General features: G+C 38.4%; 2 protein-coding genes and 2 long non-coding RNA genes across 7 annotated transcripts; 3 read left to right on the top strand and 1 right to left on the bottom strand.

The window, feature by feature from the left end:
- Positions 1 to 49052: 49052 nt before the first annotated feature.
- Positions 49053 to 456591, bottom strand: Fas1 (fasciclin 1 Fas1 domain-containing). Of its 3 annotated transcripts, XM_031984244.2 has the most exons (14): positions 455990 to 456591; positions 180472 to 180607; positions 149336 to 149526; positions 130746 to 130873; positions 126994 to 127090; positions 116814 to 116979; positions 115808 to 115971; positions 75639 to 75881; positions 74255 to 74284; positions 65326 to 65540; positions 62047 to 62209; positions 61435 to 61579; positions 61076 to 61117; positions 49053 to 57998 (listed from the first exon to the last, which is right to left on the bottom strand). In XM_031984244.2, exons 1-14 carry the CDS (start codon positions 456098 to 456100, stop codon positions 57805 to 57807), a joined length of 2025 nt encoding a protein of 674 aa, XP_031840104.1. In that variant the 5' UTR covers positions 456101 to 456591; the 3' UTR covers positions 49053 to 57804. The 3 variants fall into 3 exon arrangements, with proteins under 3 accessions (XP_031840104.1, XP_076222482.1, XP_076222483.1); XM_076366367.1 differs by lacking the exon at positions 74255 to 74284; XM_076366368.1 differs by lacking the exon at positions 61076 to 61117.
- On the top strand, positions 155328 to 160260 carry Orc3 (origin recognition complex subunit 3). Of its 2 annotated transcripts, XM_031984250.2 has the most exons (14): positions 155328 to 155511; positions 155814 to 155945; positions 156027 to 156147; positions 156208 to 156365; positions 156442 to 156599; positions 156661 to 156769; positions 156852 to 157016; positions 157116 to 157310; positions 157379 to 157495; positions 157567 to 157854; positions 157933 to 158163; positions 158914 to 159033; positions 159763 to 159830; positions 160067 to 160260. In XM_031984250.2, the coding sequence occupies exons 1-14, from the start codon at positions 155488 to 155490 to the stop codon at positions 160158 to 160160; spliced, it is 1980 nt and encodes a 659-aa protein (XP_031840110.1). In that variant the 5' UTR covers positions 155328 to 155487; the 3' UTR covers positions 160161 to 160260. The 2 variants fall into 2 exon arrangements, with proteins under 2 accessions (XP_031840110.1, XP_076222484.1); XM_076366369.1 differs by lacking the exons at positions 155328 to 155511; positions 156027 to 156147 and having other exon boundaries at positions 155817 to 155945.
- LOC116430303 (uncharacterized) lies at positions 307483 to 380157 on the top strand. The gene is made up of 3 exons (XR_004235685.2): positions 307483 to 307617; positions 323926 to 324055; positions 380009 to 380157. It is a non-coding gene; the product is annotated as an uncharacterized LOC116430303 (long non-coding RNA).
- Positions 456592 to 469061: 12470 nt separating the features above from the next.
- Positions 469062 to 481494, top strand: LOC143174378 (uncharacterized). The gene is made up of 3 exons (XR_012998234.1): positions 469062 to 469210; positions 480955 to 481056; positions 481471 to 481494. It is a non-coding gene; the product is annotated as an uncharacterized LOC143174378 (long non-coding RNA).
- The last annotated feature ends 49681 nt before the right edge of the window (positions 481495 to 531175 follow it).

Genomic DNA, 531175 nt, shown 5'->3' on the forward strand with positions numbered 1-531175 from the left:
AAACTATATACAACTATACAAAACTATATAAAACTATAGAAACGTATATAAAACTATGTACAAGTATATAATACTATATATAACTATGTAAAACTATAAAAATATATATAAAAGTATATAAAACTATAGAAAGCTATATAAAACTATATAAAACTATATAAAACTATATAAAACTATAGAAAGCTATATAAAACTATATACAACTATATAAAACTACACAAAACTATGTAAAACTATATAAAAGAATATAAAACTATAGAAAGCTATATAAACCTATACAAAATTATATAAAAGTGTACAAACCTGTGTAAAACTATATAAAAGATTATAAAATTATATGAAGGCATATAAAACTATATAAAACTATGTAAAACTATATACAACTATATAAAACTATGTAAAACTATATAAAACTATATAAAAAAATATAAAACTATACAAAACTATATAAAACTATATAAAACTATATGAAACTATGTAAAACTATATAAATATATATAAAACTATATAAAACTACATAAAACTATATAAAAATATATAAAACCATGTAAAACTATATAAATATATATAAAACTACATAAAACTACAGAAAACTCAATGAAATTATATAAAACTATATAAAACTACAGAAAACTCAATAAAATTATATAAAACAATATAAAACTATGTGAAACTATATAAAACTATATAAAACTATATAAAACTATATAAAACTATATAAAACAATACAAAACTCTAGAAAATTATACTAAATTATATAAAACTATATAAAACTATATAAAACAATATAAAACTATATAAATCTATACAAAACTATATAAAAGTATATAAAACTTCAGAAAACTATATAACACTATGTAAAACAATATAAAACTAAATAAAACTATGTAAAACTATATAAAACTATATGAAAGTATATAAAACTATATCAATTCATGCAAAACTACGTAAAACTATATAAAACTATATAAAACTATATAAAACAATGTAAAACTATATAAAAATATATAAAACTATATAAAACTATACAAAACTATATAAAACTATACAAAACTATATAAAACTATAGAAAGATATAGAAAACTATATACAACTATATAAAACTATACAAAACTATATAAAACTACAGAAAACCACATGAAACTATATAAAACTACATAAAACTATGTAAAACTATATAAAACTATTTAAACTATATAAATATATATAAAACTATATAAAACTACAGAAAACTATATGAAATTATATAAAACTATGTAAAACTATATAAAACTATATAGAACTAAATAAAACTATGCAACGCTACCTGAAACTATATAAAACTGTAGAAAACAATGTAAAACTATATAAAAGTATTTAAAACCATATAAAACTATATAAAACTATATAAAAGTATATAAAACTATATAAAGCTATACAAAACTATTTAATACTATATAAAACTATATAAAACTGTGTTAAACTATATAAAACTATATCAAACTATACAAAACTATATATAACTACATAAAACGATATAGAACCATAAAAATCTACATAAAACAATATAAAACTATTTAAGCAATATAGATCTATATCAAACTATTTAAAACTATATCAAACTATATAAAACTACGTAAAACTATATAAAACTATATAAAATTATATAAAACTCTATAAAACTATATAAAACCATACAAAACTATGTAAAACTATATAAAACAATATAAAACTATATAAAGCCACATAAAACAATATAAAACTATATAAAACTATACAAAACTATATAAAACTATATAAAACTATATAAAACTATATAAAACTAAATAAAATTATGTAAAACTATAAAAAACTATATAAAACTATATAAAGCAGAATAAAACTATACCAAACTATATCAAACTATATAAAACTATGTAAAACTAAATAAAAGAATATAAAACTATAGAAAACTATATAATACTATATAAAACTATGCAAAACTATATACAACTAAACAAAACTATATAAAACTATAGAAACGTATATAAAACTTTGTACAAGTATATGAAACTATAGAAAGCTATATAAAACTATATAAAACTATATAAAACTATAGGAAGCTATATAAAACTATATACAACTATATAAAACTACACAAAACTATGTAAAACTGTATAAAAGAATATAAAACTATAGAAAGCTATATAAACCTATATAAAATTATATAAAACTGTACAAACCTGTGTAAAACTATATAAAAGATTATAAAATTATATGAAAGTATATAAAACTATAAAAAACTATGTAAAACTATATACAACCATATAAAACTATACAAAACTATATAAAACTATATAAAACTATATAAAACTAAATAAAATTATGTAAAACTATATAAAACTATATAAAACTATATAAAGCAGAATAAAACTATACCAAACTAGATCAAACTATATAAAACTATGTAAAACTAAATAAAAGAATATAAAACTATAGAAAACTATATAATACTATATAAAACTATGCAAAACTATATACAACTATACAAAACTATATAAAACTATAGAAACGTATATAAAACTATGTACAAGTATATAATACTATATATAACTATGTAAAACAATAAAAATATATATAAAAGTATATAAAACTATAGAAAGCTATATAAAACTATATAAAACTATATAAAACTATATAAAACTATAGAAAGCTATATAAAACTATATACAACTATATAAAACTACACAAAACTATGTAAAACTATTTAAAAGAATATAAAACTATAGAAAGCTATATAAACCTATACAAAATTATATAAAAGTGTACAAACCTGTGTAAAACTATATAAAAGATTATAAAATTATATGAAGGTATATAAAACTATATAAAACTATGTAAAACTATATACAACTATATAAAACTATGTAAAACTATATAAAACTATATAAAAAAATATAAAACTATACAAAACTATATAAAACTATATAAAACTATATGAAACTATGTAAAACTATATAAATATATATAAAACTATATAAAACTACATAAAACTATATAAAAATATATAAAACCATGTAAAACTATATAAATATATATAAAACTACATAAAACTACAGAAAACTCAATGAAATTATATAAAACTATATAAAACTACAGAAAACTCAATAAAATTATATAAAACAATATAAAACTATGTGAAACTATATAAAACTATATAAAACTATATAAAACTATATAAAACTATATAAAACAATACAAAACTCTAGAAAATTATACTAAATTATATAAAACTATATAAAACTATATAAAACAATATAAAACTATATAAATCTATACAAAACTATATAAAAGTATATCAAACTTCAGAAAACTATATAACACTATGTAAAACAATATAAAACTAAATAAAACTATGTAAAACTATATAAAACTATATGAAAGTATATAAAACTATATCAATTCATGCAAAACTACGTAAAACTATATAAAACTATATAAAACTATATAAAACAATGTAAAACTATATAAAAATATATAAAACTATATAAAACTATACAAAACTATATAAAACTATACAAAACTATATAAAACTATAGAAAGCTATAGAAAACTATATACAACTATATAAAACTATACAAAACTATATAAAACTACAGAAAACCACATGAAACTATATAAAACTACATAAAACTATGTAAAACTATATAAAACTATTTAAACTATATAAATATATATAAAACTATATAAAACTACAGAAAACTATATGAAATTATATAAAACTATGTAAAACTATATAAAACTATATAGAACTAAATAAAACTATGCAACGCTACCTGAAACTATATAAAACTGTAGAAAACAATGTAAAACTATATAAAAGTATTTAAAACCATATAAAACTATATAAAACTGTATAAAACTATATAAAACTATAAAAAACTATATAATACCATATAAAACTATATAAAACTATATAAACCTACAGAAAACTGTATAAAACTATATAAAACTATATAAAACTATATAAAGCAATATAAATCTATATCAAACCATTTAAAACTATATAAAGCTATATAAAACTATGTTAAACTATATAAAACTGTGTCAAACTATTTAAAAGATTATAAAACTAATGAAAACTATATAATGCTATATAAAACTATATAAAACTACATGGAACCATATAAAACTGTATAAAACAATATCAAACTATATAAAACTATATAAAACAGTATAAAACTATTTAAAACAATATAAAACTATATAAAACTATATAAAACTATGTAAAACTATATAACACTATATAAAACTATATAAAACTATATAAAACTATGTAAAACTATGTAAAACTATATAAAACTAAATAAAACAATATAAAGCAATATAAAACTATAGAAAGCTATATTAAACTATGTAAAACTATATAAAACTATCTAAAACTATATAAAACTATATAAAACTATATAAAACTACATATATCTACATAAAACTATATAAAACCATAAAAATCTACATAAATCAATATAAAACAATATAAAACTATACAAAACCATATAAAACTATATAAAACCACAGAAAACTATATAAAACTATATAAAACTATATAAAACCGTATAAATCGAAATGAAACTATGTAAAACTATATAAAACTATATAAAACTATATAAAACTATATAAAACCACAGAAAACTATATAAAACTATGTAAAACTATATAAAACTATATAAACTTCAGAAAACTATATAAAACTAAGTAAAACTATATAAAACTAAATAAAACTATGTAAAACTATATAAAACTATATAAATCTATATAAAGCAATATAAAACTATACAAAACTATATAAAACAATACAAAACGATATAAAGCTGTATTAAACTATGTAAAACTATATAAAACTATCTAGAATTATATAAAACTATATAAAACTATATCAAACTACATAAAACTATACAATACTATGTAAAACTATATATAACTAAATAAAACAATATAAAACAATATAAAACTATATAAAGCTATATTAAACTATGTAAAACTATATAAAACAATCTAAAACTATATAAAACTATATAAAGCAATATAAATCTATATCAAACTATTTAAAACTATATAAAACTATCACTAACTATATAAAATTGTGTAAAACCATTTAAAAGAATATAAAACTATACAAAACTATATAAGACTATATAAAACTATATAAAACTATATATATCTACATAAAACTATATAAAACCATAAAAATCAACATAAAACAATATAAAACTATATAAAACTATACAAAACCATGTAAAACTATATAAAACCACAGAAAACTATATAAAACTATATAAAACTATATGAAACTACATATATCTACATAAAACTATATAAAACCATAAAAATCTACATAAATCATTATTAAACAATATAAAACTATACAAAACCATATAAAACTATATAAAACCACAGAAAACTATATAAAACTATATAAAAATATATGAAACTATATAAAACTATATAAAACTATATAAAACTATATAAAACTTTATAAAACTATACAAAACTATATAAAACAATACAAAACTATATAAAGCTGTATGAAACTATGTAAAACTATATAAAACTATCTAGAATTATATAAAACTATATAAAACTATATAAAACTATATAAAACTATATAAAACTATATAAATCTATATAAAACTATATAAAACTATATAAAACTATATAAAACTATATAAAACTATATAAGGCAATATAAATCTATATCGAACTATTTAAAACTATATAAAACTATATAAAACTATATAAGGCAATAAAAATCTATATCGAACTATTTAAAACTATATAAAACTATATAAAAGTATATAAAACTATATAAAACTATATAAAACAATATAAAACTATATAAATCTATACAAAACTATATAAAAGTATATAAAACTACATAAAACTATATAAAACTATATAAAACAATGTAAGACAATATAAAAATATATAAAGCTATATTAAACTATGTAAAACTATATAAAACTATATAAAACCACAGAAAACTATATAAAACTATATAAAACTATATAAAACCGTATAAATCGAAATGAAACTATGTAAAACTGTATAAAACTATATAAAACTATATAAAACTATATAAAGCAATATAAATCTATATCAAACTATTTAAAACTATATAAAACCATGACTAACTATATAAAACTGTGTAAAACCATTTAAAACAATATAAAACTATACAAAACTATATAAGACTATATAAAACTATATAAAACTATATATAACTACATAAAACTATGTGAAACCATAAAAATCTACATAAAACAATATAAAACTATATAAAACTATACAAAACCATGTAAAACTATATAAAACCACAGAAAACTATATAAAACTATATAAAACTATATAAAACTACATATATCTACATAAAACTATATAAAACCATAAAAATCTACATAAATCAATATAAAACAATATAAAACTATACAAAACCATATAAAACTATATAAAACCACAGAAAACTATATAAAACTATATAAAACTATATAAAACTATATAAAACTATATAAAACTATATAAAACTATATAAAACTTTATAAAACTATACAAAACTATATAAAACAATACAAAACTATATAAAGCTGTATTAAACTATGTAAAACCATATAAAACTATCTAGAATTATATAAAACTATATAAAACTATATAAAATTATATAAAACTATATAAAACTATATATATCTATATAAAACTATATAAAACTATATAAAACTATATAAAACTATATAAAACTATATAAAACAATATAAGATTATATCAAACTATATAAAACAATATCAAACTATATAAAGCTATATTAAACTATGTAAAACTATATAAAACTATATAAAACTATATAAAACTGTATAAAACAATATAAAACCATACAACACTATGTAAAACTATATAAAACTATATAAAGCTATATAAAACTATATAAAACTATATAAAAGTATATAAAACTGTATAAAACTAAATAAAACTATGGAAAACTTTATAAAACTATATAAAACTATATAAAGCAATATAAATCTATATCAAACTATTTAAAACTATATAAAACTATATAAAAGTATATAAAACTATATAAAACTATATAAAACTATATAAAACTATATAAATCTATATCAAACTATTTAAAACTATATAAAACTATAATTAACTATATAAAACTATATAAAACTATATAAAACTATATAAAACTATATAAAGCTATATAAAACTATATAAAACTATATAAAACTATATAAAATTATATAAAACTATATAAAGCTATATAAAACTATATAAAAGTATATAAAACTATATAAATCTACATAAAACAATATAAAACTGTATAAACAAAATAGAAATATGTAACACTATATAAAAGAATGTAAAACTACATAAAACTATATAAAACTATATAGAAGTATATAAAACTATATAAAACTATACAAAATTATGTAATACTATATAAAACTATATTAAACATTTTAAAACTATATAAAACTATCTAAAACTACATAAAACTATATAAAACTATATAAAACTATATAAAAGTATATAAAACTATATAAAACTGTATAAAACTATATAAAACTATGTAAAACTGTGTAAAACTATATAAAACCATACAAAACTATGTAAAACTATATAAAACTATATAAAACTATATAAAAGTATATAAAACTATATATAACTATATAAAACAATATAAAACTATATAAAACTATACAAAACTATATAAAAGTATATAAAACTACATAAAACTATATAAAACTAAATAAAACTATGTAAAACTATATAAAACTACATAAAACTATACAAAGCAATATAAAATTATACAAAACTATATAAAACTATATAAGACTATACAAAGCAATATAAAACTATACAAAACTATATAAAACAATACAAAACTATGTATAGCTGTATTAAACTATGTAAAACTATATAAAACTATCTAGAATTATATAAAACTATATAAAACTGTATAAAACTGTATAAAACTATATAAATCTATGTAAAGCTGTGTAAAACTATATAAAACCATACAAAAATATGTAAAACTATATAAAACTACATAAAACTGTATTAAACTATGTAAAACTATATAAAACTATCTAAAATTATATAAAAATATATAAAACTATATAAAACTACATAAAACTATATAAAACAATATAAAACTATATAAAACTCTATAAAACCATATAAAACTCTATAAAACTATATAAAACCATGCAAAACTATGTAAAACTATATAAAACAATATAAAATTGTATAAAACTGTATAAAACTATCTAAAACTATATAAAACTATATAAAGCTGCATAAACTATATAAAACTATGTTAAACTATATAAAAGATAATAAAACTATAGAAAACTATACAAAACTATATAAAACTATATAAAACAGTATAAAATTCTATAAAACTATACAAAGCTATATAAAAGTATATAAAACTACATAAAATTATATAAAACTATATAAAACAATATAAAACAATATAAAACAATATAAAACTATGCAAAACCATATAAAACTATATAAAACCACAGAAAACTATATGAAACTATATAAACCTATATAAAACTATATAAAACTATATAAAACTGTATAAAACTTAATAAAGCTATATAAAACTATATAAACCTATATAAAACTATATAAAACTCTATAAAACTACATAAAACAGTACAAAACTATGTAAAACTATATAAAACTATATAAAACTATCTAAAACCACACAAAACTATATAAAACTGTATAAAAGTATATAAAACTTTATAAAACTAAATAAAACTAGGTAAAACTATATAAAACTATATAAAACTATATAAAGCAATATAAATCTACATCAAACTATTTAACACTATACAAAACTATATAAAACCATAGATACCTATATAAAACTATATAAAACTATACAAAACTATATAAAGCTATAGATACATATATAAAACTATATAAAAGTATATAAAACAACACCAAACTGTAGAAAATTATACTAAATTATATAAAACTATATAAAACTATATAAAACTATATAAAACTTTATAAAACTATATAAAACCATGTAAAACTATAAAAATATATATACAACTATATAAAACTACAGAAAACTATATAAATCTATATAAAACTATATAAAACTATATAAAACTATGTAAAACTATATCAAACTATATAAAACTATACAAAACTATACAAAACTATATAAAACTATACAAAACTATATAAAACTATAGAAAGCTATACAAAACTTTATACAACTATATAAAACTATACAAAACTATATAAAACTACAGAAAACTACATGAAAATATATTAAACTATAGAAAGCTATACAAAATTATATGAAAATATATAAAACTATATAAAACTATATAAAAGTATATAAAACAATACAAACTGTAGAATATTATACTGAATTATATAAAACTGTATAAAACTATATACAACTTTATAAAAATATATAAAACTATATAAAACTAAATAAAGCTATACAAAAGTATGCAAAAGTATATAAAAGAATATGAAACAATAGAAAACTACATAATACTATATAAAAGTATATAAAACTATATAAAACTATATAAAACTATATAAAACTATATAAAACTGTATAAAACTATACAAAACTATATAAAACTATAGAAGGCTATACAAAACTATATACAACTATATAAAACTATTCAAACTATATAAAACTACAGAAAACTACATGAAACTATATAAAACTATAGAAATCTATATAAAGCTATATAAAACTATATAATACTACATAAAACTATATAAAAAATATATAAAACCATGTAAAACTACAGAAAACTATATAAAACTATGTAAAACTATATAAAACTATATAAAACTATATAAAACTATATAAAACTATATAAAACTATGTAAAACTATATAAAACTATGTAAAACTATATATAACTCTATAAAACTATATAAATCTACACAAAACTATAGAAAACTATAGAAAACTATAGAAATCTATATAAAACTATACAAAACTGTGTAAAACTATGTAAAACTATATAAAACTATATAAAACTATATAAAACTATATAAAACTATATAAAACTACAGAAAACTATATAAAACTATATAGAACTATGTAAAACTATATAAAATTATATAAAACTGTATAAAACTATGTAAAACTATATATAACCTTATAAAATTTTATAAAACCCATATAATACTATATAAAACTATATAAAACTAGATAAAAGTACAGAAAACTATATAAAACTATGTAAAACTATATATAACTATATAAAATTTTATAAAACCATATAATACTATATAAAACTGTAGAAAGGTATATATAACTATATAAAACTATACAAAACAATGTAAAACTATATAAAAGAATATAAAACTATAGAAAACTATATCAACCTATATCAAACTATATAAAACTATGTAAAAGAATATAAAAGTATATAAAACTATATAACACTATATAAAACTATGTAAAACTATATAAAACTGCAGAAAACTATATAAAACTATATCAAACTATGTAAACATATACAAAACTATATAAAACTATACAAAACTATGTAAAACTATATAAAAGTATATAAAAATATATAAAACAATATAAAACTTTATAAATCTATGTAAAACAATACAAAACTGTAGAAAATTATACTGAATTATATACAATTGTATAAAACTATATACAAGTTTATAAAAATATATAATACTATATAAAACTAAATAAAGCTATACAAAAGTATGCAAAAGTATATAAAAGAATATGAAACAATAGAAAACTACATAATACTATATAAAAGTATATAAAACTAAATAAAACTATACAATGCTATGTAAAACTATATAAATCTGCATAAAACTATATAAAACTACATAAAACTATATAAAAATATATAAAACTATATAAAACTATATAAAACTATGTAAAACTATATATAACTATATAAAACTATATAAATCTACACAAAACTATATAAAACTATATAAAACCATACAAAACTATGTAAAACTATAGAAAGATATATAAAACTATACAAAACTATGTGAAACTACATAAAACTATATAAAACTATATAAAACTATATAAAACTACAGAAACCTATATAAAACTATATAAAACTATGTAAACCTATATAAAAGGATATAAAATTATATAAAACTATATAAAACTATATAAAACTACAGAAAACTATATAAAACTATATAAAACTATGTAAAACTATATAAAACTATGTAAAACTATATAAAACTACAGAAAACTATATAAAACTACATAAAACTATATGAAACTGTATAAAACTATTCAAAACTAGATAAAACTACAGAAAACTATATGAAACTATATAAAAATATATAAAACTATATAAAACTATACAAAACTATATAAAACTATAGAAAGCTATATAAAACTATAGAAAGCTATATAAAACTATATAAAACTATATAAAACTATATAAAACTATGTAAAACTATGCAAATATATATAAAACTATATAAAAGTACACAAAACTATATAAAACTATACAAAACTATATAAAACAATAGAAAGCTATACAAAACTATATACAACTATATGAAACCATACAAAACTATATAAAATTACAGAAAACTACATGAAAGTATATCAAACTATAGAAATCTATATAAAACTATATAAAAACTATATGGAACTGTATAAAACTATTCAAAACTATATAAAACTATAGAAAACTATATAAAACTATACAAAACTATGTAAAACTATATAAAAGTATATAAAACTATATAAAACTATATAAAACTATATAAAACTACAGAAAACTATATAAAACTATATAAAACTATGTGAAACTATATAAAACTATATAAAACAATATAAAACTCTATGAAACTGTATAAAACTATATAAAACTATATAAAACTACATAAAACTGTAGAAAACTATGTAAAACTATATAAAAGTATATAAAACTATATAAAACTATATAAAACTATATAAAACTATATAAAACTATATAAAACTCTATAAAACTGTATAAAACTATATAAAACTATATAAAACTATTTAAAACTATATAAAACTGTAGAAATCTATGTAAAACTATATAAAAGTATATAAAACTATATAAAACTATGGAAAACTATATAAAACTATAGAAAACTATGTAAAACTATATAAAACTCTACGAAACTATGTAAAACTATATAAAACTTTATAAAACTATATAAAACTAAATAAAACTATGTAAAACTATATAAGACTATATAAAACTATATAAAGCAATATAAAACTATATCAAAATATATCAAACTATATAAAACTATGTAAAACTATATAAAAGAGAATAAAATTATATAAAACCATATAATACTATATAAAACTATATAAAACTAGGTAAAGCTACAGAAAACTATATAAAACTACAGAAAACTTTATGAAATTCTATAAAACTATATAAAACTATATAGAACTAAATAAAACTATACAACGCTACCTGAAACTATATAAAACTGTAGAAAACTATGTAAAACTATATAAAAGTAAATAAAACTATATAAAACTATATAAAACTATATAAAACTACAGAAAACTATATAATACTATATAAAACTATATAAAACTACAGAAAACTATATAAAACTATATAAAACTATGTAATACTATATAAAACTATATAAAACTATATAAAACTGCAGAAAACTATATAAAACTATATGAAACTATGTAATACTATATAAAACTATATAAAACTATATAAACCTATACAAAACTATATAAAAGTGTATAAAACTATACAAAACTATATAAAATTATAGAAAGCTATATAAAACTATATAAAAACTATATAAAACTGTACAAAACTATGTAAAACTATATAAAAGAATATAAAACTACATGAAAGTATATAAAATTATATAAAACTATATAAAACTATATAAAACTATATAAAACTATATAAATCTATATAAAACTATGGAAAACTATATAAAACTATAGAAAACTATGTAGAACTATATAAAAGAATATAAAACAACATGAAAGTATATAAAACTATATAAAACTATATAAAACTATATAAAACTATATAAATCTAAACAAAACTATGGAAAACTATATAAAACTATAGAAAACTATGTAAAACTATATAAAACTCTACGAAACTATGTAAAACTATATAAAACTATATAAAAATACATAAAACTACATAAAACTATATAAAAATATATAAAACTATATAAAACTATGTAAAACTATATCAAACTGTATAAAACTATATAAAACTATGTAAAACTATATAAAACTATATCAAACTATATAAAACTATACAAAACTATATAAAACTATATAAAAGAATATAAAACTACATGAAAGTATATAAAACTATATAAAACTATATAAAACTATATAAATCTATACAAATTATGGAAAACTATATAAAACTATAGAAAACTATGTAAAACTATATAAAACTCTACGAAACTATTTAAAACTATATAAAACTATATAAAACTACATAAAACTACATAAATTTATATAAAAATATATAAAACTACAGAAAGTTATATAAAGCTATATAAAACTATATAAAACTATATAAAGCTATATAAAACCATGTAAAACTATAAAAATATATACAAAACTATATAAAACTACAGAAAACTATATAAAACTATATAAAACTATATAAAACTATGTAAAACTATATCAAACTGTATAAAACTATATAAAACTATGTAAAACTATATACAACTATATAAAACTATATAAAACTATATAAACCTATATAAAACTATGTAAAACTATATAAATATATATAAAACTATATATAACTATGTAAAACTATACAGCACTATATAAAACTATATAAAACTATGTATAACTATATAAATCTAAACAAAACTATGGAAAACTATATAAAACTATAGAAAACTATGTAAAACTATATAAAACTCTACGAAACTATTTAAAACTATATAAAACTATATAAAACTACATAAAACTACATAAATTTATATAAAAATATATAAAACTACAGAAAGTTATATAAAGCTATATAAAACTATATAAAACTATATAAAACTATATAAAACCATGTAAAACTATAAAAATATATACAAAACTATATAAAACTACAGAAAACTATATAAAACTATATAAAACTATATAAAACTATGTAAAACTATATCAAACTGTATAAAACTATATAAAACTATGTAAAACTATATACAACTATATAAAACTATATAAAACTATATAAACCTATATAAAACTATGTAAAACTATATAAATATATATGAAACTATATATAACTATGTAAAACTATACAGCACTATATAAAACTATATAAAACTATGTATAACTATATAAATCTAAACAAAACTATGTAAAACTATATAAAACTCTACGAAACTATGTAAAACTATATAAAACTATATAAAACTACATAAAACTACATAAAACTATATAAAAATATATAAAACTACAGAAAGTTATATAAAGCCATATAAAACTACAGAAAACTATATAAAACTATATAAAACTATATAAAACTATGTAAAACTATATAAAACCATGTAAAACTATAAACATATATATAAAACTATATAAAACTACAGAAAACTATATAAGACTATATAAAACTATATAAAACTATGTAAAACTATATAAATATATATAAAACTATATAAAACTACAGAAAGCTATATGAAATTATATAAAACTATGTAAAACTATATAAAACTATATAGAACTAAATAAAACTATACAACGCTACCTGAAACTATATAAAACTGTAGAAAACTATGTAAAACTATATGAAAGTATTTAAAACTATATAAAACCATATAAAACAATATAAAACTGTATAAAACTATATAAAACTATATAAAACTACAGAAAACTACATGAAAATATATAAAACTATAGAAAGCTATACAAAATTATATGAAAATATATAAAACTATATAAAACTATATAAAACTATATAAAAGTATATAAAACAATACAAAACTGTAGAAAATTATACTGAATTATATAAAACTGTATAAAACTATATAAAACTTTATAAAACTATAAAAAACTGCAGAAACTATATAAAACTATATCAGACTATATAAACATATACAAAAACTATATAAAACTATACAAAACTATATAAAACTACAGAAAACTACATGAAACTATATAAAACTATAGAAATCTATATAAAACTATATAAAACTATATAAAACTATATAAAACTATGTAAAACTATATAAAACTATATAAAACTATGTAAAACTATATAAATATATATAAAGCTATATAAAACTACAGAAAACCATATGAAATTATATAAAACTATATAAAACTATATAAAACTATATAGAACTAAATAAAACTATGCAACGCTACCTGAAACTATATAAAACTGTAGAAAACTATGTAAAACTATATAAAACTATATAAAACTAAATAGGGCTATACAAAAGTATGCAAAAGTATATAAAAGAATATGAAACAATAGAAAACTACATAATACTATATAAAACTACAGAAAACTACATGAAACTATATAAAACTGTAGAAGTCTATATAAAGCTATATAAAACTATATAAAACTACATAAAACTATATAAAAATATATAAAACCATGTAAAACTATATAAATATTTATAAAACTAAATAGAAGTACAGAAAAATCAATGAAATTATATAAAACTATATAAAACTACAGAAAACTCAATGAAATTATATAAAACTATATAAAACTACAGAAAACTCAATGAAATTATATAAAACTATATAAAACTGTGTGAAACTATATAAAACTATATAAAACTATACAAAACTAAGTAAAACTATATAAAAGAATATAAAACTGTAGAAAAATATATAAAAAATATATAAAACTATATAAAGCAATACAAAACTATATCAAACTATATCAAACTATATAAAACTATGTAAAACTATGTAAAAGAATATAAAAGTATATAAAACTATATAACACTATATAAAACTGTGTAAAACTATATAAAACTACAGAAAACTATATAAAACTATATCAAACTATATAAACATATACAAAACTATATAATACTATACAAAACTATGTAAAACTATATAAAAGTATATAAAACTATATAAAACTATATAAAACAATACAAAACTGTAGAAAATTATACTAAATTATATAAAACTATATAAAACTATATAAAACTTTATAAAACTATATAAAACCATGGAAAACTATAAAAATATATATAAAACTATATAAAACCATACAAAACTATGTAAAACTATAGAAAGATATATAAAACTATACAAAACTATGTGAAACTATATAAAACTATATATAACTATATAAAACTATATAAGACTATATAAAACTATATAAAACTATATAAAACTATACAAAACTATGTAAAACTGTATAAAAGAATATAAAACTATAGAAAACTATATAATACTATATAAAACTATAGAAAACTATGTAAAACTACAGAAAACTATATAAAACTATATAAAACTATGTAAATCTATATAACACTACAGAAAACTATATAAAACTATATAAAACTACAGAAACCTATATAAAACTATATAAAACTATGTAAACCTATATAAAAGGATATAAAATTATATAAAACTATATAAAACTATATAAAACTACAGAAAACTATATAAAACTATATAAAACTATGTAAAACTATATAAAACTATGTAAAACTATATAAAACTACAGAAAACTATATAAAACTATATAAAACTATATGAAACTGTATAAAACTATTCAAAACTAGATAAAACTACAGAAAACTATATGAAACTATATAAAAATATATAAAACTATATAAAACTATACAAAACTATATAAAACTATAGAAAGCTATATAAAACTATAGAAAGCTATATAAAACTATATAAAACCATATAAAACTATATAAAACTATGTAAAACTATGCAAATATATATAAAACTATATAAAACTACACAAAACTATATAAAACTATACAAAACTATGTAAAACTATGCAAATATATATAAAACTATATAAAACTACACAAAACTATATAAAACTATACAAAACTATATAAAACAATAGAAAGCTATACAAAACTATATACAACTATATGAAACCATACAAAACTATATAAAACTACAGAAAACTACATGAAAGTATATCAAACTATAGAAATCTATATAAAACTATATAAAACTATATGGAACTGTATAAAACTATTCAAAACTATATAAAACTATAGAAAACTATATAAAACTATACAAAACTATGTAAAACTATATAAAACTATATAAAACTATATAAAACTACAGAAAACTATATAAAACTATATAAAACTATGTGAAACTATATAAAACTATATAAAACAATATAAAACTCTATAAAACTGTATAAAACTATATAAAACTATATAAAACTACATAAAACTGTAGCAAACTATGTAAAACTATATAAAAGTATATAAAACTATATAAAACTATATAAAACTATATAAAACTATATAAAACTATACAGAACTCTATAAAATTGTATAAAACTATATAAAACTATATAAAACTATTTAAAACTATATAAAACTGTAGAAAACTATGTAAAACTATATAAAAGTATATAAAACTGTATAAAACTATATAAAACAGTATAAAACTATACGACACTATATAAAACTATAGAAAGCTATATATAACTAAATAAAATTATGTAAAACTATATAAAACTATATAAAACTATATAAAACTATATAAAACCATGTATACCTATAAATATATATATAAAACTATATAAAACTATATAAAACTATATAAAACCATGTATACCTATAAAAATATATATAAAACTATATAAAACTATATAAAACTATATAAAACTATATAAAACGATATAAAACTATATAAAACTATTCAAAACTATATAAAACTATAGAAAGCTATACAAAACTTTATACAACTATATAAAACTATACAAAACTATGTAAAACTACAGAAAACTACATGAAAATATATAAAACTATAGAAAGCTATATAAAACTATACAAAACTAGGTAAAACTATATAAAAGAATATAAAACTACATGAAAGTATATAAAACTATATAAAACTATGGAAAACTATATAAAACTATAGAAAACTATGTAAAACTATATAAAACTCTACGAAACTATGTAAAACTATATAAAACTTTATAAAACTATATAAAACTAAATAAAACTATGTAAAACTATATAAGACTATATAAAACTATATAAAGCAATATAAAACTATATCAAAATATATCAAACTATATAAAACTATGTAAAACTATATAAAAGAGTATAAAATTATATAAAACCATATAATACTATATAAAACTATATAAAACTAGGTAAAGCTACAGAAAACTATATAAAACTACAGAAAACTTTATGAAATTATATAAAACTATATAAAACTATATAAAACTGTATAATACTATATAAAACTATATAAAACTACAGAAAACTACATGAAAATATATAAAACTATAGAAAGCTATACAAATTATATGAAAATATATAAAACTATATAAAACTATATAAAACTATATAAAAGTATATAAAACAATACAAAACTGTAGAAATTATACTGAATTATATAAAACTGTATAAAACTATATAAAACTTTATAAAACTATAAAAAACTGCAGAAACTATATAAAACTATATCAGACTATATAAACATATACAAAACTATATAAAACTATACAAAACTATATAAAACTACAGAAAACTACATGAAACTATATAAAACTATAGAAATCTATATAAAACTATATAAAACTATATAAAACTATATAAAACTATGTAAAACTATATAAAACTATATAAAACTATGTAAAACTATATAAATATATATAAAGCTATATAAAACTACAGAAAACCATATGAAATTATATAAAACTATATAAAACTATATAAAACTATATAGAACTAAATAAAACTATGCAACGCTACCTGAAACTATATAAAACTGTAGAAAACTATGTAAAACTATATAAAACTATATAAAACTAAATAAGGCTATACAAAAGTATGCAAAAGTATATAAAAGAATATGAAACAATAGAAAACTACATAATACTATATAAAACTACAGAAAACTACATGAAACTGTATAAAACTGTAGAAGTCTATATAAAGCTATATAAAACTATATAAAACTACATAAAACTATATATAAAAATATATAAAACCATGTAAAACTATATAAATATTTATAAAACTAAATAGAAGTACAGAAAAATCAATGAAATTGTATAAAACTATATAAAACTACAGAAAACTCAATGAAATTATATAAAACTATATAAAACTACAGAAAACTCAATGAAATTATATAAAACTATATAAAACTGTGTGAAACTATATAAAACTATATAAAACTATACAAAACTAAGTAAAACTATATAAAAGAATATAAAACTGTAGAAAAATATATAAAAATATATAAAACTATATAAAGCAATACAAAACTATATCAAACTATATCAAACTATATAAAACTATATAAAACTATGTAAAACTATGTAAAAGAATATAAAAGTATATAAAACTATATAACACTATATAAAACTGTGTAAAACTATATAAAACTACAGAAAACTATATAAAACTATATCAAACTATATAAACATATACAAAACTATATAATACTATACAAAACTATGTAAAACTATATAAAAGTATATAAAACTATATAAAACTATATAAAACAATACAAAACTGTAGAAAATTATACTAAATTATATAAAACTATATAAAACTATATAAAACTTTATAAAACTATATAAAACCATGGAAAACTATAAAAATGTATATAAAACTATATAAAACCATACAAAACTATGTAAAACTATAGAAAGATATATAAAACTATACAAAACTATGTGAAACTATATAAAACTATATATAACTATATAAAACTATATAAGACTATATAAAACTATATAAAACTATATAAAACTATACAAAACTATGTAAAACTGTATAAAAGAATATAAAACTATAGAAAACTATATAATACTATATAAAACTATAGAAAACTATGTAAAACTACAGAAAACTATATAAAACTATATAAAACTATGTAAATCTATATAACACTACAGAAAACTATATAAAACTATATAAAATTACAGAAACCTATATAAAACTATATAAAACTATGTAAACCTATATAAAAGGATATAAAATTATATAAAACTATATAAAACTATATAAAACTACAGAAAACTATATAAAACTATATAAAACTATGTAAAACTATATAAAACTATGTAAAACTATATAAAACTACAGAAAACTATATAAAACTATATAAAACTATATGAAACTGTATAAAACTATTCAAAACTAGATAAAACTACAGAAAACTATATGAAACTATATAAAAATATATAAAACTATATAAAACTATACAAAACTATATAAAACTATAGAAAGCTATATAAAACTATAGAAAGCTATATAAAACTATATAAAACCATATAAAACTATATAAAACTATGTAAAACTATGCAAATATATATAAAACTATATAAAACTACACAAAACTATATAAAACTATACAAAACTATGTAAAACTATGCAAATATATATAAAACTATATAAAACTACACAAAACTATATAAAACTATACCAAACTATATAAAACAATAGAAAGCTATACAAAACTATATACAACTATATGAAACCATACAAAACTATATAAAACTACAGAAAACTACATGAAAGTATATCAAACTATAGAAATCTATATAAAACTATATAAAACTATATGGAACTGTATAAAACTGTTCAAAACTATATAAAACTATAGAAAACTATATAAAACTATACAAAACTATGTAAAACTATATAAAACTATATAAAACTATATAAAACTACAGAAAACTATATAAAACTATATAAAACTATGTGAAACTATATAAAACTATATAAAACAATATAAAACTCTATAAAACTGTATAAAACTATATAAAACTATATAAAACTACATAAAACTGTAGCAAACTATGTAAAACTATATAAAAGTATATAAAACTATATAAAACTATATAAAACTATATAAAACTATATAAAACTATATAGAACTCTATAAAATTGTATAAAACTATATAAAACTATATAAAACTATTTAAAACTATATAAAACTGTAGAAAACTATGTAAAACTATATAAAAGTATATAAAACTGTATAAAACTATATAAAACAGTATAAAACTATACGACACTATATAAAACTATAGAAAGCTATATATAACTAAATAAAATTATGTAAAACTATATAAAACTATATAAAACTATATAAAACTATATAAAACCATGTATACCTATAAAAATATATATAAAACTATATAAAACTATATAAAACTATATAAAACCATGTATACCTATAAAAATATATATAAAACTATATAAAAATATATAAAACTATATAAAACCATGTAAAACTATAAAATATATACAAAACTATATAAAACTACAGAAAACTATATAAAACTATATAAAACTATATAAAACTTTGTAAAACTATATCAAACTATATAAAACTATATAAAACTATGTAAAACTATATACAACTATATAAAACTATATAAAACTATATAAACCTATATAAAACTATGTAAAACTATATAAATATATATAAAACTATATATAACTATGTAAAACTATACAGCACTATATAAAACTATATAAAACTATGTAAAACTATATACATATATATAAAACTATATAAAACTGCAGAAAACTATATGAAATTATATAAAACTATGTAAAACTATATAACACTATATAGAACTAAATAAAACTATACAACGCTACCTGAAACTATATAAAACTGTAGAAAACTATGTAAAACTATATGAAAGTATTTAAAACTATATAAAACTATAGAAATCTATATAAAACTATGGAAAACTATATAAAACTATAGAAAACTATGTAGAACTATATAAAAGAATATAAACCTACATGAATGTATATAAAAATATATAAAACTACAGAAAGTTATTTAAAGCTATATAAAACTATATAAAACTATATAAAACTATATAAAACTATATAAAACCGTGTAAGACTATAAAAATGTATATAAAACTATATAAAACTACAGAAAACTATATAAAACTATATAAAACTATATAAAACTATGTAAAACTATATAAAACCATGTAAAACTATAAACATATATATAAAACTATATAATACTACAGAAAACTATATAAAACCATATAAAACTATATAAAACTATGTAAAACTATATAAATATATATAAAACTACATAAAACTACAGAAAGCTATATGAAATTATATAAAACTATGTAAAACTATATAAAACTATATAGAGCTAAATAAAACTATACAACGCTACCTGAAACTATATAAAACTGTAGAAAACTATGTAAAACTATATGAAAGTATTTAAAACTATATACAACTATATAAAACTATATAAAACTGTATAAAACTATACAAAACTATATAAAACTATAGAAAGCTATATAAAACTATACAAAACTATGTAAAACTATATAAAAGGAAATAAAACTATAAAAAACTATATAATACTATATAAAACTATATAAAACTATATAAAACTACAGAAAACAATATAAAACTATATAAAACTATATAAAACTATATAAAACTATATAAAACTATATAAAACTATATAAAACTATGTAAAACTATAAAAAACTGCAGAAACTATATAAAACTATATCAAACTATATAAACATATACAAAACTATATAAAACTATACAAAACTATGTAAAACTATATAACACTATATAAAACTATATAAAACTATATAAAACTATATAAAACAATACAAAACTGTAGAAAATTATACTAAATTATATAAAACTATATAAAGCTATATAAAACATTATAAAACTATATAAAACTACATAAAACTGTATAAAACTATATAAAACTATATAAAGGTATATAAAACTATATAAAAATACAGAAAACTATATAAAACTATACGATACTATGTAAAACAATATAAAACTATATAAAACTATATAAAACTAAATAAAACTATATAAAACTACAGAAAACTATGTAAAACTATATATACCTATATAAAACTATGTAAAACTATATAAATATATATAAAACAATATAAAACTATATGAAACTATGTAATACTATATAAAACTATATAAAACTATATAAAATATACAAAACTATATAAAAGTGTATAAAACTATACAAAACTATATAAAATTATAGAAAGCTATATAAAACTATATAAAACTATATAAAACTATACAAAACGATGTAAAACTATATAAAAGTATTTAAAACTATATAAAACTATATAAAACTATATAGAACTAAGTAAAACTATACAACGCTACCTGAAACTATATAAAACTGTAGAAAACTATGTAAAACTATATAAAAGTAAATAAAACTATATAAAACTATATAAAACTATATAAAACTATATAAAACTATACAAAACTATATAAAACTATATAAAACTATATAAAACTGTATAATACTATATAAAACTATATAAAACTACAGAAAACTATACAAAACTATATAAAACTATGTAATACTATATAAAACTATATAAAACTATATAAACCTATACAAAACTATATAAAATTATATAAAGCTATATAAAACTATATAAAACTATGTAAAACTATATAAAACCATGTAAAACTATAAAAATATATACAAAACTATATAAAACTACAGAAAACTATATAAAACTATATAAAACTATATAAAACTATGTAAAACTATATCAAACTGTATAAAACTATATAAAACTATGTAAAACTATATACAACTATATAAAACTATATAAAACTATATAAACCTATATAAAACTATGTAAAACTATATAAATATATATAAAACTATATATAACTATGTAAAACTATACAGCACTATATAAAACTATATAAAACTATGTAAAACTATATACATATATATAAAACTATATAAAACTACAGAAAACTATATGAAATTATATAAAACTATGTAAAACTATATAACACTATATAGAACTAAATAAAACAATACAACGCTACCTGAAACTATATAAAACTGTAGAAAACTATGTAAAACTATATGAAAGTATTTAAAACTATATAAAACTATAGAAATCTATATAAAACTATGGAAAACTATATAAAACTATAGAAAACTATGTAGAACTATATAAAAGAATATAAAACTACATGAAAGTATATAAAAATATATAAAAGTACAGAAAGTTATATAAAGCTATATAAAACTATATAAAACTATATAAAACTATATAAAACTATATAAAACCATGTAAGACTATAAAAATGTATATAAAACTATATAAAACTACAGAAAACTATATAAAACTATATAAAACTATATAAAACTATGTAAAACTATATAAAACCATGTAAAACTATAAACATATATATAAAACTATATAATACTACAGAAAACTATATAAAACCATATAAAACTATATAAAACTATGTAAAACTATATAAATATATATAAAACTATATAAAACTACAGAAAGCTATATGAAATTATATAAAACTATGTAAAGCTATATAAAACTATATAGAACTAAATAAAACTATACAACGCTACCTGAAACTATATAAAACTGTAGAAAACTATGTAAAACTATATGAAAGTATTTAAAACTATATAAAACTATATAAAACTATATAAAACTGTATAAAACTATACAAAACTATATAAAACTATAGAAAGCTATATAAAACTATACAAAACTATGTAAAACTATATAAAAGGAAATAAAACTATAAAAAACTATATAATACTATATAAAACTATATAAAACTATATAAAACTATATAAAACTATATAAAACTATATAAAACTATATAAAACTATATAAAACTATATAAAACTATGTAAAACTATAAAAAACTGCAGAAACTATATAAAACTATATCAAACTATATAAACATATACAAAACTATATAAAACTATACAAAACTATGTAAAACTGTATAAAACTATATAAAACTATATAAAGGTATATAAAACTATATAAAACTACAGAAAACTATATAAAACTATACGAAACTATGTAAAACAATATAAAACTATATAAAACTATATAAAACTAAATAAAACTATATAAAACTACAGAAAACTATGTAAAACTATATATACCTATATAAAACTATGTAAAACAATATAAATATATATAAAACTATATAAAACTATATGAAACTATGTAATACAATATAAAACTATATAAAACTATATAAAACTATACAAAACTATATAAAAGTGTATAAAACTATACAAAACTATATAAAATTATAGAAAGCTATATAAAACTATATAAAACTATATCAAACTATACAAAACGATGTAAAACTATATTAAAGTATTTAAAACTATATAAAACTATATAAAACTGTATTAGAACTAAATAAAACTATACAACGCTACCTGAAACTATATAAAACTATATAAAACTATGTAAAACTATATATAACTATATAAAACTGTATAAAACTATACAAAACTATATAAAACTATAGAAAGCTATATAAAACTATACAAAACTATGTAAAACTATATAAAAGGATATAAAACTGTAAAAAACTATATAATACTATATAAAACTATATAAAACTATATAAAACTACAGAAAACAATATAAAACTATATAAAACTGTATAAAACTATAAAAAACTATATAAAACTATAGAAAGCTATATAAAACTATATAAAACTATATAAAACTGTACAAAACTATGTAAAACTATATAAAACTATATAAAACTATGTAAAACTATATAAAACTATATAAAACAATATAAAATTATGTAAAACTATATAAATATATATAAAATTATGAAAAATTATATAAATCTATATAAAACTATACAAAACTATATAAAACTATAGAAAGCTATACAAAACTATATACAACTATATAAAACTATACAAAACTATATAAAACTACAGAAAACTACATGAAACTATATAAAACTATTGAAATCTATATAAAACTATATATAACTATATAAAACTATATAAAACTATATAAAACTATATGAAACTATATAAAACTGTATAAAACTATACAAAACTATATAAAACTAGAGAAAGCTATATAAAACTATACATAACTATGTAAAACTATATAAAAGGATATAAAACTATAAAAAACTATATAATACTATATAAAACTATATAAAACTATATAAAACTACAGAAAACAATATAAAACTATATAAAACTATATAAAACTATATAAAACTATATAAAACTATATAAAACTATGTAAAACTATAAAAAACTGTAGAAAACTATATAAAACTAGATCAAACTATATAAACATATACAAAAGTATATAAAACTATACAAAACTATGTAAAACTATATAACACCATATAAAACTATATAAAACTATATAAAACTCTATAAAACTGTATAAAACTATATAAAACTATATAAAACTATATAAAACTATATAAAACTGTAGAAAACTATGTAAAACTATATAAAAGTATATAAATATACATAAAACTATATAAAACTACAGAAAACTATATAAAACTATACGAAACTATGTAAAACAATATAAAACTATACGAAACTATGTAAAACAATATAAAACTATATAAAACTATATCAAACTATATAAACATATACAAAACCATATAAAACTATATAAAACTATGTAAAACTATATAGCACTATATAAAACTATATAAAACTATGTAAAACTATATAAATATATATAAAACTATATAAAACTACAGAAAGCTATATGAAATTATATAAAACTATGTAAAACTATATAAAACTATATAGAACTAAATAAAACTATACAACGCTACCTGAAGCTATATAAAACTGTAGAAAACTATGTAAAACTATATGAAAGTATTTAAAACTATATAAAACTATATAAAACTATATAAAACTGTATAAAACTACACAAAACTGTAGAAAACTATAGAAAGCTATATAAAACTATACAAAACTATGTAAAACTATATAAAAGGATATAAAACTATAAAAACTATATAATACTATATAAAACTATATAAAACTATATAAAACTACAGAAAACAATATAAAACTATATAAAACTATATAAAACTATATAAAACTATATAAAACTATATAAAACTATGTAAAACTATAAAAAACTGCAGAAAACTATATCAAACTATATAAACATATACAAAACTATATAAAACTATACAAAACTATGTAAAACTATATAACACTATATAAAACTATATAAAACTATATAAAACTATATAAAACTATATAAAACTATATAAAACTACAGAAAACTACATGAAACTATATAAAACTATTGAAATCTATATAAAACTATATGTAACTATATAAAACTATATAAAACTATATAAAACTATATAAAACTATATAAAACTATATAAAACTATATAAAACTTTATAAAACTATATAAAACTATATAAAACTGTATAAAACTATATAAAACTATATAAAACTCTATAAAACTGTATAAAACTATATAAAACTATATAAAACTATATAAAACTATATAAAACTGTAGAAAACTATGTAAAACTATATAAAAGTATATAAATATACATAAAACTATATAAAACTACAGAAAACTATATGAAATTATATAAAACTATGTAAAACTATATAAAACTGTATAGAACTAAATAAAACTATACAACGCTACCTGAAACTATATAAAACTATATAAAACTATGTAAAACTATATATAACTATATAAAACTATATAAATCTATACAAAACTATATAAAACTATAGAAAACTATAGAAATCTATATAAAAATATATAAAACTATATAAAACTATATAAAACTATGTAAAACTATCTAAAACTATATAAAACTATATAAAACCATATAAAACTATATAAAACTATGTAAAACTATATAGCACTATATAAAACTATGTAAAACTATATAAAACTATATAGAACTAAATAAAACTATACAACGCTACCTGAAGCTATATAAAACTGTAGAAAACTATGTAAAACTATATGAAAGTATTTAAAACTATATAAAACTATATAAAACTATATAAAACTGTATAAAACTACACAAAACTGTATAAAACTATAGAAAGCTATATAAAACTATACAAAACTATGTAAAACTATATAAAAGGATATAAAACTATAAAAAACTATATAATACTATATAAAACTATATAAAACTATATAAAACTACAGAAAACAATATAAAACTATATAAAACTATATAAAACTATATAAAACTATATAAAACTATATAAAACTATGTAAAACTATAAAAAACTGCAGAAAACTATATCAAACTATATAAACATATACAAAACTATATAAAACTATACAAAACTATGTAAAACTATATAACACTATATAAAACTATATAAAACTATATAAAACTATATAAAACTATATAAAACTATATAAAACAATACAAAACTGTAGAAAATTATACTAAATTATATAAAACTATATAAAGCTATATAAAACTTTATAAAACTATATAAAACTATATAAAACTGTATAAAACTATATAAAACTATATAAAGGTATATAAAACTATATAAAACTACAGAAAACTATATAAAACTATACGAAACTATGTAAAACAATATAAAACTATATAAAACTAGATAAAACTATATAAAACTCTATAAAACTGTATAGAAACTATATAAAACTATATAAAACTGTAGAAAACTATGTAAAACTATATAAAACTATACAAAACTATATATACCTATATAAAACTATGTAAAACTATATAAATATATATAAAACTATATAAAACTATATGAAACTATGTAATACTATATAAAACTATATAAAACTATATAAAACTATACAACACTATATAAAAGTGTATAAAACTATACAAAACTATATAAAATTATAGAAAGCTATATAAAACTATATAAAACTATATAAAACTATACAAAACGATGTAAAACTATATAAAAGTATTTAAAACTATATAAAACTATATAAGACTATATAAAACAGTATAAAACTATACAAAACTATATAAAACTATAGAAAGCTATATAAAACTATACAAAACAATGTAAAACTATATAAAAGGATATAAAACTATAAAAAACTATATAATACTATATAAAACTATATAAAACTATATAAAACTATATAAAACTATGGAAAACTATATAAAACGATATAAAACTATATAAAACTATATAAAACTATACAAAACTATATAAAACTATAGAAAACTATAGAAATCTATATAAAAGTATATAAAACTATACAAAACTAAGTAAAACTATATAAAAGAATATAAAACTATAGAAAACTATATAAAAATATATAAAACTATATAAAGCAATACCAAACTATATCAAACTATGCCAAACTATATAAAAGTATGGAAAACTACATAAAAGAATATAAAAATATATAAAACTACATAATACTAAATGAACCTATATAAAAGTATATAAAACTACAGAAAACTATACAAAACTATATAAAACTATACGAAACTATATAAAACTTTAGAAAGCTACATAAAACTATATAAAACTATATAAAACTATACAAAACTATGTAAAACTATATAAAAGAATATAAAACTATAGAAAACTGTATCAAACTGTATCAAACTATATAAAACTATGTAAAACTATGTAAAAGAATATAAAAGTATATAAAACTATATAACACTATATAAAACTAAATCAAACTATATAAACATATACAAAACTATATAATACTATACAAAACTATGTAAAACTATATAAAAGTATATAAAACTGTATAAAACTATGTAAAACTATATAAAACTATATAAAACTATATAAAACTATATAAAACTATTTAAAACTATATAAAACTATGTAAAACTATATAAAACGATATAAAACTATATGAAAATATATAAAACTATACAAAACTATGTAAAACTATATAAAAGAATATAAAACTACATGAAAGTATATAAAACTATATAAAACTATATAGAACTATATAAAACTATGGAAAACTATATAAAACTATAGAAAACTATGTAAAACTATATAAAACTATATAAAACTATGTAAAACTATATAAAACTATATAAAACAATATAAAACTATGTAAAACTATATAAATATATATAAAATTATGAAAAATTATATAAATCTATATAAAACTATACAAAACTATATAAAACTATAGAAAGCTATACAAAACTATATTCAACTATATAAAACTATACAAAACTATATAAAACTACAGAAAACTACATGAAACTATATAAAACTATTGAAATCTATATAAAACTATATGTAACTATATAAAACTATACAAAACTATATAAAACTATATAAAACTATATAAAACTATATAAAACTATATAAAACTTTATAAAACTATATAAAACTATATAAAACTGTATAAAACTATATAAAACTATATAAAACTCTATAAAACTGTATAAAACTATATAAAACTATATAAAACTATATAAAACTATATAAAACTGTAGAAAACTATGTAAAACTATATAAAAGTATATAAATATACATAAAACTATATAAAACTACAGAAAACTATATGAAATTATATAAAACTATGTAAAACTATATAAAACTGTATAGAACTAAATAAAACTATACAACGCTACCTGAAACTATATAAAACTATATAAAACTATGTAAAACTATATATAACTATATAAAACTATATAAATCTATACAAAACTATATAAAACTATAGAAAACTATAGAAATCTATATAAAAATATATAAAACTATATAAAACTATATAAAACTATGTAAAACTATCTAAAACTATATAAAACTATATAAAACCATATAAAACTATATAAAACTATGTAAAACTATATAGCACTATATAAAACTATATAAAACTATGTAAAACTATATAAATATATATAAAACTATATAAAACTACAGAAAGCTATATGAAATTATATAAAACTATGTAAACCTATATAAAACTATATAGAACTAAATAAAACTATACAACGCTACCTGAAGCTATATAAAACTGTAGAAAACTATGTAAAACTATATGAAAGTATTTAAAACGATATAAAACTATATAAAACTATATAAAACTGTATAAAACTATATAAAACTATATAAAACTATATAAAACTATATAAAACTGTATAAAACTATATAAAACTATATAAAACTATAGAAAGCTATATAAAACTATACAAAACTATATAAAACTATGTAAAATTATAAAAAACTGCAGAAAACTATATAAAACTATATCAAACTATATAAGCATATACAAAACAATATAAAAGTATATAAAACTATATAACACTATATAAAACTATATCAAACTATATAAACACATACAAAACTATATTATACTATACAAAACTATGTAAAACTATATAAAAGTATATAAAACTATGTAAAACTATATAAAACTATATAAAACTGTATAAAACTATATAAAACTATATAAAGGTATATAAAACTATATAATACTACAGAAAACTATATAAAACTATACGAAACTATGTAAGACTATATAAAACTATGTAAAACTATATAAAACTATATAAAACTATATAAAACTACAGAAAACTATATAAAACTATATAAAACTGTATAAAACTATATAAAACTATATAAAACTATGTTAAACTATATCAAACTATATAAAACCATATAAAACTATGTAAAACTATATAAAACTATGTTAAACTATATCAAACTATATAAAACCATATAAAACTATGTAAAACTATATAAAACTATATGAAACTATGTAATACTATATAAAACTATATAAGACTATATAAAACTATACAAAACTATATAAAAGTGTATAAAACTATACAAAACTATAAAAAATTATAGAAAGCTATATAAAACTATATAAAACTATATAAAACTATACAAAACTATGTAAAACTATATAAAAGTATTTAAAACTATATAAAACTATATAAGACTATATAAAACTATATAAAACTATGGAAAACTATAGAAATCTATATAAAACTGTATAAAACTATACAAAACTATGTAAAACTATATAAAACTATATAAAACTATATAAAACGATATAAAACTATGTAAAACTATATAAAACTATATAGAACTAAGTAAAACTATACAACGCTACCTGAAACTATATAAAACTGTAGAAAACTATGTAAAACTATATAAAAGTAAATGAAACTATATAAAACTATATAAAACTATATAAAACTGTATAAAACTATATAAAACTATATAAAACTACAGAAAACTATATAAAACTATATAAAACTATATAAAACTTTATAAAACTATATAAAAACATATAAAACTGTATAAAAATATAAAAAACTGTATAAAACTATATAAAACTATATAAAGGTATATAAAACTATATAAAACTACAGAAAACTATATAAAACTATATAAAACTATACAAAACTATGTAAAACTATATAAAAGTATTTAAAACTATACAAAACTATATAAGACTATATAAAACTGTATAAAACTATATAATACTATATAAAACCATAGAAAGCTATATAAAACTATACAAAACAATGTAAAACTATATAAAAGGATATAAAACTATAAAAAACTATATAATACTATATAAAACTATATAAAACTATATAAAACTATACAAAACTATATAAAACTATGTTAAACTATATCAAACTATATAAAACTATATAAAACTATATAAAACTATGTAAAACTATATAAAACTATATAAAACTATACAAAACTATAGAAAACTATAGAAAACTATAGAAATCTATATAAAACTATATAAAACTATACAAAACTATGTAAAACTATATAAAACTATATAAAACTATATAAAACTATATAAAACCATATAAAACTATATAAAACTATATAAAACTATATAAAACTATGTAAAACTATATAAAACTATATAGAACTAAGTAAAACTATACAACGCTACCTGAAACTATATAAAACTATAGAAAACTATAGAAATCTATATAAAACTATATAAAACTATATAAAACTATGTTAAACTATATCAAACTATATAAAACTATATAAAACAATGTAAAACTATATAAAACTATATAAAACTATACAAAACTATATAAAACTATAGAAAACTATGTAAAACTATATAAAACTATATAAAACTATATAGAACTAAGTAAAACTATACAACGCTACCTGAAACTATATAAAACTGTAGAAAACTATGTAAAACTATATGAAAGTATTTAAAACTATATAAAACTATATAAAACTATATAAAACTGTATAAAACTATATAAAACTATATAAAGGTATATAAAAGTATATAAAACTACAGAAAACTATATAAAACTATACGAAACTATGTAAAACTATATAAAACTATGTAAAACTATATAAAACTATATAAAACTCTATAAAACTGTATAGAAACTATATAAAACTATATAAAACTATATAAAACTGTAGAAAACTATGTAAAACTATATAAAACTATATAAACCTATATAAAACTATGTAAAACTATATAAATATATATAAAACTATATAAAACTGTATGAAACTATGTAATACTATATAAAACTATATAAAACTATATAAAACTATACAAAACTATATAAAAGTGTATAAAACTATACAAAACTATATAAAATTATAGAAAGCTATATAAAACTATATAAAACTATATAAAACTATACAAAACTATGTAAAACTATATAAAAGTATTTAAAACTGTATAAAACTATATAAGACTATATAAAACTGTATAAAACTATACAATACTATATAAAACCATAGAAAGCTATATAAAACTATACAAAACAATGTAAAACTATATAAAAGGATATAAAACTATAAAAAACTATATAATACTATATAAAACTATATAAAACTATATAAAACTATATAAAACCATGTAAAACTATATAATACGATATAAAACTATATAAAACTATATAAAACTATACAAAACTATATAAAACTATAGAAAACTATAGAAATCTATATAAAAGTATATAAAACTATACAAAACTAAGTAAAACTATATAAAAGAATATAAAACTATAGAAAACTATATAAAAATATATAAAACTATATAAAACAATACAAAACTATATCAAACTATGCCAAACTATATAAAAGAATGTAAAACTACAGAAAACTATATAAAACTATATAAAACTATACAAAACTATGTAAAACTATATAAATATATATAAAACTATATAAAACTACAGAAAGCTATATGAAATTATATAAAACTATGTAAAACTATATAAAACTATATAGAACTAAATAAAACTATACAACGCTACCTGAAGCTATATAAAACTGTAGAAAACTATGGAAAACTATATGAAAGTATTTAAAACTATATAAAACTATATAAAACTATATAAAACTGTATAAAACTATACAAAACTGTATAAAACTATAGAAAGCTATATAAAACTATACAAAACTATGTAAAACTATATAAAAGGATATAAAACTATAAATAACTATATAATACTATATAAAACTATATAAAACTATATAAAACTACAGAAAACTATATAAAACTATATAAAACTATATAAAACTATATAAAACTATATAAAACTATATAAAACTATATAGAAGTAAATAAAGCTATACAACACTACGTGAAACTACATAAAACTATATAAAACTATATAAAACTATATAAAACTATATAAAACTATACAAAACTATATAAAACAATACAAAACTGTAGAAAATTATACTAAATTTTATAAAACTATATAAAACTATATAAAACTTTATAAAACTATATAAAACTATATAAAACTGTATAAAACTATATAAAACTATATAAAACTATATAAAACTATACAAAACTATGTAAAACTATATAAAAGAATATAAAACTATAGAAAACTATATCAAACTATATCAAACTATATAAAACTATATAACACTATATAAAACTATATCAAACTATATAAACATATACAAAACTATATAATACTATACAAAACTATGTAAAACTATATAAAAGTATATAAAACTATATAAAACTATGTAAAACTATATAAAACTATATAAAACTATATAAAAATATATAAAACTATATAAAACTATATAAAACTACAGAAAACTATATAAAACTATATAAAACTATATAAAACTATATAAAACTGTGTAAAACTATATAAAACTATATAAAACTATATAAAAATATATAAAACTATGTAAAACTATATAAAACTATATAAAACTATATAAAACTACATAAAACTATATAAAACTACAGAAAACTACATGAAAATATATAAAACTATAGAAAGCTATATAAAACTATATAAATCTATATAAAACTATGTAAAACTATGTAAAACTATATAAATATATATAAAACTATATAAAACTACAGAAAACTATATAAAACTATATAAAACTATATAAAACTATATAAAACTATATAAAACTATGTTAAACTATATCAAACTATATAAAACTATATAAAACTATATAAAACTATGTAAAACTATATAAAACTATATAAAACTATACAAAACTATAGAAAACTATAGAAAACTATAGAAATCTATATAAAACTATATAAAACTATACAAAACTATGTAAAACTATATAAAACTATATAAAACTATATAAAACTATATAAAACCATATAAAACTATATAAAACTATATAAAACTATATAAAACTATGTAAAACTATATAAAACTATATAGAACTAAGTAAAACTATACAACGCTACCTGAAACTATATAAAACTATAGAAAACTATAGAAATCTATATAAAACTATATAAAACTGTATAAAACTATGTTAAACTATATCAAACTATATAAAACTATATAAAACAATGTAAAACTATATAAAACTATATAAAACTATACAAAACTATATAAAACTATAGAAAACTATGTAAAACTATATAAAACTATATAAAACTATATAGAACTAAGTAAAACTATACAACGCTACCTGAAACTATATAAAACTGTAGAAAACTATGTAAAACTATATGAAAGTATTTAAAACTATATAAAACTATATAAAACTATATAAAACTGTATAAAACTATATAAAACTATATAAAGGTATATAAAAGTATATAAAACTACAGAAAACTATATAAAACTATACGAAACTATGTAAAACTATATAAAACTATGTAAAACTATATAAAACTATATAAAACTCTATAAAACTGTATAGAAACTATATAAAACTATATAAAACTATATAAAACTGTAGAAAACTATGTAAAACTATATAAAACTATATAAAACTATATAAACCTATATAAAACTATGTAAAACTATATAAATATATATAAAACTATATAAAACTGTATGAAACTATGTAATACTATATAAAACTATATAAAACTATATAAAACTATACAAAACTATATAAAAGTGTATAAAACTATACAAAACTATATAAAATTATAGAAAGCTATATAAAACTATATAAAACTATATAAAACTATATAAAACTATACAAAACTATGTAAAACTATATAAAAGTATTTAAAACTGTATAAAACTATATAAGACTATATAAAACTGTATAAAACTATACAATACTATATAAAACCATAGAAAGCTATATAAAACTATACAAAACAATGTAAAACTATATAAAAGGATATAAAACTATAAAAAACTATATAATACTATATAAAACTATATAAAACTATATAAAACTATATAAAACTATATAAAACTATGTAAAACTATATAAAACGATATAAAACTATATAAAACTATATAAAACTATACAAAACTATATAAAACTATAGAAAACTATAGAAATCTATATAAAAGTATATAAAACTATACAAAACTAAGTAAAACTATATAAAAGAATATAAAACTATAGAAAACTATATAAAAATATATAAAACTATATAAAACAATACAAAACTATATCAAACTATGCCAAACTATATAAAAGAATGTAAAACTACAGAAAACTATATAAAACTATATAAAACTATACAAAACTATGTAAAACTATATAAATATATATAAAACTATATAAAACTACAGAAAGCTATATGAAATTATATAAAACTATGTAAAACTATATAAAACTATATAGAACTAAATAAAACTATACAACGCTACCTGAAGCTATATAAAACTGTAGAAAACTATGTAAAACTATATGAAAGTATTTAAAACTATATAAAACTATATAAAACTATATAAAACTGTATAAAACTATACAAAACTGTATAAAACTATAGAAAGCTATATAAAACTATACAAAACTATGTAAAACTATATAAAAGGATATAAAACTATAAATAACTATATAATACTATATAAAACTATATAAAACTATATAAAACTACAGAAAACTATATAAAACTATATAAAACTATATAAAACTATATAAAACTATATAAAACTATATAAAACTATATAGAAGTAAATAAAGCTATACAACACTACGTGAAACTACATAAAACTATATAAAACTATATAAAACTATATAAAACTATATAAAACTATACAAAACTATATAAAACAATACAAAACTGTAGAAAATTATACTAAATTTTATAAAACTATATAAAACTATATAAAACTTTATAAAACTATATAAAACTATATAAAACTGTATAAAACTATATAAAACTATATAAAACTATATAAAACTGTATAAAACTATATAAAACTATATAAAGGTATATAAAACTATATAAAACTACAGAAAACTATATAAAACTATACGAAACTATGTAAAACTATATAAAACTGTATAAAACTATACAAAACTGTGTAAAACTATAGAAAGCTATATAAAACTATACAAAACTATGTAAAACTATATAAAAGGATATAAAACTATATAAAACTACAGAAAACTATATAAAACTATACAAAACTATATAAAACTATATAAAACTATATAAAACTATATAAAACTATATAGAAGTAAATAAAGCTATACAACACTACGTGAAACTACATAAAACTATAACAAACTATATAAAACTATATAAAACTATATAAAACTATCTAAAACTATATAAAACTATATTAAACCATATAAAACTATATAAAACTATGTAAAACTATATAGCAATATATAAAACTATATAAAACTATGTAAAACTATATAAATATATATAAAACTATATAAAACTACAGAAAGCTACATGAAATTATATAAAACTATGTAAAACTATATAAAACTATATAGAACTAAATAAAACTATACAACGCTACCTGAAACTATATAAAACTGTAGAAAACTATGTAAAACTATATGAAAGTATTTAAAACTATATAAAACTATATTAAACTATATAAAACTGTATAAAACTATACAAAACTATATAAAACTACAGAAAGCTATATAAAACTATACAAAACTATGTAAAACTATATAAAAGGATATAAAACTATAAAAAACTATATAATACTATATAAAGCTATATAAAACTATATAAAACTACGGAAAACTATATAAAACTATATAAAACTACATAAAACTATATAAAACTATATAAAACCATATAAAAATATATAAAACTATATAAAACTATATAAAACTACAGAAAACTATATAAAACTATATAAAACTATGTAAAACTATATAAAACTATATAAAACTATATAAAAATATATAAAACTATGTAAAACTATATAAAACTATATAAAACTATATAAAACTATATAAACCTATATAAAACTATATAAAACTATATAAAACTATATAAAACTACATAAAACTATACAAAACTATATAAAACTATAGAAAGCTATACAAAACTTTATACAACTATATAAAACTATACAAAACTATATAAAACTACAGAAAACTACATGAAAATATATAAAACTATAGAAAGCTATATAAAACTATATAAATCTATATAAAACTATATAAAACTATGTAAAACTATATAAATATATATAAAACTATATAAAACTACAGAAAACTATATAAAACCATATAAAACTATGTAAAACTATATAAAACTATATGAAACTATGTAATACTATATAAAACTATATAAGACTATATAAAACTATACAAAACTATATAAAAGTGTATAAAACTATACAAAACTATATAAAATTATAGAAAGCTATATAAAACTATATAAAACTATATAAAACTATACAAAACTATGTAAAACTATATAAAAGTATTTAAAACTATATAAAACTATATAAAACTATACAAAACTATATAAAACTATAGAAAACTATAGAAATCTATATAAAAGTATATAAAACTATACAAAACTAAGTAAAACTATATAAAAGAATATAAAACTATAGAAAACTATATAAAAATATATAAAACTATATAAAGCAATACAAAACTATATCAAACTATGCCAAACTATATAAAAGAATGTAAAACTACAGAAAACTATATAAAACTATATAAAACTATGTAATACTATATAAAACTATATAAAACTATATAAAACTATATAAAACTGCAGAAAACTATATAAAACTATATGAAACTATGTAATACTATATAAAACTATATAAAACTATACAAAACTATATAAAAGTGTATAAAACTATACAAAACTATATAAAATTATAGAAAACTATATAAAACTATATAAAACTATATAAAACTATACAAAACTATGTAAAACTATATAAAAGAATATAAAACTGTAGAAAATTATACTAAATTTTATAAAACTATATAAAACTATATAAAACTTTATAAAACTATATAAAACTATATAAAACTGTATAAAACTATATAAAACTATATAAAACTGTATAAAACTATATAAAACTATATAAAGGTATATAAAACTATATAAAACTATATAAAGGTATATAAAACTATATAAAACTACAGAAAACTATATAAAACTATACGAAACTATGTAAAACTATATAAAACTGTATAAAACTATACAAAACTGTATAAAACTATAGAAAGCTATATAAAACTATACAAAACTATGTAAAACTATATAAAAGGATATAAAACTATAAAAAACTATATAATACTATATAAAACTATATAAAACTATATAAAACTACAGAAAACTATATAAAACTATATAAAACTATATAAAACTATATAAAACTATATAGAAGTAAATAAAGCTATACAACACTACGTGAAACTACATAAAACTATAACAAACTATATAAAACTATATAAAACTATGTAAAACTATATAAATATATATAAAACTATATAAAACTACAGAAAGCTATATGAAATTATATAAAACTATGTAAAACTATATAAAACTATATAGAACTAAATAAAACTATACAACGCTACCTGAAACTATATAAAACTGTAGAAAACTATGTAAAACTATATGAAAGTATTTAAAACTATATAAAACTATATAAAACTATATAAAACTGTATAAAACTATACAAAACTATATAAAACTACAGAAAGCTATATAAAACTATACAAAACTATGTAAAACTATATAAAAGGATATAAAACTATAAAAAACTATATAATACTATATAAAGCTATATAAAACTATATAAAACTACGGAGAACTATATAAAACTATATAAAACTACATAAAACTATATAAAACTATATAAAACCATATAAAAATATATAAAACTATGTAAAACTATAAAAAACTATATAATACTATATAAAACTATATAAAACTATATAAAACTAAGGAAAACTATATAAAACTATATAAAACTATATAAAACTATATAAAACCATATAAAAATATATAAAACTATGTAAAACTATATAAAACTATATAAAACTATATCAAACTATATAAACATATACAAAACTATACAATACTATACAAAACTATGTAAAACTATATAAAACTATATAAAACTATGTAAAACTATATAAAACTATATAAAACTATATAAAAATATATAAAACTGTATAAAACTATATAAAACTATACAAAACTATATAAAACTATATAAAACTATATAAAACTATGTAAAACTATATAAATATATATAAAACTATATAAAACTACAGAAAGCTATATGAAATTATATAAAATTATGTAAAACTATATAAAACTATATTGAACTAAATAAAACTATACAACGCTACCTGAAACTATATAAAACTGTAGAAAACTATGTAAAACTATACAAAACTATGTAAAACTATATAAAAGGATATAAAACTATAAAAAACTATATAATACTATATAAAACTATACAAAACTAAGTAAAATTATACAAAAGAATATAAAACTATAGAAAACTATATAATACTATATAAAACTAGAGAAAACTATATAATACTATATAAAACTATATAAAACTATATAAAGCAATATAAAACTATATCAAACTATATCAAACTATATAAAACTATATAAAACTATATAAAACTATGTAAAACTATATAAAACTATAGAAAGCTATATAAAACTATATAAAACTACAGAAAACTTTATAAAACAATATAAAACTATTATCTTTGGAAACATAAATTCTATAGTCTAGACTCATTTTCGACCAACGGTATCTCCACTTTCCCATTGGTCGGTTGGATATAGCTTTCGTCCCGATGATACCTAGACGTGGTCCCGGAGTCCCATCAGTGCTAAGACAGATGGCTCCCTCTGGCTTTCCCGGCAATTCTGCTCGCCGGATTCGAGGTTTTCCACTTTGTGACGTCTCGGATACGGTGCGTCGCGTTCTTCTCTCTCCGCAGACCGGTGAGTTTCCTTAGAGCGAACGGCATCGGGAGAGATCGATCGCTCTTTATGTGTTGCATCGTTGGAGCGATCTTCGTGCAGCGTCGCTCGGTCTCCTACTGTGCATCCTGTGACGGGGTTCGATGCGCCGACGGATAAGCAACCAGCGCACCAGCTATAGCTAGCTTCCCTCCGCTAAAAACGGGGAACTAATGTGCAATCGTAATTGAAGATCGGAAACGGGATGGCCAGTTAATTGTGCCCTTAAATCTCTGCATTGTTACCGTTATTGCTTTGATTAGTTTCTTTGACAATCGTGCGGTGCTGGATCATTATTCCTCTAAATGGTAGTCATTTACACGTGTAGCGGTACGTGGCTCGCAGCGTTGGTAGGAAATAGCATTGACCGCTTACAGATGTTCAGGTATAAGCAATTAAGCCTACCCTAAAGTCTGTAAGTCGGCGAAAATAGTTTACACTTTTTACACGTGCGTAGCTGAATAAGCTACCCTACCATAAACGCTGCCAGCCATGTCCCGTTAAGGCTTCTTCGGCCGCACGGTCAGCGCGGCTCGGAAAAAACATTAAAAATTAGAAATACACAATTTTTCCCCTGCCAAAAAATCGAGGCGACGTTGGAGAAGGGAACTTGCTCCACCCTCGAAGTTTCTAAGGGGTAACGCCTTTCCGAAGACGAGGATAAATAAAGCGGAAGGCGCGAGGAAGCACATTACATTACATTACATTACATTACCCGTTCTGCCTCCGAACACTCGCCTACGTAAATAAATAAGTTGTAAACATATTTGTCGCGAGCATTTAATAATAACACACTACATTCCGACAACACGTATCATCGGCGTATTCGTTCGGGAACACTTCCGTTGCTGACGCTGTTATCAGCCATAGACGAAAGTATTTGTGTAGAGGTTTCTCACTAATTGTAATCAGTCAGTTTGCGTCACTTTTTTCTTCGTAGATCTTTGTTCGATCTTTATTTACCTGTGCATACTGTCCCATTTTAGACTGTGAATGCTGTTGGCTGTGTGTTGGGTTATTAGTCAGTAAACTAACTATGAGTGGTGCACTATTTAGTAACACTACCGGATTAGTGATAATGATTTATTAGAGAATAAACATGCTACAATATTCAACTTATATCTTATTGAATACAGAGCACCGGTACGCACGGGACATCGGCATAGAGTCGCGAGAACACTGAACACAAATGACGAAGTAATAATTATACTTTAATTAATGTAAGAGAATGATGTATTATATAGTTCACATTAAACTATAGTACATTGTATAGAAGCGAGCATTACTCAGCTTTCTAAGCGTGTCATTTTCGATTGACGGGATCCAGAACGGCGCATTACACCATCTTAATAGATAATCGTTTACATATCAGACAGTCGTGGCAACACGTTTCACGTGAGACATCACGGAGACGCGATCACTTCCGCGCGGTAATTAGATTTATTAGCGCAACCATGGTTTGCACACAATGCATACTATTACGACAGTGTAAGTCGTCTAGGCGAGTTTATTAAATCGATTGATACAATTTGACTCGATAGTATTCGTTACACATCATATGACTGATCGATCCATTACGAAACATAACTAAGGTAGACGTGAGTGGGCACATTATTTATAAATGATCTATCAACGTGACACAAACGTAAGGATCGTTAAGAAAAACGTATAAGAACTAAATGTATATAAGTAAACAAATATAGCCAGGATACTTTTATCATTTATTAATTACTTAAAAACTTTAATTGAAATTGAATGTCTCAATGATAGTTAGAGTGAAAAATTTAAACAAACTCCAAGATATATAAAATATGAATGTAGTAACACATAATAACACAATTGTTTCTCAAACAATAAACAAAATACACTATATTAAAGAAATCCGTATATTTTGATTTATACACTTAAATATTTTTTAACTTAAATATTAACATTAAATATTAAACTTTAAGTATTACATATCTTCACTAGGTATTGGCTATCTATATCATAAATACATAAAATCTAAAGCGATATAAGTTCATCAAATCGTTATACCATCGTATCATTCATCTATTCCCGCGACAGCTCACTCTGAATCAAGCGCGATTCCGTGTCTAGCAGAAGAATTTCTGAAACAAAACGACGTCCCCAGCGGAAAGAGGATGCCGGCCGGCGCTGTCCCGATCAGAATGCGCGGCGCGCGCGTTTCAAACAAAAAGGCATGCACCGATCGACGTCGGGAGCTCGCGACCACCCCTTTTTTCGCCTGTCCACCGGAGCGCACCAGACGCTGGATCTTGAGATTCATAACGAGAATACCGACACGTTCCGTATAGTCGATCGCGAGCCATGCTTTACGATTTCACGCGCGCCGATACCAGGAATAAGTAATTAATCGGAGATGCCGGAAGGTTCGGTGGCAGCAAAGGAAAGGCGGAGTCAGATCGTTTCTTTTATGTCCATCGAAAAAGTTTACTTTTCTACTTCCACATTTCGTTGGATTGCTGGGAACGTAATGTTTGCTTGTTAACCGCCGCGGTGGGATAAAGTCAATTGTTGGAAGAAAGAGGGTTGTAGAAAACTGAAATAGTTCATATTTTTACTATTTCCACAGTTTGGTGAGTCAGGAACGTAACGTTCGCTTGTTAACCGTGCCGGGATCAAGTAAATTGTTGCAAAGAACAATATTGCATTTAGAAAACTGAAAATGTTCACTTTTCTGTTATTTAGAAAGTTAGACGTGTTAATCACACGCAGTTTTAACGTTAAACAAATATAACATCCGTTGTAAAGAAATATTTTGTTGCCACGAAGTAGTTAAACGCTAATGAAGGTTCATGTTGACAAAAGATGACTAAACATATATATTCATGTACGTATGCAAGTTTCATGTAAAAAACATGCAGAACGGTGTGAAAGGTCATAGAATATAATGCAGAAGAACATCAATTTTTCATTCGCATTACACATGATATTTTAATCATATATCTTATGTTATATTTTTCTTACCCGCTAAATTCGATGTCAACGGAAATCGCAATTAATGTAATATTCAAATGTATGCAGGAAATATTCAAGAATAATCAAAGAACTTTTTGTTTCTTTTGGGGAGAAAAATTAATTTTATATTGAGAACGACTTACGTGGTTATTATACAAAATACTATATATAAATATCATTTAATTAACTACAATTTTAATTTCTTAGTTTTTCGTGAACATTACTCTTTTAAAGGAAAAGAATTTCTAGATGGTTTTCGTTTCATGTTTTTTTCAATGATCATATAATTCTATTATTTCCACATTTATATCGTGGAAATAATGAAATAAAGAAATAATTCACGCTACTGAACAACTATAAATTATTTCTGTTGCACAATAGGGCAAGAAATAATAAAATGAAAAATTGGATATTTTTCTCATTCCACTGACTTTGTATCGAAATATTCATTTCATAAATTATTATTTGTCAGTCGCTTAAATAATTTTGTAAGAATTAAATTATTTCAAAATAAAGAAACTATAAAAACATTATTTGACGAATGTTAAGTTTAAAGATCCTTGTTTTCGTTCCAACCAAAACCATTGAAATTAGTTAAAATTTAATTAATCTTCACGTTAAACAAAATTTTGCTGTTAAAAGCACAGTAGATAAAATTTGTTCTAATACAATAATAAAGTTAGATAATGGTCAGGGGAATTGTACATAATTATATAGAGGTAATTATAACTGCATACACAAAGATTTTGAAGTAACCGCTACTTCTATGTACGTGAGTGTGTATGCTTTCACTTAAGGAAACGACACATTTCACACGTGTCAACGCAATGCAAACTGCAGTGCATTTTAGGGTGTACGAAACCAAATATTTCTCAGCGCTCATAATTACTGTATTCGATCGTAAAAGGATATAAAATAGTGTGGGATCAGGACACCTCTAGACACTTGAAGAAGCGTCGGGAGATTGCGAGGAGTCGCGATACTCCATGCTCCTGGTCGTTAAAGTGACCACCAGACAACGACGACGATTAAGATGCAGAAAAGTAATTTCAGTTGGACTTTCTACATTGTCAACGAGATAAGGATTTATAATTTCAGTGTACTTATAAATATTTTTATTATATAATGTAAATTTACACTCTTAGTAGGGTTACTAATATTTTTGATAATAAATATTCATGAGTTTATCATTTATTTCTCGTTGTATTCACTTTTGGGAAATTGTAAGTTTGACGGTGCAAGTTTTTGCTAATTACGATCGAGCTTTTTTTGAAATTTTTCCTGGAACTTACTTCTAATGTTGATTGATAGCTTTGGAGATATATTTTGCTGGGAATCAAGGGAAAATTAGTTTCTCTTTGGTCTTTAGTAATTTATTTCTTAGGACAGCTATGATTTATGGCAAAGGGAGATTTATAAATTAACTGATAAAAATGTAATTGTTGTAACAAGCAATAATCAACATTTAGAGTGGAAAAAAAGAATTTTGTTTTTAATACAATTGTATTTATATAATAAAATTTTTATAATACACTCAACTCATTTTCTGTTTGGTTCTCTTATGCACATTTTGTAAGATAAATCTAATCTCCCGTATGCATATGTGAAATATAAATTTAATTAAAATGGAACATATCTTCAATCTAATACTTGTATATTTCTATTAATATTTAAACTTTTAACATATACTTATTTTATTAGGAATGTATCTCATCGGTTATTTGTAAAAAGAATCATGTAAGTGGTTTTAATTTTTATATTTTTGTATTTTATAAACCACACCTCTTGTATCTAATGTAATACAAGTCCATTTAACATTTACAAGCGTAGCGTTCGCATGCAAATCAACGGAAAACTAATTGCTAGCTAAACAGCTTCACGTTTTCTCATCTCTGTTTTTTTTGCGGCTATCCAGCTTCGGCGAGAAAATGACTCCAAGTGTCTTCTCAGACTATTTTCATGCCGTTCCTCTTCCTTGTTCTGAGTTATTCCGCACTGGCAACTTGGGATGCAATTTTATATGACGATGGTTAGCTATTTGAATTTCATGGAAACAACCGTGAAAGAAAATGATGAACCTTAATGTTAGAAACTCACTGTTTCATAATATTCATGCATTTAACGTGACTCCTTCAAATGACGTTTTCTCAACTATTCCTTAATTATTCCTTATACTTTCTATTTCAGTGAAAATTTCAAAACGACAGGGCACTTTAAAGATTATTCTAAGCATTTCTGCTATTCGATACACAGTATGTCGTCAGGTTAGTGATTACTAATGTAACTATCATTACATTCAGTGGAATTAACATTAAATATTATATTTCTAATGAGTATTTTTCTAAGGAATAAATGTAGACGCACGTCAGATAAAGGATTCCTTTTCTTCTTCTAATAAATTATATGATAAAATAGTTATAACGAGTGCAACAACTGAATTCTGTTATGGTGCAAAGTAACAAAATGTAACGAAATTTGACACAGAACAAAGTCCTGTGGTGTCAAGTCTAGTGACCCATCGTGTAACAGAAGAGGATACTGAATGTCGCAGTCCTTTACCCTTCCATGAAAACTTCAACAGTAGTTTGCAAACAAACGAATCATTTCTATAATATTGTTATGTTTCTGTACTATTATTCATGAATATTTACCTTCGCAGTAAGTAATACACAATGCAACAATCACAATGTAACACATTGTAATCCTTTTCTTAAAGTCAAATTGAATTTTGCCGCTACTCACATCAATCTCCACAAAAATCAAAGGTGTAAAATCACGATGGTGTCATGACATCTTGCATCCTGTACAGGGTGTTTCAAAAGATCATATCACAAGAATCAACAGTAATTAACAAACAAGCTATTAACTTCTTCTCCACGGTCCCTTTCAAACAATTTATCTATCAGTAACTAGAACAGAACGCAGCAATAACAAATTGTACGCCTTTCTTCAAGATCAAAATGAATTTCGCGATTACGTACACATTAATGTCCATAGAAACCGTATGTCTATACCCAGAATTCAATTACATGGTTTAAGCATCGAAAAGAGACAGGATAGATTGGACATCTTTTAGAATTTCGCGTCCGATGGTCTGAAACACCGATCGCGAAAAAAGGCACTTTTTGTTATGCACTCTACAATTTAAACACACCGCACTGCAAAATGAAATGTATTTAATCCTCGTTTGTGATTTAATGTAAAATTTTCATGGGAACACATTCGTGCTGTAAAAGTTCCTCGATATATCTATTTCTATTAGTTACGTATACTATTATACGTCCTAAACATAGGTAAATTTTAGGAATTTTATTGCTAATAACTATTATCTGATGATTTATAATTTTTCTTGGTGTATATAACTATAACCTTCTGCTTTATATTTATATTTTTTCTAAGCCAAAATATCACAAAATGGTCAAGTTGAACACCCGAAGACAAAAATGTTTGTGGATTCACAAATAATGGACATTACTCTTAATAAAATATTATAACTTTCAAGCCAATGGCTGGGAATTTAAGATTTATTTTCTCCATTATATGGCATACAATGCAAAATGAAATACTTTGAAGAAATATTATCTTACCTCGGCATGGTATAAGACTAAAAATTCTAAAAGTATTAATCACAATTCATTTGTTGGCATCGAAACTGTAAACTGCGCGAAAAAAGTTCGAACAATTGAACATATAAGTATATAAACACATACGACGCTATTCAAAGTTTCATTTTTTCCGGTAACACCTGTGAATTCTATATGAGCCGTTTATTTTGAAAGTGGCTTCAGTCGATTTTTCAAAGAAATCAAGATAACCGTTATAATAGTTATATAATATAATTCTGCATAATCATTTTATTCTTTAACATTAGGACTAGCTCAAAATGACCCATTTTGGGTCTCTTCTTTCGCAATTATGGAAAAGAAACAGACAATTCTCTGAGAAATACAAACTGGAATATAAGGAAATTGAAAGCTCAATAAATATATTTTTATAAGTTATATAAGAAAATGTAGAATAATCAATTTTACTCTCGGTAGTTCTAGTATTAATAGTTCTTTAACCCTTTGCACTCGGAAGGTTTTCACTAGAAACATTCGACACTTTCCGATGAAACATAGACGACATTATTTGAAACGAACTAATGAGAAAACGTACGTAAATTAAGAAACAAAGCTACTTTATATAAATATTTTACGTATTGATGCATTATAGAAAACTTAATATTATATATAACACTTTGTAATTTGTCAACAAATCAAATGGTGACTGAGAGTCACCTCTCGAGTGCAAAGGGTTAATCTTTTTTCAGTGGACTTAAGTCACGTTTGAAATAAACAGTTCGTACGGTTGCCTTCAGAACGGAAGTGGAACGGTGAAATGAACGAACGCCAGTTAAACTGTCTTATAGGTGTTCTTTATTCTTTGTAAAATCATACAGCAAAAGCGACCGGAGTCTACACAGTGTAGTCAAGCGAGATACAAGTGACATGATGGTTCAACGGGCGAACGACGGTCAGGGACACCGTACTTATTTGCACGACGTTTAAAAGCTTCCCTCTTCTTTTTCCGTTTTTCTCGTCAACACGGCACCACTGACGCGTCGTTCGCGCCATGAACACACAGACACGCACACGCACGGACACACACACGCACGCACGCACGCACGCACGCACGCACGCACGCACGCACGCACGTACGCACGCACGCACGCCCTTTTGTAAATTCAGATAGCTCGAAACACGCAAAATCTCTCATAAAAATCTTACACAAAAAGTCTCCCGCCGTCCCCCGCGATGAGCGCGCGATACCGGAAACTTAACGTCGAAAATACAGACGAGTGTAGTACATGTATACCCTAAGCCCTAAGAAGAAACCTGGAATTTTCTGCTGGATTAAATCGTCTATTTTATGTACAGGGTCCCTCAAAACACACGCAAATTCAATGGCGGGCAAACGTTAGAGACCGCAAACGAATCCGTCGATGACTGACAACAATTCCCTTGGCTTCCTCTCTTATCAGTGATCGCCTTTCGAGCCGCTTTGCGTTGAAGGTATTCTGAGACAGCCTGTATGATTCACCTAAAAAACTATGACCGCCTACACCGCTGGCAATAAAATGTCGAGCGACGTCGATTCACGTATCGTTAATGGAAATAAAATGACTTTTTATACAAATAGCTCTGTGGTACGTAAAATTTGATTTCCCTACTACAATATAGGTATATAATATACATATATATATATATTATATATAATATATATAATATAATAGCTAATAAATAATTCTTAATAATTTATTAGTTAAATCTCATTTATTTGACGGTGCCTATTCAACGCTTAAAATTATTAAATCCCTTACACGTTAAGTTTCTCTCGTCCCGTTCGTAGCTTCTTTTTTCCTTTTTCGTTCTTCGCTTTTTTTTAAAAATTCTCATCTGTATTATTTTATTACCTATTATACAGGGTGTCTCGTTTAATAATGAGCATGTAAATCATAGTCGACGGTAATGAAAGTAGGAATAAATTACGAGGTTAAGATACCTAAACGCGTACCTCGTTACAAAGTACCTGCGAAACCTGTCGTTTTCAAAACGAAACTCGTATGACGTTGAGTGATACGGAGCAACACGTGCGTCTTGAAATCACGGTACCGTATTCGTTTCTCTTACCCTCATATCGGCGAGTACCATTTATTTGCTCACTAAAACTCGACACCCTATGTACCCTTAATAAGAATTTATTATTTTATGTAACGGCGTCTTCTACATTACCGTCCAAAAGTTCGATCACTTTTGCCTTTGGTTCCAAAGTAGATGGAGTATTCTTCAAGTAAACAAACGGTCGAACGGCAGAAAGTCCATACCGTTCATAATACAGTTAATAAACGAAACTGCACTTAATTGCAGTAAGAAGCGAATGTATTACAGTCGTGAAGTATTTATTTCCTGGAAATCAAAAGTATCTAATGCAATAGCAACGATTGATCTATATAATAGATAAGGGTTCGCTAAACTTTTGGCCGGCAATGCGCACTATTCGTTATCAGTATTCCGAAGATCGCGAGCGCGAACGTCGAGCCAATGATGGAGGACAGTATCGTCGGCCGACGTTGTCCGCGGCGATAAATGCAAACGACGACGCGTGGCTCATGAAAACGCTTCGTTCGAAAGGATTTACGACTGCGGGGTAGAGGAGACGCGACCGAAAGTTTTCTCACCGCGAGATACGCTCGAATGTCTACGCAAACTGCCTCGGCAACAGGTGGTCAAATCTTGTCGTAGCGTTTCGAGCGTCCGAATGATGGAAGAAAGTTCCATTAGCACTCCGCGTTTTCAGCTTTTCACCACTGAATTTCGCGACACTTCAATTTGTTCAGGCATAAAAATGACACTATGCAGTTACAGACATTGTAGGTCTTTATAACCGAATTCTCATGCATTCAGTGCAATTCTTAAAGGTTTTCACCAAAAAATTGATTCTGTGGGTATTATATTTGCGAGTGTCATCTTGTCGTAATTATACATTAAAATATAAGCAACTTAAGCGTTACTTTCGTACTGCATAGGGTAGAAGTTTCTCAATGTTTAGATACGTATAAAATAAGAATACATTGAACAAAAGTTACGTTTCAAGAATATTCGAATCGAAAGATACCGATTTATGCGCCGGTGTCGTAGAAATTCAGATCGTTGGAACTTTCTCTCCCATTTCGGGCTAGAAGCGTTTATCGTCAAGCTTCAGCGATCTATTCTACGCGTATCCCCTAAATACGCGCGATGCACGGTTTGATCTGTAGGTACCTAAGTACGTAGGAAACATGTATGCAGAGTGAGGATTCGCAAATTGCATTTCACCAGAGTGTTCCTTTCAGTAATGGCTGATCTTTCAAACGACGAAACCATAAAACGGGATAATAGCGACCGAAATGTATAAAACGGTAAATCAATGCACAACGTTTACCTCGAGGTGAACGATCGGTAAGAAGTCTCTGGTACGCGTTCGTTCAGAATGAAAACGATAACAATTGGGATCGCAATTGAATTTCATCGTGCCAATTCGATATTCCTTTACGATATTTCTTCTTCTCTGTTGTGCTCAGTGCAATAAGGAATTAGAAAGTAAACGACATTACAAAGCGTCTCAGCCGCTTGATTTCTCTTCACCGATCCCTGCAAATCGTGGCTTGCGAATCGCTCGTAAACGGAACGCACGCGTGCACAGAACGCGAAGTCGTCTTTTATAATTGAATGACGCTTAAATTACGAGAATGGAAAAGCTACGCGACCATCGCCTATCGACATTAAAAACATATTCTCGATCGGCAACGAATAAAGATATTAATTATTAAAATAAATTAGCCTGATGATAGAGCGATGGGGGAACTACAAGGAAAACGCGCGACGCGTTCGCGAGTATTTTCTGTTTTCAACTCTCTCCGTTGCGAACGCAGAGAATTGACCTAGAATAGACGCTGATTTCATGAAACAAACCAGCCTCGCGAACGAATCTGACGCAAACGAGGGAAAAAGAAAGGAAATCGAGCGAGGAAAGAACAATCAGAGATGCGCCCTCCTCGAAAATCGATGATTGCGATTGGACCATTGATCACGCGCGGTAGGTGTTCTACCTATCGTGCGTGTCCACGTGTATTATGTACAAAATGTACAAATAATCGCGCGCGAATGCGTTTAGCGTTTCAGAGACAAAAAGAGAGAGAGAGAGAGAGAGAGAGACAAAAAGAGAGAGAGAGAGAGAGAGAGAGAGAGAGAGAGAGAGAGAGAGACAAAAAGAGAGAGAGAGAGAGAGAGAGAGAGAGACAAAAAGAGAGAGAGAGAGAGAGAGAGAGAGAGACAAAAAGAGAGAGAGAGAGAGAGAGAGAGAGAGAGAGAGAGAGAGAGAGAGAGAGAGAGAGAGAGAGAGAGAGAGAGAGAGAGAGAGAGAGAGAGAGAGAGAGAGAGAGAGAGAGATCAATCGAACAGATCGTTTCGTAACGCTGACGATTGACTATCATTTAGCGAGGGAACGCGAGATCGGCAACACGTTTCCGGTTTCTTTGGCGAAGGTACTGAAGCATAGGACTGCTTGTGTGATACATGTTTACAAACTATTCGATCCTTTGAAATAGAACGTCAGCGCATACGAAATGTCGGCTTTCGAACGTGTTGGTTTCATAATGGTTTATTTGATTTATTTCGACGAGTAGAAACCCATTGCAGTGCGGGGAAACAGAAGTTACGGTACAGTTGAACGAGAACGGAACGGTTCACGCAGGACGTGGGTGCTTAAAGTTACAAAATTTCTTTCCGGCCATTCTAATCATCGGCGGCAACGCTGCGTACGTGGTTTTTTATAGAAACGAGAATGAAATTCGTGCGTCGTTCCGATCGAATTATCATCACGCCAGCCACTGCAGGAGACGTGTCATTTCGAATGCACTGACCTAATATTTACAATGAACTGCGTTTATCGATTGATCCTTTCGCACGACGGAACGACAAACGATGCCAAAGGTGTCAAATTAGAGAAACGTTGCTTTTTTTCCCTTTTTTTTTGTTTCTTTTCGGCGAACTTAGTTCGAAATCGAGAGCGGAACAATCGAAGCTGATTCGTTTCTCGAAATCCTGACCTACGATTCAGTGATGAGTATTATTCTTCTTTTGATCATGTACGGATTCTCCTATCAACACGAGAAATTTCGGGCGGTTTTGTGATAAGAAAATGGCACTTCCTTGAACACGCAACGGATCAAATTAAACTCGATGATGGTTCACTGTTCTTTCCTTTTCTTTTCGTTCAAGTTCATCGCTGTTGCATTCTCTCTTGTTCGATCCAGCCTCGTTGCCGTAATTACTCGGGATTGTGTCGTTAAAGGGGAAACTGTCTGCGAAGGAACACAAGGGGACCGGGTCTGGTGTCTTTCCTTTTCTTTTTTTCCCTTTCCTTTTCGAACAATCGTTACTTTCGTGGAGTTTTCTCGGGAGAGCACTTCCATCGTAATCCCGTCCGAAATTCTCCATTCGCTTCCATTCACACCTCTCACGGACAGCCACACACACAGCTGTGAATATTTTGCGGTTTCGTTTTCATTTCGGCGTAATGCTTGAACAAGCTGAACATTAAGACGCGTCTACACGAAGAAATAGAGTCTCGCTATTTTTTACTTTTTTTCGACGTTTTATCATTTTTAAGTCAATCCTTATCTAACGAACAAACAGTGTTTAGTTAGAGTTTATGTATATTTATATATGTAATCATTATAATAATTATAATAATAATAATCCGTAATATCAATTCATCCCAACAACAAGTTTCTCCACTTTTTTTTTCTCTTATTCTCATTAAAGGTTTCCTCTATTTAGTATCCTCTGTTTCATTTCTCTCTTCTTTTTCTTCTTTTTTTTGCCGTTTCTTTTTTCTTTTAAACCAGTCCCATCTTCGTCCCACGTATCAATCGTACTTTCTTCCCTCGACAATAAATCTCTTTTTCTTTTCATCTTTCATTAATTATATATCCATTTTATATACTTTATTTACTTCTTTTATAATATATGTATAGACTGATATCAACACGTATAACATCGAATTCCCTATTAATCCTTTAGTTTGCTTTTTTTTCTATTTCACTTGTCTCGCGGAGGAAATTGCGGTAGCTGTATGCGTTCTTAAAACTGTTAACGTCTCGGCTCGCTAATGGACGCGCGAAGCGCGACCGGAAGCGCGATCTAACCCAGCCAGCAATCCGATGGTACGTCATGTTTTCATCATAAAGTTCGGCGTATTCGGTTATCTAAAACACGATCGATCATCCCGATCAACTTTCTTTTCCTTTTTTTTTTCTTTTTACTCCAGAGGAAACGAAATTCCGAGGCGTCATCATTCCTCGCGTTTTTCTCTGTTCCCATTTTTCAACGGCCCGACCTCCTGCGTCTCATTGCGTTTGATTCTCATTGCTTGGCTTATCTTATCTGCTCTGACGGACTCTTTCGCTAACGCTCGTTTTAATTCGTTACTCGCTTGTACAGACACAGCTAAAAGCTCTGACTAACCTCGTCGGGAATGAAACGTTGTTGCTTGCACTGTATCGTTCGCTTGAAAATCGTCAGTTGTCAACCCTTTGCCTGTCTCAGCGAAATTTCATACTTCGAACGAAATGAAATTGTACTGGGATTAACACGTTCACTGTCCAGACACCTAGGCTTCGAAGGAAATGACATTTTTCTCGGAGCATTGGTGAATGCCCTCTCAAGAACGTCCCAATGCCATTCCCCTGGATTCTATATGATTTTTTAGTTGTCATTTTCAACCGTGTGAGTATTGAATTGTTCATTTAAAAACATTCGTGTGTGGGTTGTTATTAAAATCGAACCAATCCGATAAAGTCTAATCGAAAAATTACTTTTGTTCGACTTCCGTCGTTGTAAATCAGTTTCTATAAATGCATAAACGTGCGCAGTCTATTTAGAAAACTGTGAAGGTGTTAATGCATCGATCCTGCGATAATTCAGCTTGTACGTCGTTTAACGTCAAATCACGAAGGGTTGAACTGAACGGCGTCGGAACAACAGAACTCGAACCCGGCAGTAATCTCGATAGCGACTCAATTATGACGCGGTGCATTGGCGTTGATGACCATATATATATGGTACTATACAGTCAATGAGATAAAAGAAATTTTTCAAAGAGTATTCAATGGCGTTACGTGTAGATTGTGCTCGAGCGAATCGTGTCCTTAAAAGAGAGACTATCGTGTTTCAATTCCCGTGCCTCGTGCTCCTTGAGCAACACTCTTCAATGGCGCATTCATATCTGTATATTATTCTCGATAAAAATACTCAATAAACTTTGAATTTCAGCAATAATTATACACAACGATATGTTAGCGACCGTAATAATGTCGTACGAAGTGACACTGTATAAGTACCTCGTAACACATAAATATATAGAATTCTGTTCAATAACTTCAGTTAAATCGCATTAAGTCAAGCGTTTATACAGATCAAGCATATGTCACCGATTGACGCTTCCGCCGCTGCTACAATTCCATTCTCTCTGTTCCGCAGCAGAATACTTGATCGCCTCGCCATTTAAAAACGACAGTTTCGCCGTTGATCATTAATTCGGTGAATCGTTAAAAATGAATGACGAAGAACAATATTTAGTAAGAAGGCAAAATGCAACAGTTGCATCAGCAGTACATCGACACTAGGACTGGCAGTCAAACTGATTATTTCGCATTTCCTTATACACACAAATTTGATCAATTATACGAACTCTAAGATCGCATTTCTTCATATTCAAGTTCACTTTTGTTTCAATTCGCGTGTTATTAGATCGATTGACCTAATCATTTCGAAGAGACGTATCTGTATCTTTTCGAGGAATCACAAAGAAAGAAATTCAAAGAGCATCACTCTCTGTTTCATCAGATAGGTTCAGTGTCAATGTACATTCTAGTGACAGAGTAATTATGATAATAACCGACGCAGCAGCGAAAGCGTCGAGAAGAAGCACAGAGCACCGCGCTTCCGGCCGTCGCTCTCTCGGAAACGATTCTCCCGAGCGAAACGTCGGAATGTGATCAAGTCGCTACTGGATAAAGCTTCCGCTTCCTCTAATTGTACAAAAAACTCGTTCACAAGCTCGTTCGGCCTGCAATGCGACGCGACGTGGCAGTATTATTAGTAAGTAAGATAGTGTAGTACGATATGATACAGAAGAGCAAGTGTAACCGGAAGTCACCTCTGTACTCGCGAATCGTGCGTCGAGGGGTTGTGGGGTTGGGTGTGGGCCCTTGAATCGAACGCGAACGTGCGGCTGAATCGTTCGCAGCGTGACGGGATAAAGAAAACAGCTCGCCGTTCCCGGATCGAAATGCGCGTCGCAAAACGATTCAACGAGTCGATCGGTCGGCCCGGTCTCGATCTTTGCCGTGACCTCGGCGATGCGATTACTCGCTCGGACAGAATAAAACGACACGCTCGCACGCATCATTCACTCGCTCGACACGCATTCACACATACAGAACCGTAGCGCATCCATTGTTAATGAAATCGAAGTACCATAATTAGGCGAGACGCGTTTCCTTTGTTAACGGCGAATTTACGGCCTGAACATCGACGGCACGTTTCAACTAAACGCGGGACACTCGCCTGTCTTTCAAGCAGAACCATCGGCATTCGAATGATAATATCCATGTCCAACAAAACGTGGTCTTTATCTAATTCCGTCGAGCAGAATACCACTATCAATCGGTAAAATTAATGACGGTAATCTTCGTTCTTTTTTCTTTCTGAAACGGAATTCACGATCGCGCGAAAAACAAGAAATCAGAAAAAGAAACGCCATATCCCTCTCGTCATCGCCCTTGTACTCGAAGAAGCCTCCCCGAAATCTCTGTCTTCGCGTTCGTCCCTCGCTTAAGTTTCTACTAAATTACTTGGTACGGTTGATTCAAATTCATTTTTGGTACGATCGACGGCGTCCCGTGGGAACACCCGCGAGACGAGTCCACGCCATGCGCGCGGTCCGCGCTTCAATAATGTCTTTTCCCTTTGCTTCGTCTTTCAACGGACTCACGCGGACGTTCACCAGACAAGAGACAACCTACACGCGTCGACGCGACGAACAAGGGAGTACAATGTCTCCGATCGCGACAGCGACGCTGCGTCGATTGTGTTAATTCGTCACTCTGAGAGCCGCTCGATCGTGCGACTCGCTGCGCCTAGACCGTTCAAAACGTCGGCCGCGTTGACTCTTTGTCCGATCAAGGCAGCCGTTTCGGAGATCTCTGCCCAAGAGCCCTCGACCCGTCTGTCTGTCGCAATCGTTCAGGATCGTCCCCGACCGATGTGACTCGATTTTCTTTCTTTTTCTTTTTCTTCTTCTTTTTTTCGTTATTTTGCATTTTATATTTGAAAGGGAAGGAGGTCGTGGGGTTCGAAACCCTCTCGAACACAGTTTCGCGGTGCTTCGGGACTAGTCGGAGTCACTCGTGGCCGACCCTGAAGAGCCGACCCCGGGTCGAGAGCTTGAATTCGATTCCCCATTCGCGCCCGCGGTCCCCCCAATGGACGAGCACGATCGGAGACGGTCCCGAAATAAATTCCTAGGTGCACCTATGACAGACTCGCGCGGCGATGCGCCCTTAAAGCAGCCACTTGGCCACCAGGACCATGATCAGGTGCGGCGCCAGGCTGATCACAGACGCGTCAGACCCCTTCACTCTCACGTCGCTGTCCTTCAGGAACACCTTGTCGATCACGTGGATGATTCCGTTGGTGCACTCCACGTCCGGGCGGAACACTCGGATCCACTCGCCGTCCCACTCGATCTGGTAATCTGGAAAGAGATACGTGCGCGATTTAGCGGGCTCCATTGGGATTCAAGTGAAATACGATCCTTTCGGCGACCGATGAATGAGAGGGATGCGAGCCGTGTATTTGCCAGCACCGGACCGTTGGTAATGGGGAACAAGAGTATTCGCACGATGGAGAATGTGGAAATTAAATAACAATGTTGCGACTGATGAAATGAAAAGCTAGCTTCCCCTGTCGGTTCCCTCCCGTTTTATAATCGTTCGCGTTGTACGAATGCTTTTGTCCCTGTACAGCTTTCTTTTAGAGAATTGTAAATAGAATGTGATTGGTGTAACGAGAGACTACGTATGTTCGTCTCTTTTAATTGAACGTGAGATACGACAAAGCGCAAGAGAAAGAAGACACGCGTGTGAAATTAATAGATCAACGTGCGAATAAGATTGCCCTAATAAACTTTCTTCACTGCGGTTTCATTCATTTTCGAATGAACTGTCCCGAATGTTCTCGTTATTATTTTCGTTTCAAGTGTGATATTATTTTAATAAAGATTGCCGGCCGAAATTGACGCGAGAAATCTCGTGAGCGGTGTTTTAAGCGTTAACTCGTTTCAGCTCCTGATACCTCGTTTTAATGGCTTAATTACCGGATCTCGGTCTTCCGTCCACCCTTTTGTCACGCCGCGAAACATCTGTTATCATCGTTTCCGCTACGCGCAATTGTTCCAATTTCGTTAGCGCTTCCCGTCGAGTTTTCCCGGTACGGACACCGGTCCGCGCTTCCAGTCCCGGGGTTTCTTTGCTGCTCGTGTTTCCGTAAGATCGAGGCGCGGCGTTTGTAAACGGAAAACGCTTTGGCGATTCGCAATTTGCGGCGGAGCGAATGACTGCATGAGCACGTAGCAATTACCAGGCGAGGGGTAATCAACGAATTTGCATTTAAATGGTGGCCGAAAGGCGCATAATAAATTGTCTTGCGGCACCGACCCATAATTGTGCGCGTTCTTCGCTTGGTCCACTTTGCTAGACCCGGATGCCCGCGAAATTACTTCACGCCAAAGCCTCGCGGCGTTCTGACGAAATTTCTTTCGAAATAATTCGAATATTTAACTTGATAAATATCAAACCGATGTTATTTGATTTCTTCATGCTGAGACAAAAATGTGTGCGTCATTCGTTTAAGCTTGGAATTCTAATTCGGAGGGCAATGCTTTGAACTATTTATGTCGCGGTGATTAGAGTAAGATTTCCCGCGTGGACAGTGTAGAAAGCTTCGTTATGGAGGAACACTCCGTTCGAGTAGTGCGATCAAAGAATTTTTCATCGACAAGCTGAAAGAAAGATTCGACTTCCGTGAACTCAGGCCTTAATTCTATGAAGTTCGAAGAAAAAAAGTGACGATGTTATTGTGCAGTTACGTCTGTAATGAACAGCGTAAAGTTACGGATTATTTACAAATTATACAGCAAGACAATTATTGTAGCACATACACTCAAAAATTTGTATTTACAACTTAAAGGTGTAGACATATGTAGGTACGCACACGGAATACTTTTGTTTACCATGGAATGATGATTTCGAAAAAATCAACGAGACGGCGACGATGAGCACGACTACGCGTTATAGTTGTTTCTCGCTTTTGCAAAAAAAAAGAAACAGCTAATCTTGCGCTCGTTCTATGTATCAAGCGGAATTGATTTCTTTTTTTTTTAAAGCAGCATCAAGCGTTATGAACAGAAAAAAAGTATGTATCGTTCTTTCTTTTACAAAATCGTAAAGATACTCACCGTTTAAAGTATTCAATTATTAAATCTATGATACACGTTGAAATCTGCAAAACTCAGTACGTTCGTTGCCGCTAGTAATCTGGACGTGACAAGTCTGCTCGATTTTTATAGAACATCGTAAGGAGGGTACGCCACGACGAAAAATTGAAACAATCGAGTTACTCGGTGTATTACGAATTATTCGACACATTATACATTAAATTGAATATCAAATCGTCTAGAATACATATGCCATTTGTATCAATAAGAGAAGATACGTCAGACGAAGTTCCACGAAGACAATTACAAGCTTTCACATTGGATATTTATTAACGCAGGTATTTCGTATAATAAAATCAAGCAATGATAAAGTAATGAACAATATAGATTACTTGTATTATTGTATTATCGTGAAAATTTGAAACTGAATGATAAAAAGTGATTGAAATTACGTAACTTGTTTGATTCGTCCTTCTTTCGTCGCAGCGTACACGAAACTGCAATTCATGTAGAATACCTTTGGACGGAAAATCCTTAGCCTTTGCGTTCAGTACTTTAATTGTCGACTCGTCTCGCCAAGACCGATAGAGGCAAAGACGAGAAGCGATCGAGAAATCAAGACGCTAGTCGTAGCTATTTATCCCGATGAATGGTTTTGTCTCGATCGAATGCGGATCGATGGTAGAGTATTGTTGCTTACGTGCGGGCGTACGACCAACAAGCGACAACGTGAACAATCGTGAAGCGAAGCGCGATCTACACTCTCGGAGAACAGAGAGATAGATGGAGGAAAAAACAAAGATAAATAAAAGCATTATTTTCAAGCGGCGAGGCTGCATGAAACACGCGTACTTGAATCGATTTAAACGCAGCTGCAACAAGGAAACCTTCAACGACGCGAACGAGGACACGTGATCAAACGATTCTTCACACAATGGCCGAATAGCAATCGAGTATCTTTTTATCAAAAGACAATGGAATGTTTGGTGAAGTTCGCTTTCAATCATTGTCACCGTGTGCCATTAAAGAATTTGTTCTGTAATTCGACAAATTTCAATAGTTCGACGTACGTACGTCAAGTTTTTTTTTATTTTTTCTTTCATTTCGCACTATCTACCCTTAAAGTTTCGAACCTTCCCCGTTCGGTTCTGTTCAATCGTATTTCAGCGTGTTTTCCGATTGTCCGACGATTCACGCAGTCGTGTGTTATTGCGCGTTACACGGTGCGTGAGAGTGCAAGAAACGTTTCGTAAGAGATTGACATAAGGTGCGTGCTCGTACAGGTGAAAGCACGTGTCGTCGCTCATCGGCGACGTCTAAACACTGAACTCACTCACCGAAAGTTTCTGGGCGGATCGCGTTTTCATCGTGCTTGTCATCTAAATGTAACCAAATAGCACCAGGTTTGAAAATGAACAGAGAGACAGAGTGAAAGAAAGAGAGATAAAGAGACAGATACAGAGACAGTGAAACAGAAAGACAGATCGAGAGAAAGAAACATAGAAAGACAGATAGAAAGAGTGCTCGTATGGAGCTTCAAGTGACACAGTTTCGTTTCTTATACAACAACAATTACTTTCGGACAAATTACGTTCAAACTGAAAGAATTGAAACAAACGTTGAGTGTATCTGACAATATTCGGATATTTTGCAAGGGGGTGCCCTGTTGCAGACAAGTGGCTAATGTCCTACTTACTTTCGTTATTCTCCCGGACACGAAGTTTCAGGGTGTCTCTGACGGATGGGAGGATGATGGTCTCGTTGTGCTTCATCTCCTTCAACTTGGCCATGGTATACGGTTCGTTCCCTACCACGAGATGCCGTTCCAGAATTTGTTTTGTCTGAAATTCGATTTCATTTTCTATATAAGAAAGTTACAACAGACATTTGAATTTGCAGAAAAAATATAATAAAGATAGTAAAATTATTACATCTGAATTAATTATATTCTATAGTGTGACTGATAATTAAAAAATAAAACTGTTATATTTAAAATGATTCGCCAAGAAGATGCTTTCTGAATGCGAATTATGGTAAAACAGCCATCTTGAATATAAGCTAAAGTTCTGTACTGCATAGAATCTTCCAAAGATGATCGTTTGCCAATTAATTCATTGATTTAATCTAAATCCCAAACGTTTCATCAGTAAACACTTATTTTCTAAATAAGAAAGTTTGTTGTTTCACAATTTTCAGATTTCTATCTGTTCAATGAAATACACGTTTGATATCAATTTTGTAAGTAAGAACCTTGTCAATTGTTTCAAGTGAGCCAATGTTTCATTTTCATTTCGTTAATGATACTCACGTGATAACTGAATTCAGGCATAAAGAGCTTCTTCAGGGTGGAGGGGTATGTGACTTCGGCTACGTTCCAGGCATAGTCGCGTGGTGCGAAGTAAGTGAACCACTTCTTTGTTTCATTCAATTGGTTGTTGAAATCGCGTCGTTGACCCAGATAGTAAGTGGTACTGTAAACAGATCGAACAATCAGTATTTTATCAGTAATAAAATGAAATTGTTCACTTAAAACCGTTTCAAAACCATTCAGCTTCTATTTGAAACTTCTTCAATAAATTAAAAGTTTCAAACCTATTCGTGTGCGTTCTTTATACCATTATAAACTATAAATCCGTCTAATTATTATAATATCTCCATTCTAGAATTCATTTTTAATCCTTGCCGCTTTCAAGAATTAAGGTACAACCAAATCCGCATGAATTAATTGCGTAATATTCGAAAATAAGTGTGAACGCATGTTCCACCGGGCACTGAAGTCTCCAGATATTTTTCTTACCGCCGGTAACACAGTGACATATATCAGATTCGGTAAGAATCAATTGTGTTTATAAGTACTACAATCTCCTGCGAGTTGAATCGACCAAGACGGTTTCGCGTATCGTCGTCGGATGGCGTTGCTAGTCATTTTTCGAATTCTGGTGAACTCGCATTTAATCCTACATTAATAAAAAAAAAGCAATCGTTAACACTATTATACATTAAATTTGTATAAACAATTCAACCATATTATTTTTATAAATCCACATGAGATACACAATATACACGAACACACTATCTAATGAAAGAATACCGACATTTTCTGTTTCGCATGAAAAATGTGTTTCAAGCGTTGCCGCAAAGGCTACAAAAATCGGTAAGCATTATTGTGCAGCTCGATAACTAAGAGATTCAGAGCCATGCACGTACGATGACATATCCCAGTATGAAAGAGCCCCTTGTATGAAAGAAACTTCAGAGGAACGCAAGAGTTCTATTATAGGTAACGATCCACTGAAGGATCCAGCCGCTTTCTGATCGCGCATCTAAAGGGCGATTATGAAACGTGCTGTGGGGAAGCCTCGAACTCGCAGGTTCCCCTCTTGCGTCGCTATGTCTTTCATTTCTCCGCACGCACGAAGATCAGGGGATACCCTGCAAAAAGGTATCGATCGCGGAAACAAACAAATCGATGATAGCGGATCCCGGTATATTCGTAAACGCACATTGTGTAACGTATAGGCATCGGCTGTACGGCAGAGAGATAGTGCAATGGATGGGCTCTGATCCGGATGTCATGGTATGGGGTGATGGAATGCTGACATCACCATCCATCCAGTGCATCGAGTAACGATAGCTATCGTATAAAGGGGCTAATAGCATTAAAGCAGACACATAACCGTTTCCTAGCTGCTCGGTCGGTTGTTCGGTGAACACCGATCCGCGACAAGATGGCCGGTACGCCGGCCACCTCTTGTATTTTGCGACATCGCATCGTTCATGATACTGTGTAGTTCAGTAATAAATTATTCGTTTTCTCTTGCGTTGAAATGTTTCATTGGTTAATTTATAATATTGAGTTGGATTTGTAAGAAGGATTCTGCACAGATGAATGCATTTCGAGTTGAAATAGAATATTATTTTTCTAGTATGGATATTCAACTTTTAGAATAACTGAAGGTTTAGTATGAATATAGAATTCTTATTCGTTTGAAAGAATGATTAATAATAAAGTGTGAATGAAATTATATCGCAAAGAGTTAAGGTTCTTTATTGGATCGGCGAAAAAATACTTAAAATACAGAAAGAGTATGAATAATGGAAACCTGTTACGCGTCAACCATTCTGTATGTTTTTTCTGGCTGCGGAAGGGATTTTGCGCCTGCTGCGAGCTTTGTTTCAGCCCGATAATATTTCTACTGAATTTTTGATCGGACGAAAACTGTTTGGATAAGCTGAGCGCGTTAAAACAGGCATCGCATGAACGTTTAGTTACGGAAGCGTTATTTAACGGGGTTTTATCGTCGCAGAAGTTTATTTGCAGGTTATTGGGACATCGTTTAATTGGATTTTCCATTATCGATGCGCCTGTAATTGAAATAACGCGAGGGGAATTAAATCACGATAGATTCACACTGTGCGATACTCGATGCGCCGACTTCAACGTGCGTTGTTATGATTTTGCGAAAACAATCTAGCGAAACGAAAGTAATATACATAAATACATCAGGCGCGGATGATGCATGAAATCATTTACATTTTCGTATTTTCTCAATCGACCGTTATGCGTCTATAATTTAAATAAGAATGATTCAAACCAAAATAATTTAAATAATTTCTTCGCGTGATTTTTAAATTCAAATGTTGGAGCAGCCTTAATCAATTTAACTTTTAATCACTTGAAAATCTACGATAATCGAAATATTACGATAGAATTCAATATGTTTTTAAACAGGTATTATGTATACCAATTTAAATACTTTCATTGCAAAGACAGTAGGAAACATCATCGGTAAAAGGGCAAATTGTTCAAGAGAATATTTTAGTTTCGAGCCTTGTCAAAAAATACTGCTGGATTTTCTCCAATTGTTGAGCGGTCTATTTTCGTTTTGTAAGTCCCTTCAATTGCGGCTGGTTAAGTTGAATTAAAGGACAATATCAATAAGGAATCGAGGGGAATGGTATTCGGTACGAATTTAATAGATCGACGTGTAGCCCTCGGTACCGTCTAATTCACGGAGTAAGATTCCCTGTTTATAGTTCTTCCGCGGAGCGGAGCACGTTCACGGTAATTGGAATGGAGATTTGTTGCGTTATTTTAATTAAATTCGGGACGAAGAAAGGAGTTTGGCCGTGCACCCGAAACAAATTTCTTTCTCATAGAGGCACCGCAATGGACTAAACGAGACCTTAAAACAGTCAATGAATGTTAACGGCATACACGCGTACTGTTTCCTTAAAATTTAATGCTCCTGACGAAATACGGGTACACGGGAAACGCAGTTACTTAAGTACTTATGTCCTAAAGATACTTAAAACATTTTACTTGCATTTACTCTTATTACTTCGATAATTATGTTTGTAACACTGAAATACTTCGAATAAAATGACGCGTTATATATATTTCGAAGAAGAAATCAATATGAATGATTCGTTAAAAGAAATCAGATATTTTGCACAATTCTTATTCTAACAGTATACTTGTCTAGTATTAAAGTTCTTTAGAAGAAAGAATTAAATAACTAAAAGGCAAATAAAAATGATTTTCTCTGATTCTATTAATTACTTGTATGAAACGAAGAGTTCTTACTTGAGCATGGGGTCAGTCCTAAGTTTATTTAGCACGTCTGTGTAAGGAACACCGAGAACCCTGTCGATAATGTGAATGAATCCGTTAGTGGCAGCAATATTTGCGGTGACTACCGTTGCGTTGACGCCACCACCCTCGACGGTTACAGTTTGGTTGCCGCTCGGTCCCTGGACTACGTTGAAGTACAGCTTCTTCCTATCGGCTGCTGTTTGTACCTATAAGAAATCAATGGGAACCTAAAGTCAGTTCGAGAAAGGTCGCTTGACACATTTTTACAGACGTGTCACTTCTGCACACCGAAATAGCGACAGAATATATATATATATATATATATATATATATATATATATATATATATATATATATATATATATGTATACATATAGAGAGAGAGAGAGAGAGAGAGAGAGAGAGAGAGAGAAGACAAGTGATTCGGTTCTTCGAATAATTCGCCATCTAAGTGCCATCGAACTATCTCACTTGAATTCTACAAAATTTAGACGACGAACATTTGATAGAAACGAAACAGATATTCTTCCACAAGATGTTCAAACAGAAGGTAGCAATTCTACGAATGAACCTTCAGATATAAACATCTTATCCTTCGTTCCAACGAAAGCGTGCGCATATAAACATTACCTTAACCATTGAATTTATTACTTTTTCAGTTCTCGCTTTGATCGTTGCGAAAATGAATCTAGTTATAGAAAGGAAACTTACGAAACGCGCGTATCGTCCGTTGCGTTTATTGCAATGAAAATTCGCGCGCAAAGTGAAGCAATGAAAAATATTCATCGCGTATTTTTCATAGCTGGTAAAAATTTCCTAGGTATTTTGTATTCAGAGTTGATCCGCGTTAACAACCTGTCCTTACCTGTACCGATAGCGTTAACAGTTTTGTTTCCGCATCGGTCGAACGTCGATCAAAACTGTGGTTGACAGCCGAAAGGTGCATAACAGCGAAATTTTATATTTTAATTTCGTCATGGAGTATTGAAAAAAACAAGTGGAAACCGTCAGCAACCACGTTCCGTGAATAAGTGAATATTCGATCGGATCGGGAGCGAAGCGTGATTGAACCGTGAATGACCTCGCGTGGCTCAAGCCATGGTGAAAAGCACTCGAAAATTGTAAAAGCAGTAAATGTGTATCGACTATCTCAGAAACGAACAAAGGGAGAGGCGTCGAATAAAAAAGTATCCCAGCCCTTTGTAAAGAAAGAACCGTTAAAAGAAGATTATCTATTAATAACTTGTAAAAAACCGTGCAGACGGTAAGTGTAACATTAATCAAGCTAATAAACACAAGTTTCCTCGGATTTTTCAAATAATTCGCGAATGAAAAGAAGCAACTGCCAATTCCGAGCTATCGTTACATGTTTTACCGACCCGGAGTTTTATGTTAGGCAATTTTTCCATTCGCCCCCGTAAACACGAGAACAGGTAGCAATAAAAACGGATACGCCTTAAATATTTTTCGTTTATCTGTGCGCGAAGTTTCATTACAATCGGCGCGTACGAATTGAACGATGCCCCCTTATTAGCAGACAATCTCCGGTTGAAGAGATATCACTGCCGTTTTATCCTCCGCTTTCTTTTTATTCGAAGAACTGTTGAAAGTCAGCTTCGTGCAAACAAGAAACTCGTACATATCTACCTAACTGCGAAATACGACGACAGGAAGGCGAGATAGGAGAGTTAAAAGTTGTGTGCGGTCCCTGGCTCGAAAGTTTCTGGTAAAGTTGAAAGAACAGAGAGAAAGAGAGAGAGAAAGAGAGATAGAGAAGGGAACGTCGTTAAACAGTTAGCAATAAGTTCTGTTCGTTATGTGTACATCTATGCGTACTTAAGTAAGCGCAGCAAGAAAGGATGTTATAATAAATTTCAGAGGAGGTTCGCGTTTTGCTTTTCTCCCTCTCCGTGCGCCGCCGCTCGTGAATATTTTACAGGAACGAAACTTTGTTTATTAATTAAAACGCACTACGAGCAATTTGACCGAATACGAATTCTACGAATCTGGTCAATTGAAACATACTAAAGTTTTAATAGACATTTGAATTTGCAGAAAGAATATAATAAAGATAGTAACATTATTACATCTGAATTAATTATATTCTATAGTGTGACTGATAATTAAAAAATAAAACTGTTATATTTAAAATGATTTGCCAAGAAGATGCTTTCTAAATGTGAATTATGGTAAAGCCGCTATCTTGAATATAAGCTAACTTCAGTACTGCATAGAATTCAAAGATGATCGATTGCCAATTAATTCTTTGATTCAATATAAATCCCAAGAGTTTCATCTGCAAACACTATTTCCAAAGTGTTCTCCGATTCCACATAAGCTCCACGTAACCTCACTTCTTGCTTCCTAATGTATATTCTATGACCGCGGTAAAAACAAGTAGCAATCGGTAAATATCGTGAAAAGCGTTCACATGGCGATAGGAACATCTGTGGATTCCCGTTCCCTTCTCGCAAATACGGTTCGAAGTCGGAAATTTGTTTTCGCATTGTAACCGAATGCTTTTTGAATAAAGTTTAATGGGAGCGGAAGCGACAAAGAAAAAGGAGAAAAAGCGGGAAGAGAGAAAGAGAGGGAGCTTAAAGGTAGTGATTCCTTTCCGGTTGATCCCCCTCTCATGAATTTCCCGACTTGCACTCCGCACCACTTCCGGCTACTTTTCTGATCTTGAGTTGCTGCTGCATTCGCAGATAGATGCATCCTCCCCGGGACTGCCGGCTTCAAAGAGCAGATCGAATAAATTCCATGAAAATCCACGCCCCTTACAAAGAATTTTCCTATAAGCCTCTTTCTCGCGAAAATCACTACCTTTGCTTTTCATTCTGCCGAACGTCTTGCGCTTTTTGCCCTCCTCATTTTACGATTCATTGGATCTGCAGCCCCGTCGTTTTTTTTTATTCATGCATCTTTATTCGCATTACCTCCTTTTGCTTTTTATAAAGATACGTTTTTGAGCTCGACGATTGGGATCGTTACTAGGGATTAAGACGAGACCGAGGATAATGACATCAGAAAGTTTTTGTTCATCCTCTCGTTGCAGCTTCTTTTCAAGACAGATTCTCCGGCGCCGTCTTGTAAAATGGAATATTTATCCACCGTTCGAAGTTCGTTTATCGTTCGTTTCAAGCAGGTAATCATTTACCGAACATCTATTCGCAATATATTTCAATATCGGAATTATAACTATAACAATACACGAACACCGTTAATCTCTATGAAGTCAATCATTGGTAGTACTACATTAACACTAGATTTACTGACACTCACTATACAGTGTATTCTACTGTTCTTAGAAAAATTGTTATCCGTTCATTTAGATCTTAGAAACTAGAGGTTTAAGAGTAGACAATTAGCATACATATTTGCATAACTGCGTTAATAAAAATCGATACAAAGATTTACCAAACAATGCTTATAAAATTCAATATGAGTCACACTGAGTCGTTCTGTAAATCTAGTGTTAATAAAACATGATTGAAGAATTAACCGTAGGTTTACAAATACTTATTATACAGTTTATCTATCTATAAATTTTAGAATTCACAGAAATAGACAACGAGGATTTGCATCAATAAAATACAATTGCATCACTGAAAATCAAAGACCTTAATCAAAGCCCATAATATCCAACAAACATCGACTTGTTGTTCCGTAATCCCGAGTAATAAACAGAGATAATAAAGAAACAATAGAGAACTAGAATAAATGGAACTAACGCGAAACAATCGAGTGCCGTTAAATGAAATCTGGTTGGCCAAAAATCCAGTTCCAATGAACGGTATACGGAACGCGCCTACGTATTTCTTGCTGTTCGCACGGAAACAGAAACACTGAACTATTCACCGCCATTTTCACCAGGACATAATTCCTGGCGGAAACAATTGTATTCCCGTTCGGGCAGGATCAAGTGCCATTCGTCGGCGACGAATGGCGGCCGTTGCATCAGAATTGCGTTCCGGTGACGCCGAACGAATTAATTACGGCGGCCCGTCGCGTCCGTCTCGCGGCAGGAAAAAAAACACGGAGTCGCGTTATCTCGTATGAAACTGAATGCCGCGTTACGGAACTTCGGTGTTTCTCTTCCGCGGTTGTTTTATCGTCTCATTGGGGTTAGGGAAGGGAGAGCGCGGGAGTGGGCCGCGCGTCATAAAGTACGGGGACGACATAAAACATATCCCCGTGATAAATTTGCGAGAGTGCGCTGTTTAATGCAAATCGGTCGACACTTGGCATAAAAACTGCCGCGTATTTTGGCCGACAAACGAGCGCCGCCGCGCCTCGTAAGTGGAAAACGATTAAAGGGCGGCATAAAGCTGCCCCGAACATACTGTTATCGGTCCGCAGCCCTTGCGATTCGATGATGCGCCGTCCCTTGCCCGTATTTACGTGGAACGACGATGCTTTTTCGATCGGACTCGAAATCTATGAAACAGGATTTGTTATCCAGTAAACATGTTGAACGATGCAAGTTGTTTTTATTCCCGATCGCATCGGTTGTGCTTTTTCTTTATAGATAAATAAATTGTGAATTCGACGGGGATGGTTTGTATTAATCGTTTATGGGTAGCAAGTTATTGCAATGGAATGAACGATTATTAATTGAGTCGCTTAGGAAGCTCCGGTTAAGTCGATTTCTCGATGTTTCCCGATTTTTGTAAATTTAAGTGAATAATATTCTTTTTGGTCATTCGAGGATTTACACGGTTCTTTGTTTCTTCTCTAGATTAGAAAGCCATTCTGTTCATAGCTTCTGAATATGTAGTATAGTAATTTCAGAAGTCATTACATTACTGAAGGTACTAAATGGATCAAAATTACCCATTCCTGATATCTTCTTTTTGTAATTATTAAAAAGATAAAAATGTGTCCCTGAGAAATTATTAAAGAATTGTAAATCAATTAAAGTCTCAATGGACCTCTCTTGGAGTTTCTACAGAGGAATTTCGAACAGTCAATTGAGCTGCTCGGTAGTTTCAGTGTTAATTTTCTGAATTTTTGTTTTCTGCGCTGAACCGTGTTGGCTTCCGGGCGACTCAGTCGAAACTGAGAACTATGTTCAGTGTTTTATTTTCTTTAATATTTCTGACGGAACCGCGTTCCCGATTTTAACTCGAAATCTCATTTGCCGCGATTCAGTTTAGCCAAACACGCACTCCCCGGATTTTACTCGTTGAATAATCAATAGTACTCCATCGCACGAACATTTCACCGCAGCACGGTAACTGCATTACTCGTGATTAGAACAATTTGCTCATTGTTTACAGCAATTAATACACGCATCCTGGCACGGCGAACGAAGGTGTGCAAGTCAATATTGGCGCGACCGTAGCCACGGCCGTGCTGTTAATAAATATTCCGTGCGTTACCGGTCAATGTTGTTTAATAACCGGCAATTAGCGTGCTGATATTAGCGCGGCCGGTCCAGATTTTATCATAATCTGTTCGTAAATTAATTCATGCGTCTGGAGAGGCTTCCATTTCACGGAGCTCTTCTTCTTCGTTTGTTCGCCCGTTAACCGAACCTCTGACTCTAATTCCGTTGAACGCGTTAGAGCTGGGCGAAATTTAATATCACGAAATTTATGTGTGTTTCAGTTCCAACGTTTAAATACCTGGAATTTAATTGGGGAAGGAGAAATTTAATAAATGATACATCGTCGTGTATCTTAATTTAATAACTGTGCCACTAAGTGACGATGTATCTTCAGAATTCCTTACTAAACAATCGACACGCGATGATGCGATGACGATGATCATTAACATTAATTGTACCGGCACTTTTCCTATAGTAACCAGTCAAATAACTAACTACAAAATAAAAATAAACTAGTTAGATGATATATTATTTTAATGGAAACAGAAGCAAAGGGAAACTTGAGAATTAGAAAACTGATTAATTGGCAATATAGGAATTGATACAGAGTTAACTGAACGGAAGGAAACGCAGAATTTTAAATCCGGTTCTCAGTACGGTTAGTGTTAACACGTTGTCTGCCACGAGAATTTCGAGCGTTTTGTTATCAATAGTAAGATTTATTTCTTTATAATAGAGGAAAATAGTATCAAATATAATTATTAATGTTTTGGTATTACAGTATTTATATTACACTATTATCTAACTTCTCGTGTTACTAAATATTTTGATTCAATATCAATTTTCTTACTGTAATTGTTTTCAAGCAATTCGGAAGCTCCGGGTTTTCATATCGTTATAGTTTTCTACCGTGGGAAATTCTACAGAGATATAAAAATGAATCATAATGTATTTAACTATTGTATATCTATTTAAGAAAATGATGAAATATCAGTCTCGCGTGAAAATGAATTGTATCATTACCGTAACCGAAAAGAATCAAATCAATCGTGCCATTTTACATCCACATCGGTCAGTGTTCGTTAACGTTGACGGAATGATTACGATTGTTCTGGTTTCGTCAGCAACTCGGATAAATTGCGCGATATTTTGTCGAGCGTTAATCGGTTGTCCGGCGCCGATCGTACGCATAATGAGGGCGCGTGCCTTTATCAGGCGAGTTTACTATATTTTATTCGTGTTGGTAGAATGTTCATTTATTAACGGACAGGGCATAATTAAAGGCAGCGTTCCGTATCAACGTTCCCAGTGATTGAAGCGTGGCCATGGAAGTAATTAGCTATATCGGTGATTTCGTGTAATTGCATTCACAGGTCAAAATCGATAGTAGTTGGCCAAATCCGAGATACTGGTGTCTGCAGAATGCGCAACTCGTCGCATTGTAGTCACGACTATTACCATCGCAGAGCGATCCAAACACAGCGGAAACTGATAAAATTGATTTTCATGAAATATACGTGGTCAAAGAAGAAGCACAAAAATCCTTAAACAAACTATTAAATCACGTTCCCTTCGTTTCTTCTTAGATCAGAGAGTTTTTCATTTTATGCCATACAAATATGCGAAACAAAGTTACGATTCAGCGACGAGAGATTAAAAGCATCAAACACAGTCACACGCTTCCAGAAAGATTCGAATAAAAGGATTCTGGTTTCCAGAAACTTAACATACCAGAAAATGTAGTCAGTACAATCTGGAAGTTTCACGACATTTAAAATTGGCAAGCTTCCATCCGACTTCAGAAGTTCAGGACGTTAAAGCGCAACACCGTGAACCGTAGATGGAAGCGTGAACGCCGGAAACTTGATTTAACAATGTTCATTGGAAACAAAAATATTTTCCTTTACTACAGAAATCTCGTTCCGCCATAAAGAACGGAGAAAGATATTTTCCGAAAGAGCTCGTTCTTGGTTTACCGTTTCACTCTGTTTCCATTTGTTTTCCATTTCTGTGACCGCGATTAAAGAGTCGCGAGGTATTTCACGCAATGGAACAAAAGGCGGAATTACATTTCGAATTGTATTTTTCGCGGTTGTTCACCGTCGTTTATTATGACCGTGGAAAACCGCGATTTTTCACTCCGGATTTGCAAAACGCTTCTGTATCACCCTATAAATTTGTCGCGTAAACGCACGTGTAAACAAGCTTTCAAATTCCCGAACAATGCCGCGCGGGTGGGGATAAAACCCGTTTCGAAATTTATCCAAAGGACCGGCGGAATTTATAAATTTACACTGATATTATTCTTTCACGCGGCCGAACCGGGAATGGATTGCTTCAATGAAGCGATTTCCATTTCCTTTTTACCCGGCGGCGGAATGTATTTTTCGACGGCCCGCTCATAATTCAACATCGCGGAACTCCGCGAATGCGAATCAACTTATCCGAGGAAAATATTGACCTTCGAGCGAATGCTTCCGCAGTATTTCCATAAACATATAGCCCGAAACAAAAAGCGTCGAATGCATCGATCGTATCGCATCTTCCCTTATATAAGTAAAAAATTCTTAAAAATCGTATGAAAAATACATTCGGCGACGAATGAATCAACAGTAACGAAAAATAATTCAACGAGTTTTTCGATAATCTGCGAAATATTGAAGGTTGATGAATAATTAATAGTAATCGTTCGTTAGAAAGTATACAGATTGTACCTTACATATGAGAGAAATAGGTTATGTGAACGAGTCGCAAGTTCGGGAAGCGGCGTTAAATGAAAATGAAGTTCCCGGCGAAACCCGATAAGGAGAGTGGGTTCCTTAGATTAAGTGGATTGGAAGGTAAAAGTTTTCCGAAAGACGCGTAACGTCATAACAACGCCGGCTACCTCGGCTCCCCTCGAACTTTCCCGAAAGTCGAGCAGGGACGTCGGTTCGTTCGCCATTCCTGCGGAGTTCATTATCATCCAATCAGCATTACAAAATTTCTCCATGGAATAACGGAACGCCTCTTACTACCTTATTGTCATTCGCGCAACGAAAATATTGGACTTCTTTGGTGAAAAAGATCGTTAAGAAAAGAAGATATCTTTTCGCGATTTATTTGCACAATCGCGTTCGTTGTATCTTCGACGAAAGAACTTTCTCAAAGTTCGATTACGTTTCTCCAGGTTACCGTAAAAGAATCACGATACCTATGGTATTTCCACGAACAAAAAGCGAATTCAACGGTACGTCGAATGTTAGCTTAGAAAGTGCAAACGTGTGGTGTTAACAGAGAAGCAAGCATGAGAAACAAAAAGCGTATAAGAGTATTTCGCGCAGGGAAAGTTACATACACACGACTCGGCTGGCGAGTACAAGGGGAAATAAGTTTCCTTCCAGTTTTCTTGTTAACAATACACAGCTTGTTCTAACGTGTTAATGAAAACGATCAATTGAACCGACATGGACACACCGAGTCATTGGGTCAGAATCGAACATCGAGGAACAAATCAGGCAAATGCGAACAGAAAGGAAAATAAAATGCAGAGAAAAGATCACGAACAGTCCAACAGAAACACTGAAAGCTGTATAAATCTGTAATTACCCCAACGTGTGGCTTCCCGTCCAAGGATTTCTTTAAACAAGAAAACAAAACAAAGAGTCATTGGGTTAATCAACTGTGCTAAGTGCTTGGTTCTTGTTCTCGTTAGAGCGTTTCACCGCGGCTGAGCGTAAAGGAAAAGTCGGCCGCGTCGTAGTATGTATGCCTGCATTGCGGGAAACAACGGAGTCTTGGCACGGAAACAATTTCGACCGGCGACGCAAATAAGATGATGGCCTTTTCGTACTCTTTCGGGAGTAATAGAGGCTCGAATCGCTTCAAGTATTTCATTCGCAAAGAGCTCGACTAAATTTTTCCTATCTGCAAACCTGCTAAAATAGGTTTCTGAACTTTTTGATCCTTTAATGGACACGAACTCTCTCGGATATAGAAATCTGTTCCAATTTTAAAGAATACTAATTTTCAAAATGGCGGAGAAGAATTAAAAACTACATTGGTTACTGATTTTCAATATTAACCCTTTGCAGTGTATAGATTTCGCTACCGAACTATTTATAGTGTTAAATATCTTAAACGAAGTTGAAGAAACTACTCTAAGATTGTTGCGTTCGCCATATATGCAAACTTCGTTTTAAAAGGGGAAATGAGTAATTTAAGAAATCTTATAACATTTTCTAATATTTTTTCACTAGGGATATTATCAAAATAATCGTAGTTAATGGTAGACTACAAAATCGACTGCTAAGGGTTAACAATAGAAATTCTCGTCAATGTGATTTCCTAAACAAATCTCTATTCCAACACATTCGATACGAATTACGTCTCTCGTGTGAATGCATTAGGTACATCTTCACTATCTCATTCTGGCCAATATTTTCATTGTTCTTAGAATATCTTTATTCGCAACATGTGAACAAATAATTGTAGCGATTCGAGTTATTGAACGCTAGGTTTACCGGACAAATCATTTTGACCTATCTCGAACTGCTCACTTTTATCCATACATCTCATAGTTTCATTTATAAAATCATCGTGTATAATATCATTTTTGAAGTTGTTTTTTCAAGAACATGTGACATTGTTGGGTGAAATTGAGATAGGTATAAAAAAATGTCGGTAAACCTAACGTTAATTATATACACTAAACCAGTGTTTTCCAATGTCAGACCGTCGCCCCACAGGCAATTGAAATTTGAAATATCACTTCATATATTTCACAAAATAGCAAAAATATTATGATAAATATTATACAAATATTATAATATAATATTAAAAATTGTGTATATGCTACATAGGGGAGCATAAGAATTTTAGAAAGACTTAGATGGGGCACGGCACAAGAAAGATTGGGAAACACTGCATTAAACGATTCCAAGAATCTTGTAACTATGAAAACGGGCAGGTTTGAACGGAGAAATCGACTCACCTGGTTGACGCTCTTGTTCTTGATTTTGTCGAGGGGCAGGCGTTCCTTGACGTAATGGAGGTTCAAGATCTCCTTGACGCGTTCCTTGTCCTGCAGGATCTTCTGCACGCCGGGCTCCTCGAGGGCAGCGTTGCTCGGTGCGAACAGGGTGACGTTGCGCAGCTGACTTATGCTGCCCATGATTTCATCGCCGAAATCTCGGATCGTCTGGTAAAACTTGTACACCGGCCCGTCCTCCTTTTCCTGAATGTACAGAAGAGATTTCTATTTATCGTGCTCGGGGCACCGGCCGACGGATTCTACGGGGGACCGTTAACAAAGAAAATGAAAGAAAGAAATGGAAATGATCGTAGAAACGAAAGAGGAGCGAAAGAGGGCGGATAACCTCGTGCCACGAAATTTGCGAAGCGGCTCTAAGGAATTCCGCGGCCAGACACGCGAGCGCGTAAACCGATTATACGTGTACGCGCGACAAACAAGCTTGTCGCCTGAGTCTTCGCATATTTCGCTTGCGCGCAAAGATGACAAAACAAAATGCTTATAAGGACTTAGAGGATGGGTTATCGAAACGTAAAAGCTTCAAGCTGTTTTGAAACGTTTAATTCCGGGTTCTGGGGGGGGGGGTGGTAACGTAAAAGCTAGAACGTTAAGGGAATTTTGGAGGGTTGTTAAAATCACCGTCGATGATGTTCCGAGATACGAGGCGCTCTTCAGCGTGGAAATTGATAAACATTGTACAGAGCGATTCTTAGAAAACGGGGGTGATATCACGTCTTTCTTTGTAGATGAGAAATTGATAATACCCATCGATCGTTCGGTAATATTTCTTTATTTTCCTCATGCATGTGTGCAATGAATGTCTACCATAAAGGGGATTTATGGATTAGAGCAAGCTTTTTTGCTCATTTTTATATGTACATAAATAATGCGGCTTTGTTCTTGTCGTTCTATTGTAGTTTGCATTGCTTTGCGATGGAATGGCCATTACTATAAAATATACTTCTCTTTTATCAAGTTTTATTACGTTACAACCGTTCGAATCCATGCTCCGTTATCCGATTGAATTTATTTCTGTCAACGGATGTCGGGTTCGTTAGGGATATCGTAACTCTTTGATCACAAATTGCCCTGTTTAGGTAACGTTGTTTATATTTTCACATTGCGACACAGAAGTATATAGACGGAAATTGTTATATAAACAGAACGTGGGGATTAACATTTGTTGAAGTTACTGTGAAATATTGAGAACGTTTCATTGAGTACACACTCGTTTCACAGAACAAGCAATAAATTAACATTGTCCGACACCTTTTACGGTCGCGTTGATACCGAACCAATTCCACTTATTCTCGTTAATAAAATACTAACAACCCCATTCGTGCGAATCACCCTGTACAACGGAGGAAGACACCGTTTATGTCCGCGACACGATCAAACGAACTCAAGAGTCGGCGCACGTGAGTGGTCGCACCGTTGAGACGTTGCTTCGCGTCAAGACACGATAACCGGCTCGTCGACGAGCCCGCGTAGATCAAAGCACCGCTAATTAACACGTTGACTGCTAAATCAACTACCATCAAAATCCTGTGCAGTCGAAACGATTTCCTCGATGAAGCAGATACTTTTACTTTTCATTAGAAAACAGATCTAGATTTTCCATAACGATTGACATTTAACCTTCTCACACTTCGTAGATACAATTGAATTAATCAAATTAGAAAGTATATCAAATATTGGGAACAATGTAACTAATATAATTAGTTAATCAGGAAGTATCAATGAGTCTGCAGTAATCAATCAATGAATTTTGATCTAAGTAAATTACGAATTTCCAACGATTCTCAATTCGATACTTAAGCTTTTTCATTGATGAATTAAATTAATAGAATTAATCAACTTCCAAATTAATTTATAATTCAGTAAATTTCACGTTTTCTGCAATTCTTAATTTCATATTGAAACTGTTGGACGAATGAATGAATTGAATGAACTGAATCAATCAAATGATTCGATTTAGCTTTGAAATGAATTTTTGGAATATAGAATTCTTACAGAATCGCGTCAGTCGAATTCGACACGGCGATCAACGTGTTAACAGTGAATTTAAGTTACTGGATCGAAACGAATGTAGCTTGATCTGGGATGACGTGAAATCGCGTCGCGAATCATCGTGACTCGTATCCTTTTGGACCTTTTAATTGTTAGAGGGACCGCGCGGAGGGAAAACGTGCATTAACCGGACATCGAACCGTTCGATCGGATTAAAGGGCGGAGGGTAATTAACGAGCCGGTGATTAGTTGCTGGTGACACTCGATTTCTCGCTCAGCTCTCGTCCCTCGGCGCTCATCGAACGGATTAATGACTGAGAACAGAAAAAATGAGAAACACTGGACGATAGAAGGGAAAAGGTGCGCGTTCACGACCGTTTGTCGAACGAATGGTTCCACTGTTTCCTTTTTCACCTATCCATAGCCTCGAAACCCTCGAAGTTAAAAAATCCGAAATTTCTAATGGATAGCATAGATCTTTCTCGAAAAATTCATTAAAAAGAATGAACTTGCTTGTTTACCATAGTTCTTTCACTTCTCATATTGATAGAGTAGATAAAATATTAAAATATTTTTCAAAAATGGAAAATATAAAAAATAATAATAAATAATAATAATATATTTTTAATATATTATTAAAATATTAAAAATTTTGTTACAAAATTAGTATGTAGAAAGATCAAAATGTGAAATAAAAATATTCTGCCAACACAATTATTTTGTACAACACGAAAATATTCTGTCAACTTTGCCACAAAATTATTATCCCCTAACGAGAATAGGTAATTACTTAGTTCCGTGACAATGGGGCGCGTTCTACCATGAAAGATGAACATAAAAAACGTTGCCTTTTTCGTTACAGTTTCATAGGAACACTATGAAGACATTGACAGTCGAGAAGTTTTTATTAGTGGATAACTCATTTCAGCAGACAGTCATAAAAATTCCGCGAGGTAAAAGGGAGGCCGATGACCCAGCTGTAAATTCTGTTCGTCGGACTGGATAGTAATAAAATATCGCTACGATTATCTATCCACTCTGTCAATAAGCTTTTACGCTCTAGAAATAATCGAGGTTATATTTGTCGAACTATTTTACAGAAAAAAAAGACTGTTCACACGTACTGTACAAGCATCGATCAATACGAAACCATAGTTTACAACGAAAGGACTTAATCGGTTTAAGAAATAAGGCAGATCAAAGATCTGTTGAAAAAGGATTTCAATAGCAACGTTGCCAGGATTGTATAATACCAATTTTCTCATTTCAACGAATATTCTTTGTCGATTAATACACGCGTCGTACGAAAAATGCTGACAATATCTCCATTAGTTACCCACGTGTCCTTTGTTATTGGTATCTGAATAAACCATTTTATAATTCTGTCTTGCATGGAACGATTCGTTTGCTCGGCGAGTTCCGATTCCGTCTATTTTCGCGTTAATCTGCCTTCCACGAACTTCCTCGGACCGGAAGCTGTAAAAGGGAAGATTAACCGGACGTCAGCGGCGGCGTCACGGTGAAACAATATTGTCACTGGATAAAGGGAATAACAAAAGAGGGACCACCGGCCTGCTCGGCGGCGTGGCGAAAGATCATCGGGGTTAAAATATCATCGAGTCGGCGTGAGCAAGCGGAGAAGTATCCAATGAACGATACTGGCCTACATCTAAAAACTCGTGGGAATAAATGAACGATAAAACCTATTACAAACAACGTTGAGCCTCGATTGGAAATGAAAAAAAGGCGGAAAATAAGAGAATGGACGGTTGACGGGAAGGAGAAAGAGAAAGAGATATTCGGGGAAGGAAATGAAAAAAAAACTTGACTGCTCGAAAATTGAATACGTTTCCAATCACCGGAAGGACCCTCGTTCTGTTGCCACAAGCTGTGTCGCTAATGAAGCCAAGAAGAATTTAATTAGAAACGTCGGCGACGAGTGGAACGTTTATAAACGCAGCCGCCGTCTACGAAAGACAATTTTACGACTTTCTTTAATTACCGATTAATCAGAAGCAAACCTGCGAGTCTGATATTTGCCCTTCGATCGATTGCAGCTCTCCGTAATCTCGATTCATTGCGATACTGTTTGCTTCCATTTCCCGAGAACCGAAGGCAAACGTGTTTCCCATTGAAATTCTACCTCGAGGAATAAATAAATTTGAACGTTTTACAATCGATTCGTAATCGCGATGTTAATTTCGTGTTCGAAGCGAACGTTAGAATCCTTTTTGGCTTGACATCGTGTCTCGAGCTACCCTTACCCTTCGCTCAAACGAACTGCGAGGCACTCGGACCGAGCAGAACGAAACGTCCTCCCTATTCTTTTGGCTCTTGAATGATCACGGTTTCGGCGTTGTTTTAACATCTAAGAAATTAATCTAGAAACTCAGATGCGGTAAGCGCAGTCGGTTCATTGGGAGTACACCGAGGAAAATGAATCTCTCCATTGTCAACGGTTGAAATCAGTATAGAATTTTAATAAGCGTTCAGTCGAATTGCTTCGAAGATAATTCTGATCTTTGGCAAACGTCTGAGAATGTCAGAGTGTCCCGACTGTTCTTACAGACTCACTACCTTCTGCATATTCTCTAGAGAAACCAACAGAAGCTTTGGTACACGACTAATAAAATACGATCGGCCGATCTAGAATCGCCCATTCGACTGTCGCAACGCAGCAAACGCGTTACTTTGTCCGAAGGTATATATACTGTATAAATATATAAATATATAAATATATAAATATATAAATATATATATATATAAATATATAAATATATAAATATATAAATATATAAATATATAAATATATATATATATAAATATATAAATATATATATATATCTTTATCTTTCTTTTCTTTTTTTTTTATTTGCGGAAGTGTCGTGTGTATTCTCTGATGAGTTCATTTAATAAGTACTTACGATGCCCTATACGACATGCAGAGTCCAATAGAGACATGCAAAGCACCACAGAATAACATCATTGAGTCAATATAAGAGTAATAAACACATGTACACAATTGATAGATAATTTCGTTCGGCAATTTTTGGGCTCGAGAGGGAAAGGGATTCGCGCACGATTCCGTTGTTCTACTCTTTCTTGGAGCGAGTTCTGTCTACCTTGTTCTTTCCGCCGCTTTAGAGAATTATCACCGAACAGCCGATATCGTTCTTGGCTTATCCGAAGCAGACACAACCTTTCAACACGGTACTCGCCGCTGTAGCTGAGAAATATCGCGATCTTTATACAGTATTCTTTCTTTATCACTGCGAGCGTTTGTTACTTACAGTGGCATTCAAAAGTTTCTTAGATCGTTTTTGGAGTGTTTCTTCGATGGGATGAGTTGAAAGGAATTTCTGTTAACACGTTTATTGCTACAAAAACAGCATTTTACGTATCACTTACTCCTTTGCAAAGGTAAATAGGGATAATTATTAATTAACGCGTTGAATGCCGCGGGAGTCATTGGTGATCCAATTATTTGAAAACTTTTCTATATTATAAACAATGCTAGCTAATGCGGCGACATTCAACTAGATGAACCTGCAATAATAACAATGCAATTCAATCAAATGATTTAATATTGTATTTTTTCCCATTTCGAGTATTTTACTACAATTCTTACGTTACACTATTATCTAGTTATTCGTGTTATTGAATATTTTTATTAGACATCGGTTGTCTTAAATTACAATTGTTTTCAAGTCATATCGAAGTGATTTCACCAGTGACTACCTTGGTCAATGTGTTAATATAATAAATAAGGATATATTTATATGGATACTGCGAAAGAAACCGTACTATTTCATTTACATAGTTGTGTATTTAAAGAACAGTTAAATTGACGCGTTCCGAAGTTTATTATAATTATGTATTATTTCTTTCTATACAGATATGTGTAAAGAATAGGTAGTCACTTAAGGACAAAAAGTCTTTAAAGTCTTTACTGTACAAGAAGAGCTCGCAAAACGACCTGGCCGAGAACTTTTGAACGCCACTGTACATACAGGTGAGATATTTATGAATAGAAAGTTGAGAATTAATATTTATGATCCACTGAAACGAAATTAAGGCTAGATTAGAGTCAAATATGTTTTGGTCTAATAATATACAATATAAAAATAAGAATACGATTTAAAATTACTTCCTATTACAGAATTCTGCACGGACTCGCGATTTAATCGTAACAAACAACTGAATCAACTCCGCGAGGGCTCTCCGTGATTCAAACTGTTGAAGCACGCCGCGCGGAACTGAAGGCGTGATTATAAAGAGTAATGGATGTGAATGTCTAATGGCTCCATTTATCACGGGCTGGCTTCTGTCTTGGTCCTTCTGATTCGCTCGTCATTTCTTTCTTTGCCAGACGAAAGTGGAATCCCTGGTGGCGATAACAATCTACGTGATGTGGCAGCGACAGGGGTGTACGTACAAGGAAGTTTACCAAGCGTGATTGTAAAGAGGGAATACTGTATGTTACGATAATTGTACACTACGAAAATTAGTGGCACGAGTCTACATCGATGTCGTTATCGATACACGTCGCTGGAAATGTAAATGTTCTCGGTAATTCGGCATTTTTTCTGGAAAGTACTCTGGGAAAATGATGAAGTTAACCCATTTGCGTGACACAAATAAAAACGGGAAACGTATAGAAAATGAAAAATAACGCGGCGTAAACAAAGAATTCATTTAATTTTTTGGTATTACAGTACTCATATTACACTATTATCTAGCTTCTAGTATTACTAAATATTTCGATTCAATATCAATTTTCTTATTGTAATTGTTTTCAAGCAATTTGGAAGCTCCGGCCATCGTTGACCACCGTGGCAGTCAACGCGTTAATGAATATTGGAAAATCTTGACTAGTAAATCTTGACGGTAATGAACACAGTGTAACTCTTCGTGTCCTTGTTCACGTGCGCTCTAATTATAATGGCCAAAAGATGGCACCCGTACAACGGCACCCCTGACACGTACCACGAAGAATCCGCGCATACATGCGCTAATGATGCAAACAGGTTAACTGCTTAACTTCCCAAAAAGAAAGCAAACAAATTTCACACCAATAATCACCGTCAACTGCCACTTCCAAAAGATTCTTGGAAATCCATGAAGACTCGAACCAAACGTCTCGCGAGCAACATTCTTATATCAAAACGTACTCGACCTGTACGAATTTAAAAAGGTAGGTATTTACAACAAAGCCAAACAAGAAACATATACAATGGGTCCAAGGATCGTAAGATCGGCCACGACAGCGATAGAAGCATCTGTCGATACATATCGATTAATAAAAAGTACCGCCGTACTCGTATTACTTCGCGGGTTCGATTACGACCGGTGGTGCTTCGTACAAGACAAATCAAACGAGAAAGGTTGTTGAATTATCGGCGACGGTCGGCGGTAATTGAAATTTTAATCGAATCGTTGGCTTCGGCACAGCGTACGAAAAAAGAACGGGTTCGGGAGAGGGTGGAGGAGGGGGGGGGGGGGGGAGAAGGGGTCGACGCAAAAAAAAAGGAACGAACAGTGGCAGAAAAGGGGGGCGGGAGAGGGCCGCTGGTTACAGTGTAATTGCTTCCGTTCTTTTGTGCCAGTCGGCTACAGGAGGACACCGCGTGTTTTAATATCGGTGTAATGGCGTCGGGCACGTGGCCGATGGTAATTTAATATCGGTATGCAATTAAACGCACGATTGCCGGGTATCGTGCCGACGAGAATCGTTATCGCGGTAACAACCGACGCGACTAAATAGATTACTGCTCGGATGTGCTTAGTCACGGGAACGCCGCGGAGTATAGTCGGAGCGGAATCAATTGGCCGTTCAAGGACGCCACCCCCACTTCGAGGCATTCATCCCCACAATTGAGTAAATGGAGATTGTTCGTTTCGCTCGGAAAACTCTGTCGGGGTTTGTACTGAGAATATATGAGCCGTTTTTTTCAATACCTTGATCTACAATATCGTGTCAGACTCGTGAAAATTGTCAATTGAATTTAAGAAATATAACTGTTATTAATTTGAAATATGAATGAGATATTACTTTTCTATTATCAATTAACCTTTGGAGTAAACGTAGACAGAATAAGCGTGAAAATTTGTTGTGTTCTTAATAAATCTTTAACGATAAAGTAGTTGTATCGATTATAGTTAAGAAATGAAGCATTGGGCAAGGCGTTAAAATGGTATAAGTCCATTTTTTCATATATATTTTGTATATATAAATATATTATATATATTATATTATAATAAAGAGGACATCTATATTTCATTGAAACTACCACCAACTCATTTCTTTCCAAAAATGGAGTTATACCACTTTCAAAAGATGCTGGTATATCTAAGTCATATCTTTGTTGTGTTTTAATTTAGTTGGAAATAATGTGACGTGTAATCACTGATAAACTTTCAAAAGATGCTGGTATATCTAAGTCATATCTTTGTTGTGTTTTAATTTAGTTGGAAATAATGTGACGTGTAATCACTGATAAACGGAGTATTTATTGTTTAAATTTTATCGATGGGGAATAGTAAGTGTAGGAATAAGTTTTAGAGTATAGATTGTTGGAATAGATTATAGAACAGGTTAGGATAAATCTTTGAATAGAATGAATTATTAGAACAACTCTCATCATAACCGAAAAACAATGAATTTGCAGTGTAACGACAATAGATATTAAATCCGATAACAATGGAATATTAAGACACCTATTGTGTACGAATATAAGGAACAAAGGTGAATATTAATCTCGGGTATGCGAAACGAGAAACGAAAACCTGAAGGAGATGAATGCCTCCGAGGAGTCAGAATTCTTGAATAGACAAACGCTTATGCTCCGACTAAAGCACAGCATTTTAATTAATCATCACCGGGAGAATCAGAGGCACGTTCAGTCAACATTTACGCTACCGCTGTACAGATGCTACTCGCGAATCAAATCGAATCGAATAGAAAACGTATGCCTGTATTGGAAGAATTCGAGGAATTAGAACCTAACGTTGGTACACCCTAGTGGCGCAAAGAATATTAAGATAGTTTCAAGGTATCGAGTGTTAGGTATCGCAAAACGTTAATTAATGTAACTCGATATCGGGTTGCTACTATTCGTCTAACGGCTGCAAGACGTCCTCTCTCTGTTCTATCATTTTTACGCTTACTGTTGCGTGTCGGAGGTTTCTCACCCCGACGAAAATCCTGTAAACAGTCTTATATCATATAAAATATGAATACCTCCGTGGATCACGTCGTAACGTTGCGAGCGAGATCGGTCGAGCGACGCGGCGATCAATCACGCCGATAACATCGTTGCGATAATTTTCCGTGTACAATAAACCCCGCGCGCCGACATTCTCGCGGATGAATCGAGATCCACGATCTTACAGCATGCAGGTTTAAGCAGCCGGAAAAGGTTACGTCGCTGCAGATTTTCCTGGTAAATCGCTCGAATTCTGAAGGATCGCGACGAAATTCGTTCTCGATTATCGTGTCGATCGTCCATCGTTCAGTTGAACGTCGACGGAAACGAACGAGCCCGTTTCTAGGAGAACTCGTACATAAACCGAGGAAAAAATGTAATTCGGTTTTTCCTTGATGTCACGTCGATCGACCAACATCGTCGCGATCGTGATCCAGAAAAGGTATACGTTGAACGACAGTCATCGGTGAAGATAGAGTTAAGCTACGAATTAAAACGTACGTTTATGATAATATCTTACGTAGTCTATTTAGCGATAGATCAGGCGTGATGAGATGATTCAAAAAGGGAGATGAGTGGCAACAGCGTTCATGATCGAATGCACTGATTCATGTCACATGAGAGATCGTGGGTATTAATGCCGTATATATATTTTCTTTCTTTTTCGTTTCTTTTTTTCTCTTTTCTTTTCTTTTTTTTGGTGAATGTCACGAGGGCGACTATGCTTTCTCTATTCATGACTGAGATAGTGTCGACGGAGGATCTTCGAAATTTCGTCGACGAAACATCGTGTACCGGTGCTCTCGTCCTTGACAACATGCGACATTCAAGGGAGGCTAACAGTCGGAGGCTAGCAGTGCAACGTGCAGTGCGTACTCTCTCTAGACACTGGCGATTTACAAGGAAGATTTCATTCAGAGTCTGCTATTTACTTTAGCTTGTACATAGATCGGCTAGGATGATTGTTTTTTCTTTTATTCGTGTTTCGATCGTTGTGTCTCTCGGGGCCCGGGACGGTGTGTGGACTGTTCGCCGATCGGAGATTTTGAGTAACACGTGGATCGGTATTGTGAGTTTACGGCTGACCTCGTACAACGTTGATCAATTTGTTTTCGTGGCTTCCTAATAGAAGTACAATTCTATTTGTTTCTTTTTTCTCGTTCTTTCTTTTATTTAACACGTCGAACGCCGATTTTATAGAGCAAAACGCACAAACAAAGGAAATATATTAAATCATTCGATTGAATTACGTTATTATTATTCTACGTTCAACTAACTAAATGTCACTGCATTGGGCAACATTATTTATAATATAGAAATATTTCCAAATAATCGTTTAATTCAGTGAACTATAATAATTTAGTTGGGAGTCACCGGTGACGTGGTATTCAACGTGTTAAAATTCTATATCTTCGTTGTCAGTTTATAATTAAGGAGTATCTAATATATAAAACAAATCATCAGCTAAAGTGGAGCTGGTGTTATTGAAAGTAACGTTAAAATTGGACTTTGAAAGTATTAATAGCTTCAGGTGATATTTTCTGTATAAAATCTTCAAATGTCAGCTATAAATTATTAAAAATACAAAATTCAAAGGCTACGATGAAATGAATGATATAAAGAAATGTAAAAGTCAAAAGCAGATCTTCATGCAATCGCATGGAAGGATTGTACTCCCATTTGTATGGTTCCGATGAAACAAATCGTAACGTTTTACATGGGTCAACTTGTCAGTGGATGTCTGTTTATATCAATCAATGTCGAGCAATGGGCGAATACTTGAAGCGACAACAATGGCTATACATGTAATTAGAAGGCGGCTATTTAGACGACTTACCGTGGTCTCTTACAAAAAGAAAACGTTGTCCGGATTCTACGTCTACGCAAAAATTTCGTTCGAGAATCGCGGCCGAATGCTGATCGCGGGCAATGTACAAAGCATGTGAACAGAAGGGGAGGAGAATATTTGCGAGAAAAATCTCTTTCAACGAAGCGAGATCTTCGTTCGCGAGATCGTCGCTCGTCCGCGCATTTCGGGAATCGTTCGAGATATCGGTACACCTTCACCGCAAATCTTCCTTGCAAGAAACGACGGTGCATTCCTCAGGCAATAGCTAAAGAGTTCATTCGAGCGCTGTTTCGAAATCACCAAAAAAGTTTGTTCAACAAAATCCATCATAATTCTTAACATTCTCATCATCGCTATCTAACACAGTCGATCTAATCTAGAAATCAATCGAAAGCAGTAGACTTTTCTCGTTTCTCTTTCACTAATTTCTTTGTCATTCTTTTCGAGAAGATTCGCTACAATTGTTTTCGCAAGCTTTCAACGTTCTGGTATATTAATACAACAGCAAGATAATCCCACTTTCCAGTTTAATTTCAAAGCACATTACCGTTCAATTCCTATCACTTCGTCGAACATTTAAACTCTTTCCTGTGTTGATGCATAGAACGAGTTTCGCCTCACCCACGAAACCTTTTATTTCATTTACAAATGACCCAACAGAACTTCCAATTTCCCAAAACTCAATTATCGATTTCGCAACATTCAATGTCCTGTCTCTCAAAGATCCAGTTACGGATTTTTCAAAAATTCAATTTTCCACGTTACAAAAACCCGGGGGAAAATGCAGTCGGAACTATTCAATTTTTTCGCATCAAATTTCCTCGCGACCGAGAATATCCCGAGGATAGAGCTCGACCTAATTACACGACCTCCGCATACCGGTTCCTGATAGTCGCGAAGTTAAGCCGTGCTCCTTCCACGGTGCGACTTTTTTTCTCGTTTAAAGCCCGGCGTTCCTTTTATCCTTCCCGATACTTATTAAACAAATATCCCACTTAGCATGATAAAATATCGCCGACGCGCGCGCGCGAGAAAGAGAGGCGTTTCACTCGAAAATTCAGCCGATAAACCGCTTTCGCTCTAACGCGTATACGAAACGCTTTGTCGGGAGAGGAACGGAGGACAGAGGGGCCAAGGATGATAGAGAGGAAGAGGAAAAAAAGGGGAGGACCTGGGCGAAAGAGGACCAGCGCGATTACCAAAGGAACTTTTTTCGGTGTATCGAGAAAGCGGCTAACGGGTGCAGAATGAACGGCTGCATCGAAATGAGATTTTTTCCCCGAGGCTTTTAAGCCATCCTTTCTCATGGCGAGCAATAAGGCCCGGCCGCTTCGTCATGGAGGAAATGTTTCCCCTGTTTTCCCTCACGCACTATTTTTCCCATCGCCCGCCGACCTATCCTAGATTTCCATGGCTCGCGCGCAGCTTTTGTTTAGCTTTACTTCATTCGATATACGCCCGACTATTTTCATCGGGCGACTCTTTTGGCTCGGCTTAATCCCTGTGCTTGACGCGATTTCATATTCGGCGAACTCGAATTTTCGAGGGTTCCCGCCATTCAACGCGGAAACTGCTCGTTGATATTGAATCCGCGGCGCGGAGATCGTGGACGGCTCAACGGTTTAATAACTTGGCGGGAATTTTGAATTTTTCAGTTTGCTCGGTTTCTTGCTCATGTGTGAGTTGAGTGATGGTGTTCGAGGCTTTGGGGAGAATGTTTTTTTTTAAATGATCTTGTTTAACCCTTAACGAACTGGATGTGTTTCAAGTTTACTTACCGAAAAATACTGTAACGTAGATGAGAAGAGAAGAAATTCACAGAAGTGACCTAGTATGATACTTAATTTGTTCATTGTAAATGTTACAGTAATAACAGTGATAAAAATGAGCAAATGATTTTTTCAGTGAGTTAAGGGTTAGTATGTTTAATGCACTTTGTTTTTAACCCTTTGCACTCGAGGTGACTCACTCACCACTTGACTTCATGCAGGAAAACTGAAATTTGATATTTAATATTATACTCTGTATAATGTATCAATTTGAGAAATATTCAAATAAAATAGCTTTCCTCAATGCACGATCGATTACTCCTCGAATTAGTTTCAGAAAATGTTGTCCTTAGCTCATCAGAAAATGTTCAACTATTTCTAGTGAAAAATTTCCGAGTTCAAAGGGTTAATATTCTGTTATAGAAGTTTCCTTAGAGTAATTGATAAGGGAAGTATGATCACTTAAGCGGTTCTTGTCGCATAATTAGCTGATATGCCATTCGGTATTTATCTTTTTTTTGTCGTATTTTATCTCATTCGAATACAGGTTTACTTCAAATATGCCATGTACACGAGTTAGAATTGCATCCTGTTTAGAGTTCAACTGTTTCCTCATTGGATTCGGTTGAACCACGGATTAAGTTCACGTGAAGTTCGGCCCGAGTTCAGTCTGAATTACATCTTCAACAGGTGTGGATCTTTCGTATGATAATTACGTTTGCATTCACTTAGATCCATCAGATTCCCTTCAAACGGTGAATCTACATTCTAAATTACCACGTTCGAAATTCAACGTAACATTAAACAATAACTAAACGTTCCCAATGCAACTTGAAGAATTCCGGAATTCTTCAAGAAAATTTATTCGCAGCTGATCTTCATAACTGAAATTTCACGGAATTTTTTCTACGCGATCACGAATCTTCTCGCAGCGTTTCGCGAAATAGGTTTTTCCATCGTTCGAATCGGCGACGTGCAAACCGAAAAAAAGGCTACGGAGCCGCGATTGTTAATTGTAAAGGAGGGAGGCTTTCGAACAGCGAAATATTTACGCAGATAACGAATGCGCCCGCACGAGAACATGGTCGGTTGTTCGATCGGACTGTTCGTTCCAGAATTAATTTCCATTGCCGCGGGACAACTTTTAAATGAAGCTTTCGCCGTTTTGTAAACTACTGGCTCCGCTCGTATTGATTCGCCGGTGAATGCGCAGCGCGCGGGAACGTAACATTATCACGCGGAAAATATGAACGGAACGGAATACCCGGCCGATTGCTATGGCGAGACCGAAATGACGGGCGCAACAAAAACAGAGGCAAAAACGGGGAATAGGTTTCTATTGTCTCACGTATCCTGCGCTTTCTAAATCGAACGAAAATACTCGGTATTTTTTATAACGTGCGCTGTTGTTTTTATTAACGATCGAAACGAATTAATGATTAGAACGAAAACCAAGAACGAACGGTACGTACGTGTTCCCGTTAGTTTAATCGAGAAATTATTCTAACGGATGTTGTGTTTCTACGGATATAGATTCTATGCATCAAAACAGTAAAAAATGTTCGGTATTATAAACAAGAAATGTTTCTTTAGTTGAATTGTCAGTTGATAAGGAAACTGTCTCGCAGATATTTGATTGGTAGAGGTGTTTTATTAAGAAATTCGTCGCGTCGGGAGTTCATACGGCCGCCATATTGGAAACTTGTCTCGGAACATCGCACGGTCGAGTTGCGGAGCAAGCCGTTTCTCCGTTTGCAGCTAGGAAACCCGGCCACGTAAGATTTTTAAGGAAAGAAATATAGCTGCATTTACACCTGATGAAGCACGGTTCTTCTCGGCGGAGCTGTGGCTCGAAATTTACGAGTCTTGTTTGTAGAGTGTTGTCTCTGCACCGAGAACATTCGTAAAAGATTTCTCGCTCTGTGCGATCTCTTTCTTCAACTCGAATCGGGACGCGTTATACTTCATCTTTACGATCGTCAGTTCTCCGTGAAACAGGAATTTGCCGAGTATCAAAGCGAGACGTGCTCGAATTTTTATTTTGTCCGTCGATAAATTGTTTCACTTGTAAATATCTCGGAAATGTTATCTTTGTATATTGTAACGATCAAATTAGCCATGATCGTACTGCAATGAGATTTATAGGATTTTCTTTTGAACAAAATTGAACACTGGGCCAAGCATTGATTTAAACGTCCGAAATGTTTTATCCGTTTTCGTACGATATTATTTGTTTGGAATATTCTATGCTTCGGGTTCGAAGAAAACGCAGAATGCTCGTTAAGAATTTAGCAGATGCCTATTCGATCAACCGATTTCACTCTATTTTTACTCCCTTGTTTAATGATAGAAGATCAACGTGTAATCGATCATTCAAGTGAACCTCTTTCTTGATGTATTAACTTTAAATTGATATTTCTAGAACGCCAAACACATCAATCGTGTGCATGTATTGTATGTACGTATATACGCACGATCACAGAGCAACAGAGACATGCACTAACACGGACATAAACAACACAGACATAAAACGAAAGTTTCCGTTAAAATTGATATATATATATATTTACTAGTGTTCTTGTTGATTAACTAATCTATGAAATATCACAGAGAAAAACGCAACTCTAGTGTGAACTGTACTTCAACAACAAATTTCGGAAATTTCCCTCTATATTTTCCCAAAGTTAAAAATTCCCGGAAAAAACGTCAGTGCACCAAAGGATCGTTTTCCATGAGAGAAATACTATTTGCGATCTTGACGTTCGAAAAATATATTCGCTTCATTGACAAAAGCGAAATTCATTTTAAATCCTTCCATGAAACAATCAAAATTAAGATATATATATATATATATCACCGTGTATAAGATTTTGTATCAGATCCGGAAGACTTTTCCCGAAAACTTTGCAGCGAAGAAAAAAGTTAGAAATTACCAGAACTCGATCGAGTACGGATCGCTAGGAAGGAAAACAAATTTCTATTCATTAATTCCCGCTTCTTTGCGCGTTTGCATAAAAATCGGCAGCCCGATCACGATGCCGCGACGGCTTTGCGATGAAATCGAGATTATTCCTCACGGAAAACAACCCCTCGCGTTCAGGTACATCAGTTCGGAACGTGTGTGGGATGCATCGATGTAATCTGGTTCGTTTTTCCTTGGTAATCAGCACGTGAAAGGCATACAACGGAATTCAAGTACACTGACCATGCATGCGTGACTAATTTCGGGGTAGGAGCGAACAGAAAACGTCGAGGGGAAAGGGGACGACAACTAATATAGCACAAGTGAGACACTATGGGACGTATTGTAAGCCGACGAGAAGTTGGCCGTCTATTTAGAAAATAGAAAATCAGAGGATCAAGGGAAATCGTCCGCTTGCGCTGCTCTATTAACACGTTGACCGCTAAATCAGCACTCATCGGATTACAGTTAACACTAGAACTACTAGATGGATCAAAATCACTCATTCCTTGATTTTTTCTTTCGCGATTACTGAAGAAGTATGAATATCTCTTGAAAAAATGACTAAAGAAGCTGATTAATATCTAAACTGAAATATAAGCTATTTGAAATTTTAATAAATTCAGGCTTTTAGCTTTTATAAAGACATTTAAAAATGACGGTTTAAGTGCTCGGTAGTTTTAGTGTTAGAGCAATCTTATTGACACATTGCTAACCTAATTTTCAATTGAATTGTGCTGATGGCAATTTTGAGTGCAACTTACATCAATTTTCTCAAACGGATACTGCCTAGAGAGTGACGATTAGATCTTTTCTCTCGAATAGTCACTCTGAATGTAGTGTCCATTTATGTGAAATGGGCGCGCACCTTAACAAAAAACGCAAATCAAACAAAATCTGACAAGGTAAAATATGATTGGTAATCATATATTCGAAAATTTGTAATAATTATTCTAATATTCCATGAATATAGAGGTTCCATTAGGTACTATGTACTTTAGGAGCCATCTTAGAGGGTATTAACCAGAGCAAGCGAACGATGTTCCTTTTTGCTGTTCAATTTCAAGGTCAATTTATAGTATCCCATCAGACACGGAATACCAATCGACGAAAGTCGAAAACGTATCGTGTCTGATCAGACCTGATAAGACTCTTATGCACGATGAGCCTTATCACGTGACAAGCGATGGGTAAAATACTCAAACCCATCAGTAAAATTTAAAAATGTCTATGGACAAATCTCATCGCGAATAGAGGTCTTTACGCTACATACAAGATCAAATGCGGGAAAACCATCCCACCACGATTATTTCGGAAGAATAAAGACGTAAAGTTCCCTTAAACCTTTCGAAACAGAAGAACTACGTTTCTATTCTACTAAAAAAATTGTAGTTGTGACGTTTCTCCACGAGCCATTTATTTGACCTAAACACTGACATCTTATGACAAGTATTCAAAGTTTCCGGGTGTAAGCTGCGTCCATTATCAATGATTTCCCGACATTTCGCCAGCATTGCATCATCGATGCTGCACACAAAAATCTATCTTCGAATGAAACACTATGCTTGTTATAGTACACATCAAGAAATAAGAAACACTCGTGGCCTTTTTAAAAATGGTCCTCCGTTTCCTGGAAAGCAGAGTTTTAAATTCATATGTTACTGTAATAAGACGTCGTGACGTTTCGTGAAACCTACCACAACAAACTCTCGTTTCAAACACCATGCTTGGAACTCCTTCCATCCATCTTCTTCTATTTCCCTTCGAATTATAATCTCTAAACAATTCGTGTTTCATTATTGTAATATTATCGTCTTATTACAGTACCGCAACCTTGAAGCTCATTTCTATCGAAAACTTCTAGATCTAGCTCTAAAACTAGATCGAGGATCACTGTGAAAAAAAGCCATAAAGGTTTCTCATTTCTAGATACATACGCAACATGCACAGTATTTCGAAAGCAGATTTATATATCTGGCCCTCTCCTGACAAACGAGATCGCGTCGTGCTCGATTCGATAGTATAAATTGACCTTCGCCTCGCAGATGGATAGTCGGCCAACTTCTCATCGGTGTATGATAGAAGAGGTGCGCGTGCTCGCGCCCGAAACCGCGTCCTCGGCTTTTCGCGTCGGTCACCTGTCGCGCGGCGACGTCCGCGAACTTCGGTCGAATAATAAACGGCCGCGGGAAGCCGCAAGCGATTTCCGCGAACCGACGGGACGGGTCCTTTGAGTTTGCCGTGGGGTTAACACAGGACGAACGAGTTTCTAGGGGCGAGAAGTTGCAGTTTTGCGGTCAATGCGTGGCGCGGACCGGCTCGGATTGCTTCGATGTTCGCGGAGCAGCCATCCGGGCGCGGGGAATTTCTCTCTGTGCACGCGAGCTTCCGTGCGCCGCGGGATCGCTCATAATACGGTAAACCCCGGTTATTCAAATTCATCGGGGGGAAAAGAAACTTCTAGAGTTGTCTATCTTGTTAAGGGATCTCGTTGCTCGGCTGCGGATTTCGCGCGGCTCCACTTCCCGGAGAAAAGTGTGAAATTCCTGGAGACTTCGAATAACAATCGTGAATTTTATAGGATTAATTTCGGACGATATCGTGCTTCTACAATTTAAGCGGTTAATTATGATAGTGAACTTGTAGACAGAAATATTACAGTACACATTGTACAAGCAACAATCTATAAATATTTCTAACCATTACACGAGAAAAAGCAGAACCGAGATATTCAAAACTCGAACGTTTAGGGAACGAAAGAAGTTAACCCTTAACGGACCAGAAGTATTTCAAGTTGACCAAAGAATACATAGACAAGAAAGAAATTCATAGAATTGAACATAATTAACGCGTTCATTGTAAATATCTTAATAACAACGAGAAAATAAAACGATTCTTACCACCATATATACGACATTGTATACACTGAATAAGTAATAGTATTATACGACATCGCTCCGTTAAGGGTTAATTATTATTAACAAGAACAATGTTGAAATCGAAGAACCCGGTAGTCGATCGGCCAAGCATTGTCTAACGGGTCCCAGGTACGCGGTAAGAAAGAAAAAGGGGCAAGAAAAAAGGAAACGTCGCGTACGTGTCGATTTGCACGGTGAGAACGCGCGGGTAAAAACGGCCGGAAAAATCGCATCAGCATTGGCGACGCGGAAAAAAACGGGTGAAAAAAGCGCGAATCCGGCGGGCGTGGCGAGCAAAAAGAACGGCGCTGCGTGTATTGTGCCGCGTTCGCGGAAGGCCGGGTCGGGGCAGGTTGAAGCCGGGCGCCAGGCAGAAAGGTGTAAAAGGGAGGCAATGGGTCGCATAAAAACGCCAGCTATGAAATGCAAAATCAGCGCGCGCGCGCGGCGCGCCCACGTTTCGCTTCGCTCGCTTGTGTTCGGAGTCGATACACACAGTGTCATTTTCATCCTTTCGGCCTCTGCCCATACGCTTCGCGGCCCGCCGCCCCCGTCCCGCTAGAAACGGACGACACACGCGCGAGCGAGCAAGTGGGGAACCGGTTCGAAAAGAAAGAAATTGCAGGCACACATCAAAAAGCGGTTCCGGTGCGGCTCGTCTAGCTAGCTGGTTCACTCGTGGCAGTTCTCTGCGTGTTCCTGTGTGTCATCCGTGTCGCCTGCGTGCTTTGTCGGGCTGGCGCCACTTCCGGCCAAGTGTTTTTGCGCCGCCCGGAGACTCAGAAATTGTTCCTTCGGAGGCTGGTTTATTGGCCGTCCTTTGTTTACCACGGAAAACGAGCTGTTTCGATCGGCCCGGATAAATATACGGCGCGCGCTAAAAACTAGGGATTCCCCCAGTTTGCAACGGGAATTTTATGCGTTCGACGCCTAGCGGTCGTTTTATGTAAACAGATCAGCTCGGAGGTAGATCGGGACTGGAAAACACGCGTTTTTCACGTGGGAAACGTGAATGTTTTTTCTACTGTCACGATTCGTTCGCGGTCAGTCGCGAAAGTTTACAGCTGTCGGAGTTGAAATATTCGGAGGTTTAGGGTATTGCATGTAGAATTTGGAGACTGTGTGTACTGTTGACGTGGAGGGAGGATATTTGTAAGGTAATCTTATGAACTTCTTAATATATTTTATTTTGAAGCTGACGCTTTAAAGTGTAATGCCTGGATATTGGAAATCAATCATTTCAGAATTTCTCTTGTTAATCATTCAAGTTTATGAATTACTTTGAACGATTAGCTGTTACTTGCGACTTTCTGGAAATAAGGAGTTCATTGGTTATTCAAGGTTCCTTCCTTTTATACTTCCCAGCCATTCACAAAAATAGGAAAAACGTCACGAACCCTTTTACACTAAAATATGAATTCACGTATAATCATTTCATATTACTAATTTCCCATTCTGGACGCGTGTCCGCTAGAATCTCCAGAATAAACCAGCACAGAACGATTCCGTCGAAAGCAGAAATTTCCCGTTGCGAAGATGTACACGCTTACCTTAACTCCTGATTATAACGAATGAAATAACAATAAACCAGCGCAGAGCGAGTTCTTCGTCTCCGACACGATCGGCCGCGTGAACAGCGCAAAGGACGCGTGAACACGTTCGGTATGTGAATGCAAGCGGATGTACTAAACAGGCTACGTTCGAATATGAGCGAAAGAGAATGTTGGCGTCGCTTGTGGAGGAAAGCGCATGATAGAGAAACAGGGCATGAAGAGAGGCAGACAGAGTATGAAGTAGTCATGATGCAGAGACAGATAGACAGAGAAGAGACAGAGAAGAAACAGAAGAGAGACAGTCGTGAATATGACACATGTACAGATATATCGGTATAATATGAATGAATGATAATATTTATATTTAGACATGTACATGTATATATGTATATAGCGAGGTAGACAGAAAGAAATAGTGAGAGAAAGAGACAGGAAGAAAGATAGATAGATAGATAGATAGATAGATAGATAGATAGAGAGAGAGAGAGAGAGAGAGAGAGAGAGAGAGAGAGAGAGAGAGAGAGAGAGAGAGAGAGAGAGAGAGAGAGAGAGAGAGAGAGAGAGAGAGAGAGAGAGAGAGAGAGAGAGAGAGAGAGAGAGAGACAGAGAGTGTGCGAGATAGAGAAAGAGAGAAATGAAAGAGAACTAGAGAAAAAGCTGGCGGCGAATTACCTTGAAGGACTGCACAGAGAAACCAGAAACCAGGGTTGGTCCGTAACATAAGAAGCGAACAGAAAACAGAAAAAAGGTAATCTTGTAATTAGGTCGTTCGCTGTAAGAGACACCGCTGTGGGTATGAGAACAGTTCGGTTTTGGGTTCGTCGCGGCTGGCGATCGATCAGGATCTAAGGAGGTTGTCAGGTCTTATTCCCAATTCGCTTTTATTTAGCACTTGTTTTCGTGTGTTTCTGGCACTCGCGTGTCCTCGATCGAAACGAAGTGTATCTATTTCCATTCGTTTTGTCTTTTTTTTTTTGTTCACCTACGCAAAATGCGGGAAGGAAGCGTTGAGGACACGCGAACGCGTCAGCCGAACGCTCTCTTCGTTTCGGAGGCAAGCGTTCGTGGACGACATTTTTCTCGCGAGGAACGAGGAGAGGATTTGGAAGGTCTCCTCCTGTTGGATCTTTTGTTCTCTGGCGAACGACGGGTCCAATGTGTACTACGGGGTGCTGTAAAAATTCTTGCTAGATCAAAAAGGCTGTGACAGTTGGTCTATATGTTGTGGCGATCGGTCGAGAATTATTTGCCAGGATTCTGGAACGGTTTTATGGAGACTTTAAATCTTTCTTTAATATAATACATGATAAACGTGTATGTTGTTTGGCAAATAATTTCTCTGCCGCGGAATACTCATCGGTACGAACACTTTCGTTGGCCACGTGTTCGTTCGGATGAGGTATTGCGTGACTGTGGTTTCCACAAATATCGCTGTGTTTGTTTCGGTATGTTGTATCCTTGCCTCGCGTGTCATTGCGATATTTGTGGATCGGACGTGAGTTCGAGATTAAGGGGCAGTACAGGTATCCAAAGAATCGTTATAAGCTAGACAACGGAAGTCGAGTGTCAGTCGCAATTAGTTTCGATTGTCTTTGCTCACTTCTTAGAATGTATGATCGTTGTTGTTTCTCTATGTAACGGTCGTTAGCTTTTCGTCTCGGTGGTTCGGTAATTAATTACCGTTTATGATTTCACAGGTGTCAACGGTTTGCTCGTATTTGACGATTCCGGTGACCGGGCACGACCCGCAGATGCATCTGATACGTCAATCGCACGGATGTTGCACGCCATAAACAAATGCGCGTGCACGTGAGTGAACCGCGCCAGTTTATTGGATTTGTGACTAAAATTTCATAATGGTGATTACCACTAAAATTCTGTCATTTGCGGCCAGCGTGAATTACGCGGGGCAAGCTTTCGCAGCAGACAGAACTGCGGAACTGAAATTTATTGCGGAATGATCAAGAGAAAAATTCGGTTTGTTACCGATTTCCGACTATACGACACATACTTATTAATCGCGAATATCTGTGTTCAGTCATTTCGTCACGTTCCATCGGAATTATCGATTACTCGATGCAGGCAGACGGAACGGCAAAAAATTTGAATTATCCGATGAAACGAGGTCGTTGCCGCGTGGGTTGCGGAGGAGCAAGAAATTGTCTCGCATTGAGATCCGTCTATTAATCCTTTGCACTCTAAGAGTATTGTAACAAAAATACTCAACATCTTTTTTAAATGGTTTGGAAAACCAAAAACTGTTGGAAATGCAATATGAAATAATCAAACAATGTAAGTAAAAAGTTCAAATGCAACTCAAAGTCACATCGTGGTCCGATTAGGGTTAACCTAAACTTGTACAACACTAAGTTGCAGACAAATTATTTAATTACTAAAACAACAGAAGATCAGTACGTAGTTTCTCTTTTTCAATTAGATAAGCAATCGATATATAATTTAGCTTCGTCTGCCGAGGGTTTTCTATATTTCAAAGAATCCTTGTCCGCAAAGGGTCAATATTTATGAATTAACCGGTGCGTAATGTATTAAGATTATAAAACCTTTATAAAGAAACTTTATATTAACACGTTTGAAATAGAAAAAGATATAATATTGAATTATTTCATTGAATTATGTTATTGTTATTGCACGTTTACGTTGTTGAATATCACTGCACTGGGTAATATTATTAATAATATAGAAATGTTTTCAAATAGTCACCGTTCAAATGAGTGAATCGTAGTAATTCGATTGGGGTCACCGGCGACTCCTATAGCATTCAACGTATTAAATATTATACTTCACAATTTTGCTGCAGTAAATCGAGTGGAAACTGAGTGGCACCTATAGAGTGCCAAGGGTTAATATTTGTCGACTAACGTGCATCGGTTCATATTCAGGAATTTGGAGTTCGAATAATAATTTTGTTTGTCGCAAAGCAGATATCGCAGCGTGTTGTGTATAAGTACTTCGGGATGTAGGTTTTCTTGGGTTGCATCACGATCCGTTTGGTAATAAGTTCAGCGTTGCTGCTGAAAATGAAGAGGCGCCGGAATGCAATAGCGAACAGGCTGCACGTTTCATTGTGCATGGAGATAATTTGCTTTTGTACGTGATTTCATTAAATAAAACTTCCTTGCGTGTAGACTCGTAGATTACTTCTGCATCCCATGCGAATTTTCTTAGGAATCTTGTATATTCGGTATTAACACATTGCGTACCGGATCATTTTCAGAAAACTGAATTGCGCGAATGGAAATTTTCAGTGAAATCAATTTACATCGCTATACATACAAAAACTCAGATATCATGTTGTTATGTAATATATTTTAAATAGATAATCAATTCGATTCGAATTTAATATTTGTTTAGATTCTGTGGTAATTAGCAAAATTGCATAGCTAAGAGTCTCTATATAAGAACAAAATTTCTCGTTACCAGTACGCAATGTGTTAATAATTAGTCATGCTAATCATCTTTGGTCACGGAATTGTCGAATTAAATATGGAGATTTTATGCCATTTGAATAATTGATGTTTTATCAGCGAATTATTTGCTGGTCGAGTAAAGCGCCAGTAAAGAAGTAGGTGGCTGACCACAGGCTGACCTATTCTACTTTCCGAGTGAGTACGCCCGATTGCAGCTGTACAAGGTTTGAGGGGATCTATCGTACATATTTTTGCTGACTATCAGTGGAAATGAATTACAGTACCAAATAACATTTCTATTTGTTAAATAATCATTCCGAGGTATTTGTAACCGTTAATAAACTCCGACATCGAGTACATAATTATTATAACATGATTGAACGATAATAAACATGATGCGACAAATATTTAGTGAATTACTGCTTTGAAACTGTATCAAATGTAATCATTACACACACTGCGTCAGCGCGTATAACGAAAGCTAATGAGTTAAACAGTCCAATCGCTTTGATTTTTTTTTTTGTTTCAATTACCCATTGAATGTTTGTTTTCGACAAATTACTAGGAATATTCATATTTAACACTAGAACGAGCAATGAGATAGATGTTTATAATTCATTATAAAAAATGCACACAGATGTAGCAGTTTACTTTGAAATTTCTTATGAAAGCATTTTTATCAACTTAACACTGAAACTACCGGATGTCTTAAATTGACTTACTTCAGAATATTTATTTTGCAAGTATGTAAACTATCAAGACGTGTTCGCGAAAGATTGTCGATTCAATTTGTGTATTTGCACAGATACAAGACTACGAGACCCTTCGAATCTAAAGAAACGCAGTGTTCTAATTTTATAAATAATTGAAAATATGTTACTCTAATTGCTCGATAACTTTAGTGTCAATCATGCCGAGATAAGAACCTTGAAATTGGTTATTTTCACCCTTCTGATAGTTCCAGTGTTAAATAATTTCAGATTATCATATTTCCCAGCTGCCAAACTTATAAATAATTGAAAATAAATCACTCTAATTGCTCGCTACCTTCAGTGTTAATCATGCTGAAATATGAATCTTGAAATCGGTTATTTTCACTCTTCTGGTAGTTCTAGTGTTAAACAATTTCAGACTGCCACATTTCTCAGCTCCCAATCTTCAAAATTTTTGAATCTTCTACATGAACACGCTGAATCACCGATCAGCTAATCAATTTATTAGTTTCACTCTTATTTACGCGGAATTTATCTTGTCTGCGGAGGATCCTCCCGCCATTCATTCCAGGCTCCCTTCCCACGGTTTAAAGATGAAATTACATTTCGAGCACGTTCGCGGTCTGGAGTCGAATCGTTATTATTCACGGAGTAAAAGTCGTTCCTCGAGTAATCGTCGGGGAACGGCGTCAGGTGTGTGTTCTAGTTTCTTCGTAATCAAGGACGGTTCAACGAATCGCACGTTATCAGTGCACGCACGATTGCAAATTCATGCACGCGAACTGCCGAAGACAGGAGGACCATACCCGCTCCCGTGCGAATCAAATTTGCTCTCGCGCCATTAAGGAGCCCTGAACTTCAGGAATAATCGGATAACTTTAGTCACGATCGGAAACTTCCGGCGGCCTCGATACCTCGGGATTGTCGTCACTTCACGGATCCATTTATCTATCCTTCCGACAATTTTTCATTGTCACCTTGCAAATTTCCGGGAAACCATTACAGTCTGATAAATACTGTTTCAGTCCTTCCAAAACGGGAAAAATTGCAATTTATAATATTAAGTTATCTCATAAGTAACGTCGTTTCTTTTCACTTTTGCTATAAAGAATTTAATCTCCTTTAATACTCGACGTATTGACCATTGTAGCGATCTTTAATTTCTCGATCAATTTCTCAATGCCACGTTAGAAATCATACTTTTCCAAAGTCAGATAAACTACCTACTAGGACGATCTAATTATTTCGTAAATATAACTAAACAACGATTAAATTAAGCGCAGCTGGAACCCCGTAGAAAGAGCTGTATTCAAGTGAAAACCCATTCTATTCTAACTATTGATTACGGTGAAAAGTTCCTAGCGGTTTTCTCGTTAGCAATGGATTGATATCCGATTTCAATCAGTATTTCGCTAGTTTAATGAATGAAACCGTTATTGGCAGCACGTTATATACGTCTGTGGGATTGGTACCGGGATAAAATAAGATTATTTCGCGAGAAACGTTCTCTCTGTTGAGAATCCTGATCGAAGAACCCGCCGAAATGTTTTCCAGTGCCTGATGCATACTTGTTACGCGTAACTTCCATTTATGATTGCAGTCCGTAGCCGGAATGAACCATTCGAGGAGCCAATTTAGCTGGACGTATAGAAAAACCGGAAGGAAAATAGAAGGGAAACCTACGAGCGGACGCCGGGCGCTGGTAAAAACAATGAGTTGCAAACGGCCGCGGCGTATTAACATTGTAACTCGTAATAACGGAATCGCGTCGTTCCGCGGAATTGTTTTTATTAGATGGCCGAATGCGCGCGCGTTGCAACCGACAGGAATTAATGAACGGGCAGAAGGTTGGCTGGGGTGGCAAAGAAAGCCTCCCGGTGCACGGAGGCAACCAAAGTCGCGGCATAATGCGCGGTTTATGCGATCCTCCTTTAATTATTTTGCCAGATGGTTACGCGGGGATAAGGGAACGGTTTAAGCAGGGCTTTAAATGGCATCGGGAAAATTTAAAAGCCCGTCGGACCGCAAGGTCGGCAATTTGCGTTGGCTCCGTCGTTTAATTGAAAGGTCGAAACGCGTTATTGCTTCCCCGCCGACCGCCGTTTATATCTGGCCATCTATCTTCCCTTTCTTGCGCGGCGAAACGTTCTTCTTTCCTCGTCTCCGCGGACCGCGTGGCCACGGAGTACCATTTAAACGCCAAAAAAATTGATCTGTCGTGTCGTTACTTTTGCCGGAAAGGAATTACTTCAATTGTTATATACGGTCACTCGGCACTAAGTGTGTTCAGGAAAGAAGACGATACTTTTAACACGATACCAGCGCTTATTTCGACGACTGTATTCTCAAGTATATTTCAATCCAATAAATCTAAAGGAAATATTAAAAAAATGAAACTGACACGAGTCATTGAGTTCATAAATATAATGTAGTTTGTAATTTCTAATAATAATATCTGTAGGATTAATTTCATTTTTATTATGTAAAATATAGGATTACAACTGTTACAAATATGTGACGAACGTGTTAACTTTCGTAATATTATTTAGGTTCACACGCTGATTTCACGTATTTTTAATTTTAGAAATATATGAAATGGTACATCCTTACGTCGATCTTTAGTTATTGTATAATTGTCTAGTTTTGAGTCTTTAGCTTCTAAAATCTAAATCAACGAATACGAATTTCCTTAGGAATAATAGACTATATTATATATTGAATGTCTGAATTGAATGTTAATCAGAATTCAGTTAGATCTTTCGGTAAAAATCAATTGCAATTTACAATGGGAGCGGGTTACTGCCGCGGAGGATTCTTACTTTTGATGAACAGATTAAGGAACTGGGAGGGAACTTTAAATAGTTGATGGTTTTCGATTACTACCTTCCTTCAAAAATCCGTTCCGAAGCCTGGGAGACGTGCAAGAAAGGAATTTAAAAGGGGCGGAGGTGGCTTCGGGGAAAACTGCACGAAGAAGGGCGGTAGTCTTTGCACGTTCCGGAATAAGAAACTTTTCATGACCTCGTGAAACTTCGTTCATCCTACCTAACCACGTTTTTTCCTGCCCCCCGCTCGCCTAAGAGGATAGCTTAAAGATTTTATTTCGACGAGGACCTGTCACCGTCTGTCCGGACTGTCCTGGCCCGGTCAAACGAAAACGCGATGGAACCAGGAATTTCTTATTCCCGGTGCATCGGCGTGTTTTACAGTATACATGCAGCTGGTCCACTTAAAGGGCCGTATCGAGGACGTTACCTGGCGGGTCGCATTGAAACGTGTTCGAAATACCGACCACACGAACAGGTAGATAGTTATAAAATCTTCATCTTCGAATTTTACCTTTGACTTTTCATGCGGTGAATATTCGAAAGTTTCTGTAGAATTTTTGAGAAATATATATGTGACAATTTATTGGTATCTTTTAGAATTCTTTGTTGTTTCTTTCTGAAGTTAAATGTTTTGGTGTTATCTTTGGGTTAGTGGAATATAGTAATTATGTTATTAGGTAATTATGTTATATGTTTTTTGGTACTTAGATCTTTGTTTGTTTCTACTAGATAGTCCAGTCAGTTGAGTAATTTCGATAAATATTAGAAAGCTTCAGCAGAATTTTTGAGAAATATATATGTGACAGTTTATTGGTATCTTTGAGAATTTTATGTTGTTTCTTTCTGAAGTGAAATTTTTTAGTGTTACTTTTTGGATTAGTGCGACATAGTAAATGTTATTTGGTACTTAGTTTTGTTTGTGTTTCCACTGGATAGTCTAGTCAGCTTAGTAATTTCCAATGAGAATTTAAATTAGAAAATTAAAGTGCACAGGAATTTCTTCATAGTGTTTTACATATTTAATTAGCGTTTTTGTTTCTCCGTTGCGCGCTGTAGAAGGAACCTACGTCTGAACTTTTATTTTTAATTCCAACGAAGTTCTTTGCCTTAAGGATCACGTGTCGATGGAATCATCGGTGTCCGCTGAATTTTTTAAGCAGCGTGCTCACCATGAAAATAGCCCGGACGTGATACGAAAAGGAAACGAACGGTTTTTAATGTTTTAAATGTTATCGTAAACGCTCGTGTGCTTCAGAAGCTCAAGTTATGCAAATCCATTCCAGAAACGAACGGAATTCTGGACATGGGAGAGATTTACGTTACTCGAAATATCAAACGCAACGTTACAATTTTTACTAAAATGTCGGCTCTCTAATGAAAGACTAATTAACCCAAATGAAAAACACGGAAAACCTTGTTTCTTACAAAAACGTACAGTTCCAGGAAAGAAATCAATGAAAACTGACTTCAATGAGGAACAAAAGTAACATTAAAATTATCTTCGACAAAGGCGTACCTCCGACATTGACGAAAAACAATTTTTTAACTTTAACAATCTAACGGCTGCGTTTCATGGAACATTTCAATGGAATTCTCTAATAAAAATGTATTTTACTCTTGCATCGCAACAGTCCATGCGACGTTACAGCTGCGTTTTACTAAATTCATACAAAAATTTACAAATATAACGGGAACCAACACCGACGAGCGAAATTTGCTTTTATAATTTCGCTGATGCAAAGAAGATTATGCCGATAATTATGCTGGGAGCGGAAAAAACAGTATTGAAGCGTGATTTAAAAATATTCAAGCGAATTTACAGTCCGATGCAGTTCCGACCTAATCTACCGCATCGAGCATCAGGCACTTCCGGAAAATATAACGTCGATCTTTTTTAAAGCCTTTCGCCGCCGTGAATCAGCCGAATTTTCGGCTTTGTACGGATCACAATGCGGCACGAAATCGATCGATAGTTTATCGTCCATTGTAAATTCCGCGCGATTGTGAAATTATTAATGCAGCATTTTATATGAACGGATGAAATCGTACTACTTGGAATTGCTTCTGTGGCTTTTTTCGTCGTGCATCCTTTACCATGGTCGATTGGCGAGATCAAGAAAGAGTATCGTCGTATCGGCGATATCATATCCAGAATACGAAATTACGAACAAATAAGCTAAATAACCGAATAACAAAAGATCCTACAGTTTTTCTTTCTTTTGATACCCAAGAGTTTGATGTATATAACTTAGCTTCCTCCGCTGAAGATTTTTAATACAGCGGAACCTCGATCGTCCAATTCAAACAATCATGTGACAATTTAACACTAATCCTATCGAGCAGTTAAATAAACTTCTCGAAATTTTTCTGTAGAAACTACAAGGATGCATCTATGAAAACTTTAATTGATTTCAAATTCTTCTTTAATTGATTTTGACTCGTCTGGTAGTTCTAGTGTTAATTTCCAATTTAATAAATCACTGCAGAAAAATGAGAGGTTAATTCAATATTTCTATTAACACATTAACCTTAATATTACAATTTCATACTGTCGAAACGAAGAAACCAGGAATAGCTCTTTTCAACCACTACTAAGTTTAGTGTTAATGAGTTGGGACTTCAGAAGAACTGCTTCGAAATATGTTCGCAATATTCCAAGTCGTCGAACTCGCGAGCGATTAACAACTCAGATTTAAATCGCGAAAAACGGTGACCCCGTTAGTCGAGGTCCCACTGTATTTAACAAGAAAGTTGGTTTCAACCTTCGAATACCTTGCGACTCGTTACACTCGGCTTCCGTCAATGAAAATCGATGTATATACAAATACATACGACAGGGGTGGCACACAATGCCTCAACAGCCTCGCGGCGAATGCATAATATAATAAAGGGGTTGGGGAGTCGCTTATGGAACTCGTTAAAGTATTACAAGCGTGACTTCAGAAAATGTCTAGAAGCTGCTGAAAAAAACAGGCCGCTATACGATACAAGTGGTTCTGTTTCGTAAAAGTAGACGACAAGCGAAAAACGGGAAGCAAAGTATCTTCGTTTCATCTTCTTTTTTTTCTCTATTATTTCATCTTTCCTGTTTTTCCGATTCTTATTCTTTTCTTTATTCTTTGTTCTTCTTTGAAAGTCGGGGGTCGGACTCGAACCGGTGAACTCGTGTACGAGGATATCTCGTATGTATCTATATACAAGTGTACTGTAACGTGTTATTATTTCATACATCGTTATCGTTGCGCATGGAAACACGAAGGAGCAACGCCGCTCGTTCGGCAACGAGTTACCCCCGGGTAAATATCGAGGGAGAATTTTCAACCGTGCGCCAGAACCGTGCAGCATAATATTTTTGCCCGCCGCGATTTACACGGTGAATTCCTTTTTCACGTCGGCTTCTCGTTGCTTTCATCTCGTGATCCACGGAACGCGTGTAACCATTTCCTGGAATATTCCTGCACGTTTGTTTCCGTAGAAAAATTCGTACTCCTTAATTGCCACCTCTGTTAAAGGTAGATTGGGATATATTCTTTATGCACGCGTAGATTTGGTAGTTTGAACGCGAATTTTTGTTTGTGAAATGAATATCTCCAGTGAAGTATATCAGGAGAATACTTTTGAAACTGTATGAAGCTACGTACTAATACACGTAATCAATGTGTATTCAACTGAAATTCTTATTTGCATCAAGTATTCTTTTTAAAGTGAACGAATTAAGTGTTTCGCGATATTATCCGAGATATGTCAGTTAAAATACAAAGTACTTTTGAAATATCCTAGAACGAATTATTTGGAATATTTCAGCGAGCGTTGGTGCGTTCAACACTAAAACTACCAAGCGAGTCAAAATCATTCCTGACTTCTTCATGTCGCGATTATTCAAAAGATAGATATTTCTCGAAGAAATGATTCAAGAAATTTCCAGTACGCAAGCTAAATTATAAATCGATTAAAGTCTCGACAGCACTCTTGAACTTTCTATAAACGAATTTCAAAAAGACCATTTAACTGATCGGTAGTTTTAGTGTTAAACATCACGATCTTCCTGTTCCCTCGTCCTTTACAGTTCCGTGGAAGTGCAACGTTGACGATACAGGGTTGAAACAGTATATAGAGGTAGCAATCGTGCCTCGATAAACTGGAATGACCGATTCCAGGCGGCTCCTCTTTGAAAATTCTCGTCGCTGAACCGACCGGCGATTTCCCTTTCGTGTTTCCATGGCCTCGGCAACCGCCGGAAGTCAATGTATGATGGTGTGGGCGCACGTGCGGAACGTGTCCCTCGTTCAAAGATGCATGAACGAGAAGGCAAGAGAGCACAGTCGATGGTGGAGAAAAGGGGGTTTCAAGGGGAGGGGCGAGGGTGAAAAAATCTAACAGAGACAGGGTGAATATTGCGAGCAGAGGCGAGAGATCTGCGGTGAGACAGACGAGGCGGTGCAGTGACGGCAGAACACGGGTTTCTGTGCTCCCCTACACACCAAATCGGTACTGTGTCTTGGCTGTCTTTCATATACACATTCTTTTTTTTCGAGTTTTTTCTGCTTGTCTCGTTCTTTGTGTCGATTCGAGTGAACCTGAAAGTAAGTGGTTAGTATGGCGCCCCCTGAAACGATGTTGATTGGAACAACGTTTGATCAGAAGCTTGAAATACGGCTAAGATCGAGATCCAGACGTGGACATTAACCCTTTGCACTCGAGAGTTTCTCGTTAGAAATATTCTATATTTTCTGACGAGACAGAAACGACATTCCTGAAAACTTACAGAGAAATTATACGTGAATTAACCCTTTGTACTCGAATGGTAACTCTCAGCCATCACTTGATTTGATACAGCAAAACTATAAAGTCGAATATTTACTATTTTAAATTAAACTTTGTATTGCAATGTGAAATATTTAAATAAAATAGCTTTGTTACTTAATTTATCTGTGAATTATCGTTACATTAGTTTCAAACAATGTCGTCTTTATCTCATCAGACAATGTTCAAATATTTCTACTGAAAAACTTTCGAGTGCAAAGGGTTAAAAAGCATATCTGTTTTATTTCAATATTCCATATATTGATGCGTTATGCAAAGATTAATGTTAAATATGAAATTTTTAAATGTTAGTACATAAATCAAGTGGTGAGTGAGAGTCACCTTCCGAGTACAAAGGTTAACACTAACCATACCGATAGTTTTACTATCGCAACTAGTCAAGCAATAGGCTACAAAATAGTTGAAACAGTTTTGTTGAAATTGAATAGCTTTTCAGTTGAAACAGAAACAAAGGGAAGGATGAAAATTGAAGAATTAATTGGACGATATAGAAATTGATATAAAATTAAATTAAGAAAAGAAAGAGCAGAATTTGAAATCCGGTTTAACCGGTTTCCGATATGGTTAGTGTTAATAAGTACAATTTAATTATACCGAATTCATCATTTATTCCTTCATGAAAGCTTTTATCGACCAGTTATTGAGAAATACGTTGAAACTTTACATCAGATGAATATAATCTGAATCCACTAAGATTCGAATTGTAAATATTGCTGCTTCGAATGCTAATTATAATATTAAGTCGAATATGCAGATTACAAATGATAGTAACAATTATTTCTATTAATTGTACAAAGTCTGAAACTGACTCGATCCTCACCGTAGATCTGAAGCTTTTTAAAATCAATGATCATAATTAGAAATGCGACGCCCTAAATGTTAAAAATATGATCATTTCAGGAGGCTTCGTGGAACAGATATACAACACAAAACGGGCCGTGATTGGATCAAAGAACGCGGCGAGATGTCGAACGTATAGGGAAACTGGGATCTCGATGGAAGCTCCTTTGATCCAACGTCCGGCCCGAGAGGATTTGGTGCAGACAATAGGCGAGACGTGCCGAGGATCATTGCTGAAGAACAATCGATATATCGCATGTGACGACAGCTGTCTGGTGAACATTCCATTGCTGTCCTGTGTAAAACGTTTTGTATATATACATGTATGTATATCATATAATATACGCACGTTGTCGGTCTATATATACATATGATATACATACGTCACAAAATACATCCATATATGTCGTACATGACACGTGTTACGATCACGCGTGACAGTTCGCCGCGGCTGAGATGACGATCGATACGTGATTTCTATCGGGAAACGAATGTGTATGAGCAATCGATGCCGGAACGACGACAGTCAAACGGTGGAATTGGATATTCATTCCTTGTCCAGGGAAACTATTGGATATTCTTGTCGAATTTCCATGGGAACAGTTAACATCGAATTTCGACGTATCCAAAAATATTCATCGACGTGTTTTCAAGTTTCCAAAATAAGGAAAAATGAATACTTTTACCGAGTTTCTCAAGGGAACACGTTCGTTCCTGTCAAGAATCTGTTTCCAATATCGACTGAGCGAATGAAGTATGTTAATGAAAAGTATTGAAATTGATGCGATTCGTGTGTCGATAATTAACATCAATCTCTGGATACAAGATTGAAGGTATCGGTAGATTTTAATAGGGTCGAGCTCGAAAGACTTTTCAGCTTATATTTTGATTCTATTCGGTGCGTTTCTGGAATATTACGACGAAAGGCTGAAATGAGAAGGTATGATTATATCTTAGAAATGGTATAACCGTAACGAACCATTTTATACGTTTCACGCGTTCTCCTGCGTGTAATCTATCGAGGATTAAAATGAAACCAGTTTGTTCCGAAGTGGCGGGCGTCTGTTTGTATTATAAGATTAATGTCGCGTAATTTCAAATGAAATTAGTATTAACAGGTTTCATGATGCCGGCAACTGGGTCTGACGAGGAAGTCAAAGGAAGAACTTTGTTCGAATGTAATTGCAGCGGTCGCGTAATTAACTGGGCAGAGAACTAATTCCGCGGCCTTTGGTAGTCATAAAGGAAGCTATTTCAACTTGCTTTAGCTTGTCCTGTAATCTGTGTAATTAAAAAATTGTGCCGGATGTAGACGGACCGGCGAGAAAGGAGGGGAAAAATATACCGGGGAAATAACGCTGAATAAATCACGAGCGGATATTTTAATTGCGCGTGTAATCGAATTTATTGAAACTCTCTCGATTATCATTTCAAATGCAACGCGCTAAAATTGTCTTTTACGTTCCACTCGTCTCTGCTTTCATTTCACGCGTAATTATCTTCGTTTTGAATAAAACGTTAATGAAAAACCGTAAAAGGTTCCGAGGTAACAAAACCGAATCCATGGATTACTCGTCGCCACCCAGTATCAACGTTTACAGTCTCCTCGTTTCTATCGTATCTTTTGTCAAAGACTTGCCTTAATTTTCTATAAAACAGAATGACACAAAAGCGACCTCGAAATTTCGTAAAATATACATTAACACTAGATTTACGGACGTTTATTCTATACTTTATTCTATTATCCCTAGAAAACCACGTGTTCATCTATATAAATCGCGAAAATAGCTCCAAAATCAAAGTATCGCAACGAGCATTCGCTTAATTGCATCAATCAGAATCAACTTAACCACTCGCGCTGGAAATAAATTCAGAGATCTGGCAAGGTCTAGCGAAGAATATTGCTTTTACCTATTTTACGATATGTGCGTCAAGTTTGTTTATTAATCATTTTTTATAGAGTGGGATATTTCAAAACAATCTAATATGCACAATGCAACAAGATTATCAATGTGTAAAAGACGCCATTGACAATTCTGAAACAAAAATCGACGTGCGTCTTTCCAGCGCAACAGATTAACTCTTTCGGTCACGAATTATATTTTCCTGGGTCCACTTGAATGTGCGTTTCTAGTTTTATTTTATGACACAATATGATAAGAGGTCGACACCATTGTCAAATAGAATCTATGGTTGCGATAATATGAGAACGTTTACAATCAAATTTACCGAATTTAGATACACCAAGTATTTATTCAGTATGCCCTTATATGAGGACGCCATGACTGAAAGGGTTAAACTGTTACTAAATTACGTTTAAAAAATTCAATATTCATCAAATGGACGAGTCCCGTAGATCCAGTGTTAACAGAAACTGAATAATTACTAATGCTAAGTTATCAAATGCAAAAATGCCCAACGTTTATACATCTTTAGTCTAAACAAAGGCGACAGAAAGGCAACTAGAAGTGTCTGAATTTTCTCACGCGAAGTCAAGAGACTTTTGTCCAGGCAAGGCCATAAACGGTCTTGTAAAGAAAAGCGGACCCCAACTGAGGGTGTTCCGAGTCATTCGCATTCGAGAACTTGAAAGAGCTAAATGTGTTTCTCAAAGCAGTTGTAATAAAGTCACACTGTAAAATATATACTGTTTTATTATTCAATCATTTCCAATAGAAACATTCCTTCTATTATTCAATTGAATCAGGTTCCCAATATCACGGAACACTATAAAAACGCACGAATCGGCCGATAAACGGGAAAAGAGAAGAAACCAGAAACCAGACGAGTGTATTCTCTATCGGTGAACACGATGGAAGAGAGAAGTGAAAGAAAGCAGCGAAACATTTATGAAACAATGGAATATTTTAGTGGCGACAGGCCAGAATATATCGTCGAAAGAAACCATCGGCCGGATAAAGTTGAAAAATGGAACAAATAACGATTAGCCGGGGTCATATTGCTCGGGGCCGGGAAGAATGATCGATTAACAAGATTCCGTCGTGGCGTGTCGGCCCGATAACAATGGGCGGCGCGCAGCGCACGCGTCGCGGCGTGTACGATTTTCGGGTAACAGTCCATCAAATTTCGCGCACTAACGATTACCCCATTCAGTTTGAGCGATGCGGCCTCCGTGGCCGCCGTAACATGTGTCAAAATATGTGTACACGAGCGTCGCAACAACTGCCAGTGATTACACGTCCGCGTTGTATTACATCGTACCTACACCGTGGACCAGATCCTTTGACGGTTGCCGCTCTCGCGTCGTTCCGCGCGACCCGTCACGTTCGTCATACACGAACACATCGGAACGGCGAATACTAATGGCCCCTCCCCGCCCCGCGCAGTAATGCGTCGTGCAGACTGAATTCATAATACATGTCACGCCGAAAATGGAACACCTTGAGATCAATCTAGCAGCCATCACGTTCCGCATACGGCCAGACTGGCATGTATTCGGGGGTAATGTCGAATTCTTTAGGATCGCCGAGCTAGATCGAAGATACGTCTTGGTTACCTTGTAAAGACTAGCTTCCGGTTATTGAACAGAAACGTTTGGAAGATTTCAAGGTTGCTTGTATGATCACATTAACCGATATTAATATTGCTATCTCCTGTACAGATGTACATTTGGAGATTGATGAAAGTTGTCGAAATTTTACTGAAGTATAGACGTCAATCCTTTGCACTCGAAAGTTTTTCGCCTGGAATATTTAATTTTTCCTAGTTAGATGAAGGCAAGATTCTTTAAAGTAAATTTATTAAGAAATCGCATGTAAATTAGGGAACAAAGGTAGTTTTTTTCAATATTCCACGTATTGATGCAGTACAAATGTTAATGCTAAATACCAAAATTTATAATTTTCCTGTATCAAATTATATGGCGACTAGGAGTCGCTTGTAGAGTGCAAAGGGTTAATTAACGTAACGTTGAATGTTTAACCGCTTGTGATAACGCGTCAGTCTCGTGATTTTGAAAAGAAGTCGGCTAGCGTTAATGTTACTCGATCCTTGTGAGTTCGAATTGAATATTAACCTTCTGTTATTAATTACACTTTAGAGTAAACGTGAATATAGAATATTCCCAGAATTCTTCACTTCTTTCAATAAATTACCAACGAGAAAATCATTGTATCTATTATAACCAAGAAACAGATCGCAGATCAAGGTGTTAAATTGAAGCTAAAACTAAGAAATAATGCAAACAATGAATCCTTGATCCCGTCCTCTCCGAATCGCAGCTAGAACCTCCGAAAACATCCCCAGACCAGACCACGGATACAAAGGGGGACGCGTATTTCCGTGGTACGCTAACAATTTTATAGGCAGATACCAGATCCACTAAAACATCCACGGACGTCGTGCCAACGTCATCAGTTGCGCAACGACAGCGCATTAGGACCGGTTTACTAGATAAGAGGGCGCACGCTTTCCGGAACAGCCGCGAATCGGGGGAAAAGAGCGCGAGCTCGTAAAGATTCTATCCGGGCCGACGCGGTGACGCCCCCGGTCCCATCGTAATGATTCTAATCTCGGTCTGGTGTCGCGGCTGTTCACCCCCACGCGACCCCGCGCGATAATGCGAGCGCCGCTGGTTCTATGTAGGCTCGACGGTTAGCCAATTTCATTAACAGTTACGGTTTATTCGTCGGGTAATTCGTTTCCCGTCGCGCCGCGTCGACGACAGCCGGCGAACGACGTCACTCTCGACGAGATCGTGTGTACCTTTCCGCTTCCTTCGGGAAATTGAATTACAATCCCGCGCCACGACTCTCGTACACTGTAAAAACGAGTTAATAGCTCCGAAGACGAACCAACGTCTTTGCTACCCTCCATTTTGCCCGACCACCCTCGGGAACACGCCTAGATTCGGAGTTTGCTCCCTTGATCTGAGGATCCCGCTGGCGACGGAGTTATTGGACGCCATCGGAGACCGATGGCGGGCGCGGCGACCGTCGATCAATAATGTCTTTAGCTGCTTTCGCTGTCTTATTTAGGGGATGGCTTGTCGCTTGTTTCGTTAACACGTTGAGTGCCACGGTGATAACTGGTGACCAGGAGATTTTAACCCACTGCATTACGAATTTCTTTTGCAGCTTCTCGAGATTTTCTTTGAAATGCTTTTGAAGAAATAGTTAGTTTGTAGAGAGCAGTGTAGACGATTCTTCTTAGTGATAATATTGAAAATAATGTAATAATGTAATCTATTTGAAAAATATCTTGACGAAGAATCACAGCTGTGAATAAAACTGATGTCGAGTCATGTTCGAGATAGGAGTGCAAAGGGTTAACACTGAAATTACCAGATAGGTCAAAAGGATTCCTAATTTCTTCTGCAGTTATTGCAAAGATGACAGATGTTTCTGTGAGATGTTATTAAAGAAATTGATTTAGCAATACGCACACTGAATTGTAAATTAATTAACGTCTGAATAGAATGAGAAACAATTGCAAGAGAACCGATAGTGGATAAATATATTTAGTAATTTAAGTAACTAGGTAATAGTACAGCATAGAAAGTATGATACCGAGTCATTAATAATTGATAATAATATTGCTCGTTCTTGCTATAGGGGAATAAGTAACGTTATACAATGCACTCCAAGTTCTCGTGGCAGTCTACGTGTCAACTCCTCGACCTCTAATTTTCTTCGCGACCGAGTTCTAACTTTTGCTATCACTAATTCGCGGGAAATTTTTTATTTTACTCTGAATAATTCGCGGGAAATCTTCTGTTCTCGCGTAAATAAAATATTGCTAATCGTAGAGTGATGTCCAGTTTAATTTGATTAATCAACAGGTTAAATCGGGGTTATCTTCAATTAGAACAGACGCGATAGTGAATTCGAATCGTTCGTATGGTACAGAAATGGAAAAAAGTGAGCTCTCTGTTTAGTTGTTTCTTTATTCAGTGGTGAAAGAGGAATGAAGACACTGCGCGAAAGCGGTGAAGAGTGCTTTCAAGTGGATTCTTATTGTCGTGTTGGGTATTAATTAACGAAGACACTTGGAACAATAACTGGCACGCGTATCGCGTCGGTCGATCTGGCGTTTAATTGCGCACGGGGTGCTTTGAATCCCGAACGAGACGAGCGGAGGCTTCAATGAAGCGGGACCGTATCGTCTGGGAAACAGAATTATTGATAGGTGATTAAACTTTTAATGTTTGAACATCGACGAGCGGGCCGCGGGCTGCATCGACAAAGCGAGATCTATTGTGATCGGGGGATTCAGAGACGCGTGAAACGGGGGAAACGGAGAATACTAGCGTTCAGACCAGAGGCGGTTTAAAAGCGTTTCATGGAGATATCAAAAGGAACTCGCGAAATAACGTCGCCGACAATGGAGAAACTCGCCGCCATTTCTTCGCAGACGTCTATTGCGTCTGCCGGCACAATGCGGGAAATACAGATTGAGTCACTGCGAACTGCCACCTCGGATAACTTCTATGCGCATTCTCTGGGAATAAAGAAAAAACGCCAAGGAACCTTCATTAAAAACAAGTTCAATGAGCGCGAATGCGCGAAGATCTTCCTGTAAATACTCTCCCTCGCGAGAACTTCGAAATTTCATCAGTCGATCACAATAAGCGTATTCTAAAGGTAATCGTAATAGCTTCACAACACGCGGATTAAAACTGATATCAATTCTACCATTGTTCCATACACAATATCTTTAAACGATGAACTTCAGTTCAACAGCCGTCAACACGGGCTTCTATGAATCATCGATAAAATGCTTGTAAGTATCTCGCTACGATATTTCATGTACAATTAACTAAAAGATTTGATTTCCTAATATCAACATTACTATTATAATTCAATTATAAATCGTAACCGATAAAATCAATGGTCTACATTGTATATTGAAATAACGCAGCAAAGTGCTATTCCATTTTCTCGATGGATGATCGACGAATCAAACAGTACACGATCAATCATTCAATACCGGAATCAATCGGCACGGTGTAATAAAAGTCTTTCGAGCTCATTCCGGGCAACCCAATTTGGTCGGCGCGGCAGATCGACTGGCGTCGAAATATTGCATGAAACCATGTCAAAGGGAAATGTCATTGCTGTCGGTGGATGATCAGATGGCATGAATAGTACATGACGGTCGCGTTATTGTCACAGCCATTCAATTTCTCATGGGCCCGATTGCACTGGTCTCTACTCCGCGGAACAAGATAGAGAAGAAAAACTAGAGACGAAAACGAGCCGAAAGCACTGACCTCGAGGAAGTCCTTCACGGTGGTGTCGACGACCATCAGAGGCCGTTGGATCAGGTGCACCACGCCGTTCCGCACCGGGATGTTCGCTTTAACGATCTCCGCCAGCACGACGCCGGTCATCGGATGACTCGCGTCTCCCATCAGCGTATTGGATTTGACGTACACTGAAAATAACGTGTTCAATTATACGTCGGACGATGTATTGCGCGAAGAACGTCGAGCGGAATCGATTACACGAACGGAACGGGGCAGATGAGATCTTCGTTAAATAATTCGTTTTCATGATTTAACGCCCGATTCGGCCGACTTTTCATTTATATTCCCGACGCGGCGCCACGTCACTCGTTTATTGCGATTGACGATAAGGAGTAATGGCCACTGATAATACGGCGAATTAATTGTCGGAGGAGTTCTTAGCTCTACCAGCGAATATTTCAGGTTTTTCGAATGATAGTGGTAGCTTTGAAATTCGTTGGATAATTTTTATCGGTTTCATTAGTGTTTTTAATATTACTGAGTACTGTTTTAACACTTGAACTACCACATGGGTCGGTATGACCCATTCTTGATTTCTTTTTATATAATCATTGAGAAAGTACAGATGTTTCTCTGAGAAATCGTTAAAGAAGCTGAGTTGGTAATACCTACACTGAAATATAAACCAATTGAAATCTTAACATGTTCGCGAACATGAATGCTACAGCATTTCCATTCGGATGCAAAACGACATGAATGTTATTATATTGAAATTTATAAACCACATTGTCATGAATTTAATACTATATATCCTTCATTTTGGGAAATTATTGTGCAATTTAACCCTTGGAGTACGATCTTTACATTTTTTCTATTTTTGCGGCTCATTAAAATTTGTACTGTCCACGAACACGTTAATAAATACACAATTACAAGTTTTATAAAGAAATTTGGAAAAGTCAATTTAAATGCTTGGTAGTTCTAGTGTTAACGTGTTATTAGTAAATAATTACTTTTGAAATAGAATTACCTTTATCGTTTTGCTTGAGGAAGCTAACGGTGACCTTGGCGTTGTCAGTGAACGCGAGGGTCTTGTAGGGAACATTGTCAGGTGTCGGTGATGTGAAGAGTACGTGGTTAGGTATCACGTGTCCATCGATTACCAAGTGGTCCACCTTCTCTGGTCTCGGTATTGGCTGTAATTAATGGGAAAAACGTATGATTAAAAGAGGAAAACGAAGAAAATACGGTATCGCAACGGTTGAAATGACAATGATTGTTCGTCATCTAGCTAGCATGAGGTCACCAAAGTACCAGCGAAATTCTTAAGCCCTCGACCGAGCAAATTACCATAGCCGCCGGATTCCTGTAGCATTAAACATTCCGCCGTTTCAAACTCGAACTAGAAACTTCACCGAATTGTCCCCGTTTCTCAATTGTTACAGCGTATTAAGTCGGCGAGGAGAAGTTCCAGTAGTTATGAAAGACCACTTAATATTGATACAGTTATAGGCGAAACGTAGGCGGCCGGTAAACTTCGACTTTCTTTGTTCGCCGCCACGCGTACGGATTACCGGGCACTCTAGTTCTCGTTCAACTGCTCGTCAATTGTACGGGTTCCCGTTCAAAGTTTTTAGTAATTGTACGGATTCCAGCTGAAAGGGTTCCGTCAGACTCCAAGTTCCTAACTCTACAAATCCAAGATTGCCCAGCGTCGACGAATGTTCATCCTATCGAGCTCCGAAGTAAATCTTTCTGATCCACGCAGAAACAAGATTTCCGAACGTTAAATAATTTCAACTTGTGTTTCGTTCCGTGGAGCCGTCACTTTGCAAGTAAATCAAACTGCAACGTTACTAAATTATGTAGATATACAGTAATCCTAATTATTCAGCCAACCAACAGTTTAGAATCACGTAAATTTCGGGAAGCAGAACATTTCTAAGAGAAAATACCTTTAGAGTAACTAAGGAAGGTTTCATCAAAAACTTGTAAGGAACATGTTTTATAGTTTGTATTATTCTTTTCTGTCGAGGAACGGATATTTTTCTTCAAACTGTCTTTTCATAAAAAAAGACGCCTTTACTTTTAATGATACCTTGACATATTCTGGACACCCTGGTTATTAGTTTCTCGAGTGTTTATAATTTTCTATCTTTCCTATATGTAATGCTCAATTATTAGAGAAAGAATCACCGGTTCCTGCATAAACCGACAACAGAACATCTTTCCCTTAGTAGGAAAGTTCATTCCGAGCATTGCCTTGAACTGGATGTACTACCTATATAAGAGCGTTATGGACGTAAGAACTAGCTGAAACATCTAAAATCATAATATAGCGTGTTAACATCTTATGTGATAACAAACGATCGTTTCAAAGTTAATCGGTATATTCGATCACGACGGAAATCAGCAAGTGATTCCAACATTTTGACCTGTGGTGTATGTTTTTACTCGTTTTCTATTTTCTTTAATAATATACTATTATATTTAATAGTATATTAATTATATTTAATAGTATAAAAATAGTATAAAAACTACACTGTTTTTATTCGTTCTCCACTAAGTAGTCAATTGTATTTTCATCCCACAATATCGAATCCTAAGAAAATTGTGTATCATAAAGTCAGTGCTCTAGAATTAGTATTCGAGATGATTAATTACCGTACCAACGACGAGATATATTTCTGATTTAATCACGCGCGTTTCCCTGCCACGGCATCGTAGCCCTAACTTCGCCAGCCTTTGCGTCCCCCGTTCCACTGGCTGCCGATTGTTTCGCCGGCATTTTGGTTAACTCCGACACACACGCGGGGTTCATGTAAACGGCGTCTAATGCGGTGTAATCGCGTAAAACCGGCAGCAGGAGAACAGGCAACGTCAAAGACGCGACGTAAGGGCGCAGCCCTGCGTAGCCATGGGTAACGGGAACCAACGAGCCGGCTAAGGGCACGAAATAAGCATCAGCCGAGCCACTGGACCGTTGATTGCATGCTTCTTGTTACCGACACTCGGGTAAAGGTCGTTCCGCCGTAAAGGATGGGACCGGCGCGTGAGCGATTGATTTCCGATCCCGTGATAAGACACGGAGGGAACGCTGTTGCACGCGATTCGTATTAACGGCAGGCGACCGTACATACAACGGTTCTCGCGTTACAGAGATAAAGCATGTTTATTGCTCGCAGAACAACGTGAAGTTTTCGGGATGTGTGGAGAATCTTTGAGTGGAAATGTATTAGAGGCATATTATACAGGTGAGTTTTCGGGATGCATGGAAAATCTTTGAGTGGAAATCTAGTAAAGGTATATTATATAGGTGAGGTTTCAGGATGCAAGAGAAAATCTTTGAATGAAAATATATTGAAGACATTATATAGATGAGTTTTCAGAATGTATGGAGAATCTTTAAGTAGAAATGTATTAGAGGTATATTATATTGGTGAGTTTCCAGGATGTGTGGAAAATCTTTGAGTGGAAATGTGAAAATATATACAAGAGGCACTTTATATAGGTGACCCTTGAAATTTTCAGAAAATGCACAGAAAAGTTTTGCCTAGAAATATATTAAATATAAACTATTTTATAGTTTAAAATATTACTATACTATTTTATATATATAATGAATCATGAATATGAATCATGGAGCATTCAGGCTTTAACTTTCCTGTTAATTGTGAGTGTTTAAAGTAGGATGTTTAGTTGTTTGTTATTGAAGAGGTGTAAGGATTTTGTTTTAAAATAGTGAAATAATAGGTTATGATTTGAAGGAAGGGTTATGGTAGTTTTCAGTGGATAAACAGAGTGAGACGCGTTACTTCTTTGACACGTATAGATCGCAGATTTTATGCATTCGCAGCGTACAAGCACGTGTCAAAGTTCTCAATGGAAAATATGTGCTTCGAATTCATTTCAGTGAGCAGGACAAGATTCTGTAGGTTCTAAATTTGAATAAGTATCTGTAGTTTGTGTTGAGTGCTACTGTCAGAGTCGATACACGTGCTCAGTGTGAAAGACAGTTTGAGAAACAGAATTGACGCTTGTAGTATCTAAACTGGATATTGTTTCTAGGGAAAGGAAATACAATGGAAACAATCTTTAATTTAGATACTCTGAAACTGTGGTTGGAGTAGAAAGTATTTTCGTCGAGTAAAACAATGAACGTATATGATGCAACCAGAAGATTTAGTATATATTTAAATAACTAAAAGCAATGAAAAAATGTTACCAGTTTATATATACATATATACATAAAACAATATTTTATATATATATATATAAACTTATTGTTGTATTACCAATTATCGGAATACAAAGAAGATAAAAATCGTTATTAATTAGATGAATTAACCTAGTAATATAATTAAATCAAACACGGTTTGAAAGAAAGAAGGGAGGAATTTATTTATAAAGAAATTTACTTTTTTCATATACCATGGACTCCATTGTTAAAATAAAAACACAAAAACTGTTCCAAACATCATTGAAACTCCTTCGTTTCAGCGTTCGATACTTGTACAAATCCGATAAATGCACAGAATCTGCAATCTAGTTATATAAGTAATTAAATAACCGATCATCGAGCAAGTGAAACGAGAATAAACAGATCACGCCAGTCGAGTCGAATGGATTGTTCATGTTCAATTGAGCAGAATGTCTGCTATCGATGATCAGACAAGTAGAACGACCCAGTGTTAGTCAGTCAAGCGAAAGGGCGGCGCCTTAGTAGCCGCAAGTGCAGAATACCAAGTGCGCGATTAGAATTATCCATCTTGAACTAAGTACAACAGAGATTTATCCGTGGTAAACTTTGTTCTAAAACATGTCCACAATTTCAAGCCTTCCGGCGTTATGTCACAAGCAAATTGAATTTACAGTTTCTTGCCTCTATACTATCACAATAATGGTAGATTACAATTAACAGTCTGTACAACAATTCGATTGTAATAAAACAATCGCTGTTGTAATAAAACAAGCATGAAGCTCAATTAACATTAAAATTACCATGCCTGATTTCTTTTATAGTACCCAGAAAGGTATAAATGCTTCTCTGAGAAATCGTTAATATTAAAACTACCGAGCATTTAATACGATTAACATGTAATCCCTATAAAAATTGTAACGACAGATCATTTTCAGTTTCAAACCACTGATTATAGTAATCAAGAGAAACTACTTATTTTCAAAATCATTTCAACTATTCAATGCTTTGAAGATAATAATTGCGATACGATAAAACTGAAATTAGATATTTCGACTGGTACGGTAGGTGTAGTGTTAAAGAAGCTGATTCAATGATACCACTGAAACATAAGCCAATTAAAATCTTAATAAACACACAGTTATAAGGTTGTACAAAGAACTTTGGAAAAGTCAGTTTAATACTAGAACTACCAGAGAGGTCAAAATGACTCATTCCTCACCGCTTCTTTAACAATGATCGAAAACATAACAAATAATTCTCTGAGAAATTACTACAAATTGATTCAACAATAGGCAAACTGAATTGTAAATCAATAGAAATCCCAATAGTACTGTTGGAGTTTCCACAGAAAAATTTCAGAAAGTCAATTTGACTGTTCGGTAGTTCTAATGTTAAGCACAACGAACCTGTTAACGATCCTTCTACGAATCCACAAGGTTAATTAGGATTTCAAGCTTGACTTTCACAAAAGCCAAGAATGAAAAGATATTCTATATTCTTCGCGTAGCTTTATAATAGCGATTCAGTCGGACGTTGTATGAAGACAGATATTCGAACGTTTTATATCAAATTCACGGCAAGACTCGCAACAATTCACTATTAACCGGTGAATTTTATTTCTTTAGCGCATCCCCGGCAAATGGACAGAAACGATGGGGAGGGGACAGGTTGGAAAGATAAGAGAACAAAGAAGTTTATTTCTACGAACGGCGGTGCAGGCAATTTCCTTGCAGCGAGGGAACGGGAGACGGGAAAAACAGGGGGAACGAAATCGTTTCGTCGGTAACTGCGTTACGTGATTACATCTTACATGATATCGTGAATAATTCCGTGAAGCTGGCAGGCACGTACTGCGAGCAACCTGCATCCGGAATTAGCTCAATGAAAGAATCCATGAGGTCGAGGGGGGCGAGATGCCAGAGGAACTAAAGTTTAGGCGATACTGGAAAGCACCGGGACACGCGAGAAACTAGAACAAAAAGATGGCTGCACGGTTGAACTGGATGTGATGTTGCCATTGAATGTTCAGCGCAATATGGCGGCTGCGAACTGCGTAAGCGTATACACCTGACCCTCAATTTACGTGGACTTTCTTCACGCTAGCCTCTTTTTTTACGGGGTAAATTGGAACACTATTTACGTGGTAGTTTTTACGCGATCTGAATTTACTAAAATGTCATTGTTATTATTTCTTTTGTTAAGCTTATATATTTGTTAAGCTATAGAAATAAATATGTATTTCTGAAACTTATTCCAGCTTTTCTCTTCAATATTTTGTTTCCTCTTGCACCAACAGGCTCTATTTACGCGATTTTCGTTCGCGTAAAACGAACCCGTGTGGAACGGATTTTCACGTAAATCGAGAGCCAGGTGTATTTCGACTATGGTAAGGCCGATCGTCAAGCTGGTAAATTTTGTACGGCTCATTCAAATTAGTTTGTATAGAAAGATTAGAATCCAAATGATAGAGAAATATCGTTTATGAGAATTTGTATACAAATCAAATTGTAATTTGACATAATGCTAGTTTTAGAATATTAATCTATGGAGATAAATAAAAAGAAGTTGATTTGTTCATGTTGTCAAACGGTAATGCATACTTAATGGTTTGCTAGTTAATTTTCGATGTTGGAGGCATGTGTTAGAATACTGTTTTTTTATATTTGTTAACACTAGAATTATCGAGCAGTTTAATATAACTGATATGTAATCAGTCGAAAAATTATAAGAATAAATTATTTTCAGTTTCTTCGTATATTGATTCTAGTATTTAAGTGAAACTATTTATTTTCAAAATTATTTCGAATATTCAATGCTTTTAAGATATTAATAATTATGAAGAAAACCAAAACCATTTTGACTTGTTCGGTAGTTCTAATCAGTTCTAAGGTTTGCAGAATCACTATCACTATTTAGAATATTTTTACGTAAAAATAGAAAAGCGTAAGTTTCTAAATTGAAACGAAAGAAACGAACGTTAGCGTTCTTTGAGTTTTAGCAAAAAGTGGTGGTACTCAAACTGTTAATTCATTCTTTACAGTAAATCCTAGAGGCAGCTTGAAATATTAAGTAATCTACAGACTCTTCAAGCTCACAGTACAAAAGCAGGTAAATAAATTTCACGGCTGCGAGAGTCATGTAAAATCCGTTGAATCCGTTCCAACGAACGGTAGATACTTCATCGGACGGTGAAAAGTGCTCGACAACAGTCCCCTTTTGTGCCGCGTTCCCGAACAAATTCCCGCTCTGCTCGAGTGTTATCCCGATCAACTTTCTTTCGGACTTTCACGGGCGGAACTTCGTTTTCGGAAAAACACAAAAGCTATTCGCCGAGCTAGTTCCCACTCTCCGTTATTAATTCGACCCTTCTTTCTCCCCGGGCTGGCGGCGGTAATGGCGGCCATTGACGAGCTCACATTCGAGCGAAGAAAGCTCCGGTTCCTTGCGTCCCAGCATTGAGGCATCGATGTCGTTCGGTTGGAAAAGCCTCGACGACGAACCGCGCCGAGTGCTTTTCGATACGGTTCGATCGCTCTCACCGTGAACGAAACGAGTCCTTTCAGGCCCGAAACTCGATTCTGGCCTTTCCCTTTATACCCAGCCCCGTCGCGCCACGTACACAACCGCACGCTGTGATCGCAGTACGAATGCGTATCCGATATCTCGAACGTGTACCATGAAATCCTGACGTGGAAGCTGTTTCACCGAGCGACGAGTAATTCCCTCGAATACGATGAATCCCTGTGATCACTTTTGCTTCTCTTTTTACTTTACTCTCATATTAAATCGGAAGTAAATTCATCTGAATCGTCGATCTTTCGTTTTTACCCTTTTTAACCTGTCTGTGTCGTTAACTAGCATAATCCGCGTAAAACTGTTGCTTATCACTGAATTAAGTTTTTGAATGAGTCACTCTGACCCATTTGGTAGTTTTAGTGTTGATTGTTATCGACAGTTTGAAAAATTTTCAGTTGAGCAGCTCTGAATTATAAAGTAAGCTCCAGGTTTAGAGCGAAGATGCAAATTAGGTTAACTTTCGAGCAAGAAATTATCCTAGAACCTTCACCAGATATAAATTTGCTTATCAGAGCATTTTATGGTACTATATTATTCCAACTAAAAATAGTAAACCTCTATCAATCCTTTATACCGTCAAAAATCCGCAAAATCTAAATATTTCCCGTGTTATGTCCCTCGAAGACATAATATTATTATTCCAACTAAAAATGGTAAATCTTTATCGATCCTGTATACCGTCAAAAATCCACAAGATGTAAATACTTCCCTTGAAAACATATATTATTATTCCACCTAAAAATGGTAAATCTCTATCGATCCTTCATACCGTCAAAAATCCACAAGATGTAAATACATTCCCGAGTTACGTCTCTCGAAGACGTTTACGTCCCCTCCGTATTTGCTTGCTTATTTTCCGGAGTCGCGTCGCAAGATCCCTTCGATCCAGCTCTCTCGGCAACCCATTCGATCTCTATATTTTTCAACAGGAATTTCCTCGACCCATCAGAAGATTCTATCAGGTCATCACCGTCTGTGCGGTCGTCGTCGCGAACATCTCCGATACGATCCCTTGCACGACATCAGAAACAAACTAAGGGACTCGAGCAACTCGATTTCTATGAGTTTGGGGGTTCCGGATGGCTCGGCTAAAAGGATCAGATCGCCGCCGGGGTGGCTCATGGCACGAGGAATCGAGTCACACGAAAACCGTGATCCCCGCGGCGGCCGAGCGACGCCGTCGTTTCAGGGAACTTCTCAAAATTTGGAATCCTGCGATCCCACGCGCGCTGCGAGGTTTAGCCGTCCATTTAGACGCGTGACGTTTTTCAGGTCAGAGAAGAATTCTGTTTATACCGGCAGACAACGAGCGTTTCGGTTCAAACGGCAGTGCTGTCGATATCCGGCTTCCACTCGTCGAGGAATTTTGTTTGTTTTCTGTTACCAACTTTGTGTTTCAGTGAAATAACGATGCTGATGTTTGCATAAGTTATAATTTGATATACGATATATTATATTGTTTCTTTAATAAGTTACAATTCAATTTTCTGTCGATATCCAGTTTGAATTATTATATGTTTAACACTAGAACTGCCAGTTGGGTCAATACCCATTTTAGGTCTCTTTCGCAATTATAGGAAAGGCACAGACGATTTTCTTCGAAATTATTCAACAACTTGATCTAGATAAATACAAACTAGAATATAAGGAAATAGAAAACTCAATAAATGTGTTTCTATAAGTTTTATAAGAAGATGCAGAACAATCAATTTTACTGGTCGGTAGTTCTAGTGTTAATAACGGTTTAGGCCCAGAACGGCCCAGAAAACGGCCATTTGGCCGACAAAATCTCAAGATTCGATTATTCATATAACGAAAATTGCAGGTTACCAATATGTTACTAACTAATTCTAGCTATACAAATTGATGTTCATTAGAAAAATAACAATTCTATGCAAATAAATTTCATCTCTCCATTTATATACCGTTGGAATCGAAACGCAAAGTATCCATTGTCACCGAAAAAACTTCATAACATCCCCATAACAAAACAAAAATATAACCACCGTATATTCAGCTCTATATCTTACAACAAGGTAAGGTAACTGCAATTGCTTTGTCCAAAGCATCTTTCTGTGTTACTCATATTTTTGAAATTATTGAATAATGCCCAGAAAATTGGTCGCGCTGTGCGCCGTCACGACATGTCACCGCGGAAAACTTCCCGGCAGGCTGAAAACGTTGATTTCACACCCAAACTTTGATTGCGCGAGCGTGGAAACTGAACGGGCGCACGCGACTTTAATCGCGCGATCACGAATAACCGATACCGGGCAATTTGCCCGATCGTATCGCCGGTGGCAGTTGGCTTCGGTGAACTGTTATTAACCCGGCCGGCATATTGTAATTTAATGGCGTCGTTCGCGGTGCCACCCGACTTCGACTAATCTTGACGGTCTCGTTCGGCGCGCTTCCCGTCCCTCGGACGATTCTCGCGAGCCGATAAAACCGCCGCTAGCCGGCTGAAATTTGTTATTAAGCATTTGTTAATCATCCTTCGCGCGGCCGGGTTACCGGCGCTTGTTCCACGCGAAACGCCGCGCTCCAGTGAAACGTTTATCGCTCGTTGCATTTAATGATCTTTTCAAAGACTAGCTTTACTGCGAAAATTATTCCTCGTTTCACTCGTGCGCTGTTATCAAGCTGTGTTCGACGGTTCATTGTAAGCATCTTTAGAGATGAAAATTCTTCTTCGATTATACTGAGAACGAGGAAACGAATGAAAGTTTTGAAGCAGCTGCTTTCTTGAGTGTCGTCATCGAAATTACAAGCATGAGTTCTCAATGGAAAATACGAGCTATGTATTCATCAGTTATTAACCCTTTGCACTGTTAAATTTTTAAACCTCATCACTATATATAGGAAAACTCATATATATTGTTATGTAATATATTAAATAGATAATCAATTCTAATCAAACTTAATATATTCTTAAATCCCATGGTAATTACTAAAGTTACGTAGTTAAATGTCTGTATATAAAACCAAGGTTCCTCGTTTGCAATGTGTTAAACTAGAAACTTGTTGGACAAAATATAGAATCCAATGATTGTAATTTTAATTAAAAATATTGATTATTAAAGCATTTGTGTTTAGTTCAAGCTAATCCTAAAAATCGAACACATCATATGTTACAATCTAAATAATCTTTGCAGTAGACAGTAAGCAGATCTCACGTTAAAAGAGTATTTGCTATGCTTTCTAAAGTGTTCTAATAGAAATTTGCATTCGTATCTAGTCTACTTGGAACAGCTGGACAGTCGGATCGCGGAGCTAGAGGATTTCGGTTTCACGGGATCCGCGATCGATCAGAATTTCTCGCCCTCGGAGTGACGAGCGGGACGAGTTCCCCGAATCTTTTCAAGGCTTCGCAACAGACGATATTAAGGTACTTTGGGGATGATCGATACGGGGAGGTTGCTAAGCAGCTTACCTTGAAACCCTCCTCGACGGGGATGAGAAAGGTGTAACGTCCGTCCGCCTTGAAGTCCTCCTGCTTCCTCTCCTTGATGACCCGCTGTCTGAAGGTGCTGCAGAAAAATGGTATCCGTTAATTGAATTGAACCCAGACGTCATTCACGTTGATTACGCTCCCCCAAGCCGAAGAACGTCCCACGGTTTTATAGAAACTTCGAATTATTTACCTTCACGCGAATGTCGTGCGTGTTTTATTGTGGGAACACGTTTGTGTTCGTTGCTGTACGATTTCCTTTGTCACTGTGCTCGTTAATACTAACCGGGAATTGGATTTAAAATTCTGCACTTTCTTTTGTTCATTTAATTTTATATCAGTTCCTACATTGTGCAATTAATACATTGAATACCGCACGATTTTACAAAATACACAAAATGAAACAAATGTAATATCAAATTGTTTCATTGAATTGTTTGATTATTACTGCACGTTTATCTTGTCAAATAAAACAGCATTGTGTTAACTGGATTTTCGATTTTCATCTTTCCCTTTGTTTCTGTTTCCACTGAGAAGAATTGATCATTTTTTCATCTCTATTTTGTAATTATTTGACTGTAAGAAAAGTGCCGGTATCGTTAGTGTGAAGTTGATTTTATTATTGATACTAGGGAAATCCGAAAGGAATCTATTGGAAATAGATTTTCAATTTAATTAGGAATCCGTTAAAAATGGATCTTTAGTTCAATTGCGAATAGAGTAATCCAATTGTAAATCTATTTGCTAGGAACATTAAGGGAACCGAAAGGCAATTCATGGGAAGTATAAGTATTTGTGTAGTAAAATTAAGTTTAAAATGAAATAAGTAAAGTAAAATTACATTTAAAAATTAAAGTTGATCTAAAAATCAATATGAAAAATAGGTCGGTAGATGGGGAAGTGTGTTAAATGAAGGGAATCATATTTTGGATTAATATTTCAAAATGTATATGGAAGAATAAAGCTTTCAGTAGAGACTGAAAATAATCTATCCAGCGTTCATAATAATTTGCGAGGATACGAAGGAATTCTGTTTACTGTAGGTACATATTTCCTCGAAAGGTAGTAAATTGAAGTGGAAATAGATTTCAATTATAATTGTTCACCGATTGCGGCAGAATTCTAGCATTGTTCACGACGTATTTCCTTGAAACTATTGTTACCAGCGATCTTTATGTCACCAATTCTTTCTGAAAGGCAATCTCCGGTTTCATTGGACAGTGGGAGGAGTCCAATTGGAAATATTATTTGGCTGGAAGCTTCTTTGTGCCATTTATGAAAGAAACTTTCTCCTTTTAAGAAGATTTCGATTTGAATAAAAGAACTTTCAGCTTCTATCTGGATTAAGGAAGGCGATTCCTATTTAATAATTAACCTCTCAATAGAATTCGCAATTCGTATAGTATTTCTTACTGAATAAATCACACGTCTGATTATTCTACAAGTTACGGTGTTCTGTTAACATCAACGATAATTGCAGATACAGCATCGCGTAAAGATGGCGCGGGCCCATGGAAATGTTACATTAAAACGTAGCCGCGAAAGTATATTAAAGAAGTTCTTAAGCCCTGATGCTTTACGCTGGTAGAAACAAGCGAAAACGGTGCTCACCTGGGACAGTAAATGAAATGCAGCAAAGCTTAAAGAAGTTTCGGACAGACGAAGCTAATCCACTCAAGTTTTACTTACTCCGATGGCAGCGTACGTCGCGCGCCGCGCGCCGCGGCGTGCCTTTAAATATCGATAAAGACTTGACAAAGTGAGCATCGAAGTTAGTTGAGAACTACGGAAGTTGGTTCTATCTTCATCTTCCGGCGAACGTGACCAAACTCGCCGAGTATATTTTACTTAGGTGTTACACGGGAAAGAAAGTATTTTTGATAATAACCCGCTAATATTATCTTGTCCCGTTACATCACAGGTTAATCTTATTACGTTCCGTAACCGCCAAGAAAATTACGGTTTCTTTCGGTTGTTATCCTGACACTCTTAGCGAACTTCAGTTTTAACGAGGAATGGCGTCAGATAGTTTCCGAGGTGAACAAATTGATTTTACGAAGAAGAATGTTAACCCTTAACTCTTTGCACTCCATAGTCGCCACTCGATTTGATACAGCAACATTGTGAGGTATAATATTTAATATTCCGTTTCGTATGATGCATTAATATGTGAAATATTTAAATAAAGCTCTTTCTGTAATTTATGTACGATTTTTGGTTAAGTTAGCTTCTGGAAACGTTGACTATGTTTCATCAGAAAGTGTGCTGAGTATTTTTGATAGAAAACGCTTGTTAACGAACAACTTTTACTTAGTGGGTCGCGAATACAGCGACAAAAATTATTTTATTATTTTTATCACTGTTATTGTTGTAATATTTACAATTAACGTGTTAAATATCGTGCTAGGTCACTTCTATGAATTTCTTTTCGCTTGTTATCTACGTTACGGTATTTTTTGGTAAGTAAACTTGAAATACTTCCGGTCCATTGAGGGTTAAGTCGAAAAAGCTGTTTTTAAGGTGACATTGTTTGGAGTTTTTAACGAAATCTTCTTTATAATATTGATTTTGAATTGGCGTAAGTAGATTGACGTTTTAGTGGATAACGTTCAAATTTCGGACAGGGAGCGGGATGAATATTCATGATTCACGATAGAAAACTATCCTGCGATATTTATATAACAAGAACTTCCGTTAGAAGTGTATTTCAATGAATTCTTCCAATATGATGCGCAATCAAAGCGTGATTGTTCTCAAATGCGTTGCTGCGTTTGAATAGCTACATCGCGCCGTGAACAATGCAGCGGCACAATCGCTCGTTTCGAAGAGTGTGCCCGGCAAAAAGAAATAATGAAAGGCGCTGCGATACCAAAAGAATTGTGTAATTGCAAAAACTCGTCATTTATTTTCATAGTATAAATTTATTCCTTCCGTTGCAATCAAAATGTTTACGTTCAAACTTTAACCTGTTCAGGAACGAATTCCTTTTGAGAACAAACAAGGATTCTGCTTTTCATTTGGTTACAATTTATGTTGTTCAAACTGATACGAATCGAATGATACAAAGACTAACGGAGGCATTGATGGAAAACATACGAAGAAAAAGCAAGTGTCCATTCGATGGACGTTAACACGTTGCTACGAAAAATATCAGCCTTTTACGTATCACTTATCTTGTCTATACTAAAGATACAAAACAAGAATTATTAATTCTTTGATATGAATATTCCTATATTACCCTATTATCCAGTTATTTACGTTACGAAAAATTTGTATTCGAAATCAATTATCCTCCAAGTCATAATTATTTTCTTGTAATTTGGAAGCTCTGGTCATCGGTGACCGTGGCAGTCAAAGTGTTAATGTTCAAAATCAATTATACCGTCAGTTGCTGGGAACCTGTCACTTATGACGTCATAGGGGCGGAGACAATCGTTCCGAGGAATCCAATAGCGAGCCTGGAAACGGCTCTCCCCACTCTTTGTCGCGCGACTCGATTACTGTTGCTGAGCGCCTCAGCCAATCATGTACCAGAACCGAACATTCGCGTGGAGAAGGCGTGTGCTTTCGAATCTGACCACTCAAACGAAAGTGTCAGGTTCGCTGCAACGGACAGTACACATATGTGCTCGTACCTTGAAGAGATTATGTCCATCGTACCTATACATCTCGCGCGAAACTTTCTACCGATCGATGAAATTCAATCGAGAATCATTGGTAAACTGATTACTCACCGTACTCGATGAACACCTAAGTCGAGCTTCTCACTTTGGTTCAAAAACTCGTAAGCATTCGGGCTGGAAATCATTTCCGCGGAGTTCGATCGAACTGGCTCCAGCACTTCATTTATAACGTGCAGAATCTGTAACAAAACCGAAAAGAACATGCGTGAATAATGATTCCATTTACAAACTTCTCTCCGGTTTCTATGCTCGATTCCGCAACGATAACATTTTACGCTTCATTTGTTCGCATTGTTCACTGTTTCGCGTTCATTCGTCTCGTTGTTCCCCGCACAAAAAGCGAACGCTCTCGTAATTTAACAAGCAAACAGGTACGCGATGAAAATGTTAAGGGAACCGCGGAACGATTTACAACTAATTAAAACGGCATGAATGGGCCAGTTACAAGGCGCGTGGAGTGTATTACACCGCTTCAACGCATGCGTGTCTTCATTAAGCCCCGGTCATATCAGTTTTAATTAATCCGGAACCCCGCGGCCGTTGGTTTATTTACAAACAGGACGAAGGAAAAGTATTTCGCAATTTAAAAACCTCGAAATTAACTCGGGACGATAAATTCGCGGCGATGCTTTCGGGCTTCACGTAATCCGAGTAAGCTGCATACTGTTTCATAGCTTCGCTGGAAAACCATCGACTGATGACACCAGCACGCGAAAACACGACGGAAATTTGAAAGTAACGCGCGAAGAATCGGGCACACAGAAACTACGGCCGTGCGGCGTGGCGCGAATTTTGGGACATCGACTTCATAAATACCGACGCATTCCGCCTATTTCTACCTTCCCGTTCATTTCCACTTTCAAATTTCAATATTTGCTCGGTTCATACGTGCAGTTAGCGTTCTCGAGTTCGCACACGGGATCGCTTCGTTATCTTTTTACCAACGCAACATCATAATTACCATTATCCACCTTTAACACTATAATCATTCCTATCATCAACAACGGAAGACTACCAAAATTACAAACAGCACGATAAATCCTGTAAAATACAAAATGATTGATTAAATTCCCCAAATTCCCCCGGCCAAATTAATTTCTTCTATCGAGTCACATAACGACGAATAATTACTTTCGTCGAATTATCAGCAGCAGTAAATTACCTTAACAAAAGACAGACATTTCTATGTAACTATATAGATCCTTTTAACCTACTTAGATTATTTGAACATTAACCCTTAAAAGACAAACTCGGTGCGATTCTTTATTTAGATCACAACAAGCTGGAAAATTTCTATATTCATCGCAGGTTAATTGGATGAAACGGGAAAGGGCATTTGAAGAAAAGTTACATCGTGCAATACCGATTAAAAGTTATGACATTTTTTATTGTATCGTATATGTACAAAACAGGTGTACAGACTACTTGTCAATCGTACGGGCGTGCTTCACACACGCGTTACAGGGGATGTTGGTAGTCTTCCGTTGTTGACGATGGGAACGATTTGTCTGTGTGATTTGTAGTGTTCAAGGTGGATATTGTGTGATGAAAATTTCGAGAATGTCCCCGGCCAAACGATCTCCATCGCAACGATTATCCCAATAAGGAAATGCTCGGGTGCTGCGTGGAACGTGGCATCCCCTAATTGTTTAACCGCACGACGAGACAGAGAGAGGAAAGGAAAGAACGCTAGGGGTGACGAAGTAGGAGCGGATGCACAAAGGGGGTTTGCCATTTCGGATCGACAAGCTGAACGAGGAGAGCTCGAGAGTAAATTGCCCGCAGAAATCCGGCTCGCTTGTAAACGTGAAAGTATACAGTTAATCTCGTGAAGCCGCGAGCCGACCGCCGATACAGCCGTGGCGGGGCGGCCGGGGAGGAAGATATAGTAAGACAAATGACATCGCGGGCCAACCTGAAGGAAACGGGGACACGGGAACGATGGAGGAAGAAGATAAACTGGGAACGAGAGGAAAAAGGGACACCGAAGGATCCCTCCCCCCCTGGCCAGGGGTATTTATTCTGCGGCGGGAAACTCAACTATTTCATGGGTGTCGAGTCGGATACCATTGAAACGGGACTCGCCCTCCGCCCATCCCCGGTTTCCAGCCTCATTGGAAAAGGTGCACGGCCATTTACTATCCTCCAAGCTCGCGACCGGGACGTCCTACTTCCCCGCTATTTATCCGCTTTTCTTCGCGATCGTCGTGATTCTTTTATCTCGCCGGATATCCTTCTTCTACTCGATAACGCCGTTTTGTTCTTTCGCCGGGCTGACGGACGCGACGGCGGACCGGCTAGGATCGGGGGCCCTGGGGACGCCCGATCACTCGCGTTTTTCCTTTCGCCCCGGTGCTCCCGGTATCAATTATATTCTGGGAGGATAATAACGGAAATAGAATTGATAATGGTGTTGTTGTATTGCGAGCTTTTTTCGTAACTGTGTTTGATGTAGGTGTTAGGGTGTCCTGTTAGTTGTCTTCTTTCTTTGTTTAGTTTGTAAGATGAGTTTTAGTAGAATTTGGGAAATGGTGCTAGGAAGTTGATGCTGAACTTAGCGGGTTCAGATGAAGCATTCCTGATTTCAAGGGAAATTATTAATCCGTCTGCTAACTTTCTGTACAGATTATGGAGAAAAATCGGAGCTCTATCGATCGCTTGGATTCAACCTGAAGAGTTTCGCGTTGACACTAAAACTACCAGATGAGTCAACATGAGTTATTACTGATTTCTTCTTTTTGAGATTATTAGAAAGGGAACAGAAGTTTCTCTGAGAAATTATTCAAGAAATTGATTTAGCAAATTGAATCGTTAATCAATTAGAGTCTCGATAGATGCACCCTTGAAGTTTCTATATAGGAATTCCAAAAATCAATTTAACTTAGGTTTAGTGTTAATTGAAAAATGGGGAAAGATCGTATAGAACAATAGGCGATACGTTGCCAATTAAGACAAAGGGAGTATTAATCTTACTTACACTGGTAAGTAGAATAGAACGTTACTTACAGTGACCTAATTATTGCGAATAATGTATTAGAAACAGGAAAGAGATCGACGCGGTTGTTACAAAAATGAAATATCGATAGATTGCAAGATGAATTACGATTCAGTGACTAATGGTATATTCGGATACGTCTATCAGTCAGAATAAACCGAAAAATAGTGCACACCGTTTCTAAAGCTCGAAGCATGACATTGACGGGCGAGTGTACCGTTAAGCCGCGCGGTGTGTTTATTCCCGAACACGTATGCACATATCTAACCAGCGATACAGTGGTAAATCGTGCTCGCGAGAGCAAAACGATAAGCTGTCGATTCCAGTTTATAAAGCTCTCCTCGCAGGAATATTCTTTCCCCTGCGCGACGTACCGAAGGCTGCAGCTCCGCGTTCGATAAAGAAAGAGTGGAACGGGCGAGTGGGTGGGATCCCATGGAAAGAGAAAGAGACAGGGAGAAAACAGAGATTGCGCGATAACAAAGAAAATAGGAAGAAGAACGGCGGAGGAAGAGCCCGTGTTCCATTTATTCGGGTAGTCCTCCGCGCAGGAGGACGAAGGGTGGAAAAAAATACAAGAAGACAACGAGCTCTCGCGTTTGTATGCCAGAGTGGCTTCCTAGAAATGAATCGTTTCGCTTTGGTCTCGCGAGAAGGGAAACCAGGGCGAACTTTTCCGTGCCCCTTTGACGACCATTTATCTTTCTCACAGGACTCGAATCATTGGCGAACATAGGACCGAGGCACCGGAACGAATCCTTAATTTCTTATACGGTTTGATATATACGCGCCGAGACAAGACAGCGACTTTTAAATTCGATTGTTTTGCCAATGGCAATTTGTCGAAGCAACGGATTATTCAGGACATATACCGCGTAAACCGTGCGATTCGTTTGATCCGGTTATTCGCGTCTGTTTATGCAATTGCTTTATTTCTTTGGAGAGGATTTCCATGTAGATATGTATCAGGATAATACGAATTCGAATAAATGGAAAGTTAGTGCACGGTGGTCACCGATGTATTAAAGATAGAATGAATTATTAACGTTTAGTGCCGCGCGATTTTGCTGAGGAAAATATACAAAATGAACATAATGTGACATCAACTTATATAATTGAATTACGTTATTATTATTGCGGGTTTATCTTGTCGAATGTCATAGCATTAAGTATTACTTGTGATATAGAAAAGTTTTCGAATAATCATCGTTTAATCGAACGGATTATAGTAATTTGATTTGATTGAGGTCATCGGTGACCCCCATCACCGTGTTTTTTTTGGTAATTATTAATTATGTAATATTGAAAGGATAAATGTCAATTGAAGTATCAGTATCATCGATATTTTCAGTGGTAAGTATTGAAATGTTATTAAATATTTATATATCTTCGTGTTCTTTCAATGATTTAGTAGTTTATGAAAGATTTCAGACATCAACATGTGTTAACTGAAGTGCTCAATAACCGTAAACGTTACAGTTATGACAATGGCGATACAAGAAGACAGATTGCACTTAATAGTCCTCGGAAAAATGGCAATTCTAACAGTTCAGGTGATCAATTCTGTACATACGTATGTATGTATGTACGCGTGCACCCTTGTTGGATGAATTTTACACGGAACTGTTAGGTACGTGTGCGAAAGCTCCGTTCCCGGAACACGACATTTCTTGAGGGTGAACTTCTGGGACAACGGACGCACATCTTTCAAGGAAGGCGCAGCTATTTCTCTTCCTGCGGTTAAGAAATGGTTCTGTTCGGAAGTTCTTGTGAAATTAAAGGACCCGCGTTCCCGGCCTGTTTACTCTTTTATGAGAATATTTTGGATTGCTGGATGTAGACAGTCGCGCCGGGGAATAAAGTGGAAATGAATAAGAGAACGAATTTGGCACGAGAATGCAAAGGAACTGAGTTCCGAAGGATACTGATATTAAACTTTATGCGAGCACACGGGATTACGTATGAATATTAATGTCCTTTCATTTTTCCCCTTGAAATTTATACAGTTATTTCGGAACAGTTGAAGAATTTAGCGGTTTACAGATTACGAATGCGTTCGCATACGATATTCCATTTCTAAAACAGGAATTATCACTGAATCATAGAATGAATACTTTTCAATCATAACAATTGAAGAGATTACCCGAAGAATCGTATGGAATTAATTATTTCGATAAGTTTGCCAAGTCATAGAAGTATAGTCTATAAATTACCGCGAAAATTTTATTTGGATTCGATCGAGTCGATGCATAAATTTATGTATGGTGCCGATTTAGTATGTTTTAATTGGAAATAATTAGACCGCTGATCATCATCATCACCCGTAGCGAAATTAGAATTTCAATGAGGGAGTGAAACAAAATATTGACACTCGAAATGCAGATACAATGCTGTCACAGTAACTATTGTCTTAATGACGCCGAATCCGGATATATTCTATCAAACGTCGGTATTGCGGAATTATCCATTAACAAAGTAATTGTTAAAACGTGCTTGGAACATAGTAAAGCAATTTATCGATGTGTCCTGTTATATCCGTATTTCGTCGTAATTGGTGTTTATATCAATCCATTACATTAACCTTTTGCGGGCGAATGTCGACAATTCGAGATCAAATTTCCGTGTTTGGAAGACTAAGTCGCGTGCAAATGATTTAATTACTGGAACAGCAAGCTATCAGTATATAGTTTCCTGTTTTCCTATTGTTTAAGCAATTTATATACGATTTAGCTTCATCTGCTGAAGGTTTAGTATATTTCAAAGAATCTCCGTCTGCAGAGGGCTAATATCGACATTAACCCTTTGGGCTTGAGAGGTGACTATCACTCACCACTTGATTTCATATGGTAAAATTATAAAATTTGGTATTTAATATTATACTTCGTATATTGCATCAATTTGAAAAATATTGAAATAAAATAGATTGTTCCTCAATGTATGTGCGATTTCTCTTCGAGTTAGTTTCACAAAATATCGTCTTTGTCTCATCAGAAAATGTTCAAATATTTCTAGTGGAAAACTTCCGAGTCCAAAGGGTTAAAAATATCTACATTACGCATAACATTAAAAATATTTTTATATTATCCTTAAAATTGTATTGAAGACTGTGATATTTCCTCAGTTTCGTGATTTAGATCGCAATTTTTGTTACGGCTCACGTTTTTACACAGTTGTTTCTATTTATTTACTCGTATTCCAACGTCGTTTTTACTGATGAGAGGAGGGCCAAGAGCGTTCCTCCAAGAGGTCGTTAATTCGAAGTTTACCCCATCACGGCCGCCATCTTGGGGCCGAAGTCACGTTTGCACTCTCGAGCATGGCCATTAATAAAAACAGGTGAATGGTTCGTTATGGCGATTCGTAATTAATTGTGTCTTCGCGGCGTCCCCGAGGTCGCGTAAATTAACGAATGCTAAGTTAATGGGCTGGAATTTTACGTCGACTCCGTGTGTCTGCGCCTGGTGGATATAAACCTTCACGAGGGAAACCGTTACTACTTTATTATTTACTTCAAACAAACTTTCAATGGAAACGTGTGTAACAACTTCATTTCTAATATATTCCTTACTTTCATAATGATATCGAACTATTCTTATTTACTCTGCAACTATACCCGAGTCAAAAAAGATTGGAAAACAAGTTTACCAAAGAATCGCCAGCGAAGGAAACATCTTTCTATTCAATTTTGATCTAAGTAAAGTGTTCCACGAGAATACAAATCGTGTCGTCGATATTCTGAGAAGGGTATCAACGAAATCACCGGATAAGATTTCGTGAGCGAAATTACGGGACCGCCTGAATTGGTTAAAAATCAGGTCGTACTAAAATCGCCTGTCTCTCTGTTACTTCGCAAACGTTGAAATATTCATGGAACGAAGTCAACAAGGTCCCAATTGCTTCGCTCAAGGCGAAGGAACTCCTTTCGGGTCACGGCAAACAATTCATTCGATTCGTCCCGCTTCCGGAAGCCATTACTCCAGGAAGGATAGCGGGGGGCGGTAAGTGATACACAGACGTAAAAACCCATCCAACTCGTGTTCCTCTTTGCCAATCGGTCGCAAAACTCGCTATAAGACATGGATACGCGAATTGCGAACATAAAGTGTCAGTTCAATTCCGTTCGCCCGCTGCACAAAGGGTACTTCCACAATGCTGCATCCACCGAAGAACAGCTTCTTGTCATTTATTCTCCTCCGAGCGACAAGAAGCAACATTTATTCTGCGAGTTTCAAAGCTATAGGATATTGTTCTACCCAAACAATAATTACACAACGAAGAATATTATCTTTTCATTTCGACCGTCAAATATATACTCGAACTAACTTGCGCTATCGAATATTGCGAACGGTATCTTTGAACTTTTGTAATTCTTTGGTATCGTTTTTATACTTTCAGAAAGGATGAAGATCATATTTCTCGTAGTAAAAAGGGGTAAGAGATAAACTGTCAAGTGTAATGTTTTCTGTATTTATTCTCTGTGTTTGAGAATGAATTTCGACCTTGCCATAGAGGCCTCCACCATAAATTCCAATCAATCGAAAGTGTTCGTTGTCATTACAACTCATTTCTTTCTTCGCGTTTACTATGTGTTTCGTGACATAATATTGAAGCAGCGTAAACGAACCCTGAAGCTTTACTTCGTCCCGTATACCGGCTCTGTAAACGATTCTGGGGTCGATAGGGTGTGGCGTCGAGACACCATGGCGCCGATTTACTTCCTCTCGTTTTCTTCCCTCTTCCACGCCTGAGATTAAAACTGGATCCGCTGACCTCCGTTCATCTCCATAAGGAATGCGAGTGGCGACGTTGTCAACCGTAAAATTTCAGACGCTCTAATATTATGCGAATTCTATACGTTGAAAAGATAACAGATATTTTTCTGATGAATTATTCAAGAAATTAATTCAGCAATACGCAAAGTGAATTGCGAACCAATTAACCCTTTGCACTCAAAGGTTTTTCACTTGAACTATTCTATATTTTTTAATTAGATGCAGACAAGATTCTTTAAAATGAGTTTAACAAGAAATCATACGTAAATTAGGTAAGTTACTTTCTTTCAATATTTCACGTATTGATGCAGTATACAAAGGTTAATGGTAAATACCAAAGTTTATAATTTTGCTGTATCAAATCATCTGGCGACTGGGAGGTGCCTCTCGAGTGCAAAGGGTTAAAGTCGAATATATGCACTATTGATGTTTCTATATAAGAATTTCGGAAAGAATGAAATAATTCTAATTATAATTTGTAGACAAAATTCGGTGTAAAAGTGATATACAAAAATGATTTTGTTCCTTCTACGATTTCTGGACAAGTCGACTTACAGTTGACATTCTAAAATTAACCCTCGACAATTTCGGCTAATCGAACAGAGGATAAAAGAGGTCGACGATCTAACCGTAAATTAAGGTACTAGACGGGACAACACGAAGAAACGAGCAACAAAAGAGCACGAAGACTGGCGAAGTCAACCGCAGTTCTAATCAGCCGGCGCAAGGCTTCGCAGCCGGTATAGCCGGCCATTGTAATTGGCTAAAAGTACTTTAAGTGAATCAAAACACGCCGCGGAACTTTAAATCTTCGGTAACTTCAAAGAACTTTCAATCGCGATAATAAAACATTTCGTTAAGGGGAAAAAGGAGGACGGCCCCGAGGTTAAAGCTCGCGTTCAGGCTGCCGCCATTGTTACAGTCGCTGCTGGCAGCGGCGCGGAGGAAGTTATCCGCTTTAAGTCAACCCGAGATTTATCGAATCGAACGCGAAACACCGGGGAGACTGTGAAATTTGTTTGAAGAAACCGCAGGACCATGATATCCATGAATATTCATACGGATAAATGGAAAGATTAAAGCTCGCGGGAGATTGTATATAGAGTGCTTCAGAAATCAGGGTACAAAGGGTGAGGAGCTTCTACATAAATCAATTAGTACGCCCAACAATGATTTACGGTTTCTATTTCTTGTACGCGTTAATACGTCCGCGTCGCAGAACTTTCAAAGTCGATTACGCGGAAACTGGTATAATCTACAACAAAACATGATTTCGCGTTTTCAAATTACCTTTTTAGATAGATCAATTATATTCCTTCCATTAATTTAAATATACTAATCTTCTTAGCCCCGGTTTTTAATCTTAAAACTAAACTTGTTAACGAGAAAAGGCTACGATATTCGATTTAATTAATCAAACAATAAGAGAATACATATAGATTCCTTTCTAATATTTAACACTGAAACTACAGGATCAAAACAACGTATTCCTCATTTATTTATTTTGCAATTTGTTCCGTCCGACGCGGAACAAAACGGCGAAAATCTTCGAAGGTTCGTTTATGATATGGACGTGCCAACAAATTTATTTTCGGGATTAGCTTTTTTCGAACTCAGTTTATTTATTTTAGTTACAAGGGGCAATTTCACCCTAAACCATGAGAAAATCATTTAGTTAATCCGCGCATGTCCAGACAATAGTTTTGGAATTTTTCTTCGTTCGTACAGACAACCGACCATATCATCAACCGGGAATTTCCGAAGGGTCGACACGAACCTCGTTCGTAACGGTTCTACCAGCCATGAATCAACTTGGAGGAAATGTCCAAGGCATCGGCAAATCTTCGAGGATCCCTCGCACGTGGCCATTGCCCTCACCCTTGCACCAAGAGGGCTGGCCAAGGGGCGTCGTCCAAGACGCCCCCGATTTTTTGGAATTATGTGCCGATTGGGTATTTTCAATTTTCCAATCAGCGCACTCGACACAAAACCTGTAGGTGTCGTATAAAAACACCTACAGGATCGCACTCAGGGAGTCTTTCGTTCAACACTCAATTCAACATTCAGTCCATCGTTCGGGACACACAGTCACGAAATCACTCAATCGTTCGGAGTGACGATATTCTCAGATACTCAATCGTTCGGAGTAACGAGATATCATACATTTGTTCATCATTCAAGTTCATTCAGTCCATCGTTCGGGACACACAGTCACGAAATCACTCAATCGTTCGGAGTGACGATATTCTCAGATACTCAATCGTTCGGAGTAACGAGATATCATTCATTCATTCAAACAGTCGTCAGTCCATCGTTCGGGACAACTACAGCTAGTGATCTGATCTCAACCATTCGGAGATCAGAGTCGAATCAGTCGATTTTTGAAGAAATTTGTAAATCGACGCGTCGCGAGTATTAACGAGACCTAAAGTTAAAGCTGGGATTTACAACCCCAGCCGAGGAATTAAATCCGCGTTAGTATTCGTGTACGGGCGTGCAACTATCGAGGTTGCCACGCTGCGACGTCGCATTTTTCGGTACTTCGAGCCGGATCTGTGACGTAACACAATTATTAGAAAGATAACATAAGTTTCTCTGAGGAATTATTAAAGAAATGTAACTGCTGCGTAGGTTTAATGTTAAGAGTTCGGTATATACTCTAGCTTCCCTCGTGAAGGTTCCACAGAAAAATCCTCTGTCAATCCTAAATTTTTAATACATTGAATCTCGGACATCTTCGCGCAGCAATAAAGAGTAATAAAAATAGACAAAGTGAATAGAGAGAACCGAAAACATGATAAATCATTCAATTCAGCTGCGTTACCACTACCCATTCATATCTCTAAATACCACCACATTAAATTGCATCATTTATAATACAGAAATCTTCCAGAAGATCGTTCTGGAATCAACTGAATCACAGTAATTCAATTCAATCTAAGATCACCTTCACAGCACTCAACGATTGAACTTCCCTAGCAACTGAACAGAATCGAATCTCCAGAAATTAATGTCGCAACAAGGATGAAGGAAGAAAAGAGAAGGAGGATTATCCACTTTAAGTCACTAGGAGATTCATCGAATGGAGCTGTGGCGCGGTTTGTCCCTCAAGAATCACCGCGATTCTTATTTTATCTGGTACACTATCACGGCAATTTTCTTTCCCCGTGCGTTTGCGCAACCCCCTGGTGGTCACCCTTGATCGTGCACCGTCCGTTACTTCGGCGACGTAGTCCTCGTCGGGAATTCCGTTTCCCGGCCTCCCCTGGCCCGTTGCATTTTTTAGCAGGGCTGCAACGTGACTATGCCTCATCTCCTGGTTCGGGACGGATTCGGCTGGCGGCATTCACGCCCGGCGAAATCTCGGCTTTATTTCGGCCCGAATCGAGTTACCGCGCGGTACCCGACAATCCTCCCGCCCCGTTTTCCCTTTTTGTCCCGTCGCATTTCTCGGGACTCCTGGGACGAGTTTCTCTACGGGCTGCCGGAGTGTCTCGTAAAAGGAAATTGTGCCATGAAGAAAACGCACGCCGGTAACGGCGTCGCGCCGAAACGCGGGATTTACTGCGGGACAAGAGATTATCGTAATGTTAATTTGCGGTTGCTTGATTCACCGTGTTGCTTCTTCTTCTTTTCCTTCTTCTTGGATGATCGTGCGATAGATACCGTAATATGAGTTGCGGGGAGATTGTTTTTTGCGAATATTTCGGTTTGGAAATAATAGAATCGTATTAATATGTTGAATATTATGGGGATCACCGGAGACCCCCAACCAAATCGAATTATTATAATATCATTTAATTAAACGATGATTATTTAGAAACATCGGTATATTATAAGTAATGCTAGTTAATGCGATGACATTCAGCTAGATGAACGTGCAATAGTAATGCAATTCAATCAAATGATTTGATTTTATATTTCCCCCAATTTGTGAATTCAACTCTATCGAATCGTGTGGCATTCAACGTGTTAATACTAAAAGTATCAGATGGGTTAGAATGACCCGGTACAGATTTCTTCTTCTTGCGATTATTACAAAGATAACAGATGTTTTTCTGGAAAATTATTCAAGAAATTGATTCAGTAATACGCAAACTGAACTATGAATCGAGTAAAGTCTCAATATATTGGGGTTTCTATAGAGGAATTTCAAAAAGGCGATATTATATTATATATTTCATATTGTCTAGGCTAATATGATTATTCACGAAGGAAAAGTAGAGAAAGATTATTTAAAAGATTCTTTGGGAAATGTTACTTGCCATTTAGCACTAAGACTACCCAGCAGGTAGACTTTTCGAAATTCCTCTACAGAAACTAAAAGTGCATCAATCGAGACTTTAATTAATTTAAAATTCAGTCTGCGTATTTCTAAATCAATTTCTTTAATCATTTCTCACAGAAACATATATTATCATTCTAATAATTGCACAAAGAAGACACCAGTAATAGATCATTTTAACCTGCCTGGTAGCTTTAGTATTAACGTGAAACTGTTCAGTTTTAATCCAAGCGATTGATAGAGCTCCCTGATTTTTCTTTATCACTGATTCGCGCGGTAAATTAGCAGACCTATTAATGATTTGTTTGTGAACGGGAAATAATACTATATAATGCATACGCCCGGTCCTTTTCATGTCGGCGATAAAGAAGATTCAGATTCTCTCTAACAGTAACTCGCAATAATACCCTATTGATTTAACCATGAAATATTTCGACGTCCCGTATCCAGTTTGCGCGAGTACGGCATATATTTTACATATCTATCGAATTCAAAGCGGATATGCTCGCATTATCCTCATATGGGTATGTATTTCAGGCGCACCGGTCCACGCAAAACACACGCACGCACACACACGCGCCACCCATATTCGGCTGCGTCGCATCCAGATGAACGCCAAATTCGATTCCGAACGGAAATATCTTTTTAAAAGCAAACGTCGTGTATCTCCGTCGCGCGAGCTCCTTCTCTTGCCGACTTTACGGCGTTTGTTCTATTCAAATGACGTAATGAATACAAATTGAACATAAATTTAAATTGAATCCAGTTTGGATATGCGGCCGCGCGAGGGCCAGATTCACTTCGGCAATCTTTCTATTTTTGTTCTATTCCTTTCTACCAGTGTTCAATCGTTCTTAAATTTTCCTTTATTTTTCTTCGATCGATTCGTTTCAAATTGATCGGTGTAATGGTCGGGACTACGATTTAATCGATCGTGCAAACTGTTTACCATGTGTTGTCGATGAATTAAAAAAATATTCAGTTTTATTAGAACCGATTATTTTTAAATTACTTTAGAATTTATCGAATAAGATGTTTGAATATTTTATGTATAGTGAGGTAAGTCGATTTCATTGACAATCACCAGCCTATTCGAATGTTCTAATAATGAACCGTTACGCAATGTGTTAATATTGCGAGTTACGTCATTAAAAATATTGTTTAATTTTCGTATATGTATGAACATTGTACACAACTCCCGAGTTCGTTCCCACATATATATCATTTCTTTAAAATTATTTCAAATTAATGGTAGAAGTGTTTCGTATAATTCACAGCCTACCGCGGTGTATATCAAACAAGATGAATAAGTAACGATCTTATACCGGTATAATCAGTGTTTCAAACAAACTTTCCGTCGAACGTTTGCGAATGAATAATAAATCCCGAGTGACCGTAACTGTTAATTCTGCTAACATGGAACTCGCGTTACTGTTCCACATTCAAAGAAAAGGTAAAGAAAAATCATTATTACCACACGAAATATACCAACGATTTCCTTTCCCTTAGATCATTAATCTTCAACAATTATAACAAGCTACAAAACTGTCGCAGCCGTCGAAGTATCTGAAGACTTCCCTTCAAAAGAACAGAATATAGAACATCAATCAAATCTTTACACCCCGAAACTAAAAATACCAATAGAACTGCACGATGAGCATCATAAATTTAATTCTCAACACCATTATAATACAAAATCCTATTATATTATACAATCATCACAACATAAAACATTTATCTACAATATAAAACGATCTTTATTCGTCTATCCCAAAGCAAACATCTCCTCGCAGAATAACTTAATTAAATTCCATTATTGGTGTCACAATATACGTCAGAAGTAACACGGAGGTACGCGTTTATTACCAATTACTATTATTACCGACTAATATCCTCTTCCAGGAATCTTAATAGCTTCAGTATCAACGTTACACTCTCGAGCAACTATTTTCGCCGTTCGCTGAGATGAAATTAGATCGCACGAACATTGACTGCAGCAACGGAGGAAGGGTTAGAATGAATACACCGAGGAAGGCACACGTACACTCACACAGATATACATACACAGAGAAAGAGAGGCGCGAGGAGACACCGTGAAATCGTATAAAAATATTTTTCGGCTTATTTAAACCGCCCTGATATTCCGCTTTCATGTTCGCGCGAAAGTATATCCTCGGAGGAACGCGGGATCAACTCGGAAGCGCGCTGTAATAACTGACAAAGTCCCGGCACCCGTTAACGTTTACGATCCTCGCTGGGAACTACATCACACGGCCGGCGATCCCGCGAAAAAATACTCCGAGGAAATTCCTGGCTGACTTCGTTACTCAGCGGGGAGAACGACGCTGCGTATACAGTCCCGCGATGAACGGCTGGATGCGAGACGATAGGGGAAAACACCATAGTGCGGGGAACGAGATTATTCATGAACCCAGAAATCCATGAGGAGCTAAAAATTAATTTCAGTTTCGTTCGCTTCTCTGTCGCAATATAGCGATGCGACGACAACGGGGATATTGAATGCGTTCGAGTAAATGAGAATCGGGGGATGAATTTAGGGGCGGTTTCTTTCACTTCAAGCGTTCGATTATTTCGCGGTGAATAAATCGTAATCGGTTTTGTAGCTTCTTTTGTTGTATGTAGAGTGGTTAAGAGAAATAATAATAGGGGGAATGATTAATAGAATGGTTAATAAAGATTGATAAATATTTGTCTGGAGACTATAAGGTTCCCAAGTCAGTACTTTTTATTTCATATAGTTTAATAAGAAAATCTAATATCATTAAATTTGAAGGTTTCACTAGTTGCGCCATATTTGGGAAACGTTCGTTCAATAACAAGGATAATTGAGTTGCTCAGAAGCCGATGCGGTTAAGTACAGATAACAAAAATTGAGAAAATAAATGTTTAAAAGCTATTTTTAGCTTAGATATTTTCAGAAACCATGCAGAGAAAGGCTGTCTGACATAGAAAAGACGAAGAAACGAGTCAATCCTTGTATAACTAAAAAGAATGTTATTTCTTCCATTCAAAATATCAAAATATCAAAATATCAAAATATCAAAATATCAAAATATCAAAATATCAAATATCGGCTTAATTGCATTGGCTTCCAAGCGACTCAATTATCGGATTCGATAAATTATACAAAATGCAAGGATCATATTTCAAGCTGACGGTTCTCCAACTTCCAAGGAACTACACGAAGACGCAAAATAGGTCTACTCGATGTATAGCTACCGGCATCATCGTACTGTACGCGTTGTGTAACGAATATCGAGCGATAGAGAACGGAAGAGCCGCGAGAGGTCGCGCAGGCAGCAGCGCCGTTTTTAATCTGTAGAGCTCGCGGGGTTTTGATCTCATTAGATGCCGCTGGAACACGTTTCCTCCTTCACGCGTTGCCCGAGGCAGTCGCGGCGAGCCAGTCAGTTTTCCCCTGGCCGCCCCAACCCTCCTATCCTGTTTCTTAACAATTTAAAGAAATTCCAGTCCGAATAACTGCGCCCGCCTCCGACCCCGCCAGCGAGAGAGAGATCGCCTAAAGAGTTACGGTTAATGGAGGGGAATAATAGCGGCCGGGGGATAGAGGATGGAGAACGAAGCAGAACCGACCGCGCAGGCGGCCAGAGAGGCGAAAAAGAAGAACGGATTGAAAGAGCGTGGGAGTTTGAAAACAGCCCGTCCAGCGAGAGGAGCAAATTGAAAATCAGCCGGCGCTGCGGCCGAATACTTCGGCGAATAGTTTCGCGCGAGCGGAACGAAGCTGCGTGAGAAAATTCGATCGGCTGCGTTTAGTCAACGACCCCGTTCCCTTTGTTCCGAGGTTCGACTCCTCGAGGCGAGCCATCTGGATTCCGCGGTTGCGGTATTCCTCGGGGACACAACCTGATGTCTGACTTTTAACAACGATCATCAGCGTTCACTGGTTGAAGGAGGTTTCCTTAAACTGACAATGATAGAGGATGAGACAGGAACTTTGTACTTCATGTTGTTCACGAGGTCTAATTATTTAACTTTTGTCTTTTCTCGTCTTGGTTGGAATACTGATTTGCTACTCGTCAATGTGGCTACACGTGACTAATCAAAATTATAACAGGTAGCAAGAGACCTCCTGCGGCTGGAGAATGCTCTCTTGAATATCACGGAGTAATAAGGTAAGGATTGTGGATGTTATTGAATAAGGAATGGTTAATAACACGTTGACTGCCATGTGGTTCATATATGGCTGATACAGGTATTTGTATGGAAATATTCATTTTCTCGGTGACATGAAACGAATTTTTGTTGGATCTATGAAGTGGAAGGTATAGAGCGCGATCTCTGAAAAATGTAGACTGTTCGATTTTCGGTTGCTTAGGAAAATTGATCTGATTGTACGAGTAAGTCGGTGAGTGTCGATTAAATGGAGAACGCGTTAACACGTTCGCTACCAGATATTTCGGAAGACGGTCTCCTCAATTATATTTTCTTCAATCCAATAAATCTACTAAACAAATATTAGAAAAATGAAATTGAAACGAGTCATTGAGTTCCTAAATATAATGTAGTAGTTTATAATTTCTAATAACAATATTCATAGGATTAATTTCATTTTCATTATGTAAAATATAGGAATACGGCGGTTAAAAATATGTGGCGCTGGTAGCGAACGTGTTAATAACATTAATTTCTGTTAAGAATGGTTACATGATATCGATACTCGCACATTTCACTTTACGTTATCCTATGCACCGTCGTTCCACCCAAAGAAATTCCTTTCCCGAGACACCTGCTGCAATCCGATTTATCTGAATTTCTAAGCGAATAGGGGTAGCTTGAAATAGGTATTGCGTCCCCGACGAACCGGAAAGACCGCGAAAGAAACTTCACGGCTGTTATCGGGAGTACAGGCCAGATGGAAGTTCGGATGAATCGGATTGTAAAAAGTTATTCGATTAGCCGACTTTTGTCTACATTAATTATGATCCGATACCTTGGTGCTCCGCTAACTGGTAACAAGTATCGGCCGCGGTAGAACTTCCGCGTTAAGTGGATGAGAAAAGTTTCACTAATACCGTCGAAAGGTGAATAAGGCAGAGAGGACGGGGCAGGAGAGAGGAGGGACAGGATTGATCAACGAACAGATTCGTGGAGGAGATTAGTCGCACTCCGGCGATTTTCATCGGATAATGATACTTGGACCACAGATTAAAGTATTCGTTCGGTAAATTGAAACTGGGGATACCGACAATGTTTTTGTCGCCATTCATTTCGCGACCTGGACATTTTATGGGACTTGTATGTGTGCTCATAATTATGAAAGTGATCTAAGTCATACATTTTTTGTTCGTTTTAATTTAGTATAAAATAATATGCCGTGAAATCATTAATAAACTGATGTTTTCTTTAATTTCGACTTAGACTACTCTCATAATTATGGACATATATGTTCATAAATTAGTTGACTCTTTAGAAGAAATTTCTGAGACTCGAAAACATTTTCTCTTAATTCAACTTTGTTTATTAGGGGAACTCACTGACCACTTTTTACGCGTAACAGAAAGAATGATTAAACTTCGAAAAATAAAAGTTTCAAATAGTCAGAATAAATTAATATAACATAAATTAACATTAAAACTTCCGGACGGGTCGAATTGACCTGCTTTACAATTCTTATTTCGCAAGTAATTAAGTATTGTTTTAATTTTGATAAAAAATGAGGAATAAGTCACTCTAACTGCTCGGTAGTTTTAGTGTTAAGTGATGAATAAACCCTTGTTATGCCATTTAACGGGGTAAAATCCGGACCATAATTATGGCGACCGATATCTCATTCGTGCTGTCACCTCGAGTCAAACTCGTGATATTTATATTTGGCCTAAAATTTGTACCACGAGTCAAACTCATTAACACTAGATTTACGGAACGATTCAATTTGACTCATATTGAATTTTATAAACATTATTTGGTAAACATTTGGGTCAATTTTACAGTTACACAAATGTATACTAATTATCTACCTTTAACTCTCTAATTTCTAAAATCTAAATAAACGAATATCAATTTTTCTAAGAACGATAGGACAAACTATAGAGTAAATATTCTTAAATTTAGTGTTAAAGTACGCAAGGGGTTAATCTCGTGCCACCGTCGCTCCCCTGTATCCCGATTTCCTGAAGAAAGTAAAGAATATTCGACGAGCTTATCGAAGCCGAGCGATAACAATCAACGCGAGCGAGCCTAAGACTGGACCGAGCCGCGCAGCTCGTTAAAAGCTCGTTAGAAGGTGACCGCGAGCTTGGAAAGTCCAGCGCACCTAAGTTCTTGGGCGCAGTTTCGAGAAAATCATACTGGACGCCGGAAGCCGTGTTCACGCAAAACAGCAACGTAAACTAACCTAATTACTCCGGTGATTACGCTCGTAAAGAAAGTAATTTGCGATTAAATTAACCGCGGTCGCGGTCATAAGAATCCGCTCGGACCGTGAAAGATTCCGCGGGACACGGTTTTACTTTCTTCCACCTCTCCTTTAATTTTTCGCTTTCCTTCTTTTCTCTTCCGAGGTTAATCACGGCGAGCTTGATCAAGCCCGCGGATTACGGCTCACCTGCGTTTTCACGTCGCTGCCGACAATAACCTTCGACTCGAAATTACTTTGCTCCGTGAGAATCTTCGCATTATTTATGTAAACTTCCTCGCCGCGCGTGCTCTGCCTCCGAGTGACCCATAATGGCGGATTACCCTCCAGCTCTGATGAGATCGAGTCCCCCAGGTTCTCGAGTGTTTTTGGCATGTTCGCTGGAACAAACAGAGAGAAATTGTTTTAACGTCTTTCATTAGATTCTGCGATTTAGATTTCGATATCACTGATCCGACGATAACGTTCGATATTAACCCATTGCGGACGAATATGGACATTTTGGCGAGATGAAACTGCGATTTGGAAGACTACGTCGCAGGTAAATGATTTAATTACTCGGACAGCAACAGATTAGCATGTAGCTTTTGTTTTTGCTATTATTTAAGCAATTTACATATAATTTAGCTTCATCTGTTGAAGGTTTTATACATTTCAAATAATCTTCGTCCGCAAAGGGTTAAATCTGTATATTGGAGTGGCTTATTTTCGTTGCTCGGAGTTTTTGACCACAGATTTCAAAGTTATATTTAATATTGAACAGTTTATGGATTTCGAGAATTTATAGTTCTGTTTCGGATAAAGGTGTTGCGTCGGGCGTGTGACGCAGGCCTAGTCTAAACAACACCTACCGATAAGTGTCGCGTCGCTAAATCTCTTTAGGAGGGTTATTGACGACACCTTCTGCGAGGCACATTGGAGCCCTGAGTATTTTTTACCATAGCAGAAATAAAGGCCCAAGGAACCATTACTTCAATAATTTAACTTTAACTTACATCTGTTTGCCAGAAGTCGAGGCGATCCTTGGTTTTATTACTCGCTATGGTCAGTGTCAAGAACGTTCAAGACCCTTGCGTGGGTCACCCGGGGGCTGCAATCGGCAATCCCCTCCAGGATCACCGGTTGACTCCCACTCAGACAAATTTTGTACACCCCTACCAAAAAAGGTTTATAAAAACCCACGCAAGGTACAGAGACAGAGACACAAGAAAAATTTTGAACTAGACACGAGACGGAACATAGACGTCGTTGTATACTCTCGCCGCTGACGATTATTATTGAACTAACCAAAAATAAACACTAAAGTATTTTTCACTGAAGTAATTAGATACAGTCCACTTTCCAAACAGTTCGCACAAAGTTAAGTCGGCGTGCGACGTACGGGTTTCACTATAAGATTTTCGAATAGAAAACGCGTACACAACAATAAGCATATTCCGCCGGGCTACCTGAAACTATAACACAGGCTTATCTAACGATAGCCACATCCTGCCAGACCACACAAGACACGAACAAAGCATCAAGGGTCACGTAGGCCCCTCTCTCAAGGTGTATAAAAGATCATCAGAACCTTAATAAAGCGCTCAGTCAATTAACAGACGTCACGCCTTGTAATTCTCCTTCCCAATACGTACGGTAACTCTACGGATTATTTAATCGTATTTGAGTCTCCATCTCAATAGATCACTCCACGGTCTGATTCTATTAGGGAAATAATATATTAAACCGTAAATATAGGATCTACGGATAAAAGTTAGAAACATTACAATTCCGCAAAGTGAAACACATACTATTAAGCGCGTATCGGTTTATTTTTATTAAACGCGATATCTCCCCCGTGACAGGCGCGTCGCGGTGAAGATACAATAGTGGTAATCTATAATGGATTTTCGGATTTTTATTTTCAAATCGACAGCAACATGACAAACATAATTCGGCGGGCAAGATCAAAATCGGTAATGGAAGCCGAACCATATTTAATCGCTCGGGAAAAATGGCAGAAAAATTAAACCGCAACGGCGCCGCTACACAGCGATTCTTCGTGCAGATTGGAAAAATATCGAAACTTGAAAAATGATTCCCGCGTGGACCGTGCCCAATACGCAGCCATTTGTGTTTTGCCCCAAGATAGGCAAAACAGTGACCCATTTTCCGATGGAATTGTTATCTGTAATGAAAAATGAGTTCTATAACAACAAATCCGATAGCATTCGACGGTGGAAAATTCGGAATGGGAAACTTATGCCGCCGCTCAAAAATCAGAAGTTCGGCCGTCGAACATTTTATGGGTATTTCGATGTGAAATATACGATCCACGTCCAACGATAGACGATAAATCACGTGTAGCCCGCAGTGAACAGAACGTGTTATTGTACTAGCAATAATATTCGCAGAACAAAGAATGTAGTAACCAAATGATTATACCAAAGCGATGACACAACGTAGCGTCAATGGCACACTTTTCCAACATCATCGTCTCGCAATTAACCAAAAAGGAGTATCTCAAAGGAACAACTTTCTCGTTTGACAGGCTGAACATTATTCATTTCTCAAATCTAACAAGCCTCTGCAATCGCACTGCATTTTCCGCTCGACGAGATTCAGAGCAACGGGGAACCGCAAAAAAGATCCGGAAGACAACGTGGCTCGAACAAAAGGAAAATAGAGTGGAAGTCAAAGAGTGAGCAGGTACGGTACAAAGGTGGTCGCTTTATTATCTCGTTACCGAGTAGAATGTCCTCGTAATCCCAAGGTTTTCCCAGGTTTCGAGGTTGCTGGAAGATATCGTTCTGCATCCTAGCGGAGGAGGCAGGTTCAATTCGTGGTACGATGGGACTCGGACAACAATAGCGCTCATTACGAACGCCAGGAATTGGGTTCTGTATCGTAAACTGCACCGTCCACGACCATTCGTGGTTCAAAGAGACGCCACGGACAAGAGTCTCTCGTTTGGCCGCGATAAAAGTACCATCTTTCCCGTGGAAATGATTTTCTTTAACCGTTCGCTGCGAAGATGATCCGCCGTGGAGACGACAACAGCTCCGACAAGCTTCGGGCTGGACGACCGCCATGTTTCTTTCCGTTTGATGGCGACCCGGCATAACGTTTTACGTCGTATCAGCGGAAAACGTGTGATCCTCTCGAGTCGTCGAACGGTTTTGCGTTCAACGGGGAGTTTCTTACGCTGGGAATCGTCTTTTACGAGACCCAGGACATATCTAGGAATGATCCCGTTAGGACGAAAAGATCGATCTTCCGGGAGTCGTCGTATGCAAACGCCACTCGTGATTCACGAGACATCTTGCAGGTGCATGTTCGAGCTGCCGCAGAATTATTCTGAAGGGGCACTGAACGTTTCAACTCTATTGTTTAACTCGACGAATGGATATTTGTACCGATTTATTTAACGGTTGATATCGAGTTTTCGCGTGAAGTTGATTACTTTTTGAAACAATCTATTAACCTTCGAAAACCCTCTCCGCAGATTAATTTTTATTTTTACTCCATACTAATTTGTTATTTACACTATTTTGTTTATGTGGAAAAAGTTTACATTATTCTGTTTACGTAGAAAATCATTGGGATTATCTTTCGAACGTTAATAACACCTTTAAGTTCTCTAGATTAGTTCTCCTGATAGAATAAAACCTGAAGAATCTCGAATAAATTTAACGAATTCCCGAACGTGTTAAAATCCCGTACGGAGCGCGTTATTAATATAGATTCGCGTATTAATCATCGAGAACGATGAGTGGCCGGAACGATTTAAAAAAAAACACACACATACGGACACATTCCATTCAGCGATCAATAGCTTCGTTGATCTCTGCATCGTTTTGTCCCAAATGTCGCTTTCAACGAAGGTGGATGATTAAGTCCTCGATCGAATCCCATTTATTTTCGCCCTGGAACCCCTTGGGGCACAGGTGTGATGGCCGACCACAAAACGAGAACATTCGTACAAAGCTGCTTGCGCAATCGATTTATATTCCCCGACCGAAAACTTCCATAGCCCCGGCCGTCCAGCCTCGTCGCTGAAAGTAGACTTGCCGTGCATTGACTACCAAAGAAAATACGTGTCCGCGGATTATCATTGACGTAGAAACAAGCTATCGATTCTTTCTTCTTTAATACCACACGGTGAAACGTCAAAAGCACTTGGGTTTCTGCGGCAGCATGGAGGATTAAGTCGTCAGCACGGTATCGAGACAGAACTTCAAAGAGCCTCTGTTGATTTTTAACAAGTATCATCATCCTTGATCCACTCTGTCCGCCTACAACTTCAGGCAATTCTACTTCGAAAGTATTAATGGAAAGCGAATGTAATTCGAGTAACGTTGTTCTTTGGCTTCCGAAGTGTCAAAGCTGTAAGGCGTGTTCTTCGCGGTGTCCCATAACTTTTCCACTGTACAAATAACCTTCAAAGAGGTAGGTAAAACTTGTAACCTCAATAATCAACTTCAGTAATTTGAAACTGATCATCTAGACCAGAGGTGGCCAAACTGTGTTGCATGCGCCAAACGTGGCACATTGGATGATTACAAGTGGCGCATTGCACCCTTGTACCTACTTATTCTTCTCTTCTTTTTAAGTGCTTCGATAAATGTGTGCCTTTTGAACTCACGTAAATTAATTCATTTAACTTCGAGATTGAGTTATTCCTTTTCCTCCTCTAAACGAGACAGATCCTGCTGCTATCCCTATTTTTCTACCACAACCGTGAACGTAAGAACGTCGATGAGGCGCTTGAGTTGTATGGCGCATCTGAACTTGTCTGTGAAGAAAATTGGCGTATGGTATGCAAAGGTTGGCCAGTTCTGATCTAGACCGTTCGGTGATTCTCCTATCAAGAAACGTTGGTGTCCAAGTTGCGAACCTTCGGTAAAATGGACCGAAATTAAGTACACCCGCAGACGGAATCGATTTCAAACAACCCCAACCAACGAAGACGGTTCCGGTTCCTCTGGTTGGTTTCTTTTATCAGTGGAGTTTAGAAAGAGAATTTCCTTTTTTTCCCAATCGAAAACGAAGAGAGTTCCCAGGGAGGACCTGATAGAAATGCGGAAGCGTGACCAGCGAGTTCAGAATAATCTCGGCATCGGCGCTCGTTGCACGGTCGTTTACACGCTCGCACACTATCGGCGGAGTGTATTCCGGTACATTGCGAGGCACGAAACGCGGCATCTTGTTTGGACACTTCTTTAAATCAATTACGAGTTCCGGGCAGGCAAGTTCTGCGGGCAAGTAGCACGGCTCGCCCCCTGCAACCCCGCTGCGCCGAGCAGTTCGACGAAAGTTCGACGGCCACCGTGCCCCGTCCTCGCTTCGACGAGGAAGCACGGCATCAAACTCTCGGTTTCCGGATTGTTTGCTCGGCCTCGACGAATTCAATCGGCGCATTTGCGATTCAAATGATCGCGGCAGCTTACGCTCGCGAAATCCGCATGACATGACCGCCCGGCTGGCTCCTGATTCGGAAAATTTAGGTCGTCACTTCGGATTGTCCTTTATACCGCTGACTGAATGCAAAATTGTGCCTCTTTACCCGTTATCCGGGGGAATCCAATTCGCCTGGCATGATCTTTTAGAAGAAATATTTGTTTGTCGGACTTGCCACGCGATTGGACGGGCTACTGGAAGTTATAGGAATGATCTTTCTCGGTTCTTGCTTCTGTGAAACTTTGTAATTGATATATTTATTTGGCGTATTCTGTGAATTGTATTTTGTAACTTGTTGATGATCGATGAGCTATTTTATCATCTTTTTGTTGTATAATTCGCGTTGGATGTGTCGGATATAGTTTAGATGTAAAATTTTTTGAATTTTTGATCGTTTAGGTTAATATGTTAACATGTGGACTGCCATGATGATCATCGATAACCGGAACTTCCAAATTGCTGAACAATTACAATAAAAAACTTGATGTTAAATAAAAATAAGTAACTAAAAACATAAGTAACTAGATTATAAGGTAATATGACTGCTGTGATACTAAATTATTAATAATTATTTTCAATATCATTTGCCTTTGTTATTAAAGAATAAATATTACTATTCAAAACGCTAGAAATTCTTGTGGCAGCCAACGTGTTAATAAAGTATTTAAGGGGGTTGAAAGTTTTAAGTAAATGATACAGTTTCGTTGTATTGACGGGTGGCGGTACCTAGGAGCGTGTCTGGAACTAACCGCGCGCGACAGTTGCGAGTACGACGCGACGTGTGTTGTGATTCTTTTTGTTTCTTATTTATTTGTGTAATTGTTAAGTGGTTTTGTTGGGTTTGTACAGTTATTTGATGTTCTGTTACGGTATTTAACTTGTGTCAGTTTGTTTTGACCAAGATGGACAATGTTTCAGTGTCAAAGGTACTGTACAGCCTGTTGCTTATACTTACATAACCTCTAAATATAAATATGTATTTGGAGTCTGTCGAAGCCGGCTTTTATACAAACTGATTTTATAATGAAATTTTAATGAATTTTATAGAGTTTAGAGTTTGTTAAATATAATTTGTTTCGTTTTTTAGTGTTGTTTAGGTAGATTTCTTATTAGAGTATAAAGACTGATGTTACAATATCCAAATAGTACTTTATATTGATGTCTTAAATTGCAATAGTTAGTTTCTGAATGTTTAACCGTAGAAGTATAGCTTAATTATATGTTGTAGGGTGTTTTCGCACACAATGGTAGATATAAAATTGGTAATAAAAGTACAAAGTTCCAACCACCAGATTATTGTAATGCACCTTGGTATCTCACATATAAAGAAAATTGGGCGAGCATTGAGAAAGCTACAGAGGTATTATTTTATAGATTATGTATAAATAAGTATGTTTAATATCATGATTTGTCATACCTGTAAGTTTTCTTGAAATTCCAGTCAATAAGGTCTACTATGTTTCAACAAATTCTTATTGATTTAAAGTCTTTCGTTTCCAAAGTTAAGGAAAAATCATTAGAGTGCTTGAATAATGAAATTCAGACAGCTATTGTATTAACAGGTGATTATAGCTTTTAGCAAGTCTTATCGGATACATACTATCAAAGTAATTATATTACAGGAGTTAATGTTCCTGACCATGCGATAATGTTTACACAAGTAATTTCTACTCTGAAACCAGTAACAAGACACATAGCACTTATATGGAATAGAGATTCGAATAGTATAAAGCACATTGTGGAGGAAACAATTTATCAACTGATAAATTCTAAAGAAACAGTTAGTCTTTTTATAACTATAAATATTCTAAGACTATCAGAGGGATAAATGATATTTATCATATAATTATTTATAGAATGAGGAGCCAAAGATAAAGAAAAGTCATTGCACAATGCGTGCCTTAAAATATTGGTACACAGAACACTGTGAACCAAATGAACCTCTAGTTATAATTATAACTGACTTTGAAAGTTCTTCTCCAGCAGTATTACGTGACTTTATTTTAATTCTTAGGTACTGTAGTTATCAGAATTTATTTAAATCCTTTATTCTTATTAATTTTTTAACTTTTTAGTTCTTATGCAAGCACAATGAAGTTCATTCTAGTATTTGGCATTGCTACCACTTTGCATGCTATTCACAGAACATTGTCGTATGATGTTACTTCCAAATTAAATGTGCAAGTAATAACTTTATCAAGTTAATTATTAATCATACCAATAATTCCTAATTGCCTATTTTGCAATCATATTTTTTTTTACATAGGTTTTTCATTCACCAACACAAATAAACATTTTATCAGATGTCTTAGAGCACATTGTTTTCTGCACAAACATACCATTTAAACTAACTGGTCGGGCGTTTCAGTTATTAACAGATATATTTCTGTTTTATGATTTTTCAGTCGAAAATTTTCTACATAATTACAGGGTATTTATCATCACTACCATTAGTATATAATTACTGATTGAGGATCCATAACAGTATCTTTAAACTGACTTCTCCCTCAACTGACCGTTGAACTTCTAGATATGCATGATTCAACATTTTTATGCCAACGACATTCATTCTCTCTGTTGTCAACCAAAAAAAATCAAAAGTAGAATTTCATCCTTAACCGACGATAATATAGAAGACCTTAAAAAAGTTCCTTCGATAAACTGGTACATTAGAAAACTGCAGAAAGAAACGAACGAAGAAACGATAGAAAATGACGATTTTAAGGTACCTCAACTGCCATCCACAAGATTACCGATTCACCTAATGTTCTTCAGAACCAAAATTTATTCTAGGAAATATTAACGCAACTTCTGCACAAATTCCACCGGTACATGCACCGTTTTGTAATAATGTTAAGATGTATGCACCACTTGATGTCGCCATTACCAAACTCTCCAATGGGTAAACAGGTACTGATCAAGACAAAAATGAGGAAAGAAGTCACGAAGATAAATATCCATAAAGAGAAAATTCATTTCAGTTACGAGAGTTTTACACGAAGGTAGTTTACACGAATGATCTGAAGGAGTGTCAGGAGTATAAAGAGTGTCTGCAACTGTTGGGCTTTCTATCGAAGACAGAGTTGATCCCTAAGTTAAACTCTCTTCTTGTGATTATGGAACAATCGGACAATACAGCTTTGACGAAGGTGAAAGCAGATCTCCAAGCACATATCGCAACAGTTGAGGCAGCTAGCTTAGATGTAGAAGCTACGACCACGGATATTCTTTCTACTGACAAGAAGCTCAATCGGCAACAGTTGAAGGAGGTCTGAAGTGAGATCTGAAAAGAATTTTGGACTGGTCGAAGAGAAAATCGAAGGCGCTGATATTTTTTTTCGTTTTAGAGACTGTTAAAAATGTCCCAAACGCATTCTCGCTCACCTTATAAGCAGGCTCAATTGGATGTGATTAATTTCCTCGACGAGACCTTCTGCGCATTCTTGATCAATCCGCATCAGATTGCGGCGCACGAAATATTTTGCTTCAATGATGGCAATGTGGCGAAGCAACACATCAAGGGATCGTTGAGAGCCGCGATACATACTGGATTGAACGATCCTCAGGTCTATTTGAATGTAAGTGAAGAATATCAAGCTAGCAGAAGGTTTTTAGCAAAGACTGTAATCCTTGATGAAAATTTCATTCATCGTCGGCTTCCATTTCATTTAAAAATTCAGATATCAATACTAACAACTTTCTTACATACTCCTCAAATTCGATTAAGCTTACGCAGTAATTTCATTAATAACCTATAATAGCTATTATTAGAGAGGTATTTGTTTGCTATTTTCTTCTTCTATCCGCTATGTGCTGCTTTATTGAAGAAACATCTAAATGGGGGTAGCATCATAGATTCTAAATCTATTAGTATACAGCTTTGCTATCTTGTCTCAAGATTCCAAAATAAATTCCACCCACCTCGCGAGAGACAAATCATTCAGCAGACATATCTGCAATGGAAGAAAAACGTACATATCAAAAGCATTGGAAAGCTGCTACATCCAGCAGTCTTTACTCGAAAGACGTTTCGAAGTTCTGAATTAATCGATACTTTCACCAGCGTCCATGAAGGAATTTGAACGGTTACTGTTCCGAAGCGTGAAAGTTTCTACGATTATAAAATGTAATTAACCCCGGAATCCTTCTCCCATCAAGCGGCGTCTTCGTGAAGAATATCTAATTCCCCGCCACGGGGCCTTTCACTGCTAACTCTTCCCTCCCTGTTGATCCGCTATCAGCAGCCGCGATGGATATCGATTACGGGCAAATGGAAAACGATGCCGCGGCACCGGCAAGTCCGAGTTAATTGGAAATACATATTTCAGTGCAAATGCTGCAAATTGGAGAACGACGACGCCATCTCGTCCACCCTGCCAGACCTCAGTATAATTTACAAACTGCACTTGGAATCTAGGAAGCTGATCAATATGTACGACTGGCTGCAGGTAACAATCCGCTCGTAGCCCTGTTTACAGGTTAATTCGGGTTATACTTACGGTCACGCACCTGCCAGCTCGTTCGCCTCCTGATTTTAATCAGAGCGGCGAGTGATTCACGCGAGCACGACATTGCGAACCGGGGCTCGCGGTTTTTGGGGCGTGTACTGTTTAATCTGCGCGGTTATTAGGGGCTCGCAAACACGACGAGCCGCTGACCGAAGAAAATTCGGAGCGTTCTAGTTCGTCGCAACTTCAGGAGCGTTGTTCTGGTCATTTCATCTGTATATGCAGGATCTGATTCAGTACAAACTGACATAGTATATCTGGTGCTAGTTGCAAACCTCTTACCTAATTCGTGTATAATAGTATTTGAGAGAATTTTCTATAGAATCTCTAAAATTTCTGTTATACGTTTATGTTCCGCTACGGATCACATGTTTCCATTTACCGAATTGCATTCGAGAAACACTGATCTACAAGATTTCAAGTTTGTCGAGTTCCTAAAATCTCCTCGTTTTCTTACGTTTTCATACTTTAGCTTCGCTTCACGTCTCGTTTTACATTCAATTGAATGCTATCGTCTTGATTCTCCGCCGCCGGGGCGGAGGAAATTGAATCGAAAAGTTGAACCTACGGGTGGACGTAATCGTAAAGTAATTTCGAAAAAAAAACGTCGGTAAAAGTCAAAGAAGGAGGGAGCTGATAACGGTAAACGAATCGAACGGTCGTTTGCAGGCATTTTTGATCATCGTGGACCCGAAGAGCGGAGCGAAGGAGCAACGGGACGTGGACCCGAAACTGCAGTATCCTTTTTCATTTCATTTCCGCGCGGTCAAATGCGCCATCGGTAATGGGGCGCATAAAGATTTGTCTAACCGGCGCAGGCCCGTTTAGAATTCATATCGTAGCTTGTAACGGCGAAATCGTAGCCAACGATGGAGATAACTTGCTCGAACTGCATACCTCTTGTTTGAATAATTCACACGTGTTCCCGTGTGAATTTTATCGCGCGTCCAACGTATCCTTAACGGAGATTTAGAGCCCGTTTTACTCAAGCGGTCGCCGAGCTGGAGTTCCTCGGTTTCATCAAGAGTTCAAAGAAGAAAACGGATCACGTAAAGCGACTTATGTGAAGATCGCCCCGCGTCCCGGGCTACCCGGGCAATAAAAAACTGAATCTCGTGGTGCTCCATGACTTTTCTACTTGTCGTATCTTTTTCTAATAAAATCATTTCGCCAACTGTTATTCCGACGTTTTATTATGTTCCTAGAGTGCTCCTTGATGTAGGATAAAACAGTAATCCTATGGAACGAAATGTAGGAATGTAGGTTTAAGTAGTGTAGTATAGAAATGTAGAAACATGAAATTATCCAGAAACATAGGAATACAGAATGAAAAGTAAGAAGTATTTTAGAATGTTTCCTCTAGTGATCGATAACCAGCATATGAGTCGAGAAGCCAATGTGGTTAAGCCAAGAAGAAAAAGATTGAGAAAATACATGTTTCTTAAGCTATTTTTAGATGGAATCTCTTCAGTAGCCATAAAAAGAAGGGATATGTGAGCTATAAAAGACGAAGAAACGAGTGAATCCTTGAATAACTCGGAAGAATATTATTTATTCCATTAAAATTGACGAAAACCAGAAAATATCAAAGAATCGACCTAACCCCATTGGCTTCTGAGCGACTCGTATAATAAAAAAATCAATGCTGTTTAAAAGAACAACATTTCTTTTAGAAATAGAAAACATAATGCGATTCGTAACACCCAATTTTCTGCGAGTTAGCGCGAGAAAAGTGCCCATTGCGTGTCGAGCATGCAACGAAATATTGCATGCGGTAATCCAATAGTATTTAGGGTCACTGTTATCACGCTCGACTAAGGGGCCGCACGCGTCAATACAATGCACATTTTGCGGTGGATTCAAGCCGATAATTTTATTACACCGCCAAGGGGAGCAACAATTGCTACCCGATAACGAATATAAGCCGCGTTACGGTGAACACCTTCACCCAGTTTCTCAGTTTCGCTTTTATGCATCCGAATTCTACCGGTGCGGCTTCTGGCTTATCGGATCTTCCTTAATAGAGTTTGCGTTATCGTTATCTGACGCTGGATGATACGGAAACTTAGTACGCCAGAATCTGCGCGATGCCCAGACGCAATTGTTCCGGTTAACCTGTGGCTTACGCGGGACTATATAATTTAAGCGTTTATACAGCCCCGTAATTAATGGACAGTAATTGATATCAGGTTCGTTTACATTCAGCGGTTCATTGTTGTTCCACGAAATATACGTTCAACGTTGTATGCAAAGGTTTTGTCCTGCGAAATTTTTATCGAAATTCGACACTAGTTCTCGTGGAGTCAAGAATATCAGGCGCTACTTTTAGATTGCACTTTCTAGCAGTCATCAAAGGTAACTCCAACTTTGGAATCTAGACGTATTTTTCTTCTCGATTGTACTACATAGTTAGTATCAATAAGTAGTCTACATTTTACTAAGATTCACGAAATTTTTATTAAACTAACCTTTCCAAGTAACCTAAGTTTTCTTTAAATTACCTTTATTAGATTAGTCACATAATAGCAGCCTTTAACACTAAAACAGACGGGTCACATTGTTCCATCTCAGAACGTTTACTTTGCAAGTGTTTAAATCATGGCATTTGCGAAAAATTGTAAAATAAATTTAAGTATCTATACAGATACAACAATAAGGACTCATATCTCGAGAAACATATTCTAATTTTTACAAAGATTTAGAAATTAGTCACTCCAATTGCTAGTTTCCACAATCCTCACTTCCGATTATACATTTGCGATTTACCTTCGATCATCCTGTAAGTAACATCTTCTCACGTCTATATACTCGAACGAATATCACGTATGAAACTGTCACCGGCGATACCCTCACAGGAAGTTTGATAGTCGTTTCACGCGAGCGGAAAAGTTCTCCGGTGAAACCGAAATTCTACGGGGACCAAGTGCCCGGCGCAGATAAACCGCGGATAGGTAAATTTGTGAAGCAAGCAGAATTTAATTTGCTATTCAATTCGTGGACGTAACGGGCTATCTATCATGCGCATTTCACGGAGCCAGAGAAACCGCTTAACCGTGCGCCAAGCTTTTGACACATTCCTTACTGATCCGCGTGCCTTTGTGCCACCATACGGGCTCGAAAGCCCGCCACGGTGATACCGGTATGATCGATACTGAAGATTTCTGTAACACGCCGGAACTACACGTCCTCCCCCGTTGCGCGAGCACGCATTGTTTCAATTCCAACGCGGTGCCGGCCGGATTAATTTCCGGATGTCTGACTTCGCTTTAATCCCAGATTAAATTGTTCGCGGTGTTTGCGTCTGATATAAACCCGAGTTTGTCCCGTTATTCGTTCATCCTTCTGTTTGCCCCGCGAAATTTATACACAACCGGATCATTACGTTTTATTATGATCGTACGGTTCCCAAGCGTTTTGTCGTCTCTGGAGTTTGCGTTTCGACGGACGCGCTTGTTAGGAGCGTGTGTACATTGGAGTACGAAATAATATTAAATTAATTAGGATAATTCATACGGTTGTAATATTACGAAATTTGGATAGTAGATTGAACGTATACGGTGTATTATTTTAACAATTAGTGTATGATCATTGTGTGTTCCGAAAGGACATTCTTTGAGGAAGGTTACATTTGATGTGGAAATAATGATATCGGAGAGTTGCAGTTCTATACGAGCATTGCGACTATCGGATGCCATAGGGGATGTTTTCTAAGAGATAATTGTAATGGAAATGTTGATTATTATAAGGGCTTCTTTTTGATTGTGAAAAATGAATGGTTAGTAGATATTCCGTCGCAGGTAAGTACATACTGATGTTTTAATAACGCGAGAGAGGATAAGATACTCCGCCCCTTTTTCCTTTCTATGATGGTATCAACGTCAGCCAAGAAACTTTGTAACATGTACCAGAAACGGAAGCCGTTCGTTTAAATTGATCGCGGTAATACAGCCGTCGGCGTCATTGATAACGTAATAAGTGGATAAAATAGAGACGCCCTCGAATTTCCCTCGAATTAAAACGAATCTATAAAATTGTTGGAGGTAAGTTTACTTTCAGTTATTTTGACTTTACACGAAGTAAAAGTAGTAAGTATATACGCAGGTGGCTGTCGGATCGTAATTAACCCTTTGCACTCGAAAGCTGACTCACCACTTGATTTCATACAGTACAACTATAAAATTTGATATTTGATATTATACTTCGTATGTTCCTCAATGTATGTGTGACTTCTCGTCGAGTTAATTTCACAAAATATCGTCTTTATCTCATTAGAAAATGTTAAAATATTTCTAGTTAAAAACTTCCAAGTACAAAGGGTTAACACTATGTTACCGAACAGATCATTTTGACCCATTCCGAACTTCGCGAGGGACATTTCAGAAATTGTTTATATTTTTTTTCTGCGACTTGTATTGACTTTTACCCATACATCTCATAGTTTCATTTATAAAATCACTGTATATAATTATGTCGTTTTTAAAGTTGTTTTCTCAAGAAAATGTGTGATTTTGTTCATGGATGAAATTAATTCTTGTCGGTAGAGATGGGTATATAAAAATATCGGTAAACTTAGTGTTAAACAGAATTACAGTTACGAATAAATATATTTCATTCTGAATAAAATCATCGAGGCATTTTTATTGGTACGGTTTTTAAATAAAAACAAAGAGAAACAAAGCCTAGCGGAGAGGATTAAAAATACTTTGTACATCGTTTCACGGGAGCTTAGGTTTTGGATCTGTCCGCGTCACATCAAACGGAAAAATCCCGCCATGCGGATTCGATTAATCCTCCTCAATATTCGCTCACGTAGTCCGCTGTCACGAATGTTAAAATGTACGAACGGTTGTTCGGTTTTTATTCTTTTCCCTCGTGCCTTTCCGTACAAGAACGACGAGTATTCAGGACTTTTAAATAAACGGAGAAAGAACGGCGCGCAGGAAGTAGGAAAGTTCGATGATCGGGAAGGTACTGCGCTCTGGAAATTCGAATCGCGAATGTATGCATATGTATTATGCACGTCATCGATGCACCGCTGAAAAGTTGATTTATTCCGTGGACAATGCGAAGAACATAAATGGAACGCGTAGCTTAAGCTTCGAATTTTAAATCAGCTTTTTTATAAATCTATTCCGGTGATTATTAAATCAAATAATATATTGTGTTTCTATTCCACTGGTGAACTCAGGGAGTAGCTATTAGAAAACTGCCACAATTTACGCGTTGCCAAATGAAATTCAATTTCCGCGAAGGATCATTTTCGGCGAGCGCAATTTAAAATTAACGACGCGTGCTCGCCGGCAGGTTGGTTTCGCGGACAAATGAATGCCATCGGTGGCTATCGCAGTCCGGAGGTGTGTGCAATTACCAATTATAATTTCACGACGACTAATTGGTAAACAGTAATAATAACAAGGGACGTTCATCGATCACTCGCTCGAAAACGGGTCACGTCAATTACAATAATTGTCAATTCAACGAATCGCAGTCGCGCGTTACTCATTTGCCACGTGAGCAATTGGTGGATTGACACGTTCTCGTCTTTTTTCTATTCTTCTATTTCTCACGTATTTACCTTCAGGATTTGTTATATTATTCATTCAAACATAATATTTTCTCTTATATTTTCACTTTCTTTCGCAAATTTATAATCTGGCTTGTCTTCAATTGATTCTCACGGTTTCTTTATAAATGTTTTACCCCTTCCCCACGATTTTAACATCCTTTAACTCTTTTCATACTTTCCATCTGTTTCCATTGATTTTTTCGAGATTTCGCTTGGATTCGGTTAATCTCCATGCACATTTGTCGACGGAAGCCTCTCCCGAGTTTCTGTGGATGCAATGTCTATTGCTTTACCATTTTCTTCTCATTTTTCTACACGTTCTTGATGTTTCCTCTTCCATGACCCAATACTTTCCAAACTTAATCGTATGGGAAGGCGTTGTAAAATTCCGTGCTGGTGAATTTTTCCCAATTTTCCGGCTGAATTTACAACTCGGATTTTCGGTCAAAGAATCGAAAAAGTTTTTTTATACATGCCCCGGTAGCTTCAATAAGCCAGATTTTCTCGTGAATTTTCGTGCGTTTAAATAGGCATAAATAGAAGCAGTACGAAAACTCTGATTCTTTGCCATCACGATCCCGCTGGCAGCGATAGAGATTCGGAATTCGGATTGAAATGTATTTTTCCACATTTTCGTCGCTTTTATCCTAGATGATAATTCTGAAGATAATGATTCTACGGCCAACGCTACAATTACCAAACAATTACCCTGTCTCATTTACAATCTGTTACAAAGATTAAGGAACGTAATAATATCGTTTCACAGCAAAGTCCTCATAATCCCACTAATTATCAAACAAAAATGCACGACACAAGCTATTTCGACCTGTAATTCCAGCGTTTACTTGTTGCAGCGAAATGCCACAAAGATGGCGACCCGAGTTCTCTGATACCTAACCTCAAAAGTAACAATCTGATAATTTAATCGCTTTAAACCATTACTACACGGTTTTCCCCGTTTAAAACATTCAACGAATCGATTCATATAATCCTCTTTCACAGAAAAGGGATTTCAGAAGTTCCAAAATTTCTCGCGAAGGGTTAACCTTCGTTTTCTCATCCGGCGCTCATTTATCAGTTTTCCATTGGTCACCGAAGGGAGGAAGCGGGGAAACGCGAAAAGAATGACAGGGATGAAAAGTCGAGCACGTTCAGACGCGCGATCCCGTCCGCCCGGAGCACGTATCATTGATAATTTACGATCCTCATCGGATATTCGGCGCAGCCGGTACAAAAGATATTTGCCGCGTGTGGAATGATATATTCGCGGAAGGCCAACGCCGGAATAAAGGATCGACGCTGTCCGTCCAAAGGGGATAGATTCCGGCTGGCTATACGGACAAGTTAAAGAAGACGCCGACGGGTCGCAGCAATTGAGCGGCAGGGCTTCGAGAGGTTAGGCGACCCCAAAGCCAGAAAACCGATTCCCGGCACCGTTCGATCCAGAGCCCTTCACGGATTCCTCGCCTCGATGGAGTCCTGGTAGGGCGCAAAGAGATCGATCGTAGCCCGTGGAAGTGCCGCGCGATTGAATCACTGGCTAAAAAAAAGAAGGAGCCATTTTGTGCCGCTTTCCGCATGGCCGACGCTCGCGAGACCCCGCCGCTCTCTAAATATGCGCATATGCATGTGTATCACCTCAATGAAAGGTCACCGGACTCTGCCATATTGGATCAGCGAGCTGCATCGCAAATAGTAGCTTAAAGGCTCGCTTTGTGGCTAGCCATTTTTGTTCCGTTTTTAGTTGCCTCTTCATTTTTGAAGTTATCTTTCATGGGGACACCCGGCCTCTCCGCTCGATTTTGCGGATTTATTCTTCCGAACGAGATTCCACATTTTTGGATGTTAGTTTTGGAAATCCGTAATGGTTGAAATTGCCACAGAAATATTGAGCGTTTCGCTTATTCTTTCGCGACGAAGGTAAATTCTTCATTCGCATTGCAATCCTTACGTCATGTTATTATTAATTTAGTAAACGTTTCCATTCACCGTCGATGATGTTACGTATTATAATTGTCTTCGAACAATCCAGAAGCATGGCTCGTTAGCGACCACAACGGGGTCAACCCGTTAAAGTCTGTTTTGCGGGATTTCGAGACAAGGAGTACTTTAGCTACATCTGGCAGGTTCTTCGTGTAAAATCAGTTCCGACATTCCGGCAAGATTTTCCGGCGGTTTCGCCGCGCTAACAGTCAATACGCCCATCGTTCCTCCAGACAAACGTTCCAGCTTTCGACGGGCTGCGCTTGTTTTTCAGTTTCCCCGATATTTCCTCTTGCTTGGTCCCGTGTACGATTTCGAAGCCGACATTGGAGAGAAGAGGATAAAACATCCGAGCTCGAACGCCGCGCGCGCCGGCTCCGAGGAATGCGGTCGGGTGTGCGCTTCAGGTGTGATGCGAGATTGATACCGGAAGCTGTTGAGATTGATTTTCGCGTCGCAGAACGGATGATGGCGGCCGAACCCAGCAATCCCCACGGACGGTGCCTACGTAGTACTCAGGACCGTCTGCGAGGACGGCGTCTCTCCATCCCGGATGGAAATAAGTCTGAAAATGAAAGGAGAATACCGACTCCCGTGGGAAATGTAACCTTCTTGTTCCACGTTCCATGAATCTCCCGGTGAGGCCTCTCCCGCGCGGCATTCCGCGTAACACAATGACTGGTTTTCCGGGAAATACGAAATTGGAAAGGAGGATCGGCTTTGGTAACTAGCTAGACCCTGATTACCCTTCGTCTCTCTGTTGATCGTTTTATTGTCCACGGGGCTGGGCTCGGAAAATTGAAACGCAAATTGCGTAAAAGTCCGTTCTAAGGAGCTTTCGTACCTATTTCTAGATGTAAAAGACACCTTGCTATTTATGTTGGGTTCTTATGACCCCTCGATATCTAATTAATGACATTCGCTCATTGATTGGTGCTCGGTTTGGACGTTCAAAGCATTGACGTTAAGAAATTTAAAGGTTGGTTAGTAGTTTGAAATATTTACGGGGGGTTATTTATGATTTTAGTCAATAGTCTGAATGTCGAGGACTTTGAAGTGTTGTTCGTTTGATTTTCAGATAATGGGATAATAGGAATCCTGAGGACTGTTCAATGAGCATTGAAAGGCTAATTAGATAGGATTCGGTTAAGGATGTTCTTAAAACGGGAGAGAAAACACCGGACGCCGCGATGGGAGAGATCAATAAAAGAATGACGTTAAAACTTGGAATTACAGTCCTCAGAATTAGTGAATTGACTAGAATGTACGGGGCATTAGGGAATAATGCCGAGCATTTACTTCCGAGAGCAACGATTTTACGAAATTTTAAAATGAAGCGGTTCATTTTACCGTTCACAGAACAGTTCAATCTTCAAGAAACTCAATTTCTTACGCTATTCATGAGAAGCAAAGGACGTTCCTCAATTCACTTCGAAACTATTCATTTTGAAGTTAGAGCGTGCAGATTATAAGTTATCTCTTTCTACGAAGTTACTTTTTCTCTTTCAGTTTATAAAAGTTGGTATCTTCGAACTTACAAAAATACCACTGTTAATCTGTCTTCTATCGATTTTTTCTATCACATACTAGACCTATCAAACAATTTTGCGATCCGTTATATATAACTAAAATGTAACGCATAGCGTATTGTAACAACTGTTATCTATTTTAATGTAGGTTAATATATACGCAAGTTAAGGTACCTGTGATAATGCCATTTTTAATGTCGAATTTAAAAGGAACGGGGCGTTGATAGTAAATTAATAGATTGAAGATTGGTATATATATTGATAAAAGGTGATCTTCTTAAAAATCGTCATTCGCACAATTCAATTTTCTGAAAATTAGCCGACACGCAATGTGTTAACATTAGTATCACATGTTTCGCTTTTCTATCGAAATCAATGTGTCTGGGCGTCTGTCGAATCGATAATGACAGTGCAGCCAAGCTTAAGCACCGTTCGAAACGTCGAGGTATTGCAAGAACACAAACATTACAAGCCGAAATTACGTGTCCGCGGCAAAGCAAACATGTAATCTCGAAGGACACCGGAAGGAGGAAACCCTTGATAAGCATGTCACGTCAAATTTGATATTTAGCTGAATATTCCAACAAAAAGATGTTCCATCAGTGTAATAAAACGAAAAACATTTCGAATCAGTTAATTAGAAAGAGTTCCGCGACGATTGGATTACGAATAGTTCGCACAGAAAGTCATTCGCTATTCTCGTTCATTGACTCGCTTCTAACTAAAATACATTCCTCATTTTTTATAAAGGATGCAATTTAAATAGAGTTGAAAATGAAATTTCTTTGTAAATTACAATATGAGAATTTTCTTTGGCACGAAGTTTCACAGAGAACTGAGAACTTCCAACATATTCATTCATGAATATACATCTTATATTAGATTTAAATTTCATAAGCCGACCTTAAAAGCTTCAGAATCAAAATACCATCTAATTAAAATTCTAGTTAGCTGTTGCACAGCTCCGAGATTCGATGCTAATATAAATACCCTATCTGGTAATTACATTCGCAAGATGCTTGCAGATTAAATATACAATCATTACAGAAGTTAGCATACAAATTATGCTACATTAAATCTCGTTCGCTACGGTGTCCGTGCAAATTCGTCGTAATTAACTTATCTCCACCAATATCAGAGAACCGAAGATAAAGCGAAGTAAATTTAGAAATGAAACCTGTACCGCTCGGTCGAAGAAAAAAGATGAAGAAAGAAACGACGTGAAACTTAAGGAATAGATCAAAGGGCATCCTCCAGCGGAAGGAACTCCCGACGAGCGTCCTCAACTTTTACAATCCTGAACGTTGGCGACTGTAAAAGCTGAAAATTAAACGAATCGACCCGAATAATAGACTTTCCAGTGGGACGGTTTAAGGACTCTCGCTTTTTAGCGTCCAAAATTACACCGGCAGCGGCAATTGCATCGCTTATCTAACGAATAACGTCCTTTAATTAGCGTTATCTTTTAGAAGCAATTTCACCAGAATTGAGATTTAATTTGTTTTTGTAGACAGCGTAGTCCACGCCAGCGAAAGAGCGGGAAAAGAAGGACACGGAGAGATAGAGGGAGGGGGGATTGCCAAGGGTAAAACAAGAAAAAAAATGGAGAAAAAGAAAACGAGCCGAGCGGACAATACAAAGCCCAGTTTCGGGCAGAGGTGAAATGATAAATTAAACCGAGCACAATAATGTTCGCCGCAAAACAAGACGGCCCCGCCTGCAAAATTATGGAAGTTCCAAGACTAATTGGGAAACTTTTCGCGACAAGCGGAATTCCTCGGCATTGTCTGGACGGTTTGAACCACGCAGTTTTTTCTCTCAATTTGAATGGATATTCTGGCCGTTTGAAACATAACCTGTTCGCTGTTTCTCGACGATTCATAGAAGTCCTATAATTTGACGTTCAAAAGTATAAACTGAAAACACGGGGAAACAGGTTTCGTACGAACTTTCTTCCTCGAAATGAGTTTAGTCGTTATTAATCATAGCGTTGATATCACTAGGTTTTAAGCGAACAATTGGAAAAGGCAATAAAACGTTAAATTAAGAGATAAACTCCAAGGAGTCTAAAACTTTGGGGAATATTAGCGAGCACTCGGAGAGGGGTTGGAGATTATTTGTTTTCCAGAAATCGCGGAACGGAGATACAATGGCACTTGCGATCAGGAAAGTTCCGAGTATAGTTGCTTCTCCCGGTTCGCCGCGGTATCGAGGAATCACTGAAAAAAGAGACGGTTTTCCAGTCGCCGCGGTTTGTTATTTAATCAAAAAAACAAAATCGACAAACTTCATTGCCGGGGCTGCGTTTCTTTCGCGCGGTAACTTCGGGCAAGTTTCTTTGTTTATTGGCCCGACTCGGGCCGACCGGCAAGAAGTATACGGAATTTCTTGACGATAAGTGGCACGGGACTACCGTTCGCTGTTATCGAATCGTTCTTACAGTAAGTTCCTCTGAAAAATTGCCTTTGCTCGAATAATATTGGCTCGGATTGTTTTGTTTCGACGAGCAACGCGGATCTACTTTCAATTATTTACACGAACTGCCCGCGTGGTTCTCTAGAGAAATTCGAGAGGGAAACTCGATGGACAGTCGCGAAATAATACAGTGTACTCGATGGGTATGATAAAAGTGTACGACGGAAAGTTTCCAATGAAATGAAAGAACTAATAAATACTCGACCGAAGAGGAATACTCAATGACTTCCATTAAATAAGAATTTTCTTATTTTTTTTACGCTAGATTCACGAAACCCGTCAATCTGACGGATACTGAATGTTTTAAACATTACTTAGTAGCAGTTCAAGTCGATTTTAATTGATGCAATTATGCGAATAATGTTAAAGTAACTTCAAAGCTATCTATTTCATTTTAACTAATTTCCGCAATCTATCTAAACGAATACGTATTTTTCTAGAACCAATAGAATAAAGTATACAATGAACGTCAGTAAATCTAGTATTAAGGATAACGTGATATCTCAGAACTCGCTGACCTTCAATCTTCCATTTTATTTAATTTTCCACTTTCTATGTAACCAGAAATCCACGATTTGTAATGGCACGGATTAACAGACTCAGTGAAAGTATGAAAATAGAAATAAACGTAACAGAGGAAATATCGCAGAAAGAGATACTATACCATTCCAACGCCATTAAACCATAAAACACTACATGTTCTTCCTAACACACCATCCTGGTCCACGCTGCAAGCACCAGTAACCCTGAACTCCGAAACTTACAATACAATAATGCAATAATGAAAGCCATGCTCCATTATCAAGTGGTTAACAGGCTACTTGTAGGTACAAGATTTTCCAACGGAACTGGTCCGACACGGACGTGATATCGGTGGTCGAACCAGTTCGAAATTCACCAGCCGGTAACAAGACAAACAAGGCAAGAGGTTAGCTTGGCCTGTGGCTAGGAGCCGCAAGATATGTCGCAGACCTAACCGGCTTGTTCTTCGCTGCGTCGAGCACCATGTAACCAGCTTCTTGGTACGAGCTCCGTCAAAGTCCTCTGTCTCGGCTTTAACTATATACTGTCCTTAAGTTCCACAGCGCACAGTCGACTCGCTTCCACGAGTCAAAGTTCACGTTCTATCCGGTCCCTTCCCTTCCCCTTCTGTCGAAGTGGCGGCTCCTCTTTCCGTTTCTCTTATTTCAGCACTGATCTGATTGTCTCTGTCGTGCTCGCCGACTCCCCAAGGCGACAGCCTTTAAACTCGACGCGACTGACTTCGCCGTCACTCGGAGCACTAGATATCAGAACCAAACGTTCTTCGCGACAGGTACTTGGCCCGTGTTCAACCAGCGACATCCCATGTCTGTTTAACGTCTTTGGGGATGAAATACGCGGCCGAATTCGGTTTAACTTAAAGGGGTAGAAAGGCGAATGGGACACGTTGTGTCTTCACGATGAAGTTGATTTCTGGAGGCGAACACCTTCCTAGGCAATCATTCTATTGAAGTTATGAAGGTTTTGTAGGGTTTGCTGGGTAATTCTTCAGCGAAGAAGGAAAAGAGGGAAAGTAATAATTAATACGAGGAACAGTGGTGTAGGAATATTATTCATGGCCATCAGTTTTCTCAAGTAGAAGAAGTAAATACATTATCGAACTCTAATATGAAATTTTAACCCTTAATGGAGCAATGCCATAAGCGGCATGGCACTTTTGCTTTGGTTCAGAGTATATTGTATATTATTGTTGTAGTGTTCATAATTAACGCGTTAATTGTGTTAGATCACTTCTGTGAATTTATTAAGAGTTAACAAATAGAGTTATAGTGTTACAGTTAACAAATAGAGTTATAGTGTTACAGTTAACACTATACCTACCAGATGGGTCAAAATCACTCATTCTTGATTTTTTCTTTATACAATTATTAAGAAGTTAACGATATTTCTCTGAGAAATTATTCAAGAAACTGATTTATCAATACTCATTCTTGAAGTTTCTACAGAATAATCTCAAAAAGTCAATGTAACTGCTCGGTAGTTCAGTGTTAAGTACGTTCACCGTTGAAATATTTAACACGTTGAATGTCATGGGGGTAAACTATTTGAGAACATTTCTATATTCTAAATAATGCTACCTAATGTGGTGACATTCAACTAAATCAACGCGCAATAATAACAATGCAATTCAATCGTGTTAAGACTACATACAATTAAGAAATAACCCTCATCGTCCCGTTTGCATAGTCAAGGAACATTTAGTTTTTACAACAGTAGAGAAAAAGGCCCGGACACATTAAATAAAACCCTAACCATTCGAGACACCATAAAACAAACAAATTAAGTTCATTCGAAAATCTCGATTCGAACAAAACGTAACGCGAACACGCGACCACTGCTCCACCGACGAATCCAGGTGCCCAAGATTAATTTGGCGGGCATCACGCGTACGGTCTACGTAAATTCACGAAAACATTCGAGTCGCGAACAAGCGTCGACCCGTCGATCGTAGCGTAGCAATTTCTGGTTCTGCGAACCGGAACTGTTAGCGCATACAAAGACATTTTCAATACACAAAGGACGGCTTAGCTTCACGACACCCTAACGGTATTCCACACTCCTACTGACGATACCTGACTTGACCTGTCCGACTTACCCTACAAGGCGTGACCACAAGACAGCAGATTCAACCCCCAACAACTTCATTGGACGAAAATATTTCCCACTTTTAACATACACATGAAACAGTACACACCCTCATCTCCACAATTAGTATAAGACACGCTCGATTGTACAAATTAGCATCATCAAAGACATCATTAAATTATCATCAAGACAGCGATATCACAGTAACATCATAGTATTAGGACAAGTTTTATCAACAACAAAATAAAGGGACACACAATCCGATAAATCAAGTCAAGCCTTGTTAATTATTTAAAACTTACTCAGTACGCCAGTGTAACCCAGTTACAATAAATATCTGGTCTTACAAACCAGATACGTAAAATTAACAACTTCTTTGGTCCATTGACCTATATTACACATTAACAAATCGAATGATTTAATATTATGTTTTTCCCATTTCGTGTATTTTGTTCTATGAAATCGCGCGACATTCAACCTGTTAACAATAAATCCTAGTAAACTTAATACACTGCAATGCTTTCTGATAAAAGTAGCAAACACCGAATGCAATTATCTAAATCACGCTTCTTCCCTTCGGAACAAGGCCTTGTATTTAAAAGTCCCATCCCATGCTCTGCAATTTATTATCGAAGCATTGTTGCCGGCTTCGATAATTCAAATAATTGCCATAAACCGCGACTGCATCTCGACATAAATTCACCTGAATATCCACGGACCGCCGGAATCCCGGCAATGAAAAAAAACCCGGCTCGATATCCGAACAATTTTTTCTGCTTAGCCGGCCGAGTTTTTGCGCAACTTAATCGAGCCGCGCTCCTCGTTACCAGCACGACGAAGACCCTCGAGTATTCCGGGTATTCGCGGTGTCGAAGGGTTGCTGTATCTAGTCCGAAGGGAGTCTAAAAAGAGATCCGCCTGCTGAATGACGATTATCCGTCAGCGACGCAGCTACGAAGGTTACAAATACCCCCGGGCACCCTTCCGAGCAGGGGTAACGCGGTCCTTGTTCCACCATCCCCTAGACGACGCCCCATTCATTGTGAATTAAACGTGAAGACGACCTAATGAAAGTCACCGCCTGGTCCCCACGCACCCCCTGTTCAGTCGCGAGTGTTAGATTCCACCCTTTCACGCGCTCGTCAGCCATTTTTCCGCGAATTCTTCAACTCAGAAAACATGCTCTATTGTATTTCTACACGGTAGATCCGTGTAATATAAATTCGTGTGAAACAATGTATCGCGGCTATAGAAAAATAGAGATTGATTTCAGATTTGAAGTGAATTATAAGTCGATTAAAGTCTCGATAGATTCTCGATTCTCGAAAATCTTGAAGTTTCTATAGAGGAAATGTCAGAAAGTTAATTTCACTGCTCGGTAGTGTTAACGCTTTGCACTCGAAAGTTTTTCACTGGAAATATTCAATATTTTTCGATGAGATATAGACGTCACTGTTTGGAACTAATTTAATGATCATTCACAGGTGAATTAAGTAACAGAGCTATTTTATTTGAATATTTCACATAGGAATACAAAGATTAATTTAAAATACTGAATATTTATCTTCGTAATTTTGCTATGTCAAATTAAGTCGTGACTGAGAGTCACCTCTCGAGTAGGTGAAATACTGAAACAGAATCTTTCTTATTAACTTATGCTTTCTCATTACTTAGTTTTGAAGAATGTCGTCTATATCTCATCGGAAAATGTTGAGTGTATCTAATGGAAAACTTTCGACTGCGAAGGTTTAAGAGTCAACTGGAAGTTTCAGAGACAACTGACAGTTTTATTTCGGTTGAAATAGACTCTTTTAGTGTCTGATTATGTTCGAATTTGTTGGTAATGGCTGAACATCGTAGCAAGTTCTTTATTGCGAAGAATTCAATGGATTATATAGGCGGCAATTTTAATAGGAATCATTTGAAAGGGTCGCGACAAATATTCCACCATTATGTAACACGAATTGAAGACAGAATGAAATTTTTATCGTCCGTGGGGTAACTCGAACGACTTCGCGTCGACTCCTCCCTTTTGGCTCGAGGCGTCTTAAACATGCAAAGGAAGTTTCTTCATAAAACGGCAACGCCCTTCTTAATTCCTTGTTTCCTTCGTGGGTGCATTTTCATCGTAGTAATCGTGAAAACGCCTCGAGCGGAGGAGGGTTGGCCGGATATAGGAAATCGCGTCGTAAAAGAGGATGCGACTAGAAAATCAGGGACTTGTCACGTCTACGTGTTGCGTATTTCCTGGGCCAAAGATTCACGTCTATAACATTGTATATATCTACGAAATATCACAAAATCTCAGTTAAATCAATTTTATCATTCAATTGAAGAATTTATTGAAGCTTTACGCTAAAACTACCGAGCAATTCGAGTGACTTATTTCGAATTCCATATAAAAATTAGAACAATACGTTTCATGATATTCAAACGGTCTCTTAGTCTTGTATCTGTCGAAATTTAATTGAAAATCTTTCACAGAAACTCCTTCATAATTTAAATACTTGCAGAATAAAAATTCTCAAATGGGACAATTTCACCCATTCGGTGGTTTCAGTGTCAAGAAAGAGTATAAGGATAAAATTCAAATGAAACGTGTTAGCGACTTGGTCTAAAAATCCGGAACATCTTAATAGTTCCTCGAATTATCATATTATTCAGAAACATTTTGTTTCCCATTCGTGCATTGTTCGATAGAGAAATAAATGTAACTGTTGCTGCGAGCTGCACGCGACAGTTATAAATAGCGGACATTGAATTCCAGAAGTTGCACCGAGGAATTATATTTAGACTGAATCGTGATTCCTCCACGCCAAACTGATCGATGCCTGACAATTAGAGAAGTCTCGTGGCATCCTTCACGGCGGTTGACTGCCACAGTAGTCGCATTCGTGGCTTGAATGGAATCGAGACCGCACACGATTAAGTTCTCCCCCGGCCGTGTTATCCGATTGTCTAAGTGGTATCTCGTTTCATCCCCATTCTTGTTTTTCGTCTCTGTCTGTTAGGAAATGTTCCTTCTGTTTAGGACTACGAGGATGAACTACCCAGGCTGACGGTTGCAGAACAATCAATTGGTTCTAATTGAAATTAGTCGGAACGATTCATAGTTCATCGAAAGATTCGGAACCGATTAAATAACTTCGTTGAAGCGTTAAAGCTATTAGAACCTGTGGTTGGTATATACCTGACCTGCTGTATTAATAATTCTCTCGTATCTTTGAGTGGTTGATGTTTCTTTAGATACCTTCAAATCATTTTGTATTGCATTTCATTGTCTCATACTAATGGAAAGCTATGATCATTTTAAAGGGTTAAATTGACCCACTTCAAAAGTATTTGAATTATGAAGACGTTTTTGCGAAAGATTTTCAACTAAATTTGTATATTTGCATAGATACACTGCTAGGAGACTCTTCGAATCTCAAAAAACATATTGTTCTAATTTATATAAAAAACTGGAAATAAGTCACTGTAATTGCTTGGTAGTTTTAGCGTTATAATGTACTTCTCAGAATATATTTAAATAAAGAACATAAATAACTCTCTATTTTGTACAATTTCCTTTCTTTAACCGTGACGCGACAAGTAACAAGTAACAACAAGTATTTCTGTCGCCCAGAAATAGAAAATTACTCGGACGATCGAATCGCAATCTGTGCGCGTTAATCATTGCCATCGTCGGTATTAAAAATGAAAATAATGGTCCGCGGGCTGAATTCTGTCCACCAATTACAGGGCGATCGATATCCGGCAATCATCCTCCGGGGGACCGTTCAAACATTTCGAAATTCTCGATCGCCAAGGCTCGTCTAATAATTAAACAACCGCGTAATTGTCCGGATTTAAAGTGTTCGATGTCATCGTCCGATCGTTTCAACTGTCAGCGCGACTCGCCGGCGAGATTTCGTAATAATTGACGAAGCCGCGGCGTAAACGTCACAAATTCTGACGCGTCGAAAGGGTTGGGGGGGGGGGGGGGGGGGGCATCGTGATGAAGGATTAATCGATCACAGTCAATCGCAATAATGCACCAAAGGCGAAGCGACGCGCGGCTGTCGCTCTGTGACGCCACGTTTGCCAAGGAAGATCCAACTGTAGCAGGAAACGAAGGGCTTCTGTTGGCATTTCAATAGGTCTATGCACAAATGAACCTTGAGCCCATTGATTTACTCGGATCGATTAGGATTACTCACGCAGGTCCTGAATATTCACCGTAATGTTACGAGATATTGAGATTGCCTCGAGGACAAAGCAGTTAAGAAAGTAGAAGCTTCAAGTATATTTCGTATTTTATTCCATTCTTTTATTTAGAAACAAAATATATTACAGTACAGCTCTCACGACTGTTGCCGCGACCACCAAGTTACATGTATCATCAGTTGCTAGGAATCTGGCACTCATGACGTAGGGGCGGAGAGAGTCGCTTCGAGAAATCCAATTGCGAGTGTGGAGATAACTCTCCGCGCCCCCTGTCGCGTGACTCGATTGGTGGGCGTGAGCGCCCCAGCCAATCAGGTGTGCGCCTTCGAATCTGACCACTCAGACGAGAGTGCCAGGTTCGCTGCAACGGACGGTACACAGCGGCAAGAAGACTTCCACTCAGGATGCTCGCATCCATAACTATAGAACAGTTGATGTTATTGGTCGAGCCACGTGACGCAGAAAGCATACGTAACAGAATGCGACAGACTGAGATGTAACAATCAGTTTCTGAGCTGAAACGAAAGAACCGCGATCGCGCTTCTCCAGTATACTGCCTAAAAGTTTATCCCTCTTCCTAATTATTTATATCTATTTTTGTTAGTAGCTTAAAAATGGAAGAACAGAACGATTGCACTATTTAGAATATTTTTACGTAAAAATAGAAAAGCGTCATTCAACTTCTAAGCTGAAACGGAAGAACCGCGATCGCATAGCTAAAGAAATTTCCGACCGGCTTTTAGCAAACCCGTGGCACACAAACGATTAAAAAGAATCGCGTCATAATCTACGAGAGATACGTATGCAACTGTTCTAAATTATACAATAATTGATTGAATTAATTCACCGATGAAATAATATTTGGATGCGGCTCACAGCGGTTTGTCAAGAGTATTTAACCGCAACGCGCTTTCCTTTACCCGAGTCCAATCCGCACACGAAGATCCGGTGCGGTTTTGTTCCTCTGTAGGTGTCGTATTTAGTTAGGTTCACATATGTAACGAGGTGGAAACTAGAGATCGCGCGTAACGCCTACGCGGTGTCCGGGGCGAGGGAAGACACCTCTCGCATTCGGTAGCAGCGCCGGGCAGCGGCGGACGCTGTTCAATGCATTAATCCAGCAAATTTCGAATTTCGAAGTGTTGCCCTTTGATCTTCGTGGGCGAGCCTATACCGTGTACATAGATTCGAACGGGATTGGTGGATTTGCACCTAAAGCGCCGCTGTATTTGCCCGCAAAGGGAGATTCGATTGAAGACGGATGGAGTATGCAGATGGGGCGCAACGCGCGCGCTCAGTGATTCGTGGTTTCCCAATGTCCGAAAATGACGCGGGCATTGTTCGCGTGTGTCCCGTTGGAAACGATTACGCCCGATCACGTTTTTGCACGATAGACACGCAGAACATACACTGTATCTATACAGAAATAGATATTTGGTTGTAGAACAATCGATGAAATAATATGATACACCGCATGAAAATTCATGTTAGGATTCAGGGAATTGCGTTGAATCGAACGACCGCGTAAAAGAGAAATAATTCAAGTCGAATCAAAATCGCGTGAAAATAGAGACGGATATACGTGCATCGGGGTTTTGTTTCACACGATCTTTGTTATGAGAAGTATTCTCTCGAAATTGTTGGAATTATTTGAATGTTTAACGCTAAAACGATAGGTAAATTGATATACTGAAATTTCCTCTGTAGAAAATCCAAGAGTGCATATATTGGAACTTTAATTGATTTACCATTCAGTTTGCGTATTGCTAAATCAATTTCTTTAATCATTTCTGAGAGAAATTTCTGTTATATTTTAATCATTTCAAAAGAAAGAAATCGGGAAATCAGTTAATTGCTAGAAGCACCGAATGATTCACTTATTATTATAACCCTATGCACTCTAGAGGTGACTCTCATTCGCCCCTTGATTTAATATAACAAAATTGTTAAATCTTATAAAGAATATTAAATTTTGTGTAATGCATCAATACATGAAGCGTTGAAGCAGAATATCTTTCTTACTGACTTGTTCTCTCATTACTTAGTCGCAAACAATGTCGTTCATATCTCATCGGAAAATGTTGAGTATATCCAGTGAAAAACTTTCGACTGCAAAGGAATAACAACTCGAATCTTTACGAGGAAATGATCATATTGTCAATTTAATACACAGGTAAAGGTGCACACGTTTATTAACCATAATATTGGAGAACAATGAATACCATCAAAAGCGTGATTTGTCTTTTAATTCTCCGGCAGTAAGAAATTGAATTCGGTGAAACAACGTTCTATTATTCGTCAGCATATATACCTGACAAATGTTCCCGTCCCTGGTTTCCATACATTTAACCAACAAATACTCCACGGGTGGGTCCGGTGTTCGACGGCGCGCGCTAAAAGCCGCGTTAACGGAAGTTCATAAAGACTAATATCCCCACGCAACTTGTGCCCCAATAAAAGCTAACGCATTTGCAAAGGCGGAGGGTAAACTGAAACATAAACAGCGGCCACGCCGAGCTCGAACATTCGAAGGGTGCGCGGCGGAGAGGGAGCTTCTGTAAACCGAAACCCGAAAGTATCAATATTCGAGAACCATTAAAAAATCAAAAAACGAAGTCTCTGGAAGTAATTACCTCGGCAAACGAAAACTCGACAGAAAAGTGTACACTCGTGCAATTTCTCCGTTAACGAGGAAAAAAGCTGATACAAAATGTTCAAACCAACATCGAACACTGATTCCGAGAGATTCTTACAACTCCCACTGTCTTCTACCTCCAGCAATAATACCGACGAGAAGCAGAAGAATTCAGACTACACCATTAGAAAACCAACTGAGTAATTTCCCCAAGTCCACCCAGAAAACGAAACATAAAACAACCACCAAGCGTCCATCTCAAAGTTCGAAACTCTCCATTATACCTGAACGTAGCCACAGGAACGGCGGAAATTTGCCCATAAAACTGTTACCATTTAAAAAACAAAGGTACTTACCCATATGGTAGAGCACCAAGTTGTTCGTAGTCCTATTATACTTCTGGAAAGCCCGGTTCGTTGGCGCGAACACGGTCACGTGACGGTACATCAGGGTAGAGTTGGCCACGGGGCTGGCCTCCAGGAGCTGATAAAACTGCAACAAAAGGCAAATGAACGCCGTTAGTTATCGCGTAAACGTCGCAATGTCTAGCCAGGCGTGATGCTTGAAACTTCCCAGCCCACGTTCCCTCTCCTCGTCGCAATTAGACAAGGAAAAGGGAATCGATTTCCCGTCAGCCGAGGGAAGGGGGACAGGCAGGACAGCGGACGTATTTTCGCGCGGGGTACTAATACGCGGATCAAGTCACGGCGGATTAAGTGCGCGACTGTACGTGCCGAATTAGTGATTCACGTTCCGAGCTGCGAGGGCAAAGGCGTTTAATCCGCCGCGTCGAATCAAATTTCCCGGGGTCTTTCGTCTGCTCTCAGCCCCCAACGCCGAAAATTTGCACAAAGGAAGCTCGTTAGTTATCAATGCGTAATTAACCCTGGCCGATCCGTTGCAGAGTGTCGGGCCGAGCGACGAGTTCGTTCTTCGCGCGCGAAATCGCGAAGACAACGGGGGAAAAAATGGTAAACTAGGAACGCGCGGAGACGAATACGTTTTTACGCGGAAACGGAATTACAGAGGACCTTTCATTAGGCTCTTGGAAACGTTCGTCGACTTCTTGCTGGTTATAAGCCGAGAGTCTTACGGCTCCTGAGAAATTTCAGCCGGGGACGCGTTGCTTGGAGAAGGTGAAAATAACGGTGGTTGAAAATACTTGCAGTGCTTTCATAGAGGGTGACTCGCTTAGGTTTGATATAATAACAGCGGGCCCCCTTCTCTCTCTTGGTTCTTGCTTTAGTTTTGAAAATCCTTTGACAGCCCTCGCGTTTCGAGAGAATCGTTTTCTTTGGACTTTCGTTTTCCTTCTTGGAAGTCTTGATTGGTAGTCCGCCGATTTCAATGTAGTTTGGGGTGGAAACGTTTGTTTGACACTAAACCTACCGGGTAGTTACATTGACTTTTTAAAATTCCTCTATAGCAACTTCAAGAGTGCATTTATCGAGACTTTCATTGATTTATGATTCAGTTTGCGTATTGATAAGTCGCGTATTGCTAAATCGTATTGAATAATTTCTCAGAGAAATATCTGTTATCTTTTTAACCCTTTGCACTGGAGAGGTGACTCTCACTCACCGCTTGATTTAATACAACAAAACTATGAAGTTGAATATTTAATATTTTAAATGAAACTTTATATTGCTATATGAAATACTGAAATAAAATAGCTTTGTTGCTTAATTTACCTGTGAATTACCGTTAAATTAGTTTCAAACAATCTCGTCTATGTCTTATCAGAAAATGTTAAATATTTTCAGTGGAAATCGATCAAAGTGTTAATAATTTCAAAAACAAGTCAGGAATGGGTCACTTTGACACGTCTGGTATAGTGTTGAAGCTGTTTTGAGAACTAGTTGCTTTCACTTTTCTTTTCTCTCGTTGTAAATCTCGATTGTTAATCTAGCAATTTTAATGTACTCCGGTTTAACACGATTCATGTACAGCTGAATTCTACTTCTTGATTCCAGCGAGTATACTTTTGTCAAGAATGCTTTTTACAGTTTCTAATCATAGGACAAATGGAAGGATTGACGCACACAGGAGAATCGTCTAGCTCTGTCAAAGAGAAGAAGTGAAATTTTACGAAGAGAACTTTAACGGTATGACGTGGATACATTGAATACAGTGCAATCCTTTTTCTCAGTTCGAATTCACGGTTTCTCTCTTTAAAAGCAACTGCTGTGCTCCACCGGCTGGGAAGCCGCGGATGCTCTGGCTTTCACGATTCTATATCAAATTGTTGCCAGTGGAATAGACTTTGATTTATACAACTTAGTTTGCTTTGAGTACCGTACCTCTCGGCGCAATTTCAAAGGGGATTCCGACTCTTTATCCGGCGTTATTCTATGCTTCCCGCTAAGCTATTTATTGACTTCTTCTCCCGCGAATAGAGCGGGTTCCGCAGAGACGCATGTTCCCGATGCAAGGTCAAATTCAAGGCGATTTTCGTGACCGGAATCGAATCGACGATATATTCGTCGGTGCACAGAGAAAATGTTACTCTCGGATACAAGAAACAATGATAATGGCCTCGTGAAGTATACGGTTGCATGATCTACAAAGGGGGATCTTTCTTTTATATGCATGTTATCTTCAATTTTGCTACGTGTATGCATTAATAAAAATGGAAATTAATCTTTTATATTATAATATCTAGTGGAACTCGTGATACAATTTTCAAATTGAATTTCAAATGTATGAACATTATTTCTGTCTTTCAAGCTGATATTAAAACTTACTTTCCCTTGTCTTTTAATCTTTATGGTAAATATAGACTAACCGAATTAAGGTGGGATTATCTTTTTAGGATTGTCTTTTATAGATAATTGTTAAATATATAACAGCTTCAAAGGTAGTTGCGAAAGTAACCGCGAGGAAAGAGGTTAATGTACCTTAACAAAATATCATTGGAATTTAAAAAGATGAATTTCTATTTATAGAAATTGGAAAATTCATCTAATCGTTTGAATTATAGACGCAATGTCAGATTCGAAATGTCAGATAATAGGTAAATGTTTCCAGTTAATTGTGGAGTACATGCGATTATGAAGCACCCTCGAGAAATGCATCGTTGATAATTGTCGATCTCGTGGACCGGATTATTACATAACGAGCTAACAAGATTTGTCAATTTTTTGCGCGATAACGCAGGGCCAGCAGGCCAACTAATTATTTTTCTCGTCTAACAAGCAACGACCAATTGAATTTGTAGTTAAATCGATTGATGGGCGGCCAAGGTTGGACCCAGCTATTAGCCAGTTTAATTAGCATGTCCCAAGGGTCCGGAAATAGGGCAGCCGTAACGACGTTTACCAGCGTCGTCGCAACGTTCGAACGTGTACGCCGAGTTTGATGACTCGGAAAACTTTGAAACATTAAAGAAACTCTCAAGATGCTAAAAGTTTGTTAAACACAAGAACACTAAAAAAAAGAAAAATTGTACCTGTGCTCTCGCGATAATTAATAAAACTAAACTGTTTTAGTAGTCAGAGTGATTTCCTTTCAGATTACACAAATTCCGAAATATTCTCTCAATAAAAAATACCTTTATCGTTTACGATTTCTGTAATTACGACTGATGATTGATTCCTTTAGAGTCTTCCTTGAGAGATATATAATATAAAAATTAGTCTAACAATAAATCGTCGTCGGAAGATGTAATAACAACGATGAAATGAGGTTGGTTAGACTACCGAAATTCAGATATTGCAAATGGAGTGACAGTAACGTGTGCAGGCCTCGAGGAAACTCCGTAAACAGTTCAACAGGTTCAAAGCGGAATCCTGTTCCGCGTTGATACTTGTTTCTCCTGAAAATAAAATGGACAGACGTGTAAATTGCATCGGATACGTAAGTAGATTTCATCGTTCAAATTTTGTAATGCCTCGAGCCGGTGAAACAGACTTTAGAGAGGAGAAAATCGAGGTACAAATGGAATCAAGGTGATTCTTCCTGCGCAGATAAGATGAGATCGTCGAATCGTTCTCCGCGAAGCAATATGCATCGAGTTTTATGGTATCGATACGGGGACGCTATTTCCGAGATTAAGATTTGCCATATAGCTGCTGACCCCGGGGTAAAAACATTTGATAACCCCACCAACTGCAGTTTTAATGAAATGGATCACGACATTCAGTGATTCAACATTTATATGCATCTGAACTATCAATTACTGTTACTTATTTACGCGAGATCTTTATTTTAATTAATTTCCGATGCATTGAACTGTAACAACGACTTTAAACAGAATCACAAAATTTTCACAATTTGACAGTCATTATCTGTTTCTTTAACATTAAATCTACCAAGTAGATAACCGACTTTTTGAAATTCTGTAGAAACTTCAAGAGTGCGTCCACTGAAACTTTAATTGATTTATAATTCACTTTGCGTATTACTAAATCGATTTCTCGAATAATTTCTCAGAAAAACATCTGTTATTTTTATAATAGCAAAATGAAGAAATCAGGAATGAGTAATTTTGAGCAGTCTGGTAGTTTTAGTATTAACGAGATACAGAATTACGAATTCGATGATTGTAAATTTTAAATCTTTTCTGAAAGCAGATACTAATTTTCACTGTTTCTACTAGGTTCGGTTAATATTAACTAACCACGGAAGACTAGAATTCCCGTTAAGTCTATTTTGAAGAAGAAAATGGATCGAATGATGCCTGAATGAGATATAAGTGTGTTCAGTATGGGATACAACGGCGAGTGAATTTATTATTAATATTCACGGCAACGTATAGTGGAGTTGGTGCATGTTAAGTAGTCCACGATGAGATAATTGGCAATGTGAATTCAGACCGAGGTCTATTAGCTGCGGAACCCGTTCGACGAAGCTGGCAGGAAATTTCAGATTAATTAGTGGAAGCTGAACTAGGATGCGGTCGATCTAGGGAGCCATATATTCCATAATGATCAGTCCGACTTCGAGTTGCGCAATAATATTGCGGTATCTGTATCCGTCTATAGGAAACGCTTTGCGGCCGTGTCCAAGCAAATGAAGATTCTGCTTAATGTTCCGTTTATGTTTACAAGTCATACGGAAAGTGTAGATTCTGTGGATTCTGGACAACATCATTTGTAATATTTAATACTAAACATATTAGACGTGTCAAAACGACACATTCCTCATTTCTTCGTTATGCAATTAATAACCCTAATCGTACACGTGTTTTTATAACGAATCATACCATGACGTGACTCTCAGTCATTTCTGAGAATAAAAGAAATGTTTAAAATGTTATTGTTTTTGTTTAAAAGGCCCAAATTTTAAGAGACCAGAAAAACTTTTGGAAATGCAGTAATGTGCAATTTTTTGATTATGAAATGATCAAAAAATTTAAGTAAAAAGTTCAAATGTGATTCAAAGTCATATCGTGGTCCGATTAGGGTTAAAATGATAACAGTTGTTTCTCTGAGAAATTATTAGAGAAATTGATTTAGCAATACGCCGATTATAAATCGATGATAGTCTCAATAGATGCACTCTTGGAGATACTATAGAAGAATTTCAAAAAATCAATGTAACTGCTCGGTAGGTTTAGTGTTAACATTTCAAACATCGATTATGTTACAGTACCTTACGCAGAGCAAATGAATTCCTTTAATTACATAAAACAACAATCATTTCTACTAATAGCTTATTCAGAACAACATCAAAAACAAAATCACATTCACCCCTGTCAATTTACGAAGCCCAAAATTTACCCAATTCCTCTCAATTACGAGTAACAAGTGTCCGCGATGTAATTAATCAAATTCCATTTCCCTATTACCGCGATAAAAGCGTACACGCAGCGGCATTAGACACAACCTCCAATTTCACGCGCTGGAAATGGCAATTATATTTTTCCCAAAATAATTACCCACGCGAAACATCATAAAAACTGAAACTACAAAATCGAGATAGAGAAACAGAATTTACAAAAAATTCAACGAACAAAGTGCATACATCGTGCTTCTCCATCACGTAATAACATAATTCCACTCCCCCGACTATCTCTCGTCTCGCAGCCTATATTTATGTCCTAAGACTGATGTGCACTTTCCCTAATGCATTTAATCGAGAGATCTTTCAAAGTGCACAATGCCAGTGACAATAATAACTTATGCGCGGACTGCTCGCAGTCCATCATACCTTTCTTCGAGCCGATCGCAAGACGTATCGATGGCGCATCGAGTAAGTGCATCGAGATATTGAGATGTAAGCCACGTATTCAATATAAGGGCTTTCACCGGGTTCGAGAGCGGTCTCACCCCTAGTCTCTTTGTCTCTCTCTCCCTTACACCCTCTACGTTTCTCTCTCTCTCTCCCTCCCTCCCTCTCTCTGTGCGCGCCCGGTTCTGCACGCAACTCCGCCTCCCTCGGGCAACATTTCCAACAAACGCGCACCCGACCAATTTACAATGGAGCCGGTTCAACGGCGCGTGCAATAACGCGGCGAATAATGCATCCGCGCCACGCTCGGGATGCGCACCGTGCATCGCGTCGCAACGACAGAGACGACGCTCGGACCGCAAACGGCTTCCAGTCCTCAACAAATTCGAAGAGAATGCTATCGTTCGCGCAATATCGCCCGAATTTCACGTCCGAGCGGCACGTGGTCTTACGGGAATGCAGATGCCTCCGGATTCACGGAACTTCCGTCGTATTTCTTTATTTCGCCGTGCGGAACAGTTCTCGACTGTTATGATCGATCGTCCCAGCGCACCGAGCAAATTGAAATAAATTTTAAGCAACGAGGAATCATACTGGTTGCATGGGATTCTTTGGTTGACGGGGTGTAGTCGGATATGGGTGGACATTCCGTGGGTCTTGAGTTACTGTTACATCTTCGATGAGTAATAATTGTGTCCGAAAAATCATTAGTCGATAGTATTGATTATTGTCTGTTGTATGTAAATAATAGACTCTGAGAAAAGCAACTCTTAGACGCCATATTTCACAGAGCAGAATTATATTCGGTATTTAATCCTGTGCACTCTGTAGGCTAAGTTACAGAACCATTTATAGTAACACTAGATTCACGGAACGAGTCAATTTTATTTATATTGAATTTTATGAAGATTATTTGGTAAATGTTTCGGTCGATTTTCATTGATTCAATTATGTGATTATGGGCCCTGATAATACATTTTTACACACTTGATTTTCTAGATCTAAACAGAGAACACCAATCTTTCTGGGAACAATAGAATAAACTGTACAATAAAGGTCCGTAAATCTAGTGTCAAATATCTTAACAATCGAAGTTGAAGAAGCTGTCATAAAATTATTGCATTTACTGTACGCACAAAGTTTCTCTTAAAAACGAGTATGAAAGATCTAAGAAATGTTATAACATTTTTTAATATTCACTAGGTATATTATAAAAATTAGAGTTACTAGATCGCGAAATCGACTGGATTTCTGAAGGTTAATATTTAGCACAATGTATCAATATCAGAGTATTCAAATAAAACAGCAATACTTCTCATCAAGCTAGTTTCAATACGTCTATATCTCATCGGGAGAATATTCCTATCGAAGAACTTTCAAGTGCGTAATGTTAAAACATAATATAATTTCTCACATAGTAACTCTCCAAAGTTAAAGTACAACCGTTTCCGAATCACTGGCTTGCGTCTTCCAAACGAAATCGAACGAATTAGAATCCCGGGGGCAATTTCGGTTGAACGTGGTCGAGTCAGTCACGCGCGATACACGGTATATCGTATAATAACAAGGTATAATAACATGCAAATTAATAGCGTGCATGTTACGGCTTCTTGAATCTTCGCCGCGCGTCGTCTGATATTTCCAACGAAAGCACACTTGGCCGATTCACAATAGGGGCTGCAGACTCAACGGAGCGTGCGATATACGCAGCAAATAATGCATTCGCGATGCGTTTTCGATATGCGCGCCGCGTCGTGCCGCAGACGTAACGAAAAGCCAACAAAGACGATACGGTGAACAGGACGAGTACCTGCGAATAGCGTTTTCTATATTGTATTCGCGATCATTTCGCGCTCGCAGCGATCTTCGACTCCGTCGGCGAACATTTATCGTCAAAGGAAAAGATCCATCGACCACGGAATCGTGAATGGCTACGCGGAAGATCGCACGGCTATCAATGATCCGCGGAATCGATAAAGATGTCCGGTAGAAAGAAAAATTTATAGTCGCAAGATTCGCGCTACGTCCATTTTATTTCTTATACCCTGCGGACTTTAAACGAACGGAATGGAAAAAGTTTCGTGTATTGTTTCTGTGGGATTAAAAGTTTGGCCGAGCTGGCCTATTTATCATGGCTTCAATGGCCGTCGGAAACGAAAGAAATCGTAAACAAGTGAAGTTTTCGACTGAACTATTAGTTTTATTTATTATTTCTTGTTACGTGGTCGAGGGAGGGCGTGAATACGGTACAAGGAGATTTTCAGACGCACAGTGTCAAACGATCGTTTTCTGGAGGGAACTTAACTAGATTTTTTGACATTTACTGTAGTTTGTTGTATTGTTTTTAGGAAAATTGTTATCCGTTCATTTAGATCTTAGAAATTAGAGGTTTGAAAGTAGACAATTAGGATACATATTTGCGTAACTGCGTCAATAAAAATCGACCCAAACGATTTTACCAAACGATGCTTATAAAATTCAATAAGAGTCAAATTGACTCGTTCCGTAAATTTAGTGTTAATAATTTAAAAGGTATTAGTGATGCAAACAAATGCTTCAGATAAAAGTTGTAAGGTATAGAGGTAAACATATGATGGTTATAAAATTGTAACAGTAGATTATTCTCAACTTCTTCAGGGTCGTCTTAATAATAAATTTATGGATTTATTCTATACTTTATTCTATCGTCTTTTGAAAACTACGTTCGTCTGTACAAACTGTGAAAATTATAGCTTCAACACCAGACTATTGCAATGCGTATTCGCATAATTGAATCAAAATCGACTTAACACGTTCGCTGTCAATTATTTCGGTGGCAATCTCCTCAATTATAATATTTCCTTCAATCCAGTAAATCTTCTAAACAGAATATTAGACAAATGAAACTGAAACGAGTCATCGAGTTCGTAAATATAATGTCGTAGTCTATAACTTCTAATAAAAACATCCGAATGTGTTAAACGATGTTTCCAACGAAATATTACGAAATAACATTTAGAAAATTCGATATCCGTCAAATTGAGGGGTTCCGTAAATCTAGTGTTAATAGCGTCGATTCGTGCGCAGCGATGCAAGAATGTCGGAGGGTGAAGTATCTCTGTCCATCGAAGATCTCGCGATCGATCCCCTGGTTCCGCCTATCAGCGCGCGATAGGGGACGCCACTGATTTCCACATTTCATAATCCCTGCATGTAATTTCATGGAATCGAGATATACAGACAGGAAATTCTGTGACTCATCGCGTCAAGGGTGATCCCCTTGAAAACAACTCGAAGAAATGAATTTCTGCGGGATAGGTCGCCGACTGGCGCCAACGGGGCTACCCCGAAAATTTGACCCCTCGACATGGATCACGGTTTTGCCGCCCCCCCCCCGGATCCAGCAGGTCTCGCATGGCGTCTCATGAATCCTTCACCCTCGCCGACTCGCTTGATGGAATACCCTTAAAAAGGGGGATGATCGATCGCCGATTCCGACCGAGCCCGTGACGCATGGATAATTCGAAAATGATTATCGGGACGCTTAATACTGTCGATGTTGAATCCCGACTGATTGGTCGTCGCTCCGTATAAATAGGATTGTTTGGAAACAGTTGCCTCGAGCTGAGAATGAAATTTAGCAATAACGAACTAAACCTGGCAATGATCATTCGATTTCGCCGGTCACTAAATATGTTACACCGATCGCTTCATTGGCCTTGCCGAAAAGATTTAGCTTTTCCGTGTTACTAGTAGGAAACGCTAAGTGGCATCTTTTAACAGTAGCACTACCAAGCAGTCAAACTGTCTTTTTGAAATTTCACTGTAGAAACTAGATGCAACTATTGAGACTTCAATTGAATTGCACTGTAGTTTCTGTATTATTAAAACAATTTCTCTAGTAATTTTTCAGAGAAGCATCCGTTATCTTTCCAAAAACTGGAAAAAAAGAAGTCATGAATGGGTCATTTTGACCCACCCGGTAGTTTTTGTCTTAACCGTTTGACTGCCACGTGTGTTTGCGGAAACCGGTCGAAAAGTGGCAGCGCGGTCGCGCTTCTTTTGTTTCAGAAACTGAATGACACTTTCCTATTTTCACACTAAAAAATTGTAAGTAGCGCGAACGTTTCGTTTTTTATTTCCAAGCAATGACAGAAATGAAAATGAAGAATTAGAAGGGAAATAGATAAGTAAACTTAATTTTATCTTACAATCGCGCCGCTTGGCATTCAGTTAATAATTCCTCTACGGAGATATTAATACAAAAATTTGAATAATGTTAATAAAGTTAATACAATTATTTAACAATTAATCTTTCAACATCAAATTTGAATCAAAGTGTTCGTTCAGTAAAATAGATACCATCTTCCAAACGGACATATACTACCACATATTATTTCTCTTAAGATCTTATGAAAATAGAAATATTCTTATGAAATCTCATAGAAATTCTCGGTCGATTCGTCAAAAATCTAATTAGCCAATCAATTTCGGAATTAGTTATCCAACAGCTGCAATCCCAAGAAATTTTGGAGACCGCCGGCAGCGGTTAACGAGACGCAGCAGTGCATCAACGAATACGATCCGCGCGATCCCGACTCCAGTTCTCCGAACTATCGTGTAATCAATTGGCCAGGTCGAAGGCATTCCGTCGGAAACAGGATGCAATTCGACGTCGAAGCGTCGGGCTAGCACTCGATACAGTCCCCGGCGCTCTCTATCAAGGACGATCTGTTGTTCCCACGAGGAACTTCGCTCCTCGTTTATCTTCATTATCGGCGTATTTGTCCTGCGCCATTGGGAGCGGTGTAGATTGCGCGCGAGGGCAAACGCTAAACACGCGTCCGCGACTCGTATAAACATTTGAATATTTATGAAGGATGCATCCACGATCAGGCCGTGTAAGGGCCTATGCACACGAGTGACGCGATCTCGCTCCGGTGACGATGCGCGATTTCGGAAAAATAAATGTAAGACAGAATTCTATGAACTGGTTTGAACTGAAAATTGGTTTGAACATTACTATTTTATTTTTAGATGGTTATTTACTTGGCACAAAGCGTTAACCCTTTGCACTCGAAAGTTTTTCACTTGAAATATTCAATACTTTCTAATTAGATATAGACAAGATTCTTTAAAATGAATTTAACAAGAAATCATACATAAATTAGGTAACAAAGCTATTATCTTTCAATATTTCACGTATCGATGTAGTATACAAAGGTTAATAGTAAATACCAAAGTTTATAATTTTGCTGTATCAAATCCGGCGACTGGGAGTCACCTCTCGAGTGCAAAGGGTTAAAGAGAAAAGAAAGTGGTTAATAGCCTGTTTCCTCGATCGAGCGATCGCTACCGATCGTCCGATTCACGACTCGGAGTCAGACAGACGCAAGTGCGCCCCGTTTCCTCGGTTTTTCCGTCGAACAGCGCTTTTCCATTTACATTCGATGCTTACACCCACGCACTGTTCCCCTTTGGTCAACAGAGCTCATCCCTGCTTCGGTTTCTCTATTTTATAGCTCGCCCCTTATAGTATCCTCAATCTTATCGTCTTCTTCGCTCGTTCACCCCGATCGATCGAGTTTCGAACTTGATTCGCGATAACAGTATAGCTGAGTTTAGAATCATTTATAATTGATATCTATATTTGTGTCTGGTTTTATTAATTCAACGGTATTTAATCCGTAATCTCGTCTTTCGAGATTTGAAATTTAACGTCACAAAGATTTCTAAGAGCCTTCGATATTTTGAGACATTTAATTTGTAATTTATCATTATTTTCATTGTTATTGTTGTCATCGTTATTAACGGTACTGATAGAATGAGATATGAATTGTACTGATATATTCTGTCGAAACAAGCTAGTGCGTGTAAAGAGCGAGTTGCTATAAAGATATTCAAGTATTAATCTGCGTAATGAATCTTTTAACGAGGGTCGCCACGTTAACGTATCACTGCGCCGAGGTAATGCGTTATTCACAACAGTGTAATAATAAATAGTCAGCTACTACAAGTTAGTAGGGAAAGGTGTCACGGCTCAATACCTTTGCGCATGTCACTGCACGCAGCTGAAGATAAATAGAGCATTAATATTACAGCGGGAGTACGAGCTTTGGAGTACCATTCTCGTCGACACGTGTACCCCAAACTTTTGAGTGATAGTCGTATGTAACGGACACCGTTCTACGCTGCCCGAGGTAGATACGCTGTGCCAGACGTTTGTTTAATGATTTAACGTTTATTACATTCCGTGCAGTTACACGAGCGCCGCGTTAAACAGAAAAATGCACGGAAACAGCATTTTCTATCAAAAAGGAGGATCATCATTATTATTCGTTTGGTTCATGAATTGATAACAATAACGTAATGTCGAGTACTTTTGCCGATAGAAGTATACTTTGATGCCAATTAGCGATTGCCATGGAAAAACGAACCTCTTTTTTGTCGTTGCTGCCATTAAACACCGATATATGGAAATTTAATAACTACACGGTATTTATTGAAATTATACGCATTAATAAATAGTCAGAAGGAATGCTTATTGCATTCTATCATAAGTACTTTTTGTGTTCTGTGCAATCAATTGGAAATTTAATAATTAAATATTTATTATATCGCAGGTGTGTTCCACATATTCTACGTATTTAATTAAAAAGTTAATAATTAAATATTTATTATATTCCAGGTGTGTTTCACATGTTCCAGGTAATCAATTAAAAATTGAATAATTGAATATTTATTATATCATAAGTGTGGTTTATATGATCTGTGTACTGAACTGTAACGAATCATAAAATGGCGACCGCGTCAGCAATCCCTATGACGGATTGAATAAACTAGCAAGACGATACGAATGCTTCGAAAAAATACCGCAGAGAACGAAAAGCAGAAAGGAATAGTTTAGGGAACCACGGATTAAAATCGGTTGAACGGATAGGACAGGCATTTCTGTTCGATTGTTTCCGAGGAGCAAAAATACAGAGTTTCCAGCTACAAAAACGTCGAAAAATATCAACGGCGGTTCTATCAGCGCGTATTTATTTCTTCTCGTCAAGTCCGCAACGAAACGGTCAGCCCGATCTCCCGGGGTAAAAAGTTTTTCTTCTGCGGGCCAATTCTGTGGGTGGAAATTTGTACAACGCAGTCCTCGAACGCGGCAACAATATTTTGTTGGCACTCGAATCGAACCCGGCCCAGTTTTGTCTGCCTCGAGCCAGTTTTGCGGCGGGACACGTGAAAAAGAGATGAAAAAAAATTCGCACGCTGTGGAATCGCGATCATGAACACGGTGCCTCTTGTTTCGATTCGTTGTACGAACTCGCTGTTGTTCGCAGGTGAAAGAGAAATCTATTGCGATCATTTATACGCGTTTATTTATTTTAATCGTTGCATACTGTCACAAATGAAGTTTCACACTGCATTTTCGTTTAGGATCATTAAAAACGAAACGATTATTAACATTAACCTTCTGGACAGTTATTTAGACGAGTTTCTATGACAATGTTATCATGAAACGTTCGCTATGAATGCAACAATAGTATTTCTGTTACATTCTATTTCAATTTCTAGTGACTTTTATATAGTTGAACACTAAAACTACCAGACGAGTCAAAATGACCATTCCCGATGTTCTCTTTCCGCAATTACTAAATATCTAACAGATGTTTCTCTAAGAAATTATTCAAGAAATTGATTTAGCAATACGCAAACTGAACTGTCAATCAATTAAATTAAAGTAATGAAATGGTAAAAACTTTATTTAAATATTACTTCTTTTAATCTAATGTTCCTCACTTGGACGGTACAGGAAGAATGCCCGAGAAGGGCAGTGTTTAGCCACAGAACCGCGCGTTTAGTAGTTTATTTCCTCCTGAAACTCGTATTCAACTTTCGTTCAACAACGTAAATAACAAGATAACAGTAACCTAAAAACTGTGGTACAAAATAATTGATAATTGTTCCTTTTCATCTTTGTTACAACAATAAATGGCACATAAAACACTGAAGTTTTTCGTGACAGTCAACGTGTTAACAGAAGCGGTTATAGGTTTCCCAGCGAGTTACGACGTTTGCTTTTCGCGTCCGATCCAATGTACACTTATAATGCAACCAGTTGCCAGAATAGACTGCAGAGAGACAGACAGACAAACAGAGAGAGAGAGAGAGAGAGAGAGAATGAATTTTCTTAGTCGCGACTCCCTGAGACGTCTCGGCGAACGCCTCGGCCACTCGACTACGTCAACACTAGAGGCTTCGGGCCGGGGAGCCGCCATTGTCGTTAAAAGCTTGAATACTTTATGTCTCCGAACGCGACATGATTCGTGGCACTGGTTATTCAACGCGCTCATAAAAGAAGAATAAATATTTCGCCGGGCGGTGCGCGGTGATTAAAACGAACGGCGGAACAAAGCCCGGCCGTGGACAATCGGAGAAGAATTTACGCGGCCGGAGGAAGAGAGAGTTTCGGGAAATACACGACTCTCATCGCGGCCGGACCGGAGTCAATAAAATTCGGGCGAGTTCGGTGAATAGTCGGGAATGTAGAACCGGGTCAACGGGGCTCCGTTGTACGTCCTGTTCTCGTACACTAATTACGATCGTCAACAGAGCAATCGAATAATTAAGATGCCTTTCGATCGGGATTTTATGTAACTTTATTATTTAACACTAGAACTACCAGGGTCCTGATTCTGACCTAGTTATTATCAATTGATTTCTTCTTTTACAATTGCTGTAAAAGTATAGACACTTCTTGAAAATGATTAAAGAAGCTGATTTAGTAATACCTGTTCCGGCACGGTTTATTTGGTTAAGATACATATAAAAAAAACGACTACAAGTAATGTGGGCGTAGGTTTAAAAACGGTAATTAGCAACACCCCGAGCGTTCTAGCCTGCTGATTTGTCACTAAGGACACCGCCCTATCTCTGTATTTTTATATATATAGAGAGACATTGAGACAGACAGACAGACGTACATCACAAGTTCATAACAATCACGCTGTACTCACTGGACAACACACATACTTTAACTTTGTAAACATATACACATTCCTTTCACTCAATATTCAACAAATACAGTCCACTTTCGAACGAGAAAAGGAGAAGCCTTCTTTCATCACATCTATTTCACACAAGGTTAATTCGGCGTGTGAAAGTGTTACGCCACGTCCACTAATACTGTCTGGACAGCGTGCACGAACAATACCTAAACTGAAATACAAGTCAATTGAAATCTGAATAAATTCACGCTTATAGCTTTTAGAAAGAAACTTTAAAGACAGTTGAAGTGCTAGTTTTAACACGTTGAACGCGCGGTTTCTTAGAGCAAAATACACAAAATGAGAACAGGTAATGTTAAATCGTTTGATTGAATTGTATTATTATTATTGTATGTTCGTCTAGCTGAGTATCGCTGCATTAGGTAGCATTATTTATAATATATAAATGTTTTCAAATGGCATTCAACGTGTTAACACTAGAACTACCAAGCACTGAAAGTGACTTTTTGAAATTTCTCTATAGAAAGAAATTCATTTTCAATTTATTCGTTCAAAGATCAGTCATTTTCAGCGATATGATTAGTCCTAGCGTTAATTAGTTGCAATTGTCTTGTAGGTTACTTTCTAATGTAAGTTATTTGGAAACGACGGAATCAGTTTAGGAACTAGAGGAATACACTGTTCGATTGTTCTGCTGAAAGTCGAATGAACTTTCGAAAAGTGAACTCACCCGCTTTCGTATCTTTCGTTTCGCTAACAACCTTCGTGACCGCAACATTTCGTGAAAATCAACAAATCCTCTTTATGGAATATTTAAACAACGTGACAAAGAAATCGGGTTGATTTCCTGAATGTTACGGCGTGCTGTACGACTTTAAATAAAACCGTAGATAAAATTAATTTCGTATTTTTCATGCGAAATGTGAAACGCCGGCCGTCAAGAACATGTAACGGCTCCGTTGGCGAGCCTGGTGTGTCTTGTTCCGTAGAAAAGCGATGTAAAATTCACGTCTATCCGACAGGAATTGTTGCTGTATCTTTTACTCGAATTACATCTCAGTATAAAGAGGAAAGCAACGAGTTCAGTTTTATTCAGACATTTTACTTGGGATATCCACTTATTTCATTCTTTTGAGAGAACTTTTACAAGTGCCCGAACACTTGCGGACAACGGCGCGCAACAGAATGGATCAGAGTGTATTCAATATTCACCGGAAGGAGATTACACACACCGGTTTCCTCTGTTCTCCACGCGTTTTTCCAATTTATTTCGCTCAAAAGTTTCCCGGCCAATAGTATCAATCTACCCAAAACAATAACTGCATACAAAGCTCACCGGCGTTGTTATTGATTCCTTGGCTGTGGTCAGGAATGCCACAGGAAACAAGATGAACAAAAACAAATAAATACTGGCAGCATGCTAGATCCGACATCGAACGCAATGCTATCCACTGTTAGCCGTTCGCTAGGATTGTGCTAACTTTCCTTTAACCTACATCAAATAGAAGTTAGAACTAAATGTCTCGATTATTTTGGGCTCGAATTGAATACTAGTTTTCTATTATCAATTTCTATACTCTGGAGTGAACGTGGGTATTGATGAATTGGGAATTCTTCGTATTTTGGTAAATTATTAACACTAAAACTACTAAATGGGTAAAAATGACTGATTCCTGATTTCTTCCTTTCGCAATTATTAAAAAGATAAAAGCTGTTTCTCTGAGCAATTATTAACACGTTCAATGCTGCACGAACTACACGAAATGAAAAGATATAGTATTATATGATTTCATTGAATTCATTCATCTAGCTGAATGTCACTGTACCAGGCAGCATTATTTATAATACACAAACGCTTCCAAATAATCGTTGTTTATCCCATTGCACTCGATTTTTTCATTAGAAATCTTCAACGCTTTCTGACGAGACACAAACAGTTTCGAAACTATCGAGAAATCACGCATAAACTGAGAAACGAAAATATTTTATTTCAATATTTCATATATTGATGCTTTTTGCAGGGCTTAATGTTAAATATCGAACTTCATAATTTTTCTATATCAAATTAAGTGGTGACAGAGTCACCTGCCAAATGTAAGGAGCTAATTGAGTGAACTATAGTAATTCGATTTGATTGAGGGTCACCGGTGACCCATCACATTCAACGGGTTAAACGAGTTTCATTATGTTTACTAAACAACATCGCTACATTTTACATAGAACAGACAGCCCGTTATCCTTTGAAGGAAGAACGGAGGACGAAATGATTGTTGCTAACCACAATAAATCCAGCAACTTTGGAATACGAGGCCGCTTAGCCTCTGGCTCTGGACACTCATCAACGATTTGAAGGCCGCTGTTTATGCCACTAATTGCTAATCAATATTCAGCATGATCATTAAAGCCGCAGGGATATCGATGCCAGCGGTAATGCCTCTCCGCTTCCGAAGCCTGCTAATGCGATCGTTAAGCGAAGGAAGCCTACCGAAATAATCGTAATAGCATTTCCGCATTCGGATTCGCAACACGCGTTCGACACGGCTGACATTTAATGTAGTGGCGCGGCACGCGTGTCGAATATATCCATGCGCATCGCGGGGATATGCTGAAACGTCCCCGCGAGACTTCGCGTATCGGGAATCGCCTCCGTTTCTCCTTCAGAATTTATTTGCGATCGACGGAGTTCTCGTAACGAGCCATTTCGACGGAAAGCTCGCTCTTCGGTCGGTGTCTCTGGATCCGTGTTACTCGTGTCGCTTCGAGTTTACCTATATTTTAGAAGGCTTACGATAGTACGGAAGGTTCGTGTTATGTGATGTATATGTGTTTTGGCGTGTAACATTATTAGCATAGTCGCGCTAAGTATGGATCGTAGGTACCTTTTGATAGTGTTATTATTGCTAGTTGCACTAAGAAACGTAATTATTTTTTCACGCGTGATGTAATTGTCATTGCTAGTTGTACTAGGAGCTACTGTCATCTTTTAACGCATATTGTTATTGTTATTGCTACTCGTAGTTACTTTCTAATATATTAGTATTATTGCTAGTTGTAATAAGGAACGTAGTTATTTTCCACGTATGATATTATTATTACTGCTAGTTGTACCAAGAAACGTAGTTATTTTTTCACGCATGATATTATTGTCATTACTAGTTGTACTGAGAACGAGGAATGTTATTTCTATTGCTAGTCGTACTACAAATCATAATCATCTTTTAATACGGTATAGTTACTATTATTGCTAGTTGTACTAAGAAATACAGTTACTTTTCCACGCGTGATATCATTATTTAGCTATACTAGAAACTACTGTCATTTTCTAACGCTTGATTTCCCGTTTCACCAAAACACGTAGTCACTTTCCAAGGTACAATATCATAATTATCCCTAGTCGTATTATTAAAGCTACTTCAATCACTAAAAAAAAACTTCTAAAAAATCGTTCTAAACGTCGAACCATTCGGAGAACCGATTTACTATCATTTTTCCGATCAAGAGCAAGGTAAATACAGTATGCGTGGGGTTTCAGGAGAAAATGGAGCCGACGGGTCGAGCCGGTGAGCAACCGGAGCGTGAAAGATTCCTGAAAGTTTCACGGTAACAGGGCCGAGAAAGGCGGAAAAGAAATCGGGGGGAGGTTGGAAATCGGTCTTTTCAACGGGGGTAGCAATCAGTTCAAATCGTTCGATAAATTAAACCCGTGGGAAGTTTTAATTGATCGCGACCAGCTCGGAAAACGTTCTACGTCGACTCTTTCGTGTCACACACCGGGCCAACCCCCATAGTGCCACCTCATCCTACGTCATTCTCCGCGTACTTTCGTCGCGGACTCTTTCTCAGTCCCTCTCCCCCACCCTGAGCTCGCGGCTTCCGGATCGGGAAGTAGATGGGTTACAGCAACTTTAAAGTTGCCGGCCGCAATGACTTTCGGCCGTTTTCAAAGCCTTTCGTTGCCTACTCCGATTAACTCCATAACGAGTCGATAGAAACTCTCATTAAATTCGCGTTCCTGCGGCACGCGCGAATTTTTCCCGGAAACGGCCTACACCGGGAAATTAGATACACCTAGAAAACCAGGATCAAACTCGGAACACTGTTCGATATCTCGATTTTGTTTTATATCACTATTTCTCCAGAGAATACAGTTTTCTTTGTTATATTTCTATAATAGATGTCTTATAATCACAGCGTTCGTTTGGTGTAATTGAGTACTGTTTCGTTATTGTTATAGAATGGGACAATATTCATTAGCGTTATCCGTGTCTCGATTTCAATGATAAATTTCGTATTTTATTAAAGCTTCGATAATATTTGGAATCTACACATCCGTTCGTTTTATTCCCTGATATTCAGCCAGATCACAATACAGCGATCGTCGACATTGTGGAAGTCAAGCTCAGTTCAAATACTCTTGTAGTTTATGAAAACAATGGGGGCCGGGGCTAGCCCAGAGCAGTGAACGCTTCATTAGGTTATCCCGACTGAAATTTGGATACGTTTTACGAGGACGAAGGTATACAGTAGCGCTTTGAGCGCATCAATTCCGTGGTTCTTCGCCACGCGAATAGTGACGTAAACTTGGTTATGGCGTTACTTGGCTGTTTACCGGTATCGACCGATCCTCCTCTTCCGTTAAGGATCTACTAAAGTCTGGAATAGCTCATTACGCGACCACTGTACCAATTGTCTACGTTAATCCCCGGATTATGCACAGGTGTTCGTCCATCGGGCCCTTGGAACTGCAGAATTACAGCTTCAGGGACAGTAATTCTCAGTTTCGCGCAAGATTCTTTACAGCGTGTGATATTTTATCATTTCACGCGCCAATTAGACACGAAAGAGTAATTTAATCTTGCCTCTGATGCCACTGGCTCTCATGCCTCGACCGCCCTCATCGCATATTCCGTCAGTTCCTCGTTTCAAACAGTTTTCTCTGAGAGAAAAGAAGAGTCAATGCTTCTGCGAGGGATCCGTATCAACTCGAATCCCAGTGGAAATTATTGAAGCAAGAATGTACGTTATTTGGGACTTCATGTGAATTTTATTCGAGTTGTTTTTCAAGTTACTTCGCCCATTGTGCGTGCCAAACCTGCGCATTAACGTGTTAATCACTTCTTCTATAACATCGAGTCAGACTCGAGATGAAAATTTTCGACCTAATCCGACAAATTGAAATGTGTTACTGATGCATTGTACAAATTTCAATATTAAACATCAAACTTTCTAATGTTGCCGTATCAAACAAGTGACTGACAGCCTTCCGAGAGCAAGGGGTTAACACTGATTGCTATGTCACCTGAATTCCGCTGACACTACTTCTTAGAGAAACTTGGCATTTTTTAATGATGTATCGGACAAACCGAATTTTGTTGGATATATGAAATGTAAGAAAGATAGTGGAGCAATTGTTAGGTAGAACCTTGACTTCTCAGTTTCTGGTTAACCATTTCTCCTATAATATCGAGTCAGACTCGAGACATTATTCATTTATTCTTCATACAAATGAAATGTTACTTTATACTGTCAATCATGAACCTTTAGTGTAAATGTAGACACAGAACAAGTATGAAATTCTTTTCATTTTCTACTGAATTATTAACGATAAACTGGTTTATCAATCAGAATTGTGCAACAAATCATAGGACAACCGGTTAAATCTCGCTTTCGTTTGTTTTATGGATACACATCAACGGCCTCGGTCATGATTAACAATTACAACATTTTAATTTCTCTTGAACGAGAAACTCCCTTCTGCTACAATAAAATCTAGCGCTAATGCTCGTACTACGTGACGTTAATAAATATTATATGTTTGTCGATGATATTGCTCGCTATATTCTGTTTCGATCATTGCCTCCGACAGAAATTGCGTTTCAGTTTCGCACTAATCTCTCTCTATCTCTCCCTCCTCCTCCTCCCGCGATCGCCGGGTAATCACTATTTTGCAGATTCGCCGTTTCAAATGTTAACATATATGAATGGGAGCTAAAGAGAAATTACATTACGTTTATTATTGGATTATTGCACCGACATTACGCGAAAACATTACACGGGCTTCTCTATAGATTCTATTTTTCCGTGTCGTGTTTCCGTATCGTTCATATTGTCACCGGTGCTCTATAGGTTACGTAATTAAACCAACGTATTCATTTGCATGGCAGAAATCATAACCAAAAAAAACGAAAGTCCGTAATGAACTCGAACTACTGTTAACTGTAAAATGATGACATTAACAAACTAAAAGATATATCACTCAAAATTTCAATAAACGATTAACATGTGTGTGTCGGTTAATTTTCAGAAAACTGAATTTTCAGTGACATCAGCTTATATCATTATACATACAAAAGCTCAGATATCAAGTTATTATGTAATATATTTTAAACAGACAATCAATTCGAATAAAATTGGATATTTTTTCCAATGCTGTGGTAATTATCAAAGTGGCACAGTTAAGTATCTTCATATAAAAATAAGATTTCTCATCACCAGTGCGCAATGTGTTAACCACCTTTGCATTCCAGAATCGTCTCTCAGTCGTGATACAACTTGATACATCAAAACGATCAAATTTAATATTCAATATTAAGCTTTGCATAATGTATTAGTATGTGAGATATTGAAAATTTTCAACACGATTCAACAAATATATAATTACTCAGTTCACTCGCGCTCAAAGTAAATATTATTCCTCTATAATTAACTATGATACTTAAAAGGAAACATAGGCATAACATATGCTTGTTTTTCTCTTTTTCCAATATACTCTTAATAACAAAGTAGCCGCACGAATCAGAGTTGAGAAAGAAATCATAAGCTAAGGAGTTAAGGATTTCAAAGAATATCTTCTACATCTCCTCAAACGAGATTGCCTTTTAGCCAAAAACTATTCTACTGCAAAGGCTTAACAAGGGAAAGATAGAAACTAATCGATTCAACTGCTCAGTGGTGACAGCGTTAAAACTGTCAACGAGGGACATAAATTAACATAAACCGGCGTGGACACAATAATTTCAAGCGAGGGTCGCCGCGGCCGCGTACAATGTACCGGCAACAATCAATTTCCAAACTGTTACACGGTCGAACAGCCGCCAGCAAACTCGCGAACAAAACGTCTGGCGAAGGGATAAGGGACGAAGAACGCCGGGCTCGTAAAAGAGAGGACCCTCGCGATCGTTCATCGGAGGGGCCGTTTCGCGTGTCGTAATCGCGGAACCGCGGCGATGATTTATCAAGCGGCGAACGACAGTCGTTTAAAAGTTGTCGAGAAGAATTCAAAGGAATCTCGCGCGTTCCCTTGTTTACCACGTCCAAGTATCTCCGTCCCTTACCCCCCCGATGCACGGTCTACCGGGGGATCCGGAGTAAATCGAGTTTCATCCCCGTAAGAGGTTTCACCCTACCGCGTTTCACCCTCGACACCGGGGTCGGGATTCGCGGTGACGTTATTGGCACGGGGGATGCGTTTATTTACTCGGCTTTTAAGCGGCTACGCGCGTAGCCCGGGCTCGCGTATTGGTCGGCCTGCCAGGAGGGTTCTAAATCAATTCGATCGTCACGCCGTAAATATACCGGAAGGACGAATCACGGGACAGCTTTTGGCGTGGGGCCATCGGAACGCCGGCTGGGAAATCATCGAAGATTCCGGAGAAAAAAGATTCGTTTCCGTTTATTCCGAGCTGTTTGGTCGACGATGGTTTGACGCGTGAAATGCTCTTTGATGGATGATTTGTTTTAGTCGTATGGCGAGGAAAATAAAGTTCTGGATAGAAAATGGATAAGTGCAGTCAGAACAGAGAGGAAGAAAGTATGTTGAAGGAATTTGATTTTATGGAAGGTTTAGATAATTTGATTTCCTTGTTAGTAATTGGTTTTGTTGATTAATGAATATTCACGGGAATATTGTGGTAGCGCTTGTTTGATTATAAGATACTACAAACGTATGAAGACCTGAAGTTGAGGTAAAGGGTGTCGAAGTCGTGTAGTATGTCAACAGATTCCGATTTGACGGAGAAAATGCAGCAGATTGCAGTCTCCTGGAGGCAGCAGTTTCTCGCTGGCAAACGAAACGTGAAATCGGGGGTTTCCTCGTAGGCCGTGACACGCGCGGCAAAAAATCAATGGCAAAAGGCGAAAAGGGAGGAGAAATGCGTCGCTTTGTACGCGCGCCAGGCCTTTTCCGTGGAAAAGGGGTGAAAGCCATCGCTCTTACGCTCAAAAATAGAGGAAAGGGATTCGTGGCTCGAGAAGCGAGAGGGCATTGTTGCCCCGAAGTCTCTCTATGCGCCGGTGAACGTCCCTTCTGCCGGTTGAAAAGGGTAGAGCAACCTTTCAGCGAAAGATCCGTTGCCCTTTTGCCGGCTAAAGTCTCGCCGCTAGTCGCGGAGGGGCGCCTAGACGGGTCGAGATTTCCATTGGATGCAGGCCGGACTATAAATCAAGCAGCGCGCAGGCTCTTACACCGACTTACGAAGAATTAATCAACGAACGGCCGGGGCCCGGTGGTTATACACCCTGATAACGATTTATGCGGGATTAGCGGTTGCTATTCTTTGCCCCTGAATCGAACCACTTTCGACCCTTGGTGACTCTGCACGCGAAGACTAATGGTTACGGGCTTAGGACGTTGGCGTATTTGCAAATTTCTTTTTAAGTGCCACGGTATTTCTTTTTTTTTCGTTTGGTATTATTAGGTTTACGGGAAACGTCGACGTTGCGGCGTGATGGCTAAGAACAGGTGGATAGATTTATGAGTGTAGTTATTGGGGATTGCAGTTACTGATACTAATATTGCTATTATTATTACTATTATTATTGTCGTTGTTGTTATTGTTATTATCATTTCTATTGCTGTTAATATTATTACTATTATATTATTACTAACATTACTATTACCATTATTACAATTATTATTACTATTAATCTTACTATTATCCTTATTATTATTCCTACTATTACTATTAATTTTACTATCATCCCTATTATTCTTGCCCATTTCAGTCTCTCGCAGAAACATCGTCGGATTCTTCCACCAAGACATTCCACTCGAAATCCCGGATGTCACGAAGTGAAAGCACCGCCGTTCAATACCCCGAACAATAGAAATAACCATAAACGGTTATCTCGAGACAACGATTCGACAAAGCAATCAGCTTGTCCTCTCCGTTCCGCCGCTAACCTATATCTCTCCGGGCAACGCGTCTGCTTAACGTCACTGACAAAACAACAAGAATACCTAGATTTATTCCATTTCCGACTCGGCTAATCTAATTCCCTGTATCCGATATCACCTATACAACGTAACATCCGGCCGCAGCCGAGCGAAATTCCAGCGCAGCTCCGGCCACGGCTGTATGGAATTCTCCCAGACTCTAATATACCGTGGAGCACGTTTCTTTGAGCGAGTTAATTTGTTTTCCTTTTTGCGCCTGGTCGTACTTCCAACGATATTCCGCGCACGTTTCAGCATAATCCCGCTTTCTTCTTTTCTTTAACCCCTCCGACCTGCCCCCTCTCCCTACGCCCTTCGCCCTACGCCCACCGCCGACGCCATTTTACTTTTATTTCCACTTCATCCTTCTTTCTTCTCGCCGCGTGCCGTTGTTTTCGGAACCGGGGGCTAACCAACTCCGCGGCATAGCCGATCCCGCGACGACAAAAAGTCTCGCCCGCCACCCTTCAGCCGCACTTCCAAAGTTTCTCCGAGTCGCGAACGCAACCGTGCCACGAACACGTGTACCGCGGGTCTCTGACTGTCCGTGGAACGCTTTACACGCCGTTTATTCGGGTAATTTCGTTGGATGGATTCAGATTCGAGTTTCGAAAGATTCTGCCTCGCCCGCGCGATCCTCTTATGCGAATTGTCGTGTTTGCGTGCAGTTAGATTAAGGCGCCTCGTTACGCTGAGAATGTTTTACTTTGGAATTGGCATGTTTGCTGTCTATATGAATCTAATTCGTTTTAGCGAAGTGTTGGGATTTTAGAGATAGGTCGGTTGTATTGACGTCGAATGTGTTGAACAGTTCTGTCGGTTTTATATTATGTGTGTTATTGTTTTCTGCAGTTTTTTCCTTCATATGGTTCATTCTTTGTGTGTTAGCTGGTAGTTTGATCGTTTGAAACGTTAATGTTTTAGAAGCGAGTCGAGATTTTTATAGTCGCTTTTCGAAACTAAAAGCTAAAGCCAGAGAGTACATTTTCGTTTATTGTTCTTCTTCGTACTTTGTGAATTAGTAGTTTGATAATAGAAAACTTATCAATATCTCGGAAGAATGTCGTAATTTTTATAGTCGTTTCTGGAAACTATGAACTTACGCTAGAGAGGACATTTTCCTTTATCTTTCGTCTTTGGATTTAGTGAATCAGTGATTCGGTAATAGAAAACTTGTTAATATCTCGGAAGAAAGTCGCAATTTTTAAAACTACTATTTCTCGAGAGTGAGAGGAAACGGCAGTTTCCTCCATCGTGCCACGGTAACATTAAAGACGCCGCACCAGACGTTTCCGAAGGTTCTGTGAACTTCTTTCCAACGGTCGGAGTCACGCATAAAACTAATTCGCAAAGTGCTGACGTTTACGGGCTCAAAATAATAGGACCGGACAGATTTAAACGAGGTCAGCAAATCCGCGCTCATAGAAAATCCTGGCCTGATTCGGGTTATCCGATCATAATCCGTCGTCCCTGGCTCATCCTTTTTCTCGTTGTCGAAGCTTCGAGGGATCGGCGGAAGGAACGGCCGGCCCGAAAAAGGAGACACGAAGGAAAGAGATTGGATTAGAAGGAGTTGAAAGAAGACGGGGCGCTGCACCTGTGCCACCGGAACGAGCCTCACAAAAACGCGATAAGCGGCCCGGTGAACTGATCACAGTCTCCGTTAGTAGTCAGCTCATGTATCAGTAAAAGGCATTTGATATTTCTTTTCCCAATGTTTTCTATTACATACTTGGAATTCCAGATGAGACATTTTGTTAAATATTTGGAACTCCTGGTGAGAGTTTTCTGTTAAATCTTTTGAATTCCAAGTGAGAGTTTTCTGTTAAATACTTGGAATTTCAAGTGAGATTTTTCTGTTAAATAATTGGAATTCCAAGTGAGATTTTTCTGTGAAATACTTGGAATTTTAGGCGAGATTATCCTGTTAAATATTTACAAATTTAGGTGTGTTCTTTGCTAAACATTTAGAATTTCAGATGAAATTTCAGATGAAATTTCAGGTATACCTTAAAAAACAAGATTCAAAATTTCATAGAACAAAATTCCACTTCAGGTCCAAATCAGAGAAATTAACACATTTCCTATTAATAAAAATCGCAATTTAATTTATGTAAATTCGCTTACGAAAATGAAATCTACAGAAACAACTAGAATCCAGTGTACTCTGAAATAAAAGTTTACCCTAATTCACCACTTTGAAGGCTGCGGTTGATAAGATTCTATCGAGGGAGGGTTTCGAGACACAGTTAAATGAAAATTCTACGATTGGTCGCCGAAAGGAGCTCTTTCGCTCGCCCTCGAAACGTTTTACGATCGAAAATCCGTTTTCCTTGACAGCTGCTACCGAATCCCAAATCGCCGCAGGGTGAGTGACCTTCTGCCACCAGGCTAATACTGTAAACAATGAATTACGCCCGAAGGCGAGTGAACGCGACGATGTTAGTCGTATTCTGGCTGGATTGACGTTAACTTGGGTGCTAACAGATGCAACAGTCACGACAACAGTGGCGTGTTTGTATACGGCAAACGTGATTGGAACTCATACTCGTAATTCTCTATTCTATGGAAAGTGAAGGAGGTTTAACGATTCGTAACATAATATTAAATGAAAATATAATTTCAATTGAATTTCATTTTAACTTTAATTTAATTTATTTAAAGTCATTGAGGCAAGATCTTTTTCTTATGTAAGTATAGAAATTAGGATAATATCAGAATACCACAGGTACGAAGAGGAAATGTTAGATAAATTTTAAATAATATACTTTGTAATTGAATAATAAATGAACACTGTGAATAGTAACTGCACAGTTTAATTTGATATACGTTTGACATAAATTTGAAGACTGATGAATGACTTATAATAAAGAAGATCTTCAATTTTATTCACTTTTAGAATATGATGATATATAAAGGAAATATTTATTTTACTCTTGATCACCTGTTTTTTAACGTTAAATACGAAATCGAACACTGTACTTTGTAATTTTTGTTCGAGGACACATTACAGGTGTTTTCAGTGCAATTTATACGGCATTCAAGAGAGAAATCGTGAATCGGTTGAAGTGTATTGAATATTCCCCACTTGTTTGTCGCTTTGCAAACCGCAAACCGATTGTCGGCGTTGTTGCCGTTGCTGGCTCATGTGCAAAACAATTCGCGATGAAATATGTCGTCACAGCACGATCCGTTCTACACACGACAGAATAATCCAGACGAGTAAAAATCACTGGTCAGCCAGCGTGTTTCAATTTTTTGAAATTTTCAGCCACTATGGTCCAGTTAAACTGCGCTCCTGAAATCGAATAGAATAACTTGAATGATTCTGAAAAATGATGTATGGCTTTATAGCGATTAAAAATGTACCCTCAAAAGCTGTTAAACGCTTGCTTCAATGTGGCGACGTAATTTTTTCTACTGATCCTCGCGCAATAAAAAACACGTGAACTGAATGGACAAAAGTAATGGAGGTTTTTAAATAAATCATTAGAATAAATGAGAGGGAATTGTATACAAAATTATGAAAGTGGTCTAAATCAAAATTAAAAAAAAAATGAATTTATCAGTTATTTCATAATATATTATTTAAAACTAAATTAAAACAAAAAAAACATGTCTTAGACTATTTTCATAATTATGGGTACGATTATTTTTTCAATCTTAATCTAATTGAAGAACTCGAAAAATATTATATAATATTTTAGCTATAGGATAGTTAAAAGATTTCGATAATTAATAAAACTCTACTAATGATCTTATATAAATATCTTTTTAAAACCATTTAAACACCATAAAATAATTTGGGTACAAATACTCGATGAAATCGCAAAAGAACACCAAGCTTGGCAACAAAGAAAAACTGAACAACTCATGGTCACCGCGAAATCGTTCTCTGACCGTTTCGAATAGAAATGAAACGAACAGCCGTTGAATCAACGAAGTTGAGAATCCCAGTATTTTCAGTTATTACTGACATATACGGCACGGCCGGAAATTGTAGTCCCTACATAATAGAGAATCGCGCGGTCACAGTGGAGATTACAATATTGTCTTGGCAACTGCAGCATTCTATTGGAAACTGCATTATTGATTTGAAAACTATACTATTATTGTGGAAACTGTAGTACTATTTTAGAAACTACAGTATTATTGTAAAAACTACGGTATTGTTTTAGAAACTACTATTGATTCGAAAACCAAACTACTGGCATGAAAATTACAGTACTATTTTAAAAACCACAGTGTTATTACACAAACTGCAGTATTATTTCAAAAACCGTACCATCGATTCAAAAACTATAATATTATTTGAAAAACTACAGTACTATTTTATAAATCACAGTATTATTATAAAAACTGCACTATTACTTCAGAAACTACACTATCGATTAACAAACTACAATATTATCCTGAAACCTGCAGTACTATTGTAGAAACTACAGTGCCATCCTAAAAATTACATTATTGTTTTCGAAACTACAGCACCTACCCTCTTCGACATCGAAGTTATACCAAAACACAGTACCATACAACCGTCAAATAAAAAATCAGCGTTCTACTTAGCGAACTAGTTCCCAGCCGCACCGAACGTGTTAATTAGGTTTCGCCGAGTACTCTGCAGGAGTCGCGCGACATTAATCGCCGCGCCGGTTCGCGGCGCGCGTATTGCTGCAGGACCTGCCAAACGAAACTGCTAATTTATAGCGACTCGATGCTGGTTGGCTTGTAAAGCCTTCATTCCGTGCGGCGCGGTCGGAATTTGCCCGGCATTGTGGTGCTCTGTCGCGTAATAGAGTGCCCGCTGGCGATGCGCTTCAGCTGCGATTGTTCTTTCCAGGAGGTAGGCAGAGAGCTAGTCTCTTGCGAGGGCGAGTCTGCCAGTAGCGAATTTCAAAGGCAGCCCCCGGCCGGTCCCTCGCTATTACACACATTTTTCCACTGTTGCCTTGATTCGCAAACGAAAGACTAAAGGCGCGATTCCCCGTCCGGCGGCCCTTTGAAACGCGAGATAAACAGGCTCCAACGGTCTCTCATCCGCTTCCAGGGGCCACACACTCGACCGACGCACGGCTTTCCGTTTTTCTTTCTTCTTCTGATTTCTCTTTTTCTTTGTTCTCTTTTTTTTCCTTTTTCTATTTTTCACCCGCGCGCGCGGCGAAAGGAAACGTTTTCCAACGATAGCTGGACCGGTTCCGTCTGTCCGCGCGATCTCCGCACGAAACTCGAATAAGCAAACGGCGAATCCTCGCCGCGAGATTAGAAGGCGAGATTTAAAGAAGAGGCTCCCGCGGAGAATCAGCGGTTACGCCGACTGGGGGATTATGTTTTTTTAATGCCCTGTGTCGCTGAAGGGTTTCCACGGAACCACTTAAGGGGTTACGTTCACCTACCCGGAGAAAAGAGCGAGTTTCCAAGAGCCCGCGCGAATGGGGCCATCCTTAAAGCGTCCTTCGTAAGAGTTTCATTGAAGAATTAACCTAATTCAAAGCTTTTAAGGGGCTGAGCTCGTTTGTGGATCAGAAATGATTTTTTTCAAAGCGCTCGGCTCTTAGGTCCCGTCGGCTTCGCTCCGCGCAACACTCTTCGTTTGGCAACGAAGTTCTAGTCACTTTTGATTCAACGGGTATTGGTGTTTCCGTGTAATACCTTCGTGTAAGATTCAGATGCGACAACTAGTCTACAAGCTCCCGATTTAATATGTAAATGCGAAAGTTGGGTTTGACGTGTTTGCGCGCCGAGTCCGTGGATTTTGTTTACAAGACCGTCCCGTGAGTTGCAGTTTCTCATTAAGTCACCCCGCACGCCGAATCCTTAGATCAACGTTGGATTTCATATCCAGTTTACGAACGTCGATGTCCACGACGATTTCGAGCCACGAATTTCGAACGTTCCGTAGAAGTTTGAATTTTATGATTGTTTGTAGCTGCTTTTTAGCATACACAGGGTATGTAAACTGTAAAAATCGAACGTCCCCGTGGACTGATATGAATTCGAGAAATCTGTTATTAATCATTAGCTTAATCATCATAGAGAAATAAATCATAGGGCAAAGTTATCTCCGGTCATCGATGACCACCATGACAGTCAACGCGTTAAACCCGTAAATCCCCTCGAGCGTACACCTCATTTCACAAACCTTCCATCCCGAAACATTAGAATCTTGCTTTCGATCTACGCGATTCGAAAAGAATAATGCTTCCATTCGATTTCTATTTGTTACTTCACTGCGAGGAAACCGGTTACATTCCGATCCCAACGCGGAGCGGCTATTTATTTCATTTCCCGAATCCATTCCCGGATGTTCGAGCAAGCTCTAAGCGAGGCGGAAGCGCGCGTGCAACGCCCATTACGATACCCGATAATTTTCCGCGATCTTATTTTCGCAACACGAAACACCAAATTGGCTTTCCACTTACGCGAGCTTCAATTTGCCAGTTTGCGTGGTTCCCACCCACCGTTCTCCGGTTTCTTTTCATCCTGCCCCCTTCAGCCCCATCGATTCCTGCTTTCGGCCCTTCGGTACTTTCATCGTGTGCCCTCCGCGTTGTTTCCAATCGCTACGGGGTCCAGACCATATCGCCTTTATTACGTTTCCACACACGCGCCATTTTCTCTGTCTCTCCAGCCGAGTAACCGCCGGGGTCCGACACTTTTCCTTTGTCCCGTATAAAATCAAATCCACTGGGAAGAACATGCTGTTCCGACTCCGGTATCCGGTGGAAAATAAACTCGTTCCGCCCCTGTTCACCCTGTCTTAGCGGCACACGTACCGCCGCGGCATGAAATTGAATATTCATGGCTCGGTTTACCGAAGGGATTTCGATACTAATGCGCGGTCGGGGTGAATTATTCACCGGTATTAGCGGCGGAAGATATTTTCCTCGATACGATGACTTTTACGAGGCTCCGCGGATACGAAGGCCGACGGGCGCCGGGAATTCTGGGGCGGAATGGTATCGCTGTCATGTCGGAGTAATACAATTGCTTTTGTTCAAGTATTTGAAAATATGGAGGTGCATTGGAAGGAGTTCTTGGGAAATTTGTGTCGCGTGTTCGAGTCACACGCGATTTTTCGTTCAATTTTGTGGAATTCTAGTGATTCAGGGTGTGTTCAAAGTGTAGAGTGAATTACTTTTGAAGGGAACTGTCAATGAAGAAAAAGGGGCAGAGTATGATGTAGCTTTTAACGTAATTCTACGACGTGGTGGAAAAGATAAGGAGTGTACAGTGAGGGGATTGTTCGTAATTATAGTGAAAGCGCAGTTGTAGTCGAAAGTATAATAGTTGAAGCTGTTGTCAGTGGTTGTTAGGGTCGCAGTTGCTCAGCGTTATTTTCGTTTAACAGTAAAATTATCGGACTCAAAATGACTCATTCCTGATGTCTTTTTGCAATTATTAACTCTTTGCGCTACTATGTCAAATGTGACTTGACACCAGTTTAATTCACAGGTGTGCTTCTTTGTCAAGATATTTTTCAAGTACAATATATTATTATATTATTTTCAATATTATTAGTAAAAAGGATTGTTAACACTGCTTTCTACAAACTGTTGTTTTTTTAGCTCTTCGCGCTCCGAATTTCTTTCGCATTTTCTCTCGATAACTCTGTATTATTGTAACATTTACTTTATATAAAGCAGTGCAAACGATTCTCTTCACTAGTGATATCGACAATAACATAGTAATATAATCTATTTTAAAAATACCTCGACACAGAGTTGCACACCTGTGAATAAAACCGATGTCACGCTCGACACAAGAGCGCAAACCTCGCGAATACAATACTTATTCTGTATCTGTCCGAACGTCGAATTAACGGAATTCGGGCTGGTTAGTTAAGGATGGTTAAACGACGTTAGATTCACGAGCTTTTACTCAATAGTTGAACTGGTAAATAATACAGTATCGTTTCTACGTTCATTCAGAGGTCCAAGACGACAATGCTCGCGACGAAAAATGTGGCCGGCTTAAATATTTTAACATGTAAAAATCGATAGGACCACTCAAATGGTCGCTTTTCGATGATTGGTTCATCGGTGGTTTCGGGTTTGAACATCAATTGTTTATCGCGGGAGTGGGCGGGCAGCGTGAGAACGCCGCTACAATATATCAGTGGTATAATATTCCATATTATATTTAACATTTCACAATCCAAACGAATATCCCCTTACAAACATAGTAAATCCTTAGGAACGGGGATAGGAACGAATCACGGTAACGAAGACCAATTTCTGCAGCAATTAATTTCCACGGCGCGCGGTCACTTTCGGCTACCAGCGGAAAAGAAGAAACAAAAATAGAGTATAGACTAGGTGGTCGGGGAAAGGTTAACAAGCGGTAACCGTGCGCAATTTGCGCGGACCGGTCGTTCGGTTAATTTACATAGGGGACGTCGGCGCATTTGGAATCCACGCGGACATTTAATTGATTTTGCCGGTCGCTGGAACGAAATGAAATTTAGACACTGGTTTACGGGACATTTGTTTACGCGGATGGCGAAACGTTCAACGGGATTATCAGTCGCCGCGGCGTTCGTCGTCTGACGCAGCTGAAAATACGCGCGATAGAACTGACAGCGGCTTGATGTCTCTCCTCTAGCCCGCGACCCCTCAACCCCTATGACCGCGCTCTATTTTCGACCTCGTCGAGTCACTTTATGAAGAATTTTTTTACGTCTTCTGTCGACGCTTCGCGAACGCGCTCGCTACCCACCGCCGATTTAAACGATTTCATTCTGTTATCGAGGGCTTCCCACGGGTACTATCTTTGGCGCCTTATTCGAATCGTGTATCGTTTTTCGGTTTACAGCGACGCCCTGTGCGGGTGTCTGTGGATTAAATCTACGAATTCGAGTATTCGCATAACGAAAATTGAAGGATGCCAATTTATTGGTAAGTAGTCCTTGCTGCGCGAGATGATTTTCATTTGAAAAATCAGAAGTTTCATAAATCATGTTTCTCTATTTATATACCGTTAGAATTGAATTGTAAGTAAACAAAATATAACTGCCATATGTTTAGCTCGTTACAACTTTTGTCTGAAGCATTTATAGAAAACCATTATAGAAAAGAAAATTATTTCTAGATGCTGCCGTGTCGTGCCATAGCGTCGATGACGGAGTGCAGAGGATAGTAAGTGTTACGTAGACATCAACAGGAAATTGCGATTTCTAGGTAAATAATCTATAATAGTTTATTATTCATTGTTGTCGGGAATGATATCTATTTCAACATAGCAAAAGAATAACGTTCAATCCATAGACACTTAATAATTTACACGTGTAACTACTATATTTAGACTCGGTTAAAAACATAGAATTAAAGTTTCTTATGGTACCTTTTTCCTAGTCGATCGAATCGAAAAATTCGTGCCAATACTTATTATCAATTATTTATTAGCAGTTGTTCAGCATATATCTTCAATATCGATCTCTGAACTGCAAACTCAAGCGGATCGGGGGATCTAAAGTGAGTAACCCCAGGAAGAAGAGATCGTACGAGAAATGTTGTTTCGCATTTCCGACATCTTTCATATCCGCCGTATCTTTATTACTACCGGCATCTCTCTGCGCTCTATCCGCGGTCGTCATAAACCGAGGTCTAAAAAGAGCTTCTAAAAAAATTCGAGTTAGCGCATTAATTGAACTTCCTGGAACGTAGGATTCATGCCCCCAGGGAAAAAATGTGTTAAGCAACTTTCTCCTTTGAAGTCGGGCTAGATTTTTCCCCCGGTGGAAAAATGATAAACATGCATTAGAAAAATACAGCGGAAATTCCATTGCATCCGCTGGGAATTGCGCGGATGTTTACGACGCGCGATCGGATGGAAATTTCGGGGAATATTCCGCTAGAATTCCTTTCCCGATAAAATACCTCGGGATAGAATTTCATGACGGATGACTCTGCGGCGAAGGGATTTTTCACGACTCGCCTATCTGGACGCGCCGTTTCGTTTTGAGCGCAGCGTGATACATTACTGAAAAGCGGCGGCGCGCCGCGTTGAATGCTAAACGCTAGATAGAGCCAGTCCGACGCGCGAAAGAGGAGCAAATTTACCGGCGACATGAATTTCCCTTTCTTCGCGAGTGTTTCGACCCCTGAATCACGTCCCGCGCGCGACTAATCCGATCGCCGCGCGAAGTCTGCGTGACAAGAATCATTAGAAAAAAACATAAGGCCGTTGAGCAGAAGAAATTCGATTTGCGCAAACACCACGGAGAATCCGTACAAATACTCGTCAACGTTAATTTTTGCTTGAGGTGGTTACGTAATTTACTGAGACTCGAAAGGTATCGAGATTCGAGAAAGTTGCGGGGATCGTTCAGCTAGGAAGTTGCTGAATATTTATTTTGCGACCTTCTTTTGTTGGTTGTAATTAACGTGTTTTTATCTTATTTGTTTATACATATCTGGGAGGGCTTTCTCTTGATTCGTGAGAATCGGGGTGGAATGTTGCATTGGTTCTTTGATAACTGCGCAAGAGGGAAATTGTAGAACCTGTGGTTCCTGATTTTCGAACAGTAGGAGTTACTCTTTTCGAAGGAATCTGATTAATAATAATTCACCCAGAGACAACATAATTCTGTTTTTATCTGAATTTAATAGTAAAACTACCAGATTGATGAAAATGACGTATTCCTGATTTCTTCTGTTTTCGATTATTAAACAGATAACAGATGTCTCTGAGGAGTTATTAAAGAAATTGATTTAGAAACACTCAAGTTGAATTGTAAATCAATTAAAGTCTCAATGGACACACTCTTGACGTTTCTATAGAGGAATTTCAAAAAGTGCCCATGATTATGAAAGTGGTCTAAGTCTTATATCTCTTCTTGTCTTAATTTAATTTAAAATTAATGAAACTGCTAAACTCATTATTCTTAAATTTTGATTTTCACCGATTTTATAATTACAAGTACATTTAACTGTTCGATAGTGTAGTGTTAAAGGATATTTGAAACGGTGTATATCTTCGATAATTTCAATAGTTTGCCGAGTGGAAAGTAATTTCGCAATCTGATCGAAGAATCTCGGCAAATTGGAAGTATCTTATAATAAGAACGAAATTCTTGCGTGAGCGAGTCAGGTAATATTGTTCGAATTTTTGAGGAGCAGGTTGCACGGAAAAATTGGGGGATAGAGGAAAATTTATTTAAATAATATAGAGGCACGGCAGAAACGGAAAAACTTTTTCAATACACAATTTGGCTGGAGCTCGCCGGGATGATTACGCTCTGGTTACGGCGCGCTGATCCTGTAACTTTTAGACAGTTACTTAATGCGAATCCGCGTTTAAGTAACAAAAAATACATACCCTCGGAAGTTGGGCCGGGCAAAAGTTTCAGCGCCCCGTCGAATGAGGAAGTGATTAAAACACTTGAAACGCTGATAGTCTCGCGCGCTCGCTCCGAAGATTTCATTAATTTAAGATTTCTCACTTAAAAGTTCCCTCGTTTTAATCAATGTTCGACCAGCTTTCCACGGGATTTCTCGAATCCTCCATATTTAATATAACCCAAGAACTCGTTGAACGCAACGCGCAACATTAAATGTGATTACCGAATGTGAACGATGTTTCCCAAGGAAATTTTCGAGTGCCATGCGACCAGGAACTTTTCGAACTGCAATTTCCGCTCGAACATAAAAACCAATCCGCATCATTTTATCCCTCATTTCCCACTCTTCCGTCATCAATAACATCACACATTCCCCATACAAACATAAACGCACGCAAAACACGAAACAAAATTCAACCAGAAATACCATATAACCTTCGAATCTTCTAAAACCAACATTAAGAGCAACTCATTACCCCAGCAATTAAATGAAAAACAACCTTCAATCTTCACAATTCAACTTTCCAACGTTCAAACTCCCTGGAACCTTGTTCCCATTTAAATGGCAGGATTTCCAAGAGTCCATTCCTCGTTGATAACAGTATCTGGTCGTTTTCTCGGGCGAATCCCCTCGATTCCGTTATCGTCGACATTAATAACGTCAGCGTCTCCGTTTGCACTTCAAAAGAATAATATTTCCCCGCAATTATCGCGAAGGTGTCGGGGTTGACAGAGTTGTAGGGAGACAAATGTATAGGCGACGGGAGGAGGTCGAGGAGGAGAAGGTGGAGGGGACGATAGAGAGGAAGATGGATGGGTAGATAAAGGTATCTAGCCAGCACCGTGGCCAAGGGTGGCGAGGGGGAAAGTTAGATCGGGTTGGTAGGGTCTTGAAGTTCCCGAAGTGTCTGACGGAGCCCGGGGGTGGATTCTACCCTTTGAAATTTACGGAAGGCGCCCTCTTAATCGCTGACTAGACCGGGGAAGGTACTCGACCGGGGCCTCGGCTCATCTCTGATCGTATATCGAATTAGGCCACGTTATGAGGCCGCAGACGTATGCGAGCACTTTCGTGCTGGAATTTGCTCGCGCGAAGGGATTCCCTTTGACGTCGGGAGTTTGTTAAGCCACCCCCTCCGCAACCCGTCGACGTTGAATCCGAAGATTGAATTCAAGGATTAAGACGCGGCTCACTCGCGGAATGCTCTCGCGAAGTTGTCCGCGCGCCGAGCATTTAATTCGGAATACAGAGGACAGGGTTAGGATGCTTTTACAACGGAGTCACGGAAACGAACGTTGATTCGTATCGTTGATACGTTCATGCTTTTTATCGGTAGACGAATATTAACCCTTTGCGGACGAATGTTCTTTATGATGTACAAAACCTTCAGTAGATAAAACCAAATTATATGTCGAATACTTAAATAATAGAGAAGAAGAAACTATATACTGATATTTTGCTGTTTCGCTAATTAGATCATCTGCTTACAAGGTAATATTCCAAATATCAAAATGTGATCTTATCAAAATGTCGGCATTCGTCCTCTAAGGGTTAACCTTTCGAAGTACAATTGTCATTATCAGTGACCACTTGATTTAATATGTTATGAAATTTAACCATTTGCAGTTGAATGGCGCACTTTCAATTGACATTTGATTTGAAAACGAAATTATAAAATTTAGTAAATATTATTATTATTATTAATAATAATAAATTATTATTAATAATAATAATAAAGTTAAAAACTATGTTTTGTAAAAACGAGAACCGTATTTGATGAATTGTAAATAATTCCACTTCAAGACTGACTAAACAACAAAAGGTAGGTTAAACAGAGTAAAAGGCAATACGTTGCTAAGTGAAAAGTGGGAAATCCCCCCCCATTCGATTGGCTAAGTGTTAAGATACACTGTTATTTAATTACTCGTGTTAACAATTATTTTGATTACATATCAATATTCTGCTTGTAATAGTTTTCAAGCAATTCAGAAGTGAAAAATGACGGTCGACGTATCAGTAATTGTACCGGCATTTAGTACACATTTGTTTCTATTGTAATCAGTGAAATAACTGGCAACAACTATAACTGATCGCCGAAATTTCTGAATACTTCGTGATGAGAACATTCTGCCATCGCGACACCGAGATAGTCAGTCGGACCTAACCCCGACCTCTTTGCCAGACAAATGAAAAAGGAAACTTTGTCGGGCAAACAAGTAGTTCTGCAGCTGTTTAGTAGAGCGCGACAAACTGTTTTCCGGGCGAAGGAGATTAAGTCTGTTTCTGGTCAGACTTGGGTGGTCGTGCACTTTGACGAGTAGACTGCGGATGTTCCTGCAAATTTACTGTTTCGTAGGCTAATTACAGACGGGTGTAAAGTTGAAAACAGCAATAGGGAAGACTTGAAGCAATTTTTCCAATTAAGTATCATTGTGTTTAGTTTTATTGTAATTTCTATTGTAATACGTTTGACTGATTTCTGTCAGCCTTGAAATCTACGGTTCATTACTGGCACACGAAGCAATTCTATTAACATTATTCAACGTTAATAATGGTAACTTTGGAATTAGGTATTTAACTATTGATTCGTCTAATAAGAAAAATCTATGTGCAGATCATAAAAAGCTCAGCTGTTCATAGTATAAAGAGCACAACAATAAATCTATTCACATATTCCCGAAGCAAATTACCTTTTCACAAAACCAACAATTCCCATTTTCACCGGCAATCATAACAGGAACCTCCATATCAATTATTCGTTATATCCGACAGTTAAAAAGGATCGGCAAGTAATTAAGAAGTGAAATATCGAGAACTAACGAACCGAAGGCCATTTATCAAAACCGACAGGTAATTCTTCACGAATCGCCTCGTCACGGTAAAGCAGTTCCACTGCAACGCGTATGTCAGCAATCAAAATATTTGCACTCGTTCAAACTGCAATACAACGATATCGTTGTATAAAATGTTTTGTAGAAATGCTCGAAAATACGATTTGCAAGCGATTTTGTCGAATCTTCAGAAGAACACATGACGGCTAGCGAAACGGCACAGATCTCTCACAATTATGATCACTCATAATATTACGGCCACATACAACCGCATTGACTAATAATAAATTACTATCACAATCACAAGAAAAGATGAAAACCACCCACCTATACTTTCCTCAGCTTAGCCAACAATTGAGTCGCTCAGAAGCCAATGTGGTTAAGTTCAGAAAACAAAAATCAAGAAAATTAATATTTCGGCTTCTGAAATGATTGTACAACATATTCAGAAGCTATAAAATTGCTTGGGCTTGATCTAGAAAAAGAGAAGAACCGAGTAAATCTTTGAACAACTAAAAATAACATCCTTCATCTCAACAAAACTCACAAAAATCCTTAACCCTTTGCTCTTCGAATTTCTTTTGCATTTTCCCTCGACAGCTCTGTATTATTACGATATTTTCTTTGAAACGCATTTGAAAAAATAGATACTTTGCAGAGAGCAGTGTAAACGATGCTTACTAATAATATTAAAAATAAAATAATAATATAATCTATTTAAAAATATCTCGACAAAGAATCACATCTGTGAATAAAACTGGCATCAAATCACGCTCCACATAGGAAAAGGTTAACCCTTTCTCCCGAGCGACTCTAATCACTAGAAAAATCATACCAGGTATCTAATACTATGCTCAACCTCTAGAAGTATTAACCGTTCGAGTCCCACGCGCCGCTTTCGTGCTCTTCATATTTCATGTCGAAAAAACCCAGCGCATTTGAACGATACGGACAACTGACGGCACACTCACAATCTGACGAAACGCACTCAACTTTTCAGACGCATGTATGTCGCATCGCTACTTTTCTTGTATACAAGTAATCCAAGTAATACAATTACTTACAAAGTAATATTTAATTAATTGAAAGACGATTATTTGACAATATTTCTATATTATAAACAATGCTACCGAATGCGGTGACATTGAGCAAGATCGGCGTGCAATAATAATAACGCAATTCAATCAAATGACTTAATATTATATTTTTTCCATTTTGTGCAATTTGTTCTATGAAATCGTGCGGCGTTCAACGTGTTAAATAAAATCCTAATTCCTGGAACATCGACAATTCGCATCCCTCCGCTCCGCTCCGCAGGCGAGGATCGCTGTAAATCAAGGCACGCGTAGAACTGATCGTGCGTCGTGCGTACGTGAACGGACACAAACGCGCGTAAACTTGGGACGATCTCGTTTACGAGCCGATGCAATTACACACTGTCAGGTCGGCGTTGTAAGCGGATTAGACGAACGAAATGTTTAATCGTCCGACGATCAAACGGAAGGATAATGACAATGGAAGTTGGGAGATTCGTAGCGACGGGATTTGGTAGCGGAACGACGGCCGCGCAAGCCTCTCTGTGTCTCGCGGCGGGTGCATAATTAAATCTGCGCCATGCCGCGCCGGTGCCACGGGCCAGACGAATAATAGTCCTCCTGGAACGGGCTCGCTTGTTTCCTACCAGTGGAAATTATTCGAGGATTAACGTGCTTCGTAAAATCGACGGGGATACGGGTTGGCCCCTCGTGTGTCGCCGTCAATTAAGTCTCTACCCCGGGCCCTGACCGTGTCAAACGCGTCGCTCGATTAAGACGCGATACCTCCGCGACACCTAGGCATTACGCGGAATTAGGTCGTCAGGCTATTTTCGTGCTTTAATTTCAGTTCGGGACATGCTGCGTCAACCCTTTCCTCGATGTCTACTTCTCCGTGAATAAGCTTACCGTGTACGTCTTCGGAAAGACTGGACCTTTTGCACTTCAGAAATTTTTCACTGGAAATACTCAATACTTTCTAGTAAGACGATACTTTGTGAAATTGACTTGTCGAGATCGCATGTGCATCGAGGAAGAAAACTATTTTATTTCAATGTGTCATGTATTGATGCATTATACGAAGTTTAATATTAAATATCAAACTTCACAATTTCGCTGTGTCAAATAGAATGGCGATCGAGGCGCCTCTCGAGTGCAAAGAGTTCAACTTTAACCTTTTAACACTATTTCTACCGAAGTCGTCAAAAGACAGCTTTTGAAATTTTCAAACTTATTCTACTAGTTTTATTGTGAGTTTTGAATTGACATTTCGACTTTTCTAATGACGATTAGAAAAGTAACTGTAGGAAATGTCCAAAATTCAATTGAGGGGAGACGATTGAAGCAGGAAAATAGTTTTAAGTTAAAATTTCATAACGTGTCTTTTGACAGTTTCGTTAAAAATAATAAGCTGCATCGCACTTTTACTTACTGGGTTAAAACTGATTTTATTATATTTATCAGTGTTACTCTTGTCGCTGAGAATTCGATGCGATAACACGAAACTGCAAGTGCTGTTACGTGAATGCCGATTACAGTCGTCGCTGGTATTGAGAGGGTTAAATAGGAAACTGAGAAGAAAGATATCAAAGACGGAGGGACAGTGGTCCAACGTTGATTGGTAGAATACTCGGAAAAAAGAATATCTTTCTCAGTGGGTTCTATCTTGCTTGATTCCAGTTGGAACAAAGCTTTGATGTCGGGACTTCATTGTATATTCCACTGAATGTAGAATTGTTCCTCATCAAGCAGGTAGAACCGAGAGCGCATTTTTTAGAGAATTTAGATGATGCGGAGATCCACAATCCTTTCTTAACACGTTGACTGTCGCATGATTTCATAGAGTAACATACACAATGAAAAAATATAATATTAAATCGTTCAATTGAATTGCATTATTATTGTTGCACGTTCATGTGGCTGAATGTCACCACATTAGACAGTATTATTTATAATATAGAATTATTTCAAACAATCATCGTTCAATTGAGTGAACAATAGTAATTACATAACCGGAGCTTCAAAATTACAAGAAAATAATTAATTTACATAAACTGATATCGAATAAGAATGTTCAGTAAATAACTAGACAATAATGTAACGTAAGAATCGTCTTACCAAATAATTAATAATTCTTCCTTTTCACTTCTGCTAGGAAAAGAATAAATGGTACATGAAATATTGTTTCTCGGAGCAGTGAACGTGTAAAATATGTGAATTTACAAAAACTTCAATCGATTCATCTAAAAATCGAAAATTTGTTTAATAAGAAACTGTAGCACAAGTGAACTAAAAGAAAATATCTTAGATCTTCATTTTAAACACAGCAGAATTCACACACCATAAAAGAAACATTAAATATTCACTCTAACAATGTATTCGCATGTAATAACAATTTTGAAGATTCATATAGAAAATACACTAAAAGGAACGAAAAATTGTCAGGCAATATTAATGAAGTCGTCCACGAGAACCAGCACAGTCTCAAACAAATCGAAATATTCGGGTGACTGATGTTAGCTAATTAGCTGCGCAAGTGGAACGAGGTCCTCTTTGATCAGACAGTGGAATGAAAATAATATATAGCCGGACAAGTGGAATGAGGGGAGTACTGGGTCTGACAAGTGGCGCTGGTGCATATCTTGTCGGACAAGTAGAATGAGGCTAGTTTCTGGTCGGACAAACGGGAATGGGAATCTTGTCTCGTCGGACAAGTAGAGCAGCAATTGTCCCTGGTCAGGCACGTAGAATAATCCTACCTAATTTGATGTGTAGAATGCAGATCTTGTCGAGATAAAAAAGGTAAAAGTTTTATTGTATCTGGTCATGCGAGTAGAATGAGGTTCTAAAGTGTTACTTTACACAGATTTCCTTATTTAACAGATTCGTGAATGATAAACCATTGTGTTGGCCATGAAAACTCTCAGCTTCACTCGCCAGCCATTTAATATATTCAGACAGTCATTCGACAACAATTAGGAAACCGATGAATTTGAAGATTTCGCAGTCAAATGTAACATATGTATCACATGACGATAAGGATTTTATACAAAGTATCTTATTTGAATATTTTCAAGTCTCACTTATTCATTATTATCTCGAACACTGATTGCTGAAGACTTCGTTTAACCCCTTGCTTTATTATATCCTGAAACTTATGGCGAACATTTCGAATATATTGTAGTTAAACAAATATAAATGTTATTCGATTCCTTTGAGTCTAACTTGAATATTGTCTCTTTAATTCAATGGTCTAGGAGAAATTTCGACAGAAAGAGCCCGAAATTCGTCGTTTTTCTGGTAAATGGTTAACTGATTATAAGCTAATGACTTCTAACAAGTGCAACTGCGAGAGTAAATCACAAGGCGTTAAGGCGCAAGCATTGAATACGTTAACACTCGGTTAACACTAGGTTTATCTTCATCTTTATACACTTATCTCCACCAACAAGAGTCAATTACACCCAAAAGACAAGATCACACATTTTCTTTCAGTAACTTAAAAAACGACATAACTATATACAACGATCTTATAACTGTACAACAAAATTTAGAGTAAAGTAAACGAACAATTATCTCCCGCTAATGACCTAGTCATCGATGCAACATTAAACCAAATTGGAAAAAAATGTGGACCGTTACGACCAGACCATTTGGGACACAGATGATTCGCAGGCGACCGATGATGGTCTACAGAATCATGCCCTGTGTTGGTGGAATTACTATTTAAAATGATTGTAAGGCTTTTTTAGGGATAGTGAAATTTCGCGAGTTGAGGAGCAGGACAGAATAGACCAGCGTGAAACAGTATAGTACTGCGTAGAATAGATTATATATAGTTTAGTTTAATTCTAGTCCAGTTATATTCTATTTAAATAAAATTACAATTACTTCTATGCTTGTTTTCGCCAAACCTTCCAATCCCACAAATGGAACGATGAGATGTATAGATAAAAGTCAGTGCAAGTTTCAGAAAAGAAATGTAAACGTTTCTAGTAGTTTCCCTAGCGAAGTTCGGAAAGTGGAAATAACCCAGCCAGTAAACCTAGTGTTAATAGTGACGTGAGTTTGTCACGTGTAACAGGCTTAAGTGATAAAAGCAACGTCGAAATACTGGCGACTAATGTGCTGATGATTGATTAGGGTGTATCTAAACTGCCTCGGCGCACAATGCGATCGATGATAGATGAATCCATCATAATGAAATCTACGAACCCGTGAAAAAATGCTTATCATGTCACGTCGGTTTCACGGCCGGTCGATCCGTTTCGGAGGGAGGAAACGTGAAAATGGGAAACGATAGAAAACGAACGAAAAGGCGGAGAGCGAGCCGGGCCAGACTGAAGATTTCCTCGACGATGTTCCCGAACTGAATTTCCCACTGGTTCTTCAACTTCCAATTAATTAGGACGCTAATTAAGGCGAACCGAAGCGAACGTGACCGCCGGTCCCATTATTCCCGGAGCGGCGTGGGCTCAAGGATGATCAAAGACCAGCGGAACGAAAAACTTCCGAGTTTACTCTTCGTCGAAATTAATCGCGGAAATCGTTTCGACGATCGTCACGATCGTATCATCGTCGAAGCGATTTCGTTCCTTTCCTGCGGCTTTCCGTGGAAAACTTCCGACGTTACGTTGTACGTTATTGTATTGGCGTGGCAAGAAAGTAATTTCGGGTTTTTAGAAATAAAACTCAATTTTTAATTTAATTTTTTACTTTTTTCCATTGTAAGCAAAATCACGCGCAGTTTGTTTCTGTAGTAAGTTAAAAGTGTCAAGTACCAAATCTTAAAAGAAGCAAATTATAATATTCACAGAAGAATGACAAAACGAACATAACGCTATCTATTTGTGCAAATTTGTTTGTTTCCGATTATTCAAAAGCTAACGGATGCTTCTCGAAGAAACCACTAGAGAAATTAATTTAGCAATACGCAAACTACATTGCAAATCGATTCAAGTCTCAATATTCGCACTATCTAGTTCCTACAGAGAAATTTCAGAAAGACAATTTGACTGTAGTTCTAGTATTAATTCCAGCGACTATACCTACGCGAGTTCTAAAAGACCAGCAATTAAATATCCACTTTCAATTGAAACGAAATATCAATTATGACCCACATCACTTACAATACCCAAACCTCGAATCTCCCAAAACTCCATCAAACACTTCACACATCCAAACATTCTAAGAACACCACATACCCTACAAACAAACAAACTTACCAAACCAACGCTAAACAAACCAATCCATCTCTCCAATCAACCCACAACCACCTTCACCTTAATCTCATCCTCATCCCAAGATCGAAGACCCAATCCAAGGATCACAAGCTAATAAGTCCCAGCTCATTCAAACTTCAACCTCCACCAACACCGCTCCTCTATCACAATTCGTCCCCCCGCCGTGTCCAACAAATTTCCCAGTGTAAAGTGAAAGCGGTACGCTTCAAAGAGTTTTCTAAACCGCGAGATGCTCCCTGGAGGGTGATACGTTTCCGTGGATCGATGGTTGATCAAGGAACGGGGCGAGCTGCGGGGGTGTCGTGCACAGGAGGGCAGGAAGGAAGGAAGGAAGGAAGGAAGGAAGGAAGGAAGGAAGGAAGAAAAGAGGAGTCGGCGTTTACCGTGGCGTGTTCGTGCGCCCGGCGATCACGATGAAGTTTCACTGGTCTTGCAACTCACTCGACGATAGCGGTGCTCGGAGTCCATCGCGCTGTTCCGCAGTGGCAAGTAACGCGGCTACGTAGAATCCATTTGTTCCCGAGGCATCTCGTTCCCCGCCATTGCTCGCTCGCCGTTCCATTCCGGCCGTGAGCGTTATCGCGAATTCCTAGCTCGGCCCGGCCTGTCTAAGTTCGGCGCGCGCCTAAACGCAGAGTCGTCGGCTGCTCGTAAGTGCAGCTCTCGTGATATTACCGTGCAGCACGCCCGTCCCAGTTTTTTTGCGGGCCAGCGCGGACGGGCTGCCACGGGAACCGGCGTAACTCGTCGCGGATCCCCCTCGCGTTCTTCCCGCACAACACGGTGATCAATCTTTTTCAGGAGCGACAGCTTTTTTGACGCGAACTTTGTTTCTGATCGCCCTCTCTCTGGCTCCAGCAACGCGCAGCTCTTCGGGCTTTTATTTTGCTCCTGTCGACGATGTTTGCCTTTGGACGCAGAAATGGAGTGTCTAGGATGTTGCGTTCAGTAATTTTTGTGGTTGAGGGTATGCTTTGAGGGAGATAGTGGATCGAGGCCTGATTTACGTTGTGTGGTAATGAGAAATTTCGTTTTTATGGATAGTTAGCTGTGAGACTTCGATGATTCTGCAGTATTTAAAGAAGTATTTAATTTGATTCGAATTGATTATGTGGTTAAAATGTATTGCAGAACAATGTTTGAGTGTTTCGATGTGTAGTATAAGCTGATCTCGCTGAAAATCGGTATCTGTATAATTCAGTTTTCTGAAAATTAGTACACTGTGTTCACGTTGAAACTATCGAGCAGTTCAATCGACTTTTTGAAATCCTTCATAGCTTTGAAGTTGCCCAGTTTCGTGCAGGAAACTGCCTTTGGCCGCACCGTGCAACGGAAATATGATTAACCGTTAGCTCCTCAACGGATTTCAAGCTACCTGCAATTCTAAGTCTGTTTCATAGTACCCTTAATGAACATCACAGAATATCACAACAAATCTTAGATGTTTAATCTTCAAGATAAGCTACAAACGCAACAAACGCATTAATCTTAAGGTAATCTCTTCACTACTTGCGCTGGAAACACGTGTTCTTCTCAAAAATTGCCAACGACGCATTGTATACGTCGATAGTCTTATTGGATTACATATTTCAGATTGTTTCGAAATCTGCCATTTTGTAAGAAAACATTGATAAAGAAGAATAGCGCACATATCCATATATATTAGTCGAAGACAAAATTCTTCGGGCAAGATCCTGCCGTGTCCCTAAATTCGTTGCCACTAGTGGTTAACCATTTAAGTGCCAAGCAGCGCTTGGAATTAAATTAACTTCATTCATTTACCTTCCTTTTAATCATTTGTTTTTATTCTAGCTCTTACCTGTTGAGAAATAAAAAAACGGAACGATCACACTATTTACAATCTTTTCACATAAAAATAGAAAAGCGCAATTCAGTTTCGTAAAAGACCCGTGGCACTCAAGCGCTTAACCGAAAGCTAGCTCATTAAATACCCTCGAAGCATGTAAACGGAAAGGAAATAAGACTCGATTTCCTAACTGGACCTCGTACGTCTCGCCAACAAACAAACGAGCGATTCTTTATCCCTTAGTTACCGCTGTAATCTCCGTATCTGGAGAATGAATATGTGCATCTACGTGCTGAAGACTAAAGTAACCTTTCTTTCCAGTGCTCGAGCCATTCCGTAGATCTCTCTCTCTCTCTCTCTCTCTCTCTCTCTCTCTCTGCTCTCTCTCTCTCTCTCTCTCTCTCTCTCTCTCTCTCTCTCTCTCTCTCTCTCTCTCTCTCTCTCTCTGCTCTCTCTCTCTCTCTCTCTCTCTCTCTCTCTCTCTCTCTCTCTCTCTCTCTCTCTCTGCTCTCTCTCTCTCTCTCTCTCTCTCTCCCTCCCTCCCTCTGTCCCATTCGTTCTAGCTCGTTCTCTGTTCCTCTCGTCATGTTTTCTTCAAGATAACGGTGAAGCCCATTATCCGTGGGGCTTCGCCGTCTTCGATCTCGATCGCAATGTTTCACGCGAGCCAGCGTCGATGTACGAACCGGTCGTTACGAGGGAATGAAGGAAATCGGGCGATGTTCCCCGGAGATATCAGCGAGATACGTAATGGCGGCGTCCCGCGTCAGTCTTTGACTACCGCGATCACGTTAGCGATCGCGCGGAGAATATCGAAAACGCGTTACCGCGCTCTATGCAACCGTTACACAACCCGTTCCGCGTTTCTTCCATGCCCGAGTGCTCGTTTCTCCAGGCAGCTGCAGTTTCTTCCCCCTTTTCTTCCCCCTCTGTTGTTTCTCCACGTCGGCAATGACCGATTCCAACTTTTACCATCAACCATTCTTCCCCCGCGACGTCTCGCGATTATTATCTCCCCAGCCCGCCATTTGTTACGTTCGCGGATTCGAAGAGAAAAAAACTGCTGCTTCCGGCTCTTGCTTTCCCCAGCGATTCCTGGTATGTTTATTCGCGGACTGGGGATGACTGCTTTATAAATGTACACTGGATAAAGTTGCGGCGACCATTCAGTTTGGAACTCGCTGAATGTTTATTCTGCGAACTTTTTTCGCTGCTGTAATTAACGTATTTTTGTCGTGTTCGTTTATACATATTTAGGAGGGTGTTTTCTTGATTCATGAAAATCAGGGTGCAATGTTGCATTGATTCTTTGATAACTGTGCAATCGTGGAATTTCGCGATTTTCGAGTAGCAGGAGTTACTCTTCCTGAAGAAACCTGATCGATAATAATTCATGTAGGGACAATATAATTTTGCTTTTATTCGTGAAAATTACCTATTCCCGATTTCTTATTTTCGATTATTAAGATGACAGATGTTTCTCTGAGGAGTTATTCAAGAAATTGATTTATCAATACGCAAACTGAATTGGAAATTAATTAAAGTCCCAAGAGATGAACGCTTGGAGCTTCTATAGAAGAATCTCAAACAGTCGGTTTAACTGTAGTTTTAGTGTTAAACCAAACATCGAGTATCAACGACACAGAATGTAATCGCATTTCGAGTAAAAGAATTGTAAATATTGGTGTTCGTCGAATCTCGGTAGAAAATGTTCCCTGCGAGTCTGTGTACCGCAACGCGAAAGATTAATCCTGTGTCTATGGCCTCGTGGAGACGTCCGGTTCACCGCGTTCACCAGATTTACTCTTTCTCCGTGCCCAAGTTTCGTCTATTCGCGGGATCAATCTCGCCTGGAATGGACGTCAAGGTTCTCAACTTAATCTCAATGAAAAAGCAAGGACAGGGATGGATTATAACGCCGTTTTTGCAGAAATTTCGTCTGGGTATCCGCACTCCATTTGCAAGGAGATCACACGGTGTATCGCGCACGTCGCATAGTGCAACCGTTTGTGGATAAAACTCTAAAATCCGACTATTCGTGTAACGAAAACTGAAGGTTACCAATGTGCTGCTAATTAGTCACTGCTATGCAAAATGATTTTCATTTGGAAAATCAAAATTTTTTGCAAATGTATTTCGTTTCTCTACTTATGTAACTTTTGAAACCAGCATATGTTTAACTCTGTACCTTACAACTTTTGTATGAAGCATGCTTTTCTATCACTAATACTTTTAAAGTATCAAACATTGACTTTTCATTAAGCATTAGTTTAGTTGGTATAAACCCACTATTACAATAACAAATCTATAATCAGTCCCACTTGACAAGACGGTAGACTTGAAGAATCAAAATTTTCTACAAATAAATTTTGTTGAAATCGAATCGTAAGGTATCCATTTTGATTGAAGAAACTTCAAAATATCCCCATAATGTGACAATAATATAACCACCATATGCTTAGCTCTATACCTCACAACTTTCATTTGAAGCATATTTTTCCATCACTAATACTTTTTAAGTTACCAAGATTTATCCAGAAAACTGACATTTGGCCGCACTGTGCGGCGTTCTCATTGTGAAATCTATGTTACACTCTTTTTATGCTCTCGATTACACGCGAGCGGGCCCGCGAGAATACATGTTTGGCCGGCAAATATTAAAGGGTCGGCGCGCACAGGGACGATTGATTCGCGCCACCTAAATGAACTGTTAATCGGGTAAATTGTTAACGTTCACGGCCGTGCCGACCACACGCTGATTACGCATCGGTCATTGGATTAATACCCTGTCCGGTCGGCTTCGAATCGGCACCGGCTAAACGACCGAATAAAACATTCAAACCTGCAATCGGGATTCGTGCGGCCCGCCTGAAATATTCATCTAGCGGATATCGTCCGACCCGCATTCGTTCGAAGCTCGTCGGATGGAAACAATGTCGTTTTCGAGACGATTTGATCGAATCTTTGACAGGATTATTGTTAACCTTTACATTCCAAAAGTATGTCACTAGAAATATTTAACATTTTCTCATAGGATACAGACAACCTGTTTTGAAAGAAACTTAAACTTTTTTTTTGTTTCAATATTTCACAATATTCAATAATAAATATTAAACTTTATAAGGTATTTAATCAAGTGGTCACTGAGAATGGCTATTGGAGTGCAAAAGGTTAAAAAACGATCTTTGACGCTGTCTTTGATACGTTGACAAGTGTTTTGTGTAATCTTGTATGGGACTTGTGGAGTTTGTGAATATTTAGTGATAAAGAACAATATCTATGAGTTTTATAGTGTTTCTATATATGTATGTTACGGTATTTTGAGGAAGAATGTTAAATGTTCTGTGATAATGGTTTACTTTTCAATTTCAATCACTCACCCAGCGCAGAAGTATTGAAGCCAAACGACTTACGCATTCAGGTTACCATTATTTTCTCGTTTGCTACATTAAGGTCAGATCAGTGGTCTGGGTTAGGTGAAAGCTGGGATATTTACCTGGAAAGTAAGAAAAGAGTACATAATTAGTCACATGTAACGATATTAACCTGAATAGAATACAATTTTATGTTCAATTTTAAGGAAACTTAACACTAGATTTACGAAAGTTGATTCTACTGTTCCTAGAAAACTACGTGATCGACTATCGTGAAAATTGTAGCTTCGAAACTAGAGCATTGGAATCCCCTTTTGCATAACTGCATCAATCGAAATCAACTTAAACAGTTACTAAATAGTGTTTAACCTTTTGCCCTCCTATGTCGAGTGTGACTCGACATCAGTTTTATTTACAGGTGTGCTTCTTTGTCAAGATATTTTTAAAATAGATCATATTATGTTATTTTCAACATTATTAGCAAAAACAATCATTTACACTATTCTCTACGAACTATTTTCTAAAATGTATTTCAAATAAAATGTAATAATACAGAGTTATCGATGAAAAAATACAAAAGAAATTCGGAGTGCAAACGGTTAAAAAAATCAATATTCATCAGACTGACAGATTTCGAGAGTCCAGTGTTAAGTAAATATTTCTATAAGTGAGATAATTAATAAATATGACAGTTTTTAGGGTGGAATGATAAATATAGAATGTACATGGTGAATCGATGAGTAATGATCTGTTGACTGAATCATAATTTTTCACACGAGACATCTGCAACGACCGCCAGGTTTGTTTTCGTGATAATTTCCGCGGGGAGGCGATAGAAAAGGGCGGCGAAACGAAGCAGATGTCCTGCAGAGTGGACGTTCACCCGTCCACATGCTCGAACCCCCCAACGAAGCGGTCGCAACCCTATAATTTTCAAAGCCAACCTGTCCGGCCAGTACGAACGGTAAGAACCCAACTGCATTGTGCCTCGGTACCCTCAGGGGAAACTCCCATTTGCACTCGAAACAATATTCACTCTGAACACGCGTTATGAAATTAATAACTACCACGTTGCGGTGAATCATTAGCGTCTGATTGGTTGGTCTGGATTTCCTCATTCTATAGGATTCTCTTTCTCCCCCCCCCCCCCCCTCTCTGGTTATTATAATATTATCGTAATATTTGGGATACTCGAGATTGTAATTGAGTTTTTGAGGAACGAGATTAAATGAAGTTGTTATAGATTTTGAATTTGATAATTTGAAGCGTTGAAACTCTGAAAATGTGAGGGTTTGGAACTTTGAAAATTTGAGTATTTGAATATTTGAATATTTGAATATTTGAATATTTGAATATTTGAATATTTGAATATATGAATATATGAATTTGAAAATTTGAAAATTTGAAAATTTGAAAATTTGAAAATTTGAAAAAATTTAAGTATTTGAATGTTTGAAAATTTGAAAATTTAAATATTTTAATATCTTAAAACTTAAACATTTGAATATTTTAAAAACCTGAAAGCATATCCTCGGCATTGAACTTTGTAGCCACTATATCACATTTTCTCGTTTATGCAAGACTCAAGAAAGGCACAGCATTAGAACGTGTAATCTGTATTCAACGACTGTGTCAACTACAAATATCCGAACAGTCTTTAAAGGACAATCGAATCCGCCCACCTGTAGAGTTGGTTTTGTGCCAATCTTGTAAACTTCTCATGTTCATTGTCCTTTCCGTTGCTGTTTAATATCAAGATACCTTCTTGCCGTATCTCCTGAAATGATCTGCTACGATTACGTTTATATTAGTACGATAGTTCTCGAAATTAACACGCAGCAGACTTGCATATCCAATTATACAGCTACGAGAAGACTAGATTAGCAAATACAGATCTCGAATTTCCCTCATAGACATTTCCGTCTCTGCAGACACTGACGATGCTAAGTAACCAGTTCTCGTTTCATCGGTTTTTCATAATTTGTATCCACGAATAAGTCATGATATCAAATAACCGATTCGGAGAACAAACAATGCCACTAACAATACCCGCATATTTCCGACGGTCAACTACAGGCGCGACAGCATCAACTAAAAATTAAAACGTCAACAGTGACCAGAATTTAAAATTGTGGCGTGTGTGCCGGCGTGAAAACTCGACAACGAATGTCATCGATATTGAAAAATTGAAATACCTTTATAAAGTGTGCCGTTTCGCCCGTCACGGATTTTCATTTTAATATTTTAAAAGCATCACTGGTTTAACCGGTTGTGTCAAATTGTTTTCAGCGCTTCTTCGAGCGTTTATTCATGCACGCTAAACAAAATTGCTGTTGAATCGACAGTTAACAGTCACATTCATTTTCAAAAGACTTCAACGCGAATTGTCCAAATTTCTCTCCAGCAGAATAAAATATTAAACATATTACGAAAATCTCGAAGAAACCGCATTTTTCTTTTCTTTTATTCTTTCCTGTATAATCATTGTGATTAATAGCAAAATGAATGATCGACTTTATGTACATTCTTTATTTGAATTTAAGGCATTTAAATTTTGTCATTGTTCTCGATCACAACATGTTTATTAACTCTTCGCACTTCTCTTTGCTTCTCATTTACTAATTAATTTGACACAGCAAAGTAGTTTGATTTTAATCACGATACTCCGTATATTGCATGAATACGTGAAATATTGGAATGAAATAGTTTTCTTCCTCAATGCACATGCGATTTCTTGTTAACTTAACACATTGTTGACCGGTAATTTTACGCAGAAGCTATTCCATGTCACCGGTTATTATTCCGCATTTAAATATGAAAATGAGATAATCTAAATAAACTTCAATATACTTCATTTATACATAATGAATTGCAATGAAACTTTCGACATATCCTTTACATAATGTTTAATATTTTGCTTCTGCAATGTTCCATGTTGCCCTGCGTTTCAAAAATTGAAATAGCTAATGCAAGTGCGAACACGAGATAACTCGTCACCGGTCAACAATGCTTGAGCATGAAAACACGAGTTAACTGTTTGATTATATTTTTTATTTTTATTAATTAATGAGTGATCGGTCAACAGCGTGTTAACACGTTGAACACCGCACGATTTTAAAAAGGGAAATACACAAAATAGAAAAAATATAATATTAAATCATTTAATTGGATTGCATTATTACTGTTCCATATTCATCTAGCCGGATGTCACCATATTAGATAACATTATTTATAATATAGAAATATTTTCATATAATCACCGTTTAATTGAGTGAACTAGAGTAATTCGATTTGATCGGGGGGCACCTGTGAGCCCCATAACATTCAACGTTTTAATTTCAGAAAATCTCATCTGCAGTTAATTAGAAAATATTGAGTATTTCCAGTGAAAAACTTGTGGAGTGCAAAGGGTTGACACTACAAAACTACCAGACGAGTCGAAAGATCGCATTCCTCGTGTATTCTTCTTTGGATTCTATGTCTACGAGAAGATATGCATAAATATCCGGATTCTAGTTAGAATGCCAGCGCAAACAAATGTCCGAGTTGACCCAGTGATTAATGTCCAGTTTGGGCCGAAGATGATCCAGCTACTGTCCAAAGCGGGATTAAACACTCTGAACCAACACCTAAGTCCGGAAATCCTCGATGGGTTTCCACTCGCGGATAGTCTACCTCTATAAGCAGGTTCAAGTGAATTTCATTATTTTCATCTCGCTCGCTAACGTATTATACGTTTCCCATATTTTCTGGTAAGCATTATTCACCTACCATGTTAAATCCTCTGTATTTCTTTTCTCTAATCCATCCAAATGAAATCGTAAAAATATTGTTTAACACAGCGTTGTATCTAGGTTTTCTTTCAATGCAATTTAAACAGATTAATCCATATGCTAACAACTTAAGTTTAATTATCCTTTTTAATCTACAAATATTCACTTCTCTTGATAAGAATTTGTATTTACAAATTACCTAAGTGTTCCATATTAGGAGCCATTTTTTCAGAAGCTGTTTTCAACTTTATTTACATTCTTTATCTTAGGTGGAAGGCATTTAAATTCTGTCATCAATTATTGTATGTTCATTTATTACCACTAATACTACCAGACGGGTCAAAATGATGTATTCCTAATTCCTTCTTTTCGCAATTATCAAAAATACAACAACAGTTTCTCTGAGAAATCATCAAACAAATTGATTTATCAATACGCAAACTGAATCATAAACGGATAAAAGTCTCAATAAATGCACTCTTGGAATTTCCACAGAAAAAATTTCAAGAACACAATTTAACTGCTCGGTTTAGTATTAAATTCTCAACGGATACACTCTCCAAGTTCCAACACACAAATTTCAACATCACAATTCACCATCTCAGTTATAATCTTAACCCTTTGTCCTACAATATAGTAGATTCTATTAGCAGTCTAGTAGATTCTTCTACAGTATAGATGATTTCCCTTAAAACTTAATAAACATAAATATTATTCAATTTGTTTGAATGCAAATTACATATTATTCCTCGATTATACCTAGTATATACGTTGCCGCAGAATAAAACTGGAATTTTCTTATTTCTAATAAACCATTAACATCAAAGTAGTCAGTTCAGAAATCATAGGTCAAGGGGTTAATTCCTTCATGTCTTGGTTCAGGTCATTGAAAAAAATCGCGTATCTCCGTTTCGTCTAGCTTCTCGACACAAGTGTTCCATATTAGGCGCCGTTCTACTGCTCCAATCCGATTTCAAAGATCCGCCGGGGAGTAACTTGATAATGAAGACGGCGTTAGACGATTTGAAGCGACCCGATGTGTCTTGAGGCCGTCCGTGAGCCTTCATCTCGCCGCAGCCGTTCGTGATCCGAGACGCCCTTTAATCTCCAGCCGCAGACAACGGCCGTTACGCCGCTCGACGCCCGTACTCCATTCTCCGCAGTGGCTTATCCTTTCTGATAATTAACGCAGGCGCCCGATACTATTTATATGTGATAGCAAACTCGATGCTCGCGGCGGTTCGGCTTAGCCTGTAACCCACGGCTGGTACAGCGGCGCGCAACCGTGCCGTAATTTCGTCGGGCGCGGCCCGCCGCGCTCGTGCTTCCAATTACCGCGAAGTCGTATTAATCCCTGCGAAAATCCCGTGTCGAGGTGATAAACGCGGCCCGACGCGGTTGCAACGGGATTACGCTGCGCCGTGCCACCTGCAGCGAAGATACCGCCGTTTACACGGAGCCGGGCCGGACTCCGGAGGAAAAGTGTCCTTCGAAAACCGTGGGGCCGAGCGTTGTGTAATGGCCTGTCCAAAGATACGAGATGGGAATGTAACGCAGGATTTTCTGGTTTGAATAATGGCACGGTGCAACTTGGTTTGAATATTAATTCTGTTCATTTGATCTTCTCCGCTTGGAGGTTAGAGGAAGAATGCTGCGAGAAGGAAAGTTTAGCTAGGACCTCTTCTTGTCAGCATAGCTCTCTCTATTGCGCCCCGAGAATTCAGGACGCGTTCCTTTAACCTTTTGCACTTGAAAGTTTTCTGCTAAAAATATTTAATACTCTTTAATAAATATAGACGTTCGTTGCGACTAATGTAACTAATTTAATTGGCACATTAAGGGACAAAGGTGTTTTACCTTAATATTTCACGTAGTGATGCATTGTATAAATTTTAATATTAAATATTTAACTTTGTAATGTTGTCGTATTGAAACTAGTGACTGAGAGCCTTCCGAGTTTCAACACTTTGACTGCTACGTCACCTGAATTCGGAGCATTATTTTTCAGAGAAACTTGGAATTTTCTTGGTGACGTACCGAGCAAACCGAATTTTGTTGGATATATTAGATATAAGAAAGATAGTGGAGCAATTATTAGGGAGAATCTTGATTTCTCAGTTTCTGGTTAATCACTTTTCCTGTAACATCGAGTCAGACTCGAGGTATTCATTTATTTTTCATACAAATGAGTTTTCAAGACAATGAAATTCTTTTCATTTTCTACTAAATTATTAACGATAAACTGGTTTATCAAACAGAATTGTGAAAGAAAACATAGGACAAGAGGTTAATAAAGAAAACTGTTTCGAGAACTGCTCGGTAGTTTTAGTGTTAATGAGCATACGTTTAAAGCTAACCCTTTGCTCGAAAATTTTCCATTAGAAATATTCAACGTTTTCTGGTAAGATATAAACGACGTTATTTGAAACTGATTAATGAGAAAACATAAATCAAGAAACACAGCTATTTTGTTTCAATATTTCACATATCGATGCATTGTACAAAGCTTAATATTATACATAACCTTATAATTGTGGGAATGGACGTATTTGAGTGTGAGAATATATATGTGAGTGTGAGCGCGTTTTGAATGAATGTTCAAAGCATTGGAATATTCTATACTATATTGATTAATGCATGATAATGAAAGAATGTTCTAGAAAGTGTGCGAGTGAGACAAGAGCATCTGAGTGTATAAATAGTGTGTGCGTTGTTTGATTTGTTGATTGTTTTATTGCGAGCTGTGATGAAATAACTATACTGTTTCAAATAAAATTCTCTTTCTCCTACATAATTTTACTATATTAAATCAAGCGATGACTAAGAGTCACTTCTCGAGTGCAAAGACCTAAACACGTGATATGTAAACACTGCCAAAGACCTTTCGCCGACTGTATTTCGATTGTACTCCGTTCCCCGGAATTTCCGAGGATTTTCGTCGACGGAAATTTCTGCCGTTCGTCCGCGAACGCGAGTCGAACAACTGAATTTTCATGTGCGCGCACACCTGCTATAAAGAAGAAGAAGCAGGTGTGCCTATGTCAGCGGACACCTGGGACCCCTGGCGCGATAAAACACGGACTCGCAATATTGTTAAATTAATTGGTATTAGTAATAGATTGGCACTATTGAATTATCCAAGATCCGAATTAATATTCGCCAGCTAACATGAATAGTGGATTAAGATTATTGAATTATTCGATTGATTACGCCCCCGTGATATTAGTAAATTAATCAAATTTCATGCGAATCGATATTAATGGATTATCAATTATAATACGCGCATATAACATTAGCGAATAATTCAGTAGTGTATCATGCGCAATAGATCTTGATTCATCCAATGAGTCTCATTACAAAGTACAATATATACATTATTTGATTCCCTTTTAACACTAATCATACTGGCATTTGTCCTATCGTAACTAGTTAAATAACTGGCTACAAAATAGAGATAGACAAATTAGACGATAAATTTGTTTCAGTTTCAAACAGAAGCAAAAGGAAGGATGAAAATGGAAAAATCAATTAATCGGACAATATAGAAATCGATATAACATTAAATGAACAAAAGGAAACGCAGAATTTTAACCATTCGCGGACGAAGATTCTTTGAAATACACAAAATCTTCAGCAGACGAAGCTAAATGATATATTAATTGCTCAAATAATAGGAAAAACAGAAACTACGCGCTGATCTCTTGTTATTTGAGTAATTAAATCATTTGTTGGCGATTCAGTCTTTGAAACAGGAACATCTTATTTTACCAAAACGTCGACATTCGTCCACGAAGGGTTAAATCCGGTCATTTGGCCGGTTCCCGGTACGATTAGTGTTAAATCTTTGAAACTACTTATACTAGTACTCGCATATTTCGCCAGCTAATTTCGCTCTAAAACGCGTTTACCAACGAAACCTCTTCAGCAACGAACAACCCGACCCCGATAATCGAGTTACGATCCCCGAACAGCTTTCCACCGTATCGACCATTCGAATCGTAGCCTCGCGAACGTTCGAGACCATTCAAGATTCGATTCCACGGAAAACCACTGAAATCGTTCCCCGCGTCCTCGTCGATGGACGTTCGGTCCCGATAATATATCCGCCGCTCGGCAAAGGTGGCAAGAGAAAAACGAAAACTCCGCGAGAAATCGAATAGCTTTCCGAGACTATTAGCCCGTGTTCCAGCCCAATCAATCGAACTAGAGCGGTAAACGGAAAGAGAGGAGGGAATCGTTCGTTCTCCGTCTGTCCAGAATATAATCCTCTCTATAACTATTGCGTTTGTCTGACTGGCTGGATTATATAGCACAGAGGACGTCGGCAATCATCAAGCGCTAACGTCGTCTCTCGTCTATGCCCTCTTGATTAGCGATGGGACCAAGTTCAAATATAATATGCTGCTCTTTGGAGGAACGCGAAACGCAAACCAGACTCGGTTACAAGATTCTACACTGTAGTATCTGCGGCGGATGCGTCGAACTTCATTGCTGGGTGAACATAGCTCTGTGGAACGTCTGAATTTCGATTGTTTTCTTAACAGGTTGATTGCCATGAAAAATTTCAGCGGTTTACGTGTTACTTATTCTTTTAGCAACAATAAAAAGAAACAATTATCAATTCTTTGGTGTATAGTTATTAGGTTACACAGTGATCCAGTTATTTTCATTCAACGCCAGTTATCGTACGGATTATAATTGTTTTTAAGTCATTTCGTAGCTCTGGTCATCAGTTACACTCCTAGTGTTTATTTAACTAAAAAATTATAGTCTCCTTTGGAAATGTCATCTAGAAATATACGCAACCAACTAAGTGATTCATATAAAAACGATATGTTACAAAAATTGTAACAATAGATTATTTTCGGTTTCTCCAAGCATTCATCATGATATTCAAGTGAAATTACCTATTTACAAAATCATTACGAATACCCAATACTTTTAAGATATCAATAATCCCGAAACAAAAGAATTCAAACTAGTCAAAGGAACTGGTACGGCAGTTCTAGAGTTAACACGTTAAAAAACCATGTGTCACCGACTGACGCTTCTGAATAACTTGAAAACAATCGTAAAACATACAAAATAATCGACGTCGAATTAAAAAGTTTAATAAAGTAACTAAGTTGATAACAGTGTAATGCAAAGACTGTAACCTCAAATCGTGAACTATTGTTGCTATTTTTCTTTGATAAAAAGGAACAACCGTACAGAAAAACGGTCAAGATTTCCGTGGCGCTTAACGCGTTAAACAAATCGTTCAACGCAAATATTGGACGTTGGTAGCATGTATCCGAGGATGCTCTAGTAATCTACGCGATCTCATAACAGCCCCCGTCGGCTTCGCCACAGCGAATAATTTGCCAACAGCTGGAACACCTGTCGTCCTCCTCCCGTCGCCGGTTACTGAGACTGGGCGAGCCTCTTTTGCATGTTGGTTCGCGTTTTATCATCGGGTGGGCACACGCTCGCCGGTTTTCCTTTTCGTTTTCCCGGCCGGCGGCCCTCCAGCGAGCGTGACGTCCTCGAAAATAGCTATCGCCGCGCCCCGAGACCCGTGGTATTACGTGGAAAATCTTCCCGACGCCAGATACCCGCTTTTTTCATGCTAATGACGTTATTGCCTCCCTCTTTAATCTCGACGCCGCGACATTCACGAGTGGCTCGCCCGTGACGGGCTTCACGGCCCGCAAACGCGGAGACTGATGAGCCCGGCCCGTCGATTTTCGGAGCGGGTGAACTGATACCGAGTGCCCTCTTCCGGGATTCCTCTCGCGAGGCTTGCTCGTTACTTCAAGCAGAGCACGGAGAAACGAAGAGTGGCGAAACTATTATTTCAAACTTCTCCATTAATTTCGCATGTAAATAACGTACAGGAGAAAGACTGTAAAAGCTCCAACACATGTTAGAACGCGCAGACATCGCTGGAAGCGACGGGTTTGAGCCTCTTTCAGTTTTTCTTTGAGTGCAACGGATGCCATGAAACTATGGAAGACTCAAACCCATCGCTTGCAGCGAGGTTTATGGGGGTTTGAACGTGTGTGGGGGCCTTAACATTAGAACTATCAGATGAATCAAAATGACCAATTCCTAATTTTTTGTTTTATAGTTATTGAAAACGCACAGATACTTGTTTGAGAGGTCATTAAGGAAACTGATTTAGTAATACCTAAATTGATATATAAGTTAATTGAAATCTTAACTACTATAATGCATCAATTCGAGAAATATTGAAATAAAATAGGTTTGTTCCTCAACATACGTATGATTTCTCGTCGAGTTTCACAAAATATCTGTTGTCTTTTGTCTTTATTTCATCGAAAAATGTTAAGATATTTCCGATAATTAACTAACACCATCCCCCGGGCTCACCAAGGTTAGCTTCTTGTCCTACAATTTATATCTTGCTTACTTTCGTGACAATCACTTCAGCACTGATAGTTCTAATTTCAGTATCGTCGTTAGTAGTTCCAATTTCACTAGCTTCGTCGGTAGTTCCAACGCTAGTAGTTTCGGTGCTTCTGATTGGAAAGTTTTTTCAGTATAGTACGAAACCTAGCGAATCCAATTTTTTCCCATTGATTCCAAAGGGTTCGTCGACTCCTAAAGACACTCTAATATTTATTCCGTCGCGGTCGAAGACACAGCGTCGATCGATGAGTTCGCTGTTCCCCGAGTCTACGAACCCCATAGACGAAGACGCGGCTCGCATTTGCTGCGGGATTTCTATATAGCCAGACCGAGGCCCCCAGTAATCGTCCCTGTGACGTTTGCGGGTATCAAATAACGGCTCCCCGATAAATAACAAGTGATCCTCCTCGAGATGAGGATGCTGCTCGAAAACGTCAGCGGCACGTGAACGCGTCCCCATCGAGGCCCAGATGAAAGCACTCGGCCGGATGCGATGCACGACCGCCCTTATTTATGACAGATTTACAAAATTGGAAAAACTCTTTGCCCCGCGACGCCCCGGCCGCCTCCCCATTGGCACAGCGCACCGATCGACCGCCGATTCCTCCGTTGGCCCACTCGGAATTCGAATTTATGTGCTTTCGATCTGTCAAGGGTCGCTCCTATTACCCAGACGCGCTCGCCCGAATCCCGGAAAGTAAGACAAAGCTCGGATGCGATGCCGCATGCTGCGCGAGTGATATATACTCGGTGTCACGTAATTGGTGCTACAAGCTGAAGGGTGGCAATGATGGGTTAATTAACCCTTTGCACTCGAGAGGCGACTCCAAGTCACCGGATGATTTGATACAGGAAAATTATAAACTTTTGTATTTACCATTAACCTTTGTATACCTCATCAATGCGTGAAATATTGAAAGGAAATAGCTTTGTTTCCTAATTTATGTGTGATTTCTTGTTACATTCATTTTAAAGAATCTTGTCTACAACTGATTAGAAAGTATAGAATATTTCAAATGAAAAACTTTCGAGTGTAAAGGGTTAAATAGCTCCAGAACTATAGAATAAGACTGATCCATAGTTTAGAACTAAGTTTCAACAGAGATAAATCGAACATTGAGTAGAATTTTGTCAGTAGCCTGTATTTTCAGAGAGATTAATATTACAACCGAGCAGTTAAATTAACTTTAAATTTGTCTATAGAAACTGTAAGAGCACATCTATTGGGATTCCGATTAACACGTTGACTGCCATGAGAATCATCAGCGTTTTATGTATCACTTATCCTTTCTATAGCAAAGATACAAAGCAAGAATTATTAATTCTCTGATATGAAAATTCCAATTCATAATTATTCCATCATATTATCAATTCCAAGTCATAATTATTTTCTTGTAATTTCAAAGCTCCAGTCGTCGCTGACCGGCGTAAAGTATTAACATATAATTCACTTTGCATGTTACCCAATCAATTTCTTCAATACTTTCTCAAAGATGTATTTGTTATCATTTCAATAACTGTAATAGAAGGATTCACGAATGGGTGATTTTGACCGGTAATTTCACTGTTGAGATCAGTCCGAGAAGAACAGAATAAAACCTTTAAAAACACACGTCAGTAACCCGTCCCGTTTCCACAATTAAAGAGGTTTCAAGCTGCGCCGCGTAACGCCTTCTCGAACGTGCCCGTTGATTGCTTACAGGCCGCGGTCGCCAATAAAACCGATAATAATAATAGAAAGCCGTAACGATAATTCAGGACACGTTGGAAGAATAAAAACGTACTTCCCGAAAACCAATTCCCCGACGATAACACCCGCGCCCCGAGCGGCGGGCGCCTCTAAAATCTAAGAATGAAGCAGCCGTAAAGGGAAACTCGCGGAAGATACGCTCGCGTTATTAACAATCCCATCCTATTGCACCCCGTACGATCATCCCGCGGCAAGCGGCGAAGATCCCGGCTTCACAAAAGGAACCCATCTACCGTCTTTCCCATTATCATCCTCGTTCTCGATTTTACAGCGCACGATCGGGCCCGCGGCGCTCCGGGAGCTTAGGTAGAACGCCGCTCGGCCTGGCGCACAGGTGCGAGAATGTGGGAACGCGAGAAAGAGGGTCTACGGGGGAGCCGTTTGGTGTAGACAAGATTATCGGGAGTCGAACGAAACGGCACGAGTTTTTCTCCTTTCCGCCGGGTAAAACGACAACCGTTCGCGCGCCGGTGCCGTCGTCGGTGCACGTCGACGTCGCAAGAACTTTCCATTTCCCGTTTCTCTATCTGGGATTCCTGCCGTTGCAACCAGAGAGATTAGCGGCTTCGGACCTGGGGACGAAGCAAGCGACCAGCCCCGAGGACGAAGAGGACGACAAAACCCGGCACACGTTTCCCCGTCTTTACCCTCGGGAAATTACGAGAAGCTCGGCTACCTAAGCAACCTACCCTCGACGGTCCCTCGCACATCTGTTTCGCCGCCGCGGCGTCTTCCCGAGCAGTCAACTCCTCTCGGCTCTCCTCCTCCTCCTCTGTTCGGCCCGTTTCCGCGTTTCTTACTTTTCCTACCCTATTCCGCCGCGAGCCTCGAGGACAATCGAGGCCCTAGAATAGAGGAGCACGGGGAAGAATGATCCCCGGCTAGACGATTCATAGCTGGATCCCATTGCGACGCGCCCCGCTCGGATTCACGGATTTCCGGCGTGTTTCATTCCGCGCGGCTAATTTAACCCCCGCGAACTTCCGGCCGATTTCGCGCGAATGAAAGTCGAGAGCGCCAGAAACAGCCCGCCCGAACGGAATAACCGTGCCTCCGGTATACTCCCGCAGTCCGACCGGAATGCCGGACGATTCGATATTGCCTGCTGGCGAGTACGTTCCATCGGGCAATTCTCTGGACTGAGTCTCGGAAGAATGACGGATTTTGGATGCCTGGAGAAAGAACGGTGATTGACGTCGATGTGTAATAGGTTGTCTGTCTTGGTGCGTGTGTTATTGGTGGCACGCGTTGAATGGGAGAATTCAAGAACTTCCAAATTTTCAAATTTTTAAATATTCAAGTGTTCAAATTTTTGAACTCTTAAACCTCCAAATTTCCAAATATTCAAATGTTCAAATTTTTAAACTTTTAAAACTTCAAATTTCCAAATATTTAAATCTTTAAACTTTTAAGTTTTCAAATTTTCAAATGTTCAAATCTTTGAACTTTTAAATCTTCGAATTTCCAAATACTCAAACATTCAATCATTTAAACATCCAAGCACTCAATATTCCCAATCATCAAACATTCAAACGCTCGTACTCTCAAACCACAAAGCATTCAAACCTCCAAATCAATAACACACCCTACAAACAAACAAGCACGGACGCCACAAAGCATCCGAATTGATAGAAGTAGCAACGCAAGATTAAGAAACACCACCCTAAATTATATCTCAATTGTAGACCGTCTACTGTGATTGTCAATAAATCGTATTATTATTCACTTTTATTAAGTCACTTAAGCCTCGCGCGCTGCAATCGATAACCGTCGGGTAATCAGCTTTGCGAGAGATTCCCTCGCAGAACCGATACAATTCTAGTTGGTCGGCGAAGTTTCGGGATTGCGAGTGATTAACGGTGAGCAGGTACAAAAATACTTCGTCGGATTCCCCACGCGACGTAAACAGGGGGACACGGCAATTCTTCGGAATCTCTGACGCGAGGCTAATCCTGCGCCATTTGCCGGTAGCCGGTCGACCGTCTTCGACGCTCGCGACAGGGACAACTTCCTGCGATTCGCGTATTACCCTGGTCGTTGCACGGGGGAGGAACTCGGTGACCGATGAAAAACTTTGTCAATTAACGGAGAATTTATAGCCGGCTTTCGTTTCGAAGCGGCTTTCACAAACACGAGGCAACGGCTGAACCTGCGCGGAACACTTTTAGTTCCTGGAATATTTTCATGAGCAGCGCAAAGGAGGGGACGAGAGGAGAGAAGGAGAGAGATTAGAGTATTTCGCAGCGAGCTTTTTAACCGTGGCTTTTCATTTCCCTTTGCGTGCGCGACACAATGCTTCATTGTTTGAGTGTTCCCGGGCGGAACACGGGTCTGAATGAGATCGTTTAATGTACCATTTCTCTTGACGATTCTTTGCTATTTAGAGGTGAATGAAACTTGCTACGCGATAGGGGAAAAACGCATTAGTTAATGGGAGACCTTGGGAAACCGAGCGCGGATAATTGAATTATTCGTTGCTCCGTTTGTGCCGGTCGCGTTCGAACTAGTCGTGTAAACAGGGAAATCCGAGTCCACATGGAAAAACCAATTAAAAATTGAGAGTACTGTGTGCGTTTCGCTGGAATGTAGGTTCAATTTCTTCGAGTAGGTACTAATCTACCTGATAAAGTAATATTCAAATTATTGTAGCTTCTCGTGTTATGTATCTGGTATGTTTTCAATAATCACGAGACGTTAATTAATTTTTAATTCAATTCACGTATTGCTAAATCAATTTTTGGAATAACTTCTCAGAGAAATATCTATTATCTTTTTAATAATTGCTAAAAGAATATTCAGAAGTAGGTCGTTTTGACCTGTCTGGTAGGTTTAGTGTTAACTATTGAGAATTTGCAGTTTCACTTACTATGTGGATCACGCGAAAGAGAGAATAAAACTGGAAAGTCTACGTTCGCTGTAAGGAGTCGTAACATTTTTCATAGCTGTATACACCTTTTTATATGTAGAAAGCATACAAAATTTATACACTTTTTACGCCTGCACGTGTAAAGTACAAATTATATTTCCATATTATTCCATATTACATCTGTAACACAAATGTTTTACGGCTATTTCGATACAGCTGGTATTTCTACGTTGAGCGTTGCACATCTACTGTTTCATTTCTTACAAATTTCTACGGTTCTATAAAATACAGCCTTAAAAAAATCAATGGCGTGTCATAGACTGTTTCGGAATCCACAGCTACGTCAATTTCCTTTTATCATGACACCTGTGAATATTGGGGCTAACAATATCGTAGCAAAATCGGGATTAGCGTAACAAGATTCTAGAGGCTGTAGAGCTCTAAACCGGGTTGCGCATAATACCTCTCAATAATTTGTATTGTTATTAGGGCTATGTCCCTAGCAGCTTCTGCAGCATGGATTAGAAGCTCCCGGGAACACTGTCGCAGCAACACCGATTTATGAGAAGCGTTATTCCATTCAAACACACCGAGTGCTGATAGAATATTCACATCAACAGTAAAAACCATATCATATACCCCAAATAATCATACCAACTCAATATTCCCACTATTTCCAAAAAATACCCATAAAACACACTCATTCACATCTACCAAAAAATGGCTAATTAATCAATTTCCTCACTAACATCACTATCTTCAACAACTACACACTCCCATTATACTCATGAAAACATTTACCTCCCAAACACCTTAACCCCTTGCCCTACCATTTATTTTTTAACTATCGATGATGATCGATGCAACTACTTTATCCTTAATAATTTATTAGGAAAAGAACAAACTTTGTTGCTTATTCTATCGACGTTTACTCTACGAAGGATAACAGTCGATAATAGAAAAGTATCATTTAATTTATATTTAAAAACAAATAAATAATACTCAGGTTTGCCACGAGTCTGACACGATATTGTAGATTAAGGGGTTAACTATGTTATTCCCCAGAAATATCCTCAATAAGAAACAAACTCCTTGCTCCATACCTAAAACAACCATCACCTACACTACAACATCGGTTAAACACTATTAATCCTTTGCACTCCAGTTTTTCACTGGAAATATTCAATGCTTCCTACTGAGGCGCAGCTATTTTCTAAAATTGACTTGTCGAGAAATCGCACATACATTGAGAAAACTACTTTCTTCCAATATGTCACATCGATGCATCATATAAAGTTTAATATTACATATCAAACTTTACAATTTCTGTGTCAAATCAACTGGGAACCTCTGGATTGCAAAGGGTCAACCCATTCCGTACCGTACCGTTTTTTAAGACTTTCCGTTCAGGCCGCGTGAGGCGTATACAATTCACACTTACAATAAAATAAAATTAAATAAACACAGTACACATGGTATTAAAATTCCCATATTTGACTACAATACATTTTTCAAAAATTTTTCGTTCCCAATGAGAATTCTACGCGGCCTGAACGTGTTAACCTCGAATCAAACAATATCAAACAATATCGAACAATATAAAACAACCTGCAACCCTCCCGAATCCCACAAAACCTCTGCCGCCCGTCAACTCCAAGTTACAACAATGCCCTCAGCAAAAATCGTCGCTGCCATAAAACCATTGCGGTAACGACGACTGCCAGCGAGCGAAACTCCGAAGAATAAGATGAAGACGTAGGCCAGCGTGCTGCGCGGAACGTCGCGTCCCGGGATACAATTACCGGAGCCTTCATCCCAGTACGTGGTCGACAGCCAGATAATAGTCGCGAGCCTCCATTACCGGATGGAACAACAGGGCGAGAAGAAGGTGGGCGCACGTTACAGGCATTCGTCTTGGTAAACTGTGTACAGTGCAGGTGTGCATGATGTAACAGGCGCACGCGTCGCATAAAAGACAACACGCTGAAGGCTGCCAGTTGCGGCGCGGGGAGGAAAAGTGGAGCGTCTCCTGGCCTTTCCTCCCTGCCAGTTCCCGAGGCTAATACTGAAAAGGAATTCGTCGCCGGCTCGCCGGGAGGAAACGCGGATTCGCTGAGAGCGAGCTATCTAATCCATGCCATTTGCAGAAGGCTTTCGGGCGACGCTTCTCTTCTGCGCCGGGAGACCTCTATCCCTGTCCCCGGCTCCTTCGGCCCGCTTCAACCCTCTCTTCTTTCGGAATCAAGCCACTCGAGGCATCGGCGCGCGGCAGTTATCGCGCGCGCTCATTCTTTCCGCGAAATAAGTACGTGTCGCGCGGGAAACAGGAACCAATCTCGACCGGCTTAAGCCGGCCAGGCAATTCCTGCAATTTCGACGCTCGGGACACCGCTCGCACCAGAGACACCGAGCTATCGCACGGATTCCGCTTCAAAATCACGACCGAGATTAACCGCGACACCCGCTTATCTCGCAATCGTTCCCCGGAACACGTTATTGAGTCATTTGAGTTGAACCTGGTGCCCTGCGATTTCTTTCTTTGTTGGGGTCGATGGGGTTGCTGCTTTGTTGGTAACGCGCTTTGTCCGAGCGATTCTTCTTTCTTAATCCCTTCGTTGTTGTGGATGAGATATGTCGGTTCCACGGTGTCGAACGATGCTATGGAGGTAACCTCTTGTGTACCTTTGTTAGTGGTATAAAATGTTTTATTTAAGAATTTGACACTGGTAAGCGATTTTTGAGGCGTGTTGTTGGCGGTAAGTGTTTGGAGGTAATCTCCTGTGTACATTTGTGATTGGTATGAAGTATTTTATTTGAGAATTTGACACTAGTAAGCGATTTTTGAGGTCGTTGGTAGAAAGTGTTTGGATGTGACAAATATGAATAGTCTATATTTCATGTAATTTGAGTATTTATGGTTTACTCTGTATAGAGGGCTTGAAAGTTTTTGAATGCGAAATGTATAATGCGACGGATCTATACAATATGATTAATACGTTGAATGCCACACGATTTCATACAGTAAAATACACAAAATGGAAAAAATATAATATTAAATCATTCGATTGAATTACATTATTATTGCACGGTGATCTATCTGGATGTCACCGTATTAGGTATCATTATTTGTAATATAGAAATGTTTTCAAATAATCATCGTTTAATTGAGTGAACAATAGCAATTAGAGAAGCTTAAAAATTACAACAAAATAATTATAACTTGTTACATAAACTGATGTTGGATAAGAATGTTCAGTAGATAACTAAATAATAGTGTAACGTAGTAATTGTCAATAGTAATTCGATTTGGTTGGGCATTCAACGTGTGAATATTGATCATCGCTTCACAGGTTTCAACGATTCGACGCAGATGAAATTGATGATTTAATATCAATTTTCTGAAAAGTGATTTTTAATATCTACCTATCTTTCCAAACTCGAACTTCATATCCCGAATCTGAATGATAACCTTGAGACTCCATTTTTATAATGCGGGCGACGGCGGCGCACGCAAAAATTCTCGTATTTACAGGAAATCGACAGGAAATTGAAATCCACGGAAATCGGATTTCGAATACAAAACTCGAGATGAAAGTGTCGCCGCAAGAGATCTTATTATGAAATGTGTCGTCGTAGTTTTCGCGCAATTTGCTCGCTCGCGGTCGGCGCCATTACAGGTCGGCGTATAATGATTTACTTTATCGTTCGCGGATAAATCAGAATTACCTAGTCGGCGTTGCCTGGAGCTTCCGTTTCGAGGGAATCGATATTCATACGAATGTGATAGGAAATCAAAGTTTTACGAAATAAAATCCACTTATCCGAAAGCTCACTATATACAGTGAACATGTATATGATATGTATATATATTCTCGATATTCCAAATAGAACGTTTAAGCTTCTTCGCGTATCCCAAAATCGGAATACAGTTATCAAAATAAAATAAAACTAGAATAGAATTAATAATGCAATAATGGAGTTCGAGAATAAAATGACGTTAAGTAGAATATCGAACTTTAGATTCTTGAAACTTGGATATTTTGCGAACGCTACCTGTAGCAGTAGGTAACCGAACGAAATCTGTTAAATCACTTAATATAATGTAATGAATAATTTAACGTTATTTCTCAGAAATATATAACAGTGAATTGATTTTATAACCATTATAGAAAACATCGAAAAATTAATCGAGGAAGAATAATAAACGCTAAATCTATCGAATAGTTAAATGGACTTCGAAATTCCTCTATAAAAACTCCAAGAGTGTTCTATTAAAACTGTAATTGATTTACAATTTAATTTACGTATGGCTAAATCAATTTCATGAATAATTTCTCAGAAAAACATCTGTTGCCATATTAATAATTTCAAAAAAGAAGAAATAATTAGGAAATAATTTTTTAATTATAAAGTATCAGCCGTGATGCTTTCCATAAAAATGATGTTAAATGTAATATTCAGAGAATGAATGAAATAATCGATATCCTGTTCAGGGCAACCGTCGATAAATACCGTTTATTTTGAAGCGAGAGTTCCGTCTTGTCATCGTGGCTGGCGTCTGTAACGAGGCCCGTTCGAATTGCGAGGTGAGAGAACTTTCCACTCACCGTGAAGTCTAGTTGTTTGTACTGCACCGACGTTTCCATAGATTCCATTACGATAGCGGCCGATGCCTGGTGTACTTTACCCTAGCGCCGCGTCGCTTTACGCCGTTCACCGCGCGTTACTTACAGCGACCGGCGAGGAATCATGGTCTCCTCGATTCCTGAACCTGTTTACGGATTCTTGATTGCAACCGTGTTGGACGTTGCTAATGATTTGTCCCTGTTTGGACAGTCTGTTCGTGTGGGAACATACGAGTGGCTTGGAATAACTGTCCAACTAATATTTCTGAGTTCTCGAGGAGAAGAAGCTTCCGTGAAACGTTCTTGGATAAATTAAATATAGTACAATTACTAGTATTAATAATTGGTAACACTGAGTAATAATTGATATTATTAATAGTGTTATTATTCTAATTAAATATCAATATTATAGTTACTAATATTAGTAATTGATAACTATGAGTACCAATTGATATTATTACATAATAATATTATTATCCTGAGTTTCTCAAATGTAACTTCCGGAAGTCAGTGCTGAATACAATTAGGGATTCGATAGAACATTGCCTAATCCTTGGGACAGAATCGATTCTGATAATACGATAACATCTTGGATCACTCTATACCGAATATACAAAAATATTGTTATCTGGAAGCAGCGACCAACACTAAAACTACTAGACGATCAAATTAACCCACTTCAGAATATTTATTTTGCAAGTTTCCACATTATGGAAGCTTTGCGAGAGATTTTTAATTAAATTTCTGTATTTGTACGGCTACAAGACTAGAAGACATTTCGAGTTTTAACAAACGTATCGTCCGAATATTCATAGAAAATTGGAATTAAGTCACTCTAATTGCTCGATAGTTTCAATATTAATACAGTCCGACTTCCAGGAGAAATTGAATGTTCCACTGAACCACTGATTCTATTTAAATTTCGCTTGAGAAAACACGAGTATAAAAATACTTTATAGTTCGTCAAAAGAAAACATTATTGTTGTTTATTTGATTGATGAAAGGGAACCGAATTATCGTTGAAAACACGCGGTAATAGGTTAGCGATTCTATCAATATTTCAGCAACCGTTTGAACGTTCTTCATAAATATCGATTACTCGGTTTCCAGGGGGATGAGGACATTCAGCGGGTTATGAATCAGCGAAAATACTCGAAGATAGAGTGATCGTTGGCGGGAATAGAGAGAAAAGAGCCGGAGTACCGGGAAATATTCCGAATTTCCGCGAGATTATTTCACCGATCGTGTATTATTATTATGACGCAATAGCGAAAAACATTACAGCGGCGGCACCAGGTGTGCGCGACATTCGAAGTAATCTTACTTCGATCGAAATTGTAACTTTTTATTGGATCGGTGAAACTGCGGAAAGTAGATTCGATATGAAAGCCTCGGCCGATCGCAGTCTGCCGCTAGTTACCGCAACTTCGATCTCGGTTTAAAGTATATCTGTAAGCTTTGCACGCGTATGTTACGTAACACACGGCGAATGGATCCCGTGAACTAGTTTCACATTGTTACTACCGAACGAATTCATTCGGTAAAATGAATTCATCGTCCCGAATAGTAAACCACGAAGTACCAGCTAAAATTTTCAATTTTAAATAATCATCCGTTTAGCAATTCAAATCGCTCCCCGTTTTATACATTCGAATGAGACCGGTATTAAACACAGAAGGAAAAACCGCACTGTACATTTCCAGCCGAAACTTCATCATTTTATCCGTTTCACTTTTCGAGTCGTGTGTTCTAAGTAAATAGCTTCTTTGCTTGGAAGTTCGTAGTTTCATCCGTTTGACATGAATATGGGTCGCTAAAAACATACGCGTCCAATATTTTCACGAACTTTCGCGAAATCCGCCAGCTAGAACTGTGGAACATTGAAATATATTACTCTCTGGCAGTTCTGAAAAATTTTGTAGGAAAAATATTTGGAAAACAGCTTTGAATAAGTCTTACTCGTAGTAATCTGACGGAAGTTACATATTAATCTATGAGATTGTCGGAGACTCGTTACATAGAAACGAAATCAGTTTCCTCGAAATGTCGGGGAAAGTTCTAATGCAAACTACCGAGCAGTTGTGATTGACTTTTTGAGATTTCTATATAGAATTTTCAAGAGTGCATATATTAAGACTCTAATTAATTCACAATTCAATTTGCGTATGGCTGAATCAATTTCTTCAATAATTACTCAGAGAAACACCTACTATCTTTTCAATAATTGCAAAAAGTAATCTTTTAACATTAAACCCATCAAGCAATTAAATTGACTTTCTGAAATTTCTATATAAAAACTTCAAGACTGCATCTATCAAGACTACAATTAATTCATAATTCAATTCACGTATTACTAAATCAATGTATTTAATAATTTCTGAAACATCTGTTGTCATAACAATCACAAACTGAAAAAATCAAGAATAGATCATTCTGATCCATCTGGTAGTTTTAGATTTAATAGCGATATTGAGTGAAATTCTGGCACCGATAAGGATGATTATTCCAGGAAATTCAACCTTTAGTCACCCTCCGCGCACAGCCATCCCTTTTTCACCGACGTAATGTTCTGAGCTCGTTCCGCGGGGATCCTACTCGAATTTCAGCGTTCCTCGCACGAAGAACAATGCCAGTATTTGGCGATCCTCCAACGGCTACGGAGGCTAGCCACTTTCGCCGCGGTAAGAAACTTTTTACGAGCAGCGATTCGAACAACGCTTAGCTCATACGGCTCATAATGCACGATAGGTATCCATAATGCGCGCCACGGCAAGTATGAACACGGGACTTCTGGTTGTTTCTTCCGCTCGATGACGTAGAAGGGAACTCGGAAATTGCGCCGCGTTGCCTGCAAACTCCGCTCCAAAACCTCCTTGTCCGCGTTTCAGCAATACGGGCAACTTGGCCCGCGCTATTATTACCGTTACTATCAAAATATTCCGGCGCAGCTGATTGGAAGCCACCTGCGCGGATTTAACACGTTCGCGGACAGTAAAAATTTTGACGAGCCGCAAGAATAGAAAAATATTTACAATATCGTGTTAGACTCATGACGAAAATTTTAAACTGAATTTGAGAAACCTGAGAATTATTAATTTCCTTTTAAATATAAATTAAGTATTACTTTTCTATTATCAATCGTTAACCTTTGGAGTAAACGTAAACATAGAATAAACATCCAAACTGTTCTTCTCTTAATGAATTATTAACGATAAAGTAGTATCAATTATAGTTCAGAAGTAAATCATAGAGCAAGGGGTTAAAGTGCATAATAATTTCAAAACATTAAGGCTACATAGAATTAAATTCATGACAATTTGGCTTATAAGTTTAAATGTTGTAGCATTCATGTCGGTTTGTATCATAATGAAAATGAATGGTATGGCATTCACGTCCGCGAACGTGTTAATCGAAATTTTTCGCTCCTTGTGACTCATCGACGCGCATAGTGTGTATCGACAATATTGATAGACTTAGCTGAATACTATGAAATAATTCAAACATTCCAGATTCTTCATTTTTCAAGTAGAATTTTAGATTCTTAGTTAACCCTAGATAACTGAACTCAAATCAGTATCACCCTGTAACTAATCATTCGACTTATAGCCTACAGATTAAAAATATAGGTATTTTTATATTTATTCTACTTATTTTAAGGGAAATAGCACATCTTAAGGTATAGGTTATTAGTATTTATTTAGAAAGCAGGAAAATGTTCGAAAGTAACGTTTGCGGTCTTGACATACGCTGAAAGTGCGCTAAATTCAAATTCGCAAACGTCGGAAAGATCGGTAGGTTATTTAGTCGAATGTTTAGTTACATAGAGTTAAAACGGATCTAAATATTCGGTAACCTTTAAATATTCAAAGTAGAAATGCTCGTTTCACTTTCTTAGCCTCTAATAAGCAATATTTAATAACGATGTTCACGTATCAGCTTCTACAAAGAGTGAACTCTCCGTTTCCTCAACAATTTCTGTGTCTAACAGAGAGAAGCGAGAATCATCGCTTATTTCTTAACAACCACGTTCAACGTTACAACAAAGCGCGTCCCAATATTTTTAGAAGCTCCATTACAAGCTGCCATCCGCGAAAGGGGAGCATCGTTTAGGACGAAACCGGCCGCGACACGAGACGATCTAAAGTGCATTAAACTAATTAGATTTTAAACACTGTGGACACGGCGCATAGTTAGATCAATATTTAAGCCAGCTGCGTTTGCCGCCGTGAATCCCGTGGACCGGCGCGGCGGTCCGGTCTAATTAAGTATAAAGAGGAGCCGAGACTGGAACAACCGTGAACGAGATGATACACACGGCCGGGCACACGTTACTCGTCACGGCCAATGAGACCGGCCGTTAGACGGTATACGTCCGAACGGAACAGGAAATGTAATGGCTCGAACATAATCGGAAACCGGGTCACGGTTCGTGGCAGCTGCCGTCGACCCAGTTTCCCTTACGTGGAAAACGAGATTTCCGAGCGGTGTCTGCAGCTAAGGGACGGCTAAGGGTGAAGGCTGGGTCACGGCGAGTTTCTTGTCGCGTTCTCGCGGAAAGCTACGATTCGCCGTGAAAGCTAGTTCTTCTTGTCCCTAGAAACGTGAAACAACATTTGCATGCACAACCGTGCACTTCTGATACCTTTTTCATGGATATTTTCCTTGAACAATGATTTCTGAGAATTATTCTTGATACTATAATATTATTATATGTTATTCTTTTTAACAATGTTTCTGCATACTTCATTTGCCACTTGGAATTTCGATAATGATATATATTGATAGAACACAGCATAATGTCGTAGTTTATCATTTCTAATAACAATATCTATAGGATTAATTTTATTTCATTATGTAAAATATATGTTACAAATATTGGACGCTGATATCAAACAAGTTAATAACGTAACTAAGTTGATAATACTGTAATGCAAACAATGTAACACTAATTAATTAATCATTTTTCCTGCTTTTCTTTGCTACAAAAGAACTCTACGGGAAAGCGCTTAAGATTTTCGTGGCGCTTAACGTGTTAAGAACAAAGATGAAGAACCTCCACTTCTGAGATATGTATAGAGAAATCGATTCCACGGTATAAACGATGAGTCGATGGCCTAAATGTTTAATCCTTTGCATCCGACAATATTTTTCGTTATAAATATTCATCACTTTCTGCGGAAATATTGACAATACTATTTGCAACAGTCATAAAGAAAAATTTTGCATAAATGAAAAGTAACGAGTATATTATTCCTATACTTCGTACGTTGATACCTAATACAAAATTGAAAATCGAATTTCGAAGCTTATAATTTAGCTGTGCCGAATCAAATGATGACTGAGAGTTGCCTCCCAAGCGCAAAGGATTAACCCCTTGTCCTACAATAATGAGTGAGACTCGTGATAAAGATTTTCAACATGATTCAACAAATATATATAAATATATATATATATTACTCAGTTCATCCGAATTCAAAGTAAATATTATTCCTCTGTAATCAACTGTTATACATAAAAGGAAATATAGGTATAACATATGTTTAGAATTTTTTTGGGTTTTCAATAAATTATTTATAACAAAGTAGCCGTATCGATCAGAGTTGAGAAGGAAATCATAGGCTAAGGGGTCAATATACGTCATTAAGGTGAACGTCGTTGGAACGTGAAATGCATTCCGTCGCAGTTGATTGTTTGTAAGAAGGGATCAAGGTCCTCGATGGCAGGCGTAACCCAGTTCCTATCCGGAAGAACGTTACTGTCACGCGCGTTACCAAACTCCTTTCAATTTCAGCCAGGGGGCAGCCATCGTTCACGCGAACAGCGCCTCGGAAAACAGGTGATAGGTGGTAGTTAACCTGCTCTCCTAACCTGGCCCGCCGCCGTCTCGTGTCTGCGGCGAGGTCAGTGATTTACGGAATAACCTAAATATCCAGGGGCTGGAGTGCCAGCAATTATGAAGCATCGCCGTAACGCCGAGGAAATGGCATCGTTCCTGTAATCAACGCGTTAACAGAGCACCAAGAATATGGAAGCGGATTAGGCGGCCGCGATCACTCTGGCGCCTAATGCTGCTTTAATCGATCGAACACTCTTCCTTGGGAAGCGCTAATCAAATAAGTTCCTGTAACACGCGTACAGTTTGATCATCGATTTCATTTAATCAATTTCAATCTCTCTCATCTTTCAAACGCTCACTATTAACCCCTTGACCTACAATATCGTGTCAGACGCGTGACGAAAGTTCGTTTCCTAGTAAATTATTAACGATAAAGTAGTTGTATAATTAAGATATAAATCATAGAGCATTAAAATCGTGCCCAGAAACGCAGTCTTTTTTAATTGTTTGTTTTGACTTGTTCAGGTAATGAAGAATCGCACAAAAAATCAACTTACATGTTATCTAGATTGTTACGTTATTTTCGTTTAATGTATTATTGCAGAATAAGGAAATAAATGCGTAGTAATAATGTTTCTTTCTTTATTAGCACGTTGAGTGCCGCACGATTTACCGAGAAAAATATACAAAATGAAAATAATCTAATATCAAATTATATAATTGAAATGCGTTATTCTCATTACAGGTTTATCTTATTAAATGTCACTACATTAAATAGTATTACTAGTAATACAGAAAAGTTTCCAATAATCATCGTTTAATTGAATAGATTCTAGTAATTCTGGTTGAGGTCACCGGTGACCTCCATGACATCCAATGTCTTACTGAAAGTACGCAGAACGGTTATAGCCATAATTATCTTACGCATCGCCAAAGTGAACAACTAAAGCCACCATTTGGGACAATAGTCTAGATACCGAAGATAATTCGTCACACACCAGAAGAACGGAACCAAACGGAAACACTAGCGGCAAGGGGTTAAAGCTAGACATTCAGGTGGCAGTCAGTTAATACCGGAAATGCAGCGCGGAGGCCAGCCTCGACGGAAAAGGATGATCGCCGACAGGACAGCTCGCCACTTTACCGCAGTGTTGTCTATAAGTATCCGCGGTGATGCCGCCCCGTGGAACAGGGGCGGCGCGGGAGGGTAACTAGGTTGCCGCAGAGTGACGTCACAATTGCCCTAACCTAACCCACTTTTGCCGCGGGGTCGTGGCACGTTTGGTGCCGTATTCCGCAAATATTGCCTGAAAATTACGAGAGCGCCGTTGCCCGAGGACGAGTACGCCCGGCCGTCTCGCCCGGTCCCCGTCCCCCGAGACACGCGTGGAATTAAAGGGACCGCGACGGGTCAGAATGCAAATTCATTAGACTGCGCCCGTGATCCTCGATGGCTGATTTTTCCCGTACTTCCTGTCCCGGTATGGATTTCCCTAGCGCACGACCTAAATTCCGTGCCGGCGCCGCATTCGGCGTTCGCCATGCAGCACAACGCGGACACGGGATTGGCAGGATTCTGATGGCCCCGGGGGTCGGCGCGACGATCCAGCTAGCCCCCGACTGCATTAAGAGAATCATAGAGGAATTCCTTCGTGACCCGGTTCGTAGTTTCGCGGGGCTTCGGGGATCGGGCGCAATATAGGAGGCGTAATTAGACGCCTCTAACTCGGCGCCAGCCGAGGTCGCCGGCCGTAAGCTGCATAATTTTCAGACATGGCTCCGATTTGTCGCGCGCATTACCGTTATAGTAGGCTATCGATCCACTTAGTTCAGCAGGTGTCTTGGGACAGTTATTCTTAGGAAGTAGCGTCGTTAATGTTTCATCCAACGCTGTGATCGGCGATCGGCGAGAGGCTACTGACAGCTGTTCTACCGGATACCCCGGACTAGATGATGTTCTAGGAAAAGAGCTTCATACGAGGAACCTTCTCAATACACTTCACATCAGCTATAGTTCCGACACTAGAAACAGTAACAACGTGCATACTCCGGCTTAGCTTTATCCTCATCGAGTCCTCATCAAACGCCCACCACAAATCACTGATCAAATTTATCGCAAACCTCATCAATCCAATAAAAACCTACTATCAACCTTTAGTAGGTCTAAAGAGGATTCAAGTAGAATAAGTTGTAAATCGAAGGATAGACCTGAAGGACAGGTACCGGGTCTGATGAACGCCTGATGAGGACAGCCTGCATGAGATAAACGCGCCAGAAATTGCGGGTCTGGCCGAGCGCAATCTTATCAGGCATAATTGCGGGTCTGATCGGGAATCAACGACCCTAGCTTCTAGAGTCTAGTCGGTCGATTCCAGGTCCGAATGCCGACGGCTGCGGCTTCCTGTCGCACGGAACTCGTAGGCGTGCGACATTTCGGCCCGGGGGAAATGCAATTATCCGATGATGCGTGTCGCGCGGCGAGAAGACCACCGCCGCAAGAAGACGTATCGTTTCGGGGCTTACGCGCAGAATGTAGGTCAGTGAATCGCGTGCGGCGTTGCGGTTCCCGCGACCAATCAACTTTAATCCGGCCCGGGCGCCGCGCCGTTCGCGTGGACTTGGTCCCTTAACTCCGGCGACGATCTTCCTGAGGCACGCTAGGCCCGCGGCTGTTTTCGTCGCTTTAATCCCGTGACGGCGATCCACGAGACCCGGGACCCGCTGGAACCGGGAAAATTCGAATGAGACCGTCGCGATACGCTTGGCACGCGATCAAACAACCCCCGGCTACTTCTCTTCCGCCGAGCGGCGGCTAGGGCTTAAGTTATTTTCCGTGTCACCGTGTATCGTCGGCGCTCGGACTTTTCCCGGCCAGAAATGCCCGCGACTAATCGTGAATACAAGCTGCGGAACGAGATTAGGTTTCGACGCGATAGTATTTTATTCGATTTCGAGCTATTAACCCTTTGCACTCGGAAGTATTAGAAATACTTAACATTTTCTTAGCAGACAAAGACGATATTTTTTTAAATTAATAACTACCGAATACTTAAACTGCCTTTTGAAAATTTCTTCGTGAGAGCCATAATGTGTAGTTATTAAGATTTCAATTGGCTTATGTATCAATTTAGCTATTACTAAATCAGTTTCCGCAATAATTTCTGAAACAATTATCTGTGCGTTTTCAATAATTCTAAAAGAGAAAATCGGGAATGGGTCATTTTGACCGATCTGGTAGTTCTAATGTTAACTCAAGGAGAAATCACAGCTGAATTGAGAAACAAAGCTTTTTTATCCCAACATTTCATTACAGAGTTCAATATTGAATATCAAATTTCATAGTTTTACTGCATCGAATCAAGTGGTGATTGAAAATGTCACGTTGCTACGTGCCATTTTCAGTCACCGATCGGCCTTTTTGCGGCAACCGTGTCATTGAATATAGCGGTGATAAATTCGTGCTCGTTGTCTTATTTCGGAAGGAACTTATTTTCAAACTGATAGCGCTGCGGATATGACAAATTTAACAAGATTGAAATGCGACGAATTTAGGAAAAGAGATATTTCGTGTGATCGTGGTGCTTTATTTGGGTTGCCGTGGGTATTCTGGGTATAGTTTAGTAGGTAAGCTTTGATAGATATTCTGACTGTTTAACACATCGCGCGATTTTATAGGGAAAAATGCACAAAGTAGAAGAAAATATGATATTCAATTATTTAATTGAACTGCACTGTTATTATTCCAGTTTTGTTTAGAAAAATATCACCGTATTAACACGTTGAACGTACGATTTCATAAAGCAAAATATGCAAAATGGAAAAAGTAAAATTGACTTCCTTCGATTGAATTGCATTGTTATTATTGTCAACTCGAGAATCACCTCTGGAACACAAAGAATAAGTAGCATTATGTGTAATACATGTTTTCAACAAATCATCGTTCAATTCAGCGAACTATGGTAATTCGATTCGATGGGTGTCGGTGACCGTAGCATTCAGCGTTAATACTGGAATGATATATTTACTGTTTCCGTTCTTCGCCTATGAGTGGTCAATTATATTTTTCTCCCAGAATATTATGGCATCGATGTAATATTCCGACGCAAGGAAATATTGCGACGACAATGTCGCGTTCAATATCACGACAAAATTCCTCTCGGAGTTCGCCGCAAGCCCTCGGAAAGGATATTTTCAACAGAATGTAGAATTCATTTTACAGACCTAGACAGGGTGAAATGAAATTCCATTTGGATATTATATGTTAAGCAGATATCCGTAGTATCGCAGCGTCATCGTTCCAAACATTTTACCCGGTGGTCGCCGGGATCAAGCTGATCTTAATATCATCCCGTGTACACCGGCGCCAGTAATGTAAACCTACTCTTACTGGTTCGCCTAAGCAAGGGCAGCCATTAGAACAGAAATCGGTTTACATTACAGGCTCCTTGATACTGGGACAGTCGCGGAGACGGATACGAAGCTAGCCACGCAACCCGGCCGTGATATGCAACTGCTCGAGCAGGGTACAGACGCCGATCACGTTTGATCGAGATTACTGCGCTGATTCAATTCGCGTAATGCGCATCCAGCTGCACCGTTGCCTCGGCGGATCCTCAAAAGCGGTGGCTTACTAAGTCAATCATCTGGCGATCGATTCATCCATTAGTCCTCGCGATACATATTAATTTAGCGCCGGGAACTGTGAGCGTTTCGAGATGCATATCAATTAATAACGGGTATCTGACTGATTGTTTCTTACGCCGGACTCATTTAAACGAGATAACATTCATTGGCGTCGCTAAACTCGCGTGGACTTTTATAGAACGGTTCACTCGGACATCCTTATCTATTAGCATAATTTCTGCAATGAGTGGCATTTAATTTCATTATGGAATGTCCCGGTTGATCAGGGGAAACTTATAATAGAGTTTATCTATTCTCTAGTAGAGCATCTGGTTGTCCGATTTATGACAGTCCAATTAATGTAGACAGTCCGAATAAACAGGGGCGCGAGAAGAAGTGCCTAAAAGGTCTTTCTAAAATTCAATTACGAGCATTTAACTTTGTCAAGGATGCTGCACATATTCATTTGATTTTTTCTAACATTAACGCCTATCGAATGAACACCTGTCCTTCGTGTGTTTTTTATAAATGCCATCGTCCGCCCTCGTAACCATCTATTCCTATCACTTTTAATAAAACAAACTATAACCAAAGAAGGACTAGAATAATCTACGTCCCTCAAAAAGAATTCAATGCCAAACAGGTTAAAATTACTCAGTTCCAATCGAACGGAGATATAATATAGAAAACCACGATTCAGTAAACCGACGTTGTCTCAAAGTGAATCGAAAACTCCTGTTCTCCTAGACTCATATTTCGATTCCAAAAATAACGGTATTTCCACAGGATAAGAATCGTCTCACCCCGTAATCCAATTTCCGCAATTATCCACACGAGCGCCGCGTCCTACGACCAATTCATCGCGTCGCTCGACGCGAACGCTCTGTCATGGACCCCGGGGCAATTCGAACACGGAAAATCCGCGGAATTCGCGGAAGGAAAAAGAGGAGAGCGGCGGGCTCGTCGGCGGCGGATTAAACAAAGTTTGTAAAGTTCGCGCGATGCTAAATACCGTTATTAAGTCGTCGTTTTGCTTTCACGCTCCGCTCGCGCTACGTCCGGAGCAATACAAGTCGTCACCTTTCATGCCGAAACCCCTCCGCATGGCGTTTCACCCCTTTCAACGCGGCCTCCTTTCGAAACGTCAGTGAACTTGCAGATAAAGCGCAGCCGATCCTGCCCCCAGCTCCTCTCCGCGCGGGGCTCCTAACCATTTCGCCTGTTCCCTGCCTCTCAATCTCAGCCTCACGGTGCCGAAGCTAAGATTCCAAAGCCATAGTTATCTACGATTAATCCGAGCGAAGGATCCACCAGGAACTCGAGCCCTTACCCAGCCGGAATGTGAATTCTATCGAGCCGGGTATTCAATATGCGCCTGCGTCTAGAAAAATCGCCTCTGCACGAGTGCTATACTTATTGGACGATTTTTGACCTCGTAATTCTATGTGACTGGGATTATTATAGTGTAGTACTCTGTGACGTTGTGTGGTTTTATGGCATATATGTTCGTAATTAGGAAAATGGTATAAGTGAAGATTGACAAATGAGTTTATCGGTTGTTTCAGGTTATATTAGTTTATAAATTGGAACAAGAAGGAATATGATATAGACTACTTTTATAATTATGGCCACATAAGTTCTTTTTCATTATTTAACACTTTGAGTTGATTTTTCCTATTCTTAGGAGCATGAATTAATTTTTGAGTTTAATCCATTCATTATGTGCCTAGGAATTTTGTCTCAGTTTTAATGAAGTCATTAGAAGGATAAAGCGTAAAGTAAGCCGGGAAATAATTGAAGATCTTTATTGATTGATTTTAATATAAATTCATTAATTGGAGGAGGTAATGAAAATAATTATAATTTTTAGATTGAAAAAGTATGATTGATAACTAAACTGTAGCTGAAAGTTTACTGAACTATTTATTATGAAAAAGTATATAGAAGTTATATGTGTTTTGTATAATAAATAGAGCAAGTTCATCTTTAACCCTTTGCACTTCTAGTTCCTTTTACATTTGGTTTTCCATAATTCTGTATTACTTTAACTGCTTTACGTGTAAGCAATTCTTTTCATCAATACTATAAAGAACACTATAACAAAATAATACAATTAAAAAATGTCTCGATAGAGAAGGATACTTTCGAATAAATCCACTGTCGAGTGAGGTTCGACATAGGAGCGCAAAGGGTTAATTGTGGGTTCTATGGAGAGTACTGTAGGAAAACACGAGTACCGAGGGAAGTCAGAAGAATTTGCTTATGCAAAGGGTCGGGTTCGTTTACACGTTGTCGTATTTCGTTTACAAAGAGCGGCAAGTTAACACCGACACATCTTATCGTAAATATCCGACATTACAGCTACGGGTACACGTAACGCTCGAGCTTATTATGCATTATGGTTACTGTTACGACTACTGCTAACACGAAATTAAAAATTCTTGTACGATGCATAATCAAGGGTAAATGAAACAGTGCACTATCGCGGTCCCAACGGTTCACTCCAAAATAACACACCTGTGTATTTACTTATAATAATTTCCACTCGAGGAAATTAGTACCTCCCATTCCTCCAATGGTCCATTGACTCCTTTCGCTTGATTAATACCTAACTTTACATAAAAAGAAACCATACGACTAACGTAATCAGTTTCTTTTAACGTTTTAGTGATAGAAAATTCAAATAGAAACATCTAGAACAATTGTCTATTTTTCTTTGCAACTGCGCGAGAAACACTGAAACTACCGAATCAAATTAACCCATTTTAGAATGATTATTTCGCAAGCATTGAAATTATAAAGGCGTTTCTGCGGAAGATTTTCAATTAAGTCTGTACATTTGTATAGACACTAGGACATCCTTCGAATCTCAAGGAACCTATCCTAATTTTTACAAGAAATTGGAAATAAGACGCTCTAATTGGTAGTTTTAATGTTAAAGTTTAGAAGAGACTAGGCCTCCGGAATAACAAGCAAACGCGGCCCGCTTCTCGGTTGCAGTCAACGTAAGTTGGCCTAATTAAATCGTAAGCAAGGACTGTCGGCACAACATCCTGGTCGGTGCCTCCAACCAACGGTATATATCAACATAATTTCCTGGCGGGGCGAGTTAGGCTAATTCACGATAAGGAGTTAGAGCTTACCTTAAACGAGCTGGAACAAGCCGCTTTGCAAAGGTAACTCGTCGCGGCCAATGAAATCCGTGATTAAGCAGAGTCCGCCGACGGCGAACGGAACAGAAAATGTAATTGCTTGAAAACTTAATTGGAAAGCGGGTCATGGTTCAGGCACCCAGTTTCCCTTACGTGGAAAATGAGATTCTTGGGATGCCGCCGCTATCCGGCTAAAGATTAAAGCAAGTCCCCGTGTTCATTGTGAAACAAGTCTTAAAGTAACGCCGCGTCTCGAAGTTCTAGACACTGATGACGATACAAATCCCGTTGCACCGAAATGAGCAACCTCGAGCCGCTTAACATGTTAAATACCGTGTCGGTCATTGATGACCGACGTTTCTGCGTTGCTTGAGAAAAATTACAATATGTTGGATGACCACTGTCGACTGAAAATATTTAATAACATAAATAAATTAAGAATAGTGTCACGTAAGAGTTCTGTTGCCAAATAACTAGTAATTGTACCTATTTACTTTTGTTTGCGAACGGACAAAGTATGTATAAAACATTCAAAATTCTGGTGGTCCTTAAAACGCGAAGAACGTACGTTTGTTTGTATTTATTAATCTCATTTAATATTTTTTAATATTTTATTAGAATATAAGATTTATTTTTTAATCGATTTCTTCATTCAATTCATTCAATTGAACCACGATTATTTGAAAATATTTCTATATTATAGATAATGCTATCTAATGCGGTGGCAATTAGCTAGAACGTGCAATAACAATAATAATGCAATTTAATCAAACGATTTAATATTATATTTTTTCCATTTCGTGTATTTTGCTGTATGAAATCATGTGACATCAACGTATTATATAAAAGTCAATATATAAATATTTGATTTATTGGCATAATTCATTGTTGATACTGTTCAGTCAATTCCCTAGAAAGCATAGTTTCCCGCTAACTTCACGAACAAATTCTAAGCGTTTCCCAACGAAACGTGATACAACTTAAGATGTCGTTGTGCCATCTAAAGTTCTTCTAGCGCCACTCCATTGAATGCACTCTAACCTCGTTATTCAATTCGCGAAATGTCTTCGTCGCAGCAACATCATTCTCTCGATTCCTTTGATCAGTCTGAAACTCGAACAGATCCTAAACGCACGAGAAACCGCAGAAAACCAGCGGAAAATCGGAAAAATAAGTACTCGCGTCTTACCGTAAAGCTAGGTCGAATCGCGTAAAGCCTATCTTAAAGTTCCCACGAAAACCGCGAGGGAATATTGCGGTGGTCCGTAATAAAACGCTGGTTTACGGCATAAACGGCGATAGACGCGGCCAGAAGTTAATTTAATCCAATGGATCGTTTAATTAAGGCCGGCGGGTAACAGGACTGCAAAGTGTAGATAGGAAGAGACTATTCACCGAGGATTTAGGACGCTTTAACGGGTTGTGCTACAACTGGCCGCGCGTCATCTGGAGAAGGCGACCGGGAACAAAGTCACGCACAGTCTGTCAATTTGCCGTGGCGCATGTAACGACGCGGCGCGTGTTGCGTTGCGTGGCCGTTGCGTGGCCATTGCGTCGTGCACGTGGCAACACGTACGGGAGCTTCGCCATTATGCCGTAATATAGTCGGCCGAACCGGCCTTAATGCGAGATATCCTCCGCGAAATTGTACCAGGACTATGCCCGATAAAGCGATGCACCAGTTGCGAACGTTCCGTGGGCCACGCCGTTGCTCGCTGCTCCGCAACGCCATTAACCTCGGGCTAGCCACTCGAAGAGACAGCGCTAACGGCACCAGCAACCCCTCCATTGTCCAATTCTGTCGCGATCTATTGCTCGGGCCTCAATTATCAAACCCGAGCTGCCTCGCGCCGATGTTATTTCCTGTATTCCGCGCCACCTTCTAAACGGCTCGGCGACTGATGCTGCAGATACGCTAGTAATTTGCGATATTTTCGGTAGCAACTTGCGATGTATGTGCATCTGGGATTACTGGCAACATGAATTCACTTGTGATTGTTAAGGGATAAAGGAAATGGAAATGTATACATTTATGTGGTAATTTGTTGTGGTAGGAGGATTAGTTCGGATTTAACACGTTGCCACGAAAAACTTCAGCGTTTTATGTATCGCTTATTCCTTTGTAGCGAAAATAGAAAGGAACAGTTATCAATTATTTAGTATACAATTATTAGGTTACACTACAGTCCAGTTATTCGCGTTATTACACATTTTCATTCGACGCCAGTTATCCGAGTTATAATTGTTTTCAAGTAATTTGGAAGTTCCGGTCATTGGTGACCACCGTGGAAGTCAATGTGTTAACAGCGAAATAGTAATAGTTAAACGTTAGAATCAAGATTCCTTTTCATAAATTTCTTATTAGTGGACATTTTGTTTGAATATGAGTAAAGAGATTGTTAACAAACTTAAAAACCTTCGTGTTATACGTGGAAAATGAGTTTGATACGAATAGACCCGTTTCGAAGTATTTCAAAGTGGATAAACGAATAAAATAGAATAGAATAATTTAAAGTACGTGCAGTACTGAATTTACACATCTTAGAGACTAATAATAGTCGACCCAATTGAATCTCCGAGCTTAGCTTGCCATTTTAAACGTCACATTCCGAATAATGTATTTTAGACTAGCCACAAATTCGTTGCGATCGATTCGATTCTAACACGTTGGTGGCAAACAGTTTGAAACAATTGAAGATGTATTTAATTAATTTAGGGAAAATGGACGAAATAATAGGGACAGTCAGCATGCTGATATCTATACCAATTATTTTTATTTTTTTCATTCCGTGATCCTATTCGCCTCGGTCTAATAATTTTAGTCTAGTAAATCTAAGATTGCTAATGAGGAGTTCGGTTCATTTGTAATGCTGTAATTTCTTCCAGTCGCTTAGCAGAAAAAGATGAGTTGTTGAAAGTAATTCTAGAAAAGTTCAGTTCTTCTAATATTTTAAGAGTAGAACTGTTCGTTCTACATTTTTATTAAGTTTCTCTTATCCACGCATAATAAGAAGAAACAATTCGTTGTAAGTACGTCCTAGATCTCATGTTTTATTAATTCCGGCGTTGATCATTATAGACGACAGTAAACAGTTGTCCGTCTCGTTACTGTAACAAGCGACTCGGTGACGCGCGACGTCATTTAATCAAGCAGGGACGTGGTATTCGCCAAAGAATCGCAAACAATATGCGCCAGCGAGCACATAGGTGGTTATCACCAACAACGATACAGCAGGAAGTACATTGGACACAATCTCCATGGTCCAATTTCATGGCGAACAGTCCTCCTAGTCTCGATTCTGCCAACGTCACTGGCATCATTTCCGCTCTGCCGTATTGTACACGTTCATTGGCTTATAATAGATTTTCGTGCAGATGATCCTTGATTGCGCTCCGTGTCACGCTGTCTCTTCAATCTATCAAATACCTAGTCCATCCAATCAATTATCGCTCAACAATTCAAAAAACAGTTTTCGAACTTTCGCATCGCTTTCATGTTCAATATTGTCCCCACTCCGCAATTCATCAATTGCTTTTGAATCCCAATATTCGAGTTATTCATACGAACAATACAACAGCTCTAACGGTTAGCAATACATTTCTATGAAATGTTATTCGATTGTTTTAAATACGTATCGATTATAACCCTTTGACTACGACAGATTTTGACATGTATCGTGCGTAGTACACAGCAGGTCAATTGCGACACGAATGGTGAAGTTTTCAAGAATTTCTAAGAAAGTGTAATGAAACAATCAAAGTACTAAATCAAACTAAATAAAATCAATATAAAATAATCACATTTAAATAGTATACGACTAACAGAAAATGTTATTGTTGGATTAGAATTCACTTACGTCTGATCCAAGTGAATGTTGCAATTATTGTCAATAATATATTACAAGCTTCTATAGGTGCTTTCAAATGATTTCGAGCAATGTGAACTAAACGTCTATACGCGCTAACAGTACACCATAACCAAATCTTTGAAGCACGTTAAGGACCGTCCGTTGCAGGGAACCTGGCACTCTCGTCTAAATTGTCATATTCGAAGGCAAACGGCTGATTGGCTAAGGCGCTCACGCTCACCAATAAAAAGGGCGCGGAGAGTCGTCTCCTCTCCCAATTGGATTTTTCGACGCGTCTGACTCCGCCCCTATGACGTCACGAGTGTCAGGTTCCCAACAAATGTCGGTACTCTTTATAACCTCTAGATACATGATCATATTTCACGCGACTCACATGTTCCATGATTAAAAGAAGAAATTATGGATAACACGAGTGTATTTCCAGTCGCGTGTCCCTCGTACTGACAACTTTCGAATGTTCGCCGCGTTATTATCTAAGAAAATATCTGTACAAATACCCCGCGGGATAGGGGACGCGAGCCGAGCAATTATTTACGCGGCAAGCATACAACGCGGGCAATGCGGAGCTATTAACCGAGTAGACACGGTTGCTACCGCGTCCATAGTTTACTCCTGTCGCAATCTATTGCCGAACCCTCAATTACATGCATCCACGCCACTGTTCGCCGGCTATTTTGCATGTACCTACTCGCGCGTATGCATCGGTCACGCGATAATCGCTCGGACTTTTCATCCCCCTATCTGGTCAGCCATAATTACTTGAACTTATCATTGCCGCTCTTTATTCCGGGAAACACACGGGGCCGAACACGATCGCGGCCGTCGTTACTGCTACAATTTAATTAACTCGGGACTAATTAATTCCAGAATTTTACAACGCGAAGGTCGAACGTGCTCGAATTTTATTCACGGCGTCTGATCTACCAGAGCGTTCCCGGCGCGTACGCCCGAAATTATAAATAACGATGCGCACTCAATTACGGGGACATATTTAACGCCTGGCAACCTTATTTTAAATAATGATCGGCCATCGAACCGGACCTTCCCCCGAATTTTTTATCCCGATGTGGACGGTAATGCGATTTTTCTCTATCGAAAACGACATGCAATTAAAAGTTACGATACCGGTTTGCTAATTAATCGGTATGAGAAAGAAACGTTTCATCAACGTTCGTTCAAGTTTTACCTTTTTATTCGTACGAACGGATCGGATTGATCGACTATGTTTCGTTACATTCCTCGAATTCCAATTCTAACAAATGATTTTCAAATTCGAAACGAATTTTCACGATGAGTTTTACGAGATTATACATCGTTTTATCAAACGATCATATTGAACAACCATATTTCGTTAATTTACTCAAATCTCAATTCTAACAAATGATTTTCAAATTTGAAACGAATTTTCACGATGATTTTTACAAGATTATACATCGTTCTACCAAACGAGCATCTCGAATATAACAGATGTTTACCTCATCCATAAGGTTTTAATATTTAAACACTCGGTATGCACAAAAACGGACATCTTTTTTCGGAAATTCCACTTTACGCGAGTGCGGTTGCTGTACCCGGTGGAACGTAGCGAACAGAATTTCTCGAAAGTTCCGGTCGCTCAAAGTCAGCGTATGCTCACAATTTCGTAAGAAGTTCTTTTTTTCCCGCTGATGCAGGGGAAAGAAGCACTAGAGGCACAAAGTAGACGACGTGCTTAAGGAATATCCTCGGTCGGTCGTTTCGTGGGGACTATATAGATAGTCTCTCGAGAAAATTGAAGCGGACCGGGACAGGTAAAGCGAGGCGACGAAAAAGAAAGAAAAGCCCGAAAGGATGGAGATGTTGAAACGGTCCGCGGCCGTTCGCGGTACATCAGAAGGGTTGTTCCCTGTCCTCGTCGTTTTTGGTACACGGCGAAGGGAAACGGAGCGAGACGTCCCTTTTATGGGCCGACGAGGTAGAACGCCTCGGGCTTGTCAAACCTCTCGACGAAATATTATGATATCTGTCAAACGTAATCCTGCTTTCTCATTCACCGGAATTCCCTGTGTCGCCAGGATTACAAATACAACGTAACTCAATTGAGCTTTTAATGAGGTTCTTAGCCCTTAGCAATGGAGAGGTTTCTAATAGGAACATTCAACATTCTCTGATCTCATATGCACGGTGCATTTTGGCAGTAATTCATTTAAAAATAGATAGGAATATAGATATTCTGTCTTTATATTTTAAATATTGATATATTATATCAAAATTTGATGATTTCGTGAAATAAGATAATTTTCGTAGGAAACTTCGATTAATAAAATTGGATCAAGTTGAAAGTAGGACATTTGATTTTGTATCAGAAAATAGTTTGAAAAGAATATTTCATTGCTTTGCATTAAGTAGGCAGATTAGGTTTGTTAAAAATAAACTGGAGTTACTTCACTGATTTTAATTTAACGAATCCAGCTACCTTTTATACTTATGTATTTAATCCATTTTAAATGGAAAACTACGTAAACGTGTGTATCATTGATTGGTATATATTTTACAGATTCACGAAGCTAAATATGATTAAGAATCAAGTTTACAGAAGTTTTCCGAGCCCAAACGTTCTGGCACGATCTCTAAACTCAATTAGCAACGGAAACAAGTGTAACTAAAAGATCAGCACGCTGGTGATTACATAGAGTTAGCAGAAGCAGATATATGTGCCCGGTAGTCGGCAGGTGCGCGTTAAAACATCAGAAGTGCATCAGGCTGCACGTGCCGGAAATTAGTTGGCGGAGCTCTAATACTGATAAATCCGTGGTAATTAGATGAGCGAGAGGAGAGCGAAGTTCAACCTACGAGAGATGAACATCGGAATGTAGCCCGAGTGTATTTCCAACTTGCACAGTTTCAAAAATTCGAGGCGTTAACAGCGAACAGCTGGCTTTCCCCTCGCAGATCCGCCATTTTTCTACGTTCCCCATTTCCTATGCTCACTGCCGTACAATCCTGAACATTAATCCGCAATCGAATCATAACGCACATTTGCTAATCACGTAAAATGATACAAAAATTTCTATAAAACAGCGAACAAGTCTCTGAAACGAAACACTCGAATTAACCCTTTAAACTACATAGGCGCCTCACTCGCCAATTGATTCGACACAGGAAAATTATAAAGTTTGATATTTAATATTAACTCGTTGCACTCGGAAGGCGACTTAGTCACCATTTAATTTGACGCGGTAAAACTATAAAATCTGATATTTAATGTTGAATTTTGTATAATGCTTTGATTCGTGAAATATTGGAATAAAATAGCTTTGTTCCTCAATGTTGTAATTTCCTTTTGAGTTAGTTTCAAGGAATATCGCCTTCGCCTTGTCAAAAAATGTTAAAGGTTTCTAGTGAGAAACTTCTCTCAGCTACCGTTATCCTAGGCTGCCAGCTCTTTCAATAACAACAACATTGATTTTTGTTAAATTCATTTAGAAACCTTCATCACAAGTCTCACTCGTCATTGCATGGGGTTAACCCTTTCAAGGCGAATGTTGTCATTTAGGCGACACGAAGCTCTCATATTTAGAATACGAAATTGTGAAGAAACAATTGGTTTGGTCAAATGACAAGAGATTAGTAATGAGTTTCCTCTTCTCCCGACATTACTGAAAATTTTGTCAGTACTTCAAACAGTCTTAGTCTGCAAAGAGTTAATATTCAAGTGTTAATATTCAGAAACTGCGAGTGCAACGGGTTGAACTTTGTACAATGCATATGTGAAATATTGAAAGAAAATAGTTCCGTTCCTCCATTTATGCGCGACTCCTCATCAAATCAGTTTGAAACAATGCCGTTGACATCTAATTAAAAAATATTGACTATTTCCAATAAAAAACTTCTAGAGTGCGACGGTTGAATGTAACATATAAGAGTTCCAATCGAAATTATATGAAAAATAGAATACAGAAAAAGGTTTCGAATTCTGGCTCTGTGTTCGTTCGAAAATATTAACTCAACGAAAACTGCGAATTGGTACTTCGCGTTTGATCTTTTATAACGCACATAAATCCACTTCGACTTTTCCGTGCAAGATAAAATTTACGAGATACTCCAGTGGAAATTGGTCTGCGCTTAAGTTAGGCTGCTCGCGTTCATCCCCGGCGGGAAAAAGTTATTCTGTCACGGTATGTCGATGAGAGCCGTTCTGCATTTCGCGCGGAATACTTTGAGTGTCCACAGGCTGACGGCCGGCGGAATTTAAACTGACACGCCGAGAAGCGAGAAGTTTTTCGGCGGCCGCAGGCACGTGAAATTAAAGGTGAAGGGGAAGCATTTCACCGGGCGAGCCGTACGTTAGACGAGAGCGAAAAAGTTTTCGCCGTGTCGACCGTGGTTTTTTCGCGTACGTGATGTAAATCCACGTACGAGCTTCTCTTCTCGCTGATAACTACAGAAACGGAAATGTTCAATGATCCCTCGCGCGAATTACAACAAACAAGTCTAAATATTTCGGAAATATCAAACCACCCCGTAAATAACATCGTTTCTTACGGATTTTTAGATGGAAAGCCATAGAACGTTTTCGAAAATGACATTAACACTAAAAGTACTGAGCAGGCAAATTGAGTTTTTGAAATTTTTCTATAAACTCGACGAGTTCATTTGTCGAGACTTTAATTAATTAGAATTCAATTTTCGTGGCGCTAAATGAATTTCTCTAATAATTGCCCAGGGAACCATTTGCTATCTTTTTAATAATTGCAAAGTGACGACATCAAGAGTGACTTTAATTCGCCAGGTAGTTTCAGCGTCAAATAGTTAATCGACAGATGAATTTACAATACGATGAATAGATTTAATTTTTTATACATTTATTAGAACTCTGATTAATTGTAAATGAATCAATGATATCTGGTTCATTAGTAATGGAAAGTATAAGGTTCTCGAAAAGATGTTCAATTTATAATTGAAAATTTCTACCTTTCGATGAAAAATAGGAGACACAAAAAAGAAGAAGAAAAAGTAGAAGATACCTTCTTGAAGTATCTTCTATTTTTTCTTTTTAACAGTCAACACCATGACAGACGAAATTCTTTCGTATAGTCACGCGAGAGTTCGCGAGAACGGGAAAAGGCAGGTTATCCGAGGACCTCCGAGATATTTACTGAAGCGGACCCGCCGGAAATTGAGGAAAAAGTTTGGAAGGGAACAACACATGCAAATGTAAGGAAAGCAATAGTCGCCGGCGTATAGTAGTAACGATATTCGTTCGGAGGGATCGAGTCAGCAGTCCATAAAGCCGTTGGCGAATACGGCGTGGAATAAAGGAGCCATTCCGCAGCGAACGGTATCCGCGTTACTCAATGGAAAAAAGTTGTAACTAGTTGGCGAACTTGTCCGCTGAAATGAGGCGTCCGTACGGCTATATTTTCTCCGGACTATCCATTCAATCCGATTTACCATTGTTTCAGTTTCTTTTCGCGCTTCCCCATCCTCCCTGTTCTTTCTTCTGGCCGCTGTCTTCCGTGCCGTCACGTCTTATTTACCATTTCTTTCGCGGGGTTGATTACAGATCTTGATGAATGGATTTGCGAGAAGAAAACTTACCGACGATATCAACGTTCATGCCATTAACACTGAAACTAGCAGACGGGTCAAAATGACTCAGTGCTGATTCCTTCATTTTGCAATTAATAACCCCTTGCTTTACAATTACGCGTGAGACTCGTTGTGAAGATTTTAACAGAATTTATCAAATATAAATATTACTCAATTACTTTGAATTATAATCAGATATTATTCTTCCGTTATTAATGATTATACTGTAGGATAAATGTACATATAGAATATGCATAGAATTTTTCTTCGACGCTTTCAAATTACTTAAAAACAATCATAACATGCAAGATAACCGATGTCAAATGAAAATCGTTAATAACATATCTAATCTAATAATAATGTAACATAAGGATAATAACGCCACACAATTAATTGTCCCTGCTTTCCTTTACTACAAAAGAATAGCTACAGAGAAACAGTCAATATTAGCACTTAACATATTAATCTCAATCTTCACCCTATTCTTCAGCAAGAAGAGAAACGTGAAAAGTCTACCATAAAACAGAAATTTTCCTCAAGTTCAAAACAAAGTCTTCACAAATAAAAGAATAACTACAGAGAAACAGTAAAAATTAGCACTTAACATATTAATCTTAATCTTCATCGTATTCTTCAGCAAGAAGAGAAACGTAAAAGGTCTACCATAAAACAGAAATTTTCCTCGTCAAGTTCAAAATAAAGTCTTCGCAAATAAAAGATCCGAAGCATCACCCCTAAAGATCTATAAGTCCTGAAAACCTCCCGTTCCCAGAGAGCCCCGCGTCGAAGCAATTACGACGGGGGCAATTAATCAACCGTTCCTTTTTATCATCCTCCGTGATCTCCTCGGCGAACCAATTTGTAATATCCGCGACACGCCGCGAACACGAGGAAACGAAAATTCTCCGGGAATGAAGTAGACGCGCGGAAATGGCTGAGCACCGGGGGCGGACGCGTTACGCGAGGGGGTTCCTTACACGCGATAATCTTCGAGGAGTGAGTCGCCGGAGGGGCCAAGGGGAAGCTTGAGGGGGAGGGGGGTAAAACGGGGGAACAAGTAAAGTGAAAGAGCGGTCCTCGCGGAAGACCTCCGATGAAATTTATTCATAGCCGGGAGAGATTGTCGTACTCCTTGCTCGCGGAGGCTTCTGGCCGCGATTAGCCCCCCCCCCCCCGACCCCTTCCGGGGAGCTTCTATTTTTTACGGTGACGTCCCAGGGGTGACGGAACAATAAACGGGACGGCTCGCGTTTATAAACTCCCTGTCACGCCGTCGAAAAGTTTTGGACGGGTGTCCCTCTCCGCTGTACGCGGCGAGCCCGGAATTATGAATGGGCTTTGAAGGTTCGAAGCTTCGTAATCTATTTTCGTGTCTAATAGCGAGCAAATGTTTTAAAAGTTGCCCGCCGGCCGGCCCCGAGGGAACGTTCAGTCGGCGATGGTTAAGTAACGAGCTCGATTAAAAAAGGAAGCGTCGACTGTCTGCGGAAACTTCGAGTCGGAGCGCGGAATTTCTAATTTATTTGTGACCCTTCGGTGAGCTTCGACGTTACGTCCGGTGTTTGATCATTTTTAATGAGTCGAAGAGCGTCTCATTTTGGTTGCGAGATGTTATATAGTATTGTAGGTTGTTTAGAGTAAGTTGATCTCTTGCTTCGTGATTTCTTTCTCAATTGTGATTGATACAATTGCCACTCGTTGCAGGGAACCTGGCATTCTCGTCTCAGTGGTCGGATTCAGAGACGCATGCCTTCGTCACATGATTTTTCGGTTCTGGTGTATGATTGGTTGAGGAGCTCGCGTCCACCAATCGGGTCGTGCCATAGAGGGCGCAGGGAGTCATTTTCAGACTCGCAATCGGATCTGTCGGAGCAACTGTACACGCCTCTATGATGTCACGAGTGTCAGATTCTCATCAGCTGACGGTACTGTATTCGTTGATGACTTATTGGAAGAATGAGAAAATTTCTTGCTATATTGTATCGATTTTTGTACAGGGTATAATAATCATTGATACGGAGGGGTAATATGTAATTTTGTTGTATACTTTGTGAAACTGACAAAGAGTCGAAATATACTATTATATACTATTATATGTAGGATTTATTGGAGTGGTATAGAAATCATTTATACACTCTAATTACAATTGCCATTGAATATTCGAAATGATCTTAAAAATAAATAGTTTCACTTAAATACTATAGTAAATGTCTAAAGAAACCGAGAATAATCTATTGTTCTAACTTTTATAGTGATTACATATGAATCGTATTAAATGCTCGGTAGTTCCTGTGTTAATGATCGTAAATATATTTCAGTGTTTACGTATTAATATATACAATATATTTATATATTAGATAATATATATATATCGAACAGGTAGCACAACATATTATTGATAACGAAGGTGACGTAGGTACGAGTTTGCTGAGTAGCGAGTCCAGCAGAATTCCGATACTAAATCTAGGATTCGAATGCCCGATGCTGCTTGCAATTGGGCTACTTATATAATAAAATATGGAAGAGAAATGGCGAGGATGACCAAGCCTTAGAATTGACGCCTGACCGTCGTGACTCAGGGTTTGTAGGTGGGTCTGCTGAAGATGCGCGGAAATACTGAATCATCGAGGCAACGCGGCGCGTTGCAGATAACGTGAATTGGTCATCTAACAATTTGAATTCGACAGAACTGAGTAATATTTACGTTTGCTGGATTCTGTTCGAAGTATTTACTGGGAACCTTACACTACATTATAAAGCAATTATAATTAGAAACTATATAGCATGAGTAAAAAGAAGAGGATTGATGACGAGAGGAATCGAGGTAGAAAAAGGGAGAGAGGGATAGAAAGAGACGAAGGAATGGATAGATGGTTTTAGATGAAGGATCAGGGAGCCCAATTGTATTTTACAGTTCGCTGCGCGGAAGGGATGCGTTAGGGTGGCCGAAATGCTTCATGTAAATCGGTGTACAGTATGTGTTATCCATTAAACTTGATCGGGATACGTTGCCGGAGGGCCTCAGCGGGTAATAGCAACCCGAGAAAGTATTATAACTGGAAAATTCAGTCCTAACAGCCGTTTGATCGTGTTTGAACAAGTTTTACTCGGTCTGCAGCAGTATTCGATACCTTCCAACGAAGGAGAAACTAAATTCTACGTTCTTCTATTTTCAAATATGCCGAAATGAAGAACAAAGTGGTTCAATCCTGTTGATGTAAAACAGTTACTCATAGAAACTTCCGCATACAAAATTATCAGTGTCACCTTCATAGCCACAATAAAGCGACCAGGAAAAAATCCAGGACTTCGAAGTACGCCCTGAGCATGTTGAAGGCCAAACATACCTGAAAAGGTTGACCATTGTACTTTTTATAATATAAGTATTGAAGGCTGCTTTCTTCTAGCAGTTCGACGTTGAACAGTCCGTGGAACAGGACATAGAAAGTCCTGGTATATTTTTGTCAACGTTTCCTAAATATTTATAAATATATAAGTTACCTCTCCTTTTTCACTAAGCCCTTGTGTTATTATTTCACATAAACAACCTGCTTCCAACATATATCCGTAACCCCTTGACATACAATGACGTCTGGGAGACGTCAAGAACTGTCTTCGGCGAACGCCGCACAGTATATTATTAAATTCTTTAACCGTTTCAGAACTACTGAATTATTATTTTATAGTATTACTTAATTATTGTATATTAACATTATATATCAACCATATTGAATGTTATATAGCAATGTAAATTTGAAAATAAAACGTTCTGTTTCTAAGCTTGCACATGAGTGTCCAGTTGAGCCTAATTAAATGGTATTTTTCGGACGTGTCGACGCTCATTTTATTTGCATGTCAATGAGTTAACAAATCCTTTCGAAAAATGAAAAACAAGGCGATTCGATCTGTTCACAGAATACAAAAGAAAATAGTTGAACAGACGTTTAGACGATGGTAACGCGTTGGAAGCTAAGACGAAGAGGTGTAGACGTCTCCGACTGTTAAGAAGGAAAGTAACCATCGTCATACGAAGTTAAATCGCAGAGGACGAGATTAGACGGTGAATCCATTAGTTGAATGAAAGGAAAGCCCTGGGCCTCTGCGTCGCTCTTCCCTGTCTACTCCGCGCTGGCGACAAGACAACGCGGATCGTCGCCTCCCGCGTGGAAGAATTTACGGGGTCCTGACTCATTCCGCAAGAACGAAATAATTAACTCCGCTGAATCGCCCGTTAAAAGGTTCCGACACCGACGGTTCAAGGCGATCCCGCTGTTAATAGGGGTCTCCGGCTCCTCGACAGACTAAACTCGCCTCTTCTCGCGTCCTCCGCTTCCGCTCGATACAGCCTGTCATTAATTTCATAACGCGATGGCATACGATCCGTGATTCCGCGATCGAAGATTGCTCGGTGTCGAAGATTTATGGTTTGAAGTTTCTCTTAACGCAAGCAAGAAGATCGATAAGCGTGTTCGATGGATAACATACGGAGCAAAGTAGTTGTTCCACCAATGCAGCGGCCTGCGCTATACATAGAATCAGAGTGAATAAATAATACAGTGTAAAATCTCAACATAAAAAGCACGTGAAATATGATGTATTAACCGGAGTTTCATTCAACGAAATTTCCGATAAGCTTTATCGCGAAATGAAGCTTCTGAGGCTAATCTAGCCCAATCTTCGTTACGTAGTCGTTGCTAGGGGATTAACTGGCAACCTCAATCGCCTCGCGCCCCTACTTCAACAACAAGCCTAACAAACTAAGTATTAACTCGCTCCTATAATTTCCATAGAAAAACAAATCGAGTACAAGGATCCTGCTCGTAGTGAGCCTGCCGATACGGATCGCAGCGAGCCTCCCTTGGTCGTTGGCTCTAGCCCCGAGCGCCTGATAGATCTCGTTCGTCCAAGAGCCATCGATGATACTCTTTGCTTTCAGCGTGCCCGGCTGACCGTTCTCCCCGCTCGCACAATAATTTTCCAGGTTCTTGTTCCCATCGTGCGTACCGTGGCGTCCCTTATCAGGGGATCCAAGAACAATTGGCTCTGATGGGAATGCAAACTCAGCGGCGGGATGCGCGCGCGATATACAGGTCAGGAGGAAATTGTGAAGGATAACCGAGCGGTAGAGTGGAGGCGGGCCAGGGGGCGGGGAACGGGGTTCAGCGGAGGAGTAAATCGTACAATCGCCGGACCCTAGTAGCATCCATCAACAAGATATATGGTGTTCCAGTGAATTCGGGCCCCGGGCTCCTGATCGCCGATGTGCGAGAGACGTTGCTCCCGGAAGCGTCGTTCGCGTCGGGTCCCCGGAGCGCGAGAGAGGGCGGCGCTCGCGAGAAGAAACGGGAACGCCGAGGAAAATTGCTTGTCTTCCGAGGTGTTCGTTCACCGACTCGCTGAGAGTATCGGCGAAGAAACGCATTACTGCGCCGGGGATGAGCTTGTTTCTTCCTAGCCTCGCAAGCAATTAGTATTTACAGCCCGGCGAATGGAAGAGGAGCGTGTTTTGTTCGATACACCGGAACTTGATACCTGGGGATCAAGGGATGAAGCTACGGTGAAACTGGAGACTAGAAAAGTTAGGCGTTGCTGCGCCTCGCGAGTAACGGTGAGTAATAATCGTAAGGAGGGTTTTCTTTCGAACATAGAGAATGGATCTGTACGTTGGACCATTATGGTGTTGACTTTCCTTTTTGGTCAAAGGATCGTTCTTGCGAATAACTCCTTGGCTTGGCCGAGATACCGGGTGCGTCGTAAAGTCGCAAACCGTTCCCGACGCGTCGTAAAGGGGTGGGCGGGTGTCTGCGAGAATTTTCAGCAGCGTGGACAGGATCTAGCTGGAGGACCCGTGTCAGTGCGATAGTGACCGGGCTGAGAAGAATGTAGACGAGAAGTGAAAGAGGGAGAGAGGGAGAAATGAAGAAGAGATAGAGAAGAGAGAAAGAAAACCAGAGACAAACACAGAGGAAGAGGAACAGATGAGAAGAGGAAAGCAGAAGACAGAGATGGTGAAAGATGGCAAGCAAACCAAACAGACGGAGAAGGAACAGAGGCACGAAGGGGAAAAGAGAAAGAAATAGAGCAAGGAAAGTGGAAAAGGAAGCAAGAAAAAGAAAGAGAGAGAAAGAACTGAAGAGGGGCGGGAAGACGAGAGAGGAGGAAGACAGGATAGGGGATGGCGCAAAATCGTAAGAGCGACTTAACCCGGCCAACCGTCCACCCCCTCATCCACAGCCCGCGTGGTCCCGAGGCTGCCTCAAACGATGCTGGAAGATATTTACCGCGTGCGGACGTCGAGGATTGTGCGGGTCAGATACCGGGCCGAAGCGGGTTACCGAGGAACGTAGTGGCCCGGATTATCTCGATCTTTACGACGTTACTTTTTGGCGAAGCCCGAGGGGAGGCTGAGAGATACCGGGGGAAGCAACCCTGGGACCGACACCCGACACCCAGGACCTACTTCGGCAGAAGCAGAAAATCTTATGCGGAGTGCTTCCATTCCGACGAGTTTCCTGTCCCGGCGTTGTCGATTCCGAGACGACCGGTCAAAGGATCAGATGGTTCGGGCGAACGGGACTCTGTGTACACAGTCCCGCGGAACTGGTGGTTTCTTTGGGGCGGTGGATATCGTTAAACACGAGCACGCGGGATTTCGGACGGAGTCAGCGGTAGATCAATAAGGGTTGGATTGTCGGGTCGCCGGGAATTTCTCGGTAGTATTTGCGCGAAGAAAATAAATTGCGATTTTCCTCGGTTAAGTGGGTCAACCCTTGTCGAAATTATTTGTATTTGAATTGGCAACAACGACGAGTTGCCGAGAAATTCCGAACGGAAATGTAGAGAGAGATGATGTACGAGTAATATAGGAATTGTAAGATTCTAAGGCAGTGTTTCCCAACGTGGCGCCCCACAGGCAAGGGGTTACTAACAGAATTGTATCGATCATAGTTGAGAAGTAAATCGTAGGTCAAGGGGTTAACACGTTCGTTACCAGCGTTTATTTCGGTGAGAACCTCCTCAATTATAATATCTTATTCAATCTAGTAAATCTTCTAAACAAAATATCGAAAGAATGAAAGAACGAGTTATTCAGTTCTTAAATACAATACCGTAGCTTATAACTTTGAATAACAATATATCTATAAGATTAATTTCATTTGCTTCATGTAAAATATAAGATCTTCAAGGGGCGCAATTTGAAATTTGAAATATCACTTATATTTCACAATATTACGCACGTAAATAAAATAGCAATAATATTATAATAAATATTATATTGTAATATTAAAAATTATATATATATATTACATAGGGGCATAAGAATTTTAGAAAGGCTTAGGTGGGGCATGGCACAAAAAAGGAAACACTGTTCTAAGGGATCAGGACTCACATGCTCCGCGTACAGGAGTTCGTTTTATCCCGAATCGCAATCCGGCTGTTTAAAGTTGCCCTTTGCGAACGGAAATTAATATTATGAGGCGCGTAGCGAGCGGGAGCTAAGCCTCCTGTTTTTCAGCTAAGCAACGGGAATAGGGCGCGCGTTCTCTCATTGCCGGAGAACTAGGACAATGTCGAGATTTTAATACGCGAGCGTTCCGCATTTCGATGTACGGCCGCCGCGCCACAGGAAAAGCCGGCGCGCAAGTGCTCACAAAGGAAGCCCGATGTTTCCAAGGCACTGGATTAAAAAGCGGGAAACAAATGAGAATTGCTTCCAGCGGGTTGTCTGCATCCAGATAGCTGCTTAGCCTCGATAATACCCACGGGCCGTGTTTTTCCATTCCCCTTCTTGGTACGCGTCGGCTGTCTTCCTTGATGATCATCCTTGACAGCTAGGTTGAGGACCAGTTAATTGAATACGGAGGAAACAACATTTTCAGCCGGCGCGTTTCTTTCCTGTTCTCGAGAATCCTGTTCCGAGGAAAACAACAAGAGGAGATTTAAATGAAGAGTTTAACCCCTTGCCGTGCAATGGCGAGTGAAACTCGTGATGAAGATTTCCTGGATTAATTGAAGAATCTGTTATTCATTGCTTAGGGATTAAAGGAAAATAGTTGATTTTGTACGCTTTACTATTGGGTGAACGGATGGGTGAAATTGACACATTTCGGAATATTTATTTCAGAATTCAATTAAACTGTGTTCAATGAAATTTGTATATTTGCTTAGCTACAGGACTAGGACACCTTTTGAATCTCAACAAACCTAGTATTCTGCTTCTTATTAAAAATTAAGAATAAGTCACTCTAATTGTAGTCTACATGTTAATTCGTAGTTTATGAGATGAATGTTTAGTTAGATAGTAATACTGACTGAAATTTAGTTATCTAGGGTTAAATAACATTGAGACGGATATGCGAAGCACCGTTTAGCGACTGTTTTACAGGTTATACCGCAATCCCCGGTATTGACCGCAAGTTCCGGCGAAAAATAAATCCAACGAGGGATGCTGTGAGGAGTATAAAGTTATATTTCTAAACGCAGCGTCAATTTCAGTATTCCGCGAAGAATATCCGTTTCCTTCGCCCCTCCCTAACAAGCTTTCAGAATCAACAAATTCGCGGGGAGTCCCGGAAGCGATCGTGCTCGCCAGTTTCTCAGCAACGATAAGAAACCTATTTCGTTTTTCTCACGGAAATCGACGTTCCAGGCGAAATTGCACCTCCACCTAAGAATTGCGAAACTCCGCGCGGAGAAGCATCAAAACAAGTTATCGGCTTTCCTCCCGGTGCCGATTTATCGACGTACCAACTTATTGCGCCGCTCCGCGCTCATAAATCACCGCTGATCAACGATCCAGTCACGAGCACCGGGCTATGAACTCGAACTTCTTCGACCGGAGGATCATTGTTTGCCGGCGCCAATCGCGTACTAATTGCAAGAACTTAAATTTCAGTCTCCGCAATGATCCAACCATTAACAGAAAGAATCTTTGTTGCGTTTCACGGGAATAGAACATTCGAAAATGATCCTCGAAGTATTGCACATCGATGTTTCCGAATTGCTCTATAATTGGTGATCGAGTCTCAGCGATTAATGTTTCATCAAAAATTTTATATGTATCTTGAAAAATCATTGTTCTTTAGGAATGATTGCGATCTTAACACTGAAAATACCAGATAACTCAATGTAACTTCTGTTTGCAATTATTAAATACATAACAGATGTTTCTTTGAGAAATTATTAAAGAAATCTATTTAGCAATACGCAAATTGAATTATAAATCAATTCAACCATTTGATACTAGTTTTGACTATAGTCACCCACTGATGTTTTTGTAAATAACCCATTATTGTTGTAAATCATGTGATGTAGGTTTATATGTGTATCCTTGTTTCCAAGTTTATCACACGTAATTAAACTATCAAATAATTTTTATCATCTAAAGATTTACAATGCATTACAGTATTATATCCCATTCTTTACCTACTCCTCGATAAAATGTACATTCACATTTTAACTGGCCATTGTAGAACCATATGCGCGGAAGACATAGCCGTATCGGAAGAGTTAATGTCTCTATAGATGCACTTTTAGAGTTTCAATAGAGACATTTTAAAAAGTCAATTTAACTGCACGGTAGTCAAAGAACAACGTTACAACATTTTAACAAGCCATAAACCTTTATTATCCCTCTCCTCGTTCATCCACTTTTCGCTATTTGTCAAGCCTGATCCACTATTATCACAATCAATTCCAGATTTAACCCCTTGACCTACAATATCGTGTTAGACTCGCGATGAAAATTTTGAACTAAATTCGAGAAATCTAAATGTTATTTATTTTTTTCAAATGTAAATCCAACATTACATTTCGATCATCAACCCTGAACCTTTGGAGTCAATATAGACATGAACAAGCAAAATTCTTTCTTTTCCTAATAAATTATTAACAATAAAGTAGTTGTATTGATTATACTTAAGAAATAAATGATAGGACAAGGGATTAAGAAGGAAAATAGAAAAGAGGCAAGACTCTCCTGAAACGAAATAGAATCTCTCGCCAATGGCATGACCTCGTGGCGACTAGCGTCTTCAAACAGACTAGCGTCTCGCAGGGTTGCACTTGAAACATTCAAACCGGTCTGTGTACTCTGAACTTTGATTCAACAGAAAGGACAGGCGCTAAGAGAGAAAAGCACAGAACAAAGTACTCGACGAGGGCAGCGCTACAAAAGAATGCGCTAAATATTCAGCGTTCCCGGGGCTGAAAATGTAAAAGCAGTGCGCCGGACACTGTCACAGAAGCGGCTATGGTTCTAATCTCTTTAAACAGGGACAGGAGACGTCCATAGTTGCAACCTGGACACCAAGACACCATCGCCGGGATACCCAACTTTCCAGTAGCAAAGGACCAGAGGGGTTTTGGCCAATTTTCCGCGGTCGGGGTATAGCTCCTTGCCCCAAATGCAAATTTGCCGGTGTTAATTAACTATTCGGACAGGGAGGCCTCAAGTGAAACGACGACCAAGGGCGAAGTTAACTGAATAGTGGGCAGGAAAAGGGGGTTAGCTGCTGAAGCAGCGTCCACGAATAGTGCGCGCCGCGCCAAAAGAGGGAATTCATAATTGCTTCGTCCCGGCGTTTGTTCAACCCGGACGTTCCCAACTGGCTGGTTAATTCGATGCGACTGAAACCCGCGCAACCCTTGCAGCTTGTTAAATATATTCCTCGGTTCAACGAAATTTTGCGATCAAATAAACCCGCCTGAACGTTACACGCGCGCGCCGCCGCGTTTCTTTCATCTGTAGCCTTTGTCCGAACGCGAACTTTTTCACGTCCACGCGTTACGTTCTTGATTCCGTATTCGCTTTATTTCGCTTCGCGTTGCTCTATGCTGAAGCTTCGAGGATTTTGCAACATGGAACAACGGTGATTAGTAACAGGCGAAACTGAAAGCAATTGAAGTCTACTTCGGAGTACCATTCGGTGTACAAGTTAGCTACCAAATGATCGAATATTATTTTCGAGGAACATAAGTTTGTAAAACCAGCCAAAGTAACTCGAAATACTAAGTCTTAGTATTTAATATTTTTATATTTCGTAAAACGAAATATTAACCCTTTGCACTCGGGAGGTGACTCTTAGTCACCACTTGATTTGACACAGTAAAACTATAGAATTTGATATTTAATGTTGAACTTTGTATGGTGCCTCGATGCGTGAAATATTGGAATAAAGTAGCTTTGTTTCTCAATGTACCGGTGATTTCTCTTCGAGTTAGTCTCAAAGAATATCGTCTTCGCCTTATCTAAAAATGTTAAATATTTCTATTAAGAAACTTCCGAGGGCAAAGCGTTAAATCTTAAGCGATAGACTGTATGGAAGTCCTGTATGGAATGTTTCATCAAACAAGATTCAACACCCGAGTCACGAAGCAACTCATTAAATTCGTAAGAATTACTGCGACGCAATTGGCTCTGTGCACGAGGAGGAAGATGGCGGACAGTGTCCACACGGTCGTCCGAGAAAAATTCCGCGCGCCAGATGTCGGGCACAACGCGGAGCGGCTAAAGCAAATCCTCCGATCACGGAGGGTATTTCAGTTTGACAAGCTTCTGATTTTCATTGTGGACACGTTGCTGCCACTATTTGCTCGGCACGCGTACAAACACAGAAGGGTGACGAAGGTACACACACGTACGACGGAGGAAAATGGCGGCGCTCCGAGGGAGACGACGAGTATTCTGAGACCAGCTTCATGATGATTCGTTATCTGGGTTTCCGTTGAATTTAGCGGGGCCTGTTCTTGGAACAGTCTCGCCCCGCCGCGATAAAAAGCCTCCTAACTCCCGATGCGCTCGACAGTTTCGCCACGTATGCCCGAGTGCACTCAGGTAAATGAGCTAGGCGCTGGCTGTGCCAAAAGTAGGCATCTTAAAAAGTCTATCGAGGTTGGTATGTATGCATGATATCAACCTAGAACTGCCAGTTGTTTTGATTCGAATCGGTGGTGTCCTCGTTTCTTTGATATTTTGCAGTAGCTTACAATTGGCGTGAAAAAGTAAGTGAAGAATTATTCGTACAAGTTGTCGTCGTTTACGTTTGTAAGATTAATACTGAACAACCCTTTTGCCAAAAGTAGGCATCTTACAAAATCTATCGAAGTTGGGGTGCATGCATGATATCAATCTACTGTAGAATTGCCAGTTGTTTTGATTCGAATCGGTGGTGTCCTCACTCCTTTGATATTTTGCAGTAGCTTACAATTGGTGTGCGAAAATAGGTGAAAAATTATTCGTACAAGTTATCGTCGTTATGTTTGTAAAATTGATACTGATCAACCCTTTTTACCTGGATGAAGCTACCATTTCGTTAAAAAGCAAGAGAGGAATAATAGAAACAAGTAACTTAATCAACAGTTCAGCTTTTCCTTAGACTAAACCTCACAACTTAAATAATAAGCGGAAGCGGGAAACAAAGCGCGGGATAGTTCACCGACGATAGCAGAAAGAATAACACAGACATTTTGCAAAGTAAAACAGAGTCGTTAATTTCAAAAGTGTAATCCGTCGGTTTCCATAATTCGTGTAATTGTCGGTAAACTGTATGTAACTAACTTTCCCTATCTCGTATTTCGTATCCCACATCGATCACACTAATTTATTTATTCACGAATTTACTGTGTTTACTAAATGTACCATACTGACTGAAGATACTCGGTGAACCCTTCTATCGGATCAATCAACACCACCGATCCGATATTCCAAGGAACCGCGCAAGAAGACATCCCGCCGGCGTGCAGGAGCCGCAAAAGGTAAAGAGGACCGGGAGCAGGATGTGCCCGAATTTGTCGGCGAGACGTGCACAAAACAATGCCGTAGGTTTCCCGTTTTAACAAGTCGGAGTAGTAAAACGAGCATGCGGTCGCGATGCTGCGCGGAACCGAACAAAACAACTTGCCCGGAAACAAAACTCTGGCTAACCCGCAGCCGGCGCGCGGCGGCTCCGCTCGCCATAATTAATATTCAGGCATTAACCCGCTCTTTCTCTGCTTTTCTCGGCCTACTCCCGTGCCCCGCGCCCTCTCCGGCAACCTTCGTGGCCGACCTCGAGCGGACATTCCTTTTATTTTTTCCCCGGGGCGATAAATTTGCATTTCATCCGGCGGCCCGCGGCTGAAACCGTTTTGTTAAACATTACCCGTGGCGCACTGCGGCATATGGACACGCTTCGTCCTAAGAAGAAGATTATGGCCGCGATCCCTTTGCCCCGGGCGCCGCGGTAACGAAATTATCTGCGGGATTTTCCGTTTGCCGGATTATGAATTTTAAATCTGAAGCCCGCCCGGGGATTAATTTGCCCGACTTTGCGTCAGACGCGCGCGGACATGTGTGCACTCGTTGCTTAGGGGGCTGCCGTTAGTTAGGGAATATTCAGACGAAGAGGGTGGCACGCTCTGGAATCGCGAATGAGTCCGGCCGTTGCGAGCGTTTATCGAAATACGGGCCCGTTCTGTCCGGTGAGTATAGAAATTGGCAAGAACTTTGAGGACCATTGTAGCTGAAATGATAAATGTCGCGGTGCAATCATGATTTCTCATTAACATTGAAATTATTGAACAGTCATCCCCTTGCACTCGGATGCTTTTCACTAAAAACATTCGACACTTTCTAATAAGACGTAGACAACATTGTTTGCAACTAATGAGAAAACATATGTAAATTAAGAAACGAAGCTATTTTATAGAAATATTTCACATTTTCATGCATTATACGAAACTTAATATTATATATAACACTTCGTAATTTTGTTATGTCGAATCAAATGGTGACTGAGAGTCACTTCTTGAGTTGAAATTACATTGACTTTTCAGAATTCCTTTATAGAAACTATAATTTTTTTATAGTTTTTAATTTTTTTTTATTATATATATATAATATAATATATGTTATTTATTATCGAGTTTCGCCCAAAAAATGGCCGTTTAGACGCACTATAGACAAAATCCCAAAATTCGACTATTCATATAACTAAAATTGAAGGTTACCAATCTGTTGCTAAGCAGTCCATGCTATACAACATGATTTTCACTTCAACAATAAATATTTTGCACAAATAAATACCGTTTCTCTACTTACATAACCTTGAAATGGAAACGCAAAATATCCATTGTCATTGAAAATACTTCATAACATTTCCATAATGTAAACAAAATATAACCACCATATGTTTAGCTCTGTACCTCACACCTTTCGTCTATAGCACATTTCTCCATCGCTCCTCCTGTTTAAGTTAAGTTTGTCCAGAAAACGGTTTGGCCACACTATGCGGAGCCCTTATTTCCAAGGGAAACAATGCCGGGGCTCGCGTGTAATCCGAGCCAATCTCCGGCATTACAAACAAGTACGCATCCCGCAGGCGGGGACGTTCCACTCGTTTATTAATCTAAGTATCAGCCGGTGCGGGGCGCGGGCATTTTCACCGACGTGTCAAACACGATCCCACCGTGTAAACATCCCCATATCGGCGGACGTCGGCAGAGAAACACCGTAATCCCTGCACAAGTCGGGCCGGTCCTCCTCCTCGTAACGCGAGCCGTGAAAGCAGCGGTCCCGCGGCTTCGGCGGCCTCGTTCGCAGGGAAGAGTGTGCGATTGTTATACTTATTTGCATGACAGAAGGGTAAACAGGGGGTAACAAGATTTGCGGGTTGCCCGGTGCAGCCTCGACGCACACGACAATTTCGGTTGTTCTGGTTACTGGGGTGTTGGCCAAACATCATGCTCTAATGCAACCCTGTATACACCGCGCTGAGAACGCAGGGGCGGTGCTGGGTGGGGAATGAAGGAGGGCCGCTCGGTGGTGAGAACAAGGACGAAGGGACTCCCCTTTAAAGCGACACGGGTAAAAAACTTGTCGCCGATGTTCCCCGGCTCGTTGACAGTCCCCAGTCCCCGATGCTCCGTTTTCGGTGCGAGTTTGTCTATTGTGGCTAGCCTTTGGAATTGTTATTATGGACTAGTGGTGGTTTCCAATGGAATAATTGTATGCGTAGGAATTATTTAGGGATGCGGTTCAGTGAGATGTGTATTGTACAATCTGTTTTTGGATCGTGTTTTGGTAGAGCGGGAGGAAAGTTAGCGGACTTCGAAGCAGTTGGTAATTTGTTGGATAGTAGTGTGGCTAGATGGTTTCTTGAGAATTATACTTCGCGGTTGGAGAATGTTATTTATACCATAACAAATAGATTTTTGTAATTTTATATAAGTGATACGGGAATTTGAATAAAGTTGTTACTTTCTAATTGTGCAAAGTACCAGTGTTCCTTGAATGAGAATTCTTTAATCCTTTACACTGAGAAGGTTTTTATTAGACACATTTGATACTTTCCGATGAAACGTGAACATTATTCGAAATGAACTAATGAGAAAACATACGTAAGTTAAGAAGAAAAGCTATTTTATATAAATATTTCATATATTGATGGATTATACCAAACTTAATATGATATATAACACTTTCACCAACTATGAGGATAGAATATGCCCATAAATTTTCTCTCTTTTCTACTAAATTATTAATAACAAAGTAGTTATATCCATCATAGTTGAGAAATAAATCATAGGGCAAGGGGCTAGGAAGCAAACCTATTTTATATAAATATTTCACATATCGATGCATTATACAAAACTTATATAGTATATAAATATATTATATATAATATTTTGTAATTTTGTTATATCAAATCAAATGATGACTGAGACACCTCTCGAATGCAGGTTAATATCTATGTCTATATACGAGCACAGTAATAATATATATTTTCTTGATAAAATTTATATCTATGTTTATATCTATGTCCATATACGAGCACAGTAATAACATATATTTCCTTGATAAAATTTTAATGATAAGTAACACTAAACTTTCCAGTAGTGTTACACGCGCATAGATCACAAAGGTAAACAAAGACGGTTATCGAACGTTAGCGTTGTTGGCACCGGTGCCGCTAACAATGCGATCCGCCCAAAGGGATTACACGTCGAGATTTTGCCCGGAGATACAAAGTATCATCCCCTGGGGGAAAGAATCACACGTATTGTCCGCGGGAACATGCATGCGTCACCTAATTGAACCGCGACGGTGCTCTTGAACCAGTTCCGGAATCACCGCAACATTCTATTAGCCCTCAACCCAGAAACACGTGAATCGATGTTTCCATTGTTAGCTGCGGTTAATCTGACCGATCTGCATCGGGCAGCGATGCGAGCGATACCACTGGCGGATCCGGGATTTCGTTAAGGGGAGATTATAAAGTATTTTGAAGTGTTTATACTCCAATCTCCTCTTAACACATGCTGCGTGGTGGCTTCGTGATAATTCGAGATTTTTAGTGTATCGTTTAACCCCTTGCCTTACGATTTATTTCTCAACTATGATTGATACAACTACTTTGTAATTAATAATTTATTAAGAAAAAGAACAGATTTAAAGGCATATTCTATATCAATCTTTGCTTCAAAGTATAATAATTGATGACACAAGAATAATATTAAATTTGAATTGAAAGAGATTAAATAATGTTCATGCTTGTTCGATTCTGTTTAAAATCTATATTACGTGACTGACACGTTATTGTAAGGCAAGGAGTTAATTGCTAGTTCTACATTAACACTGGAATTACCATACTAGTCGAAACGACTGGTTTCGGTTTTTTTGTTTCGCAATTATTGATATCTAAAAAGCAATGAATATGATTATTTTAATAGCAAATGATCACTTAGAAAAGTAAAAAAAGTGAAGCAAGTAATACTAACTTTGAAAAATACTTCTGAAAATTTTGACCCCAAAGAAGTTAATCGTAACAATGATCGTAACAAAATAGTCTTCCACTTTAACCCGAGTACGGTGAATCACACCGACTTTCATTAAAATAACTCATAAACCTGCACCCCGAGCCCTACTCGTCATTACGCTACAAAGAAGTAATTAATTCCTCCTACTTCCATAGTAATTCACATAACGCTTCTCGAATTCACTACAAAAGAAGAACCAGTTAATACTCATTTACTCCAAAAGCATCTTTCTAAGAAATTGAAAAATTTCTTATTTATTCTCCTCAACTCGGTTTACGTTTCACAGTTGAAAAAATGTTTGAAGGGTAGCAACCGCAAAGGAGGTAGGTTTAACTTTATTTTTGCCGTGACAGAGGAGGAAGAGGCGCAAAACAAAAAAAAAAGGAACGAAGCAGACGGGAAAGAGAAGAAAGACACGGAACCGTGCTCCCCCCTTGAAATCTACGCCGCGCGGCGGGAACGCGTCGCTGGCCTCCGAAAAACCGCAACCCCGACCGGATGTGCACGCAACGTTTAGATTCTTCATCGCGGTTCACCGCATACACGCGTTGCACGCGTACACGGGCCCATTGCACAAAGGCTTGCGGTAAGTATGCGGGGATCAAATTTAATCCTCGGTGAACGACTTCCCCTTCCACGCACCCCTTTCCCGTATCCTCTGTTCCCTCGTATGTCTGCCATGTGTCTAGCTTCCTCGTTTACAGTCACCTCCGCGCGTCCCCTATTCCGCCTCCCTATGCGTTTATGCCACTGTTAGAAGGTTTGGAAACTTTTGTCGTCGTTGCTCTGTCGGCCAGAAGAAGTGGATATTAAGGGGTGGCGCCCTTGGAAGTGAGAAGTCTTTGGGGCTTGCGAATTTTGTAGGCTGGATGTTTCTTAAGAGAGACGATGAGGAAGTTTTTGATATACTGAAGGGATTCTGGAGTGTAACTGACATTTTTTTGTTTAACACTAAGAGTACCAGACAGGTCAAAATAAAATATTCCTGATGTCTTGTTTTTGTAAATATTAAAAAGACGGCAGGTGTTTTTTTAGAGGTTATTAAAGAAATTGATTTAGTAAGAAAATTGAACTGTAAGTAAATTAACGGCTTAATATACACACTCGTGGAGTTTCTATAATGGAATTTTGAGATCTATTTAACTGCTGTTTTAGTGGTGAATGATGGTGAGGATTCTAGCGATGTTATTAGACAAAGTTAAGGCTGGTGATCTTGGGAATAGGAATGTCTTCGGAGCTTGCCAATTTTGTAGAGCGGATGTTTGTTCGTAATTTAGGTTTTACATGGAAGCAAATGGTTGTTCATACTATGATTGATATTCTAACGAAATTATTAAAATTGAAACGAGTCTCGTACAAATGTAGATGCCGGCAATCTATTTCATGGTCCATGATTCATTTAAATTGTCCGTTCTCAATATGCTCCGAGTCTCTATCATCATTGCTCGTTTCGCCAATTAGTTCGGTGCCAATTAGTTAATTGTCCTAAATTGTTGCGCAATGTGTCTCACTGATTGCGACCTATTGGAAAAATATATCTGCAGTCAACGATAAATAACTGTTTGAAAAAGTTCATTTCCTATGAACTGATAATATAAAATTCCTATATAAGTGTTCCACTATTAATTTAAACATATAACAGAATTATATGCTAATATTAAAATTATTAATAATGAATAATAATGAATAATTAGTAATAATAATTAATATTACTAACAATAATTATATTTAATTACTAGTATTTAACACGTTCGCTACAATCGTCACATTTGTAACGGCCGCAATCCTATATTTTATATAATGAAAATGAAATTAATCTTATAGATATTGTTATTAGAAATTATAAACTACGATATTATATTTAGGAACTCAATGACTCGTTTCAGTTTCATTTTTCTAATATTGTGTTCAGAAGATTTATTGGATTGAAGGAAATATTATAATTGTGGCGACCGTCACCGAAATAACGGGTAGCGAACGTGTTAATTGATCCAGGAATATTGCACGAAGGTTTTTCCTCGAAAATTCAAAGATCAGAATTGGATCACTATTCAGAGCCACTCTGTTCAAACTAATCGATCTTATTTCTCGCATCAGCCTGCATGAGCAATTACTTAACAGGTCGCGGAAAATCATCCGGCGTTATGGTTGAAAAGCTCCGCGTTGTTCCCTGCTAATTGTCACACGCAGGTCTCCATAAGACTGTAACAAAGTTCAACAGACGATGAGGTAAAGGTGAGCCAGGCTGCGCGTGGCTTCTCGTTACACGCGTACCCGCGTTAATGCGCAATTGCGCGTAACTGCGCGCCCCGCGTACTGTAAAACTCCGGGGTTCGTTGAATTTTGTAATTGGACTCTGTAATCTGTCGCTGGATGTTCGTCACCGTGCTCGTTTCAGCTACCGACGTTTAAATATTCACGCGAGAAGGGGAGACGCTGCGGCGGGAAAAGAAATTAAAGCAGTTCATAATCGTATGGTAATCCGAACACTCGGAATTGCTTTATAAACGAAGAGAAACAGAAACGTGTCTCCTAAGCTACCTAAGCTATTATGATTAAAAGCTGTAAATTATGATTTCTAAAATATATTCCTTCACCTTCTACAAGTGGCAGCATAAAATCTTCAACTCGTTGCTGTAGAATTTATTTTAACAGTAAACCTATCGAACAGTTCAACTGACTTCTTGAAATTCCTCTATTACAACTACAAGGGTGCATCTATAGAGACTTTAACCCCTTGACCTACAATATTGTGTCGGGCACGTGGTGAAGATTTTTAACAGAATTTAGCAAGCGTAAATATTACTCAATTCTTTTGAATCCAAATTAAATAGTATTCTTCTGTTATCATTTATTATATTTTAGAGCAAACAGACAGAATTTTTCTATTTTTGCAATAAATTATTAATGACAAAGTAGATGTATCGATCATAGTTATGATATATACCATAGAGGAAGGAATTAATTGATTTACAAGTCCGTTTGCGAATATTCTCTCAGAAAAATATCTGCTACCTTCCTAATAATTACAAAAAGAAGAAAACAGGAATAGGTGATCTTGTCTAAATTTGCTCGATTCATTTATAAGAATATATTAACTATTTAATTCTAATACAGTAGACTGAAGTCAGGCTTATTAGGAGAGATTCGAACCATAAGCGTTTCCTAAAGCATTAACAAAACCAATTATTCCCGTAACTTCGTCCCTGGGAGCCCGAGAATCCCGCGAAAACTCCCAATTGAATCGCGAAATAATTTCCTGCCAAACATCCCCAGTTTACCGATCAATTATTTCACAATTGCAATGCCGCCCCCGGTATTCTCTCGGCACTGAAAGGCTCCGCAATAAGGAGATTTAAGTTTCATTCAGCCGGGCTGCCACGAGGAATTCTTATCGGAAGTTGGAAATAGGAACAAGATCGACGCTTTATCGTCGGGTCAGGCGGCTTTTTCCAGATATTGGTCGTAGTCCCTCGATAATTTCCACGGGGGAACGGAAGCGACGGTTCCATTCCGGATGGAAGGCTTCTGGCGTGTCGCCGTACCCGCGGCATTGTTCGGGAAACGGGAGAAAGAATCGCGGCGCCGCGACTTCCGTGGCTAGTTTTATTCGTTCGCCGGTCGATTATGGCCGCGTCGGTGGCGAATACGAGCGCGAAACGAGATCCCCGTTGCCTCGAAAAACGGGACCGAAGTCCCGGCACTGTGCCGGCCAATATTGCCACGGGGAACTTCTTGTGTGTCGCTTCGCTGGACGGGCGCGCGGCTTACGACCTCCATGGGGATAAAACTCGGCCGGCCGAGTCATAAACCTCGAGTGTCCTGTCATCGAAATGCGAAACAATGAACCAGATGAACGTAAATGGCAACTTCTCGAGATCGATATAGGGCAGAAGCTAACCAAACGTGAGATTCTTTCTAAAAGATGGAACTGTGCGTGGAAAATAATTCGCTTTATTGCAGGATGTTAACCCTTTTCCTCGTGATAACACTAGAACTACCAGATGGATCAGAATGACTTATTTCTGATTTCCTCTGTTACAATTACTGAAAAGATACGGATACTTCTAGGAAAAATTATTAACGGAACTGATTCAGTAATAGCGAAACTGAAATGCCACTTAATTGAAATCTCAATTAACGTATGTTTCTGATTTTTATTGAGAAATTTGTAAAAGCTAGTTTAAGTGATTGGTAGTTCTATGTAGTGTTAAGTGAGACTCATGAAGTTTTGAGAGTGAAGTTAAGATAATTGAAGTTGAGGTGACTAGATATTGGTCTAAATAGGCTATCAATTTTCGCCACTTTTGCTAAGACATTTTTAATATCTATCGAGACTACACACGTTAATTTTGTACGGTTCTCTATTTTCTAATTGAAATCTAGTAATACGTCTTCCGAGCTATTATTTTGAAATAAATGGACGAAATATAAAAGTATGGATGTCTACTTCATAACACTGATTTCAGTTTAGTTATGTGGGGTTAAAAAATAAAAGTATTATTCTTTCCTTTCTAGTCGAAGTTAAGTATTATCTTATTAATGAAAACGTTTAGTTTTGATAACAGCTTTAAAGAACATTTGCGTAAGAAATTTTGAAGCAAAGGGTTAGGAGGTAAAGATAATTACGATCGTATTGTTATGTAATGGGTTTTACACATATTATTCTTTGTTTTCGTTACAAGATTTTCAATTGTTATCGAGGATCAACTAATTTATGGATAATATTTTGGGATCTTTTTATGTAGAACTGAAATTCTTGGTTTGGAAATTAAGGATAATGCTCGGAACCAGCGGTACTAGAGTGCATCTTTCGGCGTTAGTGGTACACCACGTGTACCAGTGAACTATAAAGAGTTAAGGGTTCCTTACCCGACCACCGCGCGGCGAGCCAACCCCTTTACGACCTGATTTTGCTGCACCGGCTTACCTGGAACATAAAATGAGTTTAACTTCGACGAGTCGTTCGCCTGTCAGTCGTGACAAACTTCGTGAATCTTTGAATAAGTGACAGCGTTTACAGTGTTCTTTATTTAGAAAATTATTTATAATTATCGCTAAGCGTATTATAAAGCTAATATATGTGGAAATGGCCAAGATTCTGAAAGAAAAATTGATTGACTTTGAAAAAGAATTTTAACGAAAGAAAGAAGGCACTGAGAACGAAATCAAAATCAGTGTCCTGTATCAGCGCCTTTAAAAACAGATTTACGAACATTTATTCTATATTTTATTCTATTGCTCCTAAAAAACTACATGTTTGTTCATATAAGTCGCGGAAGTTAGACTTTCGAGAACGGAGAAATATAACGTATATTCGTCTAATTGCAATCAAAATCGAAATTGAATGAAATTCTTACGAAATAATATTTGAAAAATTCAATATCCGTGAAATTGACATGTTCCAGAGTTAAACTCTTGACGTATTATTCACTTCCTCTACTAATTGTAAGCTCGTGTAACAGTTCCCTATCGACAATTTGGAAGAAAAGCAGCAAAATTCTCCATTGTACTTTAAGCAAAAATTTAATTTGAAGATAATACCTTGATAATAGCAAAATAGTTTCTTCCTTTGATCCGTGGGCAATGAACATTGAGTTTTGTTAAATTCATCTAGAAATCTTCATCGCGAGTCTCACTCGTCATTGTATGGCAAAGAGATAATTTGCATGTTGAAGGTAAACTTTGTTACAAAAATTGTCTCGTTCAACGAGAACAAGTATCGTTTCAGAATGTTCGACTATTTCCGGTCCGAATGACGGCAATCCCTTCGACGAACGCGTGTTGCGGTACGCTATATTATCGTTATTGTCAACGGCTGTCGTATAGCGGGCGGTTTTAAACGATCGTTTACGGTAACGAAAAAGCGACAAAATGGAACTCCATTCCCCGCCAAGTTGGCCCGTTACTTCCGTCGAACGGAACGTTCTCTCCGCGGGATATGAAAATGTAATAAGCCCCGCGACGTCCCCAGGAAAAAGTTTTCGCGGCCTGCGCCCACGAGACGGTTCCGTACTTGGGGCCATTCTAGGGAAACGTCAATAAGGAAGTCACGGGGAAAAGAGGCAACCTTATCGTTCCACAAAAAACGTTGTTCTTCCCTTGCCCTATACAATTTGCGTGCACAATGAACATTCAGCTGAATATACTGCAAATTATAATGCGCCGAGTGTAGCGGAAGTGTCGGCCGATGAGATGCGTTCGAAGTTGCTATTACGTTTTTTGAGAAATAAAAATGGGTTGTCGTACGTAACATACTTATCAATTTATATTTATTGCAAACACTCGAGTAAAATGTGTGTAAATAAGCGAAGTTTAACGTTGAGCAGTTGCTCTGCGCTAATGACCTACATCGCAGCGAACGCGCGGAAGAAACTTTAATTGCGAGAGCTGAAAAGTGGCTTTTTACTATGTCAGATGAAACGTATAAATTTTAGACTTTTCCAGTGTCAAAATGCAACTTCGAAAAACTGATATAGTTTGAAAGGTAGAATATACTATTAGATAATACAATGTTAATACAAAATATATTATTTCTCTTATTTAGAATATTTAAAGTAATTGGATTCTTAGAATTAATATCGAGTGATTTTTCTTAGTTTAGAAAAAGGGATACAAAATGAATTGTCATATTCGCAAATAATCTCATTCAATTCTAAAGCTCGCTTTTTAGAGTTAATACACTAGAGTTTTAGAGTTAATATATCTCTCTTATTTAGATTATTTAAAACTAATTAGACTCCTAGAATTAATATCGCGTGATCTTTCTTAGTTTAGAAAAAGGGATACAAAATGAATTGTCATATTCGCAAATAATCTCGTTCAATCCTAAAGCTCTTTTTTAGAGTTAATACACTTTTCCCAGAAACCACTCCGCGGTTCGCTGTCCACGTGTAAAAACAAAATGATGGTGTCACGCTGTCAAAATCGCCGACGCTTCGAGATCTTCGAATATCCGTAATATAGATCCCGTGTAAAGATCCGAACACGCCAGCACGGTCACGTTACCGAGACAATGTATACGAGCGCGCGAGAAAGCCGGGAAATTGAGGGTATCGACAGGCCGGTGATGATTAATCGTGCGTGACGAAATATTTGGTGGTGAAAAAAAAAGAGAGGGTGGCTCGCGACGAAGCGTAGCTGCGATTCGTCGTCTGCCGGCCACGGCGCGGGTATCGCCGAGGCACGAATTGCTCGTGACGCAACCAATTCGTCTCCTATCTCTATTCGACACGTATATCATTCATCCGACGGAGAAAAATCGCGGAATCGTGTGCCCCGGTAAATTCATCCATTTCCGCCTCGGTCTGCCACGTTTAATCCAATATTCTCGATGACGCTGTAAAATCCGTCGCATGATCTCCCTCGCCAGCGACAATTATATTCGGAGACTGAGAAAATAATTAGGAATTTAAGAATTTAGGAATTTAGGAATTTAGGAATTTGGGAATTTGGAAATTTGGAAATTTAGGAATTTTGAAACTTAGGCATTTTGGGGTTTAGTAATTTAGGAAGTTGGGAATTTGGGGATATAAGGATGTAGGAACTTAGAAATTTAGGAATTTAGGAACTTGAGAATTCTGGAATTTAAGAACATTGTAATTTTGAGATTTAGAAACTTAGGAACTTGGGAATTTAAAAATTCAGAAATTCAGGAACTTAGAAATAAGGACAAAAATATTCTAACGAAACTTGATCCTTACGTATAACTATAATTCTCAAAATCTCTACTTATTTTCAGAAATCTTACAACAATATTTAATTACTAAAATTTCGGATCATCCGAACGTATAATTGCAATTTACAAAAATCCCATTTTTCAATCCGGAATTTCAAGGTTCCATTTATCTTGCGAAGTTTTAAGAATCTTTCAAAGATCCCCCTAACCCATTTAAGAATCTCGAGTTAGCGGTAATTTGATTAAGTCCCCGACCTTAAAGAAAATTGCTTTGATTTCCTAGTTCCGAAGTCGTCATTCGCGACACGCTTGCTTTTGGCACAGCCACATCTAGCGCAGCAAGTAACCACGCGAAGTAAACTTGAATCGTGTCCGTTTATGTGTTTCTGACGAATCAATGAGTCACTATTCCTGGAACACGTCGCCGTGCAACCGGAGAAACTACCTCGAACTCCGTGTCAGACGTTTCACGTGTCCACGCACAACGATTCATGAATTTGTCCACGTACAACCATTACTTTCGCCATTATGGACGCAGTTTATAGTCCATGCTGGTATTAGATTGAACCTGTTAGCGCGGCGATCCTACGACCAAATCGATTTTGACGCAATATGGCCTGTAATAAACGTGAGTACGGTGTGACACGTATTGGCAGGAATATTGCAACGCAAGTAAATTACGGTCCATAATTATCTCACCAGGAGAAAGGGAAGATGAAAAATAACTGAAAAATCTGTCCTAATGCAGCTGAGAAGTTAATTCTTTCCTGGTCAATTTATCTAACAACAATCTGTTACTTCTTCTCGTTATCGTTAACACAATCTTTTAATATGTATATATTTTAATAGATACATCAAATACTTACGCTGTTTAACGCGTCGAATATCGCACAATTTCAGATTTCAAAATACCCAAATCAGAAAAATATAACGTTAAATCATTTGATTGAATTGCATTATTATTGCATGTTCATCTAGCTGAATGTCACCGCATTGGGCAGCATTATTTAAAAGATAGAAATCTTTTCCAATAATCATAGTTTAACTGAATGAACTATAGTAATCTGATTCGGTTGGGGGTCACCGGTGACCCCGGGCATTCAACGTGTTAATACATCAATTTACCAGTCACAATAGATACAAAACAACATTGAATATCTACTTACAATAAGAACAATTTCCAATTTCCATAGACAAACTTCACTCATTCAACAGAAACTCGCTCCCATAAAAATCCCCAACCCGTCTAAACCAACAAACACCTTCGAATCTCGACTTCCTCTCCACGCTTGTGCACATTAAACAACGCAAACTATCGCGGTCCACTTGTTATCGCGGAACAAGATAAAAGCTTTACTGCCTCAGCAAAAATGCCGAAAAACGTGCAAACTTCGAGATAATGCCTACTAACAGTTTATCATAACACCTGACCAGTACCGTTCCAGACGGCGCGGTGAAGAATTATCTTTAGGATTCCTTCGTGTTATCAGAACCGTCCTAGAAGCGCGGCCCGCTAATTTAGACCGCGTGTAATTCCAAAAATTCCGACACGCCCGGGGTTGTTTCCAAGTTTCATTTAGATGATAATTTCGCGGGTAGATACGTGTCCCTCGACCCTGACGAGTAATTCAAGTTCTGATCTTGGCCGACGATAGAAGGAAAAAAGTTATGTTTCTCGAGTGCAGTTAGACTTAAAGTGGCTCGTTAGTCCCAGGACGTCGTTTCGCCCGGCATCGTAATGATAACGGCGCGCCCACCGTTGACGTCGTTCTCTCTTAATTCTCCTCTTCGGTCCAGCTTGACTATGGACCTCCGTTCCAAGACCAACCCCCAAATACAACCCCTCGTCTTCTTACGTACCGTTACGCAGTGCGATCAAACTGCCGTTTTCTGGACAAAACTCAATAATTTAACCCTTCGCGCTCGAGAGCTGACCCTCACTCGCCACTTGATTTCATGCAGTGAAACTATAAAATTTGATATTTAATATTATACTCCGTACAATGTATCAATTTGTAAAATATTGAAATACAATAGCTTTATTCCTCAATGCAGGTGTGATTTCTCCTCGAGTTAGTTTCACAAAATATCGTCTTTACATCATCAGAAAATGTTCAAATATTTCTAGTGTAAACCTTCCGAGTGCAAAGAATTAAAAAGTGATAGAAAAAGATGCTTTAGACGAAAGTTGTAAGGGAAAAAGCTAAAATATATGCTGGTGACGTTTTTGTTAAAAAGACGTTATGGGGGTGTTGTGAAGTTTTTTCGGTGACAATGAATACTTTACGCTTCGATTCTAACGTTCTGTAAATAGAGAAACGGGATTTGTTTGCGCAAAATGTTTATTTTCAAAGTGAAAATTATTCTGCGTAGCACGGACTAGTTAGCAGCACATTGGTAACCTTCAGTTTTTGGTATTTGAATAGTCGAATTTTGGAATTTTGTCCATGGTGAGCCCAAATGACCGTTTTCTGGGCAAAACTCGATAACTTAAAAAGTATCAGTAATACAAAAACATGCTTCAGACAAAAGCTGTAAGGTAAATGTATGGTGGTCATATTTTTGTTTATATTATAGGGATATTATAAAGGTTCTTCAATAACAATGGATACTTTGCGTTTCGATTCCAGCGTTATATAAATAGTGAAACGGAATTTATTCGCGAAAAATTATTTCAAATGAAGATCGTTTTGTATAGCTGTCGGCTAAAGTCATGCGTGTAATTCTGTTATTATCTACTTCGGATTGAATATTACCGTAAGAATGTCCCCTAGTTTCTAGTCGAATCCTTACGCCGGTTTTCATATCAACGGGCCAACGCAATGGTAGATTTCCGGCGATCCAATTGCATTCGAAATAGAAAAGCGGGCGATAACGGAATCCGTTACGACCGGACGTCCAACTGCGAAATTTCATTCTATTAACGCGTCTGACACAGGAGTTGAAATTTCATTTTTGTTTATATCATCGCGGTGAAGCCGCAGCAGGAATTATTTGTAGCATAATCTCTGTGACGTAGATATTCTGTTTCAATTAACCTGTTATACGATGTTTTACAAACAGAAAATACGAAACTTTCGAGAGTAGTGAACAGTGTTTGGAGAATGAATTGAATGATTAATTGGAGAATACATGGGACAGTGATTAATTTACATCATCCATCATTCTACTATATGCATTTTTCTATATTATTGTGATTTATATCGTGATTTATCCACTTGCTTCTGCACCTTTATCACTCAAATATAGAAAATGTAACTGAAAATGTCTACTCTGTCATTGATAAAAGTGGTTTAAAGACTTAATTACTAATTTCTTGAGGCTAAGTTCAATATTGTGAACTCTGCTATTGATAGTTTAAGATTTGATCACGGTCCTTCCAAATATTTTCACATTTCTATGATATGGAATGATAATAGAATATTCTTTATTCCATCGTACGAAGCAAGTAGCTTAAGAGTTGGTCGCGGTTTTTCTTCTTTTTGCAATGATTCAGATGACAGATGTTCTTCTGAGAAATCTTTAAAGAATTTGGTTTAGTACGCAATCTTGTAGTTTCCATAAACAAATTTCAGAAAGTTAATTTAGCTACTTGGTAGTTCTAATGTTAACTGTTTGAGTCCCGTCGATTTTCGCAAGAATCCGCTCGAAAAATACCAAGCAGCGCGATCGCGCTTCTTTCGTTCTAACTCAGAAACTGAACTACGCTTTTCTATTTTGATAAAAACAAATTCTAAATAGTGCGATCGTTACATTTTTTTAGTTCTAAACGGGTAATAAGAAAACTAAGAATGAATCATTAGAAGGAAAAGAAAGAAATAAGCTTCATCTGATTCTACGAACGGATAGACTGGCACTTTTAGGCAGTGTAACGGAGAACCGCCATCTTGTCGCTTGCGACTCAAACGGTTAAGAGTGGTCCAGAACGGAGACTCAGTTGTCATCAGCGAAACGTCCGAGGAATGGAGATACTTCCGATTTCGAGGTAACGATGTGATCCTCTGCCGAAGTTTCGTTTTTCCTGATCACGCTGGCAAACGTTAACACCTCGTTCCGGGAAATTTCCGGCGCGTTGCCAGCTACCTTCCTGCAGACAGGAGAGGCTGGGCGTCGATGGAGAATGCACAGTACCGCCGTTTCCATCAGTTCGTCCATCAATCTATCGTGCCGGATCTCCAAGGTCGTCAGCCGTTTATGGTTATCGATCACACGCCCTCGAACCTTGCTGTAATAGCTAATAAATTTTGCCGGTGCCTCAGTCATGTTCTCGCCGAGATACAGACAAACGACGCAGCTGCCCCTGCGTCCGGAGGAAAATGATAATCACGTTGTAAATGATAGCCGAGCTGGCTCGGCTATGGACGCCACCGAGGAAAGGGGATGAACGGTGTTTATGAGGATCTCCTGGTTCTTTGTTGAACAGACAAAACGCACAGATGCCTTTAATCCATCATCAATCACGCTAGGAACTAATATCTTTTCTAAAAGTGAATTGACAATTGGAACTATTAGTTCATATGAGTCGCTATTGTGTGGTAAAGTGACTATGATTGAAACTTAAGAGTTATTATTATTTATTAATCGTTAACGGACTGGAAGTATTTCAAGTTGACTCACTAAAAAATATTGTAATATAAATAACGAGAAAGAAATTTATAGAAGTAACCTAGCACAATGCTTAACGTGTTAATTGCGAATATTACGACAATAACAGTGATAAAAATAATAAAATGAGTTTTAAGTCAGTATGTAACAGTGCCATGCCGCTTATATGGCATTGCTCGATTAAGGGTTAATCTGGAAGTAATATTTGTTTGTTAATTAATTTAAATATAAATACGAATTAATTTAAATTAAATTAAATTAAATTATTAACGTTCTAGTGTAGAGATACAACAGTTCAATTCTTCACTGGAAGAGTTACGTGTTTACTGACCGATGAATCACATACTTTATCAAGCCTCGGGCGTAGGTATTATCATATTAATCATTGCAGTTTCAGGAGCAGCAGTTCCTCAACTGCAGTAACTCCTGAAAATGGCTACCGCGCGAAGCTCGTTACAATAATTATAATTTTTCGCGGAGACATGTGGTATGCAAGCATCTCCGCTAAAAATCAAACAAACCGCCGGGAACTCGTTTCTGGTTGAATGAATAAATAACGAGTTGTAAATTCGGCCTTGTTCATTACATTCCTCTTGGAATTTATTTAGCAAAATATTTTCGCTAATAATCTGCGCAGACAGTCGTTAAGTTTCTAAAGAATGGATATGCAAACAACTTTCGGAAAATACAGTATACACCTTATTATGAAAAAATGATTTTACAAGAAATATCCATCATTTTTCAAACATTAATATCAGATATAGACGACATTCTTGGAAATTAACTAACGAAGAAGCGTACATAAATCAAGAAACAAATCCATGTTATTTCAATATTACACACATCGATGAATTACGAAAACTTAAAGGAATTAGCAAAAATCACTTTATCATTTTTATCACTTTTAATGTTGCAGTATTTACAATTAACACGTTAAGTATCGTGCTAGGTCACTTACGTGAATTTCTATCCGCTTGTTATCTATATCTTTTCGTAGTAAATAAACTTAAGATACCACCAGTCAATGCTTAATATTATATCATTAACACTTTATAATTCCACTACATCGAATCAAGTAATGAATAATAATTACCTCTCAGCTGCAAAACGTTGAGAAATTTATTGCAAACCAAGTATAAGTCTGACGAAATCAACGAATGACATTTTTATTTTCGCTACTATTTCCAATTGGCAATTTCCCGGTGTTAAAGTTCGGTGGAAGACGCAACGAGGCGGAGGGAAGAATGTCGATGCGTCAACGAGTGCACAGGCCCATGCTTCAGACACCGAGCCAGTCGATAACAGGCCTCTGCCTTCGTTCCGGAGCCGATACACCCGTCTCTCTGCCTACTTCACTCGATCTCCGTGTAATTAATGTCCTCGCTTGTCGGGGCTAATGACGTTTAACACGTGTCTGACGATAGTGAATGTCGATCGATCCGTTACGCGACTCCGGTAATAAGCGCGCCGGGCGAGGATCGCTGTGCGCCGCGTTCGTTTGGATTTAAATTATACGCCCGTGAACGTGCCCGGTTAATTTTAATCTCATTACCCGGCCGGCTCGATCGCGCATTCAGTTATTGAAACGTTTTCAAACTCTGCCGGGTAATGACGCTTTATTCGATCATTCGTCACGGAAAAGGGGATGATCGATCTTACCACGAGCAGCTTAATAGTATTATTATAACATAATACGTTCGGATGTGTTTAAGAGTTTAGTGTGTTTCATGAAGCAGTGAAACAATAGTGTTGTATTTAACTTTAGATTTACGGGACCCCTTAATTTCACGGATATTGAATTTTTTAAATATTATTCAGTAAGAGTTTGAGTCGATTTTGATTCGTGCAATTATGCGATTGCGCATTGCGATACTGTGTGTTGGAAGCTACAATTTTGGCGATTTATATAGACGAACACGTAGTTAAATTCAGTACAAGTGACTGATTTGCAGTAATTTGTAATTAAATTTTTAGAATTTCTTCGCAACTGATATTGAATGTATTTATGTTATTTCTGTTTTTAACACTAGAACTGCCACAGCGGTCAAGATGACCCACTCCTGATTCCTTCTTTTTACAATTATTACAAAGATAACAGATAATTCTCGGAGAAATAGAAATTGATTTAGCGACAAGAAAATTGATTTGTAAATTAATAGGAATTTCAATAGTACCACTGACGTAGTTTCTATAGAAAAATTTCGAAAATTTCGTTCTAGTGTTAAGACACGTTTGCTTAGACAACTCTGTATAGATCTTACTTTCATAATTGATGTAGTTCTTTAATCAGAGAAGAGAAAAAAGTTCTATATAATCGATGTAGATTAGAAACATAGTATTTCTACGGGATGTTGTAGAAAGTAAATCGTCGTAGTTCTAAATGTCCACTTAGAAATCATCATTCCCAATTCATTAATTCGTTTTTATCCAAAATCACTGAGTTATGTAACTTTGCTAATTACCACAGCATTTAATAAAAACATTAAATTTGATTAGAACGGATTATCTATTCAAACTACATTACTTTCTATATAAAGACACTTAGCTATGCATCTTTGATAATTACCACGTTCGCTACAATCGTCACATTTGTAACGGCTGTAATCCTATATTTTACATAATGAAAATGAAATTAATCTTATAGACATTCTTATTAGAAATTATAAGCTACATTTTTATATTTAGGAACTCAATGACTCGTTTCAGTTTCATTTTTCTAATATTGTAGGAAATCAGGCTGTTAAAAATTAAATTACCGAAAAACCGTAAATACACCACGGGTAAACGACCGGATTCGGAAACATTACTCGACGCGAGCGAAGACGGTTGTCACCCAAAAACTATAAGCAGGGGACAGGTGAACACCCTAGGGAAAGAGCGATAATTGTATGTGAGTGAGAAAGAATGCTAGGTTCAATAAGCACGGAATATCGGTGTGAGTGAGAGTGCGGATGAATGACAGTTTATATACGAGGTAAGTCGCGGAGGAAAGGGCTTTTTATTATCTAGAGGAGGAGAGAAGCGTCTAAAAGTATAAGAGTTAAAAGAGAAGAATAACTCGTTATAAATTAAATTCAAATAATCGCTTATACCGATCATTTCGATCCACATCGTCTTACAATATTTTCTTTAGAAGATTTATTGAATTGAATAAAGTATTACAATTCAGGAGACCGTCACCGAAATAAGCGCTGGTAGCAAACGTGTTAAGCGTTTCAGCGAATGAATGACTTACACAGCGAGAACAGCGAGAATTATTCTACTAGCACTGTCCTTCGGAACCACGAGAAAATCGCCGCGAGTATTAGCCAGTGGCCTCAGTCCATCCTATTCACGCGTGTACCTACAGGAAGATCAGCGCATCACGTTCTAGGCTAATGCCCTTTGGCGTCGCATGCAGCTACGTACATCGTGGCTAATGAAGGCACGTTCGGTCATTTGTGCATCGGCGACCTTACACGCGGCGGGGCTCGTCGTGGCCACGTTTAATTCGTCCAATCACGTTAGTCACGCGATAAGCGGCTCTATTGTCGTGTGGGTTGAATCATCGTTCGACTGGGAGTTGCGCACCGACGTTGACCGCATCATTGTCCAGCCACGTCAGACATCCATCGTGATTAATCTCGTTAATTTCTTCTCGAGCCGAGTCTTCTTTAATTCCCCGACCATCGACTACGGATCTAACGACGATGAGAACGTTCACTGGGTCTTTATGGACTTAGAATCTTATATTTACATCTCTCCTGTCGTTACCTCGTTTTTAATATTACAACAATAGACATGTGAGGTGAAGGCAGCAGTAATTGACCTGGTAGTTGCCAGTTGTTAGTTGTCATCGGTAGTTGACCATTTGTTAGGAGAAATGTTATAATCTTTCGATAGGCGCGACAGATATGCTGCACGTCGAAACATTTTCAGTTGAGTGAAATTGTTTATTATAGGTTTATTTCATTGACGTTGGTTGTACGTCTCCGTATTGCAATTTCTTTAATGTCGTCGTTAAGAAACGGTGTGTAATTCGCGGTGAGACATTAATATTTATAAGTTTCGCTTGTTACGACTGAAACTTTCATTACTTGAGTTGTAGTTTTATATTTAACAAATATTACGTTTCTGTTATCTGAACTTTGACGAGCATTATTGACAGTAGGCTCGACTTCTGATGCAATTATTGCATTTTCAAGAATGTTTATAAAATTTGGATAATATAACTATCTCAGAAAAGTTCGCTTTGTTATATAATGTAAGAAGTTATTATATAGAACAGAATTTTCACGCACAGAGTTTCTATTTAATAAAAGAGCAAGCGTTTACTATTATTCACGCAGATAATTTGTCTTAACTGGTCAACCACTGCAGCCTTTACCTCAACCGAACAGTAATGGGAATTTTATGGAATAACAGAAGAACTTTATATCCAATAAATTTAATCTGAGGAAATGACTGCAACGTAAACGTTAATCGAAATTAGTCGAAATTGTTCGAAACTAAACATTGCTAACTGCAGCACAATATTAAACGAGACAAATTCAACTTTCCCACGAAAATTTCGCGCCGGTTGATTCATTGCCAAAATCATTAAACGAAGCATTATAATTGCGTTATCGCAATTTCGACAAGTGCACGGCCTCGCGATATTAATCATTTTATATGCGCATAACAAATCCTATCAAAAATAATAACATCGAATCTAATAAATAAATTCATCGCTGAATTCGACCACTGAGCTCGTTATGCGGCGATACATTATCCGACACGTTACACCGCGATCGTTGCTCTCCGAAATCAACTCCCATTTATTTGTCCAATTAATTCCCGACGAAGGTCTTAAGACTGGAGGAATTACTTGAAACGATGTCCAGCAACCGCGTCTTTCGGATCTGCATCCCTGCGGCCGGTCGATGCTGCTGTAATGAATTCCGGTTTAGGCTGTATGCACACGAGCGTAGCGATCGTTATAGCGATGCGATTTCGATGCGTGAACCATTTGGTCGCATTGGAAACATTTGGTGATTTTTGTGGCGAAATCGACGAATTTTTGACAAAATTAAGATGGGAAGAGGAATTCTGTTTTAAGTTAAAATTGAAATGCTGTAGACCACAGGGAGATACGTAAAGAACATGATAAATGAGTTTTAACTCTGAGAAAATTGTGCCAACGAGCACAATGAATAGTCTGACCTCGAAGAAAAATGAATTAAAACTGAAACACGTAGAACAACAACAAAAATACGTAGAAATCATAATAAATGGACTTGGAAGAAAAATTAATCAAAACTGACGTTCTCAAAAAAGATCAGAATTCAAATAGAACGATGAATTTTTCTGCAATTAAAACAGAAATACATAGAACAACAAAAAAGATAGGGAGAAATCAGAATAAATAATGTCTGACCTTAAAGAAAGATGAATCAAAACTGATCTTTCCAGAAAAGATCAAAATTTAGATAAAACGATGAATTTTTCTGCAATTAAAACTGTAATACGCAGGACAACAACAAAGATACGCAGAAATCATAATAAATAAAGTCTGACCTTAAAGAAAGATGAATCAAAACTGACCTTTCCAAAGAAAGTAAAACGCGACTGATTCGCGTACCGTCAGGAGATCGCAAGGCGATCGGTGACGCCGTTGTGCGCGTAGCCTTAAGCGTGCACGCGAAGCAGGCATGCGGGCAGCCTGTAATGTAATTGGAAGTTCGTGGGTCCCGGCGACACGCGCTGGCCTCCTTCGCCGCGTGTAGCAATCTCGCATAATGCCGCCTTTCCGCGAGGAGAGCCGCTATCGCGCGACGCCCGCGAAAGAATCGCGAAATTTATGGGCGCGCTTACACGCGGCTGCATACAGATCGCCACTTACGTGTGTATCGGGCCGGATGAGGGAGACGAGCGTAAACCGGCCTCCCCTGACTTCGATAAAACGCCAGGACCCTCGACTCGTGTGCGTATGTAAGTACGTTTACGATTGAGCCGACAGTTTCCGTGATGAAATATTAGATCGTCGCATGTAAAATTTCGGTTTCATAAATGAAACATTGTCCGCGCGTGGGCCGTTCGCGATACCGTATTTTTTATCAGGGGAATCTGTATATTGTTCTGTATACCTCTTTGTAAAGGTTCTCTTCTATTAATTAAATTTATGATGTTTCGGAGGACTGTTGACAATAAAATCCAGCAGTTAAATTAACCATCTGTAGGTTCATGTAACTTTGAAGTCACGTATCAATTTGTTGGCATCCTGTTGATTTATTTCATTGTGTACTCCAAGCGGTGAATAAAATGAAGTGATCAACTGACTTCAATTTTTGTACGTTCATATGTGAAACTTTAACATCATTGTTGCTTGGAAGTTACAAAATATATTTTGTTGTAATCATGAAAAAAAATTCGGCTCATAGAGAGTTAACTCTTTGAAATTTCTCTATGGGAACTCTAAGACTGCATGTACTGAGACTTTAACTGATATAAAATTGAGTTTGCGTATTGCTAACTCAATTTCTTGAATGATTTCTTAAAGAAATATGATCTTTTTAATATATAAAAGAAGACATCGAGTATGGTTCATTTTGACCTATCCAGTAATTTTAGTGTTAATGGAATAGTGTAACGTATTCTAATAAATTTCTGATTTTAGATTAGACTTCCAAAATTGTAACCACGTACTAATAACAAGAACACCGATGGAAATAAGGATCCACTCTCCGATTTTAAACTAAAATCACACAGTCATAACGAAAGTTAAGGGTCGAGATCTTGAAGTCAGGCGACAGTTGAAATGAGACGAAATTTGGGAAGTAAACTTCGAATTTTAACGAAGTATAAAATAACGCGTACACATCCAACGAATTAATTGGAATTCACCGGTATGCAACAGATCAGCCTCGCGCATGCCTCAAATAAAATTGTAACGTGTAATAACAGTGCGGCTAGTCGACAAGACGTTCTTAATTACAGGGATGTAAACCCGTATTAACCGGCGCCATGAAAGACCCATAAGGTACATCGCGTTTTATTAATTTTGCTAATCACGATCGCGGGGTACACGTAACCGAGGCGTGTACCGTTGTACCAGAGAGATTTACGTCCTCGTTCAGTTACGTCATCGTCGTAACGAGCCGCGGAGTTCAACGAATAGCTTTATCACCGCGGCGCCAAGTTATAAGATGTTTATACACACTCGCGCGACGCAAAGCGCAACATTATTAAGTCGGCTGTCTCAGTTTCCGCGCGCCCCCGCGCCAGGGCAACACCTTCCGCGTTGTTTCTTCGAGTTTACAGCCGTTTATGCAGCTCGGCTCGCGGGGATTAACGAGCCGGTTGTCGTTTCGCGAACTGCGCCGGTTGCAAGCCAGTTTTCCGCCTTACCGATTAACCCGGGAATTTTCATTGGCCGACAAATTATCCCGAAGGAAATGTGGATCCTATATATCGCGACCAACGTTCCCGAGAGATGTTAATAAGTTTTTATATGAAGACACTCAGATGTGTAACTTTGCTAATTACCACGGCATTTGAGAAGAAACATTGAATTCGATTAGAACTGATTATATATTTAAAATACATTACTTTCTATATAAAGATACTTAGCTGTGCGACTTTGTTAGTTAACACAGCATTGAAAGAAATGTTAAATTTAATTCCAATTGATTATCTATTTAAAATATATTATATGCCAGTATAATATCTGAGTTTCTGTATGTATAGTATAAGCTGATATCACTGACAATTGCCATCTGGAGAATTCAGGTTTCTGAAGATCAGCCGGTGCGCAATGTGTTAAGCTTCAACTTTCAAGCCGGAAACTCGGAGATCCCGAGGATCTCCTTCGTTAAGAGATAAGATTATATATTCCCAAAGAACAATTGATCACTGAATGGTAGCTTGCTTTAATATTTAAACTAGCAGATGGGGCAAATGACCCACTCCTGATTCTTTCGGTTTGCAATGATTAAAAAGGTAACAAATGTTTCTCTGACGGATTATTAGAGGAAGAAGGAATTCTAGAAAATAAATCGGAAATTTGCTGCTATTTTCAACTACGCGACGTTAAAATACGTTACACTATTCCATTAACAATCTTCCAAAACACGAGATCATTGATTTAATTAACCCCTTGCCATACAATGACTAGGGACTAGTTTAAACATCAATGTTGCTCAAAGCGCATGGATCAAAGCAAACCACTATTTTGCTATTACCAATATTTCATCGTCAAATTAAATGTCAACTTAAACTGCAGTGGACAATTTTATAGCGTTTCCTCGAAACTGTCGATAGAAACTGAATTATTACTAAAGCTAAGCTAGCAAAAGCAAAAATGCCAACGTTGTTCATAAATCTTTAGTCTAAACAGAGGCGATAGGAAGGTAACGAAATGTGTCTGAATTTTCTCACGCGAAGTTAAGAGACTTTTCTCCAGGCAACGCCATAAACGGTCTTATAAAGAAAAGCGGACCCCAACTGACTTTTGGGTGTTCCGAGTCATTCGCATTCGAGAACTTGAAAGAGCCAAATGTGTTTTTCAAAACCGTTATAATAAAGTCACACTGTAAAGTAGATACTGTTTCATTATTTAATCATCCATTTCCAATAGAAACATTTTGCACAAGCTTAGTAGTAAAAGTAAATACTACAGCAATGGATTAATAACTCACACCGAAACGATTACTCCGTCATTCTCAAGCAGACTCCTTTCGTCGCAAGGAACCTTCGATGTCACCTAATTCGACGGCAATCTCGTCTCGGCCGATAAAAACGGAAGGATCATTTTGCATTAGCGCTCAACTATGGAAATGTAAATTTGCTCGAGAACCTGCCAGTCTACCAGTTACGATTGTCGTAGTGCGCGCGCGCGGAGTCGTGACTCGTAAGGCGGGCCGAGATGAAATCGTGAATCCCGCGGAAGTAATGGGCTTATTTCAATCTCGTCCGCGGGCTTGATACGCCCGGGCGCTATTTAACCAAGATTATCAGCGGCCGCGGACACACCGGAGCGTTGCTCGGCATTCACGTTAACTAGGGACGGAAACGCTTGGCTGTAAGGTCGATTACATTCGACCCCGCGCTTCCAGAGTGGAAGACAATGTTGATGCGGCCACGATAGCAACGTGGAAACCTAATTGAAGTGGGCGTAGACGATAATAGTCCGGCTATACGGGGAACAGCCACGCGAGATCCCCGTTCGAGACGCGTCGCTAGGGCCCGCTGATATTCCTAAGAAGATTCGAACCCCGGTCCAATCTCGCGACAATGCTCCCTCCATTCAGCCGACGCGTTTTCCCATTTTTCCTGGCGGCCAGACCCGCTCGGCGTCCTTTCATCGTTTCAGATTTCTTCAGTGACGTTTGATTGAATCGTATCGGCCAGCTATTACCGGACTCGCGACCTTTTTACGGGTTCCCCGAGTACAGCGATATTGACGGGATTTTATTCCTACCAAGAGAAAGAGAATAAGGATCCTGTGGGATTCTTTGGGAGGTTTAAGGATTCGGTTGGGGGAACGGTTGGAGTTGGCAATATTGTTCAGGACTGAATATTTGGATATCCTGGAGCGTGTGAATATAGTTTTACGGAATCGTTTAACGTGATCGTTATCAGCGGTACATATTTATGACGGTTGTAATCCTGTATTTTGCATAATGAAAGTGAAATTAATCCTATGGATATTATTATTAGAAATTGTAAACTACCACATTATATTTGGGAACTCAATGACTCGTTTCAGTTTCATTTTTCTAATAGTTTGTTTAGAAGATTTATTGGATTGAAGAAAATATTATAATTGAGACCATCGACGAAATAAGCGCTGGTAGCGAACGTGTTAATCGGTTTGATACGCTGGAAACAAGTCGAGTTGAGAAGTATAGGGAAATATTATGGTTGTTAGGTTAACCCTTTGCCATACTGTTTAATCGGGAAAAATTCGGAAAATAATTATGGTGGCTAAAATATGGTTTCCTTAGTAGTATTCATCCATGTTTATAAATATGTCCTTATTCATTATATTAACGAGAATTCCTTTAAACTCATCCTACCAAAGAAACACTCAAACGATCTAGCCGCAAACTTTTCAACCCCACTGTATCCCTGAATATAAATGAATTAAATCAATAATCCTCCAAAAACGTGTAAAATTGCATCTCAGTATTAACCCTCTAAAAACAAACAATAACGATCGCCGCATCAAACCACCAAGACCCACAAATTAAAAAGGATCGAAGAACCTGCTCCGACGAACGTTGACATTTTAATTTCTGTTCGGTCGAATGAATTCCCCCGTTCCCCATAACTCGCGTAAAACTGCCGCCCAAGTGGGTCAAAACTCAACGTGCCGGTACACAATTTATGCACGCGGCCGATTCCAAACAGAAATCGGACCGCCGCAGCCGGAGGGGGTGGAAGACAACCGGTGCGCGGACGGATTTAATAAAGGAGACATGGCTGCAGACGAAATCGGCACAAACGACGGATAGCGGTGGAAAAAGCGGAAGTCGTAAATTGTCCCGGAAAAGGATCGTGCCGTAAAACTCGGCGGAGGAGGGTTTTATCGATTCAATATCTCTCCTTCGTAGTGGCCTGGCGCGCCAGCTCGGTGGAGAAACGCCGTTACAAAGGCAGAGACACGATTTCGCAAAGGATATTCGGTATGTGCTGTCTATGCTCCTGCGCCCGAGCCTAGCTAGCTGCCTTCCAGCAGCCCCGTAGACACCGTTCTCCGCCGCGTGGCGTAGGTATTTCCTCCAGCTCCGGCGACGAGCACAAAAGTTCCCGGCGACACGGGCTTCGGGATCGAATAATATACGCGCGTCGCGTTAAGGAAATTTAGGGGAGCCAACCACCGTCGGAAACGAAACCGCGCCGCCATCGCCACCTCTCTCTATCTCTCTGGATATGAGAGTCTGGATTTATTTGCCAGAAATATCGTCGAGACATCGCGGTCGGATTCCGCGGCTCTCGAACCGTCACTTCCTTCCGCGCGTTTTATATCATTATTGGAATACCTTCGGATCCTAGGCGCGCTCTTCCTTGAACAATATCCACCGGCGTGGATTTTTGTCTGCGCAGAATCTTGCTCCCGAGCGGAGGCGATTTTCGTCTGAGTTGCAGGCAACTGTGGATCTGTTGAGCATGGGGTGATAGAGAATTTGTGAAACGTATCGTTGGAAGAGGGGGATTTGTTTCGTTGGTGTTGCGATTAGAAGTTTGAAGGTTTTCATGTAGTATGGTACGTGTTTCGTGTGGATGATTGTGGTGATTATGTTAATACGGTTCACGGAGGTTTATGAATTATTGGATGCCGAGGGAAATTGATGTTCGTTTAGATCTTGGAAATTGGGATTTAGAAGTACTACTAGGATACAAGTTCGTAATTGCATTAATTGAAGTTAAGAGAAATGTTGACTAAGTTTGTAATTCGCTATGTGTCGAATCGACGCGTTTTGTAGATCTTGTGTTAATTACATTCTTTATGTAGGATAGAGTAGTATTTTAACCCTTTGCACTCGAGAGAAATACTGAAATAAAATAGCTTTGTTCCTCGACGTATGATTTCTTTGTGAGTTAGTTCCACAAAATATCGTCTTTATCTCATCAGAAAATGTTCAAATATTTCTACTGAAAAACTTCCGAGTGCAAAGAGTTAAGAAGTTTCTTAGATACAGTATAAAAGTTGGTATAAATATTCCAAAATTCTACGATTTCTAGATAAATCTGCAAATGTACCTTTGTAACATCTATACAGGCAACACTGAAATTTTTCTTTTTTCTGGGGTAGTTTCGACTGGAATGTAGGGCCGTGATAATGTCGATATATTTAAAAGAGATGGATACGTATTGTACGCGATACGAATGACACATTTCCCGGCCGGTGTGACTCGCAATTGATAAAGATTAATAGCACGGTGTCCTTTGTAGGACGGCGCATAGATCTTGCGCCGCTCTGTTTAAGCTTAAACGTGGCCTCGTAACTTTTCTGCAAGATAAATCAACGTTAACTAGATTTATAACCATAGCGGAATGTTTCGGGCCGCCCTTCCGCTGGTATCGATCACCGTTCTTCTCATCGTTTCGATCCGCGCCGCCTTCCCGCCGCCCTGCCCCGCCGGCTAATACATATACATCGGGCTTCTGCGTACATGCATAATATAATAGCACGTCGAATTTCGAATCTGCAACTTCTTTCGGTGGTACCGAACACGTTCAACGCGAAGAAATATCTTCCTGAAGGTGTACACGTATTTTTATTTCGACATACACCTGCGAAGTTCCCGGGGGATGGCGGGGAGACTGAAGTGACAGCTGGAAATCTATATTTTCTCATTGGAGTCATGACAAATTTTACCAGTCGGCTGATTTTCTGATTCTACCGGAAAAAGGGATTCGTTAGTTCACGCGCGGCGTCAAATTAACTTCTAGAGATTTTTCTATAGAAATTCCAAGAGTACATCTATTGAGGCTTTAATTGTTAATCAATCATATTGTTTAATCAATGTCTTTAATAATTTCTCAGAGAAACATCTGTTATCTTTTCAATCATTGCAAAAGAGGAAACCATAAATGTGTAATTTTGAACCGTCCGGTAGTTTTAGTGTTAATAGGAAATTCAGTGTGGAATTGAGTGCTTTATATTTTGATTTTACGTTAGCTTTAGTTAAGTCGATTTTGATTGGTGCCACTATGCGAATACACATTACAGTCCTCCATCCTTAAAATTCTAATTTCCACGAACCATACAAACAAAGTCTTCTAATTGCAATAGAATAAAGTACAGAATAAACACCGTAAATTCAGTATTAAATTGCACTAAATCCTTCATCGAAACTACCCTCTCTACCAATTTGCCCATTCCCTATCCTCTACCAATCCCTAGCGCATACCCCATTCCTGATGAAGTCCTCATGGAAGTCCGAACGTCAACGATCAGCCCGATGATAAAGAAACATTCGATGTCCTTTCCCATGAGGATCATTGGGAATGAAAAGGAGAACGATCTCGCGGTATAGGTACGGGGGACATCGGGCACCGCGGGTAATTGCGGCCGGGAGACAGGAATAAGTACCCCCGGCTCCGCCTAAGAGCGATGATTCTTGGTTACCGAGATTACGCTTGCCGGCGCGATCTAATCAGCCAATGAGAGGAAAGGGATCTGGTCCTATTTAAAAGGACCGTATCCGGTTCGAAAAGATAAAGACCGTGGAGTAGTCGCGGAGCGCTGGGACGGGACCCGGATAAGAAAGGAGGTTAGGGGTCGCGGCAGGGGCAGAAGGAAAGAGTGGAGGACGGTTCCTCTGAGCCGTTCGAGGAAACTAATGAACCGTGTATTCCTATCCGTGCCTCGTGATTCCTATTGTGAGAGAGCCTGCCGGACAGGCAAAAGAAGTCGGCTGAATCCGATGAAAGAGATTGCTCCTCTCTATCTTCTTGTCTTTTCCCATTCATCCTCGACTCGCGCCGGCGCAAGGCTGCCGAGTTAGGGTATCGGAAGAAGCCACGCGACTCGGATCCCGTTTTCGGTAGCGTAGATCTCTTCATGCTCGGGTAATTGTCCCATCAAAGGGCAAGCACAAAAGCTGTCGCCGTCTGGTTCCTTTCTTCCGGCCCGGGCCGATCGCGATCGCGGTTCAACCGACGACGCTCGGCCGCGAGGACGGACGGCCATCGTGTTTGAAGTGTTAACAGGACTCCTAGAACACCAGATTGCGTTTCCTGTAAGAGAACCTTTGAGATACGATCACGCCAGGACTCTTTCCGGGATTTTAATTACTCGGCCCGAGCGTTTTTCGCTGCCGGCGCCATCTGGACGGAGAATTTCAGCTGTTTAGATGATCTCGTTCGGCCGATGTACTTTTAATTAAACTCATTTTTGCTTGATGATTACTGGAAAGTTGGGAATAATTGGTTTTCTTTGATGTGGTTGGAGTAGTTGGTTTTCGTAGAATGCGTGTATGTTTTGTTTAGGATGTTTAGGATCTTTGGAGTGTTTAAGAGTGCACGGGTTGGTTTAAATTAGAAAGTTTATCTCGTTCGCGCGATGGTTTCCCTTTGTTGCGCTTGCCGGTCGTTATTTGTGCCCTCCCCCGAATAACAAGAGCGGGGAAATGCGCAACAATTAACTTCTCGCAACGTTTTAATCAGCGAAATTGATTTATGCTGGTAATTCGGCGTCGAGTTTCGCGCGATCCTACCGGGAGAGAAATTTTCAAAGAAAAGTAAATGGATTTTCCGTGCGCCCCTGGAGGAAAGTTATCGCGTAATTTCGCGAGATGTAGTTAAGGAAACGGCGGAAGATCAATAACAGCGGAAAGTTAAACCTTGAAACGAATACGACGGGATCAGTTTCGAAGCGGCCGTTGAAAGAAGGGGACGCGCAATCTTGTCGCGTGTTTTAAACAATTTCCAACGGTAAACCTAAACCGTCCGATTGAATATATTAACGGGAAGAGGCGTGCTTCGTTTCGCCCTAAAACAAACAAACGATATTCTCGTTTATCAAATTCAATGGGATGCCTGCAGTAGAATTCCAATTCTATTTCGCAGCGCAATCTCCTAAATCGTGGCCCATAAAAATCTATCACCCGAAACTGCAAAGAATTAAACCCCCGCCGCTCTCCGCCACCCCGTCTCAAAATAAATTACCGAAAAACGTCGTGAACTCGCTTACGAGTAACACTAAAACTGCACCGACCATCCAGCAATTTGATCAACACGACATCGCGCGGCTCGTATACCGGCCGATTACCGATTCAGGATAACGACATCCTCTTTCCTGTTGCGTCCAATGACCAAGTAAGACGTGCTTAGAGGGTTAATCGATCGCCGCGCGCACTAACTGACAATTAGACGAGTCGAACGATGGATAAACGGGAAACGAAACGCAAGCTCGGAAAGGAGAGGGATGAAACCGAGCGCCAACAGAAAACTATGTGGAAGCTCCCCAGGCCGGTTAGACGCTTTTCACACGTTAACGACATCGGTCACGGTGTGTCACTCCTCTAGAAAGCCCGTGTGACATCTGGCCGTGCGCGCGGCTGGCCGTGTATAATAGAATACACCAGTGACGCGCAACCCGCAGGCGCTTTAAAATTTTTACGACTTTCGTGGTCTATTTAAACTTGTTTTTGCTGGAACGGGATAAAAACCAAGATAATGAACCGCTTCATTTTCTCTGTATTTCTTCCCGCGTGCACAGGCAGAATGTTCGCGATTGTACCAAGTAAAATGTTACAATGGCGTGTTACAGTGCTTTGAAATATTATTTATAAGTTTTAATAACAATTTTCCTAACGAAACGAACAGTGGAAGGTCAAACTTTTCACAGTTGTTCTGTTAATCTTTTTGCATCTTGTAGATTCAAGGAGAGTCTGTTTATTGATACATCACTGAGAATATTTATTGTCATGTCTAGACAAAGGAGTATGTCAACGTTAGTACATTGTTAACGCTATAACTACTGGCAGTTAAATTGAGCTTTCGAAATTTCTCTATAGCAACTGCAAGAGTTTATTGTTTACGGACGTTTATTCTACGTGTAATTCTATTAGTTCTACGAAACTACGTGTTTGTTTATATAGATCGCAGAAACTGTAGTTTGAAAACTAGAATACTACAATATCTATTCCCATAATCGCACAAACCAAAATCAACTTAACCTAAATACTGTTTAAAAGTTCGCTATCCATCAAATTGACGTTCTTTAAATCTAGCGTTAAAAGTGAAGAAAAGTAAGGAGACTTTTCCACTCACAACACTCGGTTTTCCACGTACGCTCATTATTATCACACATCGAGACCCCCATCGTCGTAACTTGGAATCGACCCTTCGCCTCCCTTCACTTTTGAGCCACAAGTCAGCTTGACTAACGTGAGATCCGTACAGTATATGATATCGCAAGCCGTCATTCATAATCGAAAAGGTTGCGTGTCACTGGAACACGCGAGGAGCGGATCGCCAACCGCGGAGGACTCAGTCGGCACAAGGGGTGGCGCGACAGGAAATTGACGGTGTCGCGGCACCACGTCTGACACCGGGTCGGATTAAGTGAAACCGAGATGACCGTGTCATTTTTTTCGGTAGCACAGGGCCCATTGTAGTCGGTGGTTAGGCATCCATGAATGGGGCGGACGCGAACAGAGGGGAGGAAGGGGAGAGGCCGCGCCTGCCGGGCATTCATCAAACCGTAATTTCTTCCCGCTTTTGTCAGCGCGATGTCTGACAGTCGATATCGGGACCGGCGCGGAAAGTCGAAAAGCGCTTTCAAACCGGCTCGAAAAACCACTCCCGCGAACGAACCGACGTCCGACTTCTCGCGTGTCGTTTTCTGTGTACCGGATTGGTGAAAGGAGGAAATGACGGAGGGTTAGGGGGATGAGAATTTTACTTCCACCGGGATGCGGTACCGATGCGCTTTTGATCATTCGATTTCTGGGGAGCTTGCCGGATTGAACTGTGCGTCTTCAAATGATTTTTTTTCGGATACTGTTTGTGAAGTTTTTTCTGTGAGGGAGGAATTTGCCCATTTTCCTGTTTTCTTTAACACTATCGGCACTTTTCCTAGCATAACCAGTCAAATAACTGGTTAGACGATAAAGGTAAACAAGTTAGATAATAGATTCCTTTTAGGGAACCGAAACAAAAGGAAGGACAAAGAGTGGAATACTGATTAATCGGACAATATGAGAATTGATGTAAAGTTAAATCGACGAAAAACGCAGAATTTTAAATTCTGTCATTTGAGTGGTACTCGGTAGGGTTAGTGTTAAGAAATGCATGGGGTTGACAATATCATTGAAGAAATTAAATGCTCCATTCTTTGGAATTTTATGTGGTTTATGTGGGAAGTTTAAGTACTGAAGTTTGGATGACTGGGAAAGTAAGAGTTAACGATCGTTGACGAGGATTACAATATTAAAAGGCTTAGTTTTTGTAACGAATTGCGATATCTAAGGGATAAAGCAATGTTACTGGATTAGTTAAACGAGAAATCGGTTTTGTAAATGATTCATTTTGTAGTGTGAATCATTATAAATAAATCCTGCGTTGATTTGATCTCGAGTGCGACGTGTATCCATCGCTAGAAGGGATCTCAGAAGATTCGGACTTCGTTCTCCCTCTGGGAGAAGATATCCAGCTGAAACCTTGGCGCTTACGGTGGTCGTTAAAGGGCGAATTCAATAGAAAAGTCTGCCGTACTCGTTCATTATGTTCTTAGAAGATCAACCTTTGCAGATTACGTCGTCATTTCGCATCATTCCCGGGTGCACGGGGGTTAGTGTCGATAAGCCGACTAAAAACACTGCTTCCCCAGAGATATTACGCGCAGATAATCGTTATGCGGGAAGGATTAACGCTCTTATTACCGATCGTATTCTTGTATATTACATAGTTGACGCTTACGAGATCGTTAACCAACTTTATGAACCTGCTCGCTGTACTTTGTCAGTTTATAAAAGTTTTTTATACGTTTTCATCCGTCCTAATGAAACCGGCGGGCCCCGTTTCGTTATGAGTTCACGATCAATAACCTAAATATATGTAAGTGTTTATAGCCGCGGTATTTGCATGGAATGGTTTGTAAAATTACAAACGTGTATTTGTATTAGAAATAGTTCGAGGGGAAAGCAGCAATTTAATTTACAGTCTCCTCGATGCCTAGCTTAGTCCCCCATTCTTCGAAGTGGAAGACGAGGCGAGAATCGGCTGAAAGCTTTATGCGGTCGAGTTAATGACGTTGCGAAGAATAGTGGGCCACAATTTTCCGTAAGAAAAATACGCGGAAATTTATTTCCAAGACAAATTCGTCGTTTATTTTCCCCGCGAAATAAGACGTCAATCTCCAGGAAGAAACGGAAAGGGAAACAAAATACGCCGACGGAGGTGCGAGACATCGAGTGTCTCTTAGGCTGCTATTTTCTTCTTTTCACCCTCCGCGGACGTTGTATACGTAAGTGAACGTCATCTGTCATTCTCCGGGCACGTTGTTAGCTTCCCCGGGATTAGGGGAGGAGGCAATACTCCGCGAAGTAGAATCACTTTCAACCCTAATGGACGTATTCCACCGGCGTCGCCATTAAAACCGTGAATTTGGCTAGTCGTTGAGGTTCACGCGGTAAGGAACGCAAACAGCTTGGAAAAGTCGCATCATTCTGAACAAATTGGACAAATTTTAATGAAATTAGACTAAGGAAAGAATGCGATTATAGTATTTAGCCCTTATCGGACGCTAGCTTTTATACACGATTCTCACTAGGTTGCAGTTGATTTCGGTAAATATGCGAAAATTGCGATGTTAATTGCACCGTTGCTGATTCTTAGCTGACAAGGCAATCGCACCTACATTTTACAGACAGCGAATTTTGACCGTCTTATCACTTTCCACGTGACATACGATCGCAGCGACGAAGTACTGTTGTCACGTGAGAAGTGACTTACGACCGTTAAGGGTTAGAATTTACCGTGGTTTTAGGATGTTTCCTTTTTAAGTGTGAAGTAAGTGTGAGCACAGAATCAAAGAAGAGGGAAGAGTGGCCTGTATAACGTCGCAGGCCCAAGGTTTCCTATAAAACTAAATACTGCACCTATCCACCCTTTCGCTACGACTGCCACAAATTCAGGCAAGTGCTATCGCTCTTTTTTATGCGTTTTAAAAAGTTTCATAGACGATATTATTACTCGTTTGAGTCCCACGAATTTTTCCGTGGCTAGTTGACACGATATTCTGGGTCCAGAGGTTAACAGCACATATGACTAGGTAATAGTACAACCTAAAGTGTACTCGAGAAGTAACTCCCAGTCACTTTGACACAGTAAAATTATAAAGTCTTATATATAATATTAAGCTGTGTATAATACACCAATATGTGGAATATTCCAATAAAATAACTTTCCTTCTTAATTTATGTATGTTTCCTGATCAATTAGTTTCAAAGAACATCGTTTGTATCTCGTCGGAGAATGTTGAATACTTCTACTGAAGAACTTTCGAGTACAAAGGGTTAATAATTCCTTCTACCCGTCTTTGAGACGAAAGAATATGTAATAAGGATAATAATAATGAGCAAAACGTTCAAGGCACTTGTGCCGGTCAAAGTGTTAACTCCACAGAGCGATAGAGCGCGGTTTGCAGCGCATAATTCAAAGCTTCGGGGTGAACGAAACCTACAATAACCGCGGCAAGAAGGCACGATGTTATTTACAACCCCCTCGTTCCCGGGTGCAACCACCGATACACCGAACGAAACGACTCGCCCCATCTGTCGCCCAGTTTTTCATGCGCTTTTCCACCCGGCAGGGGAAAAAACCGCCGGAAACGATCCTTCAAAGGTGCATCGTTGCCTTCGCTTCCCCAGTCCGTGCGTCCCCCGACAATTTTCTCATCGAATCAATGCGTTACAAGCTTCCTCCCCTTCGCAGCGGGGGCTCCGCACGATGGACTCGGCGAAGACATTGTCAGAGACTTGACGGACAATTACATTCGCGCGTCAATGTTGCATCTAGCAATCAATAACGCTCTTTCTGCTACATTTCACAGTGACTACAATGATTCGCTAAAGGCTTTTTGAAAACCTAGGATCATTTGACCGACTGTTCAATGATTAGGATTTCTGAGTATACTCATTACAAGGAATCTGTAATTTTCTAATATTCATGGTTCACAATTTTAGGTAAACAACGATATTTTTTAAACTAGTCTACTAAAGCCGTTGATAAGGAAGACAACGTTTGAAGCAACAAAAAGCGATAAATACCCAAGTTATAGGAATATCTTCACGAAATATAGATGTTCATGAAAATACAGCGTAAAACAATGTCTTCTATATCGACAATATCAACAGCTTTATACGAACATCGTTATACAACATTAAAATGGAAACGATAGCTATAAGGATCGGAAGATCGTCATTATCGCCATCCAGCGACTGGTGTGTCGACGCCGCACCGGAGGGAGCAATTGCCAGGGGAAAGTTTGGCAGAGCGAATTCAAAGAGGCGAACTTAAAATGCATCTAGAGAAGCGGTGGGTTATTAAGCCGGGGCTGAGCATCGTGGCCAGAAGAAAGGACACCGAGAATGCGAAAAGGCCGGGTAGAAAAGTCCTTTCCAGACTTTGATGAATTTGCCTTGCGAAGTCGAGGATAGCTCTGCGTACAGGCGAAAATAACTGCAAGACGGGACAAAAAGAGAGAAAGAGAAAAAGAGAGAGGGGGGAGGGAGAGAGTGAGAGAGTGAGTGAGTGAGTGAGTGAGTGAGTGAGTGAGTGAGTGAGTGAGTGAGTGGGCAAGCGAAGAACGAGAGAGCTTTGTTTACCTTTCGAGCACGTCCGGATCTACAATGCAGCGGAGGCGAGGTTGGAGGATTGAAAGAACGTGGCGGCGCGCAAAGGAGCTGCGTGCACGCGAAAGGCAAAAGCGGGAATAACGGGCAATCTCAAAGAAAATTCGTGCTCGAATGGACCGGAACAGACGTTCGACGGAACTTGTTTGGAGTTCGAGTTTCGGCTGTCGGCGGATACCGGTGCTGGATTTTTCTTTAATGGAAAAATTATCACTACCCCTTTCTTCGACCTAACCCCGGTTAAAGGTAACGTTGAGTAAGGGTGTAGTCGAGAAAAATGGAAAAGAAGAAGCTGAAGGGAGAGAAAAAGAAAAATCCGAGGGGAAGAAAAAGAGGAAGTTAAAAAACGGCAAGTTAGAGAAGAAAAAGGAGAATGGTTAACCACCTACGAAATAAAAAGACACTTTTCCCACGGTATACAGAGCACGGTTAATGCAGCGTTTTTATCGTGACAGCGTAACAGTAGCGAATTCTGAAAGCTAGTCGAGTGTGTTTATATTAATTTCCATTTACAATCGATGAGAAAATGTTAATGGATTTTGTAGTCGCAAGATGTATGATGTGTATTGTAAATGAACGTATGAATATTGATTCTCTGGGAGTGTATAAAATAAATGTCGGAATAAAAGTGATTCCAACGGTTCGATTGTTTTCAAGAGAATCGTTTAAATTTCATCGTGAAACGGTTGGCACGGATGTTAATGTAAGAGAAAATATGGGAAACTTGATGGAATCGCTGCAAATGGGTTGTATCGGCTGTGAATGCGATTACGTCTTCGAACTGGAAAATGTATATTAGATTCTGCCGAGTTTACGCTGGTAACGAATGAACAGGCATCTGCAGGCCGGTAGCAGTAACGCATTATCGTAAGAGATAAAGCGTGCAAATATCGTTCTTCCTTCTCCCGCGGAACGGAGGAGCAATTTCCGCGCCATTTATGCAATCGTGTTTTCTGCTCCGCTGTGTTAACCACTTTTGTCGCGATGCAGCACTGTCGAGGGTCTCCGTTTCGATCGATTTACGGAACCATCCCGCGAATTATCTGGAAAAACACTCGACTCCCTAAAAGAGATAATCGTAACAAGACAGAGAAGGCATTTGACATTTGAAATACTGTTACGAAGCGATCAAACTGTATTACGCAAATATCGAACGCTCGTTTTATAGTTTCAGAGTTGTAACATAAATAAATAAGGTAAACGCAGCGATAGATAAGGTAAAGCGAATTTTCTGCGTAAATAGTAGTGAACGCTTGCTACTTTAACCTCTATTAACTTCTTGCTCTATAACCTCTTTCTGAATTGTAATTAATGTAACTACTTTGTTATTAATGATTTATTTAAACTAAACAGATTGAATAATATTTATGTTTGTTAAATTCTGTTTGAAATCTTCATCACGAGCCTGGCACAATATTGTAGGGCAAAAGGTTAAATAGAGACTATGCGCGACAATGCTGTTTGAATTTCTTATATTATAGCAAAGTGAACTTTGTTGAGACAGTTGTATCATAAAAATTTGATAAATGCTTTCGTTAGAAGTTGATTATGCTTGAAAACAAGGAAACTAGTAATTGACCACATATTAGTTACTAGTTAACTTATGGCAAAACCAAGAACACTGAATGACTACCTTAATATCGTTGATTCACGAGGATTATGACAAACTACAAGTAAAAGAACAAATACTAATTCTGTGGATTCTACTAAACTACACATGGAATGCTTAAATAACAGAGAACAAAAGAACAGATTTCTTGCTGTTTGAACAATGAAATCATTAGTTTGTCACCCAGTACTCTGAAAACAAAAATTTAACGTCGGTAAAATGTCGTCATTCGTCTTCAAAGGGTTAATATATCGCGTATACTCGGCAGTTATCTGCTTAAAGCGTTGTTTCCGTTTCATTTTGATTTATTTGTCCCTTCAGGTGACGAGGGGTTACTGCAATGGACAGGGTTGAGCGCTCAGGACCGTTCAATACGAGGGAAAAAAAGTGAATTAGTTTCTTCGATAAGCGACGTCCACAGAATGATATATTAACGGAGCTTCTCGTCCAGGTAAATGTTATTCTTGCATGTTACCGCATTATCAAGGAACACCTCGAGCGTTACACACCCCGGACGCGTTCAGCCCGACGCACGTCTCCACGCCTAAGAACATTAGCAGCAATCGGGAAAATGATAAACAACGAACTGACTTTGGCTGTCGTTTGCGCAAGCTTGCAGCTTACAAACGGCTAGCCGGCTACAGGCGCTGCCACTCGTTCCCTCGAAAGTTCTTTCAAGATTTATCACTTAATTAAGCACGCCGGTTCAGTTGCCAGTAATTAAAAACATCTTTGCCAGGCACTGCTTTTACAGTTGTTTCGTCGGAGTTGCCGTTCTTTTCTCTAATTTTTGTGCGGTAAACAGGAGTTCGTAAGTTTTTTTTTATTAGCCTCGAGGAAAATACGAGTATTCAACTGGAATCGATATCGTGGAAGTGTTCGTGAAAATACGGTGAAAAATATTTTCTTATACGATAGTGAGTTACATAGATAAACGAGACGCGCTGGCAGATGAATGAATTTATAACGAAACGTATCCGTGTAATTGAACAATGTGTTTCCGTTAATGAGTTATAACGACAGATGGTTTCGGTGGAGTTTTCATTACTCCGTAATTACGTCGTTCGTCAAACTCGGGACGCCGTGTCATGAAATTAATAAACAGTGCGGATAAACATTTTATGGAGGACATTAAAGCTTGACAGGTAACGCCCGTTCGGTTACGAGACAATGAAATATAATTGCGCCGGAACGTCGCGTCGCGTCGTCCTCTCCGCGGATCGAGGAATTATACACGAACATTTCCGGAGTGAACTGCGTTTCGATGAACAAAAAATACACCGATTCTCGGGCCACAATAGCCGGGTCGACGGGCGATCAACGTTTTGGAAGCTATCGGACGATAGACACAAGTTCCATTCAGAATTACCATTTAAAACGAAATGGTACTAGGGCTGATATAGGGATTACAGTTTAAAGCTGACAGTTCACTCGCCGACAATTTTTTTTACGCTCGCCCGCGTGCGCGTGTCTGCGTTTAACGAGCAATACGAGAACGCCATTTTATGTTGTAGAAGTCAGTTTTCATTCGATTCCTATCAATTAACGCGAACATTCTCTATTTTTCTTATTTTGTTTTGTTCGTATTATATTTCGATGCTTTGGATTCTCGCGAAGAAACGAATCAGGCTGTATGGGTAATAACACTTTTCCAGAGACATTAATTGTTCACCTTCGACCTCACGCGAAATGCACTCTATAAAATGCGTTGGAAATGTTCCGCGGCGCGTGGACGTCGATAAAATAATTTCCCGTGAAATTTCCGCTTTCTACGTGTATACAGGTATAATGAAAATAGAACATTGTTACATACGTTCATAAATAAACGGAGGAAGAAAGTTGCATTTGACACGTAATAAAAGCAGCATGAAGAGACAGCTGGGAAGCATTATTTCCTATATAAAAGCTTTCAGCGAATGATAAAATGGAAAATAGAATTTCAACGTTGCTCCACGGCTGTTTTCGGGGAAATAGTTCACAATATTTTATGAGAGGATTATTCACCACTCACGACGGTTTACTCTTTTTAATACGATCGGCGTAAATATTTGCATCTGCCCTTGCCCGTGGGCATTTCTCTCTTTGTTTCCTTTATTCTTCGTTACGGACCAGTGCATTATTAACGAGAAAGAAAGTGCTAAACGGCTGTAAGAATAGCAGTATGTACAATCAGTATCAACTGAGATTAACTTATCCAGTTAATCAATATTCATTGCATTTATGACAAATAAATGAGGAAACTCATCTTTAATTCAACTCGACGTGAATTAAACTTCCTGTCAAGCCTTCAATTAGCAACGCCGTCACACTTTTGTTCCAAATAAAGAATTTATACCGATTATTTAAACATGTTAACCTACTGTTCCAAAAGCAGGTATGCAAACATTCTAAAACAAGCACGTTCAAAAAGTACCGTGCGTACCATAAATAATACGATTCATAGTTCTATAATTTACTATATGTTTATCATTTTCATCACGGACAAGAAACTTTCTGGAAAGGCACGCTGAAGGTCACAGGAAGACGAAGCATTGTAGATGACAAAGGAAAATACATATTGCATTAAGACACCATCGTTCATCTTAACACTTAGCCAAGCGAATGAGATCCTCCCACTTAGCCAAGCGAATGAGATCTTCCCAAGAAGAGATAAACAGAAGAAAAGGCAATACTTTGCTACGTGAAAAGTGGGAGATCTTTTGTCTTAAAGTGGGATTATTTGCAATTCATCAAATACGGTTCTCGTTTTTACAAATCACGGTTTCTAATCGAATTAATTGAACGAGTTCAATGGAAGATAATCGAAGAGGTTGTTGTTATAGTTCTTCTCCGGTCGCCTAAGTGTTAATTTATGAAAAGAAAGTCACAAGAAAACCGCATTATTGAATCAATGCAATTCTATCGGTGTAGGATGAAATCGTAGAAAGAACGATTGCCTTTCTGACACGTTTCCACGCCGATGGAACGATTGAAAAGGCCATCAACAGTCCAGTCAGTTCACCCGGTAGATAATTTCAAACAACTCGGTTCGCGTGTACGAAATCTCCCTGGGACAGGAACGAAGGGAACGCGCGTGTGTCGCGCGCCGTTCATTCGCGTTCGTACATATTTGCAGGGGACGAGAGAAGCAATCAGTTCCGTCTACCGGCAACGTTTACACGGATCGTTTACAGCCCCCTTGTGTAGCTTTTGGCGCGGCCAGGTATCCCGATACTCATGCAGATATCCGGCAAACGTAACGTTACACGGTGCGGCCGTACGTGCAGTTTCTTGTCGATGTGTTTTGAACCGTCCGGCGCGCCGTTCTCCACGTCGCACAGTGCGCCCGGCTGTGGACAAAATCCCAAAATTTCACTATTCGAATAATGAAAATTGGTTGTCAACATGCTGCTAAGTAGTTCCTGCTATACGAAATGATATTCACTTGAAAAATAACAATTTTGTGCAAGTAAATCTAGTTTCTCTATTTATACAACGTTGGAATTGAAAAAACTTGATAATATCCTCATAATGTAAGAAAAATATAATTACCGTATGTTTAACTCTATACCTTACAGCTTTATGAACTCTAAAGATGATTTCTTCACGAATAGTTCTGTTCAGTCGGTTGCAATATCAACGCCTTTCGTATAGCTCATATATTCTTCAAAATTTATAAGTTATTAACCCCTTGCCATATGATTTTATTCTCAACTATGATCGATACGACTACTTTGTCATTAATAATTTATTGAAAAGGGGAGAACTATTTTCAGCATATTCTATGTATTTGTTTGATCGAAAGTATAATAGTTGATAACAGAAGAATTATGTTTCATTTGAATTCGAAAGAATTCAGTTATATTCTGTTTGAAATCTTCATCACGAGTATTGTGTGACACGATATTGTGAGGCAAGGGGTTAACACGTTAATTAATTTGACAATGTTAAATATTGCGGTCTAAACGATAAACAGAATAAGCTAGCTTAACGTGTTGAATTATCCAAAATACTTCCTCGCATTTTCAGATAAATTTTAATAAAAATTTCGTTTCGTTTAATTAAACTTCGTCGATCTATGTATGTCGAATTTTTGTCTTTTAGTTAACACATTCGTAACATTTGTTCGTGCATTATAATATAAACGCCGCAATGGAAAGTGAAACAACGGTTTTTCGTAAACTAAACGAATATAATGATGTAAACGCGTTGATGTTGGTGTGGCGTGGTTCACGAGCGACGCCAAGTGTACGGCAGCGTTTAACCGGCGAGAGCTTCACTTTTTGCCGGTTTCGCGCCTCGTGCGTCAGATAATTGACAGTGAAAGAGTGAAGTCGCGGCGCAGATTAATTATTGCGTGAAACACGCCACCGACACGTTGCTGCGTTCGCATACAAGCAAAAGGATATTCCGGATGTAAACAGAAACACGCTGTGGAAATGCACTTGTAAGGAGTTAAGCTGAATTCACAGCAACACTAAAATGCAATGGTCATTAGCATCTGGTGAGATATTCTTCGCTAACGTTGGAACACCATGTACAAATCCTGAGAATATCTTCATCCACCTTCTTAATTTTTCAATATTTTCGATAAAATGTTGTAGTTGCAATGAGACTGTAGTAATTCGTAATTTGGTAATGATTTTATAAAAGTAGAACCAAAAAAAGCATTTGTGTAGTTTATTAGGATTAATGGAATAAATCATATTTAATTTCAAATATTTGGGCACGGAATCGTATCATAGAATATTTGTCGATTATTACGAGGTTATAATAAAATAACTTGATTTTAAAATTTGTTAAATATTGCGAGAAACTCAGGCTAAGAAAAGGTTGTCAGCGTGAATCACCATGTCGAAATGAAAATATTTTCATTGGACGGCAATCTATTATTTCAGACTCTTTTGGCAATATCGCACAAGATATAAGAATGTAAACGGATCAAATGATATTTAACTGGAAACAACTGGAACTCGAATAATGCGATGACAGGTTCGATGAAATTGTAAATTGTTAGCAGCTAATTAAATTTCGTGACAAAAAGAAAATGAGATAATTAAATGTAAGTCTCTAAAATATCTGTTGAAATCTCTCGAGTCGACTCACCGGCAAAAATAAGTATCATTCTACGTCAAAAGATGAGCAATACCTGAAACAGAGAAGAAAACAAAATTGTTAATCTTTTGAAAGAAGTAGATCACAATAATAATGTTTCACAGAGGATTATATAATTAACATCGTGATAGAACAAAAGCGTGGATCGAGTATCAACGATGTTTTCAATTTAAATACTGAAAACCATTGAAAAACCACATTGGCTACATAATTCAGGATTAATCAGCGACAGAATATGTGGATTACAGAGCTGTAAAATTAACAATCCGATAACTGTAAAGCCAGTGTATTTTAGAATTCATAAAATCCTTCGTGAGAGCATTACAAAGGAGTAAAATTTAACGTTCAACAGGAAAATTATTCGTAGAGAAACGTTACTCAATTTCATCTGAATATATGATCAGGTGGTTATAGAAATTTATCCCCCAAATAAATTGATTGGTCGTCGTATGAATATTGGAATCCCGTAGATTTTTATCGAGTGCTTTTATAATTAATGCCTTTACACAGAGATTATTTAATGAAAAACGCGAACGCGTCGTGGTACAGTCGAGTGATGAAAATTTCTTTAATGGAAGCCTCGCAATTTACTAATTACATGAAGTTTTACATTGCATTCGGTGAAGGATTTTTCAGAATACAGATTCCGCAATAAATACAATGATCCTCGTATGCCGCGGATATTCTGTTTTTACTTGCTAATGGATTGAATGGATTTATTCAACTTAAAAGCCTGACTGCTTAAATCATGTAAGCTCATAACTCTTTCATGAACTTCATATCTTCCTTCCAATCACTCATGATCGTCTCACAAGAGAGAAATTTCTGTTTAACCCCTATTTCTATTAAATATCTTAATACATTACTTACATAAAAATTCCTAAAAATTACACAAGTTTCTCATTTCAGTCCAATAATCAAACACATTTTCCATCCTACTTTAAAAATTCCCTTTCAATATAAATTCAACATAATCCTTCAATATAAACAACTGATTAAAAAAACCAGGACCATTAAAGTCCGTTGCAAGGAACCTGTCACTCTCGTCTGATTGGTCAGATTCGAAGGCGCACGCCTTGCTCACACGAACTTTCGACTCTGGTATATGATTCCCAGAGGCGCTCGCGTACACTACCGAGTCGCGCGACAAAGAGTGGGGAGAGCCGCTTCTCCACTCGCAATTGGATTGCTTGGAGCGGCTGTATCCACCCCTATGACGTCACGAGTGCCAGGTTCGCTGCAACGAACGGTACAAACTCCACTGCATCTTAACCGCATTACCAGGCACCAGCACATCTAATCCCACCGATTCATAAAACACACTACTACCTAAAGCTCGTACGCTCCCCAGACAAACGAAATGAACATCCCACAATTAGCATGGTTCTACAATCACGGCAAAAGGCTTACAGAAGCGGTAATAATAATAATTCTGCAGCTAATACCGTTCCACCTCTATTAGAGGGTGCCAGCTGTCGTAAAGCAACGAGGGAAAGTGTGGTTCACTCGGCATATCATTCTACTCGATTTGCTACGCAACTACAGTCCGCGAGCGAGTCCCGCGAGCGATCGGAACCAGGGAAATCTGTGTCGAAGGATTTCGTGCCCGCGGCGACGCGACTGCTGATGCGGCAGCCTTAAGGCTGTCGCCTACATCCTTCTGTTAGCAATCGGGTATTCCGGTACCTATTTTTGAATTTCCTGCTACAGATATTGTCGTGTACTCGTAAAAATTTCACGATATTAATACTGCCGCGGCGATCTGCGTTTTGAAAATAAAACACTAACATTTCTTGCTACAGAGATTGTCGTGTTCTCGTAAAAATTTCACGAAATTAATACTGTCGCGTCGATCTGCATTTTGAAAATAAAACACTAATATTTTCTGTTATAGAGACTGTCGTGTTCTTGTAAGAATTTCACGAAATTAACTCTCGCGTCGATCTGCCTTTTGAAAATACATTTTTGCAAGAGTATCGCAGTATTAACACGTTGAATGCCACAGGGGTCACCAGTGACCCCAACCAAATCGAATTACCATAGTTCGTTCAATTAAACGTTGATTATTTGAAAATATTTTTATATTGTAAATAATATTACCCAATTTTGTGTATTTTGCTGTATGAAATCATGCAGCATTCAACGTGTTAAGGTTTGGACAAACGCTGACGTCAAGATAATATCACTGCAATCTGTTTTCCTGTTATCAAGTATAGTGCTGTTGGAGTTTCATACAAAGTATAGTGGAATAAAAGATTGTGGCATTCGACGCGGACAGCCACGAGCCTAGCGCAGCAGCGCGGACCGTGGAGAGAGTCCGTCGTCTGTTCGATCGTCAATTGTCTCCAGCGTGGATCCCAAAAAATGTATAAAAGGACGGATCCACGCTGGACGACATTAGAGTTGTGTAAACCTACAAGCACAGTATTACGGCCCCATTCCGTGTAAAATTGGGTGGTCCTTCGACAATAAATTTTAGTAGACGGCACGAAGTGCAATAATTAGGGTCTAGTTCGTACCCTGACAGTGCCTTAGAATAAACATAAACATAGGGTTTCCTTCTTTTTCTATCGAATTATCAACAGTGAAATAGTTCTTCGGAGCACAGTCATGCAAGAAAGCATAATGTAAAGGATGGACGTGAAGTTACAATGAAACGATAAGTCAACGACGAATTGCAACGCCACTATAGATCTATATCAGATTTCGGTAACTCGGATTTTGGCAACTGAAATCTCAATAACTCAAACCTCGATAAATCGAACCTCAATAACTCGAACCCCTTGTAGCCAGACAAACTTCTCGATTCCCTTCTGTTCAGTAACGAAAGTCTTGATAACTCGAAGTTTTTTGCTTTCCCTTGAAATTCGACTCGAGGCCCGAACGCGATGGAAATACGACGGCGTTGGTCTGGCGGCGTTAAGTGGGCGACAGCCTTAAAGGAGGGAGGAAGCTCCGACTGTCTCCCTCTAGGACGGGTCCGCATTCAATTTCCTTCTTTGGCAGGAGTTTACAGAGCCGTTCGCGTTATGTCGAGCATATTAATAGGCCGAGCGGCGTGTGCACATGCTAACCACGTAAACCCCGGGACACGTCGTGGCGTAGCGCCGCGGCGCCGTTAAGTGGCCCTGTATAACCCGCGCGTTCCCAGCGACGCCCTACCGCGAACGCCATTTAATTACGTTCCGAGGACCAACGGTTCGACCAGAACTCCGACCGGGCAACGCGATTTTTCCACGGCCGAATGATTATTCATTGCCCCGCGAGGAACGGGCGCTAATGAAATTGGACGTGACCTGCGCGCATCGAAAATGACCAGGGGGACGAGTCTCGGTCGGACATCTTGCTTGAGTAAATACTGCGTCTCCTTGATGTAATTATGCATCTCTTCCTACGCGTGGTATGAATGAGACCTCGAATAACAGGGAAATGAGTGGAAAGAAAATCTAGGTAGACAAATCGAACGGAGGTACGTAGAAGTTGAAAAAAGAATGTAGATGTATAGAGTATTGGAGGATATTTTCATGGAAGGAATGTGAGTTTGTAGATTGAATAAAATCAACTTCTTCTTCTATAGGATTGAGTAATAAAAACCCGAGTTTTGTTTAACCCTAATCGTACCACGTGTTTTTATAACGAATCACTCTACGATGTGACTCTCAGTCACTTATGAAAATAAAAGGAATGGTTAAAATGTTATTGTTCTTGTTTATGGGGCTCAAATTTTAAAAGCCCAGAAACACTTTTGGAAATCCAATATGAAATAATCAAGAAATTTAAGTAAAAAGTTCAAATGTGACTCAAAGTCATATCGTGGTCCGATTAGGGTTAATTATAGGTACATTAACACATTGCCGCGTGATTTCATAGAGTAAAATACACAAAATGGAATAAATATAATATTAAATTCGATTGAGTATCATTATTGCACGTTCATCTAGCTGAATGACGCATTAGGTGGTATTATTTATAATACAGAAATCTTTTCAAATAATCATGGTTCTGTTTCTGTTCATAGTTTCAAATGATCAAATAATAATCAACTGACTGATCTGTAGTAATTCGATTTGGTTGGGGGTTACCGGTGGTCCCCATAGTATTCGTGTTAATGTTTCTGTTGAATTATTGCTAATGCTAAGCTAGCAAAAGCAAAAGTGTCCAACGTTCATATATCTTTTGTCTAAACAAAGGCGATATAAAGGAAACCAGATGTGTCTGGACTTTGTTGCGCGAAGTCAAGAGACTTTTCTCCTGACAACGCCATAAACGGTCTTGTAAGGAAAAGCGAACCTCAACTTACTTTTGGGCGTTCCGAGTCATTCGCACTCGAGAACTTGAAAAAGATGGACGTGTTTTTCAAAACCATTATAATTAAGTCACGTTGTGAAATACATACTATTTCCTTATTTAATCACCCATTTCCAATAGTTTCAATGAAGTGCGCTAATGTTTACATCGAACGAACATGTTCGATTTCATTTTGTCCGCTGGTGGCGAGAACGTTCCGCAACGTGAATATTTTGTCCTTTTGTCGTGCAACGTACTGTGCATTCAAGTGGAATATATATTTCCAGGCGCGGCGCAGTTACACTTTCGACCGTTCAAAGTGAAACATCACCGTTCCCCGTAATTACAACGTTACGCGGCCTCTCGCAATAATCGTCCGGACGGAAACGGAAATGAAAGAATGCGAGCGGCGGCGGGTCCCCGTGAAAATTTGAATACATCGGAGGAGGAATTCGGCCGGGCGCGCTGCTCGTTCCCGTTATGAATATGCACGTCCGGCTGCAAAGTGTTTTACAATTAATATTTTTTTGCGCCAGCTTTCGGCCATGGAGTCTCGGAAAATGAAACCGGAATTGAGTTTGCCTTTGGCCGCGTTTTATTTTCGGCCGCGCAGCCCGACCGCGCGGGAACGTCCAGTTCCGCGAACGCTATTTTAACAAACCCTGGCCCACCAACGACCGCCGGCGCACTAAACCGTGCCAGTTCAAGGCTCCTCGTTGTGTTTCACGTGAAAAAAGGGAACTCGTCTCGTTCAGCAGGCTGAGCCATTCGAGACGGTGACAGTAATTAAAAGTTTCTAGGCGCAATTGTAACACCGGACCGCCGCGCGAAGCGTGAATCGCGATTCTGACGTTTCGGTGACCACGTGTTTAAACAATTGTGGAAGCTATGCTTTGAGAGAGATATGAAATGCAGTTATTACCATTTTTTAGTGGAATTCGTGTGTTTACACAGTTGACTTTCGAACGAGTTGTGGGAAGGTTACTTTGACTTTGGTGGTGCCCGGGTCTTCTTCGACCCGAATGCCATTTTCTTAATTGATTTGTTTGCACTGTGTTGCTAGTAGTATGTTGTCAATGACGTTTTGAATGTGTAGATTGTTATGATAGTAATCTATATCGATAAAGTATGGAAATCTAATAATAGACTAATGAGATTTTAAATGAATTAAATTTTTAATAGAGTACAATTTTAAACAATAGTCTGAAGTCTACATGTCTAACGATGATTTAATAATGGACCAATGAGATTTTAATCAAATGAAATTACTAATAGTCTACAATTTTAAACAACAGTCGAAAGTCTATATGTACAACGATGATTCAAGATAATAACGAATAAACCAAGAACCGCCCAATTGAGATGTTCTCGAGTACGCAAAAGATTCACGATCGTTCAAATGTTTCGAATCAACTTCTTCAAGGATACTGGCACACATGTGTACCCTTGATTTTAGTTTAACATTAACGTCCATCCAATGGACACTTGTGTTTCCTCGAATATTTCTCATAACTACCTCCGTTCGTCTTCGCATCATTCGATACCTGCCAATTCGAGCAAAATAAACCGCAGTCGAACGGAAAGAAAGATCATCTCCGTCTGTCCTTAAAAAGAGTTTGACACTGCAAAGGTTAAGAGGATGCGTTCGCTTGGTTAGGTCGTGTCGGATCTTTTCCTTCGCGGTAAGTTTACGAGTCAATGGGTCAATCGGTTGATCGTGCGAGTAGCTTGATCGCAGCACGCGTTTAGGAGCGCGTGGCGTGCGCGTTCCACGTCCAGCGCATCCCCGGCTGCGGATGTGCATTCATCGCATGCATTATTGCCGCGTGGGTGGGGCCCCGGCTGACGTGACTATGAATAGAGAGCAAGTTTAAGGCTACGCCTGGGTACGTGTGTGCGTCTGATACGCGCTGTCGGGAATCCTTGACAGATTTACACGCGAATGCTCCTCTGATACTTCGTAAACGCGCAGCCAAATCCACAGCGAAAGCATTTCCAGACCAGGATCATCGGACGCAGGCCAATTTAACAAATATATCATTCATTTTTCAAGTGTATAATTATATTATGAACTAAGAAAACACTTGGCTTTTTATTATTGGAAACTTTGAATATTATGGAGAGAAGATCGTGACTGTTGCTAGTTTGATGGATTATACTGCCAACTCAATATAAATCGCAAAAATTTCATTCTAGAACGTTTTATTTCTTCAACAAGGTTTGGAGACGTTATTGAAATGTTTTAAACTTCCACGAGAAAAGTGGCATGACAAATATATCTCTAAAGTGGTACAGTATATAGCATATGATAAAGTATCACTGTTTCCGATAGAAACGTAAGAATCTGAAATTTATCGTGCAGCAGTTGTAAGGAACACGTTAATCTGAAAGAAAGAATCAAAGGAATATCGAATAACCAGGGGAACTTAATATTCTTAAAGACGCCAAGTGTAAAGTGCGTTATAATCTCAAGATCCAAGAATATCTTACCTATACTGTAATATTCAATTTACTTTCATTTAAACTACAGTGTACGCCATCAATCTGTCACAATTTATTCAGCATCCTCCAAAACTCTACTTACAATAAAACGATAAACTGTCAAAATTCCCCTTACAACCGATCGTCCGCGTCAATAAAAACTAAAATTCTATTTATACATCAAACACATCCATCAAAGAATTTGTTCGAGAAGTCCACCGCTCCGAAGGCTCGAACGCAGCAACAGAGAGTGAAACATTAAAAAGATTGACTCGTTCAGCAATTCGATGCTCCCGAATGACCAATTTTTATCGCTCAGCTCGACTCAATTATTATTTACTTTCACGTTCCACGTGGTTTTATCGACCTTAAATTTTTTATATTTCCATTTTCGATCCTCGGCCGGCCCATTCGCGCCCGTGCGCCGACCCCGATAGTGAAACATCGCTGCACCCGTCGTTTACGACACTCGATACAGGAGAATTGATAATAAACATACTCCGTCACGTCGTTGGTAAGTCCTGTACACCGAGGGTGACTCGACCAGCGTCGCTCCCGAGATTCCCGTGCCCATAAATCCTCGGGGATGGCGAGGGACGCGCGGGAGGGGACACCGTTGACCACTCAATTTTTGTAATCGTCGATAAAACGGCTTCTAACTCCGACCCGTGTCCTACACACGACGGCGACCGACCCGCTGCCGCCTTAAGTGTCTCTTAACCTCTAAAAAGGTGAACGGTCGATCTCTCCCCTAAGAAGATGGAGAATTTCATCGATCCTTTTTACCCCGGCTGTGGAGGATTTTCAATTTTTAAATACGCTCTCGAGAACTGGATCGCTTGTCAAAGCGGAAGAACGACCGGAAGAATACTAATACGAAAATGGGTGTTTCATGGAAATTCGGAAACGATCGTCTCAGTTTTTTGTATATTAATCGTGGACGATGAGGCTCTCGATGATTTTGTTTTATCGTTAACGACTGAGAGCATACTGTTCACTTTATAATATATTTTCGTGTCAAGATTGAACATCGATTTCGGTATACTTAAATTTCTCCGGTAGACGGCAGCCATTTTAGCGGAGCGTATGGACGGGAATATAATAGTAAAATCATTAGGAAATTCTTTGATACGCTACCTTTCAGTTTCTGGGATATTTTTATTTTGACACTAGAACTACCAAGAAGGTTAAAATGATACATTCCTGATGTCTTTTGTTTGCAATTTGTTAGATTTTGACATAAATCGATTCACGATATGTATTTTGAATCTTAGTCTTGATGTACGTTCGACAAAAGCGTCATAAGAAAGGGTCATAAAACACGGTCAGTTTTCCGACCCGAGTCACTGCCGTTCCTTACCGTTAGTTTGCTGGGTTTTTTTCCCAAAACAGTCAAGAACATATGTTTACCTTTCCGTACAGGGCTTATTGTAATCACGCTATGTGCGTTGAGTTCTGAACGAGCATTCCAAGCGAACGGTTGCTAAATTTACACTAATACATATACTCTGTTTTCTATTTTTAATTAATAAATAAATTCTTTTGGAAGCCAGACCTGCTAATCATTCAACACAATTATTAAAAAGATGATAGTTGTTCTCTTGGGAAATTATTAAAGAAATAGATATAGGAATGCGCAAACTGAATTGTGAATCAATTAAAGCTTTAACAAATGCACTCTTGGAATTTCTATAAGAGAATTTCAAAAAGTCAATTCAACTGCTCGATAGCTTTAGTGTTAACACGTTGAATGCCGATTTCATAGAGCAAATACACAAAAAGTAAAAACTCAATGTTAAATCATTTGATTCAACTGCATTACTATTATCGCATATTCATCAAGCTGAATGTCACTGCATTAGATAGCATCATTTGTAATATAGAAATGTTTCTAGATACTCGTCGTTTAATTAAAAGAACTGTAGTATTTTGAAAAGTTCGATAATTTTTCTCCTGGATGATGGGCATTTCATAAAAGCTCAGTGGAGAGAAATACGTAAATACTTACTTACATACCTATTAACCCTTTGGCTACGTCAGAAAGTTATATTGAAATCATGAGAACACTGAATTGAACCAAATTAAACCAATATAAAACAATTACATTTACGTAACATATGACTAACGAAAGATATAATTATTGAATTAGAATTTGCTTGCGTTTGATCTAAGCGAGCTTTGTCGCAATTATCGTCAACGATATTTTACAGTAGCAAACAGGTTAACGCACGAAACATTTTGCAGCCGTTGGTCTCAATCTGCGAGTATATATATTTGGCGAGATGCATTCAGAACGAAATCATGCAGAAAAACATCTGGCCAATCCAGGAAGAAAAAGGCACTCGATATTTCCGACATCGAACGCGGAGAAAGGAAAAAGATACGAACGACTGGAGAGGCCAGCGTTCGAAAGCTTGCGCTCGACAGAGTGGTTTGCGCAGGAATGATGGCCGTTCTTTTTATCCTATAGTACCGTGGGTCTGCACGTGTACGGGAAAACAACCCCTTCGCAAGGGTGTACGAAAGTACTTTAATTTGCGATACCAGTCAACGGTGAACGATTTTCCTTTTATTTCACATCGAACCCAACATCCCATCTCGCCACAATGTATCAATGAAGCCGTATCCATTTCGAAAGTCCACAGTGATTTTTGTTCAATTGATTTTGACCTTTACAGTGTTGACACTTTCGTCGAAGAATTATTATTAATCTGATCATTAACTGTAGATAGATTTTACCTCTCAACTGAAAAGACTTGAATAGATATTTGAATTTTTATGTAGTCAGTTATAAGTTTTATAGATAAATAAATAAATATTTGTCTATTCTTTGAAATATTTATATATTATAAATATTAAGATCGTACACCTACGATGATTCAGTGTAAATACGAAACATAAAGTTAACACTGAAACTACTAGACGGATTAAAAAGACCCAGATTTCTTTCTGCAATTATTAAAGATAACAGATGCTTTTCCGAGAAATTATTCAAGAAATTGATGCAGCAATGTGTAAACTAGATTGGAAATCAGCAAATGTCTTAATAAATATACTCTTAAAGTTCCTACAAGAGAATTTGAAAAGTCAATCTACCTGTTCGGTAGTTTCAGTGTTAAAGTATCAGATTTGATAATTACTCTAATGACAATTCTACCAGTTACCGAATAACAAGCATATTCCTGAAGGTGCTTCGCAAGAAAGTTCGCGAAGTCGAACTGTTAATAGGCTAACGATTTTTTACCGAACTCACTGGAAGGTTACGATGAAGCGGCGGGAGATGTTTCGTTACAGAAAAAAAAGTTCACGTGTGAGCGGTAAGGGATGTTTAGGAGCACGAGAATTGTCGGGAAGGGATGTTGCGCGAGATTCTCAGACGCCAAACTGTCGAACTTCGCCCTCACGGTCCAGCTCGTTAATGGCGATCCTACGAGGCTTCCATAGGGGTTGTTTGAAAGTTTAACTAGTTCCTACTTGTTTCTGGTTGAACTGGTAACCCCATGAAGTGAGATTCGACGTCGTCACTGAGACGTTCTTCGGCGGAATCATTTGGCTGAAGTATTCAAAGCTTCCCACCTCTCCTGTCCGCCATATTGTACCATCGATATCGGGATCCGAAAATGTCTCCCGTAACTCTGAATTTGTCCCCATCGATACCGATAATTGAGACAAATGCGAAAATACTGTTTCCGTTCCGTCGACGCGGCTAACGCGAAAATATTGCGTGCTTCATATCTCTGTTTCCCAATGTAAACACATTTTATTCGTCGCGTTAATACAATCAACATTTATTTTCGTCTGCACTCGCCGCTCAGATTTCGAGCCCTACGAAATAACGAAATTAAATAAGCCGCGGCGTGTTTCTATAAACGAACAGTCTTTGTTCCCCGTTTCGTAACAATATTAATAATCGAGCTCGAAATTATCCGGGGAAACGATTGCGCGTTCGAGGGGATAGAATTCCGTGAAATATCGACAAACGAAAACAAATCATTGTCGAGTGCAGAGAAATATTTTCGAGTTACAAATATTTATAATTCCGCGTTTACGCGGTAACAGATATTTCATTTGATTAGCCTTTCAACTGCGGCGCACGCTCACGGAGAACCATCAATAAGCGATATTCGTATGTCAGTCGCTGCGACTGGTCGTTCACTGAACAAAACGCGCATTCCTTCGATTTTAGTTGATAATTATAAAGGAAAACGTTCAAAATTTATAATCAGGAACAAATTTCATTTGACAATTTGAATATGTAGATAATGGAGACAATATGTGCCTATATTTATGAAATAAATAAATATAAATATAATAAATATGTTCTTATTCATTATATTAACAGAAATTCCTTTAACACTAGAATTACCGAGTAATGAAATTGTCTTTTTGAAATTCTTCCGTAGAAACAACAACAGTGCAATTATTGAGACTTCAGTTGGTTTGCAATTCAGCTTGTATATTGTTAAATCAGTTTCTCTAGTACTTTTTCAGAGAATCATCTGTTGTCTCTTGAATAACTGGGAAAATGAAATCAGGAATGGGTTCTTTTGATCTAACTCGTAGTTGCAGCGTAAAACATTCAAAAAACTATGTCGCCAGGAATTCTTGAACTCCACTCTATACGTTTTTCGCGGTCAAAGGGTTAAAAGGTAATATTGAATTAGTGACCGGTGCACTCGATGTTTTCGAAAGTCACGTTTTCAGTTTTCCCAGCGTGATTCGCGAGGCGCTTAGGACAGTCGCGATGAAAGTGATCGATTTTATGCCTTCCCGTTAAACATTTAGGATAATTACACCCCGCAGCATTGCAACGATGATCCCTGTACGAATTTCCGGCGTCGGCCACCGGTGTTCTCATTTTCATTCGAATAGCCGGGCACTAGGGGTAAATTCCATTTACGGTATCCACGGTAGAATTTCATTAAACTCACACACGAGCAGGGGAATTACATTGGCATTCATTAGTCGGATTTCATTTTACACAACTAACTACTTGCGAGTTCATTTCGTCTAAACTGACTCGCACTTACCGATTCTGCGAGCTGAACGTACCCTCTGCAATGGGACGTGGCCTCCGCTTTTCTTCCTACGTTTAATTCGATCGTATGCAGTCAACTCGGACAACAGAAACAGAATTAAAATGGTATAATTTCGTTGAAATAATATCAATCGTTAACGTCTCTCTATAATTACCTTCTCAAAATTATTTCTCTCCCTTGTACCTCATCTTAACCCCTTGCTCTAAAATATCGTGTTAGATTCGTGAAAATTTCAAGTAGCACTGAGCAAACATAAATATTATCTAATTCGTTTGAACACAAATTATATATTATTCCTCTGATATCAATGATTATACCTTAGAACATACGTTGACATAGAAAAAGACTGAAATTTTCTCTTATTTTCAATGAATTATTAAGAACAAAGTAGGCGATCACAGTTTGCAAAGAAATCATAGAGGTTAGTGAATAGAATTTCATTAAAACAATGTTAACCGTCCATATTTCGCCATAATTTCCCTTTTGAATCTATTTCCTTTTCATCTGTTTCGTATTAATGGGTAAAATTTCATTAAAACAATGTTAACCGTCCATGTCTCGTCATAAGTTTCTTTTCGAATAAATTTCCTTGCCTTCTATTTTGTATTAACCGGTGGAATTTCATTAAACCAAAGTTAATCGTCCATGTCCCGTAACTTGTTCCAGTTTATTTAATTTTCCTTTTCGCTTCTTATACACAGCCAGAGAAATTTATAGGACACGTCAGTTGGCATATAATTCGGCTACTGTCCTTCACAGACCTTCTTCTCGGCCAGTGGAACAGTATCCCCGTCATTGCTAGCACGTGTGCCACAATTCGCCGCTGTCGGGTCGCGCAAAAACGAATCCGCACACTCGGTAAAAATATTCCCAAGTCCTGACCGGACGTCGCACACTTTCGTCGGAGACTGCTGCTACGGCTGGGACGCGAGCCGAGCCGAACGAACCCCCGTTGAATACATTTCAAACGGTCCTGACGTTTCCCGTAAGAACATAGGTTGCAGGCTCTTCTGGCTGACTGCTTGAAAATCGTTTTCGCATCGACAACGGAAGCGCTCCGATTTTTACACTATTTGAATCTAGTGAAACTCAAACATGTCTGATCACTTGATTCTTTTAACACTGGAACTACCACAGAAGTCAAAATGACTCATTCCTGATCGCTTCTTTAAATTATTAAAAACATCAGATCATCTGAGAAATTACTACAGAAATTGATTCAGCAATAGGCAAACTGAATTATAAATCAATAAAAATCTCAGTAGTAGCACTGTTGAAGTTTCCGTAAAAAAATTTCGAAAAGTCAATTTGACTGTTTGTTGGTTCTAGTGTTAACTCCTTGCCCTATGATATCGATTATTACATTGATATTCATCGTATACACGAAGCAAACACGGTTTCCTTATCGTAAATATATTACCTTTGAAGTGAGTGTGTACTTATAGACCCAGAAAGTTCTCGTGTGTTTAATCTAATTATTAAAAACAAAATAGATTTTACGAGGGTGAATAAAATGGTACGTTAAAGGGTTAATGAATATCCTAAGAATGGATCTCTGGTTTTTTATATTTTTAAAGTTATGTTTAATATTAGTAAAACTATATTTGACAATTTTTAAAGCTGGTTCAACTGAAGATTGGGTAGAAATGAAAAGATTTACAATAATTTTGTGATGACCAATTCTTTCCTTAGAGTTGACAGAAAGATGTTTGAGCTTCAATGAAGTAAAAAGGATCGTAAATTGACATGCATTCTCGAATTATCACAGGTGCAGGTGTCTACGTCCATGCAAAAACCGGCTGAGTAGAGTATACATGGTGTGTATAATAACTCTCCATTTTTTACGTCCGCACTACGCACCACACCCTTTTGTTTTCGTTTACATACTACGTGGCCGCGCGTGTGAAACTTTATATTTGCCCGATATTTCAACAGAAAAACAAATACTATTACCTCTTCGCACTGGCAGGAACCGTTAATCTTCATATAAATTTCAAACGCTAAAGATAACGATAACAGGAGACATTGTCATTACACCGGGTAAAACAAAGCAACCCCTAAATTGATGCAGTTGAAATTCCTACACAACCAGCGAAAATTAAATTCCAGCCATTAAATACCAATGAGATGAATTACGAAAATGATCATTTTTACGAAACAACATTCAAGCTGCAAATCACTCAACTAAATAGTACTTAACACTAAACAAAACGGTTTCAGTTTCTTCATTTCAAAATTATTGATGTCTTAACCCCTTGCTTTACAATACCGTGTCAGATTCGTGAAGATTTCAAATAGAATGTAACAAATGCAAATATTCTACTCAATTCTTTCACATCTGAATTGAATATTATTTTTCTATTATTAATTGTAATGCTTACGAGTAAACGTAGACATAGAATAAGCGTAGAGTTTTTACATAAAGACACTTAGCAACGCAAGTTCGCTAATTACCAGAAAACTAAAAAAAATATTCACTTTGATTCGAATTAATTATCCATTTAAAATATTATATTACATAACAATATGATATCTTGTTTTCTATGTATAGTGACATAAGATCTTTGCACTCGACAATATTTTCCTCAATAAATATTCATTACTTTCTAATGAAACATTAATGATACTTTTTGCAACTAATATAAAGAAATATCTTACACAAATTAAAGGACAGAAGTATTTTATTTGTATGTCCCATTTGTTGATATATATATATATATATATATATATATATATATATATATATATAAAATTTAATATTGAATTTTAAGATTTATAATTCTCTTCGATCAAATCAACTGGCGAAAGGCGCTTTTCAAGTGCAAAACGTTAATAAAGGCAATATCGCCATCAAAACCAGCATTTGAAAAACAATCTCGCGATTCTAATTTCTATAATTACGGTGTCACTTCTGTACGACCCGAGGGATGACAGATTTCACCATAAAACGCGTCAGCGATCGGAAAGTTTTATGCGGCGATGCACTCGGGGAACGGTAGCAGATGCGCGGGTCGCGTTCGCCAGCGCATTATTATTCGCCGTGATAATTTTGCACGTTTATCTTATCATTAAATTCCAGCCGGACGACGACTACGCACTCGTTAAACCAGATAAAATGTTTAGGATATAGACATGATGGTTATTCTGCATATTTTGCCGCGTCGCGTCTGCACGGCCCGATAACTACGCGCGGCGGTTAACCGGCAGCGGCACGATTAAAATTGCGACCGATTAAACGTATTATAAAGCACCGGCCATTGGACCGCGCGCCGCACTCGGACTCCCGCGGTCCCAGCCGAACCGTGACGGGGAAAGGTTGAAGCTGCCGCAACGATTACACGCCTGCGTTCGTCGATCCGACTCGTTTCAACGAGCGGCCCCTGTTAGCACGATTTTACGCGACACCCCTCAAATCGAGGTCGCCGATCGTCCGATAATTATCCGCGCGACTTGATTCTTTCGGCCGATTTCACCCCTTGCCCTATAATACTTGATAATCACAGACTCGTGGGCAAGATTTTCAAGGGAACTCCATAATTTCAATGTTATTCAGTTTGTTTCAGTATCAATAAAATGTTACTTTTCTATCATCCGATTACATTGTGGAACAAATTTGAACTCTTTTTGTCTTGCAATAATTACTAGGTGATTCTTATAGAGTTCCTTAGCCTAAATACAAATCCGAAAACCAAATTGTTGGATCACGTCCAGTTTTCGAAAAAACTGGGTTTTTGTGAAAACGGCCGAATTTTTCGGAGAACCAAGTGTTACGTGAAAAGTAAAAACGATAGGCAGTTAAAATTTATCGTAGAAAATAGAGGAGATTTGCCCGAATATGTAGCTATAAAAATTTTGAAGTTTGCGTATCATCAAATGTTTGTAAATGACGATCAAAGTTTAAAAAAGGGTAAATGATGACCCAGCAATTCGGTTTTCGGATTCGTATTTAAGGTAAGGATCTTTATAAGAACCACCTAGTGGCTATCACAAAATAAAAATCGTGTTCCACAGTGTTATTATCGATCTCGATGGTATTTAAAGTAAAAGTGGACAGGACAAACATTGGATTCTGCTCTATTTCTGATGATGTAGGATAAAACAGTCTTATTGGGAGTATCTATAAAAGATCAAAAGGTAAACAATTAATTTCCACTGTTGAATTATTACTAATGCTAAGCTAGCAAAAGTAAAAATGTCCAACGTTCATGTATCTTTTGTCTAGACAAAGGCGATATAAAGGCAACAAGATGTGTCTGGACTTTGTTAGGCGAAGTCAAGAGGCTTTTCTCCAGGCAAGGCCATAAACGGTCTTGTAAAGAAAAGCGTACCCTAACTTACTTTTCGGCATTCCGAGTCATTCGCATTCGAGAACCAAAAAGAGCTAGAAGTGTTTTTTAAAGCCGCTATAATAAAGTCATACTATAAAAATATATATTGTTTCATTATTTAATCATCCATTTTCAATATCCGCTTATCCCGCTTCTCGCGTGGAACTATATTTTTGGAGGACTTCCGTTGAATTGCCTACTTTAATTTGTTGTTGGAGGAATTTTAAAATGATATTTTGGGAAATTCAGTTTTAAATAGATTACGCATGTTTGTGAAAACTCGTGTTTTCACGGAGTGAGTGAACATTGTTCTATTTCTGACTGGTATGGAAGGAATAATTGATTCAGTTGTGTAACAACTTTTTCTCATTTTCATGAGTGGAATATGCTGGTACAGCTCCGCGTGGAAACATGGGCAACTTGTACGGAAAATCGTGCGAGGCGTAGCCGGGGGCTGTTTTAAAAGCTGACCCAAGAAAATTGGGTGGCTGAAGAGCGTTGTTGTCTCACATCCTTCATTTCAGACGTACGGAGTTTACGGCAGCGTGATTCTAGGAAGATGACATAGCGCAGCCTAATCTCGACCGGGTGGAACGAGAAACAGGCTAACGTAATATAACGCGCGGACGGAAAAAGAGATTGGGATATGTTGAAATATGTGACATTTCGCTGCATGTATGGAATCTACATGTGTGACACTCTAAATAATGAGAACGGTTAGGGATATTTACGATCTTTTCCTCTTGATCCTTGATCCTATTTTATCAATTGTATAATTCTTATAAACACAGTATACTTTTATAACAATAAATCAATATAATATGTGACATATCAGGTTAACGTCTTTTTAAACAAAACAAAAAATACAATATTAAACAGTTGCTATCTAAAATTCAACACAGGTGATAATATATCAAATCGTCCCATAATTAAAGTCTTTCTCCTGGTACCTAATCTAAAAAAATTAATACGTAATCAGGACATTGACTATTAAATATCAATTATCTTCGAAATGATATTAATAAGAATATCTTACAAAGTAAGACAAGAAATACCGTTGCATTAACAAAAATATCTCACAAAGACAAAGAACAGTATCTCATTAACAAAAATATCTCCCAAAATAAGACAAAAAACACTCCAGTTCACGGGACGAGCGACTAATTTACACCGTTCAATTTCCGATGATCACGCGGGTCACGCTGAAAACAAGAATCCCGCGTCCGCCGACTCGCTGGATCACGAATCATTCCCAAAGGAGGCGGTCCGCGCTGCGAACGCATTCCGTTCCGCGGGAAGGGACATCGCGCCGTTCATAAATGTTCGTTTAGGTATCCGCATAATTGAGAATCGATGAGCGCCGCCGGCGCGCGCGCGCGCCGGTACGGGGCAAAGTACAGCGTAGGCGAACAGCGACAATGAAACGACGGAGGACGGGCGTGGAGGAGAGGAACGGTAGACGAGAGGCACGAATCGCTTAGATTTAAGTGACATCGGGCACCGCACAATGGTGCTGATTGCCGAAATTAGCTGGCGCAGTCTCTGGCAACGGTAACCGGCTCACGAGCGCGTCGTCGAGTGAGTTAGCGAGGGCGTTACTTAACGAGAGAAAGAGGAGAGGGATTGCTATATCGAATCGTGTAGACGATGGGGCTGGCGGAGAACAAGAGAGAGAGAGAGGACAAGAGGTAAAGAGAAAGAGAAAGAGGACGAGAGAGAAAGACAGAGAGGGATGATGGGGAAAGAGAGAATGGGGGAGGTTCAACTGCAGAACAGAATTACACGTGGCGTATGGATTGCGGAGACAATTGCGACTTCCTTTGCAACATCCACATTACGCATCTGCGACGAGACTAGTCGCGTTACAACTATCTCTGGATTGTTTTGATCTTCAACCCGTTTGCTCGCCGTTACGAAGGTGTTCGCGAAAACACGTGATTAGCAGCACACCGTGTCTCGCACGTTGGTAAGGGGTGCGACTGCAAGGAAGCTGAAAGCTTAACTTTCGTGAAATATGACGCTTTCGGGGGATATCCTTTGTCTCAACAGTTACGCGGGCAAAGAAATTGTTCGAGGCTGTTAGAGTTTTGATATTGGAGAGTTTCGACGTGCAACGTTTGAGTGTTGTTTAGGGGAGAGTTGATAAATCGATGTTCGTACTATGCGAAGAAATTGGATACTTAGAATAATGGAGGTTAGCAAGGTTGTTGGATTATTTTATTTGAAATCGTTCCTTGGATTATGGTTGTTATTGTTTTGACTGTGAACAGAGTTAGGGATCTGTAGAAATTTTAGTCGATCATTGATCTTACGAATTTTTTATGAATTCTGGTGCTTCCTAGCTCGCGTTTAGTATCGTGGAATTTTCCATGGACAGTGGATTTCTCTAGAATTCTTGCGCAATGAACTTTAAATGTCTGAATTTTTATGAACATCCATGGAGTAGTGGCTGGTCCCAGTTTATGCAAATTCACATTCCTGTAGTCTTGTTTTCGAAAATAGGAATTCGTCGGAAGCGTGTTTACGCTGACAAGAGATTCGGCGAATATAAATTGTTTACGATCCAGTAGTATGGAGAACACGGTGAAACTCTATAGAAAACTCGAAGACCACCAGTAATTCAACGAACAGCGGAATACCTCTATGACTTCGCAACCGTACAATTGTAAGACTTAAATCCAATTACGGAATTAGTATTAAGTCCACGATTTAATTACCATCATCCCAGCATTATTTTTTCAAGCGACCGCGTGTCGAGAGAAGATTAAAGAACTTTCTTTCTGTTGAATAACAAGAACGAAGGAAGACGGAAAGAACACAGCGAAATGTTCCGACACTGATTCTACTTAGCACGATACTGTACACGACACGGAGTGCACATAAAAGTCGGGAACAACTCTTGAAACCCAAATCCAACTCAGTTAAAGTTGCTCCGACTTGGCTGAATTACGGAACCGCGTTAAGAACGCGTCAGATTGGTCTTCCGGCTGCATTCGAGAAAAATAACGTGAAAAAAATCAAATGACGGATCGACCGTCGCCGAGCGTAACCTTTCGTGAGAGAGGATTAATTAACGTAATTAGGGAATTCAATGAGCATCGTCCCATCGAAAGTTCGCCGCTCGAAAATCGAGAAATTTCCCGTTGGTCGTTCTCGGTGGGAAGTTATTAGCAAGAATGATAACCGCGAAACAGTTCGCCAAACGCGTTTAACTCCAGTTTTTCCCCCCATTTTCTTTCCGGTTTTTAGTAACACGCGGGGAATTGTCGTGCTCCTTTTTTCCCCCCTTTCATGGACACGTACACAACGTTCCTGTAATTTTCGAGAGGCTTTTAACGCAAAAAACTTTTCCGAACACGCCGCAGTACTGGGTTATGCCACCGGGGAACCTTGCCCCCGCATAATTGCATTCTGTTAATTCTGGAGACTCCAACGCGGCAACTTCCAGCTTAAAGTATGGGAACGTGACGGAAACAAGGCCTCCCAATTATTGTTATTAAATCGCTAACAATTGTTTTGGGCGGAGACGTTGTTCAGTGGAAAACTACACGAACTGGAATTAAAACTATTCCATTCGGTTAGCGTCACTTTTAACCACCGGGTGCTTTCAAGCTTAATAACCCGATTATTCTCGTTTTTCTACAGCACCACCGACGGAATTTTAGACAAAAGAATATTCCTTCGATATTCGTTCTGTCCGACATTAACCAAAATAGAAATCGTTATAAAATCTCCTCTCCGCTTAGATCCCCATGAATAAATTTGTTCAAATATTTACATTGAATCCGCAAAGTAAAAAAACCACGATATTTCCCTCCCTCAATTACTGGATAATTCAAAGCTGAATATTTCGACAATGAAGATTTGTAGGATTCCCAAAAAATCCTGTTCAGAAGAAACTAAATTATGAGTAAGTTTTAAATATTAGAAAAGGAGAGGACCACGCGTCGACCTCTCGTTATTTGAATAGCTAAATTCAGTCGCTAATTATTCATGGAGTCTCGGAACCGTTATTATGGCGACATTCGACCGCAAAATATTTCTCTCGACTAGGATTCGATTCAAGCTCCCAAATATTTGAAATTGTAAAGAATGGAATATAAAATGATATTAATAAATAACGTTTCATTACATTTTATTCCATTTACTATCATTTTATTTTCGTGTATTGTATACATTAAATGTGTAATGTATAAACCTTTTCGTTTATGTACATTAGAAATATTTAAAGAAAATATTTATTTTTTACTGGCAATAAGCTCATTTAAATCTCCATTTACCATCTGATAAAAGTGCTTCGATTTAATAAATTTCATTGTTCAATACACAGTTTCACATCATAAAATACGTAGCATTCTCTTTTCATCCGATTACATATTATACTGAATTTCTTTACATCAAAGAATTTGTGTTAACGATATTTTTCCGAACTTGACAAGAAAAAGCCGCAGTTTAGCCAAGTACAGCCACAAAATCAAAGAAACGTAAATGAATCAAAATCAAAAATTAAGCTTCCAATCAGAAACGAAATGGAATGCAGGGTTAAGGAACAACGCTAACTCAAGAGGAATACTGAAGAAACAAAAAGAAGTGGCGTGTATCATGTTTCGTAGCAGGGAACTGGTTCAGAAGGTTCTCTCTAAAGGGTGTAAGGGAATAGTTACGGCCGGCATAAAACCGCGGGAGTAAGTTAACGACAGGTCTTAAGGGCGGCGAGAATCATGGTTCTAACGCGTTGCTCCCGGAAGAGAGTCGAAAGCGTTGATGTTTTTTCGCGTGCCCCCTCGCCCCTCCCCCCGTCAGTCCGACGGCGTGCGGCTCGTGAACGTGATGTCACGCCCGCGCAAACTCCTTCGTAAATTCTTTGCCCGGCGCGGCAGAGCGAGCTTTACGGCACAATCACGTACCGGCGGCGTGGGAGGAGTGAAAAAAGCGGAACCGAAGGGACACGGCCTCTTTAAAAGGACGAGACGCGACGAAATTCTCCTCCCCAGACCGGTCGAATTCAATTACCGAAAAGTTTCCCTGTTCGCGGGACGTGACTGATCTGACAGCTCCGGGCACTCGCGAAATTCTGATCCGCGGGAATCCCGATCGAACGGGGGATCCCGTGTGAGATTGGGAAACGGCAGGGAGTGTTTAACACAGTGTTTCCCAACATTTTTTGCGCCATGCCCCACTTAAGGATTTTTAACCCTTTGTGAACGGATGTCGACATTTTAGCGAGATCGAATTTTCATATTTGGAGCACTGAATAGCAAACAAATGATTCAGTTACTGAAACATCAAGAGTTCGGTACGTAGTTTCCTATTCTCCTATTGTTCAAGTAATTCATATATAATTTAGCTTCATCTGTAGAGGGTTTTGTATATTTCAGAGAATCTTCGTCCGCAAAGGGTTAAAATTCTTATGCCCTCCTATGTAACATATATGTAATTTTTAATATTACAGTATAATGTCTTTATAATATTCATTATAATGTTTTTGCTATTTTGTTTACATGCGTAAATATTGTCGAATATATGAAGTGATATTTCAAATTTCAAATTGCCCCCCTTAAAAATCAAATTGCTCATCTGTGGGAATCATATGGCAAGGATTTAAGAAACAAAGATTTTTATAGAAATATTTCACATATTGATGCATTATACAAAACTTAATATTATATATAACACTGTAATTCTGTTACATCGAATCAAATGGTGACTAAGAGTCAGCTCTCGAGTGCAAAGGGTTAATAATTTATTAAGGAAAAGAATGGATTTAAAGGCATATTCTATATCAATCTCTGCTTCAAAGTATAATAATTGATAACAGAAGAATAGTATCAAATTCATGCTTGTTCGATTCTTTAAAATCTCACTGAAAATCGCCATACACATAATTCAGTTTTCCGAAAATTAGCCGGTACGCAATGTGTTAAAGACGAAAGTAGTTCACGTAACACGTAAGAACCGTTCTTCTTTATGCACACGCGAGCAACGATGTTCGTGTTTCAACTGTGTTCGCTTCGAGACTGTTTCTTCGTGTAACAAGTCTGCATATCTGATCTGTTAACGATCGTTAATCTGGGTGTAAAGTTAGAAACGTAGGCTTTTGAAATTACTGTTATTGCTTCGATTTTATCAGACGATGCAACAGATGCAACGTCTTGGAGAAGGAATTCTTAACACATTGCATGCGGGAAACGTAAAAGTACTATTTTCATGTAACGTAGTAATAAAGTACTAAATACTTGTGTAACTTCATTAACAGTTTTGACAAAAGTAGATAGTTGATTCCTTTTGTATGACCAAAGTATTTCTCTTTGCAATAGAAACTCTCGAAAATATATTGAAGGATAAATAAATGAATTGAATGTAACTGATATAAGTTGAAATGAACAGGATGGCCCGCACGCAATGTGTTAAACATTTGATCGTTATGCAAACGACTTTATTTCATATTTTCAAACGAATGAAAAATAGAATTAACGAGTTGAAAATTGAAATCACCTACGACCTATAGGAGTCATCTCGAAGTGTATTTGCATAATCGATTCTTATCGTCGGAAATCATCGGAAAATAATTGTCATAATCGCGCGGGAAACGCTAGAAGATTGAATAAGGAGGAAAAAGCATGAAAACGAATAGTATGCGCTACGGAAACATTCCCTTGCAAGTCCACCTATGCAAACAGGGTGAAAGCAAAAGAAGAAAGGATAAAGGGACGCGCGTACGTATGTATAATTCTAATTACCTGCATACTTTCCTAACTAAGCGAGTGGAATGCACGTCCACTTGAACCTGCATACACCTGAATGTCCGGACTTCCACGCGTCTTGTCCGTAGTCTCCTTCATTAGTCCACTGTCCCGTCTAATTGTAATTGTCTGCCTCCACTTACTTTGATTCAAGCCCTTCGTTACATCGTGCCTTAATTTATACTTAACGTTTGAATGAATTCTAATTATTTGCACTCCATTCTTTGGATCTCTTCTCACGGAATTACATAGGTACATACTCATTAATAATAAAACTTTATTATCTATTTCAATATACAGGCCACTATTCACGTGTAACTTGTAATTATCGACATGTAATTTTATTTCCTAACGAAACACAGGTATTTATTAACATTTACCAGTGTAATAAAAACCGAGGTTCGTTTTCATCTTTGAAAACCCTTCGTTACTCGCGATCTCTTCTCGTTTCGTTTAAAAACACTTCGAGCACAATCAGTTGCGGTTTTCCCTCGTTTCATTAAAAAAAAAAATCCCGAAGAGTTCCCGTTGCTCGTGGTTTTTTTCTCGTCCCGTTGAATTTCGATGAAGTTCTCGCGTCCCGGAGTTAGTGATAAACGCTGATCGAAAAGATTTATCGGGGTAGAGACGATCTAGTCGGTTTCATGGCACACGTCGGCTATCACCTGACGCGCCGTGTGTCTTTTCTGGTACGAACCGTGTGCAGAGAAACGGCCTGTGTGTGCAGCGATGTGTACACACGGCCAAATCCCTGCGCATATAGGGTATTCCATTTAACTTGGCCAGTCCAAACATCACTTACACTATTTTCTCTTTGGAAAACCGGGCAAAAGTATATCCTCTGCTTACCAGGCTCGCCGACTGAACGTATGAGCTGTACTTGCACAGGAACAATGAGCCTTTTATGACGAACAAAGATGTTTTCCCTTTAAGCAGCGCACAACCCAATTCCACTGCCTTCAGAATAGTTCCCAAGTTAATTGTATGCATAGTAAAAATGTACATATCACTGACCGATGAATCCATTCATGCTATACCCTCTGCAATCGTAATTATACAGATTCTCAATACCTCTCTTCTATTCGTGACAATAGAAAATCCTGCGAAGCGAACGTTTTGATTACACTATTGCATATATAGTTCAGTATTCATAAATTTTATTTATCTTACATTGTTACCATTCTTTTTCTATATCCTCTCTTTTCCCCCTCTCTTTATCAAGTGATTCCAACGGAATAAAGCAAAATCGTGATTACCAAACAAAATGAAGTGCATTTTAGTGCAGTTTGGAATGCACAATATCTTCTGACTGATTCTAATGCGCCAGGGATTCTTTTTTTTCAGCAGACATGGCGATCGAAGCGTTTTATGTGACAGGGAAAAAAACATTTCGGTGCTAAAGCCAACCTGTCGCCAGAAACGCGTATCGATTCTCCGTGTGCCGTTGCATTGGGCCCGCTGTTGTTCCAGGCACCGTATCGTTTCGCCTTTTACGAGGAAACGAGAACTGTTTTTCTTTATTGGCCGACTATTCTGCGCCGGACTGTCGGCGCAGCAACTAGTCGAGATTCCGTTCCGCCTTTACGATTTCATTTACTGCGACAGGAATTCTCGATGAACCGGGGCCACCCGATGTCGAGTTTCGCTGAAGCTTTACGACGGCGAGAAGTGATCGAGCAAACCTAGTAACCATTGTGACATTTTTATCAGTCAATGTCGTGTCTAACGATCTCTCGAATGCGTCTGCTTCAATCACCGGGACCGGGCAATTTCGTTGATTCGCGGCAAGCGCGATTGAGCGGAAGATGAAGATATCGAATGTCTTCGTGGCAACTTCAGCACAGACGTGGCTTTTTACTGTTATTAATAAAATACCATTATACCTTACAATAATAGTAAGAATTTCGATATATAGAGTGTTTCCTAGTCGCTGGTACAAACAGAAGCAGGATGGTTCTACGAGAATAAGTCTTGATATCTTGACACAAAGCTTCACTTCTAGATTCAACTAAACGAAAAAGCTTCGAATCAATTTTCTCGTGTATAATCACTCCTGCTTTTCCTTCACTACCTGCAGCTTAATAATATATAGATACACGAATAAATTTATACATCTCAAAAAGCCGCGTAGTCTTTCGGTATAAGAAGAAACAGAATATTCGAAAGAAAAGTATGTAAGTTTTAGAAACATATATTTGCCATCATAGTTAAACAGAAGAAATAACAGTAGCGACATTTCAGATAACAAAAGTACATTTCATTCGGTGCTACTAAATTCAGGTCGCATATAAGAATTAATCAGCCGAAAATCGTTCTACTATTCAACGCCATTAACACTAAATTTACGGACGTTTATTCTATACTTTACTCTATTGGTTCTAGAAAACTACGTGTTCGTTTATATAGATCGTGAAAATTATGGCTTCGAAGCTAAAGTATTACAATGTGTATTCGTATAATTACACGAATCAAAATTCACTTAAATTTTCAGTGAATATTGCTTAAAAAATTCAGTACCCGTCATATTCAGGCGTTCCGTAAATCTAGTATTAACACGTTAACCGCCATGTCAGTCACCGATGACAGACGCTTCTGAGTGATTTGAAGACAATCGTAACATGCAAGATAACCGATGTCGAATGAAGATGTTTAATAAAGCAACGAAGTCGATAACGGTGCACTGCAAGGATTGCAACGCCAAATAATTAATAATTGTCCTCATTTTTCTTCGCTGTAAAAGAATAACTCCAAAAAACGGTCAAGATTTTCGTCCCGCTTAACGTGTTAAGGGCAGTCAGCGGACACGGTTTTCGGTGCAACGTCATCGACCTGGACGCGGCCTTGATTAACCCTAATCGGATCACGATATGACTTTGAGTCACGTTTGAACTTCCTACTGAAATTTTTTGATTATTTCATAGTGCATTTCCAAAAGTTTTTTTTGGGCTTTTAAAATTTGGCCCCTATAAACAAAAACAACATTTTAATCATTCCTTTTATTCTCATAAGTGACTGAGAGTCACATCGTGGTATGATTCGTTCTAAAAACACGTGGCACGATTAGGGTTAAAGAGGCGGCAAGTATGCGTTTAATTGGATCGGATATAATTCGAGCACGGTTTGGCGCAAGGTAAATTGCTGGTCGCGCATACCGGGCCGAGGCACTCGACCGAGGACTATATTAAGCTCGAAAGGATGATTCGATCGTTCGCCACGCGATAACGTGAGAACCGGGCATAAGGTACATCCACGCATCTGATACACGGTACCCTCGTACCGTACCGAGAACGCGGGCTATAAATATTCGTCCCTCCCCATTTCTCACGCGCACGCGAGCGAGCAAGCGTGCGGTCGCTGCCTTTTCCGCTCTAGAATTCGATAATGCTATCGCGGACGTCGCGGCTAAATTACATTTGGAACAAGAAAGAAAGTCGCACCGCGGGCTCGTCCGCGGATTGCACCATTGATAACGACCGACCGGGATACGCTTTCGACTGACAAATTGGGATAGCGAAATGAATTGTTGTTGCGACATCTCTTGTTAACGGCCTCGCGACACTCGCCGGAGATTAATTACCGACGTACACGTCAATAAAATAAGCAAACTGACGCTAGGATTTAGGTACAACCGAGACACCTATTTCGTGGGACTCCATTAATTATTCTGAGGTCTGGTCTGGTCTATGTTGGATTACCGTGTCTGTCAATTTCGATGTTATGTTGCGACGTGGAACATGTATTTGATAGTTCGCACTTCTTTCGGGGTATTTTTATATAATGACGCGCTTGAATTGCGGCGTTGGTTGTCACGTGAACGGTTCGAGGAATTAACTCAATATTCCGCGACCACGAGTCTTGAGTTTTTCGAACGATAAAGGATTCTTAGGAGGTTCGAAAACATACGACAAACAATATGCTTCGCTGATCCCAAATCTTAAAGGTTTAGACGGTAAAAGAATCTTGGGAGGTTCGAGAACATACGACGTGCTTATCCTGTAAGATTCTATTACAATTATAGGAGGTTCCGTAGAATCAACGAGTCTTGTAATGAAGTAAACGTTTTATTCGGAATCTAGTTCAAGACTAGCTGTGTTCTAGCTAGGCAGAACAATCCACCGTGCAAAACAAGAAAATCTTAAACCATTTCTTTCGGTTACACGAAACGGCAGAAAGTAGGAGTCTACGAGTGACACGAGCAACCGGAAATCCAGGGTAACGCAGCCGGCGAGGGAGCGCACGTCGCCGAACCCTTAAAACGGGACTCGGGGTTCGAGTGCAATTGCCCAAACAGACTGTCGAGGAATGAACACGTCAGTGTCGGGTAGAAGGATTTTCTTCCTGGCATACAAAGTAGCCGGGGACGATGCCAGGGAATGTTACACGGAAGACCTCGTAACCAGAATGCCATCCAGCTACTGCGTCCGCCCTATTTCCCGCGGGTTAGAAACGGTCTTCCACGGGTTTCCTCTCTTTTCACTCTTTCCGTTCTGACCATCACGGGCCGGGATGGCCGCCAGACCCGCGCCACGCGCCGAATACAAATGATCGCGACAAATTAGGTCGCTGCTGGAGGGATTCCCTGTGTCCTGTCCGCGACGGGACGTGGCCGGCGATAGGCGCAACCTGGGTTGCCCCGATTTTTGTCGTGATTCGAAACTGACGCGAGGAACTCTGCAGATTTTCAAAATATTCGATTAACCCTTTGCACTCGAAAGTTTTTCACTTGAAATATTCCATGTTTTCTAATTAGATGTAGACAAGATTCTTTCAAATGAATTTATCAAGAAATCATATGTAAATTAGGTAGCAAAGCTATTTTCTTTCAATATTTCACGTATTGATGCAGTATACAGAGGTTAATGGTGAGAAACAAAGTTTATAATTTTGCTGGATCAGATCATTTGGCGACTGGGAGTCGTCTCTCGGGTGCAAAGGGTTAACACTAGATTTACGGACGTTTATTCTACAGTTTGTTCTATTGTTCCTAGAAAACGTGTTCGTTGGTATTGATCGTGAAAATTGTAGCTTCGAAGCTAGAGCATTGCAATGCGTATTCGTACCATTGCACAAATTAGAATCGACGAAAACTGTTACTAAATAATATTTAACAAGTTCAGTGTCCTTCAAGTTGACGGGTTATGTGAATCTAGTATTCAGTGAAGATTTATTTATGATAAGATAATTTTAGTGAAGGGGAAGTCGACGTTGGTCGTCTACGTTTTATCAGTTGGTGCCTTTTAATTATTAAAAAGATCACAGATATTTATTTGGGGAATTATTAAAGAAATGGATTTAGCAATGCGCAAACTGAATTGTAAATTAATTAAAGTTTTATTAGATGTACATTTGAAGTTTCTATAGCGGAAAGAAAGCGAAGTATTGATTTTGTTTAATATTCAGTAATATTGATGACTTGTTTAGTTCACTCTATTGATATTCAGTGAAATTTCTGATTACTTTGTCCTTGAATATTAATATTTGGTTATTTTTTATTTTGTAACTGTTTTCATCTTGTAAAGAGATCATGGCGAAGTTGATAAAATATTGTGTCGAGTGGCAACAGTTTTAATCAACACATCCAAACTCTAGCAAACTTCCATCCAATTTGTCTAGCAGGTAATCTGGGTAACTGACACGTGAAGAGATCAAAAGATTAAACAACTAACCTTTGTTTGTGCGGAATGAACCACAGAGGTGCAAAAAACAGCCGGAAAGGAGCTAATGTAACGAAAATCGCGGAGCAATCTCTTGCTTTAGAATTTGTTACTCTGTACGGTTGAATGGTTGATACATTAAAAAGCATACGGATCATGTAAAAGGGAATTCAGTAGAGAACTGATCCAAAGAATATCTACCACAGTCCAGAAATCCATAGATTCATTAAAAGATAAATAGATATTCATTACTCATCGAATATTATTTCCCACTGTATTAAATCTACATTCTCAAAGCTCTTCATATCTTCAATATACGTCATATATCTGTACATTCTGCACGTAACATTATAAAAATAGCAATGATTCCCCTTGGACGTCTGATTGACGTCTCATAATACCACTGCATTATGTAAGTTTCATCTGTTTTAGTTCCAAATTAAATCACTGAATTGTCAGTCTCAAACCGTACATCAAATTTACCTCCAGAATGACATTACCAACCAGATTTCAAATAGAATGCCATTCCCGCATCTTCACCGTTAATACCCATCTCCTAAAATAAACACGAACCTGCAACAAACATCAAATCCTCTGCAATCCCTCCAGAATCCACGAAACAACGATTCGACATATTTTCTTACAAGATATCACTTAAGAGCTCAAACAATGCCTCCCACGTTCAACATTCAATTCCACAAGGCTCCCGAATCTGACGCGCGATCCCCTAAATCACGGAACCACGGCAATTCCAGTGAAAGGCGATCGAGCGGGCAACTAATTTCTCATCTACGAAGCACCGGATTCCGTCGTAGTTAAACGATACAGCGCGAAGACCGTACAAGACCCAGGGACACCGACTACAAAGGTCAACAAGGCCGCGGCCGGGAACGCGTTGCCAGCAAACCATGGCTAATAGCGAAATCCCTATAGACCGTGGACCAATTCGTGGAATTTCGGTGCAGCGGAAAACCCGGGCGCGGCTCGGCGTCGAGCGGTTTCTAGCTCTTTCCCTCTCGCCGGGGCCAGACCGCTATGGTAAACCGCCGTGTGCACGCATCTACGAGCCCATATCTGAACGGGGGTAGCGCTTTGCGCGATCATCTCTCTCTCGTCATTGAAACACGCGTCAGTGGTTGACCATGTAACACATAGCCTAGGTTTTGCGGCGAGTTAGCGCACGGCTGTATATCTCTTCCGCCCCCTGCGCTCTCCGCGGATCCTCGTGAGCCCCCGTGCCTCAGTTCGGACGAAATAATACGTGATTTATTCGAATCGCCGTGATTTACTGTCCACGGCGCGACGCCATTCGACTCGTAACAGGTTGGTCGGGAGCAACGCCTAGCAGCACTTTTTACCCTTCCTTCGACCCGTCCGCGCGGCCTACCCCGGGGTTATTGCGTTTCACACCTGTTGGCGGATCAAATGAATCCGATTCCATCATGTTCCCTCGTTATTGTTGCCCGGCCGGTGATTTTTTTCTTGGTTTTTTCGGCTCGACGTTATGTTCCCGATCTTCGACGGTTGTTGAACGGCCGCGGATGATCGTTGGATCACGGGGCTGGCGATCAGTTTTTGTGCCGTTTTGGGCAAACGGAATTAACCCTTCGCACTCGAGTTTTTTTTTTATTGGAAATATTGAACATTGCCCGGTGAGATTTGGACGATACTTTTTTTGTGATGCTTGCTTTGCAGAGGTTAAACACTGAAAGTTTATGGTCACATCAAACTTTATGGTTTTGTTGTACGAAATTAAGCTGTGACTGAGATTTGTCTCTCTAACGTAAAGGGTTAAATGAAGATTCATCTTCGTAGTTAAATGAATGGATTCGTTGAAATGAATAAGAAAGGTTCAGCGAAAATCATAAAAAGTATGAAAATTTCAACAGATCTAAATTGAGGATTAACCTTCTGAGAAGTTCAATAGAGCACTTGATATCGAATTTCTTGAAAATGTAAATTAATTTAGGTAACGGATAAGAGATATATAGAGTTGATTATCTCTCGAAGTCTAGCATTAAATTATGTGTCGTTGTGATTAGAGTGTTAATGTAAATACTTTCGATAACGCGAGTGTACAAATCACCGGCGGCTGCGTCACCATAATCGATCCTTTTCTGGCCGTTCCGTTGCGTTGATTGCACTCTAATTATCTGGCGTGATACCTCTCCCCGAACGAACGAAACTTGGGCATTGTATGTAGCGGAAACAATCTCCATTGTTGAAGAACCTTTGATGTCAGCATCGCCGCTTAACCGTATCGCGTAAACCGATAAACGGTTCAACGACAATGGCGATTAACGGAATAATTATTCAATTAACCGACTAACAGAGAACGGCGGGTCTCGGTGAGATGGGCCAGCGCTTGTGGCTAGAATTAATAATTCGTCTGTGATCGGTGGTCCCGTTGTCCTATTGGGAAGATATTCGCAAATAGACTAATATATTTTCTGAATTATTCAACACAAAATTTGAACTTTGACTTATTCCCTATCGTCTAATCAAAACGACACTTAAATCAATCCTCAATCAACCTTTTACAAACGCGAATCTCTAGAGTATAAAACTATCCAAAATCAGTTTACACTCAAACCTTGATCAATCCTTTGCGGACGAATGTCGACACTTCAGCGAGATGAAATTTTGATATTTGGAATGCTAAATCCTAAACGGATGATTTAATTACTCGAATAGCAAGAGATCAGTACGTAGTTTCCTTTTTTCAATTATCTAAGCAATCGATATATAATTTAGCTTATCTGCTGACCATTTTCTGTACTACAAGGAATCTTCGTCCGCAAAGGGTTAACTCTGAAACTCGCCCAATTCACCCCCCTTCCAAATTAACTCGTTCTTCAAACGAATAACAAAAATTCCTAAATAACAAGTATTTCAAACAATTCTCTCATTACACCCTACGATTCGCGGACTTGAGCATAATATTACAAGATATTCAGATTGCCTCGACGACAATACAGCTAAGAAATTAGAAGCTTCAAGTACATTTTGTATTTTATTCCATTGTTTTATTCAGAAACAAAATATATTACAGCTTTCACGACTGTTGCCACGACCACTAAGCTAAGAGTACCGTCAGTTACTGGGAACTTGGCACTCGTGACGTCATAGGGGCGGATACAGTCGCTCCGAGCAATTCAATTGCGAGTCCGGGAACAGCTCTCCCCACTCTTTGCCGCGCGACCCAGTTAGTGTGCGCAAGCCTCAGCGAATCACGTACCACAGCCGAACATTCGCGTGGGGAAGGCGTGCGTCTTCGAATCTGACCACTTAGACGAATGTGCCAGGTTCCCTGCAACGCACGGTAAAGTACGATTCTGGCGAGATGGCAAGACGACTCTCTTCCACTTACAGTGTTTGGTAGTAACAAAAATCAGAAGCACGACAATAAATGCGTTGAAGACCGAGGCGGTCTAAACATTGTGAATGGAAGAATCTTCTTGACATGAATCTTCTCTTCATTTTAAAAAAATCACGTGTCCAATAATCACAACTCCATCCGGTCTTCATTTTACCTAGAAAAACAGTCCCCATCGTAGAAGAAGAAATCTCTTGGAAACAGATCCAAGATGAAGGAAAACGGTGATGTAGCTCTTACCCTTTCTCTTCTCCCTTCCCAGTCTGGTTGCCGAGGATAGCCGCGTCTCGCGAGACCGAGCACAGCATGGAAGTTCGATTCGAGAAGCAAGGGTTTAATTGAGTGAAGTTAATTTTACGAAAGTTCGTCTACGCCGGTGCTTAGAACTGATGGGATCGGCGGGGAAAGCGAGAGAACCTTGGTAGGAAAGAGAGGGCGAAATCGGGGGATGATTTTAAAGCGAGATAAAGTGGCGGTGAACGGTGTGGAAGGGGTGAAAGTGCGGGTGAACGGTATCCGCCGACTAGAAATCGTTCGGCGCATTAATGAAATTCAGTCACGGCTCGGTTACCCGCGTGAAACCACCGTGGCATCGATTAATTTTCACCCCGCCGGCGGCAGCTTCTTCGTTGTCTGCGGCGCGCGGCTCGATCAGAGATGGGAACGTATTGAGCTTGGAACATTCCCCGATCGACGCGGATGATGTCGGTCCCTAATAAGTCCCGCGTTCGCCGAAGGAATTCGGTTGCGAGGCGGTATCTGCCTGTAGAAAGAGTAATTTATTTAGCGGCGCGTCGAGCTTCAACGATCGAAATTCGCGACTCCACAGGCGTGACGTGGATCCCGACCGGTTAGTTAATTGTGGACGCTGATTTAATTGGAGCGCGGAACCGACGTCGAGACTGGATGATCGGGGCGCGCCTCGTTCGTAGATTTCCGGGACATTGTAAAAACGAATTTAGTCGCTTTTAGGGTGTCCCAAGGTTCGCTTCAAGATCGAGAATTCAATTTTCTGATTGAGGGAAGAAGATGGGAACCTACAGGCGAAATATCGGTCAATATCGGTGAATATCGATGGATGATTTTATAGGGATGTACGGAATCGAAGAGAAATTTCAATTAGGTTAATTAAGTTCTGCGGTGGCTTCACGGGAAGCTTACGATGCAATTTTATCAGTTCTTTAAACCGAAAGTAGTACACCGTGGTCCAACCTTCATCTCGTCCAAACGAGATGAATATATTTTAATTATGCCGGAGGTTATAGAATTTTAGAAATAAAACTTGAGTTTTGTTTCGAGTGGAATTATTAATGAGCGAGAATATTTCATGTGATGATTGCGTTATGAGTGTAGATTAAATCATTTTTCACGGTTAAAGTGATCTTTGAACGTCGCTCTGGATTGTTGTGAACGGAGCACTGTGACCTATGCTCCGGGCAACCAGACAAAGGAAATCCTGCCGGCTTAAACCGAGGCAGCGGAATGGCGTTGCGCTACGTGCGTCTCGAGTCTGAGCAACACGCGATGCGTCCCTTGGGCGAGAAAAACAGCTGCGCTGAATTACTTAAGAATATATATTTTTTCGTTACCGCTGCTAGTGCGGCGTGCTGTTGTGCGTAAAATGGGAGCAGAGAAAATGAGAGCAGAAGGGCGGAACATGGGAAATAATGATCGTTATAATTACTTTGTATCTGTTCTCGTAGTAATGTCTTAATGTCCTATGAAATATTGTTTATCTTTGGTCATTATTCTTATCGTCGCTCTTTTCAATCAATCGAAAGAATAACTTATAGAAAATTCGATTGATTTCAAATCTAGTAGTTATTTTAGTATTGCTTCTTTAATTATTAGATGCCACTGGGTGAAAACTCGCGGTCTAGAAATCAAAATCCTCAATAATACGTTGCTAATCCTTGGAATCATCGCCTATAACTCATAATGGCTAACTGCGGTCTCGCACAATTTTCGCAACTAAACATGCATTAACATCTATTGATATAATCGTTTCAAAAGCGTAATTTACTAGCAGCCTAGTAAATTCATAGTGCTGTAAAGGAAATTAACTGACGCCTACCAGTTGCAATATTAACGCGTTATACAACAGCGGTGTGGAATAATCTGTTCCATTATTTCGCCATCGATTACTCAAATGTAAATTTTCAAATAACTACGCTGGAAGATCTTGTCGACATCAAGTGATCATTATCGACCACTTCATCGATGAAATTTATTTGCTAATCACCTATACCACTCAAATTAAAAATCAATTCCATGTTACAATCCATTGAAAGTCATTCATCATACCTGTAGAATTTGTGTCGAGAAAGGTAAAAGGAGAAGCAGAATTACATTCAACAGTCTCATTATTTTCGTGGAACAATAAAATAAGTCCTAGATACAAGTCGACCAGAAGAAGCTTTTTTCTCGTGTTTTTCCCACGTTGCTTTAACGTCTAAAATCAGTGGCGACATTTGACACTCCACAATCTACAGTTTCGTTTCTATTCACAGCTGAGTGTTGCGACCAGTCATCATTGAGTCACTCAGAAGCCAATGTGGTTAAATCCAAAAAACAAAAATCGAGAAAATTAATGTTTCGGCTTCTGAAATGATTACGCAACATATTCAGAAGCTATAAAAAGAAAAGGTTGACCTAGAAAACACAAAATACCAGGTAAATCCTCGAATAACTAAAAGGAACATCGTTTGTTTCATCAAATTCATAAAAATCAGAAAACATCAACAAATCGACTTAATCGGATTGGCTTCTGAGATTCTTCTCTATTGGATGATATGAACGTGATATAACTTTATTCGAAAATTTGACACAAGCAACCGATGTAATCATCCATGGAACGTTAAAATAGAATGCGTATATTCCTTATTATATTATTTATATTAATATTAATTGTAAAACATATCACAGATATTTCATTAGAAAACCAGGAATATATCTAGCGAAATAATTTTCGAATGCAAAGGGTTAAGACCAAGTACTCTGTATTGTACACAATTACAATTTTCATTTTTACACAATTAGAATCTAACAGGTGACGAGAACCACAAACACTACCGGAGAATCGTAAAGTATTTCCACTTCGACGAGATATCTCGTTCATGGTAGCGAAGGGGTTAAATCCTTATTTACGTTAGTACGCAGCTAATATTTTCAGCGACGAAACTTGAATTGCTCAGCCGTGAAAGCGTCATCATTGCTCGTTGAATTTCTTCCGGCAGATGCACGGGGCGACGTGTCTGTGAATCGATCCACGTAATAGAATAATCTGGAAACCGTTGAAGCACCGAGGGCCGAACCCGCGTGTCGCAGCTCAGCTCCTGTAAACAGCCGGGCTTCCTTCTGCGATGACATACGACACGACCAAGAGCAACGGTATCCCGGCTCGTGCACACGCGACCGTTCCCTTCCACCCTGTAACCATACGCGATGACCACGCGGAATACGTTCCAGTGTACACACAACCCATCGCCAATCCATATCCGTCACACGTATCGGAACATCGTGCCCAGCTAAGATATCCATCGATCGATCGCGCCATTTGCCCTGTTAACCCTTTGAACTCCGAATTTCTTTTGCATTTTTTCCTCGATAACTCTGTATTATTATAATATTTGATTTGAAACGCATTTGAAAAAATAGTTTGTAGAGAGCAGTGTAAATGATTCTTTTTACTAATAATATTGAAAATAACATGATAATATAATGTATTTGAAAAATATCTTGATAAAGAATCACACTTGTGAATAAAGCTGATTTCACCCCTTACAGAGGGAAATTTCTGAAGTACTGAGAAGGTTGATTTCTCGTGAATACTGTTACTTAGGGGTGGAGATATACGTTAATCGAAGGGTCTCTTTCGAAACCTTCTTTTATTAACCCTTTGCAATACGTAAATTTAATTTAGCAATACGTGAAATGAATTGTAAATCAAATAAAGTCTTGATATGATGCATTATTAAAATTGCTATAGAGAAATTTTAAAAAGTCAATTTAACTGCTCGGTGGGTTTAGTGTTAAGCTAATTAGCTCGACTGTAGTAATTGTAATCATATAATTGTGATGAAAGTGATTTTAGTAATTGTATAAATTAAGGGAATTAATAGATTGAGTTACTTCATTTCTTTTTATATTTTGTTAATGATCGTAGTGAATAAAACACCCTGTGCAACATGGACACGGGAATAATAAAAATAACGCAGGACTATACTCGGTGTCCCGTAAATAGTAGTAATAAAATTTCTATTCATAATCCATCCCCCCACTATAATACCCAGCTTGTCGTGCGTATGCCACCCACGCACTAGATCGATGCATATAAAACGTCTTTCTTGCTTACTCTGAATTTCGCAGCGTAATAACCCAGTAAGGAAGTAACTACGTCAGGGATTTGATGCGTGTGTAGTATATTCTCGTGAGCAACGCGCGTTAATACCAAAGCGATAGTAAAGTTTAACGAAATTCCTTATTCCTTTCTGACTCGATTAAATCTGTAATGAAAGGTCTGAACTTCTACTTCAGTGGTTGCTCTGAAATTAACGTCGAAACACCTGAAACCTTTTAGACAATAATAACATAGAAATACAGTGAGAAACTGTTGAAAAATAATTTGATTTTGAAAGATTATTCAACCTGTATATACATATTTCCTCTCTCTCTTATTCGATGTTAACACTAGGTTTACGGGTGTTTACTGTACACTTCATTCTATTATTCCTAAAAGAATTGATGCTCGTTTATTTAGATTGCAGAAACTAGAGATTTGATAGTAGGTAATTGGGGTACATGTGAGTGTGATCGCATCAATCAAAATCGGCGTAAACATTTACAAAATAATATTTCTAAAATTCAATATGCGTCAATTTGACGCGTTCCGCAAACCTAGTGGTAAAACTAAAACTAGCAGACTTGTGGAAACGACTCATTCCTGATTTCTTGTTTGTGCAATTACTAGAAAGATAACAGATGTTTTCTATTAAGACTAATTGATTTATGATGCAATTCGTGTTTTGCTAAATCAATTTCTTTGGCAGTTTCGTAGAGAAGCATCTGTTATCTTTTCAATAACTAGGAAAGAAGGATTTAAGAATAGGTTAGTTTGAACCATTTGGTAATTCTAGTATTAAGGTACGTGTGATTGCAAGTGAAACTAGCAATGCAACTGTTAGTATTAACAGTAAATCTAGCAGACAGCTCAAAATCATTCCTGATTCCGTCATTTTGCAATTATTAAAAAGATAACAGATGTTTCTCTGAGAAATTACGAAAGAAATTTATTTAGCCACGCGCAAACTGAACAGATGCCCTCTTGGAGCTTCTATGGAATCCCAAAAAGTCAATTTAACTGCTCGGCAGTTGTAGTATTAATATTTTTTTACAATTTTGTTACTTTAACAGACTTGAGGTAATGAAACTTCATCTCTGTTCACTTTGCGCTGGTTGTTTTCTGTATATCGAATTATAGATCAAAGACAGACGCACTACAAACGCCAACGTTTTATAAGGCTTCCGGCAGAGCACCTGATCCATTTTTAACAAATATTTACGCAGTAACGCGTAGCCGAGTTGCCTTTTCACAGAGGCAGAAACCAGTTCGCCGACCAAGGGTTTTCAATTACGCTCGATCGTTTCGGCTCGTTCCACGCCGCGCGGATCCACGCTCGATCGTTTCAATTGAAGGTACGTCAAATCTGCGAATTCGCCTGGACGCTTCACTATTCCGGGCCCACTCACCAAGAATTATCCAATCTAGCGTGCCTTAATTTGGAAAAATGAAAATTCCGCACAGTGATACATTTTTCTCTCGAGCCAGTCCAATTAGACCGCCTTACTCAATCGCACGCGATCCTAAAAAAATATTTTATATATTCAGTACCCGTCATCCATAAGAAAAAATCCTCGCAATGAAATGAATTCGTCCCCAGTACGTTCAACACGTTCAGAAAATATTTTCGTTTTGTTTATTAATCAAACGTGAATGAATATTCCAATCATCGGATCACTCGAGTTTCTCAGTAAACGAGGATTGAAACTGTTAGAAATAACACAGTCAAACGAAATGAACTTTCCGACAGTAACATTCATTAGCTCGAGCCGAGTTCTAGTGATTAATACAGCAATTTACTCAAATTCATAATCCATGTTTACCAGTGTCTCTAAATTTCTAATCCCTCTTGGCAATCAATGTACTAATTCATCTATATTTCAAATCTAATACATCCCCAATCTCTTTCCATTGATTCATCTAAATCCCTCTCTTTGAATTTGTCCTCTAATATCTATTTCCAAATTTACCTAACTTCCAAATCTCTCTGCAGTAACATATCTAACAACATAACAATATATCAGTCGTTCCACGATGTATCCCGAACAGATACGACCTCGTCGCACAAATTCCCATCTAGGGGATCTATGTTCTCCCCCGTGTATGGGGAGTCGAAGGGTGCAGCCTTCGGGGATGGCAACGCGAAAGAAGGCGTTACCAATGTTTTCGCCAGGAGGTATTGGCAACCCTTGGCTCGGTTTCGGGGCGGCGCCCCTGGAGTTTCGGGCGGCTGATATACGCGGCCAACCCGGCCAACATCAAAAGAAACCTACGTTTTAACCGATCGACGCAGCTCGGTCTCATTGACGGGTCGCGAGCCAGCTGCGACTCCGATCCATTCAATGGGGAACCGACGCTCGTGTAATGTATAGGCAACAAACGGATCGAAGATTTGCATGATCCGGCTCTGATCCTTGTCCCCTTTTGTTCGGCTGCGAAAGGGTAAGTGGCACCGCGAATCTCGCGGTTTCAGTTGATCGACGTAACGTGAACGAATTCTTTCATCGCACTGAATGAATTTCATTCAGCTGCGGTATCTGTGATGTTACAGTACACTTCATGGTTTAGCGATGATTGTAATCGACAAGGAGCGGTTTACAAGCTGTCATAGAGGGTTGTGTATAAATGTAAATGTAACTGTAGCTGGGAAAGAACGATTGTTGTTGACATGTAGCTTTTGATTGTTTGATACTAGTGACAGTGGAAAAATATAGAAATATTGTACAGTAGGTATAACTGTGGTTGACACGTCGACTGCTACAAGAATTTCTAGCGTTTTGAATAGAAATACTTATTCTTTAACAAGATATTACGCTTTTTATTGTAATTGTCATATTAAGTTTTTTATTGTAATTGTTCCTCAGAAGTTTGATAGCTCCGGTCATCGTTGACCGTCAAGAAAATAGAATTAATATAATTCTTTCGATGAAACAATGATTATTTGAAAACGTGTAAATTTGTAAATCATTGTATGAGTGGATCGTTTTTGAGCATTAATCACAGTGATTGATTTTCTATCACAGTTCTCAACGTCAAAGTATGTTATTCATAACTGACTAATGAGCCTAATAAATACAAGTTTGATATGACTTGGAAATAATATCACTAGGGAAACTTCAATATCCTCTTATTAGCGATATTATGCAGCAGCAAGGGGAATTTAAATTTAAATAATGTTAACCTGCTCGGCGTCCGATTCGCCACGTTTAATTAATGGGTATAAAATATATTTTCCAAGGTATCGACATTAAACTTCCAAATAAATTTCATTCGTCCAATAAATCGTCCAACGAGTGGTTCAAATCTTGACAGAAATAAAACGAATTAAGAGTACTAAAACCGTGGAAAGGACTTCTCTCCGACAGCTACAGTTGTTTCCTCGTGCACCCATTGCTCTATTCTCGCAGCTATCAAGATAATAGAAACGACAGTATTACAGTCGAAAATAAATTCCCCCTCAAGCTTCAGTCCCGCCATCAGGATCGAATAAGGGAAATTTACGATTCCCGGCGCCGTGTCGCGTCGCAGAATTTTACACATCGGGCTCGGCCCGATCATCGATGACAAACCTCATTTGTCCGGGTCGACGCTCGACAGCCTCAGCCACTCATTACGACGTACAATGGCTGAAACGAGCGAACTAGGTTGACGAAAATGAAAAATTTGTAATTTAGTCGTCTCCGATTACTAAATGAAAGCTGCTAATTATTGTTAGTCCTTCGCAAGGGTGCAATGTTATTCAACACTAAGTATCGCTACCTCATAAGTAGCTTATCTACATACACGTAGACGAAAATGAAGAACTGACCAGTAACTGTAGAAAGAAAGCCACTGTATAGTTTCCTCGAGAAGTACTATGTCATCTAGAACTGAAGGTAGTGATTTCTTACTAGCAGTTACCCGCAGATAAGCGAACGAAAGTGAAAAATCTATTCGTCATTGTGAAAAGCAAGATATTGCGCAGTTTCTTAGAAAAACGCTATGTTATCTAAGGTAAATTGCCCCTTACAGCCAGCTATCCACAAGCAAGCGAACAGAAGTTGAAAGTTTGACCACCTGTAATTCCGAGAGAAAAGATGTTAGTAAAGATACCATAAAACCAGGAACCAGGAAAACGTTTTTCTTAAGTTAACCGTTATATTCAGCAGCTCCGTAACTTCATCATAGAAAATTAGTATCTTCCAATATTCTCGGTTCTATGGGTAACTACTATCGATACTACTGAAGAAAGTAAAATTGCACTTAGATCGTATACCATAGGTTAACCCTTTGCGCTCGAAGAGAAATCACATGCGTTGAAGAACAAAGCTATATTTCCATGTTTCTCGAATTGATACATTATACAGAGTATAATATTAACCCGTTGCGGACGAATATTGTTGTAAGTATACAAAACCTTTTGCAAATTCTGCTAAATGAAACACTGAATGCTTAAATCATAGAGAATAAGGAAACTTTGTACTGATTTCTTGCTGCTCGAACGATTCAATCATTTGTTTGCAACTTGGCATTCCAAGCATGGAAGACTGAACAATGCAAAATGTGGACGTTCGTCCGCAAAAGGTTAAATATCAAATTTTATAGTTTTACCGCATGAAATCAAGTGGTGAGCGAGAGTCACCTCTCGAGCGCAAAGGGTTAACAATGAAAGAAGATTTCGTTCAGTTTCAGCGCTCACGGTGTTTTCTAGAGTAGGCGGCGTCCATCTTGGTTAGGTCGGAGTCGGTTCGAGAATCGCGGGCGTAATGATAATAAAAACGGGGAAGGAATTTTTCCCGAGTCGGCCCATTCAGGCACCCTGGGACGAAATGGATGTCCGGGGCCAGGAGCCGCGAGAGAATCGCCGCTCGAAGGAACCTCCTCCGGCGGCGCCATTTTGTCAGAGATTCCTCGGAGAAATGTTTTTCGATCGGACGTCCCTGAAGAGCTGGACCGCCGCCGATGCTTCCTCCCCTTTCCGTTTTCCGATGGATTTTTCGATAAAGCTTCGCAAACGACCGGCTGGTTACAGGGGAATGTAAAGATTCTGGAGTGCCGGCCACCTCTGTTCACGGATGAGCAGAGATACGCTGTAGACGGCCTCGGAAAATAGTATTTCCTCGGTTACAGGGACGACGCCGGGTATCGCAGCTGTAAATCGACATTCGACGGGACGAGTATTCCGTCGTGAATGTATACCTGAATGATATCTTTTCGGAGGACGTGAAGAAGAACCGCACGAACAGCCTGGATGACTGATGTCGCCGTAGGGTGGTTTATGTTAAGGGATGATAGTGCTTGCGGTGGATTATAGCTGGTTTTATCGTTTATACCTCCTTTTTATTTATCTGTTTGTTTATTTATTTTAGCTCGTTACTGATCTGTTTGATTATTTAGTTAGTTGTTTTTCTGTGTATTTAGATAGTTATTTGGTAGTTGTCTATATTTTCTGGTGGGTATTTGTCTATTCATCTAAATTTTCTGGTAGCTATTTGTTTATTTATTTATATTTTTCATTGGCTATTTATGTACCGATCTATATTTTCCGTTAACTATTTATCTACTCATCTATATTTTCTATTAACTACTTATCAAGTTACATATTTTCAGTTATTTATTTACTTAATGTTATATCCATTATTTGGATACCACCGACCACAGTTTACACGTAGAGGATACGCGAAAGCATTTGCATACAAAACACACGATTACTCTAAGTGGAATAATTTTGATAAAATTTAGGGTATTATTAAAACCTTATGAAACCTGGCTATCAAGCGAATTTTTTTCCATAAGGATAATAATGATCCGCCATTAGCATTTAAAACGGTCCGAGAAATGAGTAAGAAACGCTGATGTAATTTTCGTGTTAGCCCAATAACCGCCTGAGCAAGGGAACGGTGGAACACCTCTTAGGAAAGTACTGTGGAAATAACTACGAAGTTGCTTTCTTCCTAGACAGCCCCGCGTCACGAACTAGTATTATCTCGTTCCGATAAGTCCATCAAGTTCGCGAAACTAACGGCCTCGCAATGGGGAGTTCACCCTGCCTCGACGTTCGCGGGGCATCGTTGTTGATTAATGAAAGTGTTCGCAGTTAAACCCGGAGTACTGTTATCGTGTGCTGGGAACACTAAAGAAATTATAAATTAGCTTGCTCGCGCAGAAGAATACACTTAATTTGAAATTACCTCGGTCTTTCCATCTATCATCTGTGGAACTTTTTGCGGACGAACTTCCAGGACCTTAATCGCGCTAAATTAATTTGTTCACACATTAAATTCATTGGACTCTGCGTCATATAATTTATTTGTAGATTTCTTCTGTTATAAATGCAGTCTAGTCATCATATTATCTGAACATGTTCAAAGATTAAGCTTGAAACGAAACGTCATAAGAAAATTTCGAAAATGAAAACAGAAGGATCTCATGTACTTGAGAGACTTTTAGTCCATCGTTTAGCCGCTGGTCCGTTATTATTACATCTTAACACTGAAACTACCGAGAAATTCAACTGACTTTTTGAAAATATACTATAGAAACTCCAAGAGTATTATAATAATTCAGTTTGCGTACTGCTAAATCAATTTCTTTAATAATATCTCAGAGAAACATCTTTTTATTAATTACAAAATAAAGAAGTCAGGAATAGGTCGTTTTGACCTGTCTGTTAGTTTAGTGTTAGTTACATACAACACAAATCCAAAGTAAAATTAATAAATCACATTCAACGTACCTTTCAATAAGTTAAAGACTTCAGTCTAATAGATGTTGAAAAATATATCAATACCAGCGCTTATGCTTTCAGTAGCTAATTATCGGTCATCGTTCAACGTGTTAAGGTACAAGAATAGGTGAATGAAACATTAGGAACTTTAGAATTCATAACAGCGATATGGTTAGAGCTCATATATTCGTCACTCAGACGTTAAACACCGGTGGTTGGACGTATTCGGCGAGACCGAGACGATCGATCTGAATGCAAAATGCAGAGCATCGTTGTTTTGCCCGGTGTGCAGCGCGACAGAGCCATGGGATTTCGCGTGACAGACAACTTCGTTCCTTTAAGTAGGCGTGAGTGCACTCGGGGGACAAAAGTACGCCGGGCCGAGGGAGAATCGACGACAACGAGGACGTCGTCAGTCGAGTCACGGGCACAGAAAGCGGGGGGATGGCTGCGAGTTGCGTCAATGACGAAGACGGTCGGCGACGTAGCCAGCAAAGCTTCTGGGTAACCTCCAAGGATAGACACCTTGACGAGGGATGCGTAAACAGTGAGATGAATGGGGGTTTCGAGACTCGAAGTCCTCGAGATTGAAAACCAGAGGATTTCTTTTCGAAAATCTGTGTTAACGCTGCTGTAGTCCTCAATTAACTTATACATTTCAAATACTATTAACTCTTTGCACAGAGGTGACTCTCACTGGCCACTTGATTTCATAGAGTAAGACTATAAAATTTGATATTTAATATTATACTCTGTATACTGCATCAATTTGAGAAATATTCAAACAAAATAGCTTTGTCCCTCGATGTAAACGTGATTTCTCATCGAGTTAGTTTCACAAAATATCCTCCCTATCTAATCAGAAAATGTTAAAGTATTTCCGATGAAAAATTTCCGAGTGCAAAGGGTTAAAACAAAGGGGAACATATAGTCCGTTCACAATTTTCTTATACTGGTTCCTAATTTAAAAGTATAATTAATGAAAGGAAAAGGCGATTGAATTGAAAAAGATTGAAGGAACATAATGACAAATGATTGAAGACATGGTTAAGTCGAAGGTGAAAAAGATGAAAAAGTTTCTCAAAAGATTAAAGTATGTTGCAATAGAATGTTTCTTGAATTTCTTGAATGTTAATTCAAATAAAATGTAGGATAATATGCTGCAAGAAAATTAAAAATGGGTGAATTAGGTGTAGAAAGTACTGTGCTTTCTACTTTTAAGGGTTCTTTCAACTATCGCAGTTATCTAAAGTTTCGATGTAAGTTTCTGAATGCGAGGTTTCTACGAATCGAACACACTTTGCACTAGTTTCAAGTGTCGCAAAATTGGAGCACTGGTTTCGGCAATTTCTCGAATTACGATTCGCTTCTAACGCACTAAAGCCGGTTTAATTAAAACCCTACTAATTCGATTTAATCCGTTACTTCCGTTTCATTTGACCTAACTTCCCTTTCAATTAATCCGAATTGGCAAGGTTTTACCGCAATTATGCTCGATGAACGTGGCAGCACAAACGTCATTAGTGCACGTAAATCATTTCTCTGCGATTTTGTACGACATTAATTACCCTTTGATCGTGGACTATCTAAAAGAAAGTCGAAATGGCCAGGCCGCGTGCAATCTGTTTAATTGAGGAAAGGCGTTCAGACGTGGCTAATCGAATTAGCATTTATGTTTCGTTTGACGTGGTTTCTCTGCTTTGCCGCTTTTCCCGTCAACGCAGAATGCTACAGTTACGAATGAATCTGACACTTCACAATTGTGATTTCATCTTCATTAACTTCATTATGTTCCAAATTCTTTGTTTTCAATTAGAAAAGAAAAAATATACTTTAGGAATAAGTTTCCTCGTTCGTTTGAAGTCGGATATTGCAGTTGAACCGAAGATGTTCATGCAAATTAAATTACTCCATACTCTAGTCACGCTTGCAAGTAATAAAGTTGACTAAAGTTTTCACTTCATTACGTTTAATGCATACTTTGTGCGGCAGATGAATAATAATGGTCAAGTATTTCGTTTAGCAGTCCATTTTGGAGAAGTTCAGTGGCGGAACAGTCATTTAACTAGACAGGAAAAACAGTATACGCGAGAACGATAATTCACTGCAGAAGTCTATCGTCTTTCTCTAAAGAATGTTCAAAAACGAAGCAGAGTTTCTCAAGAGTCAACGATAGCGCCACTGTAATTCGTTCTATCCAATCTCAATAAATACTCATGACCAAATGTCATTTCTCTTTTCACATTTTCATTATAATTCCTACGAACTACATGGGTAACCGTGAATATTTCTCCAATTTGGAAATTCTAACAAAAATAAAAATTAACACAAATTAACATATTTATGAAATTATAAGTAAAACATTGCGACGCAGAGTAAATACAAATATTTCTGCGATATTGACAATTCAACGAAGATTATTTTGGTGAGAGTTTCCTCAATTACATTTTCTTCAATCCAATAATTCTAAACAAAATATTAGAAAAATGAAATTAAAACAACTCATTGAGTTTCTAAGTATAATGTAGTAGTTCATAATTTCTAACAACAATATCTATAGAATTAATTTGATTTTCATTATGTAAAATATGGGATTACGGCCGTCACAGATATGTGACGCTGGTAACGAACATGTTAACGAAATTGCTAATGAAAGATTGTAGAACAAAATAAGGAAATCTGAGCCCGACAATTGAAGAGGAACCATCAATTCTCACGGTTACTTCGACCCTCCGACGGATCGATGTTGCAGAATTTCGGAACAATGATCGAATCAATGGCTAGCGTTCTCTCCACGTATCAGTATAATTCCACGAGGACCGTGTGACTTAGTTGTATGGTTTCCAGATGCACCAGAAACGAAGCTACGTATCACATTACAGTTTGTAATCGGGGCAACCAGTCCGATCTCCGATGAAGCTTCATTCACCGAACTCATTCATTAAATGTACATTGACGGGCGATCGCATCTATAGAGAAAAACCAATAAACCGATCCCATTGAGAAAAGAAACTTAAATTAAAGATATTACACATCATATATTCCCCTCAAATTCAATCATTACACAAAACACTTTATTATTCTACACATAACAAATCTCACATAATTAAATTCTATAGATTAAATTCTGTAGAATAAAATATTCTGCGTGACAAAAGTAACAATTAGACCGAGGAACATCCATGAAAATTGACACTTTCAAAAATATAATCAGAGAATCAGAATGATGATAGAAAATAAAGAATGCCACGCTTTGTATATTATATTTTTTTGAAATTTCGTGAAAATTCATGAAAATACGCAATCTAGTTATTACTAGATTAAGCTATATTAAGTAAGCTATGTTTAACTATGTTAAGCTATTGCTTAACACTAGAACTACCAAATGGGTCAAAATAATTCCTGGATTTCTTCTTTCGCGATACTAAAGAGGTATGAATACCTTTCTGAGAAATTATTAAAGAAGCTGATTGAGTAATACTTAAGCTGACGTTTAAACCAATTAAAATCTTAATAAATCCACGTTTGTACTTTCTGGAATGAAACTTTCGAAAGTCAGTTTAAGTTCTCGGCTTAAGTTCTCGCTTTTCGATGAAAAGGTTAGAATCAATAGAAACCGCGCGAACGCGTAAACCTAATTGTCCCCGCGATTCTTGAATAAATATTCGCTGCGATGTAAATAATACCTGGAGAAGGAGCAAGTGCTCTTGTAGGAGGGATCTCGTACGGGCAGTTGCCATTATTCTTTCTCCCGATACAAAGGCGGCTACAACGGGTGCGGTATTCGGGATTTACAATTGCGCCTCGGATGCCGACATCCAAGCGCACGCCCCCGAATTCTGCTCGAGTGGCCCTCGCTACGGCGGAGCAATTGAAACGAAGACAACCAGAGGGGCGAAGCAGGTACCGTGTACACGCGAAACGTTTCCTGTGTTACGGCACGATTGTAGTTTCGTTTCAACGCGGCTCTCTATAACAGAAACTCGCGCACTCCTTAGATAAATTAATTATTCGGGATTTTCGCGTTTCTAACCACCGGTGTACATTTTCTGGTGGTTTTCTGTTCCGAAAATATCACGGAAATCGCTTTGACACATATTAGAATGATTTGATACCACGGGAAACGCGTTATTATAACAAACTCGAGGAATGTTAATACCGTGATTAAATAATGACGTTTATTACTCGATGATAAACATATTTATAAATTATGTTTCTGACGGAGGACTTAAAACCAGGGAAATTAATTAATTTGCAACGCACGAGACTCGAAAGTTTTGAGGTAATGTCAGTGTTTACTGAATCATTAGAATATTAATTTCCCATTATTTCCCGATCTAACAAAGTCATATACATTCACTTAATTGATTTTGCGCGCAATACGTAAACTCGAGAATGATGTAATTGATATTTGAAATATTCTAATATTAACCAATCACGATTGATAATATTATTTATAACGCTTGACAATGCTACAATGATGTGACATAATGCAACGTCGGATATTATTCCAAATAAATTGAGATGTATAGATCATTCATTATGTACCCTTTTAGCGAAACATTTCCATGTTTAACAATGAAACTACCGAGCAGTTAAATTGACTTCGCGAAATTCCTTTATAAATTTCAATAGTACATCTGTCGAGATTTTAAGTGCTTCACAAACTAGTTTGCGCATTGCTAAATCAATTTCTTTAATAATTCCTGAGAGAAACATCCGTCATCTTTTTAATAATTCCAAAATGAAGAAATCAGGAATACGTCGTTTTGACTCGTAGGTAGACAGGTCCAATGTTAAATATTAAGAGAAAGGAATCTCTGCAGATTCTCTTACTGCTCGATTAATAGAATTAAATATTAAAGCCTTTTTATGTTCACAAATTGAGCTTAAAGATCGAAAGCGGAGCTAAAGAGATTAGTGTATCTAAATTCATAGAACAGCTCGAGTGAACCTCTATAAAAAGATCATTCAAAAATACGAAATCAAGTTTTGCAGTAGATCACACCGGTTCCAAAATCAAAGGATCAAACCTTGGCATTCCACCCTCACACGCACGGCGCGCAAGTAAAATTCGAAGTCTTCAACCCTCGGACTACAAACAGAAGAGACATGAAAAAAAGTATCACTCGAGTAAAAGAATCGTTTCAAGCAACGCCGAGCAACCTGCACAAGTATCCGCGCACAATCTCCGAGTGGTGATCGAAAAAACCGGCTCGAAGACGCGCGCCCCCGGGACGGAACGTTCGTAGTGCTCTCGAAGAAGTCAGGATCGGTGAAAAGCAGGCCGGTATTAAAGCGAACGATAAAGACGAGTGGCCACTGACAGCAGTCAAGCAGTCAAATGAAATCAAACAAACTCACTGGGAGAGTACATAACCGTGCAGCCCCGGAGTTAACGTCATCATTCGTAGGCGGCCGAATACAGGCCACTCGAAGCGAACAAAGTTCGGAACGCCGCTTGAGATAGGGGTCGGGGGTGGGAATAACGTTTACGAATGTATATTCCGCGCGACACTCGAACGGAAGGTATCGTAGCGAGGACTCACGACCGATTAGAAGTGCCAGCCACCCCTCGACACTTTTTCCTCCGGCACTCGAACCTCTTCGACCGGCAGCGGGAGGGGGCGGAAGCCAGCGAACCGAATACACACGCTCGCAAGGGGAGCCGACTAACACGCGGACACTGGCTGCCTCGATATACACGGAGCGACAACGAACGCTTTTGAACGGCAATCGGGACTCTTTTCAGCCCGCCTTCTGCTTTGCATTCGGCACCCTTCCGCGGCACCAGCCTCGCCACCGCACGGCCAACCCCCATGAATCACGAGGCCCTTCCGACCTACAGGCTCGTGCCCTATCACGGGACAGATCCGGTCGCCTCTTCAGGACAGCCAGCGACGGTATTTTCGAGCTGCAACTCCCCCCTTGACCACTCTCTTTTTCCGCTCGACGAATCGACGAATTTCTGCGAGCGAGACCACCCCACTGCGCCCTCTCGACGTGTCACAGGGGTGGACAGTTATGGGGCAGTCGTTGGTTATATTGGGATTTTTCATTCCTTTGCTTCCTTTCGGACGGCAGGCTTTTTTCATGGCCTTTAACCCTTTGTTCTGTGATTTCTTTCGTAAGGGTGCTCCACGGGATTACTTCGTCGATTTATTGGAAAGGGGAAGGATTTGATAGTTCGTGGGATTGCTATGGAGGTTGTAGATGGGATAGGAATATTTGATTTGTGTTGAGTACGTTTGGAATTTTTGTTGTGAGTCTGCTCTCATATAAGCGAAGGGATGATTGATATTCAGATATTGCAAAATTGAAGTATGCTTCGACAGACTGGAAAAAAATTTGTAGTTAATAAATCCTTTATCAACCTGCTGAATATAATCATCCGTGAAAAATGCTTATTGCATATTCTGCCTAATTTCTTTATAAATCGAGAATCCGCAAGAGATATCGTTGCTGGGAATAATACTAGTACAAGCGCACTACAGGTGTACGCGAAGCGTTACATCGATTTGCGAGTAATTAGAGGTACGGTTTCAAAAGCGGCAACGATAGGTCATTGCGACAAGCGTTCCTGAGAGGATCGCGGGCACCGTTTCTGGTAAACAGCTTAATAATACCAGCGACAGCTCACAAAAGCGAGCGAATAAAAATAGCGTGTATCAAAACGGTCGCGGGGATGACAGTGCAAATAGCCGGCAAGCGAGGCGTATCGGTAATCGAGCATCCTCTTCGCTTTCATAACGAGTCCTTTACAACCGGCGCGTCCCGATATCCCGAGGGAAAACAGTCGAAGGGAATATCTGCGCGATCACCGCCGCGAGAGAGAATCCCGAGCGTCGAGGCGTTTATGCAAACCGACGACGATTGCGACGACGAAAGCATGAATTATCCGAGCACGAGGCTCCCCTTTAGCCACGGCTTATTGCCACGACGACGATCACGCCGATAAGTGCGCCCCGATCCGGCAAATAAAACGAAACGAGTAACAGACGGCCCGTGGAAATCGCCGCAGCCGTGGGAGGGGAAGGAGAGAGCAGCCCGGAGGAAATGCGATATTTATGAACGGAAACCTCGGCTGTTCGCGACAGCCATTGAATCTTGCTCGCTGCGCCTTGTGTCGATACGGGCAGCTCAATGGACGCGAGAACTAGAACAGTGTAGCCCAATTTAATTTATCGCGGCTTGATTGCCGCAAAAAGTCGAGACACCGGGGAACGGGGACTCTTAGTCTCGCAGCGTTGTTTGCGTACGCTGCAGCCGCGCAGGCGAGACCGTGCGTTTTTTGCGTAATTTATGGTAACAGGCACTGGATAAAAAGGTTCATCTTTTGTGAAGTTGGGCGGAAGGCTTAAAAAACAGTGCTAAATATCTGATAATGTTATATAGACCAGTTATCGAGTAACAGAAGGGGAAATTTCCTAGTTTTACGTATTCGAGAGATTATGCTGTTCGAATGATTCTAAATAGAATGATTTTAAATAGAACGATTATCAATGAAAATGCTGTAAGAGACGACTCTTTATAGCGCGGCGTACTCTTCTGTCGGAAAGTAGAACGCACCTGATTCTTAGAATTGTCGACTCTTTTCAGAAATGAGCGCAAGGGTGTTTAACCCTTTGCGGGCGGAGATTCTTTAAAGTATACAAAACCTTCAGCAGATGAAACCAAATTTATATCGGTTGCTTAAATAATAGAGAGAAAGGACACTACTATGTACTGGAGGAAACTATGTACTAATCCCTTGCTGTTTGAAGTACTAAATTATATATTTACAACTCAGTGTTTCAAATATGAAAGTTTGATCTCGACGAAATGTCGACATTCGTCTATAAAGGGTTAAAAAGGAAAGCGCTCCTCGATCGCATTCGAAGTCGGTTAGTCGCGTCTGACACCAACACGGTCATTGCCTTTACCCCTTTGCATTCCGTAGGCGCCTCTTAGTCGCCAATTGATTCGACACAGCAAAATTATAAAGTTTTATATCTAATATTAAACTTTGTGCAATGTATCAATATATGAAATATTAAAAGCAAATAGTTTTGTTCCTCAATTCATATGCGATTTCTCGTCAAGATGGTTGGAAAAAATGTCGGTATGTCATTAGAGAATATTGAGTATTTCCAGTGAAAAACTTCTGGAATGCAGAGAGTTAATAAACTAAATAACTCCGACCTTTTCTTACAATCCTGCGTTTTATATGCAACCCGAATATATCTAAAAATTCTCTTCTTTAACATATTTATTCTCTAACGTGAAGTATTATAGTATTATATTATAAAAATCAAATTACATGAATGTGCAAGTTTCACAACCGATTTTACCAGAATTCCGACGTCTAATGATTTCAGGGAAGGAAATGGCGGACGAGGACATCCCGTACGCAGGAGCGGACACGCAGGATCCGCTACGTGAAAGGAAAATCGCGATCGATCCCGAGGATCGACATGCTCGCAGTCTCCGGTGAAATACCTTCGACACTTCGGACAAGCTGCGCGAGTCAAGGACCAAGGTGACGCGAAATTTCCTCCATGGAAATCAACTTTACTGTGGCAGGTGCAGGGGACCGTGTTCGTCCTCTCTTTGTACTGCGCTGCCACCGCCGCCGCCGCCGCCGCCGCCGCCGCCGCTACCGGAAACTCTCGATCGAGCATTTGTCAAGAACGACCGTGTGAACACGAACGATAGAAAACAATTGTCGAGACGTCGATTTCTCGCGGAAGAATAAAAGGCCGCGTCGAGTTTTATGTATTCTCCCCGAGAGATCTTTCGCCCGGGGTTTAATCGACGCATTGTTATGGCCGTTGCTCGCGGCGAAGACTTTTATCGTTTATAAGTTACGTCCGCGTTACTGCGACCGTAACAGCGGCACGGGCAATTTCGAGCGGATCTTGTGACTTTCCGCGGAATTCGAATTTAATTGGATAACGGGCTTGTTGATTGAAGTTGTCAGAATAAAGGCATTGTTTTAGCGGTAAACGGCGCTCAGTGGGATTAGCAGCGTGCTGATTCTTCTTGGTTTCCGTGGTGTGCATTGGAAAATGAATTAGGAAGTGGAGTGTACTCGTAGAATTTTAAGCGGAGAACCACGATTTATGCATTTCTGCGCGTAGACTTGATTATCAGATGTTCGATCCTTCATTCGTTCGCTACCAGCTGTTACATATGCGTGACACGTCGGTTTGTTATCATCGATACGTATATGTAACAGAGGTTTTGAATCAATATATGGAGACACGTTGAAACGCGTTGTGTTTTGAACGGGATTGTTAAGTTCTAACACGGTGGAATATGTGAAGAGTGTGCTTCGTCTGCGATAATATTTACAGTGAGGTTCGAAAGTTCACGACCAGATCGTTTTTGGATCCAGATCGTTTCTTATATGATAAAGGATTTAAGAACTTATTGTTATTATGACATATAAGTGTATTCTTTATACGTATTTTTTTAGAAATAAATGTTTTCGGTCAGAATGCTTAAAAAACAAATAATGCTGGTTTTCTATTATAATAGTAATTTAATGCATCGTATTTGCATATTGCACTTGCTAATTTGGCCGGGAACTTTTGAACTATATTTTAATTTTTTAGAATGTTCTAAATATATATACGTAAAGTATATATATTTCCAATTGATGTCATATAATCCTAGAAAGAATCCTGGTCTATGATGGACGTTTCCTAGGCGACTTTGGTAACGAACGAGTAAAATAAATGATCTTTTTATTAAAGATTAAATTAAGATAATGAGACACAGTAGAATTTTAGAGAGTTGAATTGAACGTTAGCCTAATTGTCAAAGTGCGGTTACAGAGGAATTTGCCCGTTCCGAAAGAAGGTTGGTCCTATTAATTAGCAATTATCAGCGGTACAGCTGCACGCAGCATCGCAATTAATTGGTTTTATTGGTTTACCGACATGGTTACGTAATCGATTCCATGGCCTCGCCAATTTAACCAATTCCACTGTTAATTAATATCAACGCTTGTAACGAAACGTTGCTTACGTTGGTCCAACGTTTAGAGTATAAATTGCTTTCCGCTAATTGATATTTACGCGGTTATGTGCAGTAGTTACTTTCGTTCTCTGCGGCACTAATCGATTAGCAACATCGAGTAACCGCTGTTTCGATGATCAGAGTTTGCTCGGGAAGCCACGGAAAATATATGTTCCGTTGCAACCCACAGAAGAATCTCGAAATGCAGGTAGTATGAGATGTCTGTGGAAGAAAGACGAACAGACCTGAATCCTTGAATTCTGTTATCAATCTGTGGATCTCGGAATGATACTATAACGCATTCGATTCCGGTAAAGTCTCCATAATTCATTGATCAGAGGAACAGTCCGCTGGTTATGCAAGGCAATTGGTCCCCGATTTGTAACTTACCCCTTTCTCATCCTCGAGAGTTTCGATCGTTATGAATTTAGCGATGTACTCCGTGTGCATCGGTATAAAAATTAATTTCCTCTGTACGTAGCACAAGCTGACACTACTATTGCTTCTACTATATAATCTTCATTACGTAATGCACTCTACAGTAAAGGTAATACTAACCATATTCTAAGTATCGACTAATTATCCACTAAGTAAGAAGCGAAATGAATTTATTTTGACATTACCATTTCATTCATGCAAAATAATTATTATCATTAGAGTCTCCATTGTTAACAACTAAACCGTTTTCCCATCACGTTCACCAAGAAACTAATCTTCTGCACTCGAAGGAGTTCTCGCAAGTACTGCCAAAATTTGACGTACTCGAAGTGTTCCTCAAGCACAACAACAACAAACACTGAAGATCAAACTATTTGAACATACAGTAAAACTTTAGTCACATGCGATTCCATGTGTTATCGATTGCAGAAGGCGTAAAAACGAAGCGTAAGGTAAAAACTAGAATATTAACATATTTAAGAACACAAGGAAAGAACCTCGACGTCTCGAGCGTCATGTTAAGCGACATGAAGTGACACTAAAAGACAAAAGTGTAACACGTTGCGATCCAACGTCAGAACCATTCGCCTTCGAGAAACGTCGTTAATAGTCATCGAACAATCGACGATCACTTCCCTCCGACGCTCGTGCTACTTGACACGCGAAAAAGGTACCGATCTACCACGATTTCAATATTCAATCATTGATTCAAACAATAAAATAAAAGAATTTATTCACCACAGCGAATTTATTCCCAGAACACTCTACAGCACAAGTATTACGCATATTCCACAACCCTTTAGCTATCCGTACATATTCACAAATGCGACTGCCTGAACGCAAAACGAAAGAAAAAGCAAAGTTGTACAAATGTTGATACATTCGTTTCTTACCTACATGTGATGATTTATGTACATAAGACATAAACATAAACACTCTACTTGTTTCATCGACGCAATCTCGGTAAAATAAATAAAAGCCAATTCCCGGCATAATTCATCAAATCGCTTATTGTGGACATCCGTAGTTAAAGGGTTAATCGAATGAATACTTTCCACGAGAACCCTTATATCTCCATTTTACCCTCAAAGTCTACTCCCCATCGATACACGTTCCATAATTACATCCATTCCACCCTGCGTACAAAACAAGAAAGAAATTATAATTCGCATCGGTATCGCCGACGACCCAGTTCCCGAAATTCCAATTTCCCGCGGCGCGAGGGTAAACGTATAATTAATAGTCGTCCTCCGAAACGGGGCGGAGAGGACGGCTGGATGCGTCTCCCGCGGAAAGGGATCGCAATTCGAGGCGGACGGAGCGGCGCCGCGGCAGCTGGTCGCCGGACGAAAACTTTCCAATTTCGGCAGATTTTACGCCGGCCTGTCTATCTATTTACTTTTCCATGTGCCAGCTGGTGCGCCAGGTATAACAGGGTTTACGTACCGTTTCCTCGTCTCCGCTATCGTAACGATGGGGCGAGTGCGCGAAATTGGGACGCGTGGGAGTGTATCGGGAACGGTAGACGGCGCTGGGATCGTCCGCGGCGAAACGTTCGAAACTAACCCCTGATTTCCGTAAGCGGATTTTCTGTCACGCTTGTCTGACCACGCGCCGCGCGGGTTGCGTAATTTTCGGGGGTGCACGCGCGGAAAGGACCGCCGCCGGATAGACTGCGACCGGCGGGGATATTCGTTAGCGGGGACTAGCCGGCTATAAAGTGCGGTATTAAACGCGCCGGGTATCAGGTGATCCTAACGGGCCGAGCGATTTATTCGCCGATCGAACCCCCGTCCTGTTGAATTAGTGCCCTGTAAACCGGGGCCCGGGCTAACGTTAACCGCGTTTAATTATTATTTTCAACCGGGATTTTACGAGCGGATATATTAAATAGGTGTCCCGTGACGGACGCGACGCGCGCGCCGTTGGACAACGCCGCCGCCCCAACGGGCGCACACCGTTAAACCGGGGATCGAAGTATTTACTGCCCTGCAGAAATTTCCTCGCCGCGTTTCGCGTTACGTCTCTGAGCGTTTTCGGTTACAGCGCTCGCCGATGGAATCGCGTGAATGGAAGTCGACTGTGAATGAGTACCTGTTGACGGTCGTTGGAATAAGTTTGGAAGAGTGGTGTAGAAGTTTGTATAGGAACTCCAAGAGTGCGGCTGTTGAAGTTTAACTGAATTATAAATCAGTTTGCCTGTGAATGAATCAGTTTCTTTAGTAATTTGTAGAAGTGGATGTTATTTTGGTAGTAATTGGGGTAGAAGAATTTAGGCGTGGGTTAAGTTGACTTTTTTGATAGTTCCGGGGTTGATCATTGGATGTTGAGATAGGTTTGTAGGGTGTAGGTGGGAGGAGATGTTTGTTGTTTGAGAGTTGAAGATTGTTCGAGATTGGAAGATATGTAACACGGGCTTGGCAGTTTGTAGATAGAAAACGTTTGGAATAGAATAATAGGAGAGACAATGATTGCGGAAGAATTCGTAAAATACAAAATTATCAAGTTTTCAATCGTATGACTTAGAAGACATCATATAAACTGAGTAAAATCAATATCTTTGTAAAGAAAAATAAAAAATAACGTAAAGATCAATCGATATAGTATGTCCATCGAATCACGGGATCGTTTAGGGAAGTCAATGCCCAGGGTATCACCGAGGAAAATCAAGCACAGGAAATCGATAAAAATGCTGCACCCTAGAGACCGCCGAAACACGAAAAATAACCACAAAGTTATACACACGAGTATAACCGACGCAGAATCTTCATCGAATTACACGATCGTTCGGGGAAATCAATATCCGGGCGCATCACCGAAAAACAAAATGGAATCGAGCGTTTTACACGTAAATGGCCGACAACGCCGCTCCCAGGGGGCCGATTAAAGAACACTGAAGCGAAAGGGACCGTGAGAGGGAGGTGGGTCGGAGTGACGAGAGGAAAAAACCCAGTAAACGCGAAAAAGGAGCATCGGGAAACGTCATAATTGGACGGCAGGCGAAGAGGGCCGAAGCCGTGCGCGTCGCGTTGGCGCTTGGGAAATCAGCGTTTCGCGACATATGCGAGTTGCGAAACGAAGCCGGCAGGAGAGCTCTCTCGTTGCTTGCGCCCAGGCGTTCTCTGTATTTTACGATCGAATCAGGAACGCTCCTCCCCGAAACCTTGCCCCGCGGCCGTGCACGGGGACCTGCAAAGACCATTGAAACGTTGCCAATAGAACGTTAATCCGGATCGTTCGCTTGTTACTGACAATTTACTATGCTTCGCCTTCGACCTACGGCTCAGCTTCGGAAACGGATTTACCTACCAGACCTGAAAACATTCTAAACTAGAAACTGGGGGACTCGTTGGACGACGCGGAACGGCCGCTCACAGGAAAAACTATCGCAACGCCATCCTCTTTTTTTTCTGCCAGTATTTACGTGCGCGAGCCCGTCGGGAATAGTTGCCTGCGATAGTTGTTGCTAAATTGAATCTCTCCTTCCGTTCGCGTGATAGTTGAATCCGCGCTGTTTCCGCGAAATGGTATGAAGATTGAAATGGTAGTAACGAAATGTAACGATCTCGCGGCTGATATTTTACGTTTGTTAATAATTAACACTGAAACTACCGGACGGGACAAATTGACTTCGGAATTTTTCATTTGGAAGTATTTAAACTATAAAGTTGTTTTTGCGAAAGGTTTTTAATTAAACTTGTGTATTTGTACAGATACTGACTAAGAGATCCTTTGAATCTCAAGGAACGTATTGTTGCAATTTTTTATGAAAAGTTGGAAATAAGTCACTCTAATTGCTTGGTAGTTTTAGTGTTAACAAACCGGAAGTATTTAAAATTGATTTACTGTCAAAAATTACCGTAATATACATGACAGGAGTAACCTAGCACGATACTTAATGTGTTCCGAAAATAAGAAAATGATTTTTGACCCAGTAAGTAAAAGTGCCATGCCGCTTATTTGATGGCACTGCTTCGTTAAGGGTTAATTAATAATCTCTGATTATCCGTAGAAGTATTTCTCGTTTGAATTTTAAGCGAAAGTCGTGTTGAATTTTAATCACATCGAAAAAATTGCGAGAACGAAATCTTCAGAGTGCTAAATGAAAAAGGGGAGACGAACCATGCTGCAGACGTCAAAATTAGCGAAGACTGATCCACAGCTTCGACGTTCGGTTCGAAATACTGGCGCCGTCGATCCTCTGACGAATTTTTGCCCGTGGACGCGAGTCAAAGCGGGCAGACACGAGCGAAGCAAAAATAAATTCCGGAATGCCGCCGTCCGTCGATGCCCATTCCTGAACGATATCGAGAATATCGACAGGAGTCCTCCTCCCGTCTGTTCTAGATACCAATAATTTTCGCAGAATGCCGACGGGAGACGCGAGGACTTAATTAAAAAATACTTGAGCGCCGATAATTATCGAAGCGTCCGGGTCGATCGAGACTCGCGGGTCCGCGTCAAGTTTCCGCCATCTTACCCCACCGTTTGATCGATTCTCGATCGTCACCAATGAACGTCGCGACCAGAAAATATCGCGGCTCTCGTTAGAAGCAGCGAAGAAATCAAAATAACGCTGTTAAATGATATTAGTTACAATTAATCAGTAACTTTTCATTCAAGATTTCATATAGTTCAAACCGCATGAAAAACTCACGGGTTTTTCGCGTTTACCGAATCCCAAGGACCAAGAGAACTGTAAACTTACGTCTAGACAACAAATGAAACGTCCAGTTCCTCCGTCAGTATTCACAATTAACTTATACTCTTCGTATATGAGAATCTTGTTTAAGAAAACTAGATACTCCGAGACTGCATCTATAGAAACCTTAATTAATTTGAAATTCACTTTGCTAAATCAATTTCTTCAACTATTTCTCAGAGAAACATCTATTATCCCTTTAATAATTATAAAGTGAAGAAATCAGGAATTTTCACCTGCCTGTTACTTTGAATGTACTCGATGCGCACACTAGTACTCTGAACTCGATGCGCACACTAGTACTCGAACGTCTTCGTTACTGCCTAACGCTCGCAGTAGGACAGTTGAACCGACGAATAATTACAATCCGTTGACGCTGCGGTCCGAAGGATCAAGAGATTTCACGCGGCCCGCCCGGCAACGGGAACACTCGGACGTCCCATAGATATTTCACGTGCCGCTCGATTCCTCGTATATCATCCCCGTAACACATGGCGCCACCCCCAGAAGAGGAATTGCTGGAGCCGGAGAGACGGCCGAGGGTGTGCCTCGTTCGAAAGCAAAGGAGCAGTCGCGTGTGGTTCGGGCAACGATGCTGCGCCTTAATTTATCACCGGTTCTCGAGGTGACCCGCGTCTTCTGAGTGAACGTCACTGCGAGATGCGCCGATCTCTGTCTCTCACTCCCTCTCTCTCTCTTCCGCTCAGCCGCCTTCCTCTCCTCCTTCGCCGGTTGCCCATGAGAATGCCTCTTAATCAGACCCGATATAGCTGTCTGTGCACGGTAAACACCGGTCTCCATTGTGAACCGCCGTACACTTCCGGGGAATTTCGGAGCACCGGAGGACAATGAAGTGGATCGGTAAGTGACGACTGTTGGAGGTATCGCGACCAACATTAATTAAGTGCTCCGAGTAACTGCGCGCTCCGCGCGGCCATTACACGAGACTGTAATAATCTTCTAAGACTATTAGGTCCCTCTCCACCAAAGGGATATTGGAGATCTTTCGTGCAATATGTTTAGGTCCCAGTGGAGCTTGCGCTGTTCAACGCAAGCAGAATACAAATACAAGATAACGCAGTTACCGTTGTTATTGACCGTTTGCACTCCGAGGGATTTTCAATATGATCTAGCAACTTTCAATTATTTTTACTACGAGCTAAATACACTAGGAATATTTACAATGAGCAAACCTTTCCGTGAAAGATTGAAGATCCTGCTTCGCTATTAAAAGAAACCCGTATACAGTTATGTTTAGTGTTTTATTAACACTAGAACTAACGAGGATTTAATACGATTAATATGTAACGCCTATAGAAATTGTAATAATAAATTATTTCCAGTTTCTTCAATTCATTATAGCATTCAAAGGAAACTATTTATTTTCAAAGTCATTTGGAATATTCAATGCTTTCAAGATATCAACAATTGCGAAACAGACAAATCGAAACTAGTCATTTTGATTGGTACGGTAGTTCTAGAGTTAAAACCGAAGTTATAAACCTATCAACAATGGAGTACAAAGGGTTAATAGAGATTTTGCGTTACTTTACAGAGGTTCCCTGCTGCTATGTTACTTTGTCCGTTCCCTCCCAATGTACATTAAACCGTGAATATAGCTGGAATATAATACCCTGTGCTATTTGAAAATTAATTTTAAAATTGTAACATCCATACGCGTACAGCCCGTATTAATGTGCGTATATCATCGATATGAATATAGAAGAGATATTTCATTGCGATATACAATAGCCAGTTCAAGTAGAGATTATCCATAAACTGGCTAAGTTTAACAGGGGATTAAATTCGAGTTTCAGAAGTATTCTCGAACCGAGGTACGCGAACGGTTAAAACAAGCCGAATCCAGGTTCGAACATTTCCATTGTTTCCGCCGGAAAGGGTTCACGGTTTCGTGAGTACCTAGAAAATAATTCCGCTTCGGTGGTAATTCTTGCGACCATATATTCGCGAGAAAGTCACACGTCCCCCGAACTGCCATTTTGTCGAAACGCTGCCGATTACGGGAACGAACCCGCGATTACGCAACACCGGCGGACCATCCAGAAATATTCAAATTACTCGGAAGCGTCGTTCCTCCGGTGGTCGGGGAACTTTTATCAGAGACAGATATGCGGCAAGTTCAGCGTTACATGAGAAATATGTATCGCTGGAAGTGTTCCGCGCGGTTCGAGTTCATCAGGGCAGCGCGCTATAGCATTAGCATATATTCACCCCAGGGCCATGTCGCTGGCTACCGACCGCGACCGGCATAGTAACTCGACTATGTCGACGTTGGGAGCCAAAAGTTACGCCGATAACTTTCGCCGGCCGTGTAACGAGCCGTGCCGCGCGTGACGCCGCCTTGAAAAAGGCCCGGCAGTTTCGTCAGTCGAATCTGTCAAAGGGGAAATGTTTCCTCTGTAGGAAAGAACAACGAAGCCGAAATGAAAAGGGCAACGAAGAAAGGGGGAAAAAAGCAACGTCCGTGTCGCTAATTATGTACTAGGCCGCGAATCTTCATGCATTTAAAGTGCGCTGGAACGAGCGTCACGCGACAATAGGAAATTTTTTAATGAATTTTAATGGAGTTCTCGTTCTGTCCTCAAATTCCGGGAACTTCTGAATGAAAATATTTCTCTGCTTTGTAAATTGGCGGGCCCGTATTAGCTATTTCCACGCGTACGCCTGTGAATGTTGTATAAAGCTGAAGTTTTAATTCCGTGGTTGACTTTATATTTTAATAAACATGGGGGAATATCAACTAACTGCGGCAACTTTTCTACATATTCATACGTTCATTAGGGTACCGTGGATTTCTTGTATCGAGACTGAAGTGGAGAGTAGAATCAACCGATTGTAAATAATTAGATGTCGAAGGGTAAATTATTGTACAAATTGTTTTACTGAATTCGAAAATTATTTTTATCGTGCTTAGAAGATTTGAATGTTTGAAGAAACTGCAGGGGAAACACTGGCTTTCGAAAATTTGTTGCAACCATCGGCTAGTCGTAATTGCAGGAATTACGTGGGATGATCTATTATCTCAGTAGAGACCGGTTATTTCCATTGTTTCACGCCGCTACCGTAACGACGGGGCGATTCACCGAAGGGCATTGTATTTTTAATGAAACGAAATATTCAGAAGCCGTTCGAGCTGCTCGAACAAACAAATAATAACGAGCAATTAGATACCGGGACACCGTTTTCTCCGGTTCTTCGTATCGGAAGGGCGTTTTCCTGGGTGCAGCCGGTCGCTAATTGCTCAGCCACCTGCCCGTTATTCAAATTTACTCACGGATCCCGTTTCCCCTGGCTTACCGACATCCGATGTAATTTAAGAATTTGTATCGCACATGTTTGCAATCGCGAGGAAGTATCGCTCGCTCTTCCGGGAATGGCGGCGCTGCTGCGTCTGAACCAGAACCGTTGAGTTTCTCGTACACTTCGCGACTCTGTAACTTTATTTCGTTGAAATAAGCTGGCCAGGAAGCTTTGCTCCCTTTTCTACAGCACGGCAATTAAATCGTGATACTTCGAATGAACTGTAACTTTATAAAGTGGCGATTGATTTTATATATCTCAATAAAATATAAAATTTCAATGTTTCAATGTCTTCAATATTTCACGCGATTCAAATGTACCTGAATTAATTTAATAAACAGAGGAAGAGAAGAAGGTCTTTTTCAATATAAAATTTCAATATTTTACTGAATGAAAATGTCTCTAAACGAATTTAATGAATCGAAAGTAATGAAAGGCACTAGATTTTCAAGTATGTAAGCTTGAATATTTGCAGAAGGTCCTGAGGATTGTCGAAATTTCCTGTATTGTCCTAGAAAGACCACCTAGGATCTTCGGGGGATACCAAGAACTCCTAAGATCATTCGAGTAATTCCTTAAGGACCATCGTGACCATTAGGGTACCACTGGAGTGTCCTAAGAGACTTCCAGTGGTTCTTGAAGGATCGTTGCGGTCCTTGAAAAGACACTAGGGGACCAACAGCTAAAGAAAATTTTGCAATGGCACTCAGAGAACAATGTGTATCAATCAAAGGTCAGGAGGGACGAAAGTCGATGAAAATAAAGGGAACTGAAAGAGACTGGGCGATGGTGTTAGCGGTTTGAAAAGGAAGGTGAATGATGGCTGCAGATGGTCAAGTGGCTTGGAAAAATATGAGAGGCAACCGATACACTGGAAAGAAGAGTCCAAAAATGGTTAAAACACTTAAAAACAACTTTGAAATTACTTAACACTACCAGACGGATCGAAATGACTCATTCCGGAGGCCTTTTTGCAATTATTAACAAGATAAGAGACGTTTCTCCGAGAAATTACTAAAAAAACTGATTTACCAAATTTAATTGTAAATCAATTGAAGTCTCGATAGATGCACTCTTGGAGTTTCTATAGAAAAATTTCGAAAGGTAAATGTACTTGCTAGTTTCAGTGTTAATTGAAATCGATTCATTACTTAACCAGGAATGGCAAAAGAATGAATGAGTAAGAGCTTGAGAACAACGTACCTGAGAATGGTAAAAAATAATCAAGGAATTACCTGACCCCTACACAATGCTCGAAAGAAAATGAAGGCTCCTTCAATACAGCCGAGTCACTGGGGGAAACATGTTAATAGACTTCCGGTGGGTAAAGTGTTAAATCATTTGGCACGAACTCGTTCGATCAGTCACGAACGAATGAATAATCCGAGTTCGCCAGGGGTCCTTGAACAGGTGGCGACCGATCGTCGCTCTCCCCGCTCCGATCAGTTGATTTTCTGTATTTCAATTTTCCCAAGTCGAAATCTGGTTGCGCGTCGAAGCCGGCCCCGCTCATTTATCCCGGTCAATCGACCGTAAACAATTTCTCGATTACATTTTGCTCAAGAAAGAGTACAGCCAGCAACAGCACGAAGGTTCAAGAGCCGTATAATTAAAGGTAACCAGGGTGCTTGGTAATGAGTGCCGGTTAATGGGGAAAGTTATCGTTGCTGGGAAACTGCGCTCGTTCTGCGACAATAACAAATTTTGAAATGCCACTCCATCGTTTTGATCCGTTTGCAGTATTTACCGCGATATCGGCCTTCCGAACGGCGAACGTTCAGCCGATATTTAATCCAAGGACTGTTTAATTAACGACACTTTTCAAACGCGATATGTCACGATACAATCGTAATTACGATTCTATCGACGCGATTCTATTTATAAATGTTCCATTGAACGGTTTAACAAGGGGCAAGGGGTAAATTAATTAGAAACAATCGATGCGTAAATGTAACATCGGATCGTGCAAGCGTGGAACGATATGCGAATTTGTGTATGGTGTTCGTTAATTTTCGACGTAACCCTTGGAATCGACTGTTCATGCGCGTAATTGTTGCTGTGGAGATTGATGAATATTGTCCTTTTATTTCAGTTGTTTAGATTGGTCTTCTATCAGACGCGAACTCCGTATTCTATTATCAGAGTTCTTTTATTCCTGGCTGGTCATAGATACGGCGAATGTCACTGCGTGTCGTATCGCAGGGAACATATTACTGTAAGCATAATTAACATGAATATCTCGGATGGCACTGTCAATCTTACTGTGCTCCAAATAACGCGGAATGTTATGTTTTAAATTTCCTCTTCGATGCTTGCGCAGGACTCGAGAAACTGATTAATGGATGCGGAACATGGGGAAATGTTGCTTCGAATATAAAAATACAATCTTTCGTGATCAGTGTATTGTGTAAATAGACAGTATAAGTTACCGGGAGATATTTTTACTGTTATTGTACATAGTACTTACGTGAAGATTCACGTGAATACATCCTCTGTGAAATTCAACGTTTATCTAGTACAATTTAAGAACACGTCAAACAAACGTCGTACCTGTAACAGAAAAGAAAAATATTTGTTATTAAATCTTCCAATAGAGTTTCCAGACGCTTGAAATAATGTTAGAAACGCATTTTTAGTGGCAAACTTTAAAACGGAAATCAGTTTTGTACATCGCTAAATTTAGTATAATATAATTAGGAAATAATTGGTTCAATGGTTCTTTAAAAAAAGTCGTATTCAATTAATTAAGTATATATATTATATTTCTATTATAGTATAATGATATTATTAATATAATATATCATTGATTCGGTTGTAATTTATAAACTCCTATCACTAAATGATTATATAGAATTAAATGAACTCAATTATGAAAATGTAACGAAAATAGAATTCTATTGGACAACACCCCGGGAGTTTCCTTCGTCGCCCGCCGAAACAAAAATAGAATATCCCTTTAGAAACTGCTTTACTCATTCACAAGGCAGGAAGGGATTGTTAAAGTTTCTGTCTCCGCGAAGCTACTTCAATGGAATTATTACTCCGCTCCAAGTTTATGAAACTATTGGTTTAACGTAAACATTTATTCCAAGTTAACGATAACAGCAACTAATCTCCTTAGTGAATTAAATTCCAGAAATGAAACTCAATTAGCGCGCAGCGTTACTAAAATCGGGAAAGCTCCATTCCGCGCAGAATCCGTATCGCACCGGGAATGTCTTTTAATTAAAAATATCTTGCACATTCCAATGTTTATTGCTCAAACAACTCGTGTTTGACAAATTAATTTATATATTATACACAGAAATTAGTATTTATTCGATATTATTGGATTCGTATATCATGTCTGCATATCTCATATCAATTAATATCTATTACTACACATCCATAAACATAAATTCCTAAAATTATTTTAACACTGAACCTACGAACGGCTTAAATTGACAGTTCAGAATGTCTATTTTGCAAGTATTTAAATTACCAACACGTTTTTGCGGAAGATATCCAATTAAAATCGTGTATTTGCATACACAAGACTAGAACATCTTTCGAATCTCAAGGAACGTATTGTTCTAATTTATACAAAAATTGGAAATAAGTCACTCTAATTGCTCGGCAGTTTTAGTGTTAAGGACCTGATAATTTCGAATGCAGGAATGCATCATTCCAGACGAACGAACCCGATCTTTCCGAAACGAAGCGCGACAAGGAATCAGAATTAACGAGCGAACGTCGACTGAGAGAACCCGATTGGCCAATTGAAAAGGGGAGTTCGATATAATGGATGTCTGCCGCGGAATCGACGGCAGAAGAATATGTCGCGAATCAGAGGGAACGCGGTTCGATCACTTTGCGAAGCCAATGAATTCCAGGTTCGCAGGCAGCGAGCCGTGTGTGCATTCATTGAGCGTATCTACACGGAAACACAGGTATGCCGGCACGAAAGGAAACTTCCCTTGAGGGAAACTGGGAATTCCGACGCGTTGAGCAAGCAATGGTGCATCGGAAAGGAACTGGATGATCGTTGTTATCGCGTTTCCGCAAAATTTCATTCGAAATGCAATTGCTGAGTCGGACGAGGAAAGACGCATCGGTTTTTCAACCGCTTCTCGAAAAAGTTGCGACTATTTGCAGGTGAAAGAACAAAACGCTGAATTAAGGGAATTTTTTAATAATACAGTAATACGATCTGACCGTCAAAATGACCTAACCCTGATGTCTTCTATTTGCAATTATTAAAGAGACAACAGACGTTACTCTGAGAAATTATTCAAGATATTGGTTTACCAATACGGAATTGTAAATCAACTGAAGTTGATAGGTACTCTTTGAATTTTTATAGAGAAATTTTAAGAAGTCAATTTAACTGCTCAGTTTTAGTGTTAATATTTTGAACATCGATTATGCTCCAACAGAACTTTACGCAGGATAAATGAATCATTGATTTAATTACATAACACATAATAATCATTGCTATTAGTAGCTTATTCAGAACAATGTCAAAAAAAAAATTAGATTTACCCCTGAACTCAATGTTCTAATATTCTCAGAGCAATTGTGGAATATTCAATTTTTGAATTTTGAATTCAATTTTTAATGTTAATTCGAGAAGGCGGGTATATGAAGTTCTACAGGTATGTGCAAACAGTTGTGTCTGCTTGTTGGCAATATTTTGCTACATATTCACGAGAGAGAAATTCTCAGGAGCGACTGTTCGGTTTACAGATAGCATTAGCGGTGAATCTATTAGCAGTCCCAAGACGGAGCGCTGCTACCGCACTTCTCCGCCCCCCTCCGTAACGTCTCATTACTATTTCATTCGCTACGGAACTATGACCCTTCAACTACATAAATAAAATAACCGAGCCTTCATAACGCGGCTGACAAAATTGATCTTTGCAATATCCTGTTCTACTCTGTCTTCCAGACATTGAATATTCACTCTCAAGTCCTCTGACGTGTCTTCTCATTTTTTTCCGCGTGACATTTGTACCTGCAAACGAATAGGTGAACAAATACACCAAGCAATAGGAAAATCTGTTATACCATAGATCAATACATTAAAAAATAATCCAACATAAAACACAAACTGATTCCCAAGCAAAGAATATTCTCAGCTTTCCTCTCCAAAATATCTCCTCCTTTACCGTAAAACAAAGTCGAAAATAAATAAATAAAACACCTGCAGCTATGAATAGATACTAAACAGATCAGCAGATAACAAACTAAAGAAACCTCCAAAGTCTCCTTCCTTCAACGCGATTTGCGTATGCAAACAGCTAAATCAACACATCAAAGAGCAATACAAAACTACCCCAAGCCACGAATGAGAAACTACACAAAAACATTCCAGTAAAGACCATAGTCCAACCTGTTCGCAGCTCGCAAGAAAACTGTCAGCCTTGTAAGGCATGCAAGAAAAACTGGCGGCGAAGGAAAACGGTTCCGCATAATTTCTAAAAATTCCCCTTAATTCATCCCGCGAGAATGGTACAAGCTGAACGTGAAAAATGCGGTCCGGCCTGTGTAGCGCCGGGCTCACGGGTATTAAAACAAAATTAATCCAAGGACGACGGAAAAAGCAGAGCTCGCGACGGAACTAATTCAGCCTAGCAGCGGCCGCGGGGAGAAAGGGGTGGGAGGGTGGTTTAGCTGTAAAGATCCGCTCGGTTCCTCGGCGGAGACTCCGCGGCCCCTTAGGCATCGCCGACCACGAAACGGGATATGCCGGGTAATATTTTCAGTGGTCGCGACGTGCTTAGGGTAAAACGTCGCGCGAGGGTGGCCAGCAGCCCCACCGCGGCCGGGGGAGAGGAAGAGTAAAGGAGTAACGTAATCCCCGGTAATTTGTCATCCACCGTGTAACCCCGCTTCTTATTTTTCCGTGCTGGATACCGGCCGCCCCGTTCTTCTTCTGGCTTCACTCGCAGCGCGCGCGCCGCCCGGATTTCGCGCGATTCCGCAAGTAATGCGAATTTGCCGGGGGGATGACGGGTGACGATAAAATCTGCGGAGATCTGGCTTTCCGAGGAAACGACTGACGACTTGGAATACCATGAGGAGATTACGGGATCGATGTTGTAGAGAATTACTGGGATCAGACATTAGACGTTTCAGAATAAGCGCTAACGTGGGGGTTGGGAATTTTAATATTTGCGTTCTCCCTTTGCACTCGTGAGGTGACTAAAGTTTAGGGTTTGAGCTTAGTGTAATCAATGGAGTACTGAAACTTATTTCCTCTGTTGTGTGGGTTCTTGGTACACTGGTTTTGGAAAATAGTGCCTGGATTGTATTGCAGCACGTTGCTGGTGAAGCACTTTCGAGTGCAAGGGTTCGTGTTAGAGAAGTGTGTAGGGTATCTTGAGCTTAGAATTTCAATAAGATTGTTTTATATAGAGTAGAATAATAGAATTCACGAAGAAACGATGAAAATTCTCTCGATTTACTAGGTTTTAACGGGCAATTAGAAGAATTACCAAAAAATTGACATTTCTATAGCGAAAAGGCCGAATTAGACAACCGATCAAACGTTTCTACCCGGCAACGTATATTCTAAAGGAGTCCGGACACGTCGAAGAATGAATTTTTGTTCCCGCAAGAGTGCACCCGACCCCATCTATTTTGCCCGTGATCAGTGGCGGGGGATGAAAATCGCGGATGATGAACAGTCCAAAAAAACACAAAGAAAAATCCCGGTTCCCGGGCAAAGCGGCTCGATACTCGCGCGGACGAAAGCGACGGCGGTAAGGTGATACCGTGGCGGCAATCTCCGTTCTAGCCCCCATTCCTCCTCCCATGGCCAACCGCGTACGGTTTAGGGTGGTTCTCGGCCGGCCTCAGTCCGGGTTTTCCCGCCCGCAAATGGGGCGAGCGGAAGCGGGACGCCCGAAGGCCCGCATCGTAAAGTATCGTTAATATAAGTTTGCGCGGTGATTCACGTTCAACGGCGAGTGTGACCAACACGGGGGCAACGGGGTTAAAATTACAACCGCCCGCCGCTGCCGTTACGTTTTCGTGGCCGCAAAAATGGGGGATGATCGTTGAATCTCGTTCACGAACTTCCCTGCCCTCATGAAGCCGCCAACCGCTTCTCTATTTATTTTTTCCTCTCTCTCCCTCCCTCTTTCTCTTCCTCTTGGCTTCCACCTCGTTCCTTATCATTTATCACGATTTCCAAGGTGTTGCTCTCCCCCTTCACCCCGCGAACGAAATATCGTCGATGGCGAGCTCGTCGGTTTTTTGAAATCGATTGGAACTGGTGCACTCTCTACCAGTGATATCCATCTTCATTTCGAGATCGATTTTCGACGGACTTCTACATCGAGTTTGCTGATTTTCCGTGTTAATTGTGACGAATAATCTGTGATACACGTAAATACTGTCGTTTAATTGGAGGCAGATTCGAGTATTATTTTTATATTCTTTTCTGTTTACTTAATTCATTATGTTTCGTGAAAATTAGAGCTACTCGTGCTTTGGAAATTATGAATATTAAAATAATATTAGGTTATCTTGGGAACACCATTAGAAAATACCTTACTAAAATAAACGAAGTTACGTACGGGACCAAATATAATTCGAAGGAACTCGAACATTTTGGTTGCTGACGCAAGGGTTAAATTATGAAAGAAATTTCGCTAGTAATATTTGATGAGGCCTCGGTGCTTTTAGCAGCCTCAATGCTCGAAGAACGATGAATCTTGACCACGGAGGTCGCCGATGCGATCCCAGTTTCGTGCATCCTTTATGGAACGAGGTTGGTCGAACGCGCTTGATCCCATTAGGCTGGGAAGCTCGTCAAGGGAATCAGTAGCAGACGCGTCGCTTTATAACGAAGACGAGGCGTCGTCGGCGCCGATATTACCCATCGGGGTCGAACCTCTCCTAAAGCCGACGGCGTGACACGACCGACCTATTTGCCGTGCAAAAGAGCGGAAACGATAAGTGACATCGAAGCGAAACGGTGGCGCAGTCGACTATGATCTTTGGCCCGGGGTTGCTTTGAGAAATGAAAAATGTCCAAGGATTTTGTACCAGCGACTTCACACGTCGCGACACTCGGCTCTTGGAAAGAGACCTTCGTTTGTGTGTGTGTGTGTGTGTGTACAGATCTAGCTGAGACAATTTCCCTTCCGGTTCCTCAAAGAAGCCGAACTCGATTTCTATATTCGATTCTGATGCTGCTCAATTTGCTGTGTTCAAACTGTGGATATTTATACATCCGATCGACACGAAAACTTCTATCTTTGTAGACAAATTTCGCGGAAATAGATTCAAATGCAATTTCATGTCTCGTGAGAATGGTTTTAACCCTTTAAACTCGGAAGTTTTCAGCTAGGAATATTTCAGCATTTTCTGATGAGATGAAGACGATATTTTGTGAGACTCGATGAGAAATCACACTTACATCGAGGGACAAAGTTATTTTGTTTCAATATTTCTCAAATTGATGCGTTACACGATGTATAATATTAAATATCAAATTTTATAGTTTTACTGTATGAAATCCCGTGGTGAGTGAGTCACCTCTCGCGTGCAAAGAGCGAATAGTTAAGAAGTAAGATTGTTCCTTGAAATGAATTCCATAATTGCGTACACTTTATTCGATCCAATCGTATGCATTTATATTATTTACGTAATACTCATAAGAATTTGAATAATTCAGACTCGCAGTCTTCAATTTTTCCCTTCGAGTTAGAAGTAAAATTTCGTCGCGGAGCGTGTACTCCTCCAGGACATTCTTTGCAAAAAGTTCTTTCTTAAAGTGTGCGCGGAAGAAAGAAAAAAAGGATAGTATCGACTGGTTTTGCGCCCGTAGGAAGCTCTGTCCGTTCGCGGACAAGCAAAAAAAAAAAGTCGTCGCCTCATCGGAACTTTTCCAGCTCGAAATCGAGTTCCGAAACTTCCGTTGCGCACGTATACGTCAAACGGCATGAATGAGTGACGTCTTGGAACGCGGTGGACGCCGAACCAGCCGTCCGCATCGTTGAATGATACATGCGCCGCTGCCGGAGCTCGACCTCTCCGTGTTCCGAGAGGACGATAACCAACTTCTGGCGGAAATAGTCCGACCAACCGGCCCATTTCTCTTTCTCTTATACGACCGATCGAATATTTGAATCGTGATCTCCTGAATGGACACCTTGTAAACGTCCAGCAGACAACAAATTGTCTGTGCACTTGCAACTTCTAATATCCAGACAACTCTCTGAAGGGAGAGAGGATATTCGTTCAAAAATTCAAATTTCTTCTCGTTTATCTTTAATGATTGCTTGTTTAACACGAAGATACTAATCCATCGTGTTTGTTGTTTGTATTCAAGTAGTATTTGAAGTGATAGTGATACTTGAGCAAACATTTGGAACGGTGCTGAGATGTTTAACATTAAAAGTTTTTATTAAAGCAATTGGAGTGACTTATTTCAAAGTTTTTATAGAAATCAGAACAATATATTTTTCGACATTCGATGGGTTCCTTGTTACATCTGTATGAATAGAAAGACTTGTCATAATTTAACACTATTTCTACCGAACGAAAAGTCGAAAAATCATTTCAAAATGTACGACTGAACTTGGAAAATGATTTAAAGTAAAAATTTCAAAATCTGTCAATTTGGCGCATCCGATAGTTTTAGTGTTAAATAATGAATAAAAATTTGAAATCATAGTGGGGGTTGAACCAAAAATTGATACATTGCGTTTCGTACGATCCAGTGGAATTTCTAACAAAGGACCAATTTTTCTCAAGGTCAAGTTTACTGTGGAAAGTTATCCAAGTATAACATTTGTTTACATTTTCACCAGTTACCTTGTCCTTGGATACTAGCGAGGTTCGGCCATTGCCACGCGTGTGCACACGACTGCGGCACGCAGCCACGCACGCAGGGACGAAATGCAGGGAGCACAGTCTACCGATGATACAATCTAAAAATAGCAGGCTACGCCCGCCATTAGCCAGGCCGATCAATTGCTTCGGGGGAAGAACAATTAGAGGGACTTGATGAAGGGCTCGAAATTATTCAGAACTCCGAGAGGGCGCTTGATGTTACATTTTCAACAATCATTCTTTAACGAACTGATCGATCGATTTACCGGAACAAGAGCGGATGGGGGACCGAAGTCATCGAGTTACTCGTTGACAATAACACAAACGTACGCAGATAGAAACATTTCAAAAAATCTTTCAATTCATTTCGTTATAATCCTATAGTCTTATCAGCTATGGTACACTATTTTTCATTTCGAACTGATGCTTCACTGATGAAGTAATAGATGTGGGATCATAGAATAAGTCTGCTAAGACTACATAGAATAATAAATGTTAGAATGCACCGTTATACACGGTACTCATGGATTTGCACAGGTCTGGAAAGTGTGTAGTTATTTCGAGAAGGTGTATGACAATTTTTTTCAAAGAGGACCGAAAACTAAGAATTAGTCAGTTCGAGACAAGTGTTGAAAGAGGGCACGCTGTATTGTAAAGTTAATACAGTAAATATCATGTGCACTTTTTATATATTAACCTGTATTGCATTCACTTAAGTCTTTGCACTGCAACAGCATTTCACTAGAAACATTGAACATTGTCTAATGAGATACAAACGATATTTTCTGAAAGCAACTTAACGAAATCCTACAAAGATGAAGCATCAGAGTTCTTTTTGTTTCAGTATTCCACACATCGGCGTATTATACAAATCTTAATATTAAGTTTGAGTGCAAAGGATTAAACTACCACTTGTAAACGCACTCAGTATACTCAACAATTTCATCTGTAAGAGCATTCGTAAATTCAGTGTATTGATATATTTATAAAAATTAATTAACAAATAACAACCAACCATACACTGAAAAAGAAAAAGCAACAAAAATCCACGACAAAAGCGGCTCGCAGCGGGTCTGGAGTGAAGGGCGCGCAAGGTCAGAGAAAAGAAGATGAACTCGGCCGTCGAGTAATGAGCTTCAAAGCTCGGAAACTCATGAAGCTCGCCGCCCGCAGAAACAAGCGCCGGGTGAAATTGAAAAAAGTTCTCCGCGATTATCTCGATAAAAAACTCGGGGATCTTAATCTCTCCCCGGTTGGAAGTTTTCCGGTGGACGTCCGTGGTACCGAAAATGGGGTTGGCGGTAGCGATGGTGGACTGGTCGCAGGGAAAGGCGAGGAGTTGATCCCCGTTTCGTGTCCTATAACGTGTCCCGGTAATTGTAAGCTCTCTCTGGTCGCTATAACTCCAATTATCGTCGCCTCCTTTGTCCGCAGGACAGTCAACTTTGATCGAGAGCCCCGGCAGAACGCGGCAAGGTGAAGCGACAAGGGGGACCGGTGGGGAGAGAGAGAGAGAGAGAGAGAGAGAGAGAGAGAGAGAGAGAGAGAGAGAGAGAGGGAGGTGGTCGGGCACGAATCGAGGGGAGGCTGATGCATTTTCTTGCGCTCTCGAGCCGTTTAATTAAATTTTTCAGCAAGAGCCGTTCGTTAAGGATAAAAATTCTCCCTCGGACGCGGAACCTAGGTTCCTCTTGCTCTATTTCTCCCTTACTCCGCCCTTTCCCTTGTCGCTTCTCAGGAGTCTGCATCGAGAGAACCCCCGCCACTCGACGGGGGACGGCTAATATGATAATTAAAATTACTCTGTCGAGGAGCACCGAGTACGGAGACACGGTCGAAAGGGATCGTTCGAGCGTTTCCCATTAAAATGCCCGGTCCCCAGGGCGCGCCACCCCGAAGAGGCTCCACGCCGCTTTTCGAGCGCTGCAGGTGTAAACATGGCCGCGAGCGCATCGAAACTTCGCCCGGTTCGTGCCGGGGCGACCCAATTACCATACCCTGGCACCTTGGAATTCACGACGGTACACGTAATTATGTCTTCTTCTATGACAGGGGTTAATGAGCGTCGCGACAATGGTTCACTGTGTACGGTTACGCGTCCCGTTGTGGCTTGAAATTAACCTTTTCAAAGTCCGCCGATGAGACGCGTCGCGGTGCCATATTGTTTGCGCGACGCTCGAGGTGAATTATAAGTCGTTCCCGGATCGAAATGTTTAATCGTGTGTTTTTCAGAGTTTTTAAATTTTAATGATAATATATTTATTTTGTTTTTTATAGAATGTGATTTCGGGAAATTTCTCTAGTGTTCTATTTGAGAAATGAATTACTTTGGTGTATGAAGGGCTTAATTATTGCGCGAAAGTTAACTTGACTACAAGATGTTCTTGTTTGTAGATAAGATTGATGGTAGTTCATTTTTGTGACCATTATACAAAGACATTAAGCTTTTGTGTAATATATAAATAAGGCTAAGAGATAAATAATCTTCACACTTTCGAGTTTCATTCAATAATTCAAGGGAAGGGATTTTCAAAAGTAGAGAAGTCCTGAATATAGGCATCTGTAATGAAGTGCATTTGTAGACTAAACAGCTTTTAAAGACCTACCAATTAAACTAAACATTAAGTAGCCACATGGTAGACGCTTTCCAAAATTAACAGAACCATTTTTAGTGATCCATTACCATCGAATACTTCTACCTAATATTCCCGATGTACGCGAAAAGCGTCACGCCTCCAAAAATAATTTCCTCGAACCGCGAGTAATGTTTTCGCGGACACACACGCAGTTTTCTTTCGCGGCAAGTGAAATGCACACGTATTTCATTCGGGACCGGTTTTCTCCGGAGCAAATTTTATGGAAAATTGAACAAACAGGGCCCGGACGAGCCGCGCAAAAAGGCCACGGAGGGAAGGTGTGAAACAATGAAACTTGCGCTACGTGACGTGTTAGACCCCGCTGCAAAAGGTGTCTGCGCGGCCCGTGGCGCGGCGGGAACGGGTGCAATAATAATGTGCTCCATAACAAATCCAGCGAAAAGAGGAAACGCCGGAAACGCGGGACAAAAGGGAACAGAGGGAGAATGCCGGGGCGACGAGCAGACGTTCACAATAAAATTACAAACGGTCCGGCGCCAGGCGATATCTTTCGCGAGAATTGCCGAATATTTTTCTTTCTTTCGGTTCTTTTTCGCTTTTCTTTCCCGCCCACTTTTTTTCGGTTTCCGTTTTTTCGCTGCGGCAAAGGGTTTCGTCGGTTCGTTCGTCAGCTCGTCGGATAAGAGAGAGAGAGTGAGGTAGTCGGAGGAGGAGGAGGCACAGACAGCTCGTCGACGGAAACGATAAAGCTTCCGGCGTTGGTTCTGACTCTTGATGCATTGTCCTGTTGTAAATCAATACCCGTTCATCGGGACGAGCCTCTCGAAATTTACGAGGGTGCACCAGAAAGCCTATAAAAATGACGTTTCGGGGGTACCGTGACGTTGAAACGATTGGAACGAATTGTGGGGGAAATTACTACAGTTTAATCGCGCGTCTACTGCGACGCTCGATGCGTGCAATACCATTTTAGAACCTTGTGGAAGACATTATCTTACCTTTTTGGTTTTTGTCAAATTTCAAAATTGTATAGAAATATTTGGATATTTTAATATTTTGGTATTTTGATATTTTGATATTTGGATATTTGGATATTTTGATATTTTGATATTTTGATATTTTGATATTTTGATATTTTGATATTTTGATATTTTGATATTTTGATATTTTGATATTTTGATATTTTGATGTTTTGATATTTTGATATTTTGATATTTTGATATTTCAAAATACCGATATTTCGACATTTTAATGTTTTAATATTTCTAATCAATGTCTAATACGCCTTAAGTATGCAAGACATCTCGGCCAATTGAATTTATTTAATAAATAAATGAATATTTAAGACCGCACGCTGGGGACGCAGGAGCGTTGCGAAAATAACCGGCGCAGAGTAAAAGCAACGAATGTTAATCACTGACATTCAAAGGCAAAGTGGAAGCCAAGAGTAAGAAGGGGTCCTCGGAAAGTTTGCCAGCGTGGTGAATTTAAAACAACCGACCGTCATACGTACTTCCGAACTTGGTAATTCAATCTGTGGTCTCGTGGTAGAAAAATTCAGGCAATTCGCGTCTTTACACCGCGTCCTCAAATTTCATCATCAATTTCTGTATTTTTCTATTTTTTTCTAACACTCTTCGATCCGCGAAGACAACAGGAAAACTGCGTATTCAGAAAACATTATCAACCATCGAACAGTCTTCACACTAGATAAAAATTCATATGTTCTCAAATTGTTTCATTGCATAATAACAGTATGCATCGATAAGCAGTTAATATTCCCTAGCATCTGTTGATGCAAGTATAAACTCGGAGCTTGAAATATGCAGCGCGCATCTGCATTCCAAGAATGGTTTAACGAATTCCTTAAATATAACGGAACCGAGTGATTAAGACGAGCTGGAATTCATCAAGCGCGGGAACGCGGCCAGTCAATTTTCCATACCGCAATGTGCCAGTCTATCGCGAGAACCGTAGACATTCATCGATATCCTTCGCGCAGAACGGGCTGTCAGGGCGCCGCCACGATAGACAGTCGATGTAAGATAACGCAATTAGCTCCATAATTCCGCAAATTGCAACCGGAGATGCTGAATAACTCGACGTGGCCGCCCGGTTATTCCTGGACGCAGTGTCGATACAAATTAGGCTGCGCCTCCGCCGGCTGAGACCACCGTGAAGCCGCAGGCAACTATTCCGTTGCTCCGAACGGAAAATGCTGGTGCCAGTTGTAAAAGAAACAAACAAATAGAACGTTCTCGTAAAAAATTTATAAAGTATATTTGTGTTGTTCTAGAAATTCCTTTCGCAGTCCGTCTGTGGTACATAGTTTGATAGAAATTTAGAAACTACGGTATCTCATAAGGGTTCAGGAATTGTGAAAGAAAGCAGTAGATCAAAATTAGTTGCGAATAGTTCAATAATAGGGTATAAAATGGAGAATATTGTACAATCATTATATATTAATGAAACAAACGAAACTTATTAGAATTGAGATTATAGAAATTGAACTATGTGTTTTAAAAAATCATTGTATTTGATTTCAATTATTAATTGAATTTGAATTGAATTATTTGATTTGATTTTCAATTGAATTATTTTATTCGAATGTGAATTAAATTATTTTATTTGAATTTGAATTAATACATAATTAATTGACATTAATTACTGTTTATTTACAATTATCATTGTACGAGTGACTCCGGAAACAAGATATAATCGAGTTCGAAAGTTTGTCGAACACGCATGCTATTCAACTCCAATCTGCTAGCGTGTCTGTTCACGACTGGTCATTTCCACTTCTTCAAAAAACTAATGCATGCGTGCAAAACAAACTTTCGAAGTCGATTACCTCGGAAACGAAATCCCCTATGAAAAAAGTTTGCCCAACGTTTTCACCCCGGCGAAAACGTTCTGTGTATATGCCTTCGTGATAACCCTCCCTTTTCAGAATTACACTGACAAATTTAATAATACGATATATAAAACTTCTCTTCGAGTTCCTATAGAGAAATTTCAAAAACTCTATTTAACTACTCGGTAGTTATAGTTTTAATTGAAATTAATTCATTACTTAACCATGAATGGTAAAAGATTGAATGACTAAAAGCTCGAGAACAACGTATAACAGATGTTTCTCCAAGAAATTATTAAAGAAATCGATTAAGCGCCACGACAACTGAATTGTAAATCAATGCAAGTCTCAACAGACCTTCTCATCAATTTTTTATAGAGAAATTTCAAAAACTATATTGAACTACTCGGTAGTTTTAGTGTTAAAAGTTAAATCTGAAGATATGAGATACAAGTGAGATACATTTCGCTTCGTCACATTCTGCTTCCTCTACGTTCTTCGTCACGCGATTCGGCGAATAACAAAAATACATCAAATCATCATCATCATCGAAGCATCGCCTTCCTTGCTCTGTACACAGTTTGCTTGTAAGACGTAGTCAGCGCAGACGTGAGAGGTGAATTGCATAAAATATCGTGATTCGCCGTGTCGAGCAATCGACGATCACCTGCCAGTTTCTCTGAGAATATGCCTCCCTCTGTATTTCCCAGTGGGCACGAACTTATTATCGCCTTGCCAGACCACGTACAATGCGGTTCCTAGTTACAATTCCTGACTCATCGTCCCGCGATGGAGGGATTTATCGCCGCAGAGGCGACGTAAGAACGTCTTCATCACTTTTGATGGATTCGCTGCGCGAGACACCGGAGAATACAACTTACGCTCGCCACTTTTAATAGCTGAACAAAATATACAGAGTACAGTGGGATCTTTCTTCACCGAGTCACTGTTTCCCGCGAGCTAGATCGTCTAGAGCCGCCTTTAACACTAAAACTAGCTAACTTGTCAAAATGAGTTATTCCTCATTTCTTCTTTTCACAATTATTAAAAAAATAACAGACGTTTTCTATTGAGTTTTAAATTCACTTATGATTCAACTTGCATATTGCTAAATCTATTTCTTTGGTAATTTCGCGGAGAAGCATTTCTTATCTTTTTAATAACTGGGAAAGGAGAATTTAGGAATGGATCAATTTGAGCTAATAATCGCAATTTCAGAGGTAATGATAATGTAACTGTTAGTATTAACACTAAAACTAACAGTCGACTTAAAGTAACCCATTCCTGATTTCTTCTTTTCGCGATTATTAGAAAGATGACAGTCAGTGCAGCGGTCAAATCGGATATCTAAGATTCTAGTGTATCATAAATTCTGTTTCGTTGAAATCCAGATGAACCTTATCGCTGATTCGCAACTATAGAGACGTTTCAAAATAAAACATTTCAAAACAAACGAGTTTCCGAGAGTGCAATATATTTTTTACGAAAATTAAATGTTGTTTCGTGGAAAACAGTTTGTAGAACTGAAGTCCGGAAGTGGTACCTATGACAAAATAAAATTCAGGGAACTACATAGTAAAGTTATTGTTTGGAGACACAGTCGACTGCATGGGCAACGAGGTATTGTTGAAATTAAATATTTGAATTGAGAAGATAACGAAGTTTTCCATGAAACACAATTTGACACTGTTCTGTACACGATAACTAGATTACGAATGTTTATATGACGCGAACCACTGTATTTTTTTAACTAATAAATACGAATCGGATACGTCATCTGTCCGAGCAGGAATATCAGGCCGTTAAATTTAAACTGAAAATGTAATTAACGAATTACAGACATTTATACGGACACAAATTTAAATGAATTTATGTGTTATCACCTACATCGGTGATGCTTATATAACAATTCGAAATGCTATGAAAGCACAACGGATTTTCAGTAGATATTAAAACATTGAAATTTATACGCTAAATACTACGAAATAAATAACGTGTACTCCAAATATATATAAACTATACATAAAAATATAATAAATTTCCGATTTATTATTTCATTGCGAACACGTAACCACAAAAATTCATAAACCTCCGAATCCGACAATATTATTAAATATCCGAGCAAATAGACTATTATTTTATGAAAAAAATAGCTATTATTAAAAACCACTACATCTTTCCATACTCAAATGAAAATAGCGTGAACCGACGTGTCACAGCGAGAAACAGTATCGTTGATGGTTAAAAATAAATCCTGCATTTTTCTGGCAAAAGATAAACTGCGGATCGTCGGCTGATCGACGCGTCTTATACAACGATGAAATGAAATAAGAGTGGGACGTTCGCGAAAGACGATATTTTCTAGGACCACGGTCAGGACTTAAGTTTCCCGAGACCACCGCGTAATCTAACGTTCCCGATGTTACGCGATATTTCTTCAATTCCGTAGCTGTTAGGGCACGTTTGTATCGGAGCACCGATAGAAACGAAGTGAGTGTTGGTTCGCAACATTTTTATTAACATTGCAAAAATCAGTCTTGAGCCTCGAACTTTGAAAGCTACAGCCGCGACTCAAACCTTGAGCTGAAAAAGCTCAATTAACAGTGTTAATATGGCAGCAGACAATTTCGTACTTTGAGTATAAAGACTTGAACGTTGGAAGCTCTTAAAGCTCAAATTCAGCTTTCAGAGATTCAAGGATAACCTCCAAAACTTCGAAAACTCAGCCTTTACGATTGAATCTTAAAGCTTTGAATAATTGTAATTTGAAGAACTCTAAACTTCCGAGTATCTGCCTTCAAAGTTGAGCCTTGGAACTTCGGGATTTGAGTATAGCACGAAGTATAACAGCTGTTTCTTCGAGAAATTACTAAAGAAATTGATTTAGTAATACGCAAACTGAATTGTAAACCAATGGAAGTTTCAATAGATACACTCTTGGAGTTTCTACACAGAAATTTCGAAAAGTCAATTTAACTGTTTGATAGGTTAACTATTAACTTTTTGTAATCGATAATATTTGATATAAATATTCGTTATTTCCTAAGAAAATATCGATAAGATTATTTGCAACTTATACGAAGAAAAGTCTTGCATAAATTAGGAGACAATTATTAAGAAGATAACAGATGTTTCCCTAAGAAATTGTTAATCAAATTTATTTAGCAATACGCAAAGTGAATTGTAAATCAATTATAGTCCCAATAGATGCACTCTTCGCGTTTCTATAAAGGAATATCGAAAAGTCAATTTAACTTCCGCAATTTTAGCGTAAAATTTTACAATTTCACTGTGTTCAATCAAATGGCGACTAGAAATCTGGTCTCGAGTGCAAACGGTTAATATTAAACTGAAATCAAATGTTCACATATCTGTCAGTTTCTTTGAAGAGGTAAAAAGAAAATTATATATTTCTTCTCTGAGCTCTCATCGCCTATTTTATCGAGTATCGCAGCTCCGCTAATAGCGCACTCTTAAGTAACCGCAAATCCTCGACGGCCATTAATCAACCGGGCACGCGAACCTGCTGCCCGCGTTCTGGGCATTTACACCGGCGACGATTCAACAACGAATTTATTAGCGTCGCCGGCTAATCGAATCGATGCCCGCAATTACGAGTATCGCGTAATATCTCAACCGAGCAACGGCGTAGCACAGAGGCGGCCGGTATCGATTCACGCGGTTGACGCCGCCGGTACCCCAGAGCGTCAGTATCGAAAACTGCATTGCGTCTCGACGAATTCGGGCTACGTCATCGCTCTGCAGTCGGGTCGGTTTCGAAAACGCTATAGCTCCGTGAAAATCAATTGATCGTTGAAGGCCAAACTCCTCCCCTCGTTTGCCTTCGATAATTAAACGCCATCCGGCTTCAATGTTCACTGTCCCGCAACGAATCCAGGCCAATTTTTGTCTAACAAAAATTACCATTAATTCGGATCGAAGAAACTCTTTCCTGTTCTATTTTAATGCGGTTCGTGTCAACGATATTAAATTATACAAATTTGAAATCAGGATTTAATAAATCTTTGTTTAATACAGTAATACTTGTTCTGAAGCATTTTTAAGAAAGCAGACATTTATACGAAAAATTCGATTCCCCTATTGTACAAGTAGTTTTATGTTTGAAATTACTCTACATTGTTTCCAGATAGTTCGTTTATTAAATTAAATTTGTAACTGTAATCTTTTATCGCATATTCGACTGGGTATCATAAGTCGAGGTGTTAGAAAGCTTGCGGTAATTGATGTCTACGGAGAGCGGCTTCAGAAAAATGGCAATTGGCTGTTTCGCGGGGAAGGATGGAAGGAAACCAGGTCGTTCGGTCCCTCGTGTACCCGAAAACTCCCAGAGTGCATCGGAATCTGGCCGCGGGTCAGAGAAAAATGCGATCATTGGCATAATACGGGATGTCAATTTCCCGGGGCCATTGGGGCCGATCCAGCGAATGGGTACAAGCGCGATATCATCTAGTCCGTTTGGGGCGGCCGCGACTGAATAAGCCCCGGCTTTAAAACGCATCGAGAACTCGCGAATCCGTTAATTTATCCTAGTCAAACCCAGCCTCGGGATCCAGAGGAAACCGAAAACCTCGATTTCGCAGTTGTGAACGCATTAGGCGGCTGGGTATATACTACTGGTCCAACGACGCCATTTTCACGCAGATTCATCGCACAATGCGGCCGTTTTCTGGACGAAACTCAATAACTCAAGGAGTATGAGTAATAGAACAAAATGCTTCAAACAAAAGCTGTAAGGTATAGAGATAAACATATGGTGGTTGTATGTTTGTTTACGTTATGCGGATATTATGAAGTTTTTTCAGTGACAATGGACATTTTGCGTTTCGATTCCAACGTTGTATAAGTAGAGAAAGAGGATTTATTTGCATAAAAGTTTTATTTTTCAAATGAAAGTATTATATTTCGTTATGTGAATGAAAATCATTTTCGTTGTACAAACAGTCGAATTTTGGAACTGCGTTCAAGCTGCAATTCAACGGTCGTTTTTTTAATGGAATTCAATAACTTAAAAAGTATGAGTGATAGAAAAAAATGTTTCAGACAATTTGCACTTACGGTCCATGAAATCGTCGACGTTGGCTATGCTCAACACCTTCAGATTGGAGGCAAATTATAATTTACATTGTTTTACTATTTCAATATCTGGCGAAGTATTAAAGGTGTAACAGGAAACCGTATGTACATGCTCCGAGGATTAAATAATTGCGAGGGCAATACTTTTCCACGCAGTGTATTGCAACGTTTTACTTTATTTTAATACGTTGAAATATATATCGAGTTACTATACTAGCGGAAATGTAAGAACCGTAAGAAGTTAATTTGTAGATATTCAAATGGAAATGAAATTTATTAATCCCATTAATTCTTCGCGATGCAAACTGTTTATCTGTCATTTCAGAAGTTTGCAGGTTCTTAACATCGTTCAAGCTATATTTTAATGTCAATGGAACTTTACTAATTTATTTGCGACATTCAGGAAGCTCTGAGATTTAACTAACGTAAATACGACGTGATTCACTAGGAACTGGAATTAAATTGAATGTCAATGCTAAATAAAATTCTGTACGAATTATTGTATACCATTTGAATTTCTAAAAACTAGTCTATAAAACGATGAAGTACATTGGGCAAAAAAATTAATCGAATGCTTGGAAATGCGGTATATACATTGGTTACAAAAGATTTTCAATTACAAAGTGGACAATTAAAACTGGTTATTTTGTTGAGGTATTTCATTGATCAATGAATGGTTCGCCTCATTCTAAACCGACAATCGTGCGGCCGAGCGAAATGAACCGTAAACAAATTGCACTGAATTGTTTCATCAACTAATACCGTTGATATCGTGCGATAAGTGGTTGAAGCGGGAAAAAACAATGTCCCCCGGTTTTTCGTTAATTAAACCCGCGACAGCCGATCGCGCGAATTCACCGAGCGAAAACGTTTCATTTATTTGCTGCCCCCTGAAAGTGTTCCTCTCTCTGCTATCGACTTCTATCACTTTTCTAGGACGCGTTTGCGTAACAGCGCGACGTAACGCGGTCAATAAAATCGTTGGGAAACGTCAAGTTTGGCAAACAATTTAGCACGATTCGCTCGTCCCGTTAGTTCCACAAATAACGGCGGAATTCGTTTTTCCTCCCCTTTCTAGGCTCCAGTTTCATTGATTTAGATACACGACGAACGAGACATATTAATGAAGCATTTCGCGTTCACGCATTTCCTGGTGCACCGCTTATTCATCATTTCATTTCGATAACAATATCGATATTCTACATTTCGAACAATGCAATTTCGCGAAGAAAAATATTTCATTTAACGAACGTATTTATATTGATGTCCGCAATTCTGAACAGAATTATTTCTTTTCGAAGGACATCGAGCGATTAACTCATCACGAGATGTGCCGTTTTATGAAGTTTCGCGACGAGCGCCGCGTCGTCGCTGCAATGTCACATTGTTATAGTTACTACGCCGCGGTCCTGGCTTACCGTCGTCAACCGTTCGAGTGCGCAAGGCTATCGATTTCGGCAATGGCCAGTGCGGAGAAGAACTAGTTCAAGGTGGCTCCTCCCTCGACTTTTCAGAACTTCTGCATCCGCTATCTTTTATGTCCTAAATCCGGAAGATTAACGTCGAAGAAAATCGGCGGGATCATCCAGTCGGAAATCTAAAATCTTCTTTCACTTAATCTCACATCTCTGGCTTCTCTGTTTCAGAATCTATTCGGAATTACAATTCAATGAACGTTCGCGGAAGTTCTGAAACCCTTCCTTTCTTCATTCGTGCATTCAAACCGAGGTGAATCGGTACATTACTTCTAATTAAAATCGCAATATTAGTTAAATATAATATTAATGACAATAGTAATAATAAAATTAATCGTCGTGATAAACGGTAACATAACATAATTCATCGCTAGTCATATATATTTCATGACATTTATGTTCAATTAAACTTTTAACACTAAAACTACCGAGCAGTTGAATTGACTAGCCGAAATTCTTCTATAGAAACCACAAGAGTACATCTATTGAGACTAATTAATTTTCTATTATCTTTATAATAATTGCGAAAAGAAGAGATAAGGAATGGATCAGTTTGAGTAGTGTTAGTGTTAACTCCTTGCGCTGGAAATTAATTCAGAGACTTAGCAAAATGCTGCGTGAAGAATGTTGTTTTTACGTAATTTACGTAGATATGTACAATAACTTTGTTTATTAATTGTTCTCTATAGACTGACACATTTCAAAACAATCTAATACGTGTAATGCAACAAATCAATCGATGAGTATAAAACATTATTAGTAATTTTCAAACAAAATCATGACGTAGTACGTGTTCCAGCGCAAGAGGTTAAAGTTACACCGTAATTTCCGATCAAATCGTTGAAATAAATGGACAAATACACATGGAATTTTTGTATTTTATCTTGTCCAAGGGAAACTTGAACGAGCATCGTTCAAATCGGAATCTTTTCGAAGGAGAAGCTTCATGATGGAGTGTGTCGCGCAATGGTCGCACCGGGGACCGCGGACTGACGCAATATGGCGTTCGATCCCGATAGGAGGCTCCATGATTCATTGGTCGTGGGGACAGTCCATCGGTTATGCGAATGCGGCGGTCCCTCATCCGTGGATTACCCCTTTCTCGACCCCTCACGAAGGCTCCACCCCTCGCGCCGCGACAAAATGTGCCCGGGGCTACGGGACATATTGCGTATGATCGCGAAAGAGACCGAAAACAAATGGCCGAACGGCCGAGACGTTTCCTCGGCCAGCTCCGGGACCGGATTATTCGGAGACGAAGCGACCTGGATCTCCCGCCTGAATACCGAGCACTGCCATTACTTCCGGAAGTTCCGTGGACTCGCTAAAGCGTGTGATTCTGTGAGCGAAACCCACGGACCGCACGATTTACCTCTCACGGGCTGAATTTCGGGGACGTAAATTTTAAGTACCGAGACAGATGGGTAACGTTGGCGGATGGTTACACGGAGAGGATGTTTCGGAAGAATTTGTGACATTTTTTAGACCACCCGAAGATAGATTAACACGTTCAATGCCACAAAAATCTTGACCGTTTCTTCGTAGAATTATTCTTTTGTAGCAAAGAAAAGGAACTTCGTTATTTGGCGTTACAATTGTAATCCATTACACTGTTTATCAATTTACTTACGTTATTAAACATTGTCATTCAATGTTGATTCTCTTGCGTGTTACGACTGTTTTCAAGTAATTCAGAAGCGTCGATCACCAGTAACTGACATAGCGGTCAACGCGTTAATATTCGGTTAATTACTAACACGTAGACCGTAGAACATTATAGATTTACAGCTTCTAGGGATCGTTATAAAGGAGAAAATGAAAATTTCAATAGTTTAGTCTCTCATAAAATACTTTTAATGTATGAAGCTTGCCGTATATACGAATAAATGATTTATTGGAGAACTATCCGAGTATTTCACTTTATTACAATTTCAGGTTAACAGAGTGACAAACAGAACTCCCTTCTTTAAGAATCCATAGATAAATCCAAAAGATAGAACGAAAGCCGTTTAATCCGTTGCTAACTCCCCGAAACCTCGATGAATTCATAAAACAGTAGACAACGCATCTCTTCGCTGGAATTAGCACGCGCGTCTACAATAAAACAATCAGCAACCCGGTATCACGGTGCAAGCCGCCTCTTCAACGGATCCCAATGAATAAATAATCCTGAGAATTACTGTTCCAACGGCGCCGCTTCCCCATCGAAGTAGACCGAATATTACATACGAACCTTTTTCATTAAACATCCATCGAGAGCTCACCGCGGAAATAGATCATCGAAAATGCATTCCTTTTAATCCGTCCGCGCTACTCGAACGTACTCTATCCGGCCCCCAATCGTTCGCAATTAACACCGCCGCGCCGGGGACCGGCAATTTATCGCCAGGATCCGGCGGATCGTCGGCGCTGCATGATCGGCCGCAAACCGTACGCGAAATCATATTTACAGGAGCGTCCGCTTAAACGCATCGACAATTAATCGATGCTACCGTGTTGGAGCGCGAATTCGGTAGCATACAGTTCCGCCTCTGTCTCTCTCCCTATTCTTCCCCGATCGTTGCCGGTCGAGCCAGTCACGAAATCCTATGACCTGGTTCCTCCGATCTATAATCATCGCGGCAGCGCGAACGTGTCCCGAATTATAGGAGCGAAGTTTTAAATTGCGGAACCTGGTTACGTGCTCGGCGAACCTTTCGCAAGGTCGGACCTGACCTAAAACTGGATCGACCCTTGATGCTCTCGTTTGAGTATTCGGACCCTACAATTCGCCATCCCCTAACCAGTTAGCCTGGACCATCTCGGCGAGCATCGTTGCACCAAGAGCAGGACGTTTCTTGTTCGAAACTAGGTCTCGGCCTAGTTGCACCTGGCCATGGACTCCTGGCGCCGCGCAGGATATCAAATTATCCCCTGCACCGCCTCCTATTCGGCCTGCAATCCTTCAAGAGGACCTGGGCCACGTTTCCGTGTCGAGGCTGAACGCCGCTATAGGACCAAGCCGACACGGTGTGACGCAAACAGGCGGCACCCGACCTGCTGAACTTCGCCGTCCTCGAATCGATACTGAACGACCTTGAACTATTTTCAGCCCACCCGTTATATAGACAAACCACTGCAGAGAAAACGGGGAGACCTACTGCACCATTCGACCCCCTCTCCCTCTTCGAGCCCGTTCGAAACTTCCGACGAATTTCGTGCGCCGGTTCCGCGGCAGCGCGTCACCCGTCGCCGGGTACCGATTCGGTCACGGTTACGTAACAGTACGTATCCGCTGCAACCGTTTCTTCGCGTTTATTGATCTCGCGTCCCCGAGTGGCCCCGGTCGTTTGTCAGCGCGCGACCTGGAAGATAAAAGCGACAAAAGGGGACACGGAGTTCCTTGAGCTGACGATTGCAAAGATCGACGGTGATCCTTCCATTTTTACGGGAACAGAGAATTATACTCGAACAGGTCAATGGATATTGTTTTTCCTTTATAGAGGACGGATATTTTACCGAATAAGTATTTGGATTCTAATTTGATTTCTTCGAATCTGTCTTTGAGATGAATCGCGTGGATTGCTTTCCTCGGGTTAATCTGCGCAGGGTATTTCACTTGTCTACCGTCTTTGATATCTAAAGCTTCGAAGCTAATCTGCAGGATTTAAAGAGGAGAATCGGAGTAACGCAACGATACATGTAACGAATACAAAGTGACCGTAATAAATGAGACATCGTATCTAAAATGCCCAAGCTCCCAGCTAAGTGCCCAACGGAAAGTTCATAAAAACGAGGCAGTTCGAGTCCAGCCTTTCCCCGGCTATTTTAAAACAGTCGCTTAAAGCGGATACGCGGCCGGGCCGGAATTAATCGCGCCATTTTCCGGGGGATGGGTGCAGTGAAATTTAATAAAATAAAAGGGAGGAAAAAAGGGAAACCGGGCAGATATATCCTCGGCCGTGCGGCGGTATTATTAAGTGCGAGATAAAAGGCAGAGCACCGGTTCTATAGAGACCCGTTATCCGCAGAACCCTCGGCAAATTAAGCTTAACATTATTTCCGAGGGAATTGCGACTGCGGTTGGCACCTCGTGTCGCGGCTCACGCAGCGGGAGAGAGAGAACAACGCTCGGTGCACGCGCGCGTCTCCGACGTGAGTGGCTCCGAGATTAGGAAAGAAAGTGGCGGCCGCGGGCCCAGCCTCGCGTTAGATCGACGTCGCCGCTGGTAAATGCCGTGTGCTCGCGTGTGTTTGGTCCCCCAGCGAGCCGAAGCACTTCAACTTTCCTAACTCCGTAACCCGATATCGCATTAATGCGATATACGTAAGTGTTTGATGCCCGACGAAGGCCAAGTCGACCGCAGTATTTCGTCCTCCCGGTGTCATATGGTGTGGCGCCCAGGAGTATTGTATTACCTCCAGGGCCAGCGGATTAAAGGGGATACGCTGTTAAGAAACGGAGTTCGGCGCGCTTGGACCAATTCCGCGGTGCGGATTTTTCGAGAAATTCTGTAAGGTAAGATGTTGAAGATGTAAAATGCAATGGGGAAAACTCGTTGGGGAATACACCTTTTAACCCTTTTTACTCTAAAAGTTTTTCATAAAAAATACGCAGTATTCGACTTCTTCTTTGAATAAATTATTAATGGCGAAGTAGTTGCATCGATCATCGTTGAGAAATCAATTAAAGGGCAAGGGGTTACATTAGTTCAATTCAGTGTTTTCATGGTTTCGATACGCCTTCTTAGGAATGCGTGCTGATGCAACATTCTGTCGTAGCCGAAGGGTTTAGGGAAAGCGTCTTCGAGTCTTGGGGTGCAATAAACGGAGCGAGAGCCACGCTGACAAGAGAATAAAGAGTGTTAGTTAACTATGTCAACATTTTATTTAGCTCACAAAATCCTGTCTTGCACAGGTGTGCAATGGAGTATTAGAAAACCAATTGTCCACCTTGTGTGTAATGATCCTGAATTTCTGTTGTCAATTAATATTGAAACTGGGTAGTAAAAATCGAAAGTCTATAAAAATAAAAATTTCAATAAATCCAAAGTAGTTGGATAAGATCCATATACTTCTTATGTTAAAATGGCCAATGTACTACTTGATTCGATTATTTGATTACATTATGCAAGACTCAACACTGTAACAGCAACGTGCTCCGCTGAAGAACTATGAGTACACATTGTGTTGAAAGGTAACGTTCGACTCGTTCATTTTTATTTTGCACGCGCTACCGCTATGAAAATGCCTAAAGAATGGGAATGCAGTTCAGTTTCGCGACAGTTTTACGGAAACATAAAAAATTGTTAAAGGAAATATGGAAATAGGTAGTTGGTTGTCGATGCAAGGGTTAAAGTTCGCATTCGTGATACATGTGGCTACATAAATGTGTCGAATTGTCAGCAACCAGTTTCGAACCGTGTAAACTTATTTACTAGGTGTACATACCTATGTTTCATTGTTCATAGTTTCGTGAGTTTTTATCACGAGAAATCGAATGGTACTATCTCTTCTCATCTAGCAGAACATTTAGCTGGTGTAAAGTGGCATCGGTATCTGACCATCTGGGGACGAATACCTTGCGAATTCGAGTTATGATAATTATTCCGAGATCTGAATTTCATCGTGAATTGTTTACGTGTTTCTTCCGAGCGGTGCTAAACATTAAACACGCTGAACAATAAATTCCAGCGGGGTATGCACGCGAGTAGGAATTCGGGGACACTTTTACAATGTGAACCGCTCTTGGCAGCGAAAGGAAAAAAGAACCGACAGGGAAAGAAGAAAATAAAAGAAAAGTGGAAACGTGATAATTGCGCCATAATTTATCTCGTCGCGGGGCTGGAGCAAAATTTAAATACCAACGACTCGGAAACTCTTTCACAGAACAGAAAGCTTCAATTCATATTTAAGTTTGCCCTCCGCCCCGACGAAACGCGGGACTTTAGTTTGACATGATTTTCGACAGAGAATTCTCATTGCGCTACCGTTTCCATTTACACGAGTGTCCAGAATCATTCCCGGGTTATGTACACGTATACAATGATGAAAAAAAGGCGTGTAATAAAACACGAAGCACGAGCCGCCGTAAAAATAATGAAATATACCGTAATCCGATTTCGAAATTGATATACACGGAACAGTAGAGAATACATGAGTAATTCAGAGATTCGCTCGTAGGTTTTCACATTAATCGACGAACTCTCGTTCACGGAATCGTAAATTTCATACGAAAATTTCTGAAATATTTATTACGGAAGGATACGAGGCGCACGAATCATCTGGTGAAAATAAGCGGATTCGGGGAATAATTTTTACCCTTAATTGTGAGTTTTGGAATTACGCGGGCAAACGTCCGGTATCGTTACATTTGATTGGACAGGAATTATCAACAGAAAGAGGAGTATCAACAACACGTTCTCGATGATATCGGATTATAAATCAGTCGAGCGAGCAGCGGACAGGAAATCATTTAGCGAAGGAATCAGTCACTGCGAATTCGTTTCAATTTCGACGGTTCCATAAAAAATTCATACGCAACGGGACAGATGAATCCGTGTCGCATCGAGTGTACCGTGAAAAATTAAAAAAAAATTTATATATATATATAAAAATTTAAATTTATACATATATATTCGTCGCTTTGGTAATTTAGATTCTGTACTATACATCACCTAGAACAGCGGACACATAAATTGACCAACGGGAAACGCGGTATTTCAGCTGTATCCCTTTCTCTTTTTCACGCGTTGAAGTGCGGTAGCGGGAACGGATTCCACACATAAAGTGTTCTTCGCGTTATTAATACGCGAAAAAGCAGCGCTGTGACATAGGAATAATTACACGGATTGTGTATTTCAATTCTAAAGTATCTGAAATGTTGAACCGAGTAACCCAGAAAGATTTCTCGTGCGATTCTTTCTTTTTCGAGATTTTCAGTCGCGCAGTTTGCAGACAGGAATTGGAACTACTTAGCGAACGACTGTCCGGAAGTTAATTGCCTCCTAAAAACATATGTATTTAACAAGGTATTTCTATCTGTAAAAGATATATCGCGGACGTTTTTCGCATTTCGCAATTTAGAGTTCATTAAAGTATTTCTTTCACTAAAAGATAAAATTTCCACACAGTTTTTCTTATTAAGAATACTAACTACGTATACTATGATTTATAAAATTGTACTCCAATTAAGCTCATCGTCTACAGACAATTTTAAAACTTAAAATGAAAATTGAAGATACATACTATAAAGAATTATATTATTTTTCAATCAAATTTGAACGCTTAGCCCGCAAATGGCACACGATTGTTAATGAAATAACGTGCTGCTGCACAACGATAGAACTTCAAAATTTTCTAACTGAAATGGATTTGTATAATTTTTAAAATGTAACCACCAAAGAATAATCTTAATTATAATAATAAATAACCTGATGTTAGTACTTAGCGTATATAATTAATGTAGTCGTCATCCATTATTTGAGAGAAAATATTTAAACGAAACAGGGGATGAACGACGCGAAGAACTGGGCCGCACGAAGGCTGAAAGGGTAATCCGAAACTCAGATGCCACCCGTATGAGCTTCTATGTCCATTGTGTACGTCACAGTATATCGTCTGGATCGTTGTTGTCGGTAGCATTAGTGTATCGAACATCGGCCGCGAGTACCGGCATCGAATGCGGCGGGCGTTCGGTGGCCCAAAGAGAAGAAATATAGGGGATGGATGGTATTTCGCGATTCGCGCTTTTACAATGGGCTCCCCTGCATCGTATTTTTGCCTTGGATATTCGAACGAAGCTAGTGATTCCATGAAGTTCTCTAATATATAGGATACAAACGTCCTTTTCATATGCAGTAGAACGGACCCCCTATAACGTGATTAAAATATTCGGCGTTACAGAATTTCGCGTTTACAAATTTCACATGAAATCTCGATTTTGAATACTGATCTAAGTTGTACTAAATTAGTCCTCTGCTGGTATCAGTTTGTTACGGAAAATCTCGCTTTCATGTTTATCTTTCAACAATTTTTTAATCGCATTCTAGAGGTATATACTGTACATTAAACTGCAATCTTCCAATAACTACTTTTCACGTTTATATACCTCCGATAACTATGAATTCTGAATAATCATAGAAAGAAATAATATTACTAACATTTCTATCATTTATAGAATAATTGGCCTAACTTTTATATGTACTAAATTCGTCCCTACGTCATAGGGACGGAGACACAGTCGCTCTGCGTTCTATCGCGCGATGCAATTGGTGAGCGTCAGCCAATCAGTCGTGCGCCTTCGAATCTGACCACTCAGACGAGGGAACCAAGTTCGCTGCAACGGACGGTAGACAGCAAGGAAAATACTTATTGACCAAGAAATTCGCTGTTGGTAGCTGAAAGCGTGAATTATCTCGCAGCATATAACGATCGGCAGACACGATATCATAAGTTAATCCCGCGAGGCAAAAAGGACTATAATGAGAGATTATACGTACAATCAGCATACGTAAGCGATTCACCGCAGTAATGTACCTCCAGGTGTAACAGTTCGCATTGTTACTAAAAATATTTAATTGCAGGACGTCCACGGGTACAATTACCGGTGTAATAAAAATTCCTTTAATTAAAGGAAAGGGAGCCGACTCAGCCCAGTTTTCCCCAACTTTTCTTTCCACCCCCGCCACGCGCCTCCTGGGGAAATGGGCGTGACGGGACGAGGTAACGGAGTATAATTCTTTCGGTTCAGAGGTAAAATGTCTGTAGCTCGTTCATCGTGCTTTCCCGTTTCATAGCGTTGCCGGGTCGGCAGGCACGGAATTCTACACCCTCTTGAGAATTTCGGGCCGATACGTTATCTGCCCGGGCAGGAGTATTTAATATCCAGGATATTAGAGGAGGGAACTTAGCACGAACCACGCTCGGCCGAGCTGAAATCAGGGCCGCGGACGATCATTCTCTGTTTCCCATGGCAGCGATTTTGAATCAAAATTACGGCCGCGATAAATATTTCGTCCTCGCATGTTTATCGGCTTGCATCGGCTCGCTTCCTGGGGGATCGGGATATTTATTTATTTCGGCCAGGGGTGAAACGGCGCAACGGCTGTATCTTCGCACCACAATTATGCGAGGGTGACTTTAGGAAACGATGGGAACTGTTCGGAGCTCATCGACGATAGAAGAGTTTCACCCTTTATACATCGAACTGCTCTTTCATACCTTGCGTCGATATCATTGTACGAGATACGTCAGGAGCGTGAAATGTTTTTCGAAATTCAATTAAAATATCAAAAATGCCACCTTCGATTACTCAGCACGTCAGCTGAAATGCATATAAAATGTATTCCGAAATTCAATGCAAACATCAAACAATTCCGTTCTGTATGATAAATTACGACAGCTTTTGTTCGAACTTTTTAATTTGATCGAGGTAAATAATTTACCCGAATTTCAATGGGGAACGTTATAATAAGGTTCTTTACGACTCGAAATGGTCATCCCGAAATGACAAAACATACATTCAAACAATAAAAATCTGCTATATCAACCTACACGTCTATAACCGGATAAAACGTCATAACGCCACGCAGTTTCACTGTTTCCGCGCGCAAAATTACGTTCGAACGACGCCGCGCGGCGCGGAGAACAGTATTATGATACTCCTGCAACGTTGCGGAGCTCCAACTTAATAACTCTAAAAAAAACTGCGCCCCGCCCTGCAAGAATTTCTGACAGCAGCCCATTGTGGTTCGCACGAGTTTATTAAAATACTTCGGCAAGAATGTTCGCCGCTTCACTTGTCAGACACAATAAGTGCTGCGGAAAGTTAACATGTAAAAACTATGGGCGTATTACACGTATTTCAGGATAGCTGGCGGTAGCCGAGCTAAGGGAGGGGCTAAACTTTGCCTTTATCCAGCGATGCGGCAGCAATAAGCTCCGGGCTCCGTCTGCCAGAAAAATCAAGGAGGGAAAGACGATCGACGTTTGGTTATACCAGGTTATCCTCCTGCAGGATCCGCTCCCGGCCGTGGATCATGCCAGCAGACTCCGCCACGAATGTAGGTTACACATGTTGTACGTGCCTAATGCTCAAGAAGATTCCTCGTTCCTGGACCGGAAACGTGACTCGGGGGGTTCTTACCGCAACCAAGCGAGAGGATAGACGACAGAATCCAATAAGAAGTTCCGGACCTCTTTGTACTTATACCGCTCGACCTCATCTTTTTCCCTCCCCCCGAATTCGTCTTTCCAGCGACGGGAAATGGCGGAAGAATTGCCATGCGTCTCCCGAATCGCCGAAATTTGTTCCAGCTGTCGCTGATGTTCGTTAGCATCGATCACAGCGTCGTTGTTTGTATCATGCTCGAGTTACAATGCATTTGCAGCGTCCGTTATGTAATAAATTTCTGTTTACATTGTAAATTTCGGGGTAATTATTGTATGCTTGTCGAAGGTGAACTGGTGTATTATCAGAGGGAATATTACACGGCTTTTATGGCCTCGAGAAGCTAGCCCATATCGACTGGAGCATTCGCTGATTTCGGTTGATCTGTTATCGATTGGAATATCAAATGTCAACTGAAATTGTAGTACCTCGGTTTATCGAGGGCGATATCTTTATTTCCACGACAAAGTAACAACGCGTTCTTCCTATTTGCTTCTTTACCTCGCACGATCTTCGTATGATATCCAAATTAATTAATCGTTTCGCCGCTTTATGCCCCATAATTCGAATATCATTACGTATTTCACGAACCTTTGAGAACTCCAATTTCCGTCAAACTTTCGTCCCTTCTCGAGGCATCCTTTTCCTCGGAAAAGAATGGAGCGTCCGGCAAGGAACGGGAAGAGCTGTCGTCCTCAGACATCTCCGCGCGGATCCCGACAAAGTTTCTTAGCGGTCTTAACGCGCGAAACACGTGGCCGGGGGCGAATAAACGTAATTAAGATTGCGCAACGACGGACAGCGTTACACGGGCCGACAGAACGAAAAGTGCGCCGCCCGAGCACTGCCTGTATCTCTTCCTCTCTTTCTCTCTCTCTCTCGCTTTCTCTCTGCGCGCCGCAGTGGATGGAGGTTAAGTGCGTGATCTACCGTAATGAAATTTCTTCCGGCTCCCCCTTCTCCGGCTCGAGGACCCTCGCAGATGCACTCGTGAAATTGTAAAATCCACCAGGCGTTACTCTGTGTTCGACGCGACCGCCGTGAACACGGACGTGGCCGCACCCACACACCTTATCGCGGTGGCCGGCGCGGGCCAACTTAATTCACGGGAACACGTTTATTTAGGGGCGCGCGCGGAGGAAACGGTGTGTGGTTGCAGAACGGTAGCCATAAATCTCAATTATGCTGCATTATTTAGACGGTGGACGGGGATGGGAATTTCTTAAACACAGGCGGCATGGATTCGGGACTGCCGGGGGCCGCGAAGGATTTATGTAAAGATACTCGCCGCCTTCTCGAGATTTATGGAAAAGGCACGACGGCGTTCGTCACGGGCCTACATACCATTCTGTGGAATACAATATCGCGGTACCGAACGTGATTTCTTTGTGTCGGTTGATAGGAGTCTGATATGCTGATTCTACGCGTTGCTACCAACGTGCACGCGGCAATTAGAAGTCTAAGCTTTAAGAAAATGAAATTAATGTTGTGAATGTTGTGATGTAGATGCCAGTTGTGATTGTAGATTTGGAAACTTGATGACTACGTTTGGTTCTTTCAATATCTTAGGTTTGTTGGATTTGATGGAATATTGGAGGTGAGGAAGTTCTCACTAGAGCAAACGTGTTCTTTGTGATTATCGCTTAGAAGCCAATGTTAAGTGCAGAAAACAAAAACTGAGAAAATTAATGTTTCTTAATACATTCATTTTTAAAGTGCTCGGTTTATTAATTTGATCAGAGGAGCATATAGTCTGTTTTCAAAGAATATACTCTGCAACAATAGAATATGATATTTCATTAAAATTTACAAAAATCGACTCAACCGCATTGCCTTCTATATTACCATCCAGCTTTTAAGAACAGTTTTTTGCAATGAGTGCTCCAGTTAAAAGTCTCCGAAACAATTTTCTCTCGTCAATTCTCATTATTCTCGCGATACACCGAACGCGACGAAATAATTTTGCTCAACGAAGAACCAAAAATTCTCGAAAGTCCCGAAAAAATCGAGAAAATAGTGGACCTTTAATACAGGCGTCCAACAAATTCTCCCGCTTACGATGCGCAAAGCGGCGCAATTCCCCGAAAGCCCGGACCGCCCTTAAAAATCCGCAGTTCGCGACAAAAGTCGCACACAAAACCGTCCGGGCGCCAGTTAACCCGCGAACGGAATGGCGGCGGCGAACGCGTGAACACAGAAAAGTGCAAATTGAATGGCGAAAGGGCAGAACGTTCTGGAGGGAAGCGGGAGAGATACCGGGGGACCGTTGCTCGGCCATCTTGCCGGCAAGATTTCCGGTCGAAGGCTTTCGGTAACGATGATCCACCATTCCCGGCGACGTTCAACCCCTGACGCGTTTGCTTATCCCTTTTTCCGCCTCCAGCCCTTTTCCGCTCGCCCCTCGCCGCTGGCCCAACTTTTCCCCAGCTCTCCTATTCCTTTACCACGCATCCGTTCCATTTCCGGTTCGTTTCGATACGTCAGCCGCGGTACGTGCGCTACGAGCGAGGAAAGTGAGATTGGTTGGCCCTTCCCAGGCTAGAATTCTTGGGAGCACGTTTCGCTTTAATTGAATATTGTCAATTAGATGTCGAGGACGATTGATCGATCGCTTTTTATCATTGAATATTACTATTTGAAATCAAATGCTGTGGAGATTGTCCGGTTTAACGCTAAACCTACCCGAGCAGTTAAATTGACTTTTTGAAATTGCTATATAGCAATTTCAAGGGTGCATCTATTGAGACTTTAATGGATTTACAATTCAGTTTGCGTATTGCTAAATTAGTTTCGTTAATAATTTCTTAGAGAAATATCTGTGGTTTTTAAGAATTGCTGAAAGAAAAAATCAAGAATGGATGGTTTTGAACCGTCATAGGTTTAGTATTAATTGAGCGGTTAACAGCACAGATAAATGGAGAAGAAGAAAATCTACGAAAGCTGTAAAATTCGGTCGTATGTGCTCTGAGGCATAATTTGAGAATCCGAATTACAATTGGGTTTGTAACTGATGCTCTGAATGATCTAGATCGCAAAAACGGTGGCATTCTGGTGGAATTCGTATATATATTATAGAATTGTATAGAGATCGTTGTGAAGGAAAAATAAGTTGCTTATCAGTTGAAGTAAATTTACTTCCTGGTTTAATCAAATTTGTGTGATGTTTTTAACGATGATGTTACGTCCGAACGTTCGCGTCAATGATTGTTTAAAAAATCTGGAAATTTAAATAACAATGGTGGAAAAAAACGTAAAAAGATTAAAATCGGCGCATTATATCATTTCTAAGGTAAAATACTGAATTAAATATATTTCCGATATTTCTCGTTTCTTCGGTTCGAAATGAATTGAAAATTGATGTTATCAACGACATTCCGCGCCCTGCGATTCATTATACACTGTTCGGCAAGGATATCCTCGAACATGTATCAGCGTGATTTTTATCGAAGCAAATCAGTTCGATTACATTTTTTTAATCTATCAAATTGTACGCGCTGTTCGAATTAATTACTTTTTTCATGAAACAACGATACACGCATGCGTACATCGTAATCCGCTAATTCGGAATATTTCCATCTGCGCGTTTTAATGAACAATGCGTTACCAGCTGATAACGACTTTTATTCCACGCGAAGCTTCAAATAAATTTGGTTTAATTAAGTCTGGCACTTTTAATAAGTACTTTTTAACGCAACGAATGACTACAATTTAATTAATATATTAGCGTTAAATTAATATTAGGATTTGAACACTCATTTCTGTCATAATAGTACATTTACATTTAAATGACACAAAAAGTTTTTTAATTATTGCTCGAGAGAGGATACACAAGTCGAGAGCTGCTATAATAACTTCCAACGAACACGGTGCTGTACAGGGTGTACGAAGGTTACGTGAAAACATTACCCCAACATTTACCGAATTCAATTATCATTCACAAATAAGTTTATTACAAAATATTCCAAATACATGTCTGTAAACGACTTCTCATGTGCGAACTTGTAATTTTCCGCGATGTTATCTGCCGGTCTAATAACGCAGCGAAGCTCGGTAGCCGCTAGAAGACGACGTTAAACCGGACAGTCAGAATATTTCATGTCAAACATTTCCGGAAATTAGTTCCCGCGCGAACACGATTTTTCCGACTGGTTCCATAGACCGTTATCCATCAGCGAGAAAAAGATGAGAACTCGAACGATAGGAAACACGGGAAACAAAAACAGCTACTAGCGATTTATCAGACGGCTATGCAAAGTAGATCCTGTCCAATCTCTTCGGGAATAATATAGCAGGGAAAACTTTCGAATCGCGTCGAATATTCGCCGCGTCTTCATTTGAATATCAAGCCTTCTACAGGGATAGTGATTGGATGCATCGAAAAACCTCGCCTCGGATTTCGAAATTTTCATTTAAAAACGCCCTTTCGCCGGGTCGGTGAAATAGTTTACACACAGGGAGCGTGCGTTTGGTCTCCGGGCCTGTGATCATCCCTTTGAGGACGCATCGATCCTCAGCCCGGGATTAATGGCGTCCCATCCCCTCTATGAACTTCGGGGATCGACTGTCTCGATAAGCGTAAGGAGCACGTGTTTGCGGAACGCGCTCGCTTTATAGTGTTTACATTGATTTCCATTGACGTCAGGTCTGCGGCAAATATTATCGGGACGAGTGGGGACCGAGAGAGCAGGCCTGATCAGGGGGTGGTAAGCCGCGCGCAGAAACGGACGGTTTATTTTCGCAGGCCGCGTAAACGTTACCCGAGTAGGTAGCACACCATAATAAACTGTCACCGCTTTCAATGGACCGGTAACGATTTGATAAACCTGCCACCGCGTTCTCCAAACCCGACACATCGAGACTGCACAATAGGAGGGTCTGTCGACCTGAAGTAGAGCTTTGAACGGGGCTGTACACAAAAGGCACGCTTTCGCGTGATGGTAAATCGCTGTTACTGTCATCGCGTGAAAAGGCGTGATTTTTTTTCGAGCCGCGGGAAAGTTAAGGGTTTTTCGGCCGCGGACACAGCGGAATCGCGTGTGAATTGCGAATTTTCGAGTGACTATGAGATTTCAGGAAATGTTTGGAAAAGTATAAAGTGGAAATTTTGCTGTTGTTTCATCTCGAATTGATGATTTGAGCGATTGTTGATTACGATAGCGTGGATTCGTATGGAAATCTACGGTGTAATTGTGACTGTTCGTATTACGAGAAGTTCGAGACGTATTCTTACGATAGAAGAAGATAATGAATTTTAATGTGACACGGAATTGTGACTGAACTGCTGGTATGTGACCTAATTGTGGAATTAGGGATGGAATGAACTGCTTAAGTGCTACTGCGCAATTTGCGTAGTTTATGGTAATTAAGGATGAGGGTTGCTGGATAAGTGTGCAACGGTTAAGGGATGAATAATATGTTTCGCAGGTGGGGCTGAGAAATATAGGCTGAAGTGGTTCGCGAAAGACACTGTCATGGCGGCTGGAATGCTGTGCATGAGGGGTTACAACGGAAGGGGTGGAAAGGAATATTTTATCCCGACCTAATCAGAGGAATCATCTCTAAAATTCGCCTGTTTCCCAATCATTAACCCTTTGTATTCGAAAGTTTTTCACTGGAAATATTCAACATTTTCCGACGAGATACAGACGACATTGTTTGAAACTAATTTAACGAAAATTCATAGATAAATTAAGCAACAAAGCTATTTTATTTAAATATTTAAGTTTAATTTAAAATACTAAATATTCAACAACAGAATCACATCGAATGTAAAGGATTAAATCTCTTTAAAAGATCCTCCTACCGAACAACAGAAGTAACAGCAAAATATTTTTAATTTCCTCGAATACAACGCACGGTCAGTACGATTTAACGAATAAAATGAAAGACTACTTTTGGTTTTAATATCTATCTCTTAAAACAAACTTCCAACGGATACAGTGCCGTTTTTACGGCAATCAATTTATTGACGAGGAAATAAATCTGATGGACGCGAAAAGAGATCACTTTCCGGGTAAAAGTATTCAACTGCGAGCCGCGGTTTATATACATAGATTCCGATTGAAATTCAAGATCTGAAATAAAATCGAGAGCACACAGATAACTTCGAAATTTCGACGCTCGAAGATTCCTTCGCCCAATTCCCCATTTTTATCAATCGTTATCGATTGATTTCTATATAGCAACTGAATCTCGTACTAAAACGAACATTGAGCGGGATGTTTATTTCCTTCAAAAGCAAAAACTCTCATCAACGTGAACATCGTTTTGACTTTTAACTTATGTTCCCGTTTTTCGTCACGTGCATTTAAAAGTATCGCTGGGCCATCAGTTACAGAAAACTTTGTATCATCCGATTTCCTCCGGACATGACTACAAAGAATCGGACGGGCACCGATCCATTGTCGAAGCAACGTGCTCTTCCAACTGGTTAACAATGCGGATGTTCCGAATCTGTTCCTGTTATCCAGCATTTTCCGCGGGAACGTGCACGATCGATGCGCATTTCCTTTTCTTCTTCCTCGTGGCTACAAGTCAACGGATTTCGTTTCGGACTGCATCAAAATCGTACTGACATCAGCCAAGAATTTCTTAAAAATTGAGAATCATCACGTACACGCGTAACGTTAGATTGACCAATTGTATTATCGCATTATTCAAAGAAATTCAACAACTTCTACTGTATTTAATGAAGCTGTAAATATAAAAGAAGACCGCTATTATGAAATGCATAGATACAATTCGTTGCACTTCAGAAAGATGTATAACCCCGAAAGTCTTTCCTAAACCGACCACCTCTTTCCTGTAATTCGTCGTTTAATTAGAATCGGAAAAGAGTCATTTATTATTCCAGTTCCGATGATTATCCAGTTTACAATGACCCAAAAGTGATGATGTAAGAACGTGTCTTACGTAAGATTGTTTGCTGTGACAAATTGGACAAATCGGGTCGCAATAACGCAAGCAATTCATAGTGGATATTTTCGTTCCAAATCCATTCCAGCATTATTCTTTTAACTCGTTTTCAAAGTGGCTATAGCGAACGACCTCCTTTCCTCGCGGAATCACTTGGCAGTGGTCTCGTCGCGGAAACCGGGGTAAACATGATCCAACGGACGGATCCTTCCAGACGATTCTCGAGGATACACTCTAGGAGCCGGGCCGGAGGCATCTACAGCCTGGTCTGACCTCAACCTGATTTTTGCGGTCGCGATCCTTCTCAAATTCCCCCTTTTATATTCGCCCCGGCGTTACCTAACTTCGAGCTACATGGCCCGATCTTTCTGGCAACTAAACCGCACTAAATAAAAACATCGAGACGAACTTTTCAGCCCTGGTTCCTCCGGTTCCCTCGAAAGGCGCGCATGTGACCGCCTGTGGACAAAACTCCAAAATTTGACTATTCATATAACGAAAGTTGAAGGTTACCAATGTGTTGGTAAGTAATCTTTGCTATACAGAATGGTCTTCACTTGAAAAATGAATATTTTGGGCAAGTAAATTCCGCATCTATATTCATGCAGCGTTGGAATCGAAATATCTATTGTCATTGAAAAAACTTCACAATATCTTCATAATAAAAAAAAAATATAACCATCATATGTTTAGCTCTATAACTTACAACTTTTGCTTGAAACGTTTCTTTGTATCCCTCATACTTTTGAAGTTATTGAGTTTTGTCCAGAAAAATGTTTCGCCACACTGTGCGGCGTCGCGTTTCAATTTCATGTAAACGTGGCATACGTAGCGATACCTCGTTATGCGTTTCTTTAACGTAAAGCGAGTAGTGGTGCTTTGCAGAAGAATGTTTATTAACGCGTGGCATATTAACGACACGACATTGAGGAGAATATTCTTCTCTAGAAAGAAATTTCTCTAAAAAATTCAAGTGGCGCAAAATAATACTATCTATATATGAAGTATACGTATTTATTGTCTATCTATTAAATATCTCAACAAGTTATCTCGAATCTCAAGTGTCTCGACAGTAAACTTCATTCAGGACACAACGTAGCCTTCGTCATAAAGTTCTCGACAAATTTATAATGCCATTAAATTCCTTAGTGTCTCCGAAACGCGAGGAAGTGAATACTTTGATGGTCACGAGAAATCTTGAGTTTCAAGCTTTCCGTACTGTTCGATAAATTATCTCGGTCCTGTGGGATTTTTATAGTCGCGAATTCAGCGGTGAACACGTCAAACGCCGTGAACTCGAAGTCTGGGCTAACTGAGAGAGGCGTCGTAATGCTCATCGATTTGTCGCAAATGACCCAGATGCCGGTAAAATTTCTCGCACCCACCATCCTCTCGTCGCGTCGTATCGAGGCGACCAGCTTTATGGGCGCTGTACTTTATATTCGACGCCGGAAAGCCGGTAATCCTCGGCCACGTGGATGAAACACGGGCCACGCTTCGGATCAATCTGTTAGCAGGAGTCACCTGTGGCCTCAATAAATTTGTTTATCGATGAATCGAATTATTCATTATCTCAAGAAACGAGTATACTTAAAATAGTTGAGATAATAAGATGATAGGATTTCCTTTTAACGAGAAAACGCGTTGAAAGTCGCAAGGCAGTTCGAATCGAATCAGGAAAAATCAACAATAAAATGGGATAAAATGAAGAAATGGTGTAAAAAAGAATTCTAAAACCATTAAAGGGGCCATGAGTTACAGTTTTAGACAAATTAAATCGAAGTTTGTCTAGTAGTTTTTGAAATTACCTCAAACAGACGAACAAGGTTCTTTTCCTTATAAGATTAGTATAGACAAGATAACGCAGTGACGTTATGTAGGAAAATAATTTATCACGCGCAAAGAAGGCAAAGCTACTGGAGTATTGGTATGGCACGGCTGTTTGAACGTACGGCGTGCTTGACATTGTAATCTTACCAATTTGCGGCTGCATCTTCGATAAGCGCTGGTTGACTAGACACGATTCACTCGGAGACGCGAAAAATTGTACCGTACTTGAGGAAAGACGCTTTGAACTCGATTTATTGAGGCATCGTCTGCGGACAATTATTACTTTATAAACAGAACGAGAAATAGGAGTGCAAGTTCAGTAACCTCCTTTTATCTCAATATCGATACTATTAGCTCACGCAGAATCTTCCTGAAAATATGCAACAAATTTTTACGATACACGGAAACGTCGTTTTCAAAGCATGAAAATGATATAAATATCATCGGACAGTTATTCATAAAAAACTCAGGGAAACTACCCCTACCCCATAATTCCTATAAATACAATAATTTCCTATGTTTCTAAAGCTAATGTAAAATTAATGCAGCTTGCAAAGCAATTTTTTCGCCGATCTGCCACAGTGATGGCATGTACACGCGGCATAATGTAAATTAAATAAAACGTTTACAGACGAAAGTAGATACATCAAATCGCCTTCCGGGAGAAACGAAATTATTTTTACATTCCATGTTTATTAATCCATTTGCTGTGTACACGAATGCGATGAAATGCGGTTCCGCCCTACTGTTAATTATAACGAAACCTCCAACGAAAGAATACGTGTGCCCCTTTGACATCCATTTTTTATGCGGTCGCCAACAAAAATCGCGGAGTTGCGCAAACATTCGCGGTCTAGCTGAAAACATCGAAAACGTAGAAGCACGTTCATGAAAGGAACTTAGAGCGTTACAGAAACGACCGACCGAAACCTTGGTCTACCAAGCTAAACACCGCCGTCTCGTTTACAACATTCATTTTCCCGAGGTAAATAATTTTTTGATACCAGGTTCTCCAAAGTCCGTGTCGAGGCAACCGAGATTCCGACTCGTCGTAAATAAAATATGAACGCCGGAGGTTGTGCCGCAAATCTTCTGCGGATCCGAGAGAGTGAGCAAACGCCGACGCGGATGTACGGACGACTAGGACGATTCGTCCCAACAATCTCGTTACTTTCGAGTGATTAAAGTCGTCCTGCTTGAAACGGAAGAACCGTGTTCCGTGAACATAAGATAAACAAGCGGCGTCCACAATTTACCCAGATTCATTTAAGAGGATGAAAGCCGTGACTACAGCGAACATAAAGGAAGAGGGGCTGGGTTTCCGCGAAGCGATTACGCGCCGGTAACTTCATTGATAACGTCCAACGATCAAGCATCGCGAAAAAGTTTGTACCGCGGTAACAAGCTAAGCGAAGCTTCGCAATGGGGAAGATAAATCGGAATTTAATTACCTTTCAGCAACGATTGGAAACTAATAACGCGAGATTGCTCGTTGCACTCGATCCTTTGCTGCGTGATCGGGAGATACAAAGGATACGCTGTTCCGGCTGTTAACGTGTTCGACGGAAATATTAATTAGCGTATCGGGTGAAATGATGCGATACCATGGTCAAGTGCGCACCGAGTATCATTATAATTATTTTCCTGTGGGATGAACGTTTGCGATAAACGTGTCAGTGGCGGAGCTTTCGTAACGTTTTGAGTTTTCCGTTTTGTTCGATTAGCTTATTCACGTTGTCAACCTTTTAACTACGGCGGGACTAGTTGCGGAGCTGTATCTTTGCACGGCAAGGTTTAATATGGTCTGAGTATCGCAAATGTAATATCACTGGGATTTGAGACTGATAGAATTGTCCATTGTATAAAGTATACAACCATCGATAACAGAGAAATAATTGTGCTGCAATAGTAATATAGCATTCAGAAAGATGATACACACGAAAGCCATTATAGTGGCGTACAGTAGCTAAAAGGTTAAAGAGAAAAAATCATAGTCTATTTCGCCTGAAACGAAAGAAAATGTGTTTTGTATCTTAATCACTGCTTGATAAAAATTGAATTTGATCACTGAATCGGAGTGGGTATAAAATGTTTCGCGCAGAGCATTTCACGGTTATTGATGATATAAATAAAAAGGACAGCGAACTGGCGAGTACAAAAATGGCAGCGGGAGTGAACAAAAAAGTGTTTACCTGGATTGAAAGCTTGAATAAATAATGCTATTATTCTATTACAAACCGGAACGCGAAAATGCACGCGAATATACAAGCGGCATGAATATGCATAAACCGGCGATGTCCAATAATAAAAATTGCTATTTCGCAATTCACAGTTAAATTAGCAACAGGTTATCGAGAATTCATACAACGGAATTCGACAGTGTTATCACGCGTAGCAGTCGCACAGAAATGAACGCGATTAAAATATCCACTAAAGCCTGCCAAAAACAGTGCAACCTTTCATCAGTCGAAAGCGCGGTATGCCATAATTTAATTTGACTGAAATTATCCGAATTTTCGTCATTAAAATTACCTTTTTCACACCCATTTAGGAACACAGGACATTATATCCTTCAAGTATCGATTTGCATATCAATATCAATCAAGCGTATCAATCTCTGAAATCGATGCGGAACAATAAGCGAATAATTTTGTCGCGAGAATTCTCCTTCTTCCTCGCATTATAATTCTCCGGCATAGAAAATGAACATCCCGCAGTAGAGAATCGTGCACAAATTAATGAGTATCTGATTATTAATTAATAGTTCGCAAACAACCCCGAGGTATCTGCCGGTAAATCATAAATCTTTCGCGAGACACGGGAAAACTTCTTTTCGTTTCTTATGCAAGACCTCCGGGAGCAACTTAAATTTATGAACTACGTTGTCCACCGCTAATCAGATTTAACACGGGCTCCTCCAGTTGCAGTCTCCCAGAATTTTCCTTCTCGGTATAAAGGCTTCGTGATTTGTGTCGTTTACGGTAAACTTAATTAACGTCGGCAGTCACAAGCTTCTTAGCATTCTGTTGGTATTGGAATTTAATAATATTCCTTCTTACTCTCTCGGTATACATAATCGACGCTTGGAATGAATAATGTGGTTAAATATTATAATTCATTGCGAAATCTTCAATGACGAAGCGGAGTGTGCTGCAACGATGTCGACGCCTGACTCAAGAACCACGCTAGTATGAGCGAAATGACTCATTAGAACATTGCGCAAATTGCTACTGATTCATTTTATGTCTCTGATAAATTCGTCCATCCTGGAAGTTGCTCATAGGAAAGCCTTTATAAATAGAAGATCCACTTCGCGACAACCGACAATTGCCTTACGTCAAGTACCACCGATAATGATCCAATATATTCATTGATTACAAAAAAAGGAAATAATTCAAGTGCCCGTTTCAACCACGCGATTCAGCCGCAGAGAGCGAGACCCAAAAGCACAATGCTTCCAAAACGAGAAATCCTGGGAAACCGATAAAAGAGAGCCGAACGACGAAAAGGGGACACGATGGGAGGAAAAAAATAAAATCTCCAATATCAGTGGAGCCTTTGAACAGTTTACGTTTGCATGTGATCGGACAAACGATCCTCAACTTTATGCGTTGTAATTGATCGGACAGACACACCAATCAACGTTTCACTCGCTAAACAATTCGATCTCTCATCTGATCGAACTGATCCCCCACTTTATATACTATGCCAGATTCCAACGAACGAACTAGTAATCATCGATCACGAGACGAACATCGTATTTGCTAAGTGCATTACATGCGCTACAGCGATTACGAAATAATGAATAACCGTGTTCGACACGCGTGCGAAACTTTCGCGCGCATTATTTATCCTCAGGCAAGTCTATATACTTGCACGTCGTTTTTTCTTAGGCCGATATCGCGCGATGTTCGAACGTCGATTCGAAAAACGATTGAAAAACGGAAGAACGACCAGGAAGGCAATAAAGTTGGGTGATAGGGGATGAGCATCAGGATCGAGCGCATTACCATCGCAAAGCAACGAGAGATCGATGACGTCGCAGCACATCGATGAGCCAGGAGCCTAGTCCAGGTGGGCACCAGCCGCATCCAGGAAGTGTCTGGTGCACGGTAAATACCTGGGCAGCGTAACGAGTACGTATTTACCAGCCGTTACATGAATGCCGTTGCACAATGCGATACCGGGCCGTCCGGGTATCAGGCCGAGTGCATAAAACACTCTTTCATCTCCAGCGCACGTCGCGACAACAGACATTACGTCTCAGTTGCTTCTTGCGCCGTCCCTTTGTGCTTCCCTTCCGATCCGGGATGAAATATGAAGCTCCCGGCTTCCACGTACGGTGCGCGCTGCGCGCTTCTACCCCGACGCTGTCCGACACCGTTTAATTTATGCACAATATCGCGCGAACCGCGCGGTTTAATGCTAATGAATTGCCCACGACAGACGATCGCGCCGCTTGTTTTCCGGACAATGTAAGGCCGACAGACGTTCCGTTCGCGCGATTATAAATCCCGTGTCAGAACCGGGACGAATTGAGCGCCGCTGCAGGAGCGAAGTTCCGCGGAACCCTTTCTAAATCCTGTTTAATTGACTGTTGTCTGGAAAAGTTCTGGGCGAAGGATATTTTGGTATGATGATTGAAATAAAACGATAGTTCTGTAGTTGATTTGCTACTGAAAAATATGTGTGAAAAGTATTTTACTTTCTTTTTGGTAGGGAGCAAGTGATATTTGCTGTTTCGAGTGTCGATGTGCATTGATAGCGAACGTGTTAACAGGGATATGATTCTAAATTCGAATTTATATCGGGCACTTCTTTTTCAAAGAGTTTTTAAAGGGATCTCTTTATTACTGGGAAAGCTGTAAACTTGAATTACCTACATGTCGATAAATATTGTAATGCTGCATACGTCCCGCGAACACTACGGTATTCACATCGATGCGTTCTTAAATGCATACCCAGTTTTAATATGCAGATCGCAACTCATATCGAGTGCCATTCATAATTTAATCCATTGAACAAAGTCTCCCGTGATTTCGAAACGGATACCGCCGGTTAACTGCTTGCAATTACGTCAATTACTAGATTTTATCCAACCCGGTCTAAACTAATGCGGTCCGGGTTACACGGCCGCGCATCAGTTCCATCGAACTCGGATATACTCGTTCACGTGTCACCGTTATCGCGATTAAACTCGTTAGCTCGGTCGTATAAAATGAAGAATAAAAAAAAAAGAGAGGGAGGAGCAGAGAAGAACACTCATGCTGATCTGATCGATATGTGGCGCTGTAGCAGAAGCGAGATTAAATTTTATGTATGTTTTTTGACGTTTTTGGTAAAATATACTGGTCGAACGGTTTCAACTTCGACAACTGTTTTCCACGTTATCGAAATTCCGCGGGATTCGTGCGTGTTAAACGTGTTTGAAAAATTCGCTCCTCTCGGCCACCGTTCGCCCGCCTTTTGTCCGCTCTCATCGGGATCAACGAGGACTTACCGAAGTTAGTCACAGCGTGCTGAACGCAGATATTTTAATTGGTATACTTTTCCCCGTATCCTGTATGTATATGTAGAATGTCAAAGCTTCTTTATCAGTTTCATCCTCGACGTCAAGGTAGATTATAACTAAGCGATACATTTTGCTGCGTTCGCTGCGATGAACTGCGAAGCAGAATAAAGTCCAACAAGATACATGTAGGATGCGCTTGTGTTTTAATCGTGATAACGTGTGTGTTTAACAAATATAAAAGACAGTTTATTAAAAGTGAGTGATTAATAATAGAAGAAGATTGCCCGTAGATCACTCGTATAGATTTTTATGTAATACTTTCTAGGACTACCCTTTGACTTACTGGTGGTCGTTGCCTGCTTCACATCACGTTTTTCATCCCTACATACATTTCAACGGCTTTAACGGCAAATTTAATATTTGTAAAAGTACTCGTTGACGTTATAGTAACTCTTCAACTAATTCTTGCTGCTTGCAACGTGAATGTGCATGAACGTTTCCTGTGCAATGAGAAGAATTTCCAGGATACCCCGCGAAAGAAGACACCAGTGTCCTGCGGTAGCGGCAGAAACATCTTGAAACCCAGTGAAAGCTGAAACGGTTCTAACCGGAGTAGAGTAACGCTAACCAGACACATAGTGTCCCTTGGCAGCGTGGCCAATGTCTGTCAAGTGACCTGCATATGTTGAAGTTCCACCGAGAGAAGGATATCGGGCTCGGGAGTAGTTTTCCCCTGGAGAACACAATGATCCTACAAGGATATATCCTGCCCGCGGAGGATCTTAACGTCACGTCAGTCGTGACATCAGTGCAAAGACAACATTGCTCGATAAGATTTACGAGTAACCTATGGATTTACATACAAATATAAATATTCATAAACAAACGTACAAAAATTCAAGTTACTCAGGAATAAATTTCTTCATTTTTAATATAAGCATACACTGCTTTCAGCCCTTGACAAAAATTCAGTCAGCCCTACAGCAACTGCTCCATTTTACACGCACTTCTACGCAACAGATTAAACAAAAAAACACTACCAATAGATTAAAACGTCGAACATAACAACCTTTCAATTGTATCAGAACAAAACCTCAGGCGTGAAAAGATTAATACACAAAGAAGAAAAATAATCCGCGCCGGTAGCTAACTCGATGACCTTCTCCCGAATCTATCAAACTTCCCCAACCATTGTGGACGAGTACGCGTTCGAGTGGGGATCTTGTTTGTTAGGTGAATCGGAACGAATCGCTATCATGGTAACGCGATTGCCGACGAACTTTTATGATTAGCATATAAATCGCGCGCGTTCTCTTTTTTCCTGTTTCGGCGTCAGCGGGGTGATACGGTCCGCGACGCGTGTACGCACGCGATTTCACGATGGTTTTTCCTTGTTGCGTATCGATCAACGCGATATTCGCGCTCACGCGCTCGCGCGTTCACCACCCTCGTCCCGTTGTCTCGCATGACGTGTCGCGTGACAATAATCAACGGTTAACTCGAAAGGAAAAAACGATAATACGCGGCCGACGGCCCGCCCTTTCTGCCGACGGGCACCGAAACGTTTCGTTTGATCGTAGTTATTTCCAAGAGTCCCCTGTTATCCGCGCGAGGCGAGAAATACGCGCGACGCGGGCTGCCGTCTCGCTTTTTTTCCCACTCGACTGTCTTCCAGCCAGTCCCAGACGCGAGCTCTTTAATTAACTTTACTTTGTCCGGGTCAATTGTCCCCTCGCCGGGGGTGGCACGAGTGCGTGCTGCCACCGGCAGTAGTCCTGTTCTCGTTCGACAGACACGATCGATGGCATTATAAAATTATTTCGCGAACTACGTCGCGCAGATACGTAACATCGACGCACGACTCGTGTAGTTACTCGGAGAGAGAAGGTTGATATATTTAGCGTTTTTCTAGCAACTTTCCACGTAAAAGGAGTTGCATATTTATAACTTGTTTGTCGCGTATTTTATTTTTAGGATATTTATAGCATATTCCTGGTGCATTTATAACTCATTCATGTTATCTGGATATGTCGGTGCATTGTTATGTTCAACACTAAACGTACCAGTCGAATAATTGGTTACAAAATAAAGGTAAACAAGATAGACGATTGATTTCTCTTAGTAGAAACATGAACGAAAAGAAATACAAAAATTGAAAACCCGATTAATCAGACAATATAAGAATTGATGTGAAGTTAAATGGTCGAAAGGAAGTGCAAAGTTTTTACTGGAATTTTAATACCAGTCTTTTGACCGGTCGTGGTACGTTTAATGTTAAGATTAATATATTAATATAGAAGCGTTTGGAATTCAGTATTCAATTTTTACACGATGTAATAAGATTGGAATTATAGTTAAACTTAGTGAGAGAAAGATATCGAAAAATTGTGTTTCAAGTGTTGAACATTTATTCATTGAAACAGGGTTATTATTTAGATAGAATGTTCTGCTCTAATACCGAGAATAGTCCATCACTCTCGAGAGTCTTACTGTCTTTCATTAGACGAGCAAATCAAGCCTATGGCCGTTCATTGGAGAACAAAGGCTTTCGCCTATACCTCCGGATGTTGGACGCGATTCATCACACCGCCAAAAGTGGTGCTCGAGGCCACTGGCTCCCCGTAAAATCAGGATTTTAACCCCTAATCCGAGTCTCGCACGGACCTCGCGTTTTTCTCGTCGCTAAGGAATGGTTGACCCATGAAAATATATGTAGAATATACGCTATTGTCATTTTATGTAGATTTTTCAAAAATAACAATTGTAATCATGCTCGTGAAACCCTAAAATAACTCTGTCGGTTTTAATAAGTACAAACAATTTCTAAAAAGAGATAGTTTTAAATATGTGAATGTTGCGTTGGAAGGATATTTTTCACGTAACGATATTTTTGGCGATAAGGTGACGTAGCTGTTGCTAGAGCAGTAATTCAAGTTAATAAAAGGAGAAATTTAATTGTGTATAATTTGAAATTATGATTGGCTTCTGAATGACTTTTGCAAGTGTCATTTTTACAAGGCCGTAATATAGAAAGACCACTTGAGTTCATTAGCGGCAAGAAGTTCACTTCTAGGCATTTCTTAGCTGAAATGAATTATCTGAATCCATCAGCGAGACTTAACCGTTCTCGAGAGTTTATTGGCGCGAATTATTCTTCAGTGCTGTCGTTACGTATATTAACACGCTGACTGCCGGACGATTTTCCAATGTTTCGACGGAAGTGGAATCTTCTCTCTATAAACCGTACAATGTTCAAATGCTATACGATACTACAAATTAGGCTGCGTATAATTAAATCGCGGACTTCACGAATTTATGAAACGTTTAATTTTCTCCAATTATAGTGAATGTAGTGAAATATTGAAAAATGTTTCAATCAATTTTTGTCTGCGCCGGAACACGACAAAACACTCTATAAAATTGCGTGTCGATTGAAATTCACATTTAGCCATTTTGAATAGTAATAATGTCGTACAATGTTCAGATGCTTTTTGAAATGTAAATGAATTGTTCAAATTAATTGCTGTAACTTAACCGTGCACATTGAAAATTACCATTATACTGCAAACATATTTCTGTAAAATAACGAGCGGAGTCAGTTTTGTATTTTTCAACAGAAATTTCGACTGCGTTCGAAACGGTTAGTTTACCGAAACGACCCGCAGAATATTTGATATGTAAATTGGAGATAGCCGCGCGATAGATTACACTCGCATCATGACACAGTTTAGTGTAGACTAAATAATTTAGAAATCACCAACCACTTCCTATTGCGCGAACATCCCACCCTAGCCACATCGCTTCGCTTTGCTTTCGTGATAACCATGTAACGGGTGACTCGTACTTTCACGCTTGGCTCGCTAATGCCTGAATCAAATCATTAATTGATCATTTTAAGAAATTACAAACGTTAACAATGCTCCAAAAGACCTCCGAAGTACAATGGTTCACTATAATTCAGAATTTTTTGACAATTTTTCATTTCTTAATAATATGAGACTTATTCATTGCATTTAAAATTCACTGAAACGGAAAAGCAAAACGACATTTAAAACTCGTCAATATTCGACTGAAGAACATAATTTCTCAAAAAGGTTCGCAGAATGTCTTCGTCAGATTACCATCTATAATGAATTCACGAGAACGAAATTCGTATGCATTGCTCTGCTCACAGGGAAAAATGGAAACAAAGAAATCGACAAAAAGCCAACAGAAAAGAAATAAAGGTACTGTTAAAGGAAGAAATGAATGCAAAGGGATTCATAATTCATACATAATTCAATATTTTCTCAGTGTATTAAAATTTTGAAGGCAGGTGCTGTCTATACTAGGAAATATTGCAAAATTTACACTTACCGAGTGTAGCGGAGAGAAAAGTGAACCGTGAAGCAAACATATGTCTACACATGAATATGAAAATACCATTATTTCACCATCATACGGTATATCGCACAAATCAATGAACGAAACGAAAAAAAACATATTCATAAAGATTAAAATAACCCTTTCACTTGTGTATAACAGAAATGTTGAATATTCGCTAAATGGCTTACAAATTTCAACAATGGCTTAAATATTTCATCGGCTCTTCCATCCCTAAAAAATTGATAAAAATTTCATCATTGTAAAACCCTGTTTCCAACGTTCATAATCCTCTGAGAAACTCGTCATTAATCTCTGCGTTCATCATCGCACGCGAACGCACCGTTTTATTTTTAAACCGCAAAACGAGGGAAAAAGTGCGGCAAAGCTAGAACCTAATACCGTTAACGAAAAAAAAGACTGCAAATGACGAAAAGAGAAAGAGGAATAAACGAAGCGTAGAATACAGAGCACCGGAAAACACTGGATCCTGAGAACGTCAAAGAACATGTCGTCGGGCAAAGGTAAAAAAGAAAAATACCGGCCGCACGAGCCGGGGTCACCGGTGTCCAGCGTATACTGGTGAAATTTCACTTTTGCGGGCCGCAAAGAGACGAATGAATCACGTTCAGGGTATATATGACGTTATGAATTATGCGAAGAGGATAGCATTGAGCGGTAATTGAGGAGGTAATCATGTCTCATCCTCACCCACACCTCCGCCGCCAGCTCTGACACCGTACAACGATACCCCTATGCATAGTTCACACTTCGTTCCTGCCAATTAACAGCCGCGGAAGATATTTTGACCGGCGTTAAGGCAGCAGGTCAGGAAACCGGCCGACCGACCGACGCCCACACATTTTCCGCAGCTTTCGCGAAATTTCACCCGCGACGCAACCGGCCGGCACGCTTCGTGAAACTGAATTTAATGAAAATTCTGCCTGTCCGGCCGTATCGCGAAATGTATATTTATGGTTAATTGCTACTTTGAACCGATCTAACGGGAGATCTCGCGGAAATTGCGTATCCTGTAGATCAACGAATAGTGATTGAACTTTGGTACGTGTTGAGTTGACAGTTGCAATCGTTTCGTGATCATGGATCTTCTGTTGTGAAGAAAATGAGAAGAAGTGGTAGACAGGTTCCTTAAATTTGATTAATCGTAAGTAGTATGATGTAGCATGATACAAATGAATTTTCTATGGTAAAATTAAATATAGAAGCATATGATTTTAACTGGAAAATAAAAGTAATTGAAGTATCTTCTTCTCAGTTCTATGAGGAACTTGATGAATTTTAGCAACAAAAGGAATCTCTCTTGTAATTGACTTCAAATTTTCAATGATTCTTCTTTCATTGGTATTACTTCTATATTCTTCTTGAATGAAAGTTGAAAGTTAGTCGCAGTCATCGTCGGTTTAAGTTGTTCTTTCAAGGTCATGATATCTGACCATCGGAAGGCAGGAGATATGCGAGGCACATGTTGATCGTTTCACTCTTTCCCTCGACAGGCTACATTCCCGGTTTCAAGTAATTATAGCACTTAAACCATCCTGCAGTTGTGAAATGCCACGAAGATTGACTCATCGCGCAAGCACGTGAAGTTTGTCTGCGAATGGACGACCCGAGACGAGACTGGAATCGCGAAATGAAACCTGAGTAATTCTTGCGTGCTCGGCGTACTGTATCCCGATCGGTGCTTTCGCTAATAAAAAAAGAAGGCGTGAACGCGTGAGAAAATTGCTTATGCACGGACGAAAATATGTACTTCGAAAAAGCAGAAAATTAAAAAGACGTTTAATCATCAGTTCAACAATACACATTCTATATTCTAAATACTTGGTATCACATCGATTCGAATCCTTTTCCGATATTTTTATTCCAATTATTTATTATTTCGTTTGAAACAGAAGGAATTCGATATAAAGCAAGAACAAAGAAAAAGAAGCCATACATGTCCGTTCAAAATTTCATCAAATACGGACTCCGCGCTTCATAATTTTCTGAAATGCCACTCGCAAAAATAAAAGGAATCACGGTAAATTGGGAAAATTCGAAAAACGAAGAACTAGGACAGTCAATGGAATTAATAATGATGTAACGCGAACATAACGAACGCGGAACATTAAACGAGCATAAATATCCATTTCGAAATCATCGCACCGTACATCAAACACGTATACGCAGACCGCCGAATCTCTTTCATCCCTTTATCATCCCAAACTAACGAACCGAAGTTCATTAATCGAATTAAAAGAGATATTTCGTGCGACAATAGAAAACGCGTAAAAATGGAAAAAAGTTCAGCGAGGAACACGCGGACGAGGTTCGCAGGACGGGTTCAAAAGTAACTATCGAAAAAAATTCGAGGTGCGTGCAACGCATAAATACTTCCGTTACATCGTGCAATGAACTCTCCCCGCGTGTGCTGTGTCTGCGCGGATCGCTAACGAGGAACAGCGATCACGCAACCTTCGGCAGAACGAGAAGGAAACGTTGATTTTTCAGCTACTGATTTTTAACCCTTTGCAGTTGATAGTATCATTCACTATAAATATTCATTACCCTTTTTCTGAGATATCGAACGTTTCTGCAACTAACACAGAAAGTTTCGCATAAATTCAGAGGAAACTATATTATAACAGTGTTCAGTAAACGAATAAATAAATATTCAGTTCATCATTCTTTATACGAAAGTAATAATCCATTTACAGTGAAAAAAGGATTGAGATGACGATGATCTCTCACATGAGATAATGTCTTTGAAATCGTCCAACTCTTGTCTGACACATGGTTTTATACTATCAATAGTTTCAGTGATATTCGAGTAAGTCTATTTGAATGGGTCAGCCTGAATGAATAAAGAGATAAATCTAACAAATCCGAAGGCGAGTGGTAGCGACAGGAGTGGATGGGCTTAGGAAGCTATGATAGGACATCTCTGCGAGTGAACGTTTAATAAACCACAGACTGTCGCCGACGTGGCTAACTTTCCTTCTCTCTGCACGACCTCTCCCTCCGCCATTCGCCATGTACACCGCACCATTGGCATGACGTAGAAATTCATCGCGGTCACCAACTATTTCGAACTATCGCTACTTTCCGCATACTACTCCAACTATCTTAAACTGCCAATACACTGTCTGCTCTGCGGCCCTTGAATCTGATCCCGCGGCGCCGATTTCGGTAGTCCGTTTTTCGGGGAAACAGACCTGGCATGCTTAACCCTTGAAAGAATCCGGAATTACAGAGAGGAACCACGTTAATGTTCACGTTAAAACATTTACATGGAACTATGAAAAGGAATCGATATATTTTAACGTAACACTGTATGAGAAATAAATAATGGTGTCTCTAGCTAGAGTAATTTGTTATATGAGAAGACTTCTCAGTTTTCTACCTTCAGTTTCACGTAAATGTGTTACAAGAACACATTAACTTGCAGTACAGCTAAAACTGTCAGTAAAATAATTATTATTAGAAGGATATTATAGTTGATAAGGACGATGGAGTACTTACTTGACAATTCGTCGTTCTCTCTATAAATCGATGTAGCAAGCTTCGATTAGTTTGAAGATAAAATACTGGGTAAAATACGTAATCATTACTAATAATTGTCGGCGTAATTCCGTATCGATCAGGGCTAACGGGTAAAATGAGCAAAAACCCCGCTTCTCTCGGGCATGTTATTAGCAGTTTTTGCATGTTACGATCTATGTGGCTGTAATAACATAATAATGCGTTTAGGACTTATCTTCATATAATAATGTGGTAAGCCTAATCTGGCAAATTAAATCTTAATCCATGTGCAGGCCAAAGCCGTCATTGTCGACTAAAGCCCGTGTTTCGTCGTAACAGAAATATTTTTGCCGGGAAGCGACGGTTTCGAAATAGCCGAACCGTGCGTAAAAATTAACATAAGTTGTTAGCGTTTGTACCTATCCCGTGTCTTTTCCTGTGACACGTAAACTCCCGTCCCAAATTAATATTCATGTTCAGAGAAAAAGTCACGCGTTCCATTTCTCGGAGACTAAATGTGTACAAATAAAAGTTAAAAGACTGTACGGAAATTATACGGTCCTGAGCAGATCGATGTGGACTTGCGGAAACGTATTCGTTTAATCTCTCTGTTGGAAAATACACATTGAACCGTGTTGACTTTGAAAATACAATTCCCAAAAAATGTTTGAAAACTGTCGAAAGATGTTAAAAATAAAATCGAGAATTTTACCGAACGAAAAAATAATGAAAAACGAGAATACCGGAAAAACGGAACGTAACTTGTCGGTTAATGCTCAACGGTTTTCGGCTGTCAATCAGTTTCGCTCGGATTATCGACTAGAATTGTACACAAGGTTGCTATTAATTCGGCATCGACGCGTAACCGACAATTTTAATAACAATATCTCCGGTGAACGTAACACGGAACTATTATTTTTCGAATAAAGCAAGCCTGAATACTAGTGCACCCATTCGTTTTTTATAGCCGGGGATTTAACCTTCGGCAGTGCCGAGAGAGTTTCAACAAACAGAATTTCGCTGCATTCAATTTCATTTTTCGCGGTGTCCGTTCGAAGATTTGCTTTTTATAACAGTAGTTTTAACGCAGCGTGAAGCTTTCGGTATTTAACCATTTCGCTATCGATATTGCACGCGTGCAGCGTTCAACTATAACCGCCACATACGAACTTCGTCTGTGCACAGCCGGTTATAGACGCTGTAACAATTTTTAGTGCTCCGAGCAATAAACTTTTATATCTAAACAATGCAACCATTCAGTGGATTTCTGTTTTTTTTATTGAAAATAGTGATTCAACTACGATACCTCCGTTGGTGGTAACCGAACGAACTACATTAACCCCTTGCCCTATGATTTATTTCTTAACTATGATCGACTGGAGGCAGTACTGTACTTCATAAATTCATTGAATCAAAACAAATCCGTAATACGGCACTTACTACGAGTCCAGTGTTGAAGAACCCCTCTATTACCGAGGCAATACCGTAAATCGAAAATAGGGACACCGCCGAGCACAGATTCACGCGCGCGATAAATAATCCCGCGGTCCAAAAACCGGGAGCGGAAAGTTCGCGCGCGTTGTTCGAAGAGAAGTGGCGCGGCAGGTATGCCCATTATATCAGGAACACGCATTGTCCCGGTATTCCGAGAGTCGGCTGGCGCAACGTATAGAGAGCGTATCACTTATATAATTTACATCGACGCGTATTATAACCTGGTCGCCGGCCGGGCACGTAACGAAGTGTACCGAGCGCATACCGGATGAACGGCTCCGCCAGCCGGTAGCACCCTCTCAATGGAATTCCCGAGCCCTCCCGGTCCCGCGGGCTCGATTTCTTCGTTTCTCATGCATAATTCCTCATTGGCCCGCTTTTCCTCTCCTTCGATCGTATCAATGCTGCGCGCGCGCATACAGGAGGGGATCACGCGACCCAGCATGCGCTCCGACCACCTTTCGAATGAGACATGATTCGGGAGACCAGATGATCGAGGATCGAGGATCGAGGATCGAGGATCGCGGCGAGCGGGTTTAGAATATTGAGGATATTCGAACAGCTGGGAATTGCGAGAACGGATCTGCGCATTGGGGAAATTTACTTTCAGCGCGGATCTAATTGGTAGCAGTCCCAGAGCGGATCCTTGGATCAGAGGTTGTTGGTTCACGACCATCGACGCGAAAGATTGATTAACCTTTACGTGTCTTTCGAGTTCGTTCCGTTTGGAATGAGTTCGTTAGATGTAGTATGCTTCTGGATCATAGAGTTCCGTGGATTTATATTCAAGGAATATTTCAATATTGACTGTTGTCCTGTGAAAGCGTCATTCCGAAATTTATTTTAGTCGGATGGTGGTGAACGTGTTTGTTGATTGACTGATTCAATCGATAGGATATTTAATAGATTTAGATCAATTGAATCTGTAAGTTATTTCGGCGGTGAAGATGGTGTATAAAAAATAATTATTGCATCTCCGCGAAGAATGATTTTTGCCAGTTAAGCCAGTTACCCGAGCCGAGGGTATTCTTCGTCAAAGAACGTTCACGTGCGTCCTCGGATTAAAAGCAGAACCGTGGAAGCGGAGTTGCTCCTTAAATGTTCGTACGGTCGTAAAGTTTAGCGACACAGAAGCAGAATTTGTAAATTCACGCAGGCGGAGAGCGGCGGCGCGTCTCGTTCCGGAATCGAATTTTCTTACGAAAGCTCGCGCCGTTCGTCGTCCTTTGTATCCACAGTCACATTTCAATTTCAGCCCGCCTTAGAGTAAGCTTCTTGCGCTCTGCTTGTATAATTAACCGCTTCAATTGCGTGATTTTATTTCGGGGCTGAGGCACACGGTCGGGAGGTACCTTTGTCTCTGCCAGTGTCCTGTTCTGTTCTATTCTTTTTCTAATCTAATGAATGCACAGATGCTTTTAATCGGATTAAGTCGCTAAGCATCGTATTATTTGCATTTTGTGCATATTTTCAGAAAGCAGAGATATCTCTGTCAAATTTAGAAAAACCAGAATATAATGATTTGACGTAGCAGTTGCTCTTTCAATTTTGTTTGAATTCGGAAAACTGACATTTGATCAATAAAGAATGTGAAGAGATGTTCAGTCCCAGTGTTAAAATATGTGACCGAACTATACATTTAGCCGTGAGATCGAGACATCGTTTCGAGCCAATCAAACTTAAACATCCCATCAGTTGCAGATTTATACGTAGAATAATTGCACGTCGCTAACCGATGGAGCGTTCAATGCTGTTGATCTTGGCAAATACAAGCTAACCAATCTATTACCGCCGACCTTCGATACGTCTAAGATCGATATATGTATGTCACGAGCTATCACCCGTGTGCTACACGCCAATCGATGCGCACCTATTCTATCAATCGTGATTGGATGGAGGGAAGAATGTTCATGGGACGGTAAATTGAGATTTCCGTTAAAACAATGAATACACGAAGCCACTTGTGTACTCATTATCACACCATTATTACCCACAATATCGTCTATTACCAGAGTTTCCATAATCAGATGTAACTACAATCTTATAATCAGAAGAAATATTCAAGAAACATCTATTAATTCGACAAAAATCAAAAAGATAAACCTTGCAGAAACAATTCAAAGTTTAACAATTAATTCTTAACGTTTCTCTAACAACTAGTCAACATACTCCTTCCACAGAATTTGTTGTCACTGAAAACACGTCCGATATCGTAATATTTCAATTTCAAGTCTGAATTCGCAATGAAATATAAAAATATGAATCCTTTAATTCGTAATCTATAACTCCAATGTTTAGTTACATAGTAACATTAATGTAACCCTAAAACTATCGAGAATTAAATTAATTTAAAATCCCGTTTGCGTATTGCTGCATCAATTTCTTTAATAATTCCTCAGAAAAACATTCGTTATCTTTAATAAATGCAAAAGACGAAGTCGGGTATGAATCGTTTCGAACCGTCTAGTAGTTCCAGTGTTAAGTTTAGTTATCTAGGGTTAAAGGCAATCAGAAAACCAGTTCGATCATATAATAACGAAACGAAGAGAAGTCGGGGGAGGAACTGATCGTGTAATTCAGTTTGAACAATTCCCTCCGTCCACTCCAGAACATGCGATCGCCGATCGAAGATCAAGCAATCGCGCATTCTCTTTCCAGCACGGTCGACGCTCGGTCGCTCAAGCACCGCCGGCTTTTCTTCCCTCGGTTCCCACTCCCGCCGCGCGTGTTTCGCACGGGCAAAGCAGTGCGTCCCGCGCGGCGCCGGCGACTTTTCTTTGCCGCGAAAGGGAAATCCCCCCGGGCTGTGGAAACACGCGACGGCAATGAGGGAAAGGACGCGGCAAAAGTTGACGCCGGGAAAAATGCTCGACCGAGCGAAATAAAGAAACGAATTCGACGAGTTTATGTTCCGCGGTTGTGTGGGTGCGTGTGGATGAAAGATCCAAGGTAGACGGAAAAACGTTGAAAGAAACGGCAAAGAAGGTGGTACGCGGGAAAGAGGACGAGGAAGACGAGAGGAGACACTTGGAAAATTCCCGGTCGCCTTTTCGCTAACATGGCACACGACGCTGATCTTTATGGGTTTCTATATTTCACGAGTAACACGAGCGTAGCTTCTTCAGCTGCCTGGGGGCGCCTACGCGACGTATTGTTCTCGTTTTCGCGAGGCGTCGCTTCGCTATCGTCCAGAACTGAACTCCAGACGAGAATCATGGAAATACTTGTTCCGGGTGGCTCCAACATCCTCAGATTCGCCAGTTGGTGGGGAATCAATCTTAGAGAGACCCAGGGAAAAGCTTTCCGAGACCACCAATTACTAAGTATTATCTGTTTATCTCGTCTGAAGTATTTTAATCAAATTATCGTAGTTTGACGTGGTAACGTTGTTTCTCAAGGAAACTACAGTCGACAGTGTTGTAGTGAACACTCTTCTACTCTCTCCTTCCGCAGCTGTCGTAGCAAGTATATTAAATCAGTCTTCAAATACTCCAGAAAGAACTAAAGATTACATTCCGCAAAAAGATATAATTCAAAGTAATCATAAAATCCATTACAACTCCATTCATGCAATTATTAATACCGTTCGTTGTGTTGCATCCATGGCGAGGGAACACTGGAAACGCATCGTGGAAAAGCGTCCGACGATTTCACCGAAGCTATCGGTCTATCCGTAGGAAATGGTTACTCAGCGGGGAAAGGGGAGGAAAACGCGTTTTCTCGTTCAGATTCTCCATGGGAAAGCTGCCGTTCCCTTCTCCTACTCTTCCTCTTCTTCCAGGGACGTGCGCGTCGCGTCACGTCGTGCGTGTAGGAAAGCAGAGCCGCGCACAGCGGGACTCTCGCATTGTTTCGTTTCAACATGAACCGCTTGTTATAAATATCCGGTGGTGGTGCAGCGGTAGGAGAGAATGAGCATGGTCGGGAGCTGGGATAAAGGGAGACGGAGGCGGGCGGCTCGTCTGCAGTGTTCGTTCACCTCAAGCAGTCGTTCGGCCTCTCGATTCGCTCCAATCGAACGCCGCACACAACCGTGCACCCACACGCGGTAGGGACGCACACGCTCACGCGAGAATTCCGCTACTTCAGTTGGGAAAATATTTGCCTTAATTTCGAGCATCGCCGAGACGTTTCCACGAAACGAATCGAACCTACTTACAAGGAACTCGTTCTAAGCGAGCGCTGCGGGATCAAGCTGGACGAGGCATCGGCGTACTAAACGCGCCATTTTGCAACACGTCGTCGCGAGGGACGCGATTTTCTTGTGATCAGAGAAAAGGGAACTCCCGCGTTTAAATTTCTCGTGAGACGCATGGTACTTTCGATGACGTTTTTTTTTAATCTAATAGTTCGCGAACGAAGATCGTGGGATGAAATAATTTCTTAAGAATACGAAGATGCTTAATACAAATGCCATGAAAGTCACTAATGATCGACGCTTCCGAATTACTTGAAAATTGTAACGTGCAAGATAACCAATGGAAATGTTTAATAACGTAACTAAGTTGATAACAGTGTAATGCAAAGATAGTAACGCTAAACAATTAATAATTGTCCTTGCTTCTCCTTGCTACAAAAGAATAACTCTACGAAAGAACGATGAAGAAATCCCTAATAGCATGCGCAATGAATATTCTTCAATGAAAAATCGACAGGTTTTGGAACCGAATGCAAGCGAAGGGGGACGTGGGAAGAAATCGTTATTAAAACATTGATAATAGAACTTCCATACGTATAGTAGTAACATGTAAAATATCTGGTTAGTAGAGAAGAAAAAGGGAAGCCGAGAAATTCCACGGTTAACATACGGTCCGCCTCCGGGACGAAACGACTTCTAGATACGCGGGAGTTCCTTACGTTCCAGAACTCTGAAGACCATCTGTCGCGCGACTTAAAAATGACATCCGGCACCATGATCCCTCTCCCAGCTCCTTTCTATTGATTCTAGCCACGCTCCATTGGCGAATTATTTGGGTCACAGGAATAACGAACCCGTTGGAAACGGACAGTCGTCCGTAACTGTCTCGACACAGATAAATTATAATCCCTGCGAAGAGTCGGAGCTTTCTGGTTTAAAATTAATTCAAAACTCCGCGTCTACTACTTCGTATAGTAATACATAGCGTGTGCTGTTATATATTCGCAACGTTGTAAATTACATTTTACATAGAACGATACTGCGGGGATAATTTTAGAGATCAATCCACGTCATCCATGTGATAAAAAATGCACAAATACACGTTAACCTCGTTACGTTCTTATCGTGCGAGCAATTTATCGTTTTAATGGCGCTTTTTCGATGAGTGGACTTAGTTAAGCCTGTATGTCGAATATATTTACAGTACGAGTAATTATTACAAATATTATAATTTAATTCACTCGTTACGAAAATTATTTTTCTGGGATACTGTACCTTTTCTCCCAACTATCCTCATTTTCCTTATCACAGTCTGAAAGGTCTAAAGTCTGACCCAGTTTCGACCGATTTCAAAACTTCATTGGAAATTCTGCATTTTCTTTCGTCCATTTAACTTTCTAGCAGTTCTTATATTGCCTGATTAACCAGTTTCTCAATTTATGTCCTCCCTTTTCTTTCTCTTTCCAGAAGAACGTATCGTTCAACTTGTTTACTTTATAAACAGTTATTTGACCGGTTACGGTAAGTATGTGTACATCAAGCACTGGCACGTTTAGTGTTAATCAGCCGTTTACACTATAAAACAGTCTCCGATCCAAGCCGAAATCTGCGAAAGCGTTGCGCGCGCTTCCAGCCTCGTAAATCCTGCTGGAATTTAATTTGAAGCTGTTGGAGGCAAATTACGAAGTTTGAGAGGATAATATCGAACAGAAGCTCCGAAGGTCAACAGGGCCGTTATCGCGTTGCGGCCTCGTGTACAAACACACCTGCGCTGCTCCAGGTTTCCGCACCTGTCCGCACCTGCCGCCGCCTTCGGCATGAATGGAACTTACAAGTTAGCGGGACTTAACGTAGGCGCCGTTGTACGAAACGCTGCGCGACAAAAGGAAAAAAGAGTGAAAGGCAAGACCAGTTGCTGGCAGAAGCCGGGAAGCGAGACCGTGGAACGGCATTGACATTGGCAATGACCGTTTTAGTTACACCGTGGCTGCGTAACGCGGCAACTTTCCGCCAAGAAGACGGTCAAGTGGAACAGCGCGGGAAATTCACGCGGCAATGATTCGTCGTGGACACATGATCAAAACGAATCGGCGGAAAAGACACATGATACGTTGGCCAATATATTGCTAACATTTTTTTTACATTAACATTTTTTTTAGTGGAAATATTCGTTAACTCCTTGCCTTACGACTTCCTTCGCAATTATTCTGTTTAAATATGTATTATAAATTACCAATTAACTAGAAAACATGAATTAAACAATACGTTTATTTTAAGCTTCCGTTCATTGTACTAAGGAATTTGTAATGGATTCAAATGAAACATTTTTTGAAAATACTAAATATAAATACGGATTTACCAAGAAAATTTGGAGTGTTACAGAATGTTCATTTGATAATTATATTTGCTTATGAACTATACTTTGCGGAAGCAACATTGTTCATTAAGTTAATTAACGAAGGATTTTGGACGTACACAAAGATGGAATAGGTACACAAAAGTTCGAAAGGTCTGCCATCAAATTATAAAAACTTAATTAGCTCGTGAGCCTGGATGTTTCCAGCAACACAGTGCAAGTCTAGCAGCATTAGAAAAATTAAATTTTATACAATATCGTAATTATGTGCCACGTCTCCTACGAAGAGATGCAACTCCATGTTTCACGTAAATTTCATTTATAAATCTCCCGACAATATTTCGAAATTTTATAAACTCTCCCAAAACATCCATATGAAACCAGCAAACCTTAATTAATACTTCCAGAATAAACACTTAAAACGAATACAGTATAACCTTGCTTATCCAATCTAATTGAGCGACTGGCAGTTCGCATAAACCAAGACTCAAGAAGAAACAGTATAAACCCATACATTCAATCATTTATATTCTGAGGCAAACCGAAGATTTCAAATCATCGAGTTTTTGACTAACCAAGTCCCGGACGATCTAGGTCACGCAAAATAATTCGATTCATCGATAATTCCGTATTTCCATGAAGAAAAACGCGTTCAAGGGAAAAATCATCCATCCCATCGTCTATCTTCGAGTCGCATCCGCAGGTAAGCGAGCCGTATGGAAGGCAGCGCGTTAATAACGAAAATCTGATAACGGAATTAAAAACCGGCGCGTCCGTGGGAGAGATTAAACGCCGTAAATCGCGTTTCCGTCGATAAAAAGAATCGCGGAAGTTCGGCGGAAGCGTGAAACGAAATAAAACCCGCGAAAATCGAGTTGCATAGGGGGACTGGGTTCGCGGAGGAGGAGGAGGCGGCGGGGGTGGAGGACGCGCGCGCGCCGGCAAGTAGTTTGTCGAATCGATCGTAGCCTGAAACTAGCCTTGAGCGAAAACGTCCTGACGATTTTTGTCGCAGCAACAAGTTGGTGGGTGTGATATCGTTCGCCCCCTGCCTTCGAACCTGGACACGCATTATTGTAATATTCAGCGAGATGAATTCAAAAGCCATGCGGTGCTGGTATCTCCGGGGGATTTAATATAGATCAGTCCATTAACTAAACGGTTTCGCTGAAATGGGATCCGTAATGCCGTCGGAAATCACTTTTTCCCGAAAAATCCTATGGAAAATCGCACCCCTTCTTTCCACCGTTCGCGCCTCAAGCGAATAATTCATTTTGATTTATCGCCGATCGACGTTCATTATGTTACTACAGCCGAAGTTGCCTTGTATTTACGCGAAATGAAATTTGCATCGGTTCCGAGTACGAAAATGGGATTCAATGTTCCGCGTCGAGGGCTTTGGTTGAATTAAAAATGAAATAAACATCGACTCATGTTTTACTAAAATCTTTCTGTACGCTGTAGCTTATTCGGAGAATGGTGTACATTTATGAAATCTCCTGTTTACGCATGGCAATCTATGGTTCTATTTGTGTAATGAAATATGGGTGCAATGGTTCATTTAACCTCGCTTTATTCTGTTTCTCGTTCATATGGGCGAGCTGTGAATACTGCTTTTTTTAAGGGATATAAATATTCCGAGCTGTTGGTAAAAAAAAATAAAAGAATAGTGACGTTAAGTGTATCAATAATATGTAACATTTTCTTTTTAGATTAATTTCGAAAGATGTTCCGAAAAATGTTAAGACACTTTACTTGACTATTAGAGTTTCCAATGAATATTATCTGGTATCCGAACCACAGGGCGAAAACTTCTGCAAAAATAGACACGAGAAGAAAGGGCATCGATTTAATGAAGCAAGAAAAAAGAGTCGAGTGGCTCTCGATTTTATGTTAGCCGACCCTCCTTTATTGCGTCATTAATTAAAGGAATAATCCGAGGCAGTGCGTAAACCTCGCCATAAAGGTTAGTACAGAAGAGCCCTAAAATTAAGTGATTCGCTCGTCGAGCCGAAGAAAGCTTGTTATCGTTCTTATTGGCAATTCAATGGAGATGCAGAAAGGAATTAATTCCAAATCCTTCGCGATTTAATGGCGAACGTTTGACCCAAAAACTGTACAGGTTACGTAAGACCTTTCTAACCTTATTTCGAGGTACACAAAATTACTCCATAACTCTAATTATCTTTTCTAATTACATTCTCTATCAGTAACTAAATAGCTCTGGCGAAATAAGCAATAATAATTAAATACCAAAAATATACTGTAATATATTAATAAATCCATATTTAACTATCTTGAATAATTCCAAAAAATAATTTACATTTGACAACACTACGTACGCAAAAATTGTTCTCATCCTTTTTCCATGATTATTGTGATTCAGTAAAAAAAATGATTCGATTAAGTAACAAACACCGTATTATCGAATAACGGTGTGCTCCGCTCAAGTCAGAAAAATCCGATCTCACTTTCACTGTGGCTACAACAACGTGAAAGTAAATAGGTTCCAATGGAGATTTAATCCAGCACCGGCCGCGCCGCCAGCAAGCCTAACCCGGTGAATTAAAAGTAACCTTCATGGTCCGTTCGTGCGTGTCGGAAATGCACACCATATTTGATTTTGTAACGTCTGCTCGTCTAAATTCTCACGAATATAAAACACTATCCAAAATCAGCTTGGGAATTGCTGTGTTCGCAAGCTGAATAGACTGAACTTAATTTTTTTTAATTTCTTCAAATTCTAATACTAAAACCTGTGTAATTAATATTGTACGTGTGCAATTGAATTAAATTTTTCTATTATTTTTTTGTGGTCAAACCACTTTAACAAATGAATGGTTCAATTTCGGAGCTGGCATTTTGGAAGGTCATGGATGTTAAGACCATCAGTAAATTGACAGTACGATAGTTTCCACGTATTTGTTATTACAGTCAGTCAACAGCTGCGCACGAAATTCGACGCGCTCGAATACGAACGGGAAACTACTTTATGGTCTTCCAACTGAACACAGACAACCAACCGTTTTAGGCAAGTCATCATATCGAATAGCCTACATTTAACGAGAATTTCAATAAAAACCTAACCTAACGATGCGATATGAAGTTTGTGGAAGCTTAAACATCGGTGAAAAATAATAAATAAAAGATAGATATTGAAATTATTCAATCGAGTGGATCGTTAATTAATCTGCAAAAGAATTGAACATTATCTTCATAAATTCTCATGGAACTTAATTTAATTTATGTTCGAATAGCTTTTGGAATACACTTTTAATAATTCAAGCTTTACGGATGACACTTCACTACCCATTCATTAGTAACTTTTTCAAATTTTCAACACTATTCTCGACTTACAAAATAAATTAAATCCGACAAATATAATTCATATTTTACATATCGCATCACATGAAAATTTCACTGTAATGAACACAGCACAACTCAAAGCCGTAAAGTACATAAAATAACCTAAAACTTACCCCGTAACTTCACAACGAACTAATCAAAAGTACTCCTCAAAACAATGAACGCAACATAATCTTTCCCGAAGAAGAACAACCCGAATTAACGAATTTTTTCCAACTTAGAGGTTACATTTTTCCCACCTCAACGATCCACCTTCAAATTTCAATTATCGTATTTCAAAACATCATATCTTCCCGCCATTACATTCCCACAAGCTCGCCAAAGGAACAAGACAATCGAGCACAACGAGCAGTAACAACAAAGTACATGCATAAATTCGACTCACCTGAGACAAGTCCGGATCATCGCGAATCTTGGCGTCCATGGTCTGAGTTGCGTGGATCCCGGTGGCAGCGAGGACCACGAGTAGCACGGTGATCGGGCCGGTTGACAGCATAGTTCCCCGTGAAACGTTCACTAGGCTATCAGTAGAGTGTCACGAAAACCACACCAATCCACTCTTTACCAGGAACAGTATGCGTACGGTGGCACCGGCACAAAGCGAGGGAATGATCTACCGGGGAATGGATCTACCGCACAGCGTCAACGGTGTTGGGACCGGGTCGCGTCGTTGATCGTTTTTAAACGGAACGACCAGATGGTCGGCACGCCGCGCGCGCACTGTTCGCTGACGCGTTTATCGGTTCCGAAAGGAAAAAAAAGGAAGGAAACTTTCTCCGCGCCCAAGCGTGTGCGTGTCGGTTAAGGCAACACGAGCCGAATGAAATAAATCCCCGTTGCCGAACGTCACCGCGCCTGAGAGGAAAAGAATTTTCTATTGTCCGGGTTTGCGCGTGTCGGGACACCGAGTTATAAGAGAGAGGGAAACGTACCGACTGACTGACTCTCCGCACTCTTTTCGTAGGACGTGTCAACGATACGGAGGATGGCGCGGAACTGCGCCCTCTCCATGCCTGGACCCCCATCCCCCCCACCACGCCGCCGCAACGAGTCTTCGGAGTACCGTGCCGTCGTCCCCCCTCCCCTCGCCCTTCGTCGATCTCCTCTCTCTTTCCCGCTCGGCGTCGTGGTCGACTTTCCCCCTCCCTTCGCGCGATCCTGACTCCCCTAGCGCGACACACATTTCACACACCCGCGCTGGAACGGGACCTACCGAGGCAGGCAGCCGATGGTCATTCGATTCCCTAGGCCGAGTGGATTTAAATCGGAGCGCACTTCGACTTCGTTCATCATTACTGACGGGGAATTATAACGGGACGATGTATGCGGGCTTCGTGGAAGTTCGGAATTTGTTGGAACGTGAGATTCTCTTTTTTTCTCTCCTTGTTTTTTCCTTTCGCTTCTATGCTTAGAGAGTTGCCGAGGTAAATACTCGCTTTGAATTGGGAGGAAGGTACACGTTATTTTGGACGTAATGTTTGTACGCTTCTAAACGGTTTGAGCGTTCACGTGTAATGGAGATTTGTAATTTTGAAATTGACTTCTGTATTGGTTGAAATCATGTTTTAGGGTTGATTTTTCGACGCGTATTATTGACGATGAGTACGTGTTGCAGATTAACACTAGAACTACTGAGTAAAATTGATTATTCTGTATTTCCGTATGAAATATATAAAAATATTTTTATTAAGTGTTCAATTTCTTTATATTCTAGTTTATATTTATGTAAATCAATTCTTTGAATAATTTCTCAGAAAATGGTCTGTACCTTTTCCATAATTGCGAAGGAAGTGTCAGGAAATAATGGGTCATTTTGACTCATTTAGTAGGTCTAGTGTTAGGGATTCCGATGTAATTTTTATGGAAATTTTGTTTTTTTGTTTTGTCGTGTGAAGATTTTCTCGGTAGTATGTTTTATACGTTTGTATGGGGATTATATTTCTGAGTGGTGATAGTCATTTGATTCTCCCTCTGCAATTGGATCTACACCGAAATTTATTTGGAGTTATATTTTGGATGTAAATATTGGAAATAAAACGAGTTCGATGTTTGATAAATGATGTTGTAGCGGGAGAGGGGTGAATTGATTGAAACGAATCGCTGCAAGAGGGCGGAAGTAGAGCAACGGAACGATTTATCGAGTAATAGTTATTCTACAACTGAAAATATGTTCGAATCAAATTAAAAGGGATAGTTATTGGAGGATTTCGGACGAATGTATCGCATTTCTTTTGTCTCACAATTCGAGGATACTGTTAAGTGCGTCTTGAAAACAGATGTTATCTAAGGATATGTACATTTAATATAATTAAATAATTTTAGTTATGCGATACACTTAGAAAGCTTGCTTTTCCTTCAGATATTATCAGTTCTCAATTTCCCCGAAAAATATACGTCAAATCTATTAAGATTAAGGACTTCTATGATATCGTATTCCTTAATTATGAAAGATATGGCATTTCATAACGACGTATCCCTGCTACACCCACAATATTAATTTTATCAACATTGAGAGACGTAATTAAACATACATTTTCACAAAATTCAACAAGAATAATACCGCAGAAATTTGCTGGTGTTAACAATGCTTTAATTACACTACGCAGATTCAACATGTTTCACTCTGTTAATATTTGAAACTCTGCATTTAAATCTGCATGAAACGTCCACTGTTTAGTGGTTCCCTGATGCCGTTATGTTGGTATTACACTTAAAAATCCTGAAATAAGATCACCAAGCAAACATACATTCGCAATTAAATCTCAAAATTTACAATTTAATTGTCATCGTATAATCTTGTTTCGTATAAAAAATATTTACCATCTGAAAAGAAAGAAAACACACGAAATGTCGATAAGTGACGAAAGCTTGCCATTATTTTTCCATTGTTTTATGGCACGGCAAATGGTTTAGGATGTTTGAAATGTTCCCGAGGCCATCAGTACTTCCAAGCGCAGCCAGTAGGCACGTGACGTCATTCTGCCCTCATCCACCCTCTCCTTGACCAACCACCACGAAATCCCTAACTACATCGTAGACAGAGAGTGACATCACGTCTACAGACTTTTCTCGTTCTACGAGTGCTCTCTAAAGCCGTGCGCGCCGCCTCTGCCTCTACCTTTGCTCCGTGAATCCGTGCCACGTGGAGCCGTTAACCAAGAGCGTAAAGTTTCGCCATAGAGAGAGGAGAGGGGAAAAAAGAGGAACACGCGCTCGTAACGAGATTGTTCCACTCTTCTGCGTTCTTTCTTTCATTTGTTAACTCATACTCCCGCGCGTTATATCAAAATAAAAATGGTTGCGGACGTATTGATTGTCAGGCGTTCAAAAAGAAACCGTCGCCATTTCCAGTTCTCACCTTTTACTTCCATCACTCGATAGAAATGGATATTAAATCACCGACAAATCGATGCATCAATCATTCGCAATTTCTAATGAAAACCGTCAAAATATTTATACATCTACATAACTTTGAACGCAACATATAAATGATCAAACGAAACGAATTTTTAGAGGATACCGCACGAATCATTCGTTTTTCAATGATGACTGCGCGCCGTCACTGGAAACGAGCGCCAACGTTTAACTGCAACGAATATTTCACCAAAAAATAATGTTAAAGCGACGGATGCGTCGGGTTCAAAGGAAAGCCGCGTGATATCGGCCAAAGAGGATCCGGCGACTGAGCGAGCGCCTAGCGGTCGCGAACGCGAGGCTAAGTACTCTCGGTGATTGCCATTAATTAATTCCGGCTCTACAGCCTCCGACCTTCTTCCGTCTTAGCGCGCCCTCAACACGTGCATTCATAGTCGCGACTTCCGTCATTAATAATTCGACCGTGGGGCAGTCTCGAAGCGTATCGTTTCTGTTGCCGGAGCCACTCGTAAAAGTACGCCGCGGTGATTTTCGATTTGGACGATCGCGAGGTCTTCCATGCCGCGAATCAATATACTTGTAACCTCGATCGGCGAATTGAACGAGAATTACCAAAGTATAGTGGACTTAGACCGATTCCCGAAACCTCCCGGAACAATGAGGATTAAGGAAAGATCCGGATCGCGAATATAAACGCGAAGGGGTTGTGGAAGTTCCCTATTGTTTGCCTTCACCTCAGTTGTACACCAGCAGCACTCTCAGTTAAGTTTGTCCCAATCCCCCAGGTAATTAGTAGTACGGATACGCTTGTTTGACCTCGCCAACGATCCAATTTGTTGTTACTTAAGAATGTGCATAGACTCAGAGCTCCGGCGACGACTTGTTTAAATGGGCTTTGCCTCTTGCTTTCACCTTTTCTTGGGGAATCCACTGAAACCACCGTTTTATTTCATAATTCCAATATGATGAGTTGACAAACATTTCGATTAATGTACACAAAAAAGTATTTACATCGAATTCCCGTTACGTGTTTCCTGTAATTGTTCTCGTGAATTGATTCGTGATTATATTTTCATTGTATTTTGTAATTGTATCATTGGAAGTAAAATGAAAAGGAACCAGTTTATTCTAACTTTTATGAGATTGAAAATGCCAAGTTTATAACGTGTGTAATCGCGTGCAACGTTAATAATGTACGCCCGCGGTTTAAACTCGAATGGAACGCAAGAAGTTAATGTATAATGGGAAAATTTCAATTTACCATTTAAATGAGTTATTCAACCGCGTGACGGTTTCAGAAGTTCGCGTGTTGCGCGTCCAACGGGACATGATAATCCCGCGGTCTTGTCCCCGAAATTCCGTTCGAATGATTTCTACGAATAGGTCCTGCTATCGTGGGCACGGGCGTTCTAAAACAAAAATAGATAATCCACGGGTACCGTCGAACCGGGGAACCATCGATCACGCGATATTCCACACTCGATTGAGCACCGTGCCAACACTTTGCAGTCTTTCCTATCACGATCTGCCGTATATTGGCCATAAAGCGTCCGCGTGCATGGTTAATTTACGTTAATACATCGAATTCCAGCCGTGATATTCAAAAAATGCCGCGTTAGAACGGTGATCGATGTCAATTCGATCGAGATTTTGGCGTGTCGTGTTAACACAGCTTCGAAAAGGGCACGGAGAACATCTGAACGTTTAAATGACCGAGTCATATTCAATTATAAGAGAAATAAAGATTTTAATTCCGTATTTTATATATAATATAATCTGAAACATAGAATACAATATTTCTTAATTAACAAAATACATCAACCACAGCTTTCATACTCTAATTTAAATACTTGTCCGTATTACACGCACGATATAAAAGAACATACTCAATTTACCATTTGAAATAATACTTCGCAAAGCGCTATCGCGGCGACAGTTTAATCAAAGCATTGCATCATTGGAGCATTTTATTGTATCCCGTTTTTAACTCGCACAAAGCGAGTCAAAGATCAGATCCATCGTAACTCTATGACGTTCAAGTTTTTAATTCAGCTACATACAGTAGATATTATTGTCCATAAAACGAACACACCAAGCCTTCATAATATACTCCGCTTATAAAAATAAGAAAAATTATTCCACAATCTCACACACATCACATTATTAACAAAAACACACCTATGCCTGGAATTGAAACCAGCCGCTTGTCTGAAACGTCTACCATCTCGCAGTACCAATGTAAGAGGTGTCTTTAGCAATGGAAACCGACTACCCAGCAGACATGCAAATGGATCCTTCGCGAATACACCGTAAGACAATTCTATTTGCTCGCATAACGGCAATTTTTCGCGAGAAGCGCAAAGACCGTTATAAAGACATGCTAACACGACGCTGAACGGGTCGGGGAGAGCCGGCGGGGTACTTTCAGACGGGACATGCATACTTCGGGGGAGAAAAGGTGAGATATGCCTTGACACACTTTAGCGTAACCATTTCTGCGGCGAGAATACCGCGGGCGGAAGCCCCCTTAGGGAACTCCCTGCAAGATGCAGGGAGTCCAAGTTTGCCAACGTTACTTGCTACTTCCGGTAAGGAAGAACGCGCCTAGATTATGGAGCAGAGCTCGCGAGAGCCCCGGCAAACCGTCGTAGTCGGCGGCGGCGGGGGGGTACATTGAGAAACGTATTTGTAAACATACATCCTACCCATGAGGCTCGAGCAACCCGTGTCGCAGTAAATCCCGGTACATTAATATTAATGCGTCTTCGGCATGTACGGCATCCGCACCCTATCCTCCCGACTGGTTCTCCACGTCGCAGAAAGCACGGGAGTTCAACGGGAGTTTACAGCGCCGCCCGAACGCGTACACCGCCTTCCACCGTTGCTCTTCACAATATCATCGTCCCTCGGAACTCCAGCCGGAGTGCTCGTCGCCGCCGACCACCGAACCTCGACACCCGCCTTAGACCATTTCCCACCCCCTCCCGACACTTCTGAAAATTAGGTCATTATTTACCTGTAACTTTCAACTTTCCCCGTTCTTTTTTTGGAAGCTGCACAGTGGAGTACCGATCATATTGGAAATGGGTGATTAAATAATGAAACAGTGTATATTTTACAGTGTGACTTTATTATAACGGCCTTGAAAAACACGTCTAGCTCTTTCAAGTTCTCGAATGCGAATGACCCGGAACGCCCAAAAGTAAGTTGGTGTCCCCTTTTCTTTACAAGAGCGTTCATGGCCTTGCCTGAACGGAAAAGTCTCTTGACTTCGCGTGACAAAATCCAGACACATTTGGTTGTCTTTCTATCGCCTTTGTTTAGACTAAAGATATATAAACGTTGGACATTTTTGCTTTTGCTAGCTTAGCATTAGTAATAATTCAACAGATCAGACCAAAAGTTGATTTTAAAAATTTTACCTAGACCGACAAATTTTTGCTGTTTAAGATAGCTGTGAGGAACAATGTCCTACAAATTCTTTATCCTTGGAGTACTAGGAAGTGTTTTTAATTTTGACAGCTCTGATCGGGTAAATGTTCCACTGTGCGCTGGTGACGTAAGCATACCGGCGACGGAATATATTTCTTGGGACCTCGCGAGGGGTAGCGACCGTCTCGCGAAGGGATGAAGACTTGCGAAGTTTACGCCAGCGGTGCGTGCATAATGAAGCGAATTCTTTAAAGCATATGCGGAAACGTGTTCGAAGTCCGCTAGAGCGTATTTCATTATTCCTCGGATTTTTCGTTCCATTTTTTTTCAGTCCTCTTCGGTAGCGTTTATTTTATGTTCTACGTTCGTTCTCAGTACATCAAATTTACTTTTCTTGCGATGTTTAATGTTGACTTTGAAGAGACATTCGAAGCTATACTCGTAAGCAATAAACTTCAGGTTACGTGGTAATATTTTAACAGTCGATTTGTCGTGCTTGTAATCGTCCGCTCGTAGCACGTCTGACTTGTCTCTTGGCGCGTATTAAGTGTTCTCGAAGCGTCAAGGAACAGTTGCGTTTGCATATGGGTGCAGGCGTTTCTGTTACCTCAACGGGAAGCGGCCTCGCAAATCTGTCACATAAAATAACCATATTTTTCGACACATAAAACTACGATATTTCTCTGTCCGTCTTACCGGCACGGCATGCTCGATGGAACATGGACTTCCGCGTGCGGCGGGCGTCGCGTCGCGGGCTCCGACACGGGATTCCCCTGACTCCGGAAAATAATGATCGCGTCCGATGGCGTGTACGGACGTTGGACCGCTCGGATGCTTCAGATTTTTATGTCTTGCCTTTTTCGCGCAATCCCTTGCGGATCCTGTTTTCAGTGGATTCTTCCCGGCTACACGGTGATGTAAGAACATCACGATAATAGAAACTTATCACGTAGAAGAGGAGAGGCGAGCGTACTTTATTACGTTTCACGAGAAGACTATCGCGCGCAGAGATATTCCCCTCTAAATGGTAATGGCTATAATCTCTCATAACATACTAAGAAATTAAGTTCTTCTAACAAAATTCTGAATTCTTTCGGTTCTCCAAACCTGCGTCGACTTTTCTGAAATTTCTTGTACAACGCAAGCCAGCAAGGATGTAGCGGTGAAGCATGCGCCTTTATCGTATAACGTATCTATTTAGTTTCACACGTATAGCTGAGTTATAATAAAAAGAAGTTACTAATGCATTAGTACATTAGTTACACATTACATTTTAAAATTCCAAGTTTCCCAATCTCTTTTCAAAGATCTCATATTTTTCATCTAGCAATCTTTCTGAACACGAAAAACCGTAGAAACTTTCTAAGAGAAGATACAAATGTACATTTTAAACTACGATGTATCTAATAGTACCTTATTCATTAAATACCTTGTTACTAGATGTCGCTATCGTATTATCAAGTATGTCGAATTTGTATCTTGCCTTTACTGTTCATAAATGATACTAATTTAATAGAATATGTTTAAGAATGGTTATATCGATCGAATATTACAAATTGCCTTCTCTGTCTCCGTTCTAGCTTCACATATTCCCAAACATTATCAATTACAATCCGCGATAGTCAATTGAAAATATCATCTCATAAGTTCAATACCATTCACTGTTCCCGTCTTAGCCACTGAAAGTTTACCGGCATCACAGAGGAAGAGCCTGGATTAACCGACCTTTCCAGAATTTTTTCATCGCAAGGCAAAAACTTCACCGTACCCGCAGCTTCAAGGCAGACTATGCTTCCAACATTCCCAGCAAGACTCGGGGCATTCAGGCTGCGTATGGTAGTTCAGCTCGCGATTGTGATAACACCCTGTTGCCGTAGACCGGGACCGCCGTCAGGGGACGGTGGAATTCAGTTGCTACCTTGCAATTTACTCGGCGTAACGAGCCATCCTGAAGAAACCTCAGCCCAGCGTCGAACATCGTGCCGTTGCCCACATATGCCAAGTCACTGATGTGTCTGGGCGAGGTGTGTAACCACGCTCCGCGATTTGGATACAGTTAGATCCGCCACCCTGTATCCACAAGCACGTTGTACGTGTCGACTGGTATTTTCGCTTGCCTGTTCTCTGTGAAGCGGCGAACGTTGGATCCTGACGAGAATATCCATCGACTACGCGTGCACCGCAGGAGTCCCCACAACCAACGGACTTTTGAGGTTGAACGGCTATACGAAGCGTCTTTGCTACTCCGCGTGTTGATTTATCCATTTCAGGGTTTGAACGGCTTGGTGACTGGAACTACCCCCGCAAAAGGTGATCTAAAATTGGGGTAGAGAGTCTCTCTTGTTGATGTTGCGTCAAAGACGCAGATTTAATGAAATAAACGTTATTAGCCTCTTGCTCTTGGTGCACCGCGTTTTGATGTCTTTTAGAGTTTATTTTTAATATACTAGTGACGATGGATGAGCCACCTTGTCGTTCCTTCGTTGGTCAAAGGTGTCTTGCACTATATAAAGTAAGTAGGTCACAATGTTTCGAGAAAGCTTATTACATTAGACGTATATTCGAGGTAGTCGCTGACAAGATGCTTCTTTCTGCTTCTTTCTATTTCATTCGAATCGTTCGAATTATAATTTTTATATATTTTGATACCTCTGTAGCGTACACTTCATATGCAATTTGTAGGGAAATTAACGGTATACGTGAAATCTGAGAATCAATATAAAATGGATAACCCACTGTTTGTTTAATCAAATTCAATGCTGTTTCCAAGATAATGGAATTTATATGTCATTAATAACGTCTATTATTCTATTCGTTGAATTTCAATTAATTTCCGATTTATAAAAGAATTCATGAATTATTGGTATACACATCTGGGTTAATAATTATAACCAAATCAACGTATATTACTCTGAATCTATTGTCATTCTTAATTCAGATGTAAAACTAAGCTTTTAATGGACGCCAGCCTTCAAAAGTTCATTCAATTAAAACGGTATTTGTCGTGCACCCGCTGAATTTCACGTAGCTTCGGTTTTATGGCAGCAAGGCAAGTAATCGTATTAGCAATCTTGGCATGGAGTGATGCTGCAACCGCGTAATACTGCAAGCTAATTTTCCGCTTATAAAATAACGGACGCTGGTATCGTAATTAATAACCCGTAAGATGATGTACGAACTTCGTGTCTAATAAACCACGCGCATGCATTGCATCACCAGCTAAGCCTGTTTTATCGGGCCACGTTTGAAACTTTTTCGTGAAATACATGCATGCCAAAGGAACATGTAAATTTTTTCAAAATATAACAACAATTGCTTTACACAATAAACTGTAATATATTCCTTCGACTACGAGTAATATTCGTACTTTATAATTTCAATTAAATCGGCAAACTGATTTCAGAGTCTACATTTTTTCAAGCGTCACATCTCATCAGTTAAATCATTTAGCGACAATATTTAATTATCTTCGCATGCAATCTATTTCACCCGAACAAAAGTACATGCTAAGCTGAAATTGTTACTTGTTCTGCATATTTAATGATCATCGTGATACAAAAAAGTATGAGTATGAAACATGTACGATTAATTATTAGTCATCGCAGCCGTCAGTCGTATCCCGCGTGTTGTAACCCAGAAAACGAGGTGGACAAACTAGTACAACTCTATATAAAACAGATCGATCCTATGCCATAGCGGTCTGCGAATTATAATCCCGCCGTAAATCAATATCCGTTGCGGGAAGTTGGTGTTTCACTAAAGAATGCAAGGTAATGCGATAAGTTTGGCGCTGTGCAATCCTCTTATTAATCATTTAGCTAGTGACTTATGTGGTGGCGAACAAAGGAAATGATTTATATAGTGACATATTTAGAACCATTAGACCGTAAAATATTTCAACGAAGTATTCCGAACTCTGTCCTATTATTCCTCGGCCATTTGTATCTCTTTGCGTCGAAGCCATTTGATCCGCTGAGAACAAAGTATCTCAGAAATACTATCACATTGATCTACTGACATACATATTCATAAGAGTTTCCTCTTTATCAATGACAATGCCAAAATCAATCTGCATTCAAATCGAAATTAAAAAATCTACGAACGTAAAGATAAAATCGACACTACTGATAAAACTGTTAACACTAGCGAGAGAACTTCGCTATAACTTTGATATTACTTGTCACCCCATTCCGATAAGGCGATCAACACTCCTTGAAAGCGTATTCGTGTTTTTCCCTTCGGCCCGATACCCGCAATTGTCGGAATTAATGGCGGACGGTCATGTTCCCCGACTTCCTTCGACGACAATTCCCCTGGCCGGAAATATTGTTTCTCTTATTAAGATGACACGGGGATTGGAAACAGGGTTAGTCGTCAGAAAAGGGGGTTAGCGGTTGACAAATGCGGAGATCGCGTGTGGCGCCTCTGTAAATCGAAGTCTCGGTGCAAGAAAGGCACAAGTGCGCGGAAATCGCGTATCACGGGCAAACGCTCCCCGGTTCGGGCCGACCCACCCTGATTTCTATCCGCAGTTCTCATTTTCTTAGCCACCGCAACCCCTCCTTCCAGCAGTTAAGTAGTTTTTCTTTTTATTTTACGTGGTTCTTGTGGGAACTTGTAGAATGTTTCCCTTCGCAAGCGAACGTAAGATATCCAAACGTTAACTGACCCGATGGTGAAGCAGATACGATTCCATTTCTTATCAGAGATCGTGATGTCTTCCTTCATAGACACCGAATCGAGCGACGTGGTCTTTTAAACGCCTTCGTTTAAGGAATTCATTGTAATATATTATGATGTAAGAAATGAATAAATAAGTAGGATATAAATAATGAATCTAACGTCGAGTGTTTAGTCTCGACGTGTGCTTCGTACAGTTTTTCGTAAGCAGTTTGATACATATGCATGAAAGCGCAGAAGTAGGAGTAATCGTTGTATCGCTGAATACCAGTTTCTAGTTTCCATTCGAAAGTTCCGCTTAGTTTCGAACCGGGAAGATTGAGCACTGTCGTCTAGGACCGAGCTAGTATAAATAACATAATTATACGGAGTTCTAGCTTTGATTGTGAGACAGCAGTTATTAAAACATGCTATTCTACTAATTGCCAGTATCGCGTTTGTCTTACACGTTTACCGACCGAGTTGCAAGGTATAAAATACGATTCGCTTAATTATTCGCTGGTGAAATTGAACGATTTCAAAGTTTAATACACCTTGCAGGAGAATCCATCGCTGAAATATGTAAATACATTTCATTATAACAATTCCAACTTCAAAAGTATCTATTCTAATTGTACGTACATAAACATTCCGTAATACTTTTTACACGAATTCTAATATATAACAAAGAAATGTAAATAACAAAGAATTTATTTGATTATTGACGTATTCGTTAGGTATTTCTGGTATAACATGAAGTTCACAGTGGCCAGAAATCAGCAAAATACATTCAGATTGAAGAGTTCAGGCCAGCTTCGCTTGGCGTGGCGATTTCCATTCACGACAGCTCATTGCGAAGCGTAAATAGCTTCCATAGCGGAATCACAACGCGGAATTGCAATTCTCGTATTCCCCACTTTTGTTCGTTTCCCTTCAATACTTCAATGATCAAAGCGTGTCGAGTCACAATGACGTTATTATACCGGGAACAATAGATCTTAGTCGATCATTGTAAGGTGCAGATCGTTGACTTTTCCGTGGCCACGCGGTCCCGCATAACGATCGCTCGTTAGCTGGGCTAATTACTCTGGTAGTGGGCGTTGGACCGTGAAAGTTCGTTAGTTAGTTAGTACTACAGGTTAGTGCCCAAAGAGGGTAGCATTCGTTCTCGCTCTTCTCTCTTTCTCTCTCTCTCTCTCTCTTTCCCACCCTCTAGATCTCTATCTCTAACCTACCGTAGACCAATCTCGTCTTCGCATTCGGAATTCTCTGGTTCCTCCTTCTGTTCTGATTGCTGACTTACGAAAATCGCAGGTGTCGCAATTTACTCATCAATAAGGACTCGATGGTTCAAATTTTGATGCGGTATTTTCACATGAGCTTCTCCAAACCTCGGGAAACATCAGAGAAATGGTTGATACGGTTTCAAACTTGCGTCTTCTCTTTCGAGGAATCAGTACAAAAGGGAAATTAGGCTATTGTTTTATTTATTTATGAGTTTGTCGGAGACAAGTGTTACTACATACTATTATATATAATTATAAACGCAATAAAGCTAGAACTTTGTGAAATTAGTTGAATGATTCTATTTTATTTTCAGTTGAACGATTGCTTTTAACTTTCGCCAATTAGTTGTTTAGGAAATATCAGGTCAGTATAAACGATTGAAACGTGTGTACGATTCTACTTTGTAAGGTTTAAACTGTTGCGAGTATTGAATTATTCGACTGTAGTTTAATGCGCCGTTTAATCTTATACGATATTCATTCTAGCGTTATAGATTCGTGTGCAGTGCACATTCATACAAGTCTGTGAACTAATTTTATTGCACTCAACGACGTTGTTGTGCCATTGTTACGTTAATGCGGAGAGAATATCCTGCCAAGAATCAAGCAGGTATAAATAGGACCGTAAAGACGCCGTTGTCATAACCAGACTGCGCCGGCGCTGCCTTCGAGTTTCAATGATCGTTTGATCGTATAGTGCGAGATAACAATGGAATGCGCGTAAATGGAAAGATGGAGTACATTACCAAGTGGATTACCATATTTCACGTGGCATCGTTCATCTTCGTTTCGGACGTCGTGCCGCCTTGGGCTCGCAATGTTCTGAAGGAGTGCTGCTGTAACGTTCGCCATTTGTAAGCGATATCGTCGGTGAAAGGTTGTGAAAAAAGTTAATGCGATCATAAGTCATAATTGTGTCATCGCAGAACTCTTTAAGGATTAACCAATAAAAATAGAAATTATATTTTAGTTTCCTGCATCTTCAGGTTATTTTTCGATTAATAATTTTGAAACTAAATTGAATAAAAATTAACATCCAATTAAGAGAAGAACTGCGTATGTAATTTAATTCGGTTCATGACAAAAATATTGATTAAAAACAATGATCCGAACAGTGTACTTACGAAAGATGATAAATCTTTATCAAGAAGAAAAGGGTGCTAAATTTAAGTTTGATGTTACAATTTTGAATTTTGATTCAATTTCATTCGCCAGAATTATCAGAAAATAGTCGAAAATGATTCTGTAATATTTGTCGAAGTGTAACACGATGCCAAGCTCGGGGACTAAACATGTCTTCCCGCGTTTGGTGACCAGACGCTTCCTTCATCTAGAAAAATCGCGGTATCCCAAACAATAGAATCCCTTGAGGACTCAGGCGACAATTTACAGACCTTCATAAATTTTCGCCCACCTGGAAGCTCCATTTTCTCCGATGTAGCCAGGATTTTCCGACCACTGATAAAATAAAATAAACAATTCAGTCCAGCTATCAGAAGTTTTAATCACAATTCGATATTACGTCTTCTATGAAACTCAACTTAATTTGAAATATCTCCATATGTCTCTCATATTAAAACAAAACTACGAATAATCAAATTTCAGGAGAATTGTCTTACCGGCAATATCACTATTTTTCTTCTTTCCGTTCGTAACACGATTTCACTAGCAGTTTATGGCGACTGTTGAATTTCAGACGATGCATAAGGCAAGGTATTTTTTCGGTTCTGAAACTTTCATTAAAGTTACTTTAATAAAAGACTTTTTTCCTCGAAAATGGTTGTGAACGATGCACCAACGGGGAAGCCTTCGGCGGAGCAATATTATGACATTTGCAAAAATGTGGGAGCGCGCCGTTCTTGGGAAAATATTCTCGAGCCCCGTAAATTCGTTTCAACTGTCTTTGATCCTGAAGAATTGAATTGGATTTCAAACGCGACGGCGGAAACTCCTACCCCCCTTTTCGATGTTTGCTTGCTCCATCAACAGGGAAAATTTGACAAATGTCTCTTGTAATCTGCGAAGACTGCGGAAAGAACAACCGTCCTTTGAGACTTTTAAACAGGTTTGCGGAAGCGTGTCAACCATGTTCTCTTCTCCTATTGTCAGCTGAACTAGCGCGGGAAGAGCGTGAACCAACACAAAGTACAGAGCAGAACTCACTCGCTATCGATTTGTTCCGACGACATTAAATTGAAATACAAACAAATGATTTGAACGAGAAATAAGAAATAACATTCACGGAAGACCCGAAGTGCTTTCAAGGAATAATAACGATAAATGACACCTGTGTGTTCTTAACTGGTCATTTCAGCGGTTAACAAGACCTTAAATAATAAGAAGATATTCATAACTGGAACACGAAACAATGCAGCTTTTACCTCCACCTTCCTAAGAAAACTTTAAGATTTATGATACTTTTGTTTAAAACTTCGGACAAGGTGAAGTTTCCGTTACGATTGTATCCAGCATCTGTAAAATGCAAATCCTCCCCGAGAAAGAGGAAAAAAGAAGCGCGCCGGTGTACTTTGAAGAATTTCCCAAGCATTCCCGTGCCATTTTATTAATCTCCGCAAAAGGCGAAGGGCCAAAGATGGGAAAAACTTGCGGTGTTCGGCCCGCGCTAGTTGTTAGCGCGAAAATTCGGGAATTCGGCGAAGAATCCCGATGGAACTCGGGGAATTTCGAAAGAAGGGGTAAAAGCGTACTGCTTCGCCTTGGATACTTGTTTTACCATCAAACTTCCTGACGGAAACCGGCCAGTGTATCTGGAAACGAATTATATTACGAAACTCTTCTCCAGAACGAAGACTTAGTAGCTACCAAATTCCATTAACTAATGATCCAAACGCCAAGTACGTCTGATTCCATAATGCGTTTTTGCTATCGTTTCATCGATAATGATCTCTTCAAACCTATTTTCGCAAATTAACCTCCAAGAAATCTTCCTTAACCGTTTGAATCTTGAATTTTTGCAAAAACCCGGTCGAAAACTGGCAATCGGCGCGACCGCGCTTCTTTCGTTTCAATCAAGAAACTGAATTATTTTTCTCTATTTTTACTATAAGAAATTTTAAATATCACGATCGTTACATTTTTCCATTAACATAATAATTTACAACTTACAGTAATGAGCACCCTTCGACCGCAGAAACACGTAAACGACATGAAAACATTTCAAACAGCTGCGGATAAAGGCTCGGAATGGCTTATCGAGATCAGCGTACGCAAGTCTAAAATGGCCGCGCTCCTGGATGCGGACAATAAAAGGATCCCGCAATAAATAAAAAACTAATTCGTTTCCATTCCCCGTTTTCTCGTGCTGGTTTCTACTGAACCATCGATTACCCCGTGCTCCTGATAACGCGTGATCACGCGACACACAAACTCCGACGAGGATTTATGGGGTATTATGTTGCGCGGGGATGGACACGATTTGCACAACATTTCGCGATACGATAAATCACGGGGAAGATGATATTGACGCTAAGTGATCGCTGGCCGAACGATACGCCGGCAGCTCGCCCGATCTTTTTTCGTTTCGCGTGTCCCGCGTCGTTCCCGTTTGCCGAGATAATCGATCTCCGGCCGATTTGTATTCGGCGCGGCGCGATACGTGGGAAAACAAAAATGACCGGAAGAAGCGGCTTCCTTAGACTCCCGTCCGTTGCCCGGCTGCACTCGACCCGTTTCGAGTTAAAAGGATAACCTAGTTGGTGTCAGGCCAACGGATCGGCCGGGAATTTTAATGTAATTCGAACTGCTCGTCTGCGCATGACAGCCGGTGGAGAAGGGGCTGGATTAAGCGAAGAGTTTTTCAATTTCGCTTGAACTTCGGAAACGTGCCACGTCGCAACTTCATTTCCGATGTGGTGTCGGGACACCGACGTCTATAATTTTCTATTCCGAATTATGTTGTGGCCTGTTTATCTACAAATCGAGTTAGAATTTGTTGAAGTACAGAAGCTGCAACGGAAATTCATTCCTCCGCGGTAATCAATTGTATTATTAAATGAATACTTCTGGTCAATGTCCAATAAGTTTCGATTAACGATGGATTCGGACGTCCATTAATTTATATAATTTATACATATTTCGATATTATTCAAGAATTCGATTCTCCGATACTCTAGATATCTCCAACTGTCTCGTACGATAATTTATGGATTTTCGTGTTTTACGAGGTTTATGAATAGGCAAGAGTAGAATGCTTTGATACGTCATTAGCTTTTCTGTCGTGCTTCGTCGGGAAGATCAGGAGTGACGAAGGAGAAGGGTCTTCTTAATAAATCTTTAGCTACCAAGGTGGTTCGGTGTCTCTCTTCACCGTTTCCCAGGCTTCCCCCGTAACTCGAAGAACTGTTTTAAGTTCCACTTCCTCAATTCAGCAATCCTCTTTAGGACGGAACTACTCCGTCGACCTTTTACATGTAAACATTAAGAGAGCCTTCCTCATTCTAGAACGTGGCAAGAGGAATTGCTCGTTTCGTTCATTTTCCTCGCCGTTATTCCGTCGACTTCTTTCGCCAGGGTAAAGGGTACCGGCGAGACGGCGCGTCGGCGTTGAATGCTCTCCTAACGTTCTCGCTCTCTTGAGTCGCTATTTCGTGCGGAGACATTGAGTGAGCAATGGACATTGTTTTCTTATCCATTCCACTTACTTCCACCTCCGGGGTTCTCCGCGCTTCGGGGAAAATGACTGAGGGCTACTCAATTACGTAACCACAGGTCAATCGATACGACGCTTTAACTCTTTGAGGCACATGATTTTAATGAAGAAAACAAGCCAAGCTACACAGAATTCACTACACCACACAATTCGCTAACCTTAATTACAACAGTCTCTACAACTTACTAATGCGTTTTGACATGTATTCATTTTTGCTTTCACTTATTTACGCATTTATTTCGTTCATAGTATTTCCAACTGAATAAAAAACTTCAAATAAAATATTGAACTGTATGACTGTCAGTAACTACAACTTTTCGAGATGGGTTAAAATATATCCCACCATGCATAAGAAGCTAAGCAAAGGGCGGGGCAGTTTTTAACCCATCCAACCCCAAAGAGTTAAACGGCATCTTTTCCGGAAGTATTTCCAATTTTATATTCACTTTCATTCGGCAACGCGATGATCGTACTTGAAACTTGTATAAAAGTTCGTATTTAAATTCATGAGGAGTTTATTGGTGATACAAATCTGATAAACAGCTGGTGCGGTGTTTTATCGTAATCACTATTACAAACTTTGTTCTTTAATGCTCAAACTATTGAGTAGTTAAATTGACATTTTGAAATTTGTCTATGGAAACTATAAGAGTGCATCTATTGAAACTTTAACTGATTTGCAATTCAGTTTGCGTATTGCTAAACTAATTTCTTTGATAATTTCTCAGAGACACACTTGTTATCTTTGTAATCATTGCAGAAAGGAGGAATCAGTTTCCGGGAAAGTTCAATGTCCAACGTTTCGTGACTGATCCTGTTTCAGCTGCAACCGACTTTACCCTGACGCTGGTACCCATTATTCAATAAGCTACATCGATTCCTTAAATTCGACGATTGGCTGGTGGTAACACCTCGATTGTACCGTGCACTCGTTAACCACTTGGAATCGATTAAGTGCAATTTTTCTAGACTTTCGACGCTCTTGTATCGGTATCCCTTTCATCAACCTCTCCGCGTGAAATATTTTTCTTAACACTGTCTACGAAGTGCGCCAATATGATGCGTATTGAACTTTATAAACACTATTTAGCATACATTTACGTCAATTTCAATCGATGCAATTATACCAATGTGTGCTTCAATTATCCATCTTTAAACCTCTAACTTGCAAAATCCGAATGAACAAACGCGAATTCGTCTATGAGCAGTAGAACAAACCGTACAACAAATGTAAACCTAGAGTAAACTGTAATCCGGGTTTCGCTGCTTTGTAGGTAATTCGGTCAAACGGAGGTCGCGGCGTTCTCCGAGCAGAATTACGAGTAGTCGCGAAGCTTTGCATCACGGAAACAACAGGCGAGCCCTTAATAAGAATGGTAAATTCAGAGCACGCGACTCGAATCGATGTAATCAGTTATTAATTATTATTAGCGTGGTGGCGCGGCGTTGTTTCCAAGAATGCGACCACGACAATGGCGGCGCGACGCTGCAACGGTGGGAAGTATCCGCGAATCGCGTTATCTGCCCGAATAAATGCGACCAATTATTCCGAGTGCATTCGCGTCCGTCGTGTGTAATTTCAGGCGATAAGAAAATGTTGCGATTACGAGACACGGAGCGAAATAAATAGAGATAAAGTGGCCGGAGAAGGAACTGCGAAAAAGTACGATCCTCCGCGGGGCAGCCGGGTCGCTAGATGCGCGATACGATAGCCGGCGCATAAACGATTTATCATGTTTTCCCCCTACTTTATTCAAACTGCGTTCAGACACGCGCTCTTTCATTTGTATCGCCGGTCTCCGGGTTACAGTCCGCGGGATCGCAAATGAATCGACGATGAAGAGAAGTGCTAACAGACAGCCCGGCTTGCCTCTAATTTCTCTTCTGCGCCGCGCCCCTAACCCCCTTTTCCTTGAGTCAAGACGGAACAGCGGAAACTCTTTTTTCGCTGAGTAGATTTAACGTCGAACGGAATCGCGAGTTCGACTGAGAATCGGGACATCCGGTGTTTCAAACGGAATCTCAGCATTTGGAAGTATTTATCGGTTGTTGTTTGAATGGTATGCGAATTAATTGTTCACTGGCACGTGAGAATATTCAGTATAGAATTATTTTTAAATTTGTATATTTAAATTTGAGATGTGGGTGAATTCCTTGAGGAACGATGATACGAATTTCAGTTTTATTTATTAGCTTTATTATTATTTAAGTTTAATGATATTTTGATGTATCTGATGTTTATTCGTGAATGGTATGTATTTATAATGGTACAGATAACTAGGTAAATTAACTCAATTTAATGAGATTTTCATTGAACAGTAGACTTAGACCACAGAGTATGTATTAAATTTATACATTATTACGATCAGTCTAGTTTCCCCAGAAGTGATGTGATACGTAATAATTATTTCAAACGTAATTAATTCCTTTCGGTCCAGCTTCTCAGTTGACAACTGTCGCTTACCAGCGCGAATACCTTCAACGACGAACCATTTAGAGAATGAAAGAATCATTTTCCAATAATACCGAAATGTCAGATTCGTAATTGCATAAATGCTTCTGCCGTGATGAAATATTCGAAATTAGCTTAAGCTAAATAATTTTATAAATGTATCTGCAGACGTTTTAATAATGACCTTCTGAGCCTGACACGAACATCAATGTAATCGACTATAATTTTTAATACTATCACCAGATATTTCATAATTCGTCTCATCATTGGCAATTTAATTATCAAAAATCCTCCTCAGGATCACGATTTATTCAGCTTCCATTAGTCGAAATTCATTAATCTGGTCCCCGAAGAACAGAAGGATAGCCTTTCATTTTCCCGCTCTAATAACCAATTAATATAAACAAATTTCCTGCAATTATATTTGTCCCGTCAGTATTGTCTTTGATGTTCCCTGGATTCTTTCGAGCGTCGCTTATTGATTATTACACGCGCATTCAAGACTGCAATTTTAATCATTGACCGAAACATCAGTAACGTTCGATTGAAGAATTATTCGAACGAAGGAATTACTTTAATTTGAACTCCATTCTTTCCCACAGGTTCGCCAACCGTTTTGTCAGACACTAACACTTGGAGTTTCTACTTTTTCTTCAACTTATCGAAACCATCGACAAAGGCGACGAATTCCCATAATTATATATGTACCGATAAATTATAACACGTCTCACGATCTTTCCAAGGCGATAAATACTGTAGCAGATTCTTATCAATGATGGATGGCGCCTTATTTATTCGAAAGAATGCAATTTCAAGTCTATCCGTTGATTAACATGTAATCTGAAAGTTACTTCGGAATCAGTCCACTTTTGTCCCGCGCGACTCCCGGTTTCTCATTAAAAGTTTCCGAAATGAGCTACAGAACAAGAATTAGCTATCCTCGCAGTATGAAGAAGGAGGCGCGCCCGATAAACGGTTCCGTCCTTACGACGTCGCGTCATGTCCCGACATGCTGCAATAAACGACACAGTGTATTATTTTGATGCAGACGTTAAGGTGAACCTTCCACGACATCGCGATATCTCCGGATGTAATCTTCCCCTCTGAAGAAAATCCAGAGAGAGCTTTTCTAAGTGCTCTTTGTTAGACAATTACCTCCTCGAATAAATAATAGATGAAAAATACACGGAAATCAAAGAAGATAGTTCATAAAAGAACTTGTTGAAACATACTTCCGAAAGAGGAGGCCTCTGAAAGAGGCATGACAGTTTTACTTAGTAGGTCCAGTGCCGCGTATATGGCGGCAAAAATCATTTCATCATTTTTATCACCATTATTCTTGTAAGTTAAATATCATGCTAGGTCACTTCTGCGCATTTCTTTCCGCTTGTTATCTATGTTACAGTATTTTAGGCGGTAAATAAGCTTGAAATACTTACGATCCGTTAAGGGTTAAACTCCAATCTAAGCATTCTAATCCACTCTAGTGAACACCTAAATATTAACAACTACAACTATTTCTTAACAAATAAGAATCCTTCAATCTTCCCTATTACATCTCCACTCCAAGTACAGGAACAATCATGACCACAATCCCATGCCAGCCCAGTGATCTTCAACCCATCCCTAATCAATATAATTATAACGATTAACAATCCGCCAACGATCCGTCGATTCCAACGAAGTACCCGTCCGCGGATGCTGAACCCCAGGCAAACAATCAATTCCTCCAAGTCAGCAGCTTCGATAGTTGCTCGGGACCGAGCGGAAAAATTCAAAAGCCTCGACGGGAATGCTGACTCGAGAGGACGGCTGGCATGCGTGGGGTGCGGGTGGGGTTGTAGGTGGGCCAAAGGGAGAGAGAAAATGATCCTCGTTCCTTTTCATCATCCAGTGGCTTTGGTGTCGTTCCTTTTCGACAAAGGACAGGTAATTTTTCATCGCTACTGGCGACGGACCGCTATGCGCGGCATTACGCGCGACGGACGGCCCGGAGACAAGAGGCCCGCGTGGCCGATATTAAAGACATCCCCTGCTGACAAACGAACGCCACGGCTTTCCTGCAATTACGGCCGGAGCCACTTACTAATTTCGCCGGCTGACAATCCATTATCCAACCGCCACCTACGTACTAATCCCGTCTCCGACCTTCGGCAACGGGTAATGTTCTAGGGTCTTCTTCCATCCGCGCGCATGCCTCTTCGCCGCTCGCCGTTCCGTATGCGGCGCGCGTGTGTCGGCAGGGGATGAAATGCGTGCGGAACACCCGGTCGAGCAACCTGATGCCCGAATGAATGGGCCAACTTCGAGTCAGAGCTTCAACGGAGCTTCACGAGCTTCCACGGGTTTTCTTGCTCGGCACCAAGCCTGCGCTCGAGGGAGACTGTCGTAAGCTTGCTATGATCAGCATGGTCACCGTTGGTTCTGGTGGTCAGGGTACGTGGTCTTTTGACTTTGGGTTTGGGCGAAATAGGGATTTTAGATTTTCAGTTTACGAGGACGGTCGGTGGGATTTGATCTTGTTTGGGTGTAAGTTTTGTTGTGTTACTTACGCGGGTGTTTCTTTTTGTTAAATGGTTTGAACGGGCAATAAAGAGTGATTTTCGGATCTTGGAGAAACGAGCATTGATTGTGGTTTTTATGTTTTTGAGATCCTTGTTTTTTTAAGTGATTCGTTGATCGTTTTTGGGAAGATGCAAGTAAGTTTGTATGCGATTTGGGAATAATGTGGGATGTAATATGAAGTGAGAAGTAAGGATTAAAATTTGCGTGAGAAGTGACAGTGGTTGCTCGGTTGACTTAATCGTACGAATTGGTGAGGGACGGAACTGTCTAACAGGAATTATTAAGCAACACGTAGAACTTCTCCGCTCCCGCCGCTAGATTCGTGCAATTAAGGGATCCCACACGCGCAAATTTCGAATTACTTCACTCAACATTCTAGTTCTGCTACCTAATACGATAGCTAGACTTGCGCCGGAATTAACACAAACAAATGCCTGTAATACAGACCCAGGATCGGTAGACAGCGTATACAATAAGATTGTCCGTATAAAATTAGAAGTTCTTTAAATGACATTTCATCTAATGATTGTTGGCATTGTAAAATTAAAACTTACGTTAGCTCTATTTAATTCCATTAAGCTTAAAATACTTCAGAAAAGTATGAATTAAAACTCACGCCAGGAGCAACAAATTTCGTTTCCTTCCAAATTTTCCGGAACGAGTTCGTTTTCATACTAAAAGAAATTGAAACAAAATATCAAAGAAGCTACTGTTACTTCCCTCCCGAAACTCGGTTTCTTTCATATGCTAAGAACTCCTTTGCGTCACTTATCTTTGTAAAAAACTTCCTTCCATTTACCTGAAAGTTGACGTACTTCCTTCTTAAGGGACGAAGTGAAAAGGAAAAGGGGAAGAAGGAGTTTCAGGAACATAACAACGTACGCGTCGCTTATAAAAAATAAATGAAGCACTTAAATCGACATAGACCGGGGCCTCCTCGAAAGTACTACTCCCGTGGAAAGCAATTTATTCTAAAGCCCTTAAGATTTCTTAAGCAACGGCCAAAGAAACCGTTGAAAATTTATAAAACCGTTTCCCGAGCGCCGGAAAAATAGGTCGGCGATGGATATCAGGGAGGATGAAACCACGTGGTATGACTCCGTGTTTCTGGGACGTGGACCACATACGAATCCACCGAACTCTCCGTCGATCTATCCAACATAGCCTACGCGAAGCTGTTCCCTGCATTTCCGGCGTCTCACCAATCACTCTAGCAAAATAAACCTCTCTGCGGATGAATACCACGTTTTATTGTCGTTTCGTGTACAATCGAAAACAAGATTGGGAAGCTCTTAGTCTTCGTCGTTTCCGAATTAACTCGATTGTCCGCAGTTAATTAAATTTTCTTATTCAGCCAGCATATCTTAATTCTCATCAATTCACGGAGAATTTAACTTCATTCTATTCTGAGAGTCATAAAACTCTATTTCCATCTAACAATTCCCTACAACATCAAATAATCTCAAACAGCTTCAATTAAATATAAACCCTTTGACCTTTTTTCTTGTTTAACAATCTAATTTACTTTCTTTTCTCGCACAGAAGTGTAAGTACTTCCCATATCCGACTAATCGTTTACCTTTGTTTTTCGCGATCGAAGGAAACCTCACACATTCTCACGCAAATATCTGCAGCGTCGCCATTCTGGGGTGCTGTTAACGTCAAAAGTGACCGTCGGTGACAATTAATACACGTCCCTAGTTCGGCCGGTCCAACGGACGTGCCATTCCGACGGAGTTTTCATCGTCCACGAACCGGAATCGGAATTTTACAATTGATAGGGGAAAGTAATTTCGCCGTGGAAAAGCAAAGCGAAGCAAGCGGCGGTCAGGGCGCGCGCGACATTTAATCGCGGCCAAACGTTGACCGCCTCCCCCGGCCTCGGGGTCAGTGTGGGTCGAGGACGCAAGTCATCGTCCGTTCATTCTCGAAATCCATTGGCGAACATTCCGGCAGCCGCTATTTGTTCAATTGCGAATATCCAAACAAATGTCGTATAACTTCGGTGCATCGGCCGCGATGGAGTTTCCCGGTGCTGGCAGTATAATCGCAGTTACCCGGTCCGAAGAGTTAATACAAACATATGCACGCGCGCCACCCGGAATTGCACAGGACGCCGGAATGCAACCGGTGCAACGCGTCCATGCGCTGACGCACCTTTGATTCATGCCCGGTTTTATGACCCCTCCACCCGCGCGAGGCAACGGCCGCGCAGGAAAAACCGATAAGAGAAAATCAACTCGCCGCGCGGCCCGAGCAATGCGTTAAACAGGAGTTACAGTGATTGTTTAGAACGCCCCCGGCGATTCGTACCCGCGCATTAGGCTTTCAACGTTGCCCGGGGAACTTTGCTGGGAAATCCTCGCCGATGTTTTCATTCTTCTGGTGGGACGTAACGATATTTTCCTTTACTTCCCGACCGTTTCTCTTATGACAACTTCAGTTATTCCACCGAGTATTTGATTGAAGTGCCATTACACTGCGCAACGTTGTTTATTTCTTTCACCGCAATTGTACCTTTCACACTGATCGTCTCGTAGGGCTTTGCGTCGAGTGTAAGAAGTCTAGACAGTTGAATTTCTTATAAATTATAGAATAAGGTAATTAGGGGTCGTTTCGATCAGCTTGTATAAACAATTGGCATAGTTAGAATTACACTTGACGTTCTTTAATTTACAATTGTAAGCCTTGATTGTTTGAGAAAGTGAATTAGGGTTCTTTTAGAAATCAAATCTAGAATTCTAATTCTTTTAGTTTCCATTTCAGTGCATTTCAAAGGAAAGATCTCCACCAGAATTATCTTCTAGTTTCAAGTAGGACATGAAATACAGTTTAGAAATCACTAATCGAAATATATATTCCACTGTTTGAAGAACATTGTGATTCATGGTACCTTCAACTTCTTTCCACAGTTATTCATTTCACCGAGCAACATCTCTTCACTGGCCGAGACTTTAGTGGAGTGTAGAACAAAGGGCGGCAATGAATCGCGACCATTCGAGTGCGCTTATCAGGTATAAAGTGATACATGTTCCACGGATAATGAGGTCCTGAAGTGGACGTGTAATGCGTAAGAAAGTTCCGTACGCAACAAAGACTGCGAGCAACCGCTGCGAGGGTATGGTCGAAGGGGAAGGCTTGGCTTCACGATAATCCGACATAGTATCGGAAAATCCGAGACCAACCTCCGACAAGCTTATCTACCTCGTTAGCGCGAAAATCCTCGAATAATTTTTCTTCGGCGAGTAGACTCGCCGATGCAAATTCGTTATCCCGTTAGAGCCGGCGTTAACGCAATTAAAGTAAAAGCGAGTCAGATTAATGAAGGCAATTAGATCGCGGCGATTTACGTCGATTGTAACTTTTCCGTCACCGACATGCGCCTCGCGTTGAAGGACCTGTCGGCTGACTTCTTTTTGTGATTTCAGGTTGAGAGTGCCGGTCGATCATCGAATCAACTTGTTTCTTGTGATTTGGTCCTTTAGACGGTCGATCATTAATTTTCTAACTGGTAGAGGTAGGTGTATCGACTATTAATACATTATACACATCGAAATTCAATTGAGAAGCTTGTAATAAATACGAATTTATAATGAAATACTAATGGTAAATTTGTAAATATATGTTTTCGAGTACAGGATACAAAAGATATAATACAATATTAAATATCGAAGTAACTTATTTTTAGATTACGGGGAAAACGAAAAATGTGAGAAATGTGGATTTTCTCTGATTACAGTATATTAGCCGTGGAAGCAACAATTTTACCATTCGGTTAAGTAGATGTTTAATTCCTTCAAATATCTTGGAATATCTGGGTCTTCTCGAATATTCAATATTCTCGAACAGTCGGCTCGTAACATTTGAATATTACCTCCGATATTCGATATACATATGAGACGCTCAGAAGTCAACGTGGTTAAGTCCAGAGAATAAAAATCTCGAAAATTAATGTATGACTTCTGGAATGATTATACAACATATTCAGAAGCTATAAGAAGAAAGACTTTAACCTAGAAAAAAACGAAGAAACGAATACAAGATCCTTGTATAACTAAAAAGAATATTATTGATTCTATTAAAATTTACGAAGATCAGAAAATATCGAAAATTGACTTAACTACAGTGATATTACATTATTTTCATTTTGTATGTTTTCCTCGACAAAATCGCGCGGCATTCAACGTGTTAAATAATCGAGAGATGAAAAGTTTCGTCGAATATCGTGACATCGTTTGGCAAATATTCGCGCAACGTGAACCGATCGGTTCGACGACGACGTCCCCTTCTAATGTCAATCTGGGCGCTTTAAATTGCATCGAATCAGGTCCCCGATAGGACATTATAGCCATAATAAAGGGCACGCCGAGGCGTACCGACATTAAACGCGAAAATAAAAATCGAGACCTGTCGGAGGGAGGGCCGACATTATTGAGGATCGGCGATAACCTTTATCACCTGGCAGCACAGCTGCCGGAAGGTTGTGCTACGAAACCGGTTTAAAATCAATAATGCGGCTAATAATAAGCGCCGAATACCCTAAAGTGATGACGTTCCATCCAATTTCAGGCCAGTGGTGCGACGGCAAAGCGTAAAGGCTTCTCTTTGTGCGATCTAGCCGCGATCGAGCGGAACTAAGAGAACCAGGGGACCGATCGGCAAGACAACGCAACGCGATCTCTGGGTTGGGTTAGGCTGCAAGAACCGCATTCCGTCACCCGGTGTCTGTGCTTCGACTTCCTGTGGCATACTATTGAACGCTTTTACGACATCCATTCGAGGTTCCTTGAATTCAGGAATGGGAATCGAAATCTTTGTCGCCTTAGCTGTGAAGCGACTGATGGAATCTTGGTTGTCGCGAGGAATTTCGTTGTTTATCCGTTAACTACGAAGGACAAGTTAATTTGTTCTTCGCATTTACTTATATATTTCTCGTTTTATTCGACGATGCTTCAAGTGTAACACGGTTTGGTCGTCTGAAAAATAGAATTGATAAGGATATTATAAAACTCGCAGTTTCAGCGGTGCGCGTTGGAGGATTTCTTTCTGTAATTCCTTACAAAATGCACTCGACCTGATTACAACCTCCATTTGTTAATTCCGACAAATAGAATGTCACGTGAAGGTAATACCGGTAGATAACTGTACCTCGCTCTGTGCACAATGGGTTATCCCATTTCTCCTTTTTCCGATGTTCTCCTTTGTCTCTTACAAAGATTTTGCTTGGCTGCTACACTTGAAGCTAAACCGAAAGTGACGACAGAAGACAATACAAAGTTACAATTATCCAAATCAAATTCCCTATTGTAACTAACAAAAACTCGTAATAAAGGTATTAGTAAAGCAACTATAAGAAATTAATAATTCCTCTGTTGTCATTCGTCGAAGTATCGTTGCGATTTCATTTCCCAATTAATTCCTCAAAACCATTTTCGAAATGGCGTTAAACATTTCGCTAAAATAAGAAACGACATTACCTACAGGATAACGTAACACGCAGCACAAAATATCTACAAAGAATCTAAGAATTCCCCAGAACGTTGTTCACTGTGTACATCATTTTTCTCCCAAACAGTTCGGCGCGGAAACCGTTCAGCAGTCTCCGCCTCCCCGCAGAAACATCAATAATTGGCAGACAATTGCCGTTAGAATTGATTTATCCACGGTCGAGCGCAATAAGGAAACAAAACCGCTGGTTCTTGCGTTTTCCGCTCGAACTCCGGTTACTGGGCCCGGCGTTCTACGATTGTTACGAGCATAATGCGGGCAAATAGTTTCGGGGCCGCGCGCGGACAGACTACCGGGGACAGAGAGACGGTAACTCGCGCTTCGTTTTAGCCTGGCTGTCCCCGACAAAGCTGACTGTTGTCTCTGACACGGATAAAGGGTATAGAAATGCGTTTGAAATCTTCGTGAAACGTTATTCGGAATATTTTGTTTGCGGCGGGGCGAGCCGTAGCCGGTGTAGCCGGCAGCTGGAAAAATGTGTTACGACCGTCCCTTTGAGCCACGCGAACGCGCACAGGCGCGGGACACAATGGAAATGCTTATAGGTAACCCGCAAATAGTTCATCGCTATGTTACATTAATGTAATCAATTTCATCGAGCATTTTTTTTCGCCGATTCGAAGCGAAATCGTGATGCGCATTTGGTAAATCGAAGGTGTTTCGTGGTAGATAGAGATATGTATGTTTAGATATGAGTTACTCAGAGGTCGATTTCTTATATTTAGATTTATGTATACATTAATCATTGCTTAAATACAGTCATTTTCAAGATTGGTCATGGAATATTTACATATTTAGTCGGTCACGTGGACAATTTTGAAATATTATAATATATTTGAATATTAATGTTAAAAGAAGTATATTCGAAGAGAATACCGATTTCGTACGAGTAATTGAATTAGTTGTCAGCAAAGATTACGGAGAAAAATCAAATCGCGATTAAACTGATTAAAGGCAAAATGGCCGCCTTTGTGTTAATAAAATTGGCTCTATAAAACTTAATATTAAACCAGCGACCGGTGTAAGGCTAGAAACTTGCGCAAGTGTATATCATGGAAAAATACAGAAAGCCGATAAATTCTGATTAACGTTTAATTTAGAGCCAATGAATCCGATTAAGCTAATCGGGCATGAAATTTACAATGTCCGCCGAAATTGCTATGGTTCCACGGTTATATTTTATTAGTTTATGAGTCAAGATCTATCTGCACGCGCGTGTATTAAGTTAGAGCGGGACACTTTTAATACAGTAAGTGGTGGTTACGCTTCAAAATATTCCAATGAATGCACGTCTAATTTCGTTTCAAGCGCGCGCACACACGCGCGATGCACTTTCCGGTATACGATGCACGCATTTTAATTGAAATTTATTTGGAAAATGTTGCCTGCTCGCCGGAGTCCACGAACGAACAATGGGGGCCGAAAGTACCGAGCATTGTTTAATCTGCTTTAATTAAATATTATAATGAACCGCAAAATTTCGTAAATTCACATTTTATTTGGGAAGAAACGCTTTCGCAAATCGAGAATTATTGTACCGTTAACTTTCACGTCAAGCACTCGCATTTGATCAAACCCCAATGATCACAATGTTTTCACGTAAAAATGTTTTAATTTCATTCTATAAGCACGAATGAAAGTAAATGTTCAAAAGAATCGAAAACGGATTTTATCAAATTTTCACGAGAACAAAACGGACTGCATAAAAGAAACTTTCGAAATGGATTTTCGAATGTATGGGAATTTCAAAATATACAATACATATGAGACACATTTTTAACTAAATATTAAATCGGCTAAAAATGCTATTACGAAATGAAGTTCCAACGAAAATTTCATTTCGTTGAATTGCATCTCGAACTGTGTGTCGAGTATTTTATTTAAATGCTTCCTATTCTCTCTAGTTTACTGTTCTAATTTGCAATATTCAGTTGTACGTTATAATATGAACGTCACATCGAACTATAAAACGGCAAAACTTTTTAGCCAAGCTAATACAAGTGCAGTAGTAGACGATGCACGGTGTCGGATTAGACCATCGAATAAATAAATTATAATAAAATAAGTTGAACTATGCATCGAGTATTTTATTTAAATACTTCCTATTTTCTCTAGTTTACTGTTCTAATTTGTAATATTCAGTTGTACGTTATAATATGAACGTCGCATCGAACAATAAAACGACAAAACTTTTTATCCTAGCTAATACAAGTGCAGTAGTTGGAATGGTTAAGTTGACGATGCACGGTGTTGGATTAGACTATCGAATAAACGTTATCCGGCGCGTTTCACACGTCTGCCGGTGGCGTGCGGTCGAAAGACAAGTTGAAAAGCCTTTTAAAGCTACAGATCAGACTCGATAGAGAGAGCATGTGTACGTAAACGCGACTACGGGCGCGGATTTCATCCATTCGCCGCGGCGAGATACGATTCACAGAGTGTCTCGAGCTTCTTCACCCTCCAGACACCTTTTCAAGGTGTATGCCACTCATTTCGCGGCTCTGGTTTACCCTTTACCCTCTTCGCTTGTTCGTCGCCACGTTCGCGCATCGATCTCGTCGCGTTAAAGGTGACCGCCGGGTTTCCAATTTTTTACACCGACCTCCGATGAACGTTCATCTACTTCATCTTCATGCGCGAACGAAGTACATCGTTATTATCAATCATTTACCGCTTATCAATGTTCTACTTAAATACCGTTTCAATTATATCAACACTTAAACGAAGTTTATCAGGATTTTTGACTGTATATTATATACGTTTAAAATACAAACGTAAAATGTTAAATTATTGTTGATTGTCGTCAACATCGATGGAAGCAAAAAGTGATTGCAGCATTTCAATTTGAGTATGATGAAAGCTCAGTCTAGAAATTAACTAGTATAAGAATAGTTTCTCTATTAGTGAATTCGAACGAAGTTGGACAGACATTAGTGTTTATCATGAAAATATCAGTTTGGAATCGTTAAATGGAAAAGTAAGAAGTTTTGAAAAGTGAAGTGTAATTAACCTTTTAGCTACTGTACGCTACTATAGTGGCTTGCGTGCATCATTCTTTTTAACGATATACTACTATGACGACACAATTCTGTCTGTTATCGATAGTTGTGCACATTATAAGTCTAATCTAACGTAATCTCACAGTTGACAATTCTATCAATCTCAAACCGCAGTGATATTACATTTATGATACGTAAACCGCATCAAACTTTGCCGTACAGAGGCACGGCTTTGGCTAGTCTTGCGGTAGCTAAAAGGTTAAAGTAACATTACGCAAATTTTGCAACGCACTGCCATTTTTTATTAACCCTTTGCACTCGGAAGCTTTTCACTAGAAACATTCGACACTTTCCAATGAGACATAGACGACACTATTTGAAACGAACTAATGAGCAAATATACGTCAATTAAGAAAAAACACTTTCAACTTTGTTATATCAAATCAAACGGTGACTGAGAGTCACCTCTCGAGTGCAAAGGGTTAATTATTGCCAAAAGTTCACTGTTCCTTGCAACGTTTCTTACAAAGCACGATTGTTCACTGTAGCTCAGTTTTCCTAGTAACATCCTAAAAACCTTGAGTTTGCATAAAGATCCGGAATCGATTAATTGCTTCGCGAAGGGTCAACCAAAAAGACGAAGATTTTCCACTGGCACCGTCCACGGTGTCCCGCAATTAATCGAGAGCAAAATCGTCGGAGTACTTACACGCTCTCAGGGAACGAGCAGCTTTCGTCCGCAGCTTGCGGGGTTAACGTCGGTGCCGTTAGTTTCTGGCCCGTGGCTCGTTCTTCAGCGCCGAAATACCGCTTACGTCACTGGGCATTGTTCGCCGGACTTCTGGACTGGCGCATAATTTCCCGCGTTCGCTCGCCAGCCCGTCCTTTTACGCGCGCCTATTCACACGTGAACTGCCAATACGAATATCTATCGGGATAATGCATAAGCTCGTGTCGCTGGCTTCGATTCCAAATGACGACGAAATAAGAATAAGAAGAGCAAGGTAGTCAATGAATTACACAGGGTGAGGCACTCAACCGTGCTATCTGAATTTACTGGTAAACCATTTATAAAAGAAAAAGTTCCAAATAAAAGTTTTCTAGTTAGTCGAAAGTCAAAAGCTACAGGATGAACGTCCTGGCTTTAATTATTGCACCTCGAGACTCGAAGACGCTTTCCTTAACACTAAACCTACCAGTTAAATTGACTTCTCGAAATTCCTCTATAGAAACTTTAGGAGTACATCTATCGAGGCTTTAATTGATTTATAATTCAGTTTGCGTATTGCTGAATTAATTTCTTGAATAATTTCTCAGAGAAACATCTGTCTTACTGTGAATTAATTCAAACTTTGTCTCGAAATCTTCAACACTTATTAGAAAGCATTGAAATTGTCTACTTTTCAGATACAGTTTTTAGCTACAATGGAAAGATAGAATGTTCGAACCAAAGTAAACGATGGCACGTTTGCTTTAACACGTTGAATAGCATGGGTGTCACCGGTGACTCCAACCAAATCGAATTACTACAGTCCACTTAATTAAACGATGATTATTTGAAAAAATTTCTATATTATAAATAATGCGGTGACATTTAGCTAGATCAACGTGCAATAATAATAATAATAATGCGATTCAATCAAGTGATTTAATATTATATTTTCTCCATTCTGTATATTTTACTCTATGAAATCGTGCGAAATTCAAAGTGTTAATACAATTTCTGGGTATTTCTTAAACGAACACGTAATGCAACTTTTAAAACACGTTTCATTCGTTTGACGGACAATGCCGCACGGGTATGGTGGCTCTAAGCAAACGCTATTACAAACGGCGAATCTTCATTTGCATAGTGCATGCGTTTCCGATCGCAATTACGTGTACATCGGCCCTACTTTGATCGTCGCGTCCCTTTGACTCAAACACCGCCGCCACAAAGTGAACTTCCGGTAATGCGTTATCCCGGGATCTTTCGAAATCCCGAGAAGCAGGGACACGCGGGCACAAGCAAAGCAGAAAACCGTTTCGTTTCCGGGATTTAGCCCCCGCAAACGTGGAGCCGCGTTTCCAATCTTGGCATACCGGATGCTTAACTAGCTGCTTAAAGTTTTTCCATTAACGGTACAATCTGTTTTGGTAAAGAAATCGTGGAATATTGTACGGTAAACTCTTGCAAACGAAAGTTCAAGACTCGACTACGGCTGAATTGGAAAAACGTTCGGACACGGGGATACATTTAGATTCGTCGTTCCTCGATTTAATTACGATTTACTTTCGTTTTATTGCGAAATTCTTCTCCATTCGATGATTGCATATAAAAAACCTTCAAACGTCAATCACAAATGTTTAATTGTTTCCGTTAATGATAACGAGTATTGGAACGTACAGCTATGATTACCAATAACCGACATACTGAATTCTACTCTGAATTCGTTCATCAAATTAAAATGCTCTGTAATTTAAAAGTAATTGCCGTCGCGAAATTTTCTGGGAAATTCAAAAAATTGGTCACTTTTTCCCTGGACGATAAGCATTCTTAAATAATCGATCAAAATGTATCGAAAATATAGGATTTTTCTAATGGAATTTCAGTTTCGAATGGAACAACCGCGTTCGCGGAGCAAAATACTTTCACACGGAATAATTAAATCGCTCGTTTCAGTAACTAAGTCGAGCGCGAAGTGCAATTAGTTTATCAATTTGCGCCGGGCCAAGGGAATATATGTTAATAACCGTTCATATGCATTCTTTGCTACAATTTAATATTTCCATGAAACTATTCCATTAAACTTTCGTATTACTCTCGTGGAGTGCCGCGGCTAAAATTGAAAATCTCTCTTTACCGGGGCTTATAGTGCGATACTTTGATTGCTCCCTACCCCAGAATTTATATTTAATCGATTAACTTTTTTCCGCCGCCTCGTTCCACGGCACTCGTGCCGCCTTCGCCACTTCGGCCTTTGATAAAATTTTCAGGAAACCTCATGAGTGGCTTCACAGAAAGTCACGTACCAAATTTAAACGAAATTGCCTCGGTCGTTCGGCTGTCAGGAGTAATCCGGGGAGCAGAGTGCCGGAAATTATAGAAAAAATTCTGTAACTCCATCCGATTTCGACAACAAAACTGAACCGTCCACGTATTCGCGGTTGAAATTATTTCAACGTCTTATAACGGACATTTTGCAGCAAAAATTCCATAGCATTGACCATTCATACGCGAAAGATGATTTTACATTGCGCACAAGAAACGAGGAACCTCGTTTTTATACAAATACATACCTTCGTTGTTTGTTAACTATCACATTATATAAAAAGATATTAAATTTCATCAGAACTGATTATTTTAAAATAATTTTAAAATTCATCATATAACAATAAGATATTTGAATATTTTACATATAGTGATATAAGTTGATCTCATTGAAAATCACCAGCCTTGCATCTCAGTGTTCTAAAAAGTAACCGGTCTGCAATGTGCGAGTCATCATCCAGTTCAACACAGACAAGTTGTAAAACTTGAAATTCAATATTCAAATTTATTAACTTACGCAAAATTCATCCTTGTATTAGTTGCAGGAAACATCATCGATATTTCATTAAAAAGTAACGAATATTTGCAATGAAAGCTACTGTCTAATGCAAAGGATTAACAAAAACGTATATCATGCTCGAGATTTCACAAACGTTCCCTTTATGTGTTCCAAGTCGTTCAATCTTTACGATGCATTGATAGTTTTAGGTCACGAGAAGAGTTTACGTTATTTTTAATCGAAATGCAAACCGTCATACTTTCACCAGTTGCCTATACAATTTCCTATTTATTACACGCAAATTTCGTTACAGCATTTATGAAGAAATAAATCAATATTTGCGGTTACCTTTGGAATCGTTTCTCGTAAAAAGTTCCTCGCAACCCATTCAAGTGGTTTTTCTGTTTGAATGTTCCGTATTGCGTCCGTATACCGCTCCAACGTACTGTATCGCGTGCCCGGTATTCCTTTGCGCTCGCGTGTTTCGAAACATGGCGGCCCGTCTGGTAAATGGGACCGCCGTCAAACGCTTTGAAGATATTTATTGTTTGTTTCTGCCGCGCGCCGACCGTGATCCCGTTTCACTTTAATTCACGGAACAACTATTTCCCGGCAGAATCATCTATTCCGTTTTAATTAAACATTGTTACGGCCATGCTCGGACCGGAAGCAGAAAAGAAATACTCAAAGATCAACTCCATTTCTCCATACCGCATTTCTATCAACACTCTCTTCAACGACAATCGTTTCTTCTGCAATACAAAAGACTAACGAGTATTCCAGAAATTATCCAAATTCACATATAAATCCCTTCAGACTTCCGTACCTACTATTCGCCACTCATGTTAGTTCCATTGATCATAGGCTTAACCCTTTGCATTCCAAGAGTTTCCTAGCAAAAACACCCAACACACTTTCCGATGAAATATAGTTAACATTTCTTAAAACTAACTTAACAAGAAATCGTGCGTAAATCAATGAGGCTTTTTTATTTTAATATTTCACTGTTAACGCATCATACGGAACTTAACATTAAATATTATACTTCGTAACTTTCCTGTACCAAATCGTGCGGCGACTGAGGGGCGCTTTTAGAGTACAAAGGGTTAAGTTAAGGGTTAAATTCGCGGTGATTTTACGTAAATGTACCACACACATAGAGCAAATTTCATCTTACACAACATACACAAAAAAAAGAAAGAAATAATATCTGTCACCTTAGTCGCGAACCATTGCGATCACGCAGCTAATAACAAGGATAAACCGAAACAGCCGCCATAACTGGACAAGCACCACGAATGAACGCACCCCCTTGCCCTGTGCACTTCTAAGTCTATGGCCGACGGAACTAACGTGAGAGGCGAATAGCAGAATAAACAGGGAGCGCTAAATTGATCCGTAAAAACCAAACAGCGAGTGGGAGCGGAGCGTTATCGCGATCAAAGACACGAGGAAATCCGACGATGAAGTTCGCATTTCAATTTGAACGGGAAACAGGATGTTACCGTGCACCGATGCGATGCACGAGCAAAAAGTCGGCGAATTTACTAGCCCCGGGAGCCAAAGTCCCTGTGGCCTCGCAATTTGGCTCCGCCATAACCGGGGCGCCGCGCGCCGTCGAAAAATCTCGCCCCGGTCTGTTCCCGACCTTTTCCGCCGGCCATTACGTCCCCCGGCGGCATCCCGGGTGCTTTTTTTTCCTCTGCCGGGCAATAAGGAACGGAAGGGGTCGGTGGCAATGAAGATGAGTGAAAAGCGCGCGAAGGGTGGAACAGGGACGAGTTTCCCGTGGAAACGTAATAAAGCCAATATTGGCGAGCAGATTGGAAAATAACCGCTTAGCCGCGGTAAAAGGACAACGACGCGGCTCTTTATATCAGCCGCGATAGGGCGTCGCGCGGAGGGAAACGCGCGCCGCGGAAAATCGCCGGGGAAAACACCGCCGGGTGGACCACGCGGCAATACGCTGCCCCCTTTCCCCGGTATCCGATGAAATTTTTTCCCGTCGAGATTCTTATCCACGCCCGAGCACGCCGCGCGAAGGAATATTAATGGCACATGCCGGTGCTTCCGGTTTTTGCGGGCGCCGATGCTCTCCGCGGAAGCGCGAAAACAGGAACGTGACAATGGCGAACGCGCACTCCTCTCTTGCGAGGGCCGGCCGAGGGGGTAGGGGAAATTGTACGGCTTGTATCTTGCTGCCTCGGTTTCTCCTTTGTTTTTATTTTCTTTCCTTCACTGTTCCTGCCATTTTTGTTATAGCATCGTACGGACGTGTTATGAAGATCTGTAGGTCACTGGAAATGCGAATATATTGGATCGCTAGGAATCCAAATTTTGAGAGTTTTCATTTTGTCTCAGACGATTTTGTTGGGATTCCTCAATGAAATAGAGGAGAATCTAATTCAGTGTAAATTTAATTTGTAAAATGTAATTTTGTAAAGTTTGATCGTATATATTCCGAGATACGACCTAAGAATCCGAATTATTCAGTTTTAGTTAATCGTAGCTGCGGGTAATACAAATCGCCGAAAATAGCGACTCGGTGGATCGGGGTACTGTGTTGGAAAATAGTGATTAATATTATTTGCAGTGATGCACGGCTCGTGAAACGAATCATCGATTATTTCTGATGATATTAGCGATAAGGGAAGCGTTGCGAAATGAAAAATAGAGGTGTACGGTGAATGAAAATTTCAGAGGAGATGTAACCGAATTTTTGGATTAGTGTAGCAGTGTTCGTTGACCCGGTCCCTATGGTCGGCTTCTCACCCCTTTGGGGACTTCCAATTACGCGGCTATTACTTGGATAATTAATAACCGATATCCAACAGCGGCACGCACATGCCGGATAACCGGGATTTCCGTAGGCCAGCGAATTATATCCAGCCGAAATTCAATGCGCGACGATACATTATTGTGGTTGATTTAAGTATGTAAAGTGATTCAATTTTCACGTGCCTCTTATATATCAAGTGTACCGAATAACGGATTCCAACAAGAAATTTAGCTTCCTGCAGTCCTTAGCAACGGGAAAATTTCATGATTTTCGTTTTCCCTTGTGACACATAAAATTACATGCTTTCTAAGATTAATATCAAAATAACACGGAAACATGGATGGATTTAAAAGTATCACAATCAAGGATTCCTTTGACGAAGCAGTATAATTATGTACCATGAATATATGTAATATATATATATGAATTTATATATAATTATTTTATATGTTCGTTTCTTTTTATATTCGTTGTAGAATTCGGTGCTGGAATCTGCAAGTAACTGTTAGAAGTATTAACGTTTTGAAAATAACAAGGAAGAACACGTAACAGCGTTCCATTCGCAACCATTACTTGTTTCATCATTAGCGAACGGATATAATTAACCTTTTTTCTTTATACTACCAAAAAATCTATTGCATTCATTTTTTATCCGTTATAACGAGCAGCTTTTCCCGTGGTTTCTCACATTTTCGCAGATAAAATTGCATAGCGAGTACAGCAAAAAATTTAACACATTTTTTTGCATTCGTGTTGCGTTACATCTATTGGAAATCCTAAACGAACTTCTGTTCACCGACACACTCCATTAATTCGTATATCAAACTTTATATCGTGCGTTCCGCGGATTTGTAGGACAAAGGATTGTTTAAAATTTAACAGAGCAAAAGTTATAACAAAACCGAATGGAATTTGTGTGTTATTTTAAACCTGACACAACCCTCTATCGAATAACAAATTACTATTGAATTTCAATCTAAATAAATACACGAACCATGTATACGTTTCATAGAATTCATTTAGCTCATGCATCTATCTCCAGAAGAATGTACTATATGAGTTTGTATACATTGTACGCGAAGTTTGCAATCCAATTTGCAATAATTGTACACGCCGATGCGCTAAAGTTGCGTGCATGGATGTCCCCGACAGGCGACGCGACGGTCCCTTGACTCCCTAACTCCTTCTTTTCACGGGATTGTTTCCATTCAGAGACAGCAAAGTTGCTTGACAATTTTTCCTAGTCCACAAAGCCTCGGCTCCGGCGAGCTCGCGTGAAATATATTTTTCTGCAACCCTGTCTCGCTGAGGGACGACACCGCGCACGTGGCACTGACTTCGAATTCACTGGCAGGACATTTTGATGGATCCCCCTCGGACCAGCTCGGAACCTCGCGTTCAATTTTTCTGTCGGCAACCGAGACGCGTCTACAATTTGACAGAGTGCTCGCGAATTGATTACAATTTCACTATTTTGCGTGGGACACATTATACGTATGCCGGTGGCCATAGAAATTGCATCGGATTAAACGCGTCAATGTCAGTAGTTCTTACTCGCCGTTTAATAGATATAAGTCTAGGGAAATGTGAACAATTTTATGTCCATCTTTATTCATTAGACTCCTAGTTTTATTATATTCAATGTTACAACAATATTTTCACTATATTCAGTCAATATTAATAAACAATATAACGATGGCTTATTCAAGAGTAATTTAGAATTTCCAATTAAGACACACTTATGGATGTACCAGCTGTAAATGAAATAAATAAATGTACCCATATTTATGGAAGTGATTTAAGTCATATATAATTTTTGTTTTGATTTAGTTTAAAATACTATGATGTGAAACGACTAAGAAAGTCATATTTTAAAAATATTTACTTAGACCACTTTCATAATTATGGGCACAAGTGAATACAGTTTATCGAGGCGGGTCTTCAAATAATTCGAAGTGAATGTACTGCGGTCTCCGATCACGATACGAGATGTGTTACGTAGTCCGTGGCTGCGCGGATATTATTCATCGGAATTGGGCTATTTGCTCGAACAACCATCGAACTAACAAACTTCATTTAAATTTTTATCTCGGTTGGCTCCCCTCCAGCACGCTCCGACCGATTCGGAACGGGTGAAATCGCGATATATAAATAGCGCAGCGCGGTCGTGGTCCATTTCTGAAACAATATTTTTGCATTTTACGAGACAACTTTCTTTGCCAGTGTACACCCGTTCAACGTTGCTTCCGGCTTTACCGTTTTTGCCTGAGATGTTAATTTTTATAAACCTATCGCCGAACATCCCGTCTTTGACCGTTCGATGGAAGCGGCTTAATTCGATTCAATCGAAAATCTGGCGTGTTTTTTTTTTTTTAGTTTTGTGAAAGCTCTCTTTCGAGCCTGTTAGTTGCGACGCCGCGGGTGGGTGGGTCGGTAAATCGTTATTGGCATCGAAACGTCAAAGATTACAAATAATCGCGTTTGCTTTTGAATCGTTCTTTCGGAAGCTGTTGCAACCATTGGCAACTTTTACTCGAAGCTCGTTTATTCATATGATAATTGAAAAACTTACTTATGTTATTATTACCTTGCTAAGGTAATAATATTTGCTTAATATTGTGTCAGACTCGTGAGTAAGGTCTTAACGAAAGTTAACGAAAATGAATGTTGCTTCATCCTTTTGAGCATGAATTGAATACTATTCTCCCGTTATCATTTCTTATACTTGAAAGTGATATAGATTCTGCACTATAAATTTACCCTTTCGACAAATCAAATGCACCCTTCTGCATATCAAGTACTTCTACACGTACATTTTATTTTAAAAAAATGTTAATTACTTAGTAAGAAATCAAATAATTTCATAATAAACCGTAATGAATTAGTAATTACTTTCAAATAAATATGCGATATACCTCCTTATAATAAAGTTTTTAATTTCTTACTAGCAAATTAACCTTTGATGTTCTTGAAATAAAATACATATATAAAGGTACCTTATTTACAAGTGAATTTCACATACAAAAGGGTAAATTTGAAATGAAAAACCTATACATCTCTGAACTATACACACAAACATGCAGTTCATTTACTTCTAATAAATTATTACCGATACGGTGGTTGCAACTGCGATTCATACGTCAAGGGGTTGAAGAACTGAGAAAATTTCTTCGCTAACTTAATAATTCCAATATTCTTAATTCCGTCAGAAGATACAAGGATGAGAAGACTTCAACAATAGAGGGCCAAAGTCATCCACTTCCTTGTTAGGAGATACCCAGGTGAAGCTTGTCATACAGCGATGCAACGTTGTCGCTAAAGAGGCTTTCAGAGTAAGCTAACAGTGCCCGTTAAGGGGTTGGAAGCACTGTAAAATGCGAGAGCGCGCAACGCTGCGTAATTATTCAGCCGGAGCCGGCAGTTGGTTTTTCGAACTCTTCGCTCCCTTTCCCGAAAATCGTGCGTATACCGCGCACGCGCTATTGCACGTGCGTGCAATATCCATTCCGCACGCTCGCGAAACATTAAATGCACCATGAAAGGTCGCCGGATTATATTTGCATGTATTATGTACTTACGTACACCGCCGGGAGAAGCGGCCGAGAGTATTCTTTGTCGCGGCTATTGCGCCCTTGTCGGACGTAGTAACTTCAAAGGAGCGGCGGCGCAAGAAAAACCGACGAATTTCATTGTCGAACTCCCGCCCGGGCAAGTATTTGCACCCTCTTCGTGGACGATGGACAAGAGATTCTCAAGCAATCTTAATTGCTGTGCTATGGTTCTCGAGTTATCTGCTTTGAAGTATTAATGAAGAAGTAGTGTTAATGAATAAATAGTGTAGAAGTGTGATAAAGTATAATGAAGTATGATGAGGTACGATAAAGGACCGATAAAGTATAATGCAGCATGATAAGGTATAAGTATCATAAAGTATCATTAAGTATGATAAGGTTTGAGTATGGTAAAATATAATGAAGTATGATAAGATATAAGTATGACAAAATGTAAAGAAAGTATAACGAAGTCTGATAACGCATAAGTAAAGTATAACGAAGAAGTATAATATGATTTTCTTATGTTAATTTTAGATTTGAAAGTACCCTTGCTAAAATGAGAACGAAAATAAATTGGAAATAAATTAAATAAATCCTCTGTCTATTTTTGCAGCTGATTAAAACTTTCACTATCTGCGAACGTGTTGAGAAATATGCAGACACATAAATACCGCAATAGTTACTGTTTGGTTAAAAAGACCTGCCATTCATTGCACCAGGGTTAACGATGAAAAAACAGTTAGCCGGTTACTAGCTATTTTAAAGCTATTTCATGGATCGGCATTCGTACGAATGGTAACGGTAACGCTAATAATTAGACTGCGGATTTTATGCATTCGTTACAGTTTCATTAGTCTGAAGTTCTGCATAATAAAGTTTAACAGAGTTTAATTAGGTTCCCATTTCAGTTTCACAGCAATAAAATCGTTAACGACCAAGCCTTAATTTGCTTTCGATTCGTGTAAATCCGTCTCTAACAATCTTTGTCGGCAGAAAAATTCCTATTCCAATTGTAATTCCGTACGATTTAAGTTTATTATTTCGATTTACACGTGTTCGTTGATTGCGACGGCAAAACTGATCATTTTTCTATGTTTCGAATAACCATTTACTTTGCACTAACGCAATGAACAAGTGTAAATACGAATACTGAATAATTAATGTATATTCAAACAATTGTTGCAATGAGATCGATCTTCGACGTTTAAAATTCGTCGAACGAGAGAATAGATGTGAATTGTATTATCGGCTTGCTCCGATTTAATTTATATTATTACGTGCTATTTGCGTGCCGCCATTAATACTCGATCGAACGGGCCACTGGGATGGAAAGAATTCCCTTCGCAACGAAACCCATCGTATTTATAGTTGCGCAAATAATCTGATTTTATGACGACGACGCATTGCATCGGATTCGATAAAGACATTTGTTCGTGACACAATTTTATTACCTCAACCGTTCTGATAACTGTCGGGATACCATTTCGTCAGAAATTGAACGGAAAAATATATTAAGAGCTTCTATAACATTCACAATGTCGCGGTTGCAATAATAGAACGAAACATATATAACAGATTTTAAACATTAAAGTACCCCTATCAAACTGAAATTCTAATTCGTTTTACCAGCAAACAATACATTTCACGCGGCATCCAAAATACAAGGATAACGTGCAGTAAACAACACCGCAAGCGAAGCGTTCGGAAAATATTTAAACGTTTCGACAAACATTACCACGAGACGTTATTAAAAATCTGATTCTCCATAATGCACGTACGAATCTGTGTAAACATATCGAACTGCTGTTTTCTGGACAAAACGCGATAACTTAAAAAGTATGAGTGACAGAAAAAAACTTATGGCAACTGGAATGCTTGCGTTTCTTCAAACTTCAGTGGTGTTGTTTGTAGGTTTTCTACGTAGAAAGTTGAAATTGGCATGAAAGGGATCTGGAAATGGGAATTTAGTGAAATTTTCCTGACAACGCACAGCGTGACAGAACGACCGCATTCTGGATAAAATTCAATAACTTAAAAAGCATGAGTGACAGAAAAAAGTGCTTCAGACAAAAGTTGTAAGGTATAGAGGTGAACATATGGTGGTTATATTTTTGTATGCATTATGGGAATCTGATGAAGTTTTCAATGACAATGGTTACTTCTCGTGTCGATTCCAGCGTCCTATAAATAGAGAAACAGAATCGATTCGCACAAAATTTTGATTTTCCAAATGAAAATCATTATGTATAGCAGACACTACCTAGCAACACAATAGTAAGCTTCACTTTTCGTCATCCGACTGGTCGAATTTTCGGATTTTGTCCACAGGCGGACGCACTGTGCGGCGTGATTGCAGCTGATCAGCCTTTCTGCTTCGTATCGGAACGAATAAATCTCATAGGAGATCGAATACATTTGTTCTCGACTTCGATTTCGCTGCAACGAAATGGCCAGCTCTCGTTCCGAACGTTGCCGCGCGAGTCGTCGGGAATTAATTATCCGAAAAATGAAGGGCAGCGTTTCGTTAACGATAAATTACGGGCGACGCGGCAGCGGAAAAAATGTGAAGCGCGAAATGATGGGAACAGGGCATGAGAAAAGGGGCGACGGTGAAGGGAACAAGGTTTCATCGGCAAAAATTCCGGTGAACGAGATTTCGGCTGGCTCGATCAGCGGGGCCGAATAAAATTTTGGAAACGTTGAAAATTTCGAGCGAGCCGCCGCAACGTGGTTGAATTCCCCGAGCTTTTAACCGGGCAGAAACGTCCGGAATGATTTAGCTGGTCGCATAAATAACCGACTGCGGCCGTTCCCCGCGGATCATCGCGCTTTATGCCGCAACTTTCCGCTGTAAAAAGTTTACGCTCTTCTAATCCGAACATCTAAGACAGCGGCCCGCCGCCGCCGCAATCAGCCACGATTTTATGGTTAACCGTAATTAATCTGCTCCGATTACGTTCACCATCGATCCTGTCCCGGGTACCCGGAACTTCACCGCAAACAATGCGAACTCTTTCCCCAAGAGTGTGTTAATCTCTTCGTTAAGAGGATTCGGAGAGGCCTCCGCGCGAGCGTTAGCGAAGTTTTGACGCATGATTCTCGGCTGGATATTAGACTCCCAGGAAATGGGGGCCCCGATGTGCTCGAGATCGTAGTGTTTGGCGAAGGAAACTGTAAAAAGCAGGTGATAAACAGTTTTAATCGGGAACACGTTCCGATTGACCTGAAACACTGGTTTTTAATGCGGAAAATTCGATGAAATGTAGTTTATGATAAGACATCTATGTTCTAGAGATCTAATCGATGTAACTTTCACGAATCTAATAGATCTGACTTTCAAAGCCAGTGTTAATGATTATTTTCTCGCCGATGGAAACGCGGAACAAAAGTCTAGAGCGACTTGATACAAAATTACCGTGAAAATCTGTGTCGGATATTAAGATATTATAGAGATATTTTATCGTTCATAATTCATTAGAAAAAGAAGAAAATTTTACATTTATTCTAAGCCTACGTTTACTCAAGAGTATTACAATTAACAATAAAAAAATAATATTCAATTTGGACTTGGAAGAGTTAAGTGATATGTATATTAAATTCTATTAGAAATCTTCACCATGAGTCTAACACAATATTATAGGACAAGGGGTTAGTCTAAGAACATACAGAATATATAAAATTGACAAAAATATCTTAGAAAATTGAAAAACTGGAGTTATCCGACTTCACCAAAGAGCGGCTCATTTGTCAGAAGATACCGCGATAGTCAATAACGGTAGTCATTAGGTATGGACCAGAACGGAGCCAGATACGGTACGCCGCGGGTTAATTACCGGCCGATCTTCGACTTGTTTCCAATTCAAGTCGCGGCGAGCATCGAATGGCTGGCACTTTTATCGGCCGGAACACTCCGATGCCGCGGTTTAACGTTCGCCCCCGCGTTGAGTTACGTTTACGGAGTCACCGGCGGGTTTTATTGTCGACCTTCTCCCCGAGCGACACCGCTAAACGATGACGCTCTTTATTACCTCGCCGCGATTGCCGGTGTCTAAGCAAAAGTGGGGGCTGCCAAGACTCCACGCTGTCTAGGCGATCGCTAGCTACGACGCGGCGCGGCTGGGACGTGGAAAGGCTCCAACGAAACTCGGTCGCGAATAAATCAGCCGCGTCCCGGCTTTGACACGGTGAAACGACCACTCGTCCGGGGAAAGGAAGCAGCCGACGATATTTCCTGGCTGATTTACTGGACAAACTTGTATCAAAGTTTTTATCTTCCCTATTTTTTTCCTTCGGAGCCGCGCGCCGGCCCCGGTGAATAATGGCTCGCGAAAATATGACTATCAAAATCAAGAGCGCGGGTGCTCGCTCGCCTTGGGCTGCCGCCGCGGACGTAGTAACAGTACTTTCCGGTTCTGGTCGCCGTAACTTTTCTTTAGAACTCGCTAGACGATAACTATAAACAGCCGGGGTAAGAATTTACTGGGATGATTGTAGGATACTTGAAACGCGCCTGTGACATCGATTGGCTTTATTAACGGAACGGCGAATTTCTTCTACCGCGAGGTTTCCTTTTGTACTACTGCCTTTTAGATGATGAATGAGAGTTTTTCGAAGCATTAATACTTTGACTTGTGATTTATTTTGTAAGCGAAATCGATGAAAGTTTATCGTTTAGAGTTTAGCGAAGAAGAGGATTCGAGATTTATTCTATGTCTCTGTTTACTCTAAAGGTTAATGATTGATAATAAGGTAATACTTCATTCTTGTTGAAAAATATATATAAGATTCATCAAATTTAAATTGTCTGAGGATACTGTACGTCGAGGAGTTAAGAATAGGTTCATGGGAATTCGGAATTGAATGGATATTGGATTTTGTAAGGGTTATTAGATGAAAATTTAAGTCGATTTTAATTGTACCTGTTAGTTATAGTGCTGGGTTGATTGTTTACGTAATTATAGGAGTATGCATCCCAGTTTTCAGTTTTTGGAGCATTAATTGCTCAAATCTGTATGAGATCTATATTTCTAGGAACAGTAGAGTGAAGTGTGCAATCAAGATGGACTGAGCGTTAGCTTGAATCGTAGGTTCGTTTGTAGACTCAATATACTGTAAATATACTGTATTTTCCGTTGTTTCTTGCGTGAAGAGTTATCGCTGGAAAAGAAAAGAATGGGAAATTAACTGATATTCTTGGAGCAGAGAGGAAACACGTCTGCGAGTCTTATGTAATACGTTCGCTGACAAATTGAACTAGCGCCAGCTGAAGATCGTGGAAGCGGCTTCCCTCCCCCGACAGACAATGCGATCTCTGTTAATTGAAATGCAGTTTGTGCGCAATCAACGCTTCATCTCTTGAATTCCATTTCCCATTGTGATTCCCTGTTTGAGCTGCGGGGGTCGACGTGTCGCTGTCTGCGTGAAGCGTGGAACAGTTAGTATAGATTGCCGTGCTCGCACTAAGATTAATTAAAATCTTGCTTCGGGACCGGTCGACGCGCAAACTTGAATTTTCCGTCCCCGCGGACGCTGCGATCTCTCATTGTTCGACGATTGAAACTGTACTCGCGCACCAAACTGACGAAACAGGGAGCGTAAACGTCGCCATTTCGATAATCGATGGCTAATTGGTTACCACGCTGGCGATACGCAAAAATATTTCGCAAACGACGATTGTTATTTGAACGAACATTTTTCGAGTCTCATTTACACGTTCGGGTTTAATTGATGATGTATATACTTTTTATTTAGATTTCATCTGACTGAAAATGAAATGGAAACTCGAGCTTTCGTTTATGTTTCCTATTGAGATTTCAATTGCCTCATGATTCAATTAGCATATTGCTAAATGAATTTCTGTAGCAGTTCCGAGGAGAAGCGTCTGTAGCTTTTTAATAACTGGGAAACGAGAATTTTAGGAGTCAATTTGACCCGTTTGGTAGTTCCAGTGTTAAGCTACACGAGATTGCAAGTGAAAATTATGATGTAAGCGTTATTATTAATACTGAAACTACCAGAAACCTCAAAAGCACTCATGATTTCTTCCTTTTGCAATTATTAAAAACATAACAGGTGTTTCTCTGGGAAATAATCAAAAAAATTGAATTAGCAATGCGCAAACTGTAATGTAAATCAATTAAAGTCTCGATAAATGCGTTCTTAGAGTTTCTATAGCCAAATTTCAAGTCAGCTTAGGCGCTCTATAATTTTAGTGATAAACCGATCTGCATTGGAATAATTGAATCGTCCATAAGAATTGCTTGATAATTATATTAGAACCGAAATTATGCATGAAACGTAAAAATGGGTATGTTTTGCAAGTGTAATTTGATTTTAAATACTTTTCTGTCACAAGTCATCTTCCAAGCTGCGAAGCGGAAAGATATTATTCAATTAAGATGACAAAGTTTAATGCACATTTGATACGGTGCTCGAACAATATGACATCGAGATTTTTCCTGATTTCATGGAATATACGGTGAGAATGATAGAAGAATAACGTGCATTTAAATCTGATCATTTACTGCGTGGATTGGAAAGAGTTCGGATAAAAGGCAAGACACTCGTTCGACGCGCTCGGCTTACAAAGGCTAGAGATCGGCCGCTTTTCGAATTTCCTCCGCTTACATCGGCGAAGTTTGTTTTTACGCGGACCGTGAAACTTTATCGCGCGTTTACTGAATGACGAAAGCGAGCGCCTCCGTTTGTACACGCGCATGATTTCAACAAACGCGCGTCTCGGAGATCCATCTCGTGATCGAACGTTTCTCGATCGTCCGATTCCGTCGAAATGATTCGTTAAGTTCTCTTTCATCGAAGCTTTTAACACCTCGTTTCCTTCCAAGTAATTTAACACTAAAAGTATACTGCTTTTCCATCATATTCCTTATCCACTTAAAGCACGCTTTTATTGTGCTCATATCGAATAATTGCTTGTACATATTACAAATAAAAAGGATAGAGAATACCATCCGAAATTTCAAAATGAAACATGAGACACATCGCAGAGAAGTATTTAAATGGAAATGTTCTACGAGGAAGAATAAAATTAATGCATACAATTTGTAATTAAAATTACGGAAAGAAAATTCATTGAAATTTCACGTGGCTTTTATCGTAACAAATAAATTCATTGCCTAATTTCCCGTGGAATTGTTTTAATGATTGCAATTGAAGCGCGGCGAGAGGTTTAAAATACGCCAGTCTGACGAGTTCGGTTACAATTCCAGTGTCGAAAACATTTTGAACTGTTCCGAAACAGGTCGGAATGATGCCTGGTACCCGTGTACAAAAATCATGAACGATGAAACTCGGAAAACGCTTTCCAATACGAAATTTTACGCTCACGAGCTAGCTGTTTGCGTCGCTGGGAACATCTGAAGTTTGTTCCATCGAAACCTTTTAAAGGAAAGACAACAGATCCTATACAGGCGTCCTCCTTGTTTCAAATAAAAGTTGGCCAATCTTGTTGCTCGCGATTCTTAACTTTGTTCTCGCGTTTCGGTATCGTTTCCATTCGTAACTACCATCAGACTCCAGTAACGTAAGGATGCTTGGCTATGCGAGGAGAGCACTTCCGTTTTTTACTCCGTTATTATTGTTCCTCTTCGATCGCAGACGTTTGCGCGGGTAAGTATAACACGTGGAATTCAGCTAGACATCATTCTTTTAAATTTTTATTTTAAATTTCATTGAAATTTTCACTTTCAATTGTTCCATTTAAATTCTTACCTTTATTTAAGGTTTCACTGAAGTTTCTACTTTTATTTGAAATTTCATTCAAATTTTTATTTTCAATTTTTCCACGTGAATAGTTTTATTTGAAATTTCACTTAAATCTCCATTTTTGTTTAAAACTTCATTCAAATTTTCACTTTCATTTTTATCACTCGAATCATTACTTTTATGTAAGATTTCACTGAAGTTTCTACTTTTATTTGAAATTTTATTCAAACGTTTACTTTCAATTATCCTCTTAAACAGTTACTTATATTTGAAATTTCACTAAAAATTTGAGTTTCACCTGAAATTTCGTAGAGAATTTTTAACAAACATTGTTCCCTATAAATTGATGTCTTCAGGGTGTATTTCACCGAAAGAATCATCAATTTCCAGTCAAACAAACACGAACACTGGTTCCGTTATTTCCATACGAACATTAAATTGGAATGGCACGGTGAACGCAATTCCCACGATAATCTTCAGAATATAATTTTCGTTAACGGGGAATTCGCTTCCATTTATTATTTCAATTATTCACGGACGCGAACGGGAAATGTTTTCGAATTAAGATAATGGGAACACTTCGATCGGTTTTATTTAATAGCGTGGCAGAGAGGCTCGCATTATTTCGGGGCAAACCAGGAATCGAAAGCGTGCCCCGGAAGGCAACATCGACGTTTCACAATACCATGAAATATTAAATGGAGACGGCCGCGTGAGATTTCGTTCCGCGTGAAATTTGAACGGTGCGTTTGCCTGTACCTAATTAAAACAATGGGATAAACGTTATTTACATCGATGGCAAAAACAGAGGCAATGAGGTTAATTAAAAGGTGCCTTGCGTGCCGCGCACGGCCGGCTAATGTAGTTGGCGCGCGGCGCATAAATAAAATAGTGACTCGGTAAATTAATGTCAAATTATAACTTCGTGCTTTCACGTCGCCCCCTCGACGCCGATTTTAACGGTTATTCAGGGATGGAATTGAATGTCCTCGTATCAGGTGCAGGCATTTCCGGATATTTCGAATTTCGACGTCGATATCCTCTGTTGCACGCTATTGAAGCTCTTGTCGAAACCCCGTCAAACGAAAACCAATGTATTTTCGACAGTCCGGATTTTCCTTGGCTACTTTCATACTGCAAACGAAATACGACTCATGCGCTGGCTAAAGTGATTAATCCCATAAAATGGCGAGTGGAGATAGACAAGATTAAACGCGTAATGAATCTATCAAGCGTTTTAACGCTGAAATATGGAAGAACTCAAAATTAATGAACAAATCAGTTAAAATAAATAACAAATATATTTTACTTCAATATTCCACATATCTTCGTGTTACGCAAAGCTTAGTACTATCAAACTTCATAATCTTCCTGCATTGAATCAAATGATAACTAAGAGTTGCCTCGAGTGCAAAGGGCAAACTTAACACATTCGTTACCAGCGCTTACTTCAGTGACGATCTCTTCAATTATATCTTCTTCAATCCAATAAATCTCAAAAAAATATTAGAAAAATGAGTCTGAGACGAGTCAGTAAGTTCCTAAATATAATGTAGTTTATAATTTCTAATAACAATATCCCTAGGATTAATTTCATTTTCATTATATAAAATATAGATACGAGTAAGAACAACTGACGGAAACAGTTTCTAATAGGAGGCAAAAGAGGCAGTTTAATCTGAACTCAGTCTAGTTGCTAAGATCCTACACGCAGCGGATAAAAGAATGTCTTGGAATCGACGGTAAGAACGAGTCGTAAAAGCGTCAGGAATCCTCCGGCGACATTATAACGGGGCTACCCCGCTGGCTGAGACTTTGAAGCAGAAACGATGCGATTTACGAGGATCCACGTTGCAACATCAGCTTCCCCTGCAGAATCTCGTGTGCCGGTGACATTTAAAATCCCGAGGCTAGATAACGCAAGGGACATAACAGCCGGGACGAGAGGCGTGCGTATCAAACGAGCGACGGAGTTTCAGTTTTATTGGGCCCGCGGGTCTTCGTCGATTCTCCAAGACGGAAAGTCTTCTTCCACGCGATTCCAGCCCCACAAACCCCATTCCTTTCGAGCAACCGACCAACGAACCCCCTGAAATTGGCGAGTTATGAGCGATCGAAGGAAATCGATTCGCTTGCACTTTTCCTAGCGAGGGAAACAAACATGCCGAACCGAGAACGATGAGTTCGACCGATGCCCTTTCCTCCCCAACAATCGGCTCGCGAATCTGAAAACTTAACGAAACGCTATGGCAGCTGGTACAACGTGCTTTTTGCTCTCTCCTGGGAATACTGGTGTTCTCAGGTTCGTTTCTGACTCGTGAAACGTGTTCTTCTTTATCGGAAACGAAATTCTTGTTTTAAAGGAGTGTTCTGGTTGTGTTTGGGAACATTGGTTTCCTTTTGTACTCCATAGAGCTCTGAATTATAGACGAATTTAGTGTTTAGAGGTGCTATTAGATTCGCGTTCGGTGAATCTGCAGACTTCTTCAAGACCAGTTAATTTTGACATCGGTTACCTTTGACGTTTGGACGTAATTTGAATTAGGTTCCCATGGTTTTTTTTTTATTCGGACTACTTCGTGTTAAAGTGCAGATTTCGAATTTTAATTTATTTTATCGGAAGTTGGACAAATTTCGACTTGATCGTTTCGAATATCGATTCGAATCCAAATAGTTGGTCTCGACCTCAGTCAACTCTAACATTCGAACGTAATTTTCTACACGTTCTCGCGGTTATTTATGAACACAGCTAGTTAGATGATAAAGTGCAGACTTTGAGCTTCCGCTGGATCGTTCTAAAAATCAAGCCGATCTCTAATATTCAAGCTTGGTCTCAATCAACCTTGACTTTCTGACGAAATTTCCAACATGTTGGAATTACTAAATTACTAACAAACACCGCTGCTTCCATGATAAAGTGCAGACTTCGAGCTACAATTTCACATATTGAAAGTTGCAAAAGCTTCGATGTGATCGTTCCAAAAATCAAGCCGATTTTTAGTATTGAAATTTGTTCTCAAGCAACCTTGACTTTGTGACGCTATTTTCGATAAGCTCTCGCGGTTCTTGCCGACCATTTGCATGTTATCTGTCTCATGGCGTCATCCGCGCGTCACCATCCTCGTCGGGGAACAACTTCAGTCCGGGTAACTTCGTTAGCGGGCATTCGACTAGAATTATTATTTCACGAGCGTTGCTAACGGTCTCCCCACCTGTAGACGGCGTTCCATGACTGGACAAATTAATTCAGCCATCCGCGTCACCGCTTTGCCCAACTGGCCAAATTGGTATCGCTCGACTTCCTCTTGGTTTGTTGCGTATTTCATTTACTCAATCTTAAGACGATGACCCCGGTCCATTGATAATATTTATTCCGTGATATCGAGCCTGTTACCGTGCCGCGCAAATGGAAACTCGGATTTCACGATGGAGAGATACAGCCTGTCTCGGTCTGGGCTGGATACAATATAAATGAAGGTGAACTAGCTGCCGTATACACTGTGACGGCTGAAATGGTGACGTATGGATGTGGAGGATGTTACGGATGGCTTCGCGCCGCTTTAGCCGGGCCCTGATAGCGGCTCCACTGATAAAGTTATCTAACAGAGTATTAGAAATTGGCTTAGGCTTCGTGATTCGCCGATTTATGTCTGGACGCTTTCATGAAAAGTTACGAGCCAGGCAGTGGTCGAAACTAATCATCGATGATCGAACATTTCTCAACGAAAAGGATAAGCTTATGATTGTAAGGGAAATTCTGATTTACATTTCAGTAGTTTCTTTCAGCGATTCAGAAAGATTCTCGAAAATAATTATCTCGACATTTTATAATGAACTTTTTGCGTGAAATATTTCCTGGTTTGACAGACTGAAATGGAGATTAACCCTAATCGGACCACGATATGACTTTGAGTCACATTTGAACCTTTTGCTTAAATTTTTTGATTATTTCATATTGCATTTCCAAAAGTTTTTTTGGAAATATTTTAATTATTCCTTTTATTCTCATAAGTGACTGAGAATCACATCGTGGCATGATTCGTTATAAAAACACGTGGTGAATGAAACGGACTGAATTTAAATAAGAAAATTTGTCATTGAGTTAGGCTCCTTTGGCGTTCAAGGGATATTATTAGACGTTCTCATGAAGGATGTATGAGCATAGAACAAAGCAAGCGAGCTGCAGGGTAGCCTAGTTCACCGCGGAGGCGATGCCCACGAAAGTCCGGGAATTTCGAAAGCACATTCGTTATGCCGCTTGAATTTGCAAGATCAAATTTTGCGGCATAATACCGACATGATTAAACTGCCACGTTAACGAACTTCCCGATCCCGTGAATATGCATGAATATTTGGGAATGGTTAAGTCCCTTTTAAACAACTCCGTGGAAGTCTTGTGCTGTGTGTAGCCTAAATACATGAAATTATAACTTCTTACTTCTGTCAGCTGCGAATTTGCCCGGAGCAATTGGCCAGATGGAGCGCAATTTCCCTAAACTTCGTGTCAAGGGTGGAAGTCGAACAATCGTCGCGGAAACGTTACAAAGAAAGATAGAACGATGGCAGTTATTTCTAGGAAAAATCGCTAAATTGTAGCTCGATCATTCGTATTAACCGTTTTAGTACGAGCGCCAGATATATTCACCATTCTTCTGATTCTACAATCCGTAATAATTCTAGTGTTACTTATATAATTAATAGAATTTTGTACAAGTGTCTTTTAATATTAACCCTTTGCACTCGGAAGTTTTTCAGTAGAAATATTTGAACGTTTTCTGATGAGATAAAGACGATTTTGTGAAACTAATTCGAAGACAAATCATATCTGCATTCAGGAACTATTTTATTTCAATATTTCTCGAATTGATGCGTTGTACAAGGTAGAATATTAAATATCAAATTTTATTGAGTTATTGTCACCTATTGAGTGCTGGGGGTTAAAATTATAAACGATACTTATTAGAAGAAACATTGTTTTATTAAACATAGTTCTTATTTAATGCCTCGTACAGCGGAAATGTCATGGCGGACAGAGCGCTCGTACCGAAAGGGTTAAACGTATCAACGATCAGCTCACCATAACGCTTACACGACAATTAACAGAAGAATTCATACTTTCGATTCCCTGGAAAATTAATATTGTCTTACACTTCTATATTAACGCCTCGCACTACGAGTTCCTTTTACATTTATTTTTCCATAATTCTGTATTATTTTAAGTGCTCCACTTGAAATGTGTTTCGAAAGACAATTAGTTAGTAGCAAACATCGTAAACAATTCTTTTTATCAGTACTATTGAAAATAGTATAACAATATAATACATTTAAAAAATATCTCGACAGAAAAGGATATTTTCGAATAAACCTCCTGTCGAGACATATTCGAGCGCAAAAGGTTAATTCACGTTCAATCCCGCGAGCCGCAACAGCGTATCAATTACCAAAATAAATAGTTTCTCCGCTCGAAAGAAACAATCAAGTTCGCATTAATTATTCATTACAAATTATTCCGTTTAATCCGTAACGAGACCATGAAATCCGCGATGCTCCAATAACCTCTGAACCCAATCAAAATGATTGCCTTAATTTTACACGGTAATTCCCATGCCATCAAACTTCTAAATTTAACCAGCGAAATCGCTGATTTAATTACAGTTTTGGCTTCACGCTCTCTTTAAAATAAATCCGCAATAATTCAATAATCGTTGCGCTCCGTATAAATATTCATGCGCCGGGTACAATTGCATTTAATCAGCGGCGTTCCGAGGAGAACCGGATTCTTCGAGGTTCCGATAAGTCCGCGGAGGTTGATTTAAGCAGCGCTCGAACAACCACGAGCGAAACTGATCTATTAATCCGCGACGGCGCGCGGGGCTTCCTATCATTTTCCTCGGCGGGATACTATTTACGTTCGGGCGTTATTTGTAATCTCCGCAATTTTCCTTGAGCGCCTAGAGGATCGTGTTCCCTCCGTTCCATCGTGGAGACCGAGGAGGAGCTAGCGACGAGAGGAAAGAGGAGAGCAGAGTGGACCAAGCTCTCATAAAGCCATCACACGTCAGACGGAGATCGTTTTTCCGATAATCGCGGAGAGGATCTGTGGCACGGCCACATTCGCCGGCCCTTATTCAGGGATAATATCCCGGCCGTGACATCCTTGGCACCGCGCGAGACGTAGGCGTCGCATGGTGTGGCCGCCTATGGATAAAACTCCAAAATTCGACTATCCACATAACGAAAATTGAAGGTTACTATTATGTAGCTACGTAGTGCCTGCTGTATAAAATGATTCTTCATTTGAAAAATCAAAATTTCATACAAATCAATTCCGTTTCTCAATTTATGTGACATTGGAATTAAAACGTAAAATATCCATTATCATTGAAAAAGCTTCATAGCATCCCTATAGTGTGAACAAAGATGTAATTACCATATATTTAGCTCTATAACTTGCAACTTTTGTCTGAAGCAGTCTTTTGTAGCCTAAATAATAGAGGGTAACCTAAATGACTTTGTACGCGGTAGAATGAATTTCGCAATTTGAATTTACTCAATTAGTTCCTCATAACACGCGTTCGCTATTGCTTCAAAATACGGGTTCCTAAATTAATATACCGCTCGTATTGTAATTATCACGATGAGGTTCATTATAATTACTCGTAGAGGAATAAAGAATAATGTTAATATATTGTTATAGTATTCTAAATACTATTTAATAACAAACTTGCAAGTTGAGACGCAGTGAAAACCAAATACTGCAAGAACTGCACTCTGGAATCTATTTTTTTCTTTGAATAAAATTCTGCTGACATTTCATTTCCGAGATAACCACGAAAAACTTTTCGTATCTTTCTCTGCAGGTCTAACAATAAAATTAACTGATAATTGATAAATTATCAGCGTTTCGTTTGAGGAAAAATAAAGTTTTCGGTTACTAATTTATGAGAAACGTAAGAGGTGTTACTAAAGTGTAGGTTAAATTGGAATAGTTTCCTTTAATGAAGAGTATTATGTTTATTTATTCATACCGTCATACGGTGCACTGAAATTCAGTTTTTGTAAGTGGCTCGTTACTAATATAATAACGAATTAAGAATGTTTCCATCGTAGTATGACGCTGATCGGTTGACAGCAGCTTGTCCATCGTTAAAAGTAAACAAGACTGATAAAATTCCTGAACTAACGGTATTTCCGTAATTACGTAGATTTTTCGGATGATTTGTCCAGACTGGCCGAAGGCTTTTCATTCCCCTTCCCCAATCAAAGCGGTGCCGACCGCTAACTGGAAGTATCTTTCTAGAGGAAACTTTCATCCCAGATAAGGTAATCGCCTCTTACCATCTTTTAATCACGAGAAAGCTCTCTGCGAAACTTCTCCCCGCGCATAATTTTATTGCCCGCTATTGAGATAATTTTATATGCAGTTTCGCCGAGTAATTGACAGAAGGTAGAATGGAAAATGAAATATACAGACGATTATCCTCTCCTCCTCGTTTGCCAACTATTTTTATACAAATTTTCGGGTCCTCCAATGACACAGCGAAGAAAGAATATTTTGTTAGATTGATGAAAATTGCAAATTAAATCATGACAGTGAAGTTGTGTGTTAACAATTGAATCTTTTTTCTCGACGAGAAAATCGAGTCGTGCACACACATACCATCACACACACACGCCATCATTTTTAGTCCATTTCTTTATATAAGGGCCACCAATTATCATCGGGATTCATTTTGAAACGTGCCGAGGATGTAAAGAATAGGTGGGTAATTGTAAAATTACATGATTGGTGGAAGCCTCTTTTCAGGATTTCCACCAGTCGACAAAAATTCAATCGTGCTCCTCCTTAGCAGGAGAAGTTTCCTTATAAGGTAGAGACCGTGGCAACCGCGGTCAGTTCAGATGAAGTGCTGACAGAGGTTGGATAGAAACTTGCTGCAACAAAAATGTTGTCTCAGGGTTTTCATCTAAATTAACCCCTTGGCGTACTAGTTACTTTCGCCACTAATCTCGTGTAACATTTTACTATTGATAATTTGGAAGAAATTCAACAAAATTTTCCATTCGACTTCAAGTTGAAATTTCATTTGAAGATAATACAGTGATAATATCAGAATAGATGTTTGCTTTGGTCCCTGGGCAACGAACAGCATTGATTGTTGTTAAATTAGCCTAGAAATCTTCATTACGAGTCTCACTGGTCATTGTATGCCAAGGGGTTAAAAGGCAAGGAGTTACATTTAAAAATATAGGTGGATCCCTCGCAGCAACCTCCACATGGTTGAAACCTGGACAACTACCATTCTCCTTATTATAATATTTTCTGCAAAAGGGTCATGGTAGGCTAATTGGCTGCGATAATTTTGTAATTTAAATGTGAAATGTGCAATCATCGGCAAGTAAGAAAGTTGTTTAACTTGCGTACTTTTTAGCATGTTCATTATTCCGGTACATAATTAATATAAACGGAGAACCGATGACTTTTCTGGTTCGAAAGCGAGGAGAAATGTTAGATGGTATATTCTCGTCATGAAGTACACTTTACAATTAGTCAAATTTATAATTAGTTAAAATAGTTCCTTATATCAATTTTATTAATGTACTTTATATAATAAATGTATTTATAAAAATATTTACGTATGTGAATGAATAAAAACTACACTGTTATGAAGTTCTATTGAATAAACAAGTAAGTTTCCTTTCGCTCTCGGCACAAAGGGGCCCGGATTCGTCAACGACACGCCATCCGCCATCCGCCATTCACTCGGTGTGTCGCCAGTCTTCCGCCATTCATTCGGTGCGTCGCCAGTCTTCCGCCATTCATTCGGTGCGACGCGAGTCTCCCGCGTTCCCCAATCAGCATCGACGCATTGTCTCGTTGCCACAGAAACGGTTGAAGTAGGACCACCTCGAAAAGGATAGCCATACGTGTGCGAAAAAGAAAGAATGTTCATAAGACAGAGAGTCAAAAGAAATTGCTCAAACACGGGCGGTGAGATTGAGTTCACGCAGGCATTCATTGAAAATCGTCGACACGATCTGCAAACCGGCCTGTATTGTCCAAACGTATACAGTGGTTTTCAAAAGTTGCCTGTCGGATTGTTTTTAGAACTTTCTTTACACAATAGACTTTAAAGACTTTTAGTTATTATGGTATATAAAATAATGAGGGGATACTATAACAAGTTCAACACCATCTATTCTTTACACATATTCTATTATAATAATTATTTAATGTATACTGTTTAACATATTGTACTTAGTATTTCGTTGCCATACCCTTTGCATTAATCACAGCGGCACATCGATGTGGCATAGACTCAATTCCAAAAACAATTTGGCCGGGAACTTTTGAACATCACTGTATCTGGCACATCCCGTACAAACCTCCGGAACTATTTCCGTCGAAGCGAGTACTTTTCTCGACGAGTATTCGAGTACTGTAAATGGTTCATTTCTCTTTGCCACGAAGAAAGCCGCCCTCTCGAACGAAAGGAAAAGCATCGAGAAAGTGAACCGATTATTATCGGAGTATGGCGTTTGCAGGACACTCGCGAATGCGGTCGAAAACAATCGGTTGAACCAGATACCATAAATAAAACCATGATCAGATTGGATCGCGTTTCAAAGTCGCACGATATTGGCGATCTTCCAATATCAGCTGCACGGAGCTCGCGAGTGTGATTCGCTTGGCCGACTGAAATCCAATCCATTTGTCCTGACCCAGAATCCCGTGCTCGTGGATCCACCTCCTAAGTTTGTCGCCTTTTAGGAGATCTCAAATATTTATGTTAAACAATGGAGTCGCTGTCCGTGATTGATTATCTTGTTCTTTTATTGTGAAACGACGGAATATTGCTTAATGTCTACATTTTTAACCATTAATCGTTGATTGTAGAATCAGAGTTTATCGAATCACTTGTGCAATGGAAACTCTTCTTAACCATTTGAATTCCACGGGACTTGGTTAGGTTTTCTATCTTTATATACAAAAACTGGAAATAGTGCCATCGCACTCCTTTCGTTTTAATTGCGATCGTTCGGTTTTTCTATTTCTAAGCAGGTAATAACGAAAATAAATACAAATAATTAGAAGGAAGACAAATAAATAAACTGAATTTGATTTTACGAACCTAAATCAGGAATGGGTTATTTTGACCCACCCGGTAATTTCAGTATTAATAATATTAAAACGACAAACTTCACAGGATCGAGCTCCAGGCGTGACAGCTTTTAAGGTTAATATAGGTGCATGAAGCAATATTATTCGAATCCCTGTAACTTCCAACGTGAGAAACCTCCGGTCAGGCTCAGGAGCCGCGAAAAGTCGCCAGATCGAAACTCATCGACGCTGTCGAGTATCGTACACAGCCAGACCGATCGGCGACAGCGCGGAAAAACCGAGCAAAAAGACTCGGACACGGTTAAAGGAAACTTTTCCCGGAGTTTTCCTTTGCCACGGAGAAATCCCACTGACTCGGAGGTCGGCACCGAATCGAGAAGCAGAGGTCTCTGCAATATTCCGCAGAAGTCGAAGTAGATTTACGATAGTTAAGAAAGCAGCAATGTAAAGGTGGCAATAACTGGGACGTTCAATTAAATGGTCGGCGAATGAAAGGCAGGAAATTCTCGGTAGATGGAAAAAGTAGAAATAGCTTCGTAATTCCTTCCCATTGCGACGGATAGAATTCCCAGAATATTTCTGAAATTCCAGACGGTAATAACCATTCACTGCAACTTCTCTATTTCGTTGACAAATTGTAGACGATCGTATTTTATTGTTTCGCTGGAGGCATTAAGCAGTAAACTGCAGCTAAAAATTAGATAACACAGTAACATTCCCTTTACTTATTAACCCCTTGCTGTATGATTTATTTTCCAACTGTGATCGGTACAACTTCATCACTAATAATCATTGAAAAAGAGAAAAATTCTATGCATATTCTATCTCTACGTTTGCTCTGCAATATAATCATTGACAACAGAAGAATAATATCTAATTATAATTCAAAGTAATTGAGTAATATTTATGTTTGTTAAATTCTATTTGAAATCTTCACCACGAGTCTCAAACGTTATTGTAAGGTAAGGGGTTAAAACTATCAAACTCTCAAAATCAACTTCTCAAAATCATTTGAAATCGTTCAAATTTATTAAAAGCAACTCAAATAATCGAACAAGTATTCGACAGACGTCTTTAACATTAAGTTCACCAGGCAGGTCATTTTGACCCATTTCGAACTTCGTGAAGGAAAGTACAGAAACTGTTTAAATTTCTTTTGCCACATGTACTGACTTTCATTCATACATCTCATAGTTTCGTTCATAAAATCATCGTATATAATTATTTCGTTTTTATGTTGTTTTTTAAAGAAAATCTGTCGATACAGATAGGTACACAAAAATGCCAGTAAATCTAGTGTTAACTGAAAAAAGATGTTCGTTCCTAAATAGACTGTTTCCGACGAAACCGTCTTCCATTTTAACCGCAGTGGTTTTTAGCGCTCTTATTTATTCAAGACCGAAATCGCTTTAACCTGCGCGGAGGATTCTTATCGGAAAATCTTGGTTAAAAGTTCAGCGTAACGGGAGCCCGAGTCTCGAGCTTACGTTTTTAAAATTGCAAGAGATCCGAGGGAGCAACTGCTTCGGAGAATTCGCGGTCATTCCACGGAGAAAGGGGAATCGGAACGGTGACCAGTCCACCGAAGAAAGCGTCGGGACGCCGGATTGATAAGTACCGTCTGTCGCCGCTCGTAAAGGACGTCGATTCGATTGGTATGCCATTCAGGTGTTTTCTTTGGTGGAATAAGGCATTCAATTACGGCGAGCTCATCGGATCCAGGCGAAACGCCAAGAGCACGAGTGACTGAGACAGGTAAGTAGATTAACCTTTTCGTAGGTTCAGCGAATATTTACCTTCCACGCGAAAAAAAAGAATTCATTCGACGTTTAAAGCACTTTGAACGCACGAACTGAGTGCGGAAATTGATGTGTACACACCAGTATTTCACATATACCAAAATTATAAACAATTTCGCACGCCCGCAGAATTGAGAATCGCGAATGATTCGATCGTGTTTACGGGCTCGACGGATTTGTCTATTAAAACGATAAAGTTACGCGGATACATGTGATAATTCATTTAATCCTTTCGTTTCGCTCATTGGAGGTTATTACATTTCAAAATGAACTAAACAACTGTTGTTGCTGCAGATTTTCTTATAGCTCTTCGGTTTGTCACCGATTTTCCTAGATAGTGTTCCATGCAACTGATCAAAGTTGTATAGTTTATAAGTTCGAAATGGTAGTTTGAAAAATATTCCTTTTACTTGTATCAGGTTTAGTTGTATTGTTAGTATTTTTATTAATCTTTTATGATTTTCTATGATAATATTCTAGTGTTTTCATTGATCTTTTACGAACCTTCAAATATTCTCAAAACGTTGACACCGAAGAAAAATTCGTCCAACTTTTCCAAAATACGTGGAAAGTATTGTGAGGGATTCTAAGAGTAAAATATATAGTCGAAAAATGGCTAACTTTCGGGATAGATAAGCACTTATCGAGCGCTCGAAGGATAAAGAAATTTGTAGGACATTGTTCCTCGCGTATTCAGTTATCTCGAACAACAAAAATTGTTCGGTTTAGGTAAAATTTATAAAATGGACTTCTGGCCGGCCTGATCGGAGGCATAGTCGACTGTGCGTCGGTGAGTGGGGGATGAAAAATGCAGAAACCCCTGCTCGTTCTTTTTCGTTCGGGGGTGACGTTCGTTAAGACGGCTGAGGAAGGTATCCCGTGTCGGCGTTGATTGCGCGGTCTAATTATAATTTCCCGGGAGAGCGTGCAATTAGCATCCGGCAGCTGCCGCGGACAACTGCACGCCTCATCGCGGCTGCGCATCTCATTGTATTGTCTTTTGTCGGAACAGTGTAAAAATGGCCGTGTATTAATACGGACTCGAGTAACAAAGGCGATAGCTCGTTGTTAGCCCCATCTTTTCAGAATGATGCCATTAATATCTCTTTCCTCGATAGGGGAAAGTTATCACCAATTCTTTCATATTCCTCTTGCCTCTCTTAACACGTTCACCGCCACGAGAATTTAGAACGTTTCGTATAACGTTACTTATAGTATTATAATAGAGGCAAATGATATTACAATTAATCATTAATGGTTTGGTATTACAATTCTTAAATTATACTATTATTTAATTACTCATGTTACTAAGAATTTTAATTTGGCATCAGTTTTCTTCTTGTAATTGGTTTCAATTGTTGTGGCGGTCAACGCGTTAATTGTCGAAATACATGAATGTACTACTGTAATATTTACTTTTCGATGAAATATCAGTATTAATGTAATACAATATAACATATCAATTAATATTTGCATTTGGGTTACATATTTCTAGTTCATATTTCTTGTTCTAAAGTACAAGTCGTTCAAGGTGGTAGAGTCAGACGACTTACTCTGCACAACATCCGTCTAAGCTCGCTCTCAATCCCCGAATGAAGTGCAGAGAACGCAGTAAAAATATCTTTATATCTCGGGACGATCCTTGTGCTCTCGCCGGGCTAGCGCTTATGGGTTTACTCACGAAAACGAGGCAAACAAAGTGCTTTTTGCCCGGGCTCCGACGAAATACGCCATAACAAACAAACTATTTTCGCGCTGTGGCGATATCAACTCTTCCTCTAACAGTTAGATTTACAAGATTTAACAGAACATATGACGTTTAGTTCGCGAGCTCATTGCTCTTGAATTTCAAATTCCAGATTTCGGGTTTCAAATTGAAACTTGTCAATGATCAGTACACACTTCTCCACGCTCAGATCGCAGAACATATCGTCAATCCTCAGCTTTGAGGTAAGATCAAATAAGGTGTTCAACGCAATTTCGTTTGTTAACCCACACGCTCCGTTGCGCCCTGTATAAGGAGGTAAGATGCGAACCAAGAGACGTCATAAAGAAAGTGCATCGGGCCATACGAGGCGTGGGAGTTATTTCAGAGGCAGTTAAGTTCTAACGACTCGCTCGTTTCTGGCTAGCTCGAAGAAGGTCGCGCGATGTCGGGGCGAGCCGAGCATCCCACGAAACATCGTGATCACGACCCCCGTACGAAGATCTTACGGTTTCTGGCCAGGAGAATTCCGCGGCTTCCAACACGATCGCGTCGAACTCGCGAAACATTCGATTCCGGGCGAGCACGTTGCAGAAAGAAATTACTTGTCGCCCTGTCGGGCACGACCAACGACGCGGCGCTTCGTACACATAGCAGCCGGCACTCGTTTCTTTGCACGAGTTTTCTGATCGACCAACCAGGAATGTGGATAACTTTCGGCGAGAAGTAGGACGCTTCGCAGCGATGATAACTGTACAGAAAATTATTTTGGTGATTCTGCGTTTCTTGACAAAAACGGGGAAGCTTGTGTGGTCGATCACTTCGCAGCGATGATAACTGTGCAGAATATTATCTCGGTGATTCTGCGTTTCTTGAAAAGGATGGGGAAGCTTGTATGGTCATTCATTTATCTTTATTAACCCCTTGCGGTACTATTTACTTGCGGTACTATTTACTTTCATTACTAAGCTCGTTTAACATTTTACTATCGATAATTTGGAAGGAATGCAACAAAATTTTCCATTCTACTTGGAGTAGAAATTTCATTTGGAGATGATACATTGATAACAGCAAAATAGTTGTTTGCTTTGATCCGTGTGTAATGAACAACATTGGTTGTTGTAAAATTGGTCTAGAAATCTTCATCACGAGTCTTACTCGTCATTGTACGGCAAGGGGTTAAGATGGTATGTATTCTACTGAACGGAATGTTTGATTAAAATTTAGTACCGAAAGAATAATTCTTAAATAATTGTATTAATCGTTATTTAAATTTTTGTGTCAATACCTTCGCAGAGGAGTTATTAACCGTCTAAGTGGCAAGCGGCGCGATGGCGCTTCGTCAGACTGTCTAAAAGTGCCAGCTAGTGATTCGTAGAATCAAATTAAGTTCATTTATTTGCTTTCCTTTTAATTTCTTATTTTTATCTTTGTTATTACCTGCTTAAAACTGTACAAACAGAATGATCGCGGTATTTACAGTTGTTTACGTCAAAACAGAAAAGCGTTATTCAGTTTCTGAACTGAAACGATAGCAGCGCAGCCGCTTTTCTTCAATTTTGCAAAGACCCGTGGCGCTCAAACGGTTAAAGAAACCTTTACAGTAAAAAGTATTGCGAAACGCAAACGTCAACGAAGAGGAAAGCTTGATCTTTCAGTAAAGTAAAGTACAACTCGAACAGTAAACACTGTTAAGTACAACCAGTAAAGTACAACCCGATCCGTTTAACCCTACACCATAGAAACGAATGTCCAAACCCAAAGAAAACCATTCCGACCTGTCTTCCCATGATCTTCTAAAGAACTCCTACATCTCCTCGAAACCAAAAGCTGCGTTGGAAAAAAGCGGAACATAATGAATCCATTTGAAACGTAAGCTGTCATCTCGTAAAATTATGATGAATAGAGCTACGATGATCGAGCTACGATGAATTCGAGGCAATAAGTCAGAATCAATCCGTGTCGAGTAGCAGGGAATATTACTGGGTAAGATAACGCAAGTAGCTCGCGGTATCAGTTGGTCCTATCTTGATAAATCGATCCGGGCGTAGCAGGTGATCTCCGTCTAGCCGTCATCGTCATTTCCCTGACGTCCCACGCAAGTAGGTAGGTGCAGTCGCGGGGGTAGGGTCCACTTGCCAATTAACGAACTTATAATTAGCGCACAGTGCTGACAACTTTCCCCCGTGCCGGGATTACAAGTTTCCTCCTGGCCGGAAGCGCGTGCTTTGTCGCCGCCCTCGGATAATGACTGTTATGCCCTCCCGAGGCAGCATCTATACCGGGAACGCCGGACTGCCGGGAAACAAGCCCGGCTTTCGGATGCGGCGACAGTCGGCGGCGACGCTGTCATTACGTCCACACCACTGACCAATTTCCTTTGACACGCGTCGCGTCTTCCAGATCGCCGGTAAACAACCGTCTTCCCCGGCCGCGGGAAATTGAAAATCAAATAAACCGCGCCGTTAACCGTGCCCGTCAACCTTAACGAATCTAATTTATTCAAATCTCCGCCGACGACTCGCAATCTCGATGGCTTCTAAAGGACTTGCTCGGAGCGACTCGAATTAATCTGATGCGTTAGGCGAACTCCGATGAATCTTTGTTGCATCTTCTTAGTGTACGCTCAATGCTGTTTTTTTATACGATAGGTACATTCCGTGTGAAAGAAATTGGAGTAAACAAGTATACTGTACCTATAGAAAAATGGAAAATTTAGATGGTTGTGGTAGTAAAATGGGAATAATTTGTCTTGAATAAAAATTGAGTGAACAAAATTCATGTGGAAACAATTCGGTGTATTGTGAGGATAGCTTATGAAGATCTTTGAAGAGGAATGTTGTAGATATATTGATAAAACGTGAAGTGGTCAAATTGATTGGGAAATACAGGTTCGACTCGATTTGGAGAGGTAATATTGATGAGGAGACTATGAATTTGTAGAAAAATCCGTAGAATATTTGTTTTTCTTCAAGATTAGTGTTTCAATGATGATTGATGCAGTGATATTTGAATAGCTCCCAGCAGTTAAGCACTTAACTGGTTATAAAACGATGCAAGAAGCGACGAGAAAATTCTTGTGTAATAAATATATTAGTTTGGAAAGTTTCATGAGATCCCAGAGACCTCATCTCATCCGTTTAACATTTCACTGTGAGGCCTTTATAGACGCCGGACAAGCCGCAGCGTACTTTTGAAATAGTTCTCCGAGGAGTAACACTGTTATTAAAGGGAGACTTTTTTGCTTCAACCTTCTGGGTAGTTTCGTGGCATTTCATTTTGACTGTGGGGAGTTGGTCATTTGGTAGTTCTAATTTGTTGGTGGTAATTCGAAGAATTTAAGGGCATTCTGTATGATTCAGAGATGGAAAGTCGTAGCACGCGTGAAAGTTTCTTTAGCAGAAAAGAATCGTATTACGTGTTTCCCTTCAGTTTCACTCTAGCAAGGGAAACGTCGTTTCAGAAGTTTTCGTGTAAAATAAAGAACGTTCCGTATGAATTTGTCGCGCCATTGCCACGGACAAGAAAACCCAGGTTAAAGCACGTGAAAGAACAATGTTTTTATGGTTTCAGCAATTCCTTCGTGTTTTAGTAAAATGGACAGCCGGGGACGTCTTTTTAATGACATTACATTAATGAGGCCAGAGTGCTCTTTTGTTTCCACAGAAAAAGGAGGAGGTCTGGCAAGAGGAAAGTGCTGTTCGAACTATTGCAGGAGCTTTAAAAACGGAATAATTGTTTCATTTTTTAAGCACAATAATCCGTGGAATAGGAATTCTTACTTTTTTAAATAACGACTTCCCTCCTCTTCGCGCAATGGCCCCCTCCTTATCAGATTTTTACATTTCTCGCGGACGACAACAGATTTTTCCAGAGTTGAATAGTCTTTTCTTTCAAATTATTTTTAACAGAAACCTCTATTATACATTTTTCTTTCGTTCTTTTCATGCTTTAATCGTGATTAAACAATTCTCATATTGAAACGCCGTATTGTTTCGTTAGTTGAAACAATAGAGGTTCCATGTTTAATTTTCCCTTCAACTTCTTTAATACTGCTGTTAGGAGCACAACAGAATGATTTAAGAATAACTAAAAATTATAGAAAATATCTGAATAATTCATAATTTAAGGAAAATCTTATGGTTTACAGTAATTAGTCGTTTACCTCTTGATGACCTGTATCGGAATTATCCACGCCTGTTTTAGCTCGTTCAATTACCGCACAGGTCAAAGACATCGATTCTCTTCGCGAGAACGAGCACTAATTCTCGGCTAGAAAAAGGGTGGGGGCATGGGAAGTGGTTGCGTGGGGCTGTTTTCTCAGCCGATCGGGAAAAGGTGGCAAGAAACTTTTCTTCCCGCGTCGAACAGTTTCAAATTCGGCGAACATTCTTCAGGGAATCTCCATGCCGGGTCTCTTAATCGAATTTTCAAGTTGGCCGAGCCGAACTATGCTCTAGCCAGGAACTATCGATTGCCCGGGCGATTCGTTCGCGATGTCTTGGCGAGCGACCGCGATCCTTTGGAAATTTCCTGCCTCTTTTTGCCCGTGCAACTTTGGAAAAGCACGGTGATGCTTTTCGCGGTCGATCGCGCGCGAATCGTGGAAGACAAATTGGTTACGTAACGTTCGATCGGCAACGCGAACGTTTCATTGTTCCTCCTTCGCGTTCCAATCAACAATAACCGTGCTCTTAAAGAAATCGTCGACAGTGTGAAACAAACTACAAAATTAATACTAAAATTACCAAACAGTTGAATTGACTTTTTAAAATCTCTATAAAGAACCTCGAAAAGTGCATCCATTGAGACTTCGATTGATTCACAATTCAGTTTGCATATTACTAAACCAATTCCTTTAACACGTTAAGTGCCACGAAAATCTTGACCATTTATCTGTACAGTTATTCTTTTCAGCAAAGAAAAGTAGCAACAATTATTCACTATTTGGCGTTAAAATCTTTGCATTACACAATTATCAACTTAGTTACATCATTAAACATTTTGATTCGACATCGATTATCTTGCACGTACCATTGTTTCCAAGTAATTTAAAAGCGCCAGTCATCGGTGACTGATATGGCATCTAACGTGTTAACAATTTCTCAAAGAAATATCTCCTACCTTTTTAACAATTACAAAAACAAGAAATCAGGAATGCATCATTTTGACCCGTCTACTAGTGTCAATATTAATTGGCTTTTCTCTTCGCAGCACGGAAACCTGCCTTAAAGTTCCAACGGCGAAATAGCAAGGATTACCAAGAAATGTCAAATTCACAATTGTCCCTCAGTTTACCGCAAATGAAATCCAAGTGAAAAGAAGCTAACACGATTACATTGCACTGTTTATTCCGAAATTCATTTAAGGAAGCTCGTAGATTCAGGAGCATCTTATCCGCGGCCGCGATTCACATGGTAAAGAGAAGATCCTCCTCAATTCGTTCCAGCAGGAGGAACATCCCGTTTCCTCGGTCACATCTTCTCTCCGGCCGGATCGTTACATTTATTCAATTATGCATCCTTTTATTTCGCCTCGTTCCACCGGGCCGGTCCACCGTTCAAAGGGTACACCGAACATTTCCATTCCATCGTGTCGTTACAGCCCGAGCGAACAGCCCCGACCGCGGGACCGCGTCGCGGAACTTTGTTTCAACTTTAAGCGACGTCGTGTTTCCAGCCCACCCGCATCCATTCTAGTTACAAAGTGTCGCGCGACGAGCGAGCATGCCCCGGTATGCTTTAATCGCTCCTTTTTCTTCCGAAACCGTCCTCCATTATAGTCCGCGCGGCCTCCACACACCTCTAATCTCCTCGCCGCGGCGTCCCGTGTTTAAAGCGCGCCGGCTCGTCTTACTATCTCGTGGATCGATCCCCGTCTTTCCTCTCTTCATCTTGTCTCGCGGATACTGTCAATCCAATCTACTTTTTTATTTTATTCATACCCGTTCTTCTTTGATAATCGAACCCCTCGGCGCGATGGAAATTCAGGGACTCGCCGGGAATTTCTTCGCTTAGGCTAATACTGTTTCGTAAAGTTCGTCGAACTCGGGGAAAAGATAGAAAATATTTGAATTCTTTGCGCTCGAGAGGTGACTCTGTCACCACTAGATTTGACGTAGAAAATTATAATCCTACATATAACATTCTGCTTCGCGCAATGCATCGATACGTGAAATATTGAAATAAAATAGCTTCGTTCCTTAGTTTACATATATTTCCTCATTTCTTAATTCCAAAGGATGTATATTACATCTTATTGATAAACGCTGCGCATTTCTAGTGAAAAACTTTCGAGTGCACAGGGTTAACATTCAAACTAGCAGGTGAAATTGATCTATTTTAGAATGTTTAGTTTGCAAGTGTTTAAATTATGAGAAGGCTTTTGCGAAGAATTGTAAAATTTGTGTATTGGCATTGATACAACAGTAAGGGATTCATGAAATATCGAGAAATGTACCGTTCTACTTTTAAAAAAAGCTTAGAAGCAAGTCATTCCAACTGTTCCGTGGCTTTAGAGTTACTGGAATGTATTGTGATGTTTATTGACGATTTCATTGAAGAAAATACATAAAATAGAAGAAATATAATGTGAACCCTTAACAGAGCAATGCTATATAATCGGCAAAAATCACTGTATTACTTTTATCACTGTTATGCTTATAATACTTACAATCAACACATTAAGTATCACGTTATGTTACTTCTGTGAATTTCTTTCCACTTGTCATCTATGTCACTTTTTAGCGATAAGTAAACTTAAAGTACTTCCGATCCGTTAAGGATTAAATCATTTGATTGAATTGCATTATTCTTATTGCACGTTCAACTGTAGCACGAATCAACTATAGTAATTCCATTCAATATATATACATAACGATTTATAAATATTCAACGTGTTGAGAAGAAAAGTTGACAGCTGGTTTGGAGACATCTTTGTTTGCGCCAGTTTGCATCAGCTCATGAGTTTAGCTACCAAGTGAACCTCAGCTATCGATATTCTAATTGTTAGACTGCAAAAGAACCGGCGGTTGCTATTGAATTCGATATACTTTATAAATAAAGGTTCCCGGGTGAGGTAGTGTTGAATAGTGTACGATCGAAAACTAGTGATCTCCATTTCCACATAGTTTACGATCCATTTCACCGCGCATTGGCAGGATTTTTCACGGTAGGCTTTTTCAGGGCAGCGTTCGCCGTGGTTCGGCCGCATTTCCATTTAAAATGGCATCGATAAACGTGAACGCGGCCAACGCCGGCCCATGTTGGTTTTAGCGTTCACGCGGAATCGCTCGTAGGAACCGGAAATGAAGCCGCGCTACCGCTTCCCGCTGATCTGCATTTGAAACGAGCGCCACCGCTGCGTTCCGTTGCTTTGTCATTTACTGTTATTGCTTCAATCGCGCTTCTGTCCTTAACAAGTCGCGGGGGTAGACTCCGGTTTCGTGTCCGTAAAAAAATGGCCGCCGTTCTTCCTTTTCTTGTCTTCTTTTTTTTCGTTCTTCTCGCCGTACCAAGAAAATAATGAAAACGTTATGGTTGCAATGTAGACTTTGTGGAAGAACCAAGTGTGTATAGAACGTTTCCAAAAATTACACAAAATTTATATTTTAATATTTATATTCATATTTTATTTTTATATTAATATTTATATTTTAATATTTATATTCATACTTCATTTTAATATTTATATTTGTCTTATTTTAATATTTATATTTATGTTTTATTTTAATATTTATATGTATATTTTATTTTAATATAATTTATATTTAATACGAACTAAATAACATCTATATAATGGAGAATTTACGCTGCTCCATTTTTACTCGTGAAATACTTGGGAATTTATGGGTTCTTTGCTTCCTAAGAAGTTTATATGTAGAATCGTAACCTGAGTGATGTTAATGCGAAGTGTACTGCATTTTTAACGTGATACCTAAGATTAATTGTCATTTCTCGCTTTTTATTTGAACTTCGCACCGTTGAACTTGGGACAATTAAGCGGGCGCAAGATGGAGGCCCCGGATACTTTGATCGAGAATGCTGCTTGGATAATTACTCGGTGGTGATAATCGGTTTTGCGAGTTCCCGGGATGTTGGGCTTTTTTCTTCGTTTTCCTGCCAATACGGCATGTAAACGAGTTCCGGTCGATATCTACTTTCTCGGTGAACCTTCCCATTATACAGGGTTTTCTTCCCTTAATGAAAAGTTCTTAGTGGTAGGAAAAGATGGATGGAATATGAAACGAGTAAGTGGAATTCCAAAATGGAAGATTTGCGTTCGATTAACCGCGGCAGCACTGGTAATTCGGTTAATCAACCGCATGATGACAGTTGGATCCTCTTAAACGTGGAACATTCTTAATTCTATAAACTTATCTAATTGAGATTCTAGCATTTAAATAATTAATTATCGATGAAACAAATGGTGATTATACTAATATCAATCTTCCAACAGAAAAAACGTAATTATTCCCTCATTACACATCTTACCCTTATTATACATCTTTCCACGTGTTCTCTATTCACCCATTCCATCACCTCCATTTCCTTTAATCCGCAATTAAAGTAACTTTCGTTACGCTATCGAGCATTCATTAACCCTAATCGGACCACAATGTGACTTTGAGGCACATTTGAACTTTTCTCTTAAATTTTTTTATTATTTCATATTGCATTTCCAAAAGTTCTTTTGAGTTTTTAAAATTTGGGCTCTATAAACAAGAACAATAACATTTTAATCATTCCTTTTACTCTCATAAGTGACTGAGAGTTACATCGTGGTATGATTCGTTATAAAAACACGTGGAACGATTAGGGTTAAACCGCAATTAAAGTAATTTTAGTTACGCTATCAAGCATTCATTAAAACGGATTACACGAAACTCGTGCATCATAACGCGGCTCGACGTGGTATTCAACAGGGAGAAATTTTTATCACAGACTTTCCCCGTTCGCTCGCTCGACACTTCCTTTATATCGAGCCAGTGGCAGTGTGAATAATTAGCACCGGATTCTTTTATGTATTTCGATTACGTATTCTATAATGCTCCTCATCAGCCGGCCCGTATTTTTCGCGCAACTCCGCACTGCCGCCCCGTCGATTTTTCGACGGCCGCGCTCTGCATTCCATTCATTACTTATTCCGGATCTTATTTTCGCCGTCTCCTCGCAGCCCGAGCTGTTCCGAAATTCAAATTGATAGTAGAATAAGAGATAAGCCCGTCGACAGATGAAAACCGGTTACGCGGGTCATTTTTAAATTGCGCCTGAATTTTTAATTCAATTACAATATCTCGCTAAACTCGCCGCGGCTGTTTGACTCACCTAGCGGTTCCCGTGTAATCAAATTTTCGGGGGGGGGGGGGACGGTAAGAAATACTGCACGAGATTATTTTAATATAACTTCGGGTCGAAGAGAAAAAAGGAATGCGAAAATTCTATTAACCCTGTCCACTCGGGAGGCGACTCTCGGTCGCTGCATAATTTCACCCTTTGAGGAAGAATGTCGACACTCTGCCGAGAACGAACTCTCATATTTGTAAATTGCACATAAACAATTTAATTAGTGAAACGACAAAAGATCAGTACATCGTTCTTTCTCTATTATTTAAGCATTCGACGTGTAATTCGACAAGATCTGCCTTAGGTTTCGTATATTTTTCAACCATGATCGACGCAACTACTTTGTCATTAATAATTTATTGAGAAGACAGATTTTAGGTATATTCCATACCTATGCTTGCTCTAAACTATAATAATTGATCACAGAAAAGTAATATTTAATTTGAATTCACAAACATTGAGTAATATTTGTGTTTGTTGAATTCTATTTAAAATCTTCATCACAAGTCTTACTCGTTATTATAAGGCAAGGGTTTAATACGAAATTGTGAAGTTTCACGCGATTTTGGAAACGAAGGATTGAAAAATATTGTTTACCTTTTTAAACGACGAAATAAACGCTTCGTAAAATTTGCGCTACGATTTTTTGCTCTATTGTGAACGATTATTTTTTCATTAACATTAAAACTACCGAGCAATCAGAGTCACTTATCTTCAACTTTTTATAAGTACAATATGTTTCTTGAGATTCGAAGAATCTCCTAATCTTATATCTTGTGGAAATGCACGGATTTAATATAAAATCTTTCAGAAACGCTTTCATAATTTAAACACTTGCAGAATCAAAATTCTCAGATTAATTTTACCCCTCCGGTAGTTTCAGTGTAAATCATTTATTGGAGAAAAGACGAGAATTCTAATTTATATCCACGTTCGCTCCAAACTAGAGTAACCAATGATAGAAGGATGATTACTTTAAATCTGAATTATTAAATTCTCCTTGAAATCTTCAGCGCGAATTTGACACGATATTTTAAGGGGTTGGGACGTGGATTCAATGGGAGCGTGTATAAGAAAGTGTGTTCCAATAAAACATGTTACACAATTTTAAAAGGACAGATTTTCCAAGTTCTTCTTGTTTATTCCGATATTTTCGTCTACTGGCGGCAAGAGTCAAACGTTCCTCTCCAGGAAACGGTCAACTTAATGCTGGGATAACGTATATCGCGGGGAGTTTTAAATGGGGTTGCGTGTCTCCGTTCTTTATGGCCCCATGAAATTTATACTGTTCGCCAGGAAAAAATTATGAACCATTAGATTCGAAGAAAGACTACATTTGAGCAATCTCGCCTCCTTTGCGGAATGATTTAGTACCCTACAAATGTTGAATTTGTTGCTCTTTGAACACGGTACTTAAAGATTTACGAATAACTTCATTCGCTCTTTGAATGAGTCATGCAAGTATTGTTTTTCAAAGGAACTGTCGTCGAGTCTGACAACTGATCCGCTGAAAGTGAAAAAGAGACACGTTAAGGACGTTAAAGCAGATTCGTTATTTGTTTATTCTCTTCTCGTCGTTTCGCGTGCGCGACATGAAGATTTCCTCGATGCTTTTCGAAGTACCAGAGGCCAGATAAAGCCGCGTGAAAAGTGCAGGCACTAGCGGTATGTTTTTCACAATTCGCAGCGTACGCGGTAGATGTTAATCCACTTTCGTAAAGCAAGTGGAACTTTCGTGCAAGCTTAATGCCCTAAAAAATCGAATTAGCTGAATATTCAGGGCCCGCGGCGCGTTGCCTACTTTGCATTTCACAGAGGAAATTTCCATGTCTATAAGGATATCAAGGAAAGTATAAACCACGTCCAACAGTGCAGAAAATATGGCGACAGCACACATATATGTGTAGATATTTTTTTCCCTGTGTTCCTCTCCCTCCTCTTTTATTATGGCCCATCTCTTCCAATCGTAAAATCCTCTGCTTTACTCTCGCGCTACCTTCGTGAAAGTACAAAGATAACTATCCATTGATTTCAAACCATTTCGAAACTCTTGCTTGAAGTGTATATTCCAATGAAATAGTAAGAACATAGCTTCTATAATATCACACGTAAAAATCTCGAAAATAATTAATGAAACGTAAGATTACTTTATCTCGCTATTTAAATATCAACGCGAGTCTAACAGCAGAAACCGGAAGTCTACTTCTAGCGAGAGAAATTATCCCGCGAACAAATTACATCAATGATATTCATCTCCCGCCGCAACAATGCCGGAAATACAACAGCAACTCCCCAGACAGTCCCTAGGCTGCGAATTCGCTCGTAGAATTTCTCTAGAGAGCAATTACGCGGTACTTTATTTTGCGGTTAAAAAATTTCATTAAAAAATCTGTTATAACATTCATCTGGAAATTGCCGCGTGAATGAAAACGAAAATCAGTTAGAAGAGAGACACGTCATCGACTGGGGACGTCGGAAGTTATTTGGATCGACCAGCGTCTTAGTAAACGAAGTCTCTCGGGGAAAATATCTTTCACCAATGGCGGCAGCATGCGTTCGCGACGGTAATTAAGAGGATCGCTAACTAAAAGCGGCGGAAATTACGATGTCGAAGAAGTGTGTCGAGGATTGTTAAGGAAATTACCTAATCTGCTACAAGATCGCACCCAAAGGTGCGCACGTCGAGGCGATCGATAAAATTAGGGTGCCGAAGAATACTCTAGGGCGACGTAGTTCGACTATGGCCTCGCTACGCGAAGATGGCCGAGGTTTTAATGGCGCCGGAGATAACGATTAATAATGTTCAGCGTCTTAAGGCTTGTACGTGGCTCTTGACTAGCGGAGATGGTTACGGGAGTTCGTATTTTTATGGATCAGTTAAATATCGTTCAATTTTCTATCTTGTACGTTGATGCTAATTTCGTTATATCGTTTCTTTTGCTGTAAGTAGATTTCTGGTTTCTGCTGATGGATTCACATTGATGTTTCAGATAAAGTAATCTTTAAAATATTTTATGAAATTTAATCCTAATCGTACTATGTGTTTTTATAATGAATCATACCTCGATGTGACTCTCAATTACTAATGAGGATAAAAGGAATGATTAAAATGTTATTGTTTTTGTTTATAGAGCTCAAATTTTAAAAGCCCAAAAAAACTTTTGGAACTGCAATACAAAATATTGAAAACATTTAAGTAAAAATGTTCAAATGTGACTCAAAGTCACATCGTGGTCCGATTAGGGTTAATATCACACGTAAAAATCTCTAAAATTATTTATGAAATTTCTGATTTTTACGTGTGATATTATAGAAGTTTTGTTCTTACAATTCCTATTGGAATATACACTTGAAGCAAGAGTTTCGAACGAATTGAAATCAAGGGGTAGTTATCTCACTTTGTACTTAACCCTTAGAATGGCTACGTCGCTGTAAACGACGTTGAAAATTTGTCCAAAAAGTGCCAGAGTCGCTCTTAATGACTCTTTATTGTTGATAGCGATGAATAGAATCGTCAATGGAATTTTTCATATTTTCAGTTGCATTTATCACTATTGAAAATAAAGAGAGAACGACGCTGACACTATTTGGACAAATTTTCAGCGTCGCTCATAGTGACGTTGACACTCTAAAAGGTAAAATGATTTGGTCGACTTTAAACGTTCACACAACAAGCTTCCGGACTTAACTATAATATAATATATTGCTTAATTAAAGAATTATTTATTAATTCTCAAGGAAACCATTGCCAACCTCAGTCACAAACATGGTACCATAAACACGTTTTCGAAGTCTCACAACACTTTCAAGTTCCTAGCACAAAGGTTAGACTGCTGAACACAAATATGCTAACTATTTAGACGTAGACCGTTTCTTGGATGGTCAGAAACTCCCTTAAACACAGGAAGTACTACGAAGTACCTAGTCCGATAACAGCCACTATCGTTCCCCACGAAACGATCGTCTTAACGATTCGAGTAGAAGTGTGAGGGAACCGGAGAATATCGGAAATCCGATGATCGCATCGGATCGGTTGTTCAAAAGAATCAGGTTCGAATAAAACCAAG

This window comes from Nomia melanderi, chromosome 3, assembly GCF_051020985.1.
Source record: "Nomia melanderi isolate GNS246 chromosome 3, iyNomMela1, whole genome shotgun sequence".
NCBI lineage: Eukaryota > Metazoa > Arthropoda > Insecta > Hymenoptera > Halictidae > Nomia > Nomia melanderi.

Bases quoted from the DNA above. Each gene is read 5' to 3' on its own strand.
- Orc3 (XM_031984250.2), top strand. From the start codon at position 155,488: ATGGACAATGTTTCAGTGTCAAAG. The intron at 155,946-156,026 runs GTATTATTTTAT...TTGAAATTCCAG, and splicing joins GCATTGAGAAAGCTACAGAG to TCAATAAGGTCTACTATGTT. The intron at 156,148-156,207 runs GTGATTATAGCT...ATTATATTACAG, and splicing joins GACAGCTATTGTATTAACAG to GAGTTAATGTTCCTGACCAT.
- Fas1 (XM_031984244.2), bottom strand. From the start codon at position 456,100: ATGCTGTCAACCGGCCCGATCACCGTGCTACTCGTGGTCCTCGCTGCC. The intron at 130,874-149,335 runs GTGAGCCGTAAT...GTTTTGTTACAG, and splicing joins GCAGCGACGTGAAAACGCAG to ATTCTGCACGTTATAAATGA. The intron at 61,580-62,046 runs GTGAGTATCATT...ATCGAATTTCAG, and splicing joins TGCCTGAATTCAGTTATCAC to ACAAAACAAATTCTGGAACG.